The sequence below is a fragment of the Xyrauchen texanus genome, chromosome 2 (assembly GCF_025860055.1).
Source record: "Xyrauchen texanus isolate HMW12.3.18 chromosome 2, RBS_HiC_50CHRs, whole genome shotgun sequence".
NCBI lineage: Eukaryota > Metazoa > Chordata > Actinopteri > Cypriniformes > Catostomidae > Xyrauchen > Xyrauchen texanus.
Window position 1 is genome coordinate 7,076,303 of NC_068277.1, and position 481,223 is coordinate 7,557,525.

General features: G+C 39.0%; 7 protein-coding genes across 8 annotated transcripts in view; 2 read left to right on the forward strand and 5 right to left on the reverse strand.

Annotated features, from left to right (window-relative positions):
- The window catches only part of rxfp3.3a2 (relaxin family peptide receptor 3.3a2), a 1,738-nt gene extending 1,688 nt beyond the window's left edge, over positions 1-50 (reverse strand). The window contains exon 1 of the mRNA XM_052153657.1: positions 1-50. This exon is cut by the window's left edge and continues 1,688 nt beyond it. The gene's annotated coding sequence lies outside the window, so the exon portion shown is untranslated.
- A 30,977-nt stretch (positions 51-31,027) lies between these two features.
- On the forward strand, positions 31,028-137,646 carry LOC127662400 (A disintegrin and metalloproteinase with thrombospondin motifs 7; the record flags this gene model as incomplete). Its single annotated transcript, XM_052153550.1, is given in 24 exon segments — positions 31,028-31,154; positions 34,729-35,096; positions 36,260-36,437; positions 37,057-37,250; positions 45,446-45,529; positions 45,831-45,955; positions 46,209-46,358; positions 55,890-56,033; positions 60,531-60,675; positions 71,579-71,671; positions 71,801-71,946; positions 75,460-75,629; positions 77,903-78,036; positions 78,477-78,597; positions 79,974-80,218; positions 84,161-84,308; positions 103,144-103,270; positions 103,463-103,676; positions 105,451-107,139; positions 107,742-107,894; positions 108,026-108,199; positions 108,925-109,071; positions 111,070-111,232; positions 130,644-137,646. Coding segments are annotated over 24 exon segments (5,388 nt in total), but the record flags the coding sequence as incomplete, so codon positions are not given.
- Positions 137,647-141,371: 3,725 nt separating this feature from the next.
- scamp2l (secretory carrier membrane protein 2, like) lies at positions 141,372-157,439 on the reverse strand. Its single transcript, XM_052138672.1, has 9 exons — positions 157,223-157,439; positions 156,503-156,580; positions 151,484-151,558; positions 151,212-151,326; positions 151,004-151,132; positions 148,768-148,927; positions 147,504-147,605; positions 145,599-145,716; positions 141,372-145,370 (listed from the first exon to the last, which is right to left on the reverse strand). The coding sequence occupies exons 1-9, from the start codon at positions 157,277-157,279 to the stop codon at positions 145,230-145,232; spliced, it is 975 nt and encodes a 324-aa protein (XP_051994632.1). The 5' UTR covers positions 157,280-157,439; the 3' UTR covers positions 141,372-145,229.
- Positions 157,440-161,374: 3,935 nt separating this feature from the next.
- myo9aa (myosin IXAa) lies at positions 161,375-346,828 on the reverse strand. Its single transcript, XM_052146821.1, is given in 44 exon segments — positions 161,375-163,303; positions 166,002-166,144; positions 168,615-168,817; positions 172,768-172,891; positions 174,829-174,960; positions 176,451-176,556; positions 176,664-176,792; positions 176,881-177,073; positions 179,487-179,548; positions 179,810-179,921; positions 180,006-180,053; positions 181,242-181,430; positions 181,778-181,894; positions 182,014-182,225; positions 182,313-182,443; positions 184,812-184,909; positions 188,070-188,267; positions 188,498-188,588; positions 189,697-191,148; positions 191,478-191,770; positions 193,008-193,075; positions 193,078-193,156; positions 193,300-193,422; positions 195,871-195,981; positions 196,085-196,165; positions 199,232-199,354; positions 199,806-199,845; positions 199,953-200,081; positions 203,283-203,349; positions 205,768-205,884; positions 209,444-209,639; positions 212,655-212,796; positions 215,344-215,465; positions 219,261-219,395; positions 221,018-221,134; positions 227,247-227,336; positions 231,339-231,465; positions 232,321-232,418; positions 238,941-238,994; positions 242,181-242,280; positions 254,339-254,401; positions 254,483-254,577; positions 308,093-309,011; positions 346,573-346,828. Coding segments are annotated over 43 exon segments (7,566 nt in total). The 5' UTR covers positions 308,936-309,011; positions 346,573-346,828; the 3' UTR covers positions 161,375-162,890.
- Positions 346,829-347,257: 429 nt separating this feature from the next.
- On the forward strand, positions 347,258-350,895 carry senp8 (SUMO peptidase family member, NEDD8 specific). The gene is made up of 2 exons (XM_052151345.1): positions 347,258-347,376; positions 348,675-350,895. The coding sequence occupies exon 2, from the start codon at positions 348,707-348,709 to the stop codon at positions 349,343-349,345; it is 639 nt and encodes a 212-aa protein (XP_052007305.1). The 5' UTR covers positions 347,258-347,376; positions 348,675-348,706; the 3' UTR covers positions 349,346-350,895.
- A 6,465-nt stretch (positions 350,896-357,360) lies between these two features.
- Positions 357,361-402,131, reverse strand: gramd2aa (GRAM domain containing 2Aa). The gene is made up of 12 exons (XM_052153421.1): positions 401,998-402,131; positions 389,601-389,714; positions 377,852-377,909; positions 374,727-374,799; positions 372,333-372,436; positions 370,560-370,658; positions 367,222-367,293; positions 367,024-367,086; positions 365,277-365,454; positions 362,356-362,449; positions 359,667-359,774; positions 357,361-359,582 (listed from the first exon to the last, which is right to left on the reverse strand). The coding sequence occupies exons 1-12, from the start codon at positions 402,063-402,065 to the stop codon at positions 359,579-359,581; spliced, it is 1,035 nt and encodes a 344-aa protein (XP_052009381.1). The 5' UTR covers positions 402,066-402,131; the 3' UTR covers positions 357,361-359,578.
- A 2,729-nt stretch (positions 402,132-404,860) lies between these two features.
- On the reverse strand, positions 404,861-477,049 carry LOC127657526 (zinc finger protein 609-like). Of its 2 annotated transcripts, none has more exons than XM_052146368.1 (9): positions 476,682-477,049; positions 460,507-461,375; positions 424,307-424,523; positions 414,956-415,043; positions 411,855-414,165; positions 410,908-411,232; positions 409,919-410,281; positions 409,193-409,262; positions 404,861-407,949 (listed from the first exon to the last, which is right to left on the reverse strand). In XM_052146368.1, the coding sequence occupies exons 2-9, from the start codon at positions 461,248-461,250 to the stop codon at positions 407,907-407,909; spliced, it is 4,161 nt and encodes a 1,386-aa protein (XP_052002328.1). In that variant the 5' UTR covers positions 461,251-461,375; positions 476,682-477,049; the 3' UTR covers positions 404,861-407,906. The 2 variants fall into 2 exon arrangements, with proteins under 2 accessions (XP_052002328.1, XP_052002337.1); XM_052146377.1 differs by having other exon boundaries at positions 409,184-409,262.
- Positions 477,050-481,223: the final 4,174 nt, after the last annotated feature.

Genomic DNA, 481,223 nt, shown 5'->3' on the forward strand with positions numbered 1-481,223 from the left:
GCATATCAGTGTTTTCCATGCGTGTAAGCGACGTGTGTGAACAACACACACCTGACATGCAGCGCTTTATGGAGGAGAACGGGGAGCGCGCGCCTGTGAAGAGCGCGCACTGGATAACGCCACTCAGATGACGTCATGTCACGTCAACAAATTTGAACCATTTTGAAGGAGGGGTGACCATACAACACAAAAGTTGCCATCTCTTGTTTGATTGATAAATAAAAGTTGAAAAGTAAAATAAGTATCATGGGAAGCTCAAATATGCACAGCATGATGGTTATGCTTTAATTAAATTGCTCTACTGTCAGTTACAGTTTACTTTGTACGTATTGTTCTCTGTTTGTGTCTGTTGTCTTATGTTATCTTCCTACTGAATTTCCCATCTGTAATCAAAAATCCTGAAATCGAAATCCTCTATTCAATCGCTTGATGGGAATTACTTCACAAGTTGACGCATGACGCATATGTTTGCTTGCATGCTGTAATGTCCACTAGAGGATGCACTAGATGAATACTTAGATATCAACAGCTCCGTGTTTTACCAAATCAACTAGTGTTAGTGTTAGATATGACTGACTCCGAATGTATATAGTAGGCCTACACACACACACACACACACACAGTACTGTGCAAAAGTCCAGGCACAAAAGATGTTTCACAAAAGCATTTGTCTTAAGATGGTTATTTATATCTTCAGCTTTAGTGTGTCAACATGAAATACACATTTTAGACTCTCAAACATTACTTTTGCAAATAGAAGAACAGGGAGCCCTGCAACAGATGTAACGGCCCCCACAGATACTCCCACTGAACATTGTGACAGTCTGGGATTACATGAAGAGACAGACGCAATCGAGACTATTAGAAGAACTGTGGCACATACTTCAAGAAGCTTGTAACATCCGATCAGCCAACAACCAAGAAAAACGGTGCCCAGGTGACCGTAGGTGCTGTTTTAAAGGCAAAGGTGGCCACACCAAATATTGATTTAGCTTTTTATTATGTTTGCTGGACTTTGTATGACATTAATTGATAAATGAAAATTATTAATGCCATTATTTTTAAAGACATATCAATTCTATCAAACTGTATTGAGAAGGCTAATCTTTCGGTCAACGACGTGATGCTATTTGTGTGTGTGTGTGCGTGTTTTTGTGATTTACGAGGACAATTTTGTAAGTTACAAACTGGTAATTACAAGGTTATTATGCTATAAATGTGATTTATGAGGACATTTCTAGTGTCCCCATAATTCAAATCACTTAAAAATCATACTAAACAATGTTTTATTGAAAATGTAAAAATGCAGAAGGTTTTCTGTGAGGGTTAGGTTTAGGGGTTGTGTTAGGTTTAGAGGATAGAATCTATAGTTTATACAGTATAAAAGTCATTATGTCTATGGAAAGTCCTCATAATGATAGGTAGACCAACATGTGTGTTTGTGTGTGTGTGTGTGTGTGTGTGTGTGTTTGTCTGCGTCTAATAAATTATTCAAAAATATTTGAATACACCTACTTCTGTGATATGTTTTCAATTACTGAGTTCAAAGTCATTTTAATATTTTTCCTGGAGCTTAAAGTAAAAATATATTTTGGTGTAACCGTCCAGAGTAAAAAAATAAATAAATAAATAAATAATTCTTGGGAAAAAAATATTTTTGGCATGAGGTGTGCTGATTATGCTTGTATTATTTATTTAATTTAAATTTTATTTTCAATGAATTAATTTGTTTTATTTAATTAAAAAATACACATTTAAATTTGATGGAATTTTGTAATAAAATTGAAATGCGTAAATCCTAAAAACAGGCTTACAATTTAGGGCTTATTCTTATGTAAGTCTTGTAAAGAATATTACTAGGCTCCCCGATTGCACACGTAAGCCTACATCACCCAGACGTCTGTTTGATGTGTGTTTACATCTGGAAGACAAGTTGTTTAAGTTGTTTGCTCATCTGCAATACGTCTATAAGACGCATGTCAATAAGTATGTCTCAGATGTCAATAAGACGTTCAGCAGATGCCTTTGAGACATTTATGCTTCAGAATGACTTTTAAATCTGATCTTTTTGATTATCAAATTGATCGTGACGCTTTCCAGATTAAAAGATCTAAAACAGACGTCTTGGAGATTTAGGTGGAGCACTTGCTTCTGTTTCACACATGACAATAAAAGTCTGAGCACTGGTCCTGAATACATTATTTAATTACAATAATGACAATTGTGCATGTGCAAAATTTATTTTTTTATTCTGTGCTTGTGCATTGTGGGATTTAAATGTATCCAAGTGAGTGTTTTGACTACATTCACCAAAACTCGTTTAGATCCATTTAATGATTCAATGACCATTTCTGGTGAGTTTTCCTTCTCTATGAGTTAGTCACTGAATAAACAATCAAAAGAAAATGTTAATCCTTTAAAATGTGTATGTCTACAGACCTACAAAGAGACTTAAGTAGAGGTTTTAAGCATTAAGGACAAAGCAAATCAATCATTGCCCTGCAATTTGTGAGCTGCTGAGCTTTTTTATCAAAAGACAACAATAATAGTCTTATAATAATTATGAGTTTCAATAAGATCTGTACATTTTATATCAACTGTTTAAATTTGCAAAAACAACCAATCAAACTATTACCTCACAAACATAATATAATAAGCATAACTTAATGAAGACTCGTGCGCTGATATAAACTCCACTCACAATGTGTGCTTATAAGAAGGATTGTCCTTTGTTTATTTTCTGCAGTGCATTTCACGTAATGCTGCCAATCAAGAACAATATGCCGATAAATATTGTGTTCCTCATCTCTAGATTATTAATTTAGATCAACGCCAATGCCGATAAAAAACAGAGCCGCGTTGATCAGACTGTCTGACTGATGACCTATTACGTAAAGGTTGTTTTGGCTCATGAAACTCACCTGTGGGCTGGACTGGTAATCTGGCATACCGGGCATTTTCCCGGTGGGCCGATGCACATTGGGGCCGATCAGGGGCGGACTGGCCAATGTGAGAACTGGGACTAAGCTAAAATGAGCTTCCACGTTATGCAGAACGGGCCACAAAATGGCTCTGCAGTATGCCAAAGGGGGCAGCAATATTTAGAAAAGGACAGCGACAACAACAACTTTTGGGCCAGTTTCTATGTAAAATCCCAGGCCGATTTCTCTTCCCAGTCCACCCCTGCCTGTGACTGACTGCATGGTTGCTCAATCAGCCCAAAGTAACAAAACGCAAAGAATAATGTATACAAATCGACCATTTGGACTCAGTATGGGTTTAAATCGGAACAGTGCGGGGAACAAAAATCACCTTTTTAAATAGTGTGGGGAAAGTGTCCCTCACGTCCCCTGCGGCTGCTACGCTTTCACACGCTATAAAAGCTGCATGCAGAGCCAAGAATAGAGCAGGTGTCTCGAGAAGCGGTTTTAACTTTTTAACACGGTGTCTAAAAACGCCAATCCGCCAAGAACTGCCCCAAAGACGGCAATCTAGCGTGATTAAATAGAACAATTGCGCAAAAACGCGTTCAGAGTGAACTGCCCCAAAGACGCCAATCTAGCGCGTTTACATAGAAAAACAGCGCAAAAACACGTTCAGAGTGAACTGCCCCAAAGACGCCAATCTAGCGCGTTTACATAGAAAAACAGAGCAAAAACACAGAGTGAACTGCCCCAAAGACGCCAATCTAGCGCGTTTACATAGAAAAACAGAGCAAAAACACAGAGTGAACTGCCCCAAAGACGCCAATCTAGCGCGTTTACATAGAAAAACAGCGCAAAAACACGTTCAGAGTGAACTGCCCCAAAGACGCCAATCTAGCGCGTTTACACAGAAAAACAGCGCAAAACACGTTCAGAGTGAACTGCCCCAAAGACGCCAATCTAGCGCGTTTACATAGAAAAACAGCGCAAAAACACGTTCAGAGTGAACTGCCCCAAAGACGCCAATCTAGCGCGTTTACATAGAAAAACAGCGCAAAAACGCGTTCAGAGTGAACTGCCCCAAAGACGCCAATCTAGCGCGTTTACATAGAAAAACGGCGCAAAAACGTGTTCAGAGTGAACTGCCCCAAAGACGCCAAACTAGCGCGTTTACATAGAAAAACGGCGCAAAAACTTGTTCAGAGTGAACTGCCCCAAAGACGCCAATCTAGCGCGTTTACATAGAAAAACAGCGCAAAAACGTGTTCGGAGTGAACTGCACCAAAGATGCCAATCTAGCGCGTTTACATAGAAAAACAGCGCAAAAACGTGTTCAGAGTGAACTGCCCCAAAGACGCCAATGTTGCACGTTTACATAGAAAAACACAGCAAAAACGTGTTCAGAGTGACCTGCCCCAAAAGACGCCAATCTAGCGTGTTTAAATAGAAAAACAGCGCAAAAAGGCATTCAGAGTGAACTGCCCCAAAGACGCCAAACTAGCGCGTTTACATAGTAAAACAGCACAAAAACACATTCAGAGTGAACAGCCCCAAAGATGCCAATCTAGCGCGTTTACATGGAAAAACAGCACAAAAACGTGTTCAGAGTGAACAGCCCCAAAGACGCAAATCTAGCGCGTTTACATAGAAAAACAGCGCAAAAACACGTTCAGAGTGAACTGCCCCAAAGATGCCAATGTAACGCGTTTACATCGCCAATCTAGCACGTTTACATAGAAAAACAGTGCAAAAACGTGTTCAGAGTGAACTGCCCCAAAGACGCCAATCTAGAGCGTTTACATAGAAAAACAGCGCAAAAACGTGTTCAGAGTGAACTGCCCCAAAGACGCCAATCTAGCGTGTTTACACAGTGAAACAGCGCAAAACACGTTCAGAGTGAACTGCCCCAAAGACGCCAATCTAGCACGTTTACACAGAAAAACAGCGCAAAACACGTTCAGAGTAAACTGCCCCAAAGATGCCAATCTAGCGCGTTTACATAGAAAAACAGCGCAAAAACGTGTTCAGAGTGAACTGCCCCAAAGACGCCAAACTAGCGCGTTTACATAGAAAAACAGCGCAAAAACACATTCAGAGTGAACTGCCCCAAAGACGCCAATCTAGCGCGTTTACATAGAAAAACAGCGCAAAAACGCGTTCAGAGTGAACTGCCCCAAAGACGCCAATCTAGCGCGTTTACATAGAAAAACAGCGCAAAAACGTTTTCAGAGTGAACTGCCCCAAAGACGCCAATCTAGCGCGTTTACATAGTAAAACAGCGCAAAAACGTTTTCAGAGAGAACTGCCCCAAAGACGCCAATCTAGCGCGTTTACATAGAAAAACAGCGCAAAAACGTGTTCAGAGTGAACAGCCCCAAAGACGCAAATCTAGCGCGTTTACATAGAAAAACAGCACAAAAACGTGTTCAGAGTGAACAGCCCCAAAGACGCAAATCTAGCGCGTTTACATAGAAAAACAGCGCAAAAACACGTTCAGAGTGAACTGCCCCAAAGATGCCAATGTAACGCGTTTACATTGCCAATCTAGCACGTTTACATACAAAAACAGCGCAAAAACGTGTTCAGAGTGAACTGCCCCAAAGACGCCAATCTAGCGCGTTTACATAGAAAAACAGCGCAAAAACACATTCAGAGTGAACTGCCCCAAAGACGCCAATCTACCGCGTTTACATAGAAAAACAGCGCAAAAACACGTTCAGAGTGAACTGCCCCAAAGACGCCAATCTAGCGCGTTTACATAGAAAAACAGAGCAAAAACACAGAGTGAACTGCCCCAAAGACGCCAATCTAGCGCGTTTACATAGAAAAACAGAGCAAAAACACAGAGTGAACTGCCCCAAAGACGCCAATCTAGCGCGTTTACATAGAAAAACAGCGCAAAAACACGTTCAGAGTGAACTGCCCCAAAGACGCCAATCTAGCGCGTTTACATAGAAAAACAGCGCAAAAACGTGTTCAGAGTGACCTGCCCCAAAGACGCCAATCTAGCGCGTTTACATAGAAAAACAGCGCAAAAAGGCATTCGGAGTGAACTGCCCCAAAGACGCCAATCTAGCGCGTTTACATAGTAAAACAGCGCAAAAACACATTCAGAGTGAACAGCCCCAAAGACGCCAATCTAGCGCGTTTACATAGAAAAACAGCACAAAAACGTGTTCAGAGTGAACAGCCCCAAAGACGCAAATCTAGCGCGTTTACATAGAAAAACAGCGCAAAAACACGTTCAGAGTGAACTGCCCCAAAGATGCCAATGTAACGCGTTTACATCGCCAATCTAGCACGTTTACATAGAAAAACAGCGCAAAAACGTGTTCAGAGTGAACTGCCCCAAAGACGCCAATCTAGCGCGTTTACATAGAAAAACAGCGCAAAAACACGTTCAGAGTGAACTGCCCCAAAGACGCCAATCTAGCGCGTTTACATAGTAAAACAGCGCAAAAACGCGTTCAGAGTGAACAGCCCCAAAGACGCCAATCTAGCGCGTTTACATAGAAAAAGAGCGCAAAAACGCGTTCAGAGTGAACTGCCCCAAAGACGCCAATCTAGCGTGTTTACATAGAAAAACAGCGCAAAAACACATTCAGAGTGAACTGCCCCAAAGACGCCAATCTAGCGCGTTTAAATAGAAAAACAGCGCAAAAACGCGTTCAGAGTGAACAGTCCCAAAGACGCCAATCTAGCGCGTTTACATAGTAAAACAGCGCAAAAACGCGTTCAGAGTGAACTGCCCCAAAGACGCCAATCTAGCACGTTTACATAGAAAACAGCGCAAAAACGTGTTCAGAGTGAACTGCCCCAAAGACGCCAAACTAGCGCGTTTACATAGAAAAACGGCGCAAAAACGTGTTCAGAGTGAACTGCCCCAAAGACGCCAAACTAGCGCGTTTACATAGAAAAACGGCGCAAAAACACGTTCAGAGTGAACTGCCCCAAAGACGCCAATCTAGCGCGTTTACATAGAAAAACAGCACAAAAAAGTGTTCAGAGTGAACAGCCCCAAAGACGCAAATCTAGCGCGTTTACATAGAAAAACAGCGCAAAAACACGTTCAGAGTGAACTGCCCCAAAGATGCCAATGTAACGCGTTTACATCGCCAATCTAGCACGTTTACATAGAAAAACGGCGCAAAAACGTGTTCAGAGTGAACTGCCCCAAAGACGCCAATCTAGCGCGTTTACACAGAAAAACGGCGCAAAAATGCGTACAGAGTGAACAGCCCCAAAGACGCCAATCTAGCGCGTTTACGTAGTAAAACGGCGCAAAAACGCGTTCAGAGTGAACTGCCCCAAAGACGCCAAACTAGCGCGTTTACATAGAAAAACGGCGCAAAAACGTGTTCAGAGTGAACTGCCCCAAAGACGCCAATCTAGCGCGTTTACGTAGTAAAACGGCGCAAAAACGTGTTCAGAGTGAACTGCCCCAAAGACGCCAAACTAGCGCGTTTACATAGAAAAACGGCGCAAAAACGTGTTCAGAGTGACCTGCCCCAAAGACGCCAATCTAGCGCATTTACATAGAAAAACAGCGCAAAAAGGCATTCAGAGTGAACTGCCCCAAAGACGCCAATCTAGCGCGTTTACATAGTAAAACAGCGCAAAAACACATTCAGAGTGAACAGCCCCAAAGACGCCAATCTAGCGCGTTTACATAGAAAAACAGCACAAAAACGTGTTCAGAGTGAACAGCCCCAAAGACGCAAATCTAGCGCGTTTACATAGAAAAACAGCGCAAAAACACGTTCAGAGTGAACTGCCCCAAAGATGCCAATGTAATCTAGCGCGTTTACATAGAAAAACAGCGCAAAAACGTGTTCAGAGTGAACTGCCCCAAAGACGCCAATCTAGCGCGTTTACATAGAAAAACAGCGCAAAAACACGTTCAGAGTGAACTGCCCCAAAGATGCAAATGTAACGCGTTTACATCGCCAATCTAGTGCGTTTACATAGAAAAACAGCGCAAAAACGTTTTCAGAGTGAACTGCCCCAAAGACGCCAATCTAGCGCGTTTACATAGAAAAACAGCGCAAAAACGTGTTCAGAGTGAACTGCCCCAAAGACGCCAATCTAGCGCGTTTACATAGAAAAACAGCGCAAAAACGCGTTCAGAGTGAACTGCCCCAAAGACGCCAATCTAGCGCGTTTACATAGAAAAACAGCGCAAAAACGTGTTCAGAGTGAACTGCCCCAAAGACGCCAATCTAGCGCGTTTACATAGAAAAACAGCGCAAAAACGTGTTCAGAGTGAACTGCCCCAAAGACGCCAATCTAGGCGTTTACATAAACAGCGCAAAAAGCGTTCAGAGTGAACGCCCAAAGACGCAATCTAGCGTGTTTACATAGAAAAGCGCAAAACGCGTTCAGAGTGAACTGCCCCAAAGACGCCAATCTAGCGCGTTTACATAGAAAAACAGTGCAAAAACGCGTTCAGAGTGAACTGCCCCAAAGACGCCAATCTAGCGCGTTTACATAGAAAAACGGCGCAAAAACGCGTTCAGAGTGAACTGCCCCAAAGACGCCAATCTAGCGCGTTTACATAGAAAAACGGCGCAAAAACGCGTTCAGAGTGAACTGCCCCAAAGACGCCAATCTAGCGCGTTTACATAGAAAAACAGCGCAAAAACGCGTTCAGAGTGAACTGCCCCAAAGACGCCAATCTAGCGTGCTTACATAGAAAAACAGCGCAAAAACGTGTTCAGAGTGAACTGCCCCAAAGACGCCAATCTAGCTGCGTTTACATAGAAAAACAGCGCAAAAACGCGTTCAGAGTGAACAGCCCCAAAGACGCCAATCTAGCGCGTTTACATAGAAAAACAGCGCAAAAACGCGTTCAGAGTGAACTGCCCCAAAGACGCCAATCTAGCGCGTTTACATAGAAAAACAGCGCAAAAACGTGTTCAGAGTGAACTGCCCCAAAGACGCCAATCTAGCGTGTTTACATAGAAAACAGCGCAAAACGCGTTCAGAGTGAACTGCCCCAAAGACGCCAATCTAGCGCGCTTACATAGAAAAACAGCGCAAAAACGCGTTCAGAGTGAACTGCCCCAAAGACGCCAATCTAGCGCGTTTACATAGAAAAACAGCGCAAAAACGTGTTCAGAGTGAACTGCCCCAAAGACGCCAATCTAGTGCGTTTACATAGTAAAACAGCGCAAAAACGCGTTCAGAGTGAACAGCCCCAAAGACGCCAATCTAGCGCGTTTACATAGAAAAACAGCGCAAAAACGCGTTCAGAGTGAACTGCCCCAAAGACGCCAATCTAGCGAGTTTACATAGAAAAACAGCGCAAAAATTGTTCGGAGTGAACTGCCCCAAAGACGCCAATCTAGCACGTTTAAATAGAAAAACAGCGCAAAAACGTGTTCAGAGTGAACTGCCCCAAAGACGCCAATCTAGCGCGTTTACATAGAAAACAGCGCAAAAAGCGTATTCAGAGTGAACTGCCCCAAAGACGCCAATCTAGCGCTTACATAGTAAAACAGCGCAAAAACGCATTCAGAGTGAACAGCCCCAAAGACGCCAATCTAGCGCGTTTACATAGAAAAACAGCACAAAAACGTGTTCAGAGTGAACAGCCCCAAAGACGCAAATCTAGCGCGTTTACATAGAAAAACAGCGCAAAAACACGCTCAGAGTGAACTGCCCCAAAGATGCCAATGTAACGCTGCTACATCGCCAATCTAGCACGCTACATAGAAAACAGCGAAAAACGCGTTCAGAGTGAACTGCCCCAAAGACGGCAATCTAGCGCGTTTACATAGAAAAACAGCGCAAAAACACGCTCAGAGTGAACTGCCCCAAAGACGCCAATCTAGCGCGCTTACATAGTAAAACAGCGCAAAAACGCTGCTTCAGAGTGAACAGCCCCAAAGACGCCAATCTAGCGCTTACATAGAAAAACGAGCGCAAAAACGCGTTCAGAGTGAACTGCCCCAAAGACGCTCAATCTAGCGTGTTTACATAGAAAAACAGCGCAAAAACGCATTCAGAGTGAACTGCCCCAAAGACGCCAATCTAGCCGCTTAAATAGAAAAACAGAGCAAAAACGCGTTCAGAGTGAACAGTCCCAAAGACGCCAATCTAGCTGCTACATAGTAAAACAGCGCAAAAACGCGTTCAGAGTGAACTGCCCCAAAGACGCCAATCTAGCACGCTTACATAGAAAACAGCGCAAAAACGCGTTCAGAGTGAACTGCCCCAAAGACGCCAATCTAGCACGCTACATAGAAAAACAGCGCAAAAATGTGTTCAGAGTGAACTGCCCCAAAGACGCTAATCTAGCACGCTACATAGAAAAACAGCGCAAAACGCGTGTTCAGAGTGACCTGCCCCAAAGACGCTAATCTAGCGCTACATAGAAAAACAGAGCAAAAAGGCATTCGGAGTGAACTGCCCCAAAGACGCAATCTAGCGCGCTACATAGTAAAACAGCGCAAAACACATTCAGAGTGAACAGCCCTAAAGACGCCAATCTAGCGCTTACATAGAAAAACAGCACAAAAACGCGTTCAGAGTGAACAGCCCCAAAGACGCAAATCTAGCTGCTTACATAGAAAAACAGCGCAAAAACACGCTCAGAGTGAACTGCCCCAAAGATGCCAATGTAACGCTTACATCGCCAATCTAGCACGCTTACATAGAAAAACAGCGCAAAAACGCGTTCAGAGTGAACTGCCCCAAAGACGGCAATCTAGCCGCTTACATAGAAAAACAGCGCAAAAACACGCTCAGAGTGAACTGCCCCAAAGATGCCAATGTAACGCGTTACATCGCCAATCTAGCACGCTACATAGAAAACAGCAAAAAACGCGTTCAGAGTGAACTGCCCCAAAGACGGCAATCTAGCGCGCTTACATAGAAAAACAGCGCAAAAACACGCTCAGAGTGAACTGCCCCAAAGACGCCAATCTAGCGCTGCTACATAGTAAAACAGCGCAAAAACGCGTTCAGAGTGAACAGCCCCAAAGACGCCTAATCTAGCGCTGCTTACATAGAAAAAGAGCGCAAAAACGCTGCTTCAGAGTGAACTGCCCCAAAGACGCCAATCTAGCGTGTTTACATAGAAAAACAGCGCAAAAACACATTCAGAGTGAACTGCCCCAAAGACGCCAATCTAGCGCTTAAATAGAAAAACAGAGCAAAAACGCGTTCAGAGTGAACAGTCCCAAAGACGCCAATCTAGCTGCTTACATAGTAAAACAGCGCAAAAACGCGTTCAGAGTGAACTGCCCCAAAGACGCTAATCTAGCACGCTTACATAGAAAAACAGCGCAAAAACGCGTTCAGAGTGAACTGCCCCAAAGACGCCAATCTAGCACGCTTACATAGAAAACAGCGCAAAAATGTGTTCAGAGTGAACTGCCCCAAAGACGCCAATCTAGCACGCTTACATAGAAAAACAGCGCAAAACGCGTTCAGAGTGACCTGCCCCAAAGACGCCAATCTAGCGCGCTTACATAGAAAAACAGAGCAAAAAGGCATTCAGAGTGAACTGCCCCAAAGACGGCAATCTAGCGCTTACATAGTAAAACAGCGCAAAAACACATTCAGAGTGAACAGCCCCAAAGACGCCAATCTAGCGCGCTTACATAGAAAAACAGCACAAAAACGTGTTCAGAGTGAACAGCCCCAAAGACGCAAATCTAGCGCTGCTTACATAGAAAAACAGCGCAAAAACACGTTCAGAGTGAACTGCCCCAAAGATGCCAATGTAACGCTGCATCGCCAATCTAGCACGTTTACATAGAAAAACAGCGCAAAAACGTGTTCAGAGTGAACTGCCCCAAAGACGGCAATCTAGCGCGTTTACATAGAAAAACAGCGCAAAAACACGTTCAGAGTGAACTGCCCCAAAGACGCCAATCTAGCGCGTTTACATAGTAAAACAGCGCAAAAACGCGTTCAGAGTGAACAGCCCCAAAGACGCCAATCTAGCGTGTTTACATAGAAAAACAGTGCAAAAACACATTCAGAGTGAACTGCCCCAAAGACGCCAATCTAGCGCGTTTAAATAGAAAAACAGAGCAAAAACGCGTTCAGAGTGAACTGCCCCAAAGACGCCAAACTACCGCGTTTACATAGAAAAACGGCGCAAAAACACGTTCAGAGTGAACTGCCCCAAAGACGCCAATCTAGCACGTTTACATAGAAAAAAAGCACAAAAACGTGTTCAGCGTGAACAGCCCCAAAGACGCAAATCTAGCGCGTTTACATAGAAAAACAGCGCAAAAACACGTTCAGAGTGAACTGCCCCAAAGATGCCAATGTAACGCGTTACATCGCCAATCTAGCACGCTACATAGAAAAACAGCGCAAAAACGTGTTCAGAGTGAACTGCCCCAAAGACGCCAATCTAGAGCGCTTACATAGAAAAACAGCGCAAAAACGCGTTCAGAGTGAACTGCCCCAAAGACGCCAATCTAGCGCGTTTACACAGAAAAACAGCGCAAAACACGCTCAGAGTGAACTGCCCCAAAGACGCCAATCTAGCGCGATTTACATAGAAAAACAGCGCAAAAACGCGTTCAGAGTGAACTGCCCCAAAGACGCCAAACTAGCAGCTTACATAGAAAAACAGCGCAAAAACGTGTTCAGAGTGAACTGCCCCAAAGACGCCAATCTAGCGCGTTACATAGAAAAACAGCGCAAAAACGCTGCTCAGAGTGAACTGCCCCAAAGACGCCAATCTAGCGCTGCTTACATAGAAAAACAGCGCAAAAACGCTTTCAGAGTGAACTGCCCCAAAGACGCTAATCTAGCGCTTACATAGTAAAACAGCGCAAAAAAGTTTTCAGAGAGAACTGCCCCAAAGACGCCAATCTAGCTGCTTACATAGAAAAACAGCGCAAAAACGCGGTTCAGAGTGAACAGCCCCAAAGACGCAAATCTAGCGCGCTTACATAGAAAAAACAGCACAAAAACGCGTTCAGAGTGAACAGCCCCAAAGACGCAAATCTAGCGCGCTTACATAGAAAAACAGCGCAAAAACACGCTCAGAGTGAACTGCCCCAAAGATGCCAATGTAACGCGCTTACATTGCCAATCTAGCACGCTTACATAGAAAAACAGCGCAAAAACGCGTTCAGAGTGAACTGCCCCAAAGACGCCAATCTAGCGCGCTTACATAGAAAAACAGCGCAAAAACGTGTTCAGAGTGAACTGCCCCAAAGACGCCAATCTAGTGCGCTTACATAGTAAAACAGCGCAAAAACGCTGCTCAGAGTGAACAGCCCCAAAGACGCCAATCTAGCGCTTACATAGAAAAACAGCGCAAAAACGCTGCTTCAGAGTGAACTGCCCCAAAGACGCCAATCTAGCGAGTTTACATAGAAAAACAGCGCAAAAATTGTTCGGAGTGAACTGCCCCAAAGACGCCAATCTAGCACGTTTAAATAGAAAAACAGCGCAAAAACGTGTTCAGAGTGAACTGCCCCAAAGACGCCAATCTAGCGCGTTTACATAGAAAAACAGCGCAAAAAGGCATTCGGAGTGAACTGCCCCAAAGACGCCAATCTAGCGCGTTTACATAGTAAAACAGCGCAAAAACACATTCTGAGTGAACAGCCCCAAAGACGCCAATCTAGCGCGTTTACATAGAAAAACAGCACAAAAACGTGTTCAGAGTGAACAGCCCCAAAGACGCAAATCTAGCGCTGCTACATAGAAAAACAGCGCAAAAACACGCTCAGAGTGAACTGCCCCAAAGATGCCAATGTAACGCGTTACATCGCCAATCTAGCACGCTTACATAGAAAAACAGCGCAAAAACGCGTTCAGAGTGAACTGCCCCAAAGACGGCAATCTAGCTGCTTACATAGAAAAACAGCGCAAAAACACGCTCAGAGTGAACTGCCCCAAAGACGCCAATCTAGCGCTGCTACATAGTAAAACAGCGCAAAAACGCTGCTCAGAGTGAACAGCCCCAAAGACGCCAATCTAGCGCGTTACATAGAAAAAGAGCGCAAAAACGCTGTTCAGAGTGAACTGCCCCAAAGACGCCAATCTAGCGTGTTTACATAGAAAAACAGCGCAAAAACACATTCAGAGTGAACTGCCCCAAAGACGCCAATCTAGCGCGCTTAAATAGAAAAACAGAGCAAAAACGCTGCTCAGAGTGAACAGTCCCAAAGACGCCAATCTAGCGTGCTTACATAGTAAAACAGCGCAAAAACGCTGTTCAGAGTGAACTGCCCCAAAGACGCCAATCTAGCACGCTTACATAGAAAAACAGCGCAAAAACGCGTTCAGAGTGAACTGCCCCAAAGACGCCAATCTAGCACGCTTACATAGAAAACAGCGCAAAAATGTGTTCAGAGTGAACTGCCCCAAAGACGCCAATCTAGCACGCTATATAGAAAAACAGCGCAAAAACGTGTTCAGAGTGACCTGCCCCAAAGACGCCAATCTAGCGCTTACATAGAAAAACAGAGCAAAAAGGCATTCGAGTGAACTGCCCCAAAGACGGCAATCTAGCCGCTTACATAGTAAAACAGCGCAAAAACACATTCAGAGTGAACAGCCCCAAAGACGCCAATCTAGCTGCTTACATAGAAAAACAGCACAAAAACGTGTTCAGAGTGAACAGCCCCAAAGACGCAAATCTAGCGCGCTTACATAGAAAAACAGCGCAAAAACACGCTCAGAGTGAACTGCCCCAAAGATGCCAATGTAACGCGCTTACATCGCCAATCTAGCACGCTTACATAGAAAAACAGCGCAAAAACGTGTTCAGAGTGAACTGCCCCAAAGACGGCAATCTAGCGCGCTACATAGAAAAACAGCGCAAAAACACGCTCAGAGTGAACTGCCCCAAAGATGCCAATGTAACGCGCTTACATCGCCAATCTAGCACGCTACATAGAAAAACAGCGCAAAAACGCGTTCAGAGTGAACTGCCCCAAAGACGGCAATCTAGCGCGCTTACATAGAAAAACAGCGCAAAAACACGCTCAGAGTGAACTGCCCCAAAGACGCCAATCTAGCGCTGCTTACATAGTAAAACAGCGCAAAAACGCTGCTCAGAGTGAACAGCCCCAAAGACGCCAATCTAGCGCTTTACATAGAAAAAGAGCGCAAAACGCTGCTCAGAGTGAACTGCCCCAAAGACGCCAATCTAGCGTGGTTTACATAGAAAAACAGCGCAAAAACACATTCAGAGTGAACTGCCCCAAAGACGCCAATCTAGCGCGTTTAAATAGAAAAACAGAGCAAAAACGCGTTCAGAGTGAACAGTCCCAAAGACGCCAATCTAGCGCGTTTACATAGTAAAACAGCGCAAAAACGCGTTCAGAGTGAACTGCCCCAAAGACGCCAATCTAGCACGTTTACATAGAAAACAGCGCAAAAACGCGTTCAGAGTGAACTGCCCCAAAGACGCCAATCTAGCACGTTTACATAGAAAACAGCGCAAAAATGTGTTCAGAGTGAACTGCCCCAAAGACGCCAATCTAGCACGTTTACATAGAAAAACAGCGCAAAAACGTGTTCAGAGTGACCTGCCCCAAAGACGCCAATCTAGCGCGTTTACATAGAAAAACAGAGCAAAAAGGCATTCGGAGTGAACTGCCCCAAAGACGGCAATCTAGCGCGTTTACATAGTAAAACAGCGCAAAAACACATTCAGAGTGAACAGCCCCAAAGACGCCAATCTAGCGCGTTTACATAGAAAAACAGCACAAAAACGTGTTCAGAGTGAACAGCCCCAAAGACGCAAATCTAGCGCGTTTACATAGAAAAACAGCGCAAAAACACGTTCAGAGTGAACTGCCCCAAAGATGCCAATGTAACGCGTTTACATCGCCAATCTAGCACGTTTACATAGAAAAACAGCGCAAAAACGTGTTCAGAGTGAACTGCCCCAAAGACGGCAATCTAGCGCGTTTACATAGAAAAACAGCGCAAAAACACGTTCAGAGTGAACTGCCCCAAAGACGCCAATCTAGCTGCTTACATAGTAAAACAGCGCAAAAACGCTGCTCAGAGTGAACAGCCCCAAAGACGCCAATCTAGCGTGTTTACATAGAAAAACAGTGCAAAAACACATTCAGAGTGAACTGCCCCAAAGACGCCAATCTAGCGCGCTTAAATAGAAAAACAGAGCAAAAACGCTGTTCAGAGTGAACTGCCCCAAAGACGCCAAACTACGCGCTTACATAGAAAAACGGCGCAAAAACACGTTCAGAGTGAACTGCCCCAAAGACGCCAATCTAGCACGTTTACATAGAAAAAAAGCACAAAAACGTGTTCAGCGTGAACAGCCCCAAAGACGCAAATCTAGCGCGTTTACATAGAAAAACAGCGCAAAAACACGTTCAGAGTGAACTGCCCCAAAGATGCCAATGTAACGCGTTTACATCGCCAATCTAGCACGTTTACATAGAAAAACAGCGCAAAAACGTGTTCAGAGTGAACTGCCCCAAAGACGCCAATCTAGAGCGTTTACATAGAAAAACGGCGCAAAAACGTGTTCAGAGTGAACTGCCCCAAAGACGCCAATCTAGCGCGTTTACATAGAAAAACGGCGCAAAAATGCGTACAGAGTGAACAGCCCCAAAGACGCCAATCTAGCGCGTTTACGTAGTAAAACGGCGAAAAAACGTGTTCAGAGTGAACTGCCCCAAAGACGCCAAACTAGCATCGCTACATAGAAAAACGGCGCAAAAACGTGTTCAGAGTGAACTGCCCCAAAGACGCCAAACTACGCGCTTACATAGAAAAACGGCGCAAAAACACGTTCAGAGTGAACTGCCCCAAAGACGCCAATCTAGCGCGCTTACATAGAAAAACAGCGCAAAAACACGTTCAGAGTGAACTGCCCCAAAGATGCCAATGTTGCACGTTTACATAGAAAAACAGCGCAAAAACGTGTTCAGAGTGACCTGCCCCAAAGACGCCAATCTAGCGCATTTACATAGAAAAACAGCGCAAAAAGGCATTCAGAGTGAACTGCCCCAAAGACGCCAATCCAGCGCGTTTACATAGTAAAACAGCGCAAAAACACATTCAGAGTGAACAGCCCCAAAGACGCCAATCTAGCCGCTTACATAGAAAAACAGCACAAAAACGTGTTCAGAGTGAACAGCCCCAAAGACGCAAATCTAGCGCGTTTACATAGAAAAACAGCGCAAAAATACGTTCAGAGTGAACTGCCCCAAAGATGCCAATGTAATCTAGCGCGCTTACATAGAAAAACAGCGCAAAAACGCGTTCAGAGTGAACTGCCCCAAAGACGGCAATCTAGCACGCTTACATAGAAAAACAGCGCAAAAACACGCTCAGAGTGAACTGCCCCAAAGATGCAAATGTAACGCGTTTACATCGCCAATCTAGTGCGTTTACATAGAAAAAAGCGCAAAAACGTTTTCAGAGTGAACTGCCCCAAAGACGCCAATCTAGCGCGTTTACATAGTAAAACAGTGCAAAAACGTTTTCAGAGTGAACTGCCCCAAAGACGCCAATCTAGCGCGTTTACATAGAAAAACGGCGCAAAAACGTGTTCAGAGTGAACTGCCCCAAAGACGCCAAACTAGCGCGTTTACATAGAAAAACGGCGCAAAAACGTGTTCAGAGTGAACTGCCCCAAAGACGCCAATCTAGCGCGTTTACATAGAAAAACGGCGCAAAAACGTGTTCAGAGTGAACTGCCCCAAAGACGCCAATCTAGCGCGTTTACATAGAAAAACGGCGCAAAAAAGTGTTCAGAGTGAACTGCCCCAAAGACGCCAATCTAGCGCGTTACATAGAAAAACGGCGCAAAAACGCGTTCAGAGTGAACTGCCCCAAAGACGCCAATCTAGAGCGCTTACATAGAAAAACGGCGCAAAAACGCGTTCAGAGTGAACTGCCCCAAAGACGCCAATCTAGCGCGCTTACATAGAAAAACGGCGCAAAAACGCTGCTCAGAGTGAACTGCCCCAAAGACGCCAATCTAGCGCTTACATAGAAAAACGGCGCAAAAACGCGTTCAGAGTGAACTGCCCCAAAGACGCCAATCTAGCGCTGCTACATAGAAAAACGGCGCAAAACGCTGCTTCAGAGTGAACTGCCCCAAAGACGCCAATCTAGCGCGCTTACATAGAAAAACGGAGCAAAAACGCTGCTCAGAGTGAACAGCCCCAAAGACGCCAATCTAGCGCGTTACATAGAAAAACGGCGCAAAAACGCTGCTTCAGAGTGAACTGCCCCAAAGACGCGCAATCTAGCGCTTACATAGAAAAACGGCGCAAAAACGCTGTTCAGAGTGAACTGCCCCAAAGACGGCAATCTAGCGCGCTACATAGAAAAACGGCGCAAAAACGCTGCTCAGAGTGAACAGCCCCAAAGACGCCAATCTAGCGCTTACATAGAAAAACGGCGCAAAAACGCTGTTCAGAGTGAACTGCCCCAAAGACGCCAATCTAGCGCGCTTACATAGAAAAACGGCGCAAAAACGCGTTCAGAGTGAACTGCCCCAAAGACGCTCAATCTAGCGCGCTTACATAGAAAAACGGCGCAAAAACGCTGCTCAGAGTGAACTGCCACAAAGACGCCAATCTAGCGCTTACATAGAAAAACGGCGCAAAAACGCTGTTCAGAGTGAACTGCCCCAAAGACGCCAATCTAGCGCGCTTACATAGAAAAACAGCGCAAAAACGCTGTTCAGAGTGAACTGCCCCAAAGACGGCAATCTAGCGCGCTTACATAGAAAAACAGCGCAAAAACGCGTTCAGAGTGAACTGCCCCAAAGACGCCAATCTAGCGCGCTTACATAGAAAAAGAGCGCAAAAACGCTGCTTCAGAGTGAACTGCCCCAAAGACGGCAATCTAGCCGCTTACATAGAAAAACAGCGCAAAAACGCTGTTCAGAGTGAACTGCCCCAAAGACGCTCAATCTAGCGCGCTTAAATAGAAAAAACAGCGCAAAAACGCGTTCAGAGTGAACAGTCCTAAAGACGCCAATCTAGCGCGCTTACATAGTAAAACAGCGCAAAAACGCTGCTCAGAGTGAACTGCCCCAAAGACGCTAATCTAGCACGCTTACATAGAAAACAGCGCAAAAACGCTGCTCAGAGTGAACTGCCCCAAAGACGCCAAACTAGCGCGTTTACATAGAAAAACGGCGCAAAAACGTGTTCAGAGTGAACTGCCCCAAAGACGCCAAACTACCGCGTTTACATAGAAAAACGGCGCAAAAACGTGTTCAGAGTGAACTGCCCCAAAGACGCCAATCTAGCGCGTTTACATAGAAAAACAGCACAAAAACGTGTTCAGAGTGAACAGCCCCAAAGACGCAAATCTAGCGCGTTTACATAGAAAAACAGCGCAAAAACACGTTCAGAGTGAACTGCCCCAAAGATGCCAATGTAACGCGTTACATCGCCAATCTAGCACGCTTACATAGAAAAACAGCGCAAAAACGCGTTCAGAGTGAACTGCCCCAAAGACGCCAATCTAGCGCGTTTACATAGTAAAACAGCGCAAAACGCTGCTCAGAGTGAACAGCCCCAAAGACGCCAATCTAGCGCTGCTTACATAGAAAAACAGCGCAAAAACGCTGTTCAGAGTGAACTGCCCCAAAGACGGCAATCTAGCTGCGTTTACATAGAAAAACAGCGCAAAAACGCGTTCAGAGTGAACTGCCCCAAAGACGCCAATCTAGCGCGCTTACATAGTAAAACGGCGCAAAAACGCGTTCAGAGTGAACTGCCCCAAAGACGCCAAACTAGCGCTTACATAGAAAAACGGCGCAAAAACGTGTTCAGAGTGAACTGCCCCAAAGACGCCAATCTAGCGCTTACATAGAAAAACGGCGCAAAAACGTGTTCAGAGTGAACTGCCCCAAAGACGCCAATCTAGAGCGTTTACATAGAAAAACGGCGCAAAAACGCGTTCAGAGTGAACAGCCCCAAAGACGCCAATCTAGCGCGTTTACGTAGTAAAACGGCGCAAAAACGTGTTCAGAGTGAACTGCCACAAAGACGCCAAACTAGCGCGTTTACATAGAAAAACGGCGCAAAAACGTGTTCAGAGTGAACTGCCCCAAAGACGCCAAACTACCGCGTTTACATAGAAAAACGGCGCAAAAACACGTTCAGAGTGAACTGCCCCAAAGACGCCAATCTAGCGCGTTTACATAGAAAAACAGCGCAAAAACACGTTCAGAGTGAACTGCCCCAAAGATGCCAATGTTGCACGTTTACATAGAAAAACAGCGCAAAAACGTGTTCAGAGTGACCTGCCCCAAAGACGCCAATCTAGCGCATTTACATAGAAAAACAGCGCAAAAAGGCATTCAGAGTGAACTGCCCCAAAGACGCCAATCCAGCGCGTTTACATAGTAAAACAGCGCAAAAACACATTCAGAGTGAACAGCCCCAAAGACGCCAATCTAGCGCGTTTACATAGAAAAACAGCACAAAAACGTGTTCAGAGTGAACAGCCCCAAAGACGCAAATCTAGCGCGTTTACATAGAAAAACAGCGCAAAAATACGTTCAGAGTGAACTGCCCCAAAGATGCCAATGTAATCTAGCGCGTTTACATAGAAAAACAGCGCAAAAACGTGTTCAGAGTGAACTGCCCCAAAGACGCCAATCTAGCGCGTTTACATAGAAAAACAGCGCAAAAACACGTTCAGAGTGAACTGCCCCAAAGATGCCAATGTTGCACGTTTACATAGAAAAACAGCGCAAAAACGTGTTCAGAGTGACCTGCCCCAAAGACGCCAATCTAGCGCATTTACATAGAAAAACAGCGCAAAAAGGCATTCAGAGTGAACTGCCCCAAAGACGCCAATCCAGCGCGTTTACATAGTAAAACAGCGCAAAAACACATTCAGAGTGAACAGCCCCAAAGACGCCAATCTAGCGCGTTTACATAGAAAAACAGCACAAAAACGTGTTCAGAGTGAACAGCCCCAAAGACGCAAATCTAGCGCGTTTACATAGAAAAACAGCGCAAAAATACGTTCAGAGTGAACTGCCCCAAAGATGCCAATGTAATCTAGCGCTTACATAGAAAAACAGCGCAAAAACGTGTTCAGAGTGAACTGCCCCAAAGACGGCAATCTAGCACGTTTACATAGAAAAACAGCACAAAAACACGTTCAGAGTGAACTGCCCCAAAGATGCAAATGTAACGCGTTTACATCGCCAATCTAGTGCGTTTACATAGAAAAACAAGCGCAAAAACGCTTTCAGAGTGAACTGCCCCAAAGACGCCAATCTAGCTGCGTTTACATAGTAAAACAGTGCAAAAACGCTTTCAGAGTGAACTGCCCCAAAGACGCCAATCTAGCTGCTTACATAGAAAAACAGCGCAAAAGGCGTTCAGAGTGACCTGCCCCAAAGACGCCAATCTAGCGCGTTTACATAGAAAAACGGCGCAAAAACGCGTTCAGAGTGAACTGCCCCAAAGACGCCAAACTAGCGCGTTTACATAGAAAAACGGCGCAAAAACGTGTTCAGAGTGAACTGCCCCAAAGACGCCAATCTAGCGCGTTTACATAGAAAAACGGCGCAAAAACGTGTTCAGAGTGAACTGCCCCAAAGACGCCAATCTAGCGCGTTTACATAGAAAAACGGCGCAAAAACGTGTTCAGAGTGAACTGCCCCAAAGATGCCAATCTAGCGCGTTTACATAGAAAAACGGCGCAAAAACGTGTTCAGAGTGAACTGCCCCAAAGACGCCAATCTAGAGCGTTTACATAGAAAAACGGCGCAAAAACGCGTTCAGAGTGAACAGCCCCAAAGACGCCAATCTAGCGCGTTTACATAGAAAAACAGCACAAAAACGTGTTCAGAGTGAACAGCCCCAAAGACGCAAATCTAGCGCGTTTACATAGAAAAACAGCGCAAAAATACGTTCAGAGTGAACTGCCCCAAAGATGCCAATGTAATCTAGCGCGTTTACATAGAAAAACAGCGCAAAAACGTGTTCAGAGTGAACTGCCCCAAAGACGGCAATCTAGCACGTTTACATAGAAAAACAGCACAAAAACACGTTCAGAGTGAACTGCCCCAAAGATGCAAATGTAACGCGTTTACATCGCCAATCTAGTGCGTTTACATAGAAAAACAGCGCAAAAACGTTTTCAGAGTGAACTGCCCCAAAGACGCCAATCTAGCGCGTTTACATAGTAAAACAGTGCAAAAACGTTTTCAGAGTGAACTGCCCCAAAGACGCCAATCTAGCGCGTTTACATAGAAAAACAGCGCAAAAAGGCGTTCAGAGTGACCTGCCCCAAAGACGCCAATCTAGCGCGTTTACATAGAAAAACGGCGCAAAAACGTGTTCAGAGTGAACTGCCCCAAAGACGCCAAACTAGCGCGTTTACATAGAAAAACGGCGCAAAAACGCGTTCAGAGTGAACTGCCCCAAAGACGCCAATCTAGCGCGTTTACATAGAAAAACGGCGCAAAAACGTGTTCAGAGTGAACTGCCCCAAAGACGCCAATCTAGCGCGTTTACATAGAAAAACGGCGCAAAAACGTGTTCAGAGTGAACTGCCCCAAAGATGCCAATCTAGCGCGTTTACATAGAAAAACGGCGCAAAAACGTGTTCAGAGTGAACTGCCCCAAAGACGCCAATCTAGAGCGTTTACATAGAAAAACGGCGCAAAAACGCGTTCAGAGTGAACAGCCCCAAAGACGCCAATCTAGCGCGTTTACATAGAAAAACAGCACAAAAACGTGTTCAGAGTGAACAGCCCCAAAGACGCAAATCTAGCGCGTTTACATAGAAAAACAGCGCAAAAATACGTTCAGAGTGAACTGCCCCAAAGATGCCAATGTAATCTAGCGCGTTTACATAGAAAAACAGCGCAAAAACGTGTTCAGAGTGAACTGCCCCAAAGACGGCAATCTAGCGCGTTTACATAGAAAAACAGCGCAAAAACACGTTCAGAGTGAACTGCCCCAAAGATGCAAATGTAACGCGTTTACATCGCCAATCTAGTGCGTTTACATAGAAAAACAGCGCAAAAACGTTTTCAGAGTGAACTGCCCCAAAGACGCCAATCTAGCGCGTTTACATAGTAAAACAGTGCAAAAACGTTTTCAGAGTGAACTGCCCCAAAGACGCCAATCTAGCGCGTTTACATAGAAAAACAGCGCAAAAACGTGTTCAGAGTGAACTGCCCCAAAGACGCCAAACTAGCGCGTTTACATAGAAAAACGAGCGCAAAAACGCGTTCAGAGTGAACTGCCCCAAAGACGCCAATCTAGCGCGTTTACATAGAAAAACGGCGCAAAAACGTGTTCAGAGTGAACTGCCCCAAAGACGCCAATCTAGCGCTTACATAGAAAAACGAGCGCAAAAACGCGTTCAGAGTGAACTGCCCCAAAGATGCCAATCTAGCGCGTTTACATAGAAAAACGGCGCAAAAACGTGTTCAGAGTGAACTGCCCCAAAGACGCCAATCTAGAGCGCTTACATAGAAAAACGGCGCAAAAACGCTGTTCAGAGTGAACAGCCCCAAAGACGCCAATCTAGCGCGTTTACATAGAAAAACGGCGCAAAACGCTGTTCAGAGTGAACTGCCCCAAAGACGCCAATCTAGCGCGTTTACATAGAAAAACGGCGCAAAAACGCGTTCAGAGTGAACAGCCCCAAAGACGCCAATCTAGCGCGTTTACATAGAAAAACGGCGCAAAAACGCGTTCAGAGTGAACTGCCCCAAAGACGCCAATCTAGCGCTGCTTACATAGAAAAACAGCGCAAAAACGTGTTCAGAGTGAACTGCCCCAAAGACGCCAATCTAGCGCTGTTACATAGTAAAACAGCGCAAAAACGCGTTCAGAGTGAACAGCCCCAAAGACGCCAATCTAGCGCGTTTACATAGAAAAACAGCGCAAAAACGCGTTCAGAGTGAACTGCCCCAAAGACGCCAATCTAGCGCGTTTACATAGAAAAACAGCGCAAAAACGCGTTCAGAGTGAACTGCCCCAAAGACGCCAATCTAGCGCGTTTACATAGAAAAAGAGCGCAAAAACGCGTTCAGAGTGAACTGCCCCAAAGACGGCAATCTAGCGCGTTTACATATAAAAACAGCGCAAAAACGCGTTCAGAGTGAACAGCCCCAAAGACGCCAATCTAGCGCGTTTACATAGAAAAAGAGCGCAAAAACGCGTTCAGAGTGAACTGCCCCAAAGACGCCAATCTAGCGTGTTTACATAGAAAAACAGCGCAAAAACACGTTCAGAGTGAACTGCCCCAAAGACGCCAATCTAGCGCGTTTAAATAGAAAAACAGCGTAAAAACGCGTTCAGAGTGAACAGTCCCAAAGACGCCAATCTAGCGCGTTTACATAGTAAAACAGCGCAAAAACGCGTTCAGAGTGAACTGCCCCAAAGACGCCAATCTAGCACGTTTACATAGAAAACGGCGCAAAAATGTGTTCAGAGTGAACTGCCCCAAAGACGCCAAACTAGCGCGTTTACATAGAAAAACGGCGCAAAAACGTGTTCAGAGTGAACTGCCCCAAAGACGCCAAACTACCGCGTTTACATAGAAAAACGGCGCAAAAACACGTTCAGAGTGAACTGCCCCAAAGACGCCAATCTAGCGCGTTTACCTAGAAAAACAGCACAAAAACGTGTTCAGAGTGAACAGCCCCAAAGACGCAAATCTAGCGCGTTTACATAGAAAAACAGCGCAAAAACGCGTTCAGAGTGAACTGCCCCAAAGACGCCAATCTAGCTTGTTTACATAGAAAAACAGCGCAAAAACACGTTCAGAGTGAACTGCCCCAAAGACGCCAATCTAGCGCGTTTAAATAGAAAAACAGCGTAAAAACGCGTTCAGAGTGAACAGTCCCAAAGACGCCAATCTAGCGCGTTTACATAGTAAAACAGCGCAAAAACGCGTTCAGAGTGAACTGCCCCAAAGACGCCAATCTAGCACGTTTACATAGAAAACAGCGCAAAAATGTGTTCAGAGTGAACTGCCCCAAAGACGCCAAACTAGCGCGTTTACATAGAAAAACGGCGCAAAAACGCGTTCAGAGTGAACTGCCCCAAAGACGCCAAACTACCGCGTTTACATAGAAAAACGGCGCAAAAACACGTTCAGAGTGAACTGCCCCAAAGACGCCAATCTAGCGCGTTTACATAGAAAAACAGCGCAAAAACACGTTCAGAGTGAACTGCCCCAAAGATGCCAATGTAACGCGTTTACATCGCCAATCTAGCACGTTTACATAGAAAAACAGCGCAAAAACGTGTTCAGAGTGAACTGCCCCAAAGACGCCAATCTAGAGCGCTTACATAGAAAAACGGCGCAAAAACGCGTTCAGAGTGAACTGCCCCAAAGACGCCAATCTAGCGCTGCTACGAGAAAACGGCGCAAAAATGCGTACAGAGTGAACAGCCACAAAGACGCCAATCTAGCGCGTTTACGTAGTAAAACGGCGCAAAAACGCGTTCAGAGTGAACTGCCCCAAAGACGCCAATCTAGCGCGTTTACATAGAAAAACGGCGCAAAAACGTGTTCAGAGTGAACTGCCCCAAAGACGCCAATCTAGCACGTTTACATAGAAAAACAGCGCAAAAACGTGTTCAGAGTGAACTGCCCCAAAGACGCCAAACTACCGCGTTTACATAGAAAAACGGCGCAAAAACACGTTCAGAGTGAACTGCCCCAAAGACGCCAATCTAGCGCGTTTACATAGAAAAACAGCGCAAAAACACGTTCAGAGTGAACTGCCCCAAAGATGCCAATGTTGCACGTTTACATAGAAAAACAGCGCAAAAACGTGTTCAGAGTGACCTGCCCCAAAGACGGCAATCTAGCGCATTTACATAGAAAAACAGCGCAAAAAGGCATTCAGAGTGAACTGCCCCAAAGACGCCAATCTAGCGCGTTTACATAGTAAAACAGCGCAAAAACACATTCAGAGTGAACAGCCCCAAAGACGCCAATCTAGCGCGTTTACATAGAAAAACAGCACAAAAACGTGTTCAGAGTGAACAGCCCCAAAGACGCAAATCTAGCGCGTTTACATAGAAAAACAGCGCAAAAACACGCTCAGAGTGAACTGCCCCAAAGATGCCAATGTAATCTAGCGCCGCTTACATAGAAAAACAGCGCAAAACGTGTTCAGAGTGAACTGCCCCAAAGACGGCAATCTAGCGCGTTACATAGAAAAACAGCGCAAAAACACGTTCAGAGTGAACTGCCCCAAAGATGCAAATGTAACGCGTTACATCGCCAATCTAGTGCGCTTACATAGAAAAACAGCGCAAAAACGCTTTCAGAGTGAACTGCCCCAAAGACGCCAATCTAGCGCGCTTACATAGTAAAACAGTGCAAAAACATTTTCAGAGTGAACTGCCCCAAAGACGCCAATCTAGCGCTGCTTACATAGAAAAACAGCGCAAAAAGGTGTTCAGAGTGAACTGCCCCAAAGACGCCAATCTAGCGCGCTTACATAGAAAAACAGCGCAAAAACGTGTTCAGAGTGAACTGCCCCAAAGACGCCAATCTAGCGCTTTACATAGAAAAACAGCGCAAAACGCGTTCAGAGTGAACTGCCCCAAAGACGCCAATCTAGCGCTGCTTACATAGAAAAACAGCGCAAAAACGCGTTCAGAGTGAACTGCCCCAAAGACGCCAAACTAGCGCGTTTACATAGAAAAACGGCGCAAAAACGTGTTCAGAGTGAACTGCCCCAAAGACGCCAATCTAGCGCGTTTACATAGAAAAACGGCGCAAAAATGTGTTCAGAGTGAACTGCCCCAAAGATGCCAATCTAGCGCGTTTACATAGAAAAACGGCGCAAAAACGTGTTCAGAGTGAACTGCCCCAAAGACGCCAATCTAGAGCGTTTACATAGAAAAACGGCGCAAAAACGCGTTCAGAGTGAACTGCCCCAAAGACGCCAATCTAGCGCGTTTACATAGAAAAACGGTGCAAAATCGCGTTCAGAGTGAACTGCCCCAAAGACGCCAATCTAGCGCGTTTACATAGAAAAACGGCGCAAAAACGCCTTCAGAGTGAACAGCCCCAAAGACGCCAATCTAGCGCGTTTACATAGAAAAACGGCGCAAAAACACGTTCGGAGTGAACTGCCCCAAAGACGCCAATCTAGCACGTTTACATAGAAAAACAGCGCAAAAACTTGTTCGGAGTGAACTGCCCCAAAGACGCCAATGTTGCACGTTTACATAGAAAAACAGCGCAAAAACGTGTTCAGAGTGACCTGCCCCAAAGACGCCAATCTAGCGCGTTTACATAGAAAAACAGCGCAAAAAGGCATTCAGAGTGAACTGCCCCAAAGACGCCAATCTAGTGCGTTTACATAGAAAAACAGCGCAAAAAGGCATTCAGAGTGAACTGCCCCAAAGACGCCAATCTAGCGCGTTTACATAGAAAAACAGCGCAAAAACGTGTTCAGAGTGAACTGCCCCAAAGACGCCAAACTAGCGCGTTTACATAGAAAAACGGCGCAAAAACGTGTTCAGAGTGAACTGCCCCAAAGACGCCAATCTAGCGCGTTTACATAGAAAAACAGCGCAAAAATGTGTTCAGAGTGAACTGCCCCAAAGATGCCAATCTAGCGCGCTTACATAGAAAAACGGCGCAAAAACGCGTTCAGAGTGAACTGCCCCAAAGACGCCAATCTAGAGCGCTTACATAGAAAAACGGCGCAAAAACGCTGTTCAGAGTGAACTGCCCCAAAGACGCCAATCTAGCGCGTTTACATAGAAAAACAGTGCAAAAACGCTGTTCAGAGTGAACTGCCCCAAAGACGCCAATCTAGCTGCTTACATAGAAAAACGGCGCAAAAACGCGTTCAGAGTGAACAGCCCCAAAGACGCCAATCTAGCGCGCTTACATAGAAAAACGGCGCAAAAACGCGTTCAGAGTGAACTGCCCCAAAGACGCCAATCTAGCGCGTTTACATAGAAAAACAGCGCAAAAACGTGTTCAGAGTGAACTGCCCTAAAGACGCCAATCTAGCGCGCTTACATAGAAAAACAGCGCAAAAACGCGTTCAGAGTGAACTGCCCCAAAGACGCCAATCTAGCGCGTTTACATAGAAAAACAGCGCAAAAACGCGTTCAGAGTGAACTGCCCCAAAGACGCCAATCTAGCGCGTTTACATAGAAAAACAGCGCAAAAAGCGCGTTCAGAGTGAACTGCCCCAAAGACGCCAATCTAGCGCGTTTACATAGAAAAACGGCGCAAAAACGCGTTCAGAGTGAACTGCCCCAAAGACGCCAATCTAGCTGCGTTTACATAGAAAAACGAGCGCAAAAACGTGTTCAGAGTGAACTGCCCCAAAGACGCCAATCTAGCTCGCTTACATAGAAAAACAGCGCAAAAACGTGTTCAGAGTGAACTGCCCCAAAGACGCCAATCTAAGCGCGTTTACATAGAAAAACAGCGCAAAAACGTGTTCAGAGTGAACTGCCCCAAAGACGCCAATCTAGCGCGTTTACATAGAAAAACAGCGCAAAAACGTGTTCAGAGTGAACAGCCCCAAAGACGCCAATCTAGCTCGTTTACATAGAAAAACAGCGCAAAAACGTGTTCAGAGTGAACAGCCCCAAAGACGCAAATCTAGCGCGTTTACATAGAAAAACAGCGCAAAAACGCGTTCAGAGTGAACTGCCCCAAAGATGCCAATGTAATCTAGTGCGTTTACATAGAAAAACAGCGCAAAAACGTGTTCAGAGTGAACTGCACCAAAGACGCCAATCTAGCGCGTTTACATAGTAAAACAGCGCAAAAAGGCATTCAGTGAACAGCCCCAAAGACGCAAATCTAGCGCGTTTACATAGAAAAACAGCGCAAAAACACGTTCAGAGTGAACTGCCCCAAAGACGCCAATCTAGCAGCGTTTACATAGAAAAACAGCGCAAAAAGCGCTTTCAGAGTGAACTGCCCCAAAGACGCCAATCTAGCGCGTTTACATAGAAAAACAGCGCAAAAACGCGTTCAGAGTGAACTGCCCCAAAGACGCCAATCTAGCGCGTTTACATAGAAAAACAGCGCAAAAACGCGTTCAGAGTGAACTGCCCCAAAGACGCCAATCTAGCGCGTTTACATAGAAAAACAGCGCAAAAATGTGTTCAGAGTGAACTGCCCCAAAGATGCCAATCTAGCGCGTTTACATAGAAAAACAGCGCAAAAACGTGTTCAGAGTGAACTGCCCCAAAGACGCCAATCTAGCGCGTTTACATAGAAAAACGGCGCAAAAACGCGTTCAGAGTGAACTGCCCCAAAGACGCCAATCTAGCGCGTTTACATAGAAAAACAGCGCAAAAACGCGTTCAGAGTGAACTGCCCCAAAGACGCCAATCTAGCGCGTTTACATAGAAAAACAGCGCAAAAACGCGTTCAGAGTGAACTGCCCCAAAGATGCCAATCTAGCGCGTTTACATAGAAAAACGGCGCAAAAACACGTTCAGAGTGAACTGCCCCAAAGACGCCAATCTAGCGCGTTTACATAGAAAAACAGCGCAAAAACGCGTTCAGAGTGAACTGCCCCAAAGACGCCAATCTAGCGCGTTTACATAGAAAAACAGCGCAAAAACGTGTTCAGAGTGAACTGCCCCAAAGACGCCAATCTAGCGCGTTTACATAGAAAAACAGCTGCATAAAAAACAGCGTTCAGAGTGAACTGCCCCAAAGATGCAAATGTAACGCTACATCGCCAATCTAGCGCGTTTACATAGTAAAAACAGCGCAAAAACGCGTTCAGAGTGAACTGCCCCAAAGACGCCAATCTAGCGCGTTTACATAGAAAAACGGCGCAAAAACGTGTTCAGAGTGAACTGCCCCAAAGACGCCAATCTAGCGCGTTTACATAGAAAAACAGCGCAAAAACGTGTTCAGAGTGAACTGCCCCAAAGACGCCAATCTAGCGCGTTTACATAGAAAAACAGCGCAAAAACGTGTTCAGAGTGAACTGCCCCAAAGACGCCAATCTAGCGCGTTTACATAGAAAAACAGCGCAAAAACGCGTTCAGAGTGAACTGCCCCAAAGACGCCAATCTAGCGCGTTTACATAGAAAAACAGCGCAAAAACGCGTTCAGAGTGAACTGCCCCAAAGACGCCAATCTAGCGCGTTTACATAGAAAAACAGCGCAAAAACGTGTTCAGAGTGAACTGCCCCAAAGACGCCAATCTAGCGCGTTTACATAGAAAAACAGCGCAAAAACACGTTCAGAGTGAACTGCCCCAAAGACGCCAATCTAGCGCGTTTACATAGAAAAACGGCGCAAAAACGCGTTCAGAGTGAACTGCCCCAAAGACGCCAATCTAGCGCGTTTACATAGAAAAACAGCGCAAAAACGTGTTCAGAGTGAACTGCCCCAAAGACGCCAATCTAGCGCGTTTACATAGAAAAACAGCGCAAAAACGTGTTCAGAGTGACCTGCCCCAAAGACGCCAATCTAGCACGTTTACATAGAAAAACAGCGCAAAAACGTGTTCAGAGTGAACAGCCCCAAAGACGCCAATCTAGCGCGTTTACATAGAAAAACAATGGAAAAACAGCGCAGACGCATGCAGACGTTTTTTTTTTTTTTTTTTAAAAAGTTGCACTAGTAAAACTGTAAATCACACGAGACGCGACGCAAAGGCGTCCGTAAGACGCATGCCTACATAGCATGTCTCCCTTACTCCTCGTCATATTAGGACTACATTTATGCACTGAAAATGGTTTGAAGTCTTTGTTAAATAATGAGAGAGAAATCAGTCTGAGCATTAAAAAAGCGATAGCCTAAATCTGACGCACTCAACACAAAGGACGGGTCCGGGTCCTCCCACAAGCTGTCTGCTGAAAGGGCGGTACTTGTACAAAGTTTTACTGAAACAAAAGTTTTAGCTACTCTTCTCTGTGCGGCAACGGCAACTCCAGTCAACCCAGCAAGTAGTAGATGTAACGGAACCCCAAATCACCCATGCACCGGATTTGCAGAGTTTTATCATGATGTATCATTTGATTCGGACTGATGAACGTAACAGTGCGTTGGCATAATATATGCTATTCAATACCGTGCTTTTGTGTGATGGGTCTAAACTACCAATGCATTAGTCTTAAGCAATACATACTATTCTGTCAAAAGATCGGGCTAAGTGATCTATATTCCCCTCTGTGTAGTTTAACATGATGGTTCAGTTAGGCTGTGGCATTAACGTTTTGGGACCAGCACCTTTCTCTCTCTGCTTTGTGATTACAGCTGGACTTCTATATACAACAACGAACGGATATAAGCCAGAAACAGGTGAGTGGCTTGAGCTCGTGTCTGTGATTTTCAGCATGTTCTGTCTCTATTGTGAGCGCATAATGGAGTTTGGTGCATGCAGTGACTCCCAAAAAGTGTTTGCACACTCAAGCCACCATTAATAATGTATGATTGTCACTGCATCAGTTTAAAATGTCAAACCAAGTTGCATTTATTTAGCAGGCAGATAGATAGCATATGCACACTTTTCAATATTCTGTTATCTAATGCAATCACATTTAATGACATGAAGTCATTTTAAGTGGTCCCAAATACATTTGGGGACCACTGTTATATTGCCCAAGTATTGCGTTAACTTTTAGTGCTATGTTTGACCCAGATTTTATGACGTAAAACCCTTTCCAAATGCCACCCTGTTGTGCTTACATGAACAGCCGATTTATTAATTGTTCTACTGGCTCTCAATTAAACTATGATTTCATCTTCAGCTTGCATCAGTTATTTTTCCAACTCATCTAGAAATGAGAATTTTGACTTTGCATCACAGTGTTTGAGATGCAGTTCTGGGAAATAATAATAAACTCTAAATATTTGGTATGCATTAAAGTTTTGGAACAGCCTGTAATAATAAAGTATCATTTTTGGTGCTGTTGTATAAGTGTAAAATGGGTCAAATTGATGCTATAATGTAAAGAAGCATTACTGAATATTTATCACATCACTGTTCTCTCAAGCCCTTTGTGTGGTTATGGGTTATGTTTACCCTGACAGAGCATGCCCCCCATTACAAATATAATGACATTTTAAGGCAAGCATATCAAGAAGTTTTCTCAGGGTAACCCCATATGACATTAACAAAATGTTGCTTTTTATTAAAAAATTCAATATATATTTTTTATTCTTCACAGTCTCTTGAGGGTTGAAAGGTGTTCTCTCTGTTATGTTTTTAATAATTGTTTTGTCACATGACAACAAAATGGCTACCTACGTGTTGGTTACATCCAAGTGTGCCGCACAAGCCCTCAAAAGTGAAGCCAAAAACGCCTCGATCGCCCCCCCGGTGACTGGTCCTAGTATAGGTCATAAACCCCGCCTCCCCATGTTATTCAACGGGACGTGAGACCAACTAAACAATTAAATTACACTTCACATATCTTTTTTCCAAAGATAGTTTCTGTCATTTACTGTCGTTTCTATCACGTTGATGTAATTTCAAGTGTTTGTTTTCAAAATAAGTTTGTTTTTAGTTATTTGATGCTATAAAAACGGTGCTGTGACATCATGATTGACAGCTGTGATTGACAGGTTCTCTGAGCGAAGTAGTCACTGAAGCACCAACAGACTTTTTTTCGGGATCTTCGGAGGACTGAGGAGATTGGAGCTTTAAATGTAATATCTACATTTCTATAATTAATTATTTCACACCGTCATAAGTCAAAAGTCAAAAGTGCAGGGGCATGTGCTTGCGATTTATTCAGCGAGAGTGAGGGCGGGGCCTTGATTTCGCGGCTTTACTTCCTGTTCACTACTGCGCAGGTCTGGTCCTGAAATCGCAACTGCGCAGACTCGAGTCCCAAGATGTCAGCGCCATATCGGGACACTGGCGGCTTCAGTTCTCACCAATGGAAAAGAGCGAAGGGGCGTCGTCCATCTTTTTTTACAGTCTATGGTTACATCGCATGAGTTTGATTTTTGATGGACAAAAGTCTTTCAAATATTAATCATAATTTAAAAACAAATTAATATTATTATTTTTATATAAAAATACTGCGCTACTCATTGCAAAAAAAATAACAATTCTCAAGAATTTCAGCCTTTAAATGTGCAGTATGTCAGATTCAGAAACCCTTGTTATTAGTGACACCTGTGGCCATTAAGTGAACTGTAGCCAGATACCTGTTGCTCACGCTCGTGCACACACTCCATAGGAACGCGTGCATTGACCAAAACAATGACGTAACCATGACTTCACATACAAAGAGACTGAGCGTAATTCACCGGCATCATGCTGACAGATGAGGTAGCATAATTAAAATATATTATATTTTACTCTCCAGTGCTGGAACAGGGCTAAAACAAAGTGTGAATATAGGTCTGTCTATGCCAGACTGTAGTTTGAAGTAATCACTTTTCTTTGCATGATACATTGACTTTATTTATACGATAGCTATGTCAGCGTTAGCTAGCTTTATCAATAGCTGTTAGCTACATTTGGTGGATGATGATGGTAGCTGTTTATAAAATAGACTGTACATTATAAATATGTTGACACAATTCAGTATTGCATACTGAATTCCATCACAACTGACATTTTGATATATTGATGCGCTAATGTTTAATAATAATAGATATTTATTTAGTAAAAATAAATATCTAGTAAATATTTTCTGTATAACCAAGTTACGTTACACTAATGGAGTCGTTTTGCATTATCTTGAATATTGTCTAGCATTCATTTCATGTGTTATTGTAGTTTACCTTGCTGAATAATTACAGATAAACATTGTTTATGACAGTTACTGTGCAGGCAAGCTCAAGTTAGCTAAAATTACACAGAATAGTCCTTATGGCACTATATTTCACTTGCTTTGCAGTTATGTACTTACTTGTCCAATAAGAGGAACGGCAATTCAGGGCCGGTTTTGGTCCCCAATACTGAACGAAGGTTCCTCCAGGAATCAAATGCCCTGCCGATGTTCACTCTAGTTTTCGCTCGACCACGGTCACGTTCCCGCTTAGCCAGATGGGATTCAGTAGATACATTATTTTTTTTTTTGCCTTACTCTGAGTTTGTGTAGGAGTCGGTGTTGTGCTGGCAGCTGGACGTTTGTTGGATTCTATCTCTAAAATAATGTTACCGAGTGTTCAGTTTGTTGTTGCTGTTGAATAGCGGAAGAGACGCACTGAAGCAAGGCTCTCGGGAGCATGCATAGTCACATCCTTTGGATTTTCCCGGCAAAACCGACCTGCTCCCTTCGCATGAAAATAAGCCTACAGGCTTTAATTGGCAACATAGGAAGTCCGGGAAGGGCTCATTTTTTAAGTTGCGTTACAAGCCGTTCACACATTGGCAAAACAAAAGGCAACTATTGCATGAAAATGGTTACATATTGCACCATTATTGATAGTTGTATTTTATTTTTTTGCCATCCGTATGGTTACACCACATGACATTTTTTAATACATGACCTAGAAAAAAAATATCAATATCCCTCTGAGCTCAGGAACTGAAAGCATGTTCATCCTAGAAGAGATGTATTCAATTAGTTGTTATGAGTGAATTGCATTTTTAATATATATTTACAGGTTTTTTTCTCCACTTCAGTCTCGCTCAGTGGGAGTCATGCTATCTGTTGCAGGGCTTCCTGTTCTTCTATTCTAACCTGTTTGCAAAAGGGAATATTTGGGAATCTAAGATGTATATTTCCTATTGACACACTAAAGCTGAAGATATAAATAACCATCTCAAGACAAACGTTTTTGTAAAACATCTTATGTGGTGAAGACTTTTGCACAGTAGGCCTACTGTATATATTGTATATTAGAACAATAGAATGAATGTACTTTAGATGTGTGTCTTCTATGTACTTAAGTTACCCTGTTGTTTTTGTAGATGGTTCTCTTGACGGGCTTCCCAACTACCAAGTTGTTCATCCTGTCAGAGTGGATTCAACTGGACATTTCTTGTCAAATCACGTGTCCCACCGTGCGAGTCGAATTCAGAGGAGAGAGACGGCAAAAAACGCCAAGAACCTTGCCCAAGTTTTCTACCATCTGCAGTATGGTGGGCATGACCTGCACTTTAACCTTACCCTAAACTCTCATCTCCTGGCACCTGGCTTCATTACAGAGCGGAGATTTGGTGGCCTGCAAGGGTCTACGTTACATGGCCATAGCCATTCTCTCTGCTACTTCCTGGGAGATGTGAGGAGTAGTACACTGAAGACAGGTCAAGCAGCTGTGAGCACTTGCAATGGCTTGGTAAGTCCTTATATGGCTGCCATTTTATATTTCACAGTACAGTTTAAAATGTGGAATTATTTGATCTAACACTGATCATTTGTTTCTCATTGCTTATGCATCTACCTATTGCATCTTAAGTGCTTCATAGTAAGCAAGGCCATAAAAAGGGTACAGTGGGGTTAACACGGTCAGTTTAACAGATTTGCTTGCACATGGTTAGCGACCTACTAAAGAGTCTTAAATATCTATTTTATGCAATAAATGTTACTTGTTTTATATTGTACAAATCCTAAAACTTAATTTCCAGGTATAAATGAAAAATAAATAAATCCAGATTTTCTGTGTGGTCTCAGACTTTTCAGACCTGGCTGATTCAAAGACATCTGTTACAAATGATAGATGTATATTTAATCAAAATGCAAAGCAAATTGTTGATCTGTAGTTCTACCATTCTGATTACAATACCTTAAATAACCTATGAAAAATGTCCAAATATAAGCAACCAGTTTCTGCCATGGTGTTTATACTTGCATACTATTGTTTGTACTGATGAACGTGGTACCTTCAGGCATTTGGAAATTCCTCCCAAGGATGAACCAGACTTGTGGTTGTGGATGTCTAAAAACAAATTCTGAGGTCTTGGCTGATTTCTTTTGATTTTCCTATGATGTCAAGCAAAGAGTCACTGAGTTTGAAGGTGGGCCTCAAAATACATCCACAGGTAACCCTCCAATTCAGTACACCTCCTATCAGAAGCTAATTGTCTAAAGGCTTGACATCATTTTCTGGAATTTTCCAAGCTGCTTAAAGGCACAGTTAACTTAGTTGATGTAAACTTCAGACCCACTGGAATTGTGAAATAGTCAATTAAAAGTGAAACAATCTGTCTGAAACAATTGCTGGAAAATTTACTCATGTCATGCACAAAGTAGATGTCCTAAACGACTTGTAAAATCTATAGTTTGCTAATATAAAACCTCTGGAGTGGTTAAAAAATGTGTTTTAATGACTTATTGCTGTATATGACTTTTAATGACTTAAACCTTAATGTATGTAAACTTCTGACTTCAACTGTATGTGCATTGCATGACCAACAAAACAACCTAAGTGAAAGGAGTGAAAAGTGATTACGTGGGTGTTTAATTTGATGTCAGTTTGCTTTGACCTTCCATTCTTTGTAGACAGGGCTGTTCAAGCTGTCAGAAGAGGAATTCTTCATTAGTCCGCTGAAGCCGCCACAAGAAGACTCAGCACCACAGGCTCATGCCGTCTACAAGCGACATGCTGTTCAATCAGAACAGCAGCTGCTGCAGCCTTTGTTAGAGAAGCAAACAGCTAGTGCGACCTGTGGGGTCAAAGGTAAGGCCCTGGGGTTCAGGACTCATTGGGGCTGAATGGTTTGATTAGATGTGACCTTTTAAGCCAGTGTTTCTTACAGGAATACTCCGGGTTCTAGACAAGTTAAGCTCAACTGGCAGCATTTGTGGCACAATATTGATTACCACAGAAATGAATTGACATGTCCCTTCTTTTCTTTAAAAAATCAGAAATCTGGGTCACAGTCATGCACTCACAATGGAAGCGAATGGGGCCAATAATCACTGTTTCAAAAGTATAGCCACGAAACATAAACATGATGATAACATGATTTTTAGTGTGATAAAATAGGAAAATATGGTAAATGCATTAACAGCAGCAGAAGTGTGATTTACCAGTCTAACACATGGAACACAAACACAGGGCTAAATGTTGTATTAGTATTACCCATATCACCAAGTGACAGATTAATTAGTGCCAAAATAATGGGGAGTTTGATTGGATGCACAGCCTTTGACGTAAACAACGAAAGATATGGCAGGCAATTTCTCCTCCTTGTTAAAAGTTTTTATCCCAACTATGCATTATTAGCTGCGACCCACTAGTTGAGAACCACTGTTTAAAGCATTACAATAATCCATATAACCGCATCAATCTACAGATCATTGGGGAGGTGTAGATCGAGTGGAAAGGCATAGAGAGCGCTGGGAGAGACGGCAACATCGCAGACGGATCAGACAGCGCTCTATAAGCACTGAGAAGTGGGTTGAGACTTTGGTCGTTGCTGATCCTAAAATGGTGGAGTACCATGGTAGCAAAGGAGTCGTGAGCTATGTGCTGTCTGTCATGAATATTGTGAGTAACAAACCTACCTAATAATAATAATAATAATAATAATAAGAAGAAGAAGAATAAGAATACTAAGTTGTGCTTGCTATTATGGCTCAAAACTGATTTGACAACCCCTAAATTCAGAACTAAACTTCTATGTGTACCTCGTCCCACAAGTTTGTGCTACAGACATGAATGAAACTTAAAATTGTGTGGCCTGTTGAAAGGTGTGTTACTCCATTTGTAAACCATCAGACTTGTTGAAAAAGTGTGCAAAAATTCTAACAACATTTTGTAGGAGGGAGCAAAATATCATAGAGGTCCTCTTTTGACTTGGCCTAGTAAGCAACCACTTAGCAATCACCCATAACATCCTAGCAACCACCTTGCAACCACTCAGAACACCCAAACAACTGCATAACAATGTGTTAAAAACCACTGAGAACATCTTATCAAGCACATAGGAATGCCCCGGCATCCCCCCACCACATAACCCTAGCACTTTGGCTACAAGTTTGTAATGGACCAGTGCTACTCACGTTTTCTTCAGAAAATTTAAAACAAAATAAAAAAATAAAATAAATAAAAAGCATCAGTTGATATCATTACTAGGGATGTCCCGATATCAATATCGGTATCAGGTCCGATACTGCGCTTATGTACTTGCACTCGTGCTCGTAAACATTTTCTGATACAAAAAAACGATACCATTTGACTTATTAATGTCATTCTTTAAACATTCAGCGCACAAATGAAAATCACATTATGACAGTGTGATTATTAAACTGCAAAGGCTGCGATTTAATGAGATAAATATATAGTTTGCATGTGCTGTGCACTTCTAAATGTGTGGAGCCAGTGTTGTTCTGACATAAAGACACTATGTGCTCACACCTTTTAGAGCTCCTTGACCCATACACAGAAAACACCACCCACCAGCCCGCTCGGTTCTCCCGATAGGCAGTTCACCCCTGATCGTCCCCAAAGTGTGTCGGCCCACCGGGAATATGCCAGATTACCAGTCCAGCCCTGAGTTACTGTATGTAATATTCACTGTAATACTACTACTTCTACTAATAAATGGAGGAGTGGTGGTGGTGTAGTGGTCTAAGCACATAACTGGTAATCTGGTAATCAGAAAGACACTGGTTCGAGCCCCACAGCCACCACCATTGTGTCCTTGAGCAAGGCAGGGATTGCTCAAGGTTGCTCCAGGGGGATTGTCCCTGTAATAATTGCACTGTAAGTCGCTTTGGATAAAAGAGTCTGCCAAATGCATAAATGTAAATGTAAATGTAAATCAATAGTAATTGTATTCTATTTAAGCAATATCTCAAATGCCTGTATGTGATGCTCTGCTATGCAGCACTATATTTGACAAAATAACTCCAATGTTGTGTTTTCGATTGTGCTGTGAGGTTCTGTGTAAAAGCACAGTAAAAAGGAATTATTGGTTCTTGTTCTCAAAAAAAAAGGTATTGTGACATCTCTAATCTTTACTGTATTAATACCCAATGTCATACAGACATTTCAGATTACCCAAGCCTTTTCGCAACAGATTCAGTGCACTAGAGATTGATGGGGAAAAAAGTGCACTTTAAATCAAGAATGTTCATGCATGATTTCCGGGTCGTTATTTATAACCGTTTGGGTCCATTTGACACAAGTAAATAAACTCTTGCTTTCTTCCCCGTTTATGATATATTGTGTGTTTGCATCAAGTAATTATGTTCCATTAAACATTATGTTATCCTTTATTCGTACCTAATCTAAAATGCATGTAACATTAGTATTATATTTCTGTTTATATATGCAGCCATACATATAAGCCAAATCACCTTGGTCCTAAATGTAGCTGTGACTTTAGTGCTCAAGTCTGGTGCATGTCTGTGCTGTCTAAATTAAGATCGTTCAGTAAAAACCTTGAATCTTTTTTCTGCATGATTTTGAAAATACTGTAATTATGACTCATTGCCAAATAATCGAATCTTGATAAAATGTCAGACTTCACAAATCTAATCGTTGTCGCAGCAAATATTTACACCCCATTTCCTACTTTTTAGCAGGCTGATGTTTATATCAATTATGCAATTGTGAATATTTGCAGTAGACTCTATGATTAGACTTATTTTGAAAGACTATAACAATGCCAGGCATGTTCCTTCTCCACAGAACTTGCTAAGAAAGAATTCCAAGTTTCCAAATCCACACCTCTCTTTTGTATTCTCCACCCTGGTGTTGTTTCAGATTTTCCTCATTTCCTCTGTTAAAATACCACCTCACTGACTCTCTTCTCCTCAAATGGCTACAACGAGCCTGTAGGCAATCCTCATTCTGTTAGTTTCTCCTGAGCTGGATCCAAGTCATCTGACCTTGTTACAGTCTGTTAGGTACATTTTCCAAAATATACTCACCGTGCTATGTCTGGCTTCTGTATCTGCGGGGCATGCAAAGGAAAAGCCTGTAGGAAAAAAAGGTTTTCCATTCCAGACAGCTGGTTGGTATTGAAAGACATTCTATAAAGGGGAAACATTCCATTATCCGCAGTTTCCTCACAGGCAGCTAGTCTTACCGCTTACAACATGCGTTGATGAAATGCATGAGTGTTTAAGTATGTCATTATTAAAACTTATTGTTATGTATTGTTGAGCATGCTGAGGAGGCAAACATTCTTACTTTTTTCTTTTTTAATTTTTATGCATTTGGCAGACACTTTTTTCCAAAGCGACTTACAGTGCCCTTATTACAGGGGCAATCCCCCTGGAGCAACCTGGAGTTAAGTGCCTTGCTCAAGGACACAATGGTGGTGGCTGTGCGGATCGAACCAGCAACCTTCTGCTTACCAGTTCTGTGCTTTAGCCCACTACGCCACCACCATTCCATTCAAAGGCTAGCTTTCTCGAAGTGGCGAATATAGCTGTGAAACAATGAGCATGTTTACATGCACATTCTTCTTTTATGGCTTATTATGATTAATAAGCCAACAAAGTGTGTGGTCATGTACAGTAAATGTGTTAAACCGCTTTAATCGATGTAAGGTCATAAATGGCTTAAGAATAAACCGATTGACACAGGTAGATTTTTGTCCACTTCCATGATTTTACATTGCATATAAACCGCTTTACTGGCATTCTTTTCATTGTTATTTTTATCCCCTTTTCTCCCAATTTGGAATGCCCAATTTCAACTACTTAGTAGGTCTCTTGGTGGTGCGGTTACTCACCTCAATCCGGGTGGCAGAGCACAAGTCTCAGTTGCCTCCGCTTCTGAGACCGTCAATCCGCACATCTTATCACGTGACTTGTTGTGCATGACACCGCAGAGACTCACAGCACATGGAGGCTCATGCTACTCTCCGCAATCCACACACAACTTACCATGTGCCCCACTGAGAACGAGAACCACTAATCACAACCACGAGGAGGTTACCCCACGTGACTCTACCCTTCCTATCAACCGGGCCAATTTGGTTGCTTGGCAGACCAGGCTGGAGTCACTCAGCACACCCTGGATTCGAACTTGTGACTCCAGGGGTGTTAGTCAGCATCAATAACTCACTGAGCTGCCCAGGCCCCACGATTTACTGGCATTCTTACTGGCTTATCCTGTGAAGTGTTGTGCACATGCCTCTTCACAGTTTGATGTCAGAAGAAGAGAATAACTCAATTATTTAAACATTATTTTTTTTTTGCTTTTTAAATTTTTTTTAAATAATCAGATTTTGGGAGTATCAGTGTATTGATGTGCATGTAAACATGCTCAATGTTTAAAGCAGAGATGATTTGTGGGTAACAAAAGTTAGGCACAAAACTTGTTTAACTTCTCCTAGCTCTGTTCTACACCCTAGTGAGCTGTCTTAAGAGCTAGTCACACCGAATGCATTTTTGTGTCCGTTTGTGCTATTCTTTCATTGTTTTTCTATGTAAACATGCGCTAGACAGACGTCTCGTAGTGTTTTCAGAATTTGTGTAGGAGCGGCAAGTTTTTTTAGATGCAAAATCAGGAAAAAACTAACTTAAACTTTTAAAAATGCATCTCGTGACACCTGCGTTCTGTTTTCCACCATTTTTCTGAATGTGGAAGTTTTACACGATTCATAACACAAGCCTGTTTTTGATTTTCGGTGTCCATTTTTAGTGGATTTTGGTAAGAAAATAAATAAATTGGCAAATCAATATGTGGCTTTCAAGTGCCGATACTTTACAGAGTCACGATGACCGTCTTTTGACAGTGCCTCATGGAGTGGGTAGATGACATGAAGTGATGGCCCGAGATTAGTTACGTTGGTATCATTAACTATTTTGAGTAGTTATTTAGCTAACAACTACGCAAATTGAGCTTAAACTGATTTTTACTCAAAAAGTTTTACTTAAAATGGTTGTTGTTCTCTGTCTGGATTGTTCGTTGTGTAGTTTTTATATTGCTACTTATGTAGACCAGAACCAGAAAATAATTCGGCACACAGGTTGGTCAGGAAAAGGTATGCTTTCGCTCCCATCTTGTATTTTAGCCTCGAAAAGCTCGCCCCCTGGTCGAATGGCAAAACATCCCATATTGAAGGCATCGTGTCATGTATTGACGGAGGGTGAAATGCTCAAGGGGGACCCCCACACCAGTCTTGACAGCAGAACAGGCCATATTGAATCGCTCAAAATGCTCAAGTATTCAAAATCTTAAATCCACTACAAAGCAATTTAACATGCCACACTAAAGTTCTCCTCACATGAAGTGCAGGAGAATTCCAGTAGATTTTGTCATTAGCATGTTGCTAAGCTAACAACACAATTTTCTAATAAGCATGGACATACCTGTAAATACATAGTATGTGCAAATATTGGCTAAAATAGTCCAGTTTCAGTTGGTTTCAACATTTTTATGTGTATTGGATATTTTTTAGTAATTAATTTTAATATATTTATAAACAACAACATTACTCGTGGCCCTGCGATGGACTGGCGACCTGTCCAGGGTGTCCCCTGCCTTTCGCCCAATGTTAGCTGGGATAGGCTCCAGCCCCCCACGACCCTGTACACAGGATAAGCGGTTGACGATGGATGGATGGATGGAACATTACTCTCCACTTTGTCCGCCATCCTGGATTAATTTGTTCATCACGATCATCACAGTGTGTTCTGCGAATGATTTTCTGTGAAAAAATTAAGTATCTTATAAGGCAGCCTGTGTTACATACCTAAATATGCTGTCTAGGCAGCTAACTAGGCTGGGGAACAGAGCTTCTGTGTTTTTTAATGAGACATGCATGCTTTAAAAAAAAATTATCTAAATTCAGTCTAAGCTTTGTAAAGACCACTATCTAGGTATCTCTCCTCTCTACTGACCAAGAGGAGTAGAAAACTATATTTGTGTAGCACATGACTGCTTAAAGGGTTAGTTACCCTCGTGTATTTCCAAACACTTATGACTTTTTGTTAAATTCACCATTCACCATCTCCTTTTGTCTTCCACAAAAGAAAGGAAGTCATACTTGTTTGCAACAACATTCAGGTTAAGTAAATGATGGCAGAAATTTCTCTTTTTAACTTTTGGAATTCTCTTGGTAAAGTTGCCCTTAGGAATGTCGTCTACACTTGTTAATTTGAAGTATCTTCAGGGGCCTATCGTCAACTAGAGTACAAATAGAGACAAATGCCTTGGGCATTGTACACCAGACTCAGTTACTATTGGGTGATTAGCCTCTTATTTGCAATTTACAGAATCAATACAGAGTATAATTGGTTGTGCCACAGGCAGGTTGATTGAGTCATCACAGTTCCCCTTCTGTCACTCACTCGACATTGTGTCGAATGAAGTGACACCAGGGGTCTTCCTTGGGAGCCTCGCGTGCCTCTGAAGTTGAGAAAAGGCCAATGAGAAATTGGCAGACAGAATTTGCATGTCCCGCCCCGGACATACGGTTATAAAGGGAAGCGGGCATGCATCTGTCAGTCAGATTTTTCAGTGACACCATCGACGTTTTCGGCAGTGAAAAGGCAGATGGAGACGATCTGTCACATCATGCTGTGGCGTCGCCAAACCAGCACACCCCGCGCCCTGCCTGCCAAGGGCGTCCCCCTGCGGCTAAACAACAGGCAGCTCCGCCTCAACCCTGGCCCAGCTCTCAGCCCCAGCGTCGAGCACCTCGCAGGCGGCGCATGCCACCCGTCTCCAGGATGCCTTCCAGGACCAGGAAAGCTCCTAAGCGCTCCCAGGCAGTCAGACGTTCACTCCGGGGCTTGTCCATGACCACTCCGTCCCCCGGTGGAGGGCCGGGAGGAGAATCCTTGTTTCCATTATTTTCATTTGCTGCACTGTCTTCGGGCTGCGGTACCACATTCTTAATAAAAGAGCGATTTCCTCACTCCCTGGCTCCCAAGGAAGACCCCTTGTGTCACTTCATTCGACACAACCTCTCGTTCCCTCCCTCAGGGAATGGAGGTTACAACAGTAACCATGACGTTTTTCTATATTGATGCCCTGAAATCCACTCTAGCTAACATACTGCTACCTTGCACCACTACTGAAGTGCAGTGGTCGATTTGTCATTTTGTTTAAGGGGGATGGTGTAGTCAAACTTTTTTTTTGGGGGTCTATTACTTATGGGTCATTGACAAATTACACCCAAAATTTAAATGAGAAACATTTTTTTTTTTTAAATCTAGTTAAAAACACTTATGTCATATTCTCAGAAATGTACACTTTGTCTAATTTGGTTTCATACATTTTTGAAAAACTTTTATAGCATTTTCAAAAAACAAAACAAAAAACTTTTTTTCAAATTGTCATGTGGTGTAACCATGAATTAAAAAGTATTATAATACTTTCTTTGCACCTTGAATACATGAAAGTATAAACAACTTATTAATTTCCAAAAAGTTTTCAAACAAAATCTTCAAGGAAATTGTTTTTTAATATAAATATTATGAATTTTTGAGTAAAAAATATCAAGACATTTTCTCAGGGTTACACCACATGAAAAAAATGTGCCTTTTCCGCAATCCACGCACAACGAGCCACGTGCCACATTGAGAGCGAGTACCCCTAATCGCGGCCTCTAGGAGGTTACCCCATGTGACTAGCATCTGGGCCAATTTGGTTGCTTAGGAGACCTGACTGGAATCACTCAGCACACCCTGGATTCGATCTCGCAACTCCAGGGTTGCTATTCCGTGTCAATATATTTTAATGAGACTTTGACCTTTTTATTTTTATTATTCATCACTTTTGTTTTATTTTAAGCCCCAGACAAAAACCAATATGACTTTAAACTCAGCAATTGATAATTATTCTTCAAAGAGGTGTTTTCAAGGAAATGGTTTGTGTAAAATTGCATTTAGGTATTTTTAATTAAATAGATCTGGACCAAAGATCTGGACGTTCCTTTATACATTATGAACACCTGGGCACAAGATTTATTAAATGAAAATATGTTTGAGCAGTTTCCATAGTTACGACGGTGAAGTTTTAGTATTATGATTTGATTCTTTTGATATTTTTAATAGGCTACTCTGGAAGAGGCAAGAGAGACGGATCACCCACGTAGTTTTGTAGTCTTATATATACAGTATGTATGCTTTCTGATATATCAGCCATTGTTCATTTTCATGGTGGTAAAATGTGATTGACAGAATTTGCAGCGTCTACACACTCATGTTTGCTGAAAGCAGCGGCCACAGTGTGTTACTTTAATACTTTGGTTATTTTAGGTGTGAATCCTCCTCTTAATAAAAATGTTCAATTTTGCTACATAATTGTCCTTCCCTCTGTTTGGTGTTGGTACATGCAGGCGACAAAGGACACAATTTCAATGTTTTTTTTTAAGAAATGTAAAATCCCGTGGCAATGTTGCATATAGAACCACGGGATTTTATACAAGACCACAATATTGTTCATTATTCTCGATGCAAAACCTCCATTAAGCAGAATTAATATTAAATTGTGTAATAAGTACATTTACGCCGGAGTATATATTATTTAGTCATTTATTTAGGGCACCCACTGGACAAAACATAAATCTGGTCCTATGTCTCAAGTTATAATGATGTGGTCTATCTGTACCACTTATTCTGTCCATTCTTGATGGATTAGTAGGTTGCATCCCATTTTGTTGTCAAGGTCATCTGGTCACCCTACTTCAAATGAAACTACATGATATTTTATTTGTGTAATTTTATATATATATATATATATATACTGTATAATTTCGGAATGCTGTTTTCTAGGTGGCAGGCTTGTTTCATGATGCCAGTATTGGAAATGCTATCAACATTGTAGTTGTGCGTCTCGTTCTGCTGGAGAAGGACGAGGTAAGTGAAATGACTGTGCAGCCTTAAGAACTCAAGCTCTAAAAATGCACATCAGAGGTTCTGAATCAACATTTGCTGCCAAGAGTCCTGGAGCAAATTACATGTAACTGCAGCATATGGGGAGTAACAAGAGAAGCCTTGTGTTACAGTGGTTTCACCATGGTTAGTGTTGACTTATATGTAAAGATAACGCCTACATCACCTTTAATCATGTGCAATTCATTAATAGCCGTTCAAAAATGTTTTTAGTGCTTCATGACATTGTTACATTTATTCCCTTTTAATGTGTTCATGTTGTCAGGAGGATCTGAAAATCACCCATCACGCAGACAACAGCCTGAATAGCTTCTGTAAGTGGCAGAAGGGCATGAACATGAAGGGCGATGAACATCCTGTTCATCATGATGTGGCTGTCCTGCTCACTAGGTATACAATCTAATTATAATTCATTTTACATTGCATTACATTTACATGTAATTATAGTACACATGGTTGCCTTTTGATTGCTGTAATTGCACCTTTTTAATTAAGTGTCTGATTAAGGTTTCCGATTTCAACAGCTTTGCAGCTTCAAGTCTTTCTGTTCTGTGTAGTTACTGAGATCTACCGTATCATACTAATTACTTCATACACTTAATCAAGGAAGATGAACAGTAATGATGTCTTTTCGTTAACACAGGAAAGACATTTGTGCAGCTATTAATAAGCCGTGTGAGACGTTAGGGCTATCTCACGTGGCTGGAATGTGCCAACCGCATCGCAGCTGCAGCATCAATGAAGATACAGGTCTCCCCGTGGCATTTACAGTAGCGCATGAGCTCGGCCACAAGTAAGTCTTATAACACAGATAATTAATATTTCTCTACTAATTTCAATCTGTTCAGTGCAACTAATGAGGATTATTGGATCAAGCATTTGCATATTGTATAGTTGCTTGCAAAATTAAGGGATTAAAGAGAATCAAACCTGTCTTATGTTTGAGCTTCTTCAAAGTAGCCACCCTTTGTCTAGAGCCACATCCACAGTAATACATTTTTGTTTGTAAACACGTTGATTTAGCTACATTTACGCCTCGCATCCACACTGAAATGGCATTTTCCTTCAATGAAAATGGAGCGATTTAAAAACGCTCTTCATTACCGTTTACTTTGGAAAAATTATGACTTTTGGAAACTGCAAACAGAGTTTTTAAACGAAATTGGATTAGTGTGGATGTGAGTTTTTTAATGGATGATGCCAATACCGATATCTAGAGAGCAGGGTTGATGCCGATATTTACATGACAGTATATAGTATAATGACAGCAAATCAGATGTACACAAAATTGCACTTATTTTGCACAGTTATTTAACAGAAATTGTTTGTTGTTCAATGAAAGGGCTGAAACGATTAGTCGACGTTATCGGCAACGGCGACAATAAAACATTGGCGACAAAAATTTTCATTGTCGAATAGTCGTTTGATCTCATTTAACGTAACATGAGATCACATTAATCTGTAATGATGATTCGTAAGAGCAGCACTGCAGCTCACAACTGACTGATGAGAGGAAGAATTACATTTACTTTTACATTTATGCATTTGGCAGATGCTTTTATCCAAAGCGACTTACAGGGACAATCCCCCCGGAGCAACCTGGAGTTAAGTGCCTTGCTCAAGGACACAATGGTGGTGGCTGTGGGGTTCGAACCAGCAACCTTCTGATTACCAGTTATGTGGTTTAGTCCACTACACCACCACCAAACCGATCACAGTTGCACTCTAAACTTTCCAAACAGCTTCATCTTATGTAGATTGCAAAGTACAAGGGAATTATACAAAAATACCAAATAAGTAAATACAGAAGCACTCTCGTTGTGGAATAAGTGGAGCCGGAGCTCTTTAAAGGGAACACCCCTGTGTTACATCTTAAATTCAGTTTTAATGCATTATAGCTTTATTAAAGTTCAAATAATACACAAGCAGGTCATGTAAATAACTACAAACTCCGAAACTGGCATTTCTCTGTGCAGTCAGCGCCACGTCTATGAGTTGCGTGAATCTAAGGGGGTGATTGAAACTGCATCCGCCTGATGCGCTCTCTGTCACGGGGATGCTCATACCTCGAGCCTGAACTTGTTAAAGCTAGGTTATAACGTGATGGCGTGTGACTTATTGAATCATAAAATATGTCACTGTGCATTTCTTATTGTGAAGAAAAGGCAATAAGCAGCTTTATTAATAAGAGAGATGTTTTTTCTGTGTGTGAGTTAAAGATGGATTGAAGTGAACAGAAAGGTGAGAGAGGAAGTCTTCCCCTTATTATACACTGCAACATAATACATTTATGATTTGTTTTGGCTTGTTTTCCAATAAAAATATCTAAAACTCATTTAAAACAATGTACATTTACATTAGCAGCTATTCTGCATAAGAAAATAATTGTTATCTGAGAATGTTGAATATCATTTTAAAAATGCAAATATAAAAAAAAATATGCATTCATGTGAGAAGCAGCATTTAAGATATATAGACTTGCTTTTAGAGAATAGATCTTGAATACAAGTATATTTTGTCTTTACTGCACTCGCAGAAGAATAACCAAGTGAATAAATACACGTATATACAACATACACTTACTGTATATTTAAGATACATCCTCTTAAAGCAAGTTTAAATATCTTATATGTTGCTTCTCAAGTAAATGTTTCTTGTTTTAATGATTTTAAATGGAAAACAAGACAAAAACACTTAATAACAATAGTTTTTTTTCTTTATTTCTTTACTGAATTAAACTTAATAAAACTTAGTTTTCCCCCTTTATTTCAGTGAATGTCATTTAGAGGTATTTTTAAAATATGATTTTGTCCTCTTTATTGTTAGTAAGCATATTTAATTCAATTAAGTCGGGGCACAAGCTGAATAATTGGTTAAGAGCTAATGATTAACTGTCGCAATAATCGCAGAATAGTCGAATAATCGGTCCAATAATCGTTAGATTAATCGATTATCTAAATAATCGTTAGTTGCAAATGACAAGGCTTTTGATAAATTTGAGCCTGAGATGGGGGGGTAACTAACACTTCTGTCAGCATTTACATGCACAGTTATAATCGGGCTACAGTGTTTTTTGCATAGTCAAACTACAGTCTTTATAAGTTTATCCAACTATACATAACACAATGTGTAATTAAACATTTGAAAGAAGAGCTGGTTATACACGTCACATCGGTCTTTCAGAGCACACACACAATTTCAAAGCCAATTGTGGCCCTATTGATGTGTATACAGTGATTTTAAAGAAACTATTCGGACCCCTTAATGTTTTTCACATTTTGTTGTTTCACATCAATCTACATTCCATACCTCATATTGACAAAGCAAAACCCAGATTTTTGAGGTTATTAAAAAGAAAAAAATGAAAAATCACATTGACATAATTATTCACTCTGTACTTAGTTGAGGCACCTTTTGGAAGTCATTACAGCTTCAAGTCTATTTGAATATGATGCGACAAGCTTTGCACACCTGGATTTGGGGATTTTCTGCCATTCTTCTCTGCAGATCCTCTCAAGCTCTGTTAGGTTGGATGGGACCGTCGGTGGACAGCCATTTTCAGATCTCTCCAGAGATGTTCGATTGGGTTCAAGTCCGGGCTCTGGCTGGGCTACTCAAGGACATTCACAGAGTTGTCCTGTAGCCACTCTTGTGTTGTCTTGGCTGTGTGTTTAGGGTCGTTGTCCTGTTGGATGGGGAACTTTTGGCTCATGCTGAGGTCCTGTGCTCTCTTGACCAGGTTTTCATTAAGGGATATCTCTGTATTTTGCTGCGTTCAGCTTTCTTTCAACCCTGACCAGTCCCCGCCACTGAAAACACCCCCACAGCATGATGCTGCCACCACTATGCTTCACCTTTGGGATGTTGTTGCGCAGGTGATGAGCAGTACCTGGTTTGCTACAGATATGACACTTGGAATTGAGGCCAAACAGTTCAATATTTGTTTCATCAGACCAGAGAATCTTGTTTCTCACAGTCTGAGATTCCTTTAGGTGCTTTTTTATGTGTCTTGCACTGAGGAGAGGCGTCCGTCTGGCCACTCTGCCATAAAGCCCAGATCGGTGGAGTGTTGCAGTGATGGGTTCTTGGTCACCTCTCTTACCAAGTCTCTTCTCCCCTGATTGCTCAGTTTGGCCAGGTGGCCACCTCTAGAGTCCTGGGTAGGGTTGCACCAGTTGTGCGTAAGGTCTCACGTACATTAGAACATAATGTTCACACTAAGGGCTTAGTAAATACTAGTTAGTTTGTAAATAAGTCAGTGCTTAATTTGGTTGCACCAACTGTTCTTGATGCAAGTCTTCACTAGTACGGGAGTGGTGGTGGCGTAGTGGGCTAAACCACATAACTGTTAATCAGAAGGTCGCTGGTTCGATCCCCACAGCCCCCACCATTGTGTCCTTGAGCAAGGTTGCTCCGGGGGGATTGTCCCTGTAATAAGTGCACTGTAAGTCGCTTTGGATAAAAGCGTCTGCCAAATGCGTAAATGTAAATGTTAACTAGTAGGTTGTAAGCACTCCGTAAATAAATGCGTAGTCGCATAATATGATGTTTACCTGTATTGATCCAATAAAGAGCCTTCAAATTTGTACACAGAAGTGTTAAAATGCTGTGAACTTAAATTTGATCTCGTTATGGTTGATGTTCAAACATTGTTTGCTCATGTAACTGTCAGCTGTAATAAATTATATCCCCTTTAAAATACGATACATAATAAAAGTAGATTTGATAAATAGTATATTTACCATGTGTTAATAACAATATATAGGAACTGTATCTAAAATAAACAAGTGGTTATAAATAAATACTAATAAAACAGGCTGGAAAAATAGATATTTATTAATTTTAATATCCTATATGTATTTTGAATGTGTTGTAACTTGACATTGATGTAACAAAACCTGAAATTTGCACCGATTAAACAGTTTCATTCTGAAGAGCAAGATTTTTTTCTCCCTCTCGTAAATGTAAACGAGTGTAAATGTCAACATCTTACTGTATGTTGAAATGATTGATGCCTGTTGTGCAAAACATGAGCTCATTGATGTCATAAAATATCAGCCTGCTTTTTTATTCCAACCGTTACTCCTGGTTATCCGTAAATATTTAGTTCAAACGTAGAGTTACGTTCTACCTAAGTTTAATGGCTTAACGCTCAAATATTTTGTAGCGCGTAAATTGTGACTTAGTGCCCATTAATGCCACAACTAGGCTAAGTTGTAACTCTGGTGCAACAGGCCCCTGGTTGTTCCAACTTCTTCCACTTAAGAATAATGGAGGCCACTGTGCTCTTGGGAATCTTCATTGCAGCTGAAATGTTTTGTAGCCTTCCCCAGATCTGCGCCTCGTCACAATCCTGTCTCTGAGCTCTGCAGGCAGTTCCTTTGACCTCATGGCTTTGTTTTTGCTCTGATATGCATTTTCAGCTGTGAGACCTTATATAGACAAGAGTGTGCATTTCCAAATCATGAATTTGCCACTGGTGGACTCCAATCAAAGTGTTGAAACATTTAAAAGATGATTCAGAGAAATGGGATACACCTGAGCTAAATTTCAAGTGTCATAGCAAAGGGTCTGAATATTTATGTCAAGTTATAAAAAATCTGGTTTTTGCTTTGTCATTATGGGGTATGGAGTGTAGATTTTAGCATAAAGGCTGCAACATAACAAAATGTGAAAGAAATGAAGGGGTCTGAATACTTTCTGTATGTACTGTATATGCTGGATGAAGCCAACTACAATTGCATTATCTAGGTCTGTTAGTGTGACTTTGCAAAAATGTAACTGGTGCAATTTTATAAGTCCAATCTTTGAAACTTATAAAGTGCACGTAAACATACTGTGTTTATCAACCAAGCGGACACTGTATTGAACAATGCTACAATCACAAAATGGTGACATATCAGCCAATTAACTGGCCTGGATGATATATTGGTCTATCATTCTGTATAAATTGACTGTATACCATGTTAAAAAACAACTAACACAATAAATGCAGTAATTTTTTTTTTTAGCTTCCTGAAACTATACCAATGTTTTTCCACACTTCCTGTGGCTAAAATTGGCATATATAAATCTGCAAGAGGTACATCCTAGTACAGAAACTGATTGTGTGGAACAGTGCACGCTTATTCATTACACACGATGCATGTCCCAGGCATAATAAACACAGAAGTGGATTTACTGTACGGAGAATGGAGACTTCACCCGCAAGCAGGGCTGGGAGGGTTACTTTTAAAATGTAATCCACTACAGATTACAGAATGCATGCTCTAAAATGTAATTCGATTTTTCAAGGTCAGTGACTGGCAGATTTTTTTTCACTTGTTTTGACTTTAAATAAATTAATAACAAGTGAAAAAAACATCTGCCAGTACAGTAAGACAAAATACACTTACATTAAAAATACAATATATAATACATGTATGTTCGACTGTTGATTTACTTGGGAACAGGTGCATGTAAAAGGGGTAGAAATAGCATTTTATTTTAGCATAAAGCTAAATGTTCACATGACATTTTACACAAGGTTTACTATTTCTGCTGAACTATTTCTCCAAACTTACTTCAAAAACCCACAGTGTGTACACAACCACATCTTTTTTATCAATGACATCATATCCACCTTTTAAACAATATAAAAGCACCCTCTGTCTGCTCGTATGAATGTAACACATTATAAGTGTTTCACCGCTGTTCAAAAGCTCATCGGATCGCATTAATAATATGGATACATTTTTCCAACTGAATAGACAATTTTTGGAACATATTGTTTTGAATACATTTTTTGAATGCCCAATTCCCACTACTTACTATGTCGCTCATGGTGGCACGGTTACTCACCTCAATCCGGGTGGTGGAGGACAGGTTGCCTCCAATTCTGAGACCGTCAGTCTGCGCATTTTATCATGTGGATCGTTGTGCATGACACCATGGATATTCAAAGCATGTGAATCCCCGAACAACATACCACGTGCCCCATTGAGAACGAGAACCACTTAATCACGACCAGGTTACCCCATGTGAATCTACCCTCCCTAGCAACTGGGCCAATTTGGTTGCTTAGGAGACCTGGCTGGAGTCACTCAGCATCCCTGGATTCAAACTGGCGACTTCATGGGTGGTTGTCAGCGTCTTTACTCGCTGAGCTATACAGGCCCTGAATAGGCTTAATATTAAATAAAACAAATGACAATAACATACAAAGTCATCTCTTCAGTAATAAAATACTTTTTGAATGAAGCTGTATTCTGATTATAGACTATTTAAATTGTAACTGTAGTGGAATACAGTTACTAATATTTTGTAATGTAATCCCGTAACATGAATTATGTTACTCCCCAAACCTGCCCGCAAGTGGTGAGCCAGGTGTGGGAGAGAGATGGGCAAACTGCTTAATCTCTTCACATCACCCAAAAACGCTCACTCACTGTCACCATGTGCACAACAGAGACTAAACGACAGCCACAGAAAATAATAGCTTTCAGATTTTAAATTCCTCAAATAAAATTTCAGCATTCAATTTGTTTTATATCTGTATGTATAGTGTCTTATAACTAGTTATAACTGGCAATGCACCCTTTAAGTTTCTCTTGCCAATAAAGCTATAAAGTGAATCTGCCAATTTGATCCTATTATTAAATAAGTCCACTGGAAAATGGCAGTAGATTTTGCGCAACTTTTAATTACAGCATGTCCACTGATTTTATGGCATGTATACATATTCTTTCTCCCTGTAAAAATGTTTCTAATTTACCCGTGAGTAACTGAACGTTTTATCATGTACATATCTAAATAATTAAATAAATAATGACTAACCAATTTCTTGCAATTTCTTTGAGACAAAGTATAAAGTATGTATATTTGTGATTATTTTAATGTTTGTTTTAATGTACAAAGTACCATGATTCATCGCGATTAAACACAGAAAATGGTGCGATTAATTCATTTAAAAAGCTCTAATATAAAAACGTACAAGATTTTAACCAAGGTGTAGGTGTAGTGGGCTACAACCTGTGGCTCAGGTGGTAGAGCGGGTTGGCCACTAATCACAGGGTTGGCGGTTTGATTTACGGCCCACACGACTCCACATGCCGAAGTGTCCTTGGGCAAGACACTGAACCCCAAGTTGCTCCCAGTAGCAGGCTAGCGCCTTGCATAGCAGGTCTGCCGTCGTTCGTGTGTGGGGGTGTGGGTGTGTGTGGGACACAGTGTAAAGCGCTTTGAATACCGCTAAGGCGCTATATTAGTGCAGACCCTTTACCGTTTAAAGTGCTAAACTGTTAAGCAGAAGGTTGCTGGTTCGATCCCCACAGCCACCACCATTGTGTCCTTGAGCAAGGCACTTAACTCCAGGTTGTTCCTGGGGGGATTGTCCCTGTAATAAGTGCACTGTAAGTCGCTTTGGATAAAAGTGAAATGCATAAATGTAACTCTAACCATCATACCTATTACCAAAGCACCTTCTTAAACAGCATTTCTGCACACAATTGGAACCTGATTGCTGTATTTTTTTTTAAATAAATTTTTTTTATCAGATTTTTGTAAGTAATGCAGATTCCCATATCAGCTAAAACTAGAATGTTACTATATACATATGTAAATTAATCACTTTTTGTGACTGAAATCAAAGGTGTCTTTGATGAAACATGCATTAGTTCTGCAGCATTAACAGTCCACTAGCACATATTTTACTGGAGGGAGTGTAAGACCATCACACACTGAATATATCTCATTATTCTTCAGTAGAAAGCTGAACAAATCCTTCTTTTAAAACGTGAGAGAAGATAGCAAAGAGAGAGAGAGAGAGAGAGAGAGAGAGAGAGAGAGAGAGAGAGAGAATGACTCTCTGGTATCAATTACAGCTATACAGTTAATAGATGTTTTTGCTGGCATTTCTCCAGTTATATTTCATTTAGATATGTTTGATTTATTGTATATAGTTCCCTTCAAGATAATGCGATATGGTCCTTTGTGAAAAAAGAGTGCTGCCCGAAAATGGCTTTTATGCACTAATGGATGTAGGCGCAAAGTAGGAAATTTGGAAGTTGTAAGTTCTTCTTCACAGGAGTTTAGCATTGAAACATTGTTTGTTAGAAGCCATAGTAGAGACTTGTGCTTTGGGCTTTGTTTGATCTTGTGCCATTTGATCTGCCGCACATGCCTTTTTATAAATGTTTGTGATCAAACCACGGAGAGATATAAACAGTGATATCATGATAAACAGAGAAGGACAGCAGAGGTTTAGAAAAAGCTGCTTTTTTTTTTGTTTGTTAGATTAATAAAAAAAATAAACAAAAAATATTTTGGATTGTGTAAACAGAGATAAACTGAGGTATTAATGACAAACTAGCTAGATGTTTGAGCTTCACTTCATAATGCGTTTCTATGGATATTAGTTACACTAAAATAGGCCATTCCCAGAATATAAGGTAAACATTGTAGGGTTAATCACATGCAGCCTTATTATTATTATTATTATTATTATTATTATTAATAATGATGAAAACCTGAGTAATAAAAGTAACTAAATAAATACTAGTGAAAACATTATTATTATTATTATTATTCTTAATAATAATAATAATAATAATAATAATAATAATGGTGAAATCCTAAATAATACAATTTGATTAATTAATACTATTATTATTATACTATGTATTATTAATATTATTATTATAGTTATTGTTATGGAGATTTTCACCTTATTTACTTGCTAATTATTAACCATAAGCATAAGTGCTTCAATATTATTTTAACCTGTCACAATATTTTTGGAATTAAACTTTTTTTATTTAAATAGATAACTTAATATACTTTGATATCATCACACTTTTTCAATGTGCTTGTAATAAATCTCACATTATAATTGGGGAAAAAAATTGTGTATTTAAACATACTAAATATTTTTGGGTTGAACAATACGTGGTTGAAAATCAGTGCAAAAATGGATAATAAAGGCCATAGAAGAAAAATATAATTGGATCACACTGTAATATTTACTGTCAATATTCTTGGGCTTTGTGCCAAGTACAATGTTTTTTTGTTAGCTCCATATAGTAAACATAAATTACGATGTCACTCCCTTAAAAGGTTCAAACCGTTATTTGAACCTTTTAAAATGTCAAAGCATAACAGCAGAGGGTGAAGGACAAATGCTCCATTGTGGACTTGCAAATTGGCAAAATTGCAAAATTATCAAATAATTTGATTTGAGTTCAGTATGGTGTTTGTTGTATTAGTATAAGTACAACAAACTTACCAAAGTATATAGTGTTGTATTGTATTTCAGCCTCTGAGTGTCAGATTTTCTCTTCTGTCACAGCTTTGGGATTCAGCATGATGGGAATGGGAATGACTGCGAACCCATTGGAAAAAGACCCTTTGTGATGTCACCGCAGCTGCTGTATGGCACCTCTCCACCCAACTGGTCTCGCTGCAGCCGCGAGTACATCACACGCTTCCTCGAGTGAGTTCAGTTCTCTCTGTTTCTTTAACAATATTTTCTTTCAATGTGCTTTTTACGTTTTATATATAGGAACAGTAGAGACATGATAGGAAATGATAAGGTTCGTAAGGTCATGGAAAACTTGAATTTTAAGGGAATTTTCAAATTGTATTTCCATGCCTGAATGCAGTCTCTAGAAAGTTATGTTTAAAGTCCCTATAAAATTAAAATGTGACTTTTATGGGGGGGGGGGGGCTTGGTAGCTCAGTGAGTATTATCACCGACTACCACGCCTGGAGTCGCGAGTTCGAATCCAGGGCGTGCTGACTCCATCCAGGTCTCCTAAGCAACCAAATTGGCCCGGTTGTTAGGGAGGGTAATTTAAAACGTGATTGGCTCTTCCTTTTCTACACATTCCAGTTTCTTCCATTCATTTAAACACAAATTGATACATCCCACCCTAACTCCATGTATCAATTGGAAATACGTCAGTAAAGAATGGAAAACTGAGCTTGCGATGCCATATCACGTAGACTTTGAACATCTAAATGCCGTAACCATCAAGGACTGGAAAAGTCTTTACGCTGTAAAGATGAGGGAGTTTGCTGCTAGGCCACTGCTTTACATTTTTAGCTCTTGTATTCCCAATTTTTTCATCTCAATGAAAGCCTCATTTCATACTTAGTAATTTTACCTCATTTGAGAAATAACATTTAGATAAAATGGACTAAAGGCCAGTTTTGTGTGGTTTCACAAATTGGCGTAATAATTGGAACGCTGTAGTTTCTCGAATCTCATGTTTAAGGGAAGTTAATGGAGTTGGTGTGGAACATTTCTTGGCTGCATCTGCTAATGGGTGCTTTATCAGTCGTGTATTTTACCCTCCCAACAAGCTGCTTCTGTCTTCATTGGCCTTTGAATGTGTGTGTTTCCAAGAGCAGTGTGCATGGCAGAAATTTCCCAAGAAGGAACAAGACAGTGTTGATTCTACTTTCACAGTCACAAGTTTGTTGCCCTATTATATGGAGCATATTAGGGTTTGATTGCTACAGCATGGTCTTGGAATGAAATGGGGAGAAATGTTTAACACAGCTGGCAGTGCCAACAGACAGGATGTTACAATATTTAGGCCAAGCGGATTTGTTGGGAATTGAGTAATTGGTTTATCTTAGTGCTTTTGAGGCAACAAATGCTTGGGCTTACCCCTGTATCATTAGTCTCTTTGGGTTACCGACTCTTGGGCAGATGTGATTTATTTGTAAATTACTCTGAGATCATTGTTTGGATGGATACAGTGGCACTAACTGTAAAATTGCTGTTTGAATGAGTTTCGCCAATTTAATGGATTTTGACCATTGCTATTCATTCAAGGTCAATCAGTAGTTTCATTCGATATAGTGGCTCCAGAAAGTAATTTGGACACTTAAAAAATCGAAATATCATAGCAACAGATTATCAACAGTCAGCAAACAAATGATGCTAGAGCTTTTCTCAGAAATAAATGGAAGTGCAACGTAGTGCAGCGTAGTTCTAGCGGGAAGACTAGCAGCTGTACATCATCACATCATTAGCCCGGTAATTCCTAGCCAATCGCATGTAAGCCATTGCTTTATAAGTCTGCTCACAATCTATCACATTGCTGTTTCAGTGCGCTAAAACACAGGCAACCTCCACCACCCCACCACCACCAGCTGAGCCCTGTCCCGCACGGGGGAAGGCTCCTTGCCCCTGCCTCCTATCTCCGGCAGGATATGACGGTTCCGGGCACAACTCCCTCGGACCGCCGGACGGGGCCTACGCCAAAGAGAGAGACATTACTTTGTTTTACATTTATCAAATAAATGGCATCTTAAACTTCACTCAAGCCTGCATGTCTTCCCGATAGAACTTCACTTTCTTAATCTTGAGACAATGTTGGTCACTGTCCCAACTTGATTTTTGGGGGATGTATGAAGTCCATCCACTTAGGCTATACACAGTATCTGTTGGGTTATTGCAACACTCCTTGTTGCATTATATGCCAATGGTGGAGTCCAAAAATGGGGGGTGGGGGAAACACGTTTTATTTATTTATTGCGTTTTTCCCAAAAATATGAACAATATTCTAATTTCCTTTTACATCCCTTTACAAGGCCCAATATGGTTAAATCCCAGATATATGGGCTCTCAATGTTGCTCCATCCGCAAATTTGACCCATTTTCAATGTTCGAAAACCAAATGTGGGTCACATAGTATGATGCTAGTTTTTCTCGTCCCATAAAGCAAATGTCTGATGTATAAATAATGTTGAAACTAGACATTTTTTTGTCCAAAAATACACTATTATTAAGAATAAGCGACACTTAGCGGATCTTCAGTAGGCCATTGATCCATGTAATGTTGTTAATATTGAAAAAATTATAAATGGCATTTCATATTTTGGTTTTCATCCTCACATTGTTTATCTTTCACCAGTAACTTTTTTGGTTGAGATGATACGGAATGACCCTGTTGTTTTATCATTTAAAACGTAGCAAACTTTTTTAGCTTGATAATACTTTTCATTTTTTTTAAATTTCACTCGGTTTTTATTTTTCTTTTGAATTAATTTGCTTTGTTATATACGTTTTTGGGCCACTAAGAGATCAATAAATTATCGCTCACACCATATGACAATTTCACAGTGTAATCTAGAAATATGTGACACTGGTTGTTGGTTTAAATGTGGAATGCATTACAGACAGAAGGCTTGTTTCCAAAGAGAAATTCTCACTTTTGTTCTGAACAGCCAAGCCAACTCAACACTAACGAAACCTTTGTGGCCTTTTAAAAAGATATTTGCTGCAGTATGTACACAATTAGCCTTAGTATCAGTCCCGACTGCTGTGTGTTTCCAACATTCTTTGAGTTTTTCTTATTAACCGTGTTTAAAAGAGACAAACATTGACTTTGCTGAAATTGTAATTTATGGTTTTAAGTCTATTATGCCCTTAGCTGACCCTTCTACCATTATTGCATGGTTAGAACTTTTTCTGTGAAATCTTTGCTATGTAACAGCTGATTTTTGTTGTCATTTGTAGGAATAAGAGTGGCCTCTAGCAAAAATGAAAAGCATTATCTAAACGGCAAGACATTTAGTGAGTGGTATATTTAGAAATCAGTGCACTGCAGCCATTCTGCCTAAAGTTGAAGGCACGTACACACACAGTTGAATAGACAGTTCACATGATGTTACACTTAAACTGATGACACAGTATAATACCCTAGACTCAAACTTCATAATACCAGTGAAATGCCACATTGTTTTTTATTCAGTACAGTTGTTACGTATGTAGGTTAGAAATATTCACAGATAGCAGTGGTATTCGGCTAAACTCGGTGGTGAAGCGGCTCAGATTTTGAGCCCAGGCTAGGGGCTGTTCAATCAGATGAAACACAACAGACTGGAACCGAACGCAAGGATCACGAGACACATTATCACATTTCCAAGTTGAACATCATTCCTGACAAAGCATATAAACAACTCATTGCTTAATCTGAGAAACGCTTATTAAGAGAGCAAGACGCAACCACCAAAGACCTCCACCAACTGTAAGGGGCTGTTCACACAGAACACATTTGCAACCATCCATTTGCATTTCTTTGTAAACGCACGCTAGACGAACGTCTTTGTTTCGCTTTGTTTTTGTTTATTCATCATCTCGTGCAGGAGCACTGTTTTTAGATGCTGTTCCTAATTCAAAACAACTTTAAAAAGCATCTTGAGACACCTGCTTTCTGTTAAACTATTTGTTGCGCTGTGTCTAGCCTTTTTTAGCGCAAGATTGCGATCGATCGGATGTCAGCGTCAGTGCTTGGCACAAATCCAAAATTCGAATACACTTTTAGCATTCGAATGTGTATTTCTTTTTCTTAAATTCGACGAATATTCGAAATTCGAATTTTAATTTGACAGTACTGTCAGGTTCACATCGGTCTGACGGCGCATGAATGGTCCATGCTGTCTAAGGCTGACTATATGAAGTTATGTTTTGAAAGTTCCCAGGATGCTTCAAAGAGCACTTCCTAGGAAGAACATATCGCTGGATTTGGAAAAAAAGTGACTGGAGGTTTTAATCTTTTTAAGATATTTAATCAAGGGCGTAACAAGCACTATAACAGGGGTACCTGACCCCCAATTTTAGAAATGTCTGTGTTCATATCCATTTCTCTAAGGGCTTATATACAATTTCAGATTTACCATCCCAAAAAGGTGAACATTAGTTGTTCACTTTACATGTTAAATAAAGTGTGTGGTTCTTGGCTAGAAAAAGCTGCAGTGTGGACCAGACTTTATGCTAATAGTTCAAAATCAGACTACACGTGACTAGCCTTAATCCTGTATCTGTAGACCTCCTTTATAGCACGTTTAGTGCCAGTGTATTGCAACTGAAATACTAATGGAGTATGAGCCATACTGAGTTTAAATTGCACAAAAACATGAAACCTTTTCCTGAGTATTTCCTGTATAACGTGTGTTTTTGTCATCTTCTGCACAGTCGAGGTTGGGGCTGGTGTCTGGATGACCCTCCAGTCAGGAACGAGCTGGAGATGCAGTCTTCTCCCCCCGGTGTGTTGTACAGTGCTGCTCATCAATGCAAACTCCAGTATGGCTCCAGTTCACAGCTCTGTGACGATGTGGACGTGAGATACTGTTTCTGTGCATTTACATTTTTATATTTACATTCATGCAATTGGCAGATGTGGTTATCGATTGGATAGTTCACCTAAAAATGAAAATCCTCATCATTTACTCACCCTCAAGCAATCCCAGATTTGTATGACTTTCTATCTTCTGCTCAACACAAAGAAGATTTTTAGAAGAATATCTCAGCTCTGTAGATCTATACAATGCAAGTGAATGGTGATCAGACCTTTGAAGCTCTAAAAAGGAGATAAAGGCAGCATAAAAGTAATCCATTAGACTCCAGTGGTTTAATCCATGTCATCTGAAGGGATCCAGTGTGTTTTGGGTGACTGATGTCGAGATGTACAGTGAAAAATAAGTTATATTTTGGTATGTTCTTACCCAAGACCAACTGGAATGCTTCAGAAGACATTGATTTAAAACCGGATGGATTACTTATAAGCTGACTTTATCTCCTTTTTAGAGCTTCAAAGGTCTGATCACCATTCACTTGCATTGTATGGACCTACAGAGCTGATATATTCTTCTAAAAATCTTTGTTTGTGTTCTGCAGAAGAAAGGAAGTCATACACATCTAAGATGGCATGAGGGTGAGTAAATGACGAGAACTATCCCTTGAAATTAAATGTTTATGACATAGAGATGGAACAAAACATTCTTAACCAAACATCTATTGGGAACTATGTAAAGGTCGACCAATATGGGTTTTTTAATGGCCGATGCCAATTCCGATATACAGAGAGGTGGCCAATAGCCTGATCTAATGCCGATATATCACACAATTTAATATAATAGTAAATGGCATATATATATATATATATAAGTTATTGGAGAAACAAGGGTGTGTGTGTGTGTGTGTGTGTGTGTGTGAGCGTGTATTTATCACTTTGTGGGGACCAAATGTCCCCATAAGGATAGTAAAACCCGAAATTTTTGACCTTGTGGGGACATTTTGTCGGTCCCCATGAGGAAAGCAGCTTATAAATCATACTAAATTATGTTTTTTGAAAATGTAAAAATGCAGAATGTTTTCTGTGAGGGTTAGGTTTAGGGGTAGGGTTAGGTTTAGGGGATAGAATATAAAGTTTGTACAGTATAAAAACCATTATGTCTATGGAAAGTCCCCATAAAACATGGAAACACAACTGTGTGTGTGTGTGTGTGTGTGTGTGTGTGTGTGTGTGTGTGTGTGTGTGTGTGTGTGAGAGAGAGAGAGTGAGAGTGAGAGTGAGAGAGAGAGATGGAGCCTGTGCGATCACCTGTCTCTCCCAATCAGAGATGCTGTAGTGTGTTAGTCAGCTTTCTGAAGATAATGTAATTTTGGTCAAATTCATCCTTTGTTCTCAGTGGAAAAGTAGCCGTCCAAGCGGGGGTATTCCTCCCAATTTCACGGTAGCCGGTGCGCAAGGGTCATTCACTATATAAATCGCAATGTCCGCCGCCATTTTAAACAGTATGTCCTCTCCAATGTGGGAACTCCGGTAAGATGTAAGTGCATTGAGTTTGTGTAATTAATCAGACTGTTGTGTCTCTCAGCTGTGATGAGCCTTAATGCTGAAGATGTAAGTTTAAAGCCGTTTAAAGCTATTTTCTAGCTTTATTAGTGGTGTGAGTCTATCAGTAGTCATGGAACATCTCTCGTTCAATCAGATTTGAGGACTGGAACTAACTGTTGTGTGTGTGTGTGTGTGTGTGTGTGTGTGTGTGTATATATATATATATATATATGGGAATTCTTTTCATTTTAGATGATGGATAGCATTTTCTTTTGCTTCTTATTAGATTTATTGTTTGCACATAAAGAAATTGTAATACATTAGAAAGAAGAACAACAGTGCACACAGTAGTCCAGCAACCAGGGATAGTATGTGCATATTAGCAATCGCACTTTCTCTAAAAAGAAATGTCTATCACTCCCGTGCAGATCTAGCAAGAGCAGCAATCTACTGACTGCTTCCAGTTTACTCGGCCCAGATTGCCTGCTTAGAGTGTAACAGACTGACTGTCGTGCAACATTCATAAGAGGGAGACAGATTTTATCATTAGACAAGAACGTTAACATTTACAGGGAACTAAAGAGAGAGAGGAAGAATGAAACGCACATGCACTTTAAACATCATGAGCTCATACGTGTCTTTCGTGGATCTGAAATGCGGGACTGTTTAAATGAGACTGTGTTGCACACTGGTCTATTATTGTGGTAGCACGATGTGATTGGTTGTTTACTTGTCTCAGACAGCTACTTCACATGTATGCAGGCGATTCTCGCCGCCATCATGGCTTAAGAAGCTAATCGGCCAAATGGTAAAATTTATCGGCTGATGTTGATAAATTAAAAATACCAAATATCGACCAGTTTAGCGGCCTCTGCGAAATATCGGTCAACCACTAGCAGCACTGCATAATGTAAGCTTAACCTTAAAATCGTACAAAAAGTGCTTCTGACAGTGAAGCCAAAGTTCAGATGGTGCTTGAAAATCCAGCTACAGCCAGCTTCTGCAGGCATCTAGTTTAAAATGGTTCCAGCTAAACCAGTTTGATCGGTTATGGGCATTGCTGGTCCACGTTGGCCTACTTGGTTGATCAGCTGGACTACACTGTAAAAATGCTAAGATACCCGAGGCACCATTTGGGGTTCCTTATCTGCTAAACTGGCAGTTCTCTTAGAAACTTCCTCTTAGTTGCTCTTGGCAACTGAGGAACCCCAAAATGCATCCCTCGAGATTCTTACAAGCTGAGAGGAGGACCAGTTTATCAATATCCACTGATCGATAGTTCAGGATTGCTCTTCAGCCCTTGAGAATTTGACTTTAATGGAATTTGACAGTTTAATTGGCGAGACACGAGTAAGTGGTTGAAACTAATGGAGCAATTTGTTTCAATTGCTTCTGCTGCAAATATAAAGCTAGTAGAATAAAGATGGACATGCACACAGCAGAAGTAACACAACAAACACCTTTTGAACACTTACAGTGTTACACTCAGAGTTCAAACTTCTTGCCACACCTGTTATTAGAGGTGCCAATGGTATATGGTCATGAAAGTGTATTTTATAAAAATTTACATTTATGTCCTTATGTCATTTGAATTATTTAGCTGTATTTCTTTATATATATATACACTCACCTAAAGGATTATTAGGAACACCATACTAATACTGTGTTTGACCCCCTTTCGCCTTCAGAACTGCCTTAATTCTACGTGGCATTGATTCAACAAGGTGCTGAAAGCATTCTTTAGAAATATTGGCCCATATTGATAGGATAGCATCTTGCAGTTGATGGAGATTTGTGGGATGCACATCCAGGGCACGAAGCTCCCGTTCCACCACATCCCAAAGATGCTCTATTGGGTTGAGATCTGGTGACTGTGGGGGCCATTTTAGTACAGTGAACTCATTGTCATGTTCAAGAAACCAATTTGAAATGATTCGAGCTTTGTGACATGGTGCGTTATCCTGCTGGAAGTAGCCATCAGAGGATGGGTACATGGTGGCCATAAAGGGATGGACATGGTCAGAAACAATGCTCAGGTAGGCCGTGGCATTTAAACGATGCCCAATTGGCACTAAGGGGCCTAAAGTGTGCCAAGAAAACATCCCCCACACCATTACACCACCACCACCAGCCTGCACAGTGGTAACAAGGCATGATGGATCCATGTTCTCATTCTGTTTACGCCAAATTCTGACTCTACCATCTGAATGTCTCAACAGAAATCGAGACTCATCAGACCAGGCAACATTTTTCCAGTCTTCAACTGTCCAATTTTGGTGAGCTCTTGCAAATTGTAGCCTCTTTTTCCTATTTGTAGTGGAGATGAGTGGTACCCGGTGGGGTCTTCTGCTGTTGTAGCCCATCCGCCTCAAGGTTGTGCATGTTGTGGCTTCACAAATGCTTTGCTGCATACCTCGGTTGTAACGAGTGGTTATTTCAGGCAAAGTTGCTCTTCTATCAGCTTGAATCAGTCAGCCCATTCTCCTCTGACCTCTAGCATCAACAAGGCATTTTCAGCCCACAGGACTGCCGCATACTGGATGTTTTTCCCTTTTCACACCATTCTTTGTAAACCCTAGAAATGGTTGTGCGTGAAAATCCCAGTAACTGAGCAGATTGTGAAATACTCAGACCGGCCCGTCTGGCACCAACAACCATGCCACGCTCAAAATGGCTTAAATCACCTTTCTTTCCCATTCTGACATTCAGTTTGGAGTTCAGGAGATTGTCTTGACCAGGACCACACCCCTAAATGCACTGAAGCAACTGCCATGTGATTGGTTGATTAGATAATTGCATTAATGAGAAATTGAACAGGTGTTCCTAATAATCCTTTAGGTGAGTGTATATTATATATATACATGTACCTGTACATTGCTTGTGTATTAGTGACATACAAGATGAGCCACTCTTCTGTGAAACTGCACCTGAAATTAAGGAACTTTATGTTTCAATTATTTTCATTATGTTGACTTAACCTGAGGAATATTTCACATATCTTTCGCCATATGGTGTTTTGGAGAAGAACACAAAAGCTTTAGGTGTCCTTGACTTTAGACTTCTGATTAGAAATGATTTTCCACTGAGATAAAAGTCCTTAGAAGTCGCAAATATTTTCTTAGGCAGACGGTTTGATTTGAAGCAATCATGTCAGTGAGGGTCAGTTACTCACCAAAAATGGTTTACTCCCATTCGATGTTTGGCGAGTGTTGACATTGGACCTCAGTTACAATACACTCAAGGGTTTTTAGATGTTTAGAGTATTTTCAGATTACTGAGTAGGAATAAACTGTATCTGAAAGCCACTATTGGCAATCAAGTCTAGCAAATGACATCTAATTACCAAGTTTAGATGTTGGTTCACTACATTTACATTTATGCATTTGGCAGACGCTTTTATCCAAAGCGACTTACAGTGCACTTATTACAGGGACAATCCCCCCGGAGAAACCTGGAGTTAAGTGCCTTGCTCAAGGACACAATGGTGGTGGCTGTGGGGATCAAACCAGCGACCTTCTGATTACCAGTTATGTGCTTTAGCCCACTACGCCACCACCACTCCTATAAGTCTAAGTCACTAAATAAGTCTTGTTTGATAAGCTAGTTAAAAAGCCTGGAGGGGACACAAGCACACCTGGAAGAAAACAGAACATATGCTTGTGACCAGCCATGATGGTCTTTTTAACATGGAAGTCTGTTGAGATGCCCGTCTTATGACTGAGGCCTGAATTTGATCTCATTAGGAAACTATTCCAGGAAGCAACTCTTGCCCATTGGCTGCTTTAAGCTGTTTCTCACTGTTATATTGAGAACTGTAAAACACAAAAATCCTATGGTTTAAATATCTGGACCCTTTAGTTTGGCAACTCTCTGCAGGAATTAAGTAGGGCAAAGGCCACACACCATCTCCTCTGCAGGGAATCAGATGGTACAGATGTAAGCAGAAACTAAAACTTCCTCAAGTAGAGTTTGTTAGGAGGCGTCTTTACATGGAAGAAATATAGAACATTAGTAAAGCTGGTTTTATGTTCCAACGAATCCATGACCGTTGTAGTATATAAACTTGTCTGCTCTGGATGAATGCTTCTACTAAATAGTTAAATAAAAAGTTAACCCAAAAATCTAAATGATCTCATCATTTACTCACCCTCATGCCTTTGCAGATGTGTATGACTTTCTTTCTTCTGCTGAACACATTCAAAGGTTTTTAGAAGAATATCTCCATACAATGCAAGTGAATGGTGACCAGACCTTTCAAGCTCCAAAAATCACATAAAGGGAGCATAAAAGTAATCCATCCAGTGGTTAAATCCATGTCTTCTGAACTGATGCAATATTTAAGTCCTTTTTCTATATAAATCTCACTTTCACTTTCACATTCTGAAAGTGAAAGTGGAGATTTATAGTAAAACATTATGTAAATATTGTTCTATTTCTCACCCAAAGTGATTGCATCACTTTAGAAGACATTGATTTAACCACTGGAGTCATATGGATTACTTTTACTACGACTGTCTGTGCTTTTTGGAGCTATAAAATTCTAGTCACCATTCACTAGCATTGTATGGACCTACAGAGTGGAAATATTCTTCTAAAAATCTTCATTTGTGTTCAGCAGAACTAAACTAAAGTTATACACATCAGAGATGGCATGAGCTTGAGTAAATGATAATTTTTTCTTGTCGTCTTGGATCTACTTTGACACCTAGAGGGTATGAATGCAGCATGGTTCAAATGCAATATTTTTCAGTTACCAATGCCGTTGACTGTACTATAAGAGTATCACAAAGAGTGCACGTGTCGAACGCGTTCGTATTCACTCGTAGTCAAAAAAGTCTGTTTTGAAAGGCTGAGTGTTCAACGTATGCGAGATGCCCAAGCCTTAAGAATATGTTAGCTTTGTCAAGCCAACATGACTAGGGATGGATCATGATGATCAACTAGTTGGGTGTTGGCCGATTAGTTAGTTTGGCTAGTTTATATTTGAATTTTTTTTTTTTTATATTTTAAGTACGCCAACAGCATTACTGCTTTGGGTTGTTAGACAGTTTGCATGGTAAAACCATTTCAGAAAATTTAAATTCATGCACTTTAAAGCACTGCCACTTCATCTATACACATTCAGACAGTCTTTGGTCTTTTTAGTGCACCGCCACACTGCGTTCTTCAGATGACTTATCAACTTAACATAGCCCAATTTTTTATTTTTAATTCTCACGACCCCTGCACTCTGTTCTATTCCATTGTATGCGGCCTAGAACACACTTTATGTATTCACCCTCTACGGCCAGAAACAGTTGCCGATCAAATACTTGTGCTGTCCGGTTGAAAATCCATAACGTGCGCTCTTGCTTTACTGTGGCGGTAACAAAAGACAGGCTTGCATGGCTAGAAGTGTCTGCATTCATTTACCAACGTAGAGTATGTTTCGGCATTTGATTGGGGTCAGATGAACCCGAAACCAGCCTAATTATACAGGGATTCCTTTTGACCAATCAGTAGACTAATCGTACAGGCACCCCACCAACTAGTCGATTTTGAAAATATGTCGTTTTCCACATCCTTAGAAAATAACAGCTTATCTGTTTTATTTTTGGCGTCCTGTAGAATTAAAATGGGAAAAAGGGCATCAGATTGCTGAATCGTTGTTTAGAGATGTCAACATACATCAGTGATATGCTCTTCGCTTTCTGCAGCAGCTGTTGGCAGATACTTGGCTTTTTTCAATTACTGGCCAAATGTCACAGACAAGGCGAAAGAGTTGGCGCTCAGTCTTGGGGACACAGATAAAGCCAGCCTCAAGTTTTCTTATCAGGGCTGTTACATTTCAAGAAGCAAAGCCAGTGGAAATTGCAGATGATGAGTAATACAGAGACATGAAAGTTTGTGTGCTTGATGCAAGGTTCCCTTTTTAGTTTCAAGGTTTTAGGAGATCATGAAATATTCTTAGAACTATACAGAGAGAATGAATTCTACATGATTTCCCAATTCAGTTCCCAATTGTAGTGAGCTGTGTTGCTGTTTAAATAACGCATCTGCCTTCTAAGCAGCCATTCACATAGATGCGTTTTTGCATGTGTCTGCACTGTTTTTCTATATTTTTCCAATGTAAACATGTGCTGGCTGGACATCTTTGACTGTTGTGCCATATCTCACTGTTTCTTTCAGTGGCTTGCAAAAGAGCACCAAATTTTTACGTGTTAAAAAGAACTTTTAATAAAAAAAAAAATCATGTCTCGAGAGAGCTGTTTTCTGCTTTATTAATTGTGCTGCGTATAGCTTTTTTAGTGCACCTTTGGGTGTGGTTGCTCAGTCTGAAGCCAACACGGAGCTTGTGGCCATGCTTGCCGGGGCTGCCGCAAGCATCGGGCTTGAGTGGAACGCTCTACCTTGCCCTGAGCCCTCGCGGCTTGATGATAGGTTCCTGGGCTCAGAGTGCTGCACACTGCCGTGACCCGCCCAAGTTCCATTCTTCCTGTAGGTGCACGAGGAGCTCCAGTCAGACTGCCCAGACCAGACCTCTGAGATTCTCCGCTCTCACTACCCTTGACGGTGGGTTGGCCAGGGGGTACATGGGATTCCCCATGTGTACAAGGCCGTTGCGGTGCACCTGTGCCTGAGAAAATCCTGGAATAATAGCCTGAGACTCCCGTCAGAGGCCTGTAAGTCCATGTCGTGGACCTGCACGAGGGTAGTTCCGACCCGGAGGTGATGCAGGAGCTACGCTCGGCGACCGTTCTCACCCTCCATGCGACGAAGGTTACGGCACGGGCTCGTGGGCCAGTGATGTCCACCTTGGTGGTCCATGAAAACCACATGTAACTTAACCTGGTCGAGATGAGGGATGCCAACAAGGTAAGTTTTTTTGACACCCCCATCTCCCAGGCTGGCCTGTTTGGCGACACCATCGAGGACTTTGCCCAGCAGTTCTCAGCAGTCAAGAAGCAGACTGAGGCTATCCAACAGCTGTGGCACACACACACCCACACCCAGGCGGTTATGACGAGTCACAAGGACGATCACCCTCCTCCCCCGTCACTGTGGTGGGCAAGCCTAGCGAGGTAAGTGCTTTGACATTTCTCTCTGCACAGCCACGAGCTCGGAACGCTAGGCTCCTCGACATGGCAACTCCTGCTCTGCCCAGCCACATGGCCCCACCCGTAGGTACGTCAGATGCCCTCGCTCTGAGTTTGGCCAGGACGACCTGACTCTGCTATGCAATTCAGTTTGCCAGGCGCCCGGGCTCAGCAGCATCCTCTTCAGCAGAAATATTGGTTCTACAGCCCCTACAAGATGCTGATGCAGAGGCGCATTTTGTCATACGTCCAGCAGAAATATTGGTTTGTGGCATTAGATCTGAAGAACACGTAATTCCACATCTCGGTTTAACCACGGCACAGATCTTTTCTGCGGTTTTCCTTCGAGGGCAGTGTGTATCAGTACAAGGTCCTCCCCTTCGGTCTTTCCCTGTCGCCTCGCGTCTTTACGAAAGTCGCAGAGGCAGCCCTTGGGAAGTGGGTGTTCGCATCCTCAATTATCTCCACGACTGGCAGATTCTAGCTCACTCTCAAGACCTGTTGTGTGTGCACAGGGACCTGGTGCTCAGGCACCTCAGCCGGTTGGGGCTTCGGGTCAACTGGCAAAAGAGCAAGCTCTCCCCGATTCAGAGCATCTCTTTTCTCAGGATGGAGTTAGACTCGTGCGCCTCACGAACGACCTCACACAGTCAGTGCTGAATTGCCTGAAGTCGTTCAGGTGGAGAACGACGGTCCCACTGAAACAGTTTCAGAGGCTTCGGGGGCATATGGCATCCTTGGCGTGGTCACGCTATTCGGGTTGATGCATATGAGACTGCTCCACCACTGGCTTCAGGCTTGAGTCCAGAGATGGGCATGGCGCCGCGGCACGCATCACGTGGCCATCACGCCCATCTCCCGCCGAATGTTAAGACCTTGGACGGACCTTGCATTTCTGCAGGCAGGGGTGCCCTTAGAGCAGGTGTCCAGGCATATCATTGTTACGAAAGATGCCTTCAAGTTAGGCTGGGGCACCGACTGCAACGGGCATGAAGCCATGAACTCCTGGACAGGGCCTCGACATATCAACTGCCTCGAGTTGCTGGCAGTATTGCTGGCCCTGCGAAGGCTTCAGCCGTTGATCCAGGGCAAACACGTAGGTAGGTTATATAAACCACCAAGGCAGCTTACGCTTGTGTCGCATGGCGTAGCTCACCTGCCATCTCCTCCTCTGGAGTCAGCAGCGACTGAAGTCGTTGCGGGCCACTCACATCCCAGGCAACCTCAACCGTGCAGCGGACGTGCTGTCATGGTAGCTTACGCTCAGGGGAGAGTGGAGACTCCACCCCCAGGTGGTCCAGCTGATTTTGAGTTGATTCATGAAGCACAGGTAGACCTGTTTGCTTCCCGGGAATCCTCCCACTGCCCGATCTGGTACACCCTGGGGACTGCGCAAATATGCATTTCCCCCAGTGATCCTGCTTGGAGGGATTGAGATTTTGTGTCCCTCTTGCCTGAGCAACGCTGAGTTACCCGCTGAAATGGCTGGGAACCTGTCTCGGCTCCTCAGTGCAAAACCCGAATGAGTGGTTGTGAGCCAGCTCGTTTTATACCCGTATGTCCAGGGTAATGGCATGTAAATTCAACTCGCCAATTCCTATTGCTCCCAAGAGCGACCTCTAGTGTCACTACTCAGGGAATGGAGGATACGGCAGTAACCAAGACAATTTCCTGTTTCAGTGGCATACCCAAAATTAAAGGCTTATAACTCGACAACATTTTTTAAAACATTTTTTTACTGATTTTACTCTGGGTGTAAATAAGGTGGCTCAGAAAAAAATGCTTTTGGTTTGTTCCAAATCATGTCAACTGTATCTAAGAAACTTTTTGTGTTTATATGATATTACAAATATAATTTATCATAGTGTCCAAAAACATCTCCAAACAAATAAAACATAATTGTACATAAGAAGTAATTACACATGCACACACAACAATGACTAAAGGTTTGCATAGCATGCAGACATGATTTTAGTAATGAGATTTAACAGAATGAGAGCCATATGAGTCATCATTGAGTTTGTGTAATTTAATTGGCACCATCTCCTGATCGCCATATGTAACATTGTGCTTTGTGTAGGTTTTCTAATGATCTATGCATCTGATTACCTTGTTTATGTTAGCTTGTTTGAAAGATAATCACCTCCTCTAAGTAATGGTATATGATATTTTATGTTCTGTTTATTTTTCATGAAGTGATATGCAAAAACGTGGCACATAAGCCGGTGGGCCCATCCGAGTTTAAAGGGTTAAACTGTATAGTCTTGAGCACATTTTATGTGTTTCAGTGCTAAGAGAATGTGATTCTTTGTTATTCTTTCCTTCAGAATATCTGTAGCACCCTGTGGTGCACAGTGGATTCAACCTGCCACTCGAGGCTGGATGGCGCTGTGGATGGGACCAAGTGTGGTGAGGGCAAGGCAAGCCAGACTTTCTGTGTTTACTCATTGTAGGCTTCTGTTTCCCTGCAGGAAGTTCACCATATTGTTCTCCTTCCCAATCCCTTGGAGTCTGACTCACTAAATGTCCATTTTGTGTCTTGTTGTCAGTGGTGTTTTGACGGGGAGTGTGTGGCAGTGGGCTCCCAGACTAAGAGTGTGAATGGAGGCTGGGCTTCATGGAGCGAGTGGTCTGACTGCACTAGGACTTGCGGTGTAGGAGTTCAGAATGCCCAGAGGGACTGTATCAACCCTGTGTGAGTTTCCTTCAATGGCTTTGGTTTTTAGTTCCAGAAAAAAATCTCAAAAACCGAGAAGTGAGGGCTTAATGCTTGCTCTCATATTACTTTACTCCTAAACCATGAGAATAGCTATTTTTATAATTCCCAGTATGGGAAAGGATGGCATGTTTATGGTTGATTAAGATGATTAAGTAATTGCATACATTTTTCACCAGTATTTTTAACTGTCAACAGACTGTTCGAGTATTGTGTGTGGGAGGGTTGGGTACAATTTCTGCCTGATCTCATAAAAATAAGTGACTTTGGCAAAATTTTTGCTAAATGATATTACATGGTTCCTTACGCATATTACGGCAGTTCCGCAAAAAGCGAGTTACATTTTTTCCCAAACAGATAAGTTGTTTCAGGTTAATGCTCTATCGAGTTTTAAATAAAAAAACCTACCTACCAACCTCCCTACCCTAAACCTAAATCTAACCGATAGTGTCATAAAAGCAGATGAGAGTTGAAAAACGCGATTGCTGAAGCCACTATGTAAATGTGGTGCTTCTATGGCACTTTCGGCTCACGTGTCGCCTCGCATGCTCTTCAAACTCGTAGTCCTTTGGGCTTCAAGTGCAACGCTCTATCAATTGAGCAATCGTGCAATTTGTTGGGCTTGAATATGCTTATAAATGTAGTTAGGTTGTAAAGCAAGTTTTAAAATGTATCACCTTACAAGTCATGCACTATAATCAAAGTTTTATCATATTCGTAAGATAGCATTGTGTGAGAAACAGGGTGAAAAGTGTTTATGAACTGATATTCTGCCGTCTTACACCTGATTTGTGTAAAAGAGAATAAAAGTTGTTGTATTAGCACCTGTAGTGTTCATTTCACATGGAAACTTCTGCAACACATACATAGAGCCACAAAGTGTAGGTAGTGTAGCATGTTTCTATGAGACCAATATGTAAAATTCTGATAATTATGTAAATAGCTGCAGTTCAAATATTTATATAATGTGCTGGTATATATTTTATAATATACCTGGTGTTTTGTCTGTAAGCAATTTTAGACGTTCTAACTTCCACAAGACTGAGCCGTTGATTTAGCCACATCCCCTCTTTCCAAAACACGGCACCTATACCGTTGAAACCGACACAGCGCCCTCAACTGATTATCTATCTATCTATCTATCTATCTATCTATCTATCTATCTATCTATCTATCTATCTATCTATCTATCTATCTATCTATCTATCTATCTGTCTGTCTGTCTGTCTGTCTGTCTGTCTGTCTGTCTGTCTGTCTGTCTATCTAATCTGTCTGTCTATCTATCTAATCTATCTATCTATCTATCTATCTATCTATCTATCTATCTATCTATCTATCTATCTATCTATCTATCTATCTATCTATCTATCTGTCTGTCTGTCTGTCTGTCTGTCTGTCTGTCTGTCTGTCTGTCTGTCTGTCTGTCTGTCTGTCTGTCTGTCTGTCTGTCTGTCTGTCTGTCTGTCTGTCTGTCTGTCTGTCTGTCTGTCTGTCTGTCTGTCTAATCTGTCTGTCTATCTATCTAATCTATCTGTCTGTCTGTCTATCTATCGTTCTGGCTATCTATATATGTTTGTATTATTTAATCTATCTGTATATCTATCTGTATGTCTATCTGTCTGTCATTCTGTCTATCTGTCTATGTTTGTATCATTTAATCTATCTGTCTGTCTGTCTGTCTGTCTGTCTGTCTGTCTATCATTCTGTCTATCTATCTGTCTATTTATCTATCTATCTATCTATCGTTCTATCGTTCTGGCTATCTATATATGTTTGTATCATTTTATCTATCTATCTATCTATCTATCTATCTATCTATCTATCTATCTATCTGTCTGTCTGTCTGTCTGTCTGTCTGTCTGTCTGTCTGTCTGTCTGTCTGTCTGTCTGTCTGTCTGTCTGTCTGTCTGTCTGTCTGTCTGTCTGTCTGTCTGTCTGTCTGTCTGTCTGTCTGTCTAATCTGTCTGTCTATCTATCTAATCTATCTGTCTGTCTGTCTATCTATCGTTCTGGCTATCTATATATGTTTGTATTATTTAATCTATCTGTATATCTATCTGTATGTCTATCTGTCTGTCATTCTGTCTATCTGTCTATGTTTGTATCATTTAATCTATCTGTCTGTCTGTCTGTCTGTCTGTCTGTCTGTCTATCATTCTGTCTATCTATCTGTCTATTTATCTATCTATCTATCTATCGTTCTATCATTCTGTCTATCTATCTATGTTTGTATCATTTAATCTATCTGTCTGTCTGTCTGTCTGTCTGTCTGTCTGTCTATCATTCTGTCTATCTATCTGTCTATTTATCTATCTATCTATCTATCGTTCTATCGTTCTGGCTATCTATATATGTTTGTATCATTTTATCTATCTATCTATCTATCTATCTATCTATCTATCTATCTATCTATCTATCTATCTATCTATCTATCTATCTATCTATCTATCTATCTGTCTATCTATCTATCTATCTATCTATGTATTTATCTGTTGTTCTTTCGTTTATCTATCGGCATATCATTTTATCTTTCTATCCATCTAGCGTTCTATCTTTCCATCTTTCCATCCATCCATATTTGGGGGATGTCTAGAAACATTGCACATACCATATGGATATATATGTTACACACACACACACACACACACACACACACACACACACACACACACACACACACACACACACACACACACTTAATTAGCTTGATAAGGGATCGGGGGTGTAACATCACGACCCGGCCCCGCCCTCCACCCTGTCACAACGTGCAATTTGAACTTAATGTTTTGAATAAAATAATACTCATTCGAGAATCGAGCCAAAGCGGTTGAGAAAAACTGTGAGAGACGTTCCCAGTTCAGTTCTTAATGGTGCACAATCCTTGCGCGTGCGTGTTATAATTAAATGAACGTGAAATATTTTCGTTCATTTAATTATCATTCATTCCTGCGGCTCTCACAAACTGTTCAATGGTGAGAAATCCTTAAACCATTCTTCATACTTGCTAAACCAGCGAAGGACTCACTGGGTCTGATCTTAATTCTCAGAGTTCTCAAAGTATAAACATTTTTCCTGTAGTTGGCTTGGATTGGGATTTTCAGGGATTCTCTGACTTCTCTGGAAGATAATTGTGCAGACAAATTACATTTTCAAACATAGAACTGTTTATAGAATGATGATGTGGCCCATTTGTGAATGAATCTCTAAAGATTTTGTAATTGACGCAATGCATGTGTAACATCTGTATCATATTTCACAAGAACATTTCAAAAAGTGAAAAGGTTTCTGCTACCAACCTCTATCACTTTCCTGTGCTTCTTAACACAACAAATGTGTTTCATTTGAGAGAGAGAAAAAACTTCATTCTCTCAACTCCCCGTTTTTGACCTGAAAATAATGCAAAATGGATTACATTACATGTTTTGCAGTTCATAACATCTGTGTACTACTGGCATCATTTTCTTCTCTATTAAAAGGAAGTCTTTCTTTTAGACCTAAATACGGAGGTAAATACTGTCTCGGGGATCGACGTAGATATCGAACCTGCAACCGTGACCCCTGCCCTGTGGACCAGCCCAGCTTCAGATTCATCCAGTGCAGCCGCTTCAACACGGTCCCTTATAAAAAAAAGTTTTACAAATGGACACATGTGAATAACAGAGGTGAGTATATATTTGTACTGTACAGTGCTGTGAAAATGTATTTGCCCCCATCCTGATTTCTTCTGTTTTTGTGTATTTCTCATACTACGTTTTTTCAGAAATTAGAACAAAAGCTAACATAAAACAAAGGCAATCTGAGTAAACACAAAATACATTTTTTTAAAGGATAATATTATTTATTTCAACAAAGTTGGTATTCCAATACCAACTGTGTGAAAAAGTATTTGCCCCCTTAGTTACTAAATCCCCAAATCTATGGGGTTCAGCTGGACTAGACACGCCCACTCCTGATTTCTGCCAGCCCTGTTCAATCAAATCAACACATAAATATAACTTTTTCAGCAGCATGAATTTGGCTTAAAGGTCTCACACAATAGCACACTATGCCACGGTCAAAAGAAAATTCCAGAAATTGAGGAAAAATGTGATTGAATCAGTCTGGGAAGCGTTACAAAACTATTTAAAAGACTCTGGGACTCCAAAGAACCACCATTATCTCCAAATGCAGAAAACTTGGTATACTAGTGAATCTTTCCACAAAATTCCTCCAAGAGCACAGTGACGACTCATCCAGGAATTCACAAAAAAGCCAAGTACAACATCCAAGGAACTGCAGGCCTCTTTCGCATCAATAAATGTCACTGTTCATGACTCCATTATCAGAAAGACACTGGTGAAACATGTCATCCATGGAAGAGTGGTGAAGCGAAAACCACTGCTAACACAGTAGAACATTAAAGCACGTCTGAATTTTGCCAAAACACACCTTGATGATCCTCAAACCTTTTGGGAGAATGTTCTGTGGACTGATGAGTCAAAAGAGGAACTGTTTGGAAGACAGGGGTCCCGTTACATCTGCCATATATCAAACACAGAATTCCACAAAAAGAACATCATAACTACGGTTATAACTTTGGTGTGGGGATGCTTTGCTGCTTCAGGGCAATTTAGCAAGAATTGAGGGAAACATGAATTCTGCTCTCTACCAGAAAATCCTAAAGGGGAACATCCGGTCATCAGTCCGTGAGTTGAAGCTCATGCACAACTGGATTATGCAGCAAGACAATGATCCAAAGCATAGGTGTATGTCCACCTCTGAATAGCTCAAAAGAAGCTAAATTAAAGTTTTGGAGTGGCCTAGTCAAAGTCCTGACTTGAACCCGATTGAAATGCTGTGGCAGGACCTTAAACGGGCAGTTCATGCTCGAAAACCCTCCAATGTGGCTCAACTAAAGAAGAGGGGGCCAAAATTCCACCACAGCGCTGTGAAAGACGGATCTCCAGTTATCGGAAGCGTGTGGTTGCAGTTGTTGCTGCTAAAAGTGGCACAACCAGCTATTACGTTTAAGGGGGTACTTAGTCTGTATTTATAATATATATATATATATATATATATATATATATATATATATACACTCACACAAACACACACTGGTGGCCAAAAGTTTGGAATAATGTACAGATTTTGCATTTATGGACAGAAATTGGTATATTTAATCACCAAAGTGGCATTCAACTGATCACAATGTACAATCGGGACATTAATAATATGAAAAATTACTATTACAATTAGAATTTTTTCTTTAACTACTTCAAAGTTCTCATCAAATGTGTCCATTTCAAGCAATTGTATAGCCTTCAGTCCTCAAAACGCTGATTGACTGATGAGTTTCTAGAGAAAGCTGTTTCTTATTTTGCGATTTTGGACCTAATATTGACCTCAAGACATGCCAGTCTATTGCACACTGTGTGTGTGTGTGTGTGTGTGTGTGTGTGTGTGTGTGTGTGTGTGTGTGTGTGTGTGTGTGTGTGTGTGTGTGTAGTGAGATGAGAACTGAATAGGCCCAGCATATATATATAATATATATATATATATATATATATATATATATATGCATTAAATAAATAAATAACTGCAGAAGAGTGATTTTTGAGCATATCTCATGGAACCAACACTGGGACAAATGCTGTATTATTATTAGCAGTATTACCGAGTGACAAATACATTTGTGCCAAAATACATTACAGAAAAGTTTGTTTATACATACAGCCTTTGACATAAATAACAATAGATAAGGGCAGCATTTTGTCCTTTTATTTAAGTTGATAAGCCTTATTGTTTTGCTGACTATGTATGACACAAGCATTTTCTCCTCCTTTATATAAGTTGATAAGTCTGCTGTCTGTCACCCTATCAGAACTCAATTTATGGGTTGCAACCCATAAGTATCCAAAGCGATATTACAGCCTTGTTATATTTGTGTCATTTGCAGTTAATCCGTGTGAACTGCACTGTAGACCTGTGAACGAGCAGTTCTCAGAGAGGATGCTGGACACTGTCATTGATGGAACACCTTGTTATGAAGGCAGTCACAGCCGTGACATTTGCATTAATGGCATCTGCAAGGTTGGTAATGGCTTTAGCTCTATTTGCAAAGCCTCAGACTGTCCTTGTAAAGTTCTGCTTGGGTGTCATTTTAATTGTAAGTCTGTCAGCGTGAGTGCGATTCCACGGTAAAACAGCAACACAAGAGTCACACAACAACAGCAATAGTGTCAACTTGAAGCCTCAGCAAACAATCTTCCACACTTTAAGTCAGTCCTTGCATGACCTCAGCTGGAAACTCACACGCATGTTATTGTTTAATACAGAGGAGGAAGCTGTCATTTTTGTTCTGTCATTGTTTCTGCAGAGCTCTTTCTTAAATTAAAGTTAAATATTTAGGATACTAATATATATATATATATCCATCCATCCATCGTCAACCGCTTATCCTGTGTACAGGGTCGCGGGATATATATATATATAAAACTGAAATGTTTTCAATTTATGTGTTGATGTCGCAGAACCTTGGCTGTGATTATGAGGTTGACTCAAATGCTGTTGAGGATCAATGTGGTGTATGCCATGGAAATGGTTCCACGTGCAAGACAGTGAGGAAGACCTTTGAGGACAGTGAAGGGCTTGGTATGTAAAATTTGCAATCGGTTTACAGTAATTTTTTTATGTAAATTCTGTCATTATTTACTCCACCTCATTTCATTCCAAACCTGTATGACACTTTCTGCCATGGAATAAAATAGGAGATTTCTAGATAAACCTCCTGGCTGCTCTTTTTCACATAATGAAAGTGAATAGTGACTGGTGCTAACAAGCATCAAAATGATAAAAAGTACCATGAAAGTATCATAAAAGTAGTCCATACAAGTTGTTTGCAGTATTCAATTCTAGTATTCTGTATTCCGAAATTCAAGTTGTTATTCATTGAAAATCTGTAGCTCTTGAATCACAAAGAATGACGTTAAACGATAAAATCGTATCGTGACATTTTGGGGTGAACCATTTATATTAGCACTTTAAGCTCTGAGGGTGTTTTTAATGATGTCCTGTTTTAGTGGCACACCCCAAATTAAAAAAACTAGGATGGTTAGTCAAGATGGTTTTGCAACATTGATAAAATGCTAATTTCTGTGACTCTTATCTTAAGAAACTGCTGAAAAATCCCCCCCCAAAAAACTTGAGCCAAAAATGTACTTGTTTCTTATTTTTCTGATTTGACATTATATATCTCTGGGTGTAAATAAGGTAGCTCCGAAGAACTGCTTTTGTTTAGTTTCCAATCAGGTCACCTGTAACTGTGTAAAATGTTGTGTTGATACGACAAAGCAATCAAATGTTTTGGTATTATAAAATGTATTTATCTTACTGTCCAAAAATGTCTCCAAGTGTCCAAAAGCCTCTCCAAAAGGTTTGCATAACACACATACATGATTTTAGTAATGAGATTTCACAGAATGTGTTTCATTCTGTGCCATTTGAGTCATCATTGAGACTGTGTCATGTACTTCTCCTGGTGGCCATTTGTAATTAGAGTGATTGATCACATGACTCTCTGCCCAAATATGGAAGACCATCATCACTTGTTGGAGCAATCTGAATCCAATCCGATTGCTACAGAATTTCTGATGATGTCCTTTGAATCAGGAAAGCTAACATGTTTGCAGCCAGATAGCAAGACGTCAGATATCCAGATGCTGCATGCACATTATGCTTTGTGTGGGTTATGTAATGATCTATGCATCCCATTACTTTATGTGAGGGCTTGTTAGAAAGATAATCCTCTAAGTAATGGCATGTGATATGTTGTTCAGTTTGCCTGCATGCATTGTAAAGGACAGCTTCTAAGCTTTAAAACGATACCTACTTGTGTTGGTCAATATTGTAGTTGTTATTATTTGATCATTTATAATGTTTTCTTGCTGCACTCAATTCATAAATGCAATGTTATGTATATTTGTCTTGTTTGTTTGTTTGATTAAGTGGAGGTATGTTTTGTCTCTCAGGCTATGTAGACATAGGCTTAATTCCAGAAGGAGCACGGGACATCCGTATTGAGGAAGTTGCAGAGGCTGGGAACTTCTTGGCATTACGCAGTAATGACCCTGAAAAATATTTCCTGAATGGTGGCTGGACGATCCAGTGGAACGGGGAATACAAGGCAGGAGGAACAATATTCACTTACGAGAGGAACGGCCAGCTGGAAAACCTGTCTTCCCCTGGACCAACCATGGAGCCAGTGTGGATTCAGGTACAAACTCCTGAGTAATTTCCCATGGTTGTTGGTGATTTAAACCATGTAAGCTGAAGTCTCGAGCAAATAAGCAAAAAGTTGCATTTTGTTTTTATGGCCTCGATATTCATCAGTCCAGAGTTACACCTGATAAAGAGCTCTACATTTGGCACATGCTATTTTGTTTTCAACAGATTGCACTTGCCCACAGTAAATAGATACCTGAAATGTGGTTTATAGTTTATGTATCTCCCATTTGTTGCAACCTCAGACGGTACACCCACGTACCAGCCACAGTCTGAAGAATATTCCACACAAAACTGGAAACGTTGATATTATAAGCGCTTTTAAGGAAAAAATTATAATCATTGCATTTGACAATTTACCTTTTTTCTGCACTCGACCTGATATTGCGGTGTATGATAAAAAGCTATGAGAAAGAGCGCAGGTTGAATTATCCAGGGAAACCTTTCGGCTTCAGATACTATGATTAAAAACAGCCCTAATCTTTATGAATAATTCAATCTACAAATTTCTTCTTACTAAGACATCTGAAAAGAAATCTACCTGTATTTTTATGAAATTCTGCTTCTTCTTTTTTTTTGTGAATTCTTAGTTCCTTTTATCTATCATCAAGGGGTAAGTAAATACATTATTTAAACTGAGAAATTGATCCATTTTTATCTGACGAGCTAGGAGAAAGTAAAGGTTAAAGGGATAGTTCTGTCATCATTTAATCACCCTCATGTTGTTCCAAATCCTAATGACTTTCTTTATCCTGAGGAACACAAAAGTGGATGTTAGACACAATGTTAGCCCCAGTCACCATTCACTTTCATTACGTATTTTTTCTTTGCAATGAAAGTGAATGGTGACTGACACTTTGATAACAGATGTATTATGTACCAAGGATTTGCATAAAATTATACATAGCAAGAAGTAGCTTTTTCATCTTTGTCAGTAACACAGAAGATGAATGTATCATTTAAATCCAGAATGAATGCTATTTCAAATTTTTAATGGATTTAATGATGATTATTTGTCGCATTAATATGGTTATCTCCAAATTTAATCATTAGAGAACAAAGATTAATTAATTGTGCTCATATTTTCATGTTTTTAGCTCCTTGAAAGTGCAGGCATTGTTTATTAGTGATGAAGGTTAGTGTGGGTAGCAGAGAGGGGCCTTATAGATTAAGGGTTTCCTCCCACAGAGCGATCCAGAGGCCTCTGGCACTCAGCCCGTGTGTGGGTTGGAAGACGATGTCTGTAGCAGCAGGAGACAGACAGATGAGATCTGCTCCCATAGTAAAGTCCCTCTCTTATCCCTCTCTATGTTCTAAGATCCCAAATAGCCCAAAGTAGCACATTTTTCCCATTTAATCACCCGTCTCTGCAAAGACACAACCAGAATGCTTAATTGGGTCTTAATTGGGTGTTCATTTTATGTTGGTTCATCTGTTACAGAAAACACCTTGTAACATTTTAATTCATTTTGAATTCATATTACATTTTTTAAAAGGAAATCTCTTGTAAAATGGGCCAACTGGTAATCAACAAAAAAGTCTATTTTATGCAGTTTCTGAAGTACTTTACTGAAAAGAAAAAAAAAGATGGCTGTTAATTGTTTTGACAGTATTTAACCCTTTAAGCTCGGGCCCACGAGAAAAAACCAAAAACACAAAATAGGTATTGTTTTAAAGCTTAGAAGCTCTACTTTCCATTGCATGTAGGCATTATGACCAAAACTGAAAATGTGCTTTAAAATTTGCAGACAAGTCAGAAGTGCTCTGTTTTGATAATTGATCAAAAAAATTGCACTTTACATATTATTGTAATCTGAAAAAGATTAAATAGCCACGTGTCATATATGCTGAAAAGCTCTCAAAGAGTAGAATACAACCAGCCTTCTAGTTTTACTCACAGACAAAAATATAGTGAGTATACACCGATCAGCCACAACATTAAAACCACCTGACTAATATTGTGTAGGTTCCCCCTTGTTCCGCCAAATCAGCACCAACCCGCGTCTCAGAATAGCATTCTGAGATAATATTCTGCTCACCACAATTGTACAGAGCAGTTATCTGAGTTACCGTAGACTTTGTCAGTTCAAACCAGTCTGGCTTCTCTCATTAACAAGGCATTTCTATCTGCAGAACATCCCCGCACTGGATGTTTTTTGTTTTTGGCACCATTCTGAGTAAATTCTAGAGAATGTTGTGTTTGAAAATCCCAGAAGATCAGCAGTTACGGAAATACTCAAACTAGCCCGTCTGGCACCATCAATCATCCATGCGATTATCTAATCAGGCAATCATGTGGCAGCAGTGCATAAAATCAGGCAGATACGGGTCAGAAGCTTCTGTTAATGTTCACATCAACCATCAGAATGGGGTAAAAGTGGGATCTTAGTTATTTGGACCATGGCATGATTGTTGGTGCCAGACGGGCTGGTTTGAGTATTTCTGAGATTTTCACATGCACCAATCTCTAAGATTTGCTCTGAATGGTGCCAAAGACAAAAAACATTCAGTCAGCGGCAGTTCTGTGGATGGAAATGCCATGTTGATGAGAGAGGACAACACAGAATATCCAGACTGGTTCGAACTGACAAAATCTACAGAAACTCAGATAACCGCTCTGTATACAATTGTGGTGAGAAGAATAGCGGGTTGGTGCTGTTTTGGCGGCACAAGGGTGACCTACACAATATTAAGCAGGTGGTTTTAATGTGGTGATCAGTGCTGATCGGTGCATGTCTTTGACATTTATGTTGGTGTTGCTTATATACATTACTTAGAAGATTATCTTTCAAACGAGGCATGCATAGATCATTCGAAAATCTACTTGAAGCACAATGTTACATATGACCACCAGGAGAAGGAGACTCAATGAGGCAGACTCAATGATGACTCAAATGGCACAGAATGAAACTCATTCTGTGAAATCTCATTACTAAAATCATGTCTGCATGCTTTGCAAACCTTTATTCATTGTCGTGTTTGCATGTGTAATTAGTTCTTCAATACAATTATTATGTTTTACTTGTTTGGAGAGGCTTTTGGTCACTTGGAGACATGTTTGGACACTATGATAACTTATATTTGTAATGCTATAACTTTTGATTGCTTTGTCGTATCAACATACATTTTTTCCTCCGACACAGTTGACATGATTGGGAACAAAACAAAAGCAGATTTTCAGAGCCACCTTATTTAGACACAGAGATATATAATGTCAAATAAGAAAAATAAGGGAAAAAAGTCAATTTTTGGAAAGTCTTAGTGTGTTTGTGTGATTATTTTCTTTCAGCAGTTTCTTAGGCTGAGAGTCTCAGAATGTATCATAATCTATATCATTAAAATGTTTTAGTTTTCTTTGCAATGATACCAAACACTTGACCCTCAAGCCTTTAATTTTGGATATGCCACTGAAACAGGAACTCTTTAAAAACACCCTCAGAGCTTAAAGGGTTAATTTATGTTTAATCAGTTGAGAAAATATCAATAGATAAATATGCATTTTTGATCAAAATTAATGATGTAATTGTTTTATCTCAAAACTTGTGTTGGATGTGAAATTGTGAATTTGTTTTTATTAAAATTGTATTTAATTGTATTTCAGTCAAATTTCTACCTGCCATTCCAATTTCAATTTAACATCCTGTGAAAGCCAATTCTTAAAGGGCAAATTCCTGGCATTATTTACTCACCCTAATGTCTTTCCAAACCTGTATGACTTTCTTTTGTGGCACACAAAAGGAGACTTTTGAAGAATTTTGATGCTGCTCTTGTTTCCGTACAATGCAAGTGAATGGGGACTGACACAGGTTTGGATCAACATGAGGGTGAAACTGTTTCTTTAAATTCAGAATTTTGCCCAACCCTTGTTTATTATATATATTATTATTATTTTTATTTTTTTCTTGGTCTTTAATCTTTCCTCAATGTTCTCCAGCTGCTCTTTCAGGAGACGAATCCAGGGGTACGATACGAGTACACAATAAGCAGAGGCACTCTTGTCGAATCCAACTACGGTACCCCTGCCTCTTATTTCCAGTGGATATTTGGGGCCTGGACAGAGTGCAGTGCTACATGCGGAACTGGTAAAGAGCCGTTTTGCGCACTTTTTATTTTTATTTTATCATATCACACTTCCACTTTCACCTTCAACCTGAGCCAAGCCAATTTAATCCAGTCCTGGTAGGAGTTGCATTACTAATGTGTTTGTATTTACTTTCGGTATATGAAAAGGTTACAACTGTTCTTGTTACAGTTTCACTTTACCATGTCTTGCTTGGGCCATGTGTTGATTTGTTTGTACAGTCAAGATCTATAGCTTTGTGTTTCGCTATAAATTATGTATCTGGCGCAAAATGCATTCACACAAATGAGAGACAGACGGTGTCACTGGCCGTGATTCAGCAGGACATAAACTTGATAGGAAACAGATTTCAAACCAGCTAATGGTAGATGAACTCAAATTTAATGCAGCAAAACTTTCCCAGCCCAGGCAAGTTTTAATATGGTTTCAATAATAGTGAATCTGCCACTGGAAATGAGATATTAGGCTGAATTATGGCCAAATGGTTTAAAGTCACGCCTAAGGTTAACAAGGCATAATGCTTTGTCCATGATCATCTGAGTGTTTCTCTTAACCAGCCACAACTGCGACTCAATATTTAATAATCACTTGGTGTCTGTAGCATTCACATGATGTTCTGATTGGCTGTTATTTTGTCATAGCATTTAATTGAGGACAGAAAAATGACTTGTCATTGGAAACTGATTAGGACAGAGTATAAAGGGGGTGTTCACACTGATAGTGATTTAAATTGCCTGAGGTGACCCAATCACTGACTTGGTTGTTTGCTAGTCAGCATTTATTCTTAACTACAGTATCCAACTGTGGCCACATCCACGCTTGTACATCTTCGGTTGACAATGCATTGATTTGGCTACGTTTACCCCTCCCATCCGCACTGGAACGCCGTTTTCCTTCACCAAAAACAGAGACTTTCGGATGTATGTTCATATGTACTTAAAATTCTAGTAAAAATGACGAAGTTACAAGACTGTGTAAATAACATCTTTAATGACGGAATGAACTACAGTCCCATGAAGCAAAGACATAATCGAATTAAAATGAAAAAAATATAATGATTATTACACAATGTAACACAATTTTTGTTCCTGGGTAGTAAGTGTTATTCCCTAATTGCTTATGCCTCAAAAGTATAGAAAATGGCTATTATTCCCCACAAACTTTGCTTTTGTGACCAGGACAGGGATAGTTTGAAAGGTACCTATGTCCAATGAGAAAATGGGCGAATTTGTGTCTTAAAAAAGTCAGAAAAAAACAACATATGAATTCAAATTTACATTTACATTTATGCATTTGGCAGATGCTTTTATCCAAAGCGACTTGCAGTGCACTTATTACAGGGACAATCCCCCTGGAGCAACCTGGAGTTAAGTGCCTTGCTCAAGGACACAATGGTGGTGGCAGTGGGGATCGAACCAGCGACCTTCTGATTACCAGTTATGTGCTTTAGTCCACTACGCCACCACCACTCCATTAACATGTATTTATACTGAAGTGATACACAAATGACTACAGAAGGTTTAGAAGTGAGTAGTTTTTTGAGATTTTCGATTATACTGTAAATCACTTTCAGGAATCAGCCCCCAAATGTAGTCTCCCATCATGTTCTTGTTATACTGTCCTTGGTAGCGGCGTTCAAAGTCCAGTTTATCCTGATGTAAGCGTTCGCCTTGCTCCTCAGAGTACGCTCCCATGTTCTCTTTGAATTTATCAAGTTGTCCATTAAGGATATGGACTCTGAGGGACGTCCTCCAGCCCATTGTGCCGTAGTTCTTCACCAGAGTCTCAACCAGCTCCACAGTTTTCGGCCTTGTGATTGCCCAGGAAGCCTCGAACCACTACGACAAAGCTGTTCCAAGCTGTTGCTCCTTACTAGTGAGCTTCTTGGGGAATTCATTGCACCCCAGGATCTTCTTTATCTGTGGTACGACAAAGACCTTTGACCTTTGCCGCAGACAGCTTAGGGAAGAAGTCTTGAAGGTACTTGAAGGCTTCCGACTCCTTATCTAGAGTTCTGACAAATTGTTTCACAAGGCCCAATTTGATGTGCAGTGGTGGCATCAGCACCTTCCGGGGGTCGACCAGAGAACTTGGTCCGCTGTGGCCAGTCCCGCCTGTGGTGTGCGCATTGGTGTCCCTGCTGTCCCAAAGGCAAAGATAGCAGGGAAACTTGGTAAAACAACTTGGAGTCCCATCAGGAATGCCACCAATCCTCTTTGAGGTGCACTGAGTGAGCCTGGGGAAGAGACGGTTACTTGGTACCATTATGGAGCAGCACAGCTATGAGGCTCCTGGATGAGCTGTCAATGAAGAGGCGCCACTCATTATGGTTACAGGCAATTCCGATTGCCTCGAACAGACTGCTCACACTGTGACAGAGGCAGAGCCCATCTTGATGGGTGAAGAAGCTGGAAAAAGGCTGGTGACGCTTCTTCTGATCTGCGACTTGCACACTTTTATCCAACAAGTTTCACTGCTTGAGCCTAGACGTCAAAAGCTTGACATTGGACTTGGTGAGACCAAGATCTCTAATCAAGTCATTGAGGTCTTTTTGGTTGGGGTAGTATTGGTTTCCCTCCTCAGCTCCACCTCTGAAGTCCCTCAAAGTCCATATCCTTGATGCTCATCTTGATAAAAAAGGAGAACATGGGAGCGTACACAGAGGAGCAAGGCGAATGCTTCCATCAGGATATACTGGACTTTGAACGACGCTACCAAGGACAGTAAAACAAGAACATGATGGGAGACTACATTTGGGGGCTGATTCGTGGAAGTGATTTACAGTATAATCATAAATCTCGAAAAATGTACTCACTCCTAAATATTCTGTAGTCATTTTTGTATCACTTTAGTATAAATACATGTAAATTTGCATTCATATGTTGTTTTTTTCTGACATTATGTGAACGAAAAGATGCAAATCCACCCGTTTTCTCATTGGAAATTTCAAAATATCACTGTTCTGGTCACAAAAGCAAAGTCTGTGGGGAATAATAGCCATTTTCTATACTTTTGATGCATAAGCAATTAGGAAATTTTACAGTGTTATTAGAGCTGTCAATGGCTAAATAATTGTAAATTAATTAATTACATGACATGCAGATTATTTAATCAAATTAACCGCAATTAAACGCATACATAATTGTTTTGCTGAGAAAGCCCCCCCCAAAAAGATAATTCATATAAATAATGAATAATAATTAAAATATTTGTAAATATAATATTTACATTTGCATTTGGCAGACGCTTTTATCCAAAGCGACTTAGAGCCCTTATTACAGAGACAATCCCCCGGAGCAACCTGGAGTTAAGTGCCTTGCTCAAGGACACAATGGTGCTGGCTGTGGGGCTCGAACCAGTGACCTTCTGATTACCAGATTACCAGTTATGTGCTTAGACCACTACACCTCCACCACTCTTCAGTTTGATATAAATTGCATTATTGTAGCAGAATATTAAAACATTGATTAGACAATAAAAAGTGGCTTAAGAACTCAATATGTTGTTTGTTTTATTCTCATAACATTGAACAAGCCTACAGTTGACAGCAATCTGTTTTGCATTGAGTTCATCGATGTGTCCAGTTCTCACAGCACGCGTTCTTGCGTTCCATCTGTGCTGTTTTTAATTGTCGCTCTATTTACGAGTGTGTGTACCCCAGACGAGCACATTTGGACCATTTCACTGGTATTCTTCATCATAAATGCCACATTTTTAGGATGCCCTGTCAAGTTAAAAGTATAGTGGAAACTTTGAAAATCATATCTCAAGATTCCTGTGTTCTGTTTCACCCACCTGTTGTGCTTCTTCTTCATTAGAGTGAATGAATCTCCTTCTTTGGCAGCATCGCTTGTTTAGTTTGTTGAGGCGTGCTGCCACTTATTCACATGGCTCGTAAAAACAGATGTGCTTCTTCAAGCTTGAAAAAGTCAGTGACTTTGCTCGCTGACATTGCCTCGACAAATGCTGCATATTATGGCAAGCCGTTTTAACTTTTATTCATTTCCAGGATATGAATTCTTGATATCAACAATTAAATTTTCACTAGTTAAAATGTTAGTTATTGATATCAGGAATTCGATATCTACTAGTAACAATGGCAATTTTTGATATCAGAAATTACATTTCCACTAGTAACAATGCTAATTCTTGATATCAACAATTACATTTTTACTAGTTAAAATGCTCATTCTAGATATCAAGAATTGTATTTCAACTAGTAAAAACTATAATTTTTTATATCAGTAATTCCATTTTCACTAGTGACAATGTTCATTTCTGATATCATGAATGTGATTGTTACTAGTAAGAAAGCCATTTTAGGTATCTGAAATTATATTGATATCAGAAATACATTTTCAGATATCAAAAATTCAAATTTTTACTAGTAGCAATTCAATTGTTGATATCTAGAATAGACATTTTTACTAGTAACAATGTAATTATTGATATCAAAAATGATATTTCTACTAGTAAGAAATACAAAGCTGATATGTGTATTCGGAGTTATAACTAGTAAGAAATCAATTCTTGATATCAACAATTGATTCTGAATGGCAGCCTATGGTGACATTTCACTAGTGAAAATACAATTACAGATATCAAGAATTATAGTTTTTACTAGTTGAAATACAATTCTTGATATCTAGAATGAGCATTTTAACTAGTAAAAATGTAATTGTTGATATCAAGAATTAGCATTGTTACTAGTGGAAATGTAATTTCTGATATCAAAAATTGCCATTGTTACTAGTAGATATCGAATTCCTGATATCAATAACTATCATTTTAACTAGTGAAAAGTGAATTGTTGATATCAAGGATTCATATCCTGGAAATGAATAAAAGTTAAAACGGCTTGCCATATTCAAGTAAGAAATCAATTCTTGATATCAACAATTGATTTTGAATGGCAGCCTATGGTGACATTTCACTAGTGAAAATACAATTACAGATATCAAGAATTATAGTTTTTACTAGTTGAAATACAATTCTTGATATCTAGAATGAGCATTTTAACTAGTAAAAATGTAATTGTTGATATCAAGAATTAGCATTGTTACTAGTGGAAATGTAATTTCTGATATCAAAAATTGCCATTGTTACTAGTAGATATCGAATTCCTGATATCAATAACTAACATTTTAACTAGTGAAAATTTAATTGTTGATATCAAGACTTCATATCCTGGAAATGAATAAAAGTTAAAACGGCTTGCCATAGCACATAGGTAATGAACACTGGAAGATCTCTCCGCCCACTTGTGGCTCATATGGTAAGAAAATTCGTACTTTTATTACGGAATTATTGTACATGTCAGGGGGCATGATTCATGGCTATTTATTATTTAATTAATCGCATTAAATAAACGCTTTAAATGACAGCCTTACTATTAATTTAATGTTGTCGATTATGAGTATAAAATCAAAATATAAAAAATGTATTGCAATTGATTTTTTTCAGTATTCATTTTAACAAAATCAAATAGTTTGAGACTGCAGGGAGACCGATTCAATTGTGTCATTCAGTGTTGTGGAGGTGGGTGGTCGATGCACAGCTCTTTTGCTGTGCTTTGGTAGCTGCGAATCTCTGATTGGTGGATTTTCCCTCTCAGGATTATGGGTAGTGTAGTTTTTCCCCAGGAATTCTGCTATTCAAAATTAAACAAATGAAGTTGAAGTAATGCAGACTGATGGCTTTAACAGAAGCATATGCCATGATCGATTAACAACCTCGCAGCTAGCAGTAGATCCGTCTTGAAGATTTACAAGTTATCGTTAAAAATCAATTTGCCAATGGAAAAACGTTATGACATATTTCTGGAGCCAGACTGTTTGCATAAAGTTAATCTCTGCTTAAATTTCATGCAACACTGATGGTCGCTCGTGTCACTGAAAAAGCCAATTCTCACGGAGTAACTTCCGGTCACTTTAATGCTTCAGATCTTAGTCCAGTACTGGAGTGGTGGTGGTGTAGTGGTCTAAAGTACATAACTGGTAATCTGGTAATCAAAAGGTCGCTGGTTCGATCCCCACAGCCACCACCATTGTGTCCTTGAGCAAAGCACTTAACTACAGGTTGCTCTGGGGGGATTGTCCCTGTAATAAGGGCTAAAAGCGTCTGCCAAATGCATAAATGTAAATGTAAGTATGAACGCCCCATAAAATACTGGATGGATCAAGCAGCTATTTTAAGCACAATTAATGGTTTCTCGTTTAGGTCTCTATTGCACATACTAATAATGATGTTACAAATATGAATTTATACTGATTATAACACTTTCTCTTCCTTTCTTTGTTGCTGTGAATGAACAGATGTGTTTATTTTGAGGCCTTTGTCTTAATCTGTTTATTCACTCACAGCTGTGCAGTTAGTGATTAGTTAAAGACTGTTTGATGCAGACAGTGCTGTTAAGGAGGTAATTAGGAAACTCTGGCTTAAATGTTTAGGAATATACATCTGGTGTTCTCAAAGAGACCTTTCAACATTTTTAATGAACTTATAATTGCATTTTGTTAATCAAAGTGTAATTATGGTAAACATCTTGAATCTTTGTAGAGATTCATCGGTTTCTCATACCTGAGCCGTGTCTGCTTGCATAAGGACAGCTGGAGAAAAAAAAATCCACCTGTGTTTTTAATAATTCTTATAGATTTAGACAAATGCTTAGTGACTTGTATCGTGCAATGGGGAAAGTAAATATTTGAACTGAGAAAATATTTTTTTTTATCTGATAATGTGTGTAAAATCAAATTCTTTAGTGGAAAGCATTTGCATAAACTTCTACTCTGCGGGAAACAGCTCTATGATCTTTTTAAATCGTACAAAAGGTAAAGATAGCGTTTAAATCATTCCTTGTTCAATTAAGGTCATTAGGATTTCATTTCATTTAGATCTTGCAAATGTGCAAGAGAACAGAAAGGCTCATTCATAACTAATTAGGCTTATTTCAAATCATTCAGAATTAATTTGTAGTTGGTGATTGGGTTCAGTAGAGATCAGATGAGACAGAAGTTATAAGGCTGAACCAGTCATAATACCCTAACTTTGTTATTTTTGTATTCAAATGTTTTGATTTTCACGAACAGAAAAATATAAAGTCCTAAAGTGACCAAAAGTCTGAAAGTGCCATAAAGCCAAGAATATGAGTTTGAGTCATTACTGTCGACCCAAAGCCTTCATCCTCAAAATGAGTCGAAAGAATGAGTTTGGATCATGAATTCTCATGTCTGATTGCTAAAGATCTTACATACTGATTTAAATGTTCTGCACTTCTATAGCGCCTTTTTAACCTTAGAGGTTACCTTTTAGTTGCTTTACACTGTGTCCCATTCACACTCATACACCAATAGCAGCAGAGCTGCCATGCAAGGTGCTAGCTTGTCATTGGGAGCAACTTGTGGTTCAGTGTCTTGCCAGGACACTTCGGCATTTAGAGTCGTGTGGGCTGGGAATCAAACCGCCAACCCTGCGATTAGCGGCCGACCCGCTCTACCACCTGAGCCACAGCCGCCCAATTTGAATTTAAGGCAGCGTCATAGCAATAATGGTCTATTTTCAGGGGTATGAAGTAATTAAGTACAAATATTAAGTATTATTCTTAAGTATTATTTTTTGAGATTTGTACTTTACGCGAGTGAAAATTTACTGAAAATGTACATTGCCAATGACAAAATAGTACTTTTTACTCCTTACGATTTTATTTAAACTTGAAAATGTACTCACTACATTTTTGCAGATTATTTGTCTGCAGTTCCAACCAATTTCGGATCTGAATTGAGCTTCGGATACGCTGAAATATTTGTGGGACTAGACCGTATGTGTCCGCCTGACAGAATGTGATGTATTCATTCAAAACTATGAGCACAAAGTGAGAAACATTTATGTTTTTTATAGTGCTGTCGATTTAACGCGTTAATTCAGTGCGATTCGTTTTACAAAAAGTAAAGTGTTTAAAAAATGTACGCAATTAATCGCAATGCCCCTGGACCATAATAAGTAAGATTGATGAGAAATGCAAGCTTGTAGTACCACCTGTTTACTCCAGAGGGCAGTAAGTGAAATTTCAGCTGTATGAGCAACACACAGTTTATACAGTGAAAAAAACACTTCAGCAGAACAACACAAACATGCCTTACGTTTTACGTTCAAAACACTTGAAGGAGTGCAAATGCAATCTAAGGGATCTCAAGATGTGTTTAAAGATTGAGAATTAAACTATATTTAACTTAAAACAGTGAACTAAAAATTGCTTGTTTATGATGCAACGCACCCGAAACGCGACACAAGCATGTCTGACGCAGGTGTTCATTGACGGGTCCTTAAACAAGCCCTCATAATAAATCTCGAACTGATTGACAAATTCACTTGTGTAATGGATTGCTGTGAACTGTGTGCCAATGATTGACTTACGATCAATAATATGGTAGTAAACAATATTAGAATATAAGCGGTATTCTAACGCCGCTTTTTGTCTTATCAATGATGAACTCTTCAGCCACAAGAATGTAATGCATTTTAATTACCTGAATATTTTATATATAATATATATATCATTTTTAAATATTTAAAGATAACTATGTATAATTATATATTGATATAAATGTGTATAATCTTTATATATTGAATTATTGTTATATGAGGGGCTTTCGCACAAATATTTGTATATGCGATTAATCGCGATTAATTAATCGTGACACCATGTCATTAATTCGATTAAAAATTTTAATCGATTGACAGCCCTAATTTTTTATCCTAAAATGTATTCTAAACTCTTGCTCCTTCTACAGATTGGACTGTAATAAAGTCAAAAATGATCATTCACTTTGCAAATATATAAATAAACAAAACATGTCATTTGTTTTGCCTCTTTGCTGAATTATTATTGTTGTTGTTAGGCAACTATTCATTATAATAACTATAAAACCAGCAATGATAATGATGAAAATAATAATGATAATAAAAATTGAATCTGAGCAAATATTAATTATGAATTTTATTGAATTCAACCATTTGCTAAACAAGGTTTAAAAGCGAACCTCACAAAACCAGCAACATCACTGACTGACTTCAAAGCTTTATAATTTTTTTTTTTTAATCTTTCTCTGACATCACAATTCGTGAATGCCTACTCCCAACATTTTCGCCAAATAAAATGATGTGGTTCATTACACCTCTCAGGGCAGTTCCGAAGTGAAATGTCCACTGTGTGGCGCTAAAAGCGAGTGAAATGTTCTCCTGAACAGATGAGGTTTATAAGATTAATGTTCTGTGGGAATTGAAATCAACAAAACCTACCTTCCTACCCTAAATCTTAAACCTTAAAGCTAACCGATAGTGTCATAAAAAGCAAATGTGATTTCAAAAACACTATTTCTGAAACAACCACCTTCGTACCCCAGAACCCCAGAAGCTTGTAAATGTAGTTGGTTATGTAATGCAAATGTTAAGATGTGTCACATTGCAAATCAAGCGCTATAGTAAAAGTGTTTTTTATGTCATAAGATTGCATTGTGTGAGGAACAGGACAAGTGTTTATGAACTGATAATCTGCAGTTTTACTCCTGATTGGAGTTAAAGGCAATAAAAGTCATGGTTGTTTTAGCACCTCTAGGCTGCGAATGCCACTGGGGGAGAAATATGGCAGTCGTCAAAGACAGTAATATGACAACTTAACAAACCAGTTGAATTTAACAACATCCTCTCTCACACAATCTCCTCTCTTGATTTCATTGTAGCTAGGAAAAAAGTTACTTTTAACTTTTTTAATACTTAAGTACGACTTTAAGTGAATACTTTTTTACTTTCACTCAAGTACGTTTTTGGCTAGACTTGGACTTTTAATTGAGTAAAATGTTTACTCAGAAATTATACTTAAGTGAAAGCATGGATACGGAGTACTTTTTACACCCCTGCTTATTGCTTGGCCACGCCCTGCCCGCCACACCGTATTCCTTTTGAAATGGCTCACTAGAGTTTGTCTTTTGTCCAACAAGCAGGTCAGTCCTTACGGCAGTGCAACCGGTGCGGTCATACCACGCCCCATGGCAATTGCTACCGAGGGATATTCCCCACAATAAAGGACTAAAAGCTATTAAACATTTTCTTGAACAAAGAGTTGAAAAATGTCCCCCTTCTGAGTTTGTTATTCACATGATTTACTGCTATTAGAAAAAACGACTTCCTTTTTGTGGACGAATATTTTCTTCAAAAGCAAGGGGCAGCGAATTGTTCCAGATTTTCACCTGATTATGTGTGTTTATTCATGGGATACCTAGAGGAAAGATATATTGGAAAAATAACCCATTCTCACATCATAGCATCATGTGGAAAGATATGTGGATGATGTGTTTTGGATTTTTAAATGGTTTGCACTTATATAGTGCTTTTTTAACCTTGGCGGTTTTCGAAGCGCTTTACACTGTGACACATTCACCCGTTCACGCACCCACTCACACACCAATGATGGCAGAGCTTCCATGCAAGGTGCTAGCCTGCCATTGGGAGCAACTTGGGGTTCAGTGTCTTGCCCAAGGACACTTCAGCATGTGGAGTCATGTGGGCCGGGAATCAAACCACCAACCCTGCAATTAGTGGCCAACCTGCCCTAGCACCTGAGCCACAGCCGCCCCTTGAGGCAATTTTAAAGGTCCTAAGAATGTTTTTGATGATTTTCTCCTTTTTTGAATAACATAGTTGACTCATTAGATTTAATGCAGAAATTGACACCCATTCGGTTTCGTTTCTTGATGCAAATGTCCTATATGAATCTGGTATCCTTCGGACTACTTTATGTACTAAACCCACGGATAAAAATAGCTTTACACACTTCAAGTGCACATTCTACTTATCTTAAGAAGGGGTTCCCATGTACACAATTTCTTCGGCTTAAGTGTATCTGTACTTTAGTAATCTACAAGCAACGGGATATTCAAAGAAATGTCTTGCATGATACATATAATAGATTGTGTAATGCATCCCATACACCGACTATGAAAGACAAACCTATGTATTCAGCGTATAGTCAAGAAATGAAGAACATAATAAAAAAAGCATTGGCATATATTATTGAGAGGTTGTGTATGCTCTACATAATTTTTTGATCCTCTGCTCTTTTCTCATTATAGAGCAAAAAATATTAGATATATACAGGTGAAACTCGAAAAATTAGAATATCGTGCAAAAGTTCATTAATTTCAGTAATTCAACTTAAAAGGTGAAACTAATATATTATATAGACTCATTACAAGCAAAGTAAGATATTTCAAGCCTTTATTTGATATAATTTTGATGATTATGGCTTACAGCTTATGAAAACCCCAAATTCACAATCTCAGAAAATTAGAATATTACATGAAATCAATAAAAAAAGGATTTTAAATACAGAAATGTCGGCCCTCTGAAAAGTATAATCATGCATATGTACTCAGTACTTGGTTTGGGCCCCTTTTGCATTAATTACTGCCTCAATGCGGCGTGGCATGGATGCTATCAGCCTGTGGCACTGCTGAGGTGTTATGGAAGACCAAGATGCTTCAATAGCGGCCTTCAGCTCTTCTGCATTGTTTGGTCTCATGTCTCTCATCTTTCTCTTGGCAATGCCCCATAGATTCTCTATGGGGTTCAGGTCAGGCGAGTTTGCTGGCCAATCAAGCACAGTAATACCATGGTCATTGAACCAGGTTTTGGTACTTTTGGCAGTGTGGGCAGGTGCCAAGTCCTGCTGGAAAATGAAGTCAGCATCTCCATAAAGCTTGTCTGCTGAAGGAAGCATGAAGTGCTCTAAAATGTCCCGGTAGACGGCTGCGTTGACTCTGGACTTAATAAAGCACAGTGGACCAACACCAGCCGATGACATGGCTCCCCAAACCAACACAGACTGTGGAAACTTCACACTGGACTTCAAGCATCTTGGATTGTGTGCCTCTCCATTCTTACTCCAGACTCTGGGACCTTGGTTTCCAAATGAGATGCAAAATTTGCTCTCATCAGAAAAGAGGACTTTGGACCACTGAGCAACAGACCAGTTCTTTTTTTCTTTAGCCCAGGTAAGACGCTTCTGACGTTGTTTGTTGTTCAGGAGCGGCTTGACAAGAGGAATACGACATTTGAAGCCTCAGTCCACTCCTTGTGAAGCTCCCCACACATTTGAATGGCCTTTTCCTGACAATCCTCTCCAGGCTACGGTCATCCCTGCTGCTTGTGCACCTTTTTCTTCCACACTTTTCCCTTCCACTTAACTTTCTATTAATGTGCTTTGATACAGCACTTTGAGAACATCCAACTTCTTTTGCAATTACCTTTTGAGGCTTTCCCTCCTTGTGGAGGGTGTCAATGATGGTTTTCTGCACAACTGTCAGGTCAGCAGTCTTCCCCATGATTGTGAATTCAACTGAACCAGACTGAGAGACCATTTAAAGGCTCAGGAACCCTTTGCAGGTGTTTAGATTAATTAGCTGATTAGAGTGTGACACTTTGAGCCTACAATACTGAACCTTTTCACAATATTCTAATTTTCTGAGATTCTGAATTTGGGGTTTTCATAAGCTGTAAGCCATAATCATCAAAATTATATCAAATAAAGGCTTGAAATATCTTACTTTGCTTGTAATGAGTCTATATAATATATTAGTTTCACCTTTTAAGTTGAATTACTGAAATTAATGAACTTTTGCACGATATTCTAATTTTTCGAGTTTCACCTGTATATATATACTAAATATTATTTAGTTAAATCCGATACCTTTTCCAGATGGAATGTGACAGATGGTCATTTAAGAAAAGACATTGTTTTTTTTTTTTAAGGAAATGAGGTAGAAAGCAACTCTGTGTACTTCCAAAAACTGTGTAAAGATGTTTGGTTTTATTTATCAGGCTTTTTATAATGCACGCTTGTTCCTTTTCTTTTTTCCCTATCCAATATCCTGTAATCCGCACAGCAAATTAATTAAAGAGGTTTGTCCTCATACAATATTTATTTAGAACGACTAGTGAAACACATTTTTCTCATTAAAATAATTGTTAGTGCTTAGTTTTTCCCATCACAATATCTGTCTTGCATTCAGTGCATTCACCACTACACTTGAGTGCAAATTTCTAATACCATGTGTCCTTATCTGCTGCATTTGTGCCCCTCTCAATAGTGATGTGTTTGACTGTGGATGATTATTATTAGATGCAATTAACCGCTGCTCATCTTTCATTTAACTGAAGAGCTCAAATTGTTCTGGCACAGCAGGTAAATCAATTATTCAATATCTTGACAGCAGTATTAAAGCTTTTCATTTGTTCAGATTCAACTTCTGGGATCCGGCCCTATTCAATTGTGTTTTTGAACATAGCTCAGCTATGTGTGTATGTTCAAATGTGGAGGGTCTTCAGAATATTACATGTGTATGTGGGCACAGTCATCCAGTGTGCAACATAGAAAATGCAAGATTGCGGTGTTATCTTGGCCTGCATTTAATTTCATGCCTTTGGGAAAAGAGATTAGCTTCCTCTGTACTCAGTTGCCCTCTTACAGTGTACAGATGCCCTCTGGAAATAAAATAGTGGAAGGCGAGAATCAGAAATATCTGACATTAGTTGCTAGTTGTACTTTATTTGCAGACCCTGTTGAATCATTCAGCATCACTTATAAGGGTTCCGTTTCAGCCTGGATGCTGCCTTAGAAGGCAGCTGCCTATGTAGACCGTAGACAGCCAGACAGCTCAAGCTCACTAGATTTTGGAACAGAGCCATAGAGTTAATCTAGTAATGGACTATTTTGCCCAAAAATCTTATAATTTGTTTTTTGAATAAATGTTAATGCATTCATTTTGACAGCTCTAATATATATATATATATATATATATGTATATGTATGAGGGCTGACAATTAAACATTAATTTAATGGGATTCATTTAATTATATGAAAAAATAATGCATTAAAAATGTTAACTCAATTAATCATGCTCCTGAATCGATGCGTAAATTGAATCATAAGGATTATTGCTACTATTGGAGCAATTCAAGTTTGATGTATCATCTGGATGGTGCAGGGGGCAGTCAGCGCTCAATCTGTACAGGCAACATGCCTCGTCAAACCAACGAGATTCTTTTATACTGAGATACCGACCTCCGCGGCTCTACCATAGGAGAGAGAGTAATGGTCAACTAGCATGTTACGAAAGTAAATCCCTGTTTGCGGATACCATATAAATGAACGGGCAAAGCTGTAAACTGACACTTACATGTCACAAAATTGTCCTCTTATAAAACAGCGGTGTGGCAGGGCGGAGCCGGGTCGTGATCCTACACACCCGGTCCCGAGTTAGGCTAATCAAGCCTCCCGAGAGGGATAAAGGTCAGAGGATCATGCGGGAGAGAGAGATCGTTTACGGACATGTCCATCGTGTGTGTGTGTGTTTGTCTTTTAAGTTTCTCATTAAACTATTATTTATATTGAAAAGCCGGTTCTTGCCTCCTCCTTTCCATTAACCCCCTTTACAAGCGGTTTTACTGTAGTAAACTCTACATATAGTTCACTTACTGAAGCATCTCCTCAGTTAACATCCTTTAAAAAAGAACGGCCTCTAGTCACCAATGTGAGAAGCTCCAAAAGCATTCTTCAGACACACAAGTACAAAGACCAACAATTAAAAATAGACTCTAGGGATGTAGCCCAATTATAGGGTTATGTTCAATGAAATGAAAATAAAACAAAGCAACATTTTTACTTTTAAAGACTTTTTTAATTGTCCAAATACTTAACGTGTCTGTTGTCACAGTATATTTATATGATGTAATGTATTTGAATTATAATACTTATTATATATTACATTTATAATTATTTAAATTATATTCCAAATTACCTTTATTTGGAACCCTTTCACAGTAAATATTTATATAAGATTAATCTGATTAATTAAACGGCACATCATGTAATTTGAATCAATTGACAGCCTTATATATATATATATACACTCACCTAGAACTTTATTAGGAACACCTGTACACCTACTTATTCATTTGATTATCTAATCAGCCAATCATGTGGCAGCAATGCACTGCATAAAATCATGCAAATATGGGTCAGGAGCTTCAGTTAATGTTCACATCAACCATCACAATAGGGAAAATTGGTGGCATGATTGTTGGTGCCAGACAGGCTGGTTTGACTGGTATAACTGCTGATCTCCTTGGATTTTCATGCACAACAGACACTAGAGTCTCTAGAGTTTACTCAGAATGGTGCCAAAAACAAAAAAACATACAGTCAGCGGCAGTTCTGTGGACAGAAACACATTGTTGATGAAAAAGGTCAACGGAGAATGGCCAGACAGGTTTGAGCTGACAGAAAGGCTACAGTAACTCAGATAACCACTCTGTACAATTGTAGTGTGCAGAATAGCATCTAAGAATGCAAACACATCGAACCTGGAGGCGAATGGGCTACGTCAGCAGAAGACCATATTGGGAACTATTTTTAGGACCATACTGTTCCTAATAAAGTTCTAGGTGAGTGTATATACATACAGTGCATCCGGAAAGTATTCACAGCTCTTCACTTTTTCCACATTTTGTTATGTTACAGCCTTATTCCAAAATTGATTAAATTCATTATTTTGCTCAACATTTTACAAACAATACCCCATAATGACAACGTGAAAGTAATTTGTTTGAAATCTTTGCAAATTTGCTAAAAATAACAAAATAAAAAAATCACATGTACATTAGTATTCACAGCCTTTGCCATGACACTCAAAATTAAGCTCAGGTGTATCCTGTTTCCTCTGATCATACTTGAGATGTTTCTACAACTTGATTACAACTTGACTCTTCCTAGAGCTGGCCGCCCGGCCAAACTGAGTGATCGGGGGAGAAGGGCCTTAGTCAGGAAGGTGAACAAGAACCCGATGGTCACTCTAACAGAGCTCCAGCATTTCTCTGTGGAGAGAGGAAAAACTTCCAGAAGAAAAAAAAATCTCTGCAGCACTCCACCAATCAGGCCTGTATGGTAGAGTGGCCAGACTGAAGCCACTCCTCAGTAAAAGGCACATGACAGCCCACTTGGAGTTTGCCAAAAGACACCTGAAGGACCTTCAGACCATGAGAAACTAAATTCTCTTGTCTGATGAAACAATGATTGAACTCTTTGGCCTGAATGGCAAGCGTCATGTCTGGAGATAACCAGGCACCGCTCATCACCTGGCCAATACCATCCCATCAGTGAAGCATGGAGGTGGCAGCATCATGCTGTAGGGATGTTTTTCAGAAGACTAGTCAGGATCAAGGGAAAGATGAATGCAGCAATGTACAGAGACATCCTTGATGAAAACCTGCTCCAGAGCGCTCTGGAACTCAGACTGGGGCGAAGGTTCATCTTCCAACAGGACAACGACCCTAAGCACACAGCCTAGATAACTAAGGAGTGGCTACGGGGCAACTCTCTGAATGTCCTTGAGTGGCCCAGCCAGAGCCCAGACTTGAACTCGATTGAACATCTCTGGATAGATCTGAAAATGGCTGTGCACCGACGCTCCCCATCCAACCTGATGGAGCTTGAGAGGTCCTGCAAAGAAGAATGGGAGAAACTGCCCAAAAATAGGTGTGCCAAACTTGTAGCATCATACTCAGATAGACTTGAGGCTGTGATTGGTGCCAAAGATGCTTCAACAAAGTATTGAGCAAAGGCTGTGAATACTTATGAACATGTGTTTTCTTTTTGTTTTTGTTTTTTATTTTTTGCAAAGATTTCAAACAAACTTCTTTCACGTTGTCATTATGGGGTATTGTTTGTAGAATTGAGGAAAATAATGAATTTCATCCATTTTGGAATAAGGCTGTAACATAACAAAATGTGGAAAAGTGAAGTGCTGTGATTACTTTCCGATTGCACTGTATGTCATTGAGCATGGCCATGAAGGTTTGGTATTTTCTTGCAAGCATGCACTAAGTCTAGGCGCAAGTGGGTTTGGCGAAATTGTGCGTGAAATGCGCAAAAATGCTGGATCACGTACAATTTAATTCTGAGGTTCTTCTCCGGTTATTCCAGCGTCTGAGTCCTATTATATAGTCTATTCCCTCCACCAATGATTTAAACAAAGACAGCACATTCATAAGAAGTTGTTAGTGTATATGGACTGTATGCAAATTAAAAGAATAGAAATATGGATTTACATTCTTTTGTTCATTTAACTGCATGAATGCCAGGCATATTTCAATGACGTGCTCCTTTTTAAACACATATAAAATGTGTTTCTTGTCAGATGTATGCTCCTATAAAGAGAATGTATTATTAATCATTTTCATCTACTGACACACAAATCATGACTATTATTAACAGTATCGGAACGCACTTCCCTTCCACCGGCCCCTTTGTAATGACTTGAATCCCTCTACGACAATGAGGAAAAATACCACATTTGTATTCATAGGTCAGAAATACAATTCTATCAGGAAGACACGTAGGCTTGAGTTTGAGATGCCATTTATTTGATAAATGTAAAACAGAAAGTAATGTCTCTCGCTTTGGCGTAGGCCCCAGAGGGAGTTGTGCCCGGAACCGTCATGTCCTGCCGGAGATAGGAGGCAGGTGCGAGGAGCCTACCCTGTGCGGGACAGGGCTCAACTGGTGGTGGTGGGGTGGTGGAGGTTGCCGTGTTAGCACACTGAAACACCAATGTGATAGATTGTGAGCAGACTTATAAAGCAATGGCTTACATGCGATTGGCTAGGAGTTACCCAGCTAATGATGTGATGATGTACAGCTGCTAGTCTTCCTGCTAGAACTACACCGCACTTACATTTGTAGATATAAACCTAATGATAATAATTGGAAAATAAGCCATGACCTTAGATTAACACAATCTCATTATTATAATTGTTCACAAAACGACTATGACGTGATTATCAGGGACATTAACTTTATTAACACCTAAACTCAGGAACAGATTTGGACTTTGCGCTGATTTAAGTGGTTTTGAAACGTCTTAGCACATCAACCAAATTCTCAGGAAAATAGCGAATTGCACTTTGCACCACTTCATTTAAATTGAAATGCAATACACCCACAGTTTGGACGCCTACACCCGCGGTAGCACAAACACTTCCACACATGCCCACTTGCGCTTTGCGCTCGCACTTTACACTTAGAATTAGCGCGCTCACGAAAATTGGATAAGACGTTGCATACTCACGAAAATAGAACCTACAGATGTTAGACCTTTCTTAGACACCTTACTTCCATGTGTAGTTTCTGAGAGTCACACCAATCAGTACAGACTGACACTCTGGCCCTGGGGCACTTTATCCCATCTGTGTGAGAGTTATTTATCTGATAACATTCTTCAAACACCTGCTGAGGCTATGAAGCCTCTAGACTACAGAAGTTTGAACAGGCTGTGATTTTCAGAGGTGACAAATAAAGGTCAAAATCAGACAGAGTATGTGACTCTAGCTGTTCAGAGTGCACAGAAGCGCCATCCAGTCTCCCTTTGAATAAAATGTAATCCCTCGGGGAAGAGTAATCTAGGTAGGAAACATCAGAGACCATGAATCTACTGGTAGACCGTGTTCCCTCCTTTCTAGAGGTACTTAAAGGGATAGTTCACCCTCAAATGGAAAATATTTTTGTCTCACCGTCATGTTGTTCCAAACCTGAATGACTTTATTCTGTGGAACACAAAAAGATATGTTAAGCAGTTGTCAGCTGTCTTACTGTTCATATGGCAGTAAACCCTATAATAAAGCTCCCAGTGACTGCCAGGTGTTAAGTCTGTGTTTGTGCATTGGCAAACATGCCTGTGCCTGTTTTGTAAACACTTGATCCACCATTTGTCTTTTTTTTTTTTCAGGTGTACAAAGACAAGCTGTGCATTGTGTCGAGAGAACATCTGGAATTGTTGAGGAGCATTACTGTGATCCATCAACCAGACCAGATGACATGCAAACAAGCTGCAACAAGGAGTCATGTCCAGCCATGTGAGTTTCCCCAAACTAATGGGGTGTATCAATCATAATAACAGTCCTGTACTTTACTCAACCATTATCAGTGGCTGGCAGCTCATGGCTTTTAAAGATCATCAAAGGCTTGGTGATGAAGATTACCTATGCAATGACAATTGCACTGCAGCTGAGGGCACTCAATATCTGTAATTATTTTCTTGTCTGCAGATGGTGGGTTGGAGAGTGGCAGAAGTGCTCATCATCTTGTGGAGACATAGGGCTAAGTAAGAGGACTGTGCTTTGTATTCAGAGTGTGACCCTGGATGAGCAGCGAGCGCTACAGCCTACCGAATGTCAACACATGCCTAAGCCTCAATCAATTGTTCCCTGCAACTCACACGTTCCTTGTCCTGCAGATTGGAATACTGGAGTCTGGTCAGAGGTGAGGTTATAAAAGGGACATGCAGTAGCTGAAACAGTGACCAGTCTGTACGTGATTAAGGCATTCAGAAAGAATTTTGTTTTTGGATATACTGTAAACTAAGGTAATACCTTTGTGTTTTAGACATGATTTTACCATATGTTTTGGACATGGTACCATAGTAATACCATGTTTTTGGACATGTGTCATGGTAATACCATATTTTATGGGCATGTACCATGGGAATACAATGTTTTTGGACATGCACTATGGTAATAGCATAGTGTTTTGGACATGGTAATACCATGTTTTATGGAAATTTGCCATGGCAAAACCATGTTTTATGGACATAGACCATGATGATATTTATGTTTTTTGGAATTGTGTCAGAGAAACATCATGTTTTATCTACTATGATAATACCATATTTTGGAATATGTACTAAAGTAATACCATGGTGTTTTGGACATGGTTTTACCATATTTTTTGGACATGGTACCATAATAATACATAGTTTTTGGACATTTACCATTGTAATACCATATTTTTGGACATGTACTACGGTAAAACCTTGGTGCTTTGGACATGGATATACCATGATTTATGGACATGTACAATGATATTATCATGCTTTTTTAAACGTATAGAAACATAATGTTTTGGACATGTATTATGGTAATACCATGTTTTTTATATATTATGGTAATGCTTTGGAGTTTTGTACATGGTACAATGGTAATACCATATTTTTTAGACATTTATTATGGTAATACCTTAGTGTTGGAGTGGTGGTGGAGGCGGCGTAGTGGGCTAAAGCATATAACTGGTAATCAGAAGGTTGCTGGTTCGATCCCCACAGCCACCACCATTGTGTCCTTGAGCAAGGCACTTAACTCCAGGTTCCTCCGGGGGGGGGGGATTGTCCCTGTAATAAGTGCACTGTAAGTCACTTTGGATAAAAGCGTCTGCCAAATGCATAAATGTAAATTGTGTTTTGGACATGGTATTACCATTTGTACTTGCTACCATAGTAATGTAATTTCTGGACATTTACAATGGCAATTCCATGTTTCTGCTATGTTCTATGGTAGTACCATGATATTCTTTGAAGTACACTGGACTATCATGTAACCATGGTAGTCATGTATGGCATGTATGGCAATTATTTACTACCACGGTATATATCAAAGTACCATGGTATTAACATCTGATACCTTCACTGTACCATGGTACCACCACAGTACTTTTTGGAAATGGAGAGCAGAGGGACCCTCTCCACATTGGTGCTGTCAATACTATTAATATGCATGCTTTAAGGGTAGACTAAATAGTCTGACAAGAACTTCAGATTCTATTATTTTATGATTGCAATATGTAATAAGATTTTTTTTTTTTCTTTAGTATCTCTTAGATTTTATATTTTAGAAGTAGATGCTATATTTCACAGCACTAGTATGGAGAATATGATTTGTCTTGGCTCAAATGCTCCTTTTTTTGTTTTAAAGTTTCTTTTTGGATTATTTCACTAAAATGTATTTCATACACCATACAAATACAACTCTATTCAGCTCTGAAATGCCTTAAAACATTGCATCTTTCAGTAAAAACCTTTGCTTTCTTTGAAGACGTGTTATATTTTGCAGATATAACTATTCATTTTCATCTGCCTTTAAAACATAAATGTATTATATCAGGGTCAGCAGGATCAGACCCAAATTGCTGTCTAATTTGTTAATAGTGGCGCTTCAGTTCTCTGACCTTGACAGCTTGACTGATTACTGTATTTCCTCTACAGTGCTCCGTGAGCTGTGCAGCTGGTCTCCAAAGTCGTGACGTGACCTGCAGCTGGAATACTGGCATGGACTGTGACCCGAAAGCCAAGCCTATTTCAACCATGCCATGCAATGCACAGGACTGCCCCACAAATTCAGACATCTTTGACCAGGACTGGTCTGGAAGTGGAGCATCTAGCAAAGAAGTTGTCAATGAGATTCAAGCAATACCTTATGATGCACCCAAATTTGGCGGTGGTTCAACTAGAGCTCAGCACAGGGGCAATGTTGACCTCAATAATATTGTAGAAGATGATTTCTCACATTTTAGTCATGTAGACAAGCCTTCTGATAATTCCATTGGGAACAATCTTCAAGTTGATGATTTTTACTATGACTACAATTTCATAAAATTTCACGAGGATCTGTCAAATGACCTTGACAAGGAGGGAAATGATGTGTTTGATAACTCTGGAATAAAACAAAGGAAAGATGTCTCCATAACTACTTCATCACCATCCACCACAGTGGACCAACTAAATTCCACCAACATGCACTCTAACAGCATCACCAACAAGGGTACTGATAGTCATGGACCTCAAAATTCAGATGAAACTAGCGATGAAGTATTTGATGATGACTATTTCCTACCTTTCATTACAACAACAGAACCATCCTCTCCAGTTACAAGGTTCTTTAACAAATGGAAAAAATTAAACGTTGATCTTGGTGTAACTCAGGGCTTCAGTACTACAAGGAACCCTACACCAACTGCGGAGCACACGTTATCATATGAAACTGTGCCAGACATCTTTTGGACACCTAAACCACTTGAAACTCCTTACGAAAACTCACATAACTTTTATGATTACAAAGAACTAGATAACACCAAAACACCTGTAACTATAGACGAGGCTGGGAAGGATGGAGAAGATAAGGAGAAGTTTGGCGAAGATGTTCCTGGAGGTGAGAGCGAATGGGAAAACGTTCAACCACAACCAAGCACTCAAACATATAAGCCTTCGTCAGATGATGTATTTCAGTTTAAAACCAGTGAGATCAGTCAAGCTGATAATCCCACGACTCTTATTCAATTGAATATGGACTCTCCAACGGTCTCATTAAGCACAATTTCACACCCATTTGAGCTACTCAGCAGTACTTCCAACGTTGTCACTGAATCAACAACAAACACCAAGTCTATTGAACCATGGCTCACTGTAAGTGAGACTATTACAACCTCGGATAACCTTTCTCCAGAGTCCATTCCTTCTCCGACTTCCTTTAACATTGCCAAACATTACAGTAGCATGACCTCAGCAGCTGGAACAACAGCTCTACCTCCTACAGATATGGAAAGGGATTTGGCGCCCCCATTCTTGATTCCAACTGAGATTCCAGGCACTACATTTGGAACGGAGACTCACAGTTTGTATTCGAGAGCACCAACCAAGACCAATAAGCCTGGAGCTTCATATCCTAGCATAGGGCCTTGGGGAACTTCGGTCACCTTACCTCGCTGGACAGAGATTGAAATAACTGCCAGAATACAAAGACCTAGTCTCTCTACTCCAACTGTGCTGCCATCTCCGGCTACTTCCAATGAGCCTTCAGTGCTTTCTTCTAGCCCTACGATGCCTACTGGGTTGATGCTGTCCTCCTTATCCCCATTAGCCTCCCCTGCACACTGGAGAAAGGGCAACTGGAGTGCTGTGAGTAGTCAATCATACATTCTTCACATTCACTAGATATGAAGCCAGCATGGGCTGAGAAACAGCAGGGTGGCATTGCAATAAAAGCCCTCAGCTATGTTGAAACCAGAGCTTCAGGTTTCAACACAAACAGAATGTGAACTTTCAGTGTTAGAAGGTAATAAAATGTATTTAGTGTTATTCCAACAGCAAAAAAACGGACATGACAGGATATGAACGCACGCACACATACAGGCCAGATTTCATACCATCTAGTGATTTACCCAGGTACGACATATTCCTGGATCAACATCAACTTAGTTTGGCCAGGAACAACATACTTTGTTTTAATATTATCAAATAATCATAGCCCTAACCCTATCCATACCCTAATGTACCCCTGAAATCACACGGAAATGATAGGGTTAGAGGAATAGTTCACCCTCTAAACCTATATTTATAAAAGTACATATTCTGTCAATTTACTCACCCTCAAGTCATTCAAAACCCATTGACCCAGAAACTGTGCACAAACTAAATTGGTTCTTGCGTGTATTTGTCACCTGCTGCGATATGACCAGCTTTTTGTTCAAACTCTTAGTATAAAGTGCTTTGTATTGTAGTGCTCCACAAGTTGTGGGCTTGGTGCCATCTGGAGGTCAGTGTCCTGCAGCACTGGCAATGAATCAGACTGTGATTTAGCTACCAGACCAGTGCCAGCGCGCCGGTGCTACCTACGACCCTGCTCCGCATGGAAAATTGGAGAGTGGAGTAAAGTAAATCTGACTGTACTTAACCAAAACATACAGTAATGAATTTCTGATTTATAATGAATGATAAGACCATGATAGTTGCTACTCCACATTATCCATTCACTGGAATAGCACTCTATCTTCTTGTTTGAAAGTGCTCAAAGAATTGTGGTGGAGGCGTGAAACTGCGAGAGATTCAGTGTTATGACACACGAGATCAGAGACCACTGCGGCCCTTCCACTGCCAGGCCACTTCTCTGAGGCCACCTACCCAAATGCCCTGCAACATCCACAGCTGTCTGGACTGGTACACCTCTTCTTGGGGACAGGTAAGATCTTTACTATTCAGCATTTGTTGTCCACTCTCCTCTCTTCAGCTGTGTGTTAGCCTTTCTAACAACATTTAATGGTGTTTCTTCAACTTAAGGCAATGTGAACTTCTAAAAAGTAAAGTCTCATTAATTGTTTTTTTAACACTTTTTGTCTACTAACATTGTCCCACAGTGTATCTACATGCATCAAAAGAGATTTATGTCATTTTTGTCATTTGTTTAGAAAGTCTTGAAAATTCAGTGTCATTTTCACCACATCTCAAATTCTGTATTGTGTTCAATTGAATTGATGGGGGGGGGGGGGGGATTGAAATAAAATGACTCTTTGCTAAGGCTAATTTCATAGCTTTTTAGCAATTAAATAATACTTTAACTTTTTGTGTAATTTGGCAAAATTACATTATGATTGAAAAGTATGGCCAAGAAAAATGTCCTGCTCACAAGTGATATTTGCATTGATTTTTCTTTGTTTTCTCCAAACATCACTTAACCTCATTCATCTCAAGCATGCTCTTTACTGACACTTTTGTTGACTTAGTTATTAACAAGTTTTCTAACTTTTGAAATAGCTTTATTTGGGGCAAAATTGTTTGGTTTGGTGGAAATTACAGCACTGCTGTAGGACCTGAATTTCTGGACAGTTGATAGAAATGATTATCACACAATACATGTTAAAGCGTGAAAGTGCCTGAAGTTGACGAAATACCTTGAAATGCCCGCAGTGTTCTGAGCTGTGTGGAGGTGGAGAGCAGCAGAGGCTGGTCACCTGCCCTGAAACTGGGAAATGTGATGAGGAGCTGCAGCCCAGTTATATTCAGACTTGCAACATCTATCCATGCATCCAGTGGGTTACTGGATCCTGGGGTCAGGTAAAGAGCAATCACTTCAAGAAATGTTCATATGTTCAGTTTTAGAGTTTTTGCATTTATTTTGAAGCATTAAGTACAGTATATTGTATATTAAATTGCTAAAGTCTGATGGAAACCCAAATGCAAATCCATTACAGCTGAAGTGTGTACTTTCAGTGCCACTAGCGTCACCAAATGGAATTTCAGAAATAATCTCTGTAGATTCCAAATAACTCACATGGTCTTCCATTGGTTGTACAAACAGATAGTCCCGCCCCCAAACGCACACAATTGGTCAAGCCAGTGTTGCTGTGTCTCGCTTGATGGGCCACTCAAACAAAGAGAGGAATGTTTTAAAAGGGTCACAAAGCCACAGTGAAATCAAAAGTTGTCTCTGTTACCAGTTGTCATAGTTGTCTCTGCATATTAAAGCTACACTACATAACGTTGTGCTCTCTAGCGACATCTGTGGTTGAAACTTAAAATTGCAAGCAATTTATGGAAGAACACTTTACATCCGTCGTGTTTCAGCACTGCTCTACTGCCAGATGAATCTCATGATTTCAGCTTACCTGGACATCGCCTGTGTGTGATCGTGACTTGGAGATATTCAGAGCCGTGGTCTTAACATGCTATTTTCATGTTGATATTATGCTATACAATAAACATTTAAAACTGAATATTACTTGCTTTGATGAAAAAACACTCCCATTTACACATTTTGAATGAATTAATTTTAGATCATAGAGAACAGGGGACCTCAATCACCTCAATCACTATCACTTACTGGTATATTTTCGTATGATTTTCAAGTGCTTTATCTAGTATTAATATTTGTATTGTACTACACTTATCAATACTTATGATACTCGTGATATGGCTGGTACGAGTTCAATGGAAACTTTAATATTTCTATATTATGTCGAACAGTTGATAATGCAAGTGAACCGTAATACTACTATAGCATATCAATGCCATGCACGCAATAACAACATAAACTAAAAACAGAAAACAAGGATGCAGTAATGATGTGGATAAAATATTCTTATTAAACATGAAAATAAAATGCTTAAATATGCAATATAACAGTTAGAAGAAGTTAATTTCAGAAGTCATAAATATAAGTAAACATGTCACAGTAACTTCCACTGACAATGTAGATACGTCACGATCAGATAACACACGAGTAATGTTTGATTCATACAAGCAGGGCTGAACTGGTAATCTGGAATACCGGGCATTAACCGGGTGGGTCGACGCACTTTGTGGTTGATCAGGGGCAGACTGGCCATCGGGAGAAATGAGCAGGCAGAATGAGCCACGATAAGCTAAAATGAGCTGCCTTGTGCAGAACGGACCACAAACGGCACCGTGATATGCAGAAAAGGACAGAGAACATCCCCCACCCCTCATTCAACAACTTTTGGGCTAGATGCTATGTAAAATCCCGGGCCGATACAAGCATAACAAGTAATACAAGCTTCAACAAACCAACCAGAAAACATTTCCAAGCATTATAGCAGGTAAACAACTTCACCAAATGGATAACAGATAAATCGAACCAGACTGATTGTGACTGACTGAACTGAACATAGTTTTTCCAGCCAGAACATGAGATATACGATTCTTATTTCCTGTTTATGTACATGATGTAATGATGCAAGGATGAACCTCAAAATCCGACCCAACAGCTCAAAATACAAATAATTTTTATAGGCTTACTGTAGTGAATCACGGTAAGGTTAGGACATTGTTTTGAACACTGATTGTTTGTGCTCAATCAAAAATGGCAATTTGTTCATTTTAGTTAGTTAGTTTTAAGAAATTAAATAGGGTCAGTTTTTATTTCATGCTGACTTTAAACATTTTTGTAATATGGCTTCTTCAAAGACAATCATTCGTTGTCAAAATATTGGGTTCATTTGTTGATCAGTGCAGTGCAGGATCATTGGCCCAGAATGGAGGGTTGCAGAAACAATCCTGGGTGTTTTAACAGATTTGTCTGCTTTATGTTGGCAGTGTTCAGTATCCTGTGGAGGAGGCGTTCAGCGCCGGCTAGTCAAATGTGTCAACACTAAGGCTGAGCTGGAGGAAGAAAATGAGCATACGGATTGTGACCACGAACCCCGGCCAAAGAACAAGCACAAGTGTAACATTCAAAAGTGTGACAGCGCCCCCTCTGGTGAGTGGAGCTTTGCGACCTAGCCACAATATATATTTTCAACTGTTTGCATAAATGCTCTGTCGAGGTGTCGTTTATGTTAATGAAGTTAATTATTTTGGATTTCCACACATATAAAGACTTCTATCCCCAAGGTGTCCCCCAGGGTTCTGTACTTGGTCCTTTGCTCTTCATCACCTATATGCTTCCTCTAGGTCACATTATTTTCCATCATGGCCTCAACTTTCACTGCTATGCTGATAACACTCAACTTTATATCAGCTCTAAGCACACTGCCCCATTCCCACAAGTGTCCTCTATGAATGTATTAAAGACATCAACTCATGGATGATCAGTAACTTTCTAAAACTCAACACTGATAAAACTGACATACTGATAGTGTCCTGGTCAGACCCTCCACTATTGTTTGTAATCTTGGCATTATCATTGACCCTCACACTCTCTTTCCACACTCACATCTCCTCTCACAAAAACTGCTTTCTATCATCTACGCAACATTGCGCAACTCCGCCCCATTCTTAGCACCAAAGATGTTGTTCATGCCTTTATTAATTGTAGACTTGACTATTGTAATGCCCCGTTTTCTGGCCTCCTGACTAAAACATTAAACAAACTGCAGTACATCCAGAATCCAGCAGCTAGGGTTCTCACCTACTCAAAGAAATCCTCTCACATCACTCCCATACTTTGTTGGCTACAATGGCTACCTGTCTCCTATCGTATCCAATACAAAAATTCCCCTTACAACATTCAAAGCTTTACATGGTCTTGCCCCCTCATACATCAATGACCTCGTATGGCACTATACCCCACTACGCTCACTCAGGTCATCTGATTTGGGCCTATTATTCATTCCACGTTGCAAGCTGACCTCACTAGTTTGAAGAAAGGCGCTATATAAAATAAAAGTGTTATTATTCTGCATATTAGGGGGGATTTGTTTTTTTAAAGGAATATTTTGGGTAAAATACAAGTTGAGCTCAATTGGCAGCAGTTGTGGCATAACGCCACAGAAACTAATTTTGACTCATCCCTCCTTTAAGCAAGAAAAAGTAAAAATCAATGGAAGTGAGTGGGGACAATTTTTAGAGGGTTTATTGGCAAAATGTGAATCTTATTATTTTATAAAAGCACTTACTGTGACTTTGAAGTTCATCCTGGAATAACTGCAGAAGTTCACATAGATTCAGTTGTCCTTGTTAGTTGGCTGATGAAGGCTTTTGTTGGCAATTAATTGATAGTCGATATATTTGATTTCAAGAGCGTAGTCCATCATTAGACCGAGGTGATGCAGGCAGAGATCAGTGAGGTGCATCGCAGTTCAACCTGGCCGGTAATTTCGGTGAGGTCTATCCTAAATCCAAGGTTCAGGCAATGGCATAGGATGTATCCCATGTTTTATGATTGGAGTTGGAATCAGTTCATCCTCTGAAGTCCATTGTAATAGACTGAAGTGATGTTTGGCTGGCACTGGCTGCATTTAGTCATCATCATTCAGCGACACATAGCAGTAGAGTCTGACACCAAGCAGGAATGGAACTGAATCCAGCCGGTTCTGGTGACCTCAGGATAGGAGTCCCGAGGTTGAGACAGGGAAACAGATTAAATAATATTAGCATAGATGCCATTCAATTTATTGCAAAGTTACAGATCATGATCACTGTTTCTGGTTCCGGCAGACCTGACTAAAGCAGCCTAATTGTGGGTTGGAGGATAAATTAGGTGTATGCCTTGCTAAATAGATGAGTCTTTAGTCTAGACTTAAACTGAGTGAGTGTGTCTGCATCCCGAACAGTGTTTGGGAGACTATTCCATAGTTTAGAAGCCAAATATGAAAAGGATCTACCTCCTTTTGTGGATTTTGATATTCTAGGATCTATTAACAGGCCAGAATGTTGCGATCGTAATGAACATGATGGTCACTTAAGTACTGCGGAGCTAGACCATTCGAAGCTTTGTACGTAGTTAACAGAATATTACAATGAATACGAAATTTAACAGCTAGCCAATGTAACGACGATAAAATGGGGCTAATATGATCATATATCTTGGCTCTCGTCAGCACTCTGGCAGCTGTATTTTGAACCAATTGAAGTTTATTTATTGATCTTGCTGGACATCCTCCCAGTAACAAACACATGAATTAGTTTTTCGGCATCAGCAAAAGAGAGCGTGTGTCGTAATTTAGCAATATTTCTTAGGTGGAAGAATGCTGTTCTACAAACATTGGTAATTTGATTTTCAAAGATCAGATTGGTATCAAATATAACTAACACCTTTTAAAGGTTTTAACTTTATTGAAAATATAAATTACGTTTCAACCTAATGGGTTACACTGAACGTGTTTACAAGTGTAGCTTGGTGAATATGCTGTATCCTATACTATACAAGCAATGAGGTACGTGTGTGTTTTTACACCCTTGCGTTGTGATTGACAGGATTAGATGGACTTGCTCTTCCTGAACTTTCAACTCTATTAGAAAACTCACTTTTCCCTGTAATAGCTACATGTATAGAAAGATCCATATAGTGCTATACCTTCAGACGGGTTTGGCAAGAGTATTGCCATTTGAGCGTGGCTTTGACAGAATGTATGTTCTTCCATTCACTGAACCGTGCATCCCCTTTCATCACTGCTCTTTTTGTCATGGGCCACTGAGGATTGAAGAAACCGTATGTGTTGCTGTACAATACACCAGACAATTATTATTTTGATTCAAAAAGAGAACAACACAGCCCATTCACAAGAGCAATATGACATTTCTGATGGATAAGACAAGATTTTGCAGTGACACATAATACAAGATGGTTTTGTCTGCCAGAATAAGCCCATATAGGTCACACTTTATAATAACTAAACAAATGTTTTATATAGCATTAGTTTATAGTTAATTGATCATTTATAAATGATTGTTCTAACAGGGGTAATACATTAATAGGCTATTTAGAAATAATATGCTATCCGTTTACTTAATTAACAATAATATATCATTATTGTTAATTAAGTTCTGATATAAGCAGTTTAATAATGATTTTTCATACTTCGTAAATAGCTTATTAACCACACGTAACTAATGTATTTCAAGTGATGCAAACCAGTGGTAAAGGAGTGTTTATGGAACCATAAAGATGGCATAAATTCATACAGTAGTTAATTAAGAAATGATAAACACCACAAACACTAAACACCATCAGAGTAACACTTTGACATTTAAAGAGCACCTATTATGGTTTTTAAATGTGCCTAATTTTGTTTTAAAGGTCTCATACAATAAATCTACATGCATCCGAGGTCAAAAAACACTTTAATTTGTTCATAATTTAAAATGCAGCTTTACCTTGTGTCAAAAACCACTCGTTCAATGATCCATTCTAAAGGATTCATTCTAAACTCCTCCTTTCAGAGAGACTACTCTGCTCTGATTGGTCAGATGTCCCAGTCTGTTCTGATTGGTCTACCGCTTAGTGTAGTGTTTGAGGGCAGGTCTAAGCTGTTTGTGAGCAGCCAATGAAGACCAGAGGCGGGTTTTTTGCTCCCAAATTATGTCGGTTAGTACAGGAAGTACGTCTGGAATTACTAACGACTCGTTTCAGGTGTTCAGAATCGGTTCTTTATTGTGGGAGTCATTAACTCATTTGTCGTGCACTTTGATTTTTGAAACTTTGCAGACTTTTTACATTCACAAACAGCTTTATAACATGTATGAAAGGTAATATTTTAAAAACCATAATAGGTGCTCTTTAAATAATACAATTAACATGTAGAGACAGTGCTCAGTGTTACTCACACAAACATTAAACACCATCAGGGGGACACATGTGATATTTAAATAATGCAGTAAACATGAACTAAACTATATTAAATATAAAACAGAATTTCAGTACATAACTGAAATAAAAAATAAGAATATATAATGAAATATGATGGGTCATGCTGGAGATGTGGGAATGCCTGATAATTGTTTTTTTTACTGTAATTTTGACAATAGTTTACTATAAAATGTGCATGCACTCTCTTGTTGAACAATGTACATTTTTACCATTAATTATACAGGACAATCATACTTTTTACATCTAACAAATTATTGTAAAATCTACTGTGTTGTCTTTTAAATGTACAGTATATTTTAAAGTTAATATTTGTTAACCAATTAACGTTTTATTTATTTAATATTATTTTTTTTTGGAGCATTTTTACAGTATTTTACTGTAAAAATTACAGACAATTTTTACAGTGCACTATCAATCTTATTATAAATGAATTTATTACACAATAACACATTGTTTGCTACAGTAAATTTGTATGTACCCTAATAATATATTAACAATGTAGGAACGAGACATAAATAACAAATTAACAGATACAGTAACTAATGCTATACAAATACTTTATATCTTGTATTTATTATAAAGTGTTACCGCTAATATTGTATAAAGTTTTGAAACTTGTTTTTAGTCCATTCATTGTACCCAAGTTGTATTTAGTACGCAAGTATACACTACCAGTCAAAAGTGAGAAGTTAGTTTTGTAGACACATATAAACTGTGCCTCTAAGAATGCCAAAAATGTTTATTATTATTTAAATAATGAGCTGGACCTAAAAGGAAATAAATTGTATTATACTCAAATGTGGAAAATAGTAATAATAAAGTGTGTCCAACTGGTGTCATAGTGTTGAAACCTTTAGCTGGCAGGTGTACATGCATTAACTTGGGGGGAATATTTCACCCAATAATTTCATTCTTCTGTCATTATTTGCTCACATTCATGTTTTTACAAACCCATATGACTCTGTTTCTTTTTTAGTACACAAAGGGAGATGTTAGGCAGTGTTGTAGCCTCAGTCACCATTCACATCCATTGCATCGTTTTTCCACACAACAGAATTTACTGGTGACTGAGATTGCCATCTCCTTTTGTTTTCCATATAAAAATTAATAGCATAAAAAAGTCATATGGGTTTGGAACAACAAGGGGGTGAGTAAATTATTATTTTCATATTTGGGGTAAGAAAACTGCCACCATCTTTTGGCACCTTCGTGTGTTTGTACAGAATTTCAGTCATTTCTTTCTTCCTCATGTAATAAATGTGTCTCCACGGTTTTAATTATTATAATCTGCACTGTGAAATGTTGTGCCAGGGCGGTGATGTGCTCATACAGAGAACATTTCTTTGGCTCCGTGCGTTAATCAAAATGTGATTTGTGATGAGCAGTTTGGTGGTACATGTGTTTAATTCCTTACTGCTGAAAAACAAATTTCAGGAAGCCCATCCATATTATATTAATCTGGGGAAAACGATGTTTGCTCAGTCATTTCACTCCAGCGAAGGGCCACTTAAGGAGACTTCATGATTAATAGTGGAGTGCAGTGGACTTCCTTTTTATTTCCAAAATAATTATACCACCATTTTAATATTGTTTGGGCAAACACTTTCTGGATGGGCTGCTGTTGGCACTGACTGCAGCTCTTCAACTCAACACTCTCCTCTTATCTACCCATCTTTGGAACAACTTTGGTCCAAATCTAGGATGGTACTATTAAGCACAATCCGCAAACTGCAATAAAACATTTTCTTAATCGGTATTTTGTCTTGATTTTCCAGTAAAAAAACCAATAACATTTAAATCTCTTTTAAACACGACAAAATTGCTCAAAGCAAAATGACATAATTTTATCATTATATTTTAATATTATGTCTTGTTTTCTATCTTTGTTATATCTTTAAAAATTTAGTGAGGTCTATGTTTAAAACAAGAACAACTATATGACAATTGGGTAAAAGAAATAAACAAAATTAAATGGTGAAAACAAGTTAACACATTGCCATTTTTAAAAAACAACAACAAAAATTTACAAAGGTTTATACTTCAAACAAAGTAATATATTTGACAATATGGTATATATATATATATATATATATATATATATATATATATATATATATATATATATATATATATATATATATATATATATATATATAAACTAGTTCAAAGAGAAAACAAGAATTTTTCTTACCCCATTGACAATTGTTTTTTTTTTTTGTTTTAAACATAAATCGCTTAAATGCTTAAAACATAACAAAAGTATTTGCCACAAGAGTTTGAAAAATTCAAAGGGAAAAGAAGTCTATTTTTTTTTCCCCCTCAATGGCAAATATTTTTCTTGTTTTGAACATAAATCCAATAAACTCTACAAAGGTTTACTCTCAAAACGAGATTAAGTATTTGCCAATGTGGTACAAAACATAGACTTAATTCAAAGGGAAAACGTCATGGTTACTGTTGTAACCTCCGTTCCCCGAGGAAAGGAACGAGACGTTGTGTCGAATGAAGTGACACAAGGGGTCTTCCTGGGATGCCAAACGTACCTCTGAACCTGAGAAAAGGCCAATGTCAAGTTGGCAGACAGAATGTGCATGCCCCGCCCCGAACATACAGGTATAAAGGGAAGCGGGGCAGCGAGTGCCAGTCAGGATTTTGCACTGAGGAGCCGAAAATAAGGTACGGCCGTTTACAGTGGTAGGTCTAGTGCTGTGGCAGGAGGGACACAACGTCTCGTTCCTTCCCTCGGGGAACGGAGGTTACAACAGTAACCATGACGTTCCCCTTCTGTCACTCGCTCGACGTTGTGTCGAATGAAGTGACACAAGGGGTCCCATTTAAAAACGCCACGCACTGACCGTGTTACATGAACTGCCGAGACTAGAGGCAACTGTATCGGCTGCACATAGCCTTACCCAACTCCCCCAAAGAGGGATCACATACAGACCTTAGGTTCCCTGCACCCCTGAGGGGGGGAACAGGTGCTACATGACTAGCATGGGAGCAAGCCCGGCAGCCGCGCCTTTTCTTTCACATAGGACGTAAAGCGGCTAGGGGTATCTTAACGCTTTGAAATGCACAGGGGAAGGCGGTCTTTCCTGGTCCTATTCTTTTTTAAGGGGAAAAGGCCCTGCGGAGGGGATCCTGCCCAGTCTGGGGGGTGGTAAAATGTGGCAAATACACCACGAGGGTTGTGAAGCCGTATGTGGGAAATGGCGCGGTGGTAGGTCCAGCCTAATGAGGGGGGACTCTACAAGCACGGCGACCGGGGCAGCGGGGCTGCCCAAGGGAAACGCCGGTCCGCTGACAGGGGGACCATACCGCGGGAAATACATCACAGGGAGTTTGCCTGAAAAGGGAACTAAGCCCCTGGAGCCCGACCCCAGTACAGAGCACCTGTGACTTGTAGTGGGTCTGGCCGTGAATTGCTCCACTGAATTCGCCGGCCTGAAGGCTAGGGAGGAGAACATCCAGGGAGCGACACTTAGTGGCTAACCTGGGATAGAAGGCGCACTGGATCAACTTGGTGAAGGGTGCTGTATGCTAGCAGAACACCCGGTCGGTTGTGCCGCGTTACCGAGTTCTACCGGCTCGGACCTCACAAAACACGGGTCGAGACCGACTTAACCCTGAGATTGTAAAATCTGGCAAAGGTATTGGGTGTTGCCCAGCCCGCTGCTCTGCAGATGTCTGCTAAGGAGGTGCGATGGGCCAGTGCCCAAGAGGATGCCACACTTCTCGTAGAGTGTGCTCGAACCCGCAAGGGGGCGGGCACGGCCTGGGTGTGATAAGCTAAGGAAATAGCATCAACGACCCAGTGAGCTAACCTCTGTATGGAGACGACGTTCCGTTTCCGCCGTCTGCCGAAGCAGACAAAGAGCTGCTCAGAACATCTAGAGCTCTGCGTGCGGTCCAAATTGAGACGCAAAGCACATACCGGACACCGCAACGAGAAGGCTGGGTCTGCCTCCTCCCAGGGCAGCTTGCTTGCAGGCTCACGACCTGGTCCCTGAAGGGGGTCCTAGGAACCTTGTGCACGTAGCCCTGTCACGGCCTCAGGATAACATGAGAATGTGCTGTTGATGCACTATGGGCTTACCAAGTACACACTGTTTTGTTGTTGTTGTTGTTTTTGGCTTTACAACTTTATTGTGTATAGGACAGAGAGACAGAAAAGAAGGGATGTGAGTTTGAAACATAACGTCAGCTAAGATACTGCATACCTACAGTCCACTCACTAATCATCCGCATAATGCAGATAAAACTGGAAAACACCTCTCTTAGTCTAGTAAGTGCTATTCTGATTGGCTTGTTTGAAGCAACTTCCGCAAGTTAGGACACACATGCTTTATATATCTGTCCGCCTGAAACTGAGCTGTGTTTACAAGGCATTGGGTTAATACAACAAGCGCTTTTGAGGATGAAATAAGTGCCTCAAAGTTTTGTTTGAGGCACTTAGTAGCAAGTTATGAGAGGAACAGTATATTCAGATTTTTCTTAGACATGTTTTTTAACATGTTGGTTTGCATTTCTTTTTTGTACTTTACTTAAGTTGATACTTGATGTAATTTCTGTTCCATTAGTGGCACTAAATGGAATTGTAAAAAAAAAAAGATTGTTTTCAAACAGATTTCCCAGACATTCCTACTAGCTCATCTTCCATTGTGTGGACAGACTAAATACCTTATTGTGCTTAAATGAACAGTTAACATGTTGAGCCGCTCAGACAAGCAGCGTGCTGCTTTGAAAGACCCACAGAGCCACAGTATTTACACTGTTCATGAATTCAGCCTACTTGACTTAGTTATAGTTGACTTTGAACATTACACTTGGATAGGAGAAGGTACAGTGGCAAGAAAAAGTATGTGAACCCTTTGGAATTAGCAGTTTTCTGCATTAATTTGTCACAAGTATACTGTAGATAAATACAATGTGCTTAAGCTGACAACACACAAACAATTATAGTCTTTCATGTCTTTATTGAGCACATCCCATTAAACATTTACAGTGTTGTGGAAAAAGTAAGTGAACCCTTGGATTTAATAACTGGTTGATCCTCCTTTGGCAGCAATAACTTCAAACAAGTGTTTCTGGTAGCTGCGCATCAGACCTGCACAACATTCAGAAGGAATTTTGGACCGTTCCTTCTTACAGAACTGCTTCAGTTCAGTCATATTCTCAGGATGTCTGGTGTGAACGGCTCTCCAGAGGTCATTCCACAGCATCTCTATTGAGTTAAGGTCTGGGCTCTGACTGGGCCACTCCAAAAGTTGGATTTTCTTTTTGTGAAGCCATTCTGTAGTGGATTTACTTTGATGCTTATGGTCATTGTCCTGCTGCGTAGCCCAACTTCTATTGAGCTTCTTGATATCTTGATAAATTTGGGAATTAATTTTTCCCTCAATGATGGCAAGCCGTCCAGGCCCCAAAGTGGCAAAGCAGCCCCGAATCATGATGCTCCCTCCACCGTACTTCACTGTTGGGATGATGTTTTCATGTTGGTGTGTGGTGCCCTTTTTATGCCATTCGTAGTGCTGCAAGTTCTCCCCAAACAATTCAACATTAGTTTCATCAGTGCACAAAAAAAACTTCTCAGAAGCATTGTTGAGTGTCAAGGTGGTCTTTGACAAGATTCTGGTGCGTAGCAATGTTTTTGTTGGAGAGTAGTGGCTTTCTTCGTGGTGTCCTGCCATGGACACCATACCTGTTTAATGTTTTACGTATAGTAGACTCATGAACAGAGTTGTTAACTAGTTCCAATTATTCCTTCAAGTCTTTAGCTGTCACTCAAGGGTTATTTTTTACCTCAGCTTGGCAGGACGGCCACTTCTAGGGAGAGTAGCCACAGTACTAAATTGTCTCCAATTTTAGACAATTTGTGTACCTGTGGACAGATGAATATCTAAGCTCATCAAGATAATTTTGCAACACTTTCCAGCTTTATGCAAAGCAACAATTATTGACCGTCTTCTGAGATCTCTATTCTTTTGCGAGGCATGGTCCACATCAGCAGATGCTTCTTGTGAATAGCAAGCTTTGTAATATTTGAATGCTCAAAGTAGCTTTAACCCACACCTCCAATCTCGTTTCATTAATTGGATGCCAAGTTTGCCCACTCCTGAGTCTAATTAGCTTTTGTTGATATCAGAAGCTGAGGGGTTCACATGTTTTTTCTAACCTAGACTGTGAATGTGTGAATGATGTATTCAGTACGAACAAGAACAATGCAATAATTTGTGTGTTATTAGTTAAAACAGAATGTGTTTGTTCATTATTGTGACTTAGATGAAGATCAAACCAGATTTTTAATTCAGGTAATTCCAAAGGGTTCACATACATTTTCTTGCCACTGTATTTTTACGACCGAAAGAAGAATAAAAAAAGTTAATTCATAAAAGATAATTCAAGCTAGTCTAGGTGGTTCATAGCCTTTCACCACAACAGTCTATACTTGACTTTAGCAGAAGACATTTGTTTGGAAAGTCTTCAGAAGAGGACTTCCATAATTGGTAGCATACTGTTTATCTGTGAAATAATGGGCTACTTGACCCAACTGCCGAAAACCTGTCTCTTGTGGCTCAGAGATGTTGAGACCATTTGTCATGGTGTCATTCTTTTGTGGTGCTGAGGGAAAGTTTTTGGATCACTGTTTTATTTTTTTTTGGTGCTGTTTGTGATTAATGCTCTTGGAGCACGGTCTTCCCCACATTTGTAAATCACGGCGACCCCAAGGGCTATTATATAATTGGGCTATTATGTCATTGTTTTTTCCTTCGCCTCAGATACTAGCCTCTTTTGGCAAAGCATACTGCTCAGCACGGATCCCATTAATGTCCACAGACTTTTGGATGTTGAGAGAGGTCTTGCATAACTGTTTGGAATGAATTATTTGGGTGCCGTCCAAACTTATGGATTTCCGTGCCTATTTGACTGGAGTCAACTGCTACTAGCTTGTGGTAGTTTTTATGAGGGCTGTTGTTGAGTCTCTTCTGTAACTCTAGAGGAGACACGTATGAGATTACCAAGGTCTTGAGAAGCTGGAGACGTTGGCAAAAGTCTACATATTGTTCTTCCTGTAAGCTTATTGCTAGGAGATACAATTGAGATAATAGAGATATTTGGACAAGGTTTGACGTCTCAGTAAAGTTTTTGATTGCCTCTTCTCTGCTCATTTAGTTTGCATACTGAATGAGTTACTGAAAATAAACACAAACTACATTTCCTGTGTCCTCAGCATTGTTTAAGGGAAACTCTTCTTACAGGATGTTGGGGAGGTGCTTGTGATTTCAAAGTTCAAATCAGATAAATGAGCCCTGTCCCAGCTGAAGGCCACTCACTGGGACTGTTTCTCGTAGAATTAATCATGTAAATAAAGGAAGTGTGTGTGTGTGTGTGTGTGTGTGTGTGTGTGTGTGTGTGTGTGTGTGTGTGTGTGTGTGTGTGTGTGTGTGTGTGTGTGTGTGTGTGTGTGTCCTGTCTTTTGTTAGATCACACACACTGTGCTTTTCATTTCAATTGAGTTGGTTGTAATTAGAGGTTATGGTCTATTCGTGTCATTTACAGCTTAAAAGTCTGATCATATCTGAAACAATAATAGATGGTTATATTGGCAGTGTGTGTGTATGACAGAATGAGTTGTAATCAGAGGTTCATGCGTAATGACTACTTAAAAATACAATCTGTGTATCTCTGAAAAAATTATTGAAGGTTATAGTGATAATTTAGTTGTTTAGTAGTTAAGCTCTCTTTTATAGGGTTCTTCATGGTTATGGAAAGCCTAGAAATGGAATTGTAAAATGTCCCATAGGGTTGGGTATGGATACAGATTTCCCAAAGAAATTCTGATTCACAAGCTCTTGATTAAATTTTTAATTATTTGGGTATATTTGAGTTATAAATCCCATTTTGCTTACACATGAAAGAAATGTTTTCTCAGCTAATGCTGTTATTTATACAGGGGAACTTCTAACTTGGTAAATTTACCTATATTCAGTTGTGGCCAAAAATATTGGCACCCTTGGTAAATATGAGCAAAAATTATTGGCACCCTTTTATTCAATAATTTTTGCAACCTCCCTTTGCCAAAAGGGAGGTTGCAAAAGGGAAAGTTGAGGGAAAGTTTTTGGATCGCTGTTTTTTTATTTTTGGGAATTTGGGCTGTGTGTTACCTCATATTTATACCCCTGTGAAACAGGAAGTCATGGCTGAACAATTTCATGTTCCTAGTCACTCAGTTGCACTAAAACATTTTTAATAATGAATGGAAATATACTTCAGATATATTTTACTCATTTGAATTTCTAGGGGTGCCAATAATTGTGGCCAAAGTGTTTTGGAGAAAAATAATTATTAATTAAACATTTCCCCAACTTTCAATAGTTTTTCTACAGAGGCCAGAGTTTTCTTTCATTTGAGCAGCACCAGCAACCTTGTTCCAAGTGCTCCAATTACTACACAATCCGTCCATTAGTCTAGTGCCTCTAGTGGTGGCAGACCTATATATGTATACACACATTTTTAAAAAACATCTGCCAATTGGAATGTACCATGTAAAAAAATGGTATCCCCTTTTTCTCCCCAATCTGGAATGCCCAATTCCCGCTACTTAGTAGGTCCTTGTGGTGGCGCGGTTACTCGCCTCAATCTGGGTGGCGCAGAATAAGTCTCAGTTGCCTCCGCTTCTGAGACCGTCAATCTGCGCATCTTATCACATGGCTCGTCGTGCATGACACGTGGAGACTCCCGGCACGTGGAGGCTTCATGCTACTCTGCGATCCACACACAACTTACCACACGCCCCATTGAGAGTGCGAACCACTAATCGTGACCACGAGGAGGTTACCCCATGTGACTCTACCCTCCCTAGTAACCGAGCCAATTTGGTTGCTTAAGAGACCTGGCTGGAGTCACTCAGCACACCCTGGTGATTGCTTTAATACAATAAATAGAACGGATAAATAAACATAATATTCTTTAAATGGTAACGGCAATTCACTAAAAACAGAAAATCTAAAATAGCAAAACCCACATGATTACTAAAAAGCTGAGTAAAACTATATGTTCTTGGATGTTCTTGCATTCTAAGATGCAGTGATGATGTTTTACTGGCAGACTACTTTCAGGGACAAATTTATGAACATATTTATATAAGATGTGAAGTTATAAAGGTCGAAGGTCTCGCACACAGCAAATTCTGATGTTACCTTTTATTCCAGGTGTTCCTGTGTGGTATTGCAGCTTGTTTTCTTGCCATCCATCCATACATGCATCCTAATGCATAAAACATTGCATACCTTCATGCTATGATTTTGCATGCACATAAAAAGATATACAATATATACAGCATATGCCATGTTCTCCACACAATTCCTTTTATAATGCTTCTTAAAATGCCCTTAAGTATGCATGCAACACTTTCAATGTCCCATTTTGTATGGAAGCAATGTTTAAACATAAGGTCCCTGGATCCTTTGAGCTCAAGGGCTTTGAGATTTCATCTAGAGATTTTTAAGTGGTAATATAACGTCACTTCTCCCACTATGTGCCTTTAAACAGAGTGGCAGTGTGGTAAGGAAAGGGTCTGCTGGGGTTATGATGAGGGAGGGTTCAGCATGTGATCCCAGTGCAGCTGGAGCCCCACTGACCCCACTGATGTCAACAAACCCTGAGATCCAGCAGCATGTCGTGTTAAGACAAAACGAGCCTTGACATATGAATGAATCCTTCTGTTAGATAAGAGGAATTCAAATAAAATGCAATGGAAATTAATTCAATTCCTGCAACAGTTTGTTCCTGTGGAGATTTTTGCTGTAAAGCCTTTCTTTAATGTTTGTCTCTTCTCAAACTTCTTGATACTGCTGTTGTCACTATTTAAAGCAAGGCTACCTTTGACCTTTTGCTGGACGAACATTAAAGGAATAGTTCACGCAAAAATTTAAATACTGTAATCATTTACTCACTTTCATGTTGTTCCAAACCCCTATCTTCTGTGGAACACAAAAGGAGATGTTAGGCAGAGTGTTAGCCTCAGTCACCATTCACTTCCATTGTGTGTGGAGGGGGTGTGGCCAACACTCCTAACCTCTCCTTTTGTGTTCTACGAAAGAAAAGTAAGTCAAATAGGTTTGGAACAACATGAGCATGTGTAAATGATGACCAAAGATTTATGTTCACTAAGCTGTCCCTTTAAGTACTCACCGCAGTGTATTATGTTTTCTAAATGGTTTTCAAGAGAAAATATTTTTCTTCCTGCATTCAGACTAGAAAAAACATTCCCAACAAAGGTAAAAATGTGTTTTCTTAAACAGAGACCAGTTTTATATAGACCAGAGATATTTTGAGGCCATGATGGCAATATACGTTGAGGAGTTTCCCCCAATACTATGTAAAGCGCTTTGAGTGCCTAGAAAAGCTCTAAATAAGTGTAAGTAATTATTATTATATATGGCAATTTAAAGGAACAGTTCCCACAAAAATAAAGTTCTATCATTGTTTACTCACCCTCATGTCATTCTAAACCTGTCTGATTTACTTTTCCTCCGTGGAACATAAATTCTGTGGACAATATTTCACAGAATGTCCGATCAGCTCATTTCCATACAACTGAAGTGGATGGTGACTGGGGTTGTTGAGCTCCAAAAATGACAAAAATCATCATAAAAGTGCTACAAATTTGTCCATAGAACTGCTAAATGCTATATTCCAAGTCTTCTGAAGCTTTATATGAGAAACAGACTTTTTATGGTGCTTCGTTTGTCATTTATGGAGCTCGACAGCCTCAGTCCTCATTCACTTCCATTGTATTGAAAAGGAGCAGCCAGGACATTAACCAAAATATCTTTTTTTTTAATTTTATTTTTTTATCTTATTGGAAGAAAGAAAATCATACAGGTTTGGAAAGACATGAAAGTGAGTAAATGATGACTGAATCTTTATTTTTGTGTGAACCTTCCCTTTAATCTCTCGCTTCTCATTTCCATTTTAAATATAAGAAAATAAAGTCCCTGAGTTTGTGGCATGTCTAACTGTTCATATATTTTCTCATTTGGCATCACCACAAAACCTACTAGAAAAAAATGTCAAACTTTAGCATAAAGTGGTGGATTGTTTCAGTTCTTGAGGGGTTATAAGAGCATCAGTTTTGGAGTTTGGTAGGGCATGCACGATTGCTGAAACAATATATAGATTTTTTTGTAGGTTTGCTGTAGCAATCATTGCAAAAACAATAAATAAGTAAGAACTGAGGTTTGTTCCAGGATATGCTATTGGAATCAAGCTCTTTTATGGAAGTACTAGAATAACAGAATTTTAATTTAGCTGGACCGTCAAGGCTCCTGGAAGCCAAATTCATCAGCATGCTGAAGCTATCCTCGCCCTCACCTCATGTTACCTTCTTATTTCAAGCTCCCCCACCTCTCATTTCATTCACTTTTCAGCTCAAATCCCACATTCTTCAAGTGATTGAAATGAGTGGGTGATCTCAACACTCCAATTAGAAGAAGAAAGGGGGTTTGCTGACTGATTTCATCAGGAGAACCTTTAAAGTTCCACAAAGAACCTTTTATTCTCTAGTTCTTTAGAAAACCATCAATGTACTGCAGCGTTAAAAGGATAGTTCACCCAGAAATGAAGATTCTGCCATTATTTACTCTCTCATTTCTTTCCAAACCCGAATGCCACTAGACCACCACCAGTGGTGTACCTGTACAGTGGCGGTGGTGTAGTGGTCTAAGCACATAACTGGTAATCTGGTAATCAGAAGGATGCTGGTTCAAGCCCCACAGCCACCAACATTGTGTCCTTGAGCAAGGCACTTAACTCCAGGTTGCTCCGGGGGGATTGTCCCTGTAATAAGTGCACTGTAAGTCGCTTTGGATAAAAGCATCTGCCAAATGTAAATGTATATATTTTTATAGGAGACATTTTTGAAGAATCTTTACAAAGCTCTTTCCATGCGATGGTTCATAGTAATTATATCTGTCAGGCTACAAAAAGGAGCTTCATGGGCTATATTCTCTTTAAAACCATAAGATAGTTTTGTGTGAACATAAACGTCCGAAATTGAAGTTATTATACACTGATAATGCTGTGATGTTTAACCATTTATTATGTTTTTTTTTTTTCCTTTTTGGATCTTGACAGATGTGGTCATTATGAAGTGTTGTTGAATGGAAAGAGCTGTGTAAGATTCTTCAAAAATGTCTAAAAAAAAAAATAAAAACAGTTTATGGGTTTGGCACAACATGAGTGTGAGATATTAATAGAGCTGTCAAAATTAACATGTTAATGATTCATTTAAATAATGGAAAAAGGGCGTATTAACATTATTATTAACATCAAAACGAGCTCAGATGGGACTTGTGATAGAAATCAAGTATTTTTCAGCCTATGTAAGGTGCATTTTAATTACTACAGAAGCTCAGCAAGTCTTAAATATCACCAAAACGAGATGTTTTTGTCTGCAAGCGCTTTTCATGTGGAGTGAACACATGAAAAGCGGTAGCAAAGCGGATAGCCACAGTCTGCCGGCTGATTAATATTGTGGAGTTTAAGAGATTTAATGCCCATTGCAATAAATGTGCAATCTATAGGGAGACTACTTCTTTCAATTAGTCTTTGGGAAACATTTAATGTTTTTGAATTGGTCCTATTTTACGGCATTTCTATCTTTATACTGTGGAAGGCTTTGTTTGGAAAATGTTAATAAAGCATTAAATTGTTAAATATTGTTTTGTTTTCTTTCCTAAGTAGGAAATAAATGCATTTTGAAGTATATTTGGAGTCCAATTTCAGCACTTCAAAATCTGCGATTAATCGTGTACATAAATGATGTGATTAATCGCGATTAATTATGTTAATAGGTTAATCGACTGGCAGCACTAGTACAGTTTTTCTCGATCAATTTCACGCATTTCTCCAAACTCAGGTCACTGCTCTCAAAACAATTAACAAAGACATCTGAACACTTTGTATTGCCTTAACCAGATTGCAAATTTTTCTTGATTTTCGTCATTTTCTCGAAACACCACACAAAAATTTCATGCTTGCAAAACAGTTAACGCAGACAACTGAATTAAAGTCATATTCTCAAATGCACATGTCAGGTTGTAAAATCCCTTCTGTGTTAGTAATGCACACGGCAAAGAAAATGCAATTTACTAAACTACTTTACTTTTTCACACAACTATCATGACTTGGTAATCTAAAAAGGGTCAAATGTCACAATTCAGAGCAAACAAACAATGAGGAAGACGAAGAAGAGGAAGGACAAGACGAAGAGGTGACAATTGAGAAAAGGTAGAGTTAAAGTAAGAGGAAATAGGAGGATGAATTGATGAAAAGGGGAATGTTTTCTCAACTCTTTCAGGGGTGAGCACTGACAGAGTTGAGGAGAGACTAAATGGAGATGCTGTAATGATGGTGAGCGGAGAGAAAGAAGGTAAAGAAGAGTGGAAGATTAAAGAAGACACAGAAGAGGCTCAAATGAACTGAGAGTCCCTCTAATTGATCATGTTATGAATCACGGTCTCTCTGAGACACACAAAGAGTTCAGTCAAATGTGAGCAGATCTACAGTGACTTCAATCTCAACAAAGAAGAAGAGGGCATTGGTCTGCATGCCACAATCAATGTCCACAGTTACCATTTGTGATTACTGTGCTGTCTTATGGTAAATGGTCTGCACTTATATAGCGCCTTTTTAACCTTAGCGGTTTTCAAAGTGCTTTACACTGCGTCTCATTCACCCATTCACCCATTCACACACACACACACACATACATACACACACACACCAATGGCGACAGAGCTGCAAGGTGCTAGCCTGCCATTGGGAGCAACTTGGGGTTCAGTGTCTTGCCCAAGGACACTTTGGCATGTGGAGTCGTGTGGGCCGGGAACCCTGCGATTCGTGTACAACCCGTTCTACCACGTGAGCCACAGCTGCCCCATCTTCATTTACAGTATTTATATTCCTCAGTAAACGTCCTAACCCTCTTTCTAGAGGTACAGGAACAACTCGAATTTAGATACATTTTACGAAAACAGGAGGAAATTTCTTTATTCCGGATTTTTATGATAAATGTGTTATTTCAATAATAGAGTTGTGTGTCTATAGTTGAAAATGTTATGCATTGCATAGAGAACACATCTATGGTTTTGATGTTAGTATTTAATTGTAATAAATGCTTAATCAGAAAAGAAAACGTTGCTTCATTATGCTGTGAAATTGAATTGTTCTGCAAAATGAAGTGTCGGTTTCGTCGGCTGTGTGAATTGTTTTGAGAGCATTGAGTATCGTTTGGAGAAATGTATAAAATCGATTGAGAACTACTGTAGATAATGAGATCATTTTTCATTTTACGGTGAGCTATTCCTTTATGGAAGCCATAAGCCAAATGTGATGAACATCAATAACTTTTTTAAATCTCCAAAGGACCATATAGCTCATTCAGAAACACATATGCAGTGAAAAACAGGGAAAGTCATTTAAAATGGCTTCTACCCTAATTACAGCTGACAAATTATGACCAAAATGCCATGATTTACCTGTGGCATTTCATTATAGATAACCCAAAAAATTATTATTTTCCAATTTCACAGTGCCTGATATTGAAAAAGAAATATGACTACACCTTTAATGGTCAGTGTCCTTACCTGCCCTGCTTGGAAATATTTATCCATAGCTGTTGAGGGAAAATAAATAATATTATCAGGCTCCAGACTTTGCATTTTTATATTCTGGAGTGACATTTTAACGAACGGATAATATTATTGAGTATCTTTAATACGTTTTGCTATACAGCCATTCATCATCATATATATACAGTACTTCTGTTTTATTCATTTGTTTGTATTTTTTCAATTAGATTTTATTGCTTCACAGCAGTGGCATTATCAGTGAGCCTGTATGAGGCAGTATTTTTGCCCTGTTATTAAAGTTCAAATGTATTTTAAACAAGCTACATTTACTATAAAAGCAAAACTGCACATGATAATAAGACTTGGGAATATGTTATTTTACTTAACCCATTGGCAAATAAATGTTGGGTTTTTTTGCCTTTTTAAGAATGTTTGGAAATATTTATTGGACAACAGTAAAAAAAAAATTAAGATTAAAGGAATGTTCCAGGTTTAAAACAAGATCAAGTTTCAAAAGTATAGACACGAGACGTAACATCATATATGCTAACAATGATTTTAGCGTGATAAAATCGCTTACTAACCTTATTTTCATAAATACTTGAGTGGTGGTGGCGTAGTGGGCTAAAGCACATAACTGGTAATCAGAAGGTTGCTGGTTCGATCCCCACAGCCACCACCATTGTGTCCTTGAGCAAGGCACTTAACTCCAGATTGCTCCGGGGGATTGTCCCTGTAATAAGTGCACTCTATTTAACCCGGAACATTCCTTTTAAGAAAACTATTTTTGTGCATTGGTTGTAGCTACTCTTGCCAAGCTGTACTGTGTAATCTGGCCTGTGTGTGAGCACTAGTGTATAGTGGTAAAGCTTTCTCACTCTTATCTCACCCTTTGAGAACCATCTTCACTACAGTATCCCTCATGCTTGTTCTCTGTCTTTCAGGTCAGTTGTGTTTACGTGACCGTTTGACATTTCGCTTCTGTCAGACCCTCCAGGGGCTCGGTCGATGCCATCAGCCTTCGGTCCGTTCACAGTGCTGTAAGACCTGCAGGCTGCACTCACGGGGCAGTGATCGCATTGCACGCCGCTGAGATACTGAGGGATCGAAGGATGACTGCTCTCAGCCAGGACATACATTTCAACACAGATTGTGACACACCAATACTCAAAGTAGCTACGGACCAATCCATAACCATCTGTTCTGGCCTACAGTAGCTGCTTCCACTGATTATGTAGCAGTTCACCAGGAAGCTATTTGTCCTTACATAATTAATGAATGTTCTGAGTTCAAGTTTACCTCCATCGACAGCATCTGTGGCATGCAATCAGTTGTCGCAGAGAATCATTTCGACTCAGTTTTTAAACAACAAAAATTGTGTTTCGATTAAAGGCACTTGCAAGGGGGGACAACTGGACCTTTTGTCTCAGGCCCGGAGGGGTGGGGACAAAAAAAGCTGTCCCATATAGTGGAGCGCATCTAAACATGTTCAGCAGGAGACACATAATACATATAAACACAGAGGCATTACACAATAACAAAAGCCGTGTGGGTAGCACATGTTGATGGAATAACGGAATAACAGTCTGCACAACGGACAGCCGGAGGGGGGCCCGCTGAATACGTTTTGCACCGGGCCCAGGAATTTCATATTGCAGCCCTGAGTAGAAGTCTATTGGGCATTATACCAAAATAAACATTAAAATGTACACAATTCTGAAAGTATAGCCACAATACTTGTTAACATGGGACTTGTATGATAGAATTGTACACTAACAAGGTCTGTGCAAAGATATCCAGTCTTTCAACTCCTGTCAAGACTATGTAAAGCCGGTAAACCCTGTAATTTTGGCATTATACATGCAAAAATGCCATAAAGGTACTGTTTACCTCGAAAAGTAGTCCCGCCTCTAAAAGGCTATTTAAGCCAAAAGCACAGTCTTTCGTTTTGAATAGTTTTGGTGCTCACACTACATGACTGATCGCAGACTGGGTGCATCAACTACAAGACCATTCATCCACAACTGAAGCTACAATCCCGAAATTTGTCCTCACAAAAAATCCCACACATACTGTAGCATCGATAGAGTTTCTTCATAATAACATATCAGTAAACAACATGAAAGACGGGCTTGTGCCTGTTTTAACACCGATTTGTACAAAACCGACGAAATAAGATAAAGATCAGAAGATATTTACATTTACATTTATGCATTTGGCAGACGCTTTTATCCAAAGCGACTTACAGTGCACTTATTACAGGGACAATCCCCCTGGAGCAACCTGGAGTTAAGTGCCTTGCTCAAGGACACAATGGTGGTGACCATGGGGTTAGAACCTGTGACCTTCTGATTAACAGCCCTGTGCTTTAGCCACTACGCCATCACCACTCACAGATATTCATGCGACAGCGGTTAGGCTAGGCTAGGTTAGAGACATGGGTAGCAGTTTTATTTTATTTATTTGCTTCCTGATAGAGAGCAACAGTGCCCGTCCACGTTTTCGTGGAATAATTTTTCGGTTTCATGTTTTCCATAGGGACTCCATCAAATCCTCCATAAAAGAGTTGTAAGTCAAACTTGGATTTGAAGCAAATACTGTATGCATTTGTAAATCGGACCAAAAGTCAAAGGTACAAGACTGTGTACTTCACGTCTTTAATAAGGGAATATACTACAATCCCATGAAGCATTGTGAATGATGTAATCTAATTAAAAAGGATGGAAAAGGGGCCTGGGTAGCTCAGTGAGTATTAACACTGACTATGTACCTCCCTAGCAGCTGGGCCAATTTGGTTGCTTAGGAGACCTGTGGAGTCACTCAACACACTCTGGATTCAAACTTGTGACTCCAGCCAGGTCTCCTAAGCAACCAAATTGGCCCGGTTGCTAGGGAGGGGAGAGTCACATGGGGTAACCTCCTTGTGGTCACGATTAGTGGTTCTCGCTCTCAATGGGGCACGTGTTAAGTTGTGCGTGGATCTTGGAGAGTAGCATGAGCCTCCACATGCTGGGAGTCTCTGCGGTGTCACGCACAATGAGCCACGTGATAAGATGCACAGATTGACGGTCTCAAAAGCGGAGGCATCTGAGACTTGTTCTCCACCACCCGGATTGAGGTGAGTAACCGCGCCACCACGAGGACCTACTAAGTAGTGGGATTGGGCATTCCAAATTGGGGAGAAAGGGGGATAAAATTAATAACTAAATCATTTTAAAAAAGGATGGAAAAATATTAAACTATTGAATATATGGTATTATTTCATAATAATTGTTGCCAATTCTAATCGTTCAATTTGCGCAGTGACACCAGTTTCATACACTAACCTGCAAACTCATCAACATCACTTTTATTTTTGAAGAAGTACAAAAACCTTTGTTACTTTTAAGTGTATAGTGATCCACCACAACTTTGTACTGCAACTGCGCCTCTCCTACCAGCGACCGGTTTCAGTAAATGTTATATCTCCCCCTTGTGGTTTCCCAAAGCAATTATGCCATTGAAAAGCACACAAATTAGGCTTCTAATTTAAATGTCGGCTAGTGTTAATATATCAATTTCTCAAAAATATATCGATAAAATAACGTGCCGATCAATAATCGATATCCATAGAGACTTTTACCAAATGCAAGCTGCACATTTCTGCATTTAAACCCTCAGCAGTGTCTTGCCCCATAGAATTCCATTGTAAGTGCAGTGCTGTAAGCCCAATTTGTGTTGTTTACAAACTAAAAGTGAAGTCAAAATTATATTTATGCTAATTGAGTTTAACTTCAACCCAGAACATTTCTACAACACATTAATGGTGCTTAAACCGCATGTCATCTCAGACGATTGGTATTAAACTAGGTAGAGTGGACTATCTTGCCAACTCACTAGTGATTAGTTAAACTTTCGTGCCAAGCACATTTTATATACCATTTACATGACAGCAGCAGTGGTTTCTTTTTAACAATTGCTGGTACAAAAGATGCATTATTCATCATTTTAAGCATGTACAGAAACTTTGAACTCTGCCAGGATACCCAAAATTGTTATTATTTACTCACCCTCATGTCAATTTTAACCTTTATTACTTTCTTCTTCTGTGGAATACAAAAGATGTTGTGTACAATGTCCTTGTTGTCCATACATTGAAGTGAATGAGGACTGGGCCTGTCAAGCTCCAAAAATGACAAAAAGCACCAAAAAAGCAGTCCATACGACTCGTGCACTATATTCCAAGTCTTTTGAAGAAATATGATAGCTTTTTTTTGTTAATTTTCACCTCTGCTGCAGTTCTTAAATGCATAGTCTGACATCAGTGACAAAGACACTTGAGATGATGTTTGATGTCATTGATGTCGCCAAACCTGGTGCGAAGTGTCTCGGGGTGATAACAGAATGTTTTGGGGGGGTTGAAGAGTGCAGCACAAGACGGTTATATTCCATTTCGTTGTCGTTTTGCGCTATTTAATATTACTCTTTTTCTCCATAGATACTGTAGTGAGATTTTAGGAGCCCTTTAAGTTGGCATGCATTTCCATGTAACTGCAAGTTGACAATTTAGAAATGCTTTCTATTTATTGCAGCTGATATCAAGAACAAATTTAAACCAGAGTGAAGTACCTGGTGCTGCAAAATGACCTGGTGCTAAAGGAGGCGGTAAGCTCCTTACTCAATCTAGTGTTGACTGACTGGTACTTGAATTCTATGTATGTATAGATCTTAATGTTACATGTCTTTATGGGTTACTATTTGGATGGATGAACGAACAAAAACGAACTAGGGTTAATGTACCACAAGTTAAGTTCACCCGACGGCATTTTTGTTATAATGTTGATCCACACAAAAACTCATTTTGACTCGTCCCTCATTTATATAAAACTTGCTGTTAGAGTAAGGCACTTACAAAGGAAGTAAATGGGGCCAGTCCATAAACATTCAAATGCACAGTTTCAAATTTACAGTGGCAAGAATAAGTATGTGAACCCTTTGGAATTACCTGCATTTATGCAAAAATTTGTCTTAAAATCTGGTTTGAACTTCATCTAAGTCACAATAATGAACAAACACAATCAGGTTTAACTAATAACACGCAAAATATTGTATTATTCTTGTACATATTGAATACATCAAACGAGATTGGAGGTGTGGGTTAGAGCTACTTTGACTTATAAAAAGCACTTAAATATTTTGAGTTTGCTATTCACAAGAAGCATCTGCTGATGTGGACCATGCTTCACTTAAAAGAGATTTCAGAAGACCTTCTAATATGATCAAGAATTGTTGCTTTTGTTGCAAAGTTATGCCAAAGACCACCTTGACACTTCTCAACGCTACTGGGAAAAGTTTTTGTGTACTTATGAAACTAATGTTGAATTGTTTGGGAAGAACATGCAGAACTAAAAAAGGCATAAAAAAGGGCACTGCACACCAAAATGAAAGCATCCCAACAGTGAAGTACGGTGGAGAGAGCATCATGATTTGGGGCCGCTTTGGGGCCTGGACTGCTAGCCATCATTGAGGGAAAAATGAATTCCCAAATTTATCAAGATATCCTTCAGGATGATGTCAGGGTGGCTGTGCGCCAGCTGAAGCTCAGTAGAAGTTGAGTGATGCAGCAGGACATTAACCATAAACATTGTAGTAAATCCGTCAAAAAAGAAAATCCACATTTTGGACTGGCCCAGACAGAGCCCAGACCTTTACTCAATAGAGATGCCGTGGAATGACCTCAAGAGAGCCGTTCACACTAAATATCCTAATAATATGGCTGAACTGAAGCAGTTCTGTAAGAAGGAACGGTCCAAAATCCCTTCTGAATGTTGCGCAGGTCTGATCCGCAGCTACCGGAAACACTTGTTTCAAGTTATGGCTGCTAAAGGAGGATCAAACAGTTATTAAATCCAAGGGTTCATTTACTTTTTCCACAGCACTGTAAATGTTTAATGGGATGTGCTCAATAAAGACATGAAAGACTATAATTGTTTGTGTGTTGTCAGCTTAAGCACATTGTGTTTATCTACAGTATACTTGTGACAAATTAATGCAGAAAACTGCTAATTCCAAAGGGTTCACATACTTTTTCTTGCCACTTTACAAGATGTAAACATTATACACGTTAACATGATTAGGTGAGCTCAAATCAGGGATTTACTCGTGTTGTGGCATTGACCAGATTACAGATCATCACAATGCAGCTGTATTGGATATACTGTATGTAACTCTACACAGATAAGAAGTGTCATTTTATCACACTAATATAACATATAACATATTTACATTGTGCATTTGAATGTTTTTGGACTGAAGAAATTCACTTCCATACTGTAACCGTGATTTTTGCTTATTGTTAATAAACGAGGAATGAGATGAAATTGTGGTAATCAACATTATACCACAAATGTTGTTGATTGAGCTTAACTTGTATTGAACCCAGAATATTCCTCTATTAAATATTACATTAGGTATACGTTTGCTTATAGGGATGTTTTTGGCTTTTTGTAATAGGCTACATAAACACAAACTGTCAACCTTTCATGTATATATGTACATTTCACCAGCGTGTTGATTCGTTCCCTCAGATCTCTTTGACTCAACTACTTTCTAATACAGAATAGCTTTGTTGGAATAATACAATAATAAACAATAGTTCGCTTCTCTGAATAGGTTATCATGAAACATATCCAAAGAAACTCTTTTGTTTGTATTGTTTTAATTTGATTATCATCTGTCAGGTCTCATTTTTAAATATCAGATTCTGGAAAGTTCTAGCCATCACTCAGGTAACACAGTTGCATCTAATAATCTGTTTACGTTTCGTCAAGGGTCCATGTGTTTTGCAGAAATCATTCAGTGTTGTTGTTTTGCTTCAGTGAGTACATTTATTGGCCTGCGCTGCATTACTATGAACTGATCAACATCAAAATGATTTGCAACAAATTTTAGTGTCAAGTTGCACTGAAACATTAAATTAATCTTGTTGTGGAGGGTGTCTTTTAGCTTGCCATTGTAATAATAGGTAACACTTTATAATAAGGTTCCATTCTTTAACATTAGTTAATGCATTCATTATCATTAACTAACAATGAACAATATATTCAATATATTCAGCATTTGTTGATCTTTGTTAGTGTTAGTTTATAAAAACATAATTGTTCATTGTTTGTTCATATTGCATTAATGTCAACAAATACATTGTTTGATTTAAAAACATATTAGCATTTGTTATAACTAACATTAACCATGATTAGTATATGATGTAAAAGTATAGTTTATTTGAACTAATGTTAACAATTGGAGCCTTATTGTAAAGTGTTAATAATATGTAGTTTGTCTTTGCCTGTCCAATAGACATGTAGAAATGTTTTGTGGTTTACATAGAAGAGATTTTACATGTGAAATTGTCATTTTCGCAATACTTTACTTTTTGGGGAAATTTGTCATGTTAAATATCCATATTGCACTTTTGTATCACCTTTCTGATTTGTATTGCTTTTATTAAACTTGTTTTGTACATCATACCGTGTGCTGTGAGGGAAACCTTTCAAATTGGAAATGGCAGGTGAAACTGTAGAATTGCATCTTTATTCTCAAGGCTAGTGAGCGATATTGCTTACAACTATTTGAGCCTAAAATAATGACATTTCATGAATCAGACTAGAAATCTGAGCCTCTGAGCTGCAGCCAACGACACCATCCAACTCTTCTCTAAACCAGTTATCATCAGGGAAAAGGTGCTCCATAAATGCTCCATGGAGTGGTGGTGGTGTAGTGGTCTAAGCACATAACTGGTAATCAGAAGGTCGCTGGTTCGATCCCCACAGCCACCACCATTGTGTCCTTGAGCAAGGCACTTAACTCCAGGTTGCTCCGGGGGAATTGTCCCTGTAATAAGGGCTCTGTAAGTTGCTTTGGATAAAAGTGTCTGCCAAATGCATAAATATAAAATATAAATAATTACACTTTTCCATTAAAAGATATTCCTTAAAATGATTCCATTCCTTTAAAGGTTTTGTTGCCTCAAGATTGGGCTGTGTTCAAATAAAATGTTATTTGAGCAGTGATGCTGTGAATGAATATATATATATATATATATATTCCATGTCAATATAGAAGAATGAGTTTTCATTTAATCGATCCCTGGGCATTGTCAGTCACTTGTAAATCCAATTTAGGAAGCTACATGCTATTATTGGAGACCCATCTGCACCCGTGTACTCTTTTCAAATTCTGAATTTCCTTGGACTGCATGAATGAATGACAGCATTCAACAACTTGCTTCCAAGGAATTGTTGGAATACTTCTGGACTTTCTATAGATATCTGGCAGAACAAACATTTCGATCATTGCCATAATCTGCCAAAAAGTCCATTGAACTATCTTGAAAGAATAACAGTGCCCCCCTATGGTTAGCAAGAACAGTTTGTGGTGTGCATCCTTTTACTGGTTCATATTGAGATTTACAATGGCCCCAAAAAGAATTTGGACACTTAGGCTACACTGAAAAATGCCTGGATGTCATTGTATTACAGTAGATAATACATATCATTATTTTTAAAGCAAGAAAAAAAAAATCACCTTGACTCCGGTTGGTTAAAGGTGCAAAAATGGCTCAGGAAATTAAAGTTAGAAAAGCTTTAATGTTTCAGAAAAACATGAAACCTTTAAAAAAACGTATATTTTTTTTACCTGCTCGTTTGAAATACCTGTCTGCTTTCCTCACCCTGAAAAAAACAACAACTGATCATATGGACGCCTTAAACATCTTCACTGACCACATATGACTGGGGTGATATAGCCTATTTCATGTTTTCTGTGGATATCAGACGTATAGACCGAAATTGCACGTTGTCAGCCACTGACTGTGTCTTGTGAGACCAACACACTCTCACGACGAAATCGTCAGGATTCGTTCAACGTTTCTACATTTGGCTAATTGGTATGATATTGTGCGTCTGTGACAACGGCTTCCTGTCATGTTTAAACACTCTACTTATTGACTCTACTTATTGACTCTACTTATTGGTTAAGGGTAGGTAAGGGGTTTGGGAAAGGGCATAATATTCATAATTATGTCCTTAACGCCTCGTACGCGGAACTCACATTTAATACCGCGTTAGACATCCGGGAATATGCACGTGATGAAGTCGTATGAGTTTATGCGAACAACATCGTGCATGACCAAAAGAAATAGGCAACTCATAATTTGTGTACGAATTTTCATGAGATCGGGTTGTGTGACACACAAAGTTTTATTCCTGCAGGGGGCGCTTGATGCTCTGATGGGGGGGTGTGACACTAGTTGGGACTAACTCTTACAAATAGAATAGGGGGGGCTTTAGTGTTCTTTTTCTGATAATGACAGACTCACAGTCATGCAATTGCAATGTATCTCATACTTAATTATTTAAGCATTAAAAGCATTTTTAAAAAAATATATAAACAAGGCCAGCAGTGTGAACAATTTTATTATGTTAGCTCAACGAAGCCACATGCTGTTATTCTACAAACTTTGTTTAGGGTTTTTTTTCTTCAAAACCCCTCATAGAGTTTTCAAGCTACATTCACCTTACAGGCACAGAACTTCTGGAATAGTGTGCTCCAGTATGTCTTTTCTAACTGACCAGACTTACAGTTTCTGCACAGAAGACAATCAAATATCAGAAAAATCCCATAGACTTGCATTAATGGAAGGAATTCTCGTTAATTCCAACACCAAAAATTCCAAATGTCAAAATTCAAATGTAAACAAACCCAGAAAAGGCCTATTTGCCTTATTTAGCCCCGCCCCTTTTCTGCGCTCCCCTCTTACGAATTTTGTCATCTAACTTCCTGTTTGTATTGAAGCTACTGAGAAGATTCGATCAAACCGTATGGGAGCACAGAAAGTATTTTGAAAAACAAAAAATACATTTTAGTCTTGACAACGTGCCCCACCAGTGCAGATATTGTCAAAACTTTAAAACATATAAAACCACCGTAAATGTGATGAGTGGATTTTTTTGAGAAAGCTCTAAAAATATGTACTTTATCACTCAGACAAATAACATGTCAGAAAACTTTTTTCCCTACATACAGACGTTAGATTAAAATGTGCTTGAAAGTACAAGGGAACGTGTGTATTTTAGGTGCTGTTAATCACCTTCCAACTTTTTTCTAGAATTGCAAATAAACTATTGTCATAGTTAATATGAGGTTGTGGCAAGTATAATAATAATAGATGATGTTTGTACATATACAAGATCAAAAAATGTGGTTTAAAATAGTTAAATAAAGAAAGTGTCACACAGCAGGACACTGATGACAGTGCTTAACATTTCATGTTAATTACTCAAATAACTGTAAATGTATTTTTTTTTTTTGCCAGAATATGTACATTTATAAATATACAAATATACATATATGTAAAAATAAATAAATAAATGAACATACCTTTTAAAGTGTAGATCTTTCCAGATATTTTGCAGTTTAATTGAAAAGTGAGTTTGAAGCATCTTTATATCTGCACTGTTTTAATAGTATAATTAAATTTTATATAATTTTCTCCCCTTTTTCTCCCCAATTTGGAATGCCCAATTCCCAATGCGCTCTAAGTCCTCGTGGTGTTGTAGTGACTCGCCTCAATCCAGGTGGCGGAGGACAAATCTCAGTTGCCTCTGCGTCTGAGACCGGCAATCCGCGCATCTTATCACGTGGCTTGTTGAGCACGTAACCGCAGAGACCTAGTGCATGTGGAGGCTTCACTCTATTCTCTGCGGCATCCACGCACAACTCACCACGTGCCCCACCAAGAGCGAACCACATTATAGTGACTACGAAGAGGTTACCCCAACGTGACTCTACCCTCCCTAGCAACGGGGCCAATTTGGTTGCTTAAGAGACCTGGCTGGAGTCACTCAGCATGTCCTGGATTCGAACTCACGACTCCAGGTGTGGTAGTCAGCGTCAATACTTGCTGAGATACCCAGACCCCCCTCCCCAGATTATTCTTGAGAAAAAGTGAAAAGCCCAATGATTTGACCAGTGCTGTTTCTGCAATCCTTTAAACAAAGTAAGACTCAAATAGCCACAAAGTAATATTTTTCATGACTTATCAGACGTGAGCATTATTCAGCAAGCCACGCTTCAGCTCACAGAAATGCTTTGCGGTATGAATAAATTATGCAAATGACTATGTGCTGCTGATAGCTTTAATGTTTTAATTTAGTGATTGAGTGTCATTTAGTGATTATTCAGAGTTCATCTTATACTTTTGTTTATGGTTGTCACTATTATTGATTATTTATATGTAAAAAAATGAGGTCCACACAAGGTACAGAGTCCATGCGCTCCAATGTGTAAGTAATTTCAAAATAAAAGCCATTGTTTTGGCTTGTCTTACAGAGTTTAGATTTTTGCTTCGTTATGAGGTCCTTGTGGGAATGTTGAAGCTCAGGGCGGCAGCCTATATCGCCTGTAGGAGGGGCCAGTATTTGCCCAAATTACCCAGTGGCCCACCGGAAAAAACGCCCTGTGCTCCCGATGGCCAGACCGCCCCTGCACCGAGAACACTACTCAGTACTGATTCTTTTGTAAATAATTTAATTTCCCTCCTAGTCAAAGCATAAGATTATACATGAGTAAAGCACTACTGAGAAGAGAGAAAAAACAAAGTTGATGATTAATTCGTTTTAATACATAATCTGTAATATCACACCACACTACTCATAAAAGCAATGACACAGTTGGTAACACTTTACAATAAGATCATTTGTTAACATTATTATACTGCATAAATAGAATACAATAAACTAATATTAACCTCTATTAGACTATTGTAAGTCACTACAGCCGTGGCCAAACGTATTGGCAGTGACATCAATTTTGTGTTTCATAAAGTTTTCTGCTTCAGTTGACGTTGGTGTGGATTCACATTTTTTCTAGATTATTGTGCAGAGTGATCAGATGCATTTTAAATAATTGCCAAAAGCTTAATTGGCCCCAAAAAAAAAAATCAACTTTATCACAAAAACCCAAATTTCACAGTTTTTTGGCGCTGGCACAAAATGACCAGCTAACATAATTTAATTAATCATATCAGCAGCACCTGGGAAAGTGTGAACGAGTACTAGTCAGGTGAAATCACTCCATCTGATTGGATTATAAGAGCCAACTGATGCTATAAAAGGAGGGAAGATGTGCTTCCAATCATTGTGTTCTTGTTAGCAATGGTTACATCTAAAGAAAGACGTGCAGCCATCATCAATTTGCATCAAAATGGCCTCACATGCAAGGAAATTGCTGCAAAGAATATTTCACCTGAAAGAACCATTTACCGGAACATCAAGAACTTCAAGGAGAGAAGTTCAACTGCAGTGAAGAAGGCTTCAGGACGTCCCAGAGTGTCCAGCAAGCACCAGGACCGTCTCCTCCTGAGGAGTCCGCTATGGAAGCGTGTCACCACCAGTGCTGAGCTCAATATTGGCAGCGGGTTGTTGTGAGCGCATTTGCACGCACAGTGAGGCGAAGACCTTTGCATAATGGCCTGGTGTCTAGAAGGGCAGCAAAGAAGCCACTTCTCTCCAACAAAAACATCAAGGACAGACTGAAATTCTGCAGGAAGTACAAGGATTGGACAGTAGAAGACTGGTGCAAAATTATTTTCTCTGATGAAGCCCCCTTCCGATTTTTTGGGACATCTGGAAAATCGATAGTCTGGAGAAGAAAAGGTGAATGCTACCATGAATCCCGTGTCGTGCCAACAGCGAAGCATCCTGAGACCATCCTAGGGAGTGGGCTCTCTCACAATTCTGCCCAAAAACACGGCCATGAATAAAGAATGGTATCAAAACGTCCTGCAAGAGCAACTTCTCCCAACGATCCAGGAGCAATTTGGTGATGATCCGTGCATTTTCCAGCATTATGGAGCACCACGTCACAAGGCAAGAGTGATACTGAAGTGGCTCAAAGATCATTAGATTGACATTTTGGATCCGTGGCCAGGCAACTCCCCTGATCTTAATCCTTGTGGTCAGTCTTCAAATGTGAGTGGACAAACAGATGCCCACAAATTGTGATCAACTCTGAGCACTAATAAGGCAAGAATGGATCTCCATCAGTCAGGATTTGGCTCAGAAGCTGATATCCAGCATGCCAGAGCGAATTGCAGTGGTTATGCAGAACAAGGGTCAACACTGTAAATATTGACTCTTTGCATATATTGAATGTTTTTGCCAATAAAAGCCTTTAAAACTCATGAAATGCTTATCATTGTTTTCCAGTATACCATAGAAACATGTGAAATCTACAAATACTGAAGCAGCAATACTTTTGGCCACGGCTGTATGTTAAGAAATATAGGATCATTCAATCCAGCATTTGCTGTGGAGCTGGAGTATTATACATTGTCATATTATATTAACTTATAATATCAAAGAGCTATACTTTATCTTGCAAAATGGATCAAAATAATTACATGTGTAAAACAGTCGGAAACAGTGACTGTGCTGAGCCACTGCTGGTCTATGGCTTGTGAACATTCACCCTCATTGTGGCCGAAATAACCTAAAATACAAGTTGTTAAACTCAAGGTGCAATGGATATTATCTAATGTCACCTGCAGAAACTTAATGTGTGTGAACAATAATCAGAAGACATGACAACGTTTCCGGTAAGGAAACAAAGTGAGCAAGTATGCTCCCTAGTTTTAACGATGCATTGTGGGATTCTTTAGGGAGCGAACGTATCAGTGCACTCGAACAATTTTGCGAATAAGACAGCCCTAAAAATGGTCGACTCACTGATCAGTGCTCGTACTTCTGAACTAGGGAACACATTGAGACGCACCCAAAGGCTTTGCCACAAGTCACCATCCAATGCAACCTCGATTTCAAGGACACATCCGGGTGATATCCTGCGTTCTCGGTACTTGCGTTCTTGAGGACTGGAATCGAACTTCGGCAGTGGATGATGATGTAGAACGAGTCCACGAGAATGTAATGTGTCTATGGCAGAAATAGTATGAGTAGAATGGTAGTATGCAATTCTGATCTCAGCCACAGTCTTAGTGTTGTCTCTTGGAGTTTCATGAGCACAGAAGCATATCAGTACATCCACAGTGTGAAGGTAAGAACTTGTGTATTTAAGAATGAAGTAAAGGGTAAATGGTCTGTACTTATATAGCACCTTTTTAACCTTAACGGTATTCAAAGTGCTTTACAATGTGACGCATTCACCCATTCACATTCATACACCAATGCAAGGTGCTAGCAAGCCATTGGGAGCAACTTGGGGTTCAGTGTCTTGCCCAAGGACACTTCAGCATGTGGAGTCATGTGGGCCGGGATTCGAACCACCAATCCTGCAATTAGTAGCCGACCCGCTCTACCAACTGAGCCACAGCCGCCCCAAGTACTCTGGTTTTAAAATCTATCTGCTCTGCTTTCTGTTATGATATTCCCTGAACACTTTAAAATACTCATGATAGCTTTTGACAAATCTATAACCTGTAAATTCACTTCGTTAGCTAATTGCACTTTCACATCAACACCATAGATTTATAGAACCGCTAGACAGGAAGTTCTGAGACAAAATTGTCAAGATGGCTACGCGCTAGTTTCTCTAGAGCATGGATATGGTTTGAATACATGTTTGTCTCGTCATCTCTCGGTGCAATATTTAGCTAATAATAATAATAATAATAAAAAAAAAACCTTATATGCTTTACGTGCATAATCATTTTAAAAGTTGTACATACAAAGGCAGCAATGAACCACATAAACATAACACATTTAATTAAACATTCAAACAGATTAGCAGCCCACCCAAGTCAACCACAGTAACATAAGATATCCTTAATTTAAAAACAAATATTTTTGTTCATAGTTGAGAACACTGCAAAACAATTATATCAGTTTAAGAACAGTAAAAGTAACGAACAGATGAGCACATTATCACAACAGTACTATTCATTATAAATACAGTTCACAACTACTGAAGCAGGACCACCAACATCCCCAATATTGATCTCAAAAGCTAAAAGAAAGCTTCTTGCTTCGAACACTTACTATTTAACTGTATGCCGACATACAGCTAAATTGAGCTGGGATTTAAAGACTCAGTGTAAAATCATTTAAACGATAAACAATATGTAACACTGCATTCACAAACTTCACTAAAAGGTTTGTAAATACAAAAAGTATAGCAAAGGGGTGTACAATTAAACATACCGACTCAACATTAACTCAACTATAAGACATTAATTTCAATGTAAAATCTAATTTGACCAACATCAGAGACGGTGCCTTTGAAACACTTTAATTGAATATAACTTGTACATAAAACCACCAATATTTTTGCCTTCATTAAATGAAAAGGAATACAGGAGGAAAGGACAGCCTATATCCGGATAGACAACCCATTTTCTCACCAATCCACAGCCAGGTAAAACTACTTTACCATCCCATATTTTCAGTACCAAATGAATGTATTGCACCAGAGTTTTCTGGAAGTATTGAAGTATCATGTTGTAATGAGACACAGTCTTTAATGATCAGTGTATGTGGGTGTTAATGGAAGGCTCCCTGTGCAGCTGAAGATGCCGCCGAGGCCACTGTAGTCTGCAAGGTTCGGTTAGAAACGACCCCCTGTGAAAACTCCTCCTGAGCTTTCTGGAAGCTTGCACCTGTCCGCCTGTACTTGGAATGAACCTGTAAAGACAAAGTACGTGTGAAACTATACGTTCCATGATATCAAATCACAGTATGTCTAAAGAGCATGAGAGATATAGCTTAACTGCATGACATCAGCCATGGAAGCATGCGCACGATGTTAAATAAAAGCAAGTATAACCATACAGAAAACATTCACTACAAAACAAGCATAAACCCATGCAATAAAACCTGCAATACACTATTTAGTGTGTATTATTGACTTACCATTTTCAGTAGGACGACTGACAGCGCAGCGTTGACACTGAAGAAACAAGCTACCACCATCATAAACACTGCCACTGGTATATTACTATTGAGCATCCCGATGGCCATGATCCAACCACTAGGAGACAATCATTACATACACATTATTTTTGGACACTTTTGTTCTGAAGTTTGTCAACAAATATCAATACAGCTGCAAGCAGATTTGCTGTGACTTAACCAAGCACTATACAAAGAATCAGATGACAGCAGAGCTATGATTTTAGGATAGCCAGTCCAAAATACATAATTTTCAACTTTGACCACCAGGGGGAGCAGTCTCTAATGATCACAGGGATCCTAAGGATACTTGATAAATGTTATTTTAATATCTTAAAGTATTGACAAGATACAGCTTTACTTCTAATTCGGGGTTCTCCCTGTCAATTTGTCAAAATTTACACGAACGATTTGGAATATTAAAAGTCATCGAGTAACTTTCCTCCAGTGATTTTCTGGTTATCTAAACGAAAGGGTGTTCTCTGTAAATTTAGGTAAAAAACATTTTTCTGTGTCGGCTCAATTACAGTGTGGTGTCCCTCAAGGGTCAATTTTAGGACCCATGTTATTTTCCCTGTACAGTGGTGGCCAAAATAAATCTGCAATGTTTTTCCTTTTGATCTTTCATTAAAAAACAAAAATCACAAATATCTAACCTTTAATTGAAGTAAAACAATCTTATTATTAAATAAATATTTTTTCACCAAAACGCTTTGGCCATAATTATTGCCACCCTTTCAATACTTTTTGCGAAATTTCAAACAATTACAACAGCTTTTATTAATATAAAAAATACAATTTCATGACATCATATAAATTGATAGAATGTGACATTTTTAAAAAGCTAAAATGTGATTAAAATCATTCAATTATTATTGTATGGTATACAAAGAAGAATAATAATAAGAAAACTAACAAATACTACCTAGGATTTGCATATTAAAAGGGATAGTTCAGCCAAAAATGTACATTCTCTCATCATTTACTCACCCTCATGCCATCCCAGATGTGGAGGAATTTCTTTCTTCTGCGGAACACAAATTAAGGTTTTTAGAAGAATATCTCAGCTCTGTAGGTCTATACAATCCAAGACCAGAACTTTGAAGCTCCAAAAGCAGCATAAAAGTAATCCATACGACTCCAGTGGTTAAATCAATGTCCTCTGAAGCGATCCAGTTGGTTTTCGGTGAAAACAGACAAAATAAATAACCCTTATTTACTATCCATACTTGGCGATCTTGATTTCAAGCTCAATTACACTTCCAAAAGCATCATCTAGTGCTCTGCTCAAGCGTAAAGCACTAGGAAGTGTAATTGAGCTTGAAATCAAAAATGTGCCTTGAGAATGCAATGGCAGGATGTACAGTGAAAAAAAAAAAAGAGTAGAAAACCACTAGAGTCTTATGGATTACTTTTATACTGCCTTTAAATGCTTTTTGGAGCTTCAAAATTCTGGTCACCATTGACTTGCCTTGTATAGAGCTACAGAGCGGAAATATTCTTCTAAAAATCTCAGTTTGTGTTCAGCAGAAGAAAGAAAGTCAAACACATCTGGGATGGCATGAGGGTGAGTATATGATAAGATAATTTTCATTTTTGGGTGAACTGTCCCTTTAAGGGCTTGGTCCCTAATAAACAACACACAAGAATTATGGTTAAAAATAAGCACAAAAAAATAAGGGAAAATTAAAGAGACACTTATTAAGAAGAGAACAACCATAAGGAGGTCCATGGAAAATGTGATGACCGAGCCCACAGAAAATGAACCCAACAGCAGATTATTTGTCAGAGACGTGAAGAAAGGAAGTACACAAGAAAATTCAAAAACACAAAATGTTTTTGCCATCGAGTGATGGAGTTACTGACCTGTTTCCCCAGTGGGGGATCCCGACACTCTGTATGATGTACACGATTACTTGGAATGAGAAAATGAAGAAGAAAAAGAAGAAACTGAAGGAGCTGTCTGATCTGCAATGAAAATGAAAATAAAATGAGATGTGTTTAATTTACTCAGAAGCCACATTAAGATGTATTGTAAAGAATAAAGATCTGTGAATTTCATGAAAACTTTCAAGAGCACGTCCAGGCCTATTACCCCCCTAAAATAACTAGAAAAATATAAGAAATTGTATTTTGCTTAAAGAAAATAAATGAAGCTTAATTATTATTATTTCATTAGGGTTTTTTTTTTTTTTTTGCATTGTCCATCCATCCATCTTCAACCACTTATCTGAAGTCGGGTCGCGGGGACAGCTGCTCCAGCAGGGGGCCCCAAACTTCCCTATCCCAAGCCACATTAACCAGCTCTGACTGGGGGACCACGAGGGGTTCCTAGGCCAGTGTGGAGATGTAATCTCTCCACCTAATCCTGGGTATTCCCCGAGGCCTCCTCCCAGCTGGATGTGCCTGAAACACCTCCTTAGGGAGGCGCCCAGGGGGCATCCTTACCAGATGCCCAAACCACCTCAACGGACTCCTTTTGACACAAAGGAGCAGCGGCTCTACTCTGAGCTCCTCACGGATGACTGAGCTCCTCACCCTATCTCTAAGGGAGAAGCCCGCCACCCTTCTGAGGAAGCCCATTTCGAACGCTTGTACTTGCGACCTAGTTCTTTCGGTCATGACCCAGCCTTCATGACCATAGGTGAGGGTAGGAACGAAAATGGACCGGTAGATCTAGAGCTTTGCCTTTCGGCTCAGCTCTCTTTTCGTGACAACGGTGAGATAGAGCGAGTGGAATTCCGCCCCCGCTGCCCCGATTCTCCGGCCAACCTCCCGCTCCATTGTCCCCTCACTCGTGAACAAGACCCCGAGGTACTTGAACTCCTTCACTTGGGGCAATACCTCCTTCCCTTTTTTGCATTGTGAGTGACATTATTTTTCAATACAATTAGACACATTTTTATCCAAATTCTGATTACAGTAATAAATGCACATTTAAATCGTTTAAAAAAAAACGTACAGAAATACAATAAAACAAAATTTCTTTGTGAATAGAAATGAGAACTATTGTGAATAAAAGGTATTACAAAAAAAATCTTGTAAAACGTCAAAACACATTTCAGTAATAACAATGTAGGGGTGAAGATTTCTATTCATTAGATTTAATCAGATGCCATATGTAACTTACTGAAAGGCTTTGTATACAGGTCGGTACCAGCAGAGGAACGCAGTGGGAGTGAACAAAATAAGCCAGAGGATTGAAAGTCCAAAGTCCACACCATTCGAAGGAGATAGAGTAAAGCATGCCAGACATGCCAACATATTGAGAAACAGTGTCACACCATGATCTGTGAAACAAAGTGAATAAGTGCCTTAATATCTAGACTTCCATACAGTCATGAAAATATTTGAGTGGGGTATGTTCAGAATCGCCAACTACCATACTACTTGTCTTTTACTGCAGTATGTGTAATATACACAGTATACACATTTTCTGTATGCATGAAAAAATACTGTACCAGAATGACCTACTACATTTGTGGAGAAATGCAATATACAACAAAGAATTAAACATTGTAGTGAGGTCATATGACAACAATGAAGTGTACTACCGTTTATGCTTGTATATATTTATGTACTAATTTTTTGAAAACATAGTGTGCAGTTATACTTTGCAGTGTGCCGTAAGATGTACACTAGTACTACATTTCGTCTTTGGTTTAAAAAAAAGTTTTGGTTCAATACCAGTTAAGCTCAATTGACATCATTTGTAACTCAAGGCACTTATAATGGAAGTGAATGGAAAGTGAATTCACTGTTGTTTTAGGGTTTACAGCATTATGTAGTCATATTAGCAACAACGTTTCAAAATTGGATATACAGTTGAACTCAGACGTTTACATACACTTTGTTAGTATTTGGTAGCATTGCCTTTAAATTGTTTAACTTGGGTCAAACATTTTGGATATCCTTCAATTTTGGCCCATTCCTCCAGACAGAACTGGTGTAACTGAGTCAGGTTTATTTGCCTCCTTGCTCGCAGATGCTTTTTCAGTTCTCCCCACAAATTTTCTATCGGACTGAGGTCAGGGCTTTGTGATTGCCACTCCAAAACCTCGACTTTGTTGTCCTTAAGCCGTTTTGCCACAACTTTGGAGGTATGCTTGGGGTCATTGTCCATTTGGAAGACCCATTTGTGATGAGCTTTAACTTCCTGGCTGATGTCTTGAGATGTTGCTTCAATAGATCCAACTAATTTTCCTTTCTCTTGATGCCATCTATTTTGTGAAGTGCATCAGTCCCTCCTGCAGCAAAGCACCCCCACAACATGATGCTGCCACCCCCCTATTTCACGGTTGGGATGGTGTTCTTCGGCTTGCAAGCCTCATCCTTTTTCCTCCAAACATAACGATGGTTATTATGGCCAGAAAGTTCCATTTTTGTTTCATCAGACCAGAGGACATTTCTCCAAAAAGTAAGATCTTTGTCCACATGTGCACTTGCAAACTGTAGTCTGGCTTTTCTATGGTGGTTTTGGAGCAGTGGCTTCTTCCTTGCTGAGCAGCCTTTTAGGTTATGTCAATATAGGACTTGTTTTACTGTGAATATAGATACTTGTCTACCTGTTTCCTCCAGCATCTTCACAAGGTCTTTTACTGTTGTTCTGGGATTGATTTGCACCTTTTACTCCAAACTACGTTCATCTCTAGGAGACAGAATGTGTCTCCTCCTTGAGCAGTATGATGGCTGCGTGGTCACATGGTGTTTATACTTGCATACAGTTATTTGTATAGATGAACGTGGTACATTTGGGCATTTGGAAACCAGGATGAACCAGACTTGTGGAGGTCCACAAATTTTTTTTGAGGTCTTAGCTGATTTCTTTTCATTTTCCCATGATGTCAAGCAAAGAGGCACTGAGATTAAAAGTAGGCCTTAAAATACATCCACAGGTAACCCTCCAGTTCAGTACACCATCTATCAGAAGATAATTGTCTAAAGGTTGACATTATTTTCTGGAATTTTCCAAACGGCTTAAAGGCACAGTTAACTTAGTGTATGTAAACTTCAGACCCACTGGAATTGTGATATAGTCAATTAAAAGTGAAACAATCTGTCTGAAACAATTGTTGGAAAAATGACTCGTGTCATGCACAAAGTAGATGTCCTAAACGACTTGCCAAAACTATAGAAACAGTGAGTATTTTAATCTTTAGAGATATGCCCCATTCACTTTCATTGTAAGTGCTCACTGTAACCCAGATATTACTCCAGTAAAACAATTTTCTGTGGTAATTAACATAATGCCGCAGATTAAGCTTAGTTTGTATTGAACCTGGAATATTCCTTTAAGAGCAAGCCCTATACTCAATTGCCTACCCACAGAGAGAATAAATTGTTTAGTTAAATATGCCTTCACTTACACATCCAAAGGTAGTACATCATCTTGCAAATCCTCTGAAATTCAACAGGAATTTCTTCATTGAAATCTTGATAGAAGCAAGGTTTTATCGGGAAAAACCTTGGCAATGGAGGCCAGTTGTTTTCTCTGCCTGTAAATAAACAGTTTTCCATCATCTCAACTGTATTGACATAGGTGTCAATATTTCCATATGGGGGATAGTTGCTCACCACGCGCTGAATCTTGATTACGAAGCCGTTGTTCTTTACGCTCCAGCTCTGCTGCCTTCTTTTCCAGCTCCGCTTGCTGACGGAGGAGCCCAGCCTGTCCAGCAGCTACACTGGCCTGATGTTGAAAGCACACGCACACACACACGTTTCTTTACTGTATGTAGATTTATGCCCCAACACCAAAGTGATTTAAAAAGTACACAACTTAGCAAAAATATAGTTATATTTGGCCTTGTTCATGAAACGCATGCATTAATCAGGGCTGAACTAACCTGTGGACTGGGCTCCACTGTTGTCTGAAGAACTGCTGGTTGAGATGCAGCAGAGATGGGTATGGTGCGTTCATGCTTCAATGAGAATTCATGTCAAATATTTAGCTTGTGATCAATACAGAACACAGACAGCTTTAAAATGTTCCAGTGGAAAAGTAAATAAATCCTCAAGGTTTTATACTGTAATTCTATTGTAATTTCTTTGAACATTTGGAACCAACACTTTAGCTTAAGTTTAGGAATTTCAATGTATCCAGTAGTTTTGTATTTGATTCCTTTATAATTCATTTCAAAATATGATTATATTCTATTAGCAATGCAGCGGAGTGTAACAGTGCCTGCACACATTTTCAGCTGTCTTGGTTCCAGAAGTATTTTTCCCCATTCATTTTATCCATAAGATTTTCACAGAATCCTTCATAAAAGAGTTGTAAACCATGAACCGAACCAAACCAACCAGCACTGAGGTGAATCAAAACATTACAAACTTTGATTTGAAGCAAAAAAGTGTTTGAAAATCGAACAAAATGACAAAGGTACGAGATTGCGTACTTACACGTGCATTCAAGAGGGCGCAAACTACAATTCAAATTATGTAATCAGAAAAAAAAAACATGCATACACTACCATTCAAAAGTTTGGGGTCACTTGCCTGAAAAGTTTCTCATGATCTTAAAAACCTTGATCTGAAGGCGTATGCTTATATGTTTAAAATTAGTTTTTTAAATGAAAACTATTTATGCCATTATTTTTTGAAGACATCCTCACTATGCAACATTTTTCACAAGTGCCTAAAACGTTTGCACAGTACTGTGTAGTATATATATATATATATATACACACACACTCACCTAAAGGATTATTAGGAACACCATACTAATACTGTGTTTGACCCCCTTTCGCCTTCAGAACTGCCTTAATTCTACGTGGCATTGATTAAACAAGGTGCTGAAAGTGTTCTTTAGAAATGTTGGCCCATATTGATAGGATAGCATCTTGCAGTTGATGGAGATTTGTGGGATGCACATCCAGGGCACGAAGCTCCCGTTCCACCACATCCCAAAGATGCTCTATTGGGTTGAGATCTGGTGACTGTGGGGGCCATTTTAGTACAGTGAACTCATTGTCATGTTCAAGAAACCAATTTGAAATGATTCGAGCTTTGTGACATGGTGCATTATCCTGCTGGAAGTAGCCATCAGAGGATGGGTACATGGTGGCCATAAAGGGATGGACATGGTCAGAAACAATGCTCAGGTAGGCCGTGGCATTTAAACGATGCCCAATTGGCACTAAGGGGCCTAAAGTGTGCCAAGAAAACATCCCCACACCATTACACCACCACCACCAGCCTGCACAGTGGTAACAAGGCATGATGGATCCATGTTCTCATTCTGTTTACGCCAAATTCTGACTCTACCATCTGAATGTCTCAACAGAAATCGAGACTCATCAGACCAGGAAACATTTTTCCAGTCTTCAACTGTCCAATTTTGGTGAGCTCTTGCAAATTGTAGCCTCTTTTTCCTATTTGTAGTGGAGATGAGTGGTACCCGGTGGGGTCTTCTGCTGTTGTAGCCCATCCGCCTCAAGGTTGTGCGTGTTGTGGCTTCACAAATGCTTTGCTGCATACCTCGGTTGTAACGAGTGGTTATTTCAGGCAAAGTTGCTCTTCTATCAGCTTGAATCAGTCGGCCCATTCTCCTCTGACCTCTAGCATCAACAAGGCATTTTCAGCCCACAGGACTGCCGCATACTGGATGTTTTTCCTTTTCACACCATTCTTTGTAAACCCTAGAAATGGTTGTGCGTGAAAATCCCAGTAACTGAGCAGATTGTGAAATACTCAGACCGGCCCGTCTGGCACCAACAACCATGCCACGCTCAAAATTGCTTAAATCACCTTTCTTCCCCATTCTGACATTCAGTTTGGAGTTCAGGAGATTGTCTTGACCAGGACCACACCCCTAAATGCATTGAAGCAACTGCCATGTGATTGGTTGATAAGATAATTGCATTAATGAGAAATTGAACAGGTGTTCCTAATAATCCTTTAGGTAAGTGTATATACATACATATACTCAGAAAAAAGAAACGTCCTCTCACTTTCAACTGCTTTTATTTTCAGCAAACTTAACATGTGTAAATATGTGTATGAACATAAAAAGATTCAACAACTAAGACATAAACTGAACAAGTTTCACAGACATGTGACTAACAGAAATTGAATAATGTGTCCCTGAACAAAGGGGGGTCAAAATCAAAAGTAACAGTCGTATCTGGTGTGGCCACCAGCTGCATTAAGTACTGCATTGCATCTCCTCCTCATGGACTACACCAGATTTGCCAGTTCTTGGTGGAAGAGTTGGGAATATCTCACACCAAGGCACTTGCAAGTTCCTGGACATTTCTGGGGGGAATGGCCCTAGCCCTCACCCTCCGATCCAACAGGTCCAAGACATGCTCAATGGGACTGAGATCCGGGCTCTTCGCTGGTCATGGTAGAAAACTGACATTCCTGTCTTGCAGGGAATCACACACAGAAGGTGCAGTATGGCAGGTGGCATTGACATGCTGGAGGGTCATGTCAGGATGAAGGGTACCACATGAGGGAGGAGGATGTCTTCCCTGTAACACACAGCGTTGAGATTGCCTGCAATGACAACAAGCTCAGTCCAAACCCCTGGTGAGACAAAACCATGACTCACTAGACTCATAGCCCTTTTTGCCAGTCCTGTCTGGTCCAGTGAAGGTGGGTTTGTGTGCATAGGCGACATTGTTGCCGGTGATGTCTGGTAGGACCTGCCTTACAACAGGCCTACAAGCCCTCAGTCCAGCCTCTCTCAGCCTATTGAGGACAGTCTGAGCACTGATGGAGGGATTGTGCATTCCTGGTGTAACTCGGGCAGTTGTTGCTTTCATCCTGTACCTGTCCCGCAATTGTAATATTCGGATGTACCGAGAATGGAGGAGAAAAGACCATAGCCACTTTGACAAGAGCCACATTAATATGGCCAAATCACAAACTGGCAACAGGGTGTTGGGTGACCAAGGCTCATCGATGCGCGAGGGCAATGAAAGCTATGCCATCTGGTTCGAACCGAAAGAAGGTCTACTGTGGCACAAGTCACAGAAAATGTTAATGATAGTTATGGGAGAAATGTGTCAGAACACACAGTTCATTGCACCCTGCTGCGTATGGGGCTGCGTAGGCATAGACCGGTCAGAGTGCCCATGATGACCCCTGTCCACAGTCGAAAGAGCCTACAAGCATTGGAACTGGACCTTGGAGCAGTGGAAGTAGGTCGCCTGGTCAGATGAGTCCCGTTTTCTTTTACATCAAGTGGACGGCCGTTTACATGTGTGCCGTTTACCTGGGGAAGTGATGGCACCAGGATGCACTTTGGAAAGACGACAAGCCGATGGAGGTGTGATGCTCTGGGCAGTGTTCTGCTGGGAAACACTGGGTCCGACCATTCACGTGGACGTCAATTTGACACATGCCAACCTACCTAAACGCTGTTGTAGACCAGGTACACCCCTTCATGGCAATGGTATTCCCTGATGGTAGTGGGTCATACCGCCAATACTCAAACCAGCCCATCTGGCACCAACAATCATCCATGCGATTATCTAATCAGCCAATTGTGCGGCAGTAGCGCATTGCATAAATTCATGCAGATACGGGTCAGGAGCTTCAGTTAATGTTCACATCAACCAAAAAATTTTATCTCAATGAATTGGACCCTAGTATGATTGTTGGTGCCAGACGGACTGGTTTGAGTATTTCTGTAACTGCTGATCTCCTGGGATTTTCACGCACAACAGTCTCTAGAATTTACTCAGAATGGTACCAAAACCAAAAAACATCCAGTGAGCGGCAGTTCTACAGATAGAAACGGCTTGTTGATGAGAAAGGTCAAACTGGTTTGAACTGTCAATGTCTACGGTAACTCTACGGAATGCTACTCTGAGACGCGGGTTGGTGCTGTTTTGGTGGCACGAGGGGGGACCTACACAACATTAGGCAGGTGGTTTTAATGTTGTGGCTGATTGGTGTGTGTGTGTGTGTGTGTGTGTATATATATATATATATTTTAGGTTGATTATAAGTATATAAACAATATATTTTAAATATTCTGATATATACAAATATATATGTAATTTCAGGGTGTAGGGAGACCGACTGGATTTTTCGTGGGCTTTGTTGGTCGCGGTTTTCTCATTGGTGGATCATTCTCTGCTGGTACATGGGTAGTGTAGTTGTACACCAGGAATTCTGCTATCAAACATGATTTTTAAACAATAATATAGACATAACGCAGACTGATGGCTTAAACAAAGACATACGATCGATAAACAACCTCTGAGCGCATGGTAGGCCTGTCTTTTAAGGTTTTAAAGTTACCCAAGACAATCAATTAATCTTTCGAATAAATGTATGTGATACTTCCGCAACCAGACTGCAGCACTCTATATAGCATTCGCTCAGGATTTTTTTTAAGAAGCATTCTTTTCCAGAGAATTTGGAACTAATCATTGCAATTTCAAAATTTCAAATTACAATGTGATCTTTTGGGGTGTTTGAGAATTGTTACTAATCACAGATTTCTGTGTATAATTTATATTGAATCTAAACCGCTTTCTGTTTCATGCTGCTCCAAGGACCAATGTGAAGATCACTGTTTAGGCAATATCTTGATTTACAGATGTATAAAACAGCAATAACGTAATTCAGACACAGTTCTCAGCTTGTTTTAGATGTGTAGCCTACGTATTGCCCCATTTGTAATCCTAAAATATGGCTATTCTCATTTTTTTATTGATATTATCAATAACATATATATACTTATTTTGTCCCATTATAACTGGTTCGACATGGTGACTCCATTAGCAATCCTCTACCATTTTCCGTTGCAATTGTTTTTAATTCGGGACAGAGTGATGAGCATGAGAAGTTTATAAGAGAGTTTCTTTTATGTTTGTTATATAATGAGGATGTGAAACTGCAATACATACCAGACCACCGGCTGTGAATGGGTTATACTCTCCGATGCCATCAGCTGCAGCGTTGGTCACCTGAGTTACTGATGGATCCTGACAGACACACAAAAAAAATGGCACGTCTGAATATTCTTTATATTCTCAAGTAAGTCTTGTCACCTGATACCATCACTGCTACACTATGGTTTGTAAGGGACTTCATAACAATGGTAAATGACTGTAAATAACTTGGACCTGTTGTATTTGTACGTAGCGTTCTTACACCTGTTGTATTTGTACGTAGGGTTCTTACACCTGTTGTATTTGTACGTAGGGTTCTTACACCTGTTGAATTTGTACGTAGGGTTCTTACAATTGCTGCATACAATGACATATATCGCTACTGAGAGCGTTTTGTGACAGCAAAATTGTCTATGTTCACTGCATAATAATAAACAGGCGCTACGGAATATTTTGTTATGTCAAAAACTCAGGTTTTATGCTTTAAAATAATGTAAAACCAGGCGAAATATTTTAACACAATTACACTTCCTGCTTCGTCATCAGAAGATGATTGGCTCCTCGTTCATACACTGAAATATGATTGGCTGAGCGCCTGTCAATCTCGAAACAATTCTATGACGCAGTATTCCAGAGCCCGAACCAAACAAACCACACAAACAGGTTCACAGCGCACAAAACTTTCAACATTTGATATATTACCAAACATATAATGATAATAAAAGCGGTCTTTACCTGAAAAGGATTGACATCAATTGGCTCGGCAAAGGGGTTACTGTCGAATCCAGACATTGTGTTTTGAATGTAAACACAGGTGTGTTGCTGCTCGCGTTACCTGCCTGCGAAACTCCCCTTGTGAGCACACCTCTTTACGCATGCGTGATGGAGGCTTCACGTCACTATGGCGATGCTGTTTGATCTGGTTTGATCTAAAGTTCCACAGCTAGCAGCTCTCTGCTTACACTCAACGAAATCAATACTGCTTTAAGTGCTGTTGTGGTAAACACTGTCAAATTATCGAGAATAAGAGAGCATTTTGAAAGTCTTTAAAGAACTACCAATTTTTAAGTCAATTTATAATATGTCCAAAAAAAAAAAAAACTTTTACTCTTTACTATGGCAGGCAACGAGTCCAAAATGAAGAAAATACCAGAATGCAGTTTTTGGTTCAACCAAATCACAGTACTAAACAGATAAAAGTTTTGGTGCATAGCGCAGGACATTTAAGTATGAACAAGCCTGGAACACACCGGGGACTCTTATTTTGAAATTATGTAACAAATATCGGCAGCTATCGAAATAGAAAAAAAAAATATTGTTTATTTGTAATCATAATTTTTTCAGTTATATAAAAGAAATACCTACCATTAATGATAGGCTGATAGTTACTTTTTTATTCCTCCGGGTTCCTCCTGATAATTACGTTTTTTGAATCGAAGCGAGGGCATGCAAAGAAAAGTGCTGCTTTCTGGAAATGCCCATCATCAGCACATAAAAACATATGTACATATATTGTGACTAATAATAACAATAATAATACACAGGCTATAAAAAGTTCAATTTGGTCAATATGAAAAATGTAACGTTGTAACGGAGCCAAGTCTCCATCATTTCAAAATAAGAGTCCCCGGTGTTTTTCAGGCATGTTTAAAGTTAGAAGTCCCACGTTATGCACCCAATCTTCCTTTGTTTTCTGATTATTATTGGGATTTTGGTTGAAAAATAAACTACATCTGGGATTTTATTAATTTTGCACACTTGTGTCTATGTCTGTGCCGACTAAGAAAATGTTGATTCTGTAAATCGATTTTAAAAACTATCGGCCGATAGCGGATTTTGCAGATACTGATAACAGCCTTTCCCACCACCATAGTTATCGGTATCGGCAAAATCCACCGTCGGACGACCTCTACCCATCATAGTAAATTAAATCTAAAAAGGCATGTCAAATCATAATGCATAATATCCATTTGTAATGTTCAATCGTGTAAAATGTGAGTTTTGAATGATTGGTGTTTGACCGAAGTGCAAAAATGTTTTAGAAGGAGAAAAATACCCCCCCCATATTAATCATGTAATCATATCATCTTTTTCTTTTTACTTTATTGTACCTTAAATGTCAAAATATTGGCATCGCTGATAATATTCGACTAAAGTAGGTCATATTTTGGCCAAAAATTTTCATATCAGTGCATCCTAACACAAAATACCATGGCATTACCCTCTATTCCTATCCCCGTTACATGATACATCCACTATATATTTTAGGGTAATATTAGCCGTTGACTCTGACAATATTTGATATGTTTTGAACTTACATTTGAATGCAACTTACACAATTACTTTTCAACATACACCCTCAGATTTAGTTATAACTTATCTTTATCTCTTGTCCAGTAAAACAGGTTTATCTACTCAGACAATTACAATTCCCTCAGTCTAGATGCACCCTGTTGCCAAAGAAAGCATCTGTTCATTGACTACAAGAGCAGCTCTTACAGGTGTGTAGGACAAACAGGTAATTCGTGTTCTCCTGCAAGAATCACCCCAAGTGTGTGTGTGTGTGTGTGTGTGGTCAAATTGAGCAGTTATAGTACCACAATACCGCACAAATCCAGTTCTAATTCGTTCAAAATGTGTCATTTATTTTACAGCCATTTATTCTCTTTCATAAGAAATGTTTGTCCAACACATACGGCTCCACGTGACATAAGACAACTCTGAGGCCAGACAGCGCTCTCTGCTCAATCTGGCAGGCGATGTGACCAGTGTCAGCAATCAATGAGATCTAAAATAACACAATATAAATTAATATTTGCAATTCTGACAGTGACTTCAGGTGTACATGCCCATATGATCACAGAGCCTTTACTCAATGATTACAGGTGCCAAACCTTGAAAAGAGTGACCTTACCGTAATCACAGTTGAACTGAACGTGGCAATTATTAATCTTGATGCTTTTGATTATTGCATAAACTATAGTGACAGAATTGGAAAACATTTGACTGGTTGAGCAAGTAAATGACTGATTCGGTTTGTTTCACAGTCAGCATCCTATAGCAAGCCCGTTCAACATCTAAACACATGCAGGACAGGAATTTCAGGCATCTATAATGAAATTGTCACTCTTTAAAATGCAACACTAGTGAAAATGCTCATTTTTGATGTCAGTAATTAGGTTTGCACGAGTATAAAAGTTCATTCTTGATACTTGCAGAATATACAGAATAATATACACGATTTAATTACAACTAGTAAAAAAAATAAAATTATTATATCTGTAATTTGGGGATGTTTATTTCAAATATCTATATTGTAATTGTAACTAGTAAGAAAACATTTTACAATTTATTTAATTACACTTCAATTTTATGTTATCTGAGATACATTTCCAGAAATCTGAAATTAATATTACCACTAGTGAAAAATGTTTTTTTTTTGTGGTCGCTACATTTTTTTAATGTTTTATTCAATTGTTTCTATTGCAAATGTCCATTTCTGGTATCAACAAAGTAATTATTGATATAAAAATTTATAAGTACATTTTTCCTAGTAAGGAATTAATTCTAGATATCTGTAATTGCATTTTAAGCAGTTATGAATGACAGATCATTGTTAAATTCAACAAGTGAAAATGCGATTACAGATATAAAAATGACATCTTTTATTAGTTAAAATAGTTTTTGATAAAAAATGGGTATTTTCACAAGAAGTGACGTCATTTTTACTGGTGCAAATGTAATTATTCATATAAAAAAACTAGCATTATTACTAGAAATTCCTTCTGATTTCAGTAATGAGCATTTTCACAAGTATAACATTTAATTATAGATATCTATAGTTAATTTCTTTCAGGCTAAATTCCAATTTCACATATCAGCTATGTGCTACTTACAAGTGAAAATGATCATTTTTGTCCATTCATGATATAAAAAATGTAATTACTAGTATTATATATATATATATATTAGATCTGTAATTTGGTTGTCTCCAGTGGTGACATTAATTTAAAATATCTATAATTTAATTGTAACAAGGAAGCATTTTACAATCAATTTAATTACTCTTTTATTTTATCAATATCTGACATTAATTAACATTGCCACAAGTGAAAACAAAAATGAGATTTTTGTTTTTACCTTTTTATTCTTTAAATCTTTAATGACATTTTTGATACCAGAAATTGATATTTTCAACAGTAACAAAGTAATTATTGATTTCCAACATATAATGTTTACTACTAAAATGCGCAAAGCTGATTTGATTATTTGGAATCTTAACAAGAAATTAATTTCAGACGTCTATAATTGCATTTTGAATGGGAGTGAATGACAGATCATTGTGAAATGTACTAGTTTAAATGTAATGTTTTATATAAAGTATGGGTATATCCATAAATAATGATGCCATTTTTACTAGCACAAACGCATTGTCACTAGTAGCAATTCCTTTGCAGATTTCAGGAATGACCATTTTACTAGTAAAAATTCAAATTTCACATATCAGCCTTCAAGTAAAGTACTACTTACAAGTAAAAACGATCATTTTTTATATTGATAATGACATTGTTACTAGTGCAAACGTCCACTGCGGACATAAACAATATAATTACAAGTAGTAAAAATGTTTTGTTATATCTGCAATTTGGTTGTCACTAGGGGCGGCGTTCATTTCAAATATCTATAATGTAATTGTAACTAAAGATATTGTAAAATTCTTTCTTACTAATTACTTTTTAATTTAATGATATCAATATCAATATCCAGTCCCCTGAAATTAACAATACCACTAGTAAAAATCTTATTAAATATATATATATATATATATATATATATATATATATATATATATATATATATATATATAAATATATATATTTAATTCTGTAGTTGATACCAGGAATGGACATTTGCAATTATAATTATTGATATCAAAAGTTATAATGTTTACTACTAAAAAGTACATCGCTGATTTGTTTATTTGGAATTTGAGCTAGTCAGAAATACATTTTAGTAATTGCATTTTGAACAGGAGTGAATGATTTTCTCCAAGTGCAAATGCAGTTACAAAAAAAGAAAATATATAAAAACATATATTGAAATGTAATGTTTTATATAAAGAATGGGTATTTCCAGGAGTGATGTCATTTTCCCAAGCGCCAACGTAATATTGATATAAAACAAAAGCATCATCACTAGTAGCAATTCCTTCGCTGATATCAATAATTAGCATTTTAACTAGTTACATGTTTTATTATAGATATCTATAGTTCATATCCTGCACATGAATCTGTCAAAAGGGCTTGCGATAGCATTTTGTGAAGGTTAAATGACGACACCAATAACTAGCGATGGAGAGACACAAAATATGCCAACACGGCTAATGAAAAGAATGAGATATCACACATCCTCTACAGAGAGAAGAGACAGTTTTGTAATATATTAAAGTAGTATTTAAGTCATCTTCTGACAAGGGGACTTTATATTTGCATTGTGTGAATGATCCAAAGAAATTCGTTATTATAAGACGTTATCTAAAATAATGCAAGTAACAATAGTGATCTTGTAGCTGCGGTTTTGTATAGTAACACTGGTTTCTTAGAGCATGATTGAGGCAGATATGAGCACACAAAACAGGAAAGAAAACATATTTCTGAGTATGAATGGATCCAAACAATGGATGGATGGATGGTCATTGAGAGGTGATGTAATACACTATTTGGCGATTTGGAAGACCTCGGAGTCTTCAATATACGCTGGGATCCTCTGGCATTAAAACACCAGTTCACTTGGTCCCTTTAAATGGCATCATTTCCCTCCAAGCACAACACAAAAAGCAGCACAAACTTCATTCACACATCCACACAAAACCAACTTCCTCACCTCTCTCTCTAATGCATTCATGACAGATACAAGATATAATATACAGTATGAATTAAACAACCCAGCAGTCACTGGTGCTCTGGCTTTATACATTTTATATCACATAATATATTTATATACTCCATGTAAATAAAATTTATTAAATAGGCTTAAGGGGCAAAAACATCGTAGAGAACGCTGCTTACATGGTTCTACATTGTAAACGTTAAAGCAGCCCATAGTTAAGCTTAGATTCAGGGAGTTCGTCAATGGCTTTGCCTCCTTGTCTTGCCTTTCGACCTCGTAAATCACAGTCACGAAGCTGCCAAAGTCCAGAGGAGAATATTCCACAGCATTCCTTTTGCCCTGCGTTCCCCAAAATCGCAAAACCGCACACATACACCCACAGATCCGTCAACGGCGTCTTCAGCAGAGCCCAGCTCTTTTCTTTCCAGGCAACATGGCACTTAAGGACTGTAATGCGGCAAACGTGAACACGAGTGAGCAGGCAGGGAGGGATGGACGTGTCATCTCGTGGACTTTACACCATGAACTCGTTGCTGCCGTACACCACCATCTGTTGGGGCGGTAAGTCTGGGTCCCTCTTCTGGCCTCCACCATGTTCAGGATACCTCTGAAGGGAGTTCTTGGCACCCTGCAGCCGTTGCTTACCTTTTTCTGGGTTGAACGTGCCACGACTGGTGAACTGCGGCGTATCCTCTCCGTCCTGCTCGGGTTGGTCCAGGCTGGATAGATATAGTCTAGATGAAGGCGACTTGGAGCGGAAACGTAACCTGTGGGTTCGTGTGGCTGGGTGCACGTAGGAAGACGACACAGAGGAGACGGTGGAACTGGAATCTACGGAGTCCAGGGATTCAGGCTGTTTCCGCAGAAATGGTCTGCCTTTGCCTTCGGACTTCTTGGGCCTCGAGGTGACCAGTGCTGGGCCTCGCTCTGCTGGGAGTGAAAGAGGAGGTCAGTGCTGGAAAAGCTTATTTTGTTCCAAACCCATATGACTTTCTTTCTTCATTGGAACACAAAGGGAGTTTCAGTCACCATTCACTTTCATTGCATATTCTTCCCCCATACAATTTATAGTTTTCATTTTCAGGTGATCTATAACTTTAACTATATCTACAGTAATGTGACCGTAGCTGTGTAGCTCTTTTTACCAATGAGTAACGGTGTAGCGTGAAAAACCACTACTTTTTTACATTTTATGTTTTGTCACATTGTATTGCAAATGTAACTAACCGTCGAGCAAACTAAGTAGTGTGGATTACTTTTATGCTGCCTAAATATGCCTTTTGGACCGTCAAATAGCCAGCAGCCTGATGACACCTGTTTACTTGCATTGCATGGACATACAGAGCTGAAATGTGCTTGAAAAAATCCTCACTTTAGTTCTGCTGAAGAAGGAAAGTCATACACATCTAAATCATGAGAGGATTTTCATTTTTGGGTGAACTAACCCCTTAACATTGATTATAAGCTAAACAGGGTATCTCCGAGTTTAGACATGTTTTCCATATACATATAAACATCATATTAAAATTGGTTTATGTACCAATATATATTAAAAACATATGAATTAGAGGTTGATCGATATTGGATTTTGCTGATAGGATAACAACGTGTTGAAATGCAATAACAGATGAATCTGCCTATTAAACATTTATTCTATAACATCTGTGGAAATGAGAATAAAGTGACTTGTGACTATAGTTTTTTTTATCGATTTATTGGATGTGTTATACATTTTCTTAGTCTTTCCCAGATAGCAAAAAATATCCACACGGCTTCTTTTTGCCGCCGACCCGAAGCTGTCGGCTATAGGTGCGTCCCACTGGCGGGGATGAAACGTTTGCCGCCGAATTAGTCACTCCCATTTCTTGTGAGATGCCACCGGCGATCAGCCGGCGGGACGACTGCTTCATTTTCTCTGGCGGTTGCCTCCGTCTAATGGACCGCGGCCGGCTGGTGTCAAGCCGCTTTGAAATACAAGGATTTCTACTCTCAAAATCGACCAGCCATTATTATTTTTTTGCTCCAAAGCCATTAGGGTTTATAACATAGTCTTGACTCTTGATTCCATGATAAGGTATGGTTTAGGAAATGACATTTAAATTACTTTGAAACTCTGAAGCGATTATACATTAATATATGTAAAATATATTGAAATATTTTATGTACTTAGGTGAAAATTGTTTACATTTCTTTGATTGATGCACATTTGAGACATGCACCAATAAACCAAAAATAATTCCTTTTGTAAAACTTACTTGGCAATAAATATCTATATATTACTAAAACACATTACAAAACTGTGAACTGTGAAGTACAATTCCTTCTTGTGACAGGGCTGGAGACAGAGGCTAAAAGAGTCCAAATTGAACTAAAACCCAGAAGCAGATTATTGTGCAACCAAAATACCAAAAATAACCAGAAAGAAAACAATGTGGTGCATAACATAGGACTTTAAAAATAAACAAGCCAGAAATACACCTGGGACTCTTATTTTGAAATGTCTGTGCTTCACAGCTTCCAGCTGCTCATTCAAACAGAAAAGGGAAATCAAATATGTACTCTTACAATCATTACAACGTGTTACAATATAAACAATTAAAAGTAAACATTGTCATAATTCATCAATTGTCACTGATCGCTTGTCGTAAATCTCCAGTACTCATTGATTGCGAGTTTCCCGCAAGCTTTTCTCTTTGATCCCCGCAGCGCACGCAGACTATACATTTATTAAATTGAATCGTAGCCTTTTTAAAGTTTAATAAATCAAATTAGGGCCGCATTGCGATTCTGGTCAATATGTCTACAAATTTAAGACCTCTTTAAATGATAATTATGTCTTTTGTTAAACCATTTAAAGGTTCATTCAGTAAAGTTTGACGTGAATTGTAATTTTGCAGTATATGTAGTAAATCATGAGCACTCACATTAAAATGAAGACTCCAGTCATATCACTAACCTTATAAAAGCTGTTTTATTCTACATGGAGAGGGTCCACACATGTGGGCGGCCATATTAGAATCACATGATCAGCCAAATACTACTCAGCTTAATCTCAGTAACCGTCCTGTTATTTGACACTTTCACTCATTGATTAAAGTCATCATGGCTGACTGTGAATACTATATTTCTACAATGGCATCTGAAACTAAAACTATTGATATTAAATGATGCTGCATCCAAGCCACTAGGTGTCAATGTAAGTCCAAGATGACACAAATACAAAAAAAGTTACTGAGTGCACCTTTAAAATATTTAAGACTTTTTATGACCTTCACATTTTAGAAAACATAATTGAAGAAATGTCAAGAACCCTGTAACCCTGTAAATATATTTTATTAGACATATTTTGTGTAAATGTATCTGTTTAATGTTTTCCTGCCAAATCAAGACTGAATACATTTACTGCAGAATAAATTATAGCATTGGATTGTTATATATGTAAAAAGACACTGCCTCTTTAAATAGCTTTAAAGTAGTTATCTACTTTTTCTAGTAACATAGCAAACTACTGTTTTAAAAGGGCTAGCTTGACTATGGTTTTACAACATTAACGTATGAGTAGCTTTAGCTCAAGAGGCTTCAAAAGCTTTCAAAGTAGCTTCTCCAACACTGTAGATTGACTCACCAGAGAAGTCCGAGGCGGCTCCCTCAGAATCCACATTGAGGTTTTCAGAGCTGTCTGCTGTACCTATAGAGGCCTCCGACTCCAGCGTCTCATCATCTGATGCTCGCGGCTCCAGAGCCAGCATCTCAAACGTCAACTCCTCCCTTAAGAGAAGAACATCAAATAAAACTCTTTAAATGTATTTCTGTTCAGAATGAAATGCTAGTGTACTGCTTACTGAACATTGCCTACTATTTTCCCAAAATAGGTGAAGCAGTATGCAGCATGTAAGGGATCATGTACAGTCAGCTGGTCGGTATCGCAAAACAAACCCCAACAGGGTTATCAAGACGTGATGCAAAGTGCTCATTTGAGTTGAAATTATTTTATTGTGATAATCGAGAGACCATGGAATATTTACATTTATATTTATGCATTTGGCAGACGCTTTTAGCCAAAGCGACTTACAGTGCACTTATTACAGGGACAATCCCCCCGGAGCAACCTGGAGTTAAGTGCCTTGCTCAAGGACACAATGTTGGTGGCTGTGGGGATCGAACCAGCGACCTTCTGATTACCAGTTATGTGCTTTAGCCCACTATGCCACCACCACTCCATAATAAATATACACGAGATATGAAACTAGCACAGCTATGCAGGAAATGAGTTGCCTGGAACAATGCTCAATTACACAGTTTAACGGTCCTTGTCCCGAGACCAGAGCGTGACTGCTGTGTGCATTTTCAATTTGCCTTTTTGATTTGTAACTCGTAGCACCTAATAAACATGCAAAACAAAATGATTATTATTATTATTTTTTTTTTTTTTTAAATTTGTAGAGCAAAGAGTTTTCCTTAAAATTGATGGCAACATATGTGGACAGCGGGAGTAAGCTGTGAAATTTTAAATAATACCAAGCTATAGAATGTTTTTTTTTTTTAATCATATTGTTTATTATGTTTCCAGGATTGTTGGTTATTCATGTTTTTGACATTGCAGACATTACATCAGAAATTTGCATAATTCTGATTCAATGTAATGTCCAGCATCATCCAATCACTGCCAACCATGTTAAAATAAAATTATGCATGATCAATTCTGAATCTATGTACTGATTACTGTTGTACCATGTCTGCCAAACATGTCGAGTGGTCCAAACATCATCTGCAGCCTGAAACTGAACTTTTGGTTGGATAGGAGTGAATGCACTTAGCTGCACAGAGAGCTATAGGATGCTCCCTTGCTCCCTATTTAGTGAATGACAGTTTGAAATGCACCTTATTTTCATCCTAACTCCATAAATAGCCTCTGAAAGCAAAGTTGTCAGCTTTTGTATGGAGCCATTTATTCTCACTGTAATAATGCACAGTAAATATAGGATTTCTAAGGAGAAGATGTGCAAAAGAACACATTAGTGGTCATTGTGTTGAGTAGCATGCCGCTTCGTGATAAATCGCTCACATTTATTAAAAGGCATATCGGATGAAACTAGAGACTCAAACAGGTTTCAATGTTAAAACTTAATGAAGTTTCGTACCAGATGTAGTTTTGTTGGCCATTTTGGTCGGCACCATATTGTTTTGTCACATGGCACAGAGTCTCCTGAACTGAGATCAGTCTGTTTAAATGAAATTAAGTTATGCGTTGCATAAAGCGAAGCCAAAATAAATGTCCACGCATGTGTACGCAGGGTTGCATTAGGTTAAACAAAATTTGGTCACAAAACGCAGTGATCGAACAATCAGAATTCAGGGTTTTCAGAGAGATGAGTACCAAGCTACTATAAACGATTCAAACAGCGGTATACAAGTTACATGTTTACTTCAGTGAGTGATCATTGTGCACTTTTAATCCAATCAATTTTGTGTGAAAATGTCTTAATTTTTGGCTTTTAAAGACATGCTGAAAATCAAGGTTGATATTGATATGGAGTGGTGGTGGCATAGTGGACTAAAGCACTGGTAATCAGAAGGTTGCTGGTTCGATCCCCACAGCCACAACCATTGTGTCCTTGAGCAAGACACTTAACTCCAGATTGTTCCGGGGGAATTGTCCCTGTAATAAGTGCACTGTAAGTCGCTTTGGATAAAAGCGTCTGCCAAATGCATAAATGTAAATTATTGCTTCCTTTTATTCATCATATTTGACCATGAGGATATGTAGTACAGTATACAGTATACTGCACATTTTGGTGAATGTAGTAGGTCATCTGGGTATTCCAAGGTCACTGTATACTGTCTACATAAAATGTACGTAAAGCAAACATGTAGTATAATGCACAAATAGTATTGAGTACTATAGAAGTACAATATGCTATTCCAAATATGCACTTACTAATAGTGTAACTTTCTACCTTAAAGCTGACATGTGCAATGTTTTCCATTGTTACATTTGCATCTATAAGTAAACCATACGTTTAAAAACATTGTTCAGTTTGTCAGAGCAAAGCAAGACAGCTAACCAATCGTGTGAGTTTGGGATGGGACTATCTGTATGTACAAACAATAGAAGATGGGGGTGCTTGATTCTGCAATTCAATTAGGTGATGCTGGTGCCACAGAAATGACACACTTCAGCTTTCATTTCTGAGCTATTTTATATGTGATTCAGAGATGCTAAAGCTACTGGTATTACTTCTCTTTCTGCAGGCTTTCAATCTGTTCAGTCAGAACTCTCTCTTCCTGCTGCATGGCGACATGTTGATGCTCAGAGGTCTCTGGAACTCTGCCGGCTTCCTCATCTCCAATCTCCTGCATCAGCTCCGGAGCGGTCGGAGATCGTGGACTCACTGGAGGAGATGGTGTTTGATACCTCACCCTTTGCACTTGACTTTTACCCTGTCAAACAAAACACAAAACATGCCACTAATGATATGTGGAACTGATAGATATTAAGACCCCCCATTTCTCCAGTATCCCCATTTCTCCCAATTTGGAATGCCCAATTCCCACTACTCAGTAGGTCTTCGTGGTGGAACGGTTACTCACCTCAATCCGGGTGGTGGAGAACAAGACTCAGTTGCCTCCACTTCTAAGACCGGCAATCCACGCATTTTATCACGTGGCTCGTCGTGCACGACACTGCGGAGACTCACAGCATGTGGAGGCTCATGCTACTCTCCGTGATCCACGCACAATTTACTACGCACCCTATTGAGAGCGAGAACCACTAATCGCGACCACGAAGTGGTTACCCCATGTGACTATCATCCCTAGCAACCGGGCCAATTTGGTTGCTTAGGAGACCTAGCTGGAGTCACTCAGCACACCCTGGATACGACTCGCGACTCCAGGAGTGGTAGTCAGCGTCAATACTCGCTGAGCTACCCAGGCCCGACATATGGGTTTGGAACAACATGAGGGTGAATGACGAAAAAGGCTGCGTCCAAAGTTGCATCCTGTCAGAGTATGTACTACATATCGTCCGTTAATAAAGTACATTCTTTAAGTATACAGGTCAGTAGTATGAATACATTCCCGGACATACTTCATTTGGGAATGTGGGCAATGTCCCGTGACCCGAATATATGACATAATAAGAGATACTGTGAACATAATTTACTCTGGCTTTGTTAAACAGGTAGACTGTAACCACATGGAACAACTTTAATGGTATATACAGCACAAAACAGTTGAAGAGAGACACCTGACTCGCGGTTCTCCACTTTGGACGAGATGTCTCCTCTGTTCCTGTGGGATTATGGGATAGTACAGCGTCCAGTTTATGCACACTTCTAAATCTAGTAAGATGTGAGGTCATCTGAGTATTTCTCACCTACTATATTATGAATACTGAGGATTTGGACATACTGCTCCATTTGACATACTGTTTTTGGTATACTATATAGTAGGGAAGTACACTCACCTAAAGGATTATTAGGAACACCTGTTCAATTTCTCATTAATGCAATTATCTAATCAACCAATCACATGGCAGTTGCTTCAATGCATTTAGGGGTGTGGTCCTGGTCAAGACAATCTCCTGAACTCCAAACTGAATGTCAGAATGGGAAAGAAAGGTGATTTAAGCAATTTTGAGCGTGGCATGGTTGTTGGTGCCAGACGGGCCGGTCTGAGTATTTCACAATCTGCTCAGTTACTGGGATTTTCACGCACAACCATTTCTAGGGTTTACAAAGAATGGTGTGAAAAGGAAAAACATCCAGTATGCGGCAGTCCTGTGGGCTGAAAATGCCTTGTTGATGCTAGAGGTCAGAGGAGAATGGGCCGACTGATTCAAGCTGATAGAAGAGCAACTTTGCCTGAAATAACCACTCGTTACAACCGAGGTATGCAGCAAAGCATTTGTGAAGCCACAACACGCACAACCTTGAGGCGGATGGGCTACAACAGCAGAAGACCCCACCGGGTACCACTCACCTCCACTACAAATAGGAAAAAGAGGCTACAATTGGCAAGAGCTCACCAAAATTGGACAGTTGAAGACTGGAAAAATGTTGCCTGGTCTGATGAGTCTCGATTTCTGTTGAGACATTCAGATGGTAGAGTCAGAATTTGGCGTAAACAGAATGAGAACATGGATCCATCATGCCTTGTTACCACTGTGCAGGATGGTGGTGGTCTTGTAATGGTGTGGGGGATGTTTTCTTGGCACACTTTAGGCCCCTTAGTGCCAATTGGGCATCGTTTAAATGCCATGGCCTACCTGAGCATTGTTTCTGACCATGTCCATCCCTTTATGGCCACCATGTACCCATCCTCTGATGGCTACTTCCAGCAGGATAATGCACCATGTCACAAAGCTCGAATCATTTCAAATTGGTTTCTTGAACATGACAATGAGATCACTGTACTAAAATGGCCCCCACAGTCACCAGATCTCAAACCAATAGAGCATCTTTGGGATGTGGTGGAACGGGAGCTTCGTGCCCTGGATGTGCATCCCACAAATCTCCATCAACTGCAAGATGCTATCCTATCAATATGGGCCAACATTTCTAAAGAATGCTTTCAGCACCTTGTTGAATCAATGCCACGTAGAATTAAGGCAGTTCTGAAGGCGAAAGTGGGTCAAACACAGTATTAGTATGGTGTTCCTAATAATCCTTTAGGTGAGTGTATGCATATTTTGGGGTGAACTATCATTTTAAGAAGTTCAGATTTAATATTAGCGCAGCTGCAATCACAGAAAGTGTTTCCTTGTTTTACAGATTCTAACTCCTGACTATTTACTACAAAAGCAAAAGACTCACATCAGCAACATAATCTGTTCATCTGCTCATCACCAAAAAGAAAATGACAAGAAAAGTATGAAATGAATATCAGCACACAGAGTGGATGCCACAGAAACATTTATACCAAAATTCATAAAGTAATGCAGCTCAATATTACGGCAATGAAATGCAACCGAGGTGATTTTGTTAAGAAGAATCATGTGCTACAGTAAGTGGCTGAGATATTCACATAAACATCTGTATGCCATGATGATGAGGACAGACATAACACACAGCTCTGGGATGTGGCATAGGTGAATGGCTTACAGTTACAGACAGTAAATAAATCCAGTACATACCACTGCAGAACTGCGGGTTATGCCCATAAATCTAACAGCGATTATTATGGGTTTCTGGATCACAGAGGATGGGGGGGGGGGGACGTAGCAACAGGTGGGAAATGGAATAATGCTTTGGTCTTTAAAGAGATAGTCTGCATGCTTAAAGTGACGGCGAAACACTGTTCGCACCCCATTTAACTTCCGTAATCTGACGCAAATTGCCATTAAAATGTCGTAATCCCTAAATCTGGGATTCGAAATCGAATTTAAACCTGGAAATAATCAAAGTTTTAGGATTTTGAAAAATATGTTAGCTTGAGTGCTGTCATTAAAGGGATAGTTCACCCAAAAATGAAAAATCATTTACTCACCCTCTTGCCATATAAGACTTTCTTTCTTCTGCTGAACCCAAACAAAGATTTATAGAAGAATATCTCAGCTCTGTAGGTCCATACAATGCAAGTGAATGGGTACCCACATTTTGAAGCTCCAAAAAGCACATAAAGGCAGCATAAAAGTAATCCATAGGACTTCAGTGGTTAAATCCATGTCTTTAGAAGTGATATGATATGAGAAACAGATCATATTTAAGTCCTATTTTACTATCAACCTCTTAACTTTCATATTCTTCTTGTTTTTTTGCGATTCCCATTTTTCGTGCATATCGCCACCTCCTGGGCAGGAAGGATAATTTATAGTAAAAAAGGTATTAAATGTGATCTGTTTCTCACCCACAACTAACATATCACTTCTGAAGATATTAATTTAAACACTGGAGTCATGTGGGTTACTTTTATGATGCTTTTATGTGCTTTTTGGAGCTTCAAAATGTTGGTAGCCATTCACTTGCATTGTATGGACCTACAGAGCTGAGATATTATTCTAAAAATCATTGTTTGTGTTCAGCAGGAGAAAGTCAGTCTTATATGTATATATAAAGCCAATTACCTTTTAAAGTGTCACTTGAGAATGCTCTTTTATACCATTCTTTTATTTTGTTCTAACCGGTTACTATTCGGATTCGGAGGGCATGGAACTTCTGAACTGGGACAAACATTTTTTTTTGCTCAGAACGAACCATGATCATGATCCTGCATCAACGCCTTGTTGTCCTCTGATTTCAATGGTAGGTTAGAGTTAGTGTTAGGGCTATGATTGTTGGCAGACCCATGAACATGTACTACTGTGCTAAATTAGTGTTGTGGTTTGGCTATGTAGGTCATGTGGATGTCTGTACAAATATGACCGACACTCTCAGCTGTTAAACTCTTACCATGGACCTTCGGATGACCGTTAACCGACTCTTGGCTTTGCTCTCTGCAAACTCCAGAGTGTTGATGTCCTTCAGTCTGGCCTTGTACTTATTCATCTGCTCGCAAATGATCAGCTCCACACACCTTTGAAAATAACACACAATATCATGTGTTAAATATCAGAGCAGTGCTTTAAAGGGGCACTCAGTGATTTTATTTCATCATTGAAAATTCTCTGACCCAAAAGACACGAATAGTACATTTGAGAAATGTTTAAAAGCATGCACACTAACAATCCTGTCATATCCGTAGCTTAAAGAATAGTTCACCCAAAAAAAGAAAATGATGTCATCATTTGCTCACCCTCATGTAGTTCCAAACCTACATATGACCTTTATTCTGTGGAACTCAAAAGGATAGTTCACCCAAAAATTTTAATTCTCTCATGCCATCCCAGATGTGTGTGACTTTCTATCTTCTGCAGAACACAAAGATTTTTATAAGAATATCTCCGCTCTGTTGGTCCTTACAATGCAAGTGAATGGTGACCAGAAATTTGAAAGCCCAAAAAAACAGTGTAAAGGTAATCCATAAGACTCCAGTGGTAAAATCCATATCTTTAGAAGTGATCTGATAGGTTCGGGTGAGAAACAGACCTTTTTTAACTGTAAATCTACACTTTCACTTTCAAATTCTGGTGTGGAAGTGACTTTCACATTCAGCCACCTACTGTTTGGGGCTGGTCAAAGGTGGAGACTGATAGTAAAAAAAAGGACTTAAATATTGATCTGTTTCTCACCAACACCTATCATATTTCTTCAGAAGTCATGGATTTAATGGATTACTTTTATGCCTCCTTTACGTCATTTTTGGACCTTCTGAGTTCTGGTAACCATTCACTTGCATTGTGAGGACCTAAAGTGCTGAGATATTCTTCTAAAAAATCTTAATTTGTGTTCTGCAGGAGAAAGTAAGTCTCGGAGGGCATGAGTGTAAATTATGAATTTCACTATTCATTTTAATCCTATGGGGGAGATGCATGGAAGTGAATGGTGACTGAAGATGCCATTCTGCCTAACATCTCCTTTTGTGTTCTACAGAAGAATACAAGTCATATTAGATCACATGACCAGCAAATACTACTTATTTTATTCTCAGTAACCCCCTGTTATCAGAGACTTTCAGTTGCAAAATAAATTTATCAGCTGACTGCAAATAGTACATTTCTACAATAACATCAGTAACCAAAATGCTTCGTCCACGCCGATAAGTGGGTATAACAGCAAGCCACTTATCAGGATCTTAACAGACCACCTTTTAAAGGAATATTTTACCCAAAAATGATAATTCTCTCATCAATTACTCATCTCAAAATATGCAAGATATTTTAATGGAGATATGAAGCCCGTTTGTCCACACAATGCAAGTGAATGGTGGCCAAATTGTCAAGCTCCAAAAAGCACACTTGGGCAGAATAAAGGTAATCCATAAGACTCAAGGGGTTTAACCCATGTCTTCTGAAGATATCCAATCGATTTTGGGTGAGAACCGACCAAAATATAGCTCGTTTTTCACTGTGCATCTCATCATTGCAGTCTCTAGGCACGATCATGATTTCCTAGTGCTTGACGCACGCCCAGAGCGCTAGATGGCGTAAATTAAGTGTAATCGAGCTTGAAATCATGATCGAAAAGGAGGCTACTGATGTTTACATTTATAGTGAAAAAGGAGTTATATTTTGGTCAGTTTTCACCCAAAAACAACTAGAACGCTTCAGAAGACATGGGTTAAACCCCTCGAGTCTTATGGATTACCTTTATTCTGCCCAAGTGTGCTTTTTGGAGCTTTATTCATATCTCTATTAAAATATCTTCGTTTGTGTTCTGCAGTAGAAATGAAGTCATTCTAATTTGAGACAACCTGTGTGTGAGTAAATGATGACAGAATAATCATTTAAGGGTGAACTACTGCTCTATATTCTGGGTTGAAACTCGCTTATAAGTGCTAGAGCCTTTGGTGAATTTTAGTAGTGGGTCTGAACTAGACCCATCGGACTGTAAGAAGTAAGAGTTGGTCATTACGCTGTGGTTTTGCCAATGTCCTGAACGCTCTGCAGAGGGTCGATGGTGTCGGGGCAGCGCAGGATGCAGGGGGCAAACACAATGGCCAGCGCATTAGCAGACATGCGGTTGGTCTCCTCTTGCAGGGCAATCCTGTAGAGAGCAAAAACAGAGCTCAGAACGGTTTAACAAAGTGTCCAAACAAGGTCTGGAGTGAGAAGTTTCCAGCACTAAATCATTTCTCGGTCCACACTGAAAACAAAAATGCTGTGTAAAGTGAAAAAGTAATATCCAATTAAATAGCGAAGCCAAAATCCAACATCCACACATGTGGACACGGGGTTGCACAAGGTTAATGTTTAGTTATAGCTACATTTAGACTTAAAAAATTAAAAATGACATGTATTCCAATTACATACCATAATGTCAAACATAATTTTTGAATGATTATTTAAAAATGTATGAAGAAGTACTTCTTTTTTTTTTGTGCGCCAAAAAATTATATGAATTATTCAAGTTTTTTCAGAAGTCTATTTTTTGCAACAGTATAATTTCCTGTATGCCTAAATTACTTTGTAAACCATATTTAGTACAATTTAGTATTCATTTATTAAACACCTTGTAGGTCTACTGTTGCGCTGTTTACAGTCGGCCCATCCTAACATTGCATATTAGCACTTAATCCGTTTGCTGCCGACACACGCATGTTCGCCTTTAAACTTAAGTGACTGTTTAATGTAAAATAAGGAAGTCGGAAAAAACTTTTCACGTAAATGATATATGATGCCTTTTAAAGCCGGTTTGATCTATTTCACAATATCGTGAATAAGATGTCAATGGTATAAAACCTATCTGTTTCCAAACCAAGGTAAACTGTGAAATCAATACATCCATACATACTGCATATACAGTGTATTCAGAAAGTATTAAGACCCCACATTTTTTTTCACATTTTGTTAAGATGTAGCCTTATGTTAAAATGCTTAAAAAAAAAAAAAAAAAAAAAAAATCACATCAATCTATACCTCTTATGACAACACACAAAACAGATTTTGATAACTTTGCAAATATATTAAAAATATAAAACTGAAATTTCACATTACCATAAGTATACAGACCCTTTGCTGAGACATGTTTGCATCCCAGAGATCATGTGTGGAGATGGGAGAAACTTGCAGAAGGACAACCATCACTGCGACCCTCCACCAATCTGGGCATTATGGCAGAGTGACGTGACGGACACCTCTCCTCAGTGCAAGACACATAAAAAAGCACCTAAAGGACTCTCAGACTGTGAGAAATGAGATTCTCTGGTTTGATGAAACTAAGACAGAACTGGCAGCATCATGCTGTGGGGGTGTTTTTCAGCTGCAGGTACTGGGGGCTGGTCAGGGTTGAAGGAAAGCTGAACGCAGCAAAATACAGAGACATCCTTAATGCAAATCTGGTCCAGAGTGCTCAGGACCTCAGACTGGGCCAAAGGTTCACCATCCAACAGGACAATGACCCTAAGCACACAGCCAAGACCAACACAAGAGTGGCTATGGGACAACTCTGTGAATGTCCTTGAATGAGGGGTTTGAATACTTTCTGAATGCACTGAACTATTTTAGTGTGATGGGAAGTTAGAGTCATTGTCTCACCTGACCAGATGGAAAATGAGCCGCTCCAGTGTGTTCAGGTGAGTTCTGCTGAGCTGGTCGATTACAGAGTAAACACCTCGAATCACTTCTTTCTTGTCCTGAAGGCCTGAGGAACATCAACAACCATGTTCCGACATTTAGTCTTCTCTATAAATATTGAGTCTGTGAACCCTAGAAGATAGCGTCAACACTAGTTTAGCACAAGCTGCTTACCCATGGCCCTCAGGAATTCCTCATACAGTTCAAAGGTCATGAGAGGATTAGGCAAATCACGCAACCACTGCTTGAATACGCTGGCAATCACATTAATATTGTAGTCATCCAGATTCATGCTGTTTACATCTGAGGGGAGAAAACAACAAACATCAAACACTTGGACACATTACTTCCAAGCATTAGCCAGGACACCACAGAGCATCATGTGTCATACCTGTATCCAGACCCTGCTTTAGCTCCTTTATCTTATTGGTGGACCCAGACTTCCTGTAGATGCCTTCAGTATAGAGGCCATGCATTTCAATGTAATTGATGAGTTTCTCTACCACTAAAGGCACCGTTCGCTCGTCGTTGGTAAGACGGGACAACTCCACACCAAACTGCCTCGACGACAGCTCAGGGTCAAACTACACATAGTGAAAAGACATGCTGTAAGTGACAGCATCTTTTATTTCAGCACCATTATATTATTGCAAATAACATTCTTGGCTGTTAAAAGAGCATTTCATTTTCAGCTAATGTGCATAAAATAAATAAATAGAAAGTTTTAGTTGGTCAATGTTCTGAAATGTTAAGTCAAAAGTAAAATGAGCACTTCAATAGACAGTTCACATGGTGTTACACTTGCACTGATGACACAGTATAATACCCCAGACTCAAGCTTCATAATAACAGTGAAATACCATATTTTTTTTTACATCATTACAGTTATATGTAGGTTAGATATATTCACAGATAGCAGTGGTATCCGGCTCAAGTCAGTGGTGAAGTGGCTCAGACTATGAGCCCAGGCCAGGGGCTGTTCAGTCAGATGAAACACAACAGACTGGAACCGAAAGAAAGGATCTCGAGACACACATTTCCAAGTTGAGCGTTTAAACAACTCATTGCTTATTCTGAGAAACACTTAACAAGAGGGCAAGACTCAATGGCCAAAGATCTCCACCAGCTGTGAACACTTGAGCAACCATCCATTTGTTTTTCTATGTAAATGCACGCAAGATGAACGCCTTTGTTTTTATTCAGCGTCTCATGCAGGAGTGCTGTTTTTTAGATGCTGTGTCTAATTAAAAGAACTTTAAAAAGCATCTGGAGACACCTGCTTTCTTTTAATCTGTTTCCATTTAGCCTTTTTTAGCGCAAGAATGTGATCGATCTGAAGTCGGCGTCAGTGCTTGGCACACATCCAAAATCGAATATGCAGTTTTAGCATTCGAATGTGCTTTTTTTTCTTATTAAATCCAACTGATATTCGAATTAGAATTTTTATTTGACAGTCCTGCCACTGATGGACAATGGCAATTTTGGTAAAGTAAAACTAAAAAGTAGATTAAAATAAATAAATAAATACATAAAAACTAATCTTAAAATAATAATATAAAATACTAAAATAAAAATACAATTATATGTATATTATTAAAATCATATGATTAATACAAATTATGATAAGAATTCCAATTGCAATTATTTGCAGTTTTTAAATTATATTTTATTTTATGTAATTTTTATTTTTAATATTAAAATATTTTAAATGATACAATATTTTTTATGAGATAAAATATTGATTAAAAAAAACCTCGTATTCAAAGTGAAAACATTTAAATTAGATAAATAATAATAATAATAATAATAATATAAAATAGTATTTTTATATGAAAATATTTAAACAATAAAAAATTTTTTTTTTTGATTTCCTGAGATTAACAAACTAATTAAAAAAATTATTAAATAAAAGTAATGGTCTCTCTACTGCTGATATACATCCACTGAAGTACAGTGGGAATTTTGGTTATGTAAAATAAAAAACAGACTAAATAAATAAAAACTATTAAAACAAATCTTAAAAATAATTATGTAAAATACTAAAATAAAATAATATAATCTCCTTAGCAACCAAACTGGCCCGGTTGTTAGGGAGGGTAGAGTCACATGGGGTAACCTCCTTGTGGTCGCAATTAGTGGTTCTCGCTCTCAATGGGGCGTCTGGTAAGTGGTGCGTGGATCACAGAGAGTAGCATGAAGCCTCCACATGCTGTGGGTCTCTGCGCTGTCATGCACAACGAATCACGTGATAAGATGGGCGGATTGACGGTCTCAGAAGCGGAGGCAACTGAGACTTGTCCTCCGCCACCCGGATTGAGGTGAATAACTGTGCCACTATGAGGACCAACTATGTAGTGGGAATTGGGCATTCCAAACTGGGATAAACTGGATGATTGATCAGCAAGAATGATTGCTCCCTCAAATCAATGAGTACTGAGAACTGAGCTTTATGTTGAAAAGTATCCACTTAATGCGCTACAGAAATCATTTAAATTATTTTAGATATTTGTAATCGTAATGCTATTGTTTACATTACAGTTATGACTTGGAAATGAGCAAATACTCTACTATATAGTATATACTTGATCATTGGTATCATGCATCACATAGAATATTTATTTATCAAAAGAGTAACAGACCATGCTAAAGGGATCGTTCGACCCAAAATGAAAATTATGCAGTATGAAACAAAAGATGCAATGAAAGTGAATGGTGACTGAGACTAACGTATTGCCTTTGTATCCCAAAGTCAAACTTCTCTGGAACAACATGAGTAAATGATGACAGATTTGTCATTTTGGGAGAACTATCCCTTTAAATTCTTTGAAGATAACCCAATTATCTAATTACTATTCACAGTTTTCATGCAGATAAGTCTTCGCCACTTTGTGGTGTCACAACCAGCAAATTTGCCTCAAACTTTCCCCACCGCATTTTAAATCCAAGTGACTCCCAAAGATGAATGCAATTACCAGGAAAAAAATAAAAATCCCTTACCTTCTTGCTGCATTTGGTGGTCATCTTCTGACAACACTTTCTGTGACAGGCATACCGGCACACTGCACAAGACATAGACATCATATTGATTCTCATTTTCAGACAACATCAGAACAAACAGCCCAAAAAAAAAAAAGCAATGAATGAAGCGGAGCCTAAAATAAACTCTAAATGGGAGCAAACATTCCTCTATCAATGTAACATGCCGGAAAACATCCTGCTTTACAAAGGGAAACTGTTCTCTCTTCAAGCAGAGAGGCCATGGGTCTTTTGGTAAACAATCTGATTATGCTGAATTGAGTTCATGAGGATATTAAACTCACGTTTACAGACACACGCTTTGTCCATCATCCAGATGAGGGATGAGCAGTACTCGCAGTAGGTGGGAATGCTGTACTGAGTCGACTTGAAGATGTGGCCGTTGTGTTCCTCCACCTGAAAGGAATAAAAAGCTCAGCGTCGCTCTCGTTACATGTAAAACAGAAATGTTAATTCCATTTCTGACTCTGATTCACTCACAATATCAGTGTCCTTTTTCCTTCTCTTCTTGCGGTCTGGTTTAGGGGCCTAAGGAAGGAAAAAAACGGATTATTAAAACTCCTCCTACTGGGAAGGGAGGAGATTTTATAGTAAAAAAGGACTTAAATATTGATCTGTTTCTCACTCACACCTATCATATCTCTTCTGAAGACATGGATTTAACCGCTGGAGTCATATGAATTAGCTTTATGCTGCCATTATGTGCATTTTTGGAGCTTCCATTAAAAAAACAACAACCCTGATACTGCATTAGGCATCAAAAATCGACTCAAGTTTGTGTGCCAAACAAAAACAAAATAAGTCTTTAGATCCTGCCCTTGCAACTTTGATAGGTGAAAGCGACACTTTACATTTCAAGGTGTCTTTCATACGTCGTCTTTTATTTTAAAACGCATTTTATGTTGTATTACATACATACATATATAAAATTAATATATAAATACCTACATTTACATTTATGCATTTGGCAGACGCTTCTATCCAAAGCGACTTACAGAGCACTTATTACAGGGACAATCCCCCCGGAGCAACCTGGAGTTAAGTGCCTTGCTCAAGGGCCCAACAGTGGCATCTTGGTGGTGCTGGGGCTTGAACCCCCGACCTTCTGGTCAGTAACCCTGAGCCTCAACCACTGAGCCACCACTATATAGTTATAACTATATAACTATACCAACCTTGGTTAAGCTAGTTTGTGCTGGTAGACAACCTTGGTTAAGATAGTTTGGGCTGGTAGACAACATTGGTTAAGCTAGTTAGGGCTGGTAGACCACCTTGGTTAAGATAGTTAGGGCTGGTAGACCCCTTTGGTTAAGTTAGTTAGAGCTGGTAGACAACCTTGTTTAAGATAGTTAGGGCTGGTAGACCACCTTGGTTAAACTAGTTAGGGCTGGTAGACAACCTTGGTTAAGTTAGTGAGGGCTGGTATACAACCTTGGTTAAACTAGTTAGGGCTGGTAGACCACCTTGGTTAAACTAGTTAGGGCTGGTAGACAACCTTGGTTAAACTAGTTAGGGCTGGTAGACCACCTTGGTTAAACTAGTTAGGGCTGGTAGACAACCTTGGTTAAGCTAGTTAGGGCTGGTAGACAACCTTGGTTAAGCTGGTTAGGGCTGGTAGACAACCTTGGTTAAGATAGTTAGGGCTTGTAAAACACCTTGGAAGATATTCATATTTAGGCGTTTGACCATACAAACAAAACATTTTAGAAAATGTACCTTGCTCACACTGCTGTCCAGAGGTTTGTGCTCCATCATGAACTCATCGAGGAACACTTTGAAGGTGTTGACCCAGACTGTCACCGGCGACTCGCACCAGTCCCTTTGCTCTTGACGCATGTTCTTCTCCAGGATTTGCTCAAAGAGGGCGTAGAGATCCTTATAACGAATGCTCTTTCCATCGTCCATCTATATGCAGACCAAACAGTAAGAGAGAAAACTTTCCAAACATCTTTCATGGAGATTTCATTCATTTTTGGATGAACTATGCCTATAAATGACGTGAAGCCTTTGGGAGTAGTAACAGTACATTAAGGGCATTATTATTATTATTTTATTTCTTTTCCTCCCCCTCCCCTTTTCTTCCCAATTTGGAATGCCCAATCCCCAATGCGCTCTAGGTCCTCGTGGTGGCGTAGTGACTCGCCTCAATCCAGGTGGTGGAGGACGAATCTCAGTTCCTGACTGAGTCACTCAGCACGCCATAGATTCGACGCTACCTGGCCCCCCTATTAAGGGCATATTAAGATACTTACAGCTAAAGCTGTGGAGTAGGAGTTGAAGATATTCAAGCGGAACTCCTTAAGTGCCTTTTTGAACACAACATCCACCATGGTGTCCTTCTTACTGTCTTCTGTGTCTAAATCTGTGATCTATGAGATTATAAAAAAGGTTATGAGGGCTCTCTCATATCAATGGTTGCATAACAGTAAGGGCAAGTCAAGGAAATACATAGCAGGTACATTTGTAGTACATTCAAGAAGTCACGTACCTTCTTCATGAGGAAGTCATTCATGCTCCTGTAGTCATTGGCACATGTGAGTATCTGCCGTGCATCGTTCTGCCACTGTGCGGGCTCTAGAGTCACATTACTGATTTTCACACTGCGTCGACGCTTCACTTTAGGGGACGGCTCTTTGTTTTCTTTGAACTCCCTTTGTAAGGTCAGATCTGGGCTTCGAGGTGGGGACAGGCACTCCACTCCTAAAGAAACAGAATAAATCAGTGGTTTTTTGATTAAAACCGTTCTCGATGTACTTGAAATGTTTAATATAACTGTTTTCATCTCACCTTCTTCCATTAGAAGTGCAGTTTCAGCGTCGTCTCCGTCCAGAGTATCACTGCCACACACCAGCCGCTCTCTCGTTGGCTTCTTCTCTCCATGCTTTGTCTTTGCCCAGAATCGCATTTTTCCACGTACCCTACAGACAATATGTACGTGGAGACGGAGAGAGAAAATTTAAAGGGATAGTTCACCCCAAAATAAAAATGTAATCTTCATTTACTCCCTCTCATATCATTCTGTTTTAAGGTCTAATATCAGGGTCTGTTTTCACACTGTTTTATTATTTTATTTCTTTGGAGATGTTTGGCAAAAAGCCATCACTTTGCGGTGACTTATACTGCAAAGCTTCAAACGGGACAAAAATCCCCATAAAAGAAGAACACATGACTCATCTGCTATATTCCAAATCTTAGGCCATACAATAGCTTTGTGTGAAGAACACATGGTAATTTTAGTCATTGTTCACTGATAATCTCTGCTGCAGTTGCGTTTTTCAAACTATTTGCTTTGCGTTTAGTCACATGATATGCGAGAACCAATGACATTTGCCGTCAAACATGCGTGATGCATTTAAAAGGCACAGTTTTTTTTAAATGAACAAACACGTGACATTTACGAGACGAAGGCAACATTTTCAGTGAATAATGACTTAAATTTGGTTTGTTTTTTCAAAGCTATTATATGGCTATAGACTTTTGAGGGTGAATAAATGACAGCATTTTTTACATTTTCTTACTGGTTTTAACTGGTTGAACTGGTCTTATAACATGGTATTTTTTACAGGTATAACACTATTGACAGTAGCCTTGTTTATACTTTCGGCTGGCACCCCAACTTCTAGAGGCGTTTATACTTGACGTGCCCGCTGTTGTACTATCTGTGAAACGACATGGGGCAGCCCAGAGAAGATATCATCCGAATCAGCAGATAGTAGTTGTGAGAAGTAGTACAAGGATCTTTGTAATAAAAGCATCAAACTTCAATCATGTTTTGTTTTTATTTGATATTAAGGCACCTGACGAATTTGTGCATCATGACTTAAAAATGCTAATAGTATATTTATTGACCGTATACTCTAAATGTATGCATGCATATAGATATGCTACAGTATTAAACATTTTTCACACAAACTATACAAAACTATTTAAATCTAAAGAGCAATGCAACAGTCTCTGCGACATTCAAGGTGTAGAAGGCACAGCTAATATATTTTATGCTTATAAAATATGCATGGAAATGCTTCCACTCATATATTCTCTTACAGATATGCAAACTAAAAAGTGACAGTTCATTGAGCCTTCTGAAAAATGTGTAAATGCATTCTTACCCAAATTGTCCCATTGAACTAAATAGTTTTTTTTTGTTTTGTTTAAACTTCAATCTTGTCTTTATTCAGTATTCAATAAAAGCCACTAGACAAATACTTGTATATATGCCTCGAACACGTATAAATCCTTAACGAATATTTCTTGACCTTACACGCTTGTTAAGTTTTCCAAACAAGCAATACAAAAGATGAGCAAAATCTAAAGAGCAATGCTACAATGTAGCTACAATGCTACTATTCATTCAAAGGCACTGAAGGCACCGTTCCTATATTTTATTCTTATCAATTTACATTGAAATGCTCACATGCATATAAACTCTTATAGAAATGCTCACATGCATATAAACTCTTATAGAAATGCTCACATGCATATAAACTCTTATAGAAATGCTCACATGCATATAAACTCTTATAGAAATGCTAACATGCAGTGTAGTGACTGAGCAAATTCATTGGACCTTAATAATGAAACATGAGCAAAACAAAAATGGTGTGTATGCTTGTAAATTGTCCCACTGAAATTAATGGGACAATTTCCACCATAATGGGTTTACTAACGATTTGCACACACATTTTTTCTGCTCGTGTTTCCTGAACAAGGCAAATGTAACTAATGTTCATTAACCTGTTTTAGTTTTTTGTGCCTTTAATTGTTTTTTTTTTGGCAATGTAAAAGTCTTACAAACTTTTGTCATAAAAGCAAAAAAGGTCAATATCTATTTATGGGAGATTCTTTATCCATAAGATGAAATGGTCGGAAAATAAACCTAATTTTTATGTATTTCTGACAGAGCTGCAATGTTATCATAAGATGGTAAAGCTACGTAAAAATAATAAATCAAAAGGATTTGTTCAAATGTCTGATTTATGTAACATAACAGATTAATTATCTTTGTCTTTTGAAACCCTTCTTTTTATTTCATCCGGGTGGAGGGATCATAGGTGTGCCTGTACAAACTTATTTCTTCAGCCAATGTTGCCTGAAATTAGTTAATTTTCAATGCAGTGCCACATGCACTTTTCGCCCGAGTCACAAAAACTTGAGTAAGAACGGCCGCGCAAAATGAGGGCTTGCGGCACAAACGTGCATTTCGCAAATTTCATTGCACGCAACCTCGCGAACAAGCAGCTGTGTCGACTATAAATCAGGCTTATATGTGTCAAAAAACATAAGCACCTTCCATCTCCAGAGATCTTCCTCATGGTGTCTTTGCCCAGGTCTCCAGATGGCATGGCTTTATGCACGTTTTTCTGTTCTTCAGTGGCTGTGGGCAGCTAAAAGACAGTATTACGAACAATACATAAAACCAAACATTCAAAAAGTTTTGTCTCACCCAAAAGTGAAACTTCTGTCATAGTGAACTCAAAAACTAGATATTTAGCAGAACATCCATGCTGATCTAATCCATACAGACGCATATTGTGACCAAGCCCTTAAAATCTCCAAAGAAAACACCACAAAAGCACAATAGGACAAGGCCGAAACTTAAGTCGTCATTCACTGATGAGGTCACAAATCATATTCGTAGTTTTGGATATTGACTATTGGCTCGTCTTCATCTGGCATATATATAACAATGCACAGAAATAGTTCAGAAGTCTTGCAAAATAATATTCGAGTCATACAGACAACTTTAGTGATGCTTTTATGGTGCTTTTTAGTTCTTTTTGGAGCTTGACAACCCCTGGTCACTGTATGCTTCCACTGTATGGAAAAGAGCCGTGTGAACATTCTTCTAAACATCTCTTTTCTATTTCATGGAAGAAAGAAAATCAAATGGGTTTCAAACAACTTGAGGGTGAGTAAATAATGGCATATATATATATATATATATATATATATATATATATATATATATATATATATATACTACCACATTAAATAGAGATTTTTGCCTCTTCGTTTTAGGAATGAGAACATGTGTTGTTCCTTAACATAGTTTGAAGGCACTAAGTGGTTAAATCAATTTCTTCTTTAACTCTAATGCACTGAAACTAACCAGTGGCAGACAATGAAACAGAACTTTATTGATAACATATGACTTGCAACATAGTAAGAAAGAAAGAACAATAATGTCTTAACAACAGGATAAAATGTTAAACATTTCACTGAAGATAGACGATGACTGGAAAGTGTGAGTATTACATACTGTAATGAGAGCTAGAGAAAGAAAAGAAGAAAAGTGAATGAATGAGTTGAACTGCTGCCATGACAGGTACATGGTCTTAGCCTTGGTGGATTGCTGCAGAGCAGGAGAAAGAGGTTAGATGCTAAAGCATGCAATGATCTGTTTCCAAGGGGGCTGTGTAGAAAGCAGGATCTCACAGTCTTGGTAGAGTCGAAGCTGCCTATAACTAGGATAGCTGTTATGTTAGGCAAGCACAGTGGTCAGATACTGAAGAGTGCTGTGGGTTAAACGTTATGTGAGATGAGCTTATATATCTGGAGAGATACCATCCAGATCTGTGTGGCAGGTTTGCTGTTATAAATGTGAATTTTAGTCTATTCTAGATGTTCGACTTTGGTGTTGGTTGAAAATGAATTACAATTAGGGCTGTCAAAGTTAACACATTAAGTGTTACACGTTATACGCTGTTAAATTGAACAAGATTATTGCATTGACCTATATCTTGACGTTATAACGGCTTCATTCAGTTTTAAATAAACACAAATGTGCAAAAGTCACCACTATGATGTCGATAAATCATCTTTCACACTTTGATATTTCATTTCTATTCCAGTAAAATGATCTAAATATCCTTAAAACAAGACACATTTACTTGAGAAGCAACATTGTATAAGATACCAAGTCTTAATTTCTGAGAAATGAACGACAAGGACAAAAATTAAGTTGTTTTCCCTTTGAATTTTATTTTTCTTTCTCCCTTTGGCAGATTGTTTTTTTTTTTACCTCTTTAAAAATGTAGCTAGATTTATTTAAGTTAATTAATCTTTCTTTTAAGAATATTTTGAGATTTTTACTGGAAATGTTTACTTTGATGATTTTGCTTTAAAACAAGAAAAAACTATTTACCAATGGAGTATTATAAATCATAAATAAACTTGTTTTTCCTTTGCATTTAGTTTTTCTTGCCTAATTGATAATTTTTTTTTTATTATTGTTTTAAAAATGAACATCATAAAACTTTTTTGCTTAAAGTGAACTAATTATATTTGTACTGGAAAATTGCTGTCAACAAAACCAGAAAAAACTATTTACAAATGGGGTAAAAAAAGAAATAAACTTTTCTCTTTGCATTAAGTTTATTTTTCCTACCCCCTTGGAAAACAGTTTTTTCTTGTTTAGGCAAACCTCATTACAATTTCCACTTTCTCTTGTTTTAAGCATTATTCTAATATCTTATGTCACTTCGCTTTAAGTTAAGAAACCTTTCTTTTAAGAATATTTAGACATTTGTACTGGAACATCACCGTGTTGACCAGGGCTGGACTGGGAAGTGAAATCGGCCCGGGATTTTACATGGCAACTGGCCCAATTGTTCATCGGGTGTGGGGGGGGGGGTTCCCTGTCCTTTACTGCATATCGTGGCACCGTTTTGTGGTCCGTTCTGCATAACGCAGCGGCTCATTATTGCTTATCGCGGCTCATTATGGCACGTTTTGCGGCCGAACCACCGGCCCGCTCGATTCTCCCGATGGACATTCCGCACCTGATCGGTCCAAAAGTGCGTCGGCCCACCGGGAAAATGCCCGGTATGCCAGATTACACATTTTGATGAGGTTTATTCTTAATCAAGAAAAAAAGATTTACAAGTGGAATAAAATAAATAAATAAACTTGATTAAACTCGTATTTAAAATAAATAAATAAACTCCTTTGAATTTAATACATTTTTCTTACCCCACTGGCAATTAGTTTTTCTTGTTTTAAGCATAAATCTCATTTAAATGTGTTTTTTTTTCTTGTTTTAAGAATGAACATTATTCATGAAAAACAAGACTTAATATCTTATGTTATTGTGCTTATAGCCAATTAATCTTTCTTTTTAAGGATATTTAGACATTTTTGCTAGAAAACGAGACAAAAATACTAAGAAAATGAATTTTTTTTTCAGTGTAAGAACAGAATTCACAACATTTTCAAAGAAAAAATATATATGATTAGAGAAAAGACATCAATCACGATTACCCGTTTAAATATATTGATAGCCCTAATTGAAATGCACAACTGAATATATACTCTTATATATGTTAACAGTATTTCTATGTGCATACAGAAGAGTGCCTGCCATCACAGATGAGAATAGTTCTCAAAAAGTTTTTCTCCATCTATGGTTAAATATCACAATCGGATAGGGAGTTTAGAAGCGTTTCAGGTGGTCAGTAAAGCGTTCTATCAGGTTCTTCTGGAGTTAGCGGTAGAGAAAGGTCTTGCTGCTGGGCCAGCATGGCGTAGCTCAGGCCGTTCAATTACCATTTCAGAGTCAATGTGACAAGCCTCTAGTGCGCTCTCCTCCGAGTCCTGTTTGGGGAGGGGTGTGCCTGGAGATAGAGGGGTCTCATCATACTCCTCTTTCTCTGACTCCCCCTCACCCGGAGCATTTGAACCACGGGTCAGGAAGTCACTGCGCGTCCGTGCCATGCGGGCTTTTTTATGACCAGGTCGGCCGACCTAATCAATCAAATGATAATAACACAAGTGAAGATGCTCCCTATACAACAAGGGCAGGTTGTGACCAATGCCTTATTCTGAGGCAGTGAGACTTCGAAAACAAATGTACATAAATATTAAAGGAAAAAATTTTAAAAAGACCTGCGTGGATTGTAAAAAGGCTTTTCAAAATCTGCCATGACCTCAAGTTTCAAATGTGATTGCCATTGAAACATGTCTGTCTGTCTTACCTCACGAGCCTTTGTTGACTTGTAACCCAAGACGGTTACTTCACTCTGGACTCCTGGTGCTTTCCCTTGCTTGACAAAGTCCTTATCCAATCTAGAACAGAGTCAAGAGGTTAAAGGACTCAAATATATAAAATTCTGTCATCATTCACTCACCCTCATGTCATTTCAAACCTTACTAACTTTATTTCTTCCATGGAACACACGAGCAGAACCAAAATTAGCATCATAAAAGTAGTACACCTTAAGCTGCGTTCATGCTGTCAGCGACCTCATCTCATTCATTTTCAATGAGAGCTGGTGACTTCCGGCAACACGAGCGACGGCGACCGTATGTGGGCGTGTCCAGCGAAAGTTGAGAAATGAAGAGCGACTTTTGGGAGCGACAGCCAATACGAGAGAAGATGGTAGAACTCACGTGATCTTAATATTTTAATAATAATATTAATAGTAAAGAAACAGTGCTGTTTAGACTCTCCATACACCCCACTAGCGACCCAACCGCCAGCCACTGGCAACATGCAGCGGCAAAGTAGCTTGCAGTGTGAACGCAACTTTATGCACTATATTCCAAGTCTTCTAAAACCATACTACAACTTTGTGAGATATCATTATTCTATGAAAATGTGTAATTCCACCATATTTCACAATGGTACACATACAAAAATGATGCTTCAAGATTCACACAAGGTTTGAGGTCTACAAACAAAGCTATTGAATGATTTCAGAAGACTTGGAATATAGTGCACAAGTTGTATGGACTACTTTAATGAAGCTTTTGAAAACATTGTATTGAAGACATTTTGCAGCTTTTGTGTCCCAAGGAAGATATAAAGTCATACAGGTTTGGAATAACGTGGACATGGTCAGTAAATTATGAAAAAGTTTTCATTATCGGCTGAAATATCCCTTTATGTATGTATTATGGATGGGCGTTTTAGTCATTTTGACTACTGGAGAAGTTTAAGTAAGGGGGGGGTTGGGGGTGATGTTGTGTTCATGTATGTCCAACAGATATCTTTGGCCATTGCATTTCAGTGTCTTGCATTTTTAGAGCACATTGTCAAGTTAAAGTTATTAAAAAAAACGTGCAAAAAAGATTGATGATTCAGACTGCAAGTTACCATCAATTGAATTCACTGAATTTCGAATTTAGTACCCTCTACCATGTTTAGAGAGGTCAGGAAACGATCACCACTTACTTCGAGAGGGAATCCTTGGCCTTTGGAGAAAAGAATAGGTTTCCAGACCTCTCTGTCATGTTAATGTTGGTGCTGTGAGTGGACGGATTCTTCATTATTCTCCTAGTTTCATCACCTCTGGACTCCAGAGTCAATTTGGGTGCCCACCCTTCTGGTACCTTTCGGGTGTCCTTTGGCTGGTCTTTGAATATTGAAGGAGCAACTTCATTTTCCCGGACCTGAGGTTGGGAGGTGAGGTCAGGCTCCGGCTGGGCTATGGGAGCAGGACCTCTGTCCATGGCTGGCTTTCCTCCAGAACTGTCTTGTCTACTCTGCTCAATCCTTTGCAGAGCCTCAGATCTCTGCTTCTCAAACATCTCCCTCTCGTATTGGCCGAAATGCCTACGTTGTTCTTCCAGGATACGCTTCTGAAGACGGATCTGCTTCATCATATCCTTTTCATTTTGCTGCTGCTGATGTTTCTGTCGCTCCTGCATCTCCTCATTAAGTTTCTCGAGCTTTTCCAGCAAATAAATTCTGTCGCTGCTGGGCTGTGCTGGGCTGGGTGGCTCACTGGTTTGGGCGGCACTGTCTCGGATCTCTGGAGGCTTCACATCTGATTCATTTAACAAGGTTTCCTTCTGCATACTAATAACTACGACCATTGGCCTGCGATTGGACTCCTTGTCCTTCACAGGCTTACTGGAGCCATCAGGTCGTGGAGTGGTGGAGTTTATGCTAGACTTTATGACTAGAGAGCTGCTTTCTGGTGGAGTGGTATAGAAGGTTGGGAGAGAGTTCGGTATTTTGGGAGCTTCCGGTTCACTAGTTGGTTCGGAAAAGATATTAGGTTCTGGAGTGTCAGAGGGCAAAGCAGGCATGGGAATGCTGGGGAATAAATCCTGCTGCTCTGGCACAGACATAGGAGAACCAAGGTCTTCTTTGAGAGAGTCGTCTATATTGAGTAGCTCAAAGCTGCCTTTTGAGCTCTGGCTGTCCGGGGTACCTTGAGGAGTGTGAGCGATCTCACTGACCAGCTCCATCGACCAGCGTCTCTCTTCCGATGGAGAGGCTCCACCGGTAGTCCGCACCTTAAGAAGTTCCAAGCTAAATTTGGCTTGCTCTAGTTCTCGCATTCGACGACTCTCCCGTTTGGCCCGTGTCCTGTGATTGGGATCCTCTAGAGTGCGAGGTCGCTCGCGGATTGTCACTTCAGATATTGGTTGCACCACTGCCGTATCCCCTTTCATCTCCGGCTCCAACTGTCCCAAAGTTTCTCTTGGTGCATCACTTCCAGACACTTCAATTGCACCAGCGAGGGATTGTTTATTCCTGTCCTGCTCCTCGTAGGAGCCTTCCCACATGCTTGGATCCAAACCCATGACTCTACACTTCTCCTCTTCTGTTAATGGACTGGTTTGACCATTTGACAACTGAGTGCTTTTTAACTTCTGCTCTTGAAGTTCAAGAAATCTGAAAATTTGAAAGCATCCCATAAGAACATTGCATTTTGTAAAGGCCTACCTCTTTGGTTGCAAGACAGGATGCACGTAAGCAAACAAGCTTCAAACACCATGCATGCTATAAGACAAGCAATGTGAAACAGATCCTACAAAGGCAAAATGCAGTAACTACACATCTACACAGTAAGTTATGACTGATTTCAGTCTCTTAGAACTTGTAATTTCTTTGATGGGTTTAGGGAGTGAACTATCCCTTTAATTTTAGCATTTTTATGTCGTTTTAAGTCTTTGTTAGTTGTTTTGCTTTAGTAGTGCAACCTAGAAAGGGCAGTCGCGTACCTCTGCCTTGCAAGATATCCTCTGCTTGCTGCTTGCAGGTGAATGGTGATGTCACGCTGCTGGAGGTAGAGCTCTCTTGCCCTGTACCTCCTCCAGGCAGTCTGGATCCAGAGGGCTGCTCTGCCCCGTCGATATAGCCTCCAGTTTCTCTGGATAACCACGGCTGCTTCCCTCCAGAGTGAGAGTCTACGCCTCTCTCTAAAGCCTCTCCAGGCTGACTGGATAGAGAGTGCTGCCTCCTGCTGGACACGAATGTCATCCCTCTGCATCGACTGACAGCACCTCCACCAGTTCTATAATATGAAACAACACAGCATGCTAAGATTAAAGGAGTGCAAAAGCTTTAGTTGAATTACTTACATTTGAAAACAGTTTAATTGAGATTGCACTTACAAAAACCATTTTCTAGCTTTTGAAATATTTGGTAACACTTTCTATGAAATCCATATTTATAAGGCATTATGCATACATTAAACTGCATTCATAATGTCTCATAATACACCTTATAATAAGTTATAAGTTAAAACTTTATAATACATTATAAGGCTTCCCCTATTCATAGTTATAATTTAGAGTATAATGCATTATAACACAAGCAACATTTTGTTTTCTTTGTTTTTACATCCAAGAAGATTGGCTATATGTGTGATCAACATACATACATATCTCAAGAGAGAGTTTCTGATATATTTGAACCTTGTAGCTTTACAAGTGTTTACATCAAATGTGTGTTATTTTGTATTTTGTGCATGTGCATGTGTAATGTATATAACTCCCAGCATGACTTGTAATGTCTTGTAAACTATTCAAGATATATTATGGATGTTTATAAGAAGACATTGCTTTGGTCACTTTACGTAAATATATATTACAAATATATAATTCATTATATCTTCTGCAGATAAAATTGGATGTCACTTGTGTTATAATGCATTATACTCTAAAGTATCACTATGAATAGGTAAGTATTATAATGCATCATAATTGTGGTTACAGTTATAACATATTATAAGGTGTATTATGAGACATCACGTATGCATAATAAATATGAACTTCATAGAAAGTGTTACCACATATTTTTTAACACAACTGAAAATCCCAATTATCAAATTTCCTGATTTTTCCAGGTTTTTCATGACAGTTGGAACCCTTCATAGAGATCTCACAATAATATACAACAATTATACAAGATTTTTAGTTTCCCAGAAGTAGTAACTGCGTTAACTATGGTATTTTGTCCCACGCTACATTTATATTTATGCATTTGGCAGATGCTTTTATCCAAAGCGACTTACAGTGCACTTATTACAGGGACAATCCCCCCGGAGCAAACCTGGAGTTAAGTGCCTTGCTCAAGGACACAATGGTGGTGGCATTGGGGATCAAACAGTTCTGTGCTTTAGCCCACTACACCACCACCACCACTCTCATCTATAGATATATCTCACGCTACAGAAGCAGTTACCTTTTTGTTTAAGGCATATTGACAAACATAAAGCTTACTGTTCTAAGTGATGTCACTGGACATACCTGTATCTGGCAGGCAGCTTGTCTCATTCTGAGGAAATACTTCCTTTCTAGAAGAGCTCTGAAACGCGCTGAAGATTAATGATCCGACGCAGTACCTCCTGATGGAGAAGGTCTTGCATTCGCTGTCGCTCCACTTCACGGAGGAACACCTGCCATACACGCACACGTAAATGAAGGAACATGACAAATGCATACAACAAAGTATGCATTTCCAACAAAGCGAACCATAAAAGGGCGGTATGCATAATCCTGAAAAAAAGCTTTGGATGTTTAACAGTGGAAAATAAATTACCATGGTACGGCCCACTTGGAACCCTTCGGGAGCAAGATCCACCAGGCACAGGTACCGTCGGATATCTTCCTGTTTGGTGCAGGTACCCTCTGGTAACAGCACATGGAAGTGTCGAACAAAGTCCTGCAGGGCACAAGACAGGCACTTTACACAACAGACCCAAAATGAACCTTTTCTTTTGATGGCCTGCATACAAAAGTTATTCACATTCACTTCCTGAAGTGACCTGGAGGTGACATTTCTCATCGAGGCCAAAAAACACTGGGGATATTTTTGAACAGTAACATCACTGTCAAGGTTTGCCTTATTCTGTATGACTTATTGAAGTCTCCTCTAATGCAGACTGCTGGGGGTGGACAGATGCTGTGTGTATGCAATTATTCCTGGCCACTTTCATTACGGTTGTGTCAACTCAGTCTTTGTGTGTGCATAGTGAGAGCCCAGCGTTTCAATATCCACCAATAACAGTTACACCCACTTCATATCTTAAAGGAATTACTAGACGCTCCACAAAGACGACGCAAGGTGCAGAGCTTAAAACTACAATTTTACATTTTATTAAGAATGCTTGCCCATGTATAATGTGTTGTGAAAGGCATGTGGTCTGTTCTGAGTGTTTTTAGCACATTGGTATTTGGTAGTTAGGGTGTTCTGGATGGTTGCTAGGTGGTTGCAAGGGGGTTCTGGGTGGTTGCTAACTAGCCAAAGTGCAAAAGAGCCCATGCCAAAGTCTTTATGATATTCTGGTCTTTAGATATGGCTCAAGTCCCAAAAATTATAATCATCAAATGTGCAAGATAAGTTAAATGAATAGTTCGACCAAAAAATAAACATTCCTTCATCATTTACTCACCCTCATGCCATCCCAGATGTGTATTACTTTCTTTCTTCTGCTGAACACAAATGAAGATTTTTACAAGAATATCTCAGCTCTGTGGGTCCACACAATGCAAGTGAATGGTGACCAGAACTTAGAAGGTCCAAAAAGCAAATAAAGGCAGCTTAAAAGTAATCCATACGACTCCAGTGATTAAACCCATGTCTTCTGAAGCGATATGATACATTTGGGTGAGAAACAGATCAATATTTAAGCCCCTTTTACTATCAATCTTCACTTTCACTTTCACTTCTTCTTTCGTGATTTGCATTATTTGTGCATATCGCCACCTACTGTTAGAGAGGAGAATTATAGTATAAAAAAAACATAAATATTGACCCGTTTCTCACACACACACACACACACACACACACACCTATCATATCACTTCTGAAGACATGGATTTAACCACTGGATTACTTTTAAGCTGCCTTTATTTGCTTTTTGGAGCTTCAAAGTTCTGGCCACCATTCACTTCCATTGTATGAACCTACAGAGCTGAGATATTCTTTAAAATAAACAACTGTGTTCAGCACAAGAAAGTAAGTCATAAACGCCTGGGATGGCAGGAGGGTGAGTAAATGATGAGATACATTTTTGTGTGAACTGTCCCTTTAATTCACGTTAAAGTTTAATACTTCACTACTGTAATCCGTGCAGATGTTTTACTTTTAGCCTTGTTAGTATTTTTGACCTTTCACACATTTCAGAAAATAAAAAGATATACATTTAAATTGCAATATCATATACTAATAGCAATATTTAAAACAAATTATAATAAATTGTCTGGACTCAATTCTGTCTCATTACTGCAATTCTAAATATTATTTTATTTCTTTCCTTTTGATTTTTTCACCTGTTATTGTCAAATGTTTAATACTTGCTGTTATCAGTCCAGATGTTTTACTTTTAACTTTGTATTTTTTTATCTTTTAATTATTTCAGAAAACAAAAAGATATGTTATTTACATTTTATATAATATAAAAATAAAAATTATCAATGTGTCCAAAATCAATTTTGTCTCATTTCTAGAAATTTGATTTCTTATTTTTACATATAGATTTTTTCCACGTTTTATTATCCCTCAGGTGACAATTGTAATTGACCAACGTGCAACCTGAGTTAACTTGCAAAGTTTAATACTTAGGATTCCTAGTTATTCAATTCCCTCACGATGAGTAAGAGCAATAGTGACTGTTGTGTGAGGTCTAAATGTTTCAGTCATCAGGGATTCATTGTGAGTAAACTGATCATTTAAAGTCACATTACATCATTACATTTTTCTGTGCTGTATTCATGTTTCACAGAGTAGAAAGTAAGAGTGGTTAAAATCCCAAGACACACCCAGAAGTGGAAACGAGCAACTGGAAATAATGATTTTAGCTGTGGAGCTACAGATGATGACACTCATCCATGTACAGTACACGCTCCAAAGGACATCCCACACCATGATACTCCAAGATCACTCATAGTCTCGGTTTCAGACAGCACGCCTATGAACTGTTGAATGACCGTCTGATGTATATTGCACACAAAATTGCCACAAGCTTTTTCAAAACAGACCAGACTTTATGCTGATGGTCTGGTTGCATAAGACTATAACATGTCAACATTTAAATCATGTGTTCTCCCAGAGCAACATGCACAATTGTAAGTAAAAACAGTAAAATGATTGTATGTGCATCAGTCTCACCTGAAAAGTGTACTTGATACTGTAGCCAGATTGTCGGATCCGTACGGTCTCCAGCATGCCTGTGTAGCGAAGCTGTCTCAGAACCAGGCCATCATGAAAACGCAGTGGGAGCTGAGAGGAAACAAAGATATAAGTGACTGTAAGAGTAAAGACGAAGGTCCATATGATTGACTGCATGTGAACAAACATGAAATCTTCTCATGGATGCACAAACCTTTTCTGCATTTGATCGTATGCATTTCACAAAGTACGGCTCCGACTGACCGAGAGTCTCCATTAGCTTATTAAGAGAGGCCTTAAAGGGGAAAACACCACATATGAGCAACTAAAAATAAACAAACAATCATTCAGTCACCTGTTAAGTAAATTATATTGTACATCTATGAGGACAGCATAAGTTTAAATCCAGCTCGCCACATTTTTCAATCCTCTTTCTGTCCTTTCTAATATATATATATTGCTGTGACTGGGTGGAGGGCGGGGCCGGGTCGTGATTCCACAGACCCCGCCCCTAATCAGGCTAATCAAGCCTAAGAGAGGGATAAAGGCCGACTGGAAGCTGCAGTGCGACAGAGAGAGAGAGAGATTTATGGACAGCTGTCCAACACCTTTGTCTTTTTGTTTCAGTTTTATATGAAACTATTATTTATATTGTTGAGCTGGTTCTCGCCTCCTCCTTTTCCATTAATCCCTTTACACTTGTGCCGAAATCCTGGAAGGAGGAGGGATGCACCTTAGTAGAGTCCTCGCCACTACCATCCACCCCAACAGAGCAACCGCGGCCATCCGGTGGAGGATGGAGGAGCCCAGCCGCCTGAGAGCGGACTAACGGGCACTGACCACGAAGGGGCTCCTAACCGCTCGTCTGGAGCGGTCAGGGCCACTGCCAGGGGCGGAGGAGACCCCTACCAGCCGCTGAAACACTGCAGGGTATGAGACCGCCGACCGTGAGCGGGGAGGGGCTCCTGGCTGACCGCCTGGAGTGGGAGAACCGCTGCCAGGGGCGGGGGAGACCTCTTCTGTTTCCCGAGACACGGCAGGGCATTTCCCTCTCTTTTTAAAATGTTTTAATAATTTGTCACGATCGCCGTTACGGGGTGTGGGTGCCACATTTTTATGATTTTTTTGTTTCCCTCCCCTTGTCCCCTCCCTCATCCAGGTAGACGGGGATGACATGCCGGCAGATGTTAGACACGCCCCTCCCCAGGGAAAGAGGACAGGGCGGAAGGCAGGGGCCGGGTCGTGATTCCGCAGACCCCGCCCCTAATCAAGCCTCAGAGAGGGATAAAGGCAGACTGGAAGCTGCAGTGCGACAGAGATTTACAGACAGCTGTCCGACACATTTGTGTGTTTGTCTGTTTGTTTAAGTTTTATATTAAACAATTATTTATATTGTCAAGCCGGTTCTTGCCTCCTTTCCATGAATCCCTTTACAATTGCTTAAAGAAAACTAAGCATTTATATAATCAAGAATATTTTGCATTGTAACATTGCATTTTCTGGACAATTAAACAGATTTTCTCTCTAAATTTGCATAACTGTAATACTGTAATGCATCCAGACATATAACAAAACTTATATTTATAATAAAATTACTAACAAATTACTTGTTGCACTGAATTTATGCTTAATCCATAAATGTAATTCATATAGATCACTTTCATTCTCATCACTGTACTGTGTCCAGATGCTTGTATTTCTTTAGAGTATTTATTATTATATTTTAAATTAAAATGATAATGTATTATGCATTTGTTAAACTGATTTTATGCTGAGTTTAATAAATCTCTTACTCAAAAACATATATTTTTTATAATTTTTACTATAATGCATCCAGTGGTTTAACCTTTAACTTTTATTTTTTTATTTTTTAGTTAAAGTATTAATTATTAAATAAAGTGAAATTATGAATTCATTATTTTGTATTAATTTTAATCTATCTTTATATATAAATAAATAAAATAAAAAAACAATCAATCATTGTGTCCAATTCAGTCTCATTCAGTCTCATTGTAATTCAAAATATAATGTTAGTTTTTTGTTTTTTCGTTTTGCCATGCCTGTATCTCTCTAGTCAGAGAAAAGCTGGAAAAGCAGCTATTTTGGTGGTCAGGAATTCACTCTCTCTTCCCTAAGTGAGAGCCATGTAGAACAGGATGCGGGAAGTGAGCTCATCTACACATTTGTGCAGGCCCGCTGCCAGAGGCCCCACAGTCAATGTTTACAGCTCTCTGTCCCCATCCATAACACACTACAGGGACATGTAATCTTCAACCCCAGAGGAAGAAACAATGTTGTACACCACGTAAATGAACACCCCAAAAACTAAAGCAAAAAACAGATAAAAAAAAAAACTAAATAAAAAAATGGAAATATCACATTGACATAAGTACTCAGACCCTTAACTCAGTACTTAGCTGAAGCACCTTTGGCAGCGATAACGGCCTCAAGTCTTTTTAATATGATGCGAAAAGCTTTGCACACCTGGATTTGGGGATTTTCTGCCATTCTTCTCTGCAGATCCTCTCAAGCTCTGTCAGGTTAGATGGGACCGTCGATGGACGGCCATTTTCAGATCTCTCCAGAGATGTTCGTTTGGGTTCAAGTCCGGACCCTGGTTGGGCCACTCAAGGACATTCACAGAGTTGTCCCGTAGCCACTCTTGCGTTGTCTTGGCTGTGTGTTTAGGATCATTGTCCTCTTGAAAGGTGAACCTTCGGTGATGAGCGGTGCCTGGTTTACAGGCCACAGGTGGACTCCAATCAAAGTGTAGAAACATTTAAAAGATGATCCAGAAAAATGGGAAGCACCTGAACTCAATTTCAAAGGTCTGAATACGTACGTCAATGTTATATTTCATTTTTGTGTTTCTAATAAATTAGCAAAGTTATCAAAAGTCTGTTTATTGCTTCGCCATTATGGGGTATGGAGTGTACTGTAGACTGATGTGAAAAAAATAAATAATTGAAAGTATTTTAGCATAATGCTGCAACATAACAAAATGTAAAACAAATAAAGGGGTCTATATACTTTCTGAATGCACTATATATTATTTTAACAATTTAATAAATAATATATTTATATTATTAATAAATTCTTATGTATTTGTTGTAAAGGTATTAATTATCAAATATAATTATAATGAATCATTTTTATTTCAAATGATGTATTTGTTGCAATTTATGCTGATTTTAATAACAATAAAATACAAATAATCGAGACAGGATAAGTCTTATAATTTATTACTCGTTTCTTTGGACTTTGAGGGTGAAATATTACATTCTTGAGAGGCTCATCTGAATCAATAAAAGTGGCAAAAAGGCCACAAAAAAAAAGAAAAAAAAAGAAAGAGAGATCTGACCTGGAACTGTGCACTAATACTTGGCGGTTTCTTTTTCTTGTGAAGGTGCAGCAGGGATTTTGTGATGCGGTCGTGTAATGTCAGGTTACTCAGGTACTTCAGTGACTTCACATCCAGCAAGTGCTTTATAAAAAAAAAAAATAATAATTCATCACAAGCTTATGTAGATCAGTTAAAGGACAAAATCACCAAAAACGGAAACTCTAGTCTCACTCGACTCACTGTCATATCGTTCAAAACCCATATGTCTTTCTTTCTTCCATGGAGCACAAAAGGAAATATTAGATAAAATGTCAAGGCTGATCTTTTCCATAAAACAAAAGTATATAGTGACAGCAGCTGTCATGCACTAAAAGGTCAAAAAATCACCAAAGTATCATAAAAGTAGACTTCTTGTGCTTTGTGTGAGAAACTCAACACTATATTATGAGGAAGGTCATTTTGCCAAACGTCTCCTTTTATGTTCAACGAAATTACTCATGTTCTCCAGTGAAAAGTGGGCGAGTAGCTGATGACAGAATTTTCGTTTTGAGTGATCTATTCCTTAAGAAATTAATAGAGGTGTTATTCGTACCTTTGGAAGACTTGGTTTCATTTTATAGTTTTTATTTCTCCTGAAAAAAATTATAATAGTAATAATAATTATAGCGGTTATTATGAGCTTCCATAATTTGTATGAAACAGTTCATTTAAATTGGTTGAGAGGCAGTGAACGTTTTACATGAGGATGCCGTGAGCTCGCTCCAGGAGTTTACTGCTGGTGGAGTTGACAAAGATGCCGTCCTCCTCGCTGAAAGATCCAGCTGAGGACAGACGGTTTTGCCTCCCAGGACGTCCATTCCAGCCGTCCCTGACAGAGACACCATAAACATACATATTAAAAAGACACAAACACACAACACCACTTTCAAGAGTTTTGTGGAACTAAAAACCGGTGTACTGTACGATGCAAGTAAACAGGATGAAAAGAGGCTGTGTACCTGTACAAATTACAGGTACACATACTGTAAGGCTTGACTTTTATATTGTTAGGTGAAATGGACCCTGGAGAACATTGTGTGCAATCAGGTCTAACATCTTTAAGGGGGTCTGTAAGAGTCTGTTTCTCCTCTAGTCCAGAGGTGTTTTCTCATTATAACAGGCAGTCCACCGACTTCTATTGATTTTATCCTCTGGCATGCATGATTATGCTGAGCATAGGGACTGTAAATAATACCACTGCATAAAGCTATATGAGCCACAGGCACTTGTGGAAATATATTAGCGTTCCGCAGAGGCCGTACTTCTCTGCAGACTGTTGTGCATGAAAATCACAGGAGATCAGCAGTTATAGAAATACTCAAACCAGCCCGTCTGGCACCAAATATCATGCTGCAGTCAAAATCACTGAGATCAAATTTTTTCCCCCATACTGATGGTTGATGTGAAAATGAACTGAAGCTCCTGACCCATATCGGCATGATTTTATGCAATGGCTGATTAGGCAATCTCATGAATAACTAGGTGTACAGGTGTTCCCAATAAAGTGCTCGGTAAATGTACAGTATACATGTGCATTAGCCTTCATCTCAAATATATTGGCATTAAATCGGCCATTCTTCTTTACCATTGGAAAAACCCTAAGTAGACCAAAACCAGAGGCTAAACAGCACACAGGGAGGGAAAAGCCTCCAGCTGTGGCGGACAGTAATTTATTAGTAACAAAATTCTGTATACAGGAGGTCACTGAAACATGTGCACGTGAACCCTGCTGAGAGTGATTACCCATCAGACCAGGGCCTGTCCTCCAAATGGGCAAATATCTACACAATGACATCACATAGGAAGCAGCTGCAGTTTCCTAATGTTTAGTGGTCACTAAGTAACCCAAAAAGTGTGTAGGGTTGCAAAACGCATTAGAGGGTTTTTACAGTACAACAATAGAGCAGTTGTGAGTTCAACATTGCCACTTGTTCTGAATATCAGGGCTAATCTATGTGTCATACAGTCATTAAGAAAGTATGAGGTCGGGAAGAGCTGGGCCGGTCTGTGGGTAACTGTACAGTCATGGGTTTACTGTAACTCTACATCCACAAAGTGAACTTAACAAGCCTTTTGAGTACTGACCAGGGGCTCATCATACACACTTAATTTCCCTCACTGAGAGAACATGTGTCATGTGACACTGTATATGCCATATACTCAAAATATAAACAAATGATAAAACTAAATATTCAAACCATCTCATGTCTCTGACTGTATATTTATTAGTTTGCCTACTGAATTGTACAGCATATTGCACATTGCTTTCTATATAGGATAATGTATTGTATTACATGTACATTGCACAAAGTATTGCAAACTTGTCTTATATATACTGAGCTTGTTTGCATGGACACCAAAAAGCTGTTTATTGCAAGAAAGCTGCTAAAGACAGGAAAGTGGCGTTCGTGTTTACATACGCTGTTCAAGCAGCATACACTTCACCCTTGTATACATGTGGCTTGATCGGTAGGCAGCTTTCTCCAATGCAATGACATATGCCTGTGACACTGGTGCAAATAACCAATATGCCAAAATTAGGACAACTTCACTATTTTGCTTTCCCGTTGCTTTGCTTTATTTCCAGATGTCCCACTGTTGGTGCTGTGCAGTTTCCTTAACTTTTTAATCACAACCTGCTGTGGCATTGCCCTGCAATAGTGGAGTTCCCACTTACACCAAATTCCGGGATTCCCCCGGCGCACTTGAGCACATATTTACCATGTGCACCCTTTAAAAACATATAAGAATGCTGCTTTTGTGTTTATATGGCCACATAAGCCGCTCTGGCAGAAGCATACGTTAAACCCCTTTCAATTAATCATTTTAAAATGAAAGGAAAATGGAGCACGCATTTACATGCCGTTTCATAACGCCGCTTTCTGCATAACCCTGGAATAAACCGTTATCTTTAGTAAATGTTATCATGGTCACTGTCTAATGCATAGTATGTTACAGCTGCATCTGCAACAATTTTCACATTTAAGTGGCAATAAAGATTATATTCTATTTTCCATCACCTCTCCAAAAATGTAACTAGCATAAAAATGTTGCGTCTACGCTGACCACAACAGCTGTGATTGGTCCGCTTTGTAACCAGAGACAAGTTCCCCCAAGATGATTAAAATATATCTGAGATAGCTTTAAAAAAACAATTGTGACGATTTTAAAATCTATGCATCACATTGCATTTGGGCTCGTTTTAATCTGCACTCAGGGTAACCCGAATACATCTACTGCTTTTACATTCTGTTAAATTTGATGAAGTTACAAGTGAAAACGTGACAAAAAGCCACATCTGTTTACAACTTATAAACTCTGTGCTTTCACTGCTTTTACTCGATATATAATTGGTCTGGAGTGAAACAATATGCTTGTTTGCTTTGACCGTATGTTTGACAGTATGGTGTTCAGTCAATAATCATATTTTATACGGTAAGAAAAAGGAACACTTCTAATATGCCAGGGAATAAAAAAGCATTTGTTAAGAGCTGGTTATATTGCTTATATGCATATAAAGCCCAGCTTTATAATTTTTAAAATGAAACCCATTTTGTGTTGGTCAAGCGAGTAATTAATTCATTTGATGATTGTTTTGTCGGCGTGAAGCATGAAAGTATGCCAAAATATTGATTTAATATAATTTCATTGACTCAAGAGAAAGCATACAGAATATCCCCGATTTATTTTCTGTCTGCATGGTGGCAACATGTGCAATAAATTCGATTTTCCTAAATATCAACATGTTCACAAACTTTACTACTCATTTACTACGACAATTTGATAAATATTTTTGGGTCCACAAATTATCTAGCTTTTATTTATGAAATAAATAAATGCAGTATTCTCGCAGATCGACGCAGACACATCAACGGCGAGCTGTAAATGCTGTGTAGGCTACTGTTAAGAGGCTATGGCGTAGGTTCAACGCAGAATAAATCGCCTTTTAATGATGAAAACAATTCTCTAAGTGTTTAAATAGTCTTTGGGGACACTGTGAGGGTCTATAAAAGAGTAAAGTCGGTCTTACCGTTGATAAAGTGCGTTGCTGCCCTGCAGGTCAGAGAGTGGCATGCGAGGACTCTTTCTGTTCACACCTGTAACACATCACAAAGCCTGTACAACCAGACAGCTCCGAGACACATCAGAAATATGAATGAGTAAAAGTATGGCGCTCTCAGTATGAGAGGGTATCATGGATTTCATAAGAACAGATTGACAGAATGTTGATTAATCCACTGTAGTTTAAAGGGATGAAATGTTTGCCCATTCGATTAGATGTGAATTACTTGAAACATGCTTTTGAGAATCATTAAGTGTGACATATACAGTGCACAGTGATTGGGTACATACAGTATGTTCACATAGAAAATGATCTTTAGACTCGTATTATATTGATGATTAAAAATAAGCAACATAAAAGCGTATATTAGTGCTTTGATTAAATATTTTGAATCTTCTTGGCAGCAAAGGCTGATTGGTCAAAATGACAAATAAATAAATAAATAAATATCCCCCTTTACAAATATGTACATTTTGGCATAAATAGATCGAAAAGCATAAAAAGGCAGAAAAATATTTAGATACAATGGTAACATTTTACAATAAGTTTGAAATTGTTAAAATTAGTAAATGCATTAAGTATCATTAACAATGAACAACATTTTAACGGCATTTATTTATCTTGATACATGCTAATTAACATAAATCTAAAAATAAAACCGGTCATTGTTTAGGTTCATAATGCATTAAAAACAACTTTTCAATTTAAACTCATATGTAATAAATGACGTCGTTCATTGTTATGGGGCTTTTCCACTGCACGGTACAACTCGACTCTCTTTTTTGGGGTTTTCCACTGTGGATAGTACCTGATACTTTTTTTAGTACCACCTCAGTCGAGTTCCAAGCGAGCCGAGCCGATACTAAATGTGACGTCAAAATCCTGAAGATCACTGATTGGTCAGGGAGAATCGGCACTACCAGCGCCACTGGATTTCTGACGCGCGACATCAACCCGCTAGTTTTACAGTTAGCAACAGCGATAACAGTATCATTTGTTCACACTACTTTCGCATTGGGAAAAAAGAAATGGCAGTGCGCAAAACCACGCCATGGTCAATAAACGAGGTGCAGACGGTCCACTCATTAGCGATGAGCGAAACGAAAAAGTCTCTCAGGAAGTGTCTCAGCTGTTGGACGCACACGGCTACCACCGGACCTACCAACAGTGTAGGGAAAAGTAAAAAGAAAAACTTGAAAGTGACTACAGAACCATCAAGGAAAAGTGGAAGTGGTTCGAACAAATGGACGCTATCTAAACCGGCGAGCAATGGGAGGGAGAGTGCCCTTGACGGTGGAGGATGGTACGTTTTGCTACGTTGTTTATTACTCTATACTCTGCTTGAAAGCTTCACTTTATTTAGTTGACCAGCTACTAGAAGCTTCTAAAACAACCAGACCAATTTAACTGTTACACTTGTGTAAAATCACCATGCAACAACTGCCTTATGCAGCACAATGAGCTAGTAGCTTACAGCTAGCGGTCGTGTTATTGTTTTGGTCAGTTTGTGTTGCGTTTAAGATGATGTCGCAGCAGTAGAGGCGCCGCAACTATGACGATCAGCCTATGATCACACCTACGTTGAGATGGCACTAAACTGCAGTGGAAATGCACGCTCAGAAAAGTAAAGCGAGTAGCGTGCAGTGGAAAAGTGCCATTAGTTCATGTTGACAAATGTTAATAAACATATTCTAAGTGTTACCAATATGCTTTTTCAGATATATCGCCCAGCTGTAACCACAACAATGAATTTTGATGGAGATGTTCCCAACAGGAAGGATTCATATATTGATAAAGATCAGCTACTGATCCGATTCTCAGACTGCTTTTGTTTTCAAACAAACTGTAATCTTAAAGAGGTTCTGTTGCTTTGTAATTGTGTTTTGTGTGTATAGTCTATGATCTGAACTACCTCCATCAAGCAGACCTATCATGAGCCCGCTGTCCTCAGAAGGAAAGAGAAATGAGCGCGTTCCCTCAGCTGGAGTTGTCGTGCTGGGGTGCGAGCGTTCAGAACAGGGGCTCCAGTGAGGGGAGAGCGGTGGGCTGCCCGAGAGGCATACATGCTGGACTGAACCCACAGAAAGGGCTGTTAGTGAGGGACAGACACCCACCCTGACATCATGCAAGGAAAGCAAGACAGGTGCAAGACGGATGGGCACAGAGACATGAGGGAAAGTCTGCTAGCTTGAGCTCGGATTAATACTGTATGTTTTGCCAACTACTGAACAAGTTGAATAGTTAAGTCCTCTGTTGTTGTAGCTTTTGCATTTGAACTTAAAAATAAATTCAAAAATAAAGGTGATTTCCAGGGGTCAGATATACTTAGGAATTTCTAGATGAATATACATAGCCATAGTGGTACAATTGAATGGGCTAAGTGACTGAGACCCTCTTGCCTCTGCCCAGGGTGCATGAAATGAGGAGATGAGATGAAGGAAAAGCAGCTTACTGTATTTCTCCTCTTTGCACCTCTGCAGGATCTCTAAGCTTCTCTGATGCACAGGGTGATGCAGAAAACTAAAGCTATCCACAGTTTTCACAACTGGAGCAGCAGCATCATCATGCCCTTCAGAAGCCAAAAACAAACCACACACACAAGAGAGAGAAGAGAGAGAAAAGACAGATTACATAGCGAGAAATAAGATGTGAAGTCTACAAGAGTAGAGTCAGACTGCCTGCATAAAGTCTTGTCCACATTGCAGCGTATTCTGGCCAAATATCTGAATTATGACTTTCAGGATCAATTCATTTAATCTGTTTTAATGTCATTTCAAGTACCAACTGAATGAGAAATAGATGTCCTGTTGTAAACTCGTCGCACTTTCATGAAGCTTAAACAATGGCTATGCACACATCACAAGCCGATGTAGTTCATGCCGTTAAAATATATATCAAATCGTACAGATATGACAAATTAAACGTACTTTAAAAAATGCCATGAATACCAACCTGGCTGTTCATGCTGGTCAATTTGGAAAAAAATGTCCACATAGGAAAATAGCCCAAGTTGGAATTGAAAATGTCAGATTGAAAATGACTTTTGATGGTCACACTATCATAAATAAAATACAAATACATTTTTATCACATACAAGTTTAATTTAGACTGCTGAAGCATCAAAGCACTAAGATCTAACTAAAGTAATGAGGCCGAAAACAACAACAACAACATTTTATTTAAGACAGACAGGCATATAGATACTGAAAAGCAGAAGAGCAGGGCAAGAGCATTGAAGCAGGAGGAGCTGGGCTGACAAAGTTATATAACGAAGTCAGAGGTGCTTTTTAAAAACATCAACAGTAAATGGCAACAAGCAAATTTTAAAGTCAGCTGATTTTTAAATTGCCGTTTCTTCCTTAGTCCACAAGAGGGTGCAATAAATATATAAACCATTCAGCAGCATGCTATTTTATTGCAAAGAACATTCCTTGCTGTTAAAAGAAAAAAAAAAAAAAAAAAGAGCATTTCATTTTCAGCTAATGTGCATAAAATAAATAAATAGAAAGTTTTACTTGGTCCATAATCTCAACCCTTCAATAGACACTTCACATGCTGGTACACTTGCACTGATGACACAGTATAATACACCAGAATCAAGCTTCATCATTACAGTTATATGTAGGGTAGATATATTCACAGATAGCAGTGGTATCCGGCTGAAGTCAGTGGTAAAGTGGCTCAGACAATGAGCCCAGGCTAGGGGCTGTTCAATCAGATGAAACACAACAGACTGGAACCGAAAGAAAGGATCACGAGACACACATTTCCAAGTTGAACATCTTTCCTGATTTAAACAACTCATTGTTTAATCTGAGAAATGCTTATAAATGAGCAAGACGCAACGGCCAAAGACCTCCACCAACTGTAAGGGGCTGTTCACACAGAACGCTTTTGCAACCATCCATTAGTTTTACTATGCAAGCGTGTGCTAGACGAACGTCTTTGTTTCGCTTTGTTTTTGTTTATTCAGTATCTTGTGCAGGAGCACAGTTTTTTAGATGCTGTGTCTAATTAAAAAGAATTTAAAAAGCATCTTGAGACACCTGCTTTCTGTGAAACTGTATTTGTTGTGCTGAGTCTAGCCTTTTTTTAGTACAAGAATGAAGATCGATCTGAAGTCAGCGTCAGTGCTTCTAATGCACAGTTTCAGCATTCAAATTGTATCTTTTTTCCCGTAAATTCGACGAATATTCTAATTTTTATTTACACTGCAGCTGTATGTGAGCCTGAATGATACACTGAATAGGAATGATAGCGTTAGCCATGAGAAAAAGTCACAATATCACATCTAAATGTAAAAGTATTGCATTTAAAGAAAAAAGGATTTCTGAGTAGAGCTGCAACAATTAATCAATAAAAGTCATTAAAAAAATGTGAATGGAAATTGTCGACAACAAACAGAATTATCGATTTATTGGGTTTGTGCACTGCGAGTCTCTCAAAGTCTCTTTCAATTACAGCGATGTCACTTTATAGTGGTAATATATACTGTGTGTGTGTATAAATATATACACACACACACACAGCGGAAAGAAAAATTATGTGAACCCTTTGGAATTAGCTGGTTTTCTGCATTAATTGGTCATAAAATGTACAGACAAACACAATGTGCTTAAGCTAACAACACACAAATAATTATATTTTTTTTATGTCTTCATTAAAACAAATCCCTTTAAACATTCACAGTGCTGTGAAAAAAGTAAGTGAACCCTTGGATTTAATAACTGGTTGATCCTCCTTTGGCAGCATTAACCTCAACCAAGCTTTTCTGGTAGCAGCGCATAAGACCTGCACAATTTTCAGGATCATTCCTTCTTACAGAACTGCTTCAGTTCAGCCATATTCTTAGCATGTCAGGTATGAATGGCTCTCTTGAGGTCATTCCACAGCATCTCTATTGGGTTAAGGTCTGTGCTCTGACTGGGCCTCTCAAAAAGGTGGATTTTCTTTTTTTTTTTTTTTTGTGGATTTACTTTGATGTTTATGGTCATTGTCCCACTGCATTGCCCAACTTATACTGAGCTTCAGATGGTGCACAGCCACTCTGACATCATCCTGTCGGATATCTTGATAAACTTGGGAATTCATTTTTCCGCTTGATGATGGCAAGCGTTCCAGGCCACTGCGCAGTCCCCGAATAATGGTGCTCCCTCAACAGTACTTCACCGTTTGGATGAAGTTTTCATGTTGGTATGTGGTGCCCATTCTACACCATACTTAGTGCTGCATATTCTTCCCAAACAATTCAACCTCAATTTCATCAGTCAACAAAAATGTTCCCAGTAGTGTTGTAGTGTGTCATGGTTGTCTTTGGCAAACTTCAATCTTGCAGCAATGTTTTTGTTGGAAAGCAGCGGCTTCCTTCGGGGTGTCATGCCATGGATGCCAAGCCTGTTTAATGCTTTCAGTAGATGCTTCTTATGAATAGCACACTCAAATAGTCAAAGTAGCTTTAAACCACACCTCCAATCTTGTTTCATTAACTGGATGCCAGGTTTGCCAACTCCTGACTCTAATTAGCCTAGGGGTTCACATACTTTTTACAACCTACACTGTGAATGTTTGAATGATGTATTCAGTATGTACAAGAACAATACAATAATTTGTGTGTTATTAGTTAAAAGAGATTGTGTTTGTTCATTATTGTGACTTAGATGATGTTCAAACCAGATTTTAAGACACATTTATGCATAAATTCAGGTTATTCCAAAGGGTTTACATACTTTTTCTTGCCACTACATGTAAAAATGCATTTAAAAATGGAATAGACCACAGAGCAAGTTGTAGCAGAAACAAGTATGCAACCCAACCTTTCGAAAGCAAATGTACACACTGTATATTACAATCAAATTATTCCTTTAAAGATACTGCTAACCTTTAAACAGCAAGAAATTACTCGCTTTATCTCAATAAATCCCTGTAATAATTCTACAATGGCATTGGTAACAGAAAACGTATGATCTTGTGTAAAGCTGCATCTATGCCGCTAGCTGACAGCACAACATAAACAAGAATATTACTGATGGCCCTAGTCCTGCAACTGTGTTTAGCACTTTTTCCAGATCATATATTTATATAGACAGTGTGCCATGCATTGTCTCAAAAATCGGTTTAATTAAACTTACCGCTTCGTTTCTCGACATATCTCTTGCCAGCGTCCCTGAAGGCCACCATGGCTCTGAAATATGCCCTGAGCACAGCCCAGCGGAAGGTGGCCACCGGGTCGATACCGATCAGGCCACAGATGAAGGCGTTCTTACTGCTCTTGAGGAGTGCGACAATGTCCGGCCGCATGTGATCTGTGTTCTTCTCCCTGAAGTCCTGGAACAGAAGGTCATACAGACAGTCAAATAACAGTGTCATTATTATCTCCATTTCATCAGCCAACACACTACTGATCAGCCAACACACTACTGATCATGTACTCAATGAAGCGAATGAAACATCGGTGTGGAGGACGTTAAGCCTGTAAAGCTGCATTATGTAATGCATGAAGAAAGCTTCTTTTCTTTCTACTGTAAATAAGAGAATCAGACACACACGTCTGCCAAACTCTGATAAGTTTAGAAATACACCAAATATTGAGAAATAATCCAACGCTAATCATTTGTTCAACTAATCCAGCCCACAACAACTGGGATTCCATCAATGTATTTTTATGCAAATTATGGGAAATTGCATAACAAATGCTGGTAGAAACACAGTGCGCGTTTACATGAACACCAATATGCTGTTAACTGCTTAAATAATTTATTCCAAAAAATCTGACAATGCAAGAAAACATGAAATCTCGTGTTTACATGAGATTTTAAATCATCAGGTTTTTCTCTCCATTTAACGTCCAAATATATATATATACTGTATATATATATACTGTATATATATATATATATATATATATATATATATATATATATATATATATATATATATATATATAATAATTATATTTTGCATAACGTTTTTTGCATTGTAACTAGTACTGGATATTGGATTACCAGATTCAATTAGATTCTGATTCACAAGCTCTCAATTCGATTCTGATTTAATATCGATTCATATGGGTTTCATTTATCTGTAACAATGTCCATTTTGCTTATATACTGTATGAAATAAATTCTCTCTCAGCTTACTCTTAATTGTAAAGGAACATTTTAGCAACCCTTCTAGGTACAATTCAAAAATACAAATTTCACTAATTAGTTTTTCATCATATTGTTCACATTTTAGCTCTTGAAAAATGTTCAAATTCAGAGTATTCCATCAATAAATGTCTTGATATTGTGTATATTATGTTGCATATATATATATATATATACACACACTCACCTAAAGGATTATTAGGAACACCATACTAATACTGTGTTTGACCCCCTTTCGCCTTCAGAACTGCCTTAATTCTACGTCGCATTGATTCAACAAGGTGCTGAAAGCATTCTTTAGAAATGTTGGCCCATATTGATAGGATAGCATCTTGCAGTTGATGGAGATTTGTGGGATGCACATCCAGGGCACGAAGCTCCTGCTCCACCACATCCCAAAGATGCTCTATTGGGTTGAGATCTGGTGACTGTGGGGGCCATTTTAGTACAGTGAACTCATTGTCATGTTCAAGAAACCAATTTGAAATGATTCGAGCTTTGTGACATGGTGCATTATCCTGCTGGAAGTAGCCATCAGAGGATGGGTACATGGTGGCCATAAAGGGATGGACATGGTCAGAAACAATGCTCAGGTAGGCCGTGGCATTTAAACGATGCCCAATTGGCACTAAGGGGCCTAAAGTGTGCCAAGAAAACATCCCCACACCATTACACCACCACCACCAGCCTGCACAGTGGTAACAAGGCATGATGGATCCATGTTCTCATTCTGTTTACGCCAAATTCTGACTCTACCATCTGAATGTCTCAACAGAAATCGAGACTCATCAGACCAGGCAACATTTTTCCAGTCTTCAACTGTCCAATTTTTGTGAGCTCTTGCAAATTGTAGCCTCTTTTTCCTATTTGTAGTGGAGATGAGTGGTACCCGGTGGGGTGTTCTGCTGTTGTAGCCCATCCGCCTCAAGGTTGTGCGTGTAATGGCTTCACAAATGCTTTGCTGCATACCTCGGTTGTAATGAGTGGTTATTTCAGGCAAAGTTGCTCTTCTATCAGCTTGAATCAGTCGGCCCATTCTCCTCTGACCTCTAGCATCAACAAGGCATTTTCAGCCCACAGGACTGCCGCATACTGGATGTTTTTCCTTTTTCACACCATTCTTTGTAAACCCTAGAAATGGTTGTGCGTGAAAATCCCAGTAACTGAGCAGATTGTGAAATACTCAGACCAGCCCGTCTGGCACCAACAACCATGCCACGCTCAAAATGGCTTAAATCACCTTTCTTTCCCATTCTAACATTCAGTTTGGAGTTCAGGAGATTGTCTTGACCAGGACCAAACCCCTAAATGCATTGAAGCAACTGCCATGTGATTGGTTGATTAGATAATTGCATTAATGAGAAATTGAACAGGTGTTCCTAATAATCCTTTAGGTGAGTGTATATTATATATATATATATATATATATATATATATATATATATATATATATATATATAGCTACATGTTTTTGTTTACATGAATAATTCATACTATTTTCAAGTATTTACTTTGATAAGTAGAACACATGTTGAATCAGTACTGTTTCTTTAAGGCTACAGGCATCAGCCAGTAAGTGCATATTAACGAGAGAGGATGCACACATTTTTTTTTATGCATCCGTGTTGTGTGTGAATAGAATTAACATTTGTTTCTACAAAAATCACTCATTTTCAGCTTATTTCAGCATAATCAGTTAAACATTGTGCATGTAAACCCCCCCCCTTGAAGTGGTCACTTTTTTTTATTCTAAGACACGCACCTAAGGTATGATGGAAACATATTTGCCTAATTAATTCCTACATCATGTCACTTTGCTACACCCACATTTAAGCAACCACGAGGAGGTTACCCCATGTAACCCTACCCTCCTTAGCAACTGGGCCAATTTGGTTGCTTAGGAGACTTGTCTGGAGTCACTCAACACGCCCTGGACTGAATTCCAGGGGTGGTAGTCAGCGTCAATGCTTGCTGAGCTACGCAGGCCCCCGACTATGTGTTTTTTTTCCTCCCAATTTGGAATGTCCAATTCCCACTACTTATTAGGTCCTCTTGGTGGCACGGTTACCCACCTCAATCCGGGTGGCGGAGGACATGTCTCAGTTGCCTCTGCTTCTGTATAGTGATGCTTGCTAAGGCATAGTGATGCTTGCTAAGGCATGCATGACTGTATGCACGCATATATAGCACTGACCTTCACTCCGTATTTGACCTTCCCTGCATAGTGTTTGATGATGAAGGCAGGTTCCATGACTGCAGGAAACTCAATATAGCCATTTCCTTCATGCTGTCGTTTGAACTTGTCTAGCAGGGTCTGATTGGTGGCTTGTGGAAAGCTGTGATGAAGAATGAATGGTGGGCATTAGAGCAGACATAAAAAGAAGGACATTTTTTGCTTATTTCACTGCTCAAAAGTGCAGGATCAGAGAGTAAATAACACATATTATATAATTATTTGCATACTTAGTATGCAGCTGAAACAGAGAGGGTACAACTCTGGTTGAAAGTATAAAAATAAACTTCTTTCACACAGTCTTACATATCAATGCAGTCTTATTAACTAGTTAAAAATTGGAACCTTATTGTAAATTGTCACCGACAAACCTGTGCAGATCCTCTGGCCTCTAGATGAATGAGATAAGCTGCCAGAAGTTCAGAAAAAAGCAACCCAGCCACAGGAAATCTTAGGAAGTGTTCAGAAATCAATATTTGATGGAATAACCCTGATTTCCAGTCATACATCTTGGCATGCTCTCTACCAGTCTTTCACATCCATCTTCCTCTTGATCACATTCATGAGGTTTTCAATGGGGTTCAGGTCTGGAGATTTGGCTGGCCATGACAGGGTCTTGATCCGGTGGTCCTCCATCCACACCTTGATTGAACTGGCTGTGTGGCATGGAGCATTGTCATGCTGGAAAAACCAACCCTCAGAGTTGGGGAACATTGTCAGAGCAGAAGCAGCAAGTTTTCTTCCAGGATAAACTTGTACGTGGCTTGAATCATGCGTCCTTCACAAAGATGAATCTGCCCGATTCCAGCCTTGCTGAAGCACCCCCAGATCATCACGATCATTTTGCAGTGGTCTCTTAATTATTCCCAGAGCTGTATATATTCTTAGTCAGTATTTATGCCTTGTTTATGAGCAAAAATATCTAAAAATCCTTCAAACCCATTTTTCAATGGATAGTTCCAGTCCTGAATCCTGATTGGTCAATATAGTGTTAAAGCTTTGCTAAAATACACCATATAGTAGTAACAGTTGTCAAGTAAAACAACTATTTAACCAAATATTCATTTCACTGTCCAGCACCCATAGAAGTCAATAATAAACATTGGTTTACATGTCAGGGACTACTGATACACATACTGTCACAGAATGTACTGCATAAGATGAAGAACATACATCTTGGATGGTAAGTGCATTCTTTAGGTATGCAGGTGAGTATTATGAATACATTCCCGGGCTTACTTCATCTGGATCTGTGACCTGAATATATGACATATAATTGACTCTGGATTTGGTAAACAAGCACAATGTAACCACAAGGAACAATGCACTTGATAAACAGCACTTCCAGTTGAAAGTGTATGGAAGTATATTAATAACAAATGTCTGATGAACTGGACTAACTAAACAATAAACCGTGCTAACATTTTTGGGGGATGCAACTTTATCTGGTTGTATATTTAAGCTGTGGAAATTTCAACACAACATTTTGCACAATTTCATCATTTAAAATTCAACAATACATTTTCACCTTCCAAAGTTCAGTTCCAAAAAAACATTTTAGAGGCGAATTTGCAAAGCTAAATATAATGGGCCAGATATTTCCTGTCGAATACAAAAGACGAGATAAAAAAAACGGCACATTCTGAAAGTGAGATTTGGGAGGTGAATATTTATAATAAAATTTGTAATGGTGCAATTTTATGTGAAATGCTTTTAATTGAAATATTCATAGCTTATATATACAAGCATATGAAATTGCATTCCCAAAATATGCAAGTACAGTTAATGCAATGGGTTTATGACAAAGACATTTCTCATTAATATACTTCCATAAAAGTGCCGCCCAACTCCAGATGTTCTCCATTTTCTTTAAATTCAGCGCTTTGAATATAATGTCTCCTTAGCTCCTGTGGGATTATGGGAGTGGTCACCGGACGTAGTAAGTCATCCAAGCATTTCTCACCAATTGTTTTATGAATACTGAGTGTTCGGAAACCCTACTCCATTCCCTACGGTTTTTGGCATACTATACAGTAGAGAAGTATGCATACTCTGAAGCAGCCACTTAACAAATTCATTAAACATATAAATGAAATTGTGTGCCTTCAATATTTGTATTATGTAGTAACTGTTTTATTAAAGCAATAAGACACTACAGGCTGTGATATTGTGAATATAATGCACACTGTACCTAACAATGTCCTTTTGCTGTAACTACTGTAGAGCACAGCCTCTTCTACTTTACTGCATATATACATTTTACACATTAGCAAAACTGCATAAGATCTAATTGCATAAGATATGTTTTCAGAGAAACTTCAATTTAAGGCACTGAACGAAATGACATTTTTCCTTTCTTGTACTGCATACTTCGGAAAACAATGACGTTTCAGCTGAAAGCGTATTAGTATGGATGTGTTTCATCTGGATGGTCGTTTTTTCACTCATTTTGCAAATTGAACGCACCAAAAATATATTATTTTATTTCATTTTCTAAAAGCAATTTGATTTGGTGGTAAACCTTGATCGTCTTGGACACGAATGACCTTATTAGAACTTCCCCCAATCCTGACCCGCTCCTCAGGAATTTTCTCCAATATGTTTAGGAAGTATTTTCAAAGGAAGTGCAGTATATTAGAGTCAGACGTACTTGCACTCTTCGTCCAGTAGGTGGAGCAATGCTGTGGGCTTCTTGCTGATGAGGCTGATGCAGCCGGTGTTATCGATGTAATCAATGTTATGCCAGGCGATGCCTTCTGTGCAATACTCCTCCTACAGGAAATACAAAGCATATCCAAAACTCAGAAAAACAACATGTATTGTCAACAAAGATTCAGACAATAAATGCTGCGTGCCTTTAATACAAAAGAAATACTTCAGAAGTTTAGTTTTGATCCTCCTTTAATTTGATCAGTTTTAGAGCAATTTTAAATAACACAAGATGTGTTCGTACCATTCATAGGCAAATGTACAGTGTCCTTGTTTTGTCCTATTATACAACCTGTTATAGCTCTTCTTCCATTTTTGGACTACGGCCAGAACAACAAAAACAACAGGCCTGCAAAGTGTTTCATGTTCAAATAGAGGAGACTTCCTTTCACCGGGCCGTGGATTCTTGGTCTTAGCGGTTTAATAAAATGAAAGACATTCTTTACATTTTGTTGCTTTTTTGCTCCCAACTATTTCCTTGGATTGCTGGGAAAGTAAATGGAACAATAAAGGATATAATCCCAGCAGGGATTCATTTAATCAGTGGAATCTCTCCTGTTTGCATATTAAAAGACAAACTACAAAACATGCAGAAAGAAGCAGATAATACACATTTCTCGTTCAACTTCCAGTACAAAGAACAGTATCTATAAATGTGTAAGTACCTCTTGTGAAATAAAATAACCTCAAAAGTTGACTAAATCCACAGCAGTCTGAACAGCATGCAACTTAAGTGCTTACAAGTGTAATGATCTCCAATAGACCCCAAAGCATATAAAACCCATTGACAACATCTCCGTAATTGGCACTATGAAAAAGTGAGTAAGGCTGCCATTAATGGGCTAGTGAGAGCATTTGTGGTGTTGTGTCTGGCTCCAGAATGGCTGTGTTTACAGCAGAATTTCCATCTGACGGCCACACCTAACGGAGTATCAGGCAGGACATCCTGTAAACCTGTAACCCAGCCAACTAGCCCACTTCAACATGTGATCAATACTACCGATACTAGCAGAGATACTAAAACTACAGCTTTTTGTTCTCTTACTCCAACTTACTTAACTCAGTCAAAATCTGGGAACACTTTAAAATAAAGGTTGCATGTGTTAGCACTAACACTGAACAATACTTGGAGTGGTGGTGGTGTAGTGGTCTAAGCACATAACTTGTAATCTGGTAATCAGAACGACGCTGGTTCGAGCCCCACCATTGTGTCCTTGAGCAAGGCACTTAACGCCAGGTTGCTCTGGGGGGATTGTCCCTGTAATAAGGGCACTGTAAGTCGCTTTGGATAAAAGCGTCTGCCAAATGCATAAATGTAAATGTACTTAATAAAGTAAATCTAAAGCTTTACCTAATGTTAATATATAGAACCTTAATGGAAAGTGGTACTAGCAACTTGTAGCAAGCTTCATTTTTCTATCTCCACTAACCCATTAAGTTAACGTTAACTTTTATTTTAGTTAAACATCAACCAACGCTTATCATTTATTAATATGCATAACCGAGCACGCAACACGCCACATTCTGTGTCCTGTGTAGATAAACTGGATACCGTCAATATTCAAACATTCAGTGTTACCACATGGAATAGTTGGCAATACGCTCAGGATGTGAACTCATTTCTGACATATGAAACCAAATGTTTCCAACTCTTTGAACAATTAAAGCATGAAACTTGGCAGCCACAGACGATTTCTGCACTTTTATCAAGGAACAAACTGGCAATACATTAGAATGAATCACTTAAATTGCCAATGAATACAAATAATAATAATAATAATAATAATAATAAATAAATAACTAAATCAGTCCTGTAAGGTTCTCAGTGCCGGTTCATGCTATTTTCAGGCTTCTAGGGCTGTTCAATTTTATAGCCCTTTAAACCCGGTAGAGAATTAGCATTTTCAGGGAATTTTCAAACTCTTGAAATACAATGATTATCTCCCAAAAACTGGGGGATGGATGAAATTAGACATATCTTCTATAGTTATAATTGCTGCTATGCCCCTGTTTAAACCTATACAAGTGTGTTGTGAAACTAAACAAATATAAGCAGTGTTTAACAAGTATCTGTCAACAAAACGCAGAAACCAAGTGTTAAGCAAGTAATAGACAATTATTTGCACATCTGCATTAAGCAACACTTCCCATCATTGTCTCTGTGACATATGTGGACAAATGTACCTTGTTCGAGTAAATCTGTCAAAGAGAGTTTTTTTATCAAATCAGAGCCGCTGGACTGACTCGAAACTTAAACTAACAAACAGTTTGAGCACACATACTCGCAAAGGCACGGCTGTGACAGGCTGTCATTACAGTGATTGGTTGCCTCTTTAGTCAACTCAGGAGAATGGCCTCATTGAGAAAAATACACATGATTATAAGCAACACTTTGGAATGTGTCATTATTGTGTCATGTAGTTTATCTCATGCAAAAACGCTAGTAAATGACAACCTACGTCACAAACTAACTGACTGAGGCATTGACCATACCCCAGCCCGTTAAAGGCCGTCTACATTGTTATGCAGCACTCAGTCAGAATGTCAAAAAGGTTCATAAAGATTAAATGAACAAAGAACAACGCTGAGAGAGAAAGATTAATAGATATAACAATAGAGAGAACAATATAATGACAGACAGACGGATCAGAAATAACATTAGAATGATAGAACTACAGATAGATAGATAGATAGATAGATAGATAGATAGATAGATAGATAGATAGATAGATAGATAGATAGATAGATAGATAGATAGATAGAAATAATGACAGAACTACAGATAGATAGATAGATAGATAGATAGATAGATAGATAGATAGATAGATAGATAGATAGATAGATAGATAGATAGATAGATAGATAGATAGATAGATAGATAGATAGATAGATATAATGACAGAACTACAGATTCTGTCTGTGAGGGGACTTTACATCTGGCTATTTGATCTCGAGCAGCAGCTTTCCTCCACAGACAGTCTGTCTATCTACAACATGGATGCATTAGTCACTCGTGAAAAGAGTTGAGTTGGTAGCGACAGCCCATCTACATCTTCAAATAAAGACAAAAACTTCAAAAATACTACTGTTAATGAGTTACCTTTCATTTGGATTTACAGTAGCAGCCACATCTACTGAAGTTTGTGTGCATGTATATGCAGCTATAAAACTGCATCTGCCTTTCGTCTCCAGCCCCTCCACATATTTGAGCGAAGCAGGGTTTCAAAGTTCATGGTGCTGAAGAATAAATACCACAACCGACCACAAATCGGAGACGATCTCAAACCACGAAATATTGAACCATGAATTGAGAATAATGCAAGCTCATCCTTCACATTGATAGGTCACATCTGACTGCATTTGTTCCTGATTCAGCATATAAAACAACAATAATAATCCATCATTCACCTTAATTGATTCATTGTTCTTTATTCAAGTTCAAACTCTTATTCAGCCTCTATGGGGGGCCTGACTTACTTAAGGTTGAGAACCCCTGCTGTAAGAAATAGTAATAGTGATACTTGCCTCAGTAAGCCTCACTAATTAAAACATGTGTTCCTATATTTTACATGAATCTTAATCAGCAGAATATAGAGTTTGGGTTGATTTAATGATAAATGATTGTACTTCAAGGGGGTCTGAAAGTGCACAATCATAAAGATTACAATCGCTTCTGCCAGAACATTCAGTGAAGCAATGTGTGGGCACTTATTTTATTCTGTGTGCCGTCAAAACAACTTGGCTCATACTTGCTGGCAATAAATCTGTTATTAGGCTGTAATGTTGAGTTATGTGTGGCTAGAGATGCTGATGGTTATCTTTAGGGCCAACTTTGAAATGAAAGAAGAAACACAGTACCTGCTCCAGCTTAAAAATGTGCTGGTTGAAGTAGTGTTGAAGCCGCTCATTGGCGAAGTTGATGCAGAATTGTTCAAAGCTGTTGTTCTCATAGTCTTCAAAGCCAAAGATATCCAGAACTCCAATGGACAAGATCTGAGAAGACAAGAGTACAGGGTACACACTATTGCAATATGTCCAGTGATGCAATTTTGTTAATAATGTGAATGGTAAACCCACACTTGGGAAGGTGTAGGGGGCAGTGTTCAATGACGAAAACTAAAATGAGAAGCAAATTAAAACATTGTCACTCCTCTGAAAATAATTAACTTTTTGCCCTTACGAAGAGTAATTTTACAGTGTGGTTCTATTTGTTGACATTAGTAAATGTGGGTCCTGGGTAGCTCAGCGAGTATTGATGCTGACCAGCCAGGTCTCCTAAGCAACCAAATTGGCCCGGTTGCTAGGGAGGGTAGAGTCACATGGGGTAACATGCTCGTGGTCGCGAATAGGGATTCTTGCTCTCAATGGGGCGCGTGGTAAATTGTGCATAGTTCGCGGAGAGTAGCATGAAACCTCCACGTGCTGGGAGTCTCCGCGTGTCATGCACGACCAGCCACGTGATAAGATGCGTGGATTGACCGTCTCAGAAGCGGAGGCAACTGAGACTTGTCCACCACCACCCGGATTGAGGTGAGTAACCGCACCACCATGTGGACCTACTAAGTAGTGGGAATTGGGCATTCCAAATTGGGATCAAGTGTCCATCAAGTGCTTGAAGAACATTTGATTTCAAAACTTTGCATCAATTTCCCCCTTTGCTGTAATAACAGCTTCCACTCTTTTGGGAAGGCTTTCCACTATACTGTATATAGTAACATGGCTGCAGGGATGTGCTCTCATTCAGACACAAGGCGATCAGTGAGGTCAGGAACTGATGTTGGTCGATGGGGCATGACTTCCAGTTGCTGTTCACCCCAAAAGTGATCAGCGGGGTCACTGGGGTTTGGGCTTTGTGCAGGCCAGTCAATTTCTTACACGCAGTGTCAATTTCTCATTTTTTACGGACCTCACATTGTTCACAGGGGCATTGTCACGCTAGAGCAGAAAAGGGATATCCCCAAATAGTTACCACAAATTTGGAAGCACACAAAGCCCAAGCCATTACATAAAGAAACATTAAGATTTAATTCTTTACTGGATTTAATGGAGTAACCAAATTGGTTAATTAGATGGGGGTGTCCACATACTTTAGGCCATATAGTGTATTTAAAATGTATTTGTATATTTTGAAATGACCGTGAACCAAATTAAATACATGCTGTAAAAATGCTGTACACTGTTAATTCATGCTCACTAATTTAGTTAAATAATGTTTTTGAAGACAACCTTATTGTAAAGGGTTACCGGAGTTTGTGACTTTTTCATGACTTCTGAAGATTTTATTCATTTCTATGATTTTTCCAGGCCTGAAAATCTCCTGATATTTCATGTTTTCCATGTGTGTGGAAACCCAGAACGCTTGACTTTTTTCTGAAACAACTGTGTGGCAGAAACCATCTTGTTCTTTTACATAATATCAGAGCCTCTGTCAATATGACTCAATATATCCCATTACATAACGTCTGCATCTGTAATTTAGAGATTAAAGCCGTGTGAGCTACACGAAAACAGGGTGCAACCCCATTGGATGAACTCATATTCCTGCTATGGAATGTATTTGGCATCAGCTGACTCACTAGGGATACTTTGTTATATCAGTGCAGAAATGCTTTTACCTTGGCAGATTCTTCTAAGTCTCTTGTGTTGAGCAGGGCATGATTGATCCTAAACACGATCCAGTCGAAAAGTGCACTATAGAGAGATTTAGCCATGGAGTCCCGTACCGTCCCGGCCTGAAAGAGAATGTAAAACAATCCTTAAGTATAGACAATCCCACTCTAGAGCTGCTATTTATCTAATCATCATGACTGGGAAAGATTTTTTAACACAAGCAGTGAGAGACTTATTCTATATATATATATATATATATATATATATTCATTTTTCCAGGCCTGAAAATCTCCTGATATTTATATATACACTGTCTATATATATAAGGGAGTGCAGTCACCTCTAAATGAGGGCTGATTGCATTTTTCGAGTTATGCTTCAACTTAAACACTTCATTGAATTCTTCTGTTAAATGTTTGTTATTTGAGCTGTAAAGCTGTTTACAATGTCCTTTTGAGGTGGGACACATTGTTTCGGCAGATGCATTACCGTGAGTAGAGTTTGCTCCATTTATGGGTCATTGACAAATTAGGTTATTTGAGATGATAAAAATTAATTTTTTTAAATATTTTAAAAGCATTAAAATCCATTCCTTGCACCTTGAATATACACAACTTAATCATTATATCATGAAGTTTTCAAAGTTTACAAATATCTTTATTTTTGAGTCATATACTGTAAATCAAGAGCATGGCATGCTTGGCATTACACCATTTTACAAAAACAAAATGTTCCTTTTCATAAAAACAAACCGCTATGAGGGTCTAAATAGGTCTAGTTTTGATTGTTCGTTTGACCTGCATGTTGGTTACACCACGTGACCTTTGGTGAACAAAAGTACATAATAACAATAATGATAATAATATACACCGGCAGCCAAAAGTTTGTACAGACTTTGCACTTATGGAAAGAAATTGGTACTTTTTTCACCAAAGTGGCATTCAACTGATCACAATGTATAGTCAGGACATTAATGATGTGAAATGACTATTACAATTTGAAAAAAAATGCTCTTAAACTACTTCAAAGAGTTCTCATAAACAAAATCCTCCATGTGCAGCAATGAGAGCTTTGCAGATCCTTGTTATTCTAGCTGTTTGTCCATATACTCGGGTCACATTTCACCACACACTTCCTGTTGCACTTGTCATAGATGTGGCTGTCTTGTTGGGCACTTCTCACACACCTTACAGTCTAACTGATCCCACAAAATCTCAATGGGGTTAAGATCCATAACACTCTTTTCCAATTATCTGTTGTCCAATGTCTGTGTTTCTTTGCCCACTCGAACCTTTTCTTTTTGTTTTTCTGTTTCAAAAGTGTCTTTCTTTGCAATTCTTCCCATAAGGCCTCTTGAGTCTTCTCTTTACTGTTGCACATGAAACTGGTGTTGAGCGGGTAGAATTCAATGAAGCTGTCAGCGGAGGACATGTGAGGCATCTATTTCTCAAACTAGAGACTCTGATGTACTTATCCTCTTGTTTAGTTGCACATCTGGTCTTCCACATCTCTTTCTGTCCTTGTTAGAGACAGTTGTGCTTTGTCTTTGGAGTGGTGGTGTAGTGGTCTAAGTACATAACTGGTAATCTGGTAATATACACTGGTTCGATCCCCACAGCCACCACCATTGTGTCCTTGAGCAAGACACTTAACTCCAGGTTGCTCCAGGGGGATTGTCCCTGTAATAAGGGCTCTGTAAATCTTCAGTGTGTGACGGGTGTGGCTCAGTTGGTAGAGTGGGTCGGCCACTAATCGCAAGGTTGGTGGTTCGAATCCCGGCCCACACGACTCCACATGCCAAAGTGTCCTTGGCACTGAACCCCAAGTTGCTCCCAATGGCAGGCTAGCTTACATACCTTACACAGCAGCTCTGCCGCCATTGGTGTGTGTGTATGGGTGAATGAGACGCAGTGTAAAGTACTTTGAATACCGTAAAAAAAAATCAAAAACTAGGGTCTTCTTGGTGGTACTGGCCCAAGTCAAAGAGCCAACATCCTTGATATGGCTCAAGTCCCTCTTTCAATTTAAGTCTAAATGTATACCCTCTCTCTCTATCATTTGCATCATAACTCTGATAGTAATTGCACACCCTACTTTTAAATATTTAGAGTTCTGCAAGAGTGCATACTAGTAGAGGTCTTGATCTTGGCTTCAACCAAAACAGCAACTAAATATTATTTCAAGGGCTGACCAGAGTGGAACACCATTAAGGCTTAAAAAGGCGCTATATAAGTGCAGACCATTTACCATTCAGTTTTCGTTTGGCAATTTCAAGCATTGTATAGCCTTCATCCCTCAAAACAATTATTGACTGATGAGTTTCTTTTTTGCCATTTTTGACAAAAAAATTTCCTCAAGACATGCCAGTCTATTGCATACTGTGGCAACTCAAAAACAAACACAAAGACAATGTTAAGCTTCATTTAATGAACCAAATAACTTTGAGCTTTGTTTGATATAATGGCAAGTGATTTTCTAGGTCCAAATGATCAATTTAGCATGATTACTCAAGGATAAGGTGTTGGAGTGATGACTGCTGGAAATGGGGTCTGTCTAGAGTTTATCAAAAATTACTTTTTTCAAATAGTGATGGTGCTGTTTTTTACATCAGTAATGTCCTGACTATACTTTGTGATCAGTTGAATGCCACTTTGGTGAATTAAAGTACCAATTTCCTTCCGAAACAGCAAAATCTGTACATTATTCCAAACTTTTGGCTGCCAGTGTGTGTATGTATATATACATACACACACACACACACACACACACACACACACACACACACACACACACACACACACACACACACACACACACACACACACACACACACACACACACACACACACACACACATAGGTTTCACAGCTTATTATTATAAGAAATTATTAGAAAATATTATTGCAAACTACTTATGCAAACATTTCTCTCTCTTTATTTATTTATTATAAAATTAAATCATTTTGACCTATTTTTGACTCAAAGAACAATTTGCTTAAAACAGAAATCTCTGTGACTAGCAGGCAGATTTTATCCTGCATTAGAGTAAAATGTAGCTAATGACATTTTGAAAGCAGAGGAAAACTAGATAAATGTACATAATTTACATGACTTTTCCAGGCCTACAAATCTCCATTATAAAATTCCATGACTGCGGAAAGCCTATAGATGTGTATTCAAGTAACAGTATTGTGTGAATTGCCCTTTTCTTTTATAACAATAGACCTGGACCAAAAAAAACAAAACAAGAAACGTTACTTAATAGACCCATAAACAGGGTTTACAGTTTCTTACTTGTACCCTGTTGTTAAAATATTGCATATGCACTTTTCCATTCTATCATACTAGTCATGCAAACACGTTTTTCGTTTGTTTTACAAACGGATGGGCAAGTTGTGCTCATTTTCTGTGGTAACTGAGAGCAGGCAGGTAAAATGGCAATGGTGTTACTATAGATTGCGTGTGTGTTGCAGGTCCCATTGTGATAGCTGGCATTCTGCAATGTGTGTGTGTTTCCTTGGCCAATGAATAACGGCATTAGGCTGTTTAATGCTCAATATTGTGACACTGCCACTCACAATCCAATCTTCTCCAACAGGGCTACAGCTTATACCAATGAGAGATTTGGTTTGTTTAAACGACTTACAAACAAATCTGTTCGACACTTATCTCACAGGCGGTGTCAACGAAAACAAGGTCCATTTGTGGTTACCGTGATTTCGCCAACTAGGACATGTTCTTGGATCAACATCCTTATTGGTCCAGGAAAAACAATTCTATGAATCAATCAGATTTTAGGGTAGTCTTCTGTAGCCAGACCTTTGACTATCAGCACAAAGCTGTTCCGAGCGCCTTTTGGTGCATATCTATAGAGTTGCTAGGGTCTTCTTGGTGGATGGTAGGCAATTGCGTACTGGCCCAAGTCAAAGAGCCAACATCCTTGATATGGCTCAAGTCCCTCTTTCAATATAAGTCCAAAATAAACCACCAAGGTGTGGACTCTACAAGACCCCTGAAGGTGTCCTGTGGTATCTGGCACCAAGACATTAGCAGCAGATCCTTCAAGTCCTCTAAGTTGCGAGGTGGAGCTGCTGTGGATCAGACTTGCTGGTCCAGCACATCCCACAGATGTTCAATCGAATTGAGATCTGGGGAATTTGGAGGCCAGGGCAACACTTTGAACTCTTCATCACGTTGCTAAAACCATTCCCGAACAATGTGTGCAGTGTGGCAGGTCGCATTATCATGCTGAATGAGGCCACTGCCATCAGGGAATACCATTGCCATGAAGGGGTGCACCTGGTCTGCAACGATGTTTAGTTAGGTGGCACGTGTCAAATTGACATCCGCATGAATGGCCAGACCCAGGGTTTACCAGCAGAACATTGCACAGAGCATCACACTCCCAATATCGGCTAGTCGTCTTCCCACGGTGCATCCTGGTGCCATCACTTACCCAGGTAAACAGTGCACACGTACATGGCTGTCCACGTGATGTAAAAGAAAAAGGGTCTCATCGGACCTCACCAGTCGCTCAGGTCTTTACTCCTGCCCATTTTTCCTGCATTCAACACGTTGACTACGAGAACTGATTGTTCGCTTATCATCTAATCTACCCAGACCTTGACATGTGGCCTTGTTAGGAGATGATCAATGCTTTTCGCTTCACTTGTGTGTGGTCATAATGTTTTGGCTCATCGGTGTATATCAGTTAATAACATTTACCTTTTATAATGAGAATTGTGTGACCAGAGGGTGCGTTCCATTCTCTAAGCCCAATTCCCTTCGAAGACTTACCATCCACTGTGAAAGCTTTGTAGTGCTAAAAGAGTGGGGCTCAAAAACATGGGACCTTGGGAACTCACTTTTAAAGTCATTTTTATTGGAAATTCTGTTTGGAATGAACTTACAGCATGGCAATAATGACTGTTCTCCCTTAGAAATGCCCTCCGAAGGCATCATTTATGCCATTTGGAACACAGATTTAACACTGATTTAGCACGTAGACATAAATTAAGCGGCCATGTTTTTTTAGGTTATTTTTATTTAATAATCAAGCCATTTTCTATTTCAATTTAATATCTTATATATACATATAGTTCCTTGCTTTCAATTTTGTCCTTCCTTTGTCCGTCAATTTTTCCATCCATACATCCTTCCTTTTTTCCCTTGACCCCTTTCCTTCCCTTTCCTCCCTACTTCCTTTTTTCCATCCATCCATCCTTATTTTTTGTTCATACTTTCCCAGTCCTTCATTCTTTTTTCCCATTCCTTCCATTTAATTTTTCCCCTTCCTTTCTTTTCCTTTACCCCTTCCTTCCTTCCATCCCTCACCCTTTCCTTTTCTTTCATTCATCTTTCCTTTTTCCATGCTTCCTTTACTTTTTTCCTTTCTTCCCTTTTCCCTTGCTTTACTTCATTTCCCTTTTCCCATTCCTTCCTACCTTTGCTTCCTACATTTCCTTTTTTCATTCCCTCACTTTTTACTTTCTTTTTTCCTACCTTCATTTTTTTTTTATTTCCCTTCCTTCCCATTTCCTTCCTTCCTTGTTTTTTACTTTCTTTTTTCCATCCAATCCTTTTTTATCCCTTCTTTTTCTTTTTCCTATTTTCCCATGTGTCCTTTATTTTTTGCTTCCTACCATTTCTTTTCCCCTTCCTCCCCTCCCTTTTTCTCTTCCTTCCTTTCCTTTTTCCATCGCTACCTTTTATTTCCCTATATACACATTGATTACCATAGTTTTTCAAAATCATAGAAAAAATCATTATAAGGGGGAGAAACACGTTATTTGTGGTTGTAGGAATAAATGGGAAATACATCTGTTTGCGAGAATGTCTTAATTTATGTGCGCATGTCAGTCAAGGAATTTATTAAATCATCTCAATGGTTACTCTGAACTCTGATTTCAATAAAACAGCCAGCCAGATCATTATTTAAAGATGACAGAAGAACAGAGCTCTAACGTTAGATGAAAAGCAATACAAAAACATCATGTGCTGGATCTAATAATGGTTCTGGACTATGATGAAGCCACTGAAAAACGGTCAAAAAATAAAGGTGAAGTGTGTAATTTCTACATCACTTTCCATCAGAGCTGTGGCACAGTTGTGCTCACGTGGGTTCGAATCCGTTCTGCATCCTAGCTGATCTAATTCCCCCTCTATCTCTGTCACCATTTCAGTAAATTTAAGTAAAAATAATAATAAGATAATAAAAAGATAATTTTTTCTTACCTCAGCCAGCTTGTATGGCACTATCAACCTTTCGCCCACTGTTACGGTCTTCCGTGTTGTCAGGGCCTCAAACAGCGTTTCCTCTTTGACCTGTCATGGTGCAGACAGAAGTTTTTTTATTGTAACTTTTCAGATAATAAAGAATAACCACTTTCTTTATAGACTAGTGTATTACACAAGTGTTTCCCAAACTTTTTTGTCTTATGTACCCAAAAGCCCAATCAGCAATGCTCAAATAACCCTTCATCAACACAAACCAGAAATGTGATATATTTAACTCGTTATACTGGATTTCAATAAAAATGAATAGTATAATTATATTAAGGCTTTAACTCAATTGTTAATCTTGTCAACGAAATCACTGAAGAAAACGTTCGTTGATGAAGGGTTTATATTAAACAAAGACAATAAATAAACTATATTATTAAAGAATTCTTTTGACGAAAATATGACGAGAACAAAATAATACTGCAATATATTAACAGAAGAAGAAACATTGTAGTTAGAAGAAGATATTATATATGGGTTCATCTGGTCTAATAATCCAGTATGTTTGGATTCCCCCGCTTGGAGTGGTGGTGGTGTAGTGGTCTAAACCACATAACTGGTAAACTGGTAATCAGAAGGTTGCTGGTTCGATCCCCACAGCCACCACCATTGTGTCCTTGAGCAAGGCACTTAACTCCAGGTTGCTCTGGGGATTGTCCCTGTAATAAGTGCACTGTAAGTCGCTTTGGATAAAAGCGTCTGCCAAATGCATAAATGTAAATGCGTGAATTGAACACGTTGAAGACCGGTAAAATTAACCGCTTTAAAACTGGTTAATTACCTCGCTTAAACATATCCTATTTATTCATGAGATTAATCACTGTATCCTCAACCTATACACTATATAATATTACAACCTGCGAATGAACAGGTGAACTTCAACCAAGTTACGTCATTATATGCGTAACTCGTGTCGTGAACACGCCGTTTCTGTAAAAACACCCAACATGCAATGCAAAATCCTAAAATTAATAACAGTCCCTAAAGCATGAAGACTTCAGAATACAGTGAAAGAGTCTAAACAAGAGTGGATAACACTTCAGTATTTTTATTATACGCTATAATTTTAGGAGCTCATGGACAGTTATACAGTATTTTGAATGTAGCATAACTATTATTAGTTTAAATTAAGTTTAATTACATTTTTCTAAATGTTTGAATATTTGATTAAAGTTTGGTCTGTTACAGTTTGACACATTTTTGTCATTTTGCACATTATCATCAACAAAAAGAAAATATGTTTGTTGACTAGAATTAGATGAATATGACATGACAAAATATTGATACATTTTAAAAGGACATTTTCGTAAAAAAAAAAAAAAAAAAAGTATAAAAATGAACACCGCTTTAACAACAAACAATGAGACAACAGTATTTGAACCCTTTGACAGTCCTAATATTTTTATTTTAAGCCACAATTTCCTTTTTATAAGCAAAAATCGAAATATTTTCAAGTGCCCCATAGAAACAGGCGTTTGCCTACGCAGTTTGGAAATTACACGATACAGGCAGGGCTGGATTGGTAATCTGGCATACCGGCCATTTTCCAGACGGGCCGACACACTTTGGTGCCAATCAGGAGTGGGGACTGGCCCTTGCGAAATGGACCATCACCACGATATGCAGAACGGACCACAGAACGGCGCCGCTATATGCCTAAGGTGTCAGCGATATGCAGAAAAGAGAACGAGTTTTGTTCTGCATTTGAGCTGTATCCCAAATCTTCAGTTCCTTCTACTCCAACATTTCTGAATACTGTTGAGAAACTACAACTTTAAATCAAGTCAGTGTTTAGTTAAGCACATGAAAAAGGGGGTAAAGCACTATTAGCACTAAGCAACACTAATGGCCGTGAGAAAGATTTCTTTTTATTTGTTGACTTTGGGGCCTGTAATGTTTTGCTCTTTAAACATCCGCTGGCTTTTGGAAGTAACAAAATAGGCTCTTAAAATTCCTTCAGACAGAGATGCACTCTGTCTTAATGCAGTGTGATGAAGTCGTATTTATCCAACACTATGTTCTAACGCTAATCATACATCTACGGTTTACTCCTCGTATGGTTGAAATCGCCGGTAATAAGCCATGCCATGTTGCCTTATAGGTGAAGTGTGTAATTTACAACATTCCCAAATGTTTTGCTAGTACCACAAAGATAGTGTTTCCACATTTCGGGGAAGCATTTTCTAGCGAAAAATTACACACATCCTTATTAACACTCGATAGTGTATCGATTGAATTATGAAGTTGCACGTGCAGTGCACGGGTCAGTGTTTACAATCAAGGGACAGAAATCAACCCTGCTGCGAACTGTGAAAATTATGCAGTTCATCTCTGCACACTGGTAAATATGTTTATAATCTAATATAGTCATTCAAACGCGTCTGATTTTGAACATTAATCAAAGACTTCATATATATGAATTACAATGTTTTCAAGGGGCCAGGTAGGCCTCAACCTTCATTTTCTGTTGTCTGTTGAATCTGTTCATCCTCTTTTTTTCTTGAGAGGGACTCATGAAGGTGTGCTTGTAAAGTTGGCATGCTTGCAAAGGGCAGGCTTGCTTTGATCATGCTATTAGGCCAAAAGAGGTCTTGGTGTCGGGTACTGTATGTACATACACGATGTATGCGTTTATTAAGAGTTGGAGCAGCAATCACATCCTATTTCCTGTTGGTTCACAGTACAGGGCTCCCAGGCATTCTCTCAGGAATTGTATCTACTTCCTTGAGTAAACTAGCATGCAAGATGTTTTTGTGTTTATCATGAATTTTCTAGGTTTGAAAATGCAGAAGCGTAAATAACGACTGAAATTTCAGTCCGTTCCTCGTCCAAAGCTATTTTATGGCTTTAGATCTCTTAAAATACAGCACACAAGACATAGGCACAACTTGTCTTGAATTTTAATGATACCATTTATCATCTCCTTTAGCGTTTCACGGAATAAAAAAAACCACATATACTGGTGGCGAAACGTTTGGAATAATGTACAGATTTTGATGTTTCGGAAGGAAATTGGTACTTTTATTCACCAAACTGGCATTCAACTGATCACAAAGTGTAGTCAGGATATTACTGATGTAAAAACAGCACAAAATCTAGACAGACCCCATTTCCAGCTGCCATCACTCCAACACCTTATCCTTGAGTTATCATGCTAATTGATAATTTGGACCTAGAAAATCACTTGCCATTATATCAAACACAGCTGAAATCTATTTAGTTCAATAAATTAAGCTTAATATTGTCTTTGTGTTTGTTTTTGTGTAGCCACGGTATGCAATAGACTGGCATGTCTTGAGGTCAATATTAGGTCAAATATGACAAAAAAGAAACTCAGTCAATCATTGGTTTGAGGAATGAATACTATACAATGCTTGAAATTGCCAAAAAACTGAAGATTTCATACAAAGGTGTAACTACAGTCTTCAAAGACAAAGGACAACTGGCTCTAACAAGGACAGAAAGAGATGTGGAAGACCAGATGTACAACTAAACAAGAGGATAAGTACATCAGAGTCTCTAGTTTGAGAAATAGACGTCTCACATGTCCTCCGCTGACGGCTTCATTGAATTCTACCCGCTAAACACCAGTTTCATGTGCAACAGATAATTGGAAAAGAGTGTTATGGATCTTAACCCCATTGAGCTTTTCTGGGATCAGTTAGACTGTAAGGTGTGTGAGAAGTGCCCGACAAGACAGTCACATCTATGACAAGTGCAACAGGAAGTTTGGGGTGAAAGGTCAAGTGCTACAGGAAGTGTGGGGTGAAAGGTCAAGTGCTACAGGAAGTGTGGGGTGAAATGTCACCCGAGTATTAGTAATAGTAATTTTTCATGTCATTACCGTCCTGACTATGCACTTTGATAAGTTGAATGCCACTTTGGTGAATAAAAGTACCAATTTCTTTCCATAAGAGCAAAATCTGTACATTATTCCAAACTTTTGGCCGCCAGTGTAGATTTGGAATGACATGACGGTGGGTGAACGATGACAGAACTAATGGGTGAACCATTCCATTAAAGTGATTGATACTTATCCTATACCTCGAGCAGCTCAGACACTACAGGCAGAACTTCAGGATTGCATATATCAATGGAGTCATCCCGGTATATCTTCTTCTTGTATCGGATATTCCCTAAATGAAGGATAGCTGACAGCAGAGAGAAAATCCTGAAAGGGAAAAGAGAAATGCAGTGATAATGTTGACAAATAACATGGACATGAGCATTTCATTTTCAAGGTTAAAATGTATATGAATGTATACAGAACGTGCATTTATACAGTAGATGATGTTACTGGTCACCATTTCTTTTAAGTTCATAATTTGTTTTTTAAAGGGGCAGTGTGTAATTTCTGATCCACTAGAATCAACTTTATCCTCATGCGACCCCACATACACATGTGTGGATGTTGTATTTTGGCTTCATTATACGCAATGCATAATTAAATTAATTTAAACCAACTGATCTCAGTTCAGAAGACTCTGGGATGTCAGTAAAGGGTTCATCTTTCGATGCACAGAGTCATGTGGCAAAACAACATGGTGCCGATCACAGCAGAGTTTGTCTTTGGGAGAAACGGCAAATAATTGGGTAATAATAATTTGGAAACAAATACAATTTTTACACTGAAACCTGTTTGAGTCAAATAGATTTGAGTCTCTAGTTTCATCCGATCTGCCATTTTTTAAATTTGAGCGATTAATCTCGAAATGTCATACGCCGCTAAACACAATGTACACAATAAGCTTTTCATTAGAAATGTCTTATTTACTGTGCATTTTTACTTTGAGAGAAATAAAAAGGCTTTATATGGAGTTGGATGAAAATAAGGTGCATTTCAAACTGTTCTGAGACCAGTGAAGACAGACAGCACACTGGAGGTTAAGTCATTCACTAAATAGGGAGCAAGGAAGCATCCTATAGCTTTCTATGCAGCTAAGTGCATTCAATCCAAGATGCCTTGTTCATTTCTGACTCGTGTCAGTTTATGAGGACCAGGGAGCGGCGTTTTGGACACACTCACTGTTTGCGTGTGGTGGGGAGGAAGCCCACCATCTCCATCGCCAGCTGCAAGCGCTCAAAGTCGTGTTTAAGATCCTCCCCTTCCACTGTGAAGCAATCCTGCTGGTATCAACGAGAAAAAAAATGCAACGTTATCAGCATCTCAAACTTACTCAACATTCCACACCACAGTCAAGGTTTGCCGAAAGCAGTTTTCAATGCAATAATTCTAGCTAATTACTCTTCATATTAGGTTAATAAGCACTGATGTCCTATTCATATAACCCAAAGGCCAGAGCATATCAATATAGCATTGGCTAATAATAAGTTGTGCTGCAACTGCTCATTTGCATTCACACACAAATGTGGAGAGTTAAGCTGGATTCTGGCTTGTTTGTGGTTTACGTACCGACAGCCCTCCAGAGAGAAACCGGCAGGGTTGAGTTGATTGACTCAGAGCAACATGTCATTATGAAGTTTGGTCAAACAAGCAGGATCTGCCGCATTCTTTTGATTGAAAATAAGGGCCGTGGTGAAGGTTCGCATACGTTTGTGGAAAATTCAAGGGTTTTGCGTTTTACACACTTGGGGTGGAAATCTGGCACATAGCAAAGGCAATAAGAGAAGTAGCAATTATTACTTGATTTATTCCATCAAATGGGACTGAAAAGGAAAAGAGGGTTTGATGCATAATAAGATTGAAAAGAAGAAGCTCTGAGCTCTGTTTCAGAGTACAATCAAATGTTACACTTGTTTCCAATGAATAATTAGAAAGGAGAAGAATTACACATATTAATTACACTTGATGCACAATACACTGAATCTCTGTCAGCTGATCAGGTCAAATTACGATAATGAAAAAAATTATGATTAAAAAAATGGCCTGATTTGACTGATATTGGAAGTAGATAATATAAGGGCTTTTTTATTTTATATTGTTTTTCTATGTCAGGTTTTAAAAGTATTAAACAGTATGTTTGATACTGTACATTATGATGTTTTGATGTCTGCCTTTATTTTAGCTTGTTCAATTCAACATTTGAGTTTTTGTGTGAATGCTGTTTAAAAAAACATTAAAAACATAAGATTTATAATGTCAGCCATACTGGTTACCATTAATACTACAAATGACTGGTATCGGCCAACATTGCTGATAATAATAAATAATAATAAAAATAATAATTCAAAAAATAAACCGATTAGGTTGACACTGGAAACGGATTATATAGTATAAAATAAATAGTATTTTTTGATGCCACATTTACACGTTTTTAATGTTTTATGTATATTGTATATAATAATAATCTGCTGTCTGACTTCAGCTGTAGTTTGTAAAATTCTACATGGGAGCTTTTTATAAAAAATAAAAGGAGAAAAGTATACAGTCGGCCATATTTATCAGGCACAATATAAAATTATGGGTTTGACCAAAATTACCAGTAATTTAAAAAAAACAACTAAAATATAATTTTTTTTTAAAGCAAACCCAAACCAAAAATGATCGATGGCTGGCAACACTGAAGAAAAAACAATAAGAAAATGTATCGGTCATAACACAAAAATTATAAAAATATCAGTTCAGCCACCAACATAACATATAATAATGATAAAAAACCATGAAAATAAATATTATAAAAAAACATAATATATCGGCCATCATATCACATATTTTTTTTTTGCCAAATTTCCTGAAAAAACAAAACAATAATAATAATAAAAATAAATTTGTATTGCCCATGATATCAGATAGTCAATAAAAAAAATTATAAAATAAAATAATTACGGTATGAGCAAACATTCCTGATAATTAAAAAATAAATAAATAAAAACTAAACTGATAAGGCTGACACTGGACATTGATTATAACAGGGTTTTTTTTTTTTATCTTATTTTATTTTATTCAAATAGTATAAAATAAATAGTATTTTTTGATGCCATGTTTAAAAGTTTTTAATGTTTTATGTATATTGTATTTAACACTAATTAAAAAAAATATAAATATATATTATACTGCCCATGATATCAGTTAATCAATAAAAACATATTAAATAAAATAAAAACATTACGGTATAAGCAAATATTCCTGATAATTCGTATAATTTTTTGTAATATTTATAATACTGACCATCGTTATTAGATATCGGTCATAAAAAATATATCAGTGCATTGCTAGTGATTATAAAGACTCTATAAAGGCTCTTTCACGAAGTCATGTGAGGAGTTGAGCTGCAGATCTGGACATACGAATTCTGCCATTCACCACAGACGACTCCAGCTGGCAGAGGAACTGCTTCCTGCTCACAACAACACAGGCAAATTTACACACACGTCCTCCCTTTAATGAGACAGTGTCTCCTTCATCGCCCCGCGTCATTACTGATGCCAAAATTACAGCATACCAAAGCGGTGGAAAGGCAAACAGAGCTGAAACTCTATAAGCTTTATGGTTTAAACCCAATCCAGCCTATTTGCTTTCTTCCATTTACATTTCCAGGGTAGGAAATGTAAAAAGGGCCATTTCTCATGTTAAATGTTGTAAGCCTTCTAAAATAAAACAGACCTGAGGTTTCAAGTGGAATGACACAGATTTCACAAAATATTTGTACGAGTTCTTCCCAAGTGCAAATTCAGCAAGACCCTTATTTCCACCGCCATTACAAATCCTTCAAGTGTTAAAGAGTCTAAAGCAGGCAGCACGGTAACACGTTACAATCACTTACCTTTTGATTTCCGTTTACTCATGCATTCATTCATGGTAACTCAAAAATGAAAATTGCAAAATCATTTCTTTACCCTCATGTCATTCCAAACCCAAATTCGGGTTTTTCCTTCTATTGAAAAAAAGAGAAAATGAAGACTAGTTTTCCTTGCTTTGAAGCTTCAAAAAGGATGCAAAAGCATCAAAGTATCATAAAAGTGGTCATTATGACTCATGTCCTATATGCAAAGTCTTCTGAAGCCATATGATAGCTTTGTTTGAGAAACAGACTGTAATATTAGCCATTATTTACTGATAATCTTCTTCTCCCCCATTGGCCCCTATCTATCATGGCCTCCTAATAATCTCCATCCCTGAATTGGCTACATCACTCTACCATCTCCTCTCCACCAATAGCTGGTGTGTGGTGGGCGTTCTGGCGCACTATGGCTGCCGTCGCATCATCCAGGTGGATGCTGCACACTGGTGGTGGTTGAGGAGATTCCCCCTAAACTATGTAAAGTGCTTTGAGTTTGAGAAAAGCGCTATATAAATGTAAGTTGTTGTTGTTCTCTAGTGGGCAGTTTACCGCTGCAATCGGATCGAGTCAGTGAGTTGAACTCAAGAACAGAGTCAGTCCAATTAACGAACAAAACATTTAGACCGGTTTTGTGAGCATGGACAACCAATTCATTGAATAGATCTGGCCAAATAAATAAATAAATAAATAAATAAATAAATTTGTTACAAATCGGATATCGCAAATTGTCTTTCATGAACTCAAGAATGCACCAAGGAGAGCTATGGTGGATGTGAAGATTTTCAGTAAATAACTACTTTAATTGTGGTCTGTTGGTCACACAAAGCTATCGTATGACTTCAGAAGACTTGGAATATAGCACACATGATGTATGAACAACTTTAACGGTGATTTTGCATCCTTTAAGCGTAGAAGTTTCGGCCCCCGTTCATTGTAATTGCATGGACAAGAATATAAAAGAACAGTCTTTAAATGTTCAGCTTTTGTGTTCTGCGGAATAAAGTCATCCTAGTTTGGCACGACATAAGGGTGAGTAAATGATGACAACTTTTATTTTATGGTGAACTATGTCTATGTCTTTGATTGGCATGTGGCACAGGAATTCAAAAGACCAACATATAGAAAATGAAGACACTCCACCAGCAGGAAGTCTCACACCAAAACACCCAAGTTCATTTGGTCATTGGCTTTGTGTGTGTATTTTTGGAGCATTAGAGCTTCTCTCAGGCCACTGAATTTAGCTAAATCTAAAGTATGAGGCTTAACATGGTTCCAATGACAAACTTCAAAACAGGCAGATGTCTTCAGTTAGGGCATCAAATGCCATAAAGAGGGAAAAGGAAAACAACTATTTAACTATTAACTATTTAGTTCACTAAAGGAATATTCATGGTTAAAACAATGTAAACTCTATGGACAGTATCTGTGGTGTGCTAGAGATTCCCCAGAGATAACACTTTTGACTAAAGTTGCGTTCACACTGCCAGCTACTTTGTCGCTGCATGTCGCCAGTGTCTGGCGGTTAGGTCGCTAGTGGTGTGTACGGAGAGTAGCTTTTCCTCCATCTTTCCATCACTGCAGGAGCTGAGAGAGAAGGATCACCTGAGCTCTACCATCTTCTCTCCTATTGGTTGTCGCCCCCGAAAGTCACTCTTCATTTGGATAAAGTTAAACATTTCTCAACTTTGTTGCGTCGCTGGACGCGCCCACATCCGGTCGCCATCGCTCGTGTCGCCGGAAGTCGCCAGCTCTCATTGAAATTGAATGAGATGAGGTTGTTTTGTCGCTGCGTGTCGCTGGCAGTGTGAACGCAGCTTAATTCCTCAGTGTGTTACAAGGTTTTTTACAGTGATGCAGTAAAGATGGACGTCTATGGGCCAAGTGTAATGTGCAAGCAGTAATGCTAAGCTTGCATTTTTGTTAAAGCACTTGTGTAAATGTGTTATTTTTGCTGTAACGTTGTTTAAATTGCCCTTTTCTGGTGGGACAAATTTTCTAGGCAGATGCATTTCTGGTTAGTCATGGGTTCATTTCAAGTTAAGCTCAAATTTGTGGCATAATGTTGATTACCACACACAAAAACAAATTGACTCATCCCTCCTTTTATGTATAAGTGTGGGGTTATACTTTCAAAATGGTGTGAAAGTTGCACAGCATATTGTAAACATTTGTTCACTTGCCCCATAGACTTCCATTGCAAGTCCATTACGTTGCCATGCAACAGGTGCTGTCAATAGAACCGAAATTGTTTATTAAGGAATGTCGTGGGTTAAGAAGCTAAAATTGAAGTTACAGTGAGGCACTTACAATGGAAGTGAATGGGGGCCAATATTTAAAGGCTTTAAAAAGGCAGAAATGTGAAGCTTATAATTTTATGAAAGTGCTTCCATTAATCCTTCTGATAAAACTCATGTATTATTTGAGCTGTAAAGATGTTTAAATGGTCATTTTACAGTCATTTTGGGGTTTTAGGGTTTGTTAACATTGTAAAATTGGCTGTAACGTTACACAGAAAGGTTTAGTAAGTGATTTTATCACACTAAAATCATGTTAACACGCATATTGTTTATGTCTTCTTGTGCCTATACTTTTAAAACAGTGAGTATTTTAACATTTACCAATTACTTCCATTGTAAGTGCCTCACTGGAACCCAGATTTTTGCTTTTTTTGTTTTTGTTTTTTTAAGAAAAGGAGGTAAAAATTAAAAAAAAATAAATATATATATATATATATATATATATATATATATATATATATGACACAAATGCTATCAACTGAGCTTAACTTGTACTGAACCCAGAATATTCCTTTAACACATATAATGTATAAGTGTGGGGTTATACTTTCAAAATGGTGTGAAAGTTGCACAGCATATTGTAAACATTTGTTCACTTGCCCCATAGACTTCCATTGCAAGTCCATTACGTTGCCATGCAACAGGTGCTGTCAATAGAACCGAAATTGTTTATTAAGGAATGTCGTGGGTTAAATCCAAGTTATGCTCAATCGACAGCATTTGTAGCATAATGCTGATTATTTTCTAAATATGTTTATTTAAAAAGCAAAAATTGTGGTTACAGTAAGACACTTACAATGGAAGTGAATGGGGCCAGTTCAGTAACATTAAAAACCACACTGTTTAGTGAGTAGAGCAACACAAAGTAAACAATATACAATTGAACATGACAGTAGTGCATTAAATTCCTGATTTGGTCATTCTACAATCATGTTTAAGCATATAATGTCGTGTAGCTATACTTTTGAAACAGTGTGTATTTTAACATTTATGGACTGGCCCCATTCACCTCCATTTTTTAAGAGCCTTAAGAGACTTTTGGTAGTTACGAGGAGCGAGTCTAAATATTATTATTTATTTTTTTGTGGTAATCAACATTGACACAAACGCCGTCAATTGAGCTTAACTTTTACTGAACTCAGAACATACCTTCAACCCAGAACATGTAACTGTTGGGCTAGTAAAGCATGTGAGAAGGCCTTTGCGGCATTGTAGGCCTAAGATCTCAACATGCGTGTCAGAAAATAACCCACCCAATGCAAATAATGCTTGTTTGCACTGTTGCTTATCACTCTTATCCAATCGACTGCAGTGTTTGCTTGCCAATAGAGAGGTGACCGAGATGCCCAAAGGTCAGGCTATTAATAGAGGCAGAAGAATTGCATGACACACACACAAACGCACAATAACCAAACAAAATGCAAAGCCTAAGACAGCCATGAAAAAGCCAGAGAGATGCTGTGAGCACACTAAGTAGAACCCAAGTCAAACAAACACACAAACAGGTTGGGAGTGGTGTGTTGTGTGAAGGGAGGACTATGGAAAGTGTTTTGGGGAGCCCATGATTCGTCTCTGTACTGCAACGACACACTCATTTCAATACTGACCGGTTCATTCTCATAGTAACTTTCCCAGTGCAGTCTGTGAGGTTTCTTTGTCATCTGGAAGCAAGGTAGACTGGATTAGAGCAACATTCCACACAATGCCTGTTAAACATATGCAGCTTTCAAATGGGACAACAAAAGCATTACGAAATATGGCCACATGCTTTGGGTTATAAACGCATAGCCTGTGTTCGGAATGGGATTCTACCATACTACTCGTCCCATTTCTAGTATGAAGTACTGTTGAATTTGAAGTATGCAGTATGCATCCGACTGTCTAAATGTATAGGATACTCTGATGACCTTCTTCATTTGCTAAGATGTGCAGTATACAACACCACCAAGATGAGCACTCCATCTCGCAGTGCTAGGAACTTGACTAGACCTTCCATTTGCAATGTAATACATGAACTGAATGAGTTATCAACCGATACATTCAGATTGAATGCCTCCTCCTTGACTCTTTATTTGATCAGACTATAAAAAAAAAAGATATATAGTGTATATTGCAATGAATTTAAAGCACTCTATGTATGGCCGCTACGTTTCCTAAAGTGTGAGTCATTAGACTTATTTCACAAACCTTCAGGGCTCCAAAATGAATGAAAATAACATCAGAATTGTGGTATTGCAACTCTAAAATGCACACCTCTGGGTCGTTAGAGACCCTGTACCTCATCCATTATATATATATATATATATATATATATATATATATATATATATATATATATTCATACATCATTTGAGGCCCTAGGTTTGTAATTAAATAGTGTCATTTTATTTTTCAATAAAATTATTTCATATCTATATAAGTCTACTTATCACAGGAAGTGAAATTAGTACTATATTCATACAAATAAATACTAAGAGTGAATTATCAGTATTCCATATGCGTGTATGCATACATATTATACATGTTATTTCTTAGTTAAGGTGGCACTGTTGTTTCAGTGATTGACTTGATTTACATATGACATTGATATTTGATGAAGAAACAACGTGGAAGTAAACTATAGCAAGTGTAACACGTGAACAGTATGATGTGACTATTGTCATTTCGGGGGTTCTTCTGAAACCATGTACATTGTGCATCCATTTAGACTATGAGAAAATACTTATGTATAAGCTTATATGTAGTTCGATACGTGTTTGACAGCCAGTTGCATCCCATGAAATTTCAGTGTGAAAGTAATGAATCCTGTTCAAGGTTTGTCCTGATTTGTTGCATTATTTCTTTGATATATGACAAATAAAACATCAAAATATAGCTTATTTTCATATTTTTTAATTATCTTGATCTATCTGGGTATTTTGCAATGCATTTCTGATATACGTGTTTGGTGAAATTCCCATGCATTAACGAGTTAAACCACAAAAGGCTGTGATTTAATTTAATTACTACATGGTCTGTGGTCATTTCAGAGCAAATACATAATTATTAAAAAATATTTTGTATGTTGTCATAGGCTGAAAAATATAGAGATAACTTCAACCATTAGTCACGTGACAACAATGTAGCATATGAATGTTTAAATGATGTAATACTGCATATAGTTTCAAATACTATTTTTCAAAATAGCAGGAGGTATACAGTATAGTATACTGCATATATTGCTGTAAAAACGTACGGTAGTATTCCATTGCGAATAGCCAAAGACAGAATGACATGTAAACATAATGACATTAGATTGTGACAAAATAAGGCAAACTGAGATGAATAGCCTGATCCTGAAATGGGTTATGAGAAGATTACATTCACTTTTATAACCTGAAAAGTATGTAAATAACATTTAGTACTTGCTTGCATAATCAATTATCAAAACTGTTTAAATGTTAGCAGAGCAAAACATCACATTTTTGAGCCAAACTTGGCATGGAGTAGCCTGTGTATGCTTTTATAAAAAAAAAGTTACAAAAAAAAGTGCATTTTCCACATTTTTCGGGCATTAAGACTAAGTTTAAAAAAAGAGAGCCACTATCATGGTACTTGAGAAAAATGACAAGAATTCACATCTTTCCACAAGTTTCATCTTTCCACAAGTTTCTCACAAGGAGCTTTAAGTCTTGAAAAAATAACTTTATGATTGTTTTTCACCCATGACCTACTAAGGAGCAGGGAGGGGTACAAAAAAGAGGGACTGTTGGCTGGAGACAACAGTGTGTCCTCTGTATGAGGAATATTCAATTTTAACTGAAAAAGAAAGTAAAATTTACGTACCATTTACGGTGACAAATAATATGCAAGGAAAAGCAAATTAAATTATATTTATATTGTGTTTAGTGCTTTTCATCTGAAAGCATATTTGCATTTTTAAATTAAAGTGGCACTTCACTTTATAAAGGTTTTCTACCACTGCCATAAAAGACCAAAAAGAATCTGTGCACTGTGACTCCCAAAATATTTTGATGCCAGCCAATCAGCTTCAAGCTTGCTATTTTGAGAATGCATTGTATGCATCAGAAACGCATCAAGACGTCTTACACAAACTAGAGGGCAAATAATGACAGAAACATACAGATATATTAGAATCATCCTTTACACATACATTAACACATGCAATGTTAATAGTGCTGTGCATTTAATATAAAAAAAAAAAAAAAAAAAAACACATTAAAGGCCGCACATCTGCATGCAATGACTCTTCACACAGAAACAAAACACTGAGGCAGGTGTGTTTTATGGAAATGAGGGGCATGATTGGAGCACAGAGCTGCTTTCTGTGGGGGGATCAGGTTAAAAAGCATCTCTGTGTGTGAGACTACTGGGTCAGCTGAAAGGAATGAACTGTTTCCTCTGGTTTCCCCTCCTTCCTGTTTGCCCAGTAAGAGTGAATCCGTCAATGGGTCTGTCAAGCCTCAGAGAGCAGCTGCCTGACACGTGCACACTTCCACGCAACAAAAACTGTCTCCACAATAATTGAAATTTCTCAACAGAGCTTTGTTGACTTTTTTCGCCCCATTGACACTGCACCGTGGTCACGACAAATGGGAACCTATTGTTTGAGCAAGCCATTCACGTGCCCCTGTTTACACCTGGTATTAACAAACGGCTTGGGATATATTTGATCATATGTGGACAGTGTTAATCGAGGGGTAACACTACCACCAAGAGATACATTTGAGATGCAAGGTACAAATGACAATCTGTCTTGTCTGAGCCGAACACCCAGAACGGATGTTAAAACCAGGTGTAAACAGGGTAAATGATGGTGCATGCAATGGTACAGTATGAGGGCGTACCTGATTGAGGTAATGGTATTCTTCAGGCTTTTTGAGGTGGAACGTCGTCCGCTCCTCTTCACTTGCTCCTGCCAGCAGGTAGTAAAACACATGGTAATTCCTGGAAGAGTAAACCAGTGTAAGATCAGCTACAGTGCACGTGCATCTGACAATAAGATATACAGTGGCAAGAAAAAGTAAGTGAACCCTTTGGAATTGCCTGCATTTATGTATAAATGCGTCTTAAAATCTCATTTGATCTTCATCTAAGTTACTATAATGAACAAACACAATATGATAATTTTAACTAATAAAACATACATTATTGTATCAGAATCAGCTTTATTGCCAAGTATGCTTACGCACACACAAAAACACACACACACACACACACACACACACACACACACACACACACACACACAAGGAATTTGTCGTGGTGAAAGAAGCTTCCTGTGTAAAGAGAATGCAACCATATATACATACATACAAACTATACATTAAAACATACATACATATAGTGAAATAGAAATAAGATATAACATAAATAAAAAGAGAAATATACAATAGAGCAATAATGTTGAATATTTTATATTCAACATAAACTTGTTTTCCCTTTAAATTAAGTTTATTTTGCTTACCCCATTGGCAGATTTTCTTTCTTGTTTTGAGTCTGAAGTTCACTAAATTTAGTCAGATTTATCTTAAAACAAGACTTAATATCTTATCCCATTTTGCTTGACAAGTAAATAAATCGTGTTTTAAGAAAGTTTAGATAATTTGACAGGAATACAAGACAAAAATATTTGTCTAGAAAATCATTTTTTGCAATGTAAGAGGTAGGATATGTTATAAAATTATTAGTATTAGACGGCAATTTAACTGTTGACGTGAGGTGGATGGCATGAGGTGGGTGGGGTGGGGGCTGTTCCTGTGCCTGGCTGTTCTGGTGCTCAGTGCTCTGTAGCGCCGCCGAGAAGGCAACTGTTAAAAAAGGAAGTGTGTTGGGTGAATGTGGTCAAGAGTGATTTTACCAGCACTTTTCATTACTCTGGATGTGTACAGTTCTAGTAGGGTGGGTAGAGGAGCACCAATAATCCTCTCAGCAGTCCAAACTATCATTTGAAGTCTTTTGATGGTAGCTGAACCAAACCAGACAGTTATAGAAGTGCAGAGGACAGACTCAATGACTGATGAGTAGAACTGTATCAGCAGCACCTGTGGCAGGTTGAACTTCCTCACTGGCAAAGGAAGTACGACCTCTGCTGGGCCTTTTTCACAATAGTCAATGTGGGTCTCCCACTTCAGGTCCTGTGAGATGGTAGTGCCCAGGAGCACTATAACTTCACTTCAGCCACAATGCTGTTTAGAATGGTGAGCGGGGTTCATGTAAAGTCCACAATCATCATGATTGTGTTCAGCTCCAGGTTGTTTTGACTGCACTAGTTAGCCAGCTGTTCAACCTCCCTTCTGTATGCAGACTCATCCTCATCTTGGATGAAGCCGATGACAGTAGTGTCGGAGCTTAACAGAGGTGTCCATGGCACTACGGTCATTTGTGTAGAGGGAGAAGAGTATTGGGGAGAGTACACATCCCTTGGGGGCGCCAGAGCTAATTGTACATGTGCTGGAGGTGAATTCTCATTCTCACTAGCTGCTGCCGCCTATCTGTCAGACAGCTGGTGATCCACTGACAGATAGAGGTGGGAACAGAGAGCTGGGTTAATTTAGTCCATAGGAGAGTGGGGCTGATGGTGTTAAAAAGCCGAACTGAAGTCCAAAACTAGGATCCTTGCAGAAGTCCCTGGTCTGTCTAGATGTTGATGTAATGCAGTCCCATATTGACTGCATCATCTACAGAACTGTTGGATCGATAAACAAACTGCAGGGGATCCAGAAAGGATCCAGCGATATCCTTCAGGTGGGCTAACGCAACTATATTGTTTAAGAACAGTTTTGTTCTTGTATATACTGAATACATCATTCACAGTGTAGATTGGAAAAAGTATGTGAACCCCTAGGCAAATTATGTCAGCCAAAGCCAATTAGTCAGGAGTTGGCAAACCTGGAATCCAATTCATAAAACAATATTAGAGGTGTGGGTTAGAGCTACTTTGGCTTATAAAAAGCATTTAAACATTTTGAGTTTGTTATTCACAAGAAGTATCTGCCAACGTGGACCATGCCTCGCAAAAAATAGATCTCAGAAGACCAACAAGAATTGTTGCTTTGCATGAAGCTGAAAAGAGTTACAAAGCTATCTCAAAGAGCTTAGATATTCATCTGTCCACAGTTAGATAAGTTGTCTATAAATGGAGATGATGGAGTACTGTGGCTACTCTCACTAGAAGTGGCCGTCCAGCCAAGATGACTCAAAGGGCAACACCACAGAATGCTCAATGATGTAAAAAAATAACCCTTGAGTGACAGCTAAATACTCATCATTGGAACTGGTCAAGGTCTTTGTTCATGAGTTTACTATATGGAAAACATTAAACAGCATTGGTGTCCATGGCAGGACACCACAAATGAAGCCACAGGTTTCCAACAAAAACATTACTGCACACCTGAAGTTTGACAAAGACCACCTTGACACTCCACAAAAATGTTTTGTGATACTAAGGTTGAATTGTTTGGGAAGAAAAAGCAGTACTAGGTATGGTGTAAAAAGGGCACTGCATTTCTTAGTAGCATCATAGTAGCACCTGGTTAAAATCGCATTGTAGAGAAAACAAAAAGGCAGATAAGTCACACCCATGTATAATCCGCATTGATGGCCCGATAGAGATTGCAGCAGGAAGCATTTGGACCCAGGAGCCCCAGACTTCCTTACAGCTGCTCAGCAGATAAAGTCTGTCAAATTATATCAAGAATTGTGCATCGAAACACATTGTATTTGGTCTCGTTTTAATCAGGAGCATCTGCTTTAAGAAATCGTAAGTTATCTTTTTTATTATTTTTTATGAAATATGTTTAATTAAAAAGGCAACAAATAACCCACATCTGTTTATAGCATATGCAACTCCGTAAACTTGCACTTACAAATAAACACATTTTAGACTGAGAGTATTTGCTATGCACTAATTATCCGGTTCACAGACTGTATGTTTTTACTAGGTGTGTGATGAAATGTCAATTTTGTGGGGATGGAAGGAGTTGAGTTTTACAGTGGTATAAAGTTTGTTAGCACATTAATGTCATGATGGACAAAATATATAAACTAGTTGCATAAAATACTTGGTATAGGCAAAATACTCTGAGCAGGCTACTTAAAAATGCTAATACTGTTTATATGACCGATGTTTTCATCCATTTGTAAGCATATGTGTTTTGGTGTGCAGTGTGTTTGACCGACCGAATTACATATTATATATATTATATAATTAAGTTGCTTTGAACTTTAAGTTGTAGAACCTTTCAAACGTCAAAATAAAGAAAAAAATGTGACTTATATTCTTGAAAATTCAGTAATATGCAGCTACGTGGAGCGGGATGCTTGGACCAATGAGATTTCACAGATTTCTAGTAACAAAAACCAAACAACTGAAAACATAGTAGGACATCAGAAAAGCAAGTAGGACACTCCGAATATAGCCATCGAATGCAACCTTCTTTCACAGGAATTTGGAGGATGCATAGGGTGTATCCTTTTGTTGGCACTCACAACCCAAAATTCTTCGCATCACAGTAACATGCATCCTTTCGCAATTCCCTGTGGCATATATGCTGCTTATTATTTTTTTCACAAGGAAATGAGCTTTGTGGCAAACTCTTCATTGTTGTCACAGGTTTGCCATAGAAGTGTTTGCCAGTAGCAGCAAAGTGTCCATTGTTGCCCAAGGTTTGCTGCAGGTTCAACATTACCGGTGAAGAACTGAAAACTTATGGAAATAAAATTGCCAGCTTATTTGCATAACAAAATAATGAGTGTCAAATGTGCAGCAAGTTTGCCAGAACTCTAGATTTTTGTAACGTTTCTCTTAAAATGTTTCGCCATTTGTTTTCTCTCTATATCGTTACAACTCTCCTGAAGTTTACCTAAAAAGAATCCCTTCTCACTAAGAGCGATGCGTGCTGTCATAGCAACCATGAAACTTTCTGCTTCAATTTGTCCAATGAAGGCCATCCCGTTTAAAGCTAATTAAATATTGAGGACGCTCAGTGCGCCTACAGAGGGCGCATCCTACTTAGCAACAGCCTTCACAATGAGACACACCCAATAACTCCAATTGTCATTAATTGTAAAAAAAAAAAAAGCTTTTATTATCGTTTTATCATGTTACATCTAGTAAGGACCCATAGTTAAGCTAGTTTGTAAACCAGGAAATGGTCTGTTTTTCTCCTTTTTATGAGCTTCAACTAAATCAACCTTCTCTTCAGTTTTCAGTACACTGCCATGCAGAGGCAAAATGCAGTGACTACACATTTTTGTAAAAAGCGAGTTATGACCGAAACTGGGTCTCTTAAGGCCTTTTCACACCAAAAGTGAATTAAGTCTCAAATACTCACCGCGATTAACATTTTGAATAGAAAAAATGGATTCCTATGAAGCCATTCACACAGACAATGTGTAGATTGTGTTGCCCCGACCAATAAAATATGTGCTTTGGATCACGTGTCAGGAGCCACCGCAGTCACCAAAACCAGTGCAACTGGTCAGCACAGAAAGATGTTTTGACCACCAACATTAAATGCTGAAGTAACTCTAGGCAGAAGTCCTGAAGCAGCAGTGAAGATGTGTATTTTATTTGCATCGAATGCCTAAAAACTTAAATGATTTTCTCATATGGGTTCTCTGAACATGTAAATGATATTGCTGCATCTTTGCCTTTGAATCATTTTTTTTTTTTTTTTTTTTTTAAATAAACAACTTTATGAATCTTCAATAATTTTCCATGCCAAATATCCAATACTATTGCTGTGACTTGCAGTGCACTCTATATATGTCTTTGTATCAGAAAGCCTTTGCATACCAAAAACTGTGCTCTCGCTAACAGTTATTAACAGCTGTGCTGTAGTTAGCAGTATTAAAGTGACTAACAATGGGTAAGACTAAAGAGGGGTTTTGTTGGTTGAGATTAGTGGTTTATTGCTTGCATTACAGACTCCTAGAGTACTTAGATGTCATCACATTTGCTTCATAACATGCTGAGTTTTGAAAAACATTTAGATAATCAGTATTGCTCCAGTTTATATTTGTTTTAACAGTCAATATATGTGTATTAGGCAGTGATTTTAAACAAATGTAGATAACACAGATAATAGCATATAATCTGGATTGTTCCCATTGGCAACATTTGTTTTAACCATTAATTAAATATATATATATTTTTTTTACACTTGATTCTTTTTAACCACTTCATAGACAATGGTGTTTACATGATAATACTGCCAGATAACTTGTCCTGCAGATGAACAGAAAAAGTTTCTGGAGTGTCTCGAATGTTTTCTTTCTCGCTGAGCAAATCAACAAATGTGTCGTTGTTGTTGTAGCTTGTGGAGAAATCTGTTTTCTTTTCTCAATCGACTCCTAGAGAATTTATTGTCTTTCGTATTGCGATTCCACTTTTGTTTTGAAAATGTATCAAGTAGGTTCTCTTACGAGAGGTTCTCTCGTATTGCGTAAGCTAGCTTACGCTACGGGAAAGATTCATCTTTTCTGAGATATTGAAGCCAAAAAATTATCCTTAATTTTTGTATCCATTGTCAACGCAGTGCGGCAGCTGCAGACCTTGAGCGGGCTATCTAGCGAGCTCATAGGTTGCTCTGCGGCAACTGCTGCAGCCTATAGACGAGCTTGGGCGAACTTCGCATCCAATGAGAGGCGTCCAGCGCTCACTGCATCAAAGCCCGCCAAAATGGGCGTGACTAGAGTGCATATAAGCGTAGTTCAGTAGGCTGGAACCCTGATTTTCATCTCTTCAGCGAAGCTCTTCGCATCACTGAACTGGAAGCAGCGTGCGCCGTTCGAGGGGCATCAAGCAAGTGTGGACAGCGCTCGAAGAAGCCGGCCGTCTTCGCCACCTTCAGCCGTCCTGCGAGCTCGCCATCCGGCGACGTATCCTTTTTAAAAGCAAGCTAGTTCTTAAGAACTTCACAAAAGAGTATTGAGCGTCTTTATTAAGATGCCTCGCTCCACTTGCACCTCATGCCGCGCTCTTCTCAGCACCGGAGACCGCCACATCATCTGCGCTCTCTGCCTGGGACTGGGGCATGCAGAGCTCGCCCTCACCGAAGGCGGATGTGATCTCTGCGAGGAGTTGCCGATGTCGACCCTGCGGGCTCGACTCGAATCGCTCAGGACCGAAGCCGCCGCGCCGCCTTCCGATCAGCCACGCAGAAAAAAGCGCCACTCTCAAAGGCTGCCGGAAACAATGGTAGAAGCGATTGCCTCGCCGGAGCCCATCCCTCGAGCATCGCCTTCACCCTCCCGCCCACCGGGGCAGCGCAGTTGCCGCCCGGCGGCTGCTCTGCTGCCATCTCCGGACGAAGAGCGGAGGATAAGGGCTGTTCCATCATGGCTCGGACAGCGAGGGTGGTCAGGCTCACGCGCCTCCTCCTTGGCCCAGGAATCCAGCAGGACCAGCGCCGGGTCGAAGGGGAACTAACACGCCTCCTCACACAGGCCGTCGACCGCCTCGGGCTCAGTGGTCACCGCCCTTGAGCAGGCACCCAACAGACTTGGCGGCTGCTTTCTACAGAGCCGCCGCCGCTCAGCACCCGCTACCGGGCGCTCCCTTCCTGCGGAACTCCACGCCAAGCTTTCCAAATCATGGAGCAGCGCCTTTCACCGGCCAGGGTCCGATCCCCGTCTCCACCTCTCTTGCTCGGTGGGCCGGCGCCACTGAGAAGAGCTACTCTTCCATCCCTCCGGTCGAGGATGCGGTAGCAACACACCTTTTGCCCGCCCTCCGCGAGATGGCGGTCTAAACCAGTGCCCCCGTCTAAGGCCTGCAGAACAACTTCCGCCTGTGTTGGCCGCGCCTATTCCGCCACCGGCCAAGCTGCATCTGCTCTGCACTCTATGGCCGTCCTACAGATCCTCCAAGCGGACCTTCTGCGGGAGTGGGATGAGGAAAGTAGGCATCCAGAGGCGGTTGCAGACATACGGAGTGCTACGGACCTCGCCCTCCACGCTACCAAAGCTACCAAAGGAAGTGCATGGCTGCGCTGACTGTGACCGAGAGACATCTGTGGTTAACGCTAGCCGACGTGGGAGAAGCAGAGCGCTCTACGTTCCTCAACGCACCGCTCTCTCTATCCGGTCTCTTCGGCTCCGCGGTAAGTGGTATCATTGACCGGTTTTCAGAGGTCCAAAAAGCCACACAAGCCATGAGTCTCTTTCTGCCTCGTCGCGCTAGCTCCTCTGCAGGCCGCTCACGTGATCAGCCTCCTGCACAAGCCTTTTCACAGCGCCCAGCTCAACAATCTCAGACTTCTCAGCGTCGACAGGGCGGCCGCCCTCGATCACGCTCAGACAGCCGCCGCAGACCGCCGCCCCAGCGGGCCTCGATTTAAGGTAGCGCTGAAACCAGAGCAACCGAAGTCTTCCTAACTTTGTTGATCAAGCGGCGGCTCAGTCCGCCCGCGGCGGACCACCGTCAAAGCTTTGCCCCTGTCAGTCCCCTTCTCTCAGGCTACTACAGTGGTGAATTTAGCAGCCAACAAGCCGGTGACACTGCCCGCTTGCCTGCACTCAAGCGCCGTTTTCACGGCGACCCAAATAAATCTTGTAAAGAGCAAACATGTCTTATGTGTAGAAAATGTGCCCACAACCCAGTGTTAAGCCCCTACACACAAGCATAACACATCCCGATGCCCCTATCAGAGCGCGCTCTCATAAAGCGATTCACGAACAGCTCGGCGTCAGAGTCAATGAAGAGCCTACAAATGCGTCGTGCGCCCATTCTCTGGCAGCTCTGTCACCACGACCAGCCCTATGTGTAGAAAATGTGCCCACAATCCAGTGTTCACTTCTGCACACAAGCACTGCATGTCTCGTGTCCCCACCAGAGCACGCTCACATAAAGCGATTCATGAACAGCTCGGCGCTAGAGTCAATAAATCGCCCACGAATACGTCGTGGCGCCCATTCTCTGCCGGCTCTGTTACACGGCCAGCAAACATTCCTCTGTGTGTAAGTCCGTGCCCATGACTATGCTTGCGCATCGCGTAACAGATGTGACTCTTTCCCCATTCATTCCAATCGGAAGTCACTCACAAAACAGCCTGTTCATGCTGTCTGCGAGCAATCATGCATGAACACACTAAGCGCGCTCACACATTTTGTTCAGCTCTGTGTGCGGCAATCAGAGCGAATTGGCCATTCACCCTCTAGCGTTACGCTTCAAAGCGTGGGAAGCTATTCCAGGGATATCCAAGTGGGTGTTAAGCACAATACAACAGGGCTATTTGCTACAGTTCGATCGCCGCCCTCCTCGCTTCAGAGCTGGCTCGAAACCACTGTGAACACGGAAGCAGCGTGCATGCTTCGTTCAGAAATAGCAAGCCTTCTGTGTAAAAGGGCCATAGAGAAGTGCCACCCTCTCTGAGCTGAGTCGGGGCTTTACAGCCGTTATTTTCTTGTTCCCAAGAAAGACGGCGGCCTCAGACCAATATTAGATCTCAGGGTTTTGAACAAGGTGCTTGCAAAAAGACCGTTCAAAATGCTTACAATCAGGAAACTCCTCGCGCATGTACGCCAGAGGGACTGGTTTATTTCTCTCGATCTGAAAGATGCATACTTTCAGATTCAGATAAATCCCGTCACAGGCCATTCTTGAGATTCAGCCTCGACGGCCAGGTTTATCAATACACCGTCCTCCCGTTCGGCCTGTCCTTAGCACCCGTACTTTCACGAAGTGCATGGATGCGGCGCTCGCACCCCTGTGGAGTCAGGGTTTGCGTTTTGAACTATTTGGACGACTGGCTGATTATGGCACAGTCACATATGGAGATTCTGTCTCACAGAGCAGTTCTCCTCAGCCATCTGAACAGTTTGGGTCTTGCAGTCAATTGGACCAAGAGCTCACTACAGCCCAGTCAGACAATTTCCTTCCTTGGAATAGAACTAGACTCCGTGGCGATGGCGGCTCGCTTATCTACACAGCAGCGCCGTGTTCAGCGACTAGCCGCATCTTTTCAGATGAACAGCCTCACGCCTCTGAAGAAATTCCAGAGAGTGCTAGGTTACATGGCCTCAGCCGCAGCAGTACTTCAGCTGGGTTTACTGCACATCGCCCGCTTCAGCATTGGCTAAACACCCGGCGTCTCGCCGGGCTTGGGCCACAGGCGCCAGCCCATCAAGGTGACTCAGACCTGTATATCAGCTCTGCAGCCCTGGACAGTGGCGAATGGTATCAGCGGGGAGTGACAATGGGAGCTGTATCTCGCCGAAAAGTCATCTCGACAGGCAGCGTCCAACACGGGTTGGGGCGCGGTCTCGCGAGGGCTCTCCGGTTTTCGGCCTATGGTCAGTTCAGGAAAAGCTCCTTCACATAAATTGTCTGGAAATGATAGCGGTCGATGCAGCGCTCGTGCGCTTTCTCCCGGTCATTCAGGGTCACCGCGTCCTGGTCCGTTCGGACAACAGATCTGTGGTATCCTACCTAAACCGTCAGGGCGGTGTCAGATCCAGGAACCTCTTCCATCTGACGAAACGCATACTGAGTTGGTCCCAGTGCCACCTGCGCTTCGCTGAGGGCGGCGCTGCGTGCCAGGCCACCTGAGCGGCGGCCCGGACAGACTGTCCAGAGACAATATTCCCCAGGGGAATGGTCCCTGCAGCTCAAACAGTCCAGGCGTTATGGCACCTATTCGGCAGAGCAGAGATAGACCTCTTTGCGTCCAAAGAGAACTCTCACTGCCCAATATTTTTCTCAAAAGCGAGGACACGCTGGCCCAGGACTGGCCCAGATGCCTGCTTTACGCCTTCCCTCCCATCTCGCTATTGCCACAGGTACTGCAGAGGATCAGGAAGCGGCGTAACTCGGTGCTCCTCATAGCCCCGCGTTGGGAGAATCAGACATGGTTCCCGGAGCTTACGCAGCTGTCACTGACAGCGCCGTGGCCCATCCCAGTGAGAGCAGATCTCCTCTCTCAAGCTCGTGGCACAATCTGGCATCCCCACCCAGAGCTGGAGCTGCATGCGTGGGTGATCAGCGACTACCCGTCGCTCTGCCAGAGAGTAATAAACACCATCATACACGCTAGAGCCCCTTCCACGAGAAGACTCTATGCGTCAAAATGGTCTGTGTTCTCAAACTGGTGCACCGACAGAGACCTGGACCCAGCGGACATGTGGGGTGTACGTACGCTGCTCGTATTCCTACAAGAGCTGCTGGATAAGGGCAGATCCCCATCCACGCTCAAAGTGTATGTGGCGGCCGTTCGGCGTTACGCTGAACCCCTGCACGGCCAGTCATGGGGTAAAAGCGAGCTGGTCATCCGGCTTCCTCAGGGGAGCTAGAAGGATGAACCCCAGCGCCCCATCGGTTCCTATCTGGGATCTTTCTATAGTTCTCGAAACTATGAAAGCCCCCTTTCGAACCACTTCAATCCGTGGATTTGAAATACCTTTCACTCAAAACCGTTTTTCTGACTGCCCTGTCATCAGTCAAGCGTGTGGGAGACCTTCACGTGCTGTCTGTCAGCTGCGTGTCTTGAGTTTGGACCAAGTGACTCCAAGGTCATTTTAAAGCCTAGACACGGCTATGTTCCCAAGGTGATCGGTACTCCTTTTCAGAGCACAGGTCATTTCCCTATCGGCGCTGCCAGCACCCGATAGCGAACGCGACGCCAATCTCCTTTGCCCGGGCAGAGCACTGAGATTGTATACTGCGCGCTCCGCCGCTTTCAGACGCTCTGAGCAGCTTTTTGTTTCGTTCGGAGGGCGCACCAAAGGTCTCGCCGCCTCGAAACAGACACTATCTAGATGGATAGTGGACGCTATTGCTGCTACATACGGCGTCAAAAGACCTGCCATGCCCGTTGGGCATTAGGGCTCACTCCACTAGAGGCATGGCATCCTCGTGGGCATGGTCCAGCGGGATTTCCATTCACGACATATGTGTGGCAGCGGGATGGACTTCCCCCTCCACCTTTGTCAGATTTTACAATATGGAAGTGCCCGCTCTGCAGGCAAAACTACTAGCGGTTTAATACGCTACAGCTCCCCTGGTGAGCTGCACTGATGGGTCACATTCCACACAGACCGGCACCACCGCTCTGTCGTTCCCTTCCCACTATGTGCTTATGTATTACACAATCAATGACCCGCATTCTTGCCGGCCAAATATTATTTCCCCACTCATAAGGGCTCCCGGGTCCCCCTTAATTCCCTGGGGCTCATACAGTGGATGCTTGGCACGCCGGCGTTGACAATGGGTTCCCGTAGCGTAAGCTAGCTTACATATCTGAGAGAACCTCTCGTAAGAGAACGTATCGGTTACCTAACGTAACCTCGGTTCTCTCTAGATGAGGAACGAGTATTGCGTAGCCGGCCGTGCTTCGCACTCACGGCGACTTTTCAGCTTCAGTCAATGAAAACCAGGGTTCCAGCCTCACGAACTACGCTTATATGCACTCTAGTCACGCCCATTTTGGCGGGCTTTGATGCAGTGGCGCGCGGACGCCTCTCATTGGATCGCGAGTTCAGCCCAAGCTCGTCTATAGGCTGCAGCAGTTGCCGCAGAGCAACCTATGAGCTCGCTAGATAGCCCGCTCAAGGTCTGCAGCTGCCGCACTGCGTTGACAATGGATACAAAAATTAAGGATAATTTTTTGGCTTCAATATCTCAGAAAAGATGAATCTTTCCCGTAGCGTAAGCTAGCTTACGCAATACTCTTTCCCTCATCTAGAGAGAACCGAGGTTACGTTAGGTAACCGATACGTTTTCTCATCAGTGATAGGCGGAGGCCAGACCGACTGAAAAGTGCATTGTGGCACTTACAGCACACGAGCGATCGTTCGCATCACTTTAAACGTGCCATTTGTTGGAAATTCCTCTTTCGTTATCGCGTAGCCTTCCAAGAAAACCGTGTGCAAGTTGCTGTAACTACAAAATGTACTATAACCAAGCAACGTGTTGCCGTAGTTACTGCGTTTTGCCTTTGTATGGTAGAGTTGACATAATATCTTAATAGCTGTAATGAGAGAGGATATGAAAGAGGCCTCCTACCTTTCATTGTGTTCCTGATAGACGAGCCTGGACTTCTCCAGCAGATATTTCTCCACATACGCTCTAGATAAAACCACACGACAGATTAGCCAGGGCTTTCACGCATGCCAACATCACTGTTGAGATGATATGTGTAGCTCTTACCCTCTCACAGTGCCACTCTCCTGATAGTTCACCTGGATGAACTTGCCAAAACGGCTGGAGTTGTTATTGTGGGCAGTTTTTGCGTTGCCAAAAGCCTGTGAACACACCGAAAATAAACAGCATGAGAGAGGGGACAGAGCTGTATGGAAGACAAGGAGTGATAAAAAGAAGGAATCATTAATCATCTGAGCAATGGATGAATAAACGGCACAGATGCGTCGACTAATCATCGGTATTGGACAATAAAAGCAACTAGATGAATCTGACACTGGCCGTTTATTTAAAAACAGCTGATGATCAGGGCCGATTATATCCTGTGAAAAAACATGCCAGACAATTAACTTGTGTAGTGTGTGAAAGAAAATGTCTTGTGTGGAATTACAATGAACATTGAGACAATGACAGCAGAGATGAATTTGTACACTTCTCTCGTCAGAATTCAGATTTTCAGTATGTTAATGCGAGTTAATAAGGTGCTATTTGGGGGCCTGGGTAGCTCAGCAAGTAAAGACACCTGGAGTCGCAAGTTCAAATCCAGGGCGCGCCGAGTGACTCCAGTCAGGCTTCCCAAGCAACGAATTGGCCCGGTTGTTAGGGAGGATAGAGTCACATTGGGGTAACCTCCTCGTGTCCGCTAGAATGTGGTTCTCACTCTCCATGGGGCGCGTGTTGTGTTGCATGGATCCTGCAGAGAATAGCGTGAGCCTCCACACACTAGGTCTACGCGTTAATGTGCACAACGAGCCACGTAATAAGATGCGTGGATTGATGGCCTCAGATGCGGAGGCAACTGAGATTCGTCCTCCGCCACCCGGATTGAGGCTTGTCACTACGCACTGCGTCCACACACAACTCACCACGAGAGCGAGAACCACATTTTAGCGACCAAGAAGAGGTTAACCCAACGTCACTGTATCCACCCTAGCAACTGGGCCAATTTGGTTGCTTAGCTGACCTGGATTCGAACTGGATTCAATACGGAGTCACTACGCCACCGCGAGGACTTAGAATTGGGGGAATTGGGCATGCCAAATTGGAAAAGAAAATCCAATAAGTTGCTATTTGTTTCAGTTACTCAAACTCTCTAAGGTATTGTAACATTGTTACAAACAGAATGCCAAAAATAATGTACTCTATAGCACTGTTCGTACATGTATCCAGGTAAATTACAGTAAAATAGCTGGGTTGCCTTTACTGGTAAATGTACCAAATGGGCTGTTCACACATACCATCAATAAGGTCATTTATAGGTTATAGGCAACTTCGCATTAAGGAAAATCGGCAGAGCAAAATGTACCAGTATTTTCAAAAGGGTCGTGTTCGTGTTCACACATGATCTCTAAACTGGAAATTTGTAGGTCATTTTCTAGAAAAGGCTGTATGTGTGAAAGTGACTGTGGCATGGGTGGCGTGGTCATGTGTCAGTCTGCAGGAGAGGGAAAGAGTTAAGCTGCGTACACACTGCCAGCGACTTTATCGCTGCAGGTCGCCAGTGGCTGGCGGTGAAGTCGCTAGTGGGTGTTCCCACTACTGGTTGCCTAGTAACGTTTATAAATGACATTCACGGATGTCATTCCATTGCTGTTGACAGCGAATCTCTTTTCTTGCCACTAAAAACAAACATTTTGGAGGGAAAAGACTAAATATAAATGGAATCAGTACATAAAATGCTTTATATCAAAGATGAATGAGAAACAAGGCGTGCTGTTTGCCATAGCGGCTGTTTATCTGCGGCGAAAATGCAAATGCCGGTCTGTCTGGGTCCATAAAATCCCCGCGATCTCAGATACACCTTTCCACACAGTAATTTTCTTAAAAATGTCCTTGAACGTGGGAAGAGACAAATCATAGAGCACTGGAACATTTCTAACAGCAAGAATTAGCCTTTCATCCATCTTTCCGTTACTGCAGGAGCTGAGAGAGAGAGAGAGGAGGATCACGTGAGCTCTCCCGTCGTCTCTCCTATTGGCTGTCGCTTCCGTTAGTCGCTCCAAAGTTGAACTTTTCTCAACTTTGTCGTGTCGCTGGACACGCCCACATCTAGCGCCAACGGTCGCGACAGCTCGTGTCGCCGGAAGTCGCTGTGCTCGCATTGAAAATGAATGGTATTGGCTAGTTGATTTTACGAACGTTCCATGATTGTCAGACGTCACTGGTGGGCGATGGTATTTCCGGTCTAACGCTACGTTAGGTTCATCGACGACGCCGGTAACTGTCAGGTAAGACTAGGACCAGATAAACATGGCTTTCTACACCAGATCCCTTCAACATCTGCCAAGGATAACGATAAATGACGTACACCGAATAATTCAAGCGTCATCATCGGCTCCCAAGAGCAAGAGGGAAAAGGGTTTCAAGATATACGTCTCTTCATTCATTGACAATTATGAAGGTAAGTTATGCTATGTCTTTAGCTAGCTGTAGCCCTAACGTTAGCGATGATGCTAGATGACGTTAGGCTAGAAAGTAACCTTTACAAAATACTTATTAAACGATTAATTTTAGTTGTTGGTCACATGTGGTTTTTTATATGTTCATTTTACTATCTGACATTGAATAAATGTATGGGCGTTTCTTCAACAAGGGGCACTTTTAGGCTTGTGAAGTGGAATAAAAAAACTTGTTCAAAAGTCACGTAACACCGTCTCATAAGTTTAAATTATTTGTCTAGTTTTAAGGTCTGTAAGAGGACAAACTTAGATTACAAGAGAAGTTATGAGACTGTGTTAGTCTCATAACTAAGAGTTATGAGTTATTCTGTTTTAGATAACAGCAGTGAAATGTCATTTCCACCACATCTCAATGCTGTTATTTAAAAACAGAATAACTTATGTCAGTCAAGAATTGTCTAGGATCATTTTTGTAACTAGTTTTATCAGTTTTTCCACAATGTACAATAATTATACATTTGTCAATGAGATAAATTAACTGCCCTAAGGACCAAACGGTGAACTGTACACCTGTCACACTCTGAAATGTAATATTGGTTTGGGCAAGAGCTTATTAGAAAATAAATGACTTGCATTTTTATATTAAGTAGAGCATGATCTCAGTAAATTGTGGATACACTTTTAATGTGTGATGAGAACTTTTTAAATATTTTTTAAAAATGTGGGTGGTGATGGAAATTACAATGAATTAACGTGAATGTAGAGAAACAGTGGAGATGTTTATTAGAAAAACAATTAAACTCATCACACTCAGTAAACTCAATTCACAAAGCCATTAAACATAACCACAACTGTTTTTAGTGTAGTGCTGAGTTTGATGTATACAACTGATTTGTCTCACAGATGAACGGTTACAGTGCGTGTAAATAACTGACACAACTTATGGCAAGGCAAAAATATAAGCAATAAATGATGCAACAAAATTGAATTTTCATTCATCTAAATGAAATCAATTAATATAAAAGTATAATTTAGAAATAAAAATAATATTATAATCTAAATATAAAAAGTATTGTAATGTATTATAATATAAAAAGTATTACACAAATCTACTCTTGCAATCCATATCAATTGTACTTTGGTCATATTTTTAAAAAATGACATTTTTGGTTACAAAGAACATAAAAGTGCCCATAGTCTAAGAATCACCCATATACTAATGACTTGTGTTGTTCAGTTACATGTATTGACAGTATTTGGTTATCCCCAGTATCAAGTAAAGACAGACAGGGAGAGTCAGCATCCGTGCTACCTGTCATAGATCTTTGAGGAAACATGAGAAACCTCACACCATCAGAGTAGGATGAAAGACAGTTCAGTTGTTCGTCTGATCCAACCAGTTCTGTGGCTTCAATTTGGCAATGATGGGTTAAACTGGCAAACAAATGTATAATTACCTAAACAAGTTGAACATCTTAGACAACTATCTAGCTAGCCAAACGTTTGAAATAGGTAACACTATGATGACACTTGCCTGCCCTATTAGTGTTCTAGTAGACCTACCATTCCTATATGAAACCCCAGAAGCTGGTTGTTGAGACAGTTGCTTTGCTGTTTATATTGTGTTGTGTTTAACTAACTTACTTTCTTACTAACCCTAAAGTAACCTCATTCTCTAACTCATAGTAGCTAACATGAAAAATAATGCAAAATGCACTTTTGACTTTGAGATATCTGATCAGTTTGTGATCTCTGCTGATTATAACACACTTTTTTGTTTTTTAAAAGATTGTCCTAGAAGACTCCACTCCTGTTCAGCTCTATGAGGTTGAGTGCTCCTGTGTGGCTGGCAGAGCCTATGCAATCATAATGTTGCATTACTGTATCAGACTGTACAAAACATGTGTTTGTGTGAAAATCAATGTAAATAGTTCTCTTTAAGAAATGCACATGTATGTACATAAACAACAAACCTATACAAGGTACCTTTTGTTATTATGAATTCAGTGTTAGTAGTTATTAGATTACATTAAATTTTATTGTCATTTAGCAGAGTACAGGTACAGAGCCAATGAAATGCAGTTGACATCCAACCAGAAGTGCAAAGAAGCATTAAAGAACTGTTGAGTACTGTATTATGTGCAGTTATGTGGACTAGTTATCTACAAACTCATACAAAATGTCAAACGTTGCATCACAATGTTACAATTATAGGAGCCATGTTATTGTTGAGTGTAGTATGACAGCTTGTGTCTTTGTATAATAAATGTCTGAATTAACTCATGTATTTGTGTTCCTCCTGGCAGTGTAAAAGACAATAAATGACATGTAAACATTGTCAATATTTCAGACAATTTTCTGAAAGGTATATCACAAGATACAAAAAACAAACAGCATAGTAAATTACAAAATATATAAGCAGTATATGGAAGCTCATAGAGAAAAATACAGTCCTTGGCGCTGGTAAACAAAAATTGTTCCACTCAAAAGACATGGCACAGCTCCTTGAACAAGTTTTCGACGTCCTGTGGTTATGATGAAATCTTCTAGCTTAAAATGTCGACTGCATACCCGGTGTTATCGGTAGGAGTGAAGTTCTCGCGTCTTATCTTGACTAGCCACTGAGCTCGTACCTCAGGCTGATGCGGAAAACGATGAAAACTTCAGAATTATACCTCGATGAAACGGCACATCGAGGAACACTACAATGTAATTTAGAGTTGCCAATTTGATACTGATATGTAAGACGTTTCTTATTTACTGTTAACATTTTACATACGGTACTCACTGATAGCTTGCCACTCACTCTTCCACAACATCTACATCGGAAATACCGGCAGTAACCTAAACCGGAAGTCCCCCCGCCCACCACGCAGATTTCGAACGTTCGTCGCGTCACCTGTGCACATAGCGAATTGAGTTGCTGTCGCGCGCGATGTCGCTGGCAGTGTGTACGCACCTTTAAGGAGGAGTCAGGAGACAGTGAACAGTTGAGTGTTTATTCTCAGCTTCACACACGTGCACACACACAATGCAAAAACGGCTCTTGGTGGCCAACTCAAAATAGCTTTTTCTCTCTGAATGATAGTCTGTGTTGCTCTGGGCCACACTCTCTCTTCTCCTCTGCGGATCTGGCGAGCCTTATCAGGTCTCCCTACACCATCACTATAATGAGAGACAGGTGTTAGAGAAATTACATCCCAGGTGACGAGCCTTACCGCTTTCCCTCTCCCGCAGACAGACACATGACCACGCCCCCCCACGCCACAGTGACTTATGTGTTTCTTTGAAATATGACCAGGACATGTTCATGACATTAACCATGATACCTATTTAAATGAGTACTTATTTAAAAGTAGTGGTCTGCTACATTACTTATTTGCCTAGAACAATACCTACCACACCAATGGTGACCTTATCATACAGTACATTTACATTTAACATTTATGCATTTGGCAGATGCTTTCATCCAAAGCGACTTACAGTGCCCTTATTACAGGGACAATCCCCCCGGAACAACCTGGAGTTAAGTGCCTTGCTCAAGGACACAATGGTGGTGGCTGTGGGGATCGAACCAGCAACCTTCTGCTTAACAGTTTAGTGCTTGAGCCCAGTACACCACCACCACTCCGTACAGCAGTAATACGGTTATAGTATTAGTAACAGCAGTAACAGTTGTGGCACATTTGTTTACATACTGGTTGGGTATGACATTCTAGTTCATCACATTCTGATTAAATCACAGACCCTCATAGTGAAAGTGTGCACTCCGATTTCTTATATTTTCTGTGTCTGTTCGTATTGTGTGTGTTCAAATTTCCTTTTCTTTTGTAAATACATCAGTTCAACACTCTATCCTCGAACATACTGTAACTCTTAAAACGCAAAACGGAGGTTTTTGAAAACGCACTACAAAGTGGATACATTTAAAACTGCACATCACAAATATGGAAGCACTCGTCACAGCAGAGGATTTAAAGTCTGACAGTGATCGTCTTGAAATGTATTCCCTGTTATTTTTTATGATTTTCTCCCCAATTTGGAATGCCCAATTCCCAATGTACTCTAGGTCCTCGTGGTGGCGTAGTGACTGGCCTCAATCCGGGTGGCGGAGGACGAATCTCAGTTGCCTCCACGTCTGAGACGGTCAATCCATGCATCTTATCACGTGGCTTGTTGAGCGCATTAAGCTGCGTTCACACTGCCAGCTACTTTGTCGCTGCATGTCGCCAGTGGCTGGCGGTTAGGTCTTAGTGGTGTGTATGGAGTCTAAACAGCACTGTTTCTTTACAACAAATATTATTATTAAAATATTAGGATCACGTGAGCTCTACCATCTTCTCTCATATTGGCTGTCGCTCCCGAAAATCACATTTCTTTTGCATAAATTTTGCAAACATTTCTCAACTTTGTAGGGTCGCTGGACATGTCCACATCAGGTCGCCTGCGGTCGCCGTCGCTCGTGTTGCCGGAAGTCGCCAGCTCTCATTGAAAATTAATGAGATGAGGTAGATTTGTCGCTGTGTGTCGCTGGCAGTGTGAACGCAGCTTTACTGTGTAAACATAGCATGTGTGGAGGCTTCACGCTATTCTCCGCGGCATCCAAGCACAACTCACCACGCGCCCCGCCGAGAGCGAGAACCACACATTATAGTTTCCCCATGTGACTCTACCCTCCCTAGCATCTGGGCCAATTTGGTTGCTTAGGAGACCTGGCTGGAGTCACTCAGCACGTCCTGGAATCGAACTAGTCACTCCAGGGGTGGTAGCCAACATCAATACTCACCGAGCACCTCATTCCCCAGATATTTCAAGATTTTCCATGACTGTGGAAACGCAGGAGGGTGGAAAATAGGCAATAAAACTCAATTATATCAGTTTTTGGTTCAAAGACACCTTGACTAGCATTATAAGTGGATTTCAGGGGCACAAAAAATTTAATAAAATGTTTTAAGAGTCGATTTCCCCTTTGTCCTGTTTTTTCTTTTTTGTGTGCCTATCTGGAGAGAAGGAAGTTATTTAAGTTGTATTTGTAGCTTCACCACAAGTAAACAAATTCCTCTGCGGAGCGGTTAGAGCAGCCCGAAGTCCAAGCTCCCTGCACCCACCACCAACCCAGAGGTCAATCTCGCTAAATTATTTGACACTAAAATACAACGCCAGACATCGCCCTGTAGTGTGTCAAACTTTCAGAGTGGGCTTTAACGGCTCTCAGGGGAACCGAGGACAATCTGTTCTGCCACAGTCCAATGGAATTTTGTGTAGGGCGGCAACACTTCCATACAGCTGACAGCCATGAGCTAACAGTCTGTGTGTGCTCACAGCCACCATGACGCATCTAGCAAGCAATGCAAAAGGAATAATTCACCCAAAAATAAATTCTGACCGAGGCTAAAATTCTGTCTAACATCTCCTTTGTGTGAGTCTGAGTAAATGATGACACATTTTCATTTTTGGGTGAACTGTCCCTCTAAATAATGTCTTGAAGCAAAAGGTTATGTCAAACACTGAGATAATGTTACAAATGGCCACAAGATTAATTTAGAGAAAATCCTTTTTATTACGTCATGATGAAAACCACTTGCCATACATCACATGGATGTTGCGCAGTTACTATCTCTGACATATTATTGGAGGGTGCTTAAAAAATAAGTCATACTAAAATGGAAGTTTGGAAGCTTTAGGATAAAGCGTTAGATCGGAGCAGAATCCGCTGTAAAAATGTCACCTCAACACATCCTGTGCAGTCAAAGTACAGAGCAAGTACTTTATGGCGATCACAGGACTTCTTGAGCTTAAACAGCACTCGGATTTAAACAAAGCTGGGAAAAGTGAGGATAGACATGGCAGGTTTTTTACCAATAAAAACATTCTGAACTTCTACATTTTTGACATTCCTTTTTGTTACTGCAGGAAATTCAGCTGGGATTCACATATAATTATAGTGCATATGCATGTACTCCAGGTCTTGGACAAATCGTTCATATTTTTAACACACATTTTCTAAGGTGCAGGGCGGTTATGATCATATGACATTTTGCTGGTGAAGAACTGTCATACAAATAATTGGGATGCATGATTTGTCTATGTTGTCCATTACAGAGCAAAAGAAGCCATTTATGGACTTTTCTTAAAATAAGAAAAATACAGTTTAAAACTTATAGTGTGAAAGTGGTCTTTCAGGGTGTTTTCAGACATGTAGCTCATTTGATTTGTTCTGAGACGGGGTCTAAACTGGAATGAAGTTGCATTTTCTTGGTGGCTCAGTTCGCTTTCACAAGCCAATATTTCAAAAAAGTCACATGTGAGCAAACTGTCCCCTCATTGGTCAGCAGGTTTGTGCACTGTTCCAGGATTTAGCTCATGCATAAATATACCGGTAAAAATTAATATATCTGTATTATTCAGGGATTTTATGTCATTGTAGCAAAGGGTTGTGCATCGAGTAAAAGATCGATCTTGTGATTTAAGAATCGATAGAAGACCACAAATCATCGGAAAATCTATATTTTTCCCAACCCCTATAGAGTACAAAAATGTTGCACTCACTCACTCACTCACTCACTCACTCACTCACTCACTCACTCACTCACTCACTCACTCACTCACTCACTCACTCACTCACTCACTCTCTCACTCTCTCTCTCTCTCTCTCTCTCTCTCTCTAACACGTAAAAATGGTTCTGAATGTGGGTCTGGGTAGCTCAGCGAGTATTGACGCTGACTACCACCCCTGGAGTGGCGAGTTCGAATCCAGGTCAGCTAAGCAAGCAAATTGGCCCAGTTGCTAGGGTAGATACAGTGACGTTGGGTTAACCTCTTCGTGGTCGCTAAAATGTGTTTCTCGCTCTCGTGGTGAGTTGTGTGTGGACGTAGTGCGTAGTGACTCGCCTCAATCCAGGTGGCGGAGGACGTATCTCAGTTGCCTCCGCGTCTGAGGCCGTCAATCCACGCATCTTATCATGTGGCTTGTTGAGCGCGATACCGCGGAGACGTAGCACGTGTGGAGGCGTCAAGCTATTCTCCGCGGTAACGTGCTCAACAACCCACTTGCTAAGTTGCGTGGATTGACGGCCTCAGACGTGGAGGCAACTGAGATTCGTTCTCCGCCACCCGGATTGAGGCGAGTCACTACGCCACCATGAGGACTTGGAGCGCATTGGGATTTGGGCTTTCCAAATTAGGGAGAAAAGAGGATGAAAAAAATGATAATGGTTCCGAATAGTCAAAAAGTTGCTTACGGCATTCTACAGGTGTCTGTTCTGCTGCTATCCAAAAGAGAAAAGCTATAGTACTAAAATGACCTCAGTAATTATTAAACAACTCCTATTTTAAATGTGCCAAAAGCTATAATCAACGTTTTGATTAGGAATTACAGTGATGTGCTGACCTACAGAGTCCTTCTCCGGAGATCCATCAGGTGTGCTCATGGTTTTTATACTGATATTGTTTGTGGGTCATTTTGCATTAGCATCAAAAGTGAACCTCTCCAGAGTTTGTTTGCAATCGGGCCTCGTCCAGGTTGTTAAAACAAATTCAACAAACCTATCGGTTTGCGCTGTTCAGAGTTGCATGCCTCAACTTAGTCATTTCAGACCTTCTTGGTATTTATTTTACAAGATTAATATAATATTCCTTTATATATCACTTCAATCTATTATGACGGACTTCAGAGGATGAAATGATGCCAACTCCAACCTGCATCACCTCGGTCTATTTATGGACTACGATCCTGAAATGAAATGCTTAGACTAACAATTGCCAACAAAAGCCTTCATCAGCCAATTAACAAGGACAATTGCATCTATGTGAACTTCTGCAATTAATCAAGATGGACTTCAAAGACTTTGGTCATTAATCTTACAGTTCAAACACAATCGATGTTTAATCACTGACCCTTAACACTTAGTTTAATAATTTTAAACCATGATTTTACCTATACATAATTAATATTTACATTACATTCAAAATGTTAGCCAGAGGGAACTGGCCCCTCAGTGAGTCTGGTTTCTCCCAAGGTTATTTTTCTCCATTAATCAACATCTTATGGAGTTTTGTGTTCCTTGCCACAGTCGCCTACAGCTTGCTCACTGGGGTTATTAATACAATTATCATTTAATTATTTTTAAACACTATTAAAAATCGTATTTTATCGAAATTACACAATGATGATTAATCGACTTTATAGACATTACAGTTTTATCGTCTGTTAATGCTGATATTCTGTAAAGCTGCTTTGAAATGATGTGTCTTGTGAAAGGCGCTATACAAATAAAACTGAATTGAATTGAATATAGATAGCAATTTCTGATTTGAAAAACGCACAATTTTAAGTGCACGATCATCAGGATTTAAAGCGCACAATTTTCAAGGTTAGCACCATGCCTACTAAGAACATAAAATCGATGCTACCCATCATGCATCTTGCTGCTTACTGGCAGTGGTAAAACCGCCACAGATTAAACTACAAGATCTTAAGTGAGAGAGCGCGTAAAATAATCCACAATTACAGAAATCAACGGACACATGAATCGTGAATAAAATGACTTCAAAAAGGCAGAAAGTGGAAGTTTGTGGCTTTTCCCGGCACAAGAAACAGGGGAACAATTAACGAACATTTGGAAGAGCACCACAGATGACTTTGTGTAAGAGCTTTGCAAATGGATCCCAAGGGTTCAATATTTAAACTATCCGTCACTCACACAAACACACATCAGCCTGTTCTAATCACACGCCGCATCTTCTAATGACTGAAAGAGGTAAATATTACTTTGCCAGAGAGATGTCACAGGGAAAATACTGTCAGGGTAGTTCCAGTGTGCGAAGACTATAATCCTCCCCATGTGTGAGCGCAGCATGTGTCTGTGCCTGCGAGAGTCACTGGCTCTCTTTCAGCATGTCCTCACTAAGTGTAATGTGATCAAATCAAATAATAATACATTCTCAAATCTCTTCCACATTTAATGAAACAAGTTTTTTTCTTAAACCACAACTGCGACAGGCAACAAGATGATGTGTCAGTCTATGACGCTAGGTAGCCCCGCCCACAATGTAATCTAATTGGTCCAAAATTGTGCTCCACTAAGCTATTAATTAAAATCAATATGAAATCCAAATTAGAGAATGGAATCATGAGGAAGTGAACAATTCCAGTTCTGATTCCAATTCTTTTTTAACGGACTTAGCATCCACTGATCCTTAATAAACACATCCACTAACATGTTCAATTGTGATATGATGTGACATTTTTGCATCAGTGTATTTGCATAATAAGAACATTTGCAAATAATCATAAAACCGGTTAACCATGATTTTTTCTCAGACTAATCTAACCCTCAAAAACTCACACCGTGGCATCCCTATAGTTTACACAGACTTTTTTTTAAGATATTTAATTCATAACATTTTTGAAAATTCCTCTGATTACAATAATCGTGTGCCTTAAAGGACACATTTTCCTACAAACAACCATCCAGTAAAAATACTTTTATTCAGTAATCAGAAGGTCGCTGGTTCGATCCCCACGGCTGCCACCATTGTGTCCTTGAGCAAGGCACTTAACTCCAAGTTGCTCTGGGGGGATTGTCCCTGTAATAAGAGCACTGTAAGTCGCTTAAAAGCGTCTGCCAAATGCATAAATGTAAATGTAAATGTAATTCTTTGTAAATAACAAAGACGGAGATGAAGAAATTAATGACTTGACTCTTTGATTCTCTATAAAGAACCGGCTGATAAGGAGACGTTCGTTTGTAAGGTTGCGCTGTATGTTTTGCAGTGTATTTTCAAAAGCACTGGCTCAAACGAGTCATTCGTTTGGGAATTGGGCTACACTGGTCGCACTGTATGTTTCGTGCTCTATTCATTCCATTCCGGTAAAATCAGAGCACGATAACGAACTTCCGGTATCATATTCAGCCATAGTGAAAGTGTCAAGAGAGTTGCAGCAAACTAAATTTCTTTCTAAAATAAAACCACTGATCACAACAAATGTGATATTATTAAGTAGAAGTACAAAATGGATCATAGAAAAGGGGCTCCAATAAGTTTAAATACATACGATATGAAGCTTGCAGAAAGGCAGAGCACTGCTGTATGCACACAATTGGTAAATGGTAAATGTCTGCACTTATATAGCACCTTTTTAACCTTAACAGTATTCAAAGCACTTTACACTGCTACTCTTTCACCCACTCACACACACATTCATACACCAATGATGGCAGAGCTGCCATGCAAGGCGCTAGCCTGCCATTGGGAGCAACTTGGGGTTCAGTGTCTTGCCCAAGGACACTTCGGCATGTGGAGTCTTGTGGGCTGGGAATCGAACCGCCAACCCTGCGATTAGTGGCCGTCCCGCTCTACCACCTGAGCCACAGCCGCCCACAACAACACAAACGATTCATGTCCAGATTCATGTTTTTTTGTTCTGGACATGAATCGTTTATTAAAAAAAACACCAGAAAATGAAGTTAGAAACCAATCGCCATCCGCAAGGTGACGAAACAGTATGGATTATTGTCAATTGTAATATTATACTAACTTGTAATATCACAGTGGTATACTTATCTAGCCAGATGAATCAAAACAATAACATACTGTATATATTACATTCGTAAATGAGGACCTTGCTAAGTCAGTGCTAGTCTATGCTTGTGAAATTTCACCCTCTTTGTGCTCAATATATCTTAAAATACATGTTAACACCCTTCTCCTTTTAACTACATGAAGCAACAGCTCCGTGGCTCGATGTGTGATGATATTGTCCAATGTCATCTGCAGAAACTCCTGTAAATAACACATGTAAAAGCCACATCTTACGGGTTACTTTGCTGCCTTTATGTGCTTTTTGGAGCTTAAAAGTTTTGGACCTCATTCAATTATTCTTCTAGAAATCTTTGTGTTCAGCAGACGAAAGAAAGTCGAACACATTTGGGATGGCATGAGGGTGAGTAAAAATGAGAGAATTTCACATTTTTATTTTTGGGTGAACTATCCCTTTAAATATAGCTCCGCTGGCTGCAAGTGTGCCTGCTGAAGCAAAATGCAGAAGTGACTGTGCATAGAGTCTATTCACAGGTAAACACAAAGGAATACATGAATAAACAGCATCTGTAGGAGGCATGATGGTTTTATTGCGGTCATCCACTCCTCTTCGTAGTGGTTTGGCATTCTGCCGATATCTATGCGCTATACAAACTATCTGGAAAATTACAACAGCACTCAGTGCGCTATCTTCCCATTTCCTCTTTCATTTTTCAGACTCATGTTTTGCACTGTTAAGTGACTCACTACTTGGCCCAAGCCAGAAATAGGACATTTTTCCTGCATTACACTGAAAACAGAAGGAAGCTCTGACTGGGAGCTTGGGTGTGCATTGAGTTATTGTAATAGGAGTGGCGGATTGGCTAATGTAGCTGGTTATGTGCACTATCTAGTCAATAATAATTCACTCTGCTGCTTTAGGTGAACAGGTCTGTGCAAAATCACACTGACCCACACTTGTCTAACAACACAACTAAAGGAACTAAAGGAAGACCAACATATCGGTTTTACAGAATAATCAGTGCCATTAGTTGCATTGTGGAACCATCGGTTATCGGCAAGAATCTGTTTTTTATTATCCTCCGTGTTTCTTTTGTGGCCAGCATTGTAGAATTCTTCAGATAAAACGGCTTGGTCATACGGTTTAACAGTGGCCTATAGAGGTGAAATGAAAACAATCGAGGAGAAATTGCTGTATCTACATGTTTAATCACTGACAATATTCATGCATTCATGCATACTCATTCATGCTCACTTCAATGCACATTTTGTTATTTTGATTAGATAATCCAGTGTTATAAATTGAAGCGAGGGAGTGCAAAGAAAAATGTGCCAACATCATGTCTCCAACTTATTCGGCGTTAAACATCATCATATGGCCTATATATACAAAACCCTTTATCTGGTGAATATCTGAGCTACAAAAATATGTAGCATGTGGTGTGGTGGTGGTGTAGTGGTCTAAAGCACATAATTGGTAATCTTGTAATCAGAAGGTTGCTGGTTCGAACCCCACAGCCACCACCATTGTGTCCTTGAGCAAGACACTTAACTCCAGGTTGCTCCGGGGGGATTGTCCCTGTAATAAGTGCACTGTAAGTCGCTTTGGATAAAAGCATCTGCCAAATGCATAAAATGTAAATGTAAATGTAACAGAGCCAAGTCTCCGTCATTTCAAAAGAAGTGTTCCCATTTGAGTGTTTTGGGCTTGTTTAGTGTTAAAAGTCCCACTTTATGCACCAAATCTTCATTTGTACTGGTTATTATTGGGATATTTGTTGAACAATAAACTGCATTTGGGATTCCGTTAACTTTGGACTCTTGTAACCGTCTATGGCTATGGTATAAAATTAAATTAAGGAAAGACACTGACATTTTTTTTTTTACATTTACAAATCGATTATCTGCATTTCCCACCACTTGTCATTTCGGCAAAATCCACTATCTACTAAACACAACCCAATGTAATGTAGCAGGACATGACACAACATGTATGAAATATCATCTACGGACAGAACACATCATTATTGCAAAGTCCACCGGATTACTGCCGTAAAATATTGGCAAACATCTTTGTTTGTCTTCCTTAAAAGAGGGACTGAATGCACTGAAAATGTGAGATTATTCAAAAGGCAAAAAGGCAGTAATCTTTTATCAAAATGCTGCTGGCTGTTTCAAGAGGAAAGTCATCTTGATATGCAATGCCCACTTTTCACAATGAAATCAATTCCTGGTGAAAAGGCTTGCCAATGTCATTTTGACAGCCAAAACAAATCATGCCTTCATCTGAACATTTCTTCCAGCACAGATGCTGAAAAAGTGCAGTTTATAAACAAGCCCATCACATAAGTGAGCAAAGCACCTGCGTTTCTCTCAATCTTTATATCTGCCTGGAACATGGTGAGGGTCATTGAGACCATTAGTTATCACACAATACAGAAACTGTCATGTACTGTACGCCGGCCTTTTAATTACACATATACACCTTTATAAAAAGCTCCCAGTCTAGCTTCAAAATCTGGATGCAATTAAAACCTGTGCACAGTGTTAAACCTGATATCTGATATCGGCAAGCAATATGTTATTAAACGACAATCTTTGCATGCAAAAGCATCAATACAACCAGTTTAGTTATATGCAAAACTGGCTAACACGGGAAGTAACAGAGTCAAATTAGAAACCTCCTCAACAAAACTTAACACGCTTGGACTCAATGTGGGTATTCACAGGCACATTGGATTACTTTATGATTTTCCTTACTGATCAAACCAGCTATCTGATCATGAAAAGACCCAGTTTGAATGCCCAGGAGGCGGTTTGAGATGCATACTCAAAGTGCAAATGAATTTGGTTGTTCATGCCACTTAAACTTCCCTTCTCCCAAACAGAACAACTTCAATTTCTTCTGCTATCTTTCCCAAGAACCCTTTCCCACTTTACATTGTTCCCAAGAACCCTTTCCCACATTACATTGTTCCCAAGAACCCTTTCCCACTTTACATTGTTCCCAAGAACCCTTTCCCACTTTACATTGTTCCCAAGAACCCTTTCCCACTTTACATTGTTCCCAAGAACCCTCTCCCACTTTACATTGTTCCCAAGAACCCTTTCCCACTTTACATTGTTCCCAAGAACCCTTTCCCACTTTACATTGTTCCCAAGAACCCTTTCCCACTTTACATTGTTCCCAAGAACCCTTTCCCACTTTACATTGTTCCCAAGAACCCTTTCCCACTTTACATTGTTCCCAAGAACCCTTTCCCACATTACATTGTTCCCAAGAACCCTCTCCCACATTACATTGTTCCCAAGAACCCTTTCCCACTTTACATTGTTCCCAAGAACCCTTTCCCACTTTAAAGCATACTTTTTGTGGCTTATTGCTTTATTTTACCGTGAATGTGGCTCATGCAATCAGATTTTAGAGAGAAATGATTGGTATAAAATTTGGGCAGGATAGAATGAAACACGTGGGGATGTAAATTTTCAGACATTTTCATAATCGATTGTGGAAAAGAAACAATCAGTTATTAGATTAATCATGACATTAGTATCGCAAAATGCACTTGGGGGACTCAAAAATAATATGTCCACGTAGCCTACTGTTTAAATCTAATTTAAATGCATACACTTAAATGCAAGCATTGGCATTTTCCTCTTCAAATATTGTTCTTTCAGTGTATTTTAATGCAGTTTGGCTATGCTTAGTACATTTCTAAATTACTGTTAATGAATTAATGTTAATAATAACTTATACACAAGATACATACTGTATTTGCATTCATTAAAACTTCACATTGTGGATCTTTCGGATATTTTTGTAAATAGGCCCAAAGAGAGGCATGTGATTCCATTTGACAGAGCTAGAGAAGACACATCATTTGACTATCAAAAATGGTCCATGTCTGAACAATGGTGCCATGCAGCAATTAGTCAGGGCTGTGAAATAAAGCTCTATGTTCATGTGGGTCACATTACAGAACAGTATTTCATTTCAATGCAAGCCATTACAGCAGCCAAAGCGGGACATGAGCACATTCCATCGGATCTGGCCACCGAAGACATTCCCAACACCAGGAGGTTAGAATAACACAATGCGACACAACAAGAACAATCAGAGCCATTGCTAATAATAAGCGAAGAACAGTGCTCAGTTTGTATATCGTAAACAGAGAGAGACAGACAGGCCTAGTGCAGCCAACTATTCCTGAACACCAACGGGGACCCATCTGGACCCATTATTTTTGTATAGAGACATTCAAAAGACAGACGTATTTGACTGTTGCCATGTATTTCGCAACACTTTTAAAAGATGTGGTGTTAAGTAACAATTCAGAAAAGGAGATTCATTCAGCTGCTCTGCCTCTTGTTGTTTTGAGCAAAAAACCCGTCCTAGATGCATTTTTATGCCCATCTGTGACATTCTGAATAGTTGGTGTACGTAAACATACGCTAGATGGACGTCTTGGACCATTTTCATGTGTTTCCAGCAACGGGCACCTCAGTGCGCCTGTGTTTGTGCATCATTTCACCGTGCTTTGGACTATGTATGCGCTTTCGTTCCGGCTCATATCAGCACAAGGAACTGTTATTGAACCCAACTGCATAAACTTAAGTAACAAGTTTCATTCATGAATATTTCAAAAGTCATGATGGTTTATAGTTTAGAGTTGAGCTTGAGATAAACTGGGTAATATATTCGGATGAAATGCGTTGGGTGTGTGTTATGTGCAAACCCTGAAATGTAGTTTAATAATGTTGTGGAGCTTATTCATTCTCTTCAGATGGAGATTCAAATATGGCTTAATTTGAGGGGCTGCATGATATTAGTCAATCATAACAGTGGGCGTTTACTTTAAAGGTTTGGGGAGGCACTTAGGCCAAAACCAAGCATTTCAGACAGAGGGCCAAAGACGGGGTGGGAAATTATCATATATTACTACATTTTGACTGTTTTGTGCCCCAAAAAAAAAAAAAAAAAGAAAGAAAAAAAAAAATCAGAGGACCTCAGTGAAGACAATACAATTATTAAAAAAAATGGCATTTCATGACCCCTTTAATATCTGGTGTAAACGGGGTTTAAAGACCTCTTCTTCAGAACACACTATTCAATGTTATGACTGATATATACTGATATATCGGCTGCAATTTGGCCCGATTTATAGACCAAATCACTGGACAATACTGTAGACGCTTCAGGTCAATTAACAGACATGTAATTTCCCTCTTGCATCAAATCCAAAATCTACAGACAATCTTAACGATGGGTAATAAACTGTAATATAAATGTTGTAGATGAATAGATAGACCGATACAGTGGCAAGAAAAACTATGTGAACTAGGGCAGGGCAATATTGCCAGAAATATTATCACAATATTCTTTTTATATCATTTGATATCGATGTTATTCATGATATGCATTCACATTTGCACATTGCACAATTGCAGAAGAAAAGAAAAGTCAAAATAGCCTATACAAAACTGCATTGGGGGCCCAGAGACAAAGCAGTGGCACCAAAATATCAATATACAGTTTATCAATCAAGTGCAGTTGGATATGAATGTTTGTATTGTTCTTGTACATACTGAATACATCATTCAAACGTTCACAGTGTAGGTTGGAAAAAGTATGTGATCCCCTAGGCTAATGATGTTGACTAGAGCTAATGAAGTTGGCAAATCTGGCATCCAATTAATGAAACAATATTGGAGGTGTGGGTTGGAGCTATAAAAGGCACTCAAACATTTTGAATTTGCCATTCACAAGAAGGATCTGCTGACGTGGACCATGCCTCGCAAAGAAGAGTTTTCAGAAGACCTACGATCAAGAATTGTTGCTTTGCATGAAGCTGGAAAAGGTTACAAAGATATCTCTAAGAGCTTAGATCAGTGTTTCCCAAACACTAGTGTGCCGCGAAAGATTGTCAGGTGTTCCCTGGAAAATTATAAAATTCCACAAAATAAATAAATGCATGAAAAAATATAGTAATTTCAGGGATCCAAACTCCTCACCTTTCTGAGAAATTCTGTTTTAAAACCATAATCGGTCATTTTTGTGATTGTGAAGAACAATGTTTAATGTGCAAAAGTGAGTGATATTTATACACTTTAAGGGTTTTTCACGTGACTTCAGCGCTGCAGAATACATTGAAGTCTATAAAGTGATGTCACACCAAAGTGTTTTTCACACACATGTTTTTGCTCTTTCAAAATTGGTATGGATTTTTGTAAGGAGTGGATTTTTGCCGATAACGATAGTTCCAGAAATCGGTATCAGTGCCGACTAATCGACAAAAACTATATATCGGTTGACGTCTAATATAAATGAACTTAAAACAACATAAATCATAAGGACAAAGACACGTATGCAACACGGCCATGTGCGTCTCTCTCTCTCTCTATCGAACTGGCACCTCCAGCTCCCCTTTATCTCTCTCTCCCACTGATCAGCAATGGCTGTGCACCATCACGCACCTCCTCCCCGTCACACTTGCCCATTCAAAATTCCACTTGTTAATGTCAAGCCCTGCCCTCGATGATAAAGAGTGGTCCAGGCTCGAAGCAGCCCCAAATCATAATTGTTCATCCACCATACTTCACCGTTAGGATCATGTTGTTATGCTTTTTACGCCATATGCAGTGCTGCATGTTCTTCCCAAACAATTCGAACTTAGTTTCATCAGTACACAAAACATTTTCTCCATAGCATTGTGGAGTGTAATTGCGGTCTTTGGTAAACGGCTTCCTTCATGCCATTGACACCATGCCTGTTTAATGTTTTTACTTATAGCCTCATGAACACAGATGTTAACAAGTTCCAATGATTTCTTCAAGTCTTTAGCTGTCACCCAAGGTTTTTTTTTTTTTTTGTTTTTGTTTTTTACATCATTGAGCATTTCTGTGGTGTGCCCTTTGAGTCATCTTGGCTGGACGGCCACTTCTAGGGAGAGTAGCCATAGTACTCAGTCATTCTTTTGTTTTTTGTCTCCGGAAAACTAACTTTTTACTCTGACAAATGAATGACCGAAGACAAATGACAAATGAATGTCTGACAAATGAATGACGAATTTATCCTTCCGAAGGACAATGCTTGATGACGAGCCCTGGAGGGGAAAATTAATTCCCAAGTTTATCAAAATATCCTACAGGATGATGTCAGGGTGGCTGTGCACCAGCTAAAGCGCAGCAGACGTTGGGTGATGCAGCAGGACAATGACCCTAAACAATAAAGTAAACCTAATACAGAATGGCTTCAAAAAAAGAAAATCCACCTATTGGAGAGACCCAGTAGGGGCCAAACCTTAACCCAATAGAGATGCCATGGGATGACCTCAAGAGAGTCATTCACACCAGACATGCTAAGAATATGGCTGAGCTGAAGCAGTTCTGTATGGAAGGTCATATTTCATAACCAATTAATGCATAAAACCAGCAAACACAAAAGGGTTCACATACTTTTCTCACCACTGTAGGTGGACGGACAAATAGACAGCCGAACAGATGGACAGAGATATTATATCGGCCATTGGTGAGCCTGCACTCTATATTAGCATCAGCCATTGAAAAACTCATATCGGTCAACTACTAATCTAATGCCACCACTCTCAGAGGTAGAAGAGGACCTGTGTGGTATAAAACTGTTTCCCACATGTGCTCTGCTTTCATTCAGCACAAGCAGGCAAGTGTAGCCTCTTATCTTTCAGTAACGTCTCACACTCGCCTGCTGCTCTTTACCTCACAGCTGAAATCTACATCCTTCCCCTTCATCCTCTAAAAGAGCCGCTCTTCCTCTCATACTTACAAGCTCTTAATCTGGGCCACAGAACGAGTAAGTGTGCCTATCTCCCTTTCTTTAAATATCTTTCTCCTACACAGTCACACACAAAAACACCCTTTAATGTAACAGCAGTCTATTGAGATTTCACTGGCCGTGGCTGGTATTTTAAACATAGTGCCATGGTATGCCCTCCCACAGCTGTGTCTCACTTCCTGCTCAGCCATGAAATTCCTATGACTGGATGCTGGAACTGTTATTGTACATTACACCAGCCCATACATATTTATAGAGGTTCAATTGGTACGGTGTTCATTTGAAGTTTTATTTTTTGTAGATTTAGGCAAGATTTAGTACTTGAATGACTGAGCATGAATGAAAACATTCATTGCACTAAGAAGATTTGTTTGTCACTTTGCAATTTGGCAACCCTCACATCTCAATCAAAATTTTTGTGTTATTCATATATGTTTTTAAAAAGCTCAATATCCCAGGTCTACAACTGCAAATTCCACAGATACTGATATATGTCATTTGTACAGCTTTAAAATGGAAAAATAAGGCGAGCAAGGCGTCTTTGGGCCTTCCTTCAGGTGAACTGCTCTGACTGTTGATGGATTACAGAAGGATTCTTTCAAAGCAGGTGCACAGAGGATCTAAGCAATGCTTAATTGATGGTTTGCTGGGTTTGATTTGAAGCTTTGGGTGGAAATGTATATCCAATTCCACTCAAAGTCTCCATGTTGAAAGAACAGCAGTGTTACCATTCTTCCTGTGCAACATGTAAAGAGTCTAAAATTAGCGTCGCTGATGAGCGAGCCAGGTTGTGGGTGGCCACAAACAGCTGGCACATGGTTTGGTGTCACCACACAAGAGTCACGGGATCTCAATGACTATTTACTCTCACACGCATACTGACTCACTCAACCCTGCCTTAAACAAAGCAGTTACTATGTCACTATATTAAAGACCCCATCTGCCGTGAGATCACTTGGTCAACTTTTAGGAGTACACTAACATAATGTTGAACTCTACCGTAAACACGGACTAAATGCCACAAAACCTCTTTTTTTATGCAATTTTTTGAGTCTTTAAAAGGTGCCATAATATAAAGATAAATGAGTGCCTAAATGATTTGCATGATTTGTGAAAGTGTAAATCAAATTGCAAGCATTAAATGTTTTGTAAAGGTGTAAATAAAAATGCACATCTTTCTATTAAGTTTGTAACTTAATTTACACTTTCACAAATCTTACTTTACACATGCAAATCTTCTAGGCACTAATTAACCTTCATATAACGGGTGATTTGTTTTGTTTATATTTCACTGGTCATAACAACAATTGTCTTAAACTTTACACCAAGGCTGTCAAATTAAAATTTGGAAATTTGGCGAATTCAAGATAAAAATTTACAAATGGATGTGCATTCAAATTTTTTGATGTGTGCCCAGCACTGATGTTTTCTTCAGACCAATCACATTCTTGTGCGAGACGTGTTTTTAAAGGCTGAAGTGCTTTCTAACTTGACACGGTATCTAAAAAACACTGCGCTCCTACACAAGACGCTGAATAAACTACAAAACCTGCCGAAAGTGTCAAAAGACATCAGCCTAGTGCATGTTAGCATAAAAGAACAATCTGGGATTAGTTTTATTTGTAGACGTTGGGTAAAGTAATCATTACCAGAGCTTCTCGTTAATTATTATTACATTTGTATTTATTTATTCCCAATATGGAATGCCCAATTCCCAATGCGCTCTAAGTCCTCGTGGTGGCGAAGTGACTCAATCCAGGTGGCGGAGGACGAATCTCAGTTGCCTACGCTTCTGAGACAGTCAATCTACGCATTTTATAACGTGGCTTGTTGAGCTCGTTACCGCGGAGAATAGTGCGTGTGGAGGCTTCACGCCATCCAACTGAGATTCTCCCGAATTGAGAGAAAAAGGGGAAAAATATAAAAAAAATTTAATGTAATTAACCAAAACTGAAGTACACCTTAAAGTAATAGTAAAATATTGATCTTGGGATTTGAATGAATATTGGGATTGTTCAAATGAAGATTGCAATTAATCCGAAATTCCTAATTCAGCTGGGCACCACGAGGGTGCAACTAACACTTAATTTCTTTTTTTTTTTTTGTCCTTTTAAGGCTTGAATCTAGCTCTAATGTGAGTGCATAACATTTTAAACAAATTTGTCAAAAATGCTTTTCATATATTTAAGCATAAACCTTTTACTGTGGAAAAAGGTACTTGAAATTTAAAACATTTTTCCAGGGCTCAATACAGTATACATATCTCTCTCTTTCTGGTTCCAGAAGTATTTTAAGTCACCGAGTCATGTGACAAGGAAAATGGTCACAAAAACACACAATCCAATTGTTAAACTCTTGACTCCCATTACGCAAGAGTATTTTGCTTCCTAAGTGTGTGAGAGGTAAAGATTTAATGCGTATCATACCCATTATTCTCAAAGGTAAAACCTTCAAAGGGTGGTCTTGTCAAAATTAAAATTGTGTCTTGAACCAAAGTGGTTTACGACCCAAACAACAAGGTAAACACGACGTAATGTGAATAATAAACAATGAAGAGGTCAGGCTGAAGCTAAGGCTCCTTTTTTGGGCACAAAGTTCCCCGTGCATTCCGCAGCAAACAATGGCATACTGTTTTCTCAAGGCGATGTAACAGGAGCGAGCTGCACTCTTCGCTTCAGAGGCCACAGGAAAACTCACTGAGGGAGCTGCCTCTCCGCTTCTCGTGGAGTTTCTTGGAAAGGTTTAACAAAAATGAGGAAATCACATTATCCTGGCTGAATGTTGTTGAAAACTGAAAATGTGTCCATTGTGGGACAGAAGATTAAATATGTTTAATAACCCAAGATCAAATTATCATACTAGAATCAGCCAGTATCTTTAGTGGTCACACAACTGACAACAGAGGGACATTCAGAGAGACAGAAATGTCCAGATCCTATTTGTGTTTATGTCTACTAATACACAGTGGCCCTAATATTGTTTGGACACTAAAGACACACTATGAACATCACAAAATATCAAACTAAGTGGCATCTGCAAACAAATTATTCAAGACCCTTTTTCAGACCTAACTTTACTTTTCCGAGACATTTTTGCAATTACTTTTAATCAACTGGAGTAAAGGGGCTTTTTAGTGGATGTATAAAGTCGATTCACTTCTAGTTATTTTTGGGGGTCACTGCACCCTATTGGCCTCATTCTGAAACCCGTTAAAAATGATAAGAGCCAGTCATTGGCAAAAGGCGGCAACTTCTATCAGGAAACACTCCCATCAATAGTTAAAACAAGGACAAATCAATACTAGTGCTTTTCTAACCGTTTCAGAACAGACAGAATTGTTTTGACAAAGATCGGCCATTTAATGGTCCATTATTCCGAAATCTGGGTGATGCAGTATCAGCTCTCTCACACACACACACAAGAACAGTGCATAATATAAAGGCCATTAGGACACTGTCCTCTTCTAAAGCATCAATAAACCCATTCGATATTGACAGCTGCGACAGACCATTTCCAGTCTGAACAGCAAAACCTAAAACCACAATTTAATAGGACACATCATTAATGGTATCTTTCTGTCTCTCCTAAACCTACACCAATGTTTTAGAGTGCTTGACACATATTTGTATGTGACCAGGTTGTTATAAATTAATGACATTCAAAATATGTTTGACACTTAAAACTACATTTTTATGCCCAGTCAAAAGTCGCTCCCACAAAGCTAGGGTGGTTAGCTAAGCAAGCACCACAAAAAATGATCATGGTTTATAGGACATAATACCATGGTAATCCCGGTGTTTATTTTGACATGTATTTGGTTCATTAAAGGAAGCTTAACTTTACTGGCATGTCTTAAGGTCAATATTAGATCAAAAATGAAAAGAAGAAAAGAAAAAAAAAAAAAAAAAAAAAGAAACAGCTTTCTCTAGAAACTCTGTCATTCATTGTTTTGAGGAATGAAGGCGATACAATGCTTGAAATTGCCAAAAAATGGAAGATTTCATACAGTGTACGCTACAGTCTTCAAAGACAAAGCACAACTGGCTCTAACAAGGACAGAAAGAGATGTGGAAGACCAGATGTACAACTAAACAAGAGGATAAGCACATCAGAGTCTCTAGTTTGAGAAATAGAAGCCTCACATGTCCTCCGCTGACGGCTTCATTGAATTCTACCCGCTCAACACCAGTTTCATGTACAACAGTGAAGAGAAGACTCAGGGAAGAATTGCAAAGAAAATGCCACTTTTGAAACAGAAAAACAAAAAGAAAAGGTTCGAGTGGGCAAAGAAACACAGACATTGGACAACAGATAATTGGAAAAGAGTGTTATGGATTTTAACCCCATTGAGCTTTTGTGGGATCAGCTAGACTGTAATGTGTGTGAGAAGTGCCCGACAAGACAGACACATCTATGACAAGTGCAACAGGAAGTGTGGGGTGAAAGGTCAAGTGCTACAGGAAGTGTGGGGTGAAATGTCACCTGAGTATCTGCACATGGAGGATTTTTTGATGAGAACTCTTGTCAGTTTAAGAGTATTTTCTTCAAATTGTAATAGTCATTTTTCATGTCATTACTGTCCTGACTATGCACTTTGATCAGTTGAATGCCACTTTGTTGAATAAAAGTACCAATTTCTTTCCATAAGAGCAAAATCTGTACATTATTCCAAACTTTTGGCCACAAGTGTAGATATAATTAGGGCTGGGAATCAATACAGATTTCATGATTTGATTCGATTCCTATTCACAACCTTGCAATTCGATTCTGATTTCAATACAATTTGACTCCTTTCTTATTAATTTGGGTATTATTAAGTTATAATGTCCATCTATTTTACAGGGAACCTTCTAGCTTGATACATTATGAAAATATTCATTTGAAATACTTTAAACAGGACCCAAACTATGCAGTTCAATTGCTTTTTTTTCACAGTTATAATAATCTACACAAGCAAAACTAAAGTAAAATATAAAGTCAGAGTAAGAGATCCAGCCCTCTATATTGTGAGTACATCTTTCGCATATGCGACAAAACTTTGCACAATGCGACTACAATATATCTGTTACTAGCCACTGGCTTGTACATGTTTAGATTTCTCTCACCAGTGATTGAATTGTGCAGTGGTGAAGAACTTGAGGACAGCGATCCCTTTACTGAATAAAATGCTGGCGTTTAAGAAGCTGGATTCAGCCTCATCTTTTACTGCTTGGGGTGTCTCCTTATTTTACCTTATTTGGCTGCAGTGGGTCCTGAGGTTTCACGATCATGCTGCCAACATCTCTTTAGTTGAGTGGTGATATGCCATAGATACATTTTCATTGCATTTAACAACATTAACCACGTTTTCCACTGGCATTGTACAACTTGGCTACAGACCATTTGTTGGATGTCTGTGAGAATGTAAAAGTGTTGCAATTTGCAAAACTTGTAGATTTGTATTTGTAAAATTATTTGTACATGTAAGTTGATTCACATTATTCAAGATAAAGTTTCCTTTTGGCTCGTTCCATGTTTTGTGTTCAAAATCGAGATCCACAAACTTAAGGTTAATGTGCGCTGCGCTAATTCAACCATTTTGAAAAAGGCCCAGCAGAGGTTGTACTTCCTTCGCCAGTTGAGGAAGTTCAACCTGCCACAGGCGCTGCTGATACAGTTCTACAGAGCAGTCATTGAGTCTGTCCTCTGCACTTATATAACAGTCTGGTTTGGTTCAGCTATGAAATCAGATATCAGAAGACTACAAAGGACAGATCGGACTGCTGAGAGGATTATTGGTTGCCCCATGTCCTACCTTCAAGAACTGTACACTTCCAGAGTGAGAAAAAGGGCTGGAAAAAAACTGCCCCATTGCCCCATATTTATCCAACAGATCCTACCTCTTCTGCCATTACATTCCCTTGCACTGTATATAACAGATTTCTATTTGCACTGCATATATATATATATATGTGTGTGTGTGTGTGTGTGTGAGTGTATACATATTCATATATGTGTGTGTGTGTATGTATGTGTATATATTAGGGCTGTCGATTTAACACGTTAATTCAGTGCGATTAATTTGACAAAAAATTACGCGTTAAAAAAATTAACGCAATTAATCGCTCCATAATAAGGAAGAGTCCTGAGAAATGCAAGCTTGTAGTACCACCTGTTTACTCCGGAGGGCAGTAAGTGAAATTTCAGCTGTATGAGCAACGCACAGTTTATACAGTGAAGAAAACACTTCAGTAGGCAGAAAAACACAAACATGCCTTACGTTCTTGCATTCAAAACACTCAAGGAGTGTAAATGCGAACTAAGGGATCTCAAGATGTTTTTAAAGATTGAGTATTAAACTATATTTAATTTGACGCAGTGACCTAAACATTTTATGTTGATGATGCAACGCACCCGAGACGCTACACAAGCATGTCTGACGCAGGTGTTCATTGACGGGTCCTTAAACAAGCCCTCATAATAAATCTCCAACTGATTGACAAATTCACTTGTGTAATGGATTGCTGTGAACTGTGTGCCAATGATTGATAGTAAACAATACATTGGAGTCTAAAGCTGCTTTTTATATTTACTTATTAATGATGAACTATTCTGCCACAGGAATGTAATGCATTTTAATTATCTGAATATTTTATATATATATATATATATATATATATATATATATATATATATATATATATATATATATATATATATATATATAATTTTTACATATTTAAAGATAACTATGTATAAATATATATTGATATAAATATGTATAATCTTTATATATTGAATTATTGTTATATGAGGGGCTTTCTCAGCAAATATTTGTATATGCGATTAATCACGATTAATTAATCGGGACACCATGTAATTAATTTGATTACAATTTTTAATCGATTGACAGCCCTAGTGTGTGTGTGTATGTATATATATATATATATATGTGTCTTATTGTGTATTCTATATATACATTATTTTCTATTCAATTTGTATTTTGTATTATTTAATTTTTTTAATTATTATTATTATTATTATTATCTGTCTTGTTGCTGTATTGTTTGTGCACTGGAAGCTCTTTTTCACCAAGACAAATTCCTTGTAAGCATACCTGGTAATAAAGCTAATTATGATTCTGTAAACATTTGCTCGTGGAGATGCATTTTAGCACCCGTTATGCATATCAATGTAAACTCAATGTAAATTGTACAAGTGCTATCTATGTAACAAAATCATGAACGATTTTTAGAAGCCATACTGGGATTTTGATAATCATTCAGTGCTATGGTATTTCCATCTGATGCCAATGTACCATGGTACCACCACAGAATTTCTTTGCAAGAGAAATGATGTAAGTCGTATGTTCAGACTATTTTATAATCAACGTTTGGCTGGACAATCCAAAAACTCTGAAGTAACTTTTTTCAGTTTCAGCGTTGATGTAGTTAATGTGTTTTGGCTTCGTAGAGCAGTGTAAGTCAGTGTTTAGTGCACAATCACAGCGTGAGGCAGTGGAAGGGGAGGACAGGGGTGTGTGCTTCTCTGCCTTCTGTTTCCGTACAGTGTGAAGTGCAGTGGTTCAGATAAATGATTGATCCAGAGCTCAGAGGCAGCTGTCCAGACCATGGGCACTCATTCACACTGTGCTCAGGCCATTCCTTTAGTCACCCATCAGGCCAAAAGGTCAAAGACGAACAAATGCAGTGTCAGACCCCATCTGACTGACACTATTCTTCCTCCTGCTGTGCAGCTGATGGTAGAAAATGACGCAGATTTGGATAATGTAAGAAAGGGACTGGGACCCAAGAGCGGCTTTCCCCTCAACATTGAGCTTTTGTCACACAAAGGAACTACTGCATTTTGGGTATTTAACATGTAAAATAAATATAAAACCAATCAACTGACAAAATGTAACCGGTAACGTGCTCACCTTTCCCTGCAGTGCTATTGATATCAAGACACGTGTTCTGGTCCCATTGAAAACACGAAGTTATCACGTTCACATAAACAATGTTGAGCGCGATTCAAAATGACATGTCACTGACGGTTAGGTTTCAGGGTCGGTCTCCTTTGTGGACATTTCACCCAGAAACTGGTCAACACCACGTCCCGTTTCGGCCACTGGGAACATTGATTCCAACCGCAGTAAGCGGAGACCGAATTCAGCACCAGACCTTTCGACCTTCTGTCAATGCATTCACAGTGTAAACTCTTTGGCTTAACATGGAATAGATTTATCGTTTGTGACTGTGTTGTGCCTTGTCAGACGTGACCTGTGGAGTCCTCCGAGTGTGTGTGTCTGAGCTTCATAATGTGTATATTTAAGCATGAGTGTATGTGTTTGAGCTAAGCTCTGGCACAGAGCCGATGGAGTGGTGCCAGGGCAAGCCCAACCCCATTGAACCCTTTACACACTGCACTAGCTTACTAGGCTCCTTGTCTTTGGCAGCCTTTTCTCCACACTCTGACGCTGGTCCAACAGGGGAGGAAGATGGTCCTTTATAATGTAACAGAGAGACTATTGATAAATGTGACAGTATGATTGGGCTGTTGGTCACTTTGGGTGGCACTTTGTCTCACCACTGAGCTCCACCTAAAGTCATATTTAAGACAACCCTTGGTCATCTTGGTTATGTCCACAGGCATCTTTGTTTGGTGCAACATTTATCTACATAGTCGGTGTAGGTGGTTAGACTTTTATTTTTAATTTCCAGTGGTCTGAGTATTCTGGGTCATTTTAGGTTCAATCGGATGTTTTTTTGTCAAGTACTGAGTAAATTTCCCACTTTATAAGTGGGCCTATCTCTGGGAAAACAGATAACGACCCACTCAACACACAGTCACACACACACACAAGCTGTGTAAATATAATTTACCACACCACAGGCTTAGTGATACTTCTCCAAAAATCATATTTTTAATTAAAAAAAAACCTAAATCTAAACGAATGAGGAGAATGTCTCTCAACAATACAAATATTTACTTAATTACAGCAGACACGGTAAAAGGGAAAGGAGACAAACTACTAGTAAGAACATCAAAATTAATACTAAATCTGGCAACTGATGAAAAAGAAATCCCACTTTTTTGTTATAAAAGCCAATCACTCTATTGAAAGAGACCTCAGTTTGTTTACTCTACAACTTGCATGTGCATTAGCTGGACCAGCCTGAAAAATACTAAAGCAAAATGAATAATTTCACTGTTATCCGATTATTATTGCCGATTTTACAAATATTATCGAAATGTAATTTTAATCAACAGTTTTGCGGATTTTTCAATATTTCTCCAAATGTACTTGTATGTCTTTGAACTGGGAGTGGGTGATTTGACCAAGACGGTAACGATATACATCACTATATAGTAAAATCTTCTGAAAAATCGATACAAATTTGTCATATTGTAATGCCTTTTTTTTTTTTTACTCCAGTCAGTGAATTAAAAATACTTCAAAAATGAAAATGACTTCCTCTTTATTTTTAACAAGACAATGTCAAAATAAGTGAAGAAAGTAAATAAGAAAATAAATAAAAAGTCAACTTGTTTTCACAAATCAACCTTACCAATGTGCAACATTTCACAGTAGGCCACATTTCAGTTTGAAACATTGTTGACCAATATTAATATTATATAAAAATTTCCTCAAGAAACTTCTTTTCTCAAAAGCAATGTGATAAAAGAAAATAAAACTTTTTTTCTTATATATATATATATATATATACAGTGAGGAAAATAAGTATTTGAACACCCTGCTATTTTGCAAGTTCTCCCACTTAGAAATCATGGAGGGGTCTGAAATTGTCATCGTAGGTGCATGTCCACTGTGAGAGACATAATCTAAAAAAAAATCCAGAAATCACAATGTATGATTTTTTAACTATTTATTTGTATGATACAGCTGCAAATAAGTATTTGAACACCTGAGAAAATCAATGTTAATATTTGGTACAGTAGCCTTTGTTTGCAATTACAGAGGTCAAACGCTTCCTGTAGTTTTTCACCAGGTTTGCACACACTGCAGGAGGGATTTTGGCCCACTCCTCCACACAGATCTTCTCTAGATCAGTCAGGTTTCTGGGCTGTTGCTGAGAAACATGGAGTTTGAGCTCCCTCCAAAGATTCTCTATTGGGTATAGGTCTGGAGACTGGCTAGGCCACGGCAGAACCTTGATATGCTTCTTACAGAGCCACTCCTTGGTTATCCTGGCTGTGTGCTTCGGGTCATTGTCATGTTGGAAGACCCAGCCTCGACCCATCTTCAATGCTCTAACTGAGGGAAGGAGGTTGTTCCCCAAAATCTCGCAATACATGGCCCCGGTCATCCTCTCCTTAATACAGTGCAGTCAGCCCTGTCCCATGTGCAGAAAAACACCCCAAAGCATGATGCTACCACCCCCATGCTTCACAGTAGGGATGGTGTTCTTGGGATGGTACTCATCATTCTTCTTCCTCCAAACACGGTTAGTGGAATTATGACCAAAAGTTCTATTTTGGTCTCATCTGACCACATGACTTTCTCCCATGACTCCTCTGGATCATCCAAATGGTCATTGGCAAACTTAAGACGGGCCTTGACATGTGCTGGTTTAAGCAGGGGAACCTTCCGTGCCATGCATGATTTCAAACCATGACGTCTTAGTGTATTACCAACAGTAACCTTGGAAACGGTGGTCCCAGCTCTTTTCAGGTCATTGACCAGCTCCTCCCCTGTAGTTCTGGGCTGATTTCTCACCTTTCTTAGGATCATTGAGACCACACGAGGTGAGATCTTGCATGGAGCCCCAGTCCGAGGGAGATTGACAGTCATGTTTAGCTTCTTCCATTTTCTAATGATTGCTCCAACAGTGGACCTTTTTTCACCAAGCTGCTTGGCAATTTCCCGTAGCCCTTTCCAGCCTTGTGGAGGTGTACAATTTTGTCTCTAGTGTCTTTGGACAGCTCTTTGGTCTTGGCCATGTTAGTAGTTGGATTCTTACTGATTGTATGGGGTGGACAGGTGTCTTTATGCAGCTAACGACCTCAAACAGGTGCATCTAATTTAGAATAATAAATGGAGTGGAGGTGGACATTTTAAAGGCAGACTAACAGGTCTTTGAAAGTCAGAATTCTAGCTGATAGACAGGTGTTCAAATACTTATTTGCAGCTGTATCATACAAATAAATAGTTAAAAAATCATACATTGTGATTTCTGGATTTTTTTTAGATTATGTCTCTCACAGTGGACATGCACCTACGATGACAATTTCAGACCCCTCCATGATTTCCAAGTGGGAGAACTTGCAAAATAGCAGGGTGTTCAAATACTTATTTTCCTCACTGTATATATATATATATATATATATATATATATATATATATATAACACATATACATACATATACACTCACCTAAAGGATTATTAGGAACACCTGTTCAATTTCTCATTAATGCAATTATCTAATCAACCAATCACATGGCAGTTGCTTCAATGCATTTAGGGGTGTGGTCCTGGTCAAGACAATCTCCTGAACTCCAAACTGAATGTCAGAATGGGAAAGAAAGGTGATTTAAGCAATTTTGAGCGTGGCATGGTTGTTGGTGCCAGACGGGCCGGTCTGAGTATTTCACAATCTGCTCAGTTACTGGGATTTTCACGCACAACCATTTCTAGGGTTTACAAAGAATGGTGTGAAAAGGGAAAAACATCCAGTATGCGGCAGTCCTGTGGGCTAAAATGCCTTGTTGATGCTAGAGGTCAGAGGAGAATGGGCCGACTGATTCAAGCTGATAGAAGAGCAACTTTGCCTGAAATAACCACTCGTTACAACCGAGGTATGCAGCAAAGCATTTGTGAAGCCACAACACGCACAACCTTGAGGCGGATGGGCTACAACAGCAGAAGACCCCACCGGGTACCACTCATCTCCACTACAAATAGGAAAAAGAGGCTACAATTTGCAAGAGCTCACCAAAATTGGACAGTTGAAGACTGGAAAAATGTTGCCTGGTCTGATGAGTCTCGATTTCTGTAACTTCTATAGTTGTGAATGGGGATCACAGCAAATAATATTTTTATAACGGCAAAATAAAAACATTGGGATACAATGGGGTGTCGGACATCAATTAAAATCATATACATACCGGTTATAAGAATGAAAATGGTCATGAAAAACTGATGGTTTATTTATTCCATCCATCCGCTTATCCGAAGTCGGGTCACAGGGGCAGCAGCTCCAGCAGGGGGCTCCAAACTTCCTTGGGGGACCCTGAGGTGTTCCCAGGCCAGTGTGGAGATGTAATCTCTCCACCTAGTCCTGGGTCTTCCCCGAGGCCTCCTCCCAAGCTGGACGTGCCTGAAACACCTCCCTAGGGAGACGCCCATGGGGCATCCTTACCAGATGCCCAAACCACCTCGACTGACTCCTTTTGACGCAAAGGAGCAGCGGCTCTACTCCGAGCTCCTCACAGATGACTGAGCTCCTCACCCTATCTCTAAGGGAGAAGCCCACCACCCTTCTGAGGAAGCCCATTTCGGCCGCTTGTACTCGCGACCTAGTTCTTTCGGTCATGACCCAGCCTTCATGACCATAGGAACGAAAATTGACCGGTAGATCGAGAGCTTTCCCTTCCGGCTCAGCTCTCTATTCGTGACAACAAATAATATATTTGGTGACTTCCCAGCTCCATTGCTTTGTCATGTACCAATATTGTCGATCACAGTCTATCAATGAGTGTCGCAATTTGGACTGAGATATTTGTCAGATAACGTCGATATCTGATTACATCGTCCAATCGCCCAGCCCTATATTGGAGACTATTTTTAAATTAATGCTTGTGTAATATTACAAAGAACAGTGTTATAAAAATGTATACAAATAATATTTTAAAAATACATTTACACTGTTAAATTAGACAGTTCATTTTTGTAATAGTCTGCGCAAATGGTCATTTACCTCCATGCAAAAAAGTTGCCCATGTGGCATTACCAAGATGGTCGCCAAGTGAACTGACTTGCCTTATAAAGGACTTTGCAGCCACAGAAACTTCTCATTTATTGTAATCAAAGAAACTATGTGCCATTTCCACCCTGTGTACATGTGTGGGTGAGTAATAAATGAGCATTTGTATTGTGGTGGGTGTAAACGTGATTTTTACACATGATATTCTATGGCTCATCCATTAGTCAGCAGCATGTTAGGCAAGAATGATCCTTGCCGTTGGGTTTCAAGTGGATACACCCTCTTTCTTAGGTCAGCCGTGTTTAAGCGATGAGCATAGGCAAGGTCTACAGACACTGATAGGCTGCGGACAGACATGGGAGCAAGCAGAGGAAAGCCAGAGCAGATTCCAGCAGAAGTGTGAAGAGGAGATTCCCAAACCCAGCCAGGAATGTAGCATATAGACCCTAACAGACGGGAGATTGAAAACAAACCATTGACCTCTCTAAACTGTCTACCTGACACTTATCAAACTCAAGAGCATTTTACCAGGAAGAAAGACTCCTATATCTTCTCAAAACAGTTGTAAAGGAAGCTATATAAAAGCCATATGTATCCATGTTAAATGCTCTTCCAATGCAGAGCTTGATTTAAGGCTGACTTCTTATATACTATAACATAGGCATGGTTTTCTCAGCACATACACTCCCTTGACACATTATTAGGTCCTAATCAGTGTGAATCGCATCAGTGTGATCATTGAAGACTTTTACTGTAAGTCACATCTGAAATCTCACCACTTTACACTGTCCTTTGAGTCTGACAAATGATATAGTGGTGGGAGCGGTGGTGGCATAGTGGGCTAAAGCACATAACTGGTAATCAGAAGGTTGCTGGTTTGATCCCCACAGCCACCACCATTGTGTCCTTGAGCAAGGCACTTAACTCCAGGTTGCTCCGGGGGGGACTGTCCCTGTAATAAGTCCACTGTAAGTCACTTTGGATAAAAGCGTCTGCCAAATGCATAAATGTAAAATGTAAATGTACATTTTGGAGTGTTTGTATTTTAGATTACTGGTTTTTGTTTATGTAGTAATTTTGAAATGTGTTATGCTTTAAATTGTATTAATGTAAAGCACTTCAGTCAACTCTGTTGTTTTTAATGCAATATAAAGTTGAGCTAAGATTAATGCCGTGATTTATTGATATATAGATTTGACATGTGCTGCGTGGTTCACAATGGATTAGTGCTCTGCTCTGTCATCTCATACAACGCGAATGATTCTTAATGTCTGTGGAGTTTCTAATGGATGAGCGGTCGAATTTATTCAAAGTACACCGCTCGTCCACAGTGAGATTGCAGCTTTCAGTGGTTTAATAAATCACAGTAACGGGGTAAAGGTGGGCAAGAAGGTGACGGGAACCGGCTGAACATTTAACAAACTTTAATGGGAAACTTAAAACCAACATAAACAAATGTGCAGCGCAGCAATGTGCGTCTCTCTCTCTCGAACTGGCGTATCTGGCCACCCCTTTATCTCGCTCTACCGCTGATCAGCTGATTCAACGCCAGCTGTATCCGGCCATACCCTCCTCCTCATCACAAACATGTCACGATTTTAATTTGATTAATTGGCCATTTCAGTGTAAAAGGAGTAACAGAGCATGCATTCAAAATAAGCCTGTGAACATTTTAAAGCTGTCGTTTGTCAGTCATATTGCGTGCTGGTACCTGATAGAGCCGATGCTCGGTACTATCGGTTCTGCAGAAACACTGGTATAGTTGCATCTTTTTTATTTTAGTATCGACTGACAACACTTTTAGCTAATGGCATCTGCATTCAGGTACTTGCGTAGAGTATGTTGCAACCTTTACACTCATGAACGCCCAACAGACGTTATGATTTTCAACTTCAATTTGGTGTATCGTATGCTTTCACTAGACTTGAAATATGATGCACGAGTCACATGGACTACTTTTATGATCTTTTAAGGCTTTAAAGTGAGTAAATATCAACTGCCATTGTATTGAAAAGACAGACTGCAAAATAATATTTGAAGTCATACGGGTTTGGAACACATGATGGTGTAATGATGGTGTAAAATCCTTTGAAAGGGACTGATATCTGTTAGATGTCCTTTTCGTGACTATATAGACAGTTCTTGGCCAATATGAGCTGCAATGTTGACCAGACTTCATGCAGATGGCCGAAAGTCTGGCTACTCAGCTAAAAACTGCATATGCCTTTGTTTGTGTCCATTAGTGTGTATGAGCAGTCTTTCACGTCTTGTAAGATTTCCCTCAATATTATTTATCAGGGCAAATAATTCTCCCGTGATTTATAAGCTGAATTTGATAGAATTAGCTAAATTGTTTCTGCTCCCTGTTCTATATCTGATACAACGTAATCCTCAATTTGGCATCAAGTGTTAAGTGAGCAGCTACTGTTTCTTTATAAAGCCTGAAATATCTCAGAAATCCAAAGAAGCCATGTTATCAGGCCCAGCAGGGAGAGGCCGGCCGAGACTGGATCACGTCCAGCTTCACAATCTCTCCCTCGGTCTTCACGTGACTCATAGAAATCCCTCTGATCGCACTGAGAAAAGCATGAAGAGCTTATTTATTTATATGACCCGCTTCCTTAACATTTGAACTTTACAAAAGGATGCATTAAAGTCAGGGCTCCAGACTAAAAAAATTACTTAAGAGCCATTGGCTCCTAAACTGAAACATTAAGGAGCCAAATGGCTGTTTTTATGTCACATAATTTATTTTAGTTTAATAGTCTACAAACGGAATCAGATCTACCCAAATACTCTTAAGTGCCCATTCACCCTGTTGTTTGATATTCTGCTTCAATCATGTGTCTTCTGCCTCTATCATCATTAATTTGTCCATATTCTGCCCCTTAACACTCTTTTATACACAGTAGTACCTTTGCAGTAGCATCAGTGTTGACATAAATTATGATAATGGAGTGTAGCGGGTGCATTTTATTGCCAAGTATAGTGTGTTTGTGCATTGGTACCATAAATGCAGAATGTGAACATAACAAATTACACATTATCTACCGCATTTATATTCGTTTATATCATCATAAGAGTGGTTAAAGCGGCTACAATTACTGATCTGGTGTGAATTCTTCTCATGACACACATGAAGACATCGAAAATACATTTTCAAAGTTAATGTTTTACATGTAGTCTTCACCGTCCTCATATTTAAATGCTCATTTAAACGTCTTTAATGTGGCAGGTGTCTGAATGATTGCAAACAGTATACAGCTGCTCAGTTGTTTCAAACGTACATTTACATTTATGCATTTGCCAGACTCTTTTATCCAAACGTATTACAGGGACAATCCCCCCCGGAGCAACCTGGAGTTAAGTGTCTTGCTCAAGGACACAATGGTGGTGGCTGTGGGGATTGAACCAGCGACCTTCTGATTACTAGATATGTGGTTTAGCCCACTACGCCACCACCACACACAACTTCTTTTTGGCTCTGAACGAATTAAAACTTAACCGCGAGTATACCGTGGCCTTAATTGCACTGGGCCGACTTGCTCCTGGGGGAGGAGGGGAAGCCAACATACTTAAGCAAAACATCTCACCTGGAGCTCTGAGAAAGGCGGCCAACCCGATTAGCCATGTGACGGAAAGACAAACACAGGGATTCCCTCCAGAACCCTGCTGAGCGCCACAGCGCCCTGCCCAGTGCACTATGAACTCTCAGTGCACAGTAAGCAAACATAGGATGACAACTGCCAATGTAAACAAAGCAATACGCAAATATTTTGCACTTTAAATATTCTGCACTGCAAAACAATGAAGCATTGCTGCAGGTGAGAGGTACTGCATGCAAAAGAATGACATAAACATTTAGTGAGAACTAACCAAAATGACTCATTATGACAAGGTTTTCAATTAAATTACAATTAAATGAATTTAAATAAAAGTCAAGAGCACATTTCACCCCCAACAAGAGAAAAACCTTTTAGGTTTTGTGAGATTCAAACGTACAAGTATTGTACCCATTCAAAATCGTGTGTATGTACAAGAAATGTTTTGCAGTCTGGGTGGAGACAGTCTTGGGCCGGCTCTGTGTTGCAGTCTGCTAATTGGTGACCTCTGCACTACATTGTTAAAGATCAAACCAACCTGCAGTAAGAGTAAAATGCAAATAAAACGAAAACACAACTCACTACAAAACACAAAGTCTCTTACAGCCTCTTTAAGTGACTGTTGTGGACAGTTGAGAAGTGACACCAGTTACACCACAGGCAACATTCCTGAGTGATGAGAGCCTTATTCTTGGCAGTGTGATAATGCAGATCCGCTTACTGACAGTGTGTGATTCAAATGGTGAGAGGCCAAAGTAGTACTGAACGAAAAAAAATAAAAAATATATATATGTAATTTTGATTAAGTTGAAAAATATTGTGATTTGAACTGCCATAGGTGTGGGCGATATGAACAAAATTCAATATCATTGTATAAGAGATGGTACCACTTATTAATCTTTTTATGCTAATTAATTAAAATACAACTGTTCATTGTTAGTTCATAGTGCATTAACTTATGTTAACACATACAACTTTTGATTTATATATTTATTACTCTATGTTGAAATTTAGATCAAGCAAGATTATTAAATGCTGCAAAAGTATCGTTCAAAGTTAGTTCGTGTTAACTAATGTTAACAAAAGGAATCCTGTTTTAAAGTGTATGTGTATATGTATAATATATACATATGTCTTTATGCAGGACAATGCACCATCACATGCATCCAAGTACTAAAGCGCTTTGTAACCGCTAAGGTTAAAGACGCTATATAAGTGCAGGCCATTTACTCCACTGCTTGGCTAGCCAGCAAGGGCCTCAAAAATGCCCAAATAATGACTGGGTCCCTTCTCAAACCTGACTGAAATCCTACAGTGAGGAAGACATATAGGCACCTCTTCGAACGTGAGGCATTTGGGAGGCTGTGGTGGTGGTGTAGTGGCTAAAGCACAGGGCTGTTAAGCAGAAGGTTGCTGGTTCGATCCCCACAGCCACCACCATTGTGTCCTTGAGCAAGGCACTTAACTCCAGGTTGCTCTGGGGGGATTGTCCCTGTGATAAGTGCACTGTAAGTCGCTTTGGATAAAAGTGTCTGCCAAATGCATAAATGTAAATGTTATTTGTTGCACCTACTATACAAATTGAGAACAAACAAATTAGTTGGAAGAAATCATTTTTGTAATTTAGTTGCCTAATAATTGTGCAGAGGTATTTATTTCCCCCGAGAAAGACAAAACTCACTTTTTCTTTGTTAAACATTCAGGTTTGAGGTTCAATCACATTTTGGATTGACTGCGAGCATTGTGTTTGTTCAACAATCAAATTAATCCTGAGGAATACAATTTGCCTAATAATTGGGCATGAAGTGTGTATATATAACACTACACACACACACACACACACACACACACACACACATACATACATACATGTAATGATACACAAATTTCACGATGCAAATGATACAAAGCCTCACGATACGATACAATGTGATTAAAAAATACTAATAAAAAACAGCGTCCACAAAAGTTGCGCTTAAACTTATTTAAGGACTCCACATAAATGTATTTTAAATCATAAATTACACTGGCAACAAAAAGCAGAGCTCTATAATAAAGTAACTTAAACAACAGCACTGCATTTATTCTGTTTGACTGCAATGAGAAAAACACATTTGAACTCACAATTTTCGTGAGAAAAATGTGTTTGTCTACACTCAAGTAAATTAGATTTGTGTCACTTTTACACACCGTTTCAAAGCAGCTTTATAGAAAATCACGCCTTTTTTTTCCTTAAAGTCCCCAGTGATCAAGCTAAAGTGACTGTAGCAAGGAATAACTTCTTTCAATGTTATTTAGTGGTGGAAAAAAACAGGTTGGCACACGTAAATATTTTGCCCTCTTACCCCATTTCACGTAGCATTTAAACTTTTCTGGCATTATTACTGGCTTATAACATGTGCTGAAGTGTTGTGTTCATACCCATTTACATTTCGACATCAAAACCAGAGAATAATAAGTCTCATGTATTTGAGGGTTTCTTATTTTGTCCGTTTTTTAATAAGCTTGTTTGTGTTACTTGCAAGCGTCTTGCTCAGTGTCACGCTCTTTGTCATCTGGGAGAGGCTGGATGTTAAATGCAACTTTGCTGCTGCTGCTGTTTCTGCATCGCAAATCCACCGATTCGCGCGGTGATGTCGGCGTTAATAAAATGACATGTTTGATGTACTGTAGCGCCGGAACATGACACCGTTGTTTGGCAAATTTGTCAAGCTATAATACTACAATCTACTTGCCATTTGCCATCGATCTTCTTGCTTATGTACTGTAGATATGTTGCTGTGAAAATGTTTAATCGTGATCAAACACATCATTTTTCATAGTTAATCGTGATTAATCACAGACTTTGAAAGTGCTGAAATCTGACTCAATATACAGTATACTACTTTTCCTGTCAAAATGTGTTTCCCAAAGTCTAAGTGGGAGGTTGACTAATTGAAGGACTGTGCAACCAAAGGTTGCATATTTATAGTAATGCACATAAAATCTCTAAAACTCTCATCCACAACAGACTGTGGTTTCTGCCTTGCTACAGCAATCGTGAAGCAGCATTCACGTTTCGCATTGGGGTTAACGGCAGCGTCAAGTGCCGTTTTGTACTTCACATGAAAAGTGCTTGTAAACAAACTTCTCATTCTGCATTTTCATGATAGTAAAGACTTGACGTGCTTATGTGGTAATTTAAATTTTTGTTACAAGCCTGATATGCGCTTGTTTTGTACATCAAATAGTGTTAATGGCTCCTTTCTTCATCATTTGATCACCGATCCGGCTGTTGTGTGTGTTTTTGGTGTGTGCATCAGCGAAAGGAGTCCGGTCGGACACGTCGGAAAGGTTCCGCCCTTCATCAAGTGTTTATGCTGGTTTATGCTTTAATCGAGATCAAGAAAAATGTACATGTTGAACTTTAGTTGCATGCATTTAGGCGTTCATTTTGACAGCTTTAGTTTTCAATATGCATCAAGGTTTTCTCTCAGGATTTCATCTTTTAACATTTTTAATGCATTTTGTCAACACTAAATGGACATTTTTAAATGTAACTGGGGAGAACTGACTCTTAAAGGGATAGTTCACACAAAAATGAAATTCTGACATCATTGTTTCCCTCATGTTGTTACAAACCTGTATGATTTTCCTTTTTTCTGTGGAACTCAAAAGGAGATGACAGAGATTGTGATGACTAACATTCTGCCTAAAATCTCCTTCCGTGTTCCTCGCAAGAGAGAAATTCCAATTGGCTTGAGGGTGAGTAACGATAACTGCCAAGAACTACAAAATAAATGTAAGTCAGCACATGATTGCATCATGTCTTCAAGGGAAATAGGTGACTGAAGGCCAAAATGTAGGCTACATTAAAAATCTAGGTAAGAATGGAGAAAAGAACCCCCCTGTGAAATTTACGTGAGTTTGTTTTCAAACTTTTAGTATAACACATTTTTGGGTGACATAATTATTTAGCGTTCTTATATTTATGGACCTTATTGTGTTTCGAAAGTCACAAAATAATAGGTTTTGCTGAAACCGTTAAACTGTTTACTATAAAAATAAGCGTTATACTAAATTATGCTCAGGAGAAATTCAGTTCAAACACTTATTGCAATACATCTCTTATTGTAGCCTCTCCATTGTGATGCTTATCGTATCGTGACCAGCCCTAATGTGGAGTGATATTTTTGACCAATGAGATTTCACTGTGGTTTGAGCTACCCATAATGGCATCAAGCAATTTAAAAAATGTCCTGTTGCTCGTCCCTTGTTGTGGTCACGGCTGGTTAGGACAGTGTAACAGTTGTGGTAAATACATAACTTTAGTTATGGTCTTTAGTTACGATTTATTTAGGCAACAGCAATGCAATACAGTTGGATGGTTTAAGTATTGACAGGATGTTGGCAGTAAGGAACGGGACACTATGACAGCTGTTCTATAGGGACGTGCTGATTCAGCATTCAAGCTCTCTTGGGCTTCCCAAATAATGTGAACATGGCCCTCACAAACACATGTGCATTATCTGTAAATAGACAAGAGGAACATCTGTGTTTGGATAAAAAAAAACGACAGCATTACAAACAGATCTCTGTGAACGAGCTAAATTAAAGATATAGTACAGTACCATGACTCTTAGGCTACAGTTAATTGCAAATATTTGTATTTTAGGCCTACATTTTGTCATAATGAAACAGTTGGAATGTGGCTTGGACTATATCTTCCCAAATAGAACGGGCCATTTTATTGATATGTTACTGTGGCGAGGACCAATAAAGTCCTCGCACTAATAGCCAGTTCTAAATGGAATTCACCAAGTAAAAGTTACTTCACATATTCAACAGTCAGGACATAGTTCAAAAATAATTAAGAGGTAAGCCAAATCTACAAGGAAAATAAAATGTGCTGAAAAGTTGCATGCACTTTATGATGTGCATTAGCCTGTGATCTAATAGGATAGCTGTTTGGTTAAGTTACTGTTTTTGGTTAAAACAGTAACAATGTAAAATAGCTAGGGTCGAAAAAAATAGACCTGTGCGAAATGTACAATAAACCTAATGTATTGTTCCAAACATGGCGTGCACACAGAAAAAAAGATAGTTTAACCAGTTAAGCAACTGGCACATTGCCTTTTTGATCTGCATAACTAGCCTAACATAGTCATTTTCTAGGCTACTAACGTAGAGCATACTTTTATGACGAGCCAAATTAACATGTCAACAAGGTCTGGTGAAAGACAGGTCCTGACACATCAGAGGCGATTATACTACACTTGAAAAAGCCAGCTTGGCGGGAAAATAACTTACAAGGAACGCACACATTTAAAGACTCAAATGTGAAAACATGCACTGTGACTTCCAAGCCGACATTTCAGAAATCCGCCTACCGAGGGAAGAAGCACGCGTAGATTAAGGTGAAATGAAACTTTGCATACATCTGCTCCAGATGTCCATCCATCCATCCATCTTCAACCGCTTATCCGAAGTCGGGTCGCGGGGGCAGCAGGGGGCTCCAAATTTCCCTATCCCGAGCCACATTAGCCAGCTCTGACTGGGGGACCCCGAGGCATTCCCAGGCCAGTGTGGAGATGTAATCTCTCCACCTAGTCCTAGGTCTGGGTAACAGTGGTGGCTCAGTGGTTGAGGCTCAGGGTTACTGACCAGAAGGTTGGGGGTTCAAGCCCCAGCACCACCAAGATGCCACTGTTGGGCCCTTGAGCAAGGCACTTAACTCCAGGTTGCTCCGGGGGGATTGTCCCTGTAATAACTGCACTGTAAGTCGCTTTGGATAAAAGCGTCTGCCAAATGCATAAATGTAAAATGTAAATGTAGGTCTTCCCCGAGGCCTCCTCCCAGCTGGACGTGCATTAAACACCTACCTAGGGAGGCGGCCTGGGGGCATCCTTACCAGATGCCCAAACCACCTCAACTGACTCCTTTCGACTGCTCCAGGGGCCTGGGTAGCTCGGCGAGTATTGACACTGACTACCAACTCCACATGCTGTGAGTCTCCGCTGTGTCACGCACAACGAGCCACGTGATAAGACGGATTGACGTCTCAGAAGTGGAGGCAACTGAGACTTGTCCTACACCACCGATCTTCTATGTAGTGAGAATTGGGCATTCCAAATTGGGGAGAATTGGATTGTTTTTATTATTAGTTATATTTAAAATGTAACATTAACATGACAGTAATTTTAGCGTGTTGTAAAAATATAAAGCTAAATGTAAAATGTATAAAACGCATATAAACACATCCCTAATAAGAATGCTAGTAAAGATGTGTACATACAATGTGAAATTGGGGTCATGGGAGGTAAAAATCTACGTGTGCCGATCGGTTTTTACTTTTACTTACCTAAACCGATTATGACCTTATCCCGATAAAGGAACGTTACTTAAGGCATTTACATTACCACACACGTTGTTGGCTAATTAAGCAAAATCAATGTGATATCTGCATGATATATTTTAATTTGTATTTATACTATAAGTATATATTTGTATGTACGTACAAACCGATTGTTTGTTATGTTAATGTATATTCTATATATCTTGCATATATAAAGTTTGGCATTTTTAAGCCATGCAGACATGATGTACACAAGCTCCACCACAGGGAGAGGAACAGACCGTTTTTGATGTTGAAACAAAACCACCAAAAAGACCAGAGGTCTGCAAACAGTTGTGCATAAATGCAACCAGGCTTGGTTGAGGAGAACATAAACTTTCCAGTCCAGATAAAGTGATATTTAGCCATGTGTGACATGTAAATAACTGAACCATAACTATACAAAACAAATGCTAACTTTTCTTACTTTTCGAATCAACTAACGCAACAAGAAGAACGATCTTAAAGAGCGATTCATTAACGAATCAGTTATCACTATGTTTGTTTATTGTTGCATGCAACCAGCGAGGACAAAGCAACAAAGTTACATTGTCTATTTAGGAGTGGTGGTGGTGTAGTGGGCTAAAGCACATAAATGTTAATCTGAAGGTTGCTGGTTCGATCCCCACAGCCACCACCACCTTGAGCAAGACACTTAACTCCAGGTTGCTCTGAGGGATTGTCCCTGTAATAAGTGCACTGTAAGTCGCTTTGGATAAAAGCATCTGCCAAATCCATAAAACGTATTTATTACTTTGTTGAGCCCTGTATAAGCTAAAATAAAGCTTAAATATAAAATAGTTTTACTACTAAAACTTACTAACACTTCCTCTACAAATATAAAAGCACAAAAATGACAACTGATAATATCATCATAAAACGGTAACAATTCAGCTTGCAAACTAAATTAAGCATAACGCTTATCAATCAGTCTGTATTTTGAATAAATCCTCTGGGTAATCAATGATTGTAATTGATGTCACTTCCGCAACCATAATTTGGTATTCTGATTTTGTGGATTAATCTGAAAAGTGGATTTGTAAGTAAAATAAACTGACATTCCACAAAAGAATTGTTCATTTAAAATAATGATATTTGGTTGGGTACAAATGACGTAAATCCAGCGGGGCTTCCAAAAGGCAAATTTTTTCTTTAATTAAATCAACACCAACAAAGATTCTTTACATCATTTACAAAATCCTTCTCATAGTCAAGTTGCTGTAGGCTTACGTTTGAGAGGGGTTACTGAAGATCTCAATACCCTCAATGTACAGTAAATCCCCTCCATCTGTGTGTTGCCCCACCCAGTGCTAGCAGTTATTTACAATAGGGCTGAAACGATTAGTTCACATCAATGTCGACAATAAAAAAAACAGGTAGACAGACATTTTCATATTTCATTCCAATATTTCGAATAGTCATTTGATCTCATTTAATGTAACATGAGATCACATTAAACTCTAATGATGATGTGCTCACGCCTGATTGAGGAGAGGAAGAATTACACAAACTTTTTTTGTACGTTTAATGTTTTTTATAGGGGAGGTATCTCTATGAGCCATTTTGGCTTCAAACCTCTCCTGCACAATGTTCTAATTTTTGGGATTTAATACTTTTTGTCTTTTGTTGTGCTGTGCAAATACAATAAAATAAAAATAAAAAAATGACAGTAGGTATTAAAGATTCATTAGAGCGTGGTGAGGCGGAACAGTCACGCTGTGTCCTGGGCTGACTTTAAGATGGCTCGAGCAGGAATGTTTCTCTTGGACTGAAAAAATCCCAAACCCAACTTGAGCCTGGAAACAAACCAAGTATCCTGTCAAAACTCCAAGAGAAACTAACCTCACACACACACACACACACACACACACGCACACACACGCACACACACGCACACGCACACACACGCACACGCACACGAACAAACACCTTAAAAACCATAGTAAATGAGTCGAGCACTGTGTGCCAAGGCTTGATTAAGCTCATTTCGACATTGTGAAAACTTCAATGTTACAAAAAAAGTACAAAAAGATCTTGCAAATAAAGATAAACTTTTAGCTACTTTTTAGTACGTTGTACCAAATACCTCTAAGGAAACCAGAACAAAGTACTACTGTAAAAACTTGAATGTAAAAAAAATTAAGAAAAGACAAGAGACAAAAGAAAAACATCCTTTATAGAAAATACTACAAAGAAAACCAATAAAACAAAAAGGACCATTGTGAAAATTTTTATGTAAAGAACGAAGACAAGCCAAATACTTCTAAAGCCCTAAACGGACGGGATTATTTTATATATATATATATATATATCATATATTTGCATGAGTTTTAGACGTAAAAATGATGGTGTATCTTACCAGACGCTGATATTACAGTGGCCAGTCTTATGGTGCGTTCACATACAACACGACAAAAAGCGTGAGTAACGCGAACCCGCAAGTATTCCCCCATCTCTTCCGGAAAAGGACAGGAGGAGGGGCTTCTACGACGACTTATCTTTCCGCAATCAACAATGGCCGATATCCCAACGATTGCTGCTCTGTATATGTTGTGGAAGTCCCAGATACGTTAACATTGTGTCATACAATTCCGGGTGCCCACACGGGACCGCTACAACCATTTTCTCATCCATTTTTCCTGATTTCTTCTGCTACTAAGTCAGTACGTCAGTGACATCCGGACAATCTCAATGCCGATATGCATTGAGGAAAATATATTATATTGAATCTTTCATTGGGTCATCATGAAACAAAAATCATCATGTCCTATGAAGACAGTCTCTTTAAACGAGGCTCGTTTGCAGGAGGACACTAGGTATATTGCAGCCTTCAAAGGACGCGTCCTGCATTTACATTTACATTTATGCATTTGGCAGACGCTTTTATCCAAAGCGACTTACAGTGCACTTATTACAGGGACAATCCCCCCGGAGCAACCTGGAGTTAAGTGCCTTGCTCAAGTGACATCAGTGGCATCTTGGTGGTGCTGGGGCTTGAACCCCCTCAACCACTGAGCCACCACTGCCCCATGCATAGCAATGCATGCAGCCTTCAAAATGAGAGAGAGCTACGGTTTCAAGTGTGAACAACCTTTCTATAACAGTATTTCAAGTTGGCAGTAAAGCATGGGCAAAATATGGTTTCATTTTGGTTAAAATTAATAACACGTTTTTTTTTTTTTATCATAATCGTAGTTAAAAAAAAAATATATATATATATATATATATATATATATATATATATATATATATATATATATATATATATATATATATATATATATATATGAAAAAAAATTATATTGCAAAAATTATATAGATATATTTGTTTTATTTTTTTTAATAATCACAATTAGGTTTTTTGTCCAAACTGTTCAGCCCTACAGCAAGATTAAATATATATATATATATATATATATGAAAAAAAATTATATTGCAAAAATTATATAGATATATTTGTTTTATTTTTTTTTAATAATCACAATTAGGTTTTTTTGTCCAAACTGTTCAGCCCTACAGCAAGATTAAATTGTAGTTTTTGCTCTGGTATCAGAATTGTGAAATATTAATGGTTGGTATCAAATTCCAAAATAAGTAAAAGAGGCTTAGTTTGGTGTTACAGTTGCACACATTTTTACTCTGTCAAAATGTCCATCGAACACAACTATAAATAATTTAGAAGGCTCTTGAGATGATCTTGTGAAATTGTGTGGCTTCAACTGTAATTTGTGGATAATTAGACTACAGCCTTTCCTAACCATCTTATCAGTTACAATGAAATACTGTCATGTTAAAAATACCACCAGTAGCTCTAAAATCCCAAGCACAGAGTCAACAGCCCTTTCAATACCACAGCAGTAGGTTTTTAAGCATGAATAATCCGCAGCACATATTAGCCAACTCATAACAGTGACTCCCAACTATCAAAGCTACTGCTCTGGCAGAAATCCAGCGTGAGATGAGCCTTTGAAACTGATATTCTCACTCGAGCAGAAATGTTAAACTGCAGCGAGGGTTATAACTCACAACAAAAGCCTACTAAAGAAAAGTTGCGTATGCGTTACACCAAGCAACAGTCCAATACCATTTCCCACTGTAATATGTGCAATACTCTTGCATAGACGGACCTTTGAATAAACAGCAAAAGGTCTGTTCCATACTGCAGCTTATTCTGGTGAAAAACCGCCCACTTATACAGGAAGAGCTCTCTTATGGACATCTAAAGCAATCAATCGCACATATCTTTTTTACATGCTAGTTAGGGGTGGGGTGGTCGGAGATATTATATATGCATGTATAAAATGTGTTCCAATCCATAACTCGAAATACAAACAATAGTAATACAGCACAACAGTCAGGTTCCAGAAGTAGGTGAATTGATTTTTAACAATAACTTATAAACATTTAAAGACAGACCTACAGTGAACTCAGAGAGGTTGTCAAACGTTGGTATATGCTTCTGCTTAAGTCATCAGTCCGCGATATTTTAAATTACTTAAAAATTTTTTTTAAAAAAACACGTGTTTGAATGTGCAATTTCTGGTCAAGAACTACAGAACTTCACTCTTAAACCTGAAGAGAGAAAACAAATTCCCTATCAGAGAATAATAGCAAACAATGTGCACCAAATGAGCTCTGCAGCAACCACCCACTCCCACGATGCAATCAAGTCAGCCTCCATACACAACTTTAAATATAGCGTTTATTTATCATTAACTTAAAATGAAAAAAGATGGGAAACTATTGGTTTTATTATGTCATTCGTAATGCTTCGTAAGATTGTAGTTCAAGTCCTCATGACTTGAGGCTCGTGTTCACGTGTTTTTCTGCGTTCCAGATCGGATCGCGCCCGGTCAACCGCCTTGCCTTTGAAAGTATACTCTTTTGACCGTGAACGAATACAAACACGTTCAACAATTTTGCACTATGTCTGCAATGTGGTACTCTATTAATACAGTCAATGGCAGGCACATGCACCAGTGTTGCCTGAAGAAGAGGAATGTGGGCAACACCTACGTGGACTGTGCTGCTGATGAAATTTGTGTCAAGGAGCAATCAGCAACGCGGGCAACCGAAGTATAGGCCTCAAGTGTGCAATCTTGAACCTTTGTCTTTTGTCCAATTTTCAAATTATGTTTTGCTCAAAATCAAAGTTTGTAATGTTGCGATTCACCTCGGAGCTGGTTGATTTGGTTCATGGCTTAGAACTCTTATGAAGGACTTTATGAAATCTCAATGGAAAAATAAATGGGAAAAATACGTCCGGAAACAAGGAGGCTGAAAAAGTGCCTAACCTTGCCTTACCAAACACCACTAATAAAAACTTAAACTTACACTTGAACACCAGAACCAGCTCACTTGCACTTACAGAGCTTTGGGTACAAAGCGTGTGTGCACTGTGTGTGTGTGTGTGTGTGTGTGTGCGTGTAAAGTAGCAGAGCATTCGTTAGAAAGAGTGACAGATGCTTCATCTTCAAGTGAGTAAAGAGGAAGAGAGGCCTGGACGCTCCACGCTCTCCGCATTAATCAGTAATGAGCAGATACACAATCTCACTCTGCAAACTATTGCAGCCCATCCTCTCTACTCAAGAGCCACTCTATTGAGACAGATGGTTGGATATTAACCTGTATGCTTAAACATTAGCCTTTTGGCAAGCATGTAGACGGCTATTCAAAAAGTTACAGATAAAATGGATTTATCAAATAAAAAATGTAAATAAAAAAAACAAGAAAAATCTGATTAGGTCTCTTTCTGATGCTCCATTTAAAAAAACTATGTACAGTGTTTCCCAGTTCATTAGGCTGACAATAGAGTGCAACAGTGCCCACCAACTTTTTCAGCCATCTCGGTTCCGGAAGTATTTTTCCCATGAATATTTTCCATTGGGATTTCATAATTGTCTCTATAAAAGAGTTCTAAACATGAATCAAATCAACCAGCTTCAAGGTGAATCTTAACTTTTAAAATTTGATTTGAACCAAAACAATTATTTGAAAATTAGACAAAAAGGTACAAGACTAGGGCTGGGTATCGAGTTCGATACATTTTAGGCACCGACCAAACTGCCTCTAAACTATCGAGAAACCAAAAATGTCTAAAGTGTGACTACATTTCACCAGGCTCGATGCCAACAGTGCACAATGCAATATTTGCAACAAGATAATTGCTGCCAAGATCAGCAACACGACGAATCTGATGAAGTACTTGACAGTGCACGGAATAAACTTAAGAGCAGAAAGTTGCTCCGTCTTCGACTGTAAGACCGAGCCGGTGCAGTCATACTCTCAGCGTCCTGCCACAGAGCTTCCTTCAACATGCCCACCACACGAGTCCTCCCTGAACATGCCCACCACACGAGTCCTCCCTGAACATGCCCACCACACGAGTCCTCCCTGAACATGCCCACCACACGAGTCCTCCCTGAACATGCCCACCACACAAGTCCTCCTTGAACATGCCCACCACACAAGTCCTCCTCAAACTACTGATGAATGCAGTGGCGCTATGACTGGGACTCCGACAAGTAAGGTTTAACGTTTAGCAAACAAACCAACAAACAAAATCGGCTAACTTGTAGTGGTACATGCTTGTGTACTTGTTAAATTTTGTGTACTTGTTAAAACGTTTCTGTGCGCTGTGATATAGTCCTATAAACTGGGACCTACGTAACGTTAGATAAGGTTTGGATGTATGGCTATAGATCGCTAGCTAAATCGATGCTAAAAATGCTTTAAGGTTGACAGTAACTGATCAAGTTTAACTCACATTAAATTAGTTATCTGGTTAAACTGTGCTCATCCTTAGTGTTGGCTGAATTAACAGATTAGCTTTCTTGTTTTGTTTTTTCCCTCTTCACATTAATGTTATAGCCCCTGAATGAGGAGACCAGAAGGCTCAGGAGATGAGTCTTTGAGTCTGTAAAAAAAGTCAACAAACTGAAAATCGTTTAGGAACCGGTATCAAAGTCAAGATATCGGTAACGATACCCAGCTCTATACAAAACTGTGTACTTAATGTCTTTAATGAGGCAATGAACTACACTCCCATGATGCATTACGAATGATGTAATCAAATACATTTCTTTTTAAAAAAAATACAAATTTTGATTATACAAAATGGTTGAATAGAAGTATAGAAACCATTTTTTTTATGTTATAGCACATTTATCATATATGCAAACATTCAAGTAGTAGGGATGTCCCGATACCGGCATAGAAATCGGGTCCGATAAGGAGCTCATGTACTTTTACTCGTGCTCGTAAAAATGCTCTGTTACCAAAAACGGACACCATCGGATGTATGAATGTCATTACGTAAACATTCAGCACACAAATTTAAATCACATCATAGTGAAATGATTTAACCGCAAAAGCTGCGATTTAATGAGATAAATATATAGTTTGCATGTGCTACGTGCTTCAAATGTGAGGCATCGTTGTGCTGACAAAGACCTTTCAGAGATCCTTGGCTCATACACAGCAAACACCATCATGAGCATCGCACACTGTATTTGTAGCAGATGACAGCAGGCAGAGCGCTAATGTACTTTTGTTAAAAGCAAATAGCTATGAGAGGCTATACGTTAGTTATTTTACCATAGCCTCTCGTGGCTTATTGATTTATTAATGTTTACATATGAATTCCTTTGAAATTAATTTTTAACTTTAACACTTCCACCGTTCCAGTAAATGAACCCAAAGGTAAACCTTAAACACAAGAACTTTACATCATGACACCAAACTACGTTGAAGCAATACCTGTTCTGTGAGTCCAAGTACAGTATCTGCAATAATGTTATCAAAACAGCAACTTGCGCTTCCTCAGTGACAAAGACAGAGAGGAATGACTGGCATCACTAGAATCCACAAAACCAGCTTTAAACTCAAAGCTTCTTTCTTTCTGTTACATTGTGTCATACATATAATGTGTATGACTTGCTAAGCTATTCTTCTTGGGCATTATGTAGGTCACATCGTACATGAAAGAATGTGACTAACCCACAAACACAACACAATAACTCTGCTTATTGTAAGTGCAATGTTGCGTAACAGCCGATTTCTCATTCAAAAATCAGGATTCAGAGATGAACCAGGGCAAATCTGGCCCATTACACACACACACACACACACACATGCACACAAGCACACACACAGAGCAAAAGAAGTAATCTGTCTAACACCATGTCTTAATCAGGTGTGATACAACAAGTTTCAAGTAAGCAAGCATCAAGTATGTCAGATTGTTTTTGATCATCACTGAAAACGGAAACGACAATGATAAGTGACAAAAATCACAGCCATTTATAAAGTTTGCTGTTTAAAGGGATTTTATGGGTACAATAGAAGTTTAGCTCAATCAGTATTATTTGTGGCATAATGCGGATTACAATAATAAAAATAAAAACATCAGCAAAACTTGCGGTAACAGTAAGAAGCTTAAAATGTAAGTTAATGCAGACAGTCCATGAATGCTGAAATACACTCTTTTAACACACTAAAATACACGGTTTAAAAACAAGACATAAACGTCCATTTTAACATGATTTTAGTGTGATAAAATCACTAAATTTTATCAGTGTAAATTATATCCAATATTACAACATTGTTGCCATGATGACGTAACACTATAACGTAATATATATATATATATAAACGAGGTACAAGTCAAAATAATATTTGTGGTCATCAACATTGTTACAAATGCTAAACTTTTGCTTTCTGATTACGCCACCGATATGCTGTTGATCAACGGATAGTCCCACATTCAACTCGCACCATTGGATGAGTCAATGTTATCACGTCGGTATGGACGGGTCGCTCATACCAACACAGGAAACAAACAGAGGAAACAACAGGGACCGTATTTCCAGTTATCGAGACAATTAACCTACAAGTTGCTTACTTACTGTAGCCTCTGGGATAAGAGAAAGTATTTTTAAGTATTTTTTTTTGTGGAGTGGTGGTGGCGTAGTCGGCTAAAGCACATAACTGGTAATCAAAAGGTTGCTGGTTCGATCCCCACAGCCACCACCATTGTGTCCTTGAGCAAGGCACTTAACTCCAGATTGCTCCGGGGGGATTGTCCCTGTTATAAGTGCACTGTAAGTCGCTTTGGATAAAAGCGTCTGCCAAATGCATAAATGTAAATGTTATCACAGAATAAGTTACAGACTTCAGCTTTAAGCTCAACTTGTATTAAACAATGAACATTCCTTTAATATACAGCTTAGCTGTTTTCCATTCGAAGTCAAATGTGGGATATTCCTACTTGATATCTCAGATCTTGGACTGTAAACGCATTCCATTGCTCAATACTTGGAAAATGACACGAGGAATCAATATACTTATAACTATCAAAAATCAGCTTATTCAAGAAAACCAACAACGTAAGAAACCTGTGTGTACATGAGATTTTAAATAATTAATTACTCTCCATTTTTTTACTTAAAAACTTAAACAGGCATGCACACAATGGATAGTAATGCAGATAATGGGCAAAAATCTACATGTGCCAATTGGTTTTGATTTTTGCACGAGTTTCCAAGTTGAAAATCCTACTTCAAGAGCAGTTCTATTGTATTCCCCCCCCCCCCCCCCCCATGACGTTTTCGAGAAGAATGAAACACATGTGGAGCTGGAGTTTGAACCAATATGATTTCATTGTGAGCTAGGCTACCAAGCACAACAACAGAAGTGGAAACCAAGCCACTTACAAAATCTTGTTGCAGCTGGTTACAACAAAAACTTAATTTAACATGGAGGAGATCGGATTTGTTGGTGTATCTCATCGGACCTGGTTAGTACACGAGTAAGAAAGTATTCCATCGGAATAAAGCAGTAAAAAGAAGTGCTTTGGATTACCTGAGGTATGGAAATACATATTGGCAGAAAACCTATAAAACTTTGGATGAATTAATCATTAAGTGTTAACCTGTAATAGCCACCAAAACCATTATTAGTTCAGCTTACCTCCAGCACTGGTCCAGCACCCAGAATTATCTGCTCCACTCCACTAGCAAAGCCCTTCTGGCTGAGAGCTGTGAGATGGTGGATGAGGAAGTTAGTGCTCTGGGTCTTGCCCGAACCACTCTCGCCAGAAATGACAATGCATTGATTTTGCCTGCGCTGCAGCATAGCGTGGTAGGCCACGTCCGCCACCGCGTAAATGTGCGGTTCCAGCTTCCCCAACTGATGATTATCGTACATCTTGACATATTTGGGGTTATAAATGGGCAAAAACTTAAAGGGGTTGATGACTATGAGGATGCTCCCTACATAGGTATAGATCTTCTCTTGCTTGAAGCGACTACGCAAATTGTCCAGCAAGGTCTTCTCGTTGAGGTCTGGCAAGTTACAAAGGTCATCAAAGTCCTTCGGTAAGGGTTGCGGCAGGAAGCCACGTTCCACCATACGCCGTCGTTCCTCCGTGACTTGAAGCCACATCTGCAAATTGCCGTAGTGGATGGAGCCATCGAGGTTCTTCTCGCGCAGCAGGAAACGGTAGTCCTCGCTGCTGAAGCGGTTCTCCAGGGCCATGCGAGGCCACAGCATCATCCGCTGGACGGGACAGTCGGTCGGGTTGAGGATCCATTCTTCCCCACCAAATTCCTTCACTTCCGCTAGAACGTAGCATTTCGTCCGGTCTAGCTGCAGCCGGTTGATGACTTGCTCAATGACCTCTGCGGCTGAGGTGATCTTGCGGGCGGTGACTGGGCAGTAGATGGTACCCTCTGCGATGACCCCGGGGTAGATGCGCAGGGTGAACTCAGAATCTTCAAAGCGTCGTCTCCCACCAACATCATGAACACTCATATTGGAGCAGCAGTTTCCATCAGCACTCACGGCACATCCTTAAAAAAGGGCCGGACACTGCTTCAAGACATTACAACTGCCAGAGAAAGAGGGAACAGAAGAAACAGAGTAAATAATAGTGGTTGATTGAAAAGGGTTTTCCAGTGGCCAATACCAATATCTAGAGAGCATGGTGGCCAACAGCCTTTATAACCCTGATATATAGTATATGGTAGTTTCTTCAACTTTGGGCACTTTTAGTCCTGTGGATCTCTCTAGAATATAATAATTTTTTCTGCAAGAAAACTAAGATATATGTGGCCAGATCTGATTTTTTTTCCCCTATTCATACTGCAGTCACTTTTGCTAGCATGCCCACATTAATTGTCATGGTAACAATTCAATGTTTACCATGAGTGAGAGTTTAGCAATGGATGTTTTGCCATTGTTTATGTTTTTCATGAGGGCAGTATCTAAATATGAACACATTCGTCACTGGCAATGACATACAAAACGGGACAGGTGGCATATGCAATGTTTGTTGCTGCTATGGGTTGACAACTGTCCAGTTTTAGCCGGGACATCCCATATGTTGGCCAGAATTACCATGTCCCATTCGGGACACCTACTGTCCTGTTTTGGTGGGAAGTGAAACGTCCAGTATTAAAGGCTTTGTGTTCTGTAATGAAACTCTCAAAATGTTCAAACGTCTCGTATTTGCATGAGACATTAAATGCCTAATTGCGTAGTGGTGGCTCGCAACTGGAATGGGTTACCGCACCTTAGCGCATCCAAGTCAATACCTGTCTTACTATAAAAGAGATTTGTTTTGGCTGCCCTATATCATATACATGACATATAGGTGTGTTCCATTAAAAAGTGATCATCCTGCTTCCTATAACTTTACCTTCCAGTGTCAGAGTTCAGGGAGCTTGAATCAAACAGTCATTCTGAATACTTTGTCATTTTTTACTGAAATGTATGTTTTTAATGGTCCTTTAGCATGGCCATCATTATGGTTTTTCCCTTCAAAGTGCCCTGGGAAGGCATCATTTATTCCATTTTAAATGCTGTATATGTCTTCTTCACAAAACATGATGTAATAACCTGTTGCACAAAGCAAATTGACATGAGAAAAATTGGTATAGTTGAAATACGCACGACCTAAGGAATCCACAGACACCAACCCCATGATTTTAAGACACGGTTCAAGACAAGTTACAGACAAAAATAACTTTTTTTTCATCTTTTGACCCATAGTTGGCACTATCTCCCAACTTTGTATTTACCCTTAGATCATGATCCTGATGAAGCGCACCTAGATTTGTTTTGATAGGACAAACTGTTGCCGAGATACAGCCTCACATCCAGTTTTACATCGACCTCTTAAACAAAGTTAACAAGTTACAGCAGCACATAGGCGAAAATAAACATTCTTTACTATAATTTCTGTGCGGCTCGGTCTGGAGATTATTTCGAGCCATTGTTTGGACAAAACAGACAAATTTTGAAGGATGTGAAACTTTTAAACTGTAAACATGATTATCCAAGATGGCAGCTACTGTAATGGGTGGAGTTACAATATCCTAGAGGTCCCAAATTTGCTATGGGGACTATTCTAGGTACTCTAGTCTCTAACCACTGGTCCACTCAGCCTCTGGGCTAACAGACACCAAAAGAAACATACTATGTTAAGAATAGCCAAGCATAGACACTCAGCATGATCAAATTTGTATTCATGTAACTATTCAACAGAGATCACATTAAAAATTGGATTGTGGAAAAGCCCAGCAACTATTCAGTAAGCACAATACAGAAATCACCAGAAGAGGCAAGGATTCACACCCATGACTTTTTGAACAATAAACCAGTGCTTTAATGCACCGAGCCACTCAATTGACATGTCCTTTGAGTGGCAAAGAGACTTCCTGAGGTTAGAGTCAGCACACAAGTGTTGGTTATCTTTTGAACTATAGGTGGCACTGTCTCCAAACTGCCTAAGTATCATCAGCACATGATGTTGATGTTGCATACCATGTTTCTGTAAAATTGGACAATGTATTTAAAAGATATATAATGTTTTATAAATTTCAATATGGTGGAGCGACAATACGGTTGCCATGGTAGAAATGGTTGAAATACTCACGACCCACAGAATCCATAGACACCAAGCTCATGATTTTAGGACATACAGTTCAAAATATACAGGAGAAATAGCATACTTTTGACCCATAGGTTGTGCTGTCATGAAACTCTGCATGTGACCATGGTCCTGACGCATACAAAGTTTTGGTTTGATAGGACAAAGTGTTGCCGAGATACTGTCTCAAATACGTTTTCACGGCCAGCTTGTTAACTAAGATTTTGCGTAACTTTTCAACAAAGGCAAACATCGAAATTCTTATTTATTCAATCCGTGCAGCTCAGTCTGGATCATATTTTGAGATCTTGCTTGGCAGAATTGGGTAATGTTTGAAGGAATAGAAGTAAAAAATTACAAATGACATAATCCAAGATGGCGGCAACTGTAATGGGCGCACCATCGGTTCTTGGCACGTAAAAAGTAATATTTCTAAAATCAACCCCCTGGGGCATGAATTTTCCCAAATTTAAGAAACACCCATCCATATCATGCAATTTAGGCCTACTAGTGAAAGAAAATGAGATACGTGTGGTTTAATAAAAAGATTATTGTAAACTACGCCTTAAAATAATAATAAAATTATAAGGATTTATATTTAAGGACACCTGTACATCTACTTATTCATGCAATTGTTTAATCAGCCAATCATTTGGCAGCAGTGCAATGCATAAAATAATGCATATATGGGTAAAGAGCTTCAGTTAATGTTCAGATCAACCATCAGAATGGGGAAAAATATGATCTCAGTGATTTTTGACCATGGCATGATTGTTGGAGTCAGACAGGCTGGTTTGAGTGCAACTGCTGATTTCCTGAGATTTTCACACACAAAAGTCTCTTGAGTTTATTCAGAATGGTGCCAAAAATAAAAAACATACAGTGAACGATGTTGTGTCTGTTGTGTGTATGGAAACTCCTTGTTGATAAGAGAGGTCAACGGAGAATGGCCAGACAGGTTTGAGCTGGCAGAAAGGCTACAGTATCTCAGATAACCACTCTGTACAATTGTAGTGAGCCGAATAGCATCTCAAAATGCACAACACATCAAACCTTGAGGCGAATGGGCTACAAAAGCAGAAGACCACATCCGGTATTAATTAGGACCATTGGGTTCCTAATAAAGTGCTCTGTGAGTGTATATTATCAGCCAAATTAGTTATCGACCATAAAACAAAATTAATTATCAGCAATCAAATACAGCACATTTTATATCTACTGTATATAGGTGCAACCATAGTCATTTACTATTTTCAATGGTAATTTGTATAGTGATCATTGAGTAGTTCTACTTATGTTCTACATAATGGAAAAAACAGGCAGATATCATCCATTAGCTACTGTTCGGAAGAAATTTAAAACAGACCGATTTAATCCTTGCTATCAAAAATGGACAGATTTGTGTCTCGGTACACACTGGGTCACTTTCAGCACTAAAACCGAACACAGAAAATCTGACCGTTGCCAAAATGACCAGTTGCCACCTTCTCCAACAGACACGCAATGTGATTCACAACCGTACACTTCATAATGCCTGAATAGTCTCCAAGTGTTACTTTTCATTACAAAAACACTTCGTATAAACTCAAGAAAAAACTTTTCAATTGATTCGTAAAATGCTGTAAACTACAGAATCAATCTCTTAAATAAACTATCCTATTTAGCAAAAAAAAAACAGTTTAAGTAAAAGTTAATTTACTGTATACCCACAGACCTGCTTTTGTTTGAAGTAAAACAAACTATAGACTCTTGCCATTTCAAAACCTAGTGAGCTGCCTAGTATTATCCTTATATTTTACACTTCCTTATTACTTATAGTAATACAAGTCAGAAGTTTACATCCAATTAGCCAAATACATTTAAATTCAGTTTTTCACAATTCCTGACATTTAATCGTAGAAAACATTCGCTGTCTTAGGTCAGTTAGGATCACTACTTGATTTTTAAGAATTTGAAATGTCAGAATAATAGTAGAGAGAATTATTTATTTCAGCTTTTATTTCTTTCATCACATTCCCAGTGGGTCAGAAGTTTACATACACTTTGTTAGTATTTGGGAGCATTGCCTTCTTTTTGAGCAGCCTTCCACAAGCTTCTCACAATAAGTTGCTGGAATTTTGGCCCATTCCTCCAGACAGAACTGGTGTAACTGAGTCAGGTTTATTTGCCTCATTGCTCGCAGATGCTTTTTCAGTTCTGCCCACAAATTTTCTATCAGACTGAGATCAGGGCTTTTTGATGTCCACTCCAATACCTTGACTTTGTTGTCTTTAAGCCATTTTGCCACAACTTTGGAGGTATGCTTGGGGTCATTGTCCATTTGGAAGACCCATTTGCGACCGAGCACCCCCATGCTTCACGGTTGGGATGGTGTTCTTCGGCTTGCAACACTCACCCTTTTTCTTCCAACCATAACAATGGTAATTATAGCCAAAAAGTTACATTTTTGCTTGATCAGACCAGAGGTAATTTCTCAAAAAATTAAGATCTTTGTCACCATGTGCACCTGCAAATTGTAGTCTGGCTTTTTATGATGGTTTTGGAGCAGTGGCTTCTTCCTTTCTGAGCAGCCTTTCGGGTTATGTCGATACAGGGCTCGTTTTACTGTGGATATAGATACTTGTCTACCCGTTTCCTCCAGCATCTTCACAAGGTCTTTTGCTGTTGTTCTGCGATTGATTTGCACTTTTCGCACAAAACTACATTCATCTCTAGAAGACAGAATGCGTCTCCTCCTTGAGTGGTATGATGGCTGTGTGGTCCCATAGTGTTTATACTTGCGTACTATTGTTTGTACAGATGAACGTGGTACATTCAGGTGTTTGTAAATTGCTCTCAAGGTTGAACCAGACTTGTGGAGGTCTACAAATTTTTCTGAGGTCTTGGCTGATTTTATTTGATTATCCCATGATGTCAAGCAAAGAGGCACTGAGTTTGAAGGCAGGTCTTAAAATACATCCACAGGTACACCTCCAATGCAGTACACCTCCTATCAGATGCTAATTGGCCATTTGTCTAAAGGTTTGACAACATTTTCTGGAATTTTCCAAGCTGCTTAAAGGCACAGTTAACTTGGTGTATGTAAACTTCTGACCCACTGGAATTGTGATATAGTCACTTAAAGTGAAACAATCTGTCTGTAAACAATTGTTGGAAAAATTACTCGTGTCATGCACAAAGTAGATGTCCTAAACCATTTGGCAAAACTTAGCAAAAGTTTGCTAATATTAAATCTGTGCAGTGGTTAACATTTTTTTATTAATGACTTCAACCTAAGTGTATGTTAACTTCTGACTTAAACTGTATATGTGGATGTATATGTGTGTGTATATATATATGTGTGTGTGTGTGTGTGTGTGTGTGTGTGTGTGTGTGTGTGTGTGTGTATGTACTGTGTATATACATGCATGCTTGTATATATTTATTGAATTAAAAGTTGTTGATTATAAGTACAACCCCAATTCCCCAAAAACCAGGACAGTATGAAAAATACTAATAACAACAAGGAGTGATTTGTAAATTATATTCACACCTTGTTATATTGAAAAAAAAAAACTACAACTAGACATTATATGATGTTTTACCTTGTGAATTTCATTGTTTTTTTCTTTAAATGTAGTCATTTCAAATCAGATGACTTCAACACGCACTAAAACAGTTGAGACGGACAATTTAAGACTAATAACAATTTGAGGAGATAAAATAACAAGGCGATGTTAAACAGGTGAGGCAATCGTGTCATAGCATATAAGAAGCTCCAAAAACAGCCTAGTCATTCAAGAGCAAGGATCATTCAAGACTTGTCAATCTGTAGCAAATTGACAAGTCCATTACAGATGAATGATGTTTTTGGAGGCTCCTTATATACTATGACACGATTGCCTCCTGTTTCACAGAGCCTTGTTATTTTAACTTATTTATAACAATTTGACCTTACATTGCCCATCTCAACTTTTTTGGAGTGTGTTGCGGTCATCTGATTTGAAATTACTGAACAAACAAAATAGTAATGAAATTCACAAGGTAAAACATCATATAATGTGTAGTTGTAGTTTTTTTTCAATATAACAAGGTGTGAATATCATTTACAAATCACTCCTTTTTGTTTTTATTAGCATTTTTCATACAGCCCAAACTTTTTTTTAATTGGGGTTGCATAAAACATATGTAACGCTTCGTTAAGCGCTGCAACTCGGTTCTCAAAGTTCAAACAATTTAAACTTGACCCCAATGATTAACGGACAATTCCAATGACATTTCAATATTTAGACACTGCCAGTGCTAAAATAAAACAAAAAAAGATGTTCTCTAAAGGGCCTTTCATGTGGAGGTCAAAGCAGTGCTTAACGCTAGATTTAAGAAGTGCTCCATGAAGATGTCCAAACATGCGTCATGTCTAGGCCCAGACGAAATCTGCCGATTTATTTTTTTAGGCTGGCCGATACCGATTTTAACAAAACCCTATAGGCCGATATTTTATCACTTTCCTTATTTTGTCATCAGATCACTGTTTTAATTGGGAATTATGCTTTAAAAGTCGCTTTGGATAAAAAGCGTCTGCCAAATGCATAAATGTAAATGTATGGATTCCCAGTTCAAAACAACATTACAAATTCAAACCATGCATACAGTATGTGAGCAATTACACAGAAATATCAACTAAATCATGGAAAATGAAAACTTTAATCAAACAAACAAAATCCCCCCTTTAAATTATGTATTATGGTACAATGGATAATGCAGTCTAGACCGTTAGAGGGCGCCACTTGCTCACACAGCGCTGAATGAAGGCCTATCTGAAGCAATGTGTACTTAATTGAGAAACATTATTGAGTTTATTATTTGTGCTTTGTTAAATAGGCTAAATGCGTGTGTTCAATGGCATATTATCTATTTTTTGTGGTTTCGAAATTGGTTTTGAGAATCGTGAAATTTGACTGGTATTGGTACCGACTACTGAAATGTTGGTTTTGAGACAACCCTATCAAACATTAAAAGCTTCTGGTGTTCCACTAGCACAGCTAATTGAGGAGCAGGGCTTTATATATTTGTGCTTGTGAGGTCAACGTGGGCCTGTCTGCTGGTGCCCGTCTCTCATCAGGAGTCAATGAGGCCCCGCTCATGTGCTGCTGAGACAGACATCTGGAGCCCAGCCAGTGCTCTCAGGTGCAGAGACAGGTCTCACTGCAGCCTCTGTTCTTGTTTCTCTACACTAATGTTACTGCTATGGCCTACACATGGACCTGCACAAGCAACATTTGAAGCATATTGAATTATTCTGGATGAGGGAGGGGCTTAATATAGAGCACAACAGTCTGGTTCCAGAAGTAAAAATTAAAAATTCCAAAGGGCAATTAATTATTAACGATAATAAACCTTTAAAGATAGATCTACTGTGAGCCCCGAGGTTGCTAATCAATGGTGTAGGCTTCTGCTAAAGTAGTCTGCATTATTTCCACTTATTGTTGAAGAACTACACTACCCATAATCCTAAAAAGAGAAACAAGTCACCAACCAGAGAACGTCAGCAAAAAAACTGCAGGAAAAGAGCTGTTAAGCGATCGCTCATTTCCATGAAACACTGCGAAGGACACAATCGGGATGTCTCTACACTCTCAACTTTATATATATATATATATATATATATACACACTGTATATTAATATTTAGCAATAAACGTAATATATATATATATATATTAGGACTGGGAAATTTAACACGCTAATTTCTGTGATTAATAATTGACTGTTAGTCGTGTTAAAAACGTGATGGACTACGCATAACAATGCGATATAGGCTGATAATGACACAATCAAGTCAAATGAAAGATAAACGTTCGTTTGTTAAAAAAAACAGAAAATACAAAAATAAAAAACGCTGTCATGGAAATTGCGACTAGTTTAAAAAAAAATATCATAATAATTTTAACAATGGGGCAAAACAAAACAATTAAACAGCAATTTGCCACATATCTTTTCATTTATAAATAAATATTAAAATAACAAACCATTACAATTTCTTACCTTGGCTAATTTAATTTGCTCTTTATTTTTATGAGTATTTTCCTCCGATTTCCTCCGCAAAAAAAGCGTTTTGCTGCCACAGTGAAGTCAAATATGTCCAGTGTTTCTCTACATTAAACTTAAGTGATTCACAGCCCTAATATAATTGATCTACACTTATAATCAATAACTTTAAAGGAATAGCTTTATATTTTTCCATTGATTTTCATTTCATAACATCATTCGCCATGCTTAATGGGACAGTTCTCTCATGAAAGACGTTACGTACACAGTCTTGTAAGTTTGTCTTTTTAACAGATTTTGAAATACTTTTAGATGCAAATCAAAGTTTGTAATATTGTGATTCACTGCAGAACTGATTGGTTTGGTTCATGGCTTTTAAGAGCAATTTTATGAAGGCTTTTATGAAATTACAATGGAAAAAAATGTATGGGAAAAATATTTCCTGGAACAAAGATGGCTGGATAAGTGGGTGGGCACTTTTACGCTCTATTGGATGTCTTTTTAAAATATCTGTATTGTTTTAGGTTTTAAAGGGTAGTTCACCCAAAATGAAAATGATGCCATCACACTCATCCTTGTGTAGTTTTTGTATTTCCCTTTATCTAACTTCAGAGAGTATTATGGTAAAATAACAGATCATCTTTCAGTTGGTTTCCATTGCAAAACCTGCATTTTACCTTCCCATACAAATCAAGTTTGCAAAGCAGCACAAATGCACACACAAACCCACTCATCTCCACTTCAGTGCACTCTGTAATGCCTGACCAGATTGCATAAGGGCCATACGGAGAGTATTAGAAGTGCACTTTTCTGAGCTCTCGGGAGGATTTGCGGACCTCACAGCAGAGCAGATGGTCAGCGCACTACTTAAAGGATAGCAGAAGATTTAAAGGAAGATTCTGCGCCTGTGCTCATGCTGTGCCTTGTTTACCATATCAACTCAAACATCTAAATGGCACGAGGATACCAGGAACCACTTCACTACCTTAAACTAGTTGAAAAAGAAACCACATATTTAAAAATAAGTTAGAAGATGCACATTTTCTTCCAACCAAACACAGGTTGGGTGATATAGCAGATGTACCAGACATTATGAGGGCTGACATCCTTGGCCAATATATTCTCTAATCGCTGTTTGGTATCAGAAAGGCATTCCTGAACTAAACAACTTGATATGGACAGTGAGGGTTGCGGCATGTGATCAAGACAGTGAATCTGTTGGGAGGAATTTAGACCGCTTTGTTACCAATTTATCACATGCAAGAACAAGGACACACTGAGGGCCTTTCAGTAGCGTGTCCTTGTGGATGCTTACGAAGTGATGTCATTTCTGCTGTGAAATTTTCTTGTAAACACGTTTACAACAATACACTTAAAAATCGAGCAGGCTCTTAAAGTTAAAAACGAAATACATAAATATATATACATATATTATTTAAGCAGTAAAGTTGTCTAAATCGTCCCTTGGAAGTGGGACTCCTAGTCAAGGCAGAGAAATAGTTTGTTCTAAATGTTTTTTGGGTTTCAAGTTATGCATGTATTGTGGTCAGGGACGAACAACGGTTATAAGAAAATACAGTTTTTGCTCCAAACAAACCAATGCATGGTAAATGCATTTCAAGCTAAATGTTACAATCGGGGGGGGGGGGGGTCAAGTCATAATTATTGTCTGTGGTAATAGAAAGCATGAATTGACCCCTTATACTTTGGTGCATTATTGGGCAGCCACCCGCAATTTTTCACACTCAAATTTCAAAGCTCACCATTCACACTTACTGCGGAATAATTGCAAAAAATTGGTCTAATTTTTCCATGGACTTCATTTGTTGGGGGTATGACTTCCTTTCATGGGAAAAAAAACATTTTCGCCCTTAATGAAGATGAATGGTAACTTCGGGCTATATTATATTTTTTTTGTTCATCATGAAAAGTGATTAAGACTTCCAAAGCCGTGAAAAATAGTTTACTACTTTAATGTGGTTTTATGGTTCTATGTTTTTGTTGTTATTGTTTTTTTTGTCCTTTATGAAGCTTGACTGCCCCTCATGGCAAAAACAAAAGTGATAATTAAACATATGAACATATAAACATATATGCATTGTTAAAGATGAGTTTAAGGGAAACAAATTGTCTTTTCTGGTGAAGTATTCCTTTGTTTGTCAAAATGCAAAAAAAAAAAAAACCTCTATGGTACTAAAAAAAAAGGCTTAAATGTCATTTGCGCAAAAGGTAGCATGATTTTGCGATTTTGGTGTGAAATGTGACCTGGAGAAGTTTTCATGAGATTCACTCACTTAAAATGAGACAAAAAAGTGCACAAATGCCATGTAGTCCCCAGTTATGGCCTTCAGTCCTGACACTCTTCTCTGAACCCAGAGGAAACCCCCAAGTCCTGCTTAAAGTGACTAATTTGCCAGACCCTGAGAGACAAAGCTCCATTTAAATGCCACTGCCACGTCTATGGCACGGTAAGCGCAATGCCCTGAGTCAATTAATGGAATGGGCCTTTGTCCCAAATCCTAACACTTGAGATCATTTGCCATCATGGTTCCTGCCACAGCAGAACTGGAGCAGCTATCCTCTATAATGGAAGCAAGAATGTCTATTCAATAAGAGCATATGATCGGAGCGCTGACCAATCAGCATTGAGCACAGAGACTGAAGTATGCATGCAGTTGAAACAGGGTTTAATGAGGCATGGAGTACTATGCGTTTCTGCGTGAACATACGGGCTCATTTTCTGCAGCTTTTAGAAGTGCTTGGTCAGAAGTCACTGTAAAGTTCATAATGCTCCAAGAGAGCAGGAAAATGGAAATCACACATTTAAACATACAAAACCTTTGCTGGGCTCTGCCTCGGGGCTTGGGTTTGTTATTGCTGGTAATAAGCAAAGATATACTGTTGCAACAAAAACTCATTTCAAAGTAAAGGAAGAGGACTGTTTCATGGGACCACTGCCAAAAATACAGACACGAGGGGTAAAACGCTGAACATAAAGTGAGGGAAAACATGCATTACTTTAGAGATGTGATTGCACAACATTCAACACACATACAACTTCAAAATCAGACAGGAAGTTTTTAAAGGTATAGTTTAACGGTTATTATTTACTCACCATTATGTCATTCCAATACCTTATTACCTTCTTAAGTGGAACACAAAAAGGAAAACGTTTGAAAAAATATTTTTGTGCGTCTTTTCAAAACAATGGCAGTTTATAGTGACTCACTGTAAAGCTTGAGAAGGACCCAAAAGTATCATGAAAGTATTAGAATTCCATTTCAATATTCCGAGACTTCTGAAGACATAGGTGAGAAACAACCCAAAATTCCATTGCGTGTTCTTAAGTGCGTGACCGAAACTTTTTAACGATTAACAACGCAAGTTTTCGCATGAACATCTGAACCCCTGTGAACAAGCTTCTTTTATAAAGCTCATGAACGTGCAACCAAAAAAAAAAATAACCTGGTCTAAATAAATCCCGTTATAATAGCAAAATTGTAGCAAAATGATTTTTGTGTGGTTGTCGTGGCAGCTTCTTAGTGAAAAACACTTGGTGAGGCGCTACAACGACTATTATTCCCTTTCACACAAATCAAGACTAAAACGGCAGAATATCAGTTAATGTAACATGAGATCCCTTTAAACTCATGAAGAGAGCAGCACTGCAGCTCACACCTGATTGAGGAGAGGAAGAATTACAGAGATCACAGGTGCAATTTAAACTTTCCAAACAGCTTCAGGTGATGTAGATCGCAAACAATGAGGAAATTATAATGTTCAAAAAATACAAAGTAAAGCACTCTCATTGTGGAAGAAGTGGAGCCGGAGCTCTTTAAAGGAAACAACCCAGTGTTTCATCTTTGACACAGTTATATTTAATGCGGTATAGCTTTATTAAAGTTCAAATAATACGGAAGCAGATCATGTAAATAACTACAAACTCCGAAACTCTGTGCGGTCAGCGCCACTTCTATGAGTTGCGTGAATGTCGATCTAAGGGGGGAGATTGAAACTGCACCCGGCTGATGCACACTCTGTCACGGGACGCTCAAGCACACACTTGCTGCAGCTAGATTATAACGTGATGGCTCAAGACTTATTGAATCATAATATGATTGTGCATTTTGTGCATCACTGTGCATTTCTTATCATGAAGAAAATTGGCAATAAGCAGCTTTATTAATAAGAGAGATTTTTTTTTTTTTTTTGAGAGCTAAAGATTGATTGAAGTGAACAGAAATGTGAGAGGAAGTCTTCCCCTTATTATACACGGCAACATAATACGTTTTTGATGTGTTTTTGTTTTGGCTTGGTTTTTGTTTTATACTTGCTTTTAGAGAATAGATCTTGAATATAAGTATATTTTGTCTTTACTGCACTCGCAGAAGTATAACATACACGTATATACAAAATACACTTACTGTATATTTAAGATAAATTCTCTTAAAGCAAGTATAAATATTTTATATGTTGCCTCTCAAGTAAATGTTTCTTGTTTTAAGGATTTTTAGACACTTTTATATGGAAAACAAGACAAAAACACTTGATAACAATATTATACATTTTGCAGTGAATTTCTTTACTGAATTAAACATTTAATAAGTATTTTATAATAATCGTTAGTTGCAGCCCTAGATCTTAAACACTTTTTCACTCTGTTCCTCACACATTGCTATCTAATAACATCAACACTTTTACTATAAAGCATGACTAGGTCTGGGTTTTGATCCAGATTTCCCAAGTCGATTCTGATTCATAACCTGTCAATGATTCGATTCCAGTCTCAATTCAATTCGATATCGATTCATGTGTATAATTCTGTTACAATGTCCATTTTGCTTACATATAATTGTAAAGGGATCAATGGAAAGAAGGAGGCGAGAACCGGCTTGACAATATAAATAATAGTTTTAATGATAAACTTAAAAGACAAACACACACATGACGGACATGTCCGTAAACAATCTCTCTCTCTCTCTCCCGCACGATCCTCTGCAGTCGACCTTTATCCCTCTCGGAGGTTTGATTAGCCTAATACGGGACCGGGTGTGTAGGATCACGACCCGGCCCCGTCCTCCACCCTGCCACAATAATAATATTAAAAAAATAAAAATCTATCACAGCTAATGCTTTTAACTATAAAGGAAACTTCAAGGCAACCCTTCTAAGTACAATTCAAAAAGTTTAATTTTGAAAATTATATTGTATCATGAGTTTATCAAATTGGTCGCATTTTAGCTTTAGAAACATTTTCAAATTCTGTATATTTCATCAATTACTGTCTTTAAATTGCATATATTATGTTGCATACATTCGTTAAATTTATATTGTTTACTTGCATAATTTATACTACTTAAAAGTATTTACATTGATATGTAGAACACGTGCTTAATCAGTACTGTCTCTTTAAGACAAGATGGTAGAGCGGGTCGGCTGCTAATCGCAGGGTTGGTGGTTCGATTTCCGGCCCACATGACTCCAAATGCCAAAGTGTCCTTGGGCAAGACACTGAACCCCAAGTTGCTCCCAATGGCAGGCTAGCGCCTTGCACGGCAGCTCTGCCATCATTGGTGTATGAGTGTGTGTGTGTGTGTGTGTGTGTGTGTGTGTGTGTGTGTGTGTGTGTGTGTGTGTGTGAGTGAGAGAATGGGTGATTGGGACACAGTGTAAAGCAATTTGGTAACCTCTAAGGTTAAAAAAAAGCACTATATAACTGCAGACCATTTATCATAAAAGGCAGGACCATGCAGAGGGGAGGGATCAGAGACTCTAGGACCTAAACAGAAGAGGGCAAGGGGGCGCCACAACTCACGCAGTAGTTTGTCTGGTCTAGGAACAGGCCGGGCAGTAAGGCCCATGCAGGCGTTCTTGGAGATAAAGCAGGACTGAAGGATGAGGTAATTACACAGATAATGAGCTGCTGGAAGCTGGCCCTCTGATTTATGACAGGAGTAGAGGAGTAAAAAAGGGCTGGGAGGGCATACCGGTTCAGGTATCAACTCGCCCCATGGACATACTACCCTCGCAAATGTCTGTAATTACAGGCCTGGCCTTCCTTCAAACAGCCACACATGTTCAGAGATAATAGCTTGGAATACTACTGGCCCAAAATGAAGTCCATGCCTACAGCTAGCCACAATAAGTGCCTGAGCGGCAACGATCTTGTCAAGACAATTTCTGAGGAGCGCATAATGTGTTTGCTTTAGAAGCAAGGTTACTGGAAGCAATATAACCACCACAGATTTAAAGGTGGAAGAACAAGAGATAAGAGTTTTAAAGATACAGTTCTGCTTATCCAGATGCTGACAGCCTAGGTGTGACCATTAGACCATTAGTTTAAAAATAGAAATGGGTCCCATTTTTAAAGTATAATTTCTAGGGCTGGGTATTCATATAGATTTCCTGAATCAAGCTCTCAATTCCAATTTTGATTCGATATCGATTCACATGGGTATATTTCAGTTATAATGTCTCTTTTGCTTACATATGAAATCAATTCTCTCCCAGTTAATACTGTGAATTACACAAGGAACCTTCTAACCAGGTTCAATATGAAAAAATTAATTTGACTATATTTTATTCGTTTTTCATCATTTTGGTCACATTTTAGCTTTTTAAAAATGAACACATTTATTTAATGAATGAATAGGATATTAAATTGCATATAAAAATATGCTGTTGCATGTTTATTGTTTAACTGCATAATTTGTACAATTTACAGGTATTTACATTGAATTGCTAAAGCACAGGGCTGTTAATCAGAAGGTCCCAGGTTCTAACCCCACAGCCACCACCATTGTGTCCTTGAGCAAGGCACTTAACTCCAGGTTGTTCCGGGGGGATTGTCCCTGTAATAATTGCACTGTAAGTCGCTTTGGATAAAAGCGTCTGACAAATGCATAAATGTAAACGTAAGTGTAAATGTAAATTGTTGAACACGTGCTAAAAAAACGGTACTGTCTCTTTAAGGAAACCTGGCATTTCTGTAAACATGAGCACATATTAAGGAGAGAAACTCAAATAAAATGTTTAAATGCTATTATATATAATAAACATATTATAAAAAATGTTATGTTTATTTTTGGTTGTTTTTGATCAACAACCAACTGTAAAGAACAGAAAAGGTATTAAAAGAGACATTATTGGGGCCTGGGTAGCTCAGCAAGTGTCAACTGGCTACCAAACCTGGAGTCGCAAGTTCGAATCCAGGGCGTGCTGTGTGACTCCAGCCAGGTCTCCTAAGCAACCAATTGGCCTTGGTTACTAGGGTGGGTAGAGTCACGTTGGGTTAACCTCCTAATGGTCACTATAACGTAGTTCACGGGGAGGAGTCGTGCAAAGCGGTGCATTCATATGATTGCAAGACACGCGAGTAGATGTCTGTATATAATTGTGCAGCAATGCCGTTATGGTAAATAATCGGAGTACAAATATATTATTGGAGTTGATCAAAAGACCCTGGGGACTAGTACAAAAAGACCTGGGGCTTAAGCCGAGGAAGCCCAGGCCTAATGACGCCACTGTCAACTGAGATTTGTCCTCCGCCACCCGGATTGAGGCGAGCCACTACTCCACCACAAGGACTTAAGATTGCATTGGGAATTTGGCATTCCAAATTGGGGAGAAAAGGGGAGACAAATAAAAGAAGAGACATTAGTCATTGACAAATGGGTGGATCTCGTCTTTGGACACACATTACACGGAAAACAACTTTTACTCTCTTAAACAATTAGTGGTGAGTGAAATATAAACATTTACCAGCAATTTGCCAAATATATACATTTTTAGTCGCATAGCGCAAAATTTGGTTGCAAATACGAGTGATTTCCTCTCATTGTAATAGAGTAAAAGATCAATCTTGGGATTTAAGAATCGATAAAGATGAAATGAAGATCGCGATACATCGGGAAATCTATTTTCACCCACCCCTAATCCTTTCCACAGTCCAATGGAAGGCTAATTTAAAAAAACTAGGCTAAGCAGATAAAATAGTTTGTATTGTTATTTTAATCATTAGAATAGTTAGAAAATATTTTTTATTGCAATGTACAAGACTACTCAAATGAGTTCTTCAAATGAGTGAACAGACTATATTACATTCATACTTTGATGAAAATTCAAGTTTGATCGGCACACGCAGATTTTGCCAATTGCTTCGATTTCACTCTGCATCTAAACAACTTTACTTGCGTTCTTACTGGCTTACGGCACACAACCCATCATTTCTATTGTTCCACATAATATGCTCGACACTCAAACACTTTCTATGCTCAGCAACCTCACCTCTCAGCAACCCCTTTGTGTCATCAGATAATCAGTCAAATCGATGATATCGGCACTCAAAAACAAACGTGGCTGAATTTTATCATACAGATCACTAGTACAAGAAACATGCATATGTTATTACATAGAGCTCGATTAACCTAGAAGAGGCTATTGGCCTTAAAGAGACCAGGCCAGCTGTACTGATAAGCATCCAAGAGAAACAAAGAACAGACCTGAGTGTGTAACAGTGTAACCTACCTACAGGGCCTTACTTGTGTTCATAAGCTTCAGATAGGACGATATTTCCGCAGGCCGCTGGGTAAAGGACCATTAATTAAGGCTTCCTGTACTGAAAAAGCACAAGCTTCCCATTCTATGCATTTCACTTCATATTTTTGGAACAGAAAAAGTAACCTTTCACATCGGAGGTGAAATCTGAGATGAGCCGGAGAAAACGAAAACAACTGGATTGTGAAGATGACACAAATGGTTTCTTTAGTAGAAAGATTTTGGGTTTTTGTAGTGAATTCCAAAGACCATGAACAAAACACTGATAACTCCCAAAAATCAGCTTATTATAGAAACCTGTTTAAGGGTTTATGGGCAAATCAATTAACAATGGAAGAACTTTCCGCTCCTCACCTCAAAATTTCAAGTCAATAACCTTAAACTTCACTGGTTATTGACATGACGCCATATTTGATTTGTGCGCCGTTTATCGTAATTGATCAATGACTTGATTTATAAAGTTTATAATGACTTTCAAACTTTTCCAATCACACAAATGTCAGACTGTACATCACATGAACTGATCATAAGACTTCTAAAAAATTTTGGATGCATGAGTCGCATCACCTACTTAATGTAGTTTTATGGTATTTCATTGTCCTTTACATTTATGCATTTGGCAGACTCTTTTATCCAAAGCGACTTACAGTGCACTTATTAAAGGGACAATCCCCCCGGAGCAACCTGGAGTTAAGTGCCTTGTTCAAGGACACAATGGTGGTGGTTGTGGGGATCAAACCAGCAACCATCTGATTACCAGTTATGTGCTTTAGCCCACTACGCCACCACCACTCCTTTAAGGACATATACAGCCCAGAGACACAATTTACTTTCATTATATGGCAAAAAGACGCATGACGACTTTGTTTTAACCAATATTAGGGTGAGTAAATAACTGTATTTTTGTTTTTGGTTGAATTATTCCTTTAAGAGCTTGATAGCTGTGGTCCCCTTCTACTTCAACGTATGGCAAGGAGCTGGACGCTGCTATATAATAAATAACTTTTGTGTTCTACATAAATAAGATGATGAAACACACTTTGAGCAACATGACAAAAAGAAAGTTTTGTATCATTCCCTCGCAATACTTTTTCCCGATACCTCACAATAATTATTTGTTCTCTCGCAATATTTTTTAGGTACCTTAAAATGATTTGGTGTTGTCTCGCACTACTATATCGCTCCCTTAATGCGCAATCTTTTTAATGATGCATTTTATACTCTGGAATAGTGAAATTAAAAAGTAACTGGCTATAAAATGATATACTTCTCCATTGTTAATATTCAGTGCGGCTGTGTACGAAGCTCCGCCCACACAGGGGTCACTGCCAAACCAAGCGACTTCCTATTGGTCAATGGGTGTCAAAGTTTACCAAACTTCAACTCCACATGAAATCCCAGAGGGGAAATTCCCCTACAGTAGTCCATCGTACGGATTCCAATTGAGACGACTGCATTTCGCTCACAGAATTTCGCCATGCAAAGGTAAATATTACCGCACCTTTACAAAAATTTACCATGTTAAGACTACAATAGCCATATTTTAACCATTATATTTGGGGTAAACCCATAGTAATACAGGAAAACAATAATAACACCATGGTTAATTTGTGGTATGTGCACCATGGTCTTAAAAAAACATGGTCTAACCACCAAAAATGGTACATGGTTACTTTAGATTTACTATAAAGGCTGTAGTAAATTTTCTGCTTGATATGGTTTTACACAAATATCTTAATTCAAATATTATTATTAGAGGTAGACCGCTATATAATGGTTTACGGTTAATCCGTGTCAATAGTTGCTTTTTAGAACTATCGGTTATCGCCAACTATCGACAGATGTTTGCCAAAAGCAGAGTTTTTCAATGAAGAGAAGTTATGGAAACAAAAATGTGACGGTTTGGAAACGTCCCTCGTGAGCACATACATTGTGTATCAAACTTAATATAAGATACAGGCTATAAAAAGCTTAATTTGGTAAATATTAAATGTATAGAGCATTGTTATGGAGCCAAGTCTCATCATTTCAAAATAAGGGTAATCAGTGTGTTACAATCTTGTTTGGTGTTAAAGTCCCACGTTATGCACCAAATCTTCTTTTAGATATAATATATAATAATTATTATTGGGATTTTGGTTGAAAAATAAACTACATCTGGGATTTTATTCATTTTGGCCTCTATGTACCAGATTTTCCATCACCCAAGTTATCGGTCTCCGTAAAATCCACCATTATTCGACTTATCATTCAATTATTATTGAAGTAAAACCATGGTTCATTTTCTTAAGGGAGGAATAAAAGGTATTGCAATTGAACTCAAAATAATAATTGAGAAGGAAACGCAAAACTATTGCAAGGGAAGGAAAAAACGATTTCCGAAAATAATTTCCCTCCTTGTCCTCTTAGTATCTCCGTAAAGGTGAGTAGATGAGACATTTAATTTAAGGGTGGACTATCCCTTTAAGAGCTCAGCATAGTGTTGTGGCTGAGAGTGTAATCCGGCTCCTTGTGGATTTATGTCAAATCTGTTAGAGTGGACAACAGTAAACCAAGTGTTCAAAGCACAGACAGACAAACCCTCATCTGTCTCTCTCACTCTGCTCTGATACTTTTTCCTGTGTTGCTTTGTGACATTTCACTCTAGAGAGCTTATCTATGATGGCCACTCTTCAAAATGAGCAGGCAAAACAACAGGCTTGTTTAAAAAATGAGGGACATTCCCCTCCCTGTTTCCCTTCCTTTGCTGAATCACAGCAGCACGTCTGTGGGCCACACTTGTCCATTTCCGGCCTCCTTGTCCCTCCCTCTCAGTTCACTTTCTCTCTTGCTAACATACTGGACACATGAGGAGGAAAATGAAATTCCATGAAATCTCTTCACAGATAAAGCAGGGCTGTACTGTATCTCAATCTGCTAACTTTAACGGCACAGATATGAAGTTCTATGTACTTCGCTGGTAATGGGATCAATCAGAGGGAGGAAGGCTGGAAAAAAGAACTCCAAGATTTGTCTTGAGTCATTCAGCAGTCTATCAGGGAGTTGAATTCTCCCATTCCACAACACAGGCAGACGGAATGACATCACTCCACACTGCGATTCCACATCCTGCTGCAGGCTGAGCCTCTGGATTTGCAAAGTAAATGCTCTAACAGGCACTGTGTATTCTTAAACAGTTAAAAACCACTATGAGAAGCTTTTGAAGGGATATACCTGACCCAGCTGTTCTATGATTTACAGCAGGATAACAGCAAATGGAAAGCTCCTCTTCACAGAGGTATGACTTCAGGCTACAGAGATGGGGAATTTCCATTTCCACAGTTGAAGTCATAAGTTTACATACAATTAGGTTGAATTCATTAAAACAATTTTTTTTAACCACTCCACAGATTTCATATTAGCAAACTATAGTTATGGCAAGTCGTTTAGGACATCAACTTTGTGCATGACATGAGCAACCTTTCCAACAATTGTTTACAGACAGATTGTTTCACTTTAAGTGACTATATCACAATTCTGGTGGGTCAGAAGTTTACATACACCAAGTTAACTGTGACTTTAAGCAGCTTGGAAAATTCCAGAAAATGTTGTCAAACCTTTTAGACAATTGGTCAATTAGCTTCTGATAGGAGGTGTACTGAATTGGAGGTGTACCTGTGGATGTATTTTAAGGCCTGCCTTCAAACTCAGTGCCTCTTTGCTTGACATCATGTGAAAATCCAATAAAATCAGCCAAGACCTCAGAAAAAAATTGTGGACCTCCACAAGTCTGGTTCATCCGTAGGAGCAATTTCCAAATGCCCAAAATGTACCACGTTCATCTGTACAAACAATAGTAAGTATAAACACTATGGGACCACACAGGCATCATACCACTCGGGAAGGAGACTCATTTAGTCTCCTAGAGATGAACGTAGTTTTGAGGCAAAAAGTGCAAATCAATCCCAGAACAACAGCAAAGGACCTTGTGAAGATGCTGGAGGAAACATGTAGGTAAGTATCTATATCCACAGTAAAAGGAGTCCTATACCGTCATAACCCGAAAGGCTGCTCAGCAAGGAAGAAGCCACCACTCCAAAAACTACAGTTTGCAAGTGCACATGGGGACAAAAATATAACTTTTTGGAAGATGTCCTCTGGTCTGATGAAACAAAAATGGAACTTTCTGGCCATGATGACCATCGTTATGTTTGGAGGAAAAAGGGTGAGGAAGAACACCATCCCAACTGTGAAGCACATGGGTGGCAGCATCATGATGTGGGGGTGTTTTGCTGCAAGAGGGACTGGTGCACTTCACAAAATAGATGGCATCATGAGGAAGAAATATTATGTGGATATATTGAAGCAACATCTCAAGACATCAGCCAGGAAGTTAAAGCTTGGAAAGCTTTAAAGCAAATGGGTCTTTCAAAATGGGACAACAAAGTCAAGGTATTCGAGTGATCATCACAAAGCCCTGATCTCAGTCCAATAGACTCAGTTACACCAGTTCTGTCTGGAGGAATGGGCCAAAATTCCAGCAACTTATTGTGAGAAGCTTGTGGAAGGCTACTCAAAAAGATTGACCAAAGTTAAACAATTTAAAGGCAATGCTCCCAAATACTAACAAAATGTATGTAAACTTCTGGCCCAATGGGAATCTGATGAAAGAAATAAAAGCTGAAATAAATAATACTCTCTACTATCTAAATGTCTATTCTGACATTTCACATTCTTAAAATAAAGTAGTGATCCTAAACGACCTAAGACAGGGAATGTTTTCTAAATGTCAGGAATTGTGAAAAACTGAGTGTAAATGGATTATTTTTTTTCCACATTACATTGTAACTGAAAACATGGGGCATAATAAAACGCTTTAACCAGTTCCACCACAGTTTAGATTACTAGTGTTAAAACTGATCAGATGAGACCTCGCAAACCCTCCTAAACTCGTTTCAAATATGTATCTGTCTGAAGTTCTTCACACTGAGTTCAAGAACAGTACAATGGTTGGTATTTAAACAAAAAACTGCTGGGAAACAGCATGTCCTTCAGATTGTGTCAACATTTGGACACATTGATATCAACATTCGTCTAAAAACAAAACCGCTCCTTTATTGGGGAAAATATTAGGCTACGGTTGGAGCTGTTAGATTGTCTGTACCAATGTGTAGATGTGGTTTAAGAAATCAGACTACGGTTTAAATATAACAATATAATACTTTTTGAACTTGCACCAAGATGCCAAATGTTATTTTTTTGTTCATTTAATTTATATACTGACAAATACTACAATTGAAAATCCCATCACCATATTATGGACAGGTATCGCCAACCACCCCACTATTCGATATGTATAGTGATACATATGTCACAATGTCAACATCAACGCCAAAAAAGTTCTTAGAATTATTTTCCAGATTATTCCCAATTACAGGAAAACTCAATATGTATTCTAAATTGCATGTTGTCATATTAACAGCTAGTAAGTAACAGTCTCATGAGCCTCAAAGAGATAGTTCACCCAAACATTTTAATTCTCTCATCATTTACTCACCCTCTTGCCATCCCAGATGTGGATGATTTTCTTTCTTCTGCTGAACACATACAAAGATTTTTAAATAATATCACAGCTCTTTAGGTCCTCACAATGCAAGTGACTGGTGACCAGAACTTTGAAGATCAAAAGGCAGCATAAAAGTAATCCATATAACTTCAGTGGGTGAATCCATGTCTTCAGAAGTGATATGATAGGTGTGGGTGAGAAACAGATCAATATTTAAGATCTCCTCCCTGCATGGTAAATGGCAATACGAACGAAGAATGTGAATCACAAAAAACAAAAGAAGAAGAATGTAAAAGTGAAAGTGGAGCTTGACGGTCCAAAATGACAAATATTGATTCGTTTCGGAATTTGTGCAGTGAAAGTTTTTATCCCTTTAATTCAGTGAATGTCCTTTAGAGGTATTTTTAAAAAGATGATTTTTGTGCGCATGTGTCTTTTTAGATAAGATGTGAACAAAGTCAAGGAATTTAATTCCAATTGGATTAAGTAAAGAAAATGTGTAAAAAATTAAAAAGTTGTCTGGGTCAAAATGCCAAGATCACAACATAACGGTAAAGGCTCAACAGTCAATTGTTATAGGAATGAAATAGGAATCCGACTACAATGCTAGTCTCATGCTGCTGTTTCATTAGCGCTGCTGCTGCGTATAGTAGCGCAGAAATCACATTCTGTGTATTTTAATCTGGTTTTCTTTGTGTCGCTGGAAAAATACACATCCAAGAACCGTTAACAGAACCAAACATCATTAAAATGTTCGCTGTCCTCTTCTGCATATCGCAGCGCCATCTTGTGGTCCGTTCTGCATAAGGCGGCGGCTCATTTTAGCTTATCGTGGCCCATTCGGTCCACCGGGAAAATGCCCGGTAAGCCAGATTACCAATCCAGCCCTGCTAACCAGACGTGATGCGAAAAGGTTTATAGCGCCAAACCATTTTTCTGTCTGCACTGAAAACTAAAATGCCAAGTGAGCAACGTAATCAAAGCTAATCAGCACATATGTGAAGTTTACTATACAGCTACAAGGAGCAGGATTTTGGACCAATAACATTTCACTGTGGGTGGAGCTACCACATTTCGAAACATGAACAACATGAACAGGATGCTTTTTAATGTCTCGCCTGGTTAGGAAATGGTTAAAAAAAAAACAATACATGTAACTACTGTAGCCTATGACTGGACTAGTATAATTTTTCCACTAAAATCATTATGTAGTCTTGAAGAACTTCTAGAGCACAAAGATTTACCAGCACAATCTCAATACAGAGCACTAAAATAATCATTGCACTAAAAATCCCCTTGTGCTCAATGAGATCCGGTGTCATGAGTCATTATTATTGATTGGGCTCTGAATCATAAATGTGAAGTTAATCGCAAGTACAGTGCATTAAAACAGTACATAGACTGAGGTAATAGAATACAAACAGTGTGGCTATCATTCATGTAAGCTTGACATGACAGCCAGAGTAACTTGCTGCATAGAAACTAGTTCAGATTTGTCGCCACGTAACTAAAGGATCAGTGGGCCATCCTCGTTGTTGGGCCCGAGCGTGTTTATTGACCTGGGCCCATGTGTTCGACTGCGCCTCACAACCATCCAAACCTTGGCTTCAGGATTACATCACCTTATTCACTGTGATTAAAGCAGACCTCAGGGTTTGAGGTAGACCCCTCTCATAGCAGGTAAACAATCACAGCCCAGACTTTCTGAATAATACACAACTGTAACTCACAATTGCCCAGCATTCCATGCTATTAAAGGAATGTGCATGCTTAATGCGAAATGCTGACAGGTGTGGAGAGCAAGTGTGGAAATCTATTGAAATGCCAGGCTTTAGACATCCTGGGCTCTCAGTGGCTATTGTTATTGCTAGAAATGTGCAAAACTACATATTGAGTGTGTTTACGCACACGTTAGTACACTGATAACTACTAAAAATCTGCTTTTTCAAATAATACAACACCACAAGAAAACATAGTTTACATGAGATTTGAAATCATTGGATTATTCTCCGTTTTCTATGTCAAAACACATGCGCACACTGAATCGGCTCTAAAGAATGCCAGTCAAGGTGTTTTAGGGCCCTATGAAATCGGTTTTATTTATTTATAAAAAATAAATTTAAAAAACTATATACAATATTTAGAATATGATGCATTAAATATGATGCAAAAACAAATAAAATATAAATAATAAATGTCGACAATGAATAAATGGCCAAAATGTTCATATTAAAGGAATATTCCTGGTTCAATTCAAGTTAATTTCAATCGACAGAATAATATTGATTACCACCTAAAATAATTTCGACTCATCCCTCCTTTGTTAAAAAAAAAAAGCAGCAGAAATCAAGGTGGCAGTGAGGTAATTCACATATAATCATGTTTGTTGTCTTACAGCACTCTGTCAGTATTTCCTACAATCATGTGATGACACGACAGTTATGCTCAAGTCTTAAAGGAGTCACGCGTCTTTTGCGACATGGGCAGGGCTGGACTAAAGATCTATCATACCGGGCATTTTCCCGGTGGGCAGACGCACTTTGGGCCGATCAGGTGCGGACTGGCCATCGGGAGAACCGAGCGGGCCGGTGGGTCTGCTGCGAAACAGGCCAAATTGGCCACGATAAGCTAAAATGAGCTGGCGCGTTATGCAGAATGGACCACAAAATGGTGCCGTGACATACAGAAAAGGCCAGCGAACCAAACACCCACCCCCCACCCTTAACAACTTTTGGGCCAGTTGCTATGTAAAATCCCAGTCCAGCCCTGGACATGGGTGGTTGGTTTATACGATATGCCAAATTATGAGACCACTGACCGAGTCATAGGAAGTGATTATCTACAGATACCGACCTGAACGAGTCGTTTTTGACACAAGGTAAAGTTGCAATTAAAATTATGAGCAAATTAAAGTGTTTTTGACCTTGGATGCATGTAAATCTATTGTATGAGACTATTAAAACAACATGTATTAAACTTTAATTAATGGGTTTATTGTACCATAACAATAATAATGTGTATACACATACCTTGGCTTTTCTCACTGTTTTAAATCAGCTTTTGAAGAGTCCGTCTCTCTCTGCACAGCCAAGTCACGTTGCCAAACAAACTTCAGTGGAGTCAGAGATTGTTTATTTAACCTCTAGTGGATGCTGTTGTACTGCAGATCTAAAGAGTTCAGACTGTGGAACTCTCAAAAACGCAACTATAGTCCCCAATTTATCGTTATTATGAGATTTCGGTTAACCTCTATTCAGGACTCGTATCCATTGCATGGCAAGTGCAACGCTCTATCAGTAAAGCTACCATGCAACATAAACAAACTCGAACAAGCTTGTAAACGTAGTTGGATATGTAATGCAAACGTTCAAATGCATCGCCTACAAGTCATGTGCCACTCACTGTAAAGTGTTTACATGTCATAAAATAGCTTTGTGTGAGGAACACAAACAATATTCCTGTTGAGACTCTGAGAAATTCTCCCATGCAAAGGTAAATGTGAAATCACAGCACACAGTCAAGCACCACTGCTAAGATGGAAAGAGATTGACAGATAGATAAACAAAACAGTGGATCTAACCTAGTTATTGCTGATAGGAAGAATGTAAAGGTTTCTTAGAGAAAGTGCTGACTACATGTTCTGTAACCATGGTGCACTTTCAATGCAATGCTGACTCTAGCATCTTCAAAAATTCATTGATCTCTGCATATCTTCACATAATCGGTCCCGCAATGCTCCAGTTCTGCACACCAAATGCTGATAAACACTGCCAAAATCATACGTAGATTTGGCAAGTCATACCCTGAGAATGCAAGAAAGCCAAAGGCACAATTGAGATCTTGACAGTACCTTTACTGGTATTTCATGTTTATAAAGCTAATAAACAATGTAACATAGCAATGTAGCGTTCTCTGGAAAAGGCAGAAAATTATAATTTATATTTCAAGTTTCTGAGAAGCAAGAACTATCTTCAGTTGCTACTTATTAATCATAGAATGAGCTGTGAAAACACTCAAGATAACACTATGCTTGAGTACATTTGAAAAGTTCATGGTTTCCTTTTTTCAAGGAAAAGCGTGGGTTTTTGTGAGAACCATTAATGTTAGAATTTGAGACCTACAAGAGAACATTTTGTCTGAAGTGGCACATTTATGGCCCAATAAACATATAGACATCTTGGACCTAAATCGGACAAGATACGACAGAGAGATGAGAGAATTTACAACCATAGAAACTTGTCCAAATTTTAGAGAAGTTCACAGATAATTCTGTTGTTCAACAGTTAAATCTGTTGCTCACATCCACAGCTTCATCATCACATTTTGGGCTTTTTTTTCTCACTTTTATTCAAAAGTACACAAGAGGGAGAACAGGAAATTACTGGGATAACAGCAGACAACAGGATCGGGAAATGTCGCCAGTTGGATTCGATTTTGCAACATCTGATAGCACACGAAACCAACACTTGGTATAATAATAATAATAATAATAATAATAATACAAAGTAAGAGAAATTCCATGAGTAAGAGAAAGGTAGAGGCCAAGCCTTTACATAAATGGTCACTTCTAAGTCATTGTAGCCATGGCAATGGTCCTTTTCGTGTCCTCTCCATGGTGCCCACTCTTGCAACAAAGACCTCAACATGGGGCGGCACAGGAAGTGTGACTCCGGTCCAGAACAAAAACATGACATTATTGTGGTCATATTCACTTTATTGTACATGCTGCACCACGCACATACGACAGTAGTTCTTATACCCACCAAAATAACACACTAAACCCCTTCAGAATCCAGAGTTAGAAACAGCTCCCACATGTCAAAAATATTAGTACTTCAATACCAAGTTGATACTGGAATTAAAAATGTGGTCATAATTCAGTCTTGGTGAGATATTAATGTAAACACATCTTAAAAATCTGAATAATGGGTAATTAATGGGATTTTGGTTGAACAATAAACTGCATCTTTGATTTAAGTAATACATTTTTAATGTATTCGCTTGTAGCCTCTATGTCTGTGCCCATCATAGTAATAAAGTCTAAGAAATGTTTTTAATATTCTATAAATCTATTTTAAAAACTATTGTCCGATTTATCATTAATCAGCTTTTTCCACGACCTTGGTTATCGTCAAAATCCACAATGGTTGACCACTACTGCGGTTAAGATTCCTGAGAAACTGTTTACTTTATTCTATTGGAATATCGCTTGTATTTATATATTTTTTCTGAATGTTTACTGTACTTTTATTGAATAATTGCATGAGAACTATACTGAAAGTTTTGGCAATCGCAACAACCCTAAAAGTAATAAGAAACAAAACATGGACAATTACATTTGTCCTGTTGTATTGCATTTTATGGTGATTCTTGCAATGCATAGAGAATTACTCTCTTTAAAAGAATGCCTACATTACACAGCACACATCAACTATTGAGACACTGAGGTTGAGCGTGTGAATAAAAAAAGTTATCTATTATAGTATCCAAGTGCAAAACTTAATAGTACCGTCCACACTGAAAGCAAAAAGGCTGCGCAATGAAACAAAAAACAAAATCCAATCAGAACCTGATCTGACCTTGGATATACAGCTATAAAGGGCAGGATTTTGGCCTAATGAGATTTCAATGTGGATGGGGTTACATGACAAAGAGAAAAGTAATAAATCGTATCACACATATCTAACAGGCCTAGATAATGTGATTGTATCTATTAAACACTTCCTCAGCTATTGTCCATCCATCAAATATTCGATTACGCATGTTGTTATCTATAGATGAAGACTGTAGCTTGACTATGCAAAAAAAAAAAATAATAATAATTGCCTTGTAGCTCGATTTTCAAAATGTGTGTGTAAACATACTGAGTGCAAGTTGCCTGGGAGTACATGTTGTGAAGCTGGATATATCAGTAACAAGGATTTTGCACACACCATTTCCCCTTTAGAAATGTGTACTTGAGGACAAACTGCTAGACTGAGCAGAGCGTGGCCTAATGGCATCAGCAGACAGTAGGTGGGCACAAGGAGCCCAGCAGAAGGCGTCTCACCAGGCATACTGTCGGTCACATGAACAGATTGCTGGACTTCACAAGTCTCTTCTCTTCAACAACTCTGTCATCCAAGATTTAAGAAATGGTACAATTTAAAGCTGAAGTGTGTCGATTTTCGATGCTAAAATATGTTTTCCTATTCCAGCTTAATATGAAGATACAACTATAAGCACAGCATTTGCTTATTGACATCCCTGTAAAGAGTAAATTATTTGGCACAACAAAAAAAAACTGTTTGCAAGTTTGCATCAGCACTATCTGTTTGACAAACTAATAGCAGACGGGGGAGGTTTCAGGAAACCAGTTTGAAAAGAGTCATTTGGTGACCGTCGCGTCGCAAAAATTGCGCTAATGCGCTTACACAGTATATGCTGGCCAAAATATGCATAAATTACTTGCTGTTATTGTAATTTATGATGACACTGATACCACTGCAGAGATAAATATAATGTGCAGAATAAAGACAAAAGAATGATAATAGAGGCATATCTTACTTTGGGCAGATCTGTTAATGGCTTTCGTTGTAGATGGCACTTGAGTGAGTGAATGGGCACTAGAAAGTATTTGAGTAGATTTGATTCCCTTTGAAAACTAATAAAACAAAAATCGCATGACATAGTCTTGGAAAATCTCTATGCATGATTGTACAGATGTAGGTAAATTTGCACCAGCTTGCTAATAACTCTACACCCTGGTGTGTACACACTGACTGATTTCGACAGACTAAACAACAAACAAAATCTGTACAAAAAAATGGCAAATAATCTGTACAAATTATAATAAAATAATCCAAACAAAGGCCTAAAAATATGCAACAAATGAGATTCCCAAACGTATACTATGACTTAAAAGTATGCACTATACGGGTGATTGGAAAGCACATGCAGTACTTGTATGTAGAAAAAAATACACCAGTGTTGGAGGGTAAGATTATCAGTGTTTTGGTCTGTTCCTTGCACAAAGTTTATTGGTTGGAGTTGAATTCTTGGAATAATGCAACTAATTTCATACAGTTTTTCATACCTTCATACTTTTATAACAGATTTGTGGTTTATATGTTTGGCAGTATAAGTCACCACCCACTTTCAATGTCTAGAAAAGAGCTGCTCAGACATTCTGCCCAACATCTTCTGGTGCATTTCATTAAAAAAAGAAAATATTGTGGGTTTGGAATAACATGAGGGTGAATTGTTATTTATGGGTAAACTAATCCTTTAACAACTTAACTAATTTACCATTACGTTCCTCTTAAGAGTAAAAAAAAAAAAAAAAAAGCAAAAAAATGATTTACGGTTTTATCAGTAGCTTCCTGGCTTGCTGTACAAATTGGTCTTGCAGAGAGCCCATGTTAAGGCACTATCCAAGATTTGAGACCAGATAAGCCACTGATAAATCTTTCTATCTCTAACAACAGCCAGCGGTTTTCTACATTTTTCCTTCAGCCCCAATATAGACAGTGAAACAGATATTGTACAGAGCAGGAATGGTGCAGTCAGTGTACATTTGAAGGACAAAACGAAGACTGAACACTAAAAGATCAGGTACTGTCTATTCATACTATGGTAAGAAGGTCAGGGTAGCTCCACTTTTCCTGTATGATCCAGTATTTTTAGTGAAGCAGCCCAGTTTTACAATGCACCCCTCACTTCACTGCAAAAGGTGGCTTGTCAACACCTGCTTCGCTGCTGAACATTTGTCAAGAGCAGACAGGTACCTACTTACCTATTTAGGCTAGTAAGGTATAACATCCAAACTATTTTAAAAGTCAGAATTTCACAGATGAAAGAAAAATCACAGACTTTAAACACAGAACGGGTTCAGCCAATAGCACTTCTAGTGACAGCAGTTTATTGAGAGAAAGCAGCGTTCCCATTAACATGCATTGTATAAATGGCACACTCTTTACTCCCGTATACATGCGGCTCAGTCAGTAAGCATCTTTCTCCACAGCAACGTAATTTCTGAGCGACGCTAATGTAAATAACAAACATGGTATCCATGTTAGAAATCACTATTTTATTCTCTGTTGCATCGCTTTATTTCCAGATATTTCAGTTGTTACTGTGTTTGTTTCCTTAACTTTACATCACAACCTGCAGCGGAATTGCGCTGCAATAGTGGGGTTTCCCTCTTTCTTAAAAAACTGGGACTCCCTCAATGTACGAGAGTATACACACGAATGTGAGGGACAGTCGATATTTTACATTGGTGTGTATAATTGGGAATAGTTAATAGTGTTTTAGCTCTACTCCCACAAATGTTGAATTCTATCCACTGTGTTGAATTGTTTTTGGGCTTCATCCTATGACATTTGTTCTCTGGTCTGTTCAAGCATGTGCACACTCTTCAAAAACCTGATGATATGAATGATAATTCCAATAGGCTGATTTAATGGCTATATATCACACAATTTAATATAATTAGGGCTGTTGATTTAACGCGTTAACTAAGTGCGATTAAGTATCTATCCATCCATCCATCGTCAACCGCTTATCCTGTGTACAGGGTCACGGGGGGCTGGAGCCTATCCCAGCTAACATTGGACGAAAGGCGGGAGACACCCTGGACAGGTCGCCAGTCCATCGCAGGGCCACACATAGACAGACATACACTCACACTCACCTCCACATCCACATCCACACCTAGGGCAATTTTTTTGGAGACACCAATTAACCTAGCCTGCATGTCTTTTGGATGGTGGGAGGAAGCCGGAGTACCCGGAGAGAACCCACGCAGACACGGGGAGAACATGCAAACTCCACACAGAAAGGCCGGGGCAACCAGGGTTTGAACCCACAACCTTCTTGCTGTGAGGCGACAGTGCTAACCGCTGCACGTAAAAAATAACTCATTAAAAACATTTATGCAATTAATCATGTCACCGGAACGTAATATAAAGATATTCCTACCATCGGAGCAATTCAAGCTTGAAGTACCACCTGTTTTCTCCAGGGGGCAGTAAGCGAAACTCCACCTGTATCTACAATGCACAGCTTATACAGAGAACAAACCACACGCACTGAAAGCAGACATCACAAGATGAGAAGGCATTCTTGCATTCAAACACAGATTGATGGAGCGCTAATCCGAACACAGGGATCTCGAGACATGTTTTTCAAAATTTCAAACTGCGTTTAACTTGATACAGCGACCTATAAACAGTTTATGTCACAATGCAACTAAAGTGAGATGCTACAAAAGCGTCCGTCTAAAGCAGGTGTACATTGATGCATCTTTAGGAAAGCCCCCATAATAAATGACATATGCATAAATTGGCTAAAAGATGGCCAATATAGGGTTTTTTTAAACAGCCGATGTCGACAGGCTGCAAATAAAGAACTTATACTTTGAGGTTGATCTATCGCTCTCATGCAGATCCAGTTTACTCGTCCTAGACCGCCTTCTTGGAGAGTCAAGGACTGACCGTTGCGAAACATTACTTTTGAAACGTATTCCACTACAGATTACAGAATACATGCTGTAAAATGTAATTTGTAATGTATTCCCTTAGATTACTCAAGGTCTGTAACATAATCTAAATACTTTGGATTACTTCTTCAGCACTGGTAGATTTTTTCAGCATTTGTTTTGACTATAAAAACTACAATTAATAAAAATACATTCAATGAAAAATCTAAATATCTTATGCAGTGTTGTTTCTAAAATGAGATGAATCAAATTGATCTTGTTTTAAAAAAAATTAGATATATTTACAGGAAAAAATTATTTCAAGAATACGATTTTTGCCCTAATATCAAACTTCTAACTAGAAAAAAGAAATTATGATCCAACGTGAATTTTTTTGATAAGTAAATATGATCGCATCTGGTAACAGGTGCATGTAAAATGTCTAGAAATAGCATTTTAGCTTAGCATAAAGCTAATAATTTACACAAGGATTATTTCTATTTCTTCTGCTCCAAACTTACTTCAAACGTACTTCTCTGTCTGCTCGTATGAATGTAACACATCATAAGAAAGTGTTTCACCGCTGTTCAAATGCACTTTGGATCACATCATTTATATGTTTATATGTTTTCCATCTGAAAGGACTAAATATTAAATGAAACAAATGACAATAAAATGCAAAGTAATCTCTTCAGTAATCAAAATACTTTTAGAATGTAACTGTATTCTAATTACCAATGATTTAAATTGTAACTGTGAATGCAGTTACTTATATTTTGTATTTTAAATATGTAATCCCGTAACATGTATTCAACTACTCCCCAACCCTGATTATAATACATGCTTCAGAAGAAGAAATCGGTTTGTGAATTTAAATAAGACATCTGCATATTTGCAGTAGACATATGATAGAAGTTTTATTGATATTTGCCTTTGTATTATTAGACAACACAGTTAAGAGTTAAATGAAATGTTGAGGAGAAAGAGAGAGCGAATTAAACACACAAGCACTTTAAACACCATGAGGTCACGTGCATCAAACGCACATCATGAGTCTGTTGTGGCTTTGATATGAGGGACTGTTTAAATGAGACTGTGTTGAACATGGGTCTATTATTGTGGTAAACGATGGCACTAACAAGAAAACGAACTGTGATCGGTTGTTAACATGTCTCAGACGGCTCCATGTGCAAGCAGGTGATTCTCGGCACCATCGGGCTTGAGCATAACTAAAAAACACCAAATATTGAGCCTATTTAACAGCCTCTGCGATATATTGGTCAACCACTAATTTGAATGCACATCTACAGAGGGAAATATGAACATAGGGAAGAAATGGATCATATTGCATCATAAAGCCTAAAGCAGTAGGTAAGGCTGGATGAAAACACAGCAAACACTAATTTTAAAGGATAGTGACATCTGACTCCTGGAGATGTCCAGCAGATTATGAGGGGCTCTAAATCTGAAATCTGGAGCATTTTTGTACCAGAACAATTAGAGGAAATAGGAAGTCCATAGGAAGTAATTTCTCTGGAAATGGTACTACATACTTCTGATGCTAATTTCATTACAAAAAAAGACTGTTTGATAGGAAGACATAATAACAGAGACAACATCTAAACCTACTGAAACCTACCCATGTGCAGCAGTGTCTATTTTGTATTGTGTCTCATAAAGGGGTTGTCCACACAACAATGTGACAATTTACTCCTTGTGCCATTCCAATCCCGTATGGCTTTCTTCCATGGAACACAAAAGGAGAAATGTTTAACAATGAATGGGACGGAGTCTTTCAAGCTTCAAAACATGCAAAAGCACCTTATATGTATAATAAAAGTGGTCCACATGACTTAAGCACTATATTTAAAGTCTCTGAAGTCATACTTTTGGCTGAAACCGAATGTGGTGGTCATCTGTAAGCAGAGACAGACAGCTGAAATTGTGGGGGTGAATGGGTCACATTGCCAGGCTGTAAATAACTGAAAACAGCAGTAATTACTACTTTTACCATTTTTGTGAAACTTGCGTTCTGTATTGCAGACGGAGGCTAATGTGTATGGACAGCCCATTGTTTAGTTTCCACTCAAGTCAATTTTAATAAATAAAAGATATTCCCTGACTCCCATATTATTTTGCTTGCTTTGCACATTTTGACTTTAGAAATATGTGTATGGCTTTCAAACGAGCCAATAAACCACAAAGCTTGCCAGTCCTAAATTATCAGGCAATAAATCATCTTGGAGTTATGTGTGTTACAGGGTGCCATTTTTCTTTTTTAAGTTGGTTTTTGAGATGATCTGAAATTCAAGTCATGGTTTTATGTTTGTCCAATCCAAAGGTATATTTGGAGTGGATTTGTATGTTTTTCTGGCCAGTATTTTGTCTAATCCCAGAATTTTGAGCGAAATTATTGATTTAGAATTTAACTTACATTAATGAGTGATGATTTTCCCTAATCTATATGGTAATAGTTGTCTTTCTGGTGTCTTCCAATCTTGCTGATTAATTGAAACAACTTTTTGACACATTTAATTCAGCAAGCGTCCGGTTATTTTCTCTGAGTGTCTCAGATTCAATTTAATTTTGTGTAAAAATATAGAAACTTTTGGAAGTCTGTTCCAATATTGAGCTTAGGAGGAAGTATAAAAATCATGGTTGATGTTACTAATGGTTTGTTTAATTTAAAATTTGTTAAAAAAAAAAAAAAAAACAATATTGGTCGACCTCTAATTTTAATATTGTGAAAATTTTAATCTGAGTGAAGTGTGCAATTTTTCAAAATTCTAATAATTCTTACTTTCATCCCAGATTAATATGCAGGGACAACTATTAGCAATTTGTACGTTGATTCCCATGAAAATTGTAAACACTGGTTCTGGGGTGCTTTCAAAACATTGTGCTGTTTGAGCGGCCCGACCTAGCAACATTTGCTCAACCAATGGCAATAGTTTGGGGTGGGACTAACTGTTTACCTTACCAATGGAAGTTGGGGAAAGTGTTCTGGAAACGTTTTTGTAAAGCCCTAAAAATTTGGGAAGAATATAGCTACAGGCATTGCTCCAAAAAAGCCCTTTCCCTAACCTTAACCGTGACTGCAAGTGAAGCCCCCTTTTGGATTTGCCGCAACCTCCTTTTGGAGTAGCCACACACCCTTCTGGAGTAACCTCGCCTTCTTTTGTAGATTCCACCCCCATTTGGAGGTCTCTAACTTGCAGCTATACCCACTTGTAAAATTTGGACAATTCCATTGAGGATGCTAGTGACAGAAATAACACTTCAGCTTGCTAATGTAATTTCTGCAACACTACTGCCACTGAACGGAATTGCAAAAATGTTTGTTTTTAAACCAGCTTTCAGAACACGCCCCTCATCTTCGGTTCATCAAACAGTTCTGCCCCCAACTCACGCCATTGGTTGAGTAATGTTGTTGGAGCAGTGTGATGAGGAGGAGGGTGGGGCCAGGCCGTAAGTCTGCACGCCCGGCCCCCAATGACCATCTGCCTGGGGCAGGAGGACCCACTACCGTCCACTGGAGGAGGAACAGGCTGTCGTCCCCCAGAGTTTGGGGACTGGGTGAGGGCTGGGCAACAGCGTATCTGGGCGCCAGTGAACCAGGTATTTCCTCTCAATTCTCTCTCTCTCTCTCTCTCTCAGCTGCTCCGCTTTGCCATTTCTCTCTCCTCTCTTCGTCCCTCTCCCCAGCCCCACAGACGCAGAGAAAAGCCTGATGCACGGAAATGAATGGGAGATGTACATCATGCCGGGGGTACCTCGGCTGAGGCAAAGGAGGGAGGGGTGTGACGAGGAGGAGGGAGGTGCCTTGACTACGCACGCCCGGCCCCCAATCGGACTAATCAGCCGAGGAGAGGGATAAACGAAGCGGGATGTGGCAGTTCAGGAGAGAGAGAGCCACGTGCAGCTGCAGTGTGTTTATGTTTTGCGTCTTTTAGTTTTCATTTAACATTATTTTGATGGTCCCACCTCCTCCTTTCCATTTTAAACTTGTTACAGGCGGGTCTCTCAAATCAAACAGGAATTTTTATAGCACCAAAGAGACACTGTATTTACAGTGTTCGAGAAAACGTACCTATGAATGGCTTACTTACAGTTGTCTCTGCATATTAAGCTGGTATAGAAGTATTTTAACACTGATAAAGTTACATACTTCAGCTTTAAAGGATCAGAAATGTTAAACACAATGTCATAGTTACTACGAAAATGAAAACAGTGTTGACTTATGGTTGTTATCCACCACTGCCATCAAAACGCACTAAAAACAAAGCAAGTTCTGTAGTCTTTTTTAGTCGATTACTTTGACAACTGGCCTTCTGGGCATCTGACACCATAGTCACAATCTCTCATGCCAACCTAACAGCTGAAACAAACCCTTCACATTCCTTGGATCACCTGTGCTGCTCTGCTGGGAAAACACCACATTAGCTCTCAAATCGAAAGAGTGAACTTTTCCATGGAACTAAAGAAATACGCTTTACACAAACTCAAAGGAGACATATATTTAACAAATTGCAGAATGTGGCCACACAAAAGGATGCTTAAAGCACACTTAAAAATGTATGAATGCCACGGAACTAAAAAACATCAAGCCAATTGGCATTTACTTTAAAGATAGCACAAACACATTTCTGAGATAAACATCTCACAAAAAGAAGTTGGGTTTTAAATGATGCAACTTATATACGGCCCAAAATGAAGACGCTTGGATCCATTTAGGTTGTCAAATGTTAATGTAACATGAACTACACCTGTGGTTCCTCTGCTAGGACACCTGTGTGAACTTGAGGGACTTCTAACCTCCACTAAAGATCACCTTGACCCTAGTGTGTCACAATAATTGCACAAATGGCTCAGAAAAGTGAAGTTAGTTAGTAGAAGGTTGCTAGAAGGTATCTAGCATCGTTTGTTTGCCCATGCGACTTGGTTTGATATTTGGATATCTAATGCAATGACGTTTTGAAGTGTGGCTTATAGGTGCATCCAGTCATTTTTTCCTCATTAAAAAAAGTTTTACTCCTAAAGACGTGAATTGTAATTTTGCAATATATGCAGAAAATCATGACCGCTCACATTAAAGACTGAAGACTTCAGTCATATCAGTAACCTTATAAAAGCCGTTTTATTCTACATGGAGAGGGTCCACACATGGGGGCGGCCATATTAGAATCACATGATCAGCCGAATACTACTGGCTTAATATCAGTAACCCTCCTGTTATTTGACACTTTCACTCATTGATTAAAGTAATCATGGCTGATTGTGTGTGATCAATCTATTTCTACAATGGCATCTGAAACTGAAACTATTGATTTTAAATGATGCTGCATCCAAGCTGCTAGGTGTCAAGTGTATGTCCAAGCTGACACAAAGACAAAAGTTACTGAGGGCACCTTTAAGTGTCCACATGCTTCTGGACACTTAACAAAAATGAGCAGTGCATGAGGGCAAAACGAAACTGGATGCATTCTGACTGGCTCCAGATGACTGTGCAGATTTGGTCCATGATGACTGCAGCACTAGGAAAGAAGTGCACATGCACACCATCATCACCATCACCATCTTCTCCACCCTGGACATCTGTGACACTCTTAAAAGTATTTACTATGCATGTCTGAAATATCATCTTAAAGTTGTTTTTTTTTCACAGTTTTACTACTTACACTCTTCACTGGTCACATTTAAATGCCTATGCCTTAACCGCACACCGAACAAATATCACTATGCAATACAGCACTTATGCCACGAGTTTGTGTTCAGTGCGCAGACACCATAGACATCAAGCAGGAGAGGAAGAAACTTTAATGTCTCGCGCTGCAGTCACCGTCGGGACATGAGAAAAGGGAACGGAAAGTTTGTCTGTCTAATTCAAAAGAAATATACAAGTTAAAATAATTTCTGTTTTTAATAGCTCACCTCTCTGAGTTCAGGGCAAAAAATAAATAAATAAAAAAATCCAATGTGCCGCGCGTCTCCTTTAAGGACAGATCAAATCCAGCGCAGCGCGAGTCCACCAATATCAGATTTTCCTCTCTCAGATTGTCCTTCGCGTGAACTGTCCCATGTCCAACCATATATGCCACAGTGCCATTGTAATTCCAAAATACACTAAAATCTTTTCCCCATTGAAAATATCTCGTGGGAGTCTTTCGCTCAAACTCCTTTCTGCTTAATCAGTGCCGCTTCTCAACTGTGCTCGAACGCGCGCTGCGCGCTCCCGCCTGCAGCTTGAGCGAATGGGCGTGGTCAACTGCGGTGATGGACGGCCGCCGTTTTCTGTTACATTTTTTATTGCACATTGCATAAAGAACAGTGTGTACTGCATTCAAAAAATACGAGGGGAAAGTATTTAAAAATATATGTATATCATTTATAATTCATTAAAAATAAATAAATAAATAATGTAGAGTTAAATAAAAAAGGATTAAGACAATGGGTGGCAGCCACTGATAGATCAGTGGTGGCAGTGGCAGCCTTTCCAGAGAAGCAATACGTGACTGTTTACGTAACATTTTTGTCAACCAATCATTGTCGCGCATTGAAAGTAGGCGGGTAAATACGGCGCAGGAGGCGCTCTGCCCCTCATTACTGTCGCAAAACGAGGAGGAGCGCGACATTTTCTTTAGCATCACTGAAGAGTTTACGGCACCTGTCCTCGTTGCTCTTGTGATAGAGGGAAGGTGGATCCTATGACAGCCTGGGAACTGTGATTTTGACAAGGTAAGAGAAGTTAAATCGTCAAATTATAATTCAGATTATTGTGTATATAATTAAGTTTGTAAATAGACAAAGAAGGCTGAGAATTCAAGTGTATTTGCTTTGCAATCGGTAGCTTTTTTAGAGCTGCAGCATTGCGCAGTGCAGAAATTATCCTTCCTGTAAGAACTTCTTGAAATCTCATGAGGGGTTTCTAAATAATTTCACGTTAAACTAATACTAGATGCCTAATAAAACAGTAGTGTATGTAATCTGCAATATTTGAAAGGTGTATGTATATGAATATGAATAAGATAAGAGATATGAGGTACGTTTTTATATATATATAAAAGTACTAAGAAAAACAATATAAAGTAGTGTGCAGGCAATAAGTTACCTTTTCAGAAAGTACTGTGGTGACACCACAGATAATAATACAAAGTATACCATGGTACTACTGAAGCATAACCATACATACGTACCTTGCTACTAGGTTGCATGTCCAAGAACATGCTATTGCCATGGTAAATGGTGTTAATATGGTACCATGTGCAAAAAACATGTTTGTACCATGGTATTTTTGTTAGTGTAATGATGAACTAGCATGGTACATGGTTTTGCCCAGGTAAATGTCCATAAAACTTGGTATTACCATTGTACTGTCTTAAAAATATGGCATTGTCGTAGTACATGTCTGAAAAATGGTATTACTATAGTACTATATCCAAAAAACCTTACCACTGTATTGTGGTACTTTTATTTTTTTATCCAAAAAACATATTGTACTATGGTATTTTTTTGTTAATGTACTGTACTGCCAAGGTACCATGTCTAAAAAATATAGTATTGCCATGGTAAATGACAATAAATTGTATTACCATAGTACAATATCCAAAAAAAACATTTTGTACTATGGTACTGTTTTGTTAATATACTGTATGACCAAGGTACCACATCTAAACAGAACATGGTGTTGCCATTGTAAATGTCCAAAAGAATGGTATTACCATAGTACTATATCTACAAAACATATTTTACTATGGTACTTTTTTGTTAATGTACTACCATGGTACATGTCCAAAAAAATATGGTATTGCCATGGAAATGTCCATAAAACTGGTATTACTATGGTATCATGTCTAAAAAAAAAAATGGGATTGCCCAATTTCCATGTCCAAACAACATGCTTTGTTGTACCATGGTACCTTTTCAAATAAAAAGATACATTATATGAAGTATAAATATCTGTCTTGCATATGTATCGTGCAAAAGAAGTGCCTTGCATATTCAAATCAATGAAAACTGCCTTCTCATCCACACAGTAACTGCTGCTGTCACCCGGTTTGCCTTGAGAATGGATCCAGTGGTCCTGAGCTACCAGGACAGTCTGCTGCGACGCTCAGATGTGGCACTTTTAGACGGCCCCCAATGGCTCAACGATCAGGTCATAGGTTTTGCCTTTGAGTACTTTGCAACCGAGCGCTTCAAAAGTCTGGGCGAGAAGGTCTGTTTCATCAGCCCTGAGGTCACCCAGTTTATCAAGTACGCCTCCAGCCAAGACGAGCTCGCTATATTCCTGGAACCATTGAGGCTTCCATCTCGTCAGTGGGTTTTCTTAGCTGTCAATGACAACTCCAATCAGTCCGCCGGTGGCTCCCATTGGAGCTTGCTTCTTTATCAGCGTGATGGTGGCAAGTTCTCTCACTACGACTCCCAGAGTGGAGGCAACTCATTGCACGCCCACCGTATTGCAGCCAAGCTTGAGACTTTTCTGGGCGCTGGAGGTAAAGTATCCTTTGTGGAGGAGCGGTGCCCTTTGCAGCAAAACAGCTTTGACTGTGGCATGTACGTGATCTGTAATGCAGAGGCTCTTTGCGAGAGTGCAAGAGTCAAGGACTGTCCACGCCTACCCACTCAGGTCATAACACCCACCTATATTACACGCAAGAGGACAGAATGGCATTCGTTCATACAGAGACTCGCTAAGGACTAACTAGCTGACTTTGTACCAGCAACATCATGTTTGCATGAACTGTATTAGCCAATGGGGGGAGTGACTCACTACCATCAATTAAACTGCATTTGTTCTTGAACGAGCATGTATTCGTCAAAATAAATTGTTTGCCAACTCTTAAAGGGATAGTTTACTCACTATTTACACACCCTCGTGCCGTTTCTTCTTTCGTGGAATGCAAAATGAAGCAAATTTTTTCCTTACTAAAGCGAATGGGGACGGATCCGTCAAGCATCAAAAGGACGAAAGAAGCGTCATAAAATGATCATAAAAGTTGTGTATGTGATTGGTACGCTATTCCAAGTCCTCTTAAGTCACACAATAGCTTTGGGTGAGGAACAGGCCAAAATGTAAGTAGTTATTTACTGAAAATCTTCCATTCGCGTATTTTAAAATATGACTTTGCACGCCATGCTTGACCTCAATAGGCGTGTTGGGTCAAGTTTGAATATGCAGAAGTGCGAATGAGAAATGAGAGCTTATCAATGAATAACAGATTCAAGTTCAGTCTATTTCTCTCACAAAGTTGTCAGATGGCTTTGGAAGACTTGGAATGCTGTACACAAGTCATATTATGGACTTCTTTTTTTTAAAGATTGATAGACCCAGTCCCCATTCACTTTCATTGTGTGGAAAAGCGCAGCATGGACATTCTGCCAGACATCCCTTTTCCACTGAAGAAAGAAAGTTGTACGGGTTGAAACGACGACAACATTTTCATTTTTGGGTGAACTATTGAATACAATGGCATTTTTCATCCATAAAAGGACTTGTGATCAGTTAGCAGCACAAGTTGGTTGATTGAGAATGTATTCATGCTGATTTGTTTAGATTAGTAGCATGAAGTGAGTGTCCTCATGTAACTGAATGTGTTGCTTGTTTACACAGTGTTTTGCTCAGGGCTTTTTTGAGAAGAATTCAGATGACAAGAGTGCGATCTGTGTTATATAATTGCCGTCTAAGATAATGTTTGCCAAGGAAATGTAGTAATTGCTGCTACTACACATGGGTTGAACGCAAAATAGCAGACTATTATTTATTTAACCGAGTGCACCCTCTCGCTCTGAAAGCTTCTAAACCTCACACCAGCAAATGCATGATTGTATAACAGTTTATTCTCCAGAGGAACTGAGTGACGCAGATTAGAATTAGCACATTATATATCATCCCAATAAATGGTACTGCATGCTGTGAATATACGCACATGTCTGTTATTCAACAGAGATGACTTTAACTGACCGTCGTGTGTGCAGGGGATGATTTCCTTTACATGCAAATTTGAAAGACAGTGGAAATCAATACTTGTGTGTAAAACAAGACCAGACTTCTGATGGAAATATTTGCATGGACGTGTGCAGTGCTTTACTAAAATATTGGGATCTAAACCAACTCTCCAACATTAGCGAATTACACATTCTGGAAAAAAAAATTCTGTGATATTTGATTTTTATTTTAAAGCACTGAAACATTTATTTTAGATGAAATTGTTTATTGTGACATTGTAAATTCATAACAAAAATAAAAGAAAACCTGAAATATGCCTTTGCAAAAGTATTTAATCCCTATATTTTAAGATTTTCTACACTTGTTTAGTTCTTCCATCATTCCCTATCCTCTTAAATCAGAAAAAGTTCTGAAATTAAGTAATATACCATATAAAACCCAAATACTAAAGTCCATATCTTGTATTGCCATTAGTAAGGGATACTGTACAGTCAGCCGGTTGTTATCGCAAAATAAACCCTGACAGGGTGATCAGGACCCAGACGGCTACTAACCAAATAAATAAAATGGACATGAAGTATTGATCTGCGTTGAAATTATGTGAGAATAAATGAATCGCTGAACATCTGAAATCTCCCTCTGGTTTGCGCTCGGAGTTCTTGACTGCTCATTATCCAGCTTATTACAAGACTACTTGCCAAATAAATGGACATGAAACAATTGATCTGTTTAAATAATTGTATTAGCTTACTTGTAGGGTGTGAACCAAGAAGCGGGAAAGATGACCCTGTCTGATATGTCCTAATCCCAGATGTGTGGTTGTTACTAAGAGATATCAGACCTCTAAATTGCACCATTGACCCATCAGAATAGAGTATCCAGAAAATGCCAGATTAGAATGCACTAATGAGGCTTTTCCACTGCACGGTACAACTCGACTCTGCTCACTTTTTTGGGGTTTCCACTGTGGATAGTACCTGGTACCTGATACTTTTTTAGTACCACCTCGGTCGAGGTTCCAAGCGTGCCGAGCTGATACTAAATGTGACGTCAACACCCCGCTAGTTTTAAAGTTAGCAACAGCGATAACAGTATCATTTGTTCACTCAAATTTCAAATTGTGAATAAAGAAATGGCTGTGCGCAAAAACACGCCATGGTCAATAAACGAGGTGCAGACCGTCCACTCGTTAGCGATTAGCGAAACTATACAAAGTCTCTCAGGAAGTGTCTCAGCTGTTGGCCGCACACGGCTACCACCGGACCTACCAACAGTGTAGGGAAAAGTTTAAAAAACTTAAGTGACTACAGAACCATCAAGGAAAAGTGGAAGTGGTTCGACCAAATGGACGCTATCTAAACTGGCGAGCAATGGGAGGGAGAGCGCCCTGGACTCAGCCATGGTGGAGGATGGTACGTTTTGTTACGTTAACTCTATACTCTGCTTGAAAGCTTAACTTTATTTAGTTGACCAGCGACTGGATGCTTCCAAAACAACCAGACCAATTTAACTGTTACACTTGTGTAAAATCACCATGCAACAACGGCTTTAAGCAGCACAATGAGCTAGTAGCTAACAGCTAGCGTTCATGTTATTGTTTTGGTCAGTTTGTGTCGTGTTTAAGATGATGTCACGGGAGTAGAGGCGGCACAACTATTATGATCAACCTATAGTCCCACCCACGCTGATGCGGCAATAATCTGCAGTGGAAATGCAAGATCGGAAAAGTGAACTAAAACGCATTTCTAACCATTTGTGAACATTCTTTTTAATGGAGTAAAATACTCCTTTAACCTTCTTGCAACAGTGTACACATAGAGTCATAAGTGGAAAAAAGGCTAATAGTTCTTAAATTGAATGGTTTTACTGGTCTCATATTTTGAACGTCATGAATAAATGTATTTTAGGATTCACTATTATGAATTAAATGTTGTATAATATATATAAAATCACAATCCATTTACTCACCCTTATGTCTTTCCAAACCTATATTTTAGCAAGGCAAGTCAGTTCACTCGGCAGCTATCTTTGGAATGCCTCTGGGCAGCTATTTTCAATGTAAACAAGTGGCGTACAAGTGCAGCTCTTATCTACTTATCTGCTTATGGCAAAAGACCAAAATCTCCAAAACAGTTGGTCAAGATTACGATCAAAGAACATATTTCAAATCAGCAGTAAAAATCAGACAATAGTGGTATCATGTATCGTACTTCTTTACCTCAGATCACGCAATTGTGCATGTGCGTTCTCGAGTTGATTTACGTGATTTTTGTATCTAAAAGCTGATTCGCTCTTTTACCTGTAAGGCGGGACTTCCTTTTCTACAGCCATTGGGCCTAATTTTAATACTAGTGGTCCGTCTCTGCTAAATAGTCTCTGGCCTGAATGACTTTCATTTTTCTGTGGAACACAAGAGGACAACTTTTTAAAGTCAAATGGGTTTGAAACGGCATGAGAATTTAAATTTTTGTCCCTTTAAGGCCCTTCTGGAGACTCAAATAGCCCTCTGGGCCTTAACATGCCACCTTTAGAGGGGTAAACTGTGTGTATTCTGACATGTGATGACAAAGTAATGTCTAGTATGATGTGAAAAGTACGTTATTGATCATACACACCTATATTTGGGCCTGGTGCTTTAACATATTCTGTTACAGTATGAGATTTCTAACTGGAGAGCAGCCTCAAATGGCTTCTTGCACTTTCGCATTGGCTTTGTGACAAGCACCAAAAATTCCGTAACAGATCTCATCTTGATTATCATACTCCTACAAGTACACACAAAGACGTGTGGGGGGAAATATCAGATATGATTGACGTATGCAAAAGTATATCTAGATGAGTTGTTGACTCTCATTTGGGAATGTCGCTATCTTAAATCTATACCCTTCGCTGTTGTGTTCAGATACTCGGGTTGCTGTGAGAGCACAGATAGTGAAAATTTGCAAGATAAAAATTCACAAAATTTTAATTTATTATAATATATATTATTAGTTAAGACAGTTTTGAACTATCCTGCAAATCAATGAAAACCTTCACATTTTTGTAATGGCTGTTGGGTAAAAAAGGACCACAGTAAAACAACACTGGAATACATCAAGCAAGGGTTTGACTGTGTAGGCAGGTAGATGTAGGTAGATTTTAACTAAAAGGTTGAATTGTATTTTTCATAAACTTAAACGCACTACAATGTATTTTGTTCAAAACAATGGTTTGATATTTTTGTTACCTTTTACATTTCTGCCGTTTCATAAATGTATGTAATTTAATATATATTATATTTTGTGAAAAGTACGGAGGCCCTTAGAGGACAGGATGAGAATTAATGTGGATTTTATCTGAAATAGCTTTGCGTTCCCTTGTAATACATTTACCATAATAATAATAATAATAATAATAATAATATAGGAAAACAAAATCTATGGTAATGAAAGTCATACGTTTGTGGTTGGCAACATCAAATATGATGGTATTTGTAGTAAAACTATTGTAACCTACAGTAACTCCATGGTAACTATAGATACGGTGTACTGTAGCCTATTAAAAGCATGGTTTCTGCCCCCCAAAAAAACATACTTTTCATAGCTTCTACCATATTACTATAGTAAAACCATGATTTTCATCATGGTTAAAATCTTAATAAAGTAAAAATGAATAGAAACTTCCACAATATACACAATACTGGATGCACTTTATTCTAATGTTACATTTGTTAACATTATTAAATGCATTAGTTATCATTAACTAACAATGAACAAAATAGTTTTTACAATATTTGTTAATCTTTGTTTATGTTTGCTAATAAAATAAACATTTTCAGTTATTGTTAGTTTATATTATATTAACTAATGTTATCTTATACAACTATTGATTTTAAAATGTATTAGTGTATGCTGAAATGAACATTAACCAAGATTAATAAATACTGTAAAATATGATTCATTGTTAAGTTCATGATAAATCATGTTAACAAATGTAACCTTATTTTAAACTGTTACTACATTATTACTAAGTATGATTTTTATTTCTATAGTTTGTGTTTTCCTGTATTATCACTATGAATATCATGGATAAATGATGGTTAATGTAGTAAAATCATGGTAGAATTATTGCGAGGGTACGCAAAACTGAAAAAAACCCAATCCTGACCTGACCGGCTCTGTAATACATCCATTAAATAATCTATAACACATTTTAAAAGCAGAAATGTTGTGGAAGATGGTTATATTTATTTATTGGTATTTGTACAGTATAAACAAACATGGTTTAAGCAAATAAATAAATATGGATTGTACAAAGAGATTATAGCACATGCTAATTTGCATCTGAGGTCCCGAGATTAAAAAAAAGAATGGCCAAAAGTAAACAAATCAATTGAAAATTAAAAAATGGAAATATGAAACTACAAAAGTAATTGACATATTCTTCTTTAATTATTATCAATAAACAGCAAGTTCTTATTGTGACAACTTACCCCATATGGTGTGACAACATGCCCCATTATTTGTGGTAAATGCTGATTGTATAATTTTCCTGGGCTATAACCGTAGAAATGTTAAATGGCTTTTTTGTTTGCAAGACTTCGTCAATATTGAAATTGGCTTTCATATCCCAAATACCCTGAGAAATATTCACTGGAGTAAAAAGTGTGACAACTAGCCCCAGTATCCCCCTATGTCAATATTTTACCCCTCACTGTAAGTTAATAAAGTCTATAGAATAAACACTAGTTCAGAGGGGTCACACCAGACGACCTTTTCCCGAGAGGTCAAATGCATGCCACGCATAGCAGTGTTGATGTAAGGGCCAGACCATTTAACTTGTAAACCAGGTGTATCTACTGAGCGTAATTCATTACTTCTTCCAAGGCACAAAAGCTATGAGAAACAAACATTAACATGGTGTGACATTTACTGTTAGAAGCTACAATGTTTATGGGTATTTGTCTCCACTTGGTGTTTAAGAGGGGAACTGCATCTTATACATCCTGTTCAAATGACAGGCTTCCCACAGTTCTTGACCAAAGTCCTACTGGATAAGGTTTCATATACAGTACTGCTGGGGTGCATGTGAAGCATGAGAAACCCTAAAATTAGTTGGTGTCCATATCAGGTAATGGTAGTAACTGACTGGATGAACAGCAATCAAATATTCAATAGAGCACATCAGTGCCTGCCCACTTTTGCAGCCATCTGGGTTCCAGAAGTATTTTCCCCATTCATTTCTTCCATAGACTTTTGATAAAATCATTCATAAGAGTTGTGAACCATGAACCAAACCAACCAGACCGATGTGATTGAATCACAACATCAAGAACTTTGTTTTGAAGCTAAGAAGTATTTGAAAATCGCACACAGTGTACTTACCGTCTTTCATGAGGGCACGGTCCCATGGAGCATTGAGAATAATGCCACTGAATAGAAAACAATGGGAATATACAAAACTATTGATTTTACGTTGTTGATTATAAGACAACAATAGAAGCATAATACAATGCAATCGGAAAGTAATCACAGCGCTTCACTTTTTCCACATTTTGTTCTGTTACAGCCTTATTCCCAAATGGATTAAATTAATTATTTTCCTCAATTCTACAAACAATACCCCATAATGACAACATGACAGAAGTTTGTTTGAAATCGAATAAAAAAAAAAAAAATCACATGTACATAAGTATTCACAGCCTTTGCTCAATACTTTGTTGAAGCACCTTTGGCACCAATCACAGCCTCAAGTCTATCTGAGTATGATGCTACAAGCTTGGCACACCTATTTTTGGGCAGTTTCTCCCATTCTTCTTTGTAGGACATCTCAAGCTCCATCAGGTTGGAAGGGGAGCGTCGGTGCACAGCCATTTTCAGATCTATCCAGAGATGTTCACTTGGGTTCAAGTCTGGGCTCTGGCTGGGGCACACAAGGACATTCACAGAGTTGCCCCATAGCCACTCCTTTGTTATCTAGGCTATGTGCTAAGGGTCGTTGTGCTGTTGGAAGATGAACCTTCGCCCCAGTCTGAGGTCTCTGTACATTGCTGCATTCATCTTTCCCTCCATCCTGACTAGTCTCCCAGTTCCTGCCGCTGAAAAACATCCCCACAGCATGATGCTTCCACCACCATGCTTCACTGTAGGGATGGTATTGGCCACTCTAGCATAAAGGCCTGATTGGTGGAGTGCTGCAGAGATGGTTGTTCTTCTGGAAGGTTTTCCTCTCTCCACAGAGAAATGCTGGAGCTCTGTCAGAGTGACCATCGGGTTCTTGGTCACCTCCCTGACTAAGGCACTTCTCCCCCGATCGCTCAGTTTGGCCGGGTGGCAGCTCTAGGAAGAGTCCTGGTGGTTCCAAACTTCTTCCATTTACGGATGATGGAGGCCACTGTGCTCATTGGGACCTTCAATGCTGCAGAAATGTTTCTGTACCCTTCCCCAGATCTGTGCCTCGATACAATCCTGTCCCGTAGGTCTACAGACAATTCCTTGGACTTCATGGCTTGGTTTGTGCTCTGACATGCACTGTTAACTGTGGGACCTCATATAGACAGGTGGGTGCCTTTCCAAATCATGTCTAATCAACTAAATTTACCACAGGTGGACTCCAAACAAGTTGTAGAAACATCTCAAGTATGATCAGTGGAAACGGGATGCACCTGAGCTAAATTTTGAGTGTCATGGCAAAGGCTGTGAATACATATGTACAAGTGATTTTGTTTTTATTTTTATTTGCAAAGATTTCAAACAAACTTCTTTCACATGGTCATTATGGGGTATTGTTTGTAGAATTTTGAGGAAAATAATAAGGCTGTAACATAACAAAATGTGGAAAAAGTGAAGCGCTGTGAACACTTTCCGATGCACTGTATATTTTAAGTTTATTGCAAAATATCCCGATACGCACAAATATATAAGTAGTTCTATATAAAGGAATAGTTCACCCAAAAATGAAAACTGTCACTTTATTCACTTACCCTCACACTATTCTAGATGTGTATGACTGTCTTTGTTCAGCAGAACACAAAAGAAGATTTTTAGAAGACAGAGCTCCGTCAGGTCCTTATAATGCAAGTGCATGGGTGCCAGCACTTTGACGGTCCAAAAGTCATATGTAGGCAGCAAAAAGTAATCCATCCAAACCTATCGATTTGCTTCAGTAGACATTCATTGATCAACTAGAGTCGTGTGGATTACTTTTATGCTGCCTAAATGTGACTTTTGGGCTGTCAAACAGCCAGCAACCTGATGGCACCCATTCACTTGCACTCTATGGACATACAGAGCTGAATTGTGCTTATAAAAATCAAAATTTCGGGTCTGCTGAAGAAGGAAAGACATACACATCTGGGATGGCTTAACGGTGAGTCAAACATGAGAGAATGTTTTTGGGTGAACTAACCCTTTAATGCTTTACCAATGGGGAGCACATTTTAATTCTGCGCTTGAAAAACAAATTATAAAGCTAAGCTGAAACTAACCCAAAAAAAAAAAAAAATGCAGAGGCTGGCTGTCACGAAAATCTTTCTCATTTGAGCAACACTAAAATCTTAATGTAAAAAAAACTTTAGAAACAGAATGTTTTTCCCACTTGCTGTGAGCAAAGAGCCCACATGAAACTAAGCAGCAGACAGTTATTCATGAATTAATAATACATTCAGCTCTCTAATGCCCATTAAGACGACCACATCAAGTGAGAAAGGTGCTTATGATCAGGTCTGAGGAGCAGAGAGAGGAAAAGCAATGAAATGGTCTCATCACAATAAAGTTTTGTATATTTTTTAAATGATTATTATATTCACCAAGGATGCATTAAATTGACCAAAAACAACAGTAAAGATATTTAAAATGTTACAAACTACTTCAATTTAAATAAACATGATATTCTTCAAACGTTCGGTTTCTCCAAAAATCCCTCGCTCGCAGTAGCGACAGCTTTTCAGACATTATGCATTCCAGTATTCAGTTTTATTAAGATGTTAAGGTGAAGTTTCCTTATAGAACGTACAAACTGATCTGTTATAATTAAACTGACATTAAAAACCACTTGATTGATGTAGAAATTAAACCTGCAAGTCTCACTTGGAAACAGCTGCATGTGCAATAGTCATGTAAAGGTGCAAGTTGTAATGATGAATGAAAGATGAACATCACTTTGATTAAACTGTAGATTTAACTCGTAGCGTTAAAGACTCTTTATGCATAGCAGTGTACATAGGAAACAACTACACAACGATAACCTTTTAGAAAGTACATTAAATCAGTGCACTATGACTTGTCTTAAGTTGCCCATGAATTATTTACTTATTGCAGCCATATTATTTTACATTCATTACGCCACAAACATTCTGCCCTCGGTCAGGGCAATATTTCATATTACACTGACTTGAGCGAAAGTAACATCCGTTATGCTCTGAACACATAGTAAGAATGATAACATCCTGATCATACTTAGACAAATAGATAGGCCTATATTTTCAGGATGCTCTTAACTATTGGAAAGGCTGGGACATGACAAGTGCTTTGCACACATACAACAAATATAATCAAAATGCACCGAATAGGATCCTGAGCTATAAACACAGTATTTGGGACATTTATAACCTATTGAATGTCGTTCAGCATTCTGTACTTCTGCCCTTTTTAGGCAGTGACCACAAAACCCAGTTTTTGTTAGGAGAAACTAGCTTTGCATAACAATCCCCCATAATATGTCTTCCAAGTGTTTGTATCCTTTCGGCATCATGTGCAAGTCAGGCAGGTCCAGTCATCCTCTTGTGTGCAGTAATACAGAGCAGCTTGTTATGAGAACACCTGTTTTGTTCTCCTACTGTAAGTCCATCTCAATGTCAACACAATCCGAGGCAGAACTCTGCATTAATAAATAACAGAGTCTGCTTTGCATAGTTGCAAGGTGACCAAAGAGAGAGAGGAAGAGGGAGAGGGAGAGAGGAGAGACAGCACTGGGCAGACTGTCCTGTGAACTTCAGCAGGTGACCGTCAGTTACCTGTATGGGCAGACAGACAGTACATGTTTTAAAAAGCTGTAAGGCTGGTGTGCATTGCATAAGACAGTGTGGAATTACATATACCTCTTTCGGAGAGTCAGTCCAGGGTTGTTGCTTAGAAAAGAGAGCTGCTGCTCCAGGCTGCAGACACGGAAGGCCAGGTAACATGAAGACAGGATGAGCAGGATAATGCTACGAGACAGAAGTCAGTTCATAATGAGTGGAAACCAGTTTTGGGGGAGCTACTTTGAAACTTAGCTTCCCAAGCTACTCATAACTTAATGTAGTAAAACTACAGTGAAGTTATGCTTTCAAAAAAGTAATTGGCTACATTACAAGAAGAAAAATTTAGAAAAATGGTAATATTAACATTACACTGAAAGGTGTAGTTCACCCAAAAATGAAAATTCTCTCATTGTTTACTCATCCTCATGCCATCCCAGTTGTGTATGACTTTTTTGTGTATGACTTCTGAACACACACAAAGATTTTTGGAAGTATATCTCAGCTCAGTGGGTCCATAAAGTGCAAGTGAATGGTGACCAGAAATTTGAAGATCCAAAAATTACATAAAGGCAGCATAAAAGTAATCCATACGACACCAGTGGTGTAATCCATGTCTTCTGAAGTGATATGATAACACCTATCATATCACCTCAGAAGACATTGATTTAACCACTGGAGTCGTATGGATTACTTTTATGCTGCCTTTATGTGCTTTTTGGAGCTTAAAATATCTGGTCACCATTTATTTGCATAGTATACAGGGTTGGGGAGTAATGGAATACATGTAACAGGAATACGTATTTAAAATACAAAATATTTGTATTGAAGAAAAACATTTATCCATATAATTAATGCGATCCAAAGAGCTTTTGAACAGCGGTGAAACACTTTATTTTGTTACATATGAGCAGACAGATTGTGCTTTCACACTGTTATGAGTGAAAAGACATGAATATGTCATCATAAAGGAATTTACCCTTTGGGAGCTTAATAGAGAGAATCCATAAACGGTCAGAAAATGATGTCTATGTGTAAACTCTGAGGATAAACCCTCAAGCAAATAAAAGGTCAGGTTTAAGCAATTTTAACAAGTGATGATTCATATAGCTTTGTAACATTAACAAACAATTTCTTTTGATTCCAGTGCATCAAAGTGTACGTCACAATGGTCAAGTCATGTGATTTCACTAGCAGGTGTCACCAGTGTGTGGAAGTGTACAGCCAGTCTCTATCGGTGTTGGCGTGGAAGCAGAATTGATTCTCTTTAGTTAGATTACTTCAGCATTCTAGCTGTGTATGTTGATAAATAACTAGTCAGTCACCATGATTTTGACAATCTTGGAAGCTGGTCTGGTATAAATTGGCCATTTAATTTTGTTTTTTTTATATATAAATTGGCCATATAGACTGCGGAATGTTGTTGTGATGATGTCACAACAAAGCGCAGTATGCTGCCCATCCGGGTCACGGCACCATTGTGATGCTCCTGTTCTAACTGCTCCATACGGGACTCGAACCGGCGTCTCCAACAGGGGAGGCTAAAGGCTACAGCCTCTAGCGTCAGTCGCTAGTGCACCTCTTGAGATCAAAAGAGTGAGGTTTTTGCACAGATTGCACATTGCACAGATATCTAACAGCTGTCTACCATTACACAAGTCCATTTTAGAAAAATACAATTTAAATTTTAAATAGTTTAAATGTATATAATCAGTAACATAATTCTGTAGTTTTATTAAGCAGAATTATTAGCTAATATTTCCATTTGGTGTCACCATTGCACTGATTTTTAGTCCCAGTATATCTCTGATGGATAATTTAGCACTTTTAAGAACAGTGCTTTTAGATACACTTTTAAGGAAACAAACTGTGCATTTGACTATAAATGAATAATATTAAACAATACTTTCAATCTTGATTCAGGCTTAGTTTAAAAAACCGTGAAACCAATCTTGAGTTCAATATCGTGAGATCAGCGAATCATTACACCCCTAGTAAAAAGCTCTATAGAAATAAACTGAATTGGAAATGAATTATGCTCTCATATTGGCTTGTACACTAGATGGCAGTGTGAAGAGCTGCTATGAGGCTATGGAGAATTTGTCATTCATATCTAATGGAACCAAAAAGATTTACCAAAAGATATTTTGGTAGAGTGTAAAAAACAACTTGAGTAATGACCATAGAAATAGAGAAAGCATGTAAAAGGGCAATTGGCATGAAACTGGAGAATCTGAAAATGGGTGGGCTTTAGCGGTCCCAACATTGCATCTAATTGTCCATGTGCAATGGATCCTAATTTAACTATTTTAACTAATTCTTAGTGCTGTTGTTCAGACTGCTTCTGAAGCAGTAAATAGAAAGCGTTGTCTGTGATACCCGTTTTCTCAGCACTTGTCAGAATGAACCAATCAGTTTGTGATGACGGGATAAGGATTCATATAAATCATTGAATTTTAAGATTTCTGAAGCAGATTTACATTTGTATCTCAGGTACCAGTCCTATGAATTTATAGATTTATACAATTAAACTTTCTTGTGTACTAATGTCTCCAATAAGACCAAAAACACACATAGACTTGCATGAATCCTAATAGCCTAACTGGTACAATTGTTTGTTTCAAAAGAAACATTTATTAGTTGACGACATTTGCTGCCCAGCAGTAGAGATACAGGAAATGGTGTAAAATATGATGTAAAACTGGTTGGTAAAAGTCTCAGTAAGCAGAAAGGCATGGACACAGAGCCAGGAAAACTGATCCAAACTCACAGCAGGATGAAGAACTTCAGTAGCTGGAACTCCATCTGGCCCAACTCTGGTATCGTCTCTGAGAGGAGGATCTTCTTGGTTTCCAGACCTTGTTCTACATTAGACAACCCAGAATTATGGTGTTAGAGACTGAACCACAAGTAGTTTATTACTAAGGTGAGTGACAGATTTCATTTGCAACGTTATACTTCTGATAAGGAAATTCGTTCTGATTGAAAAAAGCCAAAAAAAACTGTTTTATTGACTTTTTAAAAACAAGCATCTAAATGTTATGTAAATGCATCGGTGGAAGGCAGAGGCTGGTGTTTTTAATTCTTTATCTATGCATGCTGAAATATGCCTCTTAATTCTGTATTGCACAAGACAAGTGGATCACAGTGTTGAGGGGACACACACACTGAAAGAACTGACCAATCACAACACGAGCAGAGATCTGACGTCAAATTGAAGTGATCAGCTCGTTCCCAAACAGAACTAAATCATTTAATGGACATTTTCTCATTCCATCTTTCAGATTAATGCCAGAAATTTTTGATCAAATAAGGACAAAAATCTGGACAAAGGAATTAATCTGCTCATGTTAATACTCTTTCCCACTGCAGAAGAGAAGCTTTCACCTGACTTTAACCTGCACAAAATGAACCGTGATCAGGAACGTTACGTTTTACAGGGTTCCCACACTTTTTCCACAAATTAATTTCCATGACCTTTCCACTCATTTGTAATTACCAGGTAGGGATTAAAAAAAAAATCATAATAAATTACATTCAGAGCAATTCACTAATAACTCATTCAGACCCCTTTATGAAATTAAAAATAAAATTGTTCCGTTATCAGACATAACTATGACTTGCAAGCATGTTTAACTTTACATAAGAGTAATATCTAGCTGATCAACTATTTTTAGAGTAGTTACCTGTTTTGCTAGATGCTCACAACGGACATTTCCATGGCTTTGCCATGACATTATTTAATTAAGACAGCGGCTATTTGCACTAAGTGTAATATTACTGGATGCTTTTTGCATTCTTTATTAAATAGTAACAACATGTGTTTATGTATTGTGTTTATTTAGAGTCCCACAGACACCTTACCCTAACCTTCCCTTTCTTAAATTCACCCCGGTTTTACTACAGTAACCATAGTATCACCATGGTATTTTTAAATAAAAATCATAGTGACCAAAAAAGTAAACATGGTTACTATATTAACACCATATTACTGTAGTAATACGGTTAATTGCATTAAACCTAAAGCCAAAAAAAACATGGTTACTATAATATTCCTATAGTAAAACGTTATAGTTAATTTTACCCGGATCAAGCCTTTCTCACAACTCGCCGACCTTCACCGTGACCAAATCACTGCGAGGATTTACTATTATAAGTAGGATTAAAGGAAATATTAAGAGCGGAGATAGGAAACAGTATGGGAAAAAGTGGGACAAAAAGGCGGAATCGAACCCGGGGCATCCGCACAAAAGAAATAGATCCCAACCGTTACACCCGAACCAATGTAGGGGGTGCAGTTTGTCTTTAATTCCTGTGTTTGCACTAGACCAGTGTTTCCCAAACTGGGGTACGTGGACCCCTGGGGGTACGTGAGGTGACAATGGGGGTATGCAAATGACATTATGAGATTTACTGTTCTTTCAATTTCATCACAGACTAATATAACATTCAAACCCAGTTCATGCATTTCTCACTGGCAAAAATTATTTTGTGTGCCTCTAGTGTAGAAACACCAAAATGGTTGTGTCATAAAGGTCAGAAAAATATGCAATGAAATAACCCGATATTCTGTGGTTAAAAAAAATGCATCTACTCATGCGTCGTGTGTCACACAAGTATCATTTTCCATCAGCGCAGTGTTAGGTGACGTAGCTTAGAGATAGCAAGTAAAATACGTCACTGTTTTACCAGACTCGCACACGTCAGTTATTTTTTTCAAAGTTTAAAACATAATTTGTATTTAAGGTTAGATGCATAGGGAGTTTTGATTCTGATGGTATAAGTTCATAAGCTTTGATGACAGGTGTCAGGACATTCAGCAGCACCAAATAGTTTCCATATTCACACACATTTACACGGTAGAGACCTGTTTTTACATTGTTGCATGATGTATTTTCAGAAAATGAGCTCAACCTTGCTAACTGTGTCAAATGTGACAAAAAGCCCCTTGAGCTGACCGCGAAATTGCACAGATACTTACCCTCAATGCTCGAATTTGGCTGGCAATGCCGTACATGCAATGATGCGCAATTCCAGGCACAGAATTAAACGCTATTCTTACACGATGAGGGGGAGTTATATAGTTATATCATATCTAGCATTCCCATCTCAATTGGAAAGCCATTTACATTTATGCATTTGGCAGACACCTTTATCCAAAGAGACTTACAGTGCACTTATTACAGGGACAATCCCCCCCGGAGCAACCTGGAGTTAAGTGCCTTGCTCAAGGACACAATGGTGGTGGCTGTGGGGATCGAACCAGCAACCTTCTGATTACCAGTTATGTGCTTTAGCCCACTACACCACCACATTTATTCAGTAAACATGTTTAATATAAGGGGTACGCAAAAGGATGTTGAATGTTTGAAGGGGTACGCCACTGTAAAAATTTTGGGAACCACTGCACTAGACTATTGGAGTGCAAAAAGTGGCGCTGTATGGCAGGTGCTATATACTGTAAACCTAGTGCAAATAGTCACTCCATTTATGTAATTTCCATGATGTGTCCAAGCTTGGAAAACACACTTTTTAAATGGCGAAAGAAGAATTGCCTGATATTTCCTGGGTTTCCAAGACCCTGTTGAACATTACATTATTTCATTTTGCCTATTAAATACTGTATCTCTGTTTACTCTTACGGAAAGTTACTTTTCCATGACTTTTTCCTCATGTGCTTGGATCACTCACCCTCCAGGGGTTGGTCTGTTTGGAAGGGGGTGTCCACGGCACTCAGACTGCTGGTCGAGTTTCCCAGTAGATCAGGTAGAGAGGATGCCACAGACACCACTGATGGCTTTCTCCTCCACTTCAGCACTGGTGGAAACTCATCTGGTACTGGAAACACTTCAGGAACAGGGAACTCATCCTATATCAGCACATGAACATGGACACATTTAGTTATAGAGACAAATTAAATTATATTACACTTTATTTTCAATGGTTGAGATGTGTTTTTTTTTTTTTTTTTTTTTTTTAGTTTATTCCTTATTATTTCATGTGCTCTACATGGCATACATGTATGTATGTAAACAACCTTAAAAAAAAAAAAAATTTAGGGAAAACATAGTTTTGCTAGTTCTTTTATCATTACTATATTATGCATGCACGGTTTTATAATTATTATTATAACCTTTATTATGTACATCTAATATACATGGCATGACCACATATTAATTGAGAGAGAGAGAGATTTGTAATTTTAAAAATCCATTTGTCACACGGCAGGACCATTGAATATGAAGTAAAAAGGTGTGTGAAAATGGTGAAACGAAACAAGAAATGGTGACCTCTCACAGAACCTAAGGACAGTAATATACTTGTCTTACACATTCATATTCATTTTAGTCTTAAAGAGCACCTATTATGGTATTTAAATGTCCCTAATTTTGTTTTAAAGGTCTCATACAATAAATTTACATGCATCCATGGTCAAAAAACACTTTAATTTGTTCATAATTTAAATTGCAGCTTTACCTTGTGTCAAACACGACTCGTTCAATGATCCGTTCTAAAGGATTCATTCTAAACTCCTCCTTTCAGAGAGACTACTCTGCTCTGATTGGTCAGATGTCCCAGTCTGTTCTGATTGGTCTACCGCTTGGTGTAGAGTTTGAGGGCGGGTCTAAACTGTTCGCGAGCAGCCAATGAAGACCAGAGGCGGGTTTTTTGCTACCAAATTATGGAGATATGTCGGTTAGTACGTCTGGAATTACTAACGACTCGTTTCAGGTGTTCAGAATCGGTTCTTTATTGTGGGAGTCATTAACTCCATTTGTCGTGCACTTTGATTTTTGAAACTTTGCAGACTTTTTTTACATTCACAAACAGCTATATAACACACTACATGAAAGGTAATATTTTAAAAACCATAATAGGTGCTCTTTAAAACTTGGTGTTGATAAAAAAATAAAAAAGTTTACACCTTATGCCTCAACTAGCCACTGCTGATTTTTTTTCTGATCTTTATGAGAACTGTTTATAAGCAGCATTTCAACCTCAAGATGTTTCAAACATTCTCAATGAAAAATGTCACATTACTTATGTTTGGGATCTCGGATCCGAACATTAATTCTCACATGCATAAAAAAATAAAATCTTGGACTGGATTTGCTGCACTAAAATCAACCTCAAACAAAAACAATATTACACTGGGTAACAACCACCTGTCTGAAATGTGCTAATTTGTTATACAACAGAGGGTTAAAGCATCAACAATGTCTGTCTACTTGGTTTTGATCAAGTCAGAGTTACATAGAAAAATTATTTGAAGGGATGATAATATGAAAATCTTAAAATGACCAGTTTTATTTAATACATACAGCATTAGAGTCTCTGAGACCCAGAAATATAATGAAAGTAAAGTCAATCTCAACACAACATGAGTTAATTGCACTATAAGGGTCCCGGTATGGGAAAAGACCCAGAGCAAACCTACCAGAGATAAAGCAGTGGGCTCCTCCATGTACTGCTTGAGGCTGAGGATCTTCTTGCCATTGACCTGCATGAAATAAAGTAGCAAGAGTTTAAAAAGAGCACCCATTGTAATTCAATTGTACAGCAAATTCAAATGTAGCTCAATTGACAAACATTATTTGTATAATGTTCCCATAGGTAATGAGTAAAGTGCTTTCACCTGTAGATGTGTGCATATGCGCCTCAACACTTCATAGACACTGTCTCTGGACAGCAGAGATACAAACACATACTGTGGGTCGAGAAAGCAGACACAAACATATCAAACGCTATAGCAGAAGACTATACACAGTCAATATAAGACATGGTATATATGACATGTGCACATCTCTTCTGGAAAATCACAGAAAACCAGCTAAAGATGGTTGTTGAGTTTTGAAAAATGGTACACTGTAAAAATAATCATTGAGGTGTAACAACATCATTGTTTTTATCTAACTATTTCTACTCGATTTTATGAGACTTCCGAGTTTCAGCTTAATTTTCTTCATCAGTAAGTGCATTTAAAGTGATCAAAAAGTGCAATGAGCTTAGGTTGTATCTTTGGAAGCACTTGGATTACTTATTAGTGGCCAAGCAGCAAAGGTATCCGTTAGTATTCTTCTTCTTTTTTATGGCTTGGAGTCTATGGCAGCCCATACAACCGTATGTATGAAAATTTGGCACACTGATAGAGGACACCCTTAAATGTAACTGACCCAAATTTGGGACCTCTAACTCAAACCCTCTAGTGCCACCAACAGTTCAAATTTGCAATTATGTTCACGCTCATAACTTTTGGACTGTAAGGCCTAGAATCAAAATTATTTTTGCTTGTGGGTGTTTCTTATGTGTTCTCGTGGACTCGTTCGACGTCATCATCAACTGCCAAAGTTCAATTTCAATACTCAAGAATGCAAGTACTGAAAATGCATAAAATTAACTGGTTGTGTTCCTGATCAAGCCGGATGCATTGGATGATGACCCAGAATCATAGCGGCACTACTGTGGCAGATGAAGGGCATTTATCGTTGTGTTTTCCCTCAAGAGTTTCCTGCTGTAAGCTCATCTCAAAGCTCGCAATATGCGTTCTATGACCTTCCGTTCGTACTTCCAAGGTACTTGGCAAGACTGGTCTTCATAAGAATGCAAGTCCTTTCTCTATGTTCTTGGCATTGAGAAACAGCTTATGATTCCTTGGCTCATACCGAATCGAACGCATAGCATGGTTTCAATTTCGACCAACTAGATTTTCCAACTAGAAACATTTTCGTACTCCTCCTAGGCCGTATGTACGATCTGCATGAAAATTGTCGCATATCATCTAGGGACATTGGGGTCAAAAATGTATCAAAAGATTTTTGATAGACTAAACCGTTCTCAAATATCGCTTTTTTTTAAATTAGACAACGACCACTGCAAAATTGACGTGAAGCTGTATTTTCCCAATGCTTTAGTGTCTTGACGTGACACTTGGTATTTGTTATCACAGCCATGACCTGAGGGTACCTGCACAGTTTCGGCACAGCACCACCTAGTGGTCAAGAAATATGAAAACTGTTTTGATGATAACTTCTAAATAGTCTGGCCTAAAATGATCTGAATGGCCTCTTTAGATTCATTGGGGCATACGGCTTTGACTGATACCAAATTTTCATATGTTGGCCATACTGGCCATTGGCCATTTAAAGAATTTTATCTGCCCTTTGTACACACCCTGCCTGTCGCTACTACCGATTGGATGGTTTAGTGAGGTCCTCGGATCGGCCCCGCCGGGGCTCTTCGCGGGCCTTGGCGGAGCGCCAAGAAGACGATCAAACTTGACTATCTAGAGGAAGTAAAAGTCGTTACAAGGTTTCCGTAGGTGAACCTGCGAAGGATCATTACCGAAGGCTCCGGAGAGCAAGAAGCCCGGACGGAACGAGCCAGATAGAGAGCGAGGCAGAGGCAGGGGGTGGTGGTGTCCCCCCGCCCGAGGTGGCGAGGTCACCCGTACACACGGCGCAAAGTGGGTGCCCGGTGCGGGCAAGGGGGCGAGCGACCTCCGTGTTGCTGCAATTTAGAAACGAATTGGTGCAATGTATTTGGTTTGCATCATCAGCACCATGCCCTGAGGGTACCTACAAAGTTTGGGGTCAGCGCCACATTGTGGCCAAAATATATAATGTAATGATAAACAAATGCTTACAACGTTTGATTAATTTTGGCATGCTGTCACTGCTCTCTTTAGATTCCTTATGTCATGCCGAATACGCTGATATTCAATTAGCCATGGTCAGCCATACTTCCTGTCTGCCATTTTGAATTGAAAACCTACTTTTTCAAACTCCTCCTAGGCTGTAAGTCCGATTTGCACAAAATTTGCTGTGCATCATCATCTAGGGATACTCGCAACAAAAAAGTAATGAAAAGCTTTTTGATAGACCCAATGAATCTCGAATATCACACCAACGAATTAGATGGCAAGATGCCCAAAAGCATCTGAAGCTGTATCTCGGCAATGCTTTACCTTTTTTTTTATATGAAACTTGGTGATTTTACTTATGTTTTTATACCACTTTTCTTGAAATCATAATCAGTGATGTCCAATCATACTTCCTTACATGCTGTTGGTATGCTTGTAGCTATATTTATAAAAAACAAATCTGTGTATTTTTACAGTGGTTAAAGCAGATCATTAGCTATGGTAATCTGGTTTATGTGGCTGACATGTTGAATTCCAGCTAGTAGGGAGTTAGGTGGGCAGGTGGACCATCTTGGACCAGCAACAAACAAGCTAATATGTTTCATAACCCAGCTTGACCAATTTAAGCTGGTGCATCTTGACTTGTTCAGCACAGTGCTTCACCAAAAGGGACTACTTGCTCACACAGGTACCATCTAAACCAGCTTCAACAAGCTAGAAACCACATGCCAGGTTTCAAAACCCAGCTTGACGACCCTAAACTATTGTGATTAGTTTTTTCCAGCAAGGCTCTTTACTCAGATGGTCTACTAGCTCAGCTATGGCCCTACCATTTGGTCAACCATCTAAACCAGCTTGAACCAGGCAGCTAGAAACCAGCTAGCAATGGGATAAAATGGAGAGCAGATGGAGATCTTTGCTTAATTCTCCAGCTTCTAAAGTTTTTATCTTGAGAAAAGGGCCCTTAATCTCACAAGCAATGAAAGAGCCACCAATGAGCAATAGTTTTCCTTGGGCATATACACACAAACAAGAAATAAGTACTGAAAATAAATGTATTTTACAGTGTAGGCCAGATCATTTGCCAGTGTACTAAATAATTGAACCCTGTATCCTTCCCTGACAAAATCTAAACAGCTCACTTCAAAACGGCATACCACAATTTCAGCTGCGAGAAATGCTGATTGAAGACAAACTAAGATTCATACTGTTATCCGCAGTCTAAGTGTAGCATCAATTTGCATTTGCACTGTTTTGCAGCGGCGCAGCATACGCTGATTCAGTGATGTATACTACTCTCTCTGTCCCTGACCTGAAGACTGATGGATTCATACCTTCTGACTGCTGTCTGTGGTGATAGCCAAACCATTAGGCACAAGACCCGCTGTCTTATGTTTCTTCACCAACCGCACAGACGCTACAGAAATGGCCACCTGAGAGAAAAAGAGAAAGTTATCTTCAAAGTACTGCACGTCTTCAAGAATTCTTGTGCATTACTGTTTCACTCTCAGGGGAAACTGGAGTTGGAGAACTGCAGCTACATCTAATTACTAAATAACACGGTGCTTAAAGCAACGATATAACATTACGTTTAACTCAGCACAACAAACCGCAACATGGCTCACAGCCAAAAGTATACAAAACACTAGACGTTCTGCAAGCTCATTTGTTACTAAACAAATTATGTTATCATTGTGCTGGTGAGACTGTTGATATGATGCTTAAATTGTATAAGTAGGCATTAACTGTTGATAAACAACAGTTTTATGTTGTTTTGTGGGTCTTTCAGATATTTTTGCAATGATTTGCAACCCTGTAACATTCAACCCCAAAACACTTTGGATGTAACAGGTTTGTTTTGAAAGACAATGTATATAGCGTGTTTTTATTTTTTTTAAACAACAAAAAACACTTGCTTACAAATTTAAGAATATTTAATATTACTTACGAAATTTGGTATAAATCATCAGCATCATGCCCTAAGGGTACCTACAAAGTTTGGGGTCAGCGCCACCTTCATTTTTCACCTAAAAGTATTCTTAAAATTGCTATTGTATTCTTGCTCATTGTTAATTCATAATGTATAAACTACAGTAATGTTCAGGAAATATTCTGGGTTCAATACAATAATGTTACAGATGTGATGGGATGGGTAATTTAACGCGTTCATTTCAGTTCATTTCACTTCCTGTGGCTAAAAATGGCATATATACATATCCAGGAAATGCACCCTTGACTCAAATGCCCATCCTCTCACAGAGCTGATTGTGTGGAACAGTGCACGTTTATTCATTACACATATAATTGTCCCAGAAAATAAAAGTTTTTAGACTTTAAACTTTCGCAAATTAAACTTTGTATATATCTCTATGTATAGTGTGTTGCATTGCATTGGCAATATACACTTAAGTTAATCTTGCCCAGGGCTGGGATTTTACATGGCAACTGGCCCAACTGTTGAGCGGGGGGGGTGGGGGGTGTTCGCTGTACTTTTCTGCATATCGCGGTGCCATTTTCTGGTCTATTCTGCATAACGCGGCGTCCCATTCGGCACGTTTCGCAACCGACCCACTGGTTCGCTCGGTTGTCCCAATGGCCAGTCCACTCCTGAACTGTCACAAAGTGTGTCGGCCCCCGGTATGCCAGATTACCCATCCAGCCCTGATCTTGCCAATAACTCTTTATAAAATCTGTATGTGCCCTTTCGGCCCTATTATTAAAAAAGTCTACTGGAAAACAGCAGAAGATTTTGTCCAATGTTTAATTACAGCATGTCTTTTTATTTATGGCATGCACACATATACTGTAAAAATGTGACTAATTATCTCTTAAAAAATAAAAAAACAGTTGCATTTCTTAATTCACAGCTCTACATAGAAATCAACGTTGACCAACACAAATGCTGTTAATGTATAGTTCATTGTTCGTTCGTGTTAACTGTTGTGTTAATGGTATGCAACCCTATGGTAAAGTGTTACTGTGATGATTAATAACTATTGGTTCTTTGCAAGGCTGTAACCACTGTAATCTGGCACTGTTTCTGAGAATGACCATTTAGTCATGCGGGGTAATGGCCTTGAGTGACTAGCTGAGGACCTGACACTCACCTTGATGTCTTTACCAAAGAGGTTGGCGTAAAAACACAGCCAGTTTCTGGAGATGTAGAGTCGGCCTTGCAGTAGTATATCTCGCAGTAGGGCACAGGAGTACACTAGAGGAGGGGTCACAAAAACACTTAAACAAGACATCTGCGTGTAATGCAAGCTAATATACTTTCTTGTGAGTGCTCCAGAAAAGTGTCACATTTAAAAGACTGGTTTTACTTTAAGCTAAATCGTAAAAGTTTATGGTACTATACTGTCTCCCATCCCAGTTTAATGTGCAGATGCAACATTAAGTAAACCATTTATATTTTGATTTCCCTGAAATGTGCAAACACCGTGGCTCTGTTTGCTTTGAGCATCCCGACCAGACCGAAACATCTACAGTGCCTCAACCAACAGCATAAGTCTGGGGTAGGACTATCTATCTTTTTGACCAATGGCAGTCCGAGGGAGTGTATGGGAAACCTGTTTGAAAACAATCACATCTGTATGTTGCAATTGAATTCGGTGGCGCTGAAATCACTTCACCTTTATTATGATGATGTAAACTACAATTCAATACATTAGCCTGATCTCATGAAAATGTGTGATTACAGCAACATTGATGCAAAAAGATATTATGTGGTTCCTCACAAATATCACGGCAGATGCGAAGTGAAATGTCCACTGTGTGGCGGTAAAAGCGAGTGAAATGTTCTCCCGAACAGATACAGACTCATTAAATCTAGTTTAATAAGCTGTAAATCAACAAAGCCGACTGCCCTATCCTAAACCTTGAACCTAAACTTAATCAATAGTAAGTGTGACATCAAAAAACACAATTGCTGAAGCAACCAGATCAATTTGTTTCTATTAAGATATTATGTTTCGTCATGTGTTACAACTTGCCCCGCATTCGTTTGTACCATAGTTACCCAACATTTGCTGGGTAACCATTATTATTTTTAAATATCCAAAGTATTCCTACATCACGGACCTCAACTGCACAATATATGACAGGGAAACAGCATTCAAGTTCCGACATTCGCTGTGCTGCGTTCACATCAGGTTAGTGAAGCTGTAAATGTAGCAGATAGATTTTATTTAACTGTTATTTAAAATGGAAACATTCATTTATTTACTTCTGAGTCACACAATCCCGTGAATGAAACATTCCACCCCTGTGACAGTCGGTTTATGACAGCCGTATGTTTTTTAAACCACGGTACACTGAAACCGTTGAATCTCTATTCTGTACACAAACTATTGCCTTTGCATGATAAATACGCCAACACTACGACACACACGTCCTTCATGGTACTGGCTTTGCTTATGTTCACACAAACAAGTCCCGGGATTGATACCGGCAATGTTACTAGGGTCTGATCCAGAGATCAGATTTTCTGGCATTCCGGCACCAGCTTGCGTTCACACAGAAGACACCCCCGGCATTGATCCCTGCAAATATCCCGGGATCAGAGCCCAGTGTGAATGAGGTTTAAGACACTTTTGACTCATGTTCGTCATGCATGATCTTCGGGACCTCGTATCCCGCACCTTTGCATCGCAAGTGCAACGCTTTATCAGTTGAGCTACAGTGCAGTTTGATAACACTCGAACAAGCTTGTAAATGTTGCTGGCTGTGTACAGCATATATTAAAATGACCTTACTTAAGTAAGTAATAATGCACTATAACAAAGCGTTTAGATGTCATAACATTTACATTTAAATGTATGCATTTGGCAGACAATCCCCCCGGAGCAACCTGGAGTTAAGTGTCTTGCTCAAGGACACAATGGTGGTGGCTGTGGGGATCGAACCAGAGACCTTCTGATTACCTGTTCAGTGCTTTAGCCCACTACACCACCACCACTCCATAGCATAAGATAGCATTGTGTGACGAACTATTGTTATTAAAACTATTATGCACTGATAATCTGCTGTTTTACTCGTGATTTGATTGAAAGGGAATAAAAGTCGTTGTTGTTGTTGTAGCACCACTGCATGTGTTCATTTCACCAGGAAACTGCCACGATATGTACAACAAGTCACTTATATTGTTTCAAACCAGTATGACTTTCTTTCTTTAGTGAAACACAATAGGAGAAGTTGATGACAGCCTTGGTCACCATGCACTTTCACTGCATCTTTTTTCCATACAATGAAAGTGAATGGTGACTAGCCAACCAACCAACCTGCCTAACTTCTCTTTTTGTGTTAAAAAAAAAGAAGTCATGCTGGTTTGAAACAAAATGACTGAGTAAATGATGACATAATATTCATGTTGAAGTGATAGAAGTAACGCATTAAAATAATGAAGTCAAACAGTCAATATACAAGGAAACAGATTGCCGACTTGCAACAAAACTAAATGTAATATACTAACTAACGCAATGATGAAAACACCAAACCCTTACCTTTAATGAGCAGCTCATCTTTGGGAACACTCTGGAAAAGCTTGTGGTACTGTGCATTGTACTTGCTGACGGTCTGTGAAGAGGAAGAAGAAAGGGAAATCAGCTGCTTGGCACAGCTCTTCTGCAGTCTGCTTCGTTCTTGCAAGGGATGCGAGCTCTGCACCAAGCTCAGCATGCTGACGCTACATCAACGCTTCACAAAAACCCAGATGCAGCCTTTGTGTGCACTGCAGATACCCGGTCCCTCTTTATTGTCCCGGGAGCAGACTCAACTCTCCTCTTCCTGTGAGCTAAAACAGTGTCTCCTCTTACTTCAGAAGAGTCTCTCTCTCTCTCTCTCTCTCTCTCTCTCTCTCTCTCTCTCTCTCTCTCTCTCTCTCTCTCTCGCTCGCCCTCTCCACTGCTCCGTCACAGACAAGCAGCAGAAACACCCACTTCACTGAAACGGAAAAACTTGCAGGCACATTTCTAGCACACCAACCTTCACTTGGGCTCTCACTGGTGCTTCCTGCAGCGCAGAGCTTTTCAGAATGGTGCATAACAGATCGTTTAGATAATGTTCATTATCTAGATGGGCTGATCACATTAGTGAAGTGTTCTGATAATGTTTAACCCTGCTTGTGCAACTGCACTGTTGGTTTATATGCTGTAATAAAAGCATTACATACACTGTACCAATTGTTCTATATGTATTTCAATGCAGGAATCTGGAGGTTTAGCACTAGTGCTTTGTGCTAATAAAATTCAAGACCTTGACTTGAACTTTTCTTATTTCCTGAGCAGAAATATTGAGGCCACAGGATCTACTCTGAAAGCGCACCAAAAGTATTTGGACAATTCATTCACACTTTAAAAGGTATGAATGCACTCCAAAAATTATTTCTGGCAAAAATACAATTTAAACAAATCACATTTGAGCTTTGTATAAATCATACAAAGTCCAGTAAACATAAAAAAGCTAATTCAATATTTGGTGTGGCCACCTTTGCTGTTAAAACAGCACCTACGGTCACCTAGGCACCGTTTTTCTTGGTTGTTGGCTGATCGGATGTTCCAAGCTTCTTGAAGTATGTGCCACAGTTCTTCTATTCGTCTCGATTGCTTCTGTCTCTTCATGTAATCCCAGACTGTCACAATGTTCAGTGGGGGGCTCTGTGGGGGCCGTTACATCTGTTGCAGGACTCCCTGTTCTTCTATTCTAATCTTTTCTATTTGCAAAAGTAATGTCTGAGAGTCTAAAATGTGTATTTCATATTGACACACTAAAGCTGAAGATTTTGCACATTAATGTGTATTATATATATATATATATATATCTTTTAAGTGTGTTGTTACATTAGAAAACAAAATGTCAAACCAAGTGGCATCTATTTTAAAGAAAGACTTGTTTTGCATCAGGAGGAATGTTCCAGGTTCAATACAAGTTAAGCTCAATTAACAGCATTTGTGGCATAATGTTTCAGTGCAGTTCATAAACATTAAAATAATCACTGTTTCTAAAGTATAGCCACAAAACATAAACTTTATACAATTTAACATGATTTTATGGTGATAAAATCACTTAAAGGGTTTACTGGCATTACATCATAATGGCAGCAAAGGTGAAATATTGGATATGGGTTTACTCATATAATGCTCTCCTTATGAAACAAGTTTACTGTAACCAAAATGTTTGTTTTGTGGTAATCAACATTTTGCCACAAATGCTGTCAATTGATCTGAACTTGTATTGAACCCAGAATATTCCTTTAAGTAAGGTGACAAATAGCACCTTGCATCACAACAACATCTGATCGGAAATTGTTTAAAATGCGTTAAAAATTCGCTTTCCAATGGGAAAAGGCAGGTTGTCCGGTTTACTAAATCATATTATTTGTGATCTACACAACAAAATTGTGCTTCTCTTCTAAACTTTTGAACACATTTCCATTTCATTTAAAAGTGTGTTGAAATTTAAAAAAATATATTTTTCGAACAATAAATCATTTCCATTGAATATGGATTAGATGTGTTAAACAAATGACAGCTCAACATTTTAAGAGAGCCACAAGAGATCTTTTTTTTGTGGCTTTAGTACAATAAAAATGTAAAAGCGTATTCTTTATTTAGTCTTTATAGTGTCATACTTACATTTTTCTTCATTTTTCCCCGGTCTTTATACACAAAAATATACAGTGACCTATTTTAGGAGGGCGTCCCTCGCAAGGTGATGTCATATATGTGGGTCCTTGGCATCAAATAGTTTTAAACCCCCTGTACTAGATTACATTATGTAGGGTGAATGTGAACCAATCATGTTTAATAACATGGGCAAGGCAGGGGTGGACTGGGAAGAGAAATCGGTCCGGGATTTTACATATAAACTGGCCCAAATGTTGTTTAACCGGGAGTTCTCCCGATGGCCAGTCCGCCCTGATCGGCCCCAAAGTGTGTCGGCCCGGGAAAATGCCAGATTACCAATCCAGCCCTGGGGCAAGGGGAACTGGGCAGGGAATTTGTAGTTCTCAGCATGTGGAGAGTATCAATATTGAAATGAAGTGTTATTTTAGGCATTTTTGAGCAATATAAGAAGAGGGACTTAATAGTTTTTAATGTTGTTATTTCGCGATTTAAACCCGATTCTGATACGCTGGGTTACTGTTGTGGTGAAAAGTGTAGCTTTTGCTTAGTTTGAACACAGTACACAGATAACATGCTGTATGTTGCTTTACTCAGGGAGCAATTACTACTTAGCATTTACCATGCTAATGTATGTAATTGCTAGCTAAAACGTTAGCTCACTAGCATATCTTTATAACATAAATCAGTAATGTGATACAAAAATATTTTGTAAAACTGATTATATTAACCATGTTAGGGAGGGACACATAAAATCACTTCAAGGCTACTTAATTGGGTCATTTAAAATAACTTTATTCCATTATATTGAAATTGCATGAACAAATCATGTTTTCTGACAAAGAATTAATGAGCTAAATCAAGAGGAAAAAATATGATGTAACTTATTTGATTCATGTGAAACCGATGTACATCATGTGGATTTAAAGCACCCTTTTCAGTGTATTTACAGCTTAGACACTACGTAATGAGACTAAACCTTGACATATGGTGATACTGGTACTTACAGATCCACGGTAGCATTTCTTGAGATCCTCATATGACAGGTCATCTATTAGGTGCACCCTGTGATGTACAGAGAAAGATATAAGAGGATTAGTTGAAAAATATTAAATAGGTCACCATAAAATGAAAATGTCTGAGGAACAGACTGAAATTTGACTTGCTATTCACTGAGCATTTTCCACTCGTGTGAGCGGTTAACTTGAGAAGTGTTTGTAAAGCTATCGTGTGTCTTCAGAAGACTTGGAACATAGCATCGTATGGACTATTTACATGATGATTCTTTGGGAATTTGTTTGTCAATTCTAGATCATCACAGATGTGATCATTGAAGTGACATTGTATGAAAAAGGCCTGCATGAAAATGTGTTTTTGTTCCATAGAAGAAGTCGTACAACTTTTTGAATTAATTAACATTTATATAGCGCTTTTCTGACACTACACTGAAAGCACTTTACACAGTGAACAGGGGACTCAACCACCACCAGTGTGCAGCATCCACCTGGATGATAGCAGCCATAGTGCACCAGAACACAGAGAGGAGAGAGTAGAGTTATAGAGCCAATTAATGGCTGGGGATTATTAGGAGGCCATGACTGAGGTTACACCCCCTACTTGTTACAAGGAGTGCTAGGACGTTTAATGACCAAAGAGAGTAGCCTCAGTTTAACGTCTCATCCAAAGGACGGAGCCTTTTTACAGCATAGTGTCCCCATCACTATATTGGGGCATTAGGACCCACATAGAGCACACACCCTGCTGGCCTCCCTAATACCTGTTTCAGCAGCAACCTTAGTTTCCCCCAGGAGGTCTCCCATCCAGGTACTGACCAGGCTCAGCCCTACTTAGCATCAGTGGGCAACCGGTCTTGAGCTATAGGGTGATATGGCTGCTATTTTTGGGTGAAGTATTTCTTTAATCTCAGTGACCAAGATGATTAAGTTGGACTAGTGTTCCTCTATTATTATGAAACTAGTGGATCAGCTCAAGTGGAAACTGGAATAAAAGTAAGATTTTAAACACACCTTTTTAACAAAATGCTCTCATAAAAACACATATAAACTGAACTATAATAGATATCTTGCACCATGTTCTCCAGCGAAGCTTGGCATGTATTCCACTCTTATTCAAGACAGAGCAAACACACAGCCTTGTTAACCTCAGGCTGAACTCGTGAAGACACGCACGTAACAATGTTTCTGTTGCAGAGACATGGCGACGTCTCTGCAGCCATCCTGATTGGCTTAAGGCAAACTGACGCCCCAATCATGAAGCTTATGACTCTGGCAGGAATTCAGGGCAACACATGCATTTGAAACTGAAGTCGAAATCAAGACATGACACAAAAGCCTACTGTTGCATTGATTGATTTGTGTCAAACAAGAAGTGTCTTATTTCTGTGCCACTAGTGGCAGCACGTGACAGTAATTATAAAGAATGTTTTAAACAAGTTTCCCAAATAAGCATGATCACACAGGAAATCGACATGTTGCTTCAGAAAGTTCATGTATTCTGAAATCAACTCCAACAATTCAGCAACATGGGTTCTGGTCACATGGAAACCAGGACGTAATCACATTCAAACAAACAATGGTGAGTGCGATTCAGTGGTTGCATTTCACTCAAAAATAAAATTTTTACTCATCTGACGGTTAGGTTGAGAGGTGTAGACTTAATAAAATATGCATTTCTACTGACTGTATAACATCAATTACAACAAAAAATACTCACTATTGGTGTCACTCTGTGGACGTTTCACCAGGAAAGTCCATATACTTTCAAAAGCACTTCCAGCTTTGGCCACTGGGGGCAGTGATTGAATTTCGGTAAGCGGAGACCGATTTAAGCAGAAAATCTATCTACATACTGTTGTCGAATTCACAGTGCGATTAGTCATCTCAAACGCTCCAACCACAACTTCCGCCTCATCTTCTGTCTCTCATTGTTCAAACAAACGAATCTAGTCTGCCCGGCCCCAAACGCATGCCATGGATTGTTCTGGAAGTTGACATGTCAGACCACTCAAAGAAACAGAGTGACACATTTGATAGATTCATAGAGGAAGTCAAACTACAAATGTTTTACACAGTAGTTGACTTGGAATAGTATTTGACTTTTCAAAAAAAAACTGCACACTGCATATTTATATATAATTTGTTTAGAAATCAAGGCTGAGACGACAGATGTGAACTGCTGCTATGCTGCACAAGAATTGAAAAGGAAAGCTCAGGTGTGTTAAAGTATGGAGGAGGAAAAACCATTTGTAAAGATAACTTTGCAAGTGTGATTATACTGTATATTGTTGAGTTGTTCAGTTCTTGGGCATTGGGGAGAATTGAGGTAAGATGAGCCTGTTGGTAAGTTGACCCATCCCATGTGTGACGCTCCTGTTTTACCCACTCCGTATAGGACTCTAAAGGCAACAGCCTCTAGCATCAGTCCCTAGTGTACCTCTTGAGGTCAGGAGATTGAGGTTTACACACTGCACAGCTATCTACCTGCTGGCTCCCGTTATACTCACCCCCCTAAACCTCACTCCCATCCGGGTCACAGCAACATTGTGATGCTCCTGTTCTACCTGCTCTGTACGGGAATCGAACCGGCATCTCCTGTATGGGAGGTGGGTGCGCTAACAAGGAGGCTAAAGGCTACAGCCTCTAGCGTCAGTCGCTAGTGCACCTCTTGAGGTCAGGAGAGTGAGGTTTATACACATTGCACAGCTATCTACCAGCTGATCACCATTACACTCACCCCCCTAAACCTCACTCCCATCCGGGTCATGGCACCATTGTGACACTCCTGTTCTACCCGCTCCGTACGAGACTCGAACCGATGTCTCCTGCATGGGAGGTGGGTGCACTAACAAGGAGGCTAAAGCTAGAGAGTATCCATAATTTGTCCAATTAATGATGGATGAGGAAAGTGTTTGGGAAACCTGTTTGGAAACCATCTTTATTTTTGCAATCACCTTACAATCCTAGTCTACTGCTGACAGATCATCGTGTATGTTGCACTGGATAAAAATGTGTAAGTAATGAATGACATCGAATGTTGTCTGAAATGACACTATAGACTTCATCAGTCACTCTGCGCACACACTGTTTCCATGGCACAGCCCATAAGAGAGAGCTCAGGGAAAACAGGCACACGGCCAAGAGTGCAGTAAAGAATCTTCTGGCAGAATGAGATCAGAGCACCAGTACAGTGTGTCTCCTCTACCTAACCATATTGCTGTTGATACAGCAAGAGCATCAGTCATTCAGCATAACAGTGAAAACAGCTCACACAAAGATAGATGTGAGCACATAAATCTATTCACACACGACTGCTCCAGGGAAGATAATATTATGTCCCCTTAGGCCAGTGTTTTTCTATACCCAGCTGGTAAATCAACATGTAAGTAAAATCAATATGCTCTATATGCTCATGTTGTTGCCATAAAAATTTTTAAAAAAGAATCAGGTAGTGCAACTTTACTTTCATTTTTGAATGTAACCATATGAAAACAAAAATTCCCAGCAGTGTTTTTAAAAGCACAAACAAGCTGTGAGAACTGTCTTTTTGAGAACCACATGATGATGTGGTTTCCTGTGTGATGAGCGAGTAAGTGGTGACTAGGTTCAGAATGGCATATACTCTACCTGTAAAAATGAAAAAAATGGTAGGCAGCATGGATGGAAAATCTGGATGACGTACTATATAATAACTAGAGCACATTGCGCTGGATACCATATATGACAATTTAATATGCTCAACTGGACATTTTATTTTTAGTCGGATGCATGAACCAAAATCAACATGAACCGTGATTTTTAATATCTCCTTTTTGATACATTATTTGATTGGACTGTCAAAAGTCAAGACATTTTTCACAAAATTGGATATTTATTAGGTATGCACTGATACCACTTTTTCTCTTCCGATTCCGATATCGGAAATCTCAGTATCGGCCGACAGCGATCCCGATCCGATACCAGTGTTGTTTTTTGGCATAATCAGTTTAGAATAACTTTATATTATTGTGTGGAACTATTTGGGAGTCCTCTTAAATATATAAAGAAACAAAAACCTCTTCCTACACATTATTTCTAGGGCTGTCAATCTATTAAAACTTTTAATCGAATTAATTACATGGTGTCCTGATTAATTAATTGTGATTAATCGCATATACAAATATTTGCTGAGAAAGCCCCTCATTTAACAATAATTCAATATATAAAGATTATACACATTTATATCAATATATAATTATACATAGTTATCTTTTAAAAATTATATATATATATATATATATATATATATATATATATAAAATATTCAGATAATTAAAATGCATTACATTCTTGTAGCAGAAGAGTTCATCATTGATAAGACAAAAAGCAGCTTTAGAATACAATGTATTGTTTACTACCATATTATTGATCATAAGTCAATCATTGGCACACAGTTCACAGCAATCCATTACACAAGTGACTTTGTCAATCAGTTGGAGATTTATTATGAGGGCTTGTTTAAGGACCCGTCAATGAACACCTGCATCAGACATGCTTGTGTAGCGTCTCGGGTGCGTTGCATCATAAACATAAAATGTTTAGGTCACTGCGTCAAATTAAATATAGTTTAATACTCAATCTTTAAACACATCTTGAGATCCCTTAGTTTGAATTTGTGCTCCTTCAAGTGTTTTGAACGCAAGAACGTAAGGCATGTTTGTGTTGTTCTGCCTACTGAAGTGTTTCTTCACTGTATAAACCGTGTGTTGCTCATACAGCTGAAATTTCACTTACTGCCCTCTGGAGTAAACAGGTGGTACTACAAGTTTGCATTTCTCAGGAATCTTCCTTATTATCATTTGTAAACAAATGATAATAATAACAATATATTATAATAGTAATATATCTCAATCGTGCACTTTTTGTCACGGATCCACCGTTCTCTCTCTTTCTTCCTCACTGCCATCAGCACTCACTCTCCCCTGAGTTCTGATTACACGCACCTGCATATCATTAATGGCTAATCAAGGGCTGCATATTTACACCACTTTCACACACACTCTTTGTCTTTATTATTGCCTACAAGTGTTATAAGACTGTTGTGAGTAATCCGTTCATTGTGTCCACTCAGCTCAACTGGATTTACATCACTGTTTCAATCATCTGTTCAATAATCCCTGCTCCTGAGTTCATATCTCTGCCTCAGTGACACCTTTAACTTTTAAACCCTCACGCTTTTATTTTGACATTCTGAACTCTTCAGGACGTCCTGTATGTGTCTGTTTGTAGGCAAGTTCACAGTAGTTTAATTTGCTTCTTATTCAAATTCTGGTAAAGCACCTCTGGTGCCGTTCTTAGTGCATATTATAAGTGAACCGAACTATTAAGCATCTACATCTGAGATGTTGTTCGTGAGTAGCGCTCAAATATTGCGTATACTATATATTTACTAATTAAACAGCCTTTTGTGATTCACAGAGCTATCGCACGTCTTCAAGTGGCTTTGAATAAAATGCATGAGTCATATGAACTACTTTAATGGTGTTTTTATGGTTCTTTTATGTCATTTTTTGAGCATGACAGTAACAAACATGACTAACACACAGTATCGGATTTGAATCGGGCTCGTGGGACCGATACACAATCCGTCTAAAAGCTTCAGTATCGGAGCCGATACCAATCCAGGTAAAATTTATCAGCCTGATCTCATGAAAATGATGTGACTGTCGCAACATTTTTGCAAAATTATACAATGTGGTTCCTTACAGGCATATGAGGTATCATTTAGAATCTGAACTTTTCATAGATAACCCTCACTTCATATATGTTATGTAAAATACAAAAATAAAGCCTTTGCAAATTAGCGCCTCCTTGAGGTAATGAGGTAGAAATATTTATATGAAAATAAAAGTCCTTCACATTGCATCTAAATGGACGAGTCATATATCATATATCATATATATATATAGCTCTCCTTCTCAGGAATGTGAAAGTATAGTTTATATTGTTGCCCTAATATCACAGTTCGAAAGATTTTCAAAAGAATCACAAAGTGAAATATGATTTTGGTAAGACATCAAAAACAAATGTAATTTTATGCTCCAATAACTGCTGCTGTAAGCTTAGGTTAGTTTTCTATGATATTAGCCATTTTTCCTTTTCTGTGAGCTTGTTTGGGTGAATAATCCAATGTTATATCTTAGATGTCCAAAACAAAATTTGCCATCCAGCAGGAAAAGCATGCTTAACAAATCATCGGAAATATGTTATCGACTATTGATGATAAAACGTATTATATCACCGCAAAGTGGAGGATCTCTGCTTTCTAATGACACCTGACACCTTTCTAATGATTGAGCTTCTAGTCCACTCAGAGGCCAAGATATTCAATTAAATAACAAGGGTGGGGAACGAACTGAAAATTAGACTGGATTTCTATGGACGAGCACATCTGTGAGGGCTAAAGTGCGTTAGAGCGCCACCTACATTTCAGATCTGTATTTTGTCATAAAGAAAAAAAATATTTCTAGTGCATCCTGCCATCTAGTGGAATTAAATGATACTTTTCAAAGTGAGGTAGAGTAAACAGAACCACTTGTTTACAAAGTTAGGACAACAACGTTTTTTCTTTAAAATAAATATTCTGTTTATCATAAGATAATGAACAGATACAAAATTATTTATGAATAATATGAGTCTTCTCTTTGTGGATGGTAGCCCAAAAATGTACAAGAGTTTAAGGGGTTAAAGCTAACTGTCATAAAAAGCTAAAACAACCACAAAAAATGTAATTGCCGAAGCAACCGCATCATGTGTCAACTATGATTGATTATGTTCGATGTATAGAAGGGGATTTTACATCCAACATTGTTTCAGTATTCTTTGTGCTCTCAGACATGAGTCACGCACCCTGATTATATTCTGCACTGGTGTGTGGTGACTGCAGCATGTCACATTTGTGGGCTCACCTTGCCCTGCCAGCAGAGGTGGAGAGTTACAGACTGGCAGGGTGTCTGTATACCCTTGGCTGTGGTTTTGCATGGGTAGGCTGCTTAACAGCCTACATGCACCCCAAGCTAGAAAGGGAATATGTCCCAGCGGCAGTGTGCGGTCAATAATTCATCTAGAAGCAAGTAAAGAGGACAAAGATTGTCAAACTGAGATTTTTAGAGAGGAAACACGATACAGCATCTGTGATACTGAGCTGTTCAGTCATTTTGCCCTGTGGTGAATGTGGAAGTCAGCTGGCTCTAGAGAAAGGACGACAGGGTGAGCACATGACATAGTGCTCAGTTAAATGCATTTGGAAACACATTTCTACAATTACACCGTCTCAGAGCAGGCTTATATAAGAAGTGCACCACACACATGAAATGTAACCTGCCACCACGTGAGCTAGTTACATTCATTCCCAGCATACCTTTTTCTCTTGTAATAGAAGTGTGCAATAACAAATCATTTAGAGACATACCAGCTAACCATTTTTTAGTTCCCAGAACGTTACGGGAACGCTCTAAGAAGATTGGAAATGAAAAATAATCAAATGGGAACTATTCACTAATGTTAGGGGAACGTTCTGTGTTTGCTGGGATGTTTCTGGTGCATTTAAACATAAAAAAAACAAGGGATTATTCAAACAAACGAAACATTGTTACAGGCCTTTTACTCCGAACACACTTTTGCCACCATCGATGCTGTTTTTCAATAGTTTTTCTAGGTAAACAAGCTATTTTTTGACCGTTGTGCTGATGCTTGCTGATTTTTCAGCATCACACGTAGGAGCGCTGTGTCTTACGACACCAACAGTGTATGTTCTATTATATTTGTGGAGTTGCGTTAAGCTTTTTTAGACTCATCTCCCAAACAGATGAGGTTAGGTTAATGCTCAACAGTTTAGATAAACAAAATCAACCTCCCTATCCTAAACCCTATACCTAAACCTAACTGATAGTGTCATAAAAAGCAAATGATTAAAAACGTAATTGCTGAAGCAACTACGTCATTTTGTGGTGCATCTTTGACACTTTCAGGACCTTTATGTACTCTTATATACAGCCAGCCAATCATTTGCATTTGTTTGTTTTTTTAAAGCTTCTGCCATTTTTATGCCATTGTTATAGCCGCCTCGTGGGCATATTATCGGAGGATGACTTTTTAGCAGTGTTGGGTAACTTCTTAAAAAAAGAAACCCCACAACATATGACTAATTACTTTTCTAAAAAACTGTAATCAGATTACATTACTGATTACTTCATTGAACTTCACAGAAAAAGTAATCGCATTACTAATTACTTTAAACATACGATCTGAAACACTTTTTCAATAAATTTTTTGTTTCGTTTTTACGCTCAATTCAAAATAATGTCTATAAATTCTTCCTTGTTCATTGTCGCACGGAAGTCATGAGGACCCGCACACCATTCAGCTGTTTCAGGAAAGCAAACAGACATGCAAAATTCATGTTTAAAATGCATTCTACATAAATAATATTATTTTAGAAATGTCTAACCCAAATAATGTACTTAAAAGCAATCAACTTAATTACTTAAATCAGTAACTGTTCTCCGTTTACAAATATTTTTAAATGCAGGGCCCTATTTAAAAAGTGCTAGCGCCAGGGAGTAAAAATACTTAAGTATTATACTTAAGTATATTTTGGGTGTATTTGTACTTTACTGAGTACAATTTAAACTGAATACTTGTACATTTAATTAATTACATTTCAAAATGGTAAATGGTCTGCACTTATATAGCGCTTTTTTAACCTTAACGGTATTCAAAGCGCTTTACACTGTGACTCATTCACACACATACACTCACACACCAATGTTGGCAGAGCTGCCATGCAAGGTGCTAGCCTGCCATTGGGAGCAACTTGGGGTTCAGTGTCTTGCCCAAGGACACTTCGGCATGTGGAGTCACGTGGGCCATCAACCCTGCGATTAGTGGCCAACCCGCTCTACCACCTGAGCCACAGCCGCCCCAAAGAAAAAATAGTACTTTAAATTTGAAAAGTACTCACTACATTTCTGCAGATCATTTCAATTTGTCTTACCGAATTGATGCCGCCTTTTTACAGTGTCGTTCAAACCAGAGGTCAGTCACACGGCAGCTGTGTGTTGTTCTGACCATCTGCAGAGGTCAAATTTCGGATCAGATTTGAGCTTCAGATACGCTGAAATATTTGTGCGACTGGACCGTATGTGTCCGCCCGACTGAATGTGATCTATGAGCACGAAGTGAGAAACATTGACGTTTTTTTATCCTAAACTTTATTCTAAACGCCTGCTACTTCTATAGACTGGACAGTAATAAAGTCAAAAATTATCATTCACGTTGCAAATATATCAATAAAACAAAAGGCTTTTGTAATTAAATGTGTACATGTCATTTATTTCTACACTTGCCTTCTTATTTAAATCATATCTATGAATTTCAACTCCTTATTTGCTGAATTATTCTTATTTTTGTTGTTAGGCAACTATTATTAATAACAATAACTATAAAACCAGCAATGATAATGATAATAAAAATCTGAGCAAATATTAATTATGAATTTTATTGCATTTATCCATTTGCTCAACAGCAAGGTTTGGCAGCAATCCTCAAAAAAAAACAATTCACAAAACCAACAACATCACTAAACTTCATCAAAACTCATTTAGTTTTGTTTTTATCTTTCCCTATGTCACAAGGGGCTGGGTGCTCTGACATCACATGCAACGAACATTGCGTGATTGTGGCAACGTTGTTGCAAAATAAAATGATGTGGTTCATTACACCTCTCAGGGCAGTTCTGAAGTGAAATGTCCACTGTGTGGCGCTAAAAGCGAGTGAAATGTTCTTCCGAAGAGATTCGGTTTAAAGGTTAATGCTTTATTAAGATTTAATTCAACAAAACCGGTTCCTACCCTAAACCTTGAACCTAAACATAACTCACGTGCTCTTCAGGACTCGTACATTGTATCGCATATGCAACACTCTATCAGTTTAGCTATAGTGCATTTTGATCACACTTAAAGATGTAATGCAAACTTTAAAATTAGTCATCCGCTATAGTAAAAGTGTTTATGTGTAATAAGATGGCATTGTGTGAGGAACAGGGCGAAAAGTAAGTGCAAGCGTTTTTCTCGTGATTTGAGTTGTGTGTTGTTCTAGCGCCTCTAGTGTTCATTTCACCAGGAAACTTCTGTGTTACGCACAACAGGCCGCATTAAAATCATTTAGCAAAATTGTAGTTATTGTTAGATGAATCTATGACCAGGTTGTGAATGCCACTGAAATATGACTTAACAAACCAATCGAATTTAACAACATCTCTTATCTTGATTTCATTTTAGCTTGGAAAAAAGTAACTTTTACGTACAATTTAATGTGAATACTTTTTATTTATTTATTTAATTTCACTTTCGCTCAAGTATGTTTTTGGCTAGATACTTGCACTTTAAATTGAGAAATATTTTCACTCAGTATCCATACTTTCACTTAAGTATAATTTCTGAATACCTTTTACACCCCTGGCTAGCGCTATGCGTAGAGGTATTCATGCTATTTCATTCTGAAGTTCTTCTACTGCACTGTCTGCATCCTATTATATAGTCCAATATGTCAAGCAACAGTGATATATATGTGCTGCTTTTGTTTATAAGAAGTTAGTGGTGTAAATTGACTGTATGCAGTAAATCAGAAGAATAGAAATATGGACTATTGGCATATTTGGCATATCTCAATGATAGTGACGCGCTTCATTTATGCACATGGAAATGTGGTTCTCCTCAGAAATTAAGATATAGGATCCATTAAATTATAGAGAATGTAGGTATTATAAATCATATAGATCAAGTGATTGATCACACACGGCTAGTATTAATAGTGATTGCATCGACTTGCACTTCACTTCTATAGGTCGATTTTGCTTTAAAAATTACATTTATTTGTTGAACACCAAAAAATTTAACCAAAAATATTTCTAAAATCAAATTACACTTAAAATGAAACAAAACAAAAAACAACGAAGTGGTCAACAAATCCTATATAACCACTGTCCAAAATCCAATAATTTTACCGTCTCCAATTTCTTCCACCAGCCCCATTTGCAGTGACTTAAAAATCACTGTACGACAACAGGTGATATGATAACATATGATACAAATGCAAATGAGTTCATAAATACAATTGTAAATATGCACATGGTAATAATAATTATAATAAACCATGACCTCTAGAAAGTTAACACAAACCTCTTACATTTTTATTTCAGTTTGTACATAAACTTTATTACCACCTGCTGGTCTCCAAACTGCAAATGCAGGAACTGATTTTAGACTTTGTGCTGAAAACAGACATGGTCCTGAAACGTTTTGGCGCAATGACATATTTCTCCGAAAAATAGCAAATTGCGCTTTGCACCACTTCATTAACACATAGCGCACAAACATTTTGCACGCATACAACCACAATAGCACAATAACACTCCCATCCACGCCCTCTTGCGCTTTGCACTGGAAAGGAAATTGCGTTTTGAATTAGCAGTCTCATGGAAATTAGATAAGACGTTGCGCACGGTCATCGTGCGTTACAATGTGCCTAGCGCGGTCACAAATGTGGTACACTAACTTCAAACTATAAAGTAATCATTATAATCTCTGATTACACCCAACACTGTCTTTTAGTGACTTTTGTGGTTTCTATAACTTGATGTTCCTGTTGCTCAACTGGTGCTATACTCCAACGTCATGGGTTTGAATATGTCATATCTTGCCTGAAATGAGTGTGGCTGTGCGTGTCATCGTCCTTGGAAAGCTCTGACTGATTGTGAGCCGTTACGAGCCCGACATCTTCTGCCTGATCCTGCTGATCACTCATGGTCTTAAGCCTGCAATATACACAAACACAAAATAACACATCACACACGGATGTAACTTGCTTCTAATAAGCAAACACAAACAATGCTAAGTTGGCTGTTTTTAAAAGAGCACATGCTATTTCTGGGGTACAATTAAAAAGGTGTGATAAATTGACCACTGGCAGAGTCACCATTAACGGTGTGTGTTGTTTTGGACCGTTTGTTCCCTTGTTATTCTTAAATGGAAAGCTTCATTATGCACGAGTCTGCGTCATCCATGTGTGCGATTACACATTTTCCTCAAGGTCACAGCACTTGATCTGCTGCTTAATGCGCCCTAGAGATTGCACGCTGCTACGCAGCATACGCGCAGCTGGTGTGCTGCAACTTGAAATCACTTAACTAGCAGTTATCCTGCTGGCGTGGTGCTAATGAATCTATGTGACAGAAACGAGAGGAGGGTAGCGTGCAAGGTATGCTAACGTACCACGAGCATGACAAATAGCATGTAGGCATGACAAATATAATAAGAAATTCATAAACTAGGAAATCACACAGCAATTTCACATCCTATACATTGAGAATCATACATCATAGGGCAAAGCTAATCACAGGACAACAGTCTCTGTCAGTGTATCTGTGCTTAAAAGCATAGTTCAGCAATAAAATAAAGCTGCCATATATGTTGAAGGTAATCAGGGTAATCCTTTCTTTCGATATTGAAGTGCATTTACTAGGCCACACCATCAGGATAACTGCTAATCCATTTAGTTAAATCAACTTGAGCCCCACAGCCACAAAAGCCTCTCTTAAAGGCACACCGACGTTTTCTTGCCACATGGCAACGCCGCTGATGTCAGAATTGGCATGAGCTGCAAAAGTTGTTGGAAAGGAGCCACAAGGGCATGGGGGGATGTTTGCTCTGAATGCTTGTGATCTATCTAAAATTAACCAAGTTTTGAAGATCAGCCTTTGTTTGATGTTTGTAAATCAAAGTACAGGAAACCCCCACCATCATTTTTTTCAAGCTCATGAAGAAATGTTCAAAGTTCATCCATTTAAATTCACTATTTTCAATTTAGAGCCAGAAAAAGCCAAGATGTGAACATCATCTAAACAACAGCATCCTTCAGAGAGCAAATAAGTGGTAAAATCTAAATCAATTAGTAGTGGAAGCGTCTAGCACCATGAATACATGAAAACAAAAACAAAAATCTTTTTTTCTTTTTTTACAAATATCATGTATTTTTTTATTTATTTTTTGTTAATACAATTAACACGAACAAATACCATATAGAAAATGTTTTGATATTTAATAATATTTAATGGTGACAAAATAATTCTTTTTTACAATTCTCAAAGTCTTGAGGGTCTACAGGTTGGTTTGTTTGTTTGTTTAAAGTCACATGACAACAAAATGACCACCAACATGTTGGTTACAAAAACTGACTTCAATTTGATGAACAAAAGTTATTTAAATAATTATCAAAATTTAAGACAATATTTTCACTGCTCAATTTTATTTAAGAAATAATAACAAACGATTATTCTGCACTACTCAACCAGCATTTCTTTTTTCAAGAATTAATAAGACTTATATTTATATATTTATTTTTACTGTCTCAGTAATTACATCACATGACATTTTTTACTTTAACCTTTTAAGCTCGGACAGGCCCGCAAAGAAACAAATAATGATCAAAATATGAATATCTACAGTCTTGACCAACACAGAACAGGTCTCGTTTGAAAGCTTAGAAGCTCTAATTTACAATGCATGTAAGCATTATGTCCAAAACTGAACATGTGCTTTCAAATTTTCAGACAAATCAGAAGTGCTCTGGTTTGATCATTTATCAACAACATTTTGCACTTTATTGTACACATTATTGTAATCGGTTAAAATGACTGATCAAATAGCCATGTGTCATATGTTGTTGGAAAGCACTCAAAGAGTAAGTACAAAAATATAGAGTAATAACTAAGTACATGTCTTTGACATACATGTAAATCAAATTTATCGAATGACAGCCCTACTAAAAACACATGAATTCTCCTGGATCACATGACTTCATCGTAAATGATGTATTAACGTTGTTCATGGTCATGGAACACTAAACCAATTGTATTAGGATTCAGATATCTGCAACCAGAGGTGGAAGTCATCCAAATATGGGCAGAGAGGATTATTTACTCTAATTACATATGCACACCAGGAGATGGCGCCAAGTACATGACACAGACTCAATGATGGCTCAAATGACACAGAATTGAACTGAATGAGATCTTGTTACTCATGACTGCATGCTTTGGAGAGAGAAAGAGCATAACTTAATTAATTGTTGTATTTGCATGTGTAATTAGTTCTTATGGACAATTATTATGTTTTATTTGTTTGAAGAGTCTTTTGGACACTAGATTAAATTAATTTATAACTTATGATTGCTTTGTTGTATCAACACAAAATTTTATTTGGTTACAGTTGACATGAGACACCCTGAGATATTTAATTTTTGGATTGTGTGTGTGTGTGTGTGTGTGTGTGTGTGTGTGTGTGTGTGTGTCAGCAGTTTATTATGCTGAGAGTCTCACAATTTATCATAATCTATATTATAAAAAAATTGGAAATTAATTTTTTTAATTATACCAAACAATTGACACTCTTTTTTGCTTGTTTTTGTAGCGATAGAAGCCTTTAGTTTTGGGCACTTTAATGTATTTTTTGATTAATTTAACAGACAAAAGATGAGCGTCATTGCAATGACCCTAAAACCAATGAATCAATTCAATGACTTTGATTGTAAACATCGAAGCAAACATACAAAGGAATAAAATGCCATTATTGCCTAAAAATGAATGCATTTTTAGTTTTTGATACTGTTCAGTCATAAATAAATGATAGTAAGTCATATAAACATGTTTTACTTAATGTGGTTTTATCGTCTTTTGAATAATTTGCAAGCATTCAAGTGCAAAACGCCATAAGATTAATGAAAAATTTATATTTACAAGAGGGATGAGAGAGCCTGCAAGTAAAACCAAAAAGATCTGTCATAATTTGTTTATGTTAATCATCTACAGCAAAGAATGAAAGCAGGTTGGCTGTATTTATTGTGTAAGGGGCCTCAGGGGGTCCACAGCAATAACATGAGAGGCAGCTGTACTGCAGGAGGCTAATAGGCTCATTCTCATGAAACATCTGCAGACTGTGACGACACCCCAGGCAGTTGACACAAGAGCGAGCTCTTTCTGATGGATCCTATGCAAGCCATTCACTCTGCATTATGCATTCTTATTGTATTCACATCCTAGACATGCAGTTGAGGTGAGCTTATTTTGCTAACTTATTGTGTGACCTCAGAGACATCGGTATGGTATTCATCAAGGCTGCATGATTGAATGCATTAAGAATGAAATCGTAATTTGTCATTGAATGGTTGCGCTTCGCCGCAAAATGCTGCCTACATTGTACAAACAAACAGCAATTCTCCTTCAGTGTTTGAGTCAGCGATGTGTGAGCCAGACGGGCTGGTTTGAGTAATTCTGTAACTGTTGATCTCCTGGGATTTTCACACACAACAGTCTTTAGAATTTACTCATAATGGAGCCAAAAACAAAAAACATCCAGTGATCGGCAGTTCTGTGGATGGAAACGCCTTGTTGATGAGAGAGGTCAACAGAGAATGGCCAGACTGGTTCGAACTGATAAAGTCTACAGTAACTCAGATAACCCCTCTGTACAATTGTGGTGAGAAGAATAGCAGGTTGGTGCTGTTTTGGAGGCACGAGGTGGACCTACACAATATTAGGCAGGCGATTCTAATGTTGTGGCTGATCGGTGTGTGTGTGTGTGTGTGTATATATACGTGTGTGTGTATATATATATATATATATATGTGTGTGTGTGTGTGTGTGTGTATATGTGTGTGTGTGTGTGTGTGTGTGTATATATATGTGTGTGTGTGTATGTATATATATGTGTGTGTGTGTGTGTGTGTATATGTGTGTGTGTGTGTGTATATATATGTGTGTGTGTGTATATATATGTGTGTGTGTGTGTGTGTGTGTGTATATATATATGTGTGTGTGTGTGTATATATATATGTGTGTGTGTGTATATATATATATATGTGTGTGTGTGTATATATTTATACACGTTTAATACGTTAATAACGGGCGATTCATTTTACAAAAATAATGCGTTAAAAAAATTAACGCATTTAATCGCAATGCTTTCCTAATAGATTCAAGCTTGTAGTACCACCTGTTTACTCCAGAGGGCAGTAAGTGGAATTTCAGCTGTGTGAGAAACGTGCAGTTTATACAATGAAGAAAACATTAACAACTCTTCAGCGGACACACAACATAAACGTGCGAACCAAGGGATCTCAAGATGTGTTTAAAGATTGAGTATTAAACTATATTTAACTTGAAACAGTGACCTAAACATTTTATGTTTATGATGCAACGCACCCGAGACGCTACACAAGCATGTCTGACGCAGGTCGTACGATCTTTACCTCACAAATATTTAATTACCAACAAGGTTAAGGATGTGTCCTTTAAACTGTTACACCGTTTTTACCCAGTCAATCTTTATTTAAGAAACATGCTCCCTGAAATAGATCAACTTTGCTCCTTCAGTAATGCTGTAGATTAATCCGCCCCTCATCTTTTTTGGGAATGTGTCCACGCTGTAGTATTTTGGAGAAAATTTTTGTTTGTACGTACCTCTATTTTAACTAGTTTTTCTTTGCTTTATAAAGACGTTTTATTTGGTTTTCACAAGTTAATATTTTCTGATTAATCTGTTTATTTTTCTTGCTAAGTTTTTTATACATAAGTGTAAATGTATAACTATAAAGCCCCTATTTGCACTTTTTTGTAAAGACTTAAATATTATTTAAATACTCTTTGTACCTCTAACAACTCCAAAGCATTGAAAACCATTACACTATGTAATGAATATAATGTCTTGGCATTATTGTAAAATATATCTGTAGTATTGTGTACTATGTACCCCTGACTTGTTTCTAAAAAAATCTATAAAAATGTCTGATGCAGGTGTTCATTGACGGGTCCTTAAACAAGCCCTCATCATAAATCTCCAACTGATTGACAAATTCACTTGTGTAATGGATTGCTGTGAACTGTGTGCCAATGATTGACTTATGATCAATAATATGGTAATAAACAATACATTGTATTCTAAAGCTGCTTTTTGTCTTATCTATGATTAACTCCTCTGCTACAGGAATGTAATGCATTTTAATTATCTGAATATTTTATTTTAAATTTTGTAATATTTAAAGATAACTATGAATTATTATTTAATCATTATACATTGAATTATTGTTATATGAGGGGCTTTCTCAGCAAATATTTGTATGTGCGATTAATCGTGATTAATTAATCGGGACATCATGTAATTAATTCGATTAAGAATGTTAATGGATTGACAGCCCTAATATATATATATATAGCTCTGGAAAATTAAGAGACTACTGCAAAATTATCACTTTCTCTGGATTTACATCCATTTTTATAGGCAGGGTTGGGAGGGTTACTTTATAAATGTATTCCACTACAGATTACAGAATACATGCTGTAAAATGTAATTTGTAATGTATTCTGTTAGATTACTCAAGGTCAGTAATCTAATCTATATACTTTGGATTACTTCTTCAGCACTGGTAGATTTTTTCACTTGTTTTGACTATAAAATCTCTGCCAGTACAGTAAGACAAAATACACATAGTAAAAATGCATTTTCTGAAAAACCTAAATATCTTATGCAGTGTTGTTTCTAAAATGAGATTAATCAAATTGATCTTGTTTTAAGGATTTTTACAAGAAAAAAATACAAAAATTATTATCAAGAATACGATTTTTGCCCTAATATCAAAGGTCTCAATAGAAAAATTATGATCCAATGTGAATTTTCTTGATAAGTAAATAAGATCGTGTCTGGTAACATGTGCATGTAAAATGGCTAGAAATAGCATTTTAGCTTAGCATAAAGCTAATAATTTACACAAGAATTATTTCTATTTCTTCTGCGCCAAACTTACTTCAAACGTACTTCTCTGTCTGCTTGTATGAATGTAACACATCATAAGAAAGTGTTTCACCGCTGTTCAAATGCACTTTGGATCGCATCATTTATATGTATAAACGTTTTCCATCTAAAGGACTAAATATTAAATGAAACAAATGACAATAAAATGCAAAGTAATCTCTTCAGTAATCAAAATACTTTTGGAATGTAACTGTATTCTAAATACCAATGATTTAAATTGTAACTGTAGTGGAATACAGTTACTTATATTTTGTATTTTAAATATGTAATCCCGTTACATGTATTCTGTTACTCCACAAACCCGTTTATAGGTATGTGTGAGTAAAATTGACATTTTTGTCATTTAGAGCATTTATTTGCAGTCATTACAGGTCAATCAAGGTGTGGGACATCCGGATCAAGACCCTGTCATGGCCAGCCCAATCTCCAGACCTGAACCCCATTGAAAAACTCATGAATGTGATCTAGAGAAAGATGGATGTGAAAGACTGGTAGAGAGCATACCGAGACACATGAAAGCTGTGATTGAAAATCAGGATTATTCCATCAACTATTGTTTTCTCTGTTTCCCTCTCTTTTACACACTCTGATTAGGTTGCTGTTATTGGTTATCTGGGCACCCAATCTTAATTACCCTTATGACATCATCTCCACTCTCCACCAATGGATGGCCCTTCCTTCCCTTTTAAAAGCAGTTTGAATCCATGTGTTTGGCGCTTTTTCGTTTGATGACAGCTTTGCTTGTTAGCTTCTGGTTTGGTGTATTGTCTCTGGTTCTTTGTGACCCTGTACGTTCACTGACAAAGTCACTCGTTACCCATTCGTTGCTTATGTGACTTATCATCAGTGTTATTTATATAACTCGCTTCTCATCTAACCAGAGTGGAAAAGTGGACAGGTAAGACGTCACGTGACATACACCTTGCACCATGTAGACTGTTATTTGTATTAGACACCTTAAGTTAGGAGTGAGTGCCTGTGCCCATGTACTTTTGGCGTTTTTTGAGAGCAGGTAGGATAGTTTAGACATTGGCATTTCCAACGCTGAAGACCTGTTTTATTTTCTTTCTAGCGTTTTGTTCGAACTGACAAATTAGTGAGATTGGAGGGCTATAAAAATGAGTTAGAATCAATTATCTATATTCTTTGGCTCCACGCATGTCCCTTTTCCCTCTGATTTCATTATTAGTATGTTCTTTGTATAACATGTAAATACCCTACTCATTTATCATTGACTTGTGATGCACCTAAGAATAAATTACCTTTACACCCTATACTTGCCTGGTTGCTTTTGTCATTTGCCAACCCAACACACACTTTAAATCCATTCACAATTGAAATGTTACCCCCTCATACCCTTAAACTACTATAGGGGTCGTAACATGGTATTTGGGAGAAATGTTGTCATTACTTAATAAAAATAAAATGTTCATTTTATTCAAACACACACCTATAAACAGTAAATCCAGAGAAACTGATCATTTTGCAGTGGTCTCATTTTTTTCTATTGCTATATAGCCTATATATATAACAAGTTAGTTTATATTATGTTTAAGGCTAATTCTGTGTTTGGTACAGCAATGTAACTTTGCCTTCATTTAGTCTGTTATATGATTTAATGTAAATGTATTAGCATGTTTAATCGTGTATTCAATGCTAATCAACACGTGGAAGTCTACATGCGGCGTCGCAGTTCACAATATATAATAATCACAATAAACAATTATTTAATTAAGCTATAGTTCGCGAGACTAGCGTGGCTGATCCAATCACAGTTTGCGGTGTAAGGGGGCTCCGTAGTTTTCGTATTAATTTAGAGCTAATAATTTTTAATTTTAATTAACTTTCAACCTATTCCACCACGAGGACTTCGGGAATTGTTGGTGAATCCAAACAGTGTATATTTAACAAATGAAACTATTTAAAAAAAAAAAAAAAAAATATATAATATATATATTATAGGTGGGCAGTAAATGTATGCTCGCGCTAGTCTAAAGGGTTGAAAATGCATTGTTTGAAAATGTCGTAGCCTACCTGACGTGGAGAAAATATCCAATCCCTCGCTCGACATATCCCATAGAGGTGTGTCAGTGTAATGCCAACAGCATCATTTAAAGCTCATAAAGTGAATGTAAACGGCCATAAGTGCGACATACAGTTGTGTATTTCTTCTGAGAGATGAAGCGTCAGCAGCATTAGTAGAGTTTAAAGGCTCAGAAGCTCCTGGAAATCTCAGTGGATTTATTATTGGGCACGCGCACACACACACACTAGACTGGTTAACAGTATTCTGACTAACACTAAAGACAAACCATAAATAAACTTTTTTTCCTCTCTCCAGTAATTAATTAATTTTCCAGACACGTATGACAAGTGAGTAGCAAATTCTTACACTTGACATATGGATCTACAGTAATGTGCAAACGTTTAAGGCACAAAAGATGTTTCACAAAAGCATTTGTCTTAAGATGGTTATTTAGATCTTCAGCTTTAGTGTGTCAGTGTAACATGGACAGAAAGTGTACTGTTAAAACATATGTATTGTTTATTATAATTCACACAAAATGGTTTATTTTCATATATATCTGGTATACTTGCCTGAATTGAATGAGCGTTTTTCCCCTTTAAGTGCTGTGACGTCATCATGAGCCTACACAATTTACTGTTTTGTCTCCTCTTCCTCTTGGCATTGTTAATGCACTGAAGAGGTGAGTTATTTGTGGCTCCTGTTAATCCAAATTAATCTTTATTTTAATTGTTGCGTTTGTGTCAATATCTTCACTGCAAGTTATGTGTATTATGTTATTGTACTTATCTGTGTAGTTATTTTGATCATTTTACCTTAAGTTATATTTTTGACTTTGGCCTATATTTGTGGAGATGAAAGCACATGTTGATAATATGTACATCACATTTGTTTTATAGAGCAATATAAGGGCGATTTACTCACGCTGCTCTTGTATGTTTTGTATACCAGTAAACCCAGTGAAACCGCCGCCTGTTGTCCCGTGTCTGTCTCCACAACGCAGACAAGTGTTTTCATAACTGGTGTCATGAGCCACCGGTTACATTTAATATGAAATATACATTTTAGACTCTCACATTACTTTTGCAAATAGAAAAGATCAGAATAGAAGAACAGGGAGTCCTGCAACAGATGTAACGGCCCCCACAGAGCCCCCAACTGAACATTGTGACAGTCTGGGATTACATGAAGAGACAGACGCAATCGAGACTATTAGAAGAACTGTGGCACATACTTCAAGAAGCTTGGAACATCCGATCAGCCAACAACCAAGAAAAACGGTGCCCAGGTGACCGTAGGTGCTGTTTTAAAGGCAAAGGTGGCCACACCAAATATTGAATTGGCTTTTATTACGTTTTCTGCACTTTGTATGACATGAAGTGATAAACTTTATGAAACATGTTGCATAATGAGGATGTTTTAAAAAATAATGTCATAAGAGCCAAAAACTTTTGCACAGTTCTGTATATTGACTTTGCGTTTTAGTCTAAAGCAAAAAAAAGTTTATGAAAAATAGGTACACTTGTAATAGTGTTTGATATTTTATACATATGTTAATATTTAAGAAATGTTGATTCATTATTATATTATGATGATATAATATGCTCACGAATATTGCGTAATACTATTAATCAAATTATTATATAGTCTCTTTTTTTTTCTCGGATAGGCCTACCACTCCATAACTCTTCATGTTTGATGTAGGTCTACACTGAATTATTATTATTGTTTTTTGTGTTGAAGTAGTGATAGTAGAATAAATTAAGTAATTTCAAGTGTAAACCTGAAAATATTAAGTACAATTTTATATTTCTACTCAATTAAAAAATGAATGCTCTTCAGTATTTATGGTTGTTTATTATCTTTATAATGAATCATCGTGTATCAATACTGAAGTAGAAAACCTTGTCATATCTATTCACTAATTTGAGTCAATTTCAAACGTAAATAAAACACATTTTCGAAGCTGGTGTTCCCAGCATGCACCAGGCTTGAATAATTTAATGACCTTGCATGGTTACTCTGTTTGCAAACTGTAATTTTTTATTTAATTTTTTTTTTAAACAGTTTTTGTTGATTATGTTGTTACATTGTAACTTGTTTTGTGAAATCTTAGGTTCATTTTCTTCTTAAAATTTGCCGTTTCATAAATAAAAAAAAAATCTTGTTGATTGCGTTGAGGTCTTAATAAAACAAGGTCATGTTGACTATTTAACCATTAAGTTTCCCTGTGAAAGGAAGGTCTCCATATATCACATGACACACGATTAATCATATGTTAATAAGCGACAGACACTGCGTCAGCCGATTTTGCCGGGGCTTCAGCCCCGAATGTATTTTGAAATGTTGACTGACAAATATGAAACCGGACAATAGCCTATGTAAACCCCCGTAATCATAAGTTGCCTTATTTCATTGAGCTTTGGCATTGCACATACAGCCTGTAAAATTAGACATATGTCTTAAAAATAATCTAGCCTATAGAATAAGCTGCTTTGCTGTCGGTAGCCTATGGGCTACACCGTTTCTTCCTCACTGTAGAATATGCAGCAGGTATTGGAGGAGCTGACATCAACTAACGTTACTTAGTGGCGAGTTAACAGCAGTTAGCAGGAAAGACAGCAAAAATGAAGCAAATGAGGCTTTGGGGATTTTTCCGAAAGAAGTCAGTGGGTAGCCAGGAACACTAGTTTTATCACACTGCACTTGTAACGAGAGCCAGCAGGTAGATAGCTGTGCAGTGTGTAAACCTCACTCTCCTGACCTCAAGAGGTACACTAGCAACTTGTTAGCACATCCGCCTCTCACGCCGGAGATGGCGGTTCGAGTCCCTTTCGGAGTGTACTTTTCTTGTTTATCAGGTGTTGTTTTCGCTAATGATAACCAATAAGCATTAGCATAAAATGTATGTGTGACTTGTTTTGTGATATTAGTTTGTAGTAAATATACACTTTGATTTGATTAAATGGTTTTGTAGAGGCAAAGATGAGCAACAGACTGAGGAGCAGCAGCTGTGCCAGAATCAGGCATGGAAACTGCTAACAATTAATCAGTCACTTTAGAGCAAGTTAAAAGTGAAACATTGTTTATCTCAATGATCCTAATGAAGGGATTTTGACAGATGAACATGGAGAATTATATACAGTTCGATGCCATGGTGTGTCAATGAACTTAGACTAAAGTCATTCATGTGTTGCTTTAACTTAGGATCTTATATATCATTTTGATTATGTCAAAAAATATAAATTATTTATATTCAATATTTTTTTACCTCACTTTACTCACTATAATATAACTCTTTTGTGTACATGAAAATTGGGCAATCTCACTGATCTGCTCTTCCCAATACATTTTCTTCAATGGTATTGGTCCACAATTTGACATATGTAGCACTTGATGAATTAGTTGTTTGAAGCTGATTTGCAATAAGTTATGTGCTGTATCTGTTCTTTTGCATCACAGATGATTCAGGGAGGAGAGAGGATGTTGAGGATAGTACTAGAGTGGAAGATTTAGGAACTGTAGAAACAGGCCCAGCCAGAGCAAAACTCAAAGAATACCCTCTCACCAGCTTTGGACTACAGGGAAGTGGTTGCTAGTGTGAAAATAAAATTGTCTGGGCTAAGCCCGGATGTCCTTCAATGCTGGAAACGCCTCTGATAAGCGACCTTAAAAATGTGAAATGTTCTAATAAAATGTACATTTAATTACTACGTCTATTTCAGTACCCTATACATCAGATTTGTAAATAAAAATGAGATGTTTGTGTTAAATGTTCACTCATGTTAATAAAATTTAAGTCGATTTTACTTAATTTTATAACATGAAAATGTACTTTTGAAAAAATTATGAAAATTAAAATATAATCATTCAGTGTATATTTTATTTAGTAGCTTATAAGACCTAGTGGTTAGTTGCAATCATTAAATTTCTACATTACAAACATTTTAATGTCAATTATTTTGTGACTCAATTGCAGACTCATTATCAACTCAAAATGCAAAATTTAGGAACGGCATGAAAAGAAATGGGCCCTTAACAGTTTGACTAGACGAATCACATTAGGTTTTAATAGCTCAAAGTTTAGGGGGATACAGTTGGCAAACATGCCACTATGCACTTGAGTGAAACAACTGTAGCATATGCATCTAATAAATAACACACCACACGTTCTGGTAGACTGTGATAATTGTATTGTATAACCTCACCGTCTCAGTGGCTTGAGACCCTCCACTGAAGGTCCCTCAGAACTGGCTGCATATATAGTGCATCCCATATAGAAATCCCAGATGTCCACAGCAGACCTGGTAAACAGCAAAAGGAAAGAGTGCTTCCATCCCAGTTAGCCGTCCTTGCAGGATATCTGTGAAAAAGCATTGCCTATGCATCTCCCTGCCCCTCCCCCTCTTATCAGAGATAATCAGATTTAACATTTATAAACTCCACAAAATCATCCACACACAATCTTTGCTGCTGCATCACATTGCACAGAAATGGGCTAAATGACTCTTAAGGTCCAAAACCCAAATGATTAAAAACAACTTCCCTTTTGGACATTTCATTGTCATCATCTGTCGTGCATCATTAGAGCAATAATAAGGCATGCTAATATACCAGGAATTTTATGCATCCAAGATTTTCAATGGTAAAGCATTTGCAATAATTGCAGCGGTTTATTGCACTGGTCATGGAAACATATTATTTTTGATAACCTTGCAAATGTATTAAAAAGAAAAAAATGGAAATATCACATTGACATAAGTATTCAGACCCTAACTCAGCACTTAGTTGAAGCACCTTTGGCAGCGATTACAGCCTCAAGTCATTTTGGGTATGATGCGGAAAACTTTGCACGCCTGGATTTGGGGAATTTCTGCCATTCTTCTCTGCAGATCCTCTCAAGCTATGTCAGGCTGGATGGGGACCATCGGTGGACAGCCATTTTCAGACCTCTCCAAAGATGTTTGATTGGGTTCAAGTCCGGGCTCTGGCTGGGCCACTCAAGGACATTCACAGAGTTGTCCCGTAGCCACTCTTGTGTTGTCTTGGCTGTGTGCTTAGGATCATTGTCCTGTTGGAAGTTGGTGCTATTGACCAGGTAATCATTAAGGATATCTCTGTATTTTGCTGCATTCAGCTTTCCTTCAACCCTGACCAGCCCCCCAATCCCCGCCGCTGAAAAACACCCCCACAGCATGATTCTGCCACCACCATGCTTCACCTTTGGGATGGTATTGCGAAAGTGATGAGCAGTGCCTGGTTTGCTCCAGACATGATGTTTGGTATTGAGGCCAAACAGTTCAAGCTTCATTTCATCAGACCAGAGAATCTCGTTTCTCACAGTCTGCGAGTCCTTTAGGTGTTTTCTTTATGTGTCTTGCACTGAGGAGAGGCGTCCGTCTGGCCCCTCTGCCATAAAGCCCAGATCGGTGGAGTGTCGTAGTGATGGTCGTCCTTCTGTAAGTTTCTCCCATCTCAACACGATATCTGGAGCTCAACCAGAGTGACCGTCGGGTTCTTGGTCACCTCTCTTACCAAGGCCCTTCTCCCCCGATTGCTAGGAAGAGTCCTGGTTATTCCATGCACCTGAGCTCAATTTCAAGTGTCATAGCAAAGGGGCTGAAACGAATGGCAATGTTATATTTTCATTTAAATGAAATCAATTTGCAAAATTATCAAAAATCTATTTTTTGCTTGTAGATTGATGTGAAACAAATAATAATTTTAAGCATTTTAGCATAAGGTTGCAACATAACAAAATGTGAAAAAATTAAGGGGTCTGAATACTTTCTGAATGCACTATATAAGCCTGATAAGTCAGCCCATTGAGTATAAACTGTGATAAATTAGATACTATTTTGCCATTGATATTATGGGAGTGAGTGTCCTCTAGTGGTAACTGGATTTTACCAGGTTCATACTGTGACATAAGGGTGTTTTTTTGTTTGAACTTCTGGCACTTTTAGCACTGTGGATTTCGAAGTAAAGTCTTAAAACATTTGTCTCATACTTACTAATTCTTTAATTTGTCTACTAATCATGCCATTTATGGATTATTTTCAAGAAAATTCCCACTGCATTGTCATTTCCTCCAGTAATGATGGTGATAGAAATGTCATTTTTAGAATATTTGAAATAAAATGGCCAACCCCTTTGATTTGCTGAGGTGAATTTCATAACTTTCATTTAATGTATCTTAACCCTGTAAATGCCGACATATAAGAAATGTCAGAAAATTATATTTTTATACTAAACTGTTTTAGTACCATTAGACAAATATTAAAGGACATGGTAAAAAAAATATACATTTGTCTTTAAAAGGTCATTATCCTCCGAGGCCCAGCAATTAATTTGTATATATATATATATGTGTGTTTTTTTATTTTGTGGTGGGCATGAATGGAGTGTGATGGTGATTGAGAGATATACCTCAAAAGCCTGTTGTATCACATTTTATACTTGGTTTTTATCAATAAAATAACATTTAAAATTTTAACCAAGCACAAGCTGCATATATACAGCAAATACTAATTTGAAAATATTAGTAACAATATAATAATGACTGTCACTTTTACTTTAATAAAATAAGCTGTCATTTATCCCAACATAAGAGTCACTTTTTGCACAAGTCTGCCGGCACTTTACATAATCAGTATAAACACTGACACCACATTTGTTTCCACAAATAACCACTAGATGGTGCCATAAGCATGTGAAACTTACATATCATAGGTTGTTTGGCTCGTCAGCTGGAAGAGAGTGTGAAACGGGTGCCGATCAAATGTTGTGTATCATGTTTGATACACTGCATTATAGGGTTAAACCCAATTAAATAATATGTTCACCTTTTTGTATAATTTAGCAAAATTACAGCTTAATTGGAAAATGACACACAATATACATGATATTTACCTTTTATATATATATATATATATATATATATATATATATATATATATATATATTATTTTCTTTTTATTTGTTCAAACATACCTTATATTTCATCTCAAGTGTTCTTATTCACAGACACTTTTGCTGACCTGGTTAACAAGTACACCGACATTTGGAATTGATGGAAATGACGGTACAACTGCGGGACAGTATAAATTTGTTAAAATTTGATAGAAATCATTTTCACACAATAAATATTGGACTCTTCACACTTTGTTTAGATTATCATAGTTTTAAACATGACATAATTTATATTTTTACAATGGATTTTCATAGGTTAATATTTAAAGGTGCACTAAGTTTTTCCTCATTTAAAAAGTTTTACTTCAAAAGAAATAATTTGTCATTTTGAAAAATACATCAAAAATCACTACTTTCATATCAGTAACCTTATAAAATCTTTTTTTGTTTCTACATGGAGAGGGTCCCCTCATGGGGGCGGCCATATTAGGATCACATGACCAGCCAAATACTATGCGCAGTAACCGGACACTTTCACTCAGGGATTTAATGAATCATAGCTGGCTGTAAATAGTGAATTTCTACAGCGACATGAGTTACTGAAAACGATTGTTTTTGAATAATGCTGCATCCACACCACTAGGAGTCAGCCAAGCCAATGCTAAAACAGTCAAATCTGCACAAAGGGCATTTAATAAAAATAAATAAAAAGAAACTGGGACGTGAAAGTGCCCGACGTTAAAGGAACACCCATATACCAACCACACAAAAGGCAAAAATGCATCCACTTTAATTCAAATGTAAAGAAAAGGGACATAAGAACAAACATTGTTTTATGTAACACACAGTAAAGAGCCATGCAAGGACAGATGTGATTGTCTCATAAAAAGATTTATTTTTTTGCCTAAATGTACAAAGGCGAGTAACAGTATTTAAAAAAAAAAAAAAAGAAACGTGGTAATGTACACTTTACATAAGAGAACCATCCAAGAAAGAACAGGAGATATTGGGTGATACAGGCAAAGAATCATCTCAAACAAAGCCATTAAAAAATGTAAACATCCTTTAAGTACCGGGGGCCTGATACTTGGTGATAAATTGCCTTCTGAGAGACAATTGGAAAAAAACTCAATAGAGAGAGGCGGTAAAAAAAATGACGCAAAGCATGAAGAGTGCGCTGCATCCTCCTTGGAGATATCAAAGGCGACTGAGCAGCATTTGACATGTTTCCTGATGGCTGCTGAGAATTTATAAAACCGCCGCATTAAAAATATGTTCCAGAAGATGTACATTATATTGTTCTAAGGCTCAAAAGCACCAAATGTATCCAATCAAGTCCATAGTGATGTATTTGTGTTGCAATGCAAGTATTCAGTGTACCATGGTGCTTCACTGTTGCTGTACTTATTGTGACTTTAAACTTGAAAGGGAGTGCATGAGCCAAAATACATAGCCTGTTAAAATCTACCTGCTCAAATCACTCAAGGGTGAAAATAAGCAGGCAAAACGGCATGGAATAGAGACTTACGACCAGTTGTACAGGTTGAGTCTAATTTGAGAGTTTGAAAAATGACCAACTGAACTGTAAAAAGCAGCATGCATTGTGACAGCAAGCCAATATGAAATCTATGGCATTTCAAGCAGTGAAGGAGATAAAAACACACACCCTAGAAACAGATTTACAAACAAAATCTAACAAAGTGTATGGTTTCTTGATTGCATTTTGAAAACAGTCCCTCTGTACATCATATACAGACATCACATAGTGTGTCAATTACCAGGAGTCACAACAGAGTCTGGCGCGAAACCGAAGTTCGCTTTGCCTGAGGAGAAACTGTTCAAAGTCACATATCTAGCGCTATAGTACACCATGCGGACAGGAAAAACACAGAGCATGATGGGCTATGAAAGTGAGTTCAGTTCAAACGCTCAATTGGCTTCATATAGCACGCTGGAGTTATCACAACACTTCAACAATAAGTGTCCAGGAATAAAGAGGCCCCATGCAAAGAACATCAGGACAATTAGAACGAAACTACTGGGCCTCTGGCGTCACACGCCCAATGGTCACCACATAAGCGTCTCTCTCTAAAGGAACTTACAATACCTTGTCACGTTAACAAACATCCATTTTAAGAACCATAGCGATGTCGAGGAAAGATCTGAAATAGTCAAAATCAAGTTAAGAAGGATAACCGAGCTGGAATCAAAGGCAAAATGTAAACAGATGGTACAGTGCACACCGGACGTCTTATTCCTCAAAAGGAGGGCTGATCTGAGAGTTAAACTGAGAGTGGAGGGCAATGCTTTGCAACCGTAATGAAGACTGACTTCAAAACCGTCTAAGCGAGATAAGGATTGATGTGAACCCCCTCAGAGTGAAGATGGAGTCTGTAATTGATGGTACGGTTGAAGAAATGTCGCTTAAATAGCATGAAGGTCGTCACAACTTGGTAGAGTTTGAGCAGAGAGGTATGATCTACCACATGTTTCAATAACGGTAACAAACTAAAGGATCCCATTTTGCAGGAAACTAAATAAATAAATGGATTTTGTATTTTTCTTTGCACCAAATCATGCTGATGATGTTCTCAAAAGGGGGTAAAAGGGGCACGGGAAAGGTAAAATGCAGAGAAAAGTACAAGAGCAGTCTTGAGGCATGTGGCTATTAGAACCGTTTGAGATCAATTGGTAAAAAATACAGATTTATGAGACAATGCTTGATATTATATGCAGCTTTCACTTGTTTTATCTAGATAACAACAATTCAAAAACTGTGGGTCAAACCGATTTACTTCTTCAGTGAGGATGCAAACTAAAACATAAAAAGGAAATCAACTTAAGTCATCTCGTTATCACGTGAAACTATGTTCAGTTATTTGTGTTCACAATTCCCCTCGAGTCCTCGTGTCGTATCTGGCCACACGGCCTGCATCAGTGAGGACTATGACGTCAGGCTGTTTGTCAGTTCAGTCTCTGATGTTCCTCACCTGTTCACAGGTACAGTTCGGTGGCCAGCTGGGCTCCAAGCAGGGGGCGGGATGGCTTTGAACCTGGTCTCACAGTCTGCAGCGGGGGTACGAGGTACAGATACTAGGAAAAACATTGATCTGCCACACATTCCGGCAGAACAAAAAATTAAAATATAGAAACACCATTCAACTGATGTCTAAATGAACTCCATGTACTTCCCCATGTGATCCAGTCACATGATTATTTGTAAAGAAGGGTGAGACAATCTGGTTTCCCTAAAAAACAAAAAACACACACAAGAAAACAACTGTTTAATTAGACTTCGCCATAAATTAATCTAATTCATATAATTAAAGATTTATATTTGTAAATATATATATATATATATATATACACACACATACATACAGTACTGTGCACATTTTTAGGCACTTGAGAATAATGCTACATAGTGAGGATATCTTCAAATATAATGCCATACATAGTTTTCATTGATCAATTAACGGCATACAAAGTCCAGCAAACATATAAAAGCTAAATCAATATTTGGTGTGGCCACATTTGCCTTCAAAACAGCCCCAATTCTCCTAGGCACACCTGGACACAGTTTTATTTGGTTGTTGGCTGATCGGATGTTCCAAGCTTCTTGGAGAATTTGCCACAGTTCTTCTATCTATTTAATCTGTCTCGATTGCTTCTGTCTCTTCATTTAATCTCAGACTGACTCAATATTCGGTGGGGGGCTCTGTGGGGGCCATGCCATCTGTTGCAGGGCTCCCTGTTCTTCTTTTCTATTCTATGTGCAAAAGAAATGTTTGCACAGACCCTGTGGACATCCGTGTCCCACATGAAAAGCATATTTAGCGCTCAAAGTCAAATGAATGTAATACGGTTGCTTCATCGACGGAAATGTGTATGGACGACGTGGCTGACATGAGAGTATTAAAATAAAGGTACATCTTAGAAAATGTCTATTTCGATATGTATGTGTTGTATCGATAACATTGGATCGTTGGTCACATCGATGGATCGTTACACCCCTACCCGCTGGGCCCCATTGGACTTGCAGGCCCCTGGGATTCAGCCCGTATAAGCACGTGCGTTAATGCGCCCCTGGATTCCACATATTTGCAATGCTTCTCTCGGGTAATTACAGACTTCTCCACCAGAGGTCAGTAAAAGTGTGATTTGTTAAAAAAGGGCTGTATCTGTCCTGAAAGGACCAGCCTCAATCCAGTGGCCTTTAAATAATCATAATGCTGTGGAACATCCATCTGGATGTCTATAAAGCCCTCAATGTCTCGGAGAGCTCTGAGCTAGAGGAACTGTAAGCACACTATCAAAAACAAGATTTTACATAGAATTACAGATGATTTCAAAGCAGAAATGGGCAAACACAATCACCTATTGCTGCCAACTTTGCAAACAAATCGTCATAATTTGCTACGTCTGCCCACAAGCCAACTCTCCCACAAAATGTTTTTTATATGTATTTATGTTTTGTCTTACCATTCTCACCTCCGTGCTGGTGGGTACAGGGAGGGGGCTGATGCTTGCTGACTGGCAATAATCGCTGACGATGAAAGGCCTGCAATTAAGGAACATCCAGTAAAGATCTCGTTTATACCAAGAGATTTGTTGCAGCACTGTTTCTCCAAACACATCAGATGAGACATTTGAAATGCAACGGTGAATCTCATAAAAATAATGTCTTGGTCATATTTCACCCGAACATCAAAACAAATCAAATTAAAACAAATATTTTGCACAAAGATAATGAAGTGATACATGGTACTGTGAGGATCCTTTTTTCCCCTAAGAGGAATTTCAGTACCATAGTATGTTTCAAAGTACCATCGCTGTACCATGTCTTTTGTAAGGGGAGGTTTCATGAGATTCACCCATAACCACCATATTTTATTTTACAAGTTAATGGGTGGCTGTGGCTCAGGTGGTAGAGCGGGTCGGCTGCTAATCGCAGGGTTCCCGGCCCACACGGCCTCCACAGGCTGAAGTGTCCTTGGCCAAGACACTGAACCCCAAGTTGCTCCCAATGGCAGGCTAGCGCCTTGCATGGCAGCTCTGCCGCGATTGGTGTGTGTGTGTGTGTGTGTGTGTGTGTGTGTGTGTGTGTGAATGGGTGATTGGGACACAGTGTAAAGCGCTTTGGTAACCTCTGAGGTTAGAAAAAGCGCTATATAAGTGCAGACCATTTACCATTTAAGAGCACTAGAGATTGCTGACCTGTGGCATATGACAGATCATATTGCCCGGCTACAAGGGGATAGCCTAGGTGATGGGGTGGCATTATTCGTTGGGAGGGAGATGAGCGTGGTCGATCCATTTCTCTCTCCCTCTCTCGATCCCTCTCTCTCTCCCGTTCTCGGTCACTGGCACCTCGCTCCCTTTCATGAGAAGGCTTGTCGGCGACAGTCGGTGATTTGCTCTTGTATTGGTTAGCGTGTTGGTGCAGTATGTCCAAGGCTTTGGACTCTGAAGCCGACTTGCTGCTGACCGTGGGGCTGGAGCGTGATTTTTCGCCCTCTTCTCCGGTGCCCATTTTACTGCCATAAGGGGAGAAAGGGTATCCGGCTGGCAGATAGGACCCTAAGGGTTAGGAGAAGACCATACTGATGGATGTATACTTTGCTACTGCTTAATGGTAGCACCTTTGACATGCATCAGAACATAACACATTGAAAGTATGGGATGCTCTTCATTGTTGCCGCAAGGCATTCTTATTCTGTCAGTTTTCTCTTCCAGGCTTTGAGGAGAAACTTGCCGAGCAAGTTAGTCTAGCTGTTGAAAGTTTATAGCTAGCTACATAACACATAACAAATCCATTTTAATGGTGCACATTTGAAGGTAACTATCCCCCTTGAATACTGAGGTTTGTTAGCGGCACAGTAACACGAGAAATCATCTTAAGTGTGTGCAGTGGGACTGCATTCAAGTCTCTGTTTGCATACTTGCAAAAAGTATGTTTCCAGCCTAACAATTGTGCCAATTATTTACTAAATAGTACAGAACTTATATGGGCCGGTCACATCAAATTAAATAAAAAATAAAAAACTACATGCAGGGCCACAAACAGAGCTGAACGGGGGTGCTGCGATGACAATGACTGAAAAATGCAGTCTGTCTACCTAGGAAAACTATTGAAAAACAGTGAGTACGGACATATGCCTTCGGTGTGAACAACCCATCCCTATTAATGTTTTCATTCATCTTACCTGGGTAGTTGGGCATCATGACTGAGGACATGCCCCTGTATCCAGGGTGGCTGGGTTCGTAGCCTTGCCCAAAAGGATATCCATGCATGTAATGCAGGTAGGGCTGGTGCTGTGCCAAGGGAGAACTGAAAGACATGTGGGCATTAGTTCGAGGATCTTTTCCTCCACTTCGCTGGTCCTCTGTGCTGGGAAGACAGGAAACATCAGTTCCATCTTTATTCTCGTCTCTGGAGCTGTTGTCCTTCGGCCTCTGCCTTTCATCTTTGCCTCTTCTGTCCCGCTCACGGTCTCGTTCCTCATCTGATGGTCTCTGACTCTCAGGGTACTGGTGGTCACAGACAGGAAGATGAGGCTATGAGATATAGTTCTGAAAAGGTATTAAGTTAGTCCACCCTCAAAAAGAAACTTCAAAAAGTTTCCTGAAATGTTATTTATGACATTCAAAAACACGTTCACCTTTTACTTTGAGAAGTTTGATAAACCTACTTAATTCGTAACTTACGACTAGCTGTACACTAGGCCAGTGTTCCCAAACCCTGCTCTATGTAACCCAACCACAAGTTATATCTTTAGATTTTAAAAAAAACAAAAAAAACCTTTGTTTTGATACAATGATACCATTTAGAAGACAACAAAGTTCTTCCCTGTTGTCTAGAATACAACACCAAAAATGCATTTTTGACTACTTTGAAATGTGGTTTGAAAGATAGGATCATTTTAGACCTTGATAACACCTGTATTTAGCACTGTCCACTTGTAATCAGATCACCATTTAATACCAAGTACCCGTTTCTTGAGTGGGTTGACCACATGCTGATATTTGGGGCATTCATATCGGGACAAAGCATGTTTTTTCCCAAAACCACCAAAGTTTCATATTTTTAACTTGCCAAAAATAAAAACAAAAATAACAGTCATTCAGTTTAAAAACCACATGATTGCCTCACCTGTCTGTACCACATGGCCTGCTCCATTCCCAGCCTCGCAGACTCTACACTTGCCTTTAAATCATCCTTTCCATGATGGCCAGCTTCACTGAGCTTCATTTTAAGCCCCTCAGCTTGCTGGGGCTGCAGCTTGGCCTCCTCCCCTTTAGGGATAATGACTGACTTGACTGGGTCAGAGGAAGAGTCTCTCTGCTTGCCAGGAGCCTGTGGCTTTCCCAGGTCTGAAAGGCTGGGGGCTTTTGTAAGGCCTGGAGGAACAGGGCCCTTCTGTTTCCAGTCCTCCTTCATGAAGACTTCCCTATCCTTAACACCCGACTCAGGCTTCTTCTCAGCAGACCTGTGCTGCTCGGTCATAAGTCTCTGCCTCTCCTCATACTGCTGCCTGTAAGTTGGATTAGTGTTCATAAGATGGTTGTGATAAACCTGGTCCGGGTATCCATAAGGTGGAACATAGTATTGGTTGTAGTAGAGGGGCTGCATATACATATTGGAGCGCTGCTGGATGACTGAGGCTTGCTGTTGTTGGTGAGGCTGACTTAAAGCGACCTCAGGTTTGCACTCATCTGGTGCCTCCACCTTTGCCTTCTCCTCTGTCAATTCTTGCTCATCCTCCTTCTTCAGTTTCACAGCTTGGCCATCCAGCACTGGTGCACCGGCAGTGGTACCACCAGGGCTCGGGTGGGCGTAACTGGGAGAGTAGTAATTGTCATAGCTAGCATAATATGAGGACTCTTTACTTGATGTCTGTGGGGGAAAAAGAGCCTTCTTTGCACTGTCCTTCATCGACTGATCTTCTCCCTTGCATTTGGCCCCTTCTGATTTGCCTTCACCATCCTCTCCTGCATCAGATATGTCAGAGTATGCAGGGCTGTTTGTCTTCACCGAAGAGCTATCAGCCCCATTCTGGGTGGCTACATGGAGGGGAGTGAGAGGCTGTCCACTGCCATCCACCCGACTGGCCACCCCGATGGATGGACTGGGAGCATTATCCGTGAAACTGTATATCTTATCTGCCTCAGCCTTCATGCTGGCTAGGCGACTTTGATGAGGGTCCGAGGAGCCATTGTGATGACCCTCACTCCTGCTTCCTGGGTCGGATGACTCAGAATATGGGCTTTTCCCATCTTCAACCTTCCCACTTTTCCCTGGAAGCTTGGGGCTGTCTGCATCCTTGCCAAGATCTTTCTTCTTCTTGTCTTTTTTCTTTTTGTCCTTAGAGTTGCTCAAAGCTGGATTGATTGGAGATGAGTCCCCAGGTACACCCAATTTAGACTGTACGCCCTTCAGTTGAGGACTCTTGGGGACACCTTGCAACATGTTGCCCATCCCTGGAGGATGGCTGGGGCTTCCGCCACTTAATGGTGTTGGCTGCAAAGAGTACATCTGCTGAGAGGGCAGGGATGGAGCCATAGGCCTGGAGGACTTCATGTTTTTCTGGGACATCTTGTCAGACTTGGCACCACTACTTGGCTTTTTGGTCTTCCGGTCCTCCATGCCGTCATTGCTAGCCTCATCGGCAGTAAGGCAAGGCCCATCCTCACAACCCTCCATTGGTGTGCCACAAACTTCTGCTTCAGTATCACCATTCTTTTTCTTCGACTTGGAGCCAAACTTTCCAGGAGAGGGTGATGGACTCTGAGCATCAAACCCTCTCCCTTTAGGTGTTACAGAGCGTGCTGGGGAAAGCGAGCCTTTTTGTGTAATCGAAGCACCATTACAATTTCCGGGCTCTGGGTGGAGAGAAGATTCTTCACCATATTCGCTGTCCCCATCCATCTCCAACTTAATGTCATCATCATTATGAGCACGAGCTTGATGATACTTTAGACCATTGATGTGCTTGTACTTTTTGTTGCAATTGGGATGTGGGCAGTCAATCAATACTGGTGAGGAACAGCTTCGGTCTAGAGGAGGAGGAGGAAGGGACTCTGTTTTGATGATGGGAATTGGGAGCGTTGACATCATTCCACCATTTGAATTTGTACGCATGCGCTTGTTGCCTTTCGAGTCCTCAGAGCTGGAGTTAGGCTCCATGTCTGATGCAGGCTTGTTCTTGCGCTTGCCAGCAGAGGAGGGGCTGGCTTTTACGTCCTCTGTGTTACTATTGGGCGGAGTCCTGTGCTCAGATGAGTTCTGGCTGCCGCGGCGACCCTTGCTGTTGGAACCTGCTCTGGTCTTGCTGCTGTTGCTGCCCTTGTTATCTGACGAATTGCTGGTCTCATTGACTGGGGTGTTGCTGTTGGGTCGCATTCTCTTTCCACGTCCGCGGCCATTTCTCATCTCCAGGTCACTAGTGGGAGACTCGCAGAATCTTAAGAAGAACATTAAAAATATATTTTATGGGATCTTCTAAACATGTGCAATGTACAAGCCCCATTTTGATTGCATTAAACTTGATTTTTACTCAAGACTAAAAATAGAAATGGATCAAATGGATTGTCAAAAAATACTGCACTGTTAAGATTATAAATTGATTAATTCAAAAATAAATTGATTGACTGAAATGTTTTGAGGAGTAGGAAAAAAGGATTGGCAACACCATTTAAATTAATTGTCTCGTCAGAGATGCAACTCTATTGTTAAGTGTGTGTATCATCCCTGAGGGTTATGATGTGATACACCTGGAGAGTGATGCACCTGACTTGCTGTTAGTCCAGTGGGAGCTGATGCAGGGTGGAGGGAGGGGGCTGACAGTCAGGCAGAGACTGCTGAATAGGATACTTGGGAAGAATACTATATGTACTAGAAAATATTTAGCATTTGCTGTGCCTGAAGACCAAAAAAAGGGATTTCTGATCCACTCAGAACATACAAACACAATGGCTGCATCACAATAAAAATGGGGCTTACCTCAACAGACCCTGCTGTTGCATTCTGATTTTGTTTGCATACAAATGCTTACATCACAAGTTAAATGATCTTAAAATTCATTACTGCCTAACTTTTAGATTAATACATTTAAAAACTGGGATATCAACTTTGGCCTTGCATTTCTCTCCATTTTTCTTCAACTCAAATAAGTTGCAAATTGGGGTCGTAGTGAGAATCTACTTTGATGTGCTTATCAACTGATTTGAAATGTTAAAACAAACTTTGTATACCTTGGGGGAGCCCAGTCATGGCGGGTACAATCCAAAAGTGTTCCGACGTATGTCTTGTTCCGCCAAGTAACATTAACCACCAGCATACCTGTTGAACATCAAGAGGATCCTTAATACATACGAGAATTATTCTCCAAAAGGTTCAATGGCGCATTTCTACTTTTCACATTTCAAATCTCCTTTGAGCTCCTTCTCCATCTCTCTTATTCTTAGTATTCCAGGCATAACCCTGATGCCTCCATTTCCATTTCAATAGTTCAAATAGATGTTTCAAAGGCCAGCCCTCTCAAAGCAGTCCTCCTATTTTTACCGTGCGATTCATGATTACAGCAGCTAAAAGCTGCAAGGAGAGTCGTTTCTGGGAGGAAAATTGTTTGATGATGTCCTCCATCTGACTTTGCAGCAGTGTGAGCTGCCTCTGCCTCAGCAAATACTTTGTGATTGTGTGAAAACAGCTGAAGCAAATGAAAAGGATTGGCAGTGGTTCAGGGCTTTCAATACAGTTGATAGCTCAGGTAAGAGCAGGACATTTCTGCCATTTTGTACTACTGTAATACAAGGGACAAATCAATATGGCACTGCAATTACATGCACTTAGTAGCGTATGAGAGGCAGAATAATGTTGGGTATGCTTGATATACTTTCAGTCAGTCTTCATTGTCAGTCTAGTGATAATACAGTGGCTAATAAATGTATTTCTGATGCGGCTAAAGAATGTTATGTTTTTGTAAAAATACTGAAGGTTCAAATTGACCACTTTAGCGATTAGACCACATTTTCTCAAACGGTGATGTAATCATTTACATATTGTGTAAAATGTGTAACAATAAGCAGAAAGCACATGAGATAATGCTGTTTTTGGAGCATTTCAAGCTGGTCAATGTCTCCAGAATCTATGCAGAAACTTTCCAGCCTCACTCATTGCCAAACACAGCAAATGCAATCATTCCCTGGACTATCCAAATTACTTAAAATGATGTTGTAAAAACAAACCCTCTTGTCTTGTTTTGCTTTCCATTATCCCCAACACCACAGTGTGTGTGTCAGCATGTGAGGGCTGAATTCATGACCGTTTCTTTGATAAATGTTTGTGGAGGTCAGCGGAGGAGCACATTAGCGGAGGCCCCTTCCTCTTTCACTTACAGTCATTAGGGGTGCTCCGTCCACCTGTCTGAACCCAGGCTAAATGAGGCTAAATGGCCTGCATTTCACCTCTCATGCCCTTCAGAAGTCAGAGTGGATCAAACAGAAGCCAGACAAATGCGCTGCTGTGCTCTAACACTACATTAAAAACAGCTCTATTTGGACATAAAAGGCTAGACCGGCTCAAAAGAGATCTGTATTTGTGCTGTACTAGTGCGGTTTTATAATTTACATGTCTGACATAGGCATATTCCTAATTGACCTTTTTACTTAAAAGAACAAGAGTGTGATATAAGAGGCAGGTTTGATTGATTTCTTTGTGGAACATATGAATCTATGTAAAGGTCAAAAATTATTAGGGGCTCGGGGCAAAAAATGCCACCAAAAAGTAAATGTGGTCCTGCATGAATTCCGCTCTGATTCATTTTATTTGTGACATCTGATATATTTCTTAAAGGAATATTCTGGCAGCATTTGTGGCATAATGTTGATTACCACAACAATCAACATTATGCCACAAAAAAAAGAAAAAAGAAAAAAAAAAAAGAGGTTACAGTGAGGCACTTACAATGGAAGTGAATGGGGCCAATATAAAATTTGAGCTTGCTGTGTTGTCATGGCAACCAAGTTGTAAATTGCATATAACGTTACACAGTAAAGGTTACTAAGTGATTTTTATCACACTAAAATCATGTTAACATGCATAGTGTTTATGTCTTGTGGCTATACTTTCGAAATAGGGAGTATTTTAACGTTTACGGATTGGCCCCCATTCACTTCCATTGTAAGTGCCTCACTGGAACTCAGATTTTTGTTTATTTTAAACCAAATAAATTTTTGTGGCAATCAATATTATGCCTCAAATGCCGTCAAAACTTCCTTTAATATTCTCTATTCAAGGCCTAGGTGCACATATTTACATAAATTTACAGATGGAGAATTTGTGTTAACAAATTTATAAATTAAAGAATTTGTCATTTTTTTTAAATTACATGATTAGAGAATATTAGCACTATTAAAGGTAAACAAACTGGTTGACAAACTTAAGTAGAACACGTCCGTAGTTAATGTGTTGAATTACACCTGTGGTTACTCTATTAGCACACCTGTGTGAACTTGAGGGGAACTGACTTCATGCATTCACTAAAAATCCTAAAGATTTGGTTAAAATTCATGGCAAAAATGGCTCAGAAATGTTAAGTTAGTTCAGAGAAAAGCTCTAGCATCACTTATTCGCAGCCAACACTTGGTTTGATGCTTTGTTGTACAATGCAATTCAATTAATACATTTTAAGTACATTTTCAATTTTATTTTACTTAATAAAAAAAAAATCTGATTTGAAATTATATCTCTGGGAGTAAATAAAATGGCAAAAAAAACAACAACTGTTTTGTTCCCAATCATGTCACCTATAACTGAGTAAAATGTTGAATTGATACGACAAAGCAATCATAAGTTATAACATTACAAATGTAATTTTGTCCAAAAGCCTCTCCAAACAAATAATATAATAATGCATAAAACATAATAATTGTACATAAGAACTAATTACACATGCAAACAATGACTATAAGGTATGCTCTCTCTCCAAAGCATGCAGGCATGAGCCCACTTTATATATCTCTGCCCATATTTGGATGACTTTCACCTTTGGTTGCAGCGATCTGAATTTTTATACGATTGGTTAAGTGTTCTACATAAGTTTAGATGAACTCATCTGATCCATGAAAATATATAAAAAAAATGTTTTCCTCTGTCCAAACACCTTTTAGGGCCACTGCATATAATCACTTTTAACTGGCAATAAAATAGCAGACTGATATACAATAGCTTGTTGAAGTGGCCTTGGAAGGAATGCTGCATCAGGACACTGGCATCTGAGCTCTGCTGTTTGGAACGGTTGTGTTTGTTGGAACCGAGCCCTTCATAGTCTGTGGGTGAGGCCTTTCTGGGCTCCACTTCAAGAGCAATAAACTTCCAGAAGATTTAGGGCTGACATTTAGAGGCATCAGCATGCATGGCTTGTGATAATGGATGCCACAGCAACACGAACCTGCTCTACCTACAGCGTCCCGCCGAGAGGATTTGTGTCAGAGAAATGCCTAGAAATATTGCTCCAATCTGCCTCTGACTGTTTCATCGTGAACTGAAAGCGGTCTGCCCTTGCCCCCTGCCATTCGGGGTTTCACATGCTAGGCTGAAAATCGGACTGACCCATTATGTGAGCCCTGTGAAATCAGTTTTATTCTTTTCCAATTTAGTCGTTTTCCATCTCGTTTTTTCTGAATTCCTTGTTTTGAAGTTTAATTACATTTCCTCATTAAAAAAAACCTAATTAAATGAATTTAAAGAACCGAAAACAGAACAATTATACCATTGCATTATATTGATCAAATGAAGCGCTTCAATACGGATCCTCACAGCACAATCTAAAGCACAAGATTGGAGTTATTTTCGTCAAATACATTGCCGCACAGTACATTAATGCTTTATTAATGAAAGCACTGATGGAAACTACCTCTATTGCTTGTGAAATATTGCTTAAATATAATGCATTTATTATTGATATATTATTAATACATTGAATATTACATTTTACTATACAGTAGAAATATATGTCGCAGCATCTTGAATTTCCTGTGTCTAGGTCCACTGAGCTTTTTGGTTAAATAAATAAATAATTAAAATGAACAAAGCATTTTCAGTTTGTTTTTGATGACAGCTTCTCACCTCCAAATAAGCAGTTTGCTATATGGCCTAATGTGCTAATTAAACCGCAAAAGGCTGCGATTTAATTATATAAATATACAGTCTGCATGTGCTGCGTGCTTCAAGGTGAGCGAGCGCTCTGCTCTTTGTCATTTACCACACACACAGTGTATTTGAAGTTCATGATGGGTGTTTTTAGTGTACGAGCAGCTGGCATCGCAGATCAATTAGGATTAATTGAGCATTCATATATACATTTAATCACAAATATGTACAATTCCATGACAATCTGGATTTTATAAGTAAATCTGTTTTTAAGACTGAATTCCTCTATTCAGTCTGTGCTCTCCGCATCGCGGAAATCTTAGGGTCTGAACGTTACAGTTACAATTAAGGATTGCTTATTTTTTGAGAATTTACAGCAGCACGACACCTAGATAATCCAAAACAATCACTTAAAAAAATGGTGCTTTCCACTTTGGTTCCAAAGCTTCATTTTGAGTGTCCAGTGAAAAAACTCTTTACTTTTGCAATGACGTTCTGTTAGATCTGAAATTACACACTTTAGCTTTAAAAGTTGCTCCTAATGAAAACCAAAGAACTTGCAGTACCTGGAGGATGTTTCTTACTACTCAGGACAAAGCAGGGATTCATGCACGACTATCACAAAAGGTCAATGATCATCGAGGAAGCAACACACCATATTAAGAATCAAGGGTGTGTAAACTTTTGAACAAGATCATTTGTGTAAATTCAGTTATTTTGTCTTGTGAAATATATGTAAATATCTGTTCTGTCAAACAGCTTCATCAGGGCAGAACTAGATAAAAAAATGCTATAAATGCTAAACACATTGCACTTTTATTCACATTCCACCAAAGATGATATGAGAAAATGGGTAACGGTTGTTTTAATCAGGAGCATTTGCTTTAAGTAACTGTGTTGAACAGTTTTTCATATTCTGTCAATGAAAACAACAGGACAAATGGGCCACATCTGTTTACAACACATGTAACTCTATGCTGTTTACAAATAAACTGCTTTCAGTCTTTGAGTAAAACAAAATGCCTGTTGATTTCTATTCAGTCATTAACTTTAACGACTGTCTGTCTATGGATATTTCGGATATTTGCAATCCTCTTTGCAATGGTTTAATTAGCAAGTTCACTGACTGAATGTTTTTACTGAGAGCAGTCGTGAGTTTTTTTAGAATAATGTGAATATAGGACAGAGTTTTTAAATTGGTTGTATGAAGTACTTTGTAAAGGCAAAATACTCTGAACAGGCTAATTTAGCATATGTGTTTTGGTATGCGTGTATTTGACCTGCCAACATCAATTACATATAAATTATACAAATAAGTTGCTTCAGATTATAAAAGTCACAGGACCTTTCAGATGATGAAAAAAAATAAATAAAACAAACATTTAAATTCTGAAAAATACGGTTAATTCATAGTGAAATGATTGACAATGGAAGAAATACATGGCAAGCATACCATCTTCACAATGACATGCCCAATTCTGTTGAGTGCACATAATTATTAAAGTTGCAAACAACAGCAATATGAACGAAAATAAACATAACATAGTGGCAGTGTTAGGACAGCGTTAGGAATCTTTAAGAGAGCGTAGCACAGCAGAACGACATCTCAGTGTGTTTGAAAGATGCTGAATCGTACTGCTCTACTTTCCACCCACACCAAGTGTCGCCACGATACAGATCTGCCCAACACCATGAACAGAAAATGTAACATACATCAAAAGATAAGCATTCGGACCAGCCTGACACGGCGACATTCAACCAATGGGGTGAGTTAGGGGCGTGACTACCTGTTAGTTTGACCAATAGATTGGGGAGTGTTTGGGAAACCTGTCTGGAAACTATCATTACATTGCAATTCCGTTTGGTGATGCTAGTGGCACAGAAATTACACACTACAGCTTTAGGGAAGTGTGGCATTGGTGGACTGTGAATGGCCACATAAATAGATTTGTTTTTCCTCTTGACCTTTTAACTGTGCTCTCTCTCCATTTCAGAGACTGTCACATACACACACTGGAGTGGCCACAGAGGAGCAGGGTGAATCACACACACACTGTGCCCATGGCGAGAGAAATAGAAAACACTTATAGCCTGTGCACTGTGAATGCTGATGAGGCAGCTTTCTGTATGTGGTGGCACCATGAGGATGGCAGCAGGCTGAGTGTGGGCAGCATGTACTTCACTGCCTACCCACAGCCTAGATACGCTCTCAGTTAAGGATTTGGGGGAAACTGTTCCTTTTCATGCTCAACGATCAAGAATCTCAAGACTTGGGCTGCTGCAGAACAGAATACACTGACAGCTCTTGCATTGGGCTATGACTAGATATAAAAAGTCTACCTCGAGAGATGTAACTGAACAGATTTAGTTCAAATCTGAACAGAAACTGGCCAGATTTAGTTCAAATGAATTGATCTAGAACCATAATGCATCATTTTCTGTTCTGGGTAAGGAGCAGTTAAAAGAACAAGAGAGTCTGAAATGATCAGGAGGCAGGTTTTCATTGATTTTTTTTTATGTAAGATTAAGAGATAGATTTACTGTTTTGATCCCCAGTGGGAATATTCAGCATGTGGCACGTCTGCAAATTAAGATGATTATTTTAGCATTTTTGGTTTTATTGATCTTATTTGAAATCTACCAGAATAGAACATAAAATGACAGAACGATCAATATAATGAACAAATGATTGATAGATAAAACAACTGACCAATAGAACAAAATGACAATTAGAACAATTGATAGATAGAAAAAATGACCAATGGAGAAAACAAATGATAGAACAAAGAATAGAACGAACAAACGATAGAACAATAGAGCGACCGATATCAATAGAAGGATATATAGCTAGAATGACTGATAGATTGACAGCTAGAACAAACAATAGAACAAGCTATAGACAGAACAAATAGATAGAACGTGTGATAGAAAGACCATCAGAACTATAGATAGTATGACAAATAGAACGGCCAATGGAATGAGCGACCGATAGAACGACAATATACAGAACAATAGATTGACAGACAAAATGACCTACAGAGAGAACAACAGAATGAACGACTGATACAACGACCAATAGATAGAACTACAGATATATAAAACAATAGACAGAATGCCAGAACGACCGATACAATGAATGACCGATAGAACAATTGATAGATAGAATAAATGACCAATGAAAAAACAAATGATAGAATAGAACGAACTAACTAACAATAGAGCGACCAATATATCAATAGAAAGGCAGACAGAACGAAATATAGCTAGACCAACAGATAAAATGATAGAATGACAGAAAGAATGAAAAAACGACAGACAGAACAAATTGATAGAACGACAGATAGAATGACAGCTAGAACAAACAATAGAACAAATAGATAGAACCACAGATAGAATGTGTGATAGAAAGACCAACAGAACTATAGATAGAATGACAGGTAAAACTACAGATGGGACGAATGATAGAATGGTCAATAGAATGATGGATAGAGTGACAGATAGAATGACCGATACATTGAACGACAGAACAACCGATAGAATGATAGAGAGAATGGCTGATAGATTGACAGATAGATAGAATGACCTACAGAGAAAACAACAGAGCGTGCATCAGATACAACAACCAATAGATAGAACTACGGATGGATAAAACAACAGAACAACCGAAAGATTGACTGGTCAATAGAACAACCGACAGATAGATTGACAGAATTGCTGATAAATGGAACACTGATAGACAGAACGATAAATAGAATGGTAAAATGACGTATAGAACAACAGACAGAATGTCAGAACGACCAACAGAATAACCAAGACAGAAAGACAGTGACAGATATAGCGTCAGACAGAACAACAGATGGAATGAACGATAGAGCGACAGAACGATCAACAGTATGCTAAATAGACCGATAGAGCGGCAAACAAACGACAGCTGAGACGACAGAGATAGAACGGCCAATATGACTAAACAGAATGATAGATAGAACAAAGGGTGACATATATTCATCAAATGGGACAATAGATAGATAGAATGACAGAACGACTGATACAGTGACCAACAAAATGATAGATGGAACAAAGATAGACAGAACTACCAATGGGACCATCAATGCATAAAGAACAGATAGAACAAGAACGACCGATAAAATTATAAATAGAACGATAGAGTGACAGATAAAACGACATCGAATGACCGATAGATTGACCACCATAATGATAGATAGAATGAAGAGCGAAAGATATAGCGACAAATAGAACAACCAATGGGACGACCAACAAATAGAACATCAGAACGACTGATACAATGACCAATAGAATGATAGAGCGACTGATAGCATGACCGAGATACCAACAGAATGATAAAATGAGTGATAGAACAATAGATAGAACATCCGATGGGAGGACCGTTGATAGAATGACAGACAGAGTGACCAATATAAAGAATGACAGATGATATAATGTTAGAACGACAGAATTACCTACAGATAGAACAAACCATAGATAAAAGAACAAAGATAGAATGATAAAACGAGCTATAGAACGATCAATAGAACAACAGATTCTGATAGATACATAAATAGATAGATAAAACTAGAATTTTTGTATTGTCTGCACTTCATTGGTCAGCAGTTTTAAGGCTGGATGATTTTTATCCACTTAGTAACTCTGGGCTGTTCTGAACAAGCAATACTCACAACCACTGGGGCATGCTGCCAGTTTTCAGGCTTTTATTAGTAACTCCCACAGGAGACATTTTTAAGCATCTACTTCTGTGGAAAGTATCTTGAGATATTAGTCCACAAACTCACTTTTTGACTCTCTTAACTGGTCCCTTAACTATTCAAACAATGTTCTGAAAAACAAGATAATGAAAAACTAAAACTGTGTGCAGAATATGGGGTATGTACTCTTTATTAAATCTGTTTTTAAGCATTAAAAGACTGATCATAAGCTAACATTCAGTCTGGTAACCAAGCAGTTTTGTGCATTACATCACTGGTGTATATAATGCTAACGAGTGTTTTTATCTACTTGTAATGTCACTGAATGATGACATATGAAGTGGATGTCGATGATTGGACAATGGCAAGTAGTTCAGAAAGGCAACTTACATTGCAGACACAATATGGTCAACTGTTTTGTCTTTTTTAGTTGAAATAGTTCCAAACAAAGCCAAAGCAGGGTAAACCATTGGGTGTCGCCAAGCAACACACAGAATGACAGCCTGACAGGAACGTTGCAATCCCAGACAAGCGGAGAGATCCAGAGAGTGAAATGTCCCAGTGCAGTTATAATGAATATCAGCACAATCAGATGAGAGGATTGGAACCAACTGTAAATTTACATCAAATTACAACACACACACTACGCCAACAAAATCAACCTTTGTCCTCATAGCTTATCAAACAATCAGGTGTCTCGGGTTATACATTCGTAAAAGTATGCTTTCTTACCATCCTCCGTCTCTTGCCACACAATGCCCTCCAGGTTGACGCTGGTGCCAGGCTCACAGGGTCCCAGGCACTCGGGCTCCGTGGACAGGGCCACATCAGTGGTGTTGACAGCCACTGAGCGTGTGCGCACCATCAACTGCTCACAAGGTGAGGCAATGTCACTGTTTCCGAGGAGGTGAAGAGGTGGAGGGGCAGGAGTGGAGACAGGAGACTCCATCTACAGAAAGACAAGAGAGAAAGAGGTAAGTAGGGATAGAAATTGTCAGGAATTTAACAATACTGGTTCCGAACGCTATGACGGTGAGTAAATGATGACAGAATGTTCATATTTGGGTTAATTAAACATTTAGCAAGTTAGAAATAATAATTAGGAAATAAGAATTGCTGTTTTTATTGCATTTACTGCCCTCAGCTGCATGTTGCCAAATGATGAGATCGTTTCAGATTATAACAGAACAGATATAAAAAATTAGGACTAAATTAAATGCTTAAATTTTGCTTCCTTTGAGATGGACTTACTCCTATACTTTGGATCATTGTCTTGCTGCATAATCCAGTTGCGCTAGAACTTCAACTCACAGACTGATGACCGGGCGTTCTCCTTTGGGACTTTTTGGTTGAGAGCAGTATTCATGTTTCCCTCAATTATTGCAAGTCACCCTGGCCCTAAAGCAGCAAAGAGCATCCCCACACCATCACACTATACCACAGTATACCACCACCATGTTTGACCGTAGATATGACGTTCTTTTTGTAGAATCATGAGTTTGATTTGCACCAGATGTAACAGGACCCCTGTCATCTAAACAGTTCCACTTTCGACTCATTAGTCCACAGAACATTCTCCCAAAATCTCTGAGGATCATCAAGGTGTGTTTTGGCAAAATTCAGACGTGCTTTAATGTTCCTCTGGGTTAGCAGTGGTTTTCGCTTCACCACTCTTTCATGGATGCCATTGTTGGCCAGTGTCTTTCTGATAGTGGAGTCATGAACAGTGACATTTATTGATGCGAAAGAGGCCTGCAGTTCCTTGGAAGTTGTCTTTGGCTTTTTTGTGACTTCCTGAGTCGTCACTCTGCTCTTGGAGGAATTTTGTAGAAAGGTTCACTAGAGTGCCAAGTTTCTGCATTTGGAGATAATGGCTCTCACGGTGGTTCTTTGGAGTCCCAGAGTCTTTGAAATAGTTTTGTAACCCTTCCCAGACTGATGTATTTCAATGACATTTTTCTCAATTTCTGGAATTTTCTTTTGACCGTGGCATAGTGTGCTATTGTGTGAGACCTTTAAGCCAACTTCATGCTGCTGAAAAAGTTATATTTATGTGTTGATTTGATTGAACAGGGCTGGCAGTAATCAGGAGTGGGCGTGTCTAGTCCAGCTGAACCCCATTATGAATGCAGTTTCACAGATTTGGGGATTTAGTAACCATGGAGGCAATTCCTTTTTCACACAGGCCCAGTTTGTATTGGATAACTTTTTTGCTTCAATAAATAATATTATCATTAAAAACTGTATTTTGTGTTTACTCAGATTGCCTTTTTTATGTTAGATTTTGTTTTAATTTTTGAAACAATTTAGAATGAGAAATACACAAAAACAGAAGAACTCAGGATAGGGGCAAATACTTTTTCACAGCACTGTAACTAATCGTGAAAAGTGTCGATTACATATATTCCCGTAGTGTCAAGATTTTCTATTTACATATCGTTTTGTACATTGTGTGCATGAATAGATTGAATGCATTAGACAATAAAATATATAAATAAATTAAAAAAATTATTTAAATTAATCATATTATTAGCATATCAGAAACGTCATCCTACTATTCTAGTATTGTATTTTGTTGCCCAGTTTCTGTGTATAACTTATTTAAAATGTAAACAAAACAACAACAAAAAAAATATATATATAAATACAAATAAATAAAATGTAATAATGCAATTTTCAGCTTGTATTGGATGTGTAGCCTACATAAAGAATATGGCATGCAGTTGCCCCACAAAAAGTTGAAATCGGAATCGAAATTAATATCGCAATTGCAATATCAAGCAAAATGATCGTCAATGATGATCTGCCATAATCGCTAAGCCCTATATTAAATAGATCCCTAAAAAAACATGATCAATGTATTGATTTTTGCTAAATGTTTTACTCCTTCATTAGTTACAATGATTTAAGTCTCTCAAACCTCAAGTACAACTTCACATGGTAACAGTTCTTTGTTTATTTCTAGTCAGACATGACAAGACTTGCATTAGTGAGTCAGATCAATTCAGTAACCACAAAAGTCTTTCGATTGACTTAAAAACCCGCCAATTCGTTCGGGAATTGGACTACACTGTTATTTCTGTATTTTTGCAGAGTACAAACTGAGAGGACGACTTAGAGGAGCTATGTCTATTAAGGGATGGTTCACCCGAAAATGAAAATTCGGTCATCATTCACTCACCCTCATGTTGTTCCAAACCCATATGATTGACTTTATTTGGTGGAACAAAAAAGATAATGTTTGGCAAAATTTCAGTTTCATTGTACGGAAAAAAAATCGTGACGAAAGTGAATGGGGGCTGAGGCTAACATTATGCTTAACATGTTTTTTGTTTCACCAAAAATAAAAAGTCATGGGTTTCGAACGACACATTTTTCATTTTTGGGCGAACTATTCCATTAATGGACTTGTGGTTGAGCTAGTGAATCATAACCAGCTAAATAGAATCAAGCACTGGCTCTCTGAGGGGCAAATAAAAACCCCTTTTCAGTTTCCAACCCAACAGTAAAGAACTGGTTAATCACAGACAGGAAACAAATGATGCCTGGAGAACATCAGCACATGCCCTGAAGGTCAATGCTGTTTTATAAAGGCTGTTACAGAGGGGACCTGACCTGCACCCTGCTGGACGGTGTACCTCATTAAGACTAAAAGATGCTTTGATTTAGTCAAGCCACACTCCAGGGGAACAGTGCCCTTCTTTTGCACACAGCACGGGCCCTGACACCACATCATCTAATGGTGTTAACAGCGACTCGTTTATTCAACTGAAAGGCTGATTGTACCTGGATGCTCAGGCACTGTAATAGATCCTACATGCATTTAGTGGCCATGAAAACCAGCCAATTAAAGGGATGTAAAGGCAAAACACGACTGTGCAACTGCTATGAAGATATGTTGGAATATGGTATGCATGTCAATAATACCTTCTAAAGTCCTGCAGAGATATTTTCTAGTCATGCAAGTACAGCTACTATCTACTTCAATGTCGAAAGACTGAAATCTCCACAACATACATACATAAATCAAATCAGCAATAAAATCTGACAACAATGGTCTCATAAATGTATTTTCTGTAGCTCAAATTATTCTAAAAAAACCCTGTATTTTTCAGGTTGGTCCAGCTAATGCACATGAACGTTTCTCGAGCCTCAGATTTGCTCAAAGATCTGAAGTTGCATCACTATGACTTGTCGTGGTTTAACATGCATTGTGTGCAATTGACCGTTTAATAGCCTATTATTGATTCGTTGGGTGTTTTAAGTTATTTTAGAAGACAGCAGGCTGTAAATAGGCTAAAATAGGCAATTATTAATAAAAAAGTTACTAGATCTGCCAAAGTTCCCAAGGTTCATGCTATTGCTTCTTAATAAAAGAGTTTTGTGAATTTACAAAGCTCAAAGACAAAAATTTGTAAATGCATCGAGCACATCTGTATATATAACTCTTAATTTTCAGTGTTATATATCTAAATATTTGGTACTTACAGCATCTGGATGGACCAACTCAACACGCTTTCCAATATCTCACCAAGACAAAATGACAAAAACATTTGGGGCTTTACTGAAAATATTCCCTAATGCTGCTATAGATTAACCAAGATTCATAAATGCTTTTATTGGGATAATTTATGTTATTCAGCCTTATTGTCAGTGTTTGGGAGTAACGGAATACATGTAACGGGATTACATATTTAAAATACAAAATATAAGTAACTGTATTCCACTAGAGTTACAATTTAAATCATTGGTATTTAGAATACAGTTACATTCCAAAAGTATTGTAATCTAACGGAATACGTTTTACAGCATGTAATCTGTAATCTGTAGTGGTATACATTTGAAAAGTAATCCTCCCCCAACCCTGCCTATTGTAAAGTATTACCATTCCCAAGCATCAAACCTATAGATAGCAAATCATAGGAAGAAATGTAATCCATAAGGTCTGAATTGTATCTAATGAGCTGTTATCACTTGTGATTGATTTAATAACAGACTCCGAGGCTTCATGACTGATTTTACCTCCTGCGTGACACATTACACCAAAGAGAGAAGCTCCTGTCATCTCAACTGCCCACTGATTTATGATGATGCGTGACTCGCCAGAGTGGTAGCTGGTGCGCTGACACAATAGACGAGCAAACATCCAGCTGTCAGCTCTTCCAGAAAACACACAGAGGCAGAGAGACGTGCTCACACACGCCAGGGAATCCAAATACACTTACAGCCCTGAGCCCTGATGTGACATCACATTTTACCTCACAGAATTTGGTCATCCTATGCAATGTCAATGTGCACATGCAAGACCATTACATTTACATTTATGCATTTGGCAGACGCTTTTATCCAAAGGGACTTACAGAGCACTTATTACAGGGACAATCCCCCCGGAGCAACCTGGAGTTAAGTGCCTTGCTCAAGGACACAATGGTGGTGGCTGTGGGGTTCGAACCAGTGACCTTCTGATTACCAGTTTACCAGTTATGTGCTTTAGACCACTACACCACCACCACTCGTGCCGAGGGATGAAAAATCGACAGATTTTTTGTAATTGACTAGTTGGTGGGCTGTCTGAACAATTAGTAAAAAAAAAAAGTCTAAAAGGAATACTTGTAACAATAAAATGTAACAATAAAAATGCATTTCTGCTTGTCCCTGCTTTCTGGGTTAGGGAGGTGCTTACAATGAAATCGAATGGGGCCAATCCGTAAACGTCAAAATACTCACTGTTTTAAAGTTACAGCCACAAAATGAAAAACATGTGCTTTAACGTGATTTAAGTGTGATAAAATCGTTTGCTAATAATTTCTGTGTAAAATGATATCTAATTTGACAACTTCGTTACCATGAGAACGTAACAGCGTAAACACTAAAACCCTAAAATGACCGTAAAAATGATGATTTATACAACTTTAAAGCTCAAATAATACACAACGTTTAACAGAATTAATGTACGTGCTTTTATAAAATTGTAAGCTTCACATTTCTGTGTTTAAACACCCCAAAAATTGCCTCCATTCACTTCTATTATAAGTGCCTCAATGTAACCTCATTTTTTTTTTTTACTTTTTTTTAAAAGAAAAGAGGAAAAACATGAAATAAATTATTCTGGTAATTTTCTTGTATTGAACCAAGAACCCAGAATATTCCTTTAACATTCAATTTAAAGCCAAAACATCGACTTATCTTGCCCCATTCCTAATGGTAACCAATAACAAGAAGTATATCAGCACAACTGTACTCACACATGTGCCTTTAGTGTTAAAGAAAAGAAAACGTACAGGCGTTATTGATGCCAAGCTCCACAAACACACTGTATTGCCAGCAGATTCTTGGCAGAAAACAACTTCAAAGGCTGTCATGCACATACAGAACAGGGTAGGAAAGAATTGGAGACCTACAGGCACATCCAAATTGAATAAACATTTCCAGTTCTTCATTCTAATCTGTGAACTCAATGTGATTGCTAAATCTTTCCCAAACGTCAATCATCTTTGAAACGCACACATGCTTTTAATACTCTCGCAAAACACCAACATAGCCTACAAAGAGATGGAAGACATGAAAGAGACTGAGAATTCCCATCTACAGCACCATGGCAAAACTATTATATTTTCAACAGAGTTATGAATTTGCAGTCTGAACTGAACGAAGAGAGAAAAACAGAGCGCTGCCGGCAAAATAGACAAAACTTTCTATTGGTAGCGCAACATCATTCCACTTCCAACTAGCGATGTCGCAAACAAATAGCATGTTTGAACATATTGTGTTTAAATGAATCTGTCCAAGTTATCGGTCTGAATTAGTGGATACAAGACGACAAGGCACGCTCTAACATTCGTAACAATTATTTTCTATAAAAGGTGGGCGCACTCCGCCAAAGATCATTTACTCAAGCCATCACTGGATGACATATTGTTTATACACTCACTAAGCACTTTATTAGGAAAACTACGGTCCTAATAAAGTGACCGATGTGGTCTTCTGCTGTTGTACTCCATCTACCTCAAGGTTTGACGTGTTGTGCATTTTGAGATGCTATTTTGCTCACTACAATTGTACAGAGGGGTTATCCGAGTTACCGTAGACTTTCTAGAGCGTATTGTGCGTGAAAATCCCAGGAGATCGGCAGTTACGGAAATACTCAGACCAGCCTGTCTGGCACCAACAATCATGCCATGGTCGATGTCACTGAGATGTCTTCCCAATTCTGATGGTTGATGTGAACACTAATTGAAGCTCCTGACCCGTATCTGAATTATTTATGAATTGCACAGCTGCCACACGATTGGCTGATTAGATAAATCGCATAAATAAGTAGGTGTACAGGTGTTCCTAATAAAGTGTTCAGTGAGTGTACGTATCTTTCATTGAACACATTGTATTTTCAGTTGCAAAGGAGTCATTTTGTGGTTTGACAGCTTGAATGAATCCTATTCATGAGTACTTCGAGAAACTGCATAAAAAAAGTCGCCATTTGTAATCATTCAGTTTGTGCAGTTATGTCACATGTCACTTTGTTCATTCTTGAAGTACCACAAAGCATTATAGCTTTATTAAAGTTCAAATTATACGGAAGCAGATCATGTAAATAACTACAAACTCCGAAAACTGGCATTTACCTGTGTGGTCAGCGCCACTTCTATGAGTTGCGCGAATGTCCCGATCTAAGGGGGGGGATTGAAACTGCACCCGGCTGAAGCGCACTCTGTTACGAGGACGCTCGTCCCTCAAGCGCTCGAGCTTAATGCAGCTAGATTATAACGTGATGGCTCAAGACTTATTGAATCATAATATATGTCACACTGTGCATTTCTTATCGTGAAGAAAATTGGCAATACACAACATTATTAATAAGAGAGAGTAAGTTTTTTGGTGAATTAAAGATGGATTGAAGTGAAAATGAAGGTGAGAGAGAAAGTCTTAGTTTAATTCAGTGAATGTCATTTAGAGGTATTTTTAAAAGACTCTTTATTGTCAGTAAGCACGTTTAATACAACTTTTTATGTCGGGACACAAGCTGAATAATCGGTTAAGAGCTAATGATTAATCGTAGCAATAATTTCAGAATAGTCGAATAATCGTTCTAATAATCGTTAGATTCATCGATTATAAAAATAATCGTTAATTGCAGCCCTAGTGTGATATACCGGTGCAACATGGATTCAGTAAATGTTATATCACCATCTTGTGGTCTCCCAACACTATTATGCCACACTATTAAACAGAAGGCCAATTGAGTGAATTGGAAAGCATGCAAATGAGGCAAAATTTGCCGATCAAAAATATATATATCGATAATTAATAACTAATTACAATGAATTTTTCCAAAACATATGCTCAAATTGTCACGTTAGTTACTTTTTAAATATAATGTATCTGGAGCAGATGTATACAAAGTGGGAAAATGCATGCGTGGCCCGATGAGGGATGTGTTGGCGCTGTTTTGGCAGCACGAGGGGGACCTACACTATATTAGGCAGGCGTTTTTAATGTTGTGGCTGATCGGCATATGCCCCATTTTTTTTTTCAGAGGCATCGAGTATCAGATTCGTCTGTTGGAATAATAGGTAAGTATTTAGAATGGGTCACATTAACACACAATGTCTTTTTGCTGTTTTCTGAAGGATTATTACTTTTTCCATTTAACAACAGTGACTTTAGTCAAATCAGTTTTCTTATGTCTTCAATATCACTTTCCATCCTGTTAGCCTATTGTAATACCCCTTTAACTAAAAAAGCCTGTTCCTCAATGACATCATCCTCCAGAAAAACTGTGCGCTGTACACATCAGCAATATTAGAAAATATATTATGTATTCTGTTACTTTAAAACATTTCCCTCCTGATAATTAAAAACATATTATCATACTGATTTCTGTCATTTTATCCATGTTAAAAAATATCCAAATTCATTTCAAGCTGACCCTTTTGTAAGTGAACTCTGAATCCCTCATGGAGAACTTTAGCTCTTCATTTCCACCCTGTCAATTGAAAGTTATAATAAATAAGTTTAAGTGTCTGAGCTTGACAAGTGCATATTTCGAAAAGTCTGGAATATGCTTTACATTTATTCATTTGACAGACACTTTTATCCAAACCGACTTACAAAAAAGGAAAACATTATAAGCGAATCCTCTTAAGGAGACAGTAGTTTGAAAAGTGCCATATTACAAAGTTTAACTAGCATCAGAATAGTATTTAAAACAGGTTAAAGTGCAACAAGAATTTATGTAATATTTTTTGTATTATATTTAGTGACTGGTTAAGTGCTCATGGAAAAGATGTGTTTAAAGTCATTTTTTGAAGACAGAGAGTGAGTCAGCTTCACGGATGGAGTTGGGAAGGTCATTCCATCAACGTGGTACGATGAAAACGAAAGTCTGAGAAAGTGTTTTGGTGCCTTTTTGTGTTGGTACGACAAGGCGACGTTCCTTAGCCGACCGCAGGCTTCTGGTGGGCGTGTAGCTTTAATAGAAATACGTCCTTAAATTACAACACAGGCATATTCATTTTCAAGTTACAGAACAAAAGGCATTGCATAGCAGGTATGACCCATATCAGAGGGTAAACAACAAGCAAGATCCACAAAGAACAGCTCAGGTGGAAGTACACCAAGAACTCATGCATAAGAGTTCAAAGATCAACTCCATTTCACTCAGAGAAACCAATAAATTGCTACGCCAGCAGAAGGAAATATGGCCAAAGGAGATGAGTTGAATCTTCACACATTGCCACATGAAACAGACTAATCTTCAACCATTTGCGAAGATGCATGGCCTCAACAAACAGCGTCTAAATAGAGAATTATCCTCAGCAGGGTCTGATATTAAGGGGCAAAAAAGCAATCCCGAAAGTGACAAAAATGCCCCTGAACTTCAAAATATTTGGGCCAAAAAATGCTCTTTTACTGAATAATTCTGTGTTATATTTGTAACATCTATCATAGGTCTTAATTTTCCATTATAGCCCTATATTTGCCAGAAATATGAGTTAATGTTCATTTAATTTGAAGGGTAAGAGGTAGTAATAAATTCTAAATCTTGGACACGGTTTGTTTTATATAGTTTTATAAAAGTTTTTTTTTAAATGCCCCTGAAAATCAAATCCAGGGGGCAAAAATTGCCCCTTAATGTAAAAGTTAATTCCAGACACTGGCCCTCAGGTGTCTCACCAACACTGAATTTACATGATTTAATCATGTACACTGATTCTGAATGAATCAATAAAGAGCATTTTTTCCTCTTGATTTAGCTATAAATCTTTTTCAGGAAACATACATAACTTCATTGGTGAAATTATGTGATGAAACGAGTCAGTTAAGTGGCCTCAAAGTGATTTTATTGGTCCCTAACATGACTAATTTCTTGAGTTTTACATAATATATTTGTGTCACATCAGATTTTGTACTGATTTATGGACTCGGTAAGGATTTACAAAGGTAAGCTTTTCTGATGATTACATCTGTATCAGTTGAGTGATTCAAAGTCATAGTGTGACTATATAACCTAATATTTCTAAATAGCAGGATTTTTTTTAAATACAGCCATGTCATAATTATTCAAACCCTATTGCATGAAGCTGTTTCTTAAATATGTAAAGCTACACAAGTAATTAAGTCATCAATCTGAAATAGCACTTAAGTTTTAAAAGTTAAGTTTAGTGTCATAAGCAAAAATGTATTTCTATGCAAATAATGCCATTAGAAATAAGCTGTCACTAGCTGATTATTTCATTACACAAGAAAAGGTCATGGCTAAAAGTACATTTCCACGGCACTTCAATTTCCAATAGACAAAGTTGGAAGCACCATTCATACATTTTTTAAATGTGGTAATAACGCAACCTCCTTGGGTGTGGAAGAAACAAAACTTCACCAAGGGAAATGTTGACTTCAAGGAGTAATTAGGAAAGACCCGTGGAGTCCTGGAAGAAGGTTTTATGGACGTATGACACTAAACTGAAAATGAGTTTTAGACCCATGGGTAAGCAGTACATTTGGAGTAAGAAAGGCAAGGTGATGACAAGAACGACACCATCCCCACGGTCAAGCATGGAGTGGTGGTGGTGTAGTGGGCTCAAGCACTAAACTGTTAAGCAGAAGGTTGCTGGTTTTATCCCCACAGCCACCACCATTGTGTCCTTGAGCCACTTAACTAACTCCAGGTTGCTCCGGAGGGATTGTCCCCGTAATAAGGGCACTGTAAGTCGCTTTGGATAAAAGTGCTGCCAAATGCATAAATGTAAATGTAGGTGTGCCAGTCCTGTTATGGAGGTGGTTTGCGGCTGCTGGAAACGGCTATCATGACAATGTGACTGAAGCCATGGATTCTTTCAGGTATCAGGCCATTTTGGCAAAAATATGACGCCTTCAGTGTGTAAATTGATCACTGGACAAGACAAAGCAAGAGAGTAACACCAAAGATGCATCCAAGTTGTCCAAAATCTGGCATGTCCTTGAAAGGCCCTTTCAGCCCATCATTAAAATCCCATTGAAAGACTTTGGAGGGATTTGAAGGAAGCAGTGGCAGCACAGCAACCAACGAATGTCTTTGAGCTTTTGCTCATGAGAAATGTGTAAAAAATAATTTTGATTGCAACTGTATATTGGCATTTTTTTTTTTCAGATATAAATAAGGCTGTTGCACAACAGTCTTTCTCTCTACAAAGATATTTCTCAACACAACTTGTGTGAGTGACAGGGTAACTTAAAGGGGCCCGCACACTGGACAAGTCTGGCAGACGACATGGTGCTTTCTAAAATGAAACAATTGTTTTCTATGAAGGTACGCACACATAACACACACCTACGACCATCAAAAGCTCATTTGCATGTGTAAATAAAGAGCGACAAATTTGCTGCAAGTTTAGACATTTTTTAAGGGTTATGCCAGACTACATGCCACAAATGCTTTGATAAAATAACGTGCTGAACAATAATCAATATTTTATGACATGCCTATGGATTTATGTTATAAAGTTATGCTAGTTAGCTCTCTTTTAGCACGCAATAGCATACAATAGCATGCTAAATGCTAATTAGTAATTGCTCCTTAAGTAAAACATACAGCATGTTGTTTGTGTACCATCTTCAATCTAAGCAAAATCTACCACAATGGTAACCCAGCATATTACAGAATTGGCTCTATATCCTAAAATAACAACATTAAGCACAATTAAGTCACCCCGTTTTCTCATCTTGCACAAAAATGCATAAATGAATTGCTTAATTTCAAAATGTTTACTCTCCGTGTCAAATCCCACTCAAAGCATGCTGGGAACTACAGATCCCCTGCCCATGTTGTTACATACTTGATTGGTTCACATTTACCCAACATAATGCAATCTAGTAAGAGTGCGTATTTGAGAGAATTACATCAATCGAAACGAGACAAGATTATATCAACTATTATATTATTATATCATTATATCAAGAGGATCGACTTGGAAAAAAGATGCTATGAAAATGTAGGTTGACTGAGGCTGTCATTCTGCCTAAACATCTCCCTTTGTGTTCCAATAAAAAAAAAAAAGGAAAGTCTAATGGGTTTGGAACAACACGAGGGTGAGTAAAACATGACACATTTTATTTGCTGAACTATCCCTTTAATCCTATTTAAAGCCTTTGCATTAATAACCAGCACTGCTAACAATGCTAACTGCAAATCACTGATTGCAAAGCAGTGATTTCTTCTGATCTAATTAGAAAATAATAATCCCCCCTCCTCCATCCAGCAGCACCATATCCAGTTCACTAGCACTTAGCCTTTCGTTAGAGCAAATATGGAAGTGATTTTTATAAATGATGAAGACATTTTCCACAGGGAGAGTTAGATACTGCTGACAGACTGTGGAGCCGAATGTCTTTTCATCTGAGAGCCCTTAGCAACAGCTTCTGCTTATTCGCCTGTTGCTAAGAGGACAAATTCGACATTCCCCAAAAGACATCCTTAGAAAAACTAATTGGGGTGAATAAAACAATTGCCTTTCAAGACTCCAAACACAAAGCAGCACAAATCAATGTGCGAATGATAGCAGAGCCTGAGGGTGAAATGTTGAGATGGAATCAATGAAGCCTAATAAACAGGCAATCAGTACATGCGCATGATGGGTTCTGCATCGTCCTTGACCCATTAATCTTAACTAGAAGTCTTCACAGATTGGATAATGTGTTTTTAGGCTAGTTTCTTACATCGTTCAATTGCTTGGTCTGGACTTAATTTCACCCCATACCCTGCTGGTCTATTTTTATATCTTATAATTTGGCTCTGAACCACAGTACGTTTGGATGATCGATGTGAGCACCAGTGTGAGTTCTAGTGGCAGCTGGAACTTTGTAACAAATTGGGAGAAGCCGGCAAAACATGCTGTGTTTGCTTCACTTTTTACTTATGCTTTTGCCTTTTTGGTTTACAAACAAAGGAATGTTCCGGGTTCAATTCAAGTTAGGGTCAATGAACAGCATTTGTATCGTGGATACATTAAGGCACTTACGATGGAAGTGAATGGGGCCAGTCGCTAAACATAACAATACAAATGGTTTCAAAGCATAGTCACCAGACATAAACGTTATACGTGTTAATAATTTAGTGTATTAATATTACTGTTCTACATTATTTTATAGTTATAATATCGCTTATAGGGTTTGCCGGCGTTATATCATCATTAATAATTGGATAATCAGTTTGTTTTAGTCTTTGGCTATACTATATATGTGTAAATGGACTGGCCCAATTCACTTCCGTTGTCCTTGCCGTACTAAATGCCATAGCCATTTTCTGAAATCATGTGTTCGCCAAGAAATCGCCCCCAAGTCCGTTGGAAAGCACTGGCCTGGAGTAAAGAAGCATAATCGGTGTAAGACAGTGCATACAAACGCACTTAATTTCTCAATAAGACCACATTTTGCCAATATAAAATAAGAAAGCGAAATTAAACGGCACAAGGGTAACCATTTAGACAAGGCTACCATTTTCCAAAATAGTGTTGTCCGAACAATTAGTCGACTAGTCTGTGTTAAGGAGCCCATGAAAGTATAATTAAGCCCCTTTATGATCACGTGAACCCCATCGGATGTACGGATGCTAAGCGCAGCACTTCAACATGGCAACTAACAGATATTCAACAAATAACTAAATAACTGTATATCTTCTTGCATAAAACTATCAAAGAAAGAAAAGTAAGAAACAAGAACGGCTCCAATACAGAGTGGCACAAAACCACGCCGCGAGTGCTTCAGGGTGATCCTCGCTGCGCATTCAAAAAGCACTTAACTGACAAATTGTGGGTGCACATACAGTTCACATCTAGTTCACTATATTTAACAGTTTATTTATTTCACGCTACGCTGTTACCTAGTTGGTGAGATGCAATGCTGGTCCATTTTTACTCTCCGTGACAACGAGCTTATAGCTAACTAGCTAACCATGTAGCTATTATTATAGCTTGTCATCTGAGTGGAAGCTAATGTGTAAACATGTATTCACCAAACTGTTTTGTTCAGGATTCACAGTTTGGTACCCCCTTCAATCGAACAATTCCAGTCATAGCGCTTACAAAATGTACAAAACGTTGAAGGGTTCCCCTGAACTTGTATAGCAGAACATGGTGTAACACCGCTGCCGCTGTCCTAATGGACATAGAAAAGGTCTGTTTTCATTCCAGCTCAAAAAATAACTATATCGGCCACCATATCGGTAATCAGTGAATTTCCCCCTCTAAAATCGGTCTCAAAAAATCCCATTTCCACTACATGTTACAACTCAACTCAACTCGACTCAGCTCGCTTTACTGTGGAAAGTACCTGGTACCTGATGGTACCTGACCTCAGTCGAGGTTCCAAGCGAGCCGATACTAAATGTGATGTCAAAATCCTGAAGATCACTGATTGGTCAGAGAGAATTGTCACTACCAGCGTCACTGGATTTCCGACACGCGACATCAACCCGCTAGTTTTAAAGTTAGCAACAGCGATCACAGTATCATTTGTTCATGCAACTTTCGAAAAAAAAGAAATGGCTTTGTGACCACACCGCGGTCAATAAACAAGGTGCAGACGGTCCACTCGTTAGCGATGAGCAAAACGATAAAGTCTCTCAGGAAGTGTATCAGCTGTTGGACGCACACGGCTACCATCGGTCCTACCAACAGTGTAGGGAAAAGTAAAAAAAAAAAAAAGTAAAGTGACTATAGAAATATCAAGGAAAATTTAAAGTGGTTCGAACAAATGGACGCAATCTAAACCGGCGAGCAATGGGAGGGAGAGTGCCCTGGACGGTGGAGGATGGTACGTTTCATTACGTTAACTCTATACTCTGCTTGAAAGCTTCACTTTATTTAGTTGACCAGCGACTGGAAGCTTCTAAAACAATCAGGCCAATTTAACTGTTACACTTGTGTAAAATAAACATGCAACAACTGCTTTATGCAGCACCATGAGCTAGTAGCTAACAGCTACTAGTCAGTTTGTGTCATGTTTAAGATGTCACGGCAGTAGAGGCGGCGCAACTATGACGATCATCCTATAATCCCACCCACGCTGATGTGCTACTAAACTGCAGTGGAAATGCAAGCTCAGAAAAGTAAAGCGAGTAGAGTTGAGGCGAGTCGAACCTTAACGTGCAGTGGAAAATGCCATTACAGTGTTAAGCACAGCAAGTTATCCTCATGCAAAACTGGTCTGTTGTTGGACGACTAGTCGGCCACCCTGGCACATCCCTAGAAGCAAGGCTACTATCTTGACCAGTGGTTCCCAACCCTGTTCCTGGAGGCCCCCCAACACTACATACTTTGGATATCTCCCTAATCAAACACACTTGATTCAACTCATTAGCTCGTTAGTAGAGACTCTATGACCTGAATTGGGTGTGTCAGATAAGGGAGATATACAAAAATTGCAGTGTTGGAGGGCCTCTGGGACATGGTTGGGAACCACTTATCTAGATGATATGGAAAACAGATTTCACACCAACCAATCAAACCGAATTATGACAACCAAATTTCTAGTGCGAAACAGTACGTAAAACCAGATATCCACCTTTTTTAAATGATTCATGCAAAAACTAAACACTCAAAAACTGAAGCAAAGATTCAGCTAAAGCAAATCAAAGCCAAAATGCAACTGGCGCTGTACTCTGAGACCAGCTGGGCCATGTCTCTGGGGCAGTAATCTGTCAGCTTTACTTAACTGCTCCTGTGCTTTCCAAGATAACAGATGACCTACACTGATCAAGAGAGCTTAGGCTTATTTCAAGAACTGAAAACAGTACGCTGCTCATCAGCATACCTTTATACGTCCTTTTTGTTCCCTGAATTTGATGGAGAGATAAAAGCTCTTGAAGCTTAAGTATATTGGCTTTTAAAACATGGTTTGACAGTGCTAAGAAAACCTTATTTACATGGCAAGATAAAATTACACCGAGTGATATCAGACTTTATTGACCAGTAGAGAGATGAAAGCATATTAAGGTGCCATAAACACAGTGCCATTGCATTCAAAAACAACTAGACGGAGGACAACAGAACTTCAATACTTGAAGTACTTCAATATGGAGCATTGTAATGGAGCCAAGACTCTAGAACCCCTTGCTTGTTTTGGGCTTGTTTACAATTCAGGGCATACTCACACTAGGCCCGGTTGCCTTGTACCGTGCACAAGCACTCCCCCGCTGGCCTGCACTCACATTGCACTTCACGTTCCAGGCCTGAGCATGCTTGCGTCATTACGATGCAGCTTTTTGTTTTGAAGAAAACAGGAAGAAAAGTGCTCTTGCACAGCACAATGGAGTTCATCATTGTAATGTTAAGTACTTTGTGGCTTATTTGGAGTCGTTTGGGACACGGTGACACACGGCCCTCTCACATACCTAATTATCGACAGCATCGTACCACTGGAATTTATCCTTTTCATCCGATGAGCTCCCAGAATTAAGGAGTGCATCCTGTACCTTGAGATAATGAACCCGCAGTTTTTTCAGCTTGTCACGACATTGCTCAGTGTTTTTTTTTGGTATCCACGAACACAAAGATAGTCGCAAATTTTACCAAATATCTCTTCTTGTGTATTGTATCCAGTTGTTCCTGCATTCCTCTCATTTGCTCAAATTTCCAGTAAACACTGCAACTCTGCCGTAGACCAACGTGATCCCTTTGCCGCCATGTTTGTTAAATGGAACAGTCGCATCATTGACGTCATGTTTTGAGTTCCGTCCTCGGCCACGGTTAGCGATCTCACACTAGATGCGAACCGTGCCGGAGTCCAACTGAACCGTGACCGAGCCCACCTAGTCAAACGAACTGGACTTTGGGGGTAAAACGTGCATGGGCACGGTACTAATCGCCTAGTGCGAGTACACACTAAAAGTCCCATATCATGATCCAATTAATTTTTTCTTGTCATTATTGTGATTTTGGTTGAACAATAAACTGCATCTGGGTTTTTCTTTTTCATTTTGGACTCTTGTGGCCTTCATGTCTTTGAGAGAGACAAAGTTTATTTTTTACGTTCTATAAATCGATTTTAAAAATGTCCACCACTTTAATTCTTGGCATTGGCAAAATCCACTGTCGGTCAAGTTCTTATTTATAAAGTTTTTTTTTTTTTCAAAACATAGATAAAACTCAACAACGAGTCCTCTGTGTTGACACCCTCTAACATGCCAAAATGTATCTCGGCTCCAGACAATAAACACGTTTAAATTGAAACTATCAACACCAATGTATTGGCTACCTATATTTATCAGGCAATTATTGACCAAATAATAAAAAATACAAACGTTATGACGTTATGATATTCATTAATGCTGCATTATTATTTTAATATTGAAATTGCAATTTGGCTTTGCACAATTAATAAATCTTAAAAGGTTTAATATAAAAATTAAAAAAGGCAGTCTGCACTCAGCGATGTGTGAGCAAGCGGCGCCCTCTAGTGTTCTAGACAGCATTATCCATTTTAGCACTATTCAGAATTAAGGGGGTTTTGTGCATTTTGTTTAAAACATTTTTATTTTTCCATGATGTGGTTGACATTTCTGTGGAATTGCCCAACATGTGCATAATATGAATTTGTAATGACATATCATGTACAGTACATGCATGTAAATAAGCGTTCTGTTGTTTTGAACTGCAAAACCAGAAGTGCACAAATATTTTAGAAGTACAAAAAAAAATTTTCATTTGAAACATTTTATCATATTCATTTATTTTCTTGTATCTTTATCTTTTTATCTTCCATTTATCTTTCATTGCGGCCCTCTTTCAAATTTTGGCATGTCTTGTGTTGGAAATTATTTATTGTTAGAACAGTAAAAAAAAACTAAAAAACTGTATTTTCAAAGAGGTACAAAAAAGTAAATGGTTATTTTCTGACCAAATAAGTTAAGTTGCCAAATATTGTAATGGGGCTATAGGTTTTTGCTTAAACGTATATAACCTTTCCACAAAAAATGAAACCATTTAAGGTGTTTACATGACCTTATACATTATCGTTGAGCATAATAAGTGTAAGATTGTGCATGTAAACACAGAGCTATATGACAATGACATTATGCCAAAATAAATGACAAAAGTGAAAATAAAAACATCAAATTTCAGTTTACTACCACAAACGGCCACAATAGCCACATTTGCTTGCAATGCAACTTCTGCTTTGAGCTTTCGTTTGGTTTGTGGACCGGCTTCTACACAGCAGGTGTTTTGAGTGCCATTCTCTCAGCAAGGCTCAGTCGTGACTGACCCTCCCCCATCCTGCCTCATTTGGTCGTCTCTGTGCAGCTGGTTAGCTTGGACTCAAGCCCAGTATTGTTTACGGGCTTGCTGGAGGCAGTAAAGGAAGAAGGAAGGCCCCTGAGCTGAGCAGCCCTTCTAACCAAAGCAAACAGTGGCAACCTGCATTCCTCACAGCAAATAGACGGCTGGGAGATAAAGTACCAGCAGCCTTTTTGTTTACAAATTAACTTCACAGATGCATTGAGATGCTGTTTCGATTGATTCTGCATCAATCAAAATGGCATGGATAGAATGCATCCTGTAAGAAGAACATCCCCTAACATGCCAAAAATAAATCAAATGAAGGTTTAATTGATGCACAAAAATTCATAATCAAAGCTTTAATTATAATGCAAGAATGCATCCTGTAAGAAGAACGTCCCCTAACATGCCAAAAATAAATCAACAAAGATTTAATTGATGCACAAAAGTTCATAATCAAAGTATTAATTATAATGCAAGAATGCATCCTGTAAGAACGTCCCCTAACATGCCAAAAATAAATCAAATGAAGATTTAATTGATGCACAAAAGTTCATAATCAAAGTATTAATTATAATGCAAGAATGCATCCTGTAAGAACGTCCCCTAACATGCCAAAAATAAATCAATGAAAATTTAGTTGATGCACAAAAATTAATAATCAATGTGTTAATAAAAAAAGCACACAGGACAAAACGTTACAGATGCGTGCAATACGGGGTGCAAAATCTGACAATACATTAAAATATTTAGGTCAATAGGTTTTTTTATTGCGAAAGATGCATCAAGAATCATTTTGAAATTGCATTGCAACTGTCAAAAACAAACTGAATCATTAAGTACAAAATGCTTCCCACCATCATTTAGTGAGAGCTGAAAGCATTCATGCTTATTTTAGATTATTCCCACTTTGTGCTTTTTTTAAAGCAATGTAAAACATTATGCATGATTAAATAATGAGCAATGTTGTCAGTTTAAAAAAAAAAATGTTCACGTTTCTTTGATTTATGTCAAACCATGTATCGCTTTCTTTTAAATGCAAAAAGGGACGCTGTAAAAAAGATCCAGATGTCAAGGCAAGCACTAATAACACAACACATCAGAGAGTGATAAAGACTAAAACAGACACAGGGGAGGTGTAGATAAGCAAATTATTTCCCCTCCTCCATAATACCACCTCCTGGTGTGACTAGTCATTCACTAACAACAGTATCCATTACAATAATAATCCACATTCTTGTCAAGGTCACCCTCTCTTGAAGACTGGGTTGAGAAGAAAATCCAGATAGGCATTTAGAAGCACACTGGATTTCTGCCCCTCCAGACCTCAGTGGCGATACACCTTTATTCAAATGTGTAAGCATAGCACAAATCGCAGTTAAGAGCCAGAATCAACGTTCACTGCTGCAGTAACATAAACACGAACTTTGGCCCAGAATCCTGCAAAACAAACGCATCATATCTGGAGGAACAAAGGTCTATTTATAAGACCTTTCACCACATGTCCTTTATTCTGATTCTTGTCCATTTGAAAAATGCTTCCAATTTACATATTTCCATTTAAAAGTCAATTTGCATTACAAACTATATTATAAGCCTAACGATTTAAGTGAAAGTAAGGGTTGCACAAATGGTCTACTAGTCGAGCCCATTATGGGACTTTTCCACTGCATGGCACAACTCAACTCGGCTCTGCTCGCTTTTTGGGGGTTTTCCACTGTGGATAACACCTGGTTCTTTATTTAGTACCACCTCGGTCCAGGTTCCAAGCGAGACGAGCCGATACTAAATGAGACGTCAAAATCCTGCAGATCACTGATTGGTCAGGGAGAATTGTCTGTGCGCAAAACCACGCTGTGGTCAATAAACGAGATGCAGACGGTCCTCTCATTAGCAACAAACGAAACAACGAGAAAGTCTTTCAGGAAGTGTATCAGCTGTTGGCCACACATGGCTACCACCGGACCTACCAACAGTGTAGGGAAAAGTTAACCATCAAGGAAAAGTGGAAGTGGTTCCACCAAATGGATGCTATCTAAACCAGCGACTAATGGGAGGGAGTGCGCGCTGGACTCGGCCATGGCTGAAGTCCACGATGGAGGATGGTATGTTGTGTTGTTAACTCCATACTCTGCTTGAAAGCTTCACTTTATTTAGTTGACCAGCTACTGGAAAGTTTGCTTCTAAAACAACCAGGCCAATTTAACTGTTACACTTGTGTAAAATCACCATGCAACAACTGCTTTATGCAGCACAATGAGCTAGCAGCTAACAGCTAGCGGTCGTGTTATTGTTTATTGTCGTGCTTAAGATGATGTCACGGCAGTAGAGGCGGCGCAACTGATGATCAGCCTATAATCCCACCCTCGTTGAGGTGGCACTGCCGCTCAAGCAGTGGAAAAGCAAGCTCAGAAAAGTAAAGCGAGTAGATTCGAGTCGAACAGTAACGTGCAGTGGAAAAGTGCTATTAGTTGAGTCGAATTCGACTAGTCGTGATGTCATTCCACACTCAAACCACCACACAACGGTGAACATACTTAGCTTACCCTGGACTACCTGTAGCTGTTTGATGGCCAATCTGCATTATGCGCATGTGCAATACAGATATTGAGAAGGCACAATAGTGTTGTTAATACATTGATTCCAATTTACAAGATTTAAATTCCAATTCATTTGGGTATATTTCAGTTGTCACATTTTAGCTTTTAAAAAATATACTAAGTCCAAGTATACCATCAAAAGATGTCTTAAAATTGCATATACAGTTTTATATAGCAAATATTCTTACATGTTTGACATTTACATGGCTAATTTGAACTATTTACAAGTATTTACATTGATATGTAGAACAAGTGCTAAAGCGGTACACTCTTTATGACCAGCGGCAGGGACTTTGACAGTGTTTTGGTCGAATGGTGTTACAGCATCCGTGCTGATATGCGCGGATGCTGTAAATATTGGCACGGAAAATATTTATTTTGTTATTTTTGATCAACAACTGACAGTAAAGAACAGAAAGGATATTAAATGCAACATTATTCAACGACAAATGGAATGCATGGATCTATTCTTTGACACACATTACACAGAACGAGTGGAACCAAAATACTCTTTCTACACGCAGTGAAAAGTTCTTGGTGCTAAACTTCGCTACTACAATACACTGGTGAGTGAAATCTAAAAAATGACCAGCCAGAGGCTAATCACAGACATTTAGACACATTAATGTGCATTGTAGAGGGTTGCTCATTAAGCCGAAGATGAATGATCTATCAATGTAAAAAATCTACAAATCAAACTCTCAGACTGCCAACAATTTTGAAAACGTCATTCTGTGTTGACAAAGAATCAGTTTTCTCATCCCTAAAAATGAACATTCTGAAAGTAAACATGAAGTAAACATGAAAGTATTTTAATATGAACTGCAGCAGTGCTCATTGCATCATCTCATTAACTAGATAAACAATCTATTAATGTATGAATTAAACTCACTCAGACTGCCATGCATAATTTGTATTATATCCATGTACTCTCACCGGCCACTTTATTAGGTACACCAGTACATCTTCAGTTACATTTACATTTATGCATTTGGCAGACGCTTTTATCCAAAGCGACTTACAGAGCCCTTATTACAGGGACAATCCCCCCGGAGCAACCTGAAGTTAAGTGCCTTGCTCAAGGACACAATGGTGGTGGCTGTGGGGCTCGAACCAGTGACCTTCTGATTAACAGTTATGTGCTTTAGCCCACTACACCATCACCACAAGACACTTGACACTTTATCCAGGTTGATCCGGGGGGATTGTCCCTGTAATAAGTGCACTGTAAGTCGCTTTGGATAAAAGCGTCTGCCAAATGCATAAATGTAAATAAACGTACTCAAACCAGCCCATCTGGCACAAACAATCATGCCAATCAATCAAACAATCATATAGAACCGTGTAAAAGCTCACAGAAACATTTACTTCTCCACTGTGTTGCTTGCACTAGACTAAAAGACGAATGACATGAGCTCCACTGACACATCTTTTCTCTCCTATTGGTTGACTCTCCCCAATGTCGCTCCTCATTTGCATAAAGTTAAACATTTCTCAACTTTGTCATGCCACCCGCATGCAACACCCACATCTAGTCTCCAGAGGTCGCGGTCGCTTGTGCTGCCACAAGTTGCCAGCTCTCGACACGATCTAGTCGTTGCATGTGTGTACGGGACTCGACAGTGTTGACTATGTCAGATGTAGTCGATTAGTCTGTGCAACCCCTAGTGAAAAGTTTACTCAGTACATTCCATATGTCCTCATTTTGCTTTAAACAGCATGCGCTCAAGCTGGCATGGACTCCACAAGTCTGTGCAAAAACCGATGATCCATGTTATCCCAGCACAACTTGAGAAGGTTCCAATGTGCATCTTGTGTAATTCAATGTAAGTAAGGAATGCAAGTGAGTAAACATGACAAATGTCAAGTAGCTTATTTGATTAGTGACCTAAAAATAGTGCAGGATTGTATATATTACTAATTAATTTTATATCTTAACATTTCTGTTTTATCCTAAAACCTTATTAATTTCATAAACCCAGATTTTCAATGTCAATCTCACTGTATTTTAGGTGCAGCATGCTACTATTTATAGTTTAGGGATTTGAACAAAACCTTAGCCTTTTGTATTCAATGTATATATTTAGGCTGGGAGACCAGCTACACCCGTTTAAAAAAACCTGATCTGCTAAGAAGTGATCCAAACTCATTTAAAAGTTGTGATAAGACATTTCAACTGAACTATGATGCATCAAGTACTATTTAAGACTATCATTAAATTCTGGTTTACAAAAGCACACAACGATTGAGCCACTTCTATGTACCCACTTAAAAGACAAGTTGTTTTTCAAGTTGTTCGAATTCCCTGAAGAACCACAAGTCAACCATTTATGGAAGTAACGCATTTCACGTTTTCCTCTAAATAGAAGAAAACTCAACGTGGGTGGCACGCCATCTAACAGAGACAACACATAAATATATAGACTCAGGGAAGAAACGGCTTCTCACCATTCTGAACTTAAAACTGATTAAACTGATTCAGAGCTGAACTTGAAAATGGCCACTCTAGACATTTTTAAGGCATTTTTTGTGGTTTTGAAGTACTCTAGGTCATGGATTTCACACAATAGCATATACATTTGTGGAGCAGTGATTTTCTCTAACAATTAAACACCACATCTCTCAAGATTTATTTTTTGTTGACAGACCTTTACTTTGAATTACAGCTCCTCTTATGAATAACAAATAACAGCCAACCAGCATTTTAGGCCACGTCAACACTAACATGTTTTTGGTTGAAATATTTCAGTTTCCTAACACCATAATTTTCCCAAATATATGGGACTAGACTGAAAGTCTATGTTTCCTCTGGAGGAAAACACTGTTCCAGTGTGGATGAGAGGTGTGAACGAAAATCTGTACATTTTCAAATGACTACTATAATAGTGTGGACGTGGCCTTACACATGAACTACATTTTCCATTGTTCTCCTGCAGCATTCATTGGTCGATCGTAGGCCAACCACTGGTCCATATCGTTAACAGGTCAAAAGGGGAGTAGAGAGAGAAATGACACAAATAACGAGAATCTCAAAGATCACTTTTTATTTCCTAATTTCAGCTCCACTGCGCACTGATTTCCCGAAATGTAGAATGGCATGGGAAAACTCAATAATATTTACGAGGAAAGCTGTACGGTGTTTGGGTTGGGTTACAGTTTCTCCAGCCAATCAGGTATCGCTTATATCACTACATGATCCCTTGGAAAGTCGGCATGTTTTTTCCAAGAGTTACAGTACCATAGGATTGGCCCCATTATGCTATCTTGCTGACAAGCATCACCTCCCATAAAAAATTGTAGCATTTTGTTTACCTTCCTTTTTGGCGTGTTCTGAAGCGTGTTGCGTCAGCTATGTGGTAACCCGGATTTGGATCCCGCTTTGTAAACCAGGAAGTAATCACGTTCGCACAGTCGATACAGCGAGTGCGATTGGGAAGTTGCATTTTTCAGCAACATTACGTTTTCATTCCACTAATGGTTAGGTTTAGGTTGGGGGTAATATGCATTCCTCTTCACTGTATTACATCATGTGCTGCTGAAAACAACTTACTTAAAGATTCGCTTTTGGCCTCCCTCTATGGACATTTCTCCCAGAAATGGAGCTCACACATGCCCATGCACCCAAAAACACTTCCCTTTTTAAAATTAAAAAATATTAATGACTTATGCCCGGGCATCCTCCATTTCAGAAATTCTTAGACAGACTTAGGCAGTATTTTGAATTTAGTTCAAAACTAAATTACATTAATTTCACATATCGGTGCGCTTTCATTTCACGTTTCACTGCTGTTTCAATGTGAAATGTTCACTGTGTGGTGCTAAAAGAGAGTTAAATGTTCTCCCAAAAAGGTTAATGCTCTATTGCAGGGGTCTTCAACCATTTTTAGGCCAAGGACCCCTTGGTAGGTAGAGAGACCCCCATACTGTATAAAATTGAGTGTTGCATAGTATGCCTATAAAAACATGTTTATAGTACCATATAGGGATGCCACTGTGTGTTTTTGACGGTTAGATTACCATCTGAGAAAACGCAGTTAACCTGTTTTACGATTATTTGGTAAATGGTCTACAGTTTTATAGCGCTTTTTAACCTTAGACGTTCCCAAAGCGCTTTACACTGTGTCCCATTCACACACACGTTCATACACCAATGGCGGCAGAGCTCTCATGCAAGGCGTTAGCCTGCCATTGGGAGCAACTTGGGGTTCAGTGTCTTGCCCAAGGACACTTCGGCATGTGGAGTCGCCCTCCGCCCTGTCACACATTTCTTACAGCAGGCATTTATTGTTGAATGCTGTAAATATATACAAAAGCAATGCTTTAAATAATGAGGATGATTTAGACGCAACTTTTCAGGTTTACTCACTGATAGTAACTACACGCAAATGCACCGCACGCTGTCAGCATGCTTCGACATTACAAAAACTTGTAGCACACGTGTTATACCGTAATACCGTATACCGTGAAACCGTGATATTTTCTGAGACTGTTATCATACCGTGAAAATCTCATACCTTTGCAACCCTACTCGCCGGTTTAGATCACGTCCATTTGGTCGAACCAGTTCCACTTTTCCTTGATGGTTAACTTTTCCCTACACTGTTGGTAGGTCTGGTGGTAGTCGTGTGCGTCCAACAGCTGAGACACTTCCTGAAAGACTATCGTTTTGCTCATCGCTAACGAGTGGACCATCTGCACCTCGTTTATTGACCACGGTGTGGTCACAAAGCCATTTCTTTTTTTCACAATTCGAAAGTCGCGCGAACAAATGATACTGTTATCGCTGTTGCTAACTTTAAAACTAGCGGGTTGATGTCGCGTGTCGCAAATCCAGTGACGCTGGTAGTGACGATTCTCCCTGACCAATCAGTGATCTTTAGGATTTTGACGTCACATTTAGTATCGGCACGGCTTGCTTGCCGATCAAAAAGTATCAGTTACCACGTACTATCCACAGTGGAAAACCCCAAAAAAGTCAGCAGAGTCGAGTTGAGTCGAGTTGTACTGTGCAGTGGAAAATCCCCAAAAAACAGCAAAAATTAGATCTCATACCATACAGTGTGAACTCTCCTGATAGACTATAACGCTTGGCACTTTTAAAGTGAATGCAGGTCAATAGCCATACAGCACCACTTCAAAATTTATTCAGTTCAAAGTCACAGCACATCTATACAACATGTGTAATACAATTTGCTGAGAATAGCAGAACACTAGAAACCTGTTTCTGTCATGTAGAATTTTTTCAGAAGCATGTAGACTTCAGCAGTTTGTGACTCACATCATCAACAAGTCAAAGATGCCCGAAAAGCTAACAAACAAGGACTAAAAGCCACAAGGCACAGATTTGGATTTCATGAGGTCTTTAGAGACCACAGAGAAGGGCAGAATAATTTATAACTAATCCATCACTGCAGAAATAAGTGTATCCTTCGGCAGTATACAGAGTCCCAAACAATATCAGGAAAAGTACACCAACACAAGCCACATTAAAGCAGCATCAATCAGCTGTGGTCAGAAACAACATGGACTAAATACACTGATAAACTTGTACAAAACTTTTTAGGGCCAAAAGTTGTACACCAATGGGCATGTCTGCCAGTTTCGTCTCATTTGATTGGTCACGCAGTGACTCTTATGATGAAGTCTAGATCAGGGAGTCATTACTTTTGCAATTCTGTTTTGAGACATTACAGAAATCACACAAATAACTAAGTAAACAACAAGAGAGTGAGTAAGTGAGTGAAATATCCCTTTAATACTCCAAGCGCTCATTTTAATCACCAGCCAAAAAGATTATTACAAGCAGCAAATGTGAAACCCAGTTTTTCACTAGGCAACTCTCCAACAGCAATAACCATCAATTAAAAGAGTCACAATTTACGTCTTCAGGAGCTCGCTGTAATTTGTCATAGACATATTTTCCCTTTTTTATGTATAAGTGTGTGGATGTGCCCTGCATTCAAAGTGGAGAGGTGTGGCACCCAAAGCTGTGGTCAAGGATGACATAGATTATTGCAACATGGGAATGTAAACCTTTAATCTCACATCTCCAGCCTTGAAGCAGCAAAGCGTATTGTAGAGCACGCTGAAACCACATAAAACAGCCGCAGCATTACAGGCAGCTCAGACTTACAGTAAATAATACCCTTAGCTCTTACGTATGTGTTCGTTTAAGTGTTGCAGATTAGAATTGCGCAGTTCATGCTGGGACTCCTATAATGGGAAGGTGAGAAATAGTCCGATAAACTGCAAATAAATGTGAGAACGTGAAAAATTAGGAAATTTAAATAGAAGCACAAAATTAAGCAACTGCAATCACCAAAGAGAATAAAAGGATGAAATTTGCTTAATGTATACAGTATTTTTTAATTGTTTCAAGGCAAAAACGGTATACATTTAAATAAATATTATCCATCATATATCTTCAGATTGGCCATAAAATAAAGAATAATTATCAGTATTGCCAAAATCTGAGCATCCACATTGTTTTTAGTGTTGTATAAACATGGATTATGCAGCACGCATTTCACTCTAGGACATCAGAAGCATCTTCATGTATGAATCTTTACTAACACCTCCCTGTCCTGCCATGTGGCAATACAAAATTATATTATATTATATTCCTTGTTTGAAACCCAGTTAGCTAAAGTCAGAAGTTTAAATACGCCTTAGACAAATTAACATTTACATTTATGCATTTGGCAGACGCTTTTATCCAAAGCGACTTACAGTGCACTTATTACAGGGACAATCCCCCCGGAGCAACCTGGAGTTAAGTGCCTTGCTCAAGGACACAATGGTGGTGGCTGTGGGGATCAAACCAGCGACCTTCTGATTAACAGTTATGTGCTTTAGCCCACTACACCACCACCACAAATACACTTAAACTTAGTTTTTCACAATTTCTGGCATTTAATCGTAGAAAACATTTAGGTCAGTTTGGATCACTACTTAATTTAAAGAATGAATCATTAAATAACATTTTTCTTGGTCAAAGGGAACTTATGGGGACATTTAAATAGTTGTTATTAAGAATTCATAGAGGTTTTTTTTTTTAACTCTTTTGAAGTAGTATTTATGTTGTTTTGTTTCAAATAGTTAGGGTGATCTGTGTCCCCTTTGGGCAAGTTGGTCCCTGATAACACTATTTCAGTTCTCCTTGTACATATGCAACTGAAGTACAGGTACATGCATTTCTCTGGAGAATTAAGTTTATTTAATGAATTTATTTAACTGAATGAGTATATTGTGATGTACATCGATCAGCCACAACATTAAAACCACCTGCCTAATATCGTGTAGATCCCTCTCGTGTCACCAAAACAGCTCTGACCCCTCAAGGCATGGACTCCACAAGACCTCTGAAGGTGTCCTGTGGTTTCTGGCACCAAGATGTTAGCAGCAGATACTTTAAGTCCTGTAAGTTTTGAGGTGGGGCCTCCATGGATCAGACTTGTTGGTCATGGGTTGTGATTTGGGGAATTTGGAGGCCAGTCAACACCTTGAACTCTTTGTCATGTTCATCAACACATTCCTGAACAATTTTTGCAGTGTGGCAGGGCGCATTATCCTGCTGAAAGAGGCCACTGCCATCAGGGAATACCATTGACATTAAGGGGAGTACGTGGTCTGCAACAATTTTTAGGTTTGTGGCACGTGTCAAAGTAACATCCACATGAATACCAGGACCCAAGGTTTCCCAGCAGAACATTGCCCAGAGTATCACACTACCGCCGCCATCCTGCCTTCTCCCAACTAGGGGCGGCTGTGGCTCAGGTGGTAGAGTGGGCTGTCTACTGATCGCAGGGTTGGTGATTCGATTCCCGGCCCACATGACTCCACATGCCGAAGTGTCCTTGGGCAAGACACTGAACCCCAAGTTGCTCCCAATGTCAGGCTAGCACCTTGCATGACAGCTCTGCCGTCATTGGTGTGTGAATGTGTGTGTGAATGAGACGCAGTGTAAAGCGCATCTCTTCCCCAGCTAAACGATGCAAACGCACCCAGCCGTCCACATGATCTAAAAGAAAATATGATTCATGATTAATCATCAATTCACCATTGCTCTTTTTCCATTGCTCCATGGTCTATTTCAGACGCACACGTACCCACTGTATTCGTATTTCCACCAGTAGACAGGAGTCAGCATGAGCACTCTGACCAGTCTGTGGTTACGCAGCCCCATATACAGCAAGCTGCGATGCACTGTGTGTTCTGACACTTTTTTATAATGGCCAGCATTAAGTTTGTCAGCAATTTGTGCTACAGTAGCTCTTCTGTGGGATCTGACCAGACAAGCCTTCATACCCATCTACATCAGTGTGTCTTGGGCGCCCATGACCCTGTAGCTGGCTTACCGTTTGTCCTTCCTTGGATCACTTTTTCTAGGTACCAACCACAGCATACCGGGAACACCCCACAAGACCTGCCATTTTGGAGATGCTCTGACCCAGTCGTCTAGCCATCACAAGAATGTTATTCTGAGATGCGGGTTGGTACTGAGAGGGACCTACACAATATTAGGCATGTGGTTTTAATGTTGTCAGGACACCATGGACACGCCGTTCAAAAAAACTCAAAAGCTTCTCAAATTAGCATCGCCAAGGCCTTTAGATTAGACTGACCGAAAATGATGTTGATCTGATTTAATCTCTAGGAGGAGTTTGTTAAAGTATGAGGCCTGAAATTGGCTGTTGCCAGTAGGTGGCGCTATGACTATAACTGAATATTGGCATGTAGATTTTGTTCAGGCCAGTACTATTATCTAACATGTGAAGTTTGGGGCAGATTGGACAACAACTTCCTGTTTCAACCCAAAAGCTTCGCAATTTAGCATCGCCAAGGCCTTTAGATTAGAATAACCAAATATAGATATAGTAGATCTGATGAAATCTCTAGGAGGAATTTGTTAAAGTACGTGGCCTGGAAATGGCAAAAACGGAGCAAAAATTATATAATTTCATATAATTTTCAAAAATTATATTTAAAATGATAATTTCGTTATTTTACTAACCCAACTAATGACTCGTTGGCGCTTTATCAGTAGGTTGCACGACACGTGAAGCATTTTTTTTTTTTTTAGCTTTCACTTAAGAAGAGTTGTGCACTTTTTATTTTAATATATCTCTTTACATAAATACTATTTTCCACTTAAAAACTATAATTTCAGTTATTTTACTCACTGATGAGCAAAAGGTGGAGGCAGAAATGACCATGTACCTGCAGGAAATGGCCATTGATGGGGAAGAGGACCCGCTTACTTGGTGAAAGCGAGCGACAAAAGGTTTCCGTTCATGGCAAGATTAGCACGGAAATATCTGTGCATATGTGCTACCAGTACTCCATCAGAGCGGGTCTTCAGCACAGCGGGTAGTGTAGTTACTCCAATCCGCAGCTTATTAAAACCAGATAAAGTGAATATGTTGGTATTTCTGGCCAGAAACATCGAAATTTAAACATGGTCTATGGTGAAAGATATTAGACTTCTTTACGCATTTTTCAGCCATCTGTTGTGGAGCTATTCGATTTTGCATATTATTTTTTAAACGTTCATTTGTGTAGTTCATATGACCACTTTACAATATTTCAATAACATAATTTATTTTGTAGCCTGTGCTGAAGTTAATTGTGCTGCTAATTATAAGTGAAATGTTAATGCCGAGTTTCGGTCTGAGTGTTGTTCCGTTTTCTTTGTTCCCGTTTCATTTGTTGTTCTTCTATGTTTTAATAAATGTGTGTTATTCATATTCACCTTGTTTCTTTCATTTGATTTGACATTATGGATTTATGGCCAAGGAAATTTTTCTTTACAAGTATTAACCAGACAAAAGTTATTTGACGTTCAGCTGGTCTGGGTTTATCTTAAACTGCCGCTTCAGTGTATACAAGAGCTATGTGACAATGAGCAAGATTTTCTGAGACACTACAACTACTAATAATTCATTAATAAAGGCTATTTTCTTGTAGCCTACAACATAAAATACTTTAATCTAAATGTACAGTGTAAGACATGTAAAAAAAAGACAAGAAGCTAACCTTGTCAAGATCAATATTTGTGTAGCCCGCCTGACACAGTATTTTCACAGACTAACACGTCACGTCTCTGGCATATACTACAGTATTTAAAATAGCATATATGCATTAGTTATATTCTCAATTTAATTTACAGAGCAATCCCTGCAAAGTTTTTAGGTTAACTATAGAAGAGACTAGGATTAGTGAGTCACACTAGCAAGACTCGCAAAAGGGGGCGTGGCATCACGATGGTGGCTCTACATTGTGATGTTGGTCAGCCATCACGATGGACGATGATATCGTCCATCGGCACAACCCTACCTGGTACTTTTTTTAGTACCATATCGTCGAGGTTCCAAGCGAGCCAAGCCGATACTAAATGTGACGTCAAAACCCTGAAGATCACTGACTGGTCAGAGAGAATAGTCACTACCAGCATCACTGGATTTGCGACACGGGACATCAACCAACTAAATTTAAAGTTAGCAACAGCGATTGCATTGTCATTTGTTCACGCGTCATTGTTCACGGTCAATAAACGAGGTGCAGACGTTCCTCTTGTTAGCGACGGATGAAAGGACGTGAAACGAAAAAGACTTTCAGGAAGTGTCTCAGCTGTTGGCCACACACAGCTACCACCGGACCTACCAACAGCGTAGGGAAAAGTTATAACCAAGTGACTACAGAACCATCAAGGAAAAGTGGAAGTGGTTCATCCATATGGACACTATTTAGATCGGCGATCAAAGGGAAGGAGAGTACCCTGGACTCAGCCACGATGGAGGATGGTATGTTGTGTTATGTTATCTCTATACTCTGCTTGAAAGCTTAACTTTATTTAGTTGACCAGCTACTGGAAAGCTTGCTTCTAAAACAACCAGGTCAATTTAACTGTTACACTTGTGTAAAGTCACCATGCAACAACTGCTTTATGCAGCACAATGAGCTAGTAGCTAAAAGCTAGCGGTTGTGTTATTGTTTAATGTCGCGTTTAAGATGATGTCACGGCAGTAGAGGCGGCGCAACTGACGATCAGCCTATAATCGCACCCACGTTGAGGCGGCACTAAACAGCAGCGGAAAAGCAAGCTCAAAGTAAAAGAGTCAAGACGAACTGTAACGTGCAGTGGAAAAGTGCCAATTGTTTGAGATGACAAGGCAGAGAACAAATCCACTGTACATATAAACCAAACCACATATTTCTATAAATACAAACACTGTCCTGCATTTCATTTGTCAGACTCAAAGGACAGTGTAAAGAGGTGAGGTTTCAGACGTGACTTACAGTAAAAGTCTTCAATGATCACACTACGATGCGAACGGTTTATACGGAAAAGTGAAGCTTACGGCAATGAACACACGTCATAATAAAAGCATGAATCAAAATAAAAGCCAGATGCTTGAAATTGAAGAAATTCAATAAAAACATTTATAAAAATAATAACAATTATTAATGAATTTATCACAAGCAAGAAAAAAGCACAAAAACAAAATTCATTGACATGTAAAAAAAGTAATATTTTCACTTATTAAAAATTTTAAGAATTCCAACTTTGATGATTACATTTAAAAATATATATTTTTTATTAAATTAAACTTTAAAACATGTTCTGGAAAATAGTAATAATTATTTAACAATAATTATTAAAATGAACAATATTTATGTTCAATAGTACATTATCATATTAGCATATTTTTGCTGTGGTATCGAGAACCGTGAAATTTCACTGGCATCGGTACAGACTACTGAAACTACCGTGACAACACTACAGTGCACTAATACATGCTAGATGACGTTGAGCTACAATCACACTGTATGTCTCCATGTTGTTAACCTCTCTTAAATGTGCAGCTGATCAGATTGGGGGCCGCATCAAGCAAAGCACAAAGATATATTTTTTTAAATCTTCCTTATTCAGCCTTTATTGGATTTACAATGAATCTATCTAGATAGCGTTTGCTAATATTTGTATGCAAAACCTTGATTCCTCAGTTTAAGAAAAAAATTTAAATGGTGTCCAAATGTAAATTCGAACCGATAAAAAAAAAGAAAAAAAAATAATAATAATAATAATTGCCCAGCCCTAGAACAGACTGATATTTAAGTCATAATTCACAGAAAATCTTCCCCTTCAGAGAGATGGGTTACACTTTATTTTACAGCGTTCTTGTTATAGTGCAAGCACACACGTAATTACGGAGTAATATTACTTAACAACATGTACTTACTATAGGTTTATGGTTGGGGTTAGTTGCTTGTAATTATGCATAATTTACTGTTATTACTATAGTCACTCCATCCAATATTTATAACAAGGACACTGTAAAATAAGTGTTACAGAGAGCTGTTAACCGCCGTGGTTTCGCACTTCATTCAAATATGTAGAAATAGCTTATAAATGTATAATTGTTACCTTTAAAGTGCGTCCTCAAGTCTAAATCCTAACGTAGAAAAACCTTATAATATATTTATATAGATAATGTGTTTAACATCCATTTTTAATAAAAACTCAAACTGATTTTGGACTGACTTTGTAAAACAAACTTGTTCAAGGGTGACTGGATAACTTGAGATCTGAATCGGTCTAATTCATGAATGAATCATTCAGAAAGTTTATGCATTCATTCCATCCCTCATTTATCTGTCTGTGTTTGTTTATCTCCCTCTGCTCTGCCCTCTAGCTTTCTCTCTGCTCACATTGAGAGGTGAAATGAGGCATGCTGTAAATTTGCTGGCTGACAATGAAGGACAGCTGCTCTCGCTGCACACGCCTTTCATGAGCTGAATTAGCAGTGCGCGCTTTCCGCGCTCCCTTCCCCCACAATCGCTGCTGCCTTTGACACCCGTCCAGACATACTTGCAGTCGCCATGTACAAAGCTGAAGGAAACGCGCCACGAAAGGTCTTTGTTGCCCAGATCTGAAATTGCTTTAACTGCTGGTATTTTGCCACCTTGTATTTTTTTCCTCATGGCCTTTGCACCTTTGTATTATGAGCCTGATGACTTTTTTTTTTTACAGTTGAATCTCAGCAGTCTCAGCAATTTGATTTAAATGTGATTTTGCACAAAACAGGACTACTAGTATACCTAAAAATCAGACCCAAAGTAAAGGTGGGCATGATAACCTTGCTGCTTTAACCCTCTGGGGTCTGAGGGTATTTTGGGCCCTCGAGAAGTTTTGACATTCCTTGACATTTGTGCTTTTTTTCAGTTGCTTAAAAACATATTAATGGATAAAGTCTGATAACACTGTATTCAGCACAAACTGGGCTACAATAATATGTGAGCAACATGTGTGTACATGTTTGTATTTTTGAGAAAATAACGTTTATATGCGGGGTTTTTTAAGTCATTGAAAGAAGGCCATTTAACACATACTAAACATTTGTCCACAAGACCTTTGAGAACTGGATCTTGTAGCCTAGAGTTTTTGCTACACAATGATGTGAGAACCATCCTGATCACTCATTCATACAAAACAATATAGTAATTTAACTTTTGTAAGACACGTTTCGTGTTGAAAGCTCATATGTGAGGCGGCGTGAACCATCATGAATATTGATTGTTATTCATACCTGAGGAGACAAAAGACCCCTCCCCTGGGCCTATCAATGAGGAATGTGACAGAAAGAGAATGAATGTGAGGAGACTTAATGATCAAAATCAAGTTTTAAGTTAAAAGAAGTTACGTAAAAGTTACATCTTTCTTAATTTTATACCTACACTACACTATGTTTAATGGCTTAAACTAACGACTGCGTCTAACGATTGGTCGGGGGCAGATCTAGAAATAGATGGAGTGATGGTGGTGTAGTGGTCTAAGCACATAACTGGTAATCTGGTAATCAGAAGGACGCTGGTTCACGCCCCACAGCCACCACCATTGTGTCCTTGAGCAAGGCACTTAACTCCAGGTTGCTCCGGGGGGGATTGTCCCTGTAATAAGTGCTCTGTAAGTCGCTTTGGATAAAAGCGTCTGCCAAATGCATAAATGTAAATAACACAGAGTTATGGCTTCAACAGAAGCATATAACATTGATTAACAATCATGGAGCTCAGGTCATGTCTATATTTTATATATATATATATAGCCTAATATCTGCCTAGAAAATGTTTAATGTATAACTTAAATGAACAAACTCTTAAGTCTCAAAGGATAAACCGATTGAATGTGCTCAAGGTCTTAATCACTATAAATTGGTCAATACAAAGAATTAATTATAAGTCCACTTAATTGCAAGTATTAAATCTCTTAATTGTATAATATCCACTCGCCCCAGGGGGGAATATTCAGGGCCCCGGGAGGGAACTCTCATGTGATTAGTAACAGTAAAAGGCAAGCAAAGACCTCTTTTGTACTAACATGTTTCCATGAAGTTTGTGCACAGTGGAAACTTGGGGGAAGTACAGAATTTGACTTTGATTTATAGCATTTGGGTCATCAATACAACATTTGTTCTTGAGCGCTCTGAAATTGTATCATTTTAAGATGGCTACTGATCCTATCTACAATAGATTTAACTTGTCACAGCATGCCATTTCAAGAGACTAAAAAGCTTAGGGAGCAACCTTAAAAGCTTTAACCCAGAAGAGAAGTCAACAGGATAGGTTGTTTATGGCGACTGGAATTTTAAATGTTAGCCAAGTTACTTAAATCTTAACAGTAGCACCCTAAACTAGCATGAATGCATAGTCGTTCTTTCAAATGAATACTATGCACTTGCAAAAAGTTACATCATTTCATTTTCCAGAGATAAAAGGCAGATGTGTAAGTGACAAAGACGCACACTGGCATCAATTATCTGCTTGAAGTCTGAAACTGCATTTGAAGCTTCAGGCTTCTAATTGGAATTTCCTTCCCAATTTTTATGATGCCTGGAAGCACAGAAACCTTTCTACACTGATTAAAAGCTTGGGTATAAGCCCTACCCCCAAAGCAAGTTTAGAACAGTGAGTTTAGGAGGGTCTGAGCACCAACCCTGCCCCCACCCTCATTGCAAGGCCCTGGGAAACACACCAACAGACAAAACAATCCTACAGTTTCCTCTATTGATAGCTTGCACAACTGTAATAAAGAATTCACCCTAACAACCTTACAATTAAATCACATAGACAATTAAAAAGTCACAATGGTAAGAACCCATGCATTTCAATGTTATCTTTGAACAATAAATGTTGTTTATATAATTTTTTGAAGTGCACAAACCATCTCTGAGAACAAAGAAGTTATTTTAATAAGGTCGGAAATGCCAGAAATGTGGCTTTGTTGTTGCGTGGCCAATGAAAGTTCAAATCAGGTACGCAACAATTCGCTATTCCATGTCCTGCCTTCCATCCACATCCCAACCAATAAAAGTTCCAAAAAGGACAATAAAAAAAGCTCCAATTGCCTAAACCTAAAACAGAATGAGTTCTGCAAGAGGCATCATACCCTAGTGCAGAAGAAATAACTCTTTCACATTCAGATGTTTAGATCATTAATATTGACTCAAGCAATCAATACTTCAATAACACACTTTCCATTTGCTGCTAAATTGTTCAAATGCTCAAGCGGGCCAGCCGCGCTTACCTTTTCATTTTTCATCTTCTTCAAAGCTCTGCACTCTCCCCCGTCAAGCTCCTCGGGTTCGGATTTAATAGCTAACGGAGAGACAATTCCAACAGATTCCAATGCATTATTCCCAAGTTGCTCTGTCACACAGTCCGCATTCTGCATATTGTCAAATGAGGTGTTGCGCGCGATTCCAAATGCCTGAGCATTCGCGACAATTTCCTTCTCAATTGCAATGACTGCAACAGGTCCGCTTTCGCTTTTGTCCTTTTTACTTTTCCCACTCGATACATTCTTATCCTTTTTGCTGTTTGATACACCGCGGGAGGATTTCGCACCCTTCTCGTTGCCTTTTCCAGGCGTAGAGTTGCCACTTCCTCCGGAATTACCCGTCGCACCAGTAACGTCCACTTGGGTTCGTCCCTGATGCTCCTTTTTGGCTCCGTCTGAAGCAGGAGATTTGCCATTGTCTTTAGAATTTTTGTTGCGTTTCGATTTCGATTTGCTCTCTTTGCCCTGAGGGGCGCTAATGGGGCTAACGAATTTGATATTATCTGGAAGAGCCGCGACGGCGCTAGGTGGGGCTGCCATTCCGCCTCCGTCCTTGGTGCCAGACATTTCGAGTTTATCCTTTTCTAAGTCAGCGTCAAGGTCGATAATCAGATTTCCAACCCCGATATCCCACTCATCACCGCTGTCGTAAGTGTCCACCGCATTTGAGTCCACACCTTTCCCGCCTGCAGTGCCACCACTTAGGGACATTTTAGTGCCAGCGGCCCAGGTTTGTCACAGTAACGTCTGATCACTCAGACTGCAGGGATGTGGGGAGAAGGGAATCAGTAGCCTCAACGTATTGATGTCAACTTCGCAGCCGCCCACATTTTGCCCTAGAGGAGAGACATATAAAGAGGGATTATCCGTCTTGAAATTATACTGTGAAAACAAAATGTTAAGGAAATGCTATTTTTTTGCACTAAATATGGGCTCTATTTACCAAATTATGCCAAATAAAGATTGCAGAAACACAATTTTGACAGACTTATTTCTAGCCAATATCTGAGCAGTTGGTCTTCACTTTTCAAACATATTTATGTATTTTAAAAGACAAATTTTTTTTATGAATTATTAATTCAGGTTCAATGCATGCCAAGAAGGCTACATACAAGCTGAAATTGTGAACTAAACAAACATGCAAACATCAACATGAATAATGTTTTAGGGCTGTATAATATTTCTTATCAATTTGTGTAGTGATAGAGTGAATAATTCAACCAAGCCAATTGCCAATTATACTGGGCTATTTTGAGATTATTGGTAACAGCGGACAACTGTGCCCACTTGGCCAATAAAAAAGAAGAAAAAGTTATCTCGTTTTTGTACAAGTTTACAAATTTCGGTTTCGTCTTCGGTTTCAACTTTATAGCATTTTCTACCAAAAAAATTCAACTTATAATACTTAATCATTATTATTTATTTATCTTATATGTAATTGTTTTCTCCTCTTTTCTCCCCAATTTGGAATGCCCAATACTCAAAACACTCTAGGTCCTCGTGGTGGCGTAGTGACTCGCCTCAATCCAGGTGGTGGAGGACGAATCTCAGTTGTCTCCGCGTCCGAGACCATCAATCCGCGCATCTCATCACATGGCTCGTTGAGCGTGTTACCGCGGAGACCTAGCGCGCGCGGAGGCTTCACACTATTCTCCACGGCATCCACGCACAACTCACCACGTGCCCCACAGAGAGTGAGAACCACGTTATGGCAACCACGATGAGGTTAACCCAATGTGACTCTACCCACCCTAGCAACCGGGCCAATTGGTTGCTTAGGAAGCCTGACTAGAGACACTCAACACACCCTGGATTCGAACTTGCGACTCCAGGTGAAGTAGTCAGCGTCTTTACTTGCTGAGCTACTCAAGCCACTCAAGTTTTTTATATATATATATATAAATGAATTAATTTTTGATTCAAGAATATCAAGAGATTTTCATATATCAGATATATTATATCAGGGTCTTCTCTAGTTTATGATGTTTTTTGTATTATTTTCTGTCATTTTCAACATAATAGCAATCAACATGTTGGGTACACAAAATGACTTTCAAATATGAATATTATTTTAAAACAAAATTGTTTCACTGCTCATTTTTTTTAAAGAAATAATAATAAAAGATAATGATGTACTACGCGTGCCAAAAAAAACTCTTGAAAAAAATGTCAGCTTTTAATTACATTTACAACCATTTCCAAACAGTTACACCACATGACATTTTTTCCTTCAAGCTCCTGAAAAAAAAAAATTATCAAAAGGACTTTGAACTCAGTAACAGAAAACATGTTCATCATAGCAGAGGTGTGGTTCAAGTAATCGTTTTGTGTGAATGCATTTATTTTTGGATAGCTTAATAGATCCGGGCAAAAACATGAGTCACGTCATTAACCCATTTGTCAACATAATAATATATTGAAAAGTGGACAACTTTATTGATCTTTATATATCAAATATCTATAGCTTAAAGAGTTTTGCAAATCAAAATCATAGAAAGCATTATGTTACACTCTTAATTTAAATGCAAAAAGAATATTCAGCATAAAAAAAATGCTTAGTGACCTTCAGAACGTTTAGCCTATAGCCTAATATTACAGGCAGTTAATTTCCTTAATTTTTATTAGTAATGTAAGGTAAACATGAATGAAAATAATAAGGCAACAAAAGCAGATGTAACCTTGTTCTTCCACGTGTCTGCTGTTATTGGTCCTCATTCAAAGCCTGATGTGCGCCGTAAACTATTTAAAGCAACCATTCTGTTTTCACAGGTCATCTCTGCCTAGCGAGGGTACGGCTATAAGAAGCTAACAAAAGTCAAAGGAGCATGCACTTTGACCTCTGAGAGTGTAAATAATTAACACTCAAGTCTGCAGCGTTTGCCCCGCAGTGATGAGGGGGCTCGAACACACAAAGAGCTGGAAAACAACTTAAATGACCACAGAGTTCTAATAAAAACCCAATTCCACACGCTACATCTGTAAACATCAGATTAATTCTTGTTAGTCTTTCCATGTTTGAAATGCTTCAGCAAGCTTAACTGCAGATCAGGCCAGTGAGCGGAGGGTTTTGTTAAATATGCAGTAGCTTACATCAGCTTTTCATATAGTCTGAGCCCCACTAAAATGAATATTTAGGTTCTTGAGTCTCTGATCATCAAAAAAAAAAACACATAGCACTACTAAATGGTAAATGGTCTGCACTTATATAGCGCCTTTTAACCTTAGCGGTATTCAAAGTGCTTTACACAGCGACTCATTCAACCATTCACACACACATTCACGGCAGAGCAATGACCTGCCATTGGGAGCAACTTGGGGTTCAGTGTCTTGCCCAAGGACACTTTGGCATGTGGAGTCGTGTGGGCCGGGTATCGAACCACCAACGATTAGTGGACAACCCGCTCTACCACCTGAGCCACAGCCGCCCCTACTGAGCATATTATTTTAGACACTTTATTCTGAATTGTCTATCTTGAATGGCCAATGTGTTACTATTAGGGATATGCAGATAGATCTTGAAAAATGTATATATTATGGTCTTGAGTAAAAAAAAAAGATATATAGTTAAATTAATGCAATCTTCATTTGAATGGTTCCTAAATATATCCTTAAAATAAATTTATTTTAAAGTTTACTGCAGTTTTGGTTGTGTTGATTATTATATTTGTTAAATAAATGTCAATTCAACTGCATAGTTTGGGCCCTGTTGTGAATTTGTTTAAGGAAAATACTGGTTTCAATAAGTTAAGCTCAATCGACAGCATTTGTGGCATAATATTGATTATAAAAATTGGTTAAAAAAACACTCTTAGAATTTACATTTTCTCAAATTCACACAAAACTTTGTAAAAAAAAGGTGAAAGAGTTCCTTGAAGTTACACCAGAGCCTCACTGTAATCCAGATGTGCTTTTTTTTAAAGAAAAGGACGGAAGAGTCGAAATTAATTTATTTTGGTAATCAAAATTATGCCACAAATGCTGTCAATTGAACTTAACTTGTATTGATCCAGGAATATTTATTTAAATCATATTTTTGTAATGTGCTATATTAGAAGGTTCCTTGTTTAATTTACAGCACTGACGGAGAGATTTTTATAACATACAAGCAAAAAAACTGTATTCACATCAAAATAAATTATATAACAACTTTAAATTTAAATCCATGTATTTATATCTACAAAATGCATAAACGTAAATTAAAAGTTGTTAAACAATTGGTAATTTTGTGAAATTGTTCTAAATATATAATAAATGTAATCAATGTAAATCACACTGTTTTCTGTGAGTAATCGTGATTAAATGTGGTACATTAAAACAAACCTTAAAATATAATCAGAAATATATTTATTTTAAACTTTGTCATCAGTTCTTTTATTTATATGTTTTTGCGGATATAGACACATTTTTTACAGGTATAAATATTTGATTTAATTAGACATGCTCTAATTAAAAGTTATAAAAGTTTACAAAATAAACTTATGTGTACATTACCAATGCATTATTACACTATGCATACAAATATAAAACCAATTGAATTCTGAAATTTAATTTGCTTTTGACATTGTTTCAGATGTACAGTTGAAGTCAGAAGTTTACATACATTTAGGTTGAATTCATTAAAACTATTTTTTGACCACTCCACAGATTTCATATTAGCAAACTAGAGTTTTGGCAAATGGTTTAGGACATCTACTTTGTGTATGACATGAGCAACCTTTCCAACAATTGTTTACAGACAGATTGTTTCACTTTTAATTGACTATATCACAATTCCAGTGGGTCTGAAGTTTACATACACTAAGTTAACTGTGCCTTTAAGCAGCTTGGAAAATTTCTGAAAATAATTGCAAGCCTTTAGACAATTAGCTTCTGATAGGAGGTGTACTGAATTGGAGGTGTACCTGTGGATGTATTTTAAGGCCCACCTTCAAACTCAGTGACTCTTTGCTTGACATCATGGGAAAATGAAAAGAAATCAGCAAAGACATCAGAATACAAATGGTGGACCTCCACAAGTATGGAGCAATTCCCAAATTCCTGAAGGTCCCACATTCATCTGTACAAATAACTGTATGCAAGTATAAACACCATGTGACCACGCAGCCATCATACCGCTCAAGGAGGAGACGCATTCTGTCTCCTAGAGATGAACGTAGTTTGGTGTGAAAAGTGCAAATCAATCATAGAACAACAGCAAAGGTGCTTGTGAAGATGCTGGAGGAAACAGGTAGACAAGTATCTACACTCACCTGAAGGATTATTAGGAACACCGGTTCAATTTCTTATTAATGCAATTATCTAATCAACCAATCTCATGGCAGTTGCTTCAATGCATTTAGGGGTGTGGTCCTGGTCAAGACAATCTCCTGAACTCCAAACTGAATGTCAGAATGGGAAAGAAAGGGTGATTTAAGCAATTTTGAGCGTAGCATGGTTGTTGGTGCCAGACGGGCCGGTCTGAGTATTTCACAATCTGCTCAGTTACTGGGATTTTCACGCACAACCATTTCTAGGGTTTACAAAGAATGGTGTGAAAAGGGAAAAACATCCAGTATGCGGCAGTCCTGTGGGCGAAAATGCCTTGTTGATGCTAGAGGTCAGAGGAGAATGGGCCGACTGATTCAAGCTGATAGAAGAGCAACTTTGCCTGAAATAACCACTCATTACAACCGAGGTATGCAGCAAAGCATTTGTGAAGCCACAACACGCACAACCTTGAGGCGGATGGGCTACAACAGCAGAAGACCCCACCGGGTACCACTCATCTCCACTACAAATAGGAAAAAGAGGCTACAATTTGCAAGAGCTCACCAAAATTGGACAGTTGAAGACTGGAAAAATGTTGCCTGGTCTGATGAGTCTCGATTTCTGTTGAGACATTCAGATGGTAGAGTCAGAATTTGGCGTAAACAGAATGAGAACATGGATCCATCATGCCTTGTTACCACTGTGCAGGCTGGTGGTGGTGGTGTAATGGTGTGGGGGATGTTTTCTTGGCACACTTTAGGCCCCTTAGTGCCAACTGGGCATCGTTTAAATGCCACGGCCTACCTGAGCATTGTTTCTGACCATGTCCATCCCTTTATGGCCACCATGTACCCATCCTCTGATGGCTACTTCCAGCAGGATAATGCACCATATCACAAAGCTCGAATCATTTCAAATTGGTTTCTTGAACATGACAATGAGTTCACTGTACTAAAATGGCCCCCACAGTCACCAGATCTCAACCCAATAGAGCATCTTTGGGATGTGGTGGAACGGGAGCTTCGTGCCCTGGATGTGCATCCCAAAAATCTCCATCAACTGCAAGATGCTATCCTATCAATATGGGCCAACATTTCTAAAGAATGCTTTCAGCACCTTGTTGAATCAATGCCACGTAGAATTAAGGCAGTTCTGAAGGCGAAAGGGGGTCAAACACAGTATTAGTATGGTGTTCCTAATAATCCTTTAGGTGAGTGTATATCCACAGTAAAACAAGTCCTATATCAACATAATCTAAAAGGCCGCTCAGCCAGGAAGAAGCCACAGCTCTAAAACCGCCATAAAAAAAGCAAGACTACAATTTGCAAGTGCACATGGGGACAAAGATCTTACTTTTTGGAGAAATGTCCTCTGGTCTAATGAAACTAATTGAACTGTTTGGCCACAATTACTATTGTTTTGTTTGGAGGAAAAAGGGTGAGGCTTGCAAGCCGAAGAACACCATCCCAACCGTGAAGCATGGGGGTGGAAGGATCATGCAGGAGGGACTGATGCACTTCACAAAACAGATGGCATCAAGAGGAAGGAAAATTTGTTGGATATATTGAAGCAACATCTAAAGACATAAGCAAGGAAGTTAAAGCTCGTCTCAAATGGGTGTTCCAAATGGACAATGACCCCAAGCATACATCCAAAGTTGTGGCAAAACGGTTTAAGGACAATAAAGTCAAGGTTTTGGAGTGGCCATCACAAAGCCCTGACCTCAGTCTGATAGAACATTTGTGGACAGAACTGAAAAAGCATCTGCGAGCAATGAGGCAAACAAACCTGACTCAGTTACACCAGTTCTGTCTGGAGGAATGGGACAAAATTCCAGCAACTTATTGTGAGAAGCTTGGAAGGCATGCCAAATGCTTGACCCAAGTTAAACAATTTAAAGGCAATGCAACCAAATACTAACAAAGTGTATGTAAACTTCTGGCCCATTGGGAATGTGATAAAAGATATAAATAATTCTCTCTACTATTATTCTGACATTTCACATTCTAAAAATAAAGTAGTGATCCTAACTGACCTAAGACAGGGAATGTTTTCTATGATTAAATTTCAGGAATTGTGAAAAGCTGAGTCTTTGTCTAAAGTGTATGTGAACTTCTGACTTGAACTGTATCTCTGTACCAGTATCTCTCCCACACCTGGCTCACCATTTGCGGGAGAAGTGTCCATTCTGGGTACAGTAAATCCGTTAGCGTGCACCACACAATACGTTATTGTGCTAGGATGTGCAGTCAAGTTAAGCTTGTGCCTTGTGGAAATTTCTATATTCCAATTTTGGCCATAGGAAGTGGGGGAAAACTTTGTGCAAAAAACAAATAATGCATTAATTGCGTTACTTTTTTTTAATGCTTTAAACAGTCTACTATGAATTGCAGAATCTAACGTGTAAAATATCCCAGCCTTAAAATATAATTATATATTTCTTGCAATTTATTTAATGATAATAATGATGACATTTTAATCCAGTGCTAAATGGCTAAATGGTCCATTTTAACTTCAGAACCATGAAAACTACATTTTACAGAAGTATCATATTGTTATTGGTATAAGTGATAGCCTGATCTCTTGGTCTTGATCAAAAGTAATAATAATATCGCCCGTCACTAGCCATTATACCATGATTGCTTCTTTAAATTTTTACTCCAAAGTTACATCCCTAATGTGCATGAAGATGATTTGACTGCCATCCAAATAAAGATTTATTTTCTACCATCTACCAATCAATAAAACTAGAAGCAAGAGAGCCATTGGATTCTCTGGAACTATGTTTTGTAAATGGTAACAGCCCACCAAGAACAAGACACAAAACCTTGTATTGATTCAAGGCCCCTTCATTGGCAAGCCATCATTTGACGGCCGTGCGTGCACTACATAATCCCAGATGGTCATTCTTTCACAGTGGGTAGATCTAAAGACTGCAGCTGTTCGCCTGGAACAAACACCCAAAGGGGTCAAATTAGGTTTGTAACATCTGTAGCTAACCTGTGCACCAAAGCCTGTTTGATCCCTTTAAAAGTCAATGAGATGTACATCTTATTCAATCCCCTTATTTATAAACAGTGGAGTTAGGCTGATGCCAAGAACTATGCAGCTTGAATATATATATATAGTATTTGAATATATGAATATAATATATATTTTAGTATTTTGAAAACATGCTATATACAGTACATCAAGTTATGTGTTAAATGAGTGTTTTCTGCAATGAGAGGAATCATCGTTTCAACCAAAATGTTATTGACGTCATTTAGATTTAAGTGTAAAGCAAGAAATAAAATACAGTCAAAACCTAGTAAAAAGACCTAATGAACCTAAAAGGCCTAAATTAACAGGCATTTTTATCATTTTTATTTTATATGCACCAGTATAACAATAGACATCTACATACATTTATTTTCACTAAAACACATTTATAATGCCACAGAGGAGCTATAAACATTAAGTATTGATGCACACGAATCACTGAATCATCATTTTGCAAAGAATCGCGGAAACAAACGAATCGCGGATTTGCTATTCGCTATTATCTCTGTCTGAACACTCTCATACTCACGAGACACGATTAGTGGGTGCAAAATTAAGAAAATGGACAAATAAAGAGTCCATTATAATCATTGCAATATTCACAATGTTGGTTATAAACATGAAATGTATTGCAAATTAGAGGTTGACACCGATATCTAAGTGGAGGAAAAGGCCGATAACCGATTTATGACAGGGCATGTTTCTATACAGTTGCTTCAGTTTAGATTTATCTAATGAAACGAACCAAATTTGCACAGAAGATAGGACAGAAATATGGAAGAATATTGTCTGTCCGACATTTTTAACCGCTGTCATACAGTTGAACCAAGTTGTTCTAACTGCTGAATTCTCCAGCGCCGGCCACAGAGGAACAGGGAGGAATAATAATAATAATAAAAAAAACTAATCTCAACTATCAACAGATTTTTGCATATAACTGATACCTCCAAAAAGCAACAATCAGCACTGATATATCTATAAGACCGATATAGTCCTACGGATGCCACACTTTAACTTAAAATGCACATATAAAATAACACTCGCTTTCATATGTGATAGATAAGAGTGGTGCTGGCATAGTGGGCTAAAGCACATAACTGTTAATCAGAAGGTCGCTGGTTCGATCCCCACAGCCACCACCATTGTGTCCTTGAGCAAGGCACTTAACTCCAGGTTGCTCCGGGGGGATTGTCCCAATAATACGTGCACTGTAAGTCGCTTTGGATAAAAGCGTCTGCCAAATGCATAAATGTAAATGTAAAAAGATAACACAAAGCAAAATCTCACATAAATGCACCACAGTTCATGGTTATTTGTCATAGCATGACATCTAATAAATGAGGTGCATCAACTAGGGTTGTGCCGATGGACGATGATGGCTGACCAACATCACGATGTAGAGCCACCATCGTGATGCCACGCCCCCTTTTGCGAGTCTTGCTAGTGTGACTCACTAATCCTAGTCTCTTCTAACCTAAACACTTTGCAGGGATTGCTCTGTAAATTAAATTGAGAATATAACTAATGCATATATGCTATTTTAAATACTGTAGTATATGCCAGAGACGTGACGTGTTAGTCTGTGAAAATACCGTGTCATGCAGGCTACACAAATATTGATCTTGACATTGTTAGCTTCTTGTCTTTTTTTTTACATGTCTTACTTACACTGTACATTTAGATTAAAATATTTTATGTTGTAGGCTACAAGAAAATAGCCTTTTATTAATGAATTATTAGTAGTTGTAGTGTCTCAGAAAATCTTGCTCATTGTCACATAGCTCTTGTATACACTGAAGCGGCAGTTTAAGATAAACCCAGACCAGCGAACGTCAAATAACTTTTGTCTGGTTAATACTTTTAAAGAAAAATTTCCTTGGCCATAAATCCATAATGTCAAATCAAATGAAAGAAACAAGTTGAATATGAATAACACACATTTATTAAAACATAGAAGAACAACAAATGAAACGGGAACAAAGAAAACGGGAACAACACTCAGACCGAAACTCGGCATTAACATTTCACTTATAATTAGCAGCACAATTAACTTCAGCACAGGCTACAAAATAAATTATGTTATTGAAATATTGTAAAGTGGTCATATGAACTACACAAATGAATGTTTAAAAAATAATAAACGTTCAATACAAAATCGAATAGGTCCACAACGGATGCCGAAAAATGCGTAAAGAAGTCTAATATCTTTCACCATAGACCATGTTTAAATTTCTATGTTTCTGGCCAGAAATACCAACATATTCACTTTATCTGGTTTTAATAAGCTGCGGATTGGAGTAACTACACTACCCGCTGTGCTGAAGACCCGCTCGGATGGAGTACTGGTAGCACATATGCACAGATATTTCCATGCTAATCTTGCCATGAACGGAAACCTTTTGTCGTTCGTTTTCCACCAAGTCAGCGGGTCCTCTTCCCCATCAATGGCCATTTCCTGCAGGTACATGGTCATTTCTGCCTCGACCTTTTGCTCATCAGTGAGCATGGCTGTGGCTGCTCTCTTCACAAGAAGGCTGCCCAAAGACGACTTTTTTTTCTTAGGCGCAATATATTAAAAAGCCCGGATGAGTAGGCTACTAATTAGTTGGGCTAGTAAAAAAACGAAATTATAGTTTTTCAATAGAAAAAAAATATCTATGTAAAGAGATATATTAAAATAAAAAGTGCTTAAAAGTGCACAACTCTTCTTAAGTGGAAGAAATATTTTTCCCCCTTACGTGCAACCTATTGGAAAGCGCGGATGAGTCAGTTGGGATAGTAAAATAACGAAATTATAGTTTTTAAGTGGAAAATAGTATTTATGTAAAGAGATGTATTAAAATAAAAAGTGCACAACTCTTCTTAAGTGAAAGCTAAAAAACAAATGCTTCACGTGTCGTGCAACCTACTGATAAAGCGCCGACGAGTCGTTAGTTGGGTTAGTAAAATAACAAAATTATAATTTGTCATATAATTTTTGAAAATTATATGAAATTATATAACCCCCCACCCGCCCCGCCCCACCGACGATATCATCGTCCATCGCGATGTTTTACTGTCAACATCGTCAACTGCCAATTTAGGGGACATCGCCCAACCCTAGCATCAACAGTGATTCAACAGTAAACTGACTATAACATCATAATCGGTGTATGGATCCCTCTGCAACTGTCAAAGCATTCACAAAAATAACAGAGCTTCCGCAATATGTTTCTTCCACTGGTCAGCTTCCACCGGTTCAGGTCTATTGATTTCTCTGGGACTCTCCAAACGCAGAGTCAGGAAACTTTCAATATCAAAGTATGTTTGTGGTAGAAGCGCTACACTATATCGACAGAGAAAAAAAACACAGTTGTCTAGACCAAAGCTGAGCAAGAGCCTTTAAAACTTAAAGTAATGGGAGTAAACATCTAACTCTACCCAGAACTCAACTCTAAAGACAGTGAACAGCTGAAAAAGTAAACTTTGCATCTAAGATACAGGTGATAAGATTTTCCCTGGAGTGCTAACTCATCTCCACACAAGCACTCTACAACATTCCCATCCTAATAACAAAACAAAATATCTAGTAGAGGTCGATCAATATATCGGTTTTACCGATTAATCAGTGCTAATAGTAGCTTTTTGGAACTTTCTGTTTTTGGACAAAATATATGCAGATCGTTTTTTTTATTATGTATCCATTTCCCTCTGTGGCCGACGTTATTTTGAATAGATAAGCAAGTAACGTTCTCAAGGTTATAATTGGGATTTTGGTTGAACAATAAACTGAAGTTGGGATTTTATTCACGTATGACTCTTATAGCCTCCATGTCTGTGCTCGTTATAGAATAGTAACTGTTTAACATACTTTAATAGAAATGTAAAAGCTATCGGCCGATTAATGGGTTATCAGCATTTTCCACCACCGTAGTTATCATTAATGGCAAAATCCACTATCCTTTGACCTCTAATATCCAGGACCTTTTCTTCAATTATAATGTGGAAGAGCTTTGGTAAATGGCCTGCACTTATATAGCGCCTTTTTAACCTTAACGGTATTCAAAGCGCTTTACACTGTGACTCATTCACCCAGTCACATACACATTCATACACCAATGGAGGCAGAGCTGCTATGCAAGGTGCTAGCCTGCCATTGGGAGCAACTTGGGGTTCAGTGTCTTGCCCAAGGACACTTCGGCATGTGGAGTCGTGTAGGCCGGGATTCGAACCACCAACCCTGCGATTAGTGGCTGACCCGCTCTACCAACTGAGCCACAGCCGCTCAGTTGGTAGAACATTTGCTTATTTGAGATAAGCAAATGTTCTTATCTTAACATCACATATTTGTCTATAATTTGTGGTGAAACCACTCTTTTGCACCTTGGATTACCAAGTAAATACCATAGTATATGAATGTGGTAAGCACTCAGCACCATTGTATATCAACGTACAATAGTATTGCCATCGGATACCATCATTATACCATTTGGGAAGGTCATAACATGATTGCACTGTCGCCAACAACGTCTACCCGCCAACATCATTGGGCTAAACTGTATTGCCATCACATACGGTTACCACTTTAATCATACAAAATACTTTTCTATGTTTTCTAGCATTACAGATGTTCTGACACTTTGATCTGGTTTTGCTTTTATTTAATATCTTGAATAAGCAACCTTGAGGATATGTCAAACTCTTGAAAGCTCTTCGAAGTGTCAATGTTGCTACATTAAGATTACTTTCCAAAACCAAATCAACTCTTTAAGCTATCTTCTGGAAGCTGCTTGTCTTCAATAAGCTACATATTATGGTTTCTCTGCTTTCTAAAGGTTGTCTATACTTTTTTTGAGGATACTTGATATCAGTGCTGTCTCTTTAAAAAAGATGTAATAGAGTAACTGCATTTTGGAGAGCAATTCACACACACTGAACTGGGCCAGTTCAATAGCCAGACTTCACACAATAAGCACATTTACATGTACATTCTTATACAGATTATGCTTAATAAGCCGACAGCACATGTGGTCATGTAAACACAATAAACCGTGTTCCTTTATCGACGTAAAGGTCATAAATGGCTTATGAATAACCTGATCAACATGGGTTGATTTTTGCCAATTAAGCCAATATTGCATGCTATGTAAACACCTTACCCGGTGTACTTATTAGCTCATCCAATGTGCGCCAATGCGCACATGTTGAGCGCATGCCTCTTCACAGTTTGATGACAAAAGCAGAGAATAATGCAATTATTACAAATGTCATGTAACGTGGATTTCTAGCCATGTCAGATTTTTTAAATAAGCTGATTTAAGGGAGTAATCAGCATATAGGTGCGCATGTAAACTGACTTAGGGAGCGTTCACACTTGTAGTTTGGTTCTCTTTGTCTGGACCAAAAAAGAAAATGCTACATTTAGTCCTGGTTCACTTAGCGTTCATGCAGGCATTTTTAACACAGAACCTAACACAGATATAAAACAAAAGGCATCAGGAAAAAGTCACAACCTGATTGGACAGCTTTTATGTTGTATATTTTGCAACGGAACTTGCCGAACATCCAAAACATTGCTGGCTGCTGGGCGAAATACACTCGTTGGATTTATAGATGTCTATATAGTGGTATTTTTTTTACCAGCTGAGAACAAACGAAGAGCTAATAAATTGTGAAAAGGAGTCAAAACAGTACAGAAATTCCTCCATCCCCCTGGGTCAACAACTTTGGGGGCGTGTTGAAGCGGGTTTCGCCAGGGTGTCAAACAAGCTAGAACCGCTATTGCCAACGCCTGTCCTGAACTGTAATGGGCAACTTAACTCCTATAATGAGAAGAACCAGGTATGCTTGAGGTCAGCATTAGGCAAATGACTTCCTGTTATTGATCCGTTTAGACGTCTTTGGTCCATGTCATATATCAGTCGAACCGCACCAGAGTTCGTTTGGAAGTGGACCGAGAACCACTATTCAGGTGGTCTCAGTCCGCTTGTTTGGTGTGCACCAAGGTTCGGATAGCAGCGTTCACACTTGTTCAATTGAACCGCACTAACAGAGCAATCGCACCAAACCTGCCAAGTGTGAACACACCCTTAATGTGATTAGGTTTCCCATACTAAACAGTACTGTGGCAGTCCCACAGTACAGTGATTGTTTCAATTACCAATACCATGGTACTTTGATATATTATGATACGAAATGATTACCATATTCATATCCAATAGTATTTACACAGTATGACACTTTTTTGTTAGTGTTTTACGCCAAAATAAGATTAAAAAAAATAATGTATTACCTTAAAGGTGTGGTGAAAATATAACATGTATTGCCCTGTAGCCTGCAGCAAAAAATCATTAGCAACTGACCATAAAGACTCCATGCTAGTATTGATGTTTCGGTTTTGTCTCCTTTCACAAGTAGAAAGGCAGACCCTGTCTCACCTATAAATCACTTTTACTGCTGATTTAAAGGTTATGAGTTATGAACGTGAACAAATAATGACCATGTCCATTTCTATATCAAACCAAACATCTTTCCATTAAATTGTCTATCAAACAGAATGATAAAATAATTAAGAATCGCCATTAAATTAAGAAGATACGATGGCTTAACACTGAAGCCTTAAAAAGCACCATGGCTTCAAAGTTACTGGATATGGCACCATAATTATATCATGGCTAATTGCATGTCAACTGTACTTTTATTTAAAAATGAAAGGTACACCAAAGTCCCATGGAGTACCACTGATCCATACCATGGTACTGAATGATTGCCATTTGCATAGAACTAGAGGTTACCTCAAAGACTACCTAAAAATGAATGTTTATGTATACAAGAATACCTTGGTTTTTTTTAACTAGCCAAACTAGTGTTGAAACACACAGCTCAGCAGCCATGTCTGACACGAATGAAGGTGAACTTGTGACTGGAGAAGGGTGTATATTATATTGACTCCAGGAGTGGGTGCTTTATGTGAATGCAGATGTGGACTTTTACCAGCACTGAGAGTGATTCACTTTGACTCTAATGAATCTCACAAATCTGACACTCAAACCAAATCGAGCTTCTCCTCAGGTTACTACAATCACAGCGTGAATAAAACAAAAGTAACAGATTTTATCACCGTTTTAAACACATTTGGACCTGTTTTTTGTCCAAACAACCAGTGCATGCACAAATTTTCTCACTACACAAGAAAATGACGAATAATTAGTCGACTAATCGAGTGAGTCGTTATGCGTTATTAGATTCAATTAACTGAAAGTCGTCGCGCGTCACACAACAATGTTCTTAATCGTCTCCTTTAATAAATGGTCATTAATATTGTCATTGAACTGAATGATATATTATTTTCTAAGTTTCAAGCAGTAAACATGACGATTTGTTTTTGTTTTGCAATGTAAACACCTCACACATTTCTCGATTTTTTTTTTTTTAAGAAGAATCGATTCCAGATTCTTGATTCTTTTAAATCATTATTTGAAATACTCAAAGTATTATGACCTCATTTTTCTGTTATTTTATGTATTATTATTATTATTTTGCATTTCTTTTTAATGCATTAAACATGCTATATCTATATTTTGCATTTCTTTAATGCAGTGTTCTTTATTTATATAAAAACAAAAATATAGAAAATATCCTCGTGCAAAAAATGTAAAGCATCGGTTCGTGTTGCACGTAAGAAAACGACTCCCTATGATGGTCAAAGCATGTGTGAGCCATGACAACCGAGCTAAAGCTAACGGGCTAAAGCACCTCCAGTCTCCATCTGCACCAATAAAAAAGCCCCCCCCCCACCACACACACACACACACACACACACACACACACACACACACACACAAAAGAAATGAATTAATCCCAGCGCCACTTACCCCACATGCAAACCCCAATCCAGAGAATACTTATGTACATTCCATAGAGCAGGGTGGAAAGGCCGCTGGATTTGCGCACGGAATTCCGCAAATGACCCCAAAGCAGTGCACTTCCCAACACATCCAGTAAACTAGAGAAAGGGAAGGCCAGCGATTCGCTGGACTGCAGCCATCACACACACTCCTAGATCCCGTTCAAAAATGGCAACACTGAGCCGAAACTGGCATCGCGCGATCTCAATCTCAACGCTTTCTCCCAAAATGTCCTTCCTAAACTCCAAGGCGATAAATCCAACATCTCGACACGTCCATTTTCACGTATATTCAATCATTTTGTCCCCTGTCGAGTTCAGTCCTAGATCCCTCTCTCCTTTCAGTAGGGGAGATACAATGTAACTAAAGGACAGGAGAAGGAAGCGCCATGAAATCCAGGAGAATGATCCGGATGGATTGAACCCTAAACGAAGAGCGCGCGATAAGACGTGGAAACTGGATCCGTCATTCCATATCCTCACTGCCCAAGATTGTTCCTCAAGGCTTCAGAATGTGTAATGGGCTCAACACGTTTATTAAAACACTGAAAATGTAGTGCACTTTTCAAATTCCCCTTTCCCAGTACAAAAATTCCCAATTAGGTCTAAGTGTAACATATTACTTGAGTCTATGGTTCGGCTGTTTGGGTAAATGATAAATGCATTTGTACAATTTCAGTATAAATTCAGTCAAAAGCAACTGGAATGGTTGTGTGTGTGTGTGTGTGTGTGTGTGTGTGTGTGTGTGTGTGTGTGTGTATATATATATATATATATATATATATATATATATATATATATATATATATATATATATGCATAAAGTATAAAACAATTAAGTATATACAATATATACACTCCAAAAAATATTTTAGCCTATTTTTAAGATTTATGCATTTCAGTTTCGTATCAAAATGTTCAACTAAATGAAATTAATAAAACTTAAAATATTTAGTTTTTATTTAATTTTGTTAAAGATAACTCAATCCAATTTGATGGAATTGTGTTATGAAATTGCAATGCGTAAATCTTAATATTAGGCTAAAAATCTGTTTTGAGAATATACATTATATATACTTTCATATTTTATGTACTATTTTATATACATTCATTATTTGTGCCTCACTGTAACCCAGTTTTTTTTTTTTAAATCAAACTTTGATTTTGGTAATCAACATCATGCTATAGATGCGGTTGACTGATCCTAACTTGAATTGACCCCGGAATATTCTTTTACAGGGATAGTTCACCCAAAAAAATCATCATTTAATCACCCTTATGCCATCACAGATTTCTAAGACTTTCTTTCTTCTGCTGAACACAAATTAAGATTTTAAGAAGAATATCTCAGCTCTGTAGGTCCTCACAATGCAAGTGAATGGTGACCAGAACATTGAAGGTCTAAAAAGTACATGAAGGCAACATAAAAGTAATCCATATGACTCCAGTGGTTAAATTCATATCAAGCAATATTATAGGTGTTTTTTTTTATAAATCTCCACTTTCACTTTCACATTCTTCTTCTTTATTAATTGTTTTTGGTGATTTGCATTCTTTGTGCATATCGCCACCTACCGGGCAGGGAGGAGAAATTATAGTAAAAAAAGGACTTGAATATTGATCCGTTTCTCGCATGGATTTATGCACTGGAGTCATATAGATTACTTTAATGCTGCGTTTATGTGCTTTATGGACCTTCAAATTTCTGGTCACCATTCACTTGCAATGTATGGACCAACAGAGCTGAGATATTCTCCTAAAAAAGTTTGTTTGTGTTCAGCAGAAGAAAGTCAGGGTGAGTAAATGATGAGAGAATTATGATTATTGGGTGAACTACCCCTTTAAGCAAATTGCTATTTGTTTATGTGTGAGTCATGTCTGTAGCCACAGGTATTCTCATTTGCACTTCCTTTTATTCTGGGTTAACAGAGTTAGGCCTGTTAAACAGTGGTATGTGAGGGAGATGCCTGCGAGGAAAGTGCTGACTGCAAACAGGAAGACCGGCTGCTGAATTTCCTTCTACAACATTAGCCTCTTTTAAAAGGCCTCCTCATTCAAATGCAAAAACAGCAGCTTTTCATAAGATAATTAGTTCATTCACACTTGAATCATGCATTTAATGGCTCACAACTGTTTGTTTAAACAAATGTAGGAAATTGGAGTAGTTGATATTAATAAAAGGTCGTTGAATTGAGAAACATTATTAATTCGTAAAATCCAATGCATCAACCGTGCAAAGGCCACCTAAGGTGGTGACAATGGCTGTGTGAAACTGAATTTTGGAAGCTCTTCAGGGCTACCCAAGAAACTGTCTTTTGTACTTTGGCACAAAGGAGCCTCAGCACCCCGTAGGTTGGTTGAGATGACTTCAGTTTGATTCAGCCTTTAGCTGGTTTCTGACTTAAATCAAGGGAGGGTTTTCAAAAGGGTTTAATCTTAAACTCAAACTGAATAATCGCATAAAATGATGGAAAAGTAAAAGCAGCATAATGGCACACGTGTAATGAAAGGCTGAATCTTCTGAAAACGGTTAAGACATTTTCAGAAAAAATTCTCAAAATCAAACGAAAGGAATAAGAAAGTTTATTTTCTGTAACTTTAGGACAAAAATGGTTCTTTGCGCTTGACATTATTTTACATAACAATTACCCCCACCACCACAACATCAATAGCCTACTTTAATGAGAATGAGAGTTTTTTCTCATTACTGTAATGTGAAGAAAATAATGGTTATTTAAAATGTAAATACATTTGTAAGTACATCATGGTAGTATTTGTTAAACTGATTTTAATTCATTCAAGACTTTTCACACATTCCAGTAATGAGATTTTTTGCATTACATTTATGAGAACATGATTTTTTTTTTCACATTCAAGAAATGAAAATGAGTTTTTTTGCACAGTAAAGCAGTAAAAAAAAAAATTTTTTTAAAATGCATAAATGCAATAAAAAAAAAAAATTATTACAGTAATCAGAAGAAAAAAAAAACAAAAAACGTAATGGTCCTAAAATAGGCTTAATTTTGAGTATACATCATAGTAGTATTTGTTAGGCTATTAAATTCAGTAATTCGTTAAATTAATTCATGCTGATTTTAATAATAATCTATTTAGATTATCTATATAATAATAATAATTTTTTTCACATCCCAGTAATAGATTTTTTTGTGCATTAAAGCAGTAAAAACTAGATTTTTCAGCATTTAAGTGATAAAAAGACACCTTTTCACACTGAAGTTTTGAAAATAATTGAAGAAAAAAATTGTGCATTAATGCAATAAAAAAAGAAAAGATTTTTTGAGCAATTAAGTAATAAAAAGTAAAAGTTTTTACATTACAGTAATGTCAATTTTAAATATACGTCAAGGTGGTATTTGTTATATTGATTTTAAATCATGCTGATTTTAATAATAATATAAAAAATATATATATTTTTTTTACGCATGCCAGTAATGAGATTTTTTGCATTACATTTATGAGAACACAATTTTTTTTAACTATACAAATTAGATATTTTTCACATTCCAGTAATAACAATAAGACTTTTTGTGCATTAGTGGTAAAAAAAAATTTGTGCATTAATGCTCTTTTATTTATTTTTTTTGCATTCTAGTAATGAAAACAATTTTTGTTTTAATTAAAATGTAATTAAAGTAGTGAATTAGATTTAATTTTTTTGGATTACAGTAATGAGAATGAGGTTTTTAATGAGAATTTGGGGAGATATTGTGTTTAATTGTCATGATAACAATGCCAATGAAAAAAGTAATGGTCCTTAAATATGCTAAACTTTGTTGTTCTTTTGATTTTAGGCTGAAATATGAAATAAGAAATTTCTTTGTTAGATTCATCCTAAATATGAAACAACACTAACTAATCTATGCCATCTGTTATGCCACAGACTGCAGATGCTAGGTAACAAAATATCCTGTTGATATATTTACCCATGTAGAAATACACAAAAGACTTCGGTCCCGTTTTACACAGAAAGAAAGCAATACTGCATATGCTCATGTACAACCTAATGCAGTTCCCATCATGCAATAAAGCATTAGAAGCAGTCATTTGCTCTTTCTGGTGCAGAGATGCTTCTGTCACAAAGAGGCCACTCAATCACTCTGAGAGCAGCAGGCCCAGAACCTGAGAGGCTCTGGCTTTGACAGCCATTGTGGCCTAAATAACAAGAGTAGCTCCAACATGAGCTCTACAGCACAACTGGCTCTTTAGTAAGCAGAAAATTCCATGCTCAGCCAAGCGGTGCAGGTTCAGACTGTCGGCTTTATGAGCTGGAAATCCAATTGAGATTAAAAAGGAGCTAGTTAATTATATGGTGGTATTATATGCAAAGTAAGCCAGAAAGAGTACAAAGAGACTAAATAATAAGTCAAACTGCTTAAAGGTGCATTCAGTAAATTGTTTTTTTCACTTTAAAAAAAGTTTTACATCTAAAGAATTGAATTGTAATTGAACAAATGTTTAAAGGAATTTTACTTCATATTACAAGTCTTAT

Coding starts and splice junctions, on each gene's coding strand:
- scamp2l (XM_052138672.1), bottom strand. CDS start 157,279: ATGTCTGGATTCGACAGTAACCCCTTTGCCGAGCCAATTGATGTCAAT. Junction 151,327..151,483: donor CAGTGGAGCCCAGTCCACAG/GTTAGTTCAGCC, acceptor TTTCAACATCAG/GCCAGTGTAGCTGCTGGACA. Junction 148,928..151,003: donor GATGTACTACCTTTGGATGT/GTAAGTGAAGGC, acceptor TTTGTTTCACAG/ATCATGGTGTGACACTGTTT.
- senp8 (XM_052151345.1), top strand. CDS start 348,707: ATGGATCCAGTGGTCCTGAGCTACCAGGACAGTCTGCTGCGACGCTCA.
- gramd2aa (XM_052153421.1), bottom strand. CDS start 402,065: ATGGGATGCACTATATATGCAGCCAGTTCTGAGGGACCTTCAGTGGAG. Junction 389,715..401,997: donor GGTCTCAAGCCACTGAGACG/GTGAGGTTATAC, acceptor TGTATATTGCAG/GCTTAAGACCATGAGTGATC. Junction 370,659..372,332: donor TCTTTGGTAAAGACATCAAG/GTGAGTGTCAGG, acceptor TTTTTCTCTCAG/GTGGCCATTTCTGTAGCGTC.
- LOC127657526 (XM_052146368.1), bottom strand. CDS start 461,250: ATGTCCCTAAGTGGTGGCACTGCAGGCGGGAAAGGTGTGGACTCAAAT. Junction 415,044..424,306: donor GTGGCAAGAGACGGAGGATG/GTAAGAAAGCAT, acceptor GATGTTCAACAG/GTATGCTGGTGGTTAATGTT. Junction 414,166..414,955: donor CATGACTGGGCTCCCCCAAG/GTATACAAAGTT, acceptor GTTCTTCTTAAG/ATTCTGCGAGTCTCCCACTA.